The 522,432-nt window shown below is 46.7% G+C and overlaps 6 protein-coding genes and 2 long non-coding RNA genes across 25 annotated transcripts; 3 read left to right on the top strand and 5 right to left on the bottom strand.

Annotated features, from left to right (window-relative positions):
* The first annotated feature begins 53,799 nt into the window (after nucleotides 1-53,799).
* LOC309643988 lies at nucleotides 53,800-58,280 on the top strand. Its single transcript, XR_014254180.1, has 2 exons — nucleotides 53,800-54,614; nucleotides 56,065-58,280. It is a non-coding gene; the product is annotated as an uncharacterized lncRNA (long non-coding RNA).
* An 85,234-nt stretch (nucleotides 58,281-143,514) lies between these two features.
* On the bottom strand, nucleotides 143,515-153,092 carry MCFD2 (multiple coagulation factor deficiency 2, ER cargo receptor complex subunit). The gene is made up of 4 exons (XM_082427908.1): nucleotides 152,993-153,092; nucleotides 147,373-147,533; nucleotides 146,402-146,561; nucleotides 143,515-145,027 (listed from the first exon to the last, which is right to left on the bottom strand). Exons 2-4 carry the CDS (start codon nucleotides 147,519-147,521, stop codon nucleotides 144,899-144,901), a joined length of 438 nt encoding a protein of 145 aa, XP_082284034.1. The 5' UTR covers nucleotides 147,522-147,533; nucleotides 152,993-153,092; the 3' UTR covers nucleotides 143,515-144,898.
* A 77-nt stretch (nucleotides 153,093-153,169) lies between these two features.
* TTC7A (tetratricopeptide repeat domain 7A) lies at nucleotides 153,170-331,768 on the top strand. Of its 9 annotated transcripts, none has more exons than XM_082427714.1 (21): nucleotides 153,170-153,637; nucleotides 155,746-155,793; nucleotides 207,107-207,270; nucleotides 212,496-212,664; nucleotides 227,032-227,162; nucleotides 229,655-229,770; nucleotides 244,423-244,501; nucleotides 245,312-245,469; nucleotides 246,096-246,159; nucleotides 256,126-256,263; nucleotides 257,858-257,941; nucleotides 261,759-261,863; nucleotides 270,496-270,613; nucleotides 272,097-272,154; nucleotides 273,346-273,418; nucleotides 276,099-276,259; nucleotides 288,654-288,770; nucleotides 292,158-292,255; nucleotides 293,979-294,113; nucleotides 299,952-300,154; nucleotides 313,332-315,591. In XM_082427714.1, exons 3-21 carry the CDS (start codon nucleotides 207,217-207,219, stop codon nucleotides 313,551-313,553), a joined length of 2,283 nt encoding a protein of 760 aa, XP_082283840.1. In that variant the 5' UTR covers nucleotides 153,170-153,637; nucleotides 155,746-155,793; nucleotides 207,107-207,216; the 3' UTR covers nucleotides 313,554-315,591. The 9 variants fall into 9 exon arrangements, with proteins under 9 accessions (XP_082283840.1, XP_082283841.1, XP_082283842.1 ...); XM_082427716.1 differs by lacking the exons at nucleotides 153,170-153,637; nucleotides 155,746-155,793 and adding exons at nucleotides 189,362-189,687; nucleotides 214,246-214,354 and having other exon boundaries at nucleotides 212,496-212,699; XM_082427715.1 differs by lacking the exon at nucleotides 153,170-153,637 and having other exon boundaries at nucleotides 155,605-155,793.
* LOC309644239 (uncharacterized protein) lies at nucleotides 257,526-260,060 on the bottom strand. Of its 5 annotated transcripts, none has more exons than XR_014254301.1 (5): nucleotides 259,809-260,060; nucleotides 259,069-259,211; nucleotides 258,578-258,656; nucleotides 258,140-258,320; nucleotides 257,526-257,783 (listed from the first exon to the last, which is right to left on the bottom strand). XR_014254301.1 is itself a non-coding variant. In XM_082427902.1 (5 exons), the coding sequence occupies exons 2-5, from the start codon at nucleotides 259,159-259,161 to the stop codon at nucleotides 257,675-257,677; spliced, it is 516 nt and encodes a 171-aa protein (XP_082284028.1). In that variant the 5' UTR covers nucleotides 259,162-259,211; nucleotides 259,809-260,060; the 3' UTR covers nucleotides 257,526-257,674. The 5 variants fall into 5 exon arrangements, 3 of the variants coding, with proteins under 3 accessions (XP_082284028.1, XP_082284030.1, XP_082284029.1); XM_082427902.1 differs by having other exon boundaries at nucleotides 258,140-258,324; nucleotides 258,578-258,706; XM_082427904.1 differs by having other exon boundaries at nucleotides 257,526-257,753; nucleotides 258,140-258,324; nucleotides 258,578-258,706.
* STPG4 (sperm-tail PG-rich repeat containing 4) lies at nucleotides 329,056-372,521 on the bottom strand (the record flags this gene model as incomplete). The annotated part of the gene is given in 8 exon segments (XM_082427886.1): nucleotides 329,056-329,075; nucleotides 329,078-329,177; nucleotides 331,815-331,919; nucleotides 351,691-351,745; nucleotides 352,555-352,619; nucleotides 365,460-365,717; nucleotides 366,859-366,915; nucleotides 368,752-372,521. Coding segments are annotated over 8 exon segments (696 nt in total). The 5' UTR covers nucleotides 368,788-372,521.
* LOC309643271 lies at nucleotides 332,675-339,112 on the top strand. The gene is made up of 2 exons (XR_014253668.1): nucleotides 332,675-338,106; nucleotides 338,176-339,112. It is a non-coding gene; the product is annotated as an uncharacterized lncRNA (long non-coding RNA).
* Nucleotides 372,522-372,903: 382 nt separating the features above from the next.
* Nucleotides 372,904-386,884, bottom strand: CALM2 (calmodulin 2). Its single transcript, XM_082427906.1, has 6 exons — nucleotides 386,799-386,884; nucleotides 380,737-380,767; nucleotides 375,059-375,202; nucleotides 374,858-374,964; nucleotides 374,304-374,439; nucleotides 372,904-373,561 (listed from the first exon to the last, which is right to left on the bottom strand). Exons 1-6 carry the CDS (start codon nucleotides 386,799-386,801, stop codon nucleotides 373,533-373,535), a joined length of 450 nt encoding a protein of 149 aa, XP_082284032.1. The 5' UTR covers nucleotides 386,802-386,884; the 3' UTR covers nucleotides 372,904-373,532.
* An 18,887-nt stretch (nucleotides 386,885-405,771) lies between these two features.
* On the bottom strand, nucleotides 405,772-476,504 carry LOC309644250 (uncharacterized protein). Of its 6 annotated transcripts, none has more exons than XR_014254306.1 (4): nucleotides 474,779-476,206; nucleotides 451,252-451,382; nucleotides 444,790-445,025; nucleotides 405,772-407,249 (listed from the first exon to the last, which is right to left on the bottom strand). XR_014254306.1 is itself a non-coding variant. In XM_082427916.1 (4 exons), the coding sequence occupies exons 1-4, from the start codon at nucleotides 476,292-476,294 to the stop codon at nucleotides 469,144-469,146; spliced, it is 345 nt and encodes a 114-aa protein (XP_082284042.1). In that variant the 5' UTR covers nucleotides 476,295-476,504; the 3' UTR covers nucleotides 462,529-469,143. The 6 variants fall into 6 exon arrangements, 1 of the variants encoding a protein (XP_082284042.1); XR_014254307.1 differs by lacking the exon at nucleotides 405,772-407,249 and adding an exon at nucleotides 429,717-438,514 and having other exon boundaries at nucleotides 474,779-476,205; XR_014254309.1 differs by lacking the exons at nucleotides 405,772-407,249; nucleotides 474,779-476,206 and adding exons at nucleotides 429,717-438,514; nucleotides 453,076-456,062.
* Between the last annotated feature and the right edge of the window lie 45,928 nt (nucleotides 476,505-522,432).

The raw sequence follows: 522,432 nt of genomic DNA, 5'->3' as shown, positions 1-522,432 counted from the left end.
GTTATTAATTTCAACATTAATATTGCCATCTGATTCAAAATCATGTAAAGGCCTTATTCTATATATATACTATCCTTGTACCATTCAAATTTGATTATCTGCACCTGAAGTTTAGTCTTACAACTATAATCTTGTTTGTAATACAGTTACCTTACAAAGAGCAAGCATTCATTAGTACTTTTTTTTACTGGCTAAACACAGTAAAAAAATTTTTGAAGAAACGGCTTGGTTTAAATATAGTTATTAAGAGTCATAATTAAATTTATATTTTTTAGACAAAAATTGAGCCCAAGTGATCATACTCCACAAACTGATCTGTGTTCCTGTGGTCCATGAGAAGGTTTATATAAGATTTATCTTGAACTATAAAAATTGATACTTGAACTCTAAGCTTCATTTTGAAAAAATTCTAAGTTTATGAACATTTTTATTTGACATTTTGACCTGGTCGCTATTCATTTTCCATCCTAAGCTTCCTTTGCTCCATGGCACTAAATACTAGTTTGGGAAGTTTTATTGAGATTGATGTTAGATCCCTTATTTTTGTAGCAAAGAAAGTTATAAAGTTCCTTTTTGGTAGAGGCAAAGAGTCTAGAGTGAGTCAGAACTCTCCTAGGAAAGATGCAGAGTCTATATCCATCTCTGGGAGTGTGTTACCACCACAAATCACACCAGTTCCTTCATTTATTCTGTACCGCAACACATAACAGTTTTACCTAGATGAAATTAGGTAAACATGCACACTAAGGGCTGACTTAAAGGTGAGAAACGTTTCCAAAGGGGGCAATGCTGCTTGGTGCATAAAAACCATATCTATATGGCTCAGGTTTTGTTTCATGTTTTTCCAACAGCCAATAGAGAACATAGTCTTTTATAATGTGGTATATTTCTAAGGAGATTTAGGGTAGGATTTCTGTGGGAGGTGGTTGGTTGTTGTTTTGGGGGGTGGGGCGTGGAGGGATTGTCCTTTCAAAGTAGGGATCAGTTGGAACAACTGTTTCCATGCCCAGGAAGCTTGATTGAATATTTAGACTCATTTCAGCCATTCATTCAACAAATATTCATTGAAGACCCATGTGCCAGTCACCATTTTAGGTGATGGGTATACATCGGGTTACAAGACAAAGTTATGGGGTCACTGGAGAACAGTGACCTTGAGTGATGAGAAGATCACCAAGATCAAAGAAAAGAGTATTTTGATGAAAGAAACAAAACTAAAGGTCTCAAAGCAGGAATGAGCTTTTATACTGAAAGAGAGAATGCCAGTAAGACAAGTCCAGTGAGTGCGCTGAGGAATGGTGGGTGATAAGTTTGTAGAGATTGGCAAGGGCCTGATCACTTGGGACTATGGGCCCAAAGTAAGGAATCTAAATTTTATTCTGAGTCTGATGGTAAGTAAGGGAGTGACATGGTCTGCTTTATATCCCTTTAATAGATGGAGATCAAGCTATAGTGGGGCAAAATTAAGGTGACTGTTGCAGTTACCTAAGTGCGAGATGGTGAGAGCCTGGACTGGAGTGGTAGTCATAGGGAGGAGTTTTTTGGTGGAAAAACCTGACAGGATTTGGTGACGGGTTAGATGTGAAGAAGAAAGAAGAAATCAAAGATGAGTCATTTTGAGCAAAGGATGGTGATGCTGAGATTTCAGAACAACAATGGAGGAGCAAATTGGAGGGTTTAAATCAAATCTTGCCTTGGATATGTTGAGATTGGAGATTCCTATTAATTATCTCAATGGAGACATACATTGGGTAGACAGATGTATGAATGTAGAGTTAAGGGAAAAAAGTAAAATATGGGGAGTTGCTATATGGATAATATTTAAAACTATAGGACAGGATGGTAACAGCTAGGGATTTTGCAGGGGGTTAAGTATTTCTTCGGGGGAAGTGATTATGGCAGCATTTATCTTAGTTTGTCGATTCAAGATTCTGTATCATTGAAAGCCATCTACTTTCAATAGAGGACTTGCCATTCAAAAAGTTTTTAAATACTGGAATCATAAGCCTTGCACTCAGTTTTAAAACTTCATCCATGTCAAATCGGTTGTCATGTTTTCCATGTCAAGTTGACTTGTGTATCTTTTTTAGTACAAATTTTTATATGAGAAGTGCAAGTTTATTGTGGAATATTTAGAAAATACTGAAGATTATAAAGAATCAGGACCATGGAAAAGTCCATATTATCATTTTCTCTACCATCACCAACCCCGACCCTGACCCTCTCAACTCCCATTTTGTAATCTTCCAGAGGTAACTGCTATTAACATTTATTATATTCCCTCCCACTATTTTTAATGCATTTCTAACAATTAGAAGATGAAAGTTTATGAAATATGGATACAGATAGATGATAACATACCACAGGAGGAAGAGAGTTATAGGCCTTGAATCACTTTTAGAGAGTATACTCAGATGTGCTCCAAATTTTACTTCTTACCTGATTCAGTGTGGACCTAGGTTTCTTGAGACTTTTGAGACAGGTCATTCAATGGATAGAGTAACTGACACTGCTAAGGCCCAGTCACTGAAGGTTTCTTGAAATAAAATTTCAGTAGAAGATGAGAACCCTCATCTCATAGAACTTTTAAACTAATGGGGACAGAGGCAAATATATAAATGTGTAATGACGAGAATATATGAAAATAAGCAAAAAGTAATTGAGCAAAAACTGGTTGCATGCTTGATAAGGAAAAACACAAAAGTGACCCACGTGGAGGCAGGGTGATTCAGTGCCTTAGATTTGTTTCACCACAAGAATGTCTAAGAAATTGACTTAGCAGATGGTAGAGCAGTCAGGTGTGGAAGTGTAGTGGTATGTAGCAACTGATGAGGGCAGGGTGTGGTAGAAGAATTTGTTGAGTGTAGCATTTGAGTATACTAGACTGAAGAGTCTGAATTTATCTAGGTTCATAAGCAAGGTAGAATTAGATTCTGCCAGCAGCTGTAAAATGGATTATGACCAGGAGAGATTGGAGAAAGGATGCCCTGTGAAATTTGCCTGGGTCAGATTGATAGCACTGGAATTAAGCTGAGGAGCACATTAGAAAGAAACCACAAAAGGGAAAAAAAAAATAGCACCAAAAATTTGGGGTAAGGAAGACAAGCAGTTTGCTTGCTTAGAAGATTGTTAGTTAACTATGTCATAATTTCTCCAAATTCAAGCAAATTATAAGAAAGCCAAGCTAGTATCTCCCATTTAATATGAATCCTATCTGTTTTTAAATAAAACTAAATATGGATAGTATATTTTTGAAAGGCACATTATTAATGCAAAAAAGTAATATTTAAATAAGGAAAACTTCATCACTCTTAGCTGTACTTACATAGAGAAATAAGGAAAACTATGAAAAATCTAAACATCAAAACTTTTTTTCAACCTGACAAAAATGCTGAGAACAGGTGGCAAAATAAGATTTAAGAGGGAGTTACTGAATTTAACCCCCCAAATGCTATTGTGATTGATGTATTTTTTTCTCATTCTTAATTTGAGTGAAGCTTGCATTGAGTTTTTATTTAGTAGTCAGTCTTACATTTAGAAATGTATAGTATTACTGCCTGATATTTCTTCCTCTAAGTATTTACTAAGCATCCCTATATAACTGCAAAGCCAAGATTTTAGGGTATTTTTTTAAACTTAATATAACTTTATCATTACACTGAATGGTTTAATACTTTCTCATCTGTCTTAAAATACATAACAATTATGCACTTAATCCTACTTAACTTTTTATTTGCTTCTATTTTTAAGATGAATTATTTTAAATTTATAGTGTTTTTTGTAAACACTTTAATATATTTTTAAAAATTGAACTGAGATAATTTAAAGCTTTTGTCATCTAATTTTATAAATATTTTTTAGGTACCCTTGGGTGAAATACAGGCAGTATCGAATTTTAATGACATTATAGGAATAGAGAAAAATTTTGGTATACAGTAGTAGTTACAACACTGTGAATGATAAAATCTGTAAATTATATTTTTAAAATACTGTCTTTTAGCAATTTTTATCCAAATAATAATAATAGGATTAGAAAACTAAAATTAATTTCTAAATTTCTCATCTTTCAAATAGATAATCTTAGAGGCAGTATAGTTTATTGGTGAAGTGAACAAAATAAACGTTAAGGGCCTACATTTGATCTATGAATTCTGCCAGAGGCCGAGTGATGTACCTAAAATAATCCTAGAGGGAAAGCTGCCAGAATAGCTTCCTGGCCCAGCAAACAAACCATATATAACCTGATGCAGCAGACAGATTATTATGTAATACATAAGATTTACCTGAGCTGCTGTGTTCTAATCCTCTACTTGTCTTTGATACCTGACTTAGAGGTATAAGTACTTGTCCAAGGTCACAGGAAGAGTGAATGTTGGAGCTAGGTTTTAAACACAGGTTGAGGCCAGAACCTAAACTCTTATCAACGATACTTTAATTTTTGGATCCTAATTTTGTTAGCCAAGTTCATATCTCTTCCAATGCTTTGTCCCTTATTTTCACCTCAAGAGGACAACAGCTTTTCAACTGATAAAAATAGATTCTAAACCATTGATGAAAGTGTTGAAACAACAGGCCTCTAGAGTCTCCTTAATTCATATTCTCCAGTTCATTATCTAGGGAGTCACCCACATATTTCTCCAACTTTTTCTAGCACTGCTCTTCCCCTTGCTCCTCTGCTGTCATGCTGGCCTTCATATGATGGCTCCAACACTCCAATATCGTTCCCACCTCAGAGCTTCTGCACCTGTTGCCCCCTCCTGAAATTCTCAACTTTCCTCTCTTCCACATAGCAAGATAGGTTCTTTTCATTCTTTATCTCTTAAGCTTAAATGTCACCTCCTCAGAGAGACCTGATTATGCCATTTAAAGGAGATCTCCCCCATATCATTCTCTGTCTCTGCCCTGCTTTTGTTTTTTCATAGACTTTATTACAAGAAACTTGCAAATATGTTATTCATTTGGGTTTGGGTTTTGACTTTACCTTTTGAGAAACTCAGAAAAGAGACCACCTCTACCTTGTTTGCTATTTTATCCTCAATGCCTAGCAGAGTACTAACCCAGGGTAGATTATTAATATTTGTTAAGTGAGTGAATGAATTAATCATCCTCTTGTATATATTTATCTACTTTACTGACAAATATATCATGAAAACCTTATTGCATGTCCTCCTAAAATCTAGATTTCTAAGAGGGAAGTTTATAGTGATACAAAGCTTACCTCAGGAAACAAGAGGAATCTCAAAGAAGAGAAATCCCACAGCCACCTCTAAACACACCCTTTGACATGGCCCTGCCCACCAGAGGGACAAGACCCAGCTCCACCCAGCAGTGGGCAGGTGCCAGTTGCTCCCACCAGGAAGCCTGCACAAGCCCCTGGACCAACCTCACCTACCAGGGGGACAGGCAGCAGAAGTGAGAGGAGCTACAATCCAGCAGCCTGAGGAATGGAGGCCACAAACACAGAAAGTTTGACAAAATGAGACGGCAGAGAAATGTTCCAGATGAAGGAACAAGATAAAACTCCAGAAGAATAAATAAGTGAAGTGGAGATAGGCAATCTTCCTGAAAAAGAATTCAGAGTAATAATAGTAAAGATGATCCAAGATCTTGGAAAAAGAATGGAGGCACAAACCGAGATGATACATGACATGTTTAACAAAGAGCTAGAAGATTTAAAGAACAACAGAGATGAACAATACAATAACTGAAATGAAAAATGCACTAGAAGGAATCAATAGCAGGATAAATGGGGCAGAAGAACGAATAAGTAAGCTGGAAGACAGACTGGTGGAAATCACTGATGCAGAACAGAATAAAGAAAAAAGAATGAAAAGAAATGAGGACAGGGACTTCCCTCATGGCTCAGTGGTTAAGAATCTGCCTGCCAATGCAGGGGACACGGGTTCTATCCGTGGTCTGGGAAGGTCCCACATGCTGTGGAGCAACTAAGCCGGTGCACCACAGCTACTGATCCTGTGCTCTAGAGCCCATGAGCCACAACTACTGAGCCCACATGCCACAACTACTGAAGCCTGCATGCCTAGGGCCCTTGCTCTGTAACAAGAGAAGCCACTGCAATGAGAAGCCAGCGCACTGCAATGTAGAGTAGCCACCGCTCACTGCAACTAGAGAAAGCCTGCACGCAGCAATGAAGACCCAATGGAGCCAAAAATAAATAAATAAAATTAAATTAAAAAAAAAAAAAGAAATGAGGACAGTCTCATAGACCTCTTAGACAACATTAAATACACCAACATTTGCATTCTAGGGGTCCCAGAAGGAGATGAGAGAGAGAAAGGGCCTGAGAAAATGTTTGAAGAGATAATAGCTGGAAACTTCCCTAACATGAGAAAGGAAACACTCATGTCCAGGAAGCACAGAGAGTCCCATACAGGATAAACCCGAAGAGGGACACAGTGAGACACATATTAATCAAATTGACAAAAATTAAAGACAAAGAATATTAAAGGCAACAAGAGAAAAGCAACAAATAACATACAAGATAATCCCCATAAGGTTATCAGCTGATTTTTCAGCTCAAATTCTGCAGGCCAAAAGGGAGTGGCATGATATATTTAAAGGATGAAAGGGAAAAACCTACAACCAAGAATACTCTTCCCAGCAAGGCTCTCATTCAGATTCAATGGAGAAATCAAAAGCTTTACAGACAAGCAAAAGCTAAGAGAATTCAGCACCACCAAACCAGCTATACAACAAATGCTAAAGGAACTTCTCTAGATGGAAAACAAAAGGCCACAACTAGAAACAAGAAAATTATGAATGGGAAAGCTCATTGGTAAAGGCACAAAAGACAAAAAGGTACAGGAGACAAAACACCTGTACTCTGAAAACTATAAGATGCTGATGAAAGAAATCAAGATAACACAAACCAGATAGAAAGATATACCATGTCCTTGGATTGAAAGAATCCATATTGTCAAAATGACTATACTACCCAAGGCAATCTACAGATTCAATGCAATCCCTAAAAATTAATAATGGCATTTTTCACAGAACCAGAACAAAAATTTTCTAAATTTATATGGAAGCACAAAAGACCCTGAATAGCCAAAGCAATGCTAAGAAAGAAAACCAGAGCTGGAGGAATCAGGCTCCCTGACTTCGGGCTACACTACAAAGCTACAGTAATCAAAGCAGTATGGTACTGGCACAAAAACAAATACAGATCAATGGAACAGGGTAGAAAGCCCAGAAATAAACCCATGTGCCTATGGTCAATTATTCTATGACAAAGGAGACAAGAATATACAATGGAGAAAAGACAGTCTCTTCTATAAGTGCTGCTGGGAACACTGGACAGCTACATGTAAAAGAATGAAATTAGAACATTCTCTAACACCATACACAAATATAAACTCAAAATAGGTTAAAGACCTAAATGTAAGATGAGATACTATAAAACACTTAGAGGAAGACATAGGCAGAACACTCTGTGACATAAATCACAGCAATATCTTTTTGGATCCACCTCCTAGAGTAATGAAAATAAAAACAAAACTAAACAAATGGGATCTAATTAAACTTAAAAGCTTTTGCACAGCAAAGGAAAGCATAAACAAAGCAAAAAGACAACCCACAGAATGGGAGAAAATATTTGCAAGTGATGAGACTGACAAGAGATTAATCTCCAAAATATACAAATAGCTCATGCAGCTCAATATCAAAAAACAAACAACCCAATCAAAAAATGGGCAGAATATCTAAATAGACATTTCTCCAAAGAAGACATACAGATGGCCAAAAAGCACATTAAAAGATGTTCAACATCACTAATTATTAGAGAAAGCAAACCAAAACTACAATGAGGTATCACCTTACACCGGTCAGAATGAACGTCGTCAAAAAGTCTACAAACAATAAATGCTGGAGAGGGTGTGGGGAAAAGGGAACCCTCTTGCACTGTTGGTGGAAATGTAAATTGGTACAACCACTATGGAGAACAGTATGGGTGTTCCTTAAAAAACTAAAAATAGAACTACCACATTATCCAGCAATCCCACTCCTGAGCATATATCAAGAGAAAACCATCCTTTGAAAAGATACATGCACCCCTATGTTCATTACAGCACTACTTACAATAGCCAAGACATAGAAGCAACCTAAATGTCTGTCAACAGAAGAATGGATAAATAAGATGTGGTACCTTTATACAATGGAATATTACTCAGCCATTAAAAAAGAATGAAATAATGCCATTTGCAGCAACATGGATGGACCTAGAAATTATCATACTAAGTGAAGTAAGTTAGACAAAGACAAATATTATATGATATCACTTATAAATGGAATCTTAAAAAAATGATGCACATGAACTTATTTAAAAAACAGAAACAGACTCACAGACTTAGAAAACAAACTTATGGTTATCAAAGGGGAAAGGTGAGAGGGAGGGATAAATTAGGAGTTTGGGATTAACATATACACATTACTATATATAAAATAATCAACAAGGACCTTCTTTATAGCACAAGGAGCTCTACTCAATATTCTGTAATAATCTATATGGGGGGAAAAAACCTGAAAAAGAATGGATATATGCATATGTATATAACTGAATCACTTTGCTGTACACCTGAAACTAACACTACATTGTAAATCAACTATACTCCAAAATAAAATAAAAATTGAACTTAAAAAACAGCATTAAAAAAAGCATGTAAAAAAACAACCATATGAGTATCTCAATAGATACAGAAAAAAGCTTTTGATAAAATTCAACATCCATTTATGATAAAAGCTCTCCAGAAAGTGGGCATAGAGGGAAAATACCTCAACATAATAAAGGCCACAAACCCATACTAACATCATACTCAATGATAGAAAAACTGAAAGTATTCCCTTTAAGATCAGGAACAAGACAAGGATACCCACTCTCACCACTTTTATTCAACAAAGTCTTGGAAGTCCTAGCCACAGCAATCAGAGAAGAAAAAGAAAAGAAATCCAAATTGGAAAGGAAGAAGTAAAACTGTCACTGTTTGCAGATGACATGATACTATATATAGAAAATCCTAAAGATGCTACCAGAATACTAGAGCTCATTAATGAATTTCGTAAAGTTGCAGGATACAAAATTAATACACAGAAATCTCTTGCATTTCTATATGCTAACAACAAAAGATCAGAAAGTGAAATTAAGGAAACAAGCCCATTTACCACCACATCAAAAAGGATAAAATACCTAGGAATAAACTTACCGAAGGAGGCAAAAGACCATACTCTGAAAACTTTAAGATGCTGATGAAAGAAACTGAAGACGACACAAACAGTTGGAAAGATATACTGTGTTCTTGGATTGGAACAATCAATATTGTTAAAATGACCATACTGTCCAAGGCAATCTACAGATTCAATGCAATCCCTATCAAATTAACAATGGCATTTTTCACAGAACCAGAACGAAAATTTTCTAAATTTGTATGGAAACACAAAATACCCCGAATAGACAAAACAATCTTGAGAAAGAAAAATGGAGATGGAGGAATCACACTCCCTGACTTCAGACTATACTACAAAGCTACAGTAATCAAAACAGTATGGTACTGGCACAAACACAGACACACAGATCAGTGGATCAGGATGGAAAGCCCAGAAATAAACCTACACACTTACGGTTAATTAATCTATGACAAAGGGAGCAAGAATATACCATGGAGAAAAGACACTCTCTTGTATAAGTGGTACTGGGAAAACGGAACAGCTACATGTAAAAGAATGAAATTAAAACATTCTCTAATACTATATACAAAAAATAAACTCAAAATGGATTAAAGACCTAAATGTAAGCCCAGAAACTATAAAACTCCTAGAGGAAAATAGAGGCAGAACACTCTTTGACATAAATCGCAGCAATATTCTTTTGGCTCTGTCTCCTACAGTAATGGAAACAAAAGCAAAAATAAACAAATTGGATCTTATTAAACTTAAAAGCTTTTGCACAACAAAGAGAACCATAAACAAAATGAAAAGACAACCTACAGAATGGGAGAAAATATTTGCAAACGATGCGACCGAGAGATTAATTTCCAAAATATGCAAACAGCTCATACAGCTCAATGTCAAAAAAAAAAATACAACTCAATCAAAAAAAGGAAGAAGACCTGAAGAGACATTTTTCCAAAGAAGATATACAGATGGCCAACAGGCACATGAAAAGATGCTCATCACTGTTAATTATTAGAGAAATGAAAATCAAAACTACAATGAGGTATCACCTCACATCGGTCAGAATGGGTATCATCAAAAAGTCTACAAATAACAAATGCTGGAGAGGGTGTGGAGAAAAGGGAACACTCTTGTACTGCTGGTGGGAATGTAAATGGGTGCAGCCACTATGGAGAACAGTATGGAGGTTCCTTAAAAAACTAAAAATAGAGTTACCATATGATCCAGCCTGGGCGTATATCTGGAAAAGAAGAAAAATCTAACTTGAAAAGATAAATGTATCCCATTTTTCACAGCAGCACTATTTACAATAGCCAAGAGATGGAAGCAACCTAAATGTCCATCAACAGATGATTGGATAAAGAATATGTGATATATATATATATATATATATATATATATATATATATATATATATATGGAATGGAATATTACTTAGCCTTAAAAAGAATGAAATAATGCCATTTGCAGCAACGTGGATGGACCTAGAGATGATCATACTAAGTAAAGTAAGTCAGACAGAGAAAGACAAATATCATATGATACCACTTACATGTGGAATTTTTAAAAAATGATACAAATGAACCTACTGACGAAACAGAAATAGACTCACAGACATAGAATACAAACTTATGGTTACCAAAGGGGAAAGCGAGGGTAGGGATAAATTAGGAATTTGGGATTAACAGATACACACTACTACGTATTAAACAGATAGAAAACAAAGACCTATTGTATAGCACAGGGAACTATATTCAATATCTTGTAATAACCTATAATGGAAAAGAATCTGAAAAAGAATAGATATAGATACAGATGTATAACTGAATCACTTTGCTGTACACTGGAAACATTGTAAATCAACTATACTTCAATTAAAAAATACAAAAAAAAAAGAGAGAGAGACAAGGAGGTAACTAATATGATGGCCCTCCTGTGGTGAATGGGGAAACCCATGGATAATACACAGAAATAATGAATGCTGGAAACACTAAGGCAATAGTCTTAGGTAGTTGGAGGTAACTATACCTGTGAAACTACAGGCCCTAAGTTATATGTTACTGAAAGTCATCTTTTTTAAAAAATGGAAGACAGTGCCCTTGAAGAAACATTGTATGAGATTTTATGAGATTTTAGGGAGTTGGGATGTGATGGGGTTAGAAGACTTGGGTTCAGGTTCGGAGGCTACCACTCATGTCACCTTGTTCAAATCACAATTTCTCTTGGCTTTTGTTTCTTCTCATGGTGAAGGAAATATCTGCGCATTTCACAGAATCACATTTTGGAAATTATCTCAAATAAGAAATGACAGAAAAAGCACCAACCATTAATTTTCAGAATGCTGGCCTTTGGGAAAATGAACATTTCATAATATGTGGCTTAATGTAAGACAGAGAAGATTTACCTAAAATAATTTTTTAACTAAGAAAGAAGTTCTTTATATAACGTTTTTCTTCTGAAGAACTCAAGTTTATTTCATAGCTGTGTAGCTGTTCTCGGACTGCCGGGGTTGTGCTTCCACTCAGCTACCTACTAACTGGTAAGTTTCTTAACCCTTCTCAGGCTCAGTTTCTTCATCTCGGGCTCATCTATCTACCCTATTGTAGTGTGGAAATATATTCAATAATCCTTGAGAAGTACATATCACAGTGCCTGGCACATAGTAAGTGCTCAGTAAATATTGTTACTGTTTTTTTATACTTCCATCCGTCAATGATTTCATTAGCAGACATGCAGAACTGTAATCTAGACCTTCTGATCTAGACCTTTTCTGTTAAAGGCTTGACTAAAATGTAAATTCAGCCAGTAGTTCTCTTATATACTGGTTTAATATGGTTAAATATGGAGGTTTATTGAAGGACATAATCAAAATGTTGAAACATTATCTCTAAACCTCAGAAAATTACTGTGGAGCAGGTAGGATAAAGCAAACCATAATTCTACCCAAATTTTTATTTCATTGCTTATAAGATGTTTTTGTTTTCCATAAAGTAAAAGATTTTATTTTTGGAATCGATAGAAGTATAGTTATTATGAATTTGGTTCACGTTTTTATATCCCAGTAGAAATGTGGCAATACACATAGAAAAGTTTCAGGAATTATTTTTCTCCAAGTGCACCATTTTATTTTATAACCTTGGCTATGACTATAGGACCAGGAAACACATACACACACACACACACACACACACACACACACACACACACACGGCATAGGCATGGCTACAGGAAGCCATAAGATCTGTTGTAGCCATCTTGTACTACCAATACAGATTACAACTGTGTCATCCTGTGAGAAATCCACATTGCTATCAATTGCTGCCTGAGACTTTGAAAACCAATGTGGCTCCTTTCATGATTGAGATTTCTGGGAAAATCCCCTAGTTTCACTTTTCATCTAATTTGTTTGTCCCCTCCCCACTTTACAGGCTGAATCATTGCTGTTCGTTCCTGTGGGCTTTGTGAGGGCAGAGACCGCACTACCACATTCCCAGGTGTATCCCTAGTGCCCAGCCCACTTCATGGCTCATGGCAGGCACTCAGTAAATATTTGTTCAAAGAGTGGATTAATCTTCAAATATTAAGGAATTTAAGTATCTATTTTGCCTACATTTAAAAAGCATAAAACACAATGTTTTGCCCAAACACTTAAATCTCTTCAATTTGAAGGAATTAAAGAACAAGATAGCATTGTGTAACTGCTAGCTTTACCTTGTCTTATGTCAGAAATGTTAATAGAAGTCATTGTACTTTATTCTAACCTTATGACTTAATTAGCTGACTGCCTTATAGTTAAAAGTCTCTTAATTTTGAAATTGAGACTTAACCTTTTTAGGCCTATTGCATCTTTCTGCTGGTTATATAACTCCTTTAAACCATAAAGAGACTGCATTCACATCTTTTGATTCTAGAACTGCTGGAGGTTTAGAAGATGTCAGTTTTGCCTTGAGGTTGCAGTGCCTACCATTCATTGAGAAGTGAGGCTCAGAGGACCTGCAGTGTATCAGTTAAAGGAGGAAAGTGCTTCCACCTAATTAACAGCAAGTATTTCCTGAAAGAGAGACAAGAGACAGTGGGACACAGGTAAAGGCCAGAGAGCTGTCCCTCCTGAATGTGTCTATCTACGCTGGATGGGTATCAGAGTGGTACTTTCATTCTCTAAGGCAAAATGTTTAGAATCTTGGGACCGATGCTGGAGCAGTTTCTACTGGAACGTTCTCAAAACTATATGACAATTTAAGGCAGCAGTCTGCAACCTTTTTGGCACCAGGGACCAGTTTTGTGGAAGACAATTTTTCCGCGGGGCAGGGGGGCAGTGGTGGATGGTTTAGGCGGTAATGCGAGCGATGGGGAGCGGCAGATGAAAGCTTCTGCTCGCTCGCTCGCCTGCCACTCACCTCCTGCTGTGTGGCCCGGTGCACGGCTGGGTACCGCTCCGTGGCCCGGAGGTTGGGGACTCCTGCTTTAAGGAATGTCTCTGAACGCCATTATACAGATCAAGCCAAAGAAAGCACTGTTTTGATTTTAATGGTTTGTGACTTCTAGTGCATGTCCTGCCCTTGGGTCCTGGCCGCTGTGACACTGTGTGTGCTCTTCACTGCAGAGGCATGTGTTTCTCCAGGTCTGTCAGCATGGGAAGGAAGGTCAGGGTGAAAGAAGGGTATCCTGAAACAAACCACTTTGACCATATCATTAAATTGAAGCCCAGTTCTACCTTAAGTCATTTGATTCTTCTTTGAGTTCAAGAAAGCTAATAATACCATAATCATACCAGAAAAATTTTGAGGAGAGAATAGTTCCAATCTCTTTGGGTGATTCTAGTACCTTCAGGTTAAAAACTTGATATTATTTGATCCTATGATTATTTTATTATGCTATTAAATGAGAGGATAACATTGAATGACCCCAAATATATTTAATTTGAAAGTTTTGGTTAAATATATTAAGTGTTTAAAAATAGTAACTGTCTGGCAGGAATAAAGATGCAGACATAGAGAACGGACTTGAGGACACGGGGAGGGGGAAGGGTAAGCTGGGACGAAGTGAGAGAGTGGCATGGACATATATACACTACCAAATGTAAAATAGATAGCTAGTGGGAAGCAGCCGCATAGCACAGGGAGATCAGCTCGGTGCTTTGTGACCACCTAGAGGGGTGGGATAGGGAAGGTGGGAAGGAGACGCAAGAGGGAGGGGACATTATGGGGATATAAGTATACATATAGCTGATTCACTTTGTTATACAGCAGAAACTAATACAACAATGTAAAGCAATTATACTCCAATAAAGATGTTAAAAAAAAAAGTAACTGTCTGGATCTCCCAAACTCACATCTTGGAAAAAGAATATCTCCATGCCTACCAGGAGTCTCTCTGTCCAATAAATGACTCCTTCAAGAAATGATATGGCCCCCACCCTCACAAGAGGTCTGCTCTAGTCCCTACCAGACCCTCAGGAGTGGCAGTTGTGTGGCCTTTTACTTGTGTCTATGTTCTTTTGTCTCTTTCTGGAATTAGAACCACTTCCTTCCTCTAACTGATGCACACCTCATGTCACTTGAGCCCATTGCCCTGATAATCCTAGGTTCCCATCAGTTTAGGGCAGCAGTTCTCAAACTTTTTGGTCTCAAGACTCCATTACACTCTATAAAACTATTGATGGCTCCTCAAAACTTTTATTTGTTGATTTATCTATCAATATTTACCATTTTAGAAATTAAAACAGAAATTAAAATATGTATTTATTTCTTTTTAAAAATCCATTAACTAACATTTTTTGAAAAATAACATATTTTGAAGAAATTTAGTAAGAAGAGCAGTATAATTTTAATTTTTGAAAGTCTCTTTAACATCTGGCTTAATAGAAAATATTCTTATCTGCCTCTGCATTCAATCTGTTGCAATATGTTGCTCTGGTTAAAGAATATGAAGAAACTGTGGTCTCACATAGATATGTAGTTGGAATAGGAAAGGAGTATTTTAATAGCCTTTTCAAATAATTGTGGCTATTCTTCAATAATACTAGGGTAAAACTCAGCAGATCATAGTTTCTTAAAGGCTGGTTACAAAGCAGAGTCTGAAACTGTATCAATGAACTTTTAAAATTTATTACATTAAAATCCAACGGTCTGGACTTCCCTGGTGGCGCAGTGGTTAAGAATCCGCCTGCCAATACAGGGGACACGGGTTTGATCCCTGGTCTGGGAAGATCCCACATGCCGTGGAGCAACTAAGCCCGTGCGCCACAACTACTGAAGCCCACACTCCTAGAGCTCGTGCTCCACAACAAGAGAAGCCACTGCAGTGAGAAGCCTACACACCGCAGGGAAGAAGAGTAGCCCCGGCTCGCTGCAACTAGAGATAGCCCGTGCACAGCAACGAAGTCCCAATGCAGCCAAAAAACAAAACAAAACAAAATCAATGGCCCAATGGTCTATCTTGCACTCTGAATGAGTTTTGTAGCATCATGCATTGGTTATATAAAAAATATTAGTTCACTGAGTTATGCAGTTCTTCCAAATATTTACTCATTTTAATATATAATATCCAAAAAATCGCATTTGATAATAGCACCCAAATCTCATCTGTAAGTATTGGGCAACTCATAATATTTGATACAAGTTCTCCAAAATTCTAATTTTTGATTGAAAGCTCAAATTTTATCATTAGCAACAAATACTTTCAATTATTTACCTTGAAGTGACATTTTCAAGAAAACATCTAAAAGATAAAGTCTGAATAACCACAGCTTGTCAGTCATTCTTTCAAGTAAAAATGGTGTCCCATTAAAAAGTGGCTAGTTCAGCTTGAAATTCAGTCACACAAGTGATTTTCATGGAAACAACCATTTACTTCGAGACACAGCAGAATGCTTTTGTGCACTTCCTATTTTGTCATGCATAATATTAAAAAGATGTGTACTCAAGAGTTGAAATTGAATAAATCATCCCTTCTACTGCTTCATCAAGGACTTTTTTTTTTTTTTTTTTTGTCACACATTCTGATTTTATTGATTTGAGTCCTCTCCCTCTTTTTCTTGATGAGTCTGGCTAATGGCTTATCAATTTTGTTTATCTTCTCAAAGAACCAACTTTTAGTTTTATTGATCTTTGCTATTGTTTTCTTTGTTTCTATTTCATTTATTTCTGCTCTGATCTTTAGGATTTCTTTCCTTCTGCTAACTTTGGGTTTTGTTTGTTCTTCTTTCTCTAGTTTCTTTAGGTGTAAGGTTAGATTGTTTACTTGAGATTTTTCTTGTTTCTTTAGGTAGGCTTGTATAGCTATAAACTTCCCTCTTAGAACCGCTTTTGCTGCATCCCATAGGTTTTGGGTCGTCGTGTTTTCATTGTCATTTGTCTCTAGGTATTTTTTTATTTCCTCTTTGATTTCTTCAGTGATCTCTTGGTTATTTAGTAACGTATTGTTTAGCCTCCATGTGTTTGTCTTTTTTACGTTTTTTTCCCTGTAATTCATTTCTAATCTCATAGCGTTGTGGTCAGAAAAGATGCTTGATATGATTTCAATTTTCTTAAATTTACTGAGGCTTGATTTGTGACCCAAGATGTGATCTATCCTGGAGAATGTTCCGTGCGCACTTGAGAAGAACGTGTAATCTGCTGTTTTTGGATGGAATGTCCTATAAATATCAATTAAATCTATCTGGTCTATTGTGTCATTTAAAGCTTCTGTTTCCTTATTTATTTTCATTTTGGATGATCTGTCCATTGGTGTAAGTGAGGTGTTAAAGTCCCCCACTATTATTGTGTTACTGTCGATTTCCTCTTTTAGAGCTGTTAGCAGTTGCCTTATGTATTGAGGTGCTCCTATGTTGGGTGCATATATATTTATAATTGTTATATCTTCTTCTTGGATTGATCCCTGGATCATTATGTAGTGTCCTTCCTTGTCTCTTGTAACATTCTTTATTTTAAAGTCTATTTTATCTGATATGAGTATAGCTACTCCAGCTTTCTTTTGATTTCCATTTGCATGGAATATCTTTTTCCATCCCCTCACTTTCAGTCTGTATGTGTCCCTAGGTCTAAAGTGGGTCTCTTGTAGACAGCATATATATGGGTCTTGTTTTTGTATCCATTCAGCCAGTCTATGTCTTTTGGTTGGGGCATTTAATCCATTCACGTTTAAGGTAATTATCGATATGTATGTTCCTATGACCATTTTCTTAATTGTTTTGGGTTTGTTTTTGTAGGTCCTTTTCTTCTCTTGTGTTTCCCACTTAGAGAAGTTCCTTTAGCATTTGTTGTAGAGCTGGTTTGGTGGTGCTGAATTCTCTTAGCTTTTGCTTGTCTGTAAAGCTTTTGATTTCTCCATCAAATCTAAATGAGATCCTTGCCGGGTAGAGTAATCTTGGTTGTAGGTTCTTCCCTTTCATCACTTTAAGTATATCATGCCACTCCCTTCTGGCTTGCAGAGTTTCTGCTGAGAAATCAGCTGTTAACCTTATGGGAGTTCCCTTGTATGTTATTTGTCGTTTTTCCCTTGCTGCTTTCAATAATTTTTCTTTGTCTTTAATTTTTGCCACTTTGATTACTATGTGTCTCGGCGTGTTTCTCCTTGGGTTTATTCTGTATGGAACTCTCTGCACTTCCTGGACTTGGGTGGCTATTTCCTTTCCCATGTTAGGGAAGTTTTCAACTATAATCTCTTCAAATATTTTCTCTGGTCCTTTCTCTCTCTCTTCTCCTCCTGGGACCCCTATAATGCGAATGTTGTTGCGTTTAATGTTGTCCCAGAGGTCTCTTAGGCTGTCTTCATTTCTTTTCATTCTTTTTTCTTTAGTCTGTTCCGCAGCAGTGAATTCCACCATTCTGTCTTCCAGGTCACTTATCCGTTCTTCTGCCTCAGTTATTCTGCTATTGATTCCTTCTAGTGTAGTTTTCATTTCAGTTATTGTATTGGTCATCTCTGTTTGTTTGTTCTTTAATTCTTCTAGGTCTTTGTTAATCATTTCTTGCATCTTCTCAATCTTTGCCTCCATTCTTATTCCGAGGTCGTGGATCATCTTCACTATCATTATTCTGAATTCTTTTTCTGGAAGGTTGCCTATCTCCACTTCATTTAGTTGTTTTTCTGGCGTTTTTTCTTGTTCCTTCATCTGGTACATAGCCCTCTACCTTTTCATCTTCTCTATCTTTCTGTAACTGTGGTTTTTGGTCCACAGGCTGCAGGATTGTAGTTTTTCTTGCTTCTGCTGTCTGCCCTCTGGTGGTTGAGGCTATCTAAGAGGCCTGATGGGAGGCTCTGGTGGTGGGTAGAGCTGACTCCATCAAGGACTTTCTTAGGTGGAGCTGGCTCTTTTTGTTTTGCCAGTGCATAGCAGTAAAGAATACAATAACTCCTAGTACAGTTTAGTATCACCTCCTTGATTGATATAAGGGCACCGTTTTTGCCCACCATGGCTTTTGCACCATCAGTGCAAATTTTGACACAGTTGTATAGAATAAACCATGAGATTTGAAAAAGTTATTGAACACTTTGACCATTTCAGCACAAGTATTTATATAACAAAAGATCTTCAATGACTAATCAGGGCTGATATGTACAAATATAAGCAAAACAGCAAATCCAGTCACATCTGCAGATCTGTCCATTTTTAAGGCACAGGTGCAATTCTGTAGATGAGATATTAATCTTCTTGTTTGCAGTGAAATCTGTAATTTGACAAGTTCTTGTGTCTTTGGGAAGTGGCACTGGATGCTTTTACTGATTTTTCATCCAGCAGGCATTCAGCAATGTCAATTTGCAGGACTTTATTATTCTTTCAACTATTGTGTATACTTCTCCAGCCAATGCTAGACATGTAACTCACCCTGGGAGATGATTCGGCATCTTTTCTGTGGCTAGTTTGAAAAACTGAAACAAACAATATTAGCTTTTAAACAGCATATCATGTCTACATGTAAACTATTCCTTTTTCTTTAAACTCTGATCAGTCTCAAAATGACAATTTGAAATTGTTTTGTTGCATAAGACATAATAAGGTGAATTATTAGCATCCATATACAGGTGAGGGGGAAGGTATCTTTCCTTGTATTTTCACTTCTTATTAGCGGTTTCATCCAGCTTCTTTGAAGTTGATTCTCTCTTCCATGTGTCAGAGAACTCTGATATTTCACTTTCTTCTTCTTCAGCATCTTTGGACATAGATGCTACATAAGTGGATTGAGAAAGTGAGTCTTATCTCTTGTTTTTAAGCCAACAATCCATCCTTAAAGATAATAAAAGTGTCCTATAGATATTTCTATTGATTGATTGACTAACTGATTGCCATGCTACATGGCTTACGGGATCTTAGTTCCCCGACCAAGGACTGAACACGGGCCATGGCAGTGAAAGCGCCAAGTCCTAACCACAGGACCACCATGGAATTCCCTATTTCTTTTTATTTAGAATAAAATAATGAATTCTAAAGAAACCATATGAGACTTAAATTTCTCAATTTGAAAAGTTTTCAAAAAATTTTTTAAATATTATTGCAACAAACAACAACAAAGTATACTTATTTCTTGTTGAGCTTCCAAATGTATGCAAGGAAAACTTCAGGATTTCAAAACAATACATTGGACAATAAGTTACACAAATTATGGCAGGTGTAAGGAAAGATAGTAAGAACATTGTCCAAGTATTATGAACAAACTGAGTTAATCTCTGAAAATGCACATATTTATACGCTAAACCTAACACCTTAGAAAATTCTAGAAAACAAAAGAATACACAAAGCACATCTTCCATTACTTCCAGAACAATGATGTCATCATATACCATGTGGCCTCTGGAAAACTCCACTGTATACTTGTGAGAGAATGAAAGTGAAAACAGCAAATAATGTCTTAGCATTATTATAAATTACTTTTGACCTCACAGACCTCCTGGAAGATCTCAGAGCCCTCAGAACCCCCCAGACTACACTCTAGGGAGCCATCAGTTTTGAATGCATTTAAATTATCTTAAATATGCCAAGGGGGTGAGGTATGCTACTTTTTCTTTATTTGATGCACCTTAAAAAGCCTAAATTAGATTTTAGGATTTACTGATGCCTTGAATGAAATAATCAGTGGTTCCCAAGGTTAACAGTCCAAGAGCCACGGATTCAAACTTAGATCCAGCAACTCCTTCCACCTTTGCAGTATGAATCTGGAAGCCTAGTCAGTTCTGATAAAGAAGCTAGAAATAGCTATTTGATAAATTTATGAATTTAAATTCCCACATGCTAATCCTCCAGATCCCTTCATAATCACTCATTTTCCTTCAAATAGGAAACTGAAGTAGCTAGAAATGTTTGTGTATGGTTGGAATTTAATCACTTTATATTTTGAACATTCCTTCTGAAAGAAATTTCCTTCAATTCAATACAAAATACATGAGTACCATGCACCCAATACTAACTAGGTACTTCAGGGAATAAAACAGGTGAATACTCCTCCATCTCAGTTAATTTTTGCAAATACTTACTGCATGAAACAAAGGACGTATAGTTAAATGTTGCCTCAGATGTAGGTTATGAGCAATAAGAATAGAGATTTGGGGGTTTCACAGAGAAGGTGACGCATAGAGACAGGGTGGAGGCCTATTCCAGGGGATTCATGGTTTGGACTAAGGAACTGAAGCTGGAAGCTGGAGCCAAGTCTGAGGGATTGGAGGTCATTGGGACTGTAAATATTTGCACACAGCCACATCCAGAGCTGGAGAGGTGAAGGGAAAGGACTGGAATAGTTCTTTCTTCTTCTCCCTCCTACCCTCCAATTGCCTTTAGTTGAGCCAGGAGGATAGAAAGTAAACCAAGGGACGTGGGGGAAGCAACTCCAGAGTGAGTCATAGCCAAAAGAGGTTGTCAAAATAAAATGGCCAAGAGCGTCAGGACACCATTGTCCGTGGTAGACCAGATGCACTGCTTAGATCTCCATTCCAGAAAGGACCTGCTACCCATCTACAGGAAGCATTGGCAGTCAGCCTCCAACTGTCAGCTCCTTCAGGTTCAGCCTCAGCCACAAAGAGCCACTTCACTGCAAAAAGCTACCATGCTCAAGGTCAGACCCTTCCCAGGGCAGTTTGCATCCAGTAACAGAGAGGCAGGGGTGTAAAGGCATAGCCATCCTAGACGACTCTGCAGAACGGTATTTGCTCCAAAGCTCCCTGCTGGATTGGCTGAGGCCTTGATGCAATTCAACTTCTCCTTCTGACCCATGCTTCTTTCTGCTTCTTCTCGCAGGTGGGATCCCTAAGAATATCTTGCACCCCAAATTCTGCCCCAGTATCTGATTGTGGAGAATCTAACCTGTGACATTCTCTCATCCAGAGCATAATATATATATATCATGTTTATGTATATGTGTACACATTTATGTATATGTACATATGCCTATGTATACATATAATATTTATTAATTACTTTCTCCATTCAAAAGTACACTGCCCACAAATTATCACCAAATTGTGTTTTCAACCTATATTCTAAATATAGCTGTTATTTCCCCCTAATGAAAACCTTTGTTGCCAAAAAATTTTTATAATGGCAAAATTATTTACTTTTCCCAATAATCCCTATGTAATTTTTGCCCATTTTGGAGATACTAAGATCCTAAATATGCACCATTTGTTCAGAACAGTAGGGCAAGATATAAACATATACAATCAACTAGTTTACTGGTAATTGTAGGCATTAGCTGTAACTTCCATATGACACAACTATGAATGTTGGTACCAGGCTCTCAAAACTTGACTGGGAGATGGGATAATGTTTATGTTTTATTTTACTTTTTATGTTTGGCCACGCCTCTCGCCTCGTGGGATCTTAGTTCCCTGACCAAGGATCGAACCTGCACCCTAGGCAGTGAAAGCACGGAGTCCTAACCACTGGACCACCAGGGAATTCCCAAGAGATAATGTTTATTTAGAATAGGACGTCCAGCAGTTATACTCAGCTTCAGATCCCTGCACCTAGCGTTATTGTTTTGGCCTCAGTAATATTAATCATAAGTAAGAGTAATTCTTGGTAAGAATGGAAAATATTCCAGTTGTAACTTCAAAAATATGATATCTGGAAGATTGAAAGTCACTTTCTCAGCACTGCCTGGTGTAAGCCTTAGTTTTGACACCTCTATTTAGTAGCACACTCTGTCCTTTAGCCTCGTGTGCAGTGCAGAGGACCAGGGTCTGATTGAACTGGATCTGTTTGCAGGAAACTCAAGCAAGGTCAAGCCTTTTCTGAAGGACCTTCCATCAAAGGAGTTGGACTAGAGGATCCCTAAGGTTGTTCTTTTTCTAACATCCCAGGTCCCAAGTTCTGTGTTATGTTGACACATGGGTTATTTTGAGTCCTGAGAAGTAGATTAAACTATGATTTAAAATGTTTATTTTAGGCAAGGCTTTTTATATAAAACAACAACAAGCAAATGTGACACCCCTAAAATTCGTCATGAGAAATAGGTGTTCCTCTTGTGAAGCCCAGGTGGGAGGGCAGCCCTGGGCTGGACCGGAAGCCCAGCAGAGGCCTCTTCAGCGTTCTTCCCACGTCTCCTCTCTGTGCCCTGCCTGGTGACTCCGGCCTGCCTCTCACCATCCTGCCCCTCTCACCACAGCTCCTGAACAGCACTTCTACAGCTGCTGTTCCACTGACTCCCCAGGGCCACAGAATGCAATCCAGACCCCACAGGCTGGCACACAGGACCTCTGTGGTCTGACCACTGGCCCCCTTTCTAACTGCGCTTGAGCCTCTCTCCCACCCATGCACTCTGTCTCTAGCTGCTCTGGAATCCTCACAGCCCACGAACACACCACTCATTCTCTCAGCTCTGCCTTGGTGCCCGCTGTTCCTCTGTCCTCACACCGCCCTTCCCTCTGTCCACCCACCCCCATCCGCCTGGCAAAGCCCTGCTTAACCCCCTGCCCCATTACCTCCCTCTGTTTTTTTCCTCTGACTCCTCCCACCTGCTCTGGATTTCCTTTCTACTCTGTTCATAACTCCATTACAACCAGGTATTTTGCATTAGAGACCATTAATTTTTCACACCAGACACCTCGCTTGAATGTGAATGCCTGAGGAGCAAGAGCAGGATCTGGTTCACCTGTGCATCACCGGCGCTGTCACAGTGCCTGATACACAGCGGGCCTCAGTCACTGCTGCATGTAGAAAACTGAATTAATGGCCTCCTGCCACCACACCCCCCGCCCAACTCTGCTGAGAGAACTGTTTTTGTCTTGTTTGCTTATTTTAATTCTTTCCTTCTGGCCAAAGCATCTCCAACAAATGGGAGAAGTCTAGAGAGTGACTTTCAGACAAATCGTATGCCAACTCCAATGCCCAGCATCTAATAAGCAAGTACTAAAACTTCACTGAATTAATGACTAGAGCCCCCATCAATAGGCAACGCTATGCCTTTCTTTTCTAACCCAGTGGTAACTCAATTTCAGGCTAGCGGGAAGGGATATGGCGGAGGGAGAAGTAGGCCTCTCAATGCCCTCAAGTCATGGCATATGGGGGTTACTGTAGTCTAAATGTTTTGTGTCCCCCCCTTCCCCGGCAAATTCCTACGTTGAGATCTAACCCGCAAGTTGATGGTTTTAGGAGGTGGGGCCTTTAGGATGTGCTTAAGTGATGAGAGTGGAATCCTCATGAATGGGATTCATGCCCTTATAAAAGAGACTCCAGAGAGAGCCCTGGCACCTTCCACCAGGTGAGGATACAACGATAAGTCTGCAACCCAAAAGAGGGCCCTTACCTGGCTGTGCTGGCACCCTGATCTCAGACTTCCAGCCTCCAGAACAGCGAGCAATGCATTTCTGCTGTTTTTAAGCTACCCAGTCTCAGGCACCTTGTTAGAGCAGCCTGAATGAACTAAGGCAGGGGGCCACCTGCTCATACACCTGGTTAAATATGGCTCCCAGAGGGTAAAAAAGGGATTACGTCAACCCTTTTCCTGGGCTCTGAGGGTATTAGTATTAGTTTAGTAAACTGAAGCAAAAAGGTATAGTAAGCCTTGGGAAACTGGGGTTGAGTGCTGGTGTGAAGCTGAAGTTGGTAGAGTCTCCCTCATCTACAGGTTTCATGGATATGATTGATGTTTGACTCTTGTCAAGTGGGGCTGCAGGGAGGTTCCAAGGCAGCCCTTTCACTAGGACTAGGAAACAGAGAAGGTGTGGGAAAATGTGTCTGAGAAGCTCACCCAGCACAAACATATTTGCTGCCGAACTATGAAATTGTTAAATCCAAGCCACTAGCCTGTTATTTAAAACATCGTGGTAAAATTGCCTGCTGAAGCAGAAAAGAGAGCTTTGTGCACCTCTTGAGGGAGCGTTATGTGCTCAGGTGTGAGTCCCTGCCTCGTCCTCTCCTCAGTACTCAGTATGTGTGTTTCTAAGACCCTGTGCTGCTCTCTGCTCCGTGAGTTTCAACTAGGATGTGAGCTCCTTGAGAACAAGGTCTTTACTATCATCTTCCTCTCTTATGCTGGGCACACAGCAGCTGCTCAATAGATGAGCATCTAATTAGACTGGAAGATGTTAACATTGCCAAGGCTGAATTGCCACCATGTGGCAGCATGGAGAGTCCAAAAATAGCTCCCTTTATTGCTCTGTGCCAGATATGCGTGTTATCCCTTTTAATCCTCATAAACTACCCTGTATGGTAAGTGCCCTTATTATCCCAGTTTACAGATGTGTACACTGAGGCTTGGAGAAGTTAATCAGCTAGTCTGAGGTCACAAAGCTAGAGATTAGTGAGGGTAAATTTTAACTCAAGAACTTTCACATCTGGTATTGCCTGAGAAAGATCCTACCAGACCAGCCCTCCTGCAGATAATAACTATAAACTCTGAACAGAATGCAGATGATAACTAAAGTAGAACACAGCTACTTGAAGGCACTGGTGAGTGAACAAAAGCAGGCAGATTCTGGTGAGGACTCCATGCTTGGAGGAGGGGAGTTGTATGGAATGAGTTGCCATTTCCACAGCTTTTAGTCTAGAGCCAGACAGTCAGTGTGGCACATGGGACAGTGGGAGTGCTGGTGGAACACCTGCTGTCTTTCTGGGGAACCAGAAGACTAAACATGGGGGAACCACAGCTGCTGGAAGGGACTCCCAGAAGAGAGAGAGCTGGAGAAGGGATCCCCAAATTCTGCCTGCCCTGAATCACACTTATGCAGAACAAACTCAAAGCAGCTCTGTTGAGGACAAAAGATCTGAACTGAGATTGGAGGTAGTGGGCAAAAAAAGGATTTGCTGAAGTTTGAGTCCAACAAACTTTAAAAGAAAAGAAAGAAAGAAATAAAGAAAAAAATTTTAAGAAAGGAAAAGAAAAGAAAGAGTGCTTATCAGGGTAAAATAACATAATCCATAATCCAGAGTCTCCATAAATTGATGTTCATAATGCCTGGGATACAGTCCAAAATTACTCAAAATAAAAAGATACAAAAAATGGAACACATTCTCAAGAGAAAAGGATATCAACTGAGGAAAAAACCTGAGGTGAATAGGATATGGAATTAGCTGACAAATTTTAAAGCAGCTATCATAACTATCCTCAGTGAAGTAAAAGAAAATATGCTCACAATGAAGACAGAAAATTTCAGCAGAAAAATAGAAAAAATGATATTCTTAAAAAATTATATGTAAATATATAATATATATAAAATATATAATGGCTGAATTTTTAGAAAATCTACTGGATAAATTTAAAAGCAGAATGGAGATAACAGAGGAAAAAGTAAGTGAACTTGAAGACAGAGCAATAGAAACTATCCAATATGAAGAACAGAATTTTTTGTGTTTTTTTTTTTTAAAGACTGAAAATAAATAAATAAATAAAAGCCTCGGACATCTCTTAGATAATATTAGTCGAAAATGTTTGTAATTGAAATTCCAGCAGGGGAAAAAAAAGAAAATAGGGCAGAAAAAAAAATACTTGAAGAAATAATGACTGGAAATTTCCTCTATTTGTTGAAAACATAAAGCTATAGATTCAAAGTATTCAAAGAACACCAAGCAGGCTGTGCTAAAGCACATTATAGTCAAAATATTGAAAGTTGAATACAAAGGGCAAACGTTGCTGAGGTAGCAAGAAAAGAATAGCATATTGTGTTCAAGGAAAAACAATTCAATAAATGGCTGACTTCTTATCGGAAATTATGAAGGCCAGGAGAGAGTGGAACAATATTTCCAAAGTGCTGAAAGGAAATCTGTCAGCCCCGAATTCTATATCTAGCAAAAAAAAATCCTCTAACAATGAAGGTAAAATAAGGACATTTTCAGATAAAAGAAAACTAAGAGAATTTGACACCAGCAGACCGACCTTCACAAAGAAATGCTAATGGAAGTTTTTCAGGCAAAAGGAAATGATATCAGAGTGAAATTCAAATCATCAGAAAGGAATGAAGCAAAAGGAGTGACTAGGCAGCATTAGAACCCGCTTCCTCTCCTTTGGCCCAAACCCCTCTGCCAGCCCAAAAGTCAGAGACAAGATTGCCAGGTTTCCAAACAATCCGTGTCATTTTGTTAAAACTATTGATAAATACCATTTACAACACTGTACCATTTACAATAGGATAAAAAACATCAAGTACCTAGGAATAAATCTAACAAAAAATGTTCAAGGAAAATTGAAAACTACAAAATATTGCTGGGGGGAATAAGAGAGAAGAGAAGACTATGCTGGTGGAGTATATTTGGTCCACCCCCTCTGCAGGTTCTGCCTTGGTGGTCTAATGCCCCAATTTAGAATGGGGAGCAGATGGAAAACATGGGCCTCTGGCTGCTCTCCAGCTCTTGAGTTTATGTTACACATCCAACTACTTAGAAACAGTCTGACTTCCCTCTTGCTAAGTCCATATTCTAAATTTCTAGCCAATTGGCCCACTCCTGAAACAATTAACCATAACCATGCATTATTGCATAAAAGAGCTACCAGTATCAACTGCTTTTACCAAATGAGTTGGTAGGAGGCCGTTTCTACAAAGTGAGCAGGATGGCAGCTCATTTGGTGTCTAGTACAGTAAGAAAAGAAAGAAGAAAACTCTCTTGATGTTCCAGCAGGCAAATGCTAGGGTGAAACTACATCTTAGGAAAGTCTCCTTATTGGGAGGGTGCAGGATGTGCTAGCAAGGGGGAAAAGAGAAGGAACAGGAGGAGCTGGAGACCAGAAAAACATTTGGAATCAGGCATGTAAGGTGTTGGCGGGGATAATCAGCAGGAATATGCAGGTGTAGCCACACCAGTTCCTGTTAATATTGAAACTTCCATAATGGTTGGTCACGAGTGTAATAGTAACTGCATCATGTGGTAAATGAATGATATACATTTTGGCACGTGGCATTTATCTCAAAAACCACACAGCAATGCCATTTCAGAATATTTGTCTGGTTTGGGCAGTGGAGTTTAGAGCTGAGGGGAGGAGTACAGCTTGGAGGGTGGCAGACATCCTGCTGTTTATTTCAGGTGTTGGGGACTTGCTTATTCTCCATGATCATTTATTTTCTAGAGCCCTCTCCAGTATTCTCATCCACTTCCTCCTTCAGGACTCACAACGTTCTTGAGCGGGACTTTGAGTACCTCCATTTCACCTGAAGCGGAGGGCGAGGCTTAGAGGTAGGGGTAGCTGTTCAGGGTTGGCTCTGGGGGCAGAGCCAGCTTTCAAGTCACCAGCGATGACATCAGTGCCTGCTGTGAGAGCCTGCCTGGGGGCCTTGGTCACGGTGGCACTGTGCCCCCGCCTTGGCCCACTGGGAAGTCCTCTGCGGGCTCAGAGGACAGTATGTGCAGATGACCTCCTGCCTCAAGCACCTGAGACTCTGCCCAAGGGCTTTGTATGGGCCCGAGCACACTTTGCCTGTGGGCAGGTCAGACTGAAGGTTTGGGGGAGTGAATTCTTTCCAGGGGCACCCCTCAAACCACAAAGGACCAGAGTGGGTGGAGATACGCCAGCTTCCTCGCTGCTCCAGCCTCCTCATCCCCAGTGGGGTGACTCCGAGGTGAGTTGTACACTGACCCTCTGTGGGTCCTCGGCAGCACTGCCTCTCAGTTGCCCGAGCTCGGGCCCAGAGCTCAGTGACGTAACCCTGAGTGGCCTCCTCCCTTCCCTCTTTCCCTCAGGTCTTTTCCATGCTTCTGGGAATCATCTCCCAAATAAACGACTTGTACCCAAATCCTTGTCTAGAGCCTGCTTTGTGGGGCACCCACACTGGGACAGATAGCAATCCTGTCCAAAGGCACCAGGTGTCTGAGCCAGTGGACCCCTCTGCCCGGACAAGTTGGGAGACCCTTGGTGGGGGGGGGGGGGGCTCGAGGAGGGACAGGGTGGGGCTGTGAGGTCAGAGGATGGCATTTCAGGCAGGGGGCCTGGCATGAGCCTAGTCTGGAGGATGTGTGGGATGAAGTGGGAGGGTGGGGGGCAGTGGGAGCCTGCAGGGTGGTGGGGAGGGAATCGGGGGTGAGACCCTGCCTCTGCTAGCAAAGGGGACTGTGCCGACGGGCCTCGGAGCAGATGCCAGAGAGGCCACAGTCACCCTCTCAGCTCAGTCAAGGCTTTTCAGGGCTGGAATTGGAAATGCCATTTTCTGGCTTGCTGTTGGCCCAGTATTTCTTGTTATACATTTTTCCTCTGGAATTTCCATTGTCCTTACTCCTTAGAGGAGACTAGACTTTTGTGGGTAGTAAAATATGTCCTCCAGGTTAAATGTCATTTCAACAAATGCCATCATTACATTTTTCAGTTCCTGGCCATTTACGTAGCCTTTCATTTTGTGCTGACAAAATAGCCCTTTGCAGTCAGAAAGGCAGGGGCTAGAATTTCCATTTCTGAGATGCTGGCTAATGTGCCCAAGGTGACCCGGCTATAAGTGGCAACACCAACAAAGGCGAGAGGGGGCTCCCAGAGCCTGGCATGTGGCTTCACTCCTGCAGCGAGACAGAGTGGGGAGTTCAGCAGGACCCCTGGGGGTGCAGCCCCTCCACGGGGCCAGTCAGCACTGTGACAATAGTGGGCAGGGTTGGCCCCCGGGGCGCAGAGAACCAGCGCCTGGATGCAGACATCTGAGGCCCAGGCAGTGTTGTTCACCCTGATTCCATGACACCTGTCCTCTCTGGCCCCCACTGCAGCTAGCTGGACTTTCTAAAAGAAAGCTCTCTTTACCAAGAAGATCTCCAAGTCCTAGTTCTTGCAAGTGGTTCTGGAGATGGCAGCATTTGGACAGAACATTAGCACTTGGCCAGTGTCTGGCCTTGCCAAGGGCGGGCAACCTGGTGACTTGGGGCCCAGCTCAGGATCAAGTGTGACCGGTCTCAGGTCCATCTGAACCTCCCAAAGCACAGACAAGTGGCCAACTCTTTGTAGGTTTTATATTTTTATGGCCTGCTGCAGCTTCCAAATATATGTGTAGGATGTTGAAAATGCTTGTTATTCCTTGTGTTAATATGATGAAAGCAATAATAATAAAGTGTGCTCGGTCTCTCAGAGGCTCTGTGAACAGGACTGGCCTTCCTGCTCTCCTGACCTTGGGTGAGGTGGGCTGCTCTGTGGCCAAGTCAGCTTCAGCTCTGGCAGAATACTGTGACCCTCCCAGCAGTTCTGATGCCCCGGCTCAGAGCCCTCAGCCTCTTGCTTCCCAGGGTTGGTCCCAGGCCAGGAAGCATCTCTAAGGCTTCCTGACAGGGCTGGCTGTGGAGCTGGAAGCAGGGGCCCTGCCCCATCCCCACTGACTCCAAATCCTTCCGGGCCTGGCCATGTGGAGTGGGGCCTGCCTTATGGACGGGAGAACTCAGAATCCCAGAGGTGCCCTGAGGTCTCCCGCTTTAGGGGGCAAAGGTCAGGGGGTAGGGGTTGACCAATGCCCTTTTTTTTTTTTCATTTTTTGGCCATGCTGCGTGGCATGTGGGAACTTATTTCCCCGACCAGGGATAGAACCTGCGCCCCCTGCAGTGGAAGCATGGAGTCCTAACCACTGGGCCTCCAGGGAAGTCCCCCAGTGCCCTGTCTGCTCGAACTCCTGTCTCTTTCTCATGCCCACCACCTTCAGGGAATTACAGCCTGTCTTGACCAGCATTTCACTCTAACCTTCTCAGTTTCCTCCCAGGAAAGTGAGGATTTAACGAAGCAGATTATGAAACTCCTCTGCTGGAATCAGACAAAAAGGAAGATCTTTAATAAGAGAACCAATTATGATTGTTACACTGTTAGGCCTAGTTCTCCAAGATGGCAAAGATGACAATGAGAACTAATGTTCTCTTAGCTCCTTTTCAAACCTTCTAGTTCTGAGTCTAGCTGTTGCCTCACGGAAACTTTTTCTCTGTGAATTCTCTAACGTTCCAATTGCCATGAAATTAACCTGGATTATAGAGATGACATTTTTCTTCTCTTTGGAGAGTACTGTAAGAAGCCCATCTCTGAACGCAAAAGAATGGCTCTTGTCTCCTCCTTTCTTCCACTAAGGAAAAAGATGTCAGCTGGCCAATCTCGTTTCGTCCTTCACAGCCTCACCCCCATGAGAAGCTGACGCTCTGCCCATCTCAGGTACAACTGCCTAGACCAGGCAGACCTCTGACCTAGGGTACCTCTCCCAAGCCTGTTGAGTTGTGGCCTGGTGAAAAAGATGATCTGAGCCACTAAGATTCCTCCTTCAGGCCATAAGTAGGGGACACTGAGAGGCTGCTGACATTTTGGAAATGGAAACCAAACCAGAAGGTTGTGGTACAGAAAGGGGAGAGAAGCAGGTGATCGTCATTATGGTCACACACGAGATGAGGGCACGGAGGAGACCCTGACAATAGCAACAACTAGAGGTCACGGGTTCTTGGAAAGATGGGGAATGTGGCCTTAGCTTGGGATGGCTTTTGCATCTCAGTCCCAGCTCCCTTGAGAGCTAGCTGAGTCAAGGCACCCGTTCTAGGGGTCACCATCCCTTCCTCACAGATCCTTGCAGTAAACCCCTCTTCCCTGGGCCAGTTCAAGGAGAGTGGGGAGGTCTATTTCTGAAACACATCTGCTCATCAAGGGAAGACGTTCAGATCTTTGACACTTAATGTAATTATTGATAGAGTCAGGTTTATATCTACCATCTTGCTACTTATTTTCTACTTGCCCCTGTTCCCTTTTTATTCTTTTTGTCTTCTTTTACATTAATTGTGCATTTTTTAGTATTCCATTTTATCTCCACTATTAGCTAACTATATCACCTTGTCTTATTTTTTAGTAGTTGCTCTAGGATTTAAAATATGCATAGGGACTTCCCTGGCAGTCTAGACTCTGCGCTTCTACTGCAGGGGGCACCAGTTTGATCCCTGTTTGGGGAACTAAGATCCCACATGCTGCACTGCACAACCAAAAAAAAAAAAAGTTGCCAATATAATAAATAAATAAAATATGCAGTTAACGTATCACAGTGTACCTTCAAATATTATAATACTGCTTCACATATAATATAAAAACTTTCCAGCAGTATGCTCCCATGTTTCCATTCTGTACTTTGTGCTATTGCTGTCATATATTTTACTATTGTATATGCTATTAACACAATACATTCTTTTGATTTAAATCATTATTCTTTTTAAATTTTTTTATAAGGCGGAAAAAAAAGGTCTTTTATTTTTACCTACATTATTTACCATTTCCCAATCTCTCCAGGCCTTTGTGTTGATCCAAGTTTCCATCTGGCATCATTTTCCTACTGCCCGAAGAACTTTAATATTTTTTAAGTTCAAGCCTGTAAATGCTCTCATCTTTTGTCTGTCTGAAAAAGTCATCATTTCACCTTCATTTTTAAGTTACTTTTTTGCTAGATTTAAAATTCTGGGCTGAGTTTTTTTTCTTTCTTTCAACACTTTAAGATGCATTCCACTGTCTTCTGGGTTGCACTTTTTTTTATAATAAATCTGTGATAAGTTTTATCTTTGTTCATCAGTACAAAATGTATCTTTTTCTCTGGACGCTTTAAAAATATTCTCTCTGTCACTGTTTTTCAGAAACATGATCATACTGTGTCATGGTGTAAGACATTTTGACCTGTAGATTTATAGTGCTCATTAATTTTGGCAAAAAATTTTGGCCATAATTTCTTCAAACATTTTTTGTTTCCTCCTCTCTTCCATCTTTCTGGAAGTCCAATTTCATGGACACTAGACTGCTTGCTATTATTGCATGGGTGATTGGGACAATGCTGTGCACTTAAAATGTGTATATTTTTATACGTAAATTAAAACTAAATAGAGTTGATTTAAATCAATGAGATAATATATAAAAGCCCCCCAGCACCATTCATGGCACACAATAGGTGCTTAATAAATATTATTTTTCATCTCCCCAACCTCACCTCTTTAATTTCCCTCCATGCTCCTGGTCTTTTTACCCTCTTTACACACTCAGCCTCTTTCACTTCTCACACCCCTCTGCCTCTCCAAATTCCTCTCATCCTTCAAGGTGTAGCTTGAATCCCTCCATCCTGAACATTTTCCAGGTTACTCCAGGTCACAGTTCAGATCTAAGCTCTCACTGTTTGTTTCCCCAGAATTAAGCACTGTCGTATATTGACACGTGTCCTTCATAACGTGTGCATGCATCTGTGTCTTGCCTCCCCTTTGGTTTTGAATTCCTCAGGGATGAGTACGACTTTATCCCCCTGCAACCTCATCACTACCTGCTCCAACACCGCCAAGAGGCATTTCCCATTGTCCATCACCTGGGATAGAGCCTCCCAGGCATCCTGGAGCCCCAGAGGTCTCCTGCCCCTGGTCAGCCAGCTCCCGGGGGGAAAGAAACTGCACTAGAGTGACAACGTGGTGGTCTGAAGGAAAAGGGGCTTTGGAGCCCAACCATCCTGGTCCGAATCTCAGCCCTGTCTGCTTCCTACCTGTATGACTCCGGCCAAGTTACTTAGCTAAACTGAGCCTCGGCTTCCTCCTCAGTTTCATGCCTGGGATTGTTGGGGCAAGAGAACTGTGTCAGCACCTGGTTGCTATCTGCTGTCATGAGAGCTGGGTTAATGAATACAGCGCAGGGCCCCAGCCTGGCAGGCAGTACCTGGAGCTGGTACTCTTATTCAGAGAACACCTAGCCTCGTGGAGTTTTTGCCAGTTATGAACTCATTTCCCCAGGCTGTGTCTAAGGGCTCTGCATCCCTCTCAAAGGCTTATTGTGTTTCTTCAGCCCCATCCACACATCTGGTTGCACTTACTGATCTAAAAATGTATCCATCCTGCTTGCCATTTTCACATTTCAGAACACAGTGCAGCCCCAGGGGGAAAGAAAACTCATAAATACCATGCATTAAAAAAAGTAATGCCGTGCATTTACATCCGTCCAAAAAAGGAAGGTCTAGGACAAGGAACATAGCCCTCTGTAAGCAGCAGGCACCTGGACAGCTCTGTACAACAGAGGTTGACACACCAGGGTCCCCAGGACTTGAACCTAGTGGTCCAAGGCTAGGAAAACCCTTCCAAAGCAGTGAGGAAGACTTCCAGGGCAAGGCATCCAGAAAATAAGAGGTTCTTTTGACTGCCTAGTAAAGGTTTACTTCCAAAGATAGGAAGAACAGCAAGGAGAGGTCAAGAGACCGGACACCTGGTTCTGCCTTTAGATTTCTTGAGTGACCAAGAGCATGCCTCTCAGTGTCTATGGGCCTCTCCTACCCATCTGTACGTAGCTGCTTATGTCTCCACTGCAGCTGTGATTCTGTGAATGTCTCTGAAATGAATGTGTGGGTGTGTGTGGCAGGGTGTGTCTGTACGAATGAGACTGTGTGTTTGTATTTGTCCATGTTCTCAGTGCCTATTACAGTGCCTGGCATGTAGCAGATACTCCACAAATGTTTTTTGAATAGATGAATGTTATAAGGTTGAAATTGTAAGCCTCTATTTAGATATGCACTTTGCCCTCGACTACTATGACATTAAGTAACTTCATCCCTGAGCTCCAGTTTCCTCATTTGTAGAATAGACAATAGGCCTACACGTGATGATTGTGAAAATTAATAAAGGAAAGCCTCATTTTAAATGGAATTGAGAAGCCCCGAAGGGGGGAGCTTTCACGTACACACCACCCGTTGCATTTTATTTTACAATTCTGGGCAGGAAGAAGCTTATCTTACTAACCCAGTAAGAGGAAGGAAGATTTTCTCTTCAACCAGCAAAAGCCCAGCCAATGAGTAAGTACCACAACTTACCACCCAGAACCCTCACTTTACTCCGATGGACTTTCATTCAAAGAAGCCCCTCCCAACTTCCTCCTTTTTCTCTATAAAGTTACATTCCTCTCCTTTGTTCTCCAGACATGCCCATGATTTGCCACAGCTTGCGTGTCCCGCATTGCAATTCCTCTGCTATTCCCAAATAAACCCATTTTGCTAGTAAAATAAGTGGCTGTTTTATTTTCAAGGTAGAAATGGTCAAATGAAATGTTCGTAAAACCCATAAAGAGTGCCTAGGGACTTCCCTGGTGGTGCAGTGGTTAAGACTCTACACTCCCAATGCAGGGGGTCCGGGTTTGATCCCTGGCCAGGGAACTAGATCCCACATGCATGCTGCAACTAAGAGTTCACATACCACAACTAAGGAGCCTGCGAGCCACAACTAAGGAGCCAGCAAGCTGCAACTAAGGAACCCACCTGCCACAACTAAGACCCAGTGCAACCAAATAAATAAATAAATAAATAGTGCCTAATACACAGAGGGTGCTGACTAAATGATAGCGATCATGGTTATTGTTGCATCTACCACAATTCTGCTTGTTAGTTTTTTGAAATGGCTGTAGGAATTTCCTCTCTTGTCTCTTTTCCCCCCACCCTCCCACGCCCAGTATAATGGTGCAGAGCCTGAATTTTCTCACTAAATGGTCCGTGTCTGAGGACCTGACCAAAAGAACTGACTTGTGTTATAGTAAGAGATTAGATTCAAGTTAGAGCTGAACAAGGGGTGTCAGATATTGAGAGAAGTTATGAAAAGAGATGGGGAAACTTTCCCCAGGAAATCTGTTGGAATATATAGATGTTTTCATCAGTGACTGGCTCCCGTGTTGACCCACGAGGAGCCATGTGGGACTATATGACCTTTCACTTGATGGCCTCTACAAGCCATGAACAGCTCAAGGACACTGTGATGAGACCAGTGGGCTCAGCCAGAGATGCTCTGTGTGTGATCTGCTCCACAGCAACCCACAGGTCTATGAGTTTACAGAGCTGCTGAGAGGCATTAGTGCTACCCACGACAGAAGGAAAAGAAGTAGAGCCCTGCCTGGCACCCAACCAGCCCTGATGCCTGACTCTGAAAGAGGGAACCGAGAAGGGCCTCACTAGACCTGCTTGCTCATGAAACTCACATGTGCTGGGTCTTTCAAGAACCTCCTCGCAACTTTTAAAGCCAATCTAGGGTACTTTGGCGCCTCGCTGGGATTCTAGCACAACCTCAATGGCCAGGTCAGGCGGGGTCATGGGCCTACAGCGACCCCTTCTCTCCTCCTGCCCATTTCCCCGTGGGCTCGGTTTGTACGGGGAGAAGAGGAGTCACGCTCTAGGCTGAGCTCGGTGTCCTCCAGGGGCTCTTCCATCAGTGCCGGAGAATGCCAACCATCACCCAGGGCCACCTCACTAAAGGAGCTGGGCCCTTGGCCTTGGTAGGAGAGACTGGGATGGGGGCAGGCGGAGTGCAGGGGAAGGGCTTGTTGTGAGTGAGGTTGGGGCAGAGAAGAGACAGAAAACTTCTCTGCTTGTGCGTCTTACCTACTTCACTAGCTCTGTTCGTGGCAGCTGAAGATAGGGAGGGCTGACCTAAGACTGGCAGGTAGTGTGAGGAGCAAGTTAAACTGGGCTGAGCTGAGCTAAGTGGAGTTGGAAAGACAGATCCTGCCCTCGTAGGCTCCCCTGGGCTGAGGCATCCATTCTGTGCAGAGATTGGGTTTGTTTTCCTCAGAACTGCTTCTGGCAAATGAAGAAGAGAAATGCTTTACTTATGGACGAGACGTGGGGAAAACCATCTTAAGTCCCCAGAAGCAAGTCTCCGGCAGGTATCCCCACAAACCTCCTGGGCTGCCTCCATTCCCACTGTGCCTTCCCTTCCCTCTGCTCTCACTCCTCTTCCCCCATGGCCCTGGATTCTTCCCCACAGGCCTTTCTGGAATAACCCTGTGCCAGCCAGACTTCTGCACTTACCTGGCTGTATTCTACCTTACACTGACCCCCATTCTCCATTTGTTTTGTCTCTCTGGGTCCTTCCCCTGAATAACTGACTGCTACAAAGGAGAGACTTGTAATTCTTTGGTGTCTCCTAGAATACAGAGCTCAGTATACAGTAGGTGCTCAATAAATGCTTCTTGAATGGATGACTGAAAGGTTGTATTACCTCATAACATAAGATGCAATTCTAAAAAGTTTGGGTCATAACAGGTGTGTACACTCAACTTACACCTTAAGGCTTACTCCTGAGAAACTTGGGGTTTCTCGGGCTCCAGCTCTGAGTGCCCTGAGGCTGGTGAGGCAGACTGGATTCGGGGTAAGGGCATTAGGCCGGTGTGCCAGGCCTGCCACCAATTTGTGTGTGATTGAGAGTAAGTCATATAACCTTTCTCCACATCCCTACCTGTGCAGTGGGTCACCACCACTTGTATAGAGTGTTGTGGGCAGAAAATGGGGCAGAGTTTTGAAAGAGCTTTGGTAAATGCTGTATAAATGAGGGAGATTATTATTCTCAGGGACTCGTGAGGGATTCATTCAACACACCTTAGTGAGAATCTACTCTGCATCAGATACTAGGAATGCAAATATAAAGGTGCTTCAGACCTTGCCCGTGGGAAGCTGGGGAGAGAGACTCAAACACTAACAATAGGATAAGCATTACAGGAAAGGGGGAAGGAACGCATATGGGGGTGCGGACAGAGTGGCATTTGAAGAGGCCTTGGAGAGTCATCAGATGTCACCAGGAAGAAGCGGGCAGAGGCAGTAGCTCGAGCCTGACCGTGGGCTGAAGGTTGAAGGCGTGGATGGGAGCAGTGAATGGTGCCTTGTGGCTACAGCAGAGAAAAGCAGGGTGAGGCGGCTGCAGGGGAGGTGAGCAGAGACGCTGGGAAGGCGGCAGGGCTGGTGAGCTCTGAGACTCTGGCGGAGTGGGGGTAGAGCAGGGTAGTAGTGTCGGGGGAGGAGGCTTCAGAACCCCTCTGCGACTCTGGGCAGGTGCAGGCACAGGTAGGGCCTGGAACTATTGGGTGTGCAGGGAGGCCAGGCCTCCGGGGAGCTCAGAGCGGATGGGCAGAAGCATAGTGTCTGGTCCTTCCTTCTCTTAAGAGCTCCAAGGGCAGGCAGGCCAGATTACTCTCCTGCTCCTCAAATGTGTAAAACTCGTCTCACCTCTGTGCCTCTGCACAGGCTCTCCCTTTGCATGGAGTGTTGTTAATGGCTCTCACCCTCCAAGTCCCAGCTTCCATGTCACTCCCCCAGGGCCCTTCTGTCTCTATCACCGTGCCCCCATTGTTCCTTTCATGACACTTAACACAATTGGTCCTTGGCTTTCTAGTAGGTCTCTCCCCACTGAAGTGTCAGTTCTGTGAGGTTGGGGACTTTGTCTCTCGTCCAGAGCTGTTGCTGGAACCTGGCACACAGTGTCTGGTGCATAGTAGGTGCTGAATAATCGAATCAATGGCCTGACGGTAAAGCGTGCCTTGAAAGGCATTACGTTTAAACCTGCAGGATCGTCCATGGGTTACAGTGGGGATCAGTATCCTCCATAGTAGAGATCAAGAAACCAGGGTCGTATTCTTAGTCTTAAATATGTGTCACGTTAAATTTCATAGTAGGTGACAAGGAGAACCGACCACCAAGCCCCAAGGCTGAAATCTGACTTTCCACCCCCCACTCCCCACTCAAGTACTGAGCATCATGTCCTAAATCCTAAATCCCAAATGCAGCCAGAGTGGGTAGTCCAGGGTAGACACGGTCCTAAATCCAGCCTGGTCAAAGGAACCATGCTGGCACAGGAGGGTCTCCCCTGGGGCCACGGCCAGCTACAGAGAATGGAAAGAACAGGCTTCAATGGGCAAAAGCTGCCATTGCCTTACTTAGCAACATACATGTCTTTTTAAAGAACAGATTTAAATAAGTAATGCAAACTGTGAAAATCTATGGCTAAAAATGAAAGAGGAGGAGTGGGAATAAAGACTCTAACAGATGGTTGCCGGGCCTCCCTTTGTGACAGGTGGGACGGAATCATCTGCACCAACACATCTCGAAAAGTCTTCTAGCGGCACGTTTTTTGGCATCCTGCAGAATGAGCCCTGTACGTTCACACTGCATCGTCAGCCCAGCCTAGAGCAGCTCTGGGAAGGAGGACCTCAGCCTTGGCTGGGCCTCACCTGTGGCCACAGAGTTGCTGGCGGGCAACGAGAGAGATCCAACCACAGGTGGGGAGGAAAGACCCGACGCTAGCCCTTGGGGTTTCTGAGTCAGCATCTCACACACACACACACAAACACAAACACACACACACACACACACACACGTGTGCGCACGCCTCCTGTGGCCCCAGGGCCTTCTTCCCGTCTGTTCCACCCACACCTGCTCTCTGATGGCCAGGACTGTGAGATCCTTGGAAAGATGCCACCTGGTCCACTAACTGGTTCACGTAGGAGAGTTGTGAGCCCCCAGCCAGACTGTGCCCCACTGGGAGGTGGAGACCAGCCCAGGTCCTTTAGCAGCCCCGTGGCCAGGCACAGGCCTCTCATGTCCCATGTCCGAGGGGGCTCAGGTGCAGCCATCCTCATTTCCCAGCACGGCCATCAGTTTGGGGCCAGGCTCTTCTCCGTGGTCACCACTGTGTGTCTTGGGCAGGCCTCCTCCCCACGTCCTCCAGCCCCTGCGTGTGTGAGCGCTGAAGGCCGGAGGCTGATGCTGAGTCCACAGGGAGTCCCGCGAGGGGCTGGCAGGGAGCTCTCCTAGGAAGCATACCCTCATCTTGGAGACGCCTGCCACGATCAAGCACTTGTCAGGCCAGCCACTGTGCTGAAATCTTTACGTGCAGAATCGCTTTAAATCTTTACAACACCCTATGAGGTGTGTCAGCATCACCATCATCATCATCTTCATTTCCTATAAGAGGAACCTGAGACACAAAGAGGGCAAGGAACTGGTCCATGGCTACAGAGGCAGTCATGGCGAGCAGGGTGCAGACCCCATGGTCACGCCAAACCCCAGTGAGGCTGTAGCAGTGCTGCACCACCACCCCGACCTCGCCTGTCTCACAGTCACAGGCACCTGTGCAGAGGCCACAGAACCCACAGGACCGTGCAGGCTCAGGGGCTAGTTCTCCGGGTCAAGTCATCGCCCCTCCCTGAGCCTCCACTTTCTCATCAGTAATACAGGGTTGTGAGAAAAGCTACCTCACAGGGTAACTAGAGGAAAAATGTGCTAATACATGTAACAGACTCAGAACAGACACACTCAGTAAATGTGAGCCTCTGTCACTATCATGAATAATATGAGTGTTCCAATGGAACATTCCAAGTCCCTGCCTGATCCGTAGTCCCTTCTCCAGGGGGTCCATGTACTGACTTCCAATATCTGCTGTCTTTTTTTTTTTTTTTTAAAGATTTATTTTATTGATTGATTGATTGATTGATTGCTATGTTGGGTCTTCGTTTCTGTGCTAGGGCTTTCTCTAGCTGCGGCAAGTGGGGGCCACTCTTCATCGCGGTGCGCGGGCCTCTCACTATCGCGGCCTCTCTTGTTGTGGAGCACAGGCTCCAGACGCGCAGGCTCAGCAGTTGTGGTTCATGGGCCCAGTTGCTCCACGGCATGTGGGATCCTCCCAGACCAGGGCTCGAACCCGTGTCCCCTGCATTAGCAGGCAGATTCTCAACCACTGCGCCACCGGGGAAGCCCCCTCTGCTGTCTTTTTGACATCTCCCTCCAGCTCATTCTTCCACCTTCCGCTTTTCTCCTCCTTCTACTCCCGACTTGCCATTGGATCTGTTTAATTCATTTTAATGCTCAGAGCTGCAGATCCCTGACTGTGATAGATTGAGGGGGTGGGGTGGAGGTGGAGAATGGAGGCGCTTGTGTAATAGGACATAAATAAACTTGCATATGCTTCTCTGTTTTACTTGCAGATTTTATCCCATCACGGGGCAATCTTTGCTTTGTCTTCTCTTGAATCGGTGGGAGGATGTTTTATTCATGCCCATCTCCCCAGCACGCAGCACAGGAGGTGCCCAGCGCGTTATGCACTTGGTTCTGTGAGGGCCAATGTTTACGTCAGGTGCTGTTTGTTCTCAGGACCTCACACACTCACTCACGGACGTTCTGATACCATCTTCATGTCCCCACGCCTGGCAGATAATAAGCACTCTGACATCTGGCTAGCAAGGAATGGTGTTCAGTCTCTACCCTCCTAATGGGCACACCATTTTAAACTCCAACTCGGTCTTGGTGACTCATTACTGTCCCCCCTTACTTCTGGCTCACTCCTCTCTAACATTTAGGGAGGGGGTTTTAGTGCAAACTTTCAACTTGATGAATGGCCCAGGTGAGAGTGACAGGTGAACACACACCTAAAGGGACAGATGTTTCCCTACAGCGTTTGATTTGAGCAGCATCAAGAAAACCCCTCAAATCATCAAAAAACATCTCCCTCAGCAATGGAAAGACGTTCCCTTGCATTACTTTTCCAAGTAACTCTCTAGAAACTGCAAATCATGGAGGCTTAACACATCATGCCAAGTCACGGTCAGATAGGCTTGGATTCACATCCTTGTCCCGTCATTTTTGGAGCAAATTCCTGATGCCCTCTGAGCCACAGCTTCCTCAGTGAAGGAACACAACTTGCGGGCTACCCCTTGGGGTGTGGGGAGATCACCCAGTTCAAAGATCTGCCGTTTAGTGGGTGCCTTCCTCACTCTAAGAGCCCACCTAGTGCAGGCTACTACGGAAAGAATTTCGAGGGAGAGAGAGGAGGGAGAAGAAAGGAAAAGAAGGATGCTTTGAGGGTCTGTCAGGCCTGGGGTGGGACAGGGTGGTGGGTGGAGGCTGGGAAAGGAACGAGCTGTTTACCGGCACAGTCAACAAACAAGGATTGAGACTATAAAGCAAGGCATTGTGCTAAGTGCTGAGGAAGTAAAAAGGAATTTTTATTTATAAGTTATACTCCACCTACTTCCCAAAAGAATCTGAAGGTGACTCATAGTGAAAACCACATATGCAACACGATCACTAAAATTGAAAATCAAATCCATGGAAATGAAGAAAGGAAACCAACACTGATGATCACCATGTGCCAAATTCTTGAGTGCCATCAGTCATTTAACCCAACGCCCCCATTTTACAGATGAGAAAGGCAAGAGTAAAGAGGCGGGTCCAGGCCAAGTGCAAGTACAAGCACGATGGGCTCGGGGCCATGATACTTTAGGAGCCTGTGAAAATGTATAAAAGGTTCTTTCAAAAACAGAATAAGAAAAAAAAAGTTTAGGTCGAAGAAAATGTTTTAATATATAATGTTAATATATACCAACATAATCATAAAATATAATTTTTATTATTTTTTAATGGAGGAAGGGGCCTACAAATGTAAAAGTGCCCCAAAAGTCATCATGCAGCCCCAAACTTTGACCTGCCTAGCTCCAAACATGTGAGTGAGAATATTTGTTGTTATTGAGTATCACGTGCAAGTCAGCTCTGAAACTAAAGAGAGAGCATGATGAGATAAATAATTCTCAGTTTCATAAGAAGGATGTGTAGCGGGGCACATGTCCTTACTTTACAATGCGATTGTGGAAAAGAAAATGTAGTTTTCTCATTTTCTTTATAACTAATCAACAATTTCTTATCAGTTCCACCAGGGAGCTGACCCCTACTTGGCTGGGGGGGGGGTTGACTAAATTTTGTCCAATTTGATAAACTTCCAATCTGATTCAGTACTAAAATTGTCTTTCTAAGTAATGGATGACTCCGTTGAATCTCAACCTTTGGGAGACTGTTTTCTCTGCCTCCTGAACCCAGTGTGGCAAACGGTTCTGACAAGATCCTTGTGGCAGCCCAGGAGAAGGTCTTTGGATTCCTGGGTCATGCCCGGATCCCCACTGCTCTCCACTGCCAGAGGCTGGACCAGGCTTCTCCCTGAACTGATGGACCACTGCGGTGGGACAGGCCCCATCTTGCTCTCCAGGGTGCTGTGTTGGGATGCATCGGTGAAGTCTGTGGTCCCCACCAGCTGCCCAAATGACCACTTGGTCCTGTCGCCAGGCCTGTCCTCTGCCATCCTGCTGGCTCTCCCAGCACCTCCTCGGGTGCTGTCTCACGCTTCCCCACCTACCACTCCTGCTGCACATCCATGCCATCGTGTGGGCGCTTCTGGACTTGTCGTCTTCCCCGTGTGCCTGGGGAGCAGATAGAATACTAGCCCAGACACTCACTGTCTCCTTCATACTTTTCTGGATGCCTCAAAAACTCCAATAGGTTGTGCCCTGACATACTGGTAGGGAAAGAGGAGGAGGCAATAAAGAAAGTGGCAGAGAAAAACCCTGGTGCCTGATCTACCTGTTCTCTCTCCATCCTCCTTTTCCTTCCCACTATCTATCAGAGGAGAAGAAACAGGATTTCCTCTCTTCATTTTCTAAGAACTAGTCAGGCAGGCCTAACTCTTGATACGTTCAATGAGAGTTAAAGGAATTCAGAAAACCTTTTCTCTTAACAATGAGAAATTGTTAAGATTCGTACATTCGTACATTCCATCCACGAATCTTGCTACAGACCCAGAAAAAATCTAATCGGATCATACTGATCTAATATTCTATCTGCCTTCCCCTCACCTCCTGCTCCAAACATTGCTTCAGTGGACAAGATACCCCAGAACAATAAGATTTATAGGATGTGAAAATTCATTTAAAAATAATTTCAAAGAGTGTTAACCCTGTTGCAGAAACATGTTAGTTCAACAGGAGAAACCAACTATGTTGTATTAAATCCCAAAAGAAACGTATTCTCTGGGTCCTTATACAAGGAATATTGAACAACATAGTGAACACCATCTTCAATGCTTTTTTTTTAACCTACTACATCACAGGTTTATTATAAAAGGATATAACTCAAAACAGCCAGATGGAAGAGATGCGTAGGGTAAGGTATGCGTAAAGGACACAGAGCTTCCATGCCCTCTCCAGGCACACCACGCTCCCCACATCTGCCTGTGCTTACCAACCCAGAAGCTCTCTGAACGCTGTCCCAAAAGGGTGTTTATGGAGGCTTCATCACACAGATGCGATCAATTAAATCATTGGTCATAGGCAACTGATTCAACCTCCAGCCCTCTCTCCTCCACAGAGGACAGGGGTGGGACCTTCAATGCTTGTTTTGCAAACCTTCTTCCAATAGATATTTGTTATATCAACCGTAAAAAAAAAAGTAGACTAGAACCTTAGGCATTTCTCTATAAAAGGGAGCTCATTAAGTGAGTTCAGTTGTGCTATACCTGGTGTTCTTACAGCTGGATGCAGCTTAAACACCCAGAGAAGACGGCACAGCACAGCACACCTAGGTCTTTCAGGCAGGGTTTAGATGGGGGAGCAAAGTCACTGTCCTTCTCTCCCAACTTGAAGGAGATCAGGGAGAGTTTCAAAAAACCAACCTCTCAGCCATGACAGTATTTTTAAGATTAGTCATGATTCAAAATGTGAGCCAGAAGTGGTTTGAGAGTTTTGATAGGAACTGAGTTTGGGGAGGAAATGACCCTACAAGTATGAAATGTTGGAGAATAAGAGATCAGACTCCAGGATCTTTTAGATTCAGGCTAGAGATATGCAACTACTAAAGGTCACCCAATACAAATATGACTCTTATTCTGGATCAGGAGAAAGACTCTAGAACAGCGGTCCCCAACCTTTTCGGACCAGGGACTGGTTTCATGGAAGACAATTTTTCCATGGACCAGGGAGGCGGGGGGATGGTTTTGGAATGATTCAAGCACATTACATTTATTGTGCACTTTATTTCTATTATTATTACTGGGTGGGCCAAAAAGTGCCTGAGGGCTTCCTCTAGTTGTGGCGAGCAGGGGCTACACTTCTTTGCGGTGCACGGGCTTCTCATTGCGGTGGCTTCTCTTGTTGCTGAGGACGAGCTCTAGGCACGTGGGCTTCAGTAGTTGCAGCACGCAGGCTCATTAGTTGCGGCATGAGGGCCCTAGAGCACGGGGTTCAGTGGTTGTGGCGCGTGGGCTTAGTTGTCCATGGCATGTAGGATCTTCCTGGACCAGGGATCGACCCTGTGCCCCCTGCACTGGCAGGTGGATTCTTGACCACTGCGCCACCAGGGAAGTCCTGGTGTTTTAAGTAAAAATAAAAGACACATTTTTCATTTTCAGCAAGAACTTTATTGAACAACGTATTCACCCTTTTGTTCCTCTACCTTCTGCCATTTTTCAGGCAACTTCATAATTCCATCTTCCCAAAACTTTTTATCTTCTTGAGCAAAGACCTGTACCAGGTGCCTTTTACAGTCTTCCAGGGAATTGAAATTTTTTCCATTAAGAGAATTTTGTAAAGACCGAAATAAATGGAAATCCAAAGGTGCAGTGTCTGGTGAATACAGCGGGTGAATCAGAACTTCCCAGCCAAGCTGTAACAGTTTTTGCCTGGTCATCAAAGAAACATGTGGTCTTGCGTTATCCTGATGGAAGGCTATGCGTTTTCTGTTGACTAATTCTGAACGCTTTTCGTCGAGTTGGTCTAATTGGGAGCAGTACCTGTTGGAATTAATCATTTGGTTTTCCGGAAGGAGCTCATAATAGAGGACTCCCTTCCAATCCCACCATATACACAACATCACCATCTTTGGATGAAGACCGGCTTGCCCCACAATCTCTTCCATCACGTTGTTGTACAGTACCCACTTTTCATTGCCCGTCACAATTTGTTTTAAAAATGAAATGTTTTCATTATGTTTCAGTAGAGAATCGCATGTGGAAATATGGCCAAGAAGGTTTTTTTCACTTAACTTATGTGGAACCCAAACATCAAAGCGATACACATAACCAAGCTGGTGCAAATGATTTTCAGCACTTGATTTGGATATTTTCAGTATGTCAGCTATCTCCCGCATGGTATAACGTTGATTGTTCTCAATTATTGTTTTGATTTGATTTCTATCAACTTCAACTGGTCTACCCAACTGTGGAGCATCGTCCAGCAAGAAATCTCCAGCACGAAACTTCGCAAACCACTTTTGACACGTTCAACGGCACCTTCTCCATACACTGCACAAATCTTTTTGTGCGTTTCAGTTGCGTTTTTACCTTTCTCGAAGTAATAAAGCATAATATGCAGAAAATGTTGCTTTTTTCTTCCATCTTCAATATTAAAATGGCCACACAAAAATTCACCAATTTTGATAAGTCTTGTTTTAAATGCACACGGATATGACAGCTGTCACATGCAATTTAACAAAATTGTTTCAAATGAAGTTAAAGACAACTAAGTGCTACTACAGCCATCTTACAGAAAACACCGAAAGAACCTTTTGGCCCACCCAATACATAGTAATATATAATGAAATAATTATACAACTCACCATAAGGCAGAATCGGTGGGAGCCCTGAACTTGTTTTCCTGCAACTAGATGGTCCCATCTGGGGGGGATGCGAGACAGTGACAGCCAAAGTGTGTGGCTTATGTCCAGTCTACTCTGTAATCTCGTTTTGGTTGCTGTCACTGCAGAAAACCCTGCTTCACGAAGATAGGATGCTGGAAATGGAAGCAGGCTTTTCGGTGCTTTTGTGGCAATCTCAGGATATTCCGCCTTGACTTTAATCCAGAACGTATGGAGATTTGAAGTTGTCTCAAACATAGTTTTAAGGCCACCATCATTTGCGATCTCAAGCAGTTGATCCTCTTCTAGCACGGACAAAGTTGATTCACCTGGCTTATTCACAAACAGGTCGCGGATCCATTCCTTCCCCATCTGGGGGTCTTTTGTGGTTGGGAAGTAATGCTCAAACTCTTTTGAAAGCTGAGATAGGTGATCATGCACCAGCTGGGAGAAAGAAGGCCCTGGCTCAGTCTCTTTCAAAATCTCTGCTAATGTTTGAAACGTGTCAAAAATCCCAATGTTCACTCATCACCCCCATAACTCGTTTGGCTTTGAATGCAGCCACTTTATTTGCCGACTTAAACACTGTTGTCGTTCTCCCCTGAAGTGACAGATTGAGTTCGCTGAGCAGGTTGAATATATTACAAAAGTAAGGAAGTTTTGCGACCCATTCTGAGTCGCTGAAATGTGCTGCCAGTGGTAACTGTTTTTCTAAAAGTAATCTCTGGAGCAGCTCTCATAACGCAGAAACGCTGGGCAGTGATCTACCTTTAGAAACCATCTCACTTCTGTGTATAAGAGAAGACATGTGTGCTCTGCATCCTCACAGAGCTGCGCAAACAGACGTGAGTTAAGGGCATGTACTTTAATGTGGTTGATAATTTTAATCACATCCTGCAAAACATTGTTAAGTTCAGGTGACACTTTTTGGCTAGCCAGCATTTCTCTATGGATGACACAGTGCGTAGACTCACATACAGAAGCAACCTCTTTAACCAGAGTAGTAAAACCAGAAAGCCATCCAATCATGGCAGCCACTCCATCCGTGCATATACCAACACAAAATGACCAATTCAGTTTCCTTGACATGTAATCATACAAAGACTTGAATAGTTCTGCAGCTGTGGCATTGACTGGCAACAGAAGTGCACATAACATATCCTCATGCACATCCTCCTGAAAAATACATCACACAAAAACAAGCATTGTTGCCTTGTTGTCAACATCAGTAGACTTGTCAACCTGGATTGCATACCACGGTGACTCATTAATCCTCTCTAACAATTATGCCTCAATATCCTCTGCTACTTCATCAATTTGTCTAGTTATGGTGCTAGCCAAAAGAGGAACGCGTGCCACTTTTTGAACTGCAGCCTCTCCTAAAAGTTCATGACAAATGTCTTTAGCAGCAGGCAGGATCAACTCTTCACCAACAGTAAAGGGCTTCTTAGCTTTAGCAATGCGGTTAGCCACTAAGAATGATACTCTCAGTGCAGACACATTTGATGAAGTGGTGGCCTTCAATAATTGCGTCTGTTCTTCGTGTTCACGTTTTTTTCTTTTGAAAAACTCCAAAGGCTTGTCTTTTAATGCAGGGTGCTTCATCTCCATGTGATGAAGAAGTTTTGAAGGTTTCATGGCTTCACTGGATAGTTGGTTGCCACATGTTATACAAAGCAGGCTTGAAGAACGTGAATCACCTGTTGCAATGAACCCATAATTTAAGTACGACTCTTGGAAGTTTCTTTTAAATGCAGCTTTCTTTTTGTTGGCAGTCTTAGAGTCTTCTGCTGTCTCATCATTGGGTCTTTCCCTCTTTTCAAAGAAGCTCCAGTCATGTTTGTTTTTTACTCATTTTGGTTAGGGTTAGCTTGTGGGCTTACCAAAACTGTGACTGAGACAAGTGAGCAGTGAGGGAAAGAGGCGCAGACAGAAGTGGTAAATAAAATAATGAGCAGGACATGCATGGACTGAAATAAGTGTCGGATTCTGACTTAAAGCCTGACACCAGATGCAGCTGTACAACTGAAGTACATCAATTCACTTGCCACTATAAAGCCTGCCACCATATGCAGTTTAATTGTCACTTGCCACTCACTGATAGGGTTTTGATATGAGTCTGCAAGCAATTGATTTATTATGGTCTCTGTGCAGTCAAACCTCTCTGCTAATGATAATCTGTATTTGCAGCCGCTCCCCAGCGCTAGCATCACCGCCTCAGCTCCACCTCAGATTATCAGGCATTAGATTCTCATAAGAAGCCTGCAGCCTAGATCCCTTGCGTGCGCAGTTCACAGTAAGGTTCATGCTCCTATGAGAATCTAATGCCACTGCTGATCTGACAGGAAGCAGAGCTCAGGCAGTAATGCAAGCAATGGGGAGCGGCTGTAAATACAGAGGAGGCTTCGCTTGCTCACCCACTGCTCACCTCCTGCTGTGAGGCCTGGTTCCTAACAGGCCACGGACTGGCACAGGTCCATGGCCCAGGGGTTGGGGACCCCTGCTCTAGAAGACTGTGAGTACCTGCCTTAGTCAGAAAGAATATATCATGAGGAAAATCAAGATCTTTGCACTGGAAGGGACTCAAGAGATCAACTTGCCCAATCACTGCCTTCAAGATGGAGAACAAGACAAGGATGGTCACTATCACTACTTCTATCAACATAGTACTGAAGTCCTACTCATTTCAATAAAGAAAGAAAAAAATGTAACAGCTAAAATTGAGAAAAAAAGAGATAAAACTTTAAATATGTACAGATAATATTATTGCGTAAATAGAAAATCCAAGAGTCTACAAATAGTATTAGGCCTAGTAAGAAAGTTTAGCAAGATTGCTGCATATAAAATTAACACACAAAAAATGATTCTATTTCAATACATAACAATAAACATGAAAAAATGAAAAATTTTAAAAGTGATCACTTACATTTACCACCAAAATGAAGTATTTATGAATGAGTCTAACAAACTTTATGCTGAACTTCTATAAAACATTATTAAACTTTATTAAGAGACATTTTAAAGGATGTGCTAAGAAATGCAGAAGTATACTATATTCATGGATGGATGAGTTGGTATTGTAAAGATGTCATTTTTCCCAAATTTATATATAGATTCAATACATCTCAATCAAAATCCCAACATATTATTACATGTGGAATCTGGCAAGCTTACTGTAAAATTCATATGAAAGTGTAATAAGAAGAAAAACAAGGTGAAGGAATTATCCTATCAGGTATCATGACTTACTACAAAGCCATAGTAATTAAGACAGTGTGGCATTGGCACAGACATAGAGAAATAGATCAATGAAACAGAATAAAGAGCCCATGAACAGATCCAAACATATATGGATACTTGATATATGATAGAGGTAGGATTACAGAGCAATGGGAAAGAAAAGACTTAAAAAATGATACTGAAAAATGAGTTATGGGGAAATGTGTTGTAAGGGAGGAGTAAGTCCCTTGTAGGGTCTTTAACGATCACTCCAACATAAATTACACTTAGAGAGGCATATGAAATGAAAGGATTTATTATACTCACAGGCCCTAGAAGAGGGAGGCATGGCAGGCTACGCAAGGTCAGTTACATCTCAATTAAAAAAAAAGAATGCAGAGACTTCCCTGGTGGCACGGTGGTTAACAATCCGCCTGCCAATGCCGGGGACATGGATTCGATCCCTGGTCCAGAAAGATCCCACATGCTGTGGAGCAACTAAGCCCGTGCACCACAACTACCAAGCCTGTGCTCTAGAGCCCGCGAGCCACAACTACTGAGCCCACATGCCACAACTACTGAAGCCCAAGCACTCTAGGGCCCACATGTAGCAACTACTGAGCCCGCGTGCTGCAACTACTGAAGCCCACACACCTAGAGCCTGTGCTCCGCAACAAGAGAAGCCACCGCAATGAGAAGCCCACGCACTGCAATGAAGAGTAGCCCCCACTCACCACAGCTAGAGAAAGCCTGCGCACAGCAACGAAGACCCAACGCAGCCAAAGGAAAAAAAAAAAGAATGCATATAGTATATTCCTTATTTACCAAGCCTAAAAATAGACTAAACTACTACCTTAAACTACAGTTGGCCCTCTGTATCCATATGTTCTGCATCCGTGGATTCAACCAATTGGATATCAAAACTATTCAGGGAAAAAAATTCTAGAAAGTTCTAAAAAGCAAAACTTGAATTGGCTGTGCTTCAGCAACTATTTACATGGCATTTACATTGTATTAGGTATTATAAGTAATCTAGAGATGATTTAAAGTATAATAGAAGGATTGCATAAGTTATTTGCAAATATTACACTATTTTATGTGAGGAAGTTGAGCATCCTAGGATTTTGGTATCTGTGGGGGTCCTGAAACCAATCAATACTGAGGGATGAGTGTATATGAGATGCTGTTATTCAACCATTTTTGTTAACACAAAATGGCAATTTCCTACAGTTTACCCTAGTATTGTTCAGGGTGCATACACAGATGGTAAAATCATAAGGAAAGCAAGGTAATGATGAACTGAAAGGTCAGGATAGTGTTACCCCTCTGGGGAGGAGGGAGGGGGATTTGACTGAAAGAGGTGGAGGCGGGGGAGGGGGGACTTCACAGGTACTGGAGAAATTCTACTCTATTTCTTGACCTCATGGGTATTTACAAAGATATTTGCTTTATAGTCCTTCCTTAAGCTATAAGTAAGTTTTATGCATTTTTTTAAAAGGAAAATAAGAAAAATATAGATGCCGATTCTGAACTCAGGGCACACTAGCCAAACAAGTCTTCTACAGTTGAGTGGCAGAGAGAGCAGGGTACCTCCTGCTGGAAGCCAGGGGGCCCACATTGCAGATTACCTGTAACAGTTGCCTGGCACTGTTGATTTGTCTTGTTTTGTTTATCCCAGATAACAATTGGTAATACTTTTATTATCCCACTTACAATGTATATTGATATATACTAAATTAGTTATGTGTGTTTCCCCAATAAAGGGTGAGCCCATTGAGGGCAAGGACTGAGAAGTTTCCATGGATGGCCCAGTGAAGCTGAGTGCCTGGCACACTGTAGATACTCGATGAAAAATTGGCTGAGAGGATAAATTCCAGAGGAATGGATGGATGGACAGATGGATGGATAGAGAGCTTAATGGTTGCAGGTCTTTATTGAATAGGGGGTTTTATTTTCAGAACTAGTGAAGAGAGTTTTACAGCCAAACACGATGAATAGAGTGGCTTTATATGTGTAAAAGTATAGTATAAACGGAGTATAGTATAAACTATATTTAATGATTTAGTGACTGGGACAACACACGCTGTGTTTTGAATACTCAGCGATGCCCCCGTCTAATTATGCCGCTAAGACTTGCTTCTAGGACTTGCCAGCCACACAGGGCCTGCTCTTTCCTTGCACAGCTGCAAGGCACCTACTCACTTCGTGTTTATGTAAATAGCCCTCCCTGAGTTGTGCAATGAGGAGGTTCTCAAAACCTGCCTTTGTTGGGGGGACTGTAGAGCGAGGGGCACAGGGTGACCCTGGAGGGGGGCTGTCGGAAAGCCACCCCGTGCAGGCTGGTCCCTTGATGCATCCTCAGTCTTGGCGGCTGCACTCAGAAGACACAGTGCGGGGAGACAGCTTCCTTCTTCACTCTCTCCCCTTCCTGTTCCCTTCCTTCTTGCCTGCTTTCCTCCGTCTCTCCCCTCCTCCTGTCCTTCTCGCTTTTCTCTCTTCCTCTCTTTTTCTCTCTTCCCTTTCCCTTCCTTGATTCCCTTTGTCCCCTCTGCCTCTCTCCGTCCTTGCCCTTGTCCCTGTCTCTCTCTCTCACTCCCCCTTTCCTTCCCCACCCCTGCACGCGGCACTCTTTCCAGTCCCCTATTTCTCTCTCCTACCGTCAGTCAGCTGGACCCAGTGTAAAGAAACCCAAACATTTTACCTATCCTTCCTTTCCCTCCCCGAGGGGACAACACTGCCTGTGGTTTTCAGGAGGCTGAATTCCCTCTGGGCCCTTCACCCCATCTACTCTCCATCCATGCCCACAGTCCATTGACCCCTCTGGGTGGCCTGGAATCTGCTCCACCAGGTGGCCACGAAGCCCCCTTGGGCTGCCCTGGGACCCCTTCCCAACCACAGCCAGAGAAGGGGCCATTTGTTACTTCTAAATGTATCCATCCTCAGCTCCATGAGCAAATGCCCCCGTTTCTGGACCCTATAATAGAAACAGATTTTGGCTGTCCTTCTCTTCACCCTAAAGAAGAGCTGCTTTTGCAATAAGGGGCATTAGAAAATTGTCGTCTGCCAGGAACACATAGATGTTTTTTCTCCACAGTCTCTGCCCTGGGCTGATCTGGCCTGATTGACAGGAGAGAGAGAGATCATGGATGAGGGGGAGAAGGAGGCTGGGAAGGGGGCTGGAGAGAGTACAGAGAAGCAGAGAGAAAGAAAGATCAAATTCCAGAATTTTAGAACTGGAGGAGGAGAAGGATGGTCATCCGGTAGGACTGTCCCAACACACACACCAGCCATTCTGCAGAGGAGGAAACCGAGGCCACAGAGACAAGAAGCAGTCTGCTTCCACCCTTTCCCACATCGATAATTGGCAGAGTCTGGACCAGCCGGCAGGTCTCCTGACTCTAATCCCAGCCCAGCATCGCCTGACTCAAGGCAGAGAAAGCTGACTGTCTTGGCAGCAAAATGAAACCTTTTGATTTACAAGGAATTCTGAGATATCTTCCAGTTGACAGTCTGGAGAATTGCATAAGCCCACACTTCTGCGGGGCAGCGTTTAATGAAATGAACACATGAGTTATTCATTTTTCATTAAGGATGACATGCAGAGAGTCCATATCTAAGGATGAAAAATAGGTCCCATGGTCCCACGGAGCACTTGTCTCAAAACACAAACATTGACTGTCATATTCATTATCTCTTGTAACTCTCACAGAGACACGGAAAGCTAGGTAATATTGCTCTAGTGTTAGAAGGGAGAAAACTGAGGCTCAGAGAGAGCAGGTAACAAGCCCAAGTCACCCAGCTAGGGAGTGACAGAGTCAGATTTACATCCCAGGAGGCTTTGGCTCAGCTTCAAGAGGCTGTCCAGGCAGGAATGGGAGGCTGACCGGGCAGGGCCTGGGGTCTAATTGTGCAGATGCCGCTCAGAGCAGGGCCCAAGTTGCAGACACTCACTCCAGATGGATGCTTCAAAGACAAAGGGGCCCTGGGTCCTGGCGAGGGGATCCTGGGCTTTAGTGTTCAGCCAGGCCCAGCTGGACAGTGGCCAAGCCTATGAAGTCCAGGGGACAGTGGGGCTGTGAAAAGGTTGCCTGATGGGCTCTGATTTCACTGCTTGCCCATTCCCCAGCCTTGGAGCAGCTTGGCATCTGCATCAAGAAACCCAGCCAGGGCCCCATCTCAGATGCAGGTACAAGTGTGGGCCTTGGAGCCAGGCAGACCCGAATCTGAATCCTAAGCCCGCCACTCAGTAACTGTCAGACCCTGAAAAAGTGCTTCAATAGTTACATAACAATACCTGCCTCTGCGCACTGTACTGAAAATTATTATTAACAGCAACTATTTAATAGTAATGACAACTGATACGTATTGAGGGCATTTTATGTGCCACACACTAGACTAAGCATTTTACTATGCTCCCTGAGTTAATCTTCAATACAGCCCTCTGAAGTGTACTATTATTAGCTCCATTTTACCTATGAGGAAACGAAAGCGCAGAGAAGTTACTTGCTTGCCCAGACCATAGAGTTAGCAAGTGACAGATCAGCCTTTGAACCAAGGTCTGTGTGCACCCCCAGCCCACTGACATGTCTATAAGCAAAGTACTGAGCACGTAGAAGACACTCAAGAAATGGGAGTTCCAGTCCCTTCTTTTTCCCCTAAAAGCCCAGATTCCCACAGTGCCCTCCGGGACTTGCTTTTGGGCTTGCCTACACAGAGTTCTCTGGAAGTCAGGAGAAAGCTGGAGGTGGGGGGACGAGGGGGGATCTCTCATTCCAGGCTACCCTCCCCTCCCCTCCCACCCACCCCCACCCCCCGCTTCCTTATAGGGTTTGGCAAAAGCTGCTTCACTCAAGGCCTCTTGTGTTGCTGGAAACAATGCAAGTTTATTTTGGCACCGCAAAGAGAGCCCGATTCTCCCGCTCTGGATGGCTGTGTGGGAAGAGAACCCAGAGAATGTGGCCCAGACCCCGTCAGTTCCCGTTATCCTCCCAGCCGTCCATGGCACAGGCACAGCCATCACATGCAGCTTGGAGAAGGAAATGAGATAAGAGCTTTATTTCCACTTCATACAGATAAGATTTGCCCGCCCCTTCCATGCTCCCCCTCCAAAAAGAAGTCAAGCTGAGGGCACGGTGCTGCGGTTAAACGCCCACTCTTCTCCTATCCCGCTCTTATCTCAACCCTGTGGGCACTTCATCTGGCAGCGTCCTCACCGGGGCATCTGGCTACCTGTGCTGATTAAAGTCATCGACGCTCAGAGTTGCAGGGGATCGCCTGCTCCAAACCCCTAGCTGGCTTAGATTCACAGTCAGCCAGCACTTATCTGATGCCAATCCTGGGCCAAGCAAGGAGTACTTTTGCATCTGTGCGTTCATATTTCAGAATCCTTATACTGCCCTTTTTCAGAAAAGCCTTCTTTCCCCGTTTTCACAAAAGCGGAGCCTGTGGCTCAGGGAGGTGAAGCAGCTGGCTGAAGGCCATGGAGCGAGTAGGTCAGAGGTCGAACCAGGATGGGGTCTTCCAACTCTGACACCAGCCTCATCTGTCCCAGCCCAGGAGGCGTCCCTTCTGCAACCCCCTCAATGGAAGCTTCACCCAGGCTTTGCCTGAGCTCCTCTGGTGTTCCCTGAGAAAGCCTCATCTAAACGGTCTTTCAGGTGAGCTAAAATCTGCCTCCTTGTCACTTTCTCTCACGGGTCCCCAAAGTCCTAAATCTGACGCCAGGAAAAAAGGGGAAATCCAGATCTCTGCCCTTGGCCATACCCATTCTTCAGAGATGGGAAAATGGCTCCAGATGGTCCCTCATCCTGAACCAGGACTGGGCGTGGGTGGGGCTGGGAACGCTCCCAAGGAGACTGGCCGTCGGAACACTGGCTCTGTGGGCCTTCTCTGGCTTTCTCTTCTGACTGCCCCACCTGGCTCTGGGTGGGAGTTAGGGGAAGCTTGAAGTGAAAGGTGTAAGCAGGTGAGCCTGCCAGGCAGGTCCCAGGTGAGAGGAATGGATGGGGACTCCTGCCCTGGCCCAGAGAATCGGAAATGTTCAGCAACACCGAGGAAGGCACCGCCGAGTGGGCTGTGACCCATGGTGGGGGGAGAGCCCTCGGGCCCTAGAGGGCACACACTCCACACCCCACACGCCCAGCTTGGCCCAGGGCCAGGGAGGGGAGGTGCTGATCTGCCAGCAGTAATGGCCCGGCTGACGGCTTTCAGAGCTCGTTGAAGGAGGCTGGTAGGGCAAGCTTCATCTTGGTTTACAGATGTGGAAGACGAGCCCCAGAGAACTCAAGATGCCTTCCCAAGGCCACACAGCCAGTGAGGGGCAGAGTGAGGCCCGAATGCAGGACCTCGAGCTCCTTTTCTGCTCTGCTGTGCCCCCCTCTTCCTCTGTCGACTCTAGGAAGACGGGTCCAGGCACAGCCGCAAAGACGCAGGTGGGAATAAGTAAGCTCGATCAAAGGACAGTGAGGAAAGGGACAGATGGACTGATTTGGTTGATTGAATCAGTAAGACCTCATCTTCCTGAGCGCCCCCAGCCCAGGCCAGCCCCACTCGGTCCACCCTCTCTACTGCCTCTCCGCTCTGAATAGGAGACCAGATCTGTGCTTGCAGTTTCTGCCAGGGCGAGGCTGAAACACTTATGGTTCCTATTTAAAGCCATACCTCATTCCTCATTTCAGCACCAACCAACAATTAAACCTGATTCAATCAATTTAAACTGGGCCTCACAATTGGCCTGTCCCTGGCTATTTAAAACCCTCTCCTGGCCTCTGAGGCCCTGAGGAACCGGGACTGTTTGTCCTGCCAAGAGCAAAGCTCTGCCTGCCTCGTTCCGGATACGTATCCAGATCTGGACGCATGTAGCGTGCACGACCTGCTCTAGCGGCTGGGGCCCCTGCGGCCGTGTGCCCCCTATGGCCTTCTGTTGGGGCTGTCTTTGCCAGCCCAGGCCTGGACTGGCTCTCTGGTGGGGCTCAGGGATGGCTTCTGGGAGGGGTCAGAGATACCGGGGAAGGCAGGAGGGGGAAGCCAAGAAAGGCAGGAGCCCACTAAAGAGGTCATATGAGCCCCAAGTGCACACACTTCTGGTTCTTTGTTGGTTTTATTCAGGCCCTGAGCAAATGTGGCCACCTGGGGAGTGATGAGAACATCATAACCTGGATTTGAATCCTGACCTGGCAATCTACTACCCAGTCCTGTGACCTTGGCTGGGTCTCTTGGGCATTCTCAGCATCACCATCCTCACCAGTGTAATGGGAATTCCAAAAATCTCTCCCAAACCATCTGCCTGGGTTGCTAAGAGATCCCCCACATCTGACCATCCTGGTAAAAGCACTTGGAAAATGAGAAGTTCTATGGCATGGAAGTTACGAGTAAAGCAAGCTTGAGCTTGTACTGGGTCTGGTGATGTGAGGGCGGCATGGTGGATTCCAGCACATGGTCATAAGAGTGATGCCTGGTGTTCACATTGCGCTCTGGGGCTGTAGGAACACACACGGATCACCAAGTGCGGTTGATGACCCTTCCAGGCTGAGGACTCAGTCCAGAATGGTGTAGTCAAGGAGGTCTTCTGGGAGGCAGTGGGCTGGAGCTGAGTTTTGAAGGCTGAGCAAGACTGGAATAAACTGAGAGTGGGAGGGAAGCTAAACTAGGTAGAGAGCCACTGAGAGCTGGCAAAGAACTTCCCCGGCCATCTCCCATTTAATCTTCATGATCACCCCCATTTTAAATGACTGGCCACTGAGAGATTTGGGCAGCCAGATACTGGCTTGGAACTCCTGACACCAATTGCCTGGTGCACTCTACCCCACTCTGCCCCATCCGGAGAGCAGAGAACACCAGAGATAAGACAGGGGAAATCCAGGAGAGTGGGAAGGCGGAAGGTCTCCCAGCAGGGCTCTTCCCTCTGGGATTCCTAACGCATATCCTTCTCAAAGGAAGAAAATGCACGGAAGACGCCATTTGGAGGCTGAGAGATCATGGGAGAAATTGAGGAGGGGGTGCTCTGTCAGGGGAGGAGAATGGGGTAGTGACAGCCGTCCCCGTCAGTGTGGGGAGCCTGAGCCGCCCTGACAGGGGAGAAGGGCCTTTCAGGTCCCCAAGTGCTGGTGTGTGGGAGGAAACAATAGTCTCTTCTCTGAGGCCCCTGAGACAAGGAGGAGTGAGATCACATCTGGGGAGGGAGGGGGCAGGGACACAGGATGTGAACGAGCTCCGGGGGGAGGCGGGCCTTGAGAGCAGCAGCCTCCCTCCCTGAAGTCCTCCACAGCCTCTGTCCCAGTCTTCCTCCCTCCTCCAGGTTCCTGGGCCATAGTCAGGACTACCTGACCCTTCTAGGATTCTTCAAGGGTCTCGCAGACCCAACTAGACTGTCAGTCCCTCAATGGCAGCTCCACAGCCGCACACATGTTAAGAGCTCAGGGCCTGGCATAGGGCAGCGCCTTCGTGGGCGGGTGAGGCTCCAGTCCTGCCACTTATCAGCTGTGTGATTTTAAGCCTGTCCCTTAACCTCCTTGAGATTCTCTTGTGCAATGAAGGTAAAAATAGGACCTATCTCACAAGGTCACAGTGAAAATTAAATGAGCTAATCAGAGTACGCGCTTACCAAAAATACCTTCATTTGGTGTACCTCAGGGCAGCTAGCACAGACTCAGTATTTAGTAGTATATAACTTGACAATTAGTTGATTAGCTACAGCACTGAGGACTGGGATCGGATAGGAGGGAAAGCTCTCTGACATGGACCCATGATTCCAAATGCAGGACGGAGGTTATCTGGGGAATTTCCTTCCTTTGAGGCCTCAGGAACATGGCAGTCCCCAAGTCAGTCTGCCCTGAGCGTCTCACACCCCCATATCCTGGGCAAATCAGGAGCCCCTAGACTCTCCCTGGGATCTTCCCGGGGAGTCTTGGCCCCTGCCTCTTGATTGGGGTGGGACAGGGACTCAGGGACAGAGCCGCCCTCCTCTGGTTGAAGCTTAGCAGGCAAGCACGGGGATGCTGGCTTCCTGGGAGGGGGGACAAGGGGAAGAGAAAGGAACCCCTAATCCAAGATTGTGCAGAGGCTGTGTGAAGATTAAGAGGTCATACATCAGTCTCTAAACCAAGGCCTCTGAAATTTTCTGTAAATGACCAATTTTGAAAAACTCCAATCAGTCACAGACCAGTGCTTTTATAAAGTACAACAAACATGAATTACTAGAAAAAAATGATCACACAGTTGAATACTGTGGCAATATCAAATGGCTCTAAAAATGTGTGTTTAATCTCAATTTCCGGACTTAGCAGCAGCTGGTGACAAATGGTTTATACCAGACAACCACCACACTACACTTGGTGCAGACACTCCATGAACGGTCATTTCCCTCTTTTCCTTCATGCAGTCTTACCACCTCCTTGACTGGATGGGCAAAGGGGTTCTGAGAGCCGCTCACCGTGTGTTCAGAAACCACCATCTCCCCCGGCTTCCCCTGGTCCTCAGCTATGGCCATATAGCCTCTGTTTTTCTGGGACAGTCCTAACTATATATATCCTGTCTCGTGGAAATGTGTTCTGACTTTTTTTGATGTCTGCCATACAATAGACATGTTCCCGAAAGGATGAGCATAAATTCTGTATTTATGCAAAGAAGGATGTGGAGAACTGGGTCCCAAGGCAGAAAGCCCTTCCCAGGGGTGAGTGTAGAAACAGAGTGTCCGTCTGTCAGGATATAGTGCAAAGGCTTCCCCTGGGAACTAGAAGAACAGCAGTTACTATTTTTTGAGCACCTAAAATATGCCAGACCCTGAGCTCCACCAGCAATCTATCTGTCTTTCCCAGAGATTCTACAAGGTAGACATTATTTTGTCTGACTTAACAGGTGACATCTCAACTCTGTGAGTTCCTAGAAGGAGCTATGTAGGTGCTTTACGGCAGCCTAGAGGGTTTCAAAACAGCCCCTCCCAGATGCTGATCCTGAAGGGACTTCTTAAAAATGCAGATTCTCCAGCCCCACACCCTAGGTTCTGACGCCAGAAGCCTGGGTGGCACCCACGATGTCCAAGTGATTCTGAGGATGGGCCGGCTCTGGCATCACTGTTCTCACTGCTGCTCAGGCCTGGAGGCAACCCAAGAGAGCCCATACAATGCAGTCCTCAAAAGTGAAGACATTTTGGGCCAAGATGGCAGAGTAGAAAGACCCTGAGCTCACCTCCTCTCACAAGCACACCGAAATCACAACTATCTGCAGAACAACCATCGATGAAAAAGACTGGAACCTACCAGAAAAGATCTTCTACAACTAAAGACATAAAGAAGGAACCACAATGAGACGGGTAGGAGGAGGGGTGGACTTGAGATACAGTCAAATCCCATGCTCCCTCCCCCACTCCTATGGGCAACCCACAAGCTGGGGAATATATTGCAGAGATTCTGAGACTGGAGGGAAAGTGGCAGGACACAAACGCTAGATAAATGAAGAGGGGGAGCAGCTGCTGGGATGCAATAAAGACTGGCTGGAACCAGCTGAGACAAAGGTGGCTTCAAGAACAGCCGGGTCATTGACTGTTAGCTCATTATACCTTCATTGTAATACTAAAAATCACTTCCCCTTATGCCATGACAGTTCTGAGACAGACCATAAAAGGCCAAAAAGTGGGCAGTGGCCCAATTCCTGGAAAATCCTCACACTTCAGACCCCTGTCTCATTGTGACATGCAAACCAAAAATGGGGGTGACTACAAGTGTCCCAAAGGACTCCCTGTTAGGATGCATGTTAGCTAACTGGGGTAAATTTAGACAGGATGGCTTAAGAAAAAAGAAATTTTCTTTTGCAACACTGCATGGCCCCAATACAAACTAGGGGACCAAGAGATCTGGCCAGAAAATGGGTTATTGAATTAAAATACCATCTTGCAACTGGACCTATTTTGCAAAAGGGAAGGTAAATGAGGGGAAGTCCCATATGTCCAAATGTTCATGACCCTATTCTAAGATCCAGATCTAAAAAACTCTTGCTGAATGTGCCTGGCTCACACCCCTTCAAAGTGCCTTCTTCCCCCACAGGAGCCCAGTGTTTTAGATGATCCCCTTATGAGTTCACCTCCTTGAGGTCCACAACCAGGAACTCCTACCACCCCCCCAATGCTGAGGAAGGACAGTCTTCTGGAGTCTACCCCTAGTGCCGCATCTGGGCTGCTGGAAACCCCACCACCTTATCCAGCCCTGTCCTATAACCTCTGTTACCAGTGCCATACTACACGAAACAGGGTTACCTACCAGCCTCCTACTATCAAACTCTGTCCCTTAAGGGAAGTGCCAGAAACAATCAAAGTCCACGTCCCTTTTCCTATGGGTGACCTAACTACTTGCAAAGAGAGACCTGGACATTTTTCTGAGGACCCCAGTCGGTTCGTGGAAGAATTCACCACGCTGACAATGTCTTAAGAACTTCCTTGGGGGACCTACAGGTTCTCCTGTTTACCTGCTGCACCTCTGAAGAGAAAAGCCAGATCCCTGTTGCAGCCCAGGCACATGCTGATGAACTGGCAGCCCCAAATCAAGGACATATAACGTACCTTACAGGAGGGGATGCAATCCCCAACCAGGATCCCCACTGGGACTACCAACAGGAAGGGAGAGGGCTTGAACACAAGAACCACATGATAAATTGCCTGACAGAAGGGATGAAAAGGTGTGTTGTTAAGCCTGTTAATTATGATGAAGTCAGAGAATTAACACAGAGAAAAGATGAGAATCCAGCCCTCCTCCAGGGCCGTCTGATGGAAGCCTTTAGAGAGTATACCAATATTAATCCTGACACCCCCGAAAGGCAAGTCCTAGTAAATACCCATTTTATCACTCAATCTGTCCCAGACATAAGGAGAAAATTACAGAAGGCAGCTAGGGGACCCTAAACCCCCATGAATCAGCTCATGAACTTCACCTTTGGAGTACTTAACAATAGAGATAGGGTTGAGGAAGCAAAAAGGATTCAGGGACAACAACAAAAGGCACAATTATTGGTGGCAGGATTGCCCCTGCACCGCCAGGGTTACCCTCCCTTGTAAAAGCCCATGGCAGGGGCAGGATCTGGAAAATCTGGATCACAGCCACTGCCTCACCCAGAAGGGTCCTGTTTTAAATGCAGCCAGGAGGGCCACTGGAAGGACGAATGCCCTCTGTATGGGAAAAGTCCACCGAGACCCTGCCTGATAGGCAAACGAGAGGACCACTGGAAGCGGGACCGCCCCCAGTCCTGAAGAGGAACTGGGGCTCCCAAACCGATGATGGCCAAGAGGACTGAAGAGTTATGGGGCCCGGGACCCTCTTTGGCTCCCAAAGGACACCCGGTCATTTCCCTGAAGGAGCCTCAGGTAACCCTTGATGTGGCAGGTAGGAAAGTTACTTCCTCCCCATCCTGTATAGTAATGGGGATCGATGGACAGCCCAAAGCCAAACAATTCACAACCCACCCTCAGCTGCTTATTAGGAAGTTTTACCTTTGCACATCAGTTCCTGCTCATGCCTGAGTGCCCCGTCCCCTTGTTGGGAAGGGATTTGCTCACTAAATTCCATACAATAGTTCAATTCTGAGACCCTCTCAGAGAAGACACCCACCAGGAGAAACAATTGCTCTTGGACATGGACGCCTGCCTCAGTCACAAGTCAGAGGAGGTCTCCCCTCTACCCCATATTGTTTCTCAAGTAAACCCCTCTGCCTGGGACACTGAAGTTCCTGGCAAAGCTACTAATGTGCCCCCAGTTCAGATTTCATTAAAACCCAATGCTGATGACCTGTGGAAAAAACAGTACCCCTTGAGGCCCAAGGCCCAGTGAGGTATCCAGCCTTTAATAACCAAGTTTTTAAAACATGGGCTGTTACTACCCTGCCAATCTCTGTGTAATACCCCCATTCTGCCCATACAAAGGGAAAGTGGAGAATACAGGTTTGCTCAAGACCTGAGGGCAGTTAATGAGGCAGTGATCTCAGTTCACCCAATGGTCCCTAATCCATACACCATACTGACCTAGGTTCCAGAAAATGCAAACTGGTTCACAGTGAGAGACCTAAAGGACGCCTTCTTTTGCATTCACCTGCAGCCAGACTCCCAATATCTCTTTGCCTTTGAGTGGACAGATCCAGACACTCATAACACTTCCCAGCTAACCCACACTGTGCTGCCCCAGGGCTTCGGGGGTAGCCGCCACCTGTTTGGAAATGCACTAGCAAAGGAATTAAGAGAATTACAGTTGGTGAATGGGTCTCTCCTACAGCATGTGGATGACCTCCTAATTTCCAGTCCCACTAGGGAAGACAGATAAAAACATCATTCAGGGACTTCTCTGGTGGCACAGTGGTTAAGAATCCGCCTGCCAGTGCAGGGGACACGGGTTCAAGCCCTGGTCCAGGAAGATCCCACATGCCGTGGAGCAACTAAGCCCGTGCACCACAACTACTGAGCCTGTGCTCTAGAGCCTGCAAGCCACAACTACTGAGCTCGTGTGCCACAACTACTGAAGCCTGCGTGCCTAGAACCCATGCTCCACAACGAGAAGCCATTGCAATGAGAAGCCCGCACACTGCAACGAAGAATAGCCCCTGCTCACCGCAACTAGAAAAAGCCCGTGCGCAGCAATGAAGACCCAATGCAGCTAAAAATAAATAAATAAAATATAAATGCATTTGTTAAAAAAAAACCATCATTCAGATCCTTAGCTTCCTAGGGGAACGAGAATACTGAGTCTCTCCTCACAAGGCCCAGATTCCACCCAACAAGTTAAGTACCTGGGATACATGCTCAACCCTGGGACAAGGACTCTAGCCCAGGACCAAAAGGAAGCCTTATGACCCCTCAACTCTCCCAGACTAAGAGGCACCTGAGGGCCTTTTTGGGGATGGCAGGATTTTGCAGGATCTGGATACCTGGATTTGGGCTCATAGCAAAGCCTCTCTATGAGGCCCTAAAAGGAGGTAAACACAAACCCCTCAACTGGGATGAAAACTGCCAACAGGTGTTCCTAGCTCTAAAATAAAAATTAGGGACTGCCCCTGTGTTAGGTCTCCCAAACTTAGAAAAACCCTTTACCCTCTATATAGCTGAGAGACAAGGGTAGCCCTAGGTGCCCTCACCCAAAAACTCGGGGACCTCCCTAGACCAATAGCTTATTTCTCAAAACAACTTGATCAGGTAGCCACTGGACGGCCAGGATGTCTTAGGGCAGTGGCTACCACTGTTCTGCTAGTAGAAGAAGCCAACATGTTCACCCTGGGACAATCACTGGAAGTGCTACCTCACCAGGCACAAGGAGTCCTAGAAGCAAAAGGACACCAGTGGCTGGCAGATGGATGACTCCTTAAATACCAAGGCCTCCTGCAAATCAGAACTACAATGAGGTATCACCTCACACCAGTCAGAATGGCCATCATTAAAAAGCCTACAAATAATAAATGCTGGAGAGAGTGTTGAGAAAAGGGAATCCTCCTACACTGTTGGTAGGAATGTAAATTGGTGCAGCCCCTATAGAGAACAGTATGGAGGTTCCTTAAAAAACTCAAAATAGAGTTGCCATATGATCCAGCAATCCCACTCCCGGGGCATATATCTGGAGAAAACTACAATTCAAAAAGATACATGCACCCCTATGTTCATAGCAGCACTACTTACAATAGCTAAGACTTGGAAGCAACCTAAATGTCCATCAACAGATGAACAAATGAAGAAGATGTGGCATACATACACAATGGAATACTACTCAGCCATAAAAAAGAATGAAATAATGCCATTTTCAGCAACATGGATGGACCTAGAGATTATCATATTAAGTCAGACAAAGACAAATATGATATCCCTTATATGTGAAATCTAAAATACAATACATATGAACTTATTTATAAAACAGACTCACAGACATAGAAAACAAACTTATGGTTACCAAAGGGGAAAGGCAGGGGGCATGGGGGGGGGCATAAATTAGGAGTTTGGGATTAGCAGATACAAACTACTGTATATAAAATAGACAAACAACAAGGTCCTACTGTTGTTAGCACAGGGAACTATATTCAATATCTTATAATAGATCATAATGGAAAAGAATATGAAAAAGAATATACATGTATAAAATGACTATACATATGAATCACTTTGCTGTACACCAGAAACTAACACAACATTGTAAATCAACTATACTTCAATAAAAAATAAATAAACAAATAAACAAACCAAGCCCTCCTACTTGACACCCCATGCCTAACTTTTTTTAAAATTTATTTATTTATCTTTGGCTGCACTGGGTCTTTGTTGCTGCGCGCGGGCTTTCTCTAGTTGCAGCGAGTGGGGGCTACTCTTCGTTGCAGTGCGCGGGCTTCTCATTGCAGTGGCTTCTCTTGTTGTGGAGCACAGGCTCTAGGTGCGCGGGCTTCAGTAGTTGCAGCATGCAGGCTCAGTAGCTGTAGCTCGTGGGCCCTAGAGCGCAGGCTCAGTAGTTGTGGCACACGGGCTTAGTTGCCCCACGGCATATGGGATCTTCCCAGACCAAGGCTTGAACCCGTGTCCCCTGCACTGGCTGGCGGATTCTTAACACTGTGCCACCAGGGAAGCCCCCCACGTATAACTCTTAAGGTTTGCCAAGTCCTGAACCCAGCTACTCTAATGCCAAACACCCTACCCCAAGGGTTCTTGTTCACTCCTGTGTGGAGACTACTGAACAAGTTTACTAAGTAGGCCCGACCTCAAGGATGAGCCCCTGACCAATTCCAACACAGAATGGTTTACCAATGGAAGCAGTTTCATACATGAAAGGGTTAGAAAGGCCAGCAATGTCATAGTCAGCCTGTGGACAACTGTTGAGTCTGGAGCTCTACCCTCTCACACTTGCATCCAAAAGATGGAGTTGATTGCCTTGACCAGAGCACTCCAACTAGGAAGGGATTAAGAATCAATATAGGGGCTTCCCTGGTGGCGCAGTGGTTGAGAATCTGCCTGCCAATGCAGGGAACACGGGTTCGAGCCCTGGTCTGGGAAGATCCCACATGCCGCGGAGCAACTAGGCCCGTGAACCACAACTACTGAGCCTGCACGTCTGGAGCCTGTGCTCCGCAACAAGAGAGGCCGCAATAGTGAGAGGCCCGCGCACCGCGACGAAGAGTGGCCCCCGCTTGCCGCAACTAGAGAAAGCCCTCACACAGAAACAAAGACCCAACACAGCCAAAAATTAATTAATTAATTAATTTTTTAAAAAAAGAATCAATATAAATACTGATTCCAAGTATGGATTCCTAGTGCTATATGCCCATGCTGCCATATGGAAAGAAAGGGGACTACTAATAGCAAAAGGGTCTCCTATAAAACACCAGGCAGAAATTCTAGAACTCCTAAAAGAGGTCCAGCTTCCTAAGGAGGTTGCAGTCATTCACTGCAGGGGTCACCAAAGGAGCCACACCTCCCTGTTAAGGGGAAATGTCCTGGCCGACAAGGCCACAAAGACTGCAGCCCAAGAACACCCAATCCTACAAGCTGTAGCTCTCAGACCCGACAGTCCACCCTTCCCAATGGTGCCATCTTATACACCTGAAGAAACTAAGTGGGCTAAATATAGGGGACTGAGAAGAGACCTCTCAGGGTGGCTGACAGAAGATAACAAGCTTCTCATTCCTGGGGCCAAGCAATGGAAAATAATTAAGCACTTCCATGAATCCTCCCACTTAGGATGGGACTTCATATTCAAACTAGTACTCAGGTGTTCCTGGGCAAGGGACTGTCCCTAACCGTTAAAAATGTCACCAGGGCTTGTGAGTTTTGTAAAAAGCCACTCCAGAAAGCCACTCCATACCTCCACCCCCAACTCAGCCCGTATAACATCGGGGAACCTATCCAGGGAAAGATTGGCAAGTGGGCTTGACCCATATTCCCTCATGTAGGGGATGGAAATACCTATTGGTATTCATAGACACCTTTACAGGATGGTTAGAAGCTTTCCCTGCTAGAACTGAAAAGACAATAGAAGTATCCAAATTTCTGCTTATAGAGATAATTTCAAGATTCGGGTTACTAAAAAGCCTACAGAGTGATAACGGACCTTCCTTCACTGCCAAAGTGATCCAACAGCTTTCCTCAGCTTTGGGTATTAACTACCACCTCCACTCTTCCTGGAGGACCCAGTCCTCAGGCAAGGTAAAAAAAAGCAAGTCATGTTCTAAAAAGAACGCTTGCTAAGCTATGCCAAGAGTGTTCAGGAACCTGGATTTCCCTCCTGCCTGTAGCCCATCTATGGACCAGGATGTCCCCAAAGGGAATTTTGAAACTTAGCCCATTTGAAATGACCTATGGGAGGCCCTTTTTGACTTCAGATCTCTTGTTTGATGAGGACATCCCCAAGTTGGTTGCCCACATTGTTTAGCTTAAGCCAAGTTCAAAGGGCTCAAGAATATGGAAACGAAGTCCTGTTCACCCCCACGAAAGAAAGGTCGAGGTCTCCATCCAGTCAGGGGACTTTGTCCTACTAAAATCTTGGAAGGAAGAGTCCCCTGAGGACCAGCTACAATCACAATGGAAGGGACCATATCAAGGGTTACTAAGTATCCCAACTGCTGGCAAGCTATGGGGAGTTAACTAGCTGGGGTACCTCTGTCTAGAATGAAACCTGTATCTTATAAGTCCCAACAGGAACCAGAAGAGACCTACTCCTGCGAGCCAGTGGAAGACCTCAGATATCTGTTCAAGAGGACAGATAAGTGACTTCACGTGGCTGTCATGTGGCTTCACGTGGGTTGGCCTAGCCATCCTTGTGTTTCTGAATATCATGCTCTTATTCTGCTGCTTTTCAGAACCCCCTCCCGCTGGTAAACATCTTCTTTGCCCCTGCTGGGTCTGAAAGAAAAAATATAGTAATATAGTGTCAAAAGCCATAATATTCCTATTAGGACTTCTGACGATGGTCTGGGCTCACGGGCAATGGGAAAATAATGCTTTAGTAAACATATATCTAAAATAGTCACCTGGGGAGAAAAACTAGTTAATTGTTGGGTCTGCCATAAAAATCCTGGCTTACAACAATTGTTACAGGTACAAACAGGTACATACCACAAGAGCTATACCACAGACTCACAGATTTCAAAAACAAACCTATGGTTACCAAAGGGGAAATGTAGGGGGGAGGGATAAATTAGGAGCTTGGGATGAACATACACACACTACTATATATAAACTAGATAACCAACATGGACCTACGGTATAGCACAGGGAACTCTACTCAATATTCTGTAATAACTTATATGGGTAAAGAATCTGAAAAAGAATGAATATATGTATAGCACTCACTTTGCTGTATACCTGAAACTAACACAACATTGTAAATCAACTATACGCTAATAAAATTTAAAAACAAACAAACAAAAACCAAGAGCTTTACCAATTCAAACACATGGAAACAACACCCTCACACACACACACACACACACACACACACACACACACACACACACACACACACACACCCCAATACGAGCTCGATGGGCAATACCCCCATCAGGCCTGATACCTTGCCTATGTTTAACTCTTTTTAAAAATGTGATTTATAACTTTTCCATTAATCATGGCTACTTTTGTTATCCAGAAAACCAGTCATGCTTCCAATGCCACTACACCTCTAATGGTTCTCTTGGCTATGGTGAGCCTGTTGGAATAATCCCTGGCCGCCAGATGGTAAGATCACCAAAATGTTCTGGAACCCAGACCCAAACTGCATTCCCATGAATGCCTCCATTCTGTGTGCTTATAATGAAGCTCAGGTCCAAGGTGCCTATGGGATAGGGAGGGAACGGACTAAAAATTGGGCTAAAAATTGATGGGATCTATGGAAGTGTTGGGTAAAACCCTCTTACACCACCATCTCATCCAAGCCGAGGGCATGGAATACTCCCAGACTTAACTATTTTGAACACACTAATGGGCCCTTGACTCGCCATTGTTTTCATAACTTGTCCCTTCCATGGATCCGATGGCTGCTTCCTTGCTAAATTCTTCTGTTCCCAGATCTCTTATTGCACCCTCAGGATATGTCTGGATATGTGGCACTCCCACAAATGTGGGCCCAAAGACAAGGGCACCCCAGATAAAATTTGGCCCCTGTGTAAATGCTTACCCTTATATCGATAATGTGTGGCACGAGGGGGCCTATACATTAGGACATTTGGCCCCATTCACAGTCACAGTACATAATAATACTCAGTATCATTCCAGGAGGGTCACTGGATTAATAATGGTAGGAATAGGACTGCCATGGGATTGGCATCTCCATGGGGAGGCTTTGCCTACCATGAGGTAACCCTAGAAAATCTAACCAACACTTCTGAGATCCTAGCCCTGACCACTGGAAATGCCCTAAATAGACTTTCAACTTCTTTAAAGTCACTGGCCAATGTGGTCATGGACAATAGATTGGCCTTGGATTACTTGCTGGCCGAGCAGGGTGGTGTTTGTTCAGTCATAAACAAATCCTGCTGTACCTAAGTCAGTAATTCGGGCCAGATCGAGGTGGATATCAAAAAGATTCATGAACAAGCATCATGGTTACATTGCTACAACCAGGGGTCAGATCCTAATGCCGTCTGGTCCACCATTAAGGGCGCCCTCCCTAGCCTGACTTGGTTCCCGTCCCTCCTGGGCCCAGTAACGATCATATTCCTACTCCTCCTCTTTGGACGCTGCCTCTTTAACCTCTTGGTAAAGTTCATGTCTTCCAGGTTACAACAGTTCCACCTCAAAATGATGGCTGTGCAGGGATTCCAACCCATACCACCTTCTGACTTCAGACAAGAAGCTGTCCCGTCCCTGGGACCCCTAGACCAGGCATCCAGAGATTTTTACTCCCTGACAGGCAGGGTCAACACCCCTGCCCAGCCCTGAAGCAGCTACAGAAGACGACCCATCGCCCTTCTGCTTCCCACAAGAATATGGGAGTAAAATCTCTGAGAGGGAAATGAGACAGGAGGGAAAGTGGCAGGACACAAACACTAGATAAATGAAGAGGGGCGCAGCTGTTGGGATTCAATAAAGACCGGTTGGAACCAGCTGAAACCAAAGTGGCTTTGAGAACACTCCGGTCATTGACCTTTAGCTGATTATACCTTTATTGTAATCCTAAAAATCACTCCCCCTTATGCCACGACAGTTCTGAGATGAACCATAAAAGGCCAAAAAGTGGGCAGTGGCCCAAGTCCTGGGAAATCTCCACCTTTCCCTGAAATAACAATATTCCTCCCACTAGTAAGAAATTACCCAGCCCATAAAAAAAAAAACGACGACCCCATGCCCTGGGGCCACTCTCACTTTCTGAGCCAGTCCACATTCTGCCTATGGAATGTGTATCCCTCTAAATAAACTGGCTTTTGCTTTTCTCTGGCTCGCTCTTGACTTCTTTCCTTCGTGAAGCCAAGGACCGTCACTTGGCGGTCCATCCTAAGGACTCCTGCGGGTCCCAGGATGTGACATTTCCCTCTCCTGCAACAGTTCTTCCACAGGAATGAAAGTTCTGAGCCCCACGTTGGGCGCCCCCAGCCCGGGGGTCCGGCACCAGGAAGACAAGTCCCCAGAGCGTTTGGCTTTGAAGGCTAGTGGGGCTTGATTGCAGGAGCCCCACAGGACTGGGGAAAATGGAGACTTCACTTTTAAAAGGCGCACACCAAATGTCTCATTCACCGGGACCGGGACAAAAGCAGTCATTTGATAGGAGCCCGAGCGAGACCTACCTGCTGGTCTTGGAGAGTCTCCTGGAGAGGCGGAGAGCAGCTGCAGCACATACAGGGGAGCTCCTTCTACTGCAGGAAGCCCGTGCTGGCGGGCGCCATTGTGGAAGCTCCTCCTTCTCGCTCGTTAGCGCCCAGACCTGGCCCCGCCCAGCAGCCTGCAGGTGCCCGCGCTGGGAGCCTCAGGCCAAACAAGTAACGGGGCGGGGACACAGCCCCACCCATCAGCAGACAGGCTGCCTGAAGACTTAACCATACTAAGTGAAGTAATTCAGACAAAGACACATATCATATGATATCACTTATATGTGGAATCTAAAAAGTGATACAAATGAACTTAGTTACGAAACAGGCTCACAGACTTAGAAAACAAACTTATGGTTACCAAAGGGGAAAGGTCAGCGGGGGGAATAAATTAAGAGTTTGGAATTAGCAGATACATACTACTATGTATAAAATAGATAAACAACAAGGACCTACTGTACAGCACAGCGAACTCTACTCAATACTCTGTAATAGCCTATATGAAAAGAATCTGAAAAATAATAGACATATGTATATGTATAACTGAATCTCTTTGCTGTACACCTGAAACTAACACATTGTAAATCAACTATACTCCAATATAAAATAAAAACTTAAAAACAAAAGACTCCCTGAGCCCACAGCCGCCCCTAGACACATCCCTTAGACATGGCCCTGTCCACCAGCGGGCCAAAACCCAGCTCCACCCACCAGTGGGCAGGCACTGGCCCCTCCCACAAGGAAGCCCACACAGCCCCTAGACCAGGCTCACCCCCCAGGGGGCAAGATACCAGAAGCAAGAGACCTATGATCCAGCAGCCTATGGAATGAGTCCACCAACACAGGCCAGACCCTGTCCTGGGATCAGCTAGGCCCCAACCTTGCCCACTATCAGGCCAACACGACCTTCAGGACACCCCAGATCCCATACCCAATTGTGTCAGGAACCAGCCCCAGCACCATCAATCATCTGAAACAGGCTCTAGGATCCCTGGGCCCTGCAGCCAGGCTCCAGGAACCAGCTCTGCATGCCAGTAGTCTGGCATTAACCCCAGGATCTGGCTTCACCTGCCAGTGGTGGGGCAACAGCCCCAGAATCTTCGGGACCCTGACTCCACCCACCAGTGGGCCAGCACTAGCCTCAGGCCCCCTAGCATTCTGCGACCAGCTACCTTGTGACCAGGCCCCACTAAACAGCAGCCAGCAGCATCCACACAAGGCAGGGCCTGGCAACTAACCAGACTAGAGGCCAACCAAGCCTACCAGACCACCCACATGGTCAGCCCGCCACATGAAAAGGACCCACTCAGCCTTCTTAGGGGGACCCCCAAGAGCATATACCTTGGGTGACAAGAGGGGAGTGCATTGCTGAGACGCATAGGATGTCTCCTACAGAGGGCCACTTCTCCAAGGTCGAGAAACATAACAAACCTACCACATACATAAAAATACAAATAGCAACTTAGACAAAATGAGGCAGCAGAGGAATATGTTCCAGATGAAGGAACAAGATGAAACCTCAGAAGAACTAAGTGAAGTGGAGATAGGCAATCTACCCAAGGAAGAGTTCAGAGTAATCATTGTAAAGATGATCAAAGAACTTGGGGGGGAAAGGGAGGCACAGAGCGAGAAATTAGAAGTTTTTACAAAGAGTTAGAAAACATAAAGAACAACAAAACGGATGAAGAATACAATAATCGAAATGAAAAACACACTAGAAGGAATCAATAGTAGACTAAATGATACAGAAGAATGGATCAGTGAACTGGAAGACAGAATAGTGGAAATCACTGCCAATGAACAGAAAAAAGAAAAAAGAATGAAAAGAAATGAGGACGGTTTAGACCTCTGGGACAACATCAATCACACTAATATTCACATTATAGGGGTTCCAAAAGGAGAAGAGAGAGAGAGAAAGAGCATGAGAACATATTTGAAGACCTAATAGTTGAAAACTTCCCTAACCTGGGAAAGGAAACAGGAAGCGCAGAGTCCCATATAGGATTAACCCAAAGAGGAACACACCAATACACACTGTAATCAAAATGACAAAAATTAAAGATAAACAGAGAATATTAAAGCAACAAAGGAAAAGCAACAAATAACATACAAGGGAACTCCCATAAGGCTATCAGCTGATTTTTCAGCAGAAACTCTGCAGGCCAGAAGGGAGTGGCATGATATATTTAAAGTGATGAAAGGGAAAAACCTACAACCAAGAATACTCTACCCATCAAGGCTCTCGTTCAGATTTAATCTAAATGAAAATGGAAATCAAAAACTTTACAGACAAGCAAAAGCTAAAAGAATTCAGCACCACCATACCAGCTTTACAACACATGCTAAAGAACTTCTCTAGGCAAAAAAGAAAAGGCCACAACTAGAAACAAGAAAATTATAAAGTGAAAAACTCACCTGTATGTTTTGTAAAGGCAAACATACAATAAAGTTAGGAAGTCATTCACACACAAGGTTAGTAGGGAGGTTAAAAATGAACTTTTTAACAATGTAGGAACATATTTATGTTAAGGGAACAAGGCAGGTAATAAAATTGTATGTATAGTTTTACCTCAACTATGTAACAACTAAAAGGAAGACAGAAGGACAAGCACAAAATATTGGTATCAATGAGCTCCACATGAAGGGATTATATGTGATTTCATTTACTTCTTTATAGTTTTCTCTATTGAACACATATACCTTTATAAGTAGAAAAGCAATAAGCACTGTTTTTAAAAGAGAAAGTCATCCATGCTCTACACCATCACAACCAGAGGGGTCAACTTTGACATTCTGGGGTGAAGCAGGAACTGCTGGGGTTTTGTTTTCTCCTCTCTAAGGGCAGGAAGTAACTATTTCCCACTGGGTTTCCTGCTGGAGTTGGACGCTGAGAAAAATTCTGGCTGAAGACTCAAGATAGGTATAAAAATAGAAGACATGCAGGCTTTTCGCGAGTGGCTTCTGCTTATCTCTGTGTCCCCCTACCTCTCCACCACCTGCTTGGGGAGTCTTTTCTAGAAAGCACCATCATTACTCTTGCCTCAAGGACTTAGGCCCCTGTTGCCTCCACAACCTGGAAGGCTCTTCCCTAAACTCACCCCCCTCACTTAACTACCGCCCTCCAGGCATCACCTTAGGTGTCCTTGTTCTCTGAAGCGCTTCCCTGACCCCAGTACTGAGTGGGGGCCCCCACGAGCACCCGGAACACCCTGTCCTCCCCTACTGACAGATGTGTCACTTTTGACTGTCATCATGGCTTACTTCTACTCTTTCCCAATGACCTTTAACTCCAGGAGTGTTGGGACCCTGTATCCCCCAGGCTGCTGTAAGTATCTGCCTCTCCCGGAGCCCCTTGCAACAAAGTGGCCCCAGATAGTTCTTTCTGCATAAAGGTGTTATGGTTCATGCCATGCGCGCAGCAAACGTACCTCCTTGACCTGCTCCAGTGGATTAGACCAGGGGGTGGGACCCCAGCCAAAGGCAACCACAGAGGCTGGTGGGAGGGAGGCTGGACTCCCCTCTGATGGTTTGCTCAGAGATTCTGCCCAGTATGTGACTCTACAGGGGATGGTGGCTAGCTGGCCAATCAGATAGCTTCCTGGGAAGAGGGTCGTTGGCACGGGAGCGTTTCCCTCAAAGCCACTGACTTTCATTCATGCTCTCCAGCCCAGTCTGGAACCCCTGGAGGCAGAGCCCGCTTCATCTTCCCACGCCTCAGAACTGAAGGGATCTCCATCTGTCTCTTCCACAAAAACTGGAGCCTGTGTCACAGGAGAGGGCAGCCAGCCATGCTGTCACTCTCTCTCCCTCTGGCTGCTCATGGGCCACCCTGTGGCCACTCCTCTGGGTGCCCCTCCTTCTTGAGCTGGGCAGGGATCCGGAGGTTGCTCCCTGTGCCAGGGGCCTGGCCCAGCTGGCCACGTGCAGGGAATGGCTGGCATGCATGCTGGACCAAACCCAGACTGGCAGGTTTGCAATTGCTTGATGACTTCGGGGCTCTGCTGTCCTGTCTCCCCAGCCTCCATCCTGCCCGGGGCACTGGGGCCAAGGAAAATGTGACCCCCCCCTTCCCTCCCACACACTCTCTCTTGACAGAGCGAGGGGAGGCATTTGGCACACAGGCTCACTCTGGTGCGGTGGAATGAGCTGCACCAGGGAGATGGGTAAAAAATAGAAACATGTTGCTGAGGCTGCAGGAAGTGTGCTGGGAGCAGGGGTCCCGAGAGGACAAGAAGGAGAGGCTTCCAGGGTCTAGGAGGGGTTGACCTGCTTGTCTGCAGGCAGCATCCTTCCCAGGCCAGCCCTTAGGAGGTTGGGCGTTGTGCTAGGTTGGTCTTGTCCCTCCCCCCCCCGACCTCCCCACCCTTTCAACACTTTCTCCTCGCTTCCCCTCCCCCTCTTTGGGAAACCAGTGCCCTCCTGGTTCTGGAAACCACATGTTCCCGACTCTGAAGGATAACTCAGATTTAAAATATTCTTGTCCCACATCAGAGCGTGTGTCACTGTGCTGTGGATGCCCCAAAGCCTCATGCCCAGATTAGTGGCTGACACACTCACCCACACTGAGGAACTGGGGTGGCCGGGGCAGAGGGTGAGGAACACGGATGGATTAAAAAGAGAAGCCCCTGGGAAACAAGGCTCCATCAAAGAAATGAACCTCTTAGACTGGGATGGACCCATCTGGTCAGGGATGCAGAGTGTGGGCTTGCCTCCTCCACCAACACAGGACTTCCTTGCTCGAGGCAGGAAGGCGGGGAGGGAAGCCTAGTGGTCAGTGTGACTCAGGCTGCCCCCCACCCCCTGACCTTGGAAGATAAGCTGCCTTCTCACAACAGAGGGGGAAAGAGCACTGAGCTGGGAGTCCAGGGCACTCTCAGTTCTGAACCCTGAATGAGCCTTGGGACTTTGGACAAGCCACCCACCGGGCCTCAGTTTCCCTACTGGTAAAATGGGAATAATCCTACCTACATCTCAGGGCTGTTGTGTGTGCCGTTGAGATAAAAGACCCGAAAGGTGCAGGCAAGTTAGACGCAGGACACCGTGAGGAGGTGGAAGAATAGTGAACAGGGCATGTAAAGATGAGTCTGGCTGTGTGGCCTCGGGCAAGTTGCTGCCCCTCTCTGTGCACTGAGAGGGTTGACCAGCCAATCTCAACTGCAGTTTGGCTCCTCTCATCTTCATTTATGAAGAATAACACCTTTATCTTCACCCTTCTTAAGGGATCCTTTCCCAGGAGATGCTGCCAGCAGTTTCCATGTTGTCCCTCATGACACCTCAGAGCCACTGGCCAGGGCCTTGTTCTGGACACCAACCTTTCTGAGGACGTTTTGTTGGGGGAGCCCAGGGCAGAGTGAGGGAGACAGGCCCTACCCTTCTCCTGCCTGGGAATGATCTGCTGCTTCCCTTCTCTCCACACCCTCTGGCTCCCTGGGTGGGTTTTCCTGCCTGGTTTCTGTGATCCCCTGACAGCCAGCTCTCCCCACACACACAGGCTGGCCCCTGCCCTGCAGGTCACTTCTGGTCAAGCCTGGTCTTGGGTCCTGAACCAAACTCCTATAGTCTGGGGCTCTCCAGTGGGTTCTGGGAGAAGCTACTAGAAGCTCAGTTCTAGGAAAGCTGCCTCCTCACTCCCGGCCCAGGTCAGACTGAGGCCTGGCCTGCGGGGATGTGTTGTCAGGGAAGGGTCTGGCCGTGGACCTGCTCTGGGGACAAGCATGACTCACAGCCATCCGGTTCAGGAAGACCACACTCTCCGGAAAGGAAGGCGACTCATAGCCGGTGATGCAAATGTGTGATTTTCTCTCTCTTCACCTCCCCCGTCAGCGCTGGGTCTTGATTTCCTCTCGTTCCCAACAGCAACACAGTGACTGAGAAAGGAGTAACGTAAAGTGCTGGTGACGGCCCTCGGTTGTCCCGTGGGCCCTGGGGCTAAGAGGGGCTTCCCAGGTCACATCCCTACCCCCAGCCTCTAGGCCTGGCCACACTCGACCCATCAGAACGGCCACCCTGTCAGCTCAGACCCCAGGGTCCTAAAACCTCCCCCTCTAGGCCTGACCTCCTCATTCGGAGGTGAGGGCTTGGACCAGAGGAGAGAGGGCAGCCTGCTGAGACTGAGGGGGCACCCTGATGCCAGATGAGCTACACAGTGCTGGACGGGGGGATGGGGTGGTGAGGGCTGAGAAGGACCCCTCTGTCTGCCACCCACCCCCAGGCCCCTTCCTCCTTCAGGTCTTTCTCCCACCCCAGCTCACCTGCCTTAGGTACTCTCTGTATCTGCTAACTGACCCCATCTCCCACGTGTGTGTCTCTGGACCTTTGTCACTTTGTCCCTGTTTTCTCTCTGTCTCTGGCTCCCTGTTCTCCTCTGTCTTTGCCTGTCCCGATCTCTCCCGATGGCTTCACAATGTTCTCTGCTGTCTCTCCCACAGTGTCTCTCTGTCCTGTTCTGTCTCCCTCTGACCATTTCTCTGACCCTCCTTCCCTTCCACAGCCCTCCCATCTGCATTCATTGCTATGGGCTTTATAACCCACTTTGCAGCAATCCTATGAAAAAAAAGAAAAAGGAAAGAAGAGGCACCAGTTGGTTTTCTTCAGTGCAATGAAACCCTGATGGCCTTAGAATTTGGCTACAGGGCCTGCCCACCTCCCTGCTACGGCTTTCCCTCACTTCCTCCTGGACAACCTGTGCTGGAGGAACATCCTTGGGCACCAGCCCGAGACACCAGTTCCAGTGCAGCTCCTACCTGACTGCCCTTATCAGGCTGGAGCAGAAGCATGTCAGCCACGATACATACCCTGAAGGCACAGCCAAGTATAGGGACAGAACAGGACTCCACAGGAGCCAGGCTATGTTTCCAAGTTCCGAGTGGAGTTAGGTGTTCATTATAGACCGAATATTTGTGTTCCCTCCAAATTCATATATTGAAGCCCTAACCCCATTGCCACAGTATTTGGAGTGGGTGCCTTTGGGAGGTTAGTAGGCTTAGGTGGGGTCATGTGGGTGGCCCCCATGATGGGACTAGTGCCCTTACAAGAAGAGGAAGAGAGACCAGAACTCTTTCTCTCTGCCACGTGAGGATACAGCAAGAAGATAGCTGTCTGCAAGCCAGGGAGATAGCCCTCACCAGGAACGGAATCAGCCAGCATCTGAATCTTAGACTTCCCAGCCTCCAGAACTGTGAGAAATAAATGTCTGTTGTTTCTACTAGTCTACAGTATTTTGCTATGGCAGCCAGAGCCGACTAAGACACTTCTCTATCCTGTTGAGCCCTCTATCGGGAGGCAGCAGCCTGGTCAGATCTCCAGGACCTACCTGGACCAAGGCCGACCCCACCCTGCGTTCTCCACCCTCACCTCAGTGTTTGTAGCCTCTGGCTTCTGCCACAGATGCTCCTTCAGGGATGTGAATGAGGCCCCTGACCCCAGGGCTGGCCTCCAACCCAGGAGCCTGGAAATCTCTCTGGCTTGACTACAGTGGGCATGGGAGGCCAGGACTAGCTCCTGGGTCAGCACGGGATATTGACCCACTCTGCTCCTTTTGTGAGGGAGAGAAAAGGGAAAAGGCCCTAGGGCAGGGCAGGGCCACCCCACCCCTGCCATTCACCCATCACTGCCTTGCATCCTAGGAGCATCTGTGTGCCTTGTCCGTGCCCCACCAAAGGCTCCTGTCCTCCTGTCTGCCCACATGTCCCCACTCACCACCCACATCCCCCATCCACACAAGGGCATCACAAGTGGGGAGCCCCCTGGAGGGTGGAGTGCAGATTCCGCCCCCTCCCTATCCAAGCCTGGGCCCACGTCATGATGACAGCGGCTGTTGTTTTTTGAACATCTAAAGTGTTCAGGAACCTACAGTTTACAAAGGGCTTCCTCCTGCTGCACTTCACTAAGTCCTCACAACAGGATCGACTCTGTGTATGAATTACAGAGGAGGAAACCAGACTCTGGGGGTTAAGTGACCCCCTGCTGATTACACAGTCAACACAGGGTTGACCCCCTGCTCCCAGGGCTGTGACCCAGCTAACTAGCCAGGCTCCTGACACAAAGCCCCTTCTGGCCAAGACAACTCTATTAACCCACAGGCACACCTAGTACGTTCCTGCCTTTGGGCCTATGTTGGATCATTCCTCTGCCGGAAATGCTCTTGCCCATCCTTTCTGATCATTTAATCATACTCACCTTTCACAGCCCAGCTCCTGCCCAACTCCACCTGAAAATCTTCCATTACCATCACAGAACAAGCCTTCCTGGAACCCTATGTTGCACTTGTAATCAGCACTATGGAGGTTAATAAGTGTGGCAGAGCCTGCTACTTGTCCCTCAACATTCATTTTCCCCTTCTTCCTCAGTAATGGAACCCCTGAACTTTAGTGGGGTACAGGGCTGCCTAGATGAAAGCCTGTATTTCCCAGTCTCCATATGGTTAGATGTAGTCAGATTCTAGCCAATGGATATAAGCAGGGTGTCCTTTACAACCTTGGGGAAGTATTCATAAAAGGAGAGATGCCCTTTTTCTTCCCTCCTTTCCTACCTCCTGCCGGCTGAAATGTGAACATGATGGCTGGAGCTCGAGCAGCCGTTTTGGGCCATAAGGTGGATGCCATGTTTGAGGATGGCAAAGCAACATGACCAAAGGAACCTAAGACCCTGATGATCATGGAGCTGCACTACAATCCCTGGGATATTTACTTCCACACTGTTTATCTACAGGGTTAATCAACTTCCATCTTGTTTAAGCCATCATTATTTTGGGTGTTCTATCACTTTAGCCAAACACAGTCCTACTTGTTGGTACAAAACAACCACCAACAAGTTTTCTTATCGAGCACAGGACAAGACAGGATTTTTTTTTAACTTTTAATTTTATATTGGAATATAGTTGATTAACAATGTTGTGTTAGTTTCAGGTATACAGCAAAGTGATTCAGTTATACATATACATGTATCTATTCTTTTTCAAATTCTTTTCCCATTTAGGTTGTTACATAATATTGAGCAGAGTTCCCTGTGCTATACAGTAGGTCCTTGTTGGTTATCTATTTTAAAAATAGCAGTGTGTACATGTCAATCCCAACCTCCCTAACTATCCCTTCCCCCAACCCTTCCCCTCTGGTAAGCATAAGTTCATTCTCTAAGTCTGTGAGTCTGTTTCTGTTTTGTAAATAAGTTCATCTGTATCATTTTTTTCAGATTCCACATATAAGTGATACCATACGATATTTCTCTTTCTCTAAGACAGGATTTTTTTTTTTTTTTTTTTCATATTACATGTTTATGGAAGCAAAATTATGAAAACATTATGACTGTATTATGCACTTACTATATAGAGTTTGAAAAGTATACAGAACTACAACACATAAAATAAAAAATCACAACCTTAATTCCCAGGAAATGATCAATTTGCTATCTTTACGTGTTAATACGTTTTTTGTAAAAATAATTCTAAGTTTTAAATTCAGTTTTTTGAACCTGACATTAAATAGTTAATCTCATTGCTAAAATGTAACATTATGAACAAAATTGGGAGGGGTGACTGTGTAAGACAGCAAGCTAGCATTTTTATTCTACCTCAATTCCTCATCTCGCGGAAAAGACTCTTTCGAATGTTTTAGGTTCCTGCTCTTAAACATGGCAATACACACAGCAGAATGCTGTCTCTAGTGCTGCTGTCACTATGTGGTTCGGTGTCTGCCTGGCTGGGAGCCTGAACATTTTTCAGCAAGTCTCCAAGAGGCAGAAATAACGCAAACTCAGGAAGCACAGCCATGGCCAAATTTGCCTTTGGTGCCTACATTGGGTTGTATTTTCCACTGAAGTTTATTTTGTGTCATGTGGCAATCTCTGAAGCTTGTGTTGGGCTACAACCTACAACAGTATTTCTGGTTTGCCTTTGTAAGACAGGATTTTTTAATGCTGTTTTTCTGTTTAATTTTCACAGCAACCATAAGCTGAGTATAAATACCAATTAATTAGAGTTTCATCTCCCAAATGACTTTTGTTCATCCTATATCATTTGTTCATTCTCACTACATACCAGACACTGGGCGAGGCATTAAGGATTCAGTAGTGAGTAAGACAAACTCCTTTTCTTCAATACATTGACAGTCTAGTGGAGGAAACATACAAGTAAATGAAAATAACAATGCAATGTGATGATGATAATACCGTATCACCATTTTAAGATGACATCATTTGTAAGACACACTGCTTATACCATCAAGAAAAATAATACCGCCATTAAACTGAGAGAGGATGCCTTAATAATCGTCCCACGTGACACATGAACCAGTCACACCAATCTCCCATTACTTTGAAATTTTTTTATTATCTATGCCAAGGGATTTCATAACATCTTCAGCCTTCAGTTGCCTTGCTTCAAATGTGATAAGCCATCTTTTTAGACATATCTCATTAACAAAATATAACACAGCTTCGTCTATTTGTATCTGCCTTTCCTGTCTCATAAAGCACTTGGTTGTTGCTTTGGAAGAAGCACAGAATGGTGATTCCTCTGATGATGAATATTTGTTTCATTAATATCAAGTTTACGCCCTGCCACTCTGTTCTGTGTCTTTCCTCATACTTAACTTTTTATTCCTTTGCTGAATCATAGCATTCTTGAAGGCAGTTTGAATGGCAGTTAAACTCAAGAAATAAAATCTTAAGAATGCACAAAACTCTACTGAAGAATGATGGCCAAGTCCATGCTCACGCAAGCAGTGACAATGATGTGGGGCTGCCACCTGAGAAACAGTGATCATAAGATGCTTTTGATTGTAAGCACAGCTCCAACTCAGAGATGTGAAGATGTAGGGGGGGAAATGTACATCTTCCAGAGGCTGGAAGAGGGAGAAATGAGGAATGCTGCTTACTCTGTATGGGGTTTCCTTTCAGGGTGATGAAAATGTTCTAGAAATAGATAATTATGACGGCTGCATACGTTGTGAATGGACTAAATGCCAGTGGATTGTGCATTTTTAAATGATTAAAATGATAAGGTTTATGTTATGTGTATTTTACCACAATAAAAAAAAAGTATGTCTTAGATTTGATGAAAATGGTAGTTGCTTTTATTTAAAAATTACCAAGTTCCAAGCACTGTTCTCAGTAAATTACAACCGTAAGCAACTGCAATCCTGGCAACAACCCTCTACCTTAGCTAATAATAATCACTAACATCGATTGACTATGGACCGGCCAGTGACTCAGGCCCTTACAGGCACCAGTTCACTTTCCCCTCACAACAACCCTATAAAGTTCAGTCACTTCTGCCATAATGTTTGTTTTGAAAATACAAATCTGTTCCCATACGACTGGCATATGAGGGAACAATGTGAGCATAATGCAAGTTTCACTTTTGCTCATGTGCGATTTTGTCCATGAGAAACACTAGGTCCGGGGTTGGCAACCACAGCCCTCTGGCCAGTGGCTTGTTTTTGTAAATAAAGCTTTATTGGACCCAGGACACTCATCTGTTTACGTCTGGTCTATGGCTGCCTCCACACCGTAACAGTAGAGTTGGATCATTTCAACAGAGACCATACGGCATTGCAGAGCTGACAGTATTTATCATCTGGATTTTTAAGAAAAGTTTGCTGAGCCCTGTGTTCTGTGACCCCAGAAAACTGCACCCAACTGAACCAAGCCGCAGAGACAAAGCACACCGGCTCTCCAGCAGGAAAGATGGTCAGTAACCAGACAGCCACAGCGCAGGACCAGAGGGGAGTGTCTTGCACAGAGGAGGGCTGAGAGGATCAGGAAAGGCTTCCCGAGGCGCTCAACCACCCTAAATACCGGAGTTAGATTCCAGAGTCAGGCGAGGGGCAGAGGCCCAGTGGCAGGAAAGCCTCCAGAGTCCTTTGGGTCCCACCTCTGCCCACCTGGGGCTGCATTTCCCTGTGGCCCTGCCCCTGAATGGGGGGCACCAGTCATCACTCTGGGTCCTGGTTGATCCTCTGAGACCCCATGCCCAGCCTTCCTTGGAGTCAGGCCCGGGTCCCAGCAGAAAGCAGCCCAATGACAGATGAGACTATTTGGATTTGGAAAGCAAGAGTGTTCCAACCTCTCCTGGCTGCCTCCACCCTCGGCCAGGCTCTAATTTCCCCACATGAGGTAAGCCCCTTTTCTCCACCATTTCTCGTTTCATTTTAGACACCAGGAACTGAGACCAAAGAGAAAGACTGCTGTTAAAAGAGACGAGAAACGAGTACTAAGTTCCCTCGTGGTCTTAACTTTCTGTGATTCAACTAAGCTCATCCAGTGAGAAAGAAGAATCTCTTGAGCAGCAGCTGAGGGTCCAGCCCTGTGCTGGGTTCTGTGGGGGCACTTAGGGGACGCCTTGCAGTATCAGCGTGAGGAAACGTGCAGCAGGGCCCGAGCTGCGGAGTCAGGCAGACCTGGGTTCACGTCTTTCCTTTGCCACCTACTTTGTGATCTTGGGCAAGTCATTTGATCTCTCGGAACCTCAGTTCCCTCATCCGTAGAATGGGGAGCCAGCGTTCCTCTGAGGATTAGGTGAGATGACCCTTGCCTGCCGGTGAGCCCTGGGAGCCACATCTTCGCCGGTAGCAGCCCCTCCTCTCCACTCCTGCTTCAGATGGAACTGTTACACTGAGCAGATGCAACTCAGGGCTGAAATTGCAAATTTCACCTTTGTACAAATTTCACTACAAATTACACCTTTATTTTTTTTGCCTTTATTCAATGGGAGAAGTTCTTCTTCTGTCCCATGACCTTTCTGTTCATTTCTAGACAACACAGACTCATAAAATGCTGTTTTAATGAAGATACTTACAATATCCTGTTCCCATGAAAGAGCCCATGAATTTAATTCAAAATTACAGTTCCTCTCCCCCAGCTAGCTACCTGCCAGCCATCTGAGGAGGGGATTGACTTCCTCTTTCTTCTTTACTTCCTCTCCAGCTCTTTGGCTATTATTTCTGACTCCACTGGGGATGGGCAGGGGATGAACAAGGAAGAGAGGAAAGGGACCCGGCGGTCCTCTCCAGTTCTGTAGGCTGTGGCTGCCTTAGTTCTCTGGGCAGCCTTGTTAGAGCATCATAGGACCCCACATGGACCCTGTATTTGTTTCCTGGGGACACATAACAAATTACCACAAACTGGGTGGCTTAAAACAACAGGAATTTATTCTCTCACTTCTGGAGGTTAGAAATCTGAAATCAGGTAATAGCAGCTCCCTTCGAAGGCTCTAGGCAAGAATCCTTCCTTGCCTCTTCCCAGCTTCTGTTGGTTGCCAGCATTCCTTGGCTTGTAGCTGCATCCCTCCAATCTCTGCCTCCATGAGGACATGGCCTTCTCCCCTGTCCCCTGTGTCCTTGTAGCTCTGTGTCTCAAAGTCTCACTCTCTTTATAAGGACCCTAAGGTCATTGGATTTAGGGCCTGCCCTACTCCATCATGACTTTGTCTTAACTTGATTACATCTCCAAAGACCCTGTTTCTAAATAAGGTCATATTCACAGGCACTGGGGTTTAGGTCTGGAATATATCTTTTTTGGGGGGAAGGGGGGGTGCAATTCAACCCTCTCTGCCCTGTCCCATGGGATACATCCATGCATCCTTTCTCCCAGAAGACTCAGGAACTTTAGGTTAATCTCAACTCAGCCGCTTCTCCTTCAGCTCGTCTATTGACCGGCTGGCTAACCATTTCTAGCCCTTCAGGTTTCTCAGGTGCGAGTCAAGTGTCAGTCCACTGGCCCCATCATACAGGGATCCCATCCTTACCTCCCTGAGAAGCTCTGACGAAGCCCTCTTATCGGTTGATATGAGAGGCAGGCACCTTCCACTCCTCTTCCCTGAAAGGGGAGGAACATGGGATTCAATAAACAAATCATTTCCCCCAAATTCTCCTCGTTAATCTCCAAGAACCTGACCCTCAACCACAAGAAGAGCTGTAAGATTTGTAAAGTTTTAAAATATCTCTTTTTAATTTTCATTTTGCTGCAGTGACTCTGGGAACTGATACCTATCATCTTCAGATCTCAGCAGACACTTCCATTACAACATCCCATTTCACCCCCTCCCCAAGCCTGAGGAATTGGAGACCAGACAGCCCTTCACAGAAGACCTCTCCGACTGGCCAGTGAGACCTTCTGCAGGGGAGAGAGGTCTCTAGGCTTGGCCCCCAGCCAGGTCCTGCCTGCTCTGGGGTCACCCCTACTATTAGCAGAACCCTAACCGTGTGTCAGAAAAGAAGCCCGGTGGACCTGTTGTATTACCACTTCCTCCATCTGTGACCTTATACAAACTATTTACTTCACTGACCTGCATTTTCCTCAGCATAAAATGGAGAGAAAAATACTAATAATACAGTCCCAATTTCTCAGAGCCATTGTCGGAATTAAATATGTTGAGTGTGATCCAAGTGGATCCAGCAGATTCATTCAACTCCTGACAACAAGTCGTAATTGAATCCTCCTGAGCAGCACAGGACCCCAGGGAGGGAGAGTATGGGGGTCTTGCTTTCAGAGAGCTTACCGTCTAGTTGAGCAGCGAATAGGCACAGGACTGAAGACAGAAATAACAGCCCACATCACGTACCAGCCACAGGGAAGATTCAAGGCTGGCCATGGATCCCTAATCAAATCAGCAGCACAGTATGACGCCGTAGGAATTTGGAGGAAATACAGAGTGCTGATTTGGGACAGCCTCTTAGAGGGGTAGGCCTTAGGCAGGACCCTGACAGGAAGTAAGATTGGACTGGGGGTGGCGATGGGGAAGAGGCGTGAAATCTCTCCCCGTGGTCTCCCTGTGAAGAAGGCCCCACAAGCGTGCATGGTAAACAGAATTCCACATACGCCTCACGTGCTTATATACTTTAGATTCACAAATCAGCTGGCAAAGTAATGCAGGGGCTGGTGGTTTCCAACCTTGGCTGCTCACTAGAATCACCTGGGGGGCTTTAAGAACTACTAATGCCCCGGCCCAACCCCAGAGACTCCCATATAATTGGTTTGGGGGTTGGTCTGGGCACTGGGATTTTAAAAATATCCCAGGAGATTCTAATTTGCAGCCAGGATTGAGAACCATTGCTTGCCTCTCAAATCTCAGTAGGAATGATATGGCTTCTGTTAAAAAAAAAAAAAAAAAATTGCTTAAAGAGAAAGCAACTTTATTTTTAAATGCCAAACTGCCAGCGTGGGGTGGTGGTGTCAGATTTCCGCACCACCTTTGCCTTCCTCCAGCCACTGCCCCCATATTCTTGCAGCTGCTCCAATAAAGACAAGCTCCTGCTCAAAATGCTTCTTTCCCTTCCTGGAAAATTCTATTCCCAGGAAACTCCCTCCTGACTGTGGCGGCATCTTGTTCTCAGTACTGCGCTGTGCTTGTCAAAGTGTTCGGATCCCCCAACATCATGCGGTTTTGCTCGGATGTCATCAGATAACAGAATTTTCCAGAAGGGTTGGAGGAGCCCTTCCCGAGGAGGCCACTGCTGCAGCAGAGGACAAGTGCAAAGGGTGCTGGATTTGGGAGCCAGGATTCCCCCCAACCAAGTTCTGACACTGCCACTAACTGGCTCCTCCCTCTGAGCCTCAACTTCCACTTCTGTGAAATGGGGGTGGCCCCAGTGACCCTGAGGGTCCTCCTCACCCAGGCCCTCTGAGACCTCAGAAGCTGCTCCAAGCTGAATACAGCTGGGCCTGAGTGCAGCCACCTCCGGGCTCTGCTTCCTGGGGCCTCAGCCAAGCCCTGGGTTTCCTGCCTGGTGAGCCACGGGCACAAGGGGCCTTCACAGAGTCTCCGCGTGGTTTTCCTGGGGAGCGGGGCGAGGAGGCGGGGAGCCTTGCAGAACTAACACAAGGCTTCGTCTGTGTGCAAGCCGAAGGAGGGTGGACTGAGCGGCCCACGGGGACTCTACCTTGCCTCTGGATTTTTCCGTGGCCTTTTTCAGGACCTTTCATTTGATCGTCAAATAACCCCGCAGCAGTAGAAACCAATAAGGACAATTAGCTCCATTTCACACCTGAGCAAGCTGAGGAGCTGAGGTGCAGTGAGGCAAAGTGATGCTGGAGGATGCAGTACATCGGGGCAGTCAAGACTATCTGCTACACTACCACTTGATCTTTCTAATCCTCAATTTTCTCACCCAAGAAAGTAAATACTCTTAACTGCTCTGGTAGGCCTGCCCATGCTCTGTGGTGAGGAAAGCTCCAGGTCACCTTTGGGCAGGAGGTAGGGTCCAAGAGCCAAGTCAATGCAAAGGCAGGACCCAGAGATCTATGATGGGCCAGGTGGTGTTCTAGAACTTTCTCAACTTCATCTCCTATCATCCTCACAGCTGCCCTGTCGGTCAGGCATCCTTTGCCCCGTTTTGCAGAGAGAGGAGAGGCTGAGGGTCCACACACAGCCGGGGTCAAACTCAGGTGGCAAGTCCTGTTTTTCCACCACCCTGTGCTGCTCCCTTGGAGGTGGGTTTAGCTCAAGAGGCAAGGGCTGATTCTGATTTATCCCCTCCCTCCCTCCAGACAGATGGCCCCAGGCAGAGGCAGCCCAGGAAACCAGGAAATGAAACCTTCGGAGTCTGAGAAACTTGTGCTTTGAGATCATCCCTTTCTTCAGGCCAGCGGGAGTTTTTACAGAGTAATTTTACAGGATTAAAGAGTTACATACTTTTTAAAAAACCTAGAAAAACTAGAAGAGAAACAAACATTCAACAAATCTCTGGAGGGTGAGTCTTTTTTATACTTTGAATCATCGATGAAATCGCAAAGGAAAGATAAGCACGTTTGACTACAGGAAAAGTACATTTTCTGCACTTAAAAAAAAGACTGAGAAGGGGCAAGTGGGGAGAAATACAGCAAATAAGGGAGATAAAATGTTGTCTCTTTTTATTTATTTATACTCTGCCTCCTTCCTAAAGAGTTTTGAGGAGGGAATATTTCATAAAAAGCACATACAAACTGATAGTTTAAAAATAAACAAAGGGTCTTATATACAAATAGGCAAGGAGCATGAAGAAGCAATTTACATAAAACAAATTATGACTAGTAAACGGATGTGTAGAAAAACGCCCAACCTAGTTAACAGTCAAGGAAATGCAAAGTTAAATAGAAAAAAATTCCAACTAACATCCAGTGCTCTTGCATGGGTAATAACAATTACACCTTATAATTCTTAAAGAAAATATAGTGATAGATACTGAGAACTATGAAAATATTTGTTCTCTTCAACAGAGTAATCTTACTACTAGGGACTTATGCCAAAGATTCTAAAATGTTGAAAGAGGTACATGAAGATGCTCATTACAGAATCAAAAAACTAACCCCAAAAAGCTGAAAATTGAAAATGACCTAAATGTCCCACAGGCGAGAAATGCTTAACTAAAGCTTGCCCCATCCACTCAATGAAATACAATGCAGCTTCTTTTTTAAAAAATTATTTATTTATTTATTTATTTATCTATTTTTCGCCGTGTCAGGTCTTAGTTGCAACACATGGCATCTTCATTTCAGCATGTGGGATCTTTCTCTGTGGCATGTGGGCTTCTCTCTAGTTGTGGCGCACGGGCTCCAGAGCATGGGCTCTGTAGTTTGCGGCATGTGGCCTTTGTTGCCCCCACGGCATGTGGGATCTTAGTTCCCCAACCAGGGATCGAAACTGTGTCCCCTGCATTTGTAGAAGGATTCTTTACCACTGGATCACCAGGGAAGTCCCACAATACAGCTTTTAGAAAAGAAGTTCACAGAGGCTTATGGTAAATAAAAACTCCTACACCAAAATGTTAAGTTTAAAAAGCAGGATATAGAATTGTAGCATTCATAATTTATAATTCATAGTATGAATACAGTTATGTATGCGTACAGATATGAGACAGGTGTGCACCCAGCATGTGCGGGGCCTGGGGCAGGGATACAAATGGAGACCACATGCCAAATGCCTAAATATTAAATAATTATTATTTATTAAATATTCAATCAATTTAATAATTAATAATGTAATAATTATGTATTAAATAACTATTAAATTAATAATTAGTCATTTAAATTACTATACATTAAATATTAAAATATTAACTATTTAAATAAAATTACTTATTACATATTAAATAATTCATGCTGACAAATTGTCAAATAAAATGTCAAATATTCTGTTACCTTGTGATAAGCTAAGATGCCTGTGGTAATCCTTAAAGCAACCACTAAGAAAATAATTCAACAACTCCAAACTGGAAATAACTCAAATGTCCATCAACTAATGAATGGATAAACAATGGAAAACTAGTCAGCAATTAAAAAGAAATGAGCTACTGACACACATTATAACATGAATAAACCTCAAAACCTTTATGCTAAGTGAAAGAAGCCAGACACAAAAGAACACATATTGCATGATTCCATTTATACTGACATATCCAAAACAGGCAAATCTACAGTGGCTAGCTAGGGTTGGCAGTTTAACAGCAATTAACTGCAAATGGCCCAAGAGCTTTTTGGGGGGTGATAGAAGTGTTCTAACACTAAATCATGATGATGGTTATGGAGATGCACAACTCTATAAATTTACTAAAAATCACTGAATTGCACGCTTAAAATGGGTGAAATTTATAGTACATAAACTATACCTCAATAAAGCTATTTTTTAAAATATGCTAAAATTTTAAAAATTGTGCTGCAAATGATACCACCAAGAAAATGAAAAGACCACCCACAGAATGGGATACAATATGTGCAAATCATATATCTGATAAGGGACTTGTATCCAGAATATATAAAGAACTCTTACAATTCAATAATAAAAAAGATAAATAACCCAACATAAAAATGGGCAGGGCTTCCCTGGTGGTTCAGCGGTTGAGAATCTGCCTGCCAATGCAGGGGACACGGGTTCGACCCCTGGTCTGGGAAGATCCCACATGCCGCGGAGCAACTGGGCCCGTGAGCCACAACTACTGAGCCTGCGCGTCTGGAGCCTGTGCTCCACAACGAGAGAGGCCACGATAGTGAGAGGCCCGCGCACTGCGATGAAGAGTGGCCCCCGCTCGCCGCAACTAGAGAAAGCGCTCACACAGAAACGAAGACCCAACACAGCCAAAAATAAATAAATAAATAAATTTATTTTTTTAAAAAAATGGGCAAAGGATCAAAACAGACATTTCTCCAAAGAAGATATGCAAGTGGACAATGGTCACATGAAAAGATGCTCAGTATCATTAGGTATTAGGGAAATGCAAATCAAAACCACAAAACCGCATGAGCTACCACTTCATACCCACTAGGAAGGGTATAATCAAAAAGATGGATAAACAAGTGTTAGCAAAGATGTGGAACCCTCATATACAGCTGGAGGGAATGTAAAATGGTGCAGTCACTTTAGAAAACAGTTTGGCAGTTCCTCAAATTTTTAACATGAAGTTCCCTTATGACCCAGAAATTCCACTTCAGTATAATACTCAAGAGAAATGAAAACATATGTCCACATAAAAAGTTGTACATGAATGTTCATAACTGCAGTATTCATAACATCCCCCAAATGGAAACAACCCAAATGTCTGTCAACGGATAAATGAATAAATTAAATGTGGTACACCCATATAGTGGACGATTCTTCATCAGTAAAAAGGATTGAAGTACTGACTCATGCTACAACATGGATGAACCTTGAATATATTATGCTAACTGCAAGCAGCCAATCACCAAGGACCAAATATTGATTAGGCAAATCTATAGAGAGGGAAAGTAGCCTAGTAGTTGCCTAGGACTGCGGGTGTTTGGAGGAAAATGGGGAATGAGTACTAATGGGAATAGTGTTTCTTTTGAGGGTGAGAAAAATGTTCTAAAATTGATTGTGGTGATGGTTGCAGAACTTTGTGGACATAGTGAAAACTGTTGAATTGTACACTTCAAGTGGATTATATGGTATGTGAATTATATCTCAGTAGAGGTGTAAAAACAAAACAACAGTGTATGCTACTGCTGCTAATATCACTGCTATGTTCCCAGAATCCTCATGTCATTGTTTCCTTGATGTCTCCACAGTTCTTCCCAGAACGGCCCTTTGGCCCTTTTTGCAGCCCTCCCCTCACGCACGGGCAAAGAGTCAGTAGACAGGTATGAGTCCCAACCCTAGTAGCCTGGCTTGGGAAACTCCCGTATCCTCTTTGGGGTCCAGTTTCCATGACTCTCTATATTGATTTGTTTTCTTATTCATTCAACAGACGTTTCACTCATTCATCAGAGCAAACATTTGCTGAGAGCTCACTGTGTCCCAGGCACTGTTCTAGGTGCTAGGGATACAGCTGTCAACCAAAGTTGCTGCCCTCCTGGAGCAGGTGGGAGGAGGGAGTACAAACAAGTACATTAATTCTGCAAATACATTACAGAAAGCATGTGTGTCTGGCTCCTTGAGGACAGAAACACGCCTGGCTTCTCCTTCTGCTAAGGCTCTCTCAGCCTCATACAGGGAGGCACCTATAGATTGTAACTAGACTTGGTGCTTTAACTGGATAATTCCTTGAATAAATCTGCCCAAATAACACTGTGAGATTCGATTCCCAAAGGAGTATTCCTATAGTAGGAGGGGAGAGACCTTTAGTCACCAACTCATTCATTCATTTATCATACAAGTGGTTTGAGCATCTTATAGTGGTTAAATCATTTTGTCTGCCAGTAATAGAAACCTAATTTAAACTGGCTTAAGCATAAAAGGGAATTTGTTGGCTGAAGTAACTAAAAAAGTACAAGGGTGGCTTGATCCTGGTGTGCACACAGCATCATCAAGAACACCTCTCAGCCCAGTTTTCCTCTGATTGGCTCCATTCCTGAGCGAGTGCTCCCTTGGTAGAGGCAAAATGGCTGCAGATTGTCCCAGAATCTCATCTTCCAGTTCCAGACCCCAAGGATAGTGAGCTCTTCCTCTCCCGTCCTAACTTCCCTTTCTAAGGCTCCCTCTGCCCTTTTCCCCAAAAGTCCTGCCTGGGCCCCTCTTGAATTGAGTTCAGGCTTGAACTAATCACTGTAGTCAGAGAGTGAAATGAGCTAATTCCTAGCTCATCAGGGCCTGGGCATTTGCCAAGGGCAGGGGCAGTCAGCCCTGTCCGAAGCACAAGGGCTGAGAGCGGGGGAGGGGGTGGCTCCCAAAGGAAAACTGGGATGCTGTTACCAGAAACTGGAGAACAGATGCTTCATAAACGAGCAAAAATAACCCGTGACCCCACATACTTTGGTACCAGCCCCAACAATTACTGCCTTACATATGTAATGAATATAGGACATGAGAGAGAGGTGACAGGGGTTTAGATAAGATGCTATGGAAATTCAGAAATCAAGGATCACCTCATGCAGGAGGTACCATATGAACTTGACTTTGAAGGATGAGTAGAATTTGTCATATGTATCCATGAGAGAGGGCACTCCAGGCTGGGAGAACTGTGTGACCTAAGGTATGGGGGATACAGACTATAAATGGGGAAATTTAGTGATTCAGTGTGGCCAGAACACAAGCCCAGGAAGAGGTGGTGTAGCCTATGAGGGAGGAGGTGGAAGCAGGGATCAGATCTTAGGGGGCCTCAGGTGCCAGGATAAAGAGCTTAGAAGACAGTCTAGAGAAAGCAGGAAACCACTGAAGGTTGTGATCATGGCAGTGATATCACCTGGGACATTAACCTGCTCAGATAATTTAACTTAAAAAAGGGGAAACATGGAGAGCAACCAGTTAAGAAATTCCAGATATGGTTTAAGCAAAAAGCAAAGAGAATCTGAATGTCGCATTGGCACCTCCAACCCAGCACGTCTGAGACAGAAGCCAGCCAGCTTGGCTTCCCCATGCCACTCCTCTACCTGTGTTTTCTGTCCTGATGAATGGCCTCAGCATCTCCATGAGTCATCCCGGACTCCCACCTCTCCCATGTGCCCCACAACAAACTCATCTGCGAATCCGGTCCATTTTTCCTCCTGTCTCTTGAATGTGCTTGTCTTGTTCCTCTGCACCACCTTACTCCTCAGGCCATCATCATCTGTTGCTTGGATGGCTCCAACAGCCTCTTAACTGGCCTCCCGGCCTCCAGCCTTATCCCCTTTCAATCCTCCATACAGCAGCCAGAGTCATCTATTTAAATTACAGCCAGCTGGGGACTCCCCACTGACCAACCCCTTTCAGGATGTGGTTTCCAGCCTCACATCTTCCTGCAGCCCCAGCCATTCTGAGCTGCGTTCAACTCACCAACTGTTGCTGATCTCTTTCCCCTCTGGACACTTGTATGTGCTGCTTCCTCTGCTCTCCCCCGCACTCCCCTCTCGCCTCCTTTGTTCCTAGTGTAGGAGTTGGAGGGCTGTTCCTGGTGGGAACGTGTTTAGGTGGCTGGGAGACAAGAGAAAAGAGTAGGGGGAGAGCTGGGAGCTCCCTGTGGTGGACACGTTCCTCGTCTGTCCGGCACTTGCCTTCTCCTGGGAACAGCAGTGCCTCTCCCCACATTTTGTGAGCTGCTCCCCACACTCAGGTGTGTGGTCCAATGGGAGCCGCCACTGTACATGGTCTTGCCTCCCTGTCATAGGGATTCACTGTGAGGTGGATGACCCAGCCAGGCTGGTCCCCAAAAGTGTTCTAACCAGAGCTATGGAGAAATGGCCTCTTTCCTGTTTGGTTGAGGCTGAAAAGCTAGATTGTGGAGCTCCTTGCTGCCAGGTGCCCCGCCTTGTAGCAAAAGGTGACATGCAGAGAGAAATGAAAATGACAGGCTGAGCGGCGGGTCCTGACAGGGTTCTGGTCACTTCTAAGATCCAGGGCGACTTGTTAACTTGCCATCCTGTAGAGCAGTGCTTCTCAGACTCTCTGTGGGGAAGGGCCAGATTTTTTTCCCAATCTACCATAAGTCAATACACAATAAAAAAAAAATACCCTAAACACATTTTTTTAACGCCTCATTTTTTTTTACTGTTGTATTCAACAGACCTAACATTAATTTGTCAATTTGTTATAAAAATTTGTCAACACTTGATCCTAATTTCTGTACTCACCTCGTCACAGGCTGTATCAAGCAGCCAGCCAGTGGCACACACTTTGAGTAGACCTGCCCCGGAGGCCTTCGTCCACCCTTGCTGGCCCCAGCTCTGCATTCCAGCCTGAAGGACAGCGGAGACAGAGGACGTGTAGGGCAAGCAAGTTCTTTTTAAAGAAGTAATGCTGCCCAAGGGGGAGGTGGGGAGGGGGAGGGATGGAGTGGGAGTTTGGGATTAGCAGATGCAAACTATTATATATAGAATGGATAAACAACAAGGTCCTACTGTATAGCACGAGGAACTATATTCAATATCCTGTGATAACCCCTAATGAAAAAAATATAAAAAAGAATGCATATATATATATATATATATGTGTAACTGAATCATTTTGCTGTACAGCAGAAATTAACACAACATTGTAAATCAACTATACTTCAATTTAAAAAAAAGAGGTAACATAGAAGTTTCACACATCCCTTTCATTCCATTCCACTGGTGAAAAACATGGTCACATTTAGTTGCAAGGAAGACAGGAGGGCTTCCCTGGTGGCGCAGTGGTTGAGAATCTGCCTGCCAATGCAGGGGACACGGGTTCGAGCCCTGGTCTGGGAAGATCCCACATGCCGCGGAGCAACTAGGCCTGTGAGCCACAACTACTGAGCCTGCGCGTCTGGAGCCTGTGCTCCGCAACGAGAGGCCGCGATAGTGAGAGGCCCGTGCATCGCCATGAAGAGTGGCCCAAGCTTGCCGCAACTAGAGGAAGCCCTCGCACAGAAACAAAGACCCAACACAGCCAAAAATAAATAATAAATAAATAAATAAATAAAATAAGGAAGACGGGAAAAGATAGCCTCTAGTTGAGTGGACTTGTGCCGTTACTAAAAAGTTCCATTACTAAAAAGAAAAAGGGGAGGACGATTATGGGAGACCACAGCTTTTGCCACATGCTGCTGAGAGCGACTAGGGGGCTGCCCCCAGGGCCTGACTCTATGCTTGGGAGTGCGGGAGGCTTGGCTACCTGGGGACTATTTTGGTATCTGCTGCTTTGCAGCAAACCACCCCAAATTTAGTGGCTTAAAATAACAACCATTTTCTTGGCTCACGGTTTTGTCGGTCAGCAACGTGGCTGGGTTCAGTTGGTGGTTCTGCCGGTGGTCTTGCCTGGGGTCACTCATGCAGCTGTTGTCATCTGGTGGTTTGACTAGGGCTGGATGGGCTAAGATGTCCTCACACACGCATCCAGCAGTCAGCAATCTTAAGGCTGGGATGCCTCGGTTCTCCATGTGGCCTCTTCAGCAGGCTAAGCTCAGGCTCACTCACAGCCTGGTCTCTGTTCCAACCACAACCTCACGCACAGGTGTGCTTCAAGCCTCTGCTTGCATCACATTTGCAAACGGCCCGTCGGCCAAAATAAGCCATATTGCCAAGCTTGGATTCAAGGGGAAGAGAGAAAATCTCTTCTTGATGGGAAGAGCAGTAAAGTGACATTGCTGAGGAGCACAGGAGGAATGTTTCATACCATCTTCCCAAAGAGCCTTCCACGGTGACCTCAGCTTCCACCTATAAGACAAGGAATGTCTGTCCTTGTTCAGGCGCTTGTGGCCCTAAGAAAAAAAATCCCCCAATGCCCCAAGGAATGAGTTCTCTCTTTCAGGGTACATACGGCCTTGCCCTGCATCTGAAGGGCTGCCAGGAGCCAAAGCAGTCCCTGGAAGCAGAAGCTCTTCCTCTATCTCACCGCTGAGCTGCAAGGTCTTCCTCATGGCGCCTCTTCCCCCTCTGGCTGCTCCATTCTCCTCTCTGCTGATTGTTCTATTTCTATTTACTTCCGACACCTGCTCCCTCACAATTTCTGCTTGCCCTGGGCATCAACCTATGGCACCCTTTCACCTTCTGGCCCTGCGGCTAGCTGGCTCAGCCTCTCCAGGCTCAGCCTCCCCATTCCTGTTTCAGAAATCATCACCTTGACTGGCTGGCTCATATCCTCAATCTGGACCACTTGGTGGTGGGCAGGCCAGCCTACGGATAGGCTGTCTGGAGCTCAGGTGTCCACATTTCATCCAAGCACCTGGGGAAGTGGAGGAGCACTATTGTAGGTTGAATGGTGGCCCCCAAAAGATATTCCATGTCCTAATCCTCAGAAGCTGTGAACATGACTTTATTTGGAAAAAGGGTCTTTGTAGACGTGATTGAGATGAAATTATCCTGGATTATTCAAGTAGGCCCTAAATTTAAAAACAAGTGTCCTGGGGCTTCCCTGGTGGCTCAGTGGTTGAGAATCTGCCTGCCAATGCAGGCGACACGGGTTTGAGCCCTGGTCTGGGAAGATCCCACATGCCGCGGAGCAACTAGGCCCGTGAGCCACAACTACTGAGCCTGCGCGTCTGGAGCCTGTGCTCCGCAACAAGAGAAGCCACGATAGTGAGAGGCCCGCGCACCGCGATGAAGAGCGGCCCCCGCTTGCCGCAACTAGAGAAAGCCCTCGCACGAAACGAAGACCCAATACAGGCAAAAATAAATTAATTAATTAAAAAAATAAATAAATAAAATGAAAAAAATAAAAACAAGTGTCCTTCTAAGGAAAAGACAGACACAGAGGAGGCCGTGCAAAGATGGAGGCAGAGGTTGGCATTATTCAACCACAAGCCAGGAAATACCTGGCACCACCAGAAGCTAGAAGGCTCAAGGAAGTATTCTCCCGTAGAGCATCTGGAGGGAGTGTGGCCCTGACAACGCCTTTTCAGACTTCCAGCCTCCAGAACTATGAGAAAATGAATTTCTGTTATTTTAAGCCACCAAGTTTGTGGTCATTTATTACAGCAGCTCTAGGAAACTAATATAGGCACACTGCTCAGAATAGAGCCTCCTGAGCAGAAGGGCCCATTGGTAAGGCAGTTTCCCTGCACAGACATACAGGCCACATAAGCACATACCTCATTCCCCGACCAGTGAGCGAACACTTCTGCTCCTTCCTTCCAAGGCCTGAGACCTGCAAGTCAAGACGGCTCATACCCCAGTGTCCTACTCCTCAGCCTCCACAAACATGATGCTTTCAAGAGGTCTCAAGAATAAAAGGATGTGAGAGATATATATAGAGAGACATACAAATATATTGGAATATTACTATATACACACAAACACACAACACATACATTGGAATGTTACTCAGCCATAAAAAAGAATGAAATCTTGCCATTTGTGACAACATGGGTGGACCTAGAGGGTATTATGCTAAGTGAAATAAGTCAAACAGAGAAAAACAAATACCGTATGACTTCACTTATGTGTGGAATCTAAAAAACAAATGAACAAATACAACAAAACAGAAACAGATTCATAGATACAGAGAAGAAACAGGGAAACAGGTGGTTGCCAGAGGGGAGAGGGATGGGGGAAATGAATGAAATAGGTGAGGGAGATTAAGAGGTACAAACTTCCAGTTACAAAATAAATGAGTCACAGGAATGAAATCTATAGCATGGGGAATATAGTCAATGATATTGTAATATCTTTGTATGTTGACAGATGGTAACTAGATTTATCATCATGATCATTTTGTCATGCATAGAAATATTGAATTACTACATTGTGCACCTGGGACTAACATAGTGTTGTAGGTCAACTTTACTTCAATTAAAAATTTTTTTCCATTCCCTCTGAAAAAAAGAGTGAAAGTAAAGCGTAAGATGGAACAGTATTTTAAGAGAGAATTAATTATAAGATCATGGGAAGTGTTTTCTTTGGTTGTCTGTCTCTGAAGGACCCAGAGTCCTGAGCATCCTTTCAGAGGCGGAGGGAAGAATCCAGGGAAGCAGAAGAGGACACAGGAAGAGTCACATCCGGATGCCAAGCACATCATATTTCTGTTCACACAAATCAGAGCATCATGGAGGTTAGGACAGAAAGGGACTTTCACATTTAGCCCTTTCACTTTATGGATGAAAAAGCAGAGGTCCGAGAGAAGAGTGACTTACCCAGGGCCCACAGCTGTTTGCTCCCAACATCCAATCCCTTCCTTTTCCTGTGCGGCCAGGACTTCACAGTGTGCCCTTGGCAAAGACGACTATTTTTTTAACTGACTTTATTCATGTCTCTACCCGTTGTAAAACGCCTCTTCTACTTCTCTATTCCTGTGCCCTTTCCCTGCTTCCCTGGACATAGTGGCTCATGAACCCCTTGCTCCTGCCAAGTGCAGCTGAGGAAATAGGAGCGGCCGCTTGGCTGAGCAGACAGGAAAGGATGCACCGAAGGGGTGCTGGTCCTCCAGCCTGGCCGGGACCGCAGCATCTCCACTTAACTCTGCACGTTCCTCTGCCTCCAGCGGAGAGCCCTGGGGTCTTCGGTTCCCAGCATTCCTTGCCAGCATAGTTCTAAGTAAGATCCTGGCAATAGAGTCACTTGCACAAGATTCAATAAACCAAAGATAGGAGAGCCCACCTTCTCTGAATTGGCATGGACAGGTGTGAGGTTGACCGTGGCCTCCAGGTGAGCTCCTGCAAGCTGCCCACATTGGTGCTGGGGCAATCCCGGCATCTTCTCTGCAGTCCCGGCACTTCCCGATTTTGTGCAGTCTGACGGTAGCTTCCCTGACCTGCCCTCATCCAGCCCTCCCATCAGTTATGTAAGCCTCTAAATCCCCGGTATTAAACCTTGTGTATTTGGGGTATATAGAGTGGCTTCTGTTTCTCTGACCAAACCCAACTGGCACAAGTAACGAAGCTGTGTAAAAGGATGTGTGTCGGGGGGGGGGATCCCTTTGGAATGTAAAAGGTTCCTCCTAGAAAGTGAAATTTTTTATATAAAGTGACAAATCGGCTCCTAGGTTTGTTTTTGTTTGTTTGGTAGGAGCCATCGTGGGTGTGTGACCTTGGAACCACGAGGTTAACATCAAAGCTCTCCTTTGAGATGTGTTCCAGGCAGGAGAGCCCCTCTGTCCCACCCTCACCCATCACAAGATCCAAGAGAATCGTGGTCAACAGGGCCAGCTCAAGGGCGAGTCTTCCTTCCCTCCAGGACTGATGACACATAGGGAAAAAACCAGAAGCCACAAGGAAGTCCAGAGCAATCTCTTTGAGTATGGCCATTCTATTTTATAAGAGCAAGGAGAAAAACAAGTTTACGTTACCTGATTTCCATGAAGAATGGGAACAAAAGTTAATCAAGTACAACTAATCTTTTAAGACACACTTCCATTGATATCTGGGGTGAATCATAGTATTTGCTGCCTTTTATTGACAGTTTTCTATGTACTGCCTGAAGCTGTTTTATATATTATCCTATTTAATCTTCCCAACAATGCCAAAGTAAGGACAGCATTTTCCCAGGTTCATAGAAGCCTGAGGCTCAACCAGGTCAAAACCGCCGAACTCTTGAGCCATCCTCTTTCCCCTGAGTCAGTCAGCTTCTTTTACTAGAAAGGAGGAAGGAAGAACAAGAGGGAAAGAGAAAGGCAGCAGGAAGAGGAAATGAGAGAGACGGACAAAGGGAGAAGTGAGGGGAGACACGTGTATAAGAAGAAAGGGGAGAGAGGAGAGAGAAGGCCCAGAGGTTGTGCGAAGGTGGAGAAACTCGTCTCCTCACCACCTCTACTCAGACCGTGTGCTTCAGAATGTTACCTCTGCTCTCGGCTGTACTGATCAGCCAGGTAGCCACTGTTCACAGCCCTTCAACTGCTCCTTATTCTCAGGCTTTCTGAGCCTCCAGTGTGAATGGAAAAAGCCACAACAATCCGCTGGGTAAAGAATTCTTTGGGCTGCCCCATCAGGGCTCAGAATAATGTTACACCAGAGGGTAGATTAAATCAAGAAGAGCGACAGCCCCAGCTTCTGGGCTAATAGGGGATGGGAATCAGTTTTGCCCTTGTGCCATAGGGTGGCTCATGAAGACTGTCTTGGATACTTTTCTGCCTCTCCTTCCAGGCCCTTCTCTAAGCACCCTCAATCCCACCCTGGTATCCTATAGCCCCAGCTACCCCTGGGCTTAGCATCATGAGATAATGACATCCTCAACCCCCAATGACTCAGCGAGCCCGTCCTTGCTCTGTGTCCTGTGAGAAAGCATCTAGGCTGAGGAGGCAGGGCAGTGGCAGGTCTTCCTGGAGCCCTCCAGCCACACCCTGGCCGTGGTCCCTCTCTGTGTACATGTAAGGCCAGGCCAGGGCTGGGAAGACCAAAGAGGGCACTTGAGAGCTGGTCCATATCTCCTGAGATCCTAGAGTCTCAGAGGTCCTGTGAGCCAGTCCTTTCATTTTATCAATGTGCAAACTGAGGGTCAGAGAGGTAAGGGGAGGAGCCCAAGGCCACACGGTCTGCACACTGCTCACAGCCCCGACACCCAGCCCAGCGCCCTTCCCTCTGGCAGCTCCCTGGACCCCAGCGGCCAGTGAGCCAGCAAGAGCCTCACATGTGATTACAATTACCGTGGGCTTGGCCTGAGCCCAGCCACACCACAAGCACATCCAGGCCTGGTTGCTGGCCAAGTTTCCATCTCAGTAGAAAAATGAATAGGTTCAAGGGATACATGTTAATCTCAAACACACGAGTGGGAAGGAGTAGGGTGAGAGGGAGAGGCCAGCCAGGATTTCTCGGGCAATGTCAGTCCACCAATAGCTCCTGAGTCCTCCCCAGGAGGCAGAATGCCCCTGGCCAACAGAGAAAAAACAGGCTGTGTGCCTGCTAGGGGACCAGGACTGCCCACCTGTTGGGCATTATGGTTCAAGAGCCATCTCTGGATTGCTTGTGGTTATAAACCCTGCCAGCTCCCGGGCCCAAGATGGAACTCAGCTGGTAAGACTTGGCCGGAGGTCCCCATAGCAGTCACCCCTCCTCAATAGGCTCCTTTCTTGCAGTAAGCATTTTCCACAGCCTTTGTGTTTCTATCTTTCCTTCAGCATCACCATCCCCTGCCACAGATAAAGAAACTGAGGTGCAAGGATGAAGGATGGCCCGAGGCCGGGCCATCCCGGAGTTGGGATGGGCTAGGACACAGGCCAGTCTGGCCCACAGCCTCCCTCTGAGGGAGCTCTCAGCTCCCTCCTGAGCTGCCCCGGGGAAGCCTGGGCTGTGCCTAGGACTCTCCTGCTTTCTCCTGCCCAGCGCCATGCCCAGCATCTGAAGACTTACTTCATGAGCTATCGTCTTCATCTGCCCTACCTCAGCGGCATGGCCCTGGTGGGGTCCCAAATTCCACACTAGCTGCCAACTTTTGCCCCCCTAATAATGACATCTCACATCCTTGAGGCTTCTACACTGTTTCTGAAGCCCTTCCACCTTCGAGACTAAAGTTCCTTCTTTCCCCCCCAGACTTGAAGCAATCATGAGCAGCACACTGCTTCCAGTTTACCTCAACTCCCAGAACACCCATCTGCAAGCTGTGCTCGGTTCTGGCCTCAGAGAAGGCAGGACATTTGAATTTTTGACCTATAAGTGCATCTACCTTTTGGGGGGCTTATAACAGGTTCAATAGATATTTGGCGAACCACCACTCTCTGCCCTGGGGGCAAAGGAGTTAACACTTTGCTGGAACTGTACTAACACCATGTGATGTGCTAAAAACTCTATGGAGGACAGCAGCCATCAGTTAAATATCAACTGTCAGGTGGGGAAGAGCTGTGGCCCCCAAAGGGAACAATGGACTTTTTGATTAGTGAAGCCTCTGAGGGAATACGATTCCTCAGAAAATGAGGTCTGCCTCAGAGAAATGTGCTTATTTACACTGACTTCTAGACTGGCTGAGGACAGCCCAGGGCCTGCAGCCAGGCATCTGAGTGAAGGGGCGAGCAAGCTCGAGTGCGGCTTCTTGCCGACTGGGGGATTTACGGGCTTCCTGGATGGGCCAAGCAGCTTGGTTTTGAGGCCAGCAGCTGGGCCAGGAGGTTGGCCAAGGTTTTCTTAGAGGCTTTGCAAGCAGTTGGGCCCTTGGGGAAAATGTCTTGGACACATGGCAGGGTGGGGGGGGGAGGTTACCTGGTCTTCCATCTCCTCCAGAGGCAAGGCCTCAGCCAGGGGCATTTTTTCCTGATGAGGCAGGGGTGGGAGCCATGGGGGTGGGATGGGGAAACGGAGCACAGAAATGAAGCATTATTCTCAAAAGGCCATCTCTCTCTTTTTTTCTGCTTTCAAAAAGCCCCCGTGATCACTTTGTGTTTAAGCCAATCTTGCTTTTTCAAAGAAATGAAGAAAGAAAAAGAAGTTTTTCCAGGTCTAATTATAAAAACCGTTAAGTCTGGAAAGATATGGAGGAAACTTCTGTCTCCTGGTTCTGCCTCCACCAGGTACCAGTGAGGCCCACGGGGAGGTGCTGGTCTGTGAACACCTTGCCAGGGGTGGGGAGAGCTCCATCAGCAGCCCCAGGGCCCCCAGTCTCAAGACACCCCACCCCCATTCTAGTCGCATCCCCATTGCTGGAATTAAAGTCCATTTCTTTCCTTTCAGTTGTCGTGAGAGCTGCACAATGACCAAGAGACTAGAAGAGCTGGTGATTTGGGTCCTTCTAGGCTCTGTGGGAAACCAGGCTGGGGGGGTCTCTGTCACCCCAGGGCACCTAGTTCTTAAAATCTGTGCCGTCCCATGAAAGGGCAAGCCGCAGATCCAGGGCTGCCCCAGTAGGACAAATGTCTGAAGCGCATGGCCAGGGCGGCATCCTCCTAAGCAGATGGCATCAGTCTCCTGGTCTTGCGCTGACCCAGAAAAACAGAGGGGGTGGCCCTTGATATCCTGTTTGAAAATGTGCTGGTGGGTGGAGGGAAGTTGGGGGAGAGAGAAAGCATCTCATTCTCTCCCTCATCTATCAAATCTACAAATCTCGACTTCCCCAAGGTGAGGTAGAGGTGGGCTGACGGGGCCCGGGGAGCAGGCGTCTGGCAGGAGCGGCCGGTCTCTGGCAGCTCCTCCAACTCTGACAAGCTTTGAGCTCTGAAACCAGGCCCTGGGGGACCCCCATCACCCCGCAGCAAACCTCTCCTTGCTCCCAGAGCCCCTCACAGCCCTGGCCACTCAAGATGACATTTTCTAAACACTGCAGAAAGAAGCAGATGGGAGGGGAGGCCTGGGAGCTGGAGACGGCCCCAGGAGGAAAGCAGCCTCCCTGCTGAGAAAGGCCGAGGCACCCAGATCCCACAGGGGACTGGACGAGGCTGGAACACGGCTCTCACCCTGGCTCTGACACCACGCGGAGTGGGAGCCACACAGCGGCTGGAGCCAGAGCCCTTGGCCTGGCCAGTAGTTCTGTGGTCATAACTCGTGCTCCCCTGAGCAGCCCGAGCACAGGCACTGCCCCCCACCAGCACCCCGTGCCCCAAGAGCTCCTGCAGAGCTGCCCAGAGGGGGGATGGCAGAGCTAATCCTATCAGCGGGTTTTAACGAAGCACTGTTCCCTCTGTGCTTCAGTTACAGGACCAGGTCTGGCTCGTGGCCTTGTGGCACTCAATATATACCTGGGGAAATAATGACTTGCTGTATTACTCCACCTGGAGGGAGCTGGTGTTTTAGCTGGGACAAATTCCCCAGGGATGGAATTTCAGAGGCAGAAAGGATAACCGGTGTCCCTTAAAGCAAACACGGAGGGGCTTCGTTAAGTGTAGGTGGCCTGCATGGGGGAATCTGGATGACCTGAGCTCTTGACCCATCTGGGGTGTTTTTAGGTGTTTGTAGGAAAGTCATCCAACAGTAACAACAATAAGAATAATGATGGGTGCTACAGTGCAGAGGTGGGGGGAGGGACCTTCTGACGGGCTCCAGAGTATAGTTTCAAGGTCACTTCCGGCCCCCCTTGAAACCTTCAGAATAACTGGAGCAGCCCAGCCTGCTGCCCTGTAACCTGAGAACCCCTGAAAAGTGGGCTGTTTGGGGTGCTGGGCTGGCCGCTCATTGAATCCCTACCCCCTTAAACTCTCACCTCCAAAGACAGTCATGCAGCCAACGCTTCAAGGGAGATCTGCACACCTCACACATCCCATGGGTGATCTTTGGTTCCCCTCCAGCCTGGACAGGGTGAAATATAGCCTCTCGCCACTACCCATCTCAGCGCGCTGCTGTCTCAGGGCAGAAACCTTGAGAGGAATCTCAGCTCCGGCCAAGGTAAACAGAGGAGACAGGACTGGCTAAGCCAGGTGGCTTCTTTCTCCCCACCTTCCGCCCCCCTGACTACCACCCTCTGGAGCCAGTGAGGTGTTTGGGTAACCCCAAGATCCCTCTCCACACTGTCTACAGCCAGCACTGGTGTTCCGGCAGCATTCCAGAACTGTGGCCTGGCTTCGCTGCCTTTGAAAGGGTGAGAAGTATGGGGCTCTGGCTCCCAGGAGAGAGACCACCTCAACCGGCCTGCCTCCTGCCTGCTTGGCCTTCCCTGAGCAGGAACCCCTTTTGGGGAGGGGTGATTGTCCTCTGAGGAGGGGTCCACTCCCTGCCCCCTGCCAGGAGCAGCACAGAGTCCCTATTCTACAGGTAAAGGAAGAAATTTCCTGATCTCTCTTGCCATCCCATCCAAGGTCCTCCACGCTCCTCCAGGCCTAACCTCATGCTGAAATGCTGATATGGCCTCTTCTGCTGGGCTTTGTGAAAAAACCTTTCCTACCTTTGTGACTTAGGGTTCCAAAGCTTCACCACTTTCTCTTCTCCAGATAAAGAACCCCAGCATCTGACACAGTGTTTCCTTCACTCTGGAACACCACTGTACAACAGAAATAAAATGCAAGCCATAAATGAGAGTTGTATCTGTAATTTAATGTTTTCTAATAGCCACATTTTAAAAAAAGAAAGGTGACATTTGTTTGAATGATACGTTTTATTTAACCCAATATATTTATATTAACTCAAATGAAACTTATCATTTCAACCTTTAATTAACATAAAAGATTATCGATGAGATATTTTACATTCTTTTTTTTCATGCTAAGTGTATTCGCTTCCTAGGGCAGCTAGAAAAAAGTGCCACAAACAGAGTGGGTTAAAATAATAAAAATTTATTCTCTCATAATTCTGGAGGTTGGAAGTCTAAAATCAAGGTGTGGGCAGGGCCGTGCTCCCTCTGAAGGCCCTGGGGAAGAATCCTTCCTTGCCTCTTGTTAACTTCTGTTGGTTAGTCCTTGGCGTTTCTTGGTGTTCAGCTGTCTCCCTCCAGTCTCTACTGCCCTCACCACACCTCCTTTCCTTTCTGTGTCTTGATCTTCACGTGGCCTCCTTATAAGGATACCAGTCACTGGATTTAGGGCTCACCTTAATCCAGTAAAATGTCATTTTAACTTAAACAATTACAAAGATTCTATTTCCAATTAAGGTCACATTCTGATGTTCCAGGTGGACATGAATTTTAGGGGGCGCACCATTCAACGCAGTGCAATGTCAGATTCAACTTGATCTGGTCACTAAAGTCCATGACTCCTCCCCCATCTGATTTTTGGCTCCTCAGTTTCTGTCGCTGTTGTCTGTTTTGTTGTCTTTGTCCCTTTATTTTCACTCTGGTGGTGCTTGGGGCAGGAGCCCAGGTAAAAAGAAATAAGTGAGATTAATTTTAATAAGATTAATTTTAATTAACTTTAACCCAGTATCTCCAAAATATTATCTCGACATCTAATCAATACGGAAAATGATCAACGAGATATTTTACATTCTTTTTTTCATACTAAGTCTTCAAAATCATGTATGTGACGCTTACAGCACATCTCAATCCAGACGAGCCACGTTTCAAGTGCTCCACAGCCGCAGGTGGCTAGTGGTACCTTGTTGGACAGCGCGGCTCAAGAAATTAGAAAAAAAGAGTGAGGCGTATGGTGATGCAGGGGACGCCCCTGGGGAGGTCGGGGTCGGGGGAGGGCCAGGAGTGGCATTTCCCCAATGGCTTCACCACCTCCAGGTTCTGGGTCTCTCCTGATTATCTTTCATCCGTGTCTCCTGGTGGTGGAGACGGGATGAGGAATCTCTGAAGTTAATTCAGAGTTACTGCCAGTCTCTTAAAGCTGCAAATGACATCTCTCTCCTCTCTCTCTCTCTTTCACACAAACGCACACACTCACATATCTTGAGAGCCTTCCAATTTTCTTCTGCTATGCATGGACCTCACAAAAGTGACTCAACCTTACATAAGATCTGAGGGGGCCCAGGAGTGTGACTCACTGCCTTGAAATTTCCAGTGGGTTACACATGTCTTCTTAGACGATTTTTTAAATTTTATCTTTAATGGTTGTCAAAAAGAAACAATTTGGTGTGGGAGTCAGATTGGGAGGAGAATCCCGCCTCAGGGCGGGAAAGGATAGTTGTGATGGTCAGGAGGGGACTGGGCCTGCGGATAGGGCCCTCGAAGTGTCAGGATTCAGAAGGTTCTGGTGAGAAAGGAGGATGCTTCCTCTCAGGACCTCAGGGCATTTCATGATACTTAGTGTTACAATCACCTCAAATAGCAAGAGTCAGGCCCTGGGGTCTCCAGGAAGTACTTTGATTTAGGGAGGTTTGAACAACTTCAGTGTCACTGCTGCCTAAAAAGCTGCAGAACACTGCAGGGCAGGGGTTCCCAGCTATCGCCACACACTAGAATCCTCTGGGGAGCTTTTTAAAATCCCTACGCCTGGTCACGTCCCAGACCAACTCGATCAGTACCTCTGGAGATGGGGCCCAGGCATCAGTATTTTTTGTAGGTTTCCCAGGTGATTGCAACATGCAGCCCATGAGGAGACCCTGCTGGTGGGAGGGCCTGGGGCCCTTTTACACCAGGTGGATAATTCCAGTCCTTGATGCCTAATGAGTCCCTAATGCAGAAGGGGGAATTGTTAGTTTACAGGTGGTGGCGAATTCCCCCAGAGAACTAGAGTCTCTGTTTGGCCAGGACTAGGAGGTGTCTTTGGGTGTGAAATGTGCAGCCCCCAGGGAATGGCCTGCATGGGCTGAAAGTGTGGAGGAGGGCTACCGAATTGCATCATGTGAAAGAAATACCAGGGATTGGAGAGTTGGGGCTGGCAGCTGGAGGAGAGAGGCACTGCCAAGGAGAACATTCAGGCATTCAGCTGGTATCTGTGTGAAGGAATAGCCATCGACAGTCTTAGAAGTGTGTGACAGGGACTTCCCTGGTGGTCCAGTGGTTAAGACAAGGCGCTTCCACTGCAGGGGGCACGGGTTCGATCCCTGGTCAGGGAACTAAGATCCTGCATGTTGTGTGGCCAAAAAAAAAAAAAAAAAAAATTGTGTGACATTCTGTTTTAAGGTCTTTGCTATGTCATGGCATGGGGTCACCTCCCTCTCCACCCTCGTGCCTTTAGTAAGTGACAGGACAGAGTATTCCAATGCCAAGGAGACAGGACAGCTGTTCCAGGCCGGTTCCCACCCCACCGCACAGGCGCCTTCAGAGCTGCCAGGAGTGCTGCTGGGTCTACCACCGTACCTGGTGTATCAGGCAGGGGTCCAGCAGGAAACAGATGACATGCTCAAAACGGATAATGTGAGAGAGTTGAAAGAAGGGACTGTTTACAGAGCTGTGGGAAGCTTTGTGTGTGTGTGGATACCATGGAGCTGGTAACAGCCCAGCACCATTAACTCCACTAGGCCTGCAGGGACGGGGACAGAACAGGCTGTGGGCCACATGACGAGAGTTGTGACCTTCTGTTTGAGGGGCACAGACAGCTCTCAGTGACCCCACAGGGAGGGAGTAGGGGGAATGATATTATGGGTTGAATTTCGTTCCCCCAAATTCCTGTTGAAGCCATAACCCCCAGTGTCTCAGAATGTGACTGTATTCGGAGACAAGGCCTTCACAGAAGTGCTTAACTTTAGACAAAGTCGTTAGGATGGGCCTAAATCCAATCTGGCTGGGATCCTTATAAGAAGAGGAAGTTTGGTCACACAAAGTGACACCAGGAACAGAAGTACAGAGAGGAAAGACTGAGTGAGAAGACAGTGGAAAAGTGGCCATCTGCAAGCGAAAGGGAGAGGCCTCAGAAGAAACCCAACCTGCTGAAACCTTGATCTTGGACTTCTAACCTCCAGAACAGGGAGAAATAAATTTCTGTTGTTTAAGCTACCCAGTCTATGGTACTCTGTTATGGCAGCCCTAGCAAAGGAATATAGATGAATACCCCAAATTTACCCTCCTCCCTCTTTACAAGCTCTGGCTGGTGCCTCACCCCCACTGGCCAAACCCCACCAAAAGCCGGGGGGCATGAGAGCAAGTGGGCATAGTCCATACAGGTCAGGCCCCAGGGAGGAGAAGGTGGAGCTTGGACCTGGAACTACAGACAGAGGGTGTCCGTCTACTTGGGAGGGGTGTTGAGCCAACTTAATGTATCAAAGGACAGGCGACCAGGCATCTGACACCAAGTTTACAGGTAGGACACAGGATGGTGTGGTGAAAGTAGGCCACCACTTGGACCAAGATTGGGAGAGAACAGAAAAAAATGACGATGTTTGGCAAGATGGTGGCTGACTTTTTTGTCAAACTTTTCTTTACCAATATGGTTAGGTTTCTTAGCCTAAAAAGAGAAAATCCAGAGGCAGACTTTTCAGAAGAAGCAGCTCAATCTAGCTTGGGGGACAGCTATTAGGGGGCAGGGAGGCTGCAGGGGCAGGGGTATAGTGGATGAGGGCAGGCAACTCCCTTGAAATATTACAAGCACCACTGGAAGAAAGGTGTCCAGGTATCTCGTGCACGAGAGCCCCCTTCTTGCATAGGAGAGGTGATTCCCCAGCCCTGGACTCCATCTCAACATGGGGCACACCCAGGGCACAGTTCAGACAGGAGCTGCCCTAAATGCCCCTCACCCCTCACTTCTGCCCCCAGAGTCCCTGGGGAGCTGCCATTCTAGACTTGGTCCGGTGTCCCCACCTTAGGTCCCTGAGCACCATGCGTGTCCTCCCTACTGGGTGGGACAGGCCAGGCTGCCAGCTGCCTACCCCAGCCCTTCTCCCTCTCCACGCTGGAGCCCTCGTGTCAGCGTCCCAGGACTGCTTACCAGCCTGCCCTCCCTGCCAGACCCTTCCCTGGCTCAGCCCCTGGTCCCGCAAGCCTGGGTTTTCCAGATTAGAAGATGCCGATTGTCCTCATGGGTTCTCCTCCTGGGGACCTCAGGCTGGGCCAGGTGGAGGGGTTCTGAGAATATACCTGTCTTCCTTACCCAGAGCTGACATGTACTCAGCTGCTCCCCGAGCCTCCTTAACTTATAGGAATCGATAAGAGGAAACCAATAACACAGGATCACCTACCTCAGCAAGCCAATGTGAGGGCTGCATGAAAATCAGGACTGGGGTTCAGAGTGTGTGGCATACAGATGTGTCCAACAAACGGGGAGATTACAACCAGATTACAGAGGCCTCTGGGAGGGAACACAGCTGGACACCTCCCTTTCTGGATGGCCAGAGTTCATGGTAAGAACTCCCATCTACAGGGCACCACCATGTGCTGATCTGAGAGCTCTCCACGTCCCACCTCTTATAACACTCCTGATCATTCCCTGGGGGTGGGTGAGGGGGAGAGGGAGGCTGTGATTCTCCGTGTTGTGAGCCTGAGGCAAGCGGGACAGGGTAGTCGTGTAACCAGCACGCAGTCAGGCATACAGTAATGACACAGCCAGGATTTGAACCCCGGTAAATTCAGGGGCTGCTCTCTGAGTCACTGGCTCAGTTTCCTTGTAGCTGAAGGTAGCCAGAAAGGCACTCACTGCTTCCAAAAGAATAAGAAGAAGCCCACCTGAAGACAACACGAATGGTCCTGTGAAGTCCAAAGGAGCTCCCTGCCTCTTACTGGCTGAGGTCCACCTCTGTCCCCAGGCTATGGAGGTTGTCCCTGGAGAGACCAGCTCTTTCTTACCTCACTGGGGCTCCGCTGGGCTCAGAGTTCCTGCAGCCTTGCCCCTCCCCCATTCCACATCCCCTCCCCCCACTCCCTATCCCCTCCCCTCCTTAGTATCGAACCACAGATTCAACCAGGGATTTACAGATCTCCACAGGAGGGATGAACTATGGGTAAGAATAGGAACAGCTCCAGTCTTCTGAGTCCAACCTGGGGATTGCTTGACTTGAGCACTTGACCCCCAAGATATTAAGCAGAGGTCTACATGTTTAGGACGCATTAGTCAAATATGAGACACGGGCTGGGAGTCCTCTCGGGGAGAAGTGGACTCCTCCCTAACCACTGCCTGGTCCCCCCATCATCGGAATGGCCCCAGCTGTCTGGCTTAGAGGTGTTGGGGGAGGGGGAGATGTAGGCCTTTAATCTTCCTCTTCTTGACACCAGAAAGAATTGATGGTCCTACATTAATCAGCTTCTCCCTCCAGGCAAAGCGCTGAGCAGGGAGACGCAGGTGGGGCAGTTCTGACATTATCCCTTGTTAGAAAGCCAGAGATCTCCAACAGGCATCTGTGGAGTTTTCAGTCCTCATTTCATATACATTCAGAAAACGCAAGACATTCTGATACTAATACTAGACAGTGGGTGCTTAATAATCACCAAGATCACCCAACACAAGCTTGCAATGTAAAATATCTCATAATTCTAATTAATAGCACATACTATGTGAGGGACGTCTATGGACAGGCACTTCCTAAGATCATTTTATGTCTGTCTAAGAGAATACACCTGCCGTAATGAGCACTGTCTAGCAAAATGGCTTGAGATTTGCAGGGGCAAAGTGGTTGTTACTCGAAGCCACCCAACTTGACACCCTAGGGATATGTTTGCACCTGAGGGAGCAACTTGTCACATGAAAAGCTAAAAGAATGACACCACAGGGACCAAACAACACAGCTAGGGACCCTCCAACATGGGGAAGAGAACATACTTCTACCCATTTTTCAGTGAAGCAAGAAGTGGTAGGGACACATAACTACCTTTAGCGGGAAACCCAACTCAAAGTAGCTTAAACCATCTCACATAACAAGAAATCACAAGTTAGGCTGGCTCCAGCAAGGGTTAATTTAGCAGCTCAATGTCATCACAAAGAACCCAGGTTCTTTCCACATATCTGCTCGGCTATCCTTGGTGCTCTTGTCAGCCTCGGGCTGGTAACTACATGCTTACAGTGGTTCCAGGCACAATATCCAGAGGTGTAAGAGAGATCTCCTCCTATGAGAATGAGAAATCTTCTTCTGAAGCACCCCTAATAGACTTTCCCCTTATATCTCATTGGCCAGAATTGGGTCACATGTCCATGCCTAAGCCAATTACAGACAAGAGGAATGGAACCTTCATGATTGGCTTGAACCAATCAGGACCCAACTTGTGAAGCTAAAGATAGGCCCAGCCTGGGCTGAGGCACAAGGCTGGCTGGGGGAGAGTGGGTGCTTGGATTAAGTCAGGTTCTATTACTAAGAAGCTACACGCCAGCTGAGGCCAATTCCAGGAGTTGGCACATAGCAGGCACCAAATACTTATAGTCATTTCCCTTTAAGCATCTTGCCAAAGGGCACAGAGCTATAAGTGGCCTGGCCAGAACTCAAATCCACAGAGAGGAGAACAAGAAGGCTAAAGATAAGCTGGGCTTGTTCACAGTTGTCCCCCAGGACAGCTCCTATGATGAAAGGCCTCGTTCTCTGGGGAACTGGCTATTTTGTCATCCTGCAAGTGAGGGCTGCAGCAATAGCTTTATGGAGCAGGGGTCCCCCCTTCACTCCATGGTGACCCTGTGAGTCCCACCTCTGCCAATATCCAGCCAGCCCAGCTCTCACACCACAGCTGCATTTTTCCACCTCTTCTGTACAAAGTAACTCCCCAAAGTCTGACAGTTTTTCCTCTGTCTGCATTTGATTTATGGCTACAATTACAAGCTTTCCTTCACAGAGTCCGCATGCCAGCAGATATCTTTTGCAAGTCAGCAGCGTTGCCCTCCCAGCTCCTGGCTCAAATCCCCAGCATGAGTGCTGCAGAGGACCCTTCCCTCCACATTCTGAGATACCAGGCCCTGCTCTCCATCCCCAGTTGGCTGGGCTGCCTGGGATGCATCAGAGTTGGGCAAGAGGTTAGGTGATGTCTTTCAACAGAGACCCGAAAAGACAGGAAAGGCTGCTCTCCCCACCAAACAGCCACCTGGGATGGCTCAGAGAGCAGCGTCTGCAGTCAAGGGGGGCTGGCTACCTCCCTAATGAGATCTTTACCGTATGTTTCAGAGGGTTCCCATCTTTAAGAACAGAAGAAACCCTGGGCCATGTTTGATCGGTACCCCAGCCTCACTTCTGCCCCTTTTGCCGCCTCTTCCTAAAGTAACCACTCTGGAGTCCAGGTCTCTGGTTTGAATCCTGTCTCTGCTTCTTCAACAAGTTACTTACCTCTCTGTATCCCAAGTTCCTTCTGTAAAATGGGAATAATGATAGTACCTACCCCATAGAGCTATTCTTGGATTAAACAGGATTAGATTTAAGTCCTTGGGATAGTATCTGGCATGTAGTAAGTGTCCTCTCAATGTTCTTTTTTTATCCTAACCATCATGGGTGTTTATTTGCTAATCCAGAGTGACTGTTGGGTACCACTCACTGAGCATCTCATCCCACCAGGCGCGATGCAGGTTGTCTCTGAGTAGGATGCCAGTGGTCCTCACAGCCACCCTGGAAGACAGCACCCCCATCCTGCAGTTGAGCAAACCCAGGTCCGAGGGGCTAGGAACTGGTCCAAGTTCTCACAGCCAGAAAGTAGGAAAACAGAGATTGCATCCCAGATCTGGCTGGGTCCACTTTTTCACTACAGCAACTGCCTTGCAACTCCATTTTATCCGAGGGATGTTTTTGGAGGATTTGGGTGCAACTGGAGAAATCTGAGATGTGGGAGAGGGACGTCGCCCAATTAGGAAACAATGCCACAATCCCAGAGGTCACCAGGCATCCTGGGGCTCCTGAGAAAAGAAGGCAGGGTCTGCAAAACCCTCACAACTTCCCACGTCTGTGACTTTTGTTGTCTGCCACCCGATGCTCCACAGCGATCCTGGGAAACCTGATAAAAGGAGAATGGCCTCCAGGGTCACTGCATGGAAGCAGGCTGAAAAAAAAAAAAAAAAGCCAGGCATGTCAGGGCAGGGAGATGCAGGTGTGGCCCTCAGCCTGGAGAGGAAAAAAGTTCTCTCTGTCCCTTCCCACCGCCCTTCTGGGCCAATTCAAGGACATCGATGGGGCCCATGGGCTAGTGGGTGGGGTCACTGTGCACTAGGGTGTGGCCCCTTGCAGGCCAAGCCAGAGCTGTGCCCAGCTGGGGGCTGAGTCTAGAGACGAAAGGCCCAGGGGTCGCTTTCCCTTAGAACAGATGTTTCTCCATGTGTCTCCCTCTCCCCAGTTGTCGCAAGTAGCCCTAGACGGCTCTTTCTGCCCCATCCCAAGCCTGCTCCATTCAGAAAATGTGAGCCTGAGTCTGATCCCAGGAAGGCCACCTGGGCCATGCAGGCCCACATGTCAGGCCCCTGCTGCTTCTGTGCTGGCCTCTGCTTCCCTGAGACCCGGGTGTGGCCTTGTGGGGTTAAGAGGCCCTTTGGTCCAAGGCTCTGGGCCCCGATTCTGAGGAAAAAGGTAGTCCTGTGTTGGTTCCTAGGTTTAGGGTCAAGGCCCCAGCTAGTAACAAAGTATCCTATTACTTTGCTTGACCTTTTTCGGAGAGGGGCTGGGAGGATGGGAAAGATCTGAGTACTTCTGAGTCCTCTGATCTGACATCCATCTTACGGCCACCTCAGTCTCACTGTGACATCGACAGTGGGAGGTGGCAGCTATACTGAAAAAAGAAAACAAGAAAGAAAAAGGAAGGTGGGCTATGTCCTTGAGCCTCTGGAGATAAAAAGTTGTGTCTCTGGCTCCTGGGAGTTTGCAGCCTAAAAGCCCATGTACTTCCCTGACATGCGACCCGCAATCCCAGTGGCATTTAACTTAGCAAGGGGGACAAGTGCAAGAAAAATGAAGACACTGGGGGTAGGGGAGTAGATTAGGGGGGAGACGGGGAGCAGCGGTGACCGAGAGCTGGGGAGGGAGCCTGTGTAGTGTGCCCTGTGGAGCTAACAAAGCACCTGGAATTAGATCAGACCCCTTCTGGTCCCATAATACAAGCTCTCACAACACCAAAGCAGCTCTGACAAACTGCCCTGTGTCACTCACACCAGAGCAGGTTTCAGGCCTTTGGGGTGAGGATGGGATAGCCAAGGCCAAGGTCCAGCTGGCCAGTGGGAAGGTGGGGGGGGGGGCGGTCCTCAGGAGGGAGGCTGCAGGTTCGGAAGCAGAGGCTGAACCTGCAGTAATGGGCGACTGGGTGGGGTGGGGTGGAGTGGATAGGGCTCTGAAGGGAGCAGAGGGGAGGCCCCTGGGAACACAGTGTTCTCAGGAAACAGCAGTTCCTGTTGTAAATCCTGGCCCGTCGCCTCCGACAGACTTCCTGATTCTGAACTGCCTAGCCTCGGTGCTGGCACCTACCCCACACGGAGCAGGAGGGGAGACTGGCCCCTGTGAAGGTCTGCCGTGTGGCACGGGCTGCAGGACGCCCACCCTGACTCCCTGGGGGGCAGGGGCCGTTCCCACTGTGCAGAGGCTGAGCCCCACCCCATAGCGAGTCACTCAGGGCTACTCAGAGCGGTCACAGTCGCCAAACTGGGACTGCAGGGACTGCATTCCCATCCCAGTTGATGTGCTACGGAAGGGCATGTCACTTCTTTGCGCCTCCGTTTCCTTGCCTGTAAATAAGAATGCTGGATCTCGGAGCCCCCTTTCAACTTCAAGGTTCTAGATTCCTCTTTTGGAACCAGTGGTGCCACATTAATGGCTTGCCGTGTATTCCTAAATTGGTTTATATTTGGGCGTCCTCAAAGCTCCCATGGTAAGAAAGGCAGGCTTTCTCTCTTGGCATGTCTGGACCTTCTAGGGGAGAGGCTTCTGCCTTGTTAACAGGGGCTGAATCTCCCTCTGCCTCTGAATTAAATTCCACTCAACAAACATTGACTGGGCCATGCCATGTGCCTGTCTCAGGGCTGGGCATCACTGAGCTTAAGGAACTTCCCTCCAGGAGTTCTTAGTCTAGTAGGGGAGACAACCAATAAAACCTCGCTGACATAGGGTAAGAGAGCAGGTCAGGGAAGAAAACAAATAGCTCAGTCAGGGAGGTCAGGGAAAGTTTCACAGAGGAGATGGTTCCTAAACTGGGTTTTAAAGGGTGAATAGATATGTATGGAATCTAAGGAAAAAAAAAAAAAGGCCATGAAGAACCTAGTGGCAAGACGGGAATAAAGACACAGACCTACTAGAGAATGGACTTGAGGATATGGGGAGGGGGACGGGTAAGATCGGACAGGGTGAGAGAGTGTCATGGACATATATACACTACCAAATGTAAAATAGATAGCTAATGGGAAGCAGCCGCATAGCACAGGGAGATCAGCTCGGTGCTTTGTGACCACCTAGAGGGGTGGGATGGGGAGGGTGGGAGGGAGGGAGATGCAAGAGGGAAGAGATATGGGAACATATGTATATGTATAACTGATTCACTTTGTTATAAAGCAGAAACTAACACACCATTGTAAAGCAATTATACTTCAATAAAGATGTTTAAAAAAATAAAAAATAAAAAAATAAAGGGTGAATAGGAGTTCAATAAACTAAAGCACAAAAATGCTCTAAAAAAAATACTCTAGGCAGAAGGAATAGAATGTGCAAAGGCACAGAGGTATGAAACAGCGTGGCATAGGGGAGAACTGCAAGGGTCTAAAATGGGATGAATGTGAAGAGGAGGGGAATGAGGGTGAGGCTGTGAGGGAGGGCAAAGCGAAAGGCCTAGTGGGCAGCCTGAAGAGCTTGAGCTTTATCCTGAGGGCCGTAGGGAGCCATTGAAGGGTTTAGACAGGAGAAGATGATATGAAGATCTGTTTCTCAGAAAAAAACACTATAGTGTGGAGGGCAGATCATGGGCGAGGGTGGATAAGGGGAGAGTGGAGGCAGGGAAAGCTACTGGGAGCTATTGTAATAGCCCAGTAAGAAGCAAGGAGGACCGGACACGGTATGGTGGGCATGGAATCAACAGCCGCCCAGGGGAGGGAGGCAGCGGGAGCAGAAACCATCAGAAGTGGCTGGGAGGAAGAAGGTCCAGAAACCAGTTAGGTGTGTTTCATGCTACAGGCGGGCATGATTTCTGCGCACCCAGTGAAGCTGTTCTCAAAGGAAACAAACCTCGGCTCCCAGCCACCTTCCCTGACCACGTGGAGTGCCTCTCTCCTCGTGCTCTCCGGGTGGGAGTGGGGTGGAGGCTGTGACCCCAGCCTGCCCAGCCCAACTTAAAACACCTTTCTGGGTCCCAAACAACCTCCCACCTTCCTCTGTCTCAAGGCCTAGAGTTCTGGTTCCCATGACAAGAGGCAGAAATTCGAGGACTGGGGAGAGATGAAGGGACCCACCCAAAGTCCCACGAGGCCAGCAACTGCCGGTCCCAAGGCTCCTCCGGACCTGAGCCCTCCCCTTAGACCTGTGGTTTTCAATGGGGACAATTTGTCAAAGTCCTGAGACATTCTGGGTTGAAGGGACAGGGGGTGCTACTGGCATCTAAGGGGTAGAAGGTGGGTGTGCTACTACACAGCCTGAAATGCATAGGCTGGGCCCTCACAACAAAGAATCATCCGGCCCCCAAAGTCAGTAGTGCCGAGGCTGAGAAACCCGTTTTAGACAGGGGTGTCAGGGGTGCCCCTGCTCACAGAAGCCAGCAGAAGCCTAGATGCTCAAGCAGGGCTCCCAGGAAGATGTCCCAGTGGTAAGAATAATCCTGCCAAGAGCAAGAGTCTGTGTTCCCGGGGCACTGATGTGCTCAGAGGGGCTGCGACCAGCCCTATGTCCCCCAGGGGCAGGGGCAGGGGCAGGGCCGGGCCTGGAGCCCACCTCTGCAGCTTCCTCGGCCAAGTCCCAGAAGACCCCCTGTGTCTTCTCTGAAGGGCAGCACCTGCCTGAGTTTGAGGGGCTCCTCCCCTCCCCCTCCCAGCACCCTCACTCCAGCCGGCTAGGGGAATTTTTTCTTCTTTGGAGCTTACAGCGTGTTCAGCCGTCTCTGACACTGTGGGCTACAGGGGCCCGACTGGGCGTCCGTCAGGAGCAGCCCAGAGCCCACCCTCCACCAGCCTGGCTCAGTGTTTTGGCAACTCACTCAAAACACACACACGCCAGACGAAAGCAGGGCTGTCTCCAGGACATGTGTCTGCCCCACTGTGGCTCACTTTTATTTGTTTATAGACCGAACTGGCCTGCATTTGCTGTCGGTTTAACCCAGCGCCCCCCATTCCCCACCACCCCCCTTGGGCCCATGCCCTGTCCACCCTTCGGACCCCCAAGGTCCCTCCGCCCGGCTGGCCCTCCCCTCCTGAGCCTGGGACACAGCTCCCAGAGGCCCCCACGGCACCCAGCCTGAGTTTGGCAGCATCTGCTGCAAGTCAGGACTCTCTAAGGGGAAGCGTGCCATCAGACCAGTTGGGGTTGAGGTTGGAGAACAGGCCCAAGAGAGTGGGACTGTCAGGCTTGGAGTCCAGCTGCTCCCCTTCTGCCCTGTGGCCTCGGGCAAGTCCCTTCACCTCTCTGTGCCTGCCTTCACATCTGTAAAATGGGGGCGGTAATAGCAGGGCTGTGGTGAGGAATCCCAGCTGCAAAGTATCAATACTTAGAGCAGAGCCAAGCGCTGGATAACGATGAAGCGCTATCATTATTATCATGTGCCTTGGTGCTCCTTTGTGAAGCCTGAGCACTAGAGTCCTGGTCTTTGGCCCACCAGGGGCTCTACACAGGGGGGAAGACCAGCCCCCTTCCTGGCCAGATCCAAGGCCAGGATGCTGATTGGGCGAGATAAGGTAGGGCACATTTTTTCAGGCAGAGGCTGTCATATTCCTTCTCCCTCAGTGGGCACAACTCTGAGGCAGAGTGTACGGTTCATTGGCGGGGTGGGGAGAGCAAAGCCTGGCCCTTGCGTCTGGTCTACGGAGAGACTGTGGACCTCACTTCCAAAGCCTGGATCCCCCTCCCTGTTCCTCAGGCCAACCCCTCTCCCCATGCCAGCCCCGCCTTCCCAATTGCCACATCCACAGACCCCCATGACTTTTCTGAGCCTGTCTCAGGGCAGAGGGGCAGGGGTACCCCTGGTCCTGAGGCTGAGGAGGTCAGACTTCTGCCCCAGGCTTTCATGTCCTCCATTTCTTTTCTGTGTGTCCATGTGTATCTGAAATGCACACATTTCTATACAAGTTCAGTCTCCTGCTACAGTCCTCATGGGTCAATATACAAGATTTCTACCCCCTGATACCATTAACTTTGTTCCATCGCTTCCCACCCTAGGACACGTACTGGGCCCCCTTCCATCAACTTCACCCCAGGAGGCACTGCACCCTTTTCTCTTTCCCAATTCCCAGGCTTCCTCTGCACCCCCTCCCAACCCTCCCTAACCCCAGCACAACAGTCCCGCTGCCTTTTTTTTTAATTCCTCACCTCTTTATTCCTCTGCCCTGTGGTCCTGTTTCCTCCCCCAAGCTGGCCCTGCAGGAGACTGCCTGTTCCCGGGGCGACCCCTCTAGGGGGAGGGAAAGTTCCAGTCTTTAGAACACCTTTAGCGCCTTGACTTCCAGCTAACACATCTGTAGGCCCTGGTTTTCAAATGATCTGTAATTAATGTGGTTTTTGTTATTTAGCACTCTCTCATCAAAGGACTCATTTATTCTTTGCAACAATCTGACAGATAAGGCCTCGTTTAAGGCTTCTTGTGAGTAGCCCCAGTGAGATGAATGGAAGTCCCAGACTCCTCTGCCCACCTTGAGTTCCCGTTGCCAATGTTAATTAATTGCTATGAAGGATGGGAAACAGGAAGGGGAGAAATTCCATCTTCCCTTTCAGACCAGGGATGCCCTGAAAGCATTACCTATGGTTATCTCAAAGGTAAAGGCCCCATCTCCTCCAAACGGGGACATCCCCAAGCTACTGACCTACTGATTTGGGTAGCTGGTTGCCCAGAACTGTGGAAGCCTGCTCTAGAATGCAGCAACATCTCCTCTGAACTGGCCCCCAAATGGCAGTCTTTCTGTACACCTCCACCCCAGGATAAGAATTTAAAGCCCCCCTTCCCTAAGCACACTACATGGGACTCTTGGCTCTTGGCTAAATAGCTGGCCTCTTGCATCTCCCCTCCCCCACCTCCCCCATTACCCTAGAACGTGGGAGATCCACAGTGAATGCTTGATAAACACTGGTGGCAGGGGAAGGAATCTGATCCTCTGGCACAGTGTTCTCAGGAGCGGCTGAAGAGAATCAAGCTGCCATCAAGGACCAGGACAGCCTCTCCTCTCAGTCTCCAGCCCTGAGTGCAGGGCCAGATGATAGGGAGGGGGGGCAGCCGGAGAGGGGTAAAGGTGATGACAGGGGATCAAGATGGTTGGAGGAAGTGGCCCCAATGGTCCAAGGCCCCCTCTGACTTTTCAACTGGGAATTTCTGCTCCCCGCCCCCCCCCATAATCCTCAACCCCAACACTCCAACCTCACTTTGCACAATCAGTGGATTCCTGAAAAGATGCCAGGAAATCGGTTTTTTTGGGAAATCATACCCTGTTCTGAATGCCCAGTGGGGAATGCTGTGTTGAAATACATCTTCTGTAAATCCTTTTGTAAAGTAACACCCCCTCCCATGACCCCCATGACCCCCATTGCCCAGACCGGGTGAGTTTCTCTAGGATGCTCCCCCACTTCCTATGTTAATGAGCTGTTCCCCCACTCCAGACTCACTGGGTCTGGAGGTGGAGGCCAGGCTGGGGGGGACCCTCCATCTCAGAGGACAGAAAGGACAAATAATGAGATGTTTGCCCTGTGCCGGCGGGACCTTAGCCCCGCGGCGCTGTGAGTCACAGGCGATGAGTCACCCCTGCATTGTTTGTGTGGATGATCCTTGGAAGGAGCAGTCAGACTGCAGGGGAAGTTGACTTTTCTCATCCCCCTTTGGGCTTGTGAGTTTGAGTGTGTGCGTGCCTGTGTGTGCACATGTGTGTGTGTATGCGCACATGGGGCAGCATGTACCTGGAAAATCACTATTTCCTAACACATCTGGGGTAAAAATGGCTGCCCTTCAATCACAAGCTTGTGCCTTAAAGATAACAGGGTCAAGGCTGTACAGCATCAGCCTTTGGAAGCATCCCTTAGGGGTGCAGTGGGGAAGTACCACTCCCTGCTCCCCTAAGCAGGGCACCCCTTCCTCCTCTGGCTCACCTCTCCCCTCTCACCAGTCACATCGAGGTTGGTTTTTGTTTCCCCCTCCCAGACTGAGCTCCTCAAGGGCAACAGCTGTGGCTCATTCATCTTTGCACACCTGGCACAGTGCGTTACACATAATGTATGCTCCTTAAATAATTTTGGGCCAATGTCCCAAGTCCAGTGTTGACCTTGACCCCCGCTGTTCCCTACACAGTTAATGAACAGAGCCTCTCTTGCCTCTGTGGAAGCCTGAATTCACCTGGGCAGGCAGGGCTGAGAGCAGCTGGTCTCTACATGCCTCTCCGACCCCATCCTGGGGAAACCAAAGCAGGAGGTGTGTGTTTTCGGATACAGGGAGCATTCTGAAGAACACGAACCCTGCAAAGAGAAGAGCTTGTTTCTGAATTGGATGGGTTGTGTTTGGCTACCAGGAACTAACACCCCCTGGAGCTGGCCTCAGGGAACTCAGTTTAAGGAGTAGAGGGTGTCTTAAACCAAGGATGAGGGCCTTAGAAATCACCTCAAACATTGTCCATACAAATGTGGATACAAGTATAAGTTTTTACAAATATGAAATCAAACTGTACATCCATTATTTTGTTATTTTCATTCAACAACATATCACAAATATTTTTTCATATTAATAAACCTAGACTTAAAACTTCATTCATTACTGGTAGTATTTCCGTTGTAAGGACATGTCAGGGTTAGATGCACGTGCCTTGTTGTTTGATAGTTAGCTTGTCATTTTAACATGGAAAACACATTATGAAAGAATGCCATTGTACATGCATCTTGAGTGATCATCTCCATCAGATAGTTATTTAAGTAGCATCGCTGGACTACGGGGTAGACATTGGGGTTTTCAAGTGTTTCGAGGCATATCACCTACCTCTCTCCAAGGAAAGATTGTATCAATGAAACCTCCCTCTCCAGCAGCCTATGAGACTGTACATCCCCTCATGCCTCACCAGCACTGGGTCCTATGAGCCTGCAAATGATTATCAAAGAATCAATCAGTCATAAATAAATTTTCCCCTCCCTTGCTTAAAATACAGCTTCACAAGGGATGATCCAAACTCGCTGGGGAGAGACTGGCATTACTGAACAGCTTCTACCATGTGCCAGGCATGAGACAGGGTCACTCTCATTTAACCCCATGAGGTAGATACTATTGTTCCCGTCTTACAGATGAGCAAGTAAAGGTTCAGAGAAGTTGAGTGACTTGTCCAAGGTCACACAACTAGGAAGTGGACAAAATTAGGCTTTGATCCCAGGTATGAGAACAAGGCCCATGACCTTTCTCCATATAGATCCTGGTGACACAAAATAATCTGGCCTTAATCCACACCTTCCAGCCTCATGCCTTCCAAGCCACACTTTAGCCACACTTCAAAGGGTATACACCCTGTGTTAGCATGGCCACTGCTAGGTGGTGGAATCAGAGATGATTTTTTTTTCTTGCTTATTTGTACTTTCTATCACAGCAATGTTTTACTTATTTAATAAAGAAACAGAAAGGGGTTTTAATTTTTAAAAAAATTCATTGTCAAGATTCTCTTGGAGAAAAGAGTCCCCTCCAGTGTTTCCCAATGTCCCCAGACACACACACACACACACACACACACACACACACACACTATGACAACCTGGCTGTAGGCAGGAGGGAGCAGAGCATCTCAAAAACATCCTGTGACCTTCTAAGGCCATGAAGAAAGGCTGGGGCCAAGCTCACCCACAGTCAATTCTCCCACAACAGGCCACTGGCCTTTGAGGATGTCCTAGAGCTACTGCTGGCCTCTTTCTCCCCCAGGAACCTGACCTCCCCCGACTCAGGCTGGCTGTCTCTGGCATAGACCCTCCACCAGCCAGGCCCTGGGGAAACAGCTGGAACGAAATGACTCCAGCGGCTGTAGTTAAATGGCCAGATCTTCCAAAATAAGTAAAGGGAAGCTGAGGAAGACAGAACTGCCAGCATCAACGAGGGAGTCAGCTGAGGGCAGCAGAAGGGTGGGGTGGGGGTGGAGGGAGGCAGAGCCTGGGAACATATGGCTCAGGGGGAGCCAGGGCAGCAGCAGGGGCTGATCCAGGAAAAGGGTAGAAACTGGGGGACAAGATGGAGGGCAGGGCAGGGACTTCCCCCACTACACCCACATCCACACACATCTACCAGAATGCATGCTCGTTTGGGACTTCTGCAATATATTTAAGGCTTAGAGGACATGCAGTATACATTGGATGGATGGATGGATGGATGGATGGATGGATGCATGGATGTGTGGATGGATGGATGGATGAATGGATGGATGGATGGATGGATGGATGGATGGATAGATGGATGGGTGGATAGGTGGATGGATGGGTGGATAGATGGATGGGTGGATGGATAACTGACTAAACAAAACAAAGAATGCACACATTGATGGATAACTAATAAATAGGCTTGATTCCTTTAGAGGTCAATGATACCAAGGTGAATCAAGAGTCATAAAAATGTTCTTTCCATTAAATACCTTTCCACCTGATTTTTGACATAGCTCTACAGACTCACACATTTTAAATTCTTTTATTACTTAATATTATCTCAGAAATAGTGTTACCTTTTTTTACACTCTCATTCTGGTTTTCATTTGAATGGCTGCATAATATAACATTTTACCATAATTTACTCATAATTTACTGAGCCCCAGGTCATCGCTCATTTAGGACATGCTGGTGTTGCTGCATTAGAAGTAATGCTACTACAAACTTTTGGGGCCAGAGCAATTTTCTGCCTCTGAATTATTTCCCTAGAGTGAATTCACAAGAATGGGATTAAGGACTCAATGAGTGTGAACATTTTTATGACTCTTGATTCACCTTGGTATCATTGACTTCTAAAGGAACCAAGCCTATTTATTAGTTATCCATCAATGTATGCATTCTTTGTTTTGTTTAGTCAGCTATCCATCCACCGATCCATCTATCCATCCATCCATCCATCCATCCATCCAATGTATACTGCATGTCCTCTAAGCCTTAAATATATTGCAGAAGTCCCAAACGAGCGTGCATTCTGGTAGGTGTGTGTGGATGTGGGTGTAGTGGGGGAAGTCCCTGCCCTGCCCTCCATCCTGTCCCCTGCTCCCTGGAAAAAGACCAGTAAATTCAGATTCGCTGAGCTTGGAGTACCTGCTGTGTGTCGGTGCCTTCAAGGACGTTTTAGGTTGATAGCAGATATGAACATAGTGTTTGCTCTGGGCCAGGAACTTTATGAGAGCTTTCTTTGTGTTAACTCAATTAATCCTCATAACAGCCCACTGAGATAGATACTATTATCCACACTTTAGAGAGTGGAACACTGAGGCCTGGAGAGTTTAGCTGGGCCCAAGACCACACGCTGGTGACCAGAGAACCAGGATTAGGAACCCTCAGCACCTCTCACACACTCTCCCTGACACGCCTGCTGCAGTCGCCTGAGATCACCATCCTAACAGTTTCAGACCTGGAGTCACAATGTAGGCGTCTCTAGCTCCACTGCAGGGCTCTTTCCCTTGGCCATTTTTTTCCTTGTGAGTTGGTGCCTTTGCTGCACTGAAGCAGCAGGCCCGGCCTGGACCAACCCCAGGTCCTCATGCCCCATCCTTCCTCTTCCCAGGCACTCTGCTTCCCCATCTCCAGTCCTTGGATTTCTCAGTTCAGTACCCTGACCCTGGGGAGGGGGCTCCCAATGCCAGAGTTCTCTCTCTCTGAGACTCCACTCCCAGGAGAACCCAGGGGGCGCCCTCACCCCCAAGTCCAGAGGGCAGGATCATCGCTGGGCACCAAGCCTGGGAAAATGATTGGAACAGAGGAACTAGCTCTGTGACCTGGACATGTAGCTTAGCTTCTCTGAACCTGTTTCTTCCTCCGTCAGGAGGAAGAAGGATAGCTGTTTTGTTCCTGTGTCTACTTACCACACAGCGTCCCAGGTGAGGTGAGAAGGCGGCCTGAGGAGTAACGAGGGCACTTCAGCCTGCCACTAGGGGGCTCCCGTCTCAAGGAGGGGGCGAGCCCTGCGTCTGGACTGTGGGCCCTGGAGAGAGGACGGGACTTCTTGGCAGGTAAAGGGAACGGGCCTAAAATCCCCTAACAGTATTATCCTAACCTCCAGCTGTTTGGAATTCAGCTCACAAGTATTTCGCAGCTCCTGCTGCAGGTAAAATGGTGTCTGTGTGTTTGGGGCCCTGTGGGGAAACGGAGGATGATACAAATGGAAGCAGCAGTCGGGCGGCTTAAATGAACCGTTACCTGCTACGCACAGATTTTTCACATTCACTGCTTCCTTTAACCCTCACAGTTGCCCCAGGAAGTAAACACAGGCACCTCCTTTTACAGACGAGGAAGTGGAAGCCGTTCCAGATTTTTCCACCCACCTTGGTATAGTCTGAGCGAACTGAGGGACGGGGTCAGGAAGAGATGCTCTCCAGGGACTCGGGTTCCGGCTGAGTCACCTGCCTGCATGTCCATTTCATATGGCCTCTCTGTTACTCACTGACCAAGAATATGACTTAATTCCCCGTGGGCGATACCACCAGGCACATAAAGAAATGGATGATGTCTGTGACCCAGAAGCTAAAAGCCTCAATTACCCTCCATGACAGGAACATGGGACATTTTTATGAAGAGAGAAATTTTTGCCTCATAAATTGCACTTGTGAGAAATCAGCCCATGCCGCTGGTGACCCTGTCACGTCTTCCACAGCCAGAGGCAGCCTCACAGATGGCGGGGATCACCTCAGCCTCACCCCTGCTCATTAAGCCCCAGATATGTGTTTTGAGAGAGAGCTTAGGGGTCAGCCAGGGCCAGGATTAGGCTGGGATAGGCAGCCGGAATGCAGGTATATTCCCGACTCTCAACCTGGCTCTGCTGGTTGGTATCAATTGTGGGGGATGGGCATAAGGGAGGGTCTTTAAAAGGTCTTCTTGATGGTCCCACCCCGAGAGATTCTGATGTAATTGGTCTATGGTGCAGCCTGGGCACTGGGAGCTGTAACAGCCACCCAGGTGATTCTGATATACAGCTAAGCTGAGAGCTAAATAGACCTTACCCCGCCCTGCCAATCAATGAATCAAACAGCAAGCTTTTAGCAAGTGTGAGCTGGAAGGGGGACCAGAAATAGGACACCATTTGTGCCCAGGCTCATTTACATGAAGCGTATTGCTGACTCCCCACACCCCGTAGGCAACAGAGACCCTGGGAGGATGCCTGGGTGCAGGATGTGGTACCGTGGGGAGCAGCAGCTGCACCTGATCCAAGCCCAGAAGCTGAATCTGTCTGGGGGCTCCCAACAACGCACACAACCATTGCTCCCCGCCCCATACTGTCATCACATGTGCATGCGTCCTCTCGGCCCTGCTTTCTTGCTCCTCTGACCTTCACCAAATGTCCTGAGTGCAGCACCCCCAGCTGCCTGAGGATCCCCTTTCATTCCTCTTAAAAACGTTTGCTGACCACCTCGGGCACCAGGACTGCGAGGGGCAGCGGGCTGGTAGAAACAGGGACACGGGTGGCAACAAGGCTCCTTCAAGGACACAGCAGTTCTTATCTCTAGCAGGTGGAATCCATTCATTTGATGCGCTGCCTCGGGCGGGGCGGGAGGTGCAAGCGGAGGCTCAGAAGATTCTCTAGCAGCTCACGTTCCTCCAATGAAATCGCAGGTGGGTTCCATAGCTTTCCACTTACTTTTGGGTATAAATAAAGTCCTATTTTCTGTAATCAAAAGCCAGTTCACTTGAATATCAAAGCCCCAAACTCTCACCCAATTTCACCGTCTCCCCTTCCCTCGGCCAGGGGATCAGCCCTGAGGTGGCTAAGGGGTCTCAGGGTCCATGCTGACACTCTGGGGGAGACTCTGTGCGCTCTTCAGAGACTTTCCAGGGCTGGGTGGGGGGGTGTCCCTGGACTCGATAGTATCTCCCCCCCGAAAGCTGACACGACAGCAGAAGCCCTGTTCAGCAGGGCTGTTTACTTACCCAATATTCAAACTTCTGTGGGTTGTTGATGTTTTGTTGTTTGTTTTTTTTACTTTTTAAAATTATTTTTTAATTGAAGTATAGTTGATTTACAATGTGTTAATTTCTGCTGTACAGCAAAGTGATTCAGTTATACATATGTATACATTATTTTTTATATTCTTTCCATTATGGTCTGTTGATGCTGTTGTTTGTTTGTTTTTTTTTAAAGATTTATTGATTGATTGATTGATTGATTGCTATGTTGGGTCTTCGTTTCTGTGCTAGGGCTTTCTCTAGTTGTGGCAAGCGGGGGCCACTCTTCATCGCGGTGCGTGGGCCTCTCACTATCGTGGCCTCTCTTGTTGTGGAGCACAGGCTCCAGACGCGCAGGCTCAGTAGTTGTGGCTCACGGGCCCGGTTGCTCTGCGGCATGTGGGAATCTTCCCAGACCAGGGCGCGAACCCGTGTCCCCTGCATTAGCAGGCAGATTCTCAACCACTGCACCACCAGGGAAGCCCTGTTGTTTGTTTTCTAATGAAGATATTTAAGAATATGCAATTTCATCAGAGTACATCTTATTTTTGTTCATTAGCATTTATTGCTCCCCCTACCCTTCAATAATAAATAAAAGTATTTTATGTTCATTGTACTATTTCTATTGATACAACCCAGAAAAGCATTCATTAATTCATTCAACAAATATTCAGCCAGTGGCTCCTGTATCCCTAAAATCGTTCTTGCCACTATGGACACATCAAGAAATACATCAGCATGGACCCTGCATTCAGAGAGCTTACCATTCACCCAGAACTCAGAAAGTAATAATTATGATATCATCTGCTGCAGAAAGATAAAAAGCACGTCACCCTTCATCTCAAAGCCCAGAGATTTCCAGAGTTCACATTTCAGTACATGACTTTCTAGTACCAGCATTATCATTTATACACAGCATTACATTGTGAATAATTTTTCCGTATCAACAAATATTTTTCAACAAAATGATTTTAGTGTTTCAAGATGTGGATGACTCATGAATATCTTAATCATGGAATCTTTAAAGCTGAAAGAGTCCTTACCAGTCTCCTATCCTGTGGGTGTGTGAAGTGGGTGTAAAAATCAGGAAAGAGTGAGAAGTATGAATCGTAGCGGCATTTCCCTCCTAACGGCACACACATTTTTGGAAGGGAAGGTAAGAAAAGTTAAAACTCTGCATTGGCCAAACACATCATGTGCAAGATTTAGCCCCAGCCCCTAAAAAACCACCCCTTCACTGAGCCACAGATGAGGGCTGAGAGACCCAGAGGGCTGTGTGCCCAGGTGGCCCTGGGGTGATATGATCAGGACAGCTGATGGTCACCATCATGTTACACCACGTCCAGAAGCTAGATGGCCGGGTCCCCCCTGCTCTCTCTGGATTCCTGAATTATTTGAATAGTTGCCTCTATCTTCTCAGCAAAGCCCAAGGCTGAGGCAACCAACGTTGGAAGCAAACTTTTTCCCTTTCTAAGGGAAGACATTGTGCCCCTTGCAGCCACAGGGCTGGACCCTTGAACACCTTCTGAACACGAAGGCTGAACTTGACTCAAATTCCCTTTCCTCAACCGCAGCCAAACTGCTGCTGAATTTCAACTTTATTTAAACTTTGGAAAGGTCTGGTGAGTGTCTTTAGTTGGAAGAGGTTTTTTTTCCTTCCTTTTAATCAGCTCATAAGTCAATAAAGAGCTCGGGCCATAAAGTTCATACTTGGAGAAACCAAAGACTAAATCACCATCTGTATTCACACCCAGGGTGGAAAGCCTCAGCTTTCAAGAATTTAGTGTTTGTCTTGGAGAAAACCAAGAGCCTAACTGCAGCCAAGGGAAAGAGAAAAGCCGCCGCTCAGCCCCGAGTTCGGCTTCCCCCTGCAAACACCGGAGCAAAGGTAGTAGAACCACAACACAGTTGAGAGACACAGTCCAGGGGAGCATCTGTTCAGGTTTGTTCATCTGAAGGTTGTGAGATGGTCTTGCGTCGCCCTCCATGTGTTTGAGTATGTGAATTCACTAAACCATCCGCTGATGGCACCTTTTGCAGCTCTGCTTGGTCATCGTTCCCAAGTGATTCCCTTGTGGGTGTTTTAGGTTTTCCAACTAAACTTTCAGCTTTGGGCAGGAACCTTGTGGGGCTCGGGGGTTTGGTTTGTTTTACTGCCACCCACCTCCCTGTCCAGCCATGGCCCTTCACACAGGCTCTGTTGTAATGCGATGGGGAAGAAAAAAAGTACGTCAAAAGTCGTGGTTCCTGTTTCACTTGCAAGCCACCTGACACAGAATAAGTCACTTCTCGGAGGCTCGGTTTCCTCATCTGAAGAATGGGGAGAGCAGTGTCTGCCCTGGGAGGCTGTGCCACATTAAATACAGTTGGTTAAACTATAAAAAGTCATATAAAGTTGATTGCTATTATCCTTACTGTTAAATGCTAGTTACCCACATGGAGATTTGAATTGTCTGATGAAGAATGTTCGTTTCACTTCATTCTCTCCCTGGTATGTTCCCAAAGAGAAAACATTATAGGAAACTTCTGGAGCGAAAGAATAAACTGCAAATTGATGGAGCCTAGCCCTGGGCGTGATGCTTTCTCATGAACTCGTTTATTCCCCCACAACCCCATGAGGGGAGAAATATAATTATCCCCGTTCAGATGGAAAGACAGGCTCACTCAGAGTGGTTTTCCATGACCTCCTCCCTCAAGGTCACCCAGCTCAGGAGAAGTTACAGAGTGTGCTGGTATACTGGCTCTCTGAAGGAAAAAAAAAATTTAAAGAGCCTCGGCTGGTGGGCTTGCCTATTGCTCTGGTGTAAATGCTCCCACCGTGGCTGATTCCACGCTAACCGGCGTGCACCAGCGTCAGCACGGTCCTGGACGAGCAGCATCTGGAAGCAAACTCAGGGTTCTCGGTAAAGAACCTTTCCTGAGCCCACAACTGAGACGCTCCCCTCCAGCAAAGAATCCCCTGGCACCACGGAGGGACCAGGGATGGCTGAACCACCTGGGGCTCCACTTCTACACCTACCCAACCAGATCCCCCAGGGCAGGGCCTAAGGGCCTGCGTTCTAAACACAGACCTGTATGTGCACTGGAGTTTGGGTACGGCCCAGCCCTCAGCTGCCCAGAGGTGATGAGTCCAGTCACCCAAAGGCCCCTCTCACTCCTGTGCTCCAAAGGCAGCAGGGGAGCTGACATATCAGAGGAGAGAGAAGACAGCATCCTGAGTCACCTGTACTGGGATTCTGGTTCTGAGTGTTGTTTAGAGGCTGGATCATGGTAGAGAGCTGATGACTCTGTCTTTATGATTATTACTGGTTTTCACCAACTCTAAGATTTCACTGATTGTAGTCACACCATTAAGTCACACCATTATTCCATTTTCATTTACCACCAAGAAAGAAGGGCTGCCAAATTCAAATATGTGAAAACACGAAGGTGTACATTTTAGAATCGATGTAATATATGTGGATGTATATACATTTATAGGATCTCACTTATCTTTATTTATGGCCTCAGAGATCCATCAGATTTGGTTGAATGAATCCATGCCAAGGAGCATATTGATACATACAGTTTATCCATCAGTTATCAATAAATGCCGCAGGCACTTGACACTTAATTTCCACAACAATCTTATGAAATAGGCACTAGATTATCCACACTCTACAGAGGAGGTAACTGAGGCTCTGAGAGGCCACCTAACCCCTAGAATCCTGACCCCATTCAATCCTGGCTCCTGAGAGATGTTCAAAAATGCTGTCTGAACCGATCTGTAGAGCCCTGTTCCTCAAGGCCTGACAATAAATAAAGCAGTTTGAGTTCTCTTTGGTGCTTGTGTCGCTAAAGGATGAGTAACATTTCTAAAAGCAAAGTTTTCTCACCTCTGTTGGGGTTTCAGCTTTCTTAGACTTTTTTAAAAAATATATTTATTTATTTATTTATTTATGGCTGCGTTGGGGCTTCGTTGCTGCGCGCGGGCTTTCTCTAGTTGCAGCGAGTGGGGGCTACTCTTCGTTGCGGTGCACGGGCTTCTCATTGCCGTGGCTTCTCTTGTTGCAGAGCAGAGGCTCTAGGCACGCGGGCTTCAGTAGTTGTGGCACGTGGGCTCAGTAGTTGTGGTGCATGGGCTTAGTTGCTCTGTGCCATGTGAGATCTTCCCGGACCAGGGCTCACACCTGTGTCCCCTGCATTGGCAGGCAGATTCTTAACCACCGCACCACCAGGGAAGTCCTTCTTAGACTTTTTGAAGAGAAGTGTGGCAGGAGGATTTTCTCAGCTTTGGTAACATCTGAGGAGCTTGCTGGAATCAAACCTTAAGGATTAAGGTTAGGATGTAAAGACCAGGGTGCAGGGGACTGACAGAGCTCCCCCCATCCCCGTCTCTCCCTCGGGGTTTGGCTCTTTCAATCTACCTCATTTTCCAAATCCAGGTTGCTTCCCATGAATCCCCATGCCTCTCCATCCCCATCCTCACAATGTGGCAACCTCTGGGGTGACCTTTCTCCCCTGCAGAGCCATCCTGATTGGAGTGGAGGGGAAATTCCTTTTCTCCTTGGCCGAGCTGCCATAGGGTGGAGATTTTTCAGAAGACATTTGTATTAGGAAAAGAAAGCACAGTGGCACAAAGGTTAATAAAGCCTAGATTTCATACACTGCTTCGGCCTGTTCAGAGTTTACTGGGTCCACAGTACCACCATCTCTTCTTCGCATCCAGGTCATCACTTCCATTGTTTGGGGAAAGGTTAATAATGCCTTCTCCCAAAGTAGTTCAATCTGAGCAGTTTCATTCTCTTCAAGTTCTTATTCATTTTTGAATGGATTTGTTGTTGTTTTTATTGTGTGTGTGTGTGTGTTGTTAGTGGTGGTGGTGGTGTGTGTGTGTGCGTGTATGTTTTAGAAGAAGGGTTCTAGTGGCTGTTTGATGCCAGGAGATTTGAAGAGGAGTCAGCTTATCTTTTTGCCCGTGTAAATGATCGTGTGGAAAGGAGGGCAAGTCACCTCCAATTAAAAAGACCCTGTGATTCGGCTCTGCTGCTCAGGAATACACATAAGCATTTGATGTCAGCCAGCCTGCTGCTTGGATTTGAAGATTAAAAGGCTTTTGTTCCACCTTGAAGCAAACAAAGCTGCCGACCCCGCAAGGAAACGTTCTGTGTTCTTGTCAAGTTCAGTGACCCAAACACAATCTACTGTAAGGTTTCTCACCAAACCTGATTCATCTAAGAATAGCATGTGTAATAGGTTTGGGGCTAGCTTGAGGTCTACTTCTTACTAGGATCATCAATGATATGTTCTTTAATGTTTTTATTTTTTAAATTAAATAATGGCAATGTGACAGAGTAGTTTGTATAGAGAATATTTCATATAGACCATCATCCTTCAACTGCATCCCAGCTACTGACTTCATGTTTGCATGTCACCTTCGAGGCTTCATCCATATACATATTTTAGCTTCGTTGCAATCAGAGTCTCTTGTAACTTACATTTTCCAAATGGAGTGAACAGCCCAGTGAGAGCAGTACCGCTCAGACCAGCACTGGTTCCTACTGCTACTCTAAACTGTTCTCCAACCTCCCCGCCCAAAGACCACAGCTACTCTTTTCCTTCATTCTCAGGACATGGCCACACATCTGTGACAGTGACAGTGTATCCTGTAAATGAAGCATAGCATTAGGTCTGACACATAATAGATGCCCAGTAAATACTGGTAGGAATTGAATTCCCCAAGCGTACCAGTCAGATCATTTTTTACTGACCTTAGACAGTCTACCTACCTACCCACACTCTTCCACTTTTCCCCACCGCGTTCCCACTGGAGGAGCAAAATAATGCAGTGAAGACTCTGTCTGGGAAATCCACACGGGTCGGGGGAGGTGAGGAGGGTAGTGACCTTGGATTTTCCAGGAGAGAAATAGAACTGACTCAAAAAATAAATAGCCCTTGGATGGGCGTCTAAGGGCTGGGAAAGGAGATTCTGTGAGATGCTGCTGCCATCTAGTGGTGCCCCTGCCAATGACAAATTTTGCATCAAGGGGATCAACAGGGTAGATAACAAAAATCTCAGAATCTTAAAATATAGACATTCAAAGAGTCATCACAGGCAGAGTCAACAAATGCTGATTGAGTGGTCCTTCCTGGCCCAGCCTCTGCTGTGCTTTCAAGTCGGCGTGGTGGTCCAGCAGACAAGAGAAGACAAACTTAGGTCCATCGAACACAGGACCCTGCCAAGACAATGCCACGTAGAAGAGAAGCAGACCCCAGTGAAGGGCAGGCAGGCAGACGGAGAAGTGATGGGGCCTGGAATCTTACTTTAATACACATCTCTCTGGCATTTTAAAAAATACATTATTTCAATGGCTATAATTAATTTATTACATGTTACTGACCAGGTACTTTCTAGGGCAAGGGTTCTTAACCTCAGGTCCACCAACCGTCCCTAGATATATTTCAGGGGATCCATGAACTTGGGCAGGAAAAAAAGTACATCTTTATTTTCACGAAACTCAAGCTGAAACTTAGCATTTTCTTCAATTATGCATTAGGCAACAAACCGCGCTGGTGTTAGCAGAAACCGTGACTTCATCATTCAGAGGAAATTATAAAACGTTTTCTTATCACAGTGCAGTTGTTGCAAATGTCTCAAATCACTTACTCATCACAACTTTGAAATTACTTTGATCTTACTAATGTTAATTAAGAAGCGTATATATTAAGTCGCTCACCCTTTAAAATATTTTGATACCTGTATTTCAATATAATTGGCTTCTTTGAAATCCTTTGTCTTTTTTTTTTTTAATTTTATTTATTTATTTATTTATGGCTGTGTTGGGTCTTCGTTTCTGTGCGAGGGTTTTTCCAGTTGTGGCAAGCGGGGGCCACTCTTCATCACGGTGCGCGGGCCTCTCACTGTCGTGGCCTCTCTTGTTGCGGAGCACAGGCTCCAGACGCGCAGGCTCAGTAATTGTGGCTCATGGGCCTAGTCGCTCCGTGGCATGTGGGATCTTCCCAGACCAGGGCCCAAACCCGTGTCCCCTGCATTAGCAGGCAGACTCTCAACCACTGCGCCACCAGGGAAGCCCCCTTTGTCTTTTATTTTATGCATTTGCAAACATTATTCTGTAAAGGGATCCATGGCACACAAAAGGTCAAGGTCTGCTGTTCTGGAGGCTCAGAGGAGGGACAGGTGACCACGGGCTGGACTAGTCAGCGGAGAAAGGATGAAGGTCTTCTTCAATACAAGCCTTTCCTGGGGAAGCAGAACCAGGCTTTGCCAAAATATGAACATGGAAAAGTCTCTATGACTTCTCTTGAGTCCAGCCCAGTAAATGATCCCTTTGAAAAGAATCCAAGAAGATAACTTTGTCCTAAAGGATGAATGGCTAAAATCATTTTCATTTGGGGAGGATTTTCACTGAACGTGACTCAAAGCATCTATGAATACAGAGGACTGACTGTCTGTTGATGGAATTCAGTTGGTATGGCAAACTGGGTCAGCCTGTCCTTGAGGTACACTGTCCCCACCGACTTGTCCCTGTGCATTGGCAAGGTTCTCTTGGTCATAAACAATATAGAAACCAAGTTAGCCAGACAGAAAAAGGCAATTCAGTGGAGGCCACTGGAATCCGAGGGAGAGTGGAACCAAACTTCCCAGAGCAGCAGATACAGGGCAGCTCAGGTCTCCTGGCAAAAGGTGTCTGGGGACCTTCTCTCTAGAGCAGCTTCTCCAGTTTAAATGAGCACACGAGTCACAGGATCTGTTAAAGAGCAGACTCCGACTCAGCTGATGTGGGGTGGGCATTCATAAAGCGCCCAGGTGATGCTGCTGGCCCATGCCACACACTGAACAGCAAGGGTCCCACACATGCCTCCACCACTGTGCCTCCCTGCTGCTGTGTTCCTCGGTCCCAAGCATCAAGTCCCTGGGAGGGAGAATGCATTGGCCCAGCCTGAGTGGGTATCCAGGCCTAGCTCTGAAACTATGATCAGTATGGCCATACAGCCTGGGTATGTCCGCCTTCTTGGGGGCGGGGGGGGAATGTGAGAACATTCCAGAGGGAGGCACACCTGCCCGAACTATTGGCTAGAGGTCCCACCTTGAGGCAGCCCTATGGCTTCATCATCTGCCTCTGCTCCTTGCCTGCCCCATCTACACCATCTTCTTCCCATCCAGTGACCTACTTCCACAACCCAAGGATGGGTCTTGATGAAGTTGCTGTTGATGGGGCCCTGGGCTCCCGTAACCCACAGGCTACACGAATGGGTACTTTCAAAGCCCTTTCCCTTCAGATATGGTCCCCCCGTTCTATGTCTCACCCCAGAGAGCTCATAGAATTTAGCTATGGATGCCAGACCCTGGCCTGTGGATGACCCCCACATGCACACACACACACACACACACACACACACACACACACACACACACGCCATTTCCCACACTCTGATTCCCTGACATCTGTGAAGCTCAAGGTCTCTCCCCAAGATCTCCTCCATTTGGACACCTGTTGCATCTCTCCTCTCAGGTTCACCCACTACAGCCACACCTCCCCCCACTCCACTCCTCTTTGGCTGTACCCACAGCCAGGGACAAGGGACACTCAGCTTCTTCAGTCCTGTGGGACTCCAGCCACTTAGGTCAGCCCCTCGTACCCCCCTCCACCGAGGTGCAATGACTTCCTCACCCTTCCTCTCCCCTCCCTGGGCCTCTTAGCCTTGGCAGGAGTGACCTGTACATCCTTCCCCAGCCACCCAGTGGGAAGCAATTAGAAATTCATGGACAGAAAATGCCCAGCGCAATGTTTCTGGCAGAGCAAAGCGAATTCTCTGAAAGCCTCTGGAAAAAGGCTCTAATTGTGAGCACTGCCAGTACAGCCCCTGGGGCACTAACACCAAGTAACAGGCCTATTCTAACACTGTCTCAGAGGGCCCACGTTTAAAATTGCTCTGGTGGGGCTGAAAAGACTATGTCTTTCAACATTTTATTTTTTAATTAAACTTTTTATTTTGAGATAATTGTAGATAACTCACATGCAGTTGTAAGAAATCATAGGGAGAGCCTGTGTACCCTTGACCCAGTTCCCCCCAACGGTAGCACCTTCCAAAACTATAAGGCAATATCCCAACCGGGATTTTGACACTGATACAGTCAAGATACAGAGCATTCCCCTCACCACGAGGATCCCTCCGGTTGCCCTTTTATAGCCATGACCACTTCTCTCCTGCTCCCACCCCCTCCTTAATTCTTGGCAGCCACAAATCTGTTCCCCATTTCTTTAATTTTGTCGTGTCAGGAATCCTATATAAATGGAGTCATGGAGTATATAACCTTTGCGGATTGGCTTTTTTTCACTCAGCGTAATGCTCTGGAGATTCATCCAGGTCGCTGCCCGTATCAATAGTTTGTTCCTTTTGGTTGCTGAGTAGGGTCCCATGTTATGGATGTGTTATAACTTGTCCCTGTTGAGAGACCTCTCAGTTGTTTCCAGTTTGGGGCTATTATGAACAAATCTGCTCTGAACATTCACAGGTGGGTTTTTTTGCAAACATAAATGCCCAAGAATTCCATTGCTGAGTCATGGTTGTTACAGGCTTAGTTTTTTAAGAAACTGCCGGATTATTTTTCAGGGAGGCTGTATCATTTTACTTTTATCATTTTACCCGCCTGAGTGAAGTACAGAAAACTCACCTTTGCATTGTTTTGTCCTCCTGCATTTGCAATATAACCGTCTTAAATATTTTCTCTACATACATTTAGAACCACATCAGACTGTATTATAATCTCTGCTTCAACTATTAAACATAATTTAGAAAATTCGAGAACAGAAGGAAAGTCTATTGTACTTACCTATATTTTGTTTACCATGTTATTTCTTCCTGCCTGCTGTTCTAAGTTTCCTTCTTTTATTGTTCCCTTTGTTTTTAAAGAACTTCCTTTAGCAATTCTTTTAGAGTAGATCTGCTGGTGACAAGTCTCTTTATTTTCCATTGTCTGTGAGTATCTTGGGACTTCTCCCATGGTTCAGTGGTTAAGACTCCGCGCTCCCAATGCAGGGGGCCTGGGTTCGATCCCTGGTCGAGGAACTAGATCCTGCATGTCGCAACTAAGAGCCCGCATGCCGCAACTAAGAGAGCCCGCATGCTGCAACTAAAAGATCCCATGTGCCGCAATGAAGATCCCGCACACAACAAAGATCCCGTGTGCTACAACTAAGACCAGTGCAGCCAAATAAATTTAAAAATTTTTTTTAAATAAAAAATAAAAAAAGAATACCTTGATTTCCCCTACATTCCTAGGGGATATTCTCACTAGATGTAGGATTATGGATTGAGGGGTGTTTTGTTTGTTTGTTTGTTTTTACGGTACTTGAAAACTGAGCCAGTTCCTTCTGGCTTCCATGGTTTCTGATGAGAAATGGGCTGTTATTCAAGCTGCTTTTCCCTTACAGGTAAGGTGTTGTTTCTGTCCCGCTACTTTTGAGATTTTTTTTCTTTGCCTTTAGTTCTCAGAAGTTTGACTATGAGGAGTCTCAGTGTAGATTTCTTTGGGCTTATTATTCTCTTTGGTGTTTGCTCAGCTTCCTGAATCTGTAGAATTGTGTCTTTTGTCAAATGTACAAAGTTTCCAGCCACTATTTCTTTGAGTACTTTTTTAGCTTCAGTCTTCTTTTCCTCTTCTTCTGGGACTCTGGTGACAGGAAGAATGTTAGATCTTTCATGACAGTCTCACAGGTCCCTGAGGCTCTGTACACTTTTTTTTCAGTTTGTTGTCTTTCCATTACTCAGACTGGGTAACATCAATTGTTCTGTCTTCCAGTTCACTGAGTCTTTCCTCTCTCCCCTCCATTCAGCTGCCAAGCCTAGCCACTGAGGTTTCTATTTCAATTATTATATTTTTCAGTTCTTAAATTTCTATTTGGTTCTTCTTTTTTAATTTTATTATTTTTTTTATTTTTTAGAACTCTGGGCAATTTTATCAGCCAGCTAGTGGTTTCACAAGCAATTATTAAAATTTTAATTTTATATTGGAGTATAGTTGATTAACAATGCTGTGTTAGTTTCAGGTGTACAGCAAAGTGATTCAGTTATACATATACATGTGTGTATTCTTTTTCAAATTCTTTTCCCATTTAGGTTATTACAGAATATTGAGCAGAATTCCCTGTGCTATATAGTAGGTCCTTGTTGGTTATCTATTTTAAATATAGCAGTGTGGACATGTCAGTCCCAAATTCCCAAGCTATCCCTTCCCTGCCTTCCCCCTTTGGTAACTATAAGTTCGTTCTCTAAGTCTGTGAGTCTGTTTCTGTTTTGTAAATAAGTTCATTTGTATCATTTTTTTAGATTCTGCATATAAGCAATATCATATGATATTTGTCTTTCTCTGTCTGGCTTACTTCACTTAGTATGATAATCTGCAGGTCCATCCATGTTGCTGCAAATGGCATTATTTCATTCTTTTTAATGGCTGAGTAATAGTCCATTGTATATATGTGCCACATCTTATTTATCCATTCATCTTTCCATGGACATTTAAGTTGCTTCCACGTCTTGGTGGTTGTAAACAGAGCTGCAATGAACATTGGGGTGCATGTATCCTTTCGACATTTGGTTCTTCTTTATAACTTCTGTTTCTTTGTAGAGACTTGTTTTTTCCATTTGTTTCATGCATCATGTTTGTGATTGTTTGTTGAAGTACTTTTTTTTTTGTATTAACATCTTTATTGGAGTATAATTGCTTTACAGTGTTGTGTTAGTTTCCACTGTATAACAATGTGAATCAGCTATATGCATACGTATGAAGCACTTTCTTTTAATCACAACTAGTTTAAAATCTTTGTCAGATAGTTCTAACCCATCTAATTACCTAACAGCTAATACAGATATCTAAGAGATAACATCTGTTACCTCAGTGTCAGCATCTTTTTTCCTTCAGTTTGACATCTTCCTGGTTCTTGGTATGATGAGGGATTTTTTTAATTGACACCTGGACATTTTCCCATTATAAATGAGACTGGATCTTATTTAAACCTTGTTATCTGGTTTCCTATGATATCACTCCAACAGGGAGCTGGCAGGGTGCTGCCTCATTACTGACAGGAGGAGGGAGAAGTCCAGGCTCCCCACTTGGCCTCTGTTGATACCCAAGGCCAGGAGCTCCTCATTCCTGCTGGGAGGGGTGGGAATTTGGGCTCCCTGCGTGCGTGGTCTCCACTGATAACTGTGGTGGGGGTGACCTTGTTATCACTGCACAGTGGTGAAACCCCGGCTCTTTACTAGGCCTCCTCTGATATGCCCAGTAGGAAGGCAGAGGGAACCCAGGTGGGGATGGAACTCCAGATCCTGGTTCCCTGTGTGTTCTCCACAGACCTTACAGGCAGGAGGAGGGCCTTGGTACTGCCTAGGGGGTGGGAGGAATGAAAGTCCCAGCTCCGTACTTGGGCTCCTCTGGCATCACCTCAAATACAGGAAGGAGGAGGGGCACCTCATTACAGCTGGCAAGGGAGGACATCTGGGCCCCACTCAGCCTTTGCTGGCAGGGCCACAGTTTTCCCTGGTGTTTGGCTGGAGTAGAGCAGTTACTTCTAAAAGTTTTCTGCTTTGTAAGGCTGCTCTTTTCTTCATCCTTGGCTAGAGAGAGCAGGTTTTCTTGGGGGCTTTTTTATGTCTGTGCTTTTTGGCATTTCTGGGTTGCCAGCTTCCTTAGCTACAAGTCTGGGATATATGAGGTTAAAAAATGAAAACAGAAAGACACGGAACTCACCACCACGTTGTTGCTGAGGCCCCAAGTCCCCTGGCCAGCCTGTCTCTTCTCTCCACCTTTCAGAGTCTTCCTATGTTTGTTTTGTGCTTAATGTCCCGGGGTTTTGTTGTGCTTAGAAGAACAGGGAGAAATGCGTCTACTCCATCTTCCCAGAAGCAAAAGTCCTGTATTTTTTTTTTAACATCCAAAATGTACAGATATAATGCTCATGGTTTCTGCAACTAATTCCCTGTTGAAATGCTAGATGTTTGGTTGGGTCCTTGATATAATGGGTTCCCTCTTGATGTTGAAATGTGATTTAGCTTTTGCTTTTATTGGAGGTGCTGTGCAAGAATATTTCTGTGTCCCCCTCAGCACCTTCAAGGGAAGCCTGGCCAATGACAAAAGCCTTTTATCTTTTTCTCTTCAGCAGGAGTTATTGAAATCCAGAAATGAAACCAGAGAGGTTACATGGTAAACACACAATACATATACAATGAGTGAATCAACAAATGAACAAATGGTAGATACATAGCATTGGTGTAGATTGTACTATTTTGAGCAAAAATTAAAAAGCACTGATGTTTGGTCACTCTATGTTTAGGGAAACTCGTTGGGATATATTGATACTCTGGGTCTAGCTAAAGGAAATGGGCTCTTTATATACAATGGAGATTAGTATTAATTAACCCAACTCTTCTGGACTGCAATTTAGCAGTGCTTACCAAGGCTTAAAATTATTCAAACCACACTAATTCAATTTCCTCAAGAAATAATAGTAAAGATAGAAATGGCTTTAGGCACAAAGAGAGACATCGCAATGTAATTTTTAACAGCAGAAATGAGAACATTCTCACTTGTTATCTAGTTCCTCAGTAGACAAATGGATTGACACCATGGTCTATCCGTTCAACGGAATAACCTGCAGCTGTTAAAAGTGAAGTTTACAAGGACCGTGTCATAAGACATGAACATGCCTTTGATAAAAACATATACAAATTGTATGAATACCATGATTAAAACTATGTAAAAAAAAAAATACTAAGAGGAAATACCATTGTACTGTGGCTCTATTGAATGAGACCATTTTTTTCCTCCCTCTACTATTCTGGATTTTCACATTATTTTTAATGAAAATGTATTATATTCTTATAATAAAATCCCAGCATTCTATTCCTATAGCACCAAGAGGAAGAGAGTGAACTGTGGTTGCGTACATAGTCAAGCACAGAGTAGGAAAATGAAGCTGACACATTAATACATATTAAAGCACATTAAAACATTTTAGAGCACATTATTATGAAATCAATTACCTTTGACATCCAAACTCCCCGCCCTTGAGTTCCCCCTGCTGAAGGCTTGTCCTCACAGACCATCCCTTGGACTCTCCCCGCCCCGCATTCGTCCTCAATTCAGTTCCCTGGTCCCCCTGAGTCCTGACCACAGACTGGAGTGTTGCCGACCTTCCTATCGGCCCTCTCTCTAATTTCTCTAGTCTCTCTTTTGTGTCCTTGACATATTTCCATTCTCTCCTCCTGGCTGTGGGACTCGGTTACCTCACTTCTGTAGGCAGATCTGTCTTCTTGTTCAGGAAGCAGCCTCCGAGGCGCTCCGTCGATCTCCTGGCTGCAAGGCAAACACTCATGGTTCCTAGGGAACACCTTGGACAGGAGGAAATAACCCCACTGTAGATCCAGGTGTTGAGAGGTGTAAATTGGTTCAAAGAGCCCTACTGTGTGCCCTGCACAGCTGAAGATTTTTTTCCCTAAAATGGTGTCAGACTGGACCATGTCTGAAAACGATTATTTGCTCTTGGGAGGTGAGTGTGAGTGATTCCAGGAAGTCAGGGTCCAAGTTGGATGATGAGGTGCTGACAGAAAGAATACAGAACACAGCTTCCCCTCATGCTGGTAATGGAGGCCCAGATGGGAACAGGCAGGGAGCTGTGCTTTCAAATAGAGTAGTATTTAACTGTCTCAGCAGACCATGAGGCTGGGCCCCTGGCTGGTGAGGAGTGGGGAGATTTCCTTGAAAGAAGGGACAGTTCCACTGCCAACCATCCTGGGGCATGCCGTGTAGAGCTATCCACCTCCCTCTTCTAGAAATTGTATCCTGATTTCCTTCGCAGAAACACTTCCTCCTCACTGTCAGTCATTCTATGCTAGTAGGGCTCCAGCCCCTCCCCAGAAGTGCAGCTATAACCAAGGCCTGAGCCCAGCAGTCTGTCTGGCATGGGCTTGGCCTCAGTGATGGGTTCAGGGATGGGCTCAGGATAATAGTTCTGGCTGACACAGACAATGTGTGCAGGCTCCGTGCTTAGGGTTTTGCCTACGTTACCTATGTGTTACCTCAATTGCTCCCCACAAGAGCCTCATGAGCTAAAACCATCATCATCCCTGTTGTCAGACGAGGAAACGGAGGCACAGAAGCATTAAGTAACAAGCTCAAGTGACACAGCCATTAAGTGGCAAAACCAAGACTCACGGTTAGGTAGTCGGATGCCAGAGTTCACGCTCCTAACACCATGCCATAGGGTCTTCTAGGTCACCGTCAGGGCACAGGTGTGCTGCAACAGAGACAGGCTTTCTTCTCTGCTGGGCTTGAAGCCGAGGAGGAGGCGGATGCTCTGGGGCTGCCGCGTGGGACCCGCAGATGAAGCACACTCCACAGGGGGCGGAGCTGAAGATGGGAGGAGAGCAGGTGCTGGTGGCCCGGGGAGCCCTGGGATTGGCCACATCTGAAGCCAGTTTAGTAATGTGACCAACACATCCTCACGTTCCCCACATCCCTCGCCCATTTTTCCCCCCTTATTCTAAATAGCTTGAGTTGGCTTTTGGTTACTTCCTCCTTGTCATATTTTCTGTTTTCTCTTTCTAAGAACTCCTATTAATTGGGTGTTGGATCTCCCCAGTAAATCCTCTTATTTTCTTATCTTTTCTCTGCTATCACCCATCTATTTGTTTTTTTGTTCTACTTCCTGGGAAATTTCCTTGACCTTAACTTTTAACCCTTTTAATGGAAAACATGGTGGGGGTGGGGGGGGTGGGGCGTTTTTCACTTCTAGATTCTGTAGTATCACGTTTTTCACTTCTAGATTCTGTAGTATCACGTTTTTCACTTCTAGATTCCGTAGTATCACGTTTTTCACTTCTAGATGCTGTAGTATCACATTTTTCATTTCTAGATGCCGTAGTATCACATTTTTCATTTCTAGATTGTTTTTCCAATTTTTCCTTTTTCATGGCATCCTAATTATGTTTCATGGATGTGATCAAGTCTCACATCTCTGAGGACACCGATTATAATTTTTTTAATTGTCTGCTCATCCCTGCGTTAATTCGGTTTCCCCAATGTTCCTTTTCTCAGTTTGTTTTGGTTACTGTCTCTCTGGTGTTGAAGGTTTCCCTGAACTGACTTATGATCCTAAGTAAACCATTCATATTTAAGTGTGACACTAACAAGCTGATTGGCAGCCATAGGTGTGTGGACGGGCTCCACTTGGTGGTTGTCTGCTGGGGGAGCAGGTGGCCAGCCTGATTTTTCATTAGGAACCCCAAAATGTTAGTAATTGAAGGTTTTGGTGGGGGGCAGCTCAGTTTCTCAAGAGAATGAACTTGTCATTCATAGGGAACGCAAGCCTGGCTCCTGGCTGTCTGGAGCTATGTAATCATGTGCAGAAGTGCATTTCACTTCTGTTTTTAGCGTGGTCCCTCATCCCCACTCTTCTCCACTTGGCATTCCCAAGATGAGAGCATCTCTGGCTCACCTCCTTCAGAGCCAGCCTGCAGTATTCTGGGGAGGCCAAATGGGGGATGCCCAGATGAGACAGACTGGGCCTGGCCGGGTCGATCCCCTCTTCTCACAGGGTTGGAATAATCCCTGCCTGTGGCTCCCCACTTCATGTCCACCTCCCATGGTACCTCGTTCCTCTAGCCCCTGAACCTTTCTAGAATTCTAGAAGGGGACAAAGAAGCTGCCTCCTTCAGTGCCACCCCCATTCCTTTCCTGTCAGCCTACCTACTACTCTCTGCCTGCTTTCCACCCTCACATCTGGCAAACCCAGGTCACTGAACATGGAATTTGGTTTTTTGTTCTTATTCTTGATTTGGGACAAATTACTTGAGATGGAGATATAGATGCTTTCATTCTATCAGCTTGTAGTTGCCATTTATTTTAAAAATCCTTCTCTAGTGCTTTCTTAAAACTACACACCTCCAAAACTCTCTTGGGGAACCGCAGGTGAAAAAGCAAGTTTGGAAGCAGCTGTCCTCTGGTGGTCTCTATCCCCACAGCCCTGCACACTTGCTGGTGCCTCTCTTCTCTTTTCCAGATCTTTCTAAGGAGGGAGGCATAGCTAATGGCTTGGTGCCTTCCGTGTGCCGACTAAGGAGCTGTGGGAGGTGGTCAGTTCTCCCCTTTCTCAGGGGGATTAACTGAGGCCCAGTGAAATCAACTGTCAGGAGGCCAGGTGAGAAGAAAACTCCTTTGGTCTGATTTCTATTTCAATGCTTTTGTGTCTTTCACCATTGCATTTAATATGACCCTTCATTTCTTCTCTTCTGAGAATTCATTCACTCATTCACTCACTCATTCATTCAGCACTTAGACTGGGGAATATAAGAAGCAGAGAAGAGGGAGTTCCCTGGTGGCCTAGTAGTTAGGATTTGGCGCTTTCACTGCCGTGGCCCAGGTTCAATCGCAGTCAGGGAACTGAGATCCCACAAGCTGCGCAGTGCGGCCAAAAAATAAAAAAAAAAATTAAAAATTCAGATTTAAAAAAAGACAAGCAGAGAAGACCCTTTGATGCCAGCCCCTAGGGGTCTTACACTTCTGTCCAGCCCCTCCAGCCCCACTCTTCAGTGAGAAGGGGCCCTGACTCTTCAGCCAGGCTGAGGAACAAGGGACTGACCGTGTTTAGCTCCTACTCTGTGCCAGCCACTTGCTTGATGTTTTATGTATTTTCTCTCACTTTGTTAATACTCTTAACCACTCTGTGGGTTAAGCTTCATTATAGTTTTAGATGAGAAACTGCAGTGGAGAGAACTTCAGAGCATAGCTCTGCCTGAGTCCAAGGCTTGTGCTGTTATGAGGCGGCCTCTCTCAAGTATACTTATCTTCATTTTAGAGATAAAGAAACTAAGGTGCAGAGATGTTTCTTATAAATTCTGAGAAATCCTTGAGGTGAGCTATGAGAAGGCCAACGCCTCACAAAAGGGAGAGGAGATAAAGGAGGTATGAGACGGAAGGGTAGACCATGCTCTGCCCCTGATGGTGCAGGCCCCTCTCCCACAGGGAAATTTCCTAAGAGGAAAAGTAGGCTAACAGGACCGCAGAGGCCAGCATGCAGTAATTTCAAATAGCAGCCAGCTGTGGAGGAGGAAAGAGGTGTCTGGTCTGGGTGACCTTGTAAGAATCGGCTTCTTGCTCCCCAGCTGCCTCACTCCCTAGCTGCCAACAGTGTGAGGTCCTTTCAACCGCGAGCCTGCTCACTAGATCCATCCAGAAGGGCAGCTCTGGATGAAGAAGGGGTTTCAGGCAGGGGGTGGGGCAGGCAATGGTAACTTCTTCCCTTGCTCACTTTTCAACTGGCAGAACAAAGTGTCATTTCCAAAAAGCCAGGGAAGACTGTGCTTTTTGCTTGGGCCAGGGAGGCTTTCAATAACACTATCTAATTAAATTTTCTGGCAAAGAAAAACCAGTCAGTCACCAGACTCAAGGAGAAAACCTTGTATTTTCCTAAGCTAGAGAATGCGGTCATAATCTGAACTTGGCCAGAGAAGGAAGGTCCAAAAAAGTGATTTCATTCAGAGGAAAAAATGCCTAAAAGGGGAAAGTGACTGTGAATCCTGGGAATCTACCCCTGCAGAAAGGAACAGGGTAGCGCCGGGGAGGGCCCCAGCACCTGGGAGGGAGAAGGCACGTGTAAACTTCTGCATTAAACCAACCGACCCTTCGTGTGGTAGGAGAAGCAGCCTATGTGGACAAAATCAACTGCTCTTTCTTTTGTTTCATCAGTTTTATTGGTCATATATCCAGAATTCATTATATAAATCTTTCAAAATAACTAGATATTACAAGAATAGTTTACAATTCAGCTCTGATTGCACAAATACTTGACACGAAACCATTTTTACAAATACTTATTTTTCTTATAAGAATACTTTGGTACAGAAAATAAGTCTCTATATATCTTACAGCAAATTTTATGCAGTTTTTTTCCCATTCAACCATCATTTCAGGTTTCCTATCACAGCACATGCGTCACATCCCATAAACCAAATTATAATCTGCTGCCGCTGCTTGTTTTCAATTACTATTGAAATTCACAATGTTAAGAGTTTTTAGGCTTCTTTTTCTAATCTTTCCTGATCCGAAAGAATTCATGTATTCAGGCTAGAAGAGGTAATTTAAACAACATTCCTTCTAAATCTAACTTGCATTGAGTTAATCACTGTGTTTGGTGAAGAATCTTTACACTTCTCACTTACGCTAGACCAGCTAGTAGTTCACCCCTGCTGTATCAAGCAGAAGGGATAAAGTCCTTATATTCCTAAGAGCTTCTAAACTGCAAAACAAAACCCTAGAAACAAGAGTTAAATACACATATTTAGAAAGCTGTAACATTTGCCAATGATGAGAAGTAGAGAATACTTTTAGACTCGAGGTCTCTCCTAGGTTGAAGAAGACATAAAAGAAAGCGTAAGGATGTGGCAGTAGTTTTATAAAATATTGAAAAACTGAAAAAGGTGAATCACTTAGGTCAGTGGTGTGTTGTTTCCAAAGTGCCAGGAGACACAGAATCTTAAGACTCTGTGGCTAGCTGAACTATTTGACATTCTTCGAAACAGATGCTGTGGCTTTGAAATAGCCTAATAAATACTCCCTTGGCCAGAACAAGTAATCGTTTAGGCCAGGGGAACTTTACAGAATACTGACCACGTTTCCTGACGAGACAGGACCCACCAGGGGAAACATTTGGCATTCATTCCATTCCTTCAGTTGCTGAAAAGTGTGTCCAGTTAGCAAGAGCTTGTCTTACTCTTCAGGTAGCATGAATTAAAACCAAGAGCCTGGCAGCATTCTCCAGTCTAGTTCCTGAGTGCTCAGCTCCAATTATCCAATATTCTTAAAAGGATTCTTTAATCAAGCCCTTGTCCAATAAGAGATTTAATAGTACTTGGGGACTACAGTATGTCCCATTTCTCTGCTTTTTGATTTCTCTTGATTTCTCTTTCTCACCCCAGTGTAACAATTTGCTACAGGTTTGTACCAAAATACCGTAGCAGTATTTTGGAAATGAGTTATTTTGCATTACCGAAAGTGTTTGATCACATTATAATGATTCACATTTGCATCTAACTGGGAGGTGGCCACATCGTGTCTACTGCAGTGATTTTGCGAACTCGGCATAGTCAATGTATCCGTCATTGTTCTTGTCATCGTCTCTCAAAACACCATCTATTAAGTTGATCAGTTCATCTTCGTTCATTGGCGTCTGTTCATTCCCTTCCTACAAGGTACAAATTAGACAAGGATGAGCGGCATCTTTTACTGGAAGCGCTTGGTTAATGTCCAAACTAAAATGTCAGTAAACTCCTTCAGATGTAGTACTTCTACTTCCAGGAATCCACAAACCACATAACAGATCCAGAGTCAATTCATAATAATCCAATTTAGAAATGATTTTTGGCAGTTAAAGGACGATACAATCAAAGCAAGCCCTTGCTTATTTGTTTTAAAAATTACTTTTCATTCTTTTCTCATTACAAAAGTCATACGTGTTCATTGTAGAAAGCTGGGTCCACACAGAATTCTGAGCTTCAGAGATTCCAGGACCCGCAGCCCCATGCTAGAGAAAAGCTCACAGCCCAGGCCCTCCTGAGGGTCAGCTCTGCTAAAGTGGAAACAGTCCACGCTAGACAGCATCTCGGGGTCAGAACAAGAGGAAGAAGGCCCTGCCGACCAGTAGACCCCGTCGCCATCTTTGAGGTGAAGGCGTTTCTGCTCCCAGGGCCGAGCGCTGAGTTACTGCTGTTCACGTCCTCGGCTGATTCTTCCCCTGCCTCCTCTCCCGCGTCCCCCTTCCCTCTCCTGCCGCCACCAGCATCCTCCCCTGCCAGGGCTGCTGGACCTCAGTCCCTCTGCCCGGCGTCCGCCCGTATGCCTCCCATAGCAGACCCTGCGCTCGTCACGCCAGCCTCCTGTGCGAGCCCTAGCGCTCCCCGCAGCCTTCAACGCAAACCCCGCCCGGCTCAGCCGGCAGCCGTGCGAGCACACGCCCTCCCCAACTTTGCCTCTCCTGCTCTCTAGAGATTACAGTGTGGCACAGTGGGACAGACATTAGATCTGGAGACATAAGATCTGAACTTCAGCTTCCTCACCTCTCAAACTGGGGGCAATAACAAGGCCTGCCCCTTCCTGCTCCCAGGCTACTGCAGTGATCAAACGAGATCTCTAACCTGCCGGAAAGTGCTTTGTAAACTACGAGCACCGTACTGTATCACCCAAACCCTCAATTATCACCAAATCCCTCGAGCCCTTGGTCCCCTGACTCGCCATTCTTCCCAAATGAGATAACTTCTCCCCTGTTCTGCATTTGGAATGTGGTCTGTCTTTTAGCTGGTTCTCAGATGCTGGCATGCGGCAGAAATGCCAGCGGCACTTGCTAAAGATACAAGGAAAGCTCTGGGGCTTCTGCCTCAGCCCGTCACCCTGTGTGAGAAGGACCACTGAACAGGAAAAGAGGCAGAACAGAGGGTGAGCAGAAAAAGGAGAAGCAGCAATAGTGTTGCACAAGGACGGGGGAGGTCATCAAGTTCGGGGACTGAGTTACCAGAGGGAGGCCTTTCCGAGATGCTGTCTACTGAGCCATTGCCTGACCTACCTCCTTATGGACATGAGTGATGGCTGTGGAGAGTTCTAGGCCGTCAAGCAAATTATTGCCGTCATAATCATGCATTTTGAAATAATGGAGCTGCAGTTCTTGTGGGGACATCTCTGCCTCTGGTTTGTTGACGACACCTTCTAGATGCTCCATGATATGCCTAAAGACCAACAGTGAGACTCAGACCACTTGGTGGTGATGCTGGGATCCTACCAAAATCTTAAGGACTCTGAAATGTTCAAGATCTTAAAGTTCATCCATCCCAGAAAAACAAACATCAACAGTGGCAGACCACACTCAAGGAAGATAGATACAGGCAAGGCCCTGAAAGGAGCAGGGGAAAACAAAAATCAAATAGTTCATCTGTTATGCTGGCAAGATTATGGGTGTTTTTCCTTTTTATTATTAGAATATTGTTATAGCACTTTGGGGAGCCATTAATTTTTTTTTCTTAAACCAATTTAAGGATAACAGAGTATAATGTGTGAGGCTAACTGGCCCAGGGCAAAAGTGGCAACAAATGAGTCAATGTTTGAACATGCCAATACAAAAGAAAAAGGTCTTGTCAGAAGCAAGAAACCTTAGCTCTATTTTGGACTCTGCAAGTGTGTGTGTGTGTGTGTGTGTGTGTGTGTGTGTGTGTGTGTGTGTGTGTGTGTGTGTGTGTGTGTGTGTGTGTGTGTCTGTCTGTCTGTCTGTCTGTCTGTCTGTCTGTATGTGGTGAAAGAGACAGACAATGAATTCAGGCAAGTCATTTATCCCTTTTGGGCCTCAAGATCCTCCATCTGTGATATGATGGTGAAAAAAGAATACCTGACTTACAGGTGGCTATAAGGAATAAATATCATCCTTGGAAAATGTTAAGGGGTCGTACAAATAGTAGAAGGAAAGTTGGACTGCGCGTGCCTTTGCAGCTGGCTGCAGCTGCAGATGGGGAGGCCCCTGGACCACAGCCCCGGCTGAATACGTACTCTTGGTCATGCACTGTGCTCTTATCCAGGCCCACGCTGCCAGGATGGGAGAAGCTGGCCCCAGGCTCCTCGGCCCTGGCACCCAGGGCACAAAAGGCCCAGAGCAGGGCGCACAGGAAGGGGGTTCTGAGCAGCTGCAGAGATCTCATGGTCACCGGTACCTGGGAGGTGGGGAACACAGAAGATGAAGGTGAGAACACCAGAACTGCGGTTCTTTCAAGACTTGACACAGCGCACTCCTGGGAACCTGGGTGAAGAAGCAAGGCTGGGAAAGAGGAGGACTGGGCCCAGGCCAGCAGACTGCAGGACGACCTTGCGTTCTCCAGGTCCTCATCACTCAAACGGGAAGGCAGGTCCATGACATTTCCTGAAGCCCCTTTGGAATGCCAAGCAACCTGATGAGAGCTTATAGGAATTTGGAGAGTACTCCTGCCTACAAGCAGCTTACAGTCTGGTGAGAGAAATACTTCTTACTGAGAGCACGAATCAAGGCACAAAGTGAGGTGTACTAAAGAAAGATTAAACCCTCTAAGAGTTCAGAGGAAGAAGTTTCCTTTGGGCGAGGGAAAGCCAGAGAAGGTTAACAGACATGGGGATACTTCAGCAGGGCCCGGATGGATGGGCACGCAGTGGATGTGCAGGGACTGAAGGACAAAGGGAAGGTGGGAGCAGAGGGGCAGGTGCAGACAAGTGGGAGAGAAATTCCGTGTGGTTTAGTTAGGCTGGAGCTTAGAGGGTATGAAGTAGATGGAATGGGGGACAACAGGCTGCAGAGGTTGACCAGGCCGTGCTGGATGTGGCTTTGCCTGCTAGGCCAAGGGGGCTGAAGTTTCCTGGGGATAAATGGGAACCACTGAGGGTTCATGAATGGGAGACGAGATCAGAGCTTGGTTTCACATTGGCTCAGCTGGCAGCACAGTAGGGAAGGTATTAGGTGGAGTGAGTCCAGAGACGGGGGTTGAGGGAAGCAACGGGGCGGGTCAGATCAAGGCCCGCAGTGGTGGACACGGAAAAGAGGACGTTAACCCTTGCCTTGTCCACCTCCCAGGGCTGTGACAGAGGCAAGTAACTGAACCAGGTGAAAGAGCACTGGAGAGGAGAGTTCCATAGGAATTAGGTTCCATCAAGTACTTCTGGGGTTTGGCTAGACTTGGAATCGTGGTCAACAAGAAGACACAATTGGCTACACAACAAGCTCCCCGAGGGCAGGAGTGCTTTTCCCACCCATATCCCCACCAAGGCTCAGGCCTTCACTAACTGCTGTTAAACAGAAAGTCCTGGTCCTTCCAGGGGCTTACAGACTGACCTCAAAAAGGAAGGTGAAGGACAGCCAGGAGACCTCCATACAACACAAAGGAAGCACCTGACTCACACATTCACTTCCCTGGATAATAAAGGCCAGTGATTTCTAAGGAGCCAGCTGCAGCCAAAAAACCTAGAGCAGCGAAGAGAAAGCATAAGGTACTAGTCAGACCCTCGCACATGCCACACAGAGCTCAGCTCCGAAGCTGCCGCCGTCTCCACTGAGGTGTTACAGCCCCTCTCACCCTCCCTGAAAGGCTCTGTAGGGTAGGACCCTGGGAGAATGCCATCCCCACAATGTTTAAGAAAATTTCCCAAACCCACTTTGCTGGATATCAGCAGTATCCTCTCTAAGGAGACAATGGTCACTGGGATGTATAACTTCTACAGTGTAAAAAGAAGCATCTAGTCTCATAACTGAATAGGGACATCATAATGCAATCGTCATAATTCATAACAGAAACAGAAAAAAGATGCTCAATATATACCAAGAGAAGAAGAGCAGGCTACAAAAGTCTGTAAAGAATAATTCATTTTGGGGGAATTCCCTGGCAGTCCAGTGGTTAGGACTCAGTGCTTTCACGGCTGTGGCCCCGATTCAACCTCTGGATGGGGAACTACAATCCTACAAGCCGCGTGGTACAGTCAAAAAAAAAAAAAAAAAAGAAGAATTCATTTTTGTAAAAACCAAAACAATGTACGTATATTTCTCATACACAGAACAATGACTAAAAACTATTAACAAAGATTATTTTCTGAATTATGAGATTAGGAGTGTTGTTTTTTTTTTTTGCCCATGCCATGTGGGATCTTAGTTCCCCAACCAGGGATCTAACCCACGCCCCCTGCAGTGGAAGCTCAGGGTCTTAACCACTGCACCACAGGGGAAGTCCCTAGGAGTGACTTTGATTTTTCTTCTCTTTACTTTTCTATTGCTTCCAAAATTTCTACTATAAACATGTTTTGTCTTTACAAATATGTATTTAATGCAATTCATCCCATAATTTTGTTCCAGACTATATGGATGGAATAAGAAGGGGGATTCCAGTTAAATCTCATCTCTACAAAATAATTCAGGAACAGCCAGAAACTACATCCCAATCTTACCAAATAAAAGTGTCCAGACCCTGATGAGGCCACTGCCACTGTACCTGGTACCAGAAAACAAGGTCTCAAGTTACTCTCAGCAGACTGCCCCAACTAGAGCAGAACAACTTGTTCTGACCACGCACCACAGAGTTCTGGGACAAGAGGGACCAGAGAGGGAAGCCAGTTCCTCCCAAGCCTTTCAGATTCATATGCATTAGATGTCTCTTTCTCCAGCAAGCCTTCTTCAATTCCAAGTCTGGCTTAGGCGTTCCTCCCATATGCTCCTAAGTGATTCCCTTCAGAAGGGTCCTGTCCATCGCTGACAACAGCTGTGCACACGACCTTGAACATGCCTGATTACCTCTCAGTACCCCCTGCGAAACTGGGCTCTGTGAGGCCGGGGACTGCATCCACATCCCCAGCATTGGGCACAGTGCCTGCACAGAGGCTGGTGATTCTCAGCCGGTGTGCCATGGTCCTCAGGAGCTGGGGGGATTACCACCTTCACAGATAACGCTGCCAAGTTTTGATGTCAATGTAACTGAGGATGAAACTTTTTTTGGAGATATCTATCAGATAGAAGAGCTGAGTGGTCATCGGACCCATGGCACCATTTCCTATAACTATGTGGTTGGATACTTAGTATATCAGATAGGGATGGGGTAGGCGGGGGAGAGGTTCTATTCAAATAACACCAAAAAGCAACCAAGTGCTTGAGTCCAAATTACCCCCTCTTCATAGGAGACAGGATAAAGGTCAAGAACCATACATTTTGGACTTACCCCATTTTGGTCTGCCGTGGCAGGTTTCTAACCATTAGACCACAGCAAGAGTCAAATCTACAAACACAGAAGAGAAACTCCCCCCTACAAGTGCTACAAGGAGCACAGGGAATCTGACTGCCACTTAACAAATTAAACTACTCACATTGAAAAGGAAATATTAGCAAGTCCCTTCCACCGAAAGAACAAGTTGCATCATCCACACTCCAACTACTTAGCTCAAGGCCATGAGCAAAGACCTTGGCAGATAAGCCCCAGGAGTTCCTGGGCTCACTGGCCTCTGAGAAATTCAAGGCTAGGCTGGAGAAAAATCCAGAGGAGAGATTTCTGAGAGAGTGGAACACAACCATTGAGACACCCTTCACAAGGAGAAGCGTCATTCCTGGGAGGAAGCGCTAGACCACTGACGGTAGGGAGCTCCCGCAGTGCCCTGACTGTAACAGGGCTTCCCTCGCAGCTCCAGCAGCCTCTTCCAGTCCCAGAGCATTTGTTCCCACTGTTTCCACATGTCTGTCCTCCCTGTTCCTTCCAGGCCCAATTCAAATGTCACCTCTGTGTTCTCCCAGCCAAGACCAACTGTTCCCTCCTCTGACCTCAGTCTGCAGTCGCTCACACTCACTTGGCCTTAACATATGGTCACATATTGTGCTCCGTTTGTTCTTCTCTTTTCTCTCCCTCTCTGAGGATAGGGAACCTATTTTCTCTGTCTCTCCTTTACCCTAGTGAATTTATTTCAAAGTGCTGAGCTGACCTGGCATAGCACACCTTCACTCTGAATCAGGGCAGTGGATCCTGGAACCTAGGTGTGTTGTTCCCTATCACAGAGGATCTGACTACGCTAAAAAAAATAACTTCCCTTTGGAGCCATCCCGCCAGTGGTTTGGCCTGGCCCACGATCATTGTGTCTTACCAACACCTAAGAGTTTGCAGCGAGCCTTCCTCCCATAAAAACCACAGCAGCTGTTAGCCACTTTTCTCTCATGCTGGGGCCCTCAGCTGAGAATCAACCTCAAAGCAGCCACACATCCTGTAGCCAGAGGCGATGCCAAAGAAAAACCTGACTGGTATTTCCCCATCTAAAACTACCATGGTCCTGGAAAGCAAGAAAAGAACCAGGTTCCTAGGCAAAGAAACCTCTACATGGTTTGGGGATTGAGAACTGGTTCTGAAATAGCAGGCATTTAATAACTTGATCTCTTTGTTCATTTGGTGAGCCCAGGGAGCTGCCATGCTTCATTTATACATTTAACTAACACTCTTTACTAACAGCTTGGTGCTGCACAAGGTTCTAAGGATAGGGCTGTGAACCAGACAGGCTCCTGTCACACGGATTACAGCCTGGTGGAAAAGAAAGACCAGTTAATGCGACAGCCCTGGGGTACCACAGAAGCCCCAACCACACCTGGGTTAATGCCTGAAGGATGATTTTTTTTCAAGGTGCTAAAGGATAGCACCTCAGGTAGAGGGAACATAATGTAACAAACACCTAAGCCTAGAAGGAACTTGATCCAATCTGGGAATAAAAAGCGTTCAATAGGGTTGAAGACACAGTATAGTGGAGATGGATGAGTTAAAGTAAGAAGAGGACAGGTCACGAAGGGCCTTGTAAGCCCTGTTCAAGAGCTTATAAGAGGAATGGGAATCCACGGAAGGGCAATAAGGGAATGGGGAGAGAGGTCTGGTGACGTGATCAAATTTCTGTTTTAAGACCATCACTCTGGCTTTCCACTACATAACAAACTACAGAGGATGGAGAAGGGATACAGGGGACCAGTCAGGAGGCTACTGAGTAGTCCAGGGGATAGATGAAGGTGGCCTGAACTAGCTAGAGCAGAGGAACTGGGCGTGGAGAAGTGGGTGTATCCCAGAGAGATTTGTGATGGATTCGATGTGGGTGGGTAAAGAGTGCAGGAGGTGAGAATGACGCCCAGGTTTCTGCTTGGGCAACTGGGTGGATGGCGGGTGCCATGCCCAGTCAGGGAATACTAGACGGGAATACAAGCTTCCCCCACCTCCCCACTACCCTGGCACGGCCTGGCCAAGCTCGCCCGCCCGACAGGACCTGTTTATTGTCTCCCACAGAGGGAGATGGGATACAGGAGCAGATGGAGAGCTACGACTCAGGCCCGCGCGCAGGTCCTCCAAGAGGGCAGAGATCGGCCCTGGTCGAGCCCATCAGGCTTTAAAGCCTCTACGGGCATCTGCCCCGGGGAAGAGGCTCTGCTCCTAGTCGGCTAGCTTCCCGGGCCGACTCGGGGTCCGATACCCTCACCCAGGCCGCTCCTGCCTCCCAACCTGAGCCAGAAGCCCCGAGCCCACCGAAGGGACGCCGGGATCCCGCCCCGCTGCGGACCCCTGAATGCCGCCCCACGGACTTCCTCCTCCAAGGTCGGGTCACAGGCCTCACAGGCCGCAGCCGGATTGCGGCTGCTCCCTGGTTCACTCACCCTCGCAGCCAGCAGCAGCCAAACAGCTTTCACCGGACACGAAGCCCTACGGCGTGAGCCTCGCCAGCACCCGTCCTCAGAACACTTTTTCTCGGCCCCGCCCCACCGCCCCGTTCCGCTGTGCGCACGCGCGCCCCTTCCGCCCGCCCATTGGCCCCGCGGGCCCCGCCCCTGCCCGGCGTCTGGTAGTGTGGGCTGCTGGGGTGACTCCGCGTGTAACGGGCTCGGGCCCAGTAAGGGCTGGGCGGAGGCATTTCTTCTGCCTACCTTCCCGAGGGCGACGCTCGGTTATGCCACCTGAACCCCCAGAGTCCCCGCAGGTTGCTAGGCAACCCCGGAAGCCCCCAGGGACGTAGTAGGGCGAGGACCTAAGGTGGCGAAAGCGGATGCAGCGGGTGTCAAAACTGGCTTTCAGCTCCAACTCCACCTCCACCTCCACATTTACAGGTTCCTGGGCTCTTCTGACTGCAAGTTGGGAAGAAAGATAATAGCGTAAAGAAAAAAAATGTTGCGTGCCATTCCAGTTCTACAAGGATCAAGCCATTAGCCACTGCAATTGACCACCAACAGTGTGCCCCGAGGGGAATTCAGGATGGAGGAAAACAGGAAACTTTCTGTACTTCGGATATACTGATCCTTAGATAGGTAAGATGCATCTCTAAGGAAAAATTCCAAATAACCCCAGGAAATATGGAACTGCTGGGGGCTCAGCCAGGGACTGAAGAAGATGCGGGGACTTGGTTGAGAGGACCACGTTGGGTGTCTGGGAACTGGGAGAACAAGGCACCCGGGCTTCCTATCTTTTTATGTGTTGGCAGAATGAAGAAAGAAACATGGATGGTGAAAACATGGTCTAGGATCAAGAACCACTTAATAGTTTAATAGCCCAGAGAAGGCACTGTTTTTCCATTGAAGTTCAGAAATCTTTATTTCCTCCCTTCCCTGACCATTGTGGCAAGAGAGCAGGGGCTTTGTAGGATAGAAGAAACCCTATTAATTCCAGGCTCCTTCCCCTTTCCTTACCCTGAAGTTTGAGTTAGTTAGATCTAGTTCATTTTTCAGCTCTCCCTCTGCCATCCATCCATTCTTCCATTTGCTCATTTATTCATTAATTCAGTAACATTTCTTGAGTACCTCCCAGGTACTAGGCACTGCGCTAGGAGTTACCAGAGAAACAAATACAAACAAGATATGGTCTCTTCCTTCAACAAGCTCAGTGTCTGATGGATAAAGCATTCTCATTCTATTTAACCAACGCTTACATTTTTTCTATGGATCTTAGCCTATGTCCTCTGTCTCTCTCGAATCACCAGTTACTCCCCCTCTAATAGCCCATCCCCACGATCATGTAATCTTGCTCTGGTTTCTTCCCCACTACACTGCTGAAACTACAATCTCCATGCAAATTCAGTGGTGCTTCTCCTTCTCTGTTTTTACTTGCCCTCTCAGTACTGTTCCTCACAGTCAGCCATCCCCACTTTGAAACACCTTCTTCCCTTGTTTTCTGCTGCCATGTACTCTTGGTCCTCCTCCTACCTCATTGACTATTCTTTCTTGGGTTCTTTTCACTGACTTCTCATCTTCTGCTCAACCTGTAAATATCAAAGTGCTTAGTGTTCTATCCTTAGTCCCCTTCTTTGTCTCCCTACCCACTCTCCTGCTGTGATTTCATCTAGTCATATAGTTTTAGCTGCCATTTGCAAGCAGATGACTCCAAAAGGTAGATCTCTAACAATGACCTCTGCCTGTAAGTCCTGACTCCTCTAAACAACTGCTTACTTGACATCTCCACACGAGTGTCTAACTGGCATTGCAAACTTAACTTGGCCCACCAAAATATTAATTTTCACTTCCAAACGTGTACCTCTCTGTTTTTCCCATTTTAGTGAATATCACTGCCATCCATTTAGTTGTTCAAGCCAAATTCGAGGAGCTATCCTTTTTGCCCCCTCAACTTTATTGAGGTATAATTGACATCCAGGAAACTATCATCTGCTACCTACCTTCATTCTTGCCCCATTTTAGTCCGTGAGTCAATTGTTTAAGCCATTTATAGGTGGGCGTTCTATAACTTGTAGCAGAACCCATTCCTAACAGGCAAATAACTTGGTACCAGAAGTAGGACACACAAAAAAACAGATACTAAAACGTGAAATTGGCTAACAGAAGGTTAAGGTAGCCAGTGGTAAAGACTCTATTCCAAATAGAAAGTTGGTGACCAATATGTTAAACTGTTGAACTGCTGTCACTTGCTGGACCTTGGGAAAAACCCACATACCAACCAAAGTTATACTGCAGGAGAAATCTCAGGAACAATATAGAACATTCGTGACTGTTGGCTTTTTTTTTTTCCTCTTTTAAGTAGCTTTCAGCAAAGTCCTTCAAGAGAGTGGCAAATCCAGATTAGAGATAACTGATTGGAAAGCAGAGATTAAAGAAAATAAGGCCTTGGTGGGAAAGGAACATCTTAACTGCAGTTTACAACCTAAATTAGCTGAGTCCCACAATTTGGAGACTTGCTGGGTTGAAATAAACAACTTTCTTTAAATACCCAAGCTGAAGCCAGCACAAATGGAGACAGGGAAGAGGCAGCTTTATCAGGAGAGAAGATGGAGGCCCAAGGTAGCAAAGATGGACTATAGGTGGCTTCTCTACCTGCTTTGTTTTGAATTGTCTCCACTGCAATTAAGCACACAGATACCAGCCCCTAGAAGACTTAAATATTCTAATAGTTGGTTTTGCTTGTTTTGCAGAAAGAAACATTTGAGGTATACACAAGAAACTAATAAAAGAGAACAGAGGTAAGAATAAGACCTCATTTTATATCTTTTTGTTTGGCTTTAATTTTTTAAAAAATCAAGTAAATATATTAATTATTTGGGGGGAAAATATAATCTTTCATTAGAAAACCATTTAAAGACTCCCTAGATAAGTTTTTTGATTGTGATTACTCATGTATGGAATTGACCAGAAGCCTAACAAATGATTGAGGGAATCATGTGTCCCTAAAATCTCAAGCCTGGTCAACATTGGTCTGTTCCTGTTTAAACAAGGGAAGGGCTGCCAGATTTCCCAACAAGAACTTAATACACTGCCACTGACTGTGGGATATTACGTATTTTCCATTCTTTTTTTCTGAAAGGAAGCATTTATTTATTTTTTCACATTGTGCATTGAATGTGTTTCCCTTATTTTTTGTTTGGTTTTGTTTTTTACATTTTATTGATACACGGTTGTTTAGAAAAAACACACTTCTGTTTCCCTTTACTCACACACACAATACTTCTGACAGCAGATGTGTGGTTTTTCCCCACACCAAGCAATTCCTTGCAACACCAGCTGAGTGTCCTACAATGCAATTCAATTCTGACACTAACTGAAGTTAGTACAGTCCCCACAGGTAAAGGGCTCAGACCCATAAGACTGCCGCCCACTTCAGATGCCAAGCACAATTAGTAGGTCCCCAGGTTACCCATGACTTTTGTCCAACTTTACAAATTGAAGGCTCCCATGACTCCCTCCGGGGATTTGATCACTTGCTAGAACAGCTCACAGAACTCAGGGAAACACTTACTTACATTTACCAGTTTATTATATAATACAGGATATCATAACGGGTACAGATGAACAGTCAGATGAAGAAATACATAGGGTGAGGTCTGGAAGGGTCCCAAGCACAGGAGCTTCTGTCCCTTTGGAGCTGGGGTGCCCCATCCTGCAGACACCTGCATGTGTTCCACCAACCCAGAAGCTCTCTGAACCCTGTACTATTGGGATTTTTATGGAGGCTTCCTCACATAGGCATAATTGATCATTAACTCAATCTCCAGTCCCTCTCCCCTCCTTGGAGGATAGTGGGTGGAGCTAAAAGCTCAAAGTGTCTAATCATGATTTGGTCTTTCTGGTGATCAGACCCATCCTGAAGCCATCCAGGGGCCCACCAAGGGTCGCCACATTAGAACAAAGGACACTCCTATCACCAAGGAAATTCCAAAGGATTTAAAAACTGTCAGGAACCAGGGTCAAAGGCCAAGTATTAGAACAAAAGATGCTCCTAGTGTTCTTATCACTTATGAAATTACAAGGGTTTTAGAAGCTCTGTGCCAGGAACCAGGGGCATATATGTAAATATATGGGTTTTTTTCTATTATTTCAGAATAGTATACACAAAAGTACCCATACAGAAAAGCATACAGCTCAATAAATTTTCAGAAATTGAACACCCCCATATAACTAGCTCCCAGATCAAGAAACAGAACATTACCAACACCCTAGGAGACCCGCTTGTGCTCCCTTCCAAGCACCACCCTCTTCCTAAAAGGTAATTGCTATCCTAACTTCTAATACCACAGAGCAGTTTTACCTGTTTCTGTATTTTCTATAAATGGAATCACACAGTACATACTCTTTTATCTATGGCTTCTTTTACTCAACATTATTTTGAGATTCATTCATAGTGTGTAGATTTAGAGCATTCATTCTCATCTCTGTATGCTATTCTCTTTTCCCTTCTACTGTCAGTGGATATCTGGGTGGTTTCCAATTTTAGGTTGTTATAAATTATGCTACTTCAACATTGTAGAACATGTCTTTTCTTGCACATCTGTTCAGGTCTCTGTCAGGTATTAACCTAGGAGTAGAACTGCTGGCTCCTGGGAACGCAGATGTTCAGCTATATTAGATAGTGCCAAAAGTTTTTCCAAGTGGCTATGTCAGTTTACACTCCAGCAAGAGTTCTATTGGTCCCCATTCTCTCCAACACTTGGTACGTCCCATCTTTCTCATTTTAGCGGAAAATGAACTTGTCTTAGCTTAAATCATCCAACCATGAGAAGCCACATCTGGACCTGAAAGGGGCCTGCACAGTACACAGAGTACCTGGACTCCCAGCTGCATGTAGGAGCTGGCTGGGACTTTAGGATTACCTCCTTTATGGAGTGAGCGCCCCGCATGTCAGATGTATATGTGAGAAAGAGGGATGCGCATGGGTTTCAGGTAACCAAAGAGCTACACCGGGCCAACGCTGATGAGTTTGAGTTGGTGGTAGCCCAGTTTCCATTTTCAACACCCTTCTCTCTTGTCTGTCTCCACAATGAAGGCTAGAAAACGTTAAACACTCACTTCCCCATCTTTTCTGCAGCTAGATGGCCAGGTAACATAGTTCTGGGCAATGAGACAGAAGGGGAACTTGGGAAATCTTGCTTTTCTGATAAAAGAGACAAGTGACGGGTGCAGACCTTTCCCCTTCCTCCAGCCCTGAATGGGGACGTACTGTCTCAGCAGTCATCCTCAATCATGGACGGAAGTGGGAGAGAATTTAGAAAGGCTGCCCTAACACTGTGGGCCACTGAACCAGCACCAGTAGCTGCTTACTTCCAGATATCCTGTTATGTGCAGAGAACTCCTATTTGTTTAAGCCACTCTAAGACAGTTACTTGCAATCCAAAGCATTCTCAAGTGATACAGAGGTCAAGCAAGATGTGGACTCAGATGTGAACTGGATTTATCAGTGTGAGGTCACTGGGGGCTCAGAGAGCAGTTTATGTGGAGTGCTGGGCAGCAGCCAACGTACAGGGGTGGTGAATGGCTGGTGGGTAAGACTGGGTATGGCAAGTATGGGCAAGCCTTTCATGCTTGGCTGTGAGGGAAAGGAGAGTAGCTAGAGGGGGACACAGCATCCAGAAGTGTTGTCTTTAAGGTGGAGGGCCTTGTGCATGTTTAAATCCTTTTGGGAAGGAGCCAGCAAAAATGAGACTGAAAAGAGCAGAATGGACAAAACTGAAAGAACAAGGTCATTGAGGAGGCAGGAGAGAATGGATACAAAGCCCAGATGGGTGTTAGCCTGAAATTTGGGAGGCATGGCTATTTTCTGAGAGTCCCGTGATTGGGGGAAGGGCAGGTAGATTGAATGGGTCAAAGTTTGAAATCATCATTGTGTAACTGGGAAAGCAAGCTGCCTAGAGGAGAGAGAAGACTTCCTGGCCTGAGTTGAAGGCTCGGTTGAAATTGGAGATTGTTCATGTAGAGTGGTACGGTCTGCATAATTATTTGATTATATACAATGGTTAATGTACATTTCATAAATTTTAATTAAAAAAATTTTTGCATCTAAGTTACACATGGATGTGGCTAGAAAAAAGTAGAACAGAAAATTGTCTAATAAAAAACCAAGTTCCTCTCTCTCAATCACCAGATCTTCTCCATCTCGCTAGCTGCTGTTTATGACCACACGAGGGTTGAGTGGGGGGATGGACTGGAGAGTGGTAAGGGGGATAAGGAAGTTGTTACTTAACTGGTACGGTAAGTCGGCTCTTCTTTCCCCACTCCATCTAACTGATGTATAATGCTGAGTGCCTTTGTGTGGCTCCCCTGCTGGACCCCTCACTGCACTCCCCCTGACATGGGCAGCACCTCTCTTTTGGAAGGCTCCTGGTCCTCTCAATATCTGGTTTTCCCTAGCAGTCCAACAGATACTCTTTTGGGCAGAATCCCTTTAAAAATGATCCCAAGTTGGGCTTCCCTGGTGGCGCAGTGGTTGAGAGTCTGCCTGCCAATGCAGGGGACAGGGGTTCGAGCCCTGGTCCGGGAGGATCCCACATGCCGCGGAGCAACTGGGCCGTGAGCCACAATTGCTGAGCCTGCGCGTCTGGAGCCTGTGCTCCGCAACAGGAGAGGCCGCGATAGTGAGAGGCCCGCGCATCGCGATGAGGGGTGGCCCCCGCTTGCCGCAACTAGAGAAAGCCCTTGCACAGAAACGAAGACCCAACACAGCCATAAAAATAAATAAATAAATAAATAAATAATTTAAATTATTATTTAAATTATTAATTAATTAATTAATTAATTAATTAATTAATTATTTTAAAAAAAAATGATCCCAAGCTGGTTCAAGGGCTCGTGACTTGGGTTAGGTTTGAGAGGAGACCAGGGTAGAGTCCCCACTTTCCCTTGGGTGTTTTCCAGGAGATGGCAAGCCCCGTGGGGCCCAGTATGGAACCTGAACAATGGAGAAGCAATTCTGAGAGTGATGTCTAGGAAGATGGGCCTGAGAGCATCCTCAAGCCCTCAAACCCCAGCATGGTTCAGCCAAAGGAGGCAAGACTTCCAAAGCCCTCCAAGAGGGCTGGGTGTGAGAGCAAAGCACACCAGATGAGACCTGGGATGAGGAAAATGCAAAGTAGATCCACCTGACAGAGAGGCCATGGCAGGACTTTGGACATTAGTGGCACATACAGAAAGCACAGGGGTGTCCTGTCCTGGGCGTATTTGCCTCCAGAGCCATTCCTCACTCTTCCCCTCTTGTGTTCTGCATCACAAGTGGGCTGACCCCAGTGGGTTGCATTTCCTAGCCTTCCTTGTCAGCTGGCTTCCTGCTGGCTCAGCTAATAGAGAGTACCAGCAAGGGATCAGAGGATGGAAGGAAGAAGCTGCCTCTCCTGGGAAGGGAGACCCAGTGAGTTTTAGGAACGCCAGGTACTCAGATTGAAATTCACCTAGATTCCCCCATTCTCATTCCCAAGGTCCCATATGTTCTTCATCAATGCCGTAACTTTCTCATAAGAGACAGGATACGTTTTGTAAACAAAAAGAACAAAGGGTGTCACTCATCATCCCCTTATACAAAGGGTTAAGTCGTAACCCACTATAATTGTCCACCAGTGGTGCGCCCTGAGCAGAATTCCCAACGGGAAAAACAGGATGAGACATTCTGTGCTTTGGATACACGGGACCCTAGATAATTAAGACGCACATATGAGGAAGAATTTCAGTGACCCCAGATTCTTGTATCTTCCCAGACATAGATATCCGTTCTTTGTCATTAGCAGTAATCTTTTACGCAGATGTATGCTTGACGATAGGTATTTCCCGGCTGGAAAATTAATATATATATATATATATACCAGCTCTTCCCTCCCTCTTCAGGGTAGTCCCCTCAGAACTACTGAGAGGCCATTTCTCAGGCTATAGTCCTCAGTAAGTTCCCTGAATAAAACCTAACTCACAACTTTTTTACGTTGTGCATTTTTTAAGTTGACAGTTTGTAAATTCATCTGACGTTATAATATAGATTACCACAGTATCAGACACTGCATCTGGATTTTAGCTGCTTATGTTCAGCAGCTCTAAGACAAAAGAGATCTTTTAGGACATTTTTAGAGGCTCTGACTCGTTTGAGGCAAGATTTTAAAATTCTGGGTGGGTGATTTTTTAAATTAATTTTTAAAACATTCTCCATTCATTCACAATGACCCATCACTGTTCATACAGAGCATGAGTACTAGAGGGTACATGCAGATATTCCAAGGGTGCTCAGGCACGGGTAGTTTTAGAGATTACTTTCCAGCTTGTCCGTTTTTCTATGCTCTCCACTAAAACTGACCTGCCTGATAAGGACCTGCCTTAGAACATCACGCCGTTTGTCCCTTTCACAGTCATGTTCCCTCCCCCCTTTAAACAATGAAATGCCACCCTGAATCTTACTAAGATGCATTGTCCCAGGGTATAAGAACCTCAGGATAACCACAAAGGGGGCAATTCAAAATACTGATGTCAGTAAAATCTGCTTAATCAAGGCAGTGGGGTAGGGTTTTGTATTTCTCCGTCTCTTATTCATATTTCTGATAAGGGCAAAACATGGTGCTAACAGTTTGGAATTCTGGCTTCTCTTGGGATGTTCTTTTTCAGATATACTATAAACTGGGGTGGTGGGAATGATACCCATCTGTATTTAATGACCCCACTTCTTCCATCCCTGACTATTATCAAAGAACACATAACTCCTGATGAAAATTCGCACAATTGTTGGTTTCTTAAACTTCTAAGTATATATACCTTCCTCCTAACAAGTCAAATGCATTAGCATTTTTTAATATCCCTTTTGTCTCCCTCTCCTCCCCCATCATATTGTTCTTGTTTGGAATTTTTGACATTAGTTATTTTGGATAAACATTCTCTTCTTTAGTCTTAGCTTTTTAATTTTTTTAAACAGCAATAAATTTATCAAAATATTTGATCACCCTGACATCTCATATCTCTTGAAGGTTCTCCTGGATTTGTTTCTCTTACATAAACACTTCTTTTAAAGGTATTTTCATTGTGGATTTTTGTGTGTTAAACTTCTGAGGCCTTGTGTGCCTGAGAACGTTCTTATTACATTCTCTCATTGAAATGAAAATTTGGCTGTATTGTATATAAAACTTCAGGTTCAGAGCTCTTTTCCTTCAGTATCTAAATAAAGAAATAAATACATTATCGTAAGAAAAGCGATCTTACGATCATCTGAAAAGATGGGGAAAAAAGGTGTTTGACAAAAGTCAGTACCTGTTCATAATAAAAATGTTCTGCAAACTAGAAACAGAAAAGTAGTCTCTCAACCTGATAAAGGGCATCTATTAAAAACCCACAGTTGGGACTTCCCTGGTGGTCCAGTGGTTAAGACTCCATGTTCCCAATGCAGGGGGCCCAGGTTTGATCCCTGGTCAAGGAACTAGATTCCGCATGCCACAACTGAAAAGATCCCGCATGCTGCGAGGAAGATCTCACATGTGGCAACAAAGATCCTGAGTGCTGCAACTAAGACCCAGCGCAGCCAAATAAATAAATAAATATTAAAAAACAAAAACCCACAGTTAATGTTCTTGTAGCAGAAGACCGAATACTTTACCCCTAACATCAGGAACAAAGCAAGGATGTCCACCTTCAACACTTCTATCGACCATTATACTAGAGCTTTAAGCCACTGCAAAAAAAGATATAAAAGCCACACAGATTGGAAAGGAAAAAGGAAAATGGTCTTTTCTCACAGATAACATGATCATGCAGATAGAAAATCCTTCTAAAGAATCTACAAAAGAACTACTAGAACTATTAAGTAAATTTAGCAAGGCCACAGGCTGCAGATCAATATACAATAATCAATGTTATTTCTGTATGTTAACAATGAACATGTAGAAAACGAAATTTTTAAAATACCATTTCAACAGCATCCCAAAACATAAAATACTTAGGGATAAGTCTAATTATTTTAAGCACACTTTTTAATAGTCTTGAAACTGAGGGCAGTCATCAATTAGAATCCTTGAACTATAACTTGCTTAATAAATAATAACTTGTAACCTGCCTTCACTAATCAAGCTTGCTTTAATTGTTCTTGCAAATTGCATACGCTCCAAGCTTCACTGTAGCTTGGGCAATATATCATAAGATTCCTTTAACCACCCCCTCCAGATAAAACCTCTGACATATGGGTCGCTATAGTAATGGTTTCTTATTTTATTTTTTTATTATTAAAATTTTTTAATTTTTAAATTTTTTAAAATTTTGTTTCATTTTTGGTTGCATTGGGTCTTCACTGCTGCATGCGGGGTTTCTCTAGTTGCGGCGAGCGGGGGTTACTCTTGGTTGCAGTGCGCAGGCTTCTGATTGCAGTGGCTTCTCTTGTTGCAGAGCATGGGCTCTAGGCGCATGGGCTTCAGTAGTTGCAGCATGTGGGCTCAGTAGTTGTGGCTTATGGGCTCTAGAGCACAGGCTCAGTAGTTGTGGCGCATGGGCTTAGTTGCTCCGCGGCATGTGGCATCTTCCCAGACCAGGGATCGAACCCGTGTCTCCTGCATTGGCAAGCAGATTCTTAACCACTGCGCCACCAGGGAAGTCCCAGTAATGGTTTCTTTTTCTTTTTTTAACATCTTTATTGGAGTATAATTGCTTTACAATGGTGTGTTAGTTTCTGCTTTATAACTAAGTGAATCAGTTATACATATACATATGTTCCCATATCTCTTCCCTCTTGCGTCTCCCTCCCTCCCACCCTCCCTATCCCACCCCTCTAGTTGGTCACAAAGCACCGAGCTGATCTCCCTGTGCTATGCGGCTGCTTCCCACTAGCTATCTATTTTACATTTGGTAGTGTATGTATGTCCATGCCACTCTCTCACCCTGTCCCATCTTACCCCTCCCCCTCCCCCATCCTCAAGTCCATTCTCTAGTAGGTCTGTGTCTTTATTCCCGTCTTGCCACTAGGTTCTTCATGACCTTTTTTTTTTTTTTCCCCTTAGATTCCATATATATGTGTTAGCATACTATATTTGTTTTTCTCTTTCTGACTTACTTCACTCTGTATGACAGACTCTAACTCCATCCACCTCATTACAAATACCTCCATTTCATTTCTTTTTATGGCTGAGTAATATTCCATTGTATATATGTGCCACATCTTCTTTATCCATTCATCCGTTGATGGACACTTAGGTTGCTTCCATGTCCTGGCTATTGTAAATAGAGCTGCAATGAACATTCTGGTACATGACTCTTTTTGAAGTATGGTTTTCTCAGGGTATGTGCCCAGTAGTGGGATTGCTGGGTCGTATGGTAGTTCTATTTTTAGTTTATTAAGGAACCTCCATACTGTCCTCCATAGTGGCTGTATCAATTTACATTCCCACCAACAGTGCAAGAGTGTTCCCTTTTCTCCACACCCTCTCTAGCATTTATTGTTTCTAGATTTTTTGATGATGGCCATTCTGACCGGTGTGAGATGATACCTCATTGTAGTTTTGATTTGCATTTCTCTAATGATTAATGATGTTGAGCATTCTTTCATGTGTCTGTTGGCAATCTGTATATCTTCTTTGGAGAAATGTCTATTTAGGTCTTCTGCCCATTTTTGGATTGGGTTGTTTGTTTTTTTTGTTATTGAGCTGGATGAGCTGCTTGTAAATCTTGGAGATTAATCCTTTGTCAGTTGCTTCATTTGCAAATATTTTCTCCCATTGTGAGGGTTGTCTTTTCGTCTTGTTTATGGTTTCCTTTGCTGTGCAAAAGCTTTTAAGTTTCATTAGGTCCCATTTGTTTATTTGTGTTTTTATTTCCATTTCTCTAGGAGCTGGGTCAAAAAGGATCTTGCTGTGATTTATGTCATAGAGTGTTCTGCCTATGTTTTCCTCTAAGAGTTTGATAGTGTCTGGCCTTACGTTTAGGTCTTTAATCCATTTTGAGTTTATTTTTGTGTATGGTGTTAGGGAGTGTTCTAATTTCATACTTTTACATGTACCTGTCCAGTTTTCCCAGCACCACTTATTGAAGAGGCTGTCTTTTTTCCACTGTATATGCTTGCCTCCTTTATCAAAGATAAGGTGACCATATGTGTGTGGGTTTATCTCTGGGCTTTCTATCCTGTTCCATTGATGTATGTTTCTGTTTTTGTGCCAGTACCAAACTGTCTTGATTACTGTAGCTTTGTAATATAGTCTGAAGTCAGGGAGCCTGATTCCTCCAGCTCCATTTTTCGTTCTCAAGATTGCTTTGGCTATTCGGGGTCTTTTGTGTTTCCATACAAATTGTGAAATTTTTTGTTCTAGTTCTGTGAAAAATGCCAGTGGTAGTTTGATAGGGATTGCATTGAATCTGTAGATTGCTTTGGGTAGTAGAGTCATTTTCACAATGTTGATTCTTCCAATCCAAGAACATGGTATATCTCTCCATCTGTTTGTATCATCTTTAATTTCTTTCATCAGTGTCTTATAATTTTCTGCATACAGGTCTTTTGTCTCCTTAGGTAGGTTTATTCCTAGATATTTTATTCTTTTTGTTGCAGTGGTAAATGGGAGTGTTTTCTTAATTTCACTTTCAGATTTTTCATCATTAGTGTATAGGAATGCAAGAGATTTCTGTGCATTAATTTTGTATCCTGCTAGTTTACCAAATTCATTGATTAGCTCTAGTAGTTTTCTGGTACCATCTTTAGGATTCTCTATGTAGAGTATCATGTCATCTGCAAACAGTGACAGCTTTACTTCTTCTTTTCCAATTTGGATTCATTTTATTTCTTTTTCTTCTCTGATTGCTGTGACTAACACTTCCAAAACTATGTTGAATAATAGTGGTGAGAGTGGGCAACCTTTTCTTGTTCCTGATCTTAGTGGAAATGGTTTCAGTTTTTCACCATTGAGGACAATGTTGGCTGTGGGTTTGTCATATATGGCCTTTATTATGTTGAGGAAAGTTCCCTCTATGCCTACTTTCTGCAGGGCTTTTATCATAAATGGGTGTTGAATTTTGTCGAAAGCTTTCTCTGCATCTATTGAGATGATCATATGGTTTTTCTCCTTCAATTTGTTAATATGATGTATCACATTGATTGACTTGTGTATATTGAAGAATCCTTGCATTCCTGGAATAAACCCCACTTGATCATGGTGTATGATTCTTTTAATGTGCTGTTGGATTCTGTTTGCTAATATTTTGTTGAGGATTTTTGCATCTATGTTCATCAGTGATATTGGCCTGTAGTTTTCTTTCTTTGTGACATCTTTGTCTGGTTTTGGTATCAGGGTGATGGTGGCCTCGTAGAATGAGTTGGGGAGTGTTCCTCCCTCTGCAATATTTTGGAAGAGTTTGAGAAGGATAGGTGTTAGCTCTTCTCTAAATGTTTGATAGAATTCGCCTGTGAAGCCATCTGGTCCTGGTCTTGTTTGTTGGAAGATTTTTAATCACAGTTTCAATTTCAGTGCTTGTGATTGGTCTGTTCATATTTTCTATTTCTTCCTGGTTCAGTCTCGGCAGGTTGTGCATTTCTAAGAATTTGTCCATTTCTTCCAGGTTGTCCATTTTATTGGCATAGAGTTGCTTGTAGTAATCTCTCATGATCGTTTGTATTTCTGCAGTGTCAGTTGTTACTTCTGCTTTTTCATTTCTAATTCTATTGATTTGAGTCTTCTCCCTTTTTCTCTTGATGAATCTGGCTAATGGTTTATCAGTTTTGTTTATCTTCTCAAAGAACCAGCTTTTAGTTTTATTGATCTTTGCTATTGTCTCCTTCATTTCTTTTCAATTTATTTCTGATCTCATCTTTATGATTTCTTTCCTTCTGCTAACTTTGGGTTTTTTTGTTCTTCTTTCTCTAATTGCTTTAGGTGCAAGGTTAGGTTGTTTATTCGAGATGTTTCCTGTTTCTTGATATAGGCTTGTATTGCTGTAAACTTCCCTCTTAGAACTGCTTTTGCTGCATCCCATAGGTTTTGGGTCGTTGTGTCTCCATTGTCATTTGTTTCTAGGTATTTTTTGGTTTTCCCTTTGATTTCTTCAGTGATCACTTCGTTATTAAGTAGTGTATTGTGTAGCCTCCATGTGTTTGTATTTTTTACAGTTTTTTTCCTGTAATTGATATCTAGTCTCATAGCATTGTGGTCAGAAAAGATACTTGATACAATTTCAATTTTCTTAAATTTACCAAGGCTTGATTTGTGACCCAAGATATGATCTATCCTGGAGAATGGTCCATGAGCACTTGAGAAAAATGTGTTTTCTGTTGTTTTTGGGTGGAATGTCCTATAAATATCAATTAAATCCATCTTGTTTAATGTATCATTTAAAGCTTGTGTTTCCTTATTTATTTTCATTTTGGATGATCTGTCCATTGGTGAAAGTGGGGTGTTAAAGTCCCCTACTATGATTGTGTTACTGTCGATTTCCCCTTTTATGGCTGTTAGTATTTGCCGTATGTATTGAGGTGCTCCTATGTTGGGTGCATAAATATTTACAATTGTTATACCTTCTTCTTGGATCGATCCCTTGATCATTATGTAGTGTCCTTCTTTGTCTCTTGTAATAGTCTTTATTTTAACGTCTATTTTATCTGATATGAGAATTGCTACTCCAGCTTTCTTTTGATTTCCATTTGCATGGAATATCTTTTTCCATCCCCTCACTTTCAGTCTGTATGTGTCCCTAGGTCTGAAGTGGGTCTCTTGTAGACAGCGTATATACGGGTCTTGTTTTTATATCCATTCAGCCAGTCTGTGTCTTTTGGTGGGAGCATTTAATCCATTTACATTTAAGGTAATTATCAATATGTATGTTCCTATTCCCATTTTCTTAAATGTTTTGGGTTTGTTATTGTAGGTGTTTTCCTTCTCTTGTGTTCTTGCCTAGAGAAGTTCCTTTAGCATTTGTTGTAAAGCTGGTTTGGTGGTGCTGAACTCTCTCAGCTTTTGCTTGTCTGTAAAGGTTTTAATTTCTCCATCAAATCTGAATGAAATCCTTGCTGGGTAGAGTAATCTTGGTTGTAGCTTTTTCTCCTTCATGACTTTAAGTATATCCTGCCACTCCCTTCTGGCTTGCAGAGTTTCTGCTGAAAGATCAGCTGTTGACCTTATGGGGATTCCCTTGTGTGTTATTTGTTGTTTTTCCCTTGCTGCTTTTAATATGTTTTCTTTATATTTAATTTTTGATAGTTTGATTAATATGTGTCTTGGAGTGTTTCTCCTTGGATTTATCCTGTATGGGACTCTCTGTGCTTCCAGGACTTGATTAACTATTTCCTTTCCCATATTAGGGAAGTTTTCAACTATAATCTCTTCAAATATTTTCTCAGTCCCTTTCTTTTTCTCTTCTTCTTCTGGGACCCCTATAATTTGAATGTTGGTGCGTTTAATGTTGTCCCAGAGGTCTCTGAGACTGCTCAGTTCTTTTCATTCTTTTTTCTTTATTCTGCTCTGCAGTAGTTATTTCCCCAGTAATGGTTTCTTAAGTTGTTTTTCAGGAACATGGAGCTAGTCTTGCCCAGTTCAAATTGGTCAAGCACACTGACCATTCAACTGGGCCTGTGCAAGTGTCGGATGGATAACCTATTGTTGTCTGAGGGGCAAAAACTCCATCATCAGATCATGCTAATGCCACCATTTTCTGAACACGTGTCTCTTGAAGAAGCATGTAACTCAGATACACCTGCGCAGAACACTGATTACTTCACCTTTTTCTTATCTTCAACCCCCTTTCCCCATGCCTCAGACCACCCTGCTTCTTTATCCTGTAAATATGCCAAGCCCCTCACCTTTAGGTAGGCGGATCTGAGACTTGTTCTCCCATCTCCTCGCTTGGCTGTCTTGTGGATAAACCCTTTCTCTGCTGCAGACTTCCACGTCTCAGTGTTTGGCTTGTTGCGGAGTGGGGCAAACAAACCTGGTTTCGTAATAGTCTGGTAATTCTATTCAATATTATCTGAAGTTATTGTGGTCTCGTCCTGCTGTTGTGTTTATTCTTTTGACTCTGTGAAAGCACAACTCAGAGACATTTCGTTATCTGCATGCAAATGATATACTTGCTTATTTTAAGCAGAATAGTCATTAGGCTGTTGTCAACAAAAAGGGCTTTATAAGAGAAAAGAAAAAACTACAGACACTCTAAGCACAGTAAGTTTTTGGATTCTTTCCATTTGATATTTGGGTTGGGGGAGGCTAATTGATTAGCTGTCATCTAGCAGAGTCTAGTCTGTGAAGTGTGCTCCTGAACGGGTTGCTTAGGGTAAACAAAGGAAATAATTTCAGCCACTGACAGATTCTTCTGACAACTGGAAGATTTTAACTGTGGAATATTCATGCCAGGCCGAGGCTACCATGTTAGGTGAGGTCCGTACCACTTCCCTCCGCAGAATTTCTGAGTTCTCACTCATGGTGATTATTTCTTCCTGCATTTTGTAATTTTAGATGATGAGCTCATCTTTAGTGGGGTTTTGTCTATGGGAATCCTGTGTGGTCCGAGTGGAGAGTATATTCCTTTCAAAGAGATTTTATATTTGCTTCTATCTGCTTGGCATCCATGTTTAAGTTAATTTTTCAACTTGTGGGCCCCTGGTTTCTATAGGTAGTATAAGATTGAGCTCTAGACCTGAGTAAGGGCAGACTATAATTTTAAATTCTCAGGGGAATTTTTTTTAACCAAATCAAGAGGCTCCACCAGGAGATTCTGTTTCCTTGTGCATTTCTGCAGTTTTGTTTCTGGTACACACTTTCACCAAAGGTACAGCCCTGCAGAGTTCTAACTTTATGTGAAAGCATCAAGTCTATCTCTTCATTCTTGTTAACCCAAGGTCTCTTCTGTTGCTATATGTCCATTAAAACTCAAAGTCCTGGGCTTCCCTGGTGGCGCAGTGGTTGAGAGTCTGCCTGCTAATGCAGGGGACACGGGTTCGAGCCCTGGTCTGGGAAGATCCCACATGCCGCGGAGTAGCTTGGCCCGTGAGCCACAACTACTGAGCCTGCGCGTCTGGAGCCTGTGCTCCGCAGCAAGAGAGGCCGCGATAGTGAGAGGCCCGCGCACCGCGATGAAGAGTGGCCCCCACTTGCCGCAACTGGAGAAAGCCCTTGCACAGAAACGAAGACCCAACACAGCCAAAAATAAATAAATAAATAAATTTATTTTAAAAAAACAAAAATACAAAAAAAAAACCCTCAAAGTCCTTGGATCCTGAGACCAGTAAACCCCAGGGAGGCCTCCGCCTCAGCTTATCTGACACTCTCGCTCTCCCCTACCCCACAATTTAACTCCCTCTTAATTTTGTGACCACTGAGAATGTTCCCTACTTTCTTGTGAGCTTAGCTTTCCAATTAACAGAAAGCTTAATTTATTTTACCAGCATTTTAAGGTGTTTTGAAAGAAACAGAAGTGAATACATTTATGGAATATATTCATATACATGAAGAAAAATATATTCTAGAACATATTGAATACAAATGTTTTAAATTAGAATATGTGACAGTAATATCTTGAAGACTATCCTGAATAACACATATTCCCTGTGATACTCATAAAAAATACCTTAATATTCATTGGATATTTTCAAGAGTAGTCTTAAGTTTTTGGTAAATCACACATTTGGCAAATTGGGAGTAGCTTGGACATTGAACTAACTAATCCTTCTGTGAACTGGCCTTTAGGGATCTGGGCTGCTTCCAATCAGCTTCCAGTACTTTTTTAAAGTACAGGTCAGTTCAGTACACTGCACTTGTTTTTCAGTAAAATGTTGACACGTGCCTGCTCAGAATAAATTAACTTGACTATATCAACTGACTTACTTGGTGGAAAAAGGCAATTCACAAACCAGTTCCTATGCTGACTTTTCTCCTGTCTTCCCCCCAGATTCCCACCATTATGGTTTAATCTTCTCTAAGTAACATTAATAATTATTTTCTTTTCTCCACCCAATATCTCACACAGTTTTAATAACAATAAATGAAGGGATAGACTAGTGAATGAAGCAGTTAATCAAATTTTTTTCCTATCTACTTAGTATTTTTTTCCTTCCAGTTTTATTGAGATATAATTGACATAGAGCACTGTATAAGTTTAAGGTGTACAGCATAATGATTTGGCTTACATATACCATGAAATGATTATCACTATAACTTTAGAGAACATACATCACCTCATAGAGATACAAAATTAAAGAAATAAAAAATGTTTTTTCTTGTGATGAGAACTCTTAACTTGTCACATATAACATACAGCAGTTGTACATCACGTTGTACATTACATCCCCAGTACTTATTTATCTTAAAACTGGAAGTTTGTACTTTTTGATAATCAATTTTAAAAGAATGGTAAACTTTTAAAATTTTATTTATCATAGTGACACCTGTTGTCCTATACCTGAAATTCTGATTATTATAAATATACTGAAGAATGCAATGATAGAAATAGAGAAAAGAAGGACGAGGCAAGAGAAGCATTTTAAAATGTATTAAATTGAGTATTGTACCTCGTTAAAAAAAAAAAAGACATTGTAGGAATTGAATATTGAAAGCCAAAAGAGCTGAACTGTAGGACACAGACAATATTAAAATTGCGTTCAGAGATGAATGAAAGTGAATTCTAAAACCCAGGTGGGAGGGGAAGGCTTTACAGAGCAGGTGAGTGTTGAGCTGGAGCCCCTGGGTATTGATTCAGGAAACTAGGATCCTTACAAGCCATTGGCTAAACAAACCCAATAAACTATAGGTTACAGCCTGACTATTCACATTATAAAAGTCTCTTCATATAGAGGGCATTTTCTATGATGATCATTTCTGCTTTTCTAATAATATTTAATTTTACAAAACTTCAATTGATATGTTACTTTCCAGCATCGCAGCTGCTGCATGAACGGAGGTAGTTACTTGTTCTGGAGTTTTCCCAGCCACAGTGTTTACTCCAAGCATTAGCTCAAACCCTCTGCTTAGTCATCAGTTGGTTCACTGTTCTTTGTAAGTAATTAGGATAAGTGTTCTCAGGGTCAACAGTACACTCACACCACCCTTGACATGGATGAAAGGAATGTGTTAAAACTAAAGGGACTTCTTTTGACAGAGCGTTCTTTTTCAGAAAAGGGTAAAGGTTTGAATCCTTCTGGTCCTTCTGGAAGAATGTTAGATTTTAGGGGCTGCCTTACATCCAAAGAACCATGCAGAGTGTTTACATGAACCTCTCTATACTGATTGATGGCTCATCCTTTACTGTTTGGAGGTAGAGTCGGGGAAGAGGAGATTAAAGCAGGTCCATTTTAGATGCCATCCTTTGGGTTTATTACCAGAATTGCCAACAGGATTTTAATAAACAACTTTCTCCCATCCAAGTTTAAGGAGAGAGTTCATTGTAAAATACTATTGTGTACTTTGTCTTATTTTTCTTGGAAGCTCCTTATAAACTTGCTCCATATCTGCTCAGAATGCTTCAGGAAATGCTCACGGGCTTCCCTGGTGGTGCAGTGGTTAAGAATCCACCTGCCAATGCAGGGGACATGGGTTCGACCCCTGGTCCGGGAAGATCCCACATGCCGCGGAGCAGCTAAGCCCGTGTGCCACAACTACTGAGCCTGCGCTCTAGAGCCCATGCTCCGCAACAAGAGAAGCCACCGCAATGAGAAGCCTGTGCATTGCAACGAAGAGTATAGCCCCTGCTCTCCGCAACTAGAGAAAGCCCACGCACAGCAACGAAGACCCAATGCAGCCAAAAATTAAAAAAAATAAAAAAATAAAGAAATGCTCACATACTTTTTATCCTTTGTGATCAAAACCTTTCCTCTGGTGTTCTGAGTGGCTTGGCGAGGCCAATCCAGAGTCTATCAGAGGTATGTATTATCTACACCTGCAACCTATGATGGACAGAGACCACATCTATGTAAATACTGGGGACGGGGACTTCCCTGGTGGCGCAGTGAATAAGACTCCACGCTCCCAATGCAGGGAGCCTGGATTTGATCCCTGGTCAGTAAACTAGATGCCACGTGCATGCTGCAACTAAAAGTTTGCATGCCACAACTAAGGAGCCCAGGTGCCGCAATTAAGGAGCCCGCCTGCTGCAACTAAGGAGCCAGCAAGCCATAACTAAGGAGACAGCAAGCTGTAACTAAGGAGCCTGCGAGCTGCAGCAACTTAACACCAGCACAACTAAATAAATAAGTACTGGGGACACAAGAAAGTGTGAGCCTGGAGCAGAGCTGAAGGCACTGCAGTCTTCCTGTGGACTGGACAGCAGACGGCTGGGCAGCCCCTGGCTCTCAGAGTCAGGCAGGGTGGCTGCAGCTCCAAGGTTGGAGCCCCAGCTGCAGGAGGGAGAGGTCCCTGTGTCAGGGGGAACAGCTCCTCTACTCTGCCTATCTTCCTCTCCCTGCTGACTCAGCCGGGTTTGGGCTTGCCCAGGGCTCAGTTCATTACCTCCTTATCTTTACAACTTTAGTTCCACAGTTTACAAGCAAATTCTTTCTGGGTTTCTTAGCTGAAATCCCTGGGAAGAAGAATCTGGTTGAGGCCATTTTTTGTGTCAAGCCATCCATAACAGCTAATTGGTCCATGAGTGGCCTGGCTTCCCTTGGAGCAGGAGCCCCCTCTTCTGTCTTGTGGTCACTCGTATCTAAACTCACAAGGTTCCCTGGCATGGAATGACCTGCTTAGGCATAGTTTGGGGCTATGAATGAGTGGGGCAGATTCTCCTAGAAGGGAGGAGAGTGACTGATCAGGCCTGAAGCAGCCCTGATGGTGGCCTCTCAAAGTCCTTTGGGGAAGTGTCTCCTTCAGCCTTTACTCTTGTCAGGGCCCACCTATACCCTGGGGCCTGGGGAAGGAACAGGCATGTCACAGTCCACTCTGGAGCCCACTTGTTTTAGCCTGGATTCTTTAAAAACTGAGCCTGGGGCAAAACTTAACTAAGATTTTATTGGGAAATCAAAATGGAAACTTGGGCAAAAAGAGCGTATTGCCTTAATAACTAGCATGTGTCATAACCTAATGCAAAATTTGCTCAACATTGTTACAAATCAAAGAAAGGCTTAATTCTTAATTTTGGCTTATTAGACTGGCAAAAATGTAAATATCCAGTGTTAGGAGGGTATAGGGAAAATGTAAGAGAGGGTGTACTCTCACAATGGAAATGCTTACTAAAAGCCTTAAAAAGGTGCATACTGTCCGACCCAGCAATTTCATTTGTAGTAGGGATTTGAAAATTTACATGATACTCCCTAGTGTGAAACACAAATGCAGCCCTTTGGTTTTCTACAACTGATCTTATTTCCTCTAAAGCAACTATCTTGATGGAAAGTGAGAGAAAACTAAATTTAGTCCACTCCACTAAATCACAATTTAATTAAATAATGTAAGCTGTCCATTTAGATCCTCAGTCTATCCAGGGAATTGCTCAGTCTCTTACCTTTTCTCTCTTCTCCTATTCCACTCCAAGATACTTTTAGGTATATAGGTGATGGGAGGGCTTACATATCCTTATAGTGGAAGGGAAAAGGCTCCTTGGAGTTCATGTATGTTACAATCCCAGTTTAGTTATTAACAAAGAGTGCAAGTGTGTCAAAGAAAAAAAGTGTAAAGCTACATAGCAAAATCCTACCTTTGAGTTATCTCTGGGAGGTGGGATTGCCCTGGGTCACTACATTCTTTTACATTTACGTATTAGTTCAATTTTATAAGAAGCATACATTAATTTTATAATCAGAAAAAAAATGATATTTTTGTTCCAATAAAAAACAAATAAGTACAACGAAGGATGTTAAGTGGGAAATTTTGATTGAAATGCCAAGATATGATAGTTACTGATCATCAAAGGTGTGAGTTGACCACAAAGATGCAGATCTTCAAAGGAAATTTTCAAAATCTGGTTACCTGTCTCTTGGTCCTCTCATCTAGGGAATCCCTCACCCAGAAAGATGATATAGGAGAGTCAGAAGAAGAGAAGGTTGCAGGGGGGCAGATTTTGAGGGGAGGATTTCTTTGGGAAAATCTAAGGAGTCACCTGCTCCCTCCACTCCAGTCTAGCGAGAGAGGCCTCAAGGAGACTGACCACTGCAGGAGCTTGATGTGGCCTCTGCTGCCACTGGCTGGCTCTGGAAAGCTAAGCAGCTTTGGCAGACAGAAGAGGATCTGGGCATGAACTGCTCTACCTTCAGAGTACAGGTCAAAGGAGACAAGAATTCTGGGGACCAGATGAGGAGGGGGCAGAGGCAAGGTCCACCTTGGGTGAAGCCTGACCAAGAGGGTGGCCAGTCTCTCAAAAGAGACTCAGCCGTTAGAGGCCGGGAGGCAACTGCTGCAGCAGAGGCTGTGGGAAGCAGAGGAGCAGGAGGAGAGGGAGCTGGGTCTGAGGAACCCAGAAGGGGAATCTCCCAGGAGTCTCCCATGAAAGCCCCTAGGAGTCAGCTTTAAACATCTGCCAGGAATCTATGGGTCCTCAGGTGTAGAACTTATAAATCCATTCTACCAGGAACTTTCCTATCCCCCTTCCCTCTGCTCCTTTTCCAACTTCAACCTTAAAGGTCAGAAGCAGCAGCAAGATGAGGAGGAAGAGAGTACGAAAGAGAAGAAACTGAACACAGCCTCCTCCAAGGCTGCAGACCACCCACCTGCCATTGACCCTAGCTTTGTGGGAGTGGGAGAGAAATATTCTCTTTGAATGAGGATTTAAACATTGATTAATTAAGTCCGCATTTGTGACTTAAAGTGACCCCTGGACTTTTACCTAAGGATGCACAGAAAAATTTATGAGCTTGACAGGATTTTTACACATGGCCAGGAAAAGACCATCCTAACCCCCACTGGAAGTGATTAGAAAGCCATGGAAGGGGACTTCCCTGGTGGCGCAGTGGTTAAGAATCTGCCTGCCAATGCAGGGGACAGGCGTTCAATCCCTGGTCCAGGAAGATCCCACATGCCACAGGGCAACTAAGCCCACGAGCCACAACTACTGAGCCCACGTGTGAAACTACTGAAGCCCACACACCTAGAGCCCATGCTCCGCAACAAGAGAAGCCACCGCAATGAGAAGCCCGTGGACCACAACGAAGAGTAGCCCCCGCTTGCTGCAATTAGAGAAAAGCCCGCGCACAGCAACAAAGACCCAATGAAGCCAAAATAAATAAATAAATTAATTTTTTAAAATGTAGACACAAACTTTAAAAAAAAAAAAAGCCATGGAAGGGATGGACTTGGAGGGTATTATTATGCTAAGTGAAATAAGTCAGACAGAGAAAGACAAATACTGAATGATATCACTTATATATGAAATCTAAAAAATAAACTAGTGAATATAACAAAGAAGAAGCAGACTCACAGATATAGAGAACAAACTAGTGGTTACCAGTTGGGAGAGGGAAGGAGGGAGGGACAAGATAGGGTTAGAGGATTAAGAGATACAAACTATTATGTATAAAATAAATAAGCTACAAGGATATATAGTACAACACAGGGAATATAGCCAATATTGTATAATAACTATAAATGGAATATAACCTTTAAAAATTGTGAATCACTATGTTGTACACCTGAAACATATAATATTGTACGTCAACTATACCTCAAATTTTTAAAAAGTCAATGGAGGACAAAAATAAAGTGGCTTTGACGAATACAACCCACAAGTCCTGTGTGTTCAACATACTGGTTGTACAAGATTCCTTTCTTAGAAACCACTCTGCCTTGAGTTCCTAGATACACTGAAACAGTACCACTTAGATGTCAGCAAGAGCCCCTCATTCTTTGGAGGTCCGGGTAATTCCACAGCCTGGAAAACTTTGATCTTGTCCAATAATTTCTCTTCATTCCCAGAAATTTACTCACCTGAGATGCCCCTAGCCTCTTATTTCTGTGTCTATTTTGCTTTCCACTCTTTCCTCTCATCAGCCTGGATGCAGAAATAGCAGCTCTTAGCATTCCCTCCATAGAAGAATCTCCTCACACAAAGAGCAGTTGTGAGTAGTGGAGACTTAACTGAAGTTTTTCCATCTCCTCAAAGTGGGGCAGTGTTTGATGGTCAAGGAGGTTTCTTTAGTAAAAGTTCAGTTGAGTTCCACAACATTTATTGAGTGACTGCTATTACCAGGTACTGTGATAAATGCTGGAGACACAGAGTAAATGATATTCTCTATCCTCAAGATACTTATAGTCTAGCTGGAGAGAGAATGTAAGAGAACACGGTAAATGCCTGTTAGAGCCCAGGTTGCCATGGCAGCACACAGTGGCGGGGGGCAGGGCATGTAAACAAGCCTAAGGTGATTATGGGGGGAGTCAAGGAAGATGTCCCTCTGTGATAGAACAGAAGAGTGATAAAATAGCAGACTGGAAAGAGAATCAAATAAAAATTTGAGAACAAAAAAATACAATAAGAGATGTTAAAAACTCAAGGGATGGGTTCAACAACAGTTTAGACACATGAGAAGAAAGAGTCAATGAATCAGAAAACATGGTAGAGGAGACTAGAATGAAGTAAAGAGAGACAACAAGAGAGAAAATACAAAAGCAAGGGTAAGAGACACAGAATACAGTGAGAAGGTCTTACTTATACCTACTTGGAGTCTACTTGGAGCTGAGAATGAGCAGAGACAGTATTTGAAGATAATAACTAAGAATTTTCCAGAACTGATAAAAGACTTCAAGCTCAGAATCAAGAAGAGCAACAAATTCCAAGATAATTTAATTAAATCTATTCTTGGAACATTAAAATAAATCTGCAAAAAACAAAACAAAAAATTATTAAAGATAAGCAGAAGAGAAAAAATATTATTTTCAAAGGAGCAACAGACAGCTGACTTCTCAACAGCAACAATGGAAGCCAGAGAACAGTGTAATATTGTCTAAGTGATAAAAGAAAATTGCTAGTCCAAAATTCTATATCCAGCTAAACTATCCTTCAAGAATAAACATGAAAAAGTTAAAAAAAAAAAAAAAGAATAAAGAGGAGAAGACTTTTTTTTTTTTTTTGGCCACACCATGCGGCATGCGGGATCTTAGTTCCCTGACCAGGGATTGAACCTGTGGAAGTGCAGAGTCTTAACCACTGGACCACCAGGGAAGTCTGAGAAGACATTTTTAGACAAAAACTGAGTGATTTATCGAAACACTCTATTAATTTTCTATTTCTGCATAACAAATTTCTACAAACTTAGCAGCTTAAAACAACACCCACTTATTATCTCACAGTTCAGGGAGAAGTCCAGGATCAACTAGGTTCTCTGCTCAAAGTATCACAAGGCTGAAATCAAAATGTAGGCCAGGGCTAGGGTCTCATCTGAGGCTCAAAGTCCTCTTCCCAAGATCACGTTGTTGAAAGTGAGGTCTAAAAAAAGTCTGAGATTTGAGAATATACAAATCATATTCTCTGATACAATGCAATTACACTAGAAAAAAAAATCTTTTTAACTCCACATTTACTTGAAAATTAAGAAATACTTCTTAATAATACATAGCTCAAGTAAGGTATCACAAAGGAAATTAGAAAATATTTTGAACTGAATGTTAACAAAATTTCTATGTATAAATATTTGTGGGATACAGCTGATAAGGGGAAATTTATAGCCTTAAATGCATATATTAGAAAATAAGAAAGGTTAAAAATTAATGGGCTAAGATTCTACTTCAAAAAGTTAGAAAATAAGACATGGGATACTATATTATTATTCACAAAGATTCACTCCCTCTCTGGGCACTGGCATCAGGTTTAGCTGTATTTCCTGCTCCGGTCAATGGAATGTGTACAGAAGTGTTACATGTCACATCTAGGCAGAATTTTTACATACGGTTCACCATCTTGTCTCTTCCCTCTGCCATAATGATTGTCAATGCTCTAGACAGTGGCTGTTCTGCCAGCTTGAGCCACAAAGTGAAGACAATGTGGAAAAGAACCCAGCTAACCTGGATGGAACAGGCAGCATGGGTGAGAAATAAACTATGTTTTGAAAGCCCTGAGAGTTGGGGGTGATTATTTGTTACTGCAGCCTAACTTAGCCAATCCCGACTCTTACAGAAGTACAAAAGAAACCCAAATACAGTAAAATAAATGAAATAATAAGGATAACAGCAAAAATCAGTGAAATGGAAAATAACATGCCATAGAGAGGATCAACAAAATCAAAAGTTGGTTCTTTGAAAAGACCAATAAAATTTACAAATCCTTGCAAATTATCAAGAAAAATAAAAAAAGAAAACACACAAATAATCAATGCCAGGAATGAAAAGCAGATATCACTATAAATTCTATAAACATGAAAAAGATAAGAGGATTTTTATGAATAACTTTATGTCTAAAATGTGAAAAACTAGATGAAATGAATATATTTCGTAGAAAAATACAACTTATTAAATATTGATCAAAGAAGAAATAGAAACTTGAAGTCCTATAATTTTTAAATAAATTGAATCAGTATTTATAAACCTCCCCATAAATAGCTAAGGGAAAAATAATGCTTACCATATACAGACTCTTTGGGGAATACAAGAAAATGGCATACCCTCCAATTCATTTATAAGGCTAGTATAACTTTGATACCAAAGCCAATGAAGATTGTTCCGTAAGAGAAAAATTAGCCAAATCTCACTCAGGAACATGGATACAAAAATCTTAACCAAAATATAGTATTAGAAAATCAAATCAAACTATATATAAAAAGGAGGGGCTTCCCTGGTGGCGCAGTGGTTGAGAATCTGCCTGCCAATGCAGGGGACACGGGTTCGAGCCCTGGTCTGGGAAGATCCCACATGCCACGGAGCAACTGGGCCCGTGAGCCACAATTGCTGAGCTTGCGCGTCTGGAGCCTGTGCTCGGCAACAAGAGAGGCCGCGATAGTGAGAGGCCAGCGCACCGCGATGAAGAGTGGCCCCCGCTTGCCACAACTAGAGAAAGCCTTCGCACAGAAACGAAGACCCAACACAGCCAAATAAATAAATAAAATAATAATAATAATAATAATAATAATAATACTCCCTTACTCAACCTGATGTGGTCTCTCCCCGCTTGGAACCCTTAGCCATTAAAAAAAAAAAAAAAAAAAAGGAAAATACAACCAATGTCAGAGACAGAATGGCCCCAAAGATATTCACATCCTTATCCTCAAAACCTGTGAATATCATCTTACATGGCAAAAGGGACTTTGTAGATGTGATTAAATTAAGGGCCATGAGCTGGGCAGATTATCTTGTAGTATCCCTGTGGGCCCAAATGTAATCACAGGAGTCCTTATAAGAGGAAGGCAGGAGGATCAGAGTCTGACAGAAGATGTGACCATGGAAGCACAGATTGGAGTGATGAGCTTTGAAGATGGAGGAAGGGGTCACCAGCCATGGAATGCAGCTGGCCTTTAGAAGCTGCTAAAGATAAGGAAACATGTTCTCCCCTTGAACCTCCAGAAGTGCAGCTCTAAGCCAACACCTTGATTTAGCCCCTAAGACCCACTCTGGCCTTCTGACCTCAAGAATTGTAAGATAACAAATGTGCTAGTTTTAAGCCACTATGTGTTTGGTAATTTGTTAAAGAAGCAATAGGAAGCTAATACAACTAGATTGATCTTATTCTAGAAATGCAAGGATGGTTTAACATTTGCAAAGCAAAGTATTTCACCATATTAATAAATTTAAAGGAGAAAAATTATGACTATCTCAAAAAATGTAAAAAAAAGTATTTGTAAAAATCAACTTCAAGCATAATTTTTTAAAAAATTCTTTTAACTAGGAATAGAAGGAACTTCCTAAATCTAATAAAGGATATCAGAAAGCAATGGAGTAATTACCATAAAAGCTAGCAGTTACCTTTACGAGGGCTGGGGTTGTGTTTGGGAAGGGATATAAAGGGGGACTTCTAGCAAGCTGGTAAAACTCTATTTCTTGACTCTAGTTGGTGGTAAACAAGAGTTTGCTTTAGTCTAGCATAGGGAATATAGTCAATATTTTATTATAATTTTAAATAGAGCATAATTATAAAAATATTGAATCACTATGTAGTATACCTGAAACTAACATAATATTGTAAATCAACTATACTTCAATTTTTAAAAGACGTGCTTTATCATAATTATGTTTTAGGTACTTTCCTTTAATTGTGTTATTTTTCACAATAAAAAACGTTTTTAAACAGAAAAGAAAGATTTGAAAAGCAGATAGAGCAAAGCTATTGTTTAAGGCCTAAAAGTGCTATAATCACTGAAGGGCAGACACTCAGGTTGGCCTCAGGAGTCGTGGGGCTTAGAATCAGACCAGCTAAGGTGAGCTGAAAAGGCTCTGGTTGCTGGTGGGTGAGGCTGGCTTCTCTCCCCAGGATGGCAGTAACTGGGCAGGGAACCAGTACTGACCAAGGCTAGGAGGGAGGATGGGCCCCCATTCTTGGGAGGGTACCACTGCAGCAGTCCTGCAAGATACCACAAAAGCCACCAAAGAGAAGCAGGAGTCACCTGGGAGCCCAGGGAACAGAACAGACAGGCTGATGGGAGGGAGTTTCGTGCATGGAGGGAGGTGCTAGTATCTCAATCATGAAGTGGGTGGGTGGAGATAGGAGACACTCCAGAGCTCTCATCTCCCAGGCCTAGGAAAACTTTTAATGTTCTAGGATTCTAAAATTAACATAACTGGGGGGAAGGGAATTGGATAAAGGTAGTCAAAAAGTACAAGTTTCCAGTTATAAGATTAATAAGTACTAGGGATGTAATGTATAATATGATAAATATAATTAACACTGCTGTATGCTATATATGAAAGTTGTTAAAAGAGTAAATCCTAAGAGTTCTCATGAGGAAAAAAGTATTTTTTTTTCTTTTTCTTTTATTTTGTATCTCTGTGAGATGATGGATTTCATTAAACTTTGCTGTATGTAAGTCAAATCACTATGCTGTACACTTTAACTTATACAGAGCTGTACGTCACTTATGTCTCAATAAAACTGGAAGGAACAAATAAAATAAAAAACATAAATAATTGCTAATTACGCACAAGCACAAAGAATTCATGGTTTTGAAACTTGCCTTTGTTCGGCCTTTTTCCTTATCTAGTGATCACCCCCAGCTTTTCTGGCAGCTGTCAAAGGGAAAGACTGACCATACAAGCCAGCCCCTGGCAGAATTCATGTCAACATTCTAGGAGGGCTGGTTGGGCTAGCCAGTCCACAGCACTGATGATTAAGACATGAGTTACATCATGGGCCAGAAATGCTATGAGCCAATAATCATGGTAATAAGTAAAAGTTGGTTTCTGTATATAAGGATTTGGGCTATGACTACAGAAGACTGGGAAGGCAGTTGTCATTCTGCTCTACATCACATACCCTGATGACCTGGTGGATGAAGGGACTGTTGACTGTGAACTAAAGGTTTAATTCATATTCAAAGTTAGTATTTAGGGTTCCTGTTGGGAACCCCAAATGGCAAATACAATAGTGTGAAAGAAGAGGCTGGCGAGAACATCTGAAGAGGTGGGAGAACATCTCTTCATCAGGCTCTCTCTCCCTCTGGATGGCCTAACGACTCATGGCCACTGTGATAACCAGTATAAATAGGAGTGATTTGATGGGGGCAAGGGGATGTTGGAATAATCATATATAATACATCTTTGAGTCAGTGCATAGGAAGAACCAAACATCCTGACAGCTTACTGTTGACACTGACATGACTTTTCTATTGCAGGAAACTCTTGCCCGGGGTAATAAAAGTTGTAACTATCATTTTTGGCAGAAATTTCAAGAAGAAAAACATTTAAATGAACTCTGCGACTTTTCAATATTTTGCATCCAACCACTCTCTAAGACTCTGAAATCCTTGCCTCAAAACCCTCCCCTTGCCCTAATAATCCTCAACTATTGTATCATGATTCTTGTCCAGTCCCTAATCAAGCCCCCTCACTGGAAGAGCTGCCTTCAAATAGACCCCAACACTTCCTAAATATCCCGACTTTGCCTCCCCATTTTAGATGCTACTCTGGCTCTGCAGAGTAGTTAGTGTTCTCCCTTCCTGCGATGAGAACTCAGCTTTACATTATCACAAAGTTGTTTTGAGGGTATTTTCAGGGAGCCACCATTCAGTTATTGAGGCCCACCGAGATCCAATGGAGACCCCCTTCACCACTGCAGCGCAAGACCCCTGATTCAGAAACAGTGTCCCCTTCTGAGGCCCTCGATCCCCTCAGGGGTCTTTCAGGCTTCACTAGTGAGGGATGTAAGGCTTGTCCTGGGCCCAAGTTCCGATTTCTTATTTTAAGTCTCCTTTTTATTGAGCTCCCCAAATACTGAATCTATTTTGTCTCCTAGCAATAAGGAACCCTTTTCAGGAATCCTTTGATTACCTGACCATATTTGAAAATCTTTTCTCCTTGGTGCATATCCGCCTTATCACTAACCAGGCAACTATTTGTCTATGTCCGTCCTGGTCATTTATTGTTGTGCATATATTAGAATAAAGTTTATGGAGAAGAGGACAGGTGTGGGTCCCAATAAGTCCGTCCCTAAGCCAGCCCAGGGAAAAATTTTGTCTCAGGCCACTGATCAACACCTTATGAGAACTTTCCTCAGACTAGTTTTGTCTGTGAGAGTTTGGATCAGCAGAGATCTCTCCACACTCTTCATCTGCTGAGAACTGTAAGTTCAACAGAGTTGCCATTGGGTAAGGTCTAGCTGTGAGGTTGGGGGTCCCCGAGCCAGAGGATACACAAGCAACTCTCTACTGACATTCCCAGTCTTAGTATAAACCTCAGTCCATGCCTTCCTTGGATCCAACTTCTGCATCTTACCTGTATTGATGCTATTGCCCAAATTTGTGTACTTATCTTTCTAAGTAGCATAATTTCACTAAGGATAATTCAGAATTACAGTGGCCACTATAAGAACTTTTGATATGAACAAAGTTATTCACTTGAGAAGTGCCTTTGAAGGAAAAGGGAACATAATTGCAAACATCCAATGGTCTTCGTTTTTTTATTAGCATGAGGAAGCATCCAAAAGAAATTGGATTCCAAAATTGCCTCCTTAACAGATTCCTTGGCCAAAGCAAAAGAAAAATATGAACAATTTAAAACTATCTGTCTTTTAGATCTCCCACAAATCACAACTCAAACACACTATTCCTCTTCCTCTATCCTACATTCTTCCATCTACTGCTGCCCCATCTCTCCCTCTGACCCCCTCTCCTTCCCTCCTAGCCGGCCAGGTACCCCAAACCTCACTTAACCTCTTTAAGGGAAACCTCCTTCAGCATAGAGAAAAACTCTTATGGTGAATTTTAAGCTCTGGTTCCATTCTCAGCTGAAAGCCATTGCCTAAGACTCTCCAAGGCCTAGATAAGATAGAACATTGCAGAGGAATTTAGAATAGTTTGAGGGACATGTAATCCAGAGTGGCCAGATATACACCAATTAGTGCATATGTTGCAAAAAGTTCAATGAAAAAGTCAGAATGGGAAGACCTCCAATGATGACTTAAAAGACCTTGAATTGTATAGGAAGCTGAAGGGACTTAGAAACACTGCAGATGTCGGTCAAGGACTTTTGGAGGCTATCCTCTGCCTTTCCTGTGAAATTGGTGTTCTGATTCAGTTCTTCAAGCCAAAAAAAGAGAAGCCTGATGGAGACTTTAGGGATAGGTTCTTTAATATGTTGCGACAGCATTCAGTAGTAAATCTTGAAGCAGAGGTGACCCCGGCTCTCCCTCTTATCTTTTTGTGAATGGCCTGAAAGCAGAAATAGGGGATTTAATATGCAAGCAAAAAGTAGGGTGGGAAATAGGCCCATGGCCAGACCTCCAAAACCTTGAAAGAGCTCTATTTTAAAAGAGCTCTAGAACTAAGAAACTAAAGGGAGAAGAAAGAAAGAAGTTATCAATGAAGGTGTTCAATTTCCCATTCTACCCGCAAACCCACAAGGAAACATTTCTCTAAAAATTAAACGACAGTCTTACAATTTTGATTGATATGGTCACAGTAGTATCAATCTTAAACCTGAGCACTATTATACAGATCTTCCTCAACTTATAATGGGGTTACATCCCGATAAACCCATCGTAAGTTGAAAATATCCTAAGTCAAAAATGCGTTTAGTAAACCTAACCTACCATCATAGCTTAGTCTTGCCACCCTTAAATGTGCTCAGAACTTACATTAATTAGCCTGCGATTGGGCAAAATCATCCAACACAAAGCCTATTTTATAATAAAGTATTGAATATCTCTTGTAATGTATCGACTACTGTACTGAAAGTGAAAAACAGAATGGTTGTGTGGGTACAGAATGGTTATAAGTGTATTGGTTGTTTCCCCTTGTGATCACGTGGCTGACTGGAAGCTGCCACTCGCTGCCCTGCCCTGCCCAGCATCATGAGAGAGGATCTTACCGCACTTTGCTAGCCTGGGGAAAAAGACCAAAATTCAAAATTCGAAGGGTGGTTTCCTCCAAACTGGTATCACTTTCCTACCATCTTAAAGTTGGAAGAAATCAAACCATCATAAGTCAGGGACCCTCTGTACAACCCTTTCCTTGGAGTCAACAAACTACTTAGTCAGGCATCTATCTAATAATCCTAATTATCTAAAACCACACTGTCCCTAGGCCCCGGCACTTAACCATCAGCCCTGTACTTTTAACCAAGGAATGTTCTTTTCTCCTTTGTGACACTACACTCATTAACTTAATAGCAAGGGATTTACTGTGTGAATGGAATTGCCACATTAAATGCTCTCCTGACGGCCTCTTCCCTCCAGTCCCTGAGGACCTCCCTGTTCATAATGAGGTCCTGGCTAATTTGGATATTGATTTGCCAGTTCTTTTGTGTGTAAATCAAACATAGATTGAAGCTCTCTTGTGGGCAGACAATTCCACTGACATTCTACTAGAACTAAACCCATCAAGGTTCAGACTGACGCACCTAAACCTCTACCCAAGCTTGCACAATAGCCTTTAAAACAAGGAACTAAGGAAGGAATAAAACTAAAATCAAAAGCCATAAAGAGAAAGGAGTCTTCATACCTCATCCTAGTCCTTGTAATACTCCTATCCTCCCAGTCAAAAGCCCAGTGGCAGGAATACAGATTCACTTAGGTCCCTGGGGCCATAAATAAGTCACTCTCCACTTCCCTTTAGAACCAAACTCAAATACTGTTTTATCCTCAAGGCCTAAGGAGACTGACCACGTGTTGTACAATTGTAGAACTCTGTTGTGCTTTCTTTGGTGTCTCTTTAAATCAAAAGTTAATACCTGTCTTCTCCAAGGGAAATCAACAACATACTTGGACTGGTATGCCTCAGCTTCTGAGATGCCCTCCCACTTTTCACAAGTCCTCAACCAGGACCTCCAGAGCTTTAAATTGCCCTGTGACCCTATTCTTAGCCAATATGTGGATAATCTTTCTTGTTCCAAAGATGAGGCAAGCTCTAAGGCTGATTCATCTCTCTGCTTCCTCTTTTAGCTCAGGGAGGGCATATGGTTTCCAGAGAGAGGTTAACAATTTGTCAAAGGAAAGTGCACGACCTAAGACAAGATTTATTCCATGGAGGCAAATCTCTTAATCCAGACAACCAGCTGTGCAAAAGGTACCCGGCCAACTAAGAGACAATTATGAGGATTCCTGAGTCTTACTGGCCACTGCAGGCTGTGTGTTCCCAAGTTTTCTGAAACTCCCATACCATTATTTGACTTGCCCAAGTCTCTGGTAACCAAACCTTTTCTCTGAGAGCAAACATGGACTTGTTTTTTGTGAGTTCAAATGAGGTTTCAATACCCTCCTACTTTGGGCCTAACTAAACATCATAAGCCTTTCAACCTATAAGTAAATCAGAGATCTCACTAAGCCCTTAACTTCATGAGAATAAAGACTAATAGCTTAGCCTCTCTTGCGATCCATTGGCAAGAGCTTCCCACTTTGTTGAGGGGCAGCAGCTAAACAAATAGTCTCCTATTGGCTTGGCTTTAGAGTCTCCTTTAAACCAGATGGTCCCTCGTGCTGTACCATCTTTGTTGCTCCCTGAAAATACACACTTCTCATTAAGTCGATTTACCTCCTGCGAACTTCCTTCCTTTCTCTGAGATGCTACAAAGATTGTCAAGGCAGTGCTCTCCCTCACTCTGGTAGGCCATGAACTCAGCTTCACTTGATCAGCAAGTTATTTCGGTAGCATTTTTGAGCTGGCAAATGACAGTGGTCTTTATCAGAATGTGTCCTAAACTCTCATCTGAGAAATCCCAGATTATTAAAAAATAAAAACAACCACCACACTTTCTATTTGTCATTGATTTTGGCAAATATTACTGATTGGATCATGGTTGTTCTTTGTTCTTGTTCCTACAGCCTCTTACTCCCCTGAAAGATGTTGGTCACTAATGGGCTGGGGTCCTGTCTCTGCTGGAAAAGAGCCGTGAAGGGGTCCAGCATGTGTTCTGTGGTGCTGAGGGGCAGTTTGTCATAAGCTTTCACCATGATGCTGTGTTCCTCCTTCCCATGCCCCATGCCCACACAAATATTGATGCACCCGTGGAAGAAACAGGCAGCAATACCCCTTCAGTTAGTTCCCTGGAGTCCAGCAAACTGGGGGAGGGGTTGGCTAAGGATTGGAGAGAAAAGAGGGAGGAGAGGAGTTTTCCTTATTTTGTCAGGATTCCTCTTATCAGCTCTGCTTTTCTTTGCCTGCCCTAGGGCTGACTCTGGGGAATGCCAGATTGGGGCAAATCGCAGGGTGTCCTCAGGCCACCCTCACCCAAAGGACACGCACACCTCTCTCCAAGTGAAATCTGGTTCTGGTGACCAGCAAGGGCAGGCAAAGGGTAACAGAAAGCCGGCTAGAGCAGTTGACAGAAGTAGGTGACGAGGAGTTTGTGTAAATTGAGTAAACTGCCAAAGCTGTCCCCATTTTCCTTCATCTATCTCCTGGTTTCTAGGAGCTCAGGACAGACCCCAGAGCAGCAGCCAAGGTGAGGAAGTCTGCCCCCCAAACAAGGAATGGAGCAGCATTTGAAACCTAGAGAAGAGGATATCCACTGGGGGGGGGGCCGGGGGGGGAGTTGGGGGCGACAAGGGGGGGCGGGGGCGGGGTAGGAAGGCTGCCTTCAACAGATAACCCCTTGTGGCTGCAGAGGCAAAGGGCCCAGGAGCCTGAGCTCCACTTGACAAAAACTCCCCACGGTTACAGTTGTCTAGAAGCACGAAGCAGTGAGTCTCCTGATACTTAAAAGCTTGCTCTAACTCTTCCGTATTCTGGAATCTTCGGTCTGTGCCATGCACTATGTCACTTAAATACTTTTGTTTTGTCGCTTTGGTCTCGCTGTGATTTCTTGAGTGATGGCCTCCATCCCCACACGGGACTGTACGCTGGGGTCGCCACAGGAGGGGCCACCATAACCAGTGTCAGGCAGAGGGTGTCGTCCGCCTCTGCCCCCGAGGCCGCCCTGTAAACCTTTGAACTTCTTAGTCCCCACAGCACCGGGCTAAGTCCTAGAGCTCGGTACAGCTTTGATCACAGTCTTCAGACACCAGAATTAAGAAATATGTAAATACCAAGTTGGAGAAACAGCTTAAAAAGTTTAAGAAATCCAGAGCAACAGGATTCCGCAGAGGACAGGCCTGCCAGTTGGGGTGGGGGGAGACAGGTTGGAAAGAGGAACTCCGCTCTGAAAAAACAACGTTCAAGTCTCTCGCAGTGGAGGCGTCCCGAGAGTCGCTGGACTCCGAACCGGCGGGTTCTCCTGAGAGCCCCGCGGGTGGCGCGCAAGGCTCGCGCGGCCCAGCAGGGCGGGACCCGGGAGGCAGCCGGCGGCTCTCCGGGGAGGCTCGCTCTAGGAGTTGGGAGTGACCGGCCGGCCGGCCTCTCCCGGGATTTGTGACGTGCCGGACAGCGGTGGTGACGGGGCCACCACATAAAGCCGGGTCGTCGGGGCGGGGGTCTCCCAGGCCAAGAGCCACGATGGGATGGGGAGGAGGTGGGGAGCGAGGCGCCCCCGAGCGCCGGGGCTCCGCGCAGCATTAAAGTGAGCGGCGAGTCGGCGGTGGCGGCGGCGGCGGCGCGGGTCTGGCGCCGGTACGGCCGCGAGCACCCAGCACGCGCCTGGCTGCTGTGGCCGCGTTGGCGGCCCGCGCGCCCGGCTCGCCGAGGCCGCGCCACGCCCCCGCGGGGGTGGAGCCGCGGCCGGGGGCGGGTCCGCAGCTGGCGGCGCCCAGGCCTGGGGCGGGGGCTGTGGCAGCAGCTGCGGCGGCGCCGGCGGCGGCGCCAGGAGCTGTTGCAGCAGAGGCGGAGGCTGCTCCTGGACGCGTCCGGGCCGCTCAGCCGGAGCCCCAGCCCGGAGACGCCGGGCGGTGCGCTGGGTGCTGCGGCTGCTGCCCGCCGGCCGCCGCCCGGGCCCCCGCTGCCACCCGGGCCCCGGCCGCCGCTCGCGCCCAGGTCGACCCCGCCCGCGTGTGTGCCCCAGCCGGGACGCCGCCCCCGACCGAGTCTCCACTTCTCGGCCGCACCTCCCATGACAGCGCCCGCTCGAAGATGGCTGCGAAGGGCGCGCACGGCTCCCACCTGAAGGTGGAGAGCGAGCTGGAGCGCTGCCGCGCCGAGGGCCACTGGGACCGCATGCCAGAGCTGGTCCGGCATATGCAGACGCTAGTCGTGCCCGGCGGCGGGGGCGGCCGGCGAGCCAGCCCGAACGCCGTGCTCACCTCTGTGGACACCGGTGAGTGAGTGAAGGGGCCGGTTCACAAGCGCGGAGCGCGCGAAAGGCGCCTCCTCCAGGAAGCGGGCCCCGACTGCGTGGGGCCGGCGGTGGCTGCTTTCGGTATTACCCTTCCTACAGTGCTGATCTTAGGAGCAACCAGGGTAGTAAGGAAGGTTCTTCTGCCCAAGGAGAAAACTCACATGCAGGGTGCTTTGGGGAAAAGAGAGAAACGGCTTTTGCTCTCTGCCCTTTCGGATCATGTGGGCTGCTCGGACTGCTGTGAAATGGTGGTTTCGGCACGCATCAGATTGGGGCTTAGGCCGGACTCTTGCGCCGCCCCTCCAACCCCCATTCCGGTTCCTAAACTCCGTCAGGTGAAGGCTGTGCCTGTCTCTCCTTGCCCTCCCCCTCTTTCCCCCAAGTCAAATTGACGGCGAAGATCTGTGCACAGCCAGTATGGTTGGGGGCTTGACGAGCGCCAGGGTGGAGTGGTGGAGAAGTGGGAAAGAGGCCTGGTAAGCCTCAGTTTCTTCTTCTGAGTTCTGGCTCGGGACGCATCTAGCCCTGGCAGTCTGTGGCTTTGGCAGTAGGGCTGGTTTGGCTGGGCTGGGCTCTTGTGCTGGGGCGGGAAGGCACCCTGATGTGGCAGTGGGGGAACACCCCGCCCCAGTCTCCAACCTCAAACCTGTTCCTGGTGCCTTCAGCTCAGCCTGGAGAGCCCTCCCTGAGCCCTCTCTTTGGCGCGGCCAACTTTAGAGCCTTTGTGGAAGGAGGCAGGGAGTAAATAAATACAGATATAAAGAGTTTTAAAGACTGCCCAGCCTGTGGAAGGCTCTGTAAGGAGACAGAATGATAACGATAATAGTAACAGTAATAGCTAACTCGCTCACTCACTGTGTGCCAGTGTACTAGGCACTGTAATCAACTCAGTTTCTCCCAACAACCCCATGAAGCAGGTACTCTTGTTTGGCACTTACAGATAAAGAAACTGAGGCACAGAGAACTTAAGTAACTTGATCATCCAGCCAATAAGTGGTGGAACCAGGATTTGAACCCAGGTTTCTGAGTACATCCTTTTAACCACTTGCACCATTACCTCCCCAAGAAGTATAACACAAAATCCCAGCTTGAAGAGTTGACAAAATGGATGGGAAGGCAGAGGGGCGATCAGAGGGCAATTGTGTTAGATTATGGTGCTTAGAGGAAGAGGAGGTTTCAGGAAGCAGCAGAACTGGTACTGGCCTCTAACTGGTGTTGGGAAGGTCAGAGTATGTTTGCCCAATGAGGAGGAAGGATAGATGGACACTGAGGGGGCTAGGTGGCAGGAATGGACAGTCGGTTTGAGGCTTTGAGGTAGGTCTGAGCGTGGCAGTGAGGGGTAGGGGCCAGAGCTAAAGATTCATGTTTGGGAGAAACTGATGAGACCCCGCCTTCCAGGGAAGGACAGATAAATTTCAGGTTCCCCTCTGTCCCCCTGTGTGGGGTGATGTGGTGGGGTGGGGCTGGTGAGGGTGGAATGGAGGATGACCCATGCAGAGGGCACTGGGACCTGGTCAAGGTGTGGGAATCTGGGTGAGGTTGGTAGCACCACAGAGAAGCATGCTGGGCCCAAGACAGGAACCGGGGCCGCCTAGAGTCTATCCAGGGCTTTACTTCCTAAGCTGTTCTTTAGAGGTCTCAAGGAGATTGAGTAATTAATTCCTTGGTATTCTAGGATAAAAGGGTTTTGGGAGCCAAAAAAGCTAAGTCATTAGACCTAACAGATTCAGTGTTGTTAAACTGATCTTTTTTAACTGCAGGACTTCTCAGAGCCTTTAATATGCTCACCTGCGTACGATGTTCAAGCCAAGGTTAGAGTATAAACACCACATTTCTCAAACTTACTTTGACCGTATTCTATGAAGGATTATTGGGAAGCACTGGTATGGCATAGTTTATAAATGGTATGGTATAGTTATAAAGTGCTTCTTCTATTTGAAAAAAACTTTTTTTGTAAACAGCCCTGTGGGGAGGGCAGGAATTATTGTCCCCATTTTAGACATCAAGGCCCAGAAAGGTCACATAATGAGTATGTGGCAGAGACTGTACCCAAACCGGAGTCCCTGACACCAAGTCTACTAGTGACAGAGGGAGGAGTGTGGAGCCTGGGTTGGCTTCACTGTGGGAACTGACCAGCACAAAGAGGGAGGCTGAGGTCAGTGGGGTCTCTCCTGCCAATTTTGGGGTTTGGTCCTATGAGTGATTTTCTCCCATTGCTGTTTCCAGATACATTTATCCCCAAACGCACACATGCCTGCATGCACGTGCACACACAGACACACACAAGGAAGGAAAACAAATGACTCCCGAAGCCCAGGCTTAGGGCATGTTTTGGATTGTCTGCTATTTTGGTTCTCTCTCCACTGGGTTCCGTGATCACTGGAGGGATTAAGGGCCTGTGTTTTGAGGGGGTGTGGACACTGAGCCCCCTGCAGCCCAGGAGGGAGATTCTTAAAAGTCCCACCTGGTCTGTTAGACTCAATGACCAGAAGCTTCAACATAATTACATAATTTGGGAGAGGTGAGGAAGGTGCTGAGGGAGGAGGATGAACCCCAGCTGAACCCTATTTTACAGACTGAGGCCCTGCTGTATCTGTGGGATTTCCCAAAGAAACGAAGAATAGCCCCCAGAACATGGGTTTCACTCCAGGGAGCAGGAGGGGAAGACCCAGCTGGAGGGGGGGACCTCTTTCTGGTCTGGTGGGAGTGAAGGATCAGGAGATGCTCCCGCAGAAGGGGCCCCTACCCCCTTTTCCTGTCTGGGGAGGCTGCTCCCCACCACGTGCCCAGGGGGAAGGTGGTTACTACTGTTTGTACATTTTCTTTCAAACTCACATCCGGTTTAGATTTGGTCAGGATGGAGCAGGGGAACCCCAGAGGGTGGCTAGCTGTGATGGGTTTTGTTCATGTAAAAACAAAGAGCCCCATCCAAGTGGTTAAAAAAAAAAAACAAAAAAAACTTTATTAAGAAAAATTTCCAAAACGTCAAAAAAGTAGAGAGAAAAATGAATCCCCTATACCCATCAACCAGTGTCAGTGATCACAAACTCATGAATAGTTTTGTTTGAGCTACACCCTGGGCCATTTCTCCCCCACGTTGCAATATTTCAGTATGTATTTATTAAACAAGAACTCTTTTGAAAAATAAAACTACCATATTTTTATTACAGCTCCCCCTCATCTAATTATTTAATTTTACAGTTTGTTTGCTAGAATCAGGATCCAGATAAGGCCACACATTGCATTTGGTTAATGGGTTGAATCTTTCTTTTATCCCCAACATTTTATTATGAAAATTTCAAACATACAAAAAGTTGAAAGAATTTTGCAGTAAACACCTGTATTCCCACCACCTAGATTCGAATATTCTTTTACTATACTTGCTTTAATCACATCTGCTACTCTCTCCATCCATCTGGAGTCTCTCCTAATCTGTAGTCATCCCCTATCTTTTTTTTTTTTTAATTAGTGATTTTTTTTAAAAAGCTGGAGATTGTTCTGAGCATTTTTTTCAGTTGAAGTTAGTGGGAGTACGTTTGAGGCAGGTGGCCTCTCACTAGTTTTGCCCTCTTCCTCCTCTTGCCGCGGTTGGAAGGTCCCAGCCCTTTGCAGTCCTGCGAAGTGAGCAGCTGCAGAGACCACCGTGTCCCCGTTTGACCCAGTAGGGAAGGGTCTGGTCTGAGCACCTGGCCTGCCAGCTGGAACCACCTTTCCTGACTGAATTGGCAGGTGGAAGAATGGGGAGCACCGCCCTGCAAATATGGGTTCCGGGGAGGAGGCCGGTATCCTTGAAGTGGGTCCCTGTGAACTGGCACGCGGCGAGAGGCCTGGAGAGGGGTGGGAGTGGAGAGGAAGCTAGCCGCCAGAGGCCTCCTAAACAAGGTGGGGAGACTGGGCGGGCCACTAAGTGGGGACTTCCTTTGGGCCTCTGCTAAGAGCAGAGAGCTGGGCTGGGCTGCCAGAATCAGGAGCCAGACTCCCAGAGTCTGTTGCACTGTCCGTGAGGAAGGCCTTCCTAATGCCCCAGCAAGGGAGAAGCTGGAACACTTTACCCAAACCAGGATAGGGAGTAGGTTTCGGACAATAAGATGATGAAGAGCAATCTGTTTTACCTTTGGAGAAGGATAGGAAAGCCTCGATCCACCTGGATTCTTATTTAACAACTGAAAACCTAGAACTTTTCATTCCAAACTACCCTTCAGTTCCAGAGACTGAACAGTTGAGAAGAGTGGGATGGAAAATGTGGAGCAGGGAGGAGAGTTGGACAAGGAAGAAAAGAAAGTAAATTCCCGATATCTACTTGAGTGTCTGCTAAACGGAAAAACAGAGAGACTGAGTGGGGTGTGAAGAGGGGAGGGCAAAAAGGCTCTGGAGAAGGATCCGGAGTGTTAATCTACAAAACAGTCTGAAACTCACAAGTGTGTGACAGTGAGAACTACTCTTATTCCTGCCCTTGGAATTACGATTAGTTTTTAACCTACTGTTTACAGCTCTTAGACTGTTCTTCATTTCCAAACTGTCAGGAGCTCTGCTCTGCGTGGGATGTGGGGAAGAGAGACTGTTCTTTGGCTGTGTTATGTTATGTGGGTTGTGACCATAACAACATTGCATCTTTATTGTCATCTATAAAATGGGTATAATTTCTACCTTTCAGGGCTGTGCAGATTAAATGATACTATATAATAAAGTACCTGGTACTCAGTGGGCCATCAGCAAATACCAGCCCCCCTTTTTCAGTAAAAGGCACTTTTGAAGTTTAGAGCAGTGCTTCTCAAACGGTCTGTGGTGAAGGCTCAGTTTTATGTTCTGGTTTTTTTTTTTTTTAGATTCCCAATCTGTTGTGTTCTGATACTTTCTTAAAATACATAAACTGATACCCGCTCCCCCCACCACCAGTTTTTTAGTATTTGATTCAACAATTATTCTGTCACATGGTTATCAACGTTTCTGAACATATACTCTAAATTTCTGCACTCACCCCGCGGGACTGGGTCACAAACACGCACAGACCCACCCCAGCCCACGGACCACACTTTGAGCAGCATGTGTTCAGAGGACATTTTGAGGAGAGGTGTGGGCCCTGGGGAGTATTTCAAGATTGAGGTTTGCCTAGAAAGAAGCTGGTTTCTCTTGGCATGAAAGGAAAGGAGCCAAGGAACCCTAGGGAGCTCTGGGCCGGGCAGCTGGGTGGCGGAGGCGGGACCCGGTGGCCGGAAGGCTGGGCTGCAGACTGGCACCCGCAGACCGCGGGGCGGGAGCTGTGCGCACCGCTGCACCTGACGGCAGAGGGGCGGGACCAGCCCGGGAGGCGGAGCCTGGGGAGGGATGAGGTTCCCTGGGAAGGAGCAGATTCATAACTCTACCTCAGGTTTTACAGATGCAAAACAGATAAGAAGGGGACAGCCAATTGCCAAGGGGCCCGCAGCTCAGGAATGCTGCTCAGGCACCCACTTCTAAGCAGCCCACTCCCCCTCCTGGCTGAGCTTTTGGAAACGTAGAAGATTCCTTCTATTCTTGGGTCGATTTAAATTTTATTTTTGACTAGGTAATATATTCACATGGGTCAACCTTCCAAAGGTACCCAAAAGTAACTAGTGAAAAGCCTCCCTCCATCTCTGCCCCCATCCCTGTAAGGCAGAAAAGTTAGCAGATGTTTGTGTTATCCTGTTATATTTTCATGCATAAACGCACAGTGGTCCACTGTGTGTGCTCTACTTTCTAATCAGTTTATCTTGAGGTTCATGTCATGACAGCCCATACAGAGCCTCCTCATTCCTTTATATGGTGGCATGGTGTCCCTTTTAATGGATATATCATGCTTTATTTAATCAGCCTTCTGTCGATGGACATAAAGTTTTCTCTGGTTTTCTGCTATTATAAACAGCGCTGCAGGAATGACCTTATATGCTGGTCGTTTTACACATGTTCGAGGACATCTGTAGGCATGGGATTGCTGAGTCAATGGGGATGTGCAAGAAATAATTTTGATATATGTCGCCAAGTTGCCCTTTGTAGAGGTTCTACCAACTTCTGTCCCACTGGTGATGGATGATAGTTTGAACCATCATTTTTGGCTATTTCCTCCTAATGTTACTTTTAGAAATCATGAGGTAGGTAGCAAAGGATGGGCTACTAGGCTGTGGCATCCTCAGAGGGAACATCTCCTGTGACTGTTCTCTGGGATCTGGGCTTCTGGGATGCTCTCTGTGGGGAATCTCCCTTACGAAGAGAGACGATTATTCAGGGACATGCAATTTTACACCTGTGGCTTTGAGTTGTGAGCAAACTGCAGTGGTCCTGAGAGTAAGGAGTGAGTGGCATTCTGAGTAGGTCTGAGAATGCCATCCTGGCAGCAGGAAGAGCACTAGAGGACGTGGGATCGAGCACATGTTCCTGGAGGCATTTTGTTTTTTTTTATAAATTTATGTATTTTATTTTATTTTTGGCTGCATTGGGTCTTTGTTGCTGCACTGGCTTTCTCTAGTTGTGGCGAGCGGGGGCTACTCTTCGTTGTGGTGCACGGGCTTCCCATCGCGGTGGCTTCTCTTGTTGCGGAGCATGGGCTCTAGGCACGCGGGCTTCAGTAGCTGTGGTGCACGGGCTTGGTAGTTATGGCTCGTGGGTTCTAGAGCACAGGCTCAGTAGTTGTGGTGCGCAGGCTTAGTTGCTCCGCGGCATGTGGGATCTTCCCGGACCAGGGCTCGAACCCATGTCCCCTGCATTGGTAGGCAGATTCTTTTTTTTTTTTTAAATATGTGCATGCATTACTTTTTTTTTTTTTAAACTTTTGGGTTTATTTATTTATTTATTTATGGCTGTGTTGGGTCTTCGTTTCTGTGCGAGGGCTTTCTCTAGTTGCGGCAAGCGGAGGCCACTCTTCATCGCGGTGAGCAGGCCTCTCACTATCGCGGCCTCTCCTGCTGCGGAGCACAGGCTCCAGATGCGCAGGCTCAGCAAACTGTGGCTCACGGGCCTAGTCGCTCCGCGGCACGCGGGATCCTCCCAGACCAGGGCTCGAACCCGCGTCCCCCGCATTGGCAGGCAGACTCTCAACCACTGCACCACCAGGGAAGCCCCGGTAGGCAGATTCTTAACCACTGTGCCACCAGGGAAGCCCCCCTGGAGGCATTTTGGATGGGCACAGAACTCCCTGAGCCTCGGGGCTTCCCCATGGGGGAGTGGAAAGGATCCCATTACTCAACAGCTATTTATTGGGTGCCTGTATTAAGTGGTCCTTGCTCTGTTCGAGGGGGACAGGCCAGGAGCCAGTCACCAAGCACAGCCACCCAAGGCGGTCCTGAAACCACCTTCAACCTCAAACCCTGCACCCTGAGCACCTGGATCCCACCCCACTCAGGTCGCCCCTGCTGTAGGTAGCAGGGATACGGTGGCTCCAGGACTGCAGTTTTCAGTGCCGTGGGGGAGACAGCAAATTAAACCAAGCAGTATGAAATCACTAGCCAAGGGGTGAGGTCTGTGGAAGAGCTAACGTGTGCAGGAACTCCAGAAAGTGCCAAGGATTGCCATGCTACACCAGTAAATCTGCTTCTGGCCTTAACCCTTCTTGGTTGCTAGGTTATCCCTGGGTCATGCTAAAATACCTTAATAACAGAGAAAACCAATTCTGCTACATGGAAGATAGGAGCACCTGACAGTGTGTTATTAAGCCACCTTGTATATTTTTCCTCTCCAGTAGTCTGGAGGGAATTCCTTCCTTGTGTAAGAACTTATCACCTTGGAGCATGGGTGTGACTTTCTCCCTCATTTTTTTTTTCCTTTTTTAAAATTTAATTTAATTTAATTTTGAATTTTATTTATTTTTTATACAGCAGGTTCTTATTAGTTATCCATTTTGTACATATTAGTGTATACATGTCAATCCCAATCTCCCAATTCATCCCACCACAAACCCCCCCACCGCTTTCCCCCCTCGGTGTCCATACGTTTGTTTCTCTACATCTGTGTCTCTATTTCTGCTCTGCAAACTGGTTCATCTGTACCATTTTTCTAGATTCCACATATATGCGTTAATATACGATATCTGTTTTTCTCTTTCTGACTTGCTTCACTCTGTATGACAGTCTCTAGGTCCATCCACATCTCCACAAATGACCCAGTTTCATTCCTTTTTATGACTGAGTAATATTCCATTGTATATACGTACCACATCTTCTTTATCCACTTGTCTGTCGATGGACACTTAGGTTGCTTTCGTGACCTGGCTATTGTAAACAGTGCTGCAATGAACACTGGGGTGCATGTGTCTTTTTGTTTTTGTTTTTGTTTTTTTTATAAATTTATTTATTTATTTATTTTTTTGGCTGCATTGGGTCTTCGTTGCTGCTCGCGGGCTTTTCTCCAGTTGTGGCGAGTGGGGCTACTCCTCCTTGCGGTGCGCGGGCTTCTCATTGTGGTGGCTTCTCTTGTTGTGGAGCACGGGCTCTAGGCACATGGGCTTCAGTAGTTGTGGCACGTGGGCTCAGTAGTTGCGGCTCACGGGCTCTAGAGCGCAGGCTCAGTAGTTGTGGCACACGGGCTTAATTGCTCCGCAGCATGTGGGATCTTCCCAGACCAGGGCTTGAACCCACGTCCCCTGTATTGGCAGGCGGGCTCTCAACCACTGCGCCACCAGGGAAGCCCCTGTCTTTTTGAATTATGGTTTTCTCTGGGTATATGCCCAGTAGTGGGATTGCTGGGTCATATGGTAATTCTATTTTTAGTTTTTTAAGGAACCTCCATACTGTTCTCCATAGTGGCTGTATCAATTTACATCCCCACCAACAGTGCAAGAGGGTTCCCTTTTCTCCACACCCTCTCCAGCATTTGTTGTTTGTAGATTTTCTGATGATGCCCATTCTAACTGGTGTGAGGTGATACCTAATTGTAGTTTTGATTTGCATTTCTCTAATAATTAGTGATGTTGAGCAGCTTTTCATCTGTCTCTTGGCCATCTGTATGTCTTCTTTGGAGAGATGTCTGTTTAGGTCTTCTGCCCTTTTTTGGATTGGGTTGTTTGTTTTTTTAATATTGAGCTGCATGAGCTGTTTATATATTTTGGAGATTAACCCTTTGTCCGTTGATTCGTTTGCAAATATTTTCTCCCATTCTGAGGGTTGTCTTTTCGTATTGTTTGTAGTTTCCTTTGCTGTGCAAAAGCTTTGAAGTTTCATTAGGTCCCATTTGTTTATTTTTGTTTTTATTTCCATTACTCTAGGAGGTGGGTCAAAAAATATCTTGCTGTGATTTATGTCAAGAGTGTTCTTCCTATATCTTCCTCTAAGAGTTTTATAGTGTCTGGCCTTGCATTTAGGTCTTTAATCCATTTTGAGTTTATTTTTGTGTATGGTGTTAGGGAGTGTTCTAATTTCATTCTTTTACATGTAGCTGTCCAGTTTTCCCAGCACCACTTATTGAAGAGACTGTCTGTTCTCCATTATATATCCTTGCCTCCTTTGTCATAGATTAGTTGACCATAAGTGTGTGGGTCTATCTCTGGGCTTTCTATCCTGTTCCATTGATCTATGTTTCTGTTTTTGTGTCAGTACCATATTGTCTTGATTACTGTAGCTTTGTAGTATAGTCTGAAGTCAGGGAGTCTGATTCCTCCAGCTCCATTTTTTTCCCTCAAGATTGCTTTGGCTATTCAGGGTCTTTTGTGTCTCCACACAAATTTTAAGATTTTTTGTTCTAGTTCTGTAAAAAATGCCACTGGTAATTTGATATGGATTGTATTGAATCTGTAGATTGCTTTGAGTAGTATAGTCATTTTCACAATATTGATTCTTCCAATCCAAAAACATGATATATCTCTCCATCTGTTTGTGTCATCTTTGATTTCTTTCATCAGTGTCTTATAGTTTTCTGAGTACAGGTTTTTACCTCACTAGGTAGGTTTATTCCTAGGTATTTTATTCTTTTTGTTGCAGTGGTGAATGAGATTGTTTCCTTAATTTCTCTTTCTGATCTTTTGTTGTTAGGGTATAGGAATGCAAGAGATTTCTGTGCATTAATTTTGCATCCTGCAACTTGGCCAAATTCGTTGATTAGCTCTAGTAGTTTTCAGGTGGCATCTTTAGGATTCTCTATGTATAGTATCATGTCATCTCCAAACAATGACAGTTTTACTCCTTGTTTTCCAATTTGTATTCCCTTTATTTCTTTTTCGTCTCTGATTGCCGTGGCTAGGACTTCCAAAGCTATGTTGAATAATAGTGGCGAGAGTGGACATCCTGTCTTGTTCCTGATCTTAGAGGAAATGCTTTCAGTTTTTCACCATTGAGAATGATGTTTGCTGTGGGTTTGTTGTATATGGCCTTTATTATGTTGAGGTAGGCTCCCTGTATGCCCACTTACTGGAGAGTTTTTGTCATAAATGGGTGTTGAATTTTGTCAAAAGCTTTTTATGCATTTATTGAGATGATCATATGGTTTTTATTCTTCAGTTTAATATGGTGTATCACATTGATTGATTTGCGTATATTGAAGAATCCTTGCATCCTTGGGATAAATCCCACTTGATCATGGTGTATGATCCTTTTAATGTGTTGTTGGATTCTGTTTGCTAGTATTTTGTTGAGGATTTTTGCATCTATATTCATCAGTGATATTGGTCTGTAATTTTCTTTCTTTGTAGTATCTTTGTCTGGTTTTTGTATCAGGGTGATGGTGGCCTCATAGAATGAGCTTGGGAGTGTTCCTTCCTCTGCAATTTTTTGGAAGAGTTTGAGAAGGATGGGTGTTAGCTCTTCTCTAAATGTTTGATAGAATTCACCTGTGAAGCCATCTGGTCCTGGACTTTTGTTTGTTGGAAGATTTTTTGTTGTTGTTGTTTTGTTTGTTTGTTTTTATACTGCAGGTTCTTGTGAGTCATCAGTTTTATACACATCCGTGTATACATGTCAATCCCAATCGCCCAATTCAGCACACCACCATCCCCACCCCACCGCAGTTTTCCCCCCTTGGTGTCCCTGTGTCTGTTCTCTACATCTGTGTCTCAACTTCTGCCCTGCAAACCGGCTCATCTGTACCATTTTTCTAGGTTCCACATACACGTGTTAATATACGATATTTGTTTTTCTCTTTCTGACTTACTTCACTCTCTATGACAGTCTCTAGATCTATCCACGTCTCAGCAAATGACTCAATTTTGTTCCTTTTTATGGCTGAGTAATATTCCATTGTATATATGTACCACAACTTCTTTAACCATTCGTCTGTCGATGGGCATTTAGGTTGCTTCCATGACCTGGCTATTGTAAATAGTGCTGCAATGAACATTGGGGTGCATGTGTCTTTTTGAATTATGGTTTTCTCTGGGTATATGCCCAGTACTGGGATTGCTGGATCATATGGTAAATCTATTTTTAGTTTTTTAAGGAACCTCCATACTGTTCTCCATAGTGGCTGTATCAATTTACATTCCCACCAACAGTGCAAGAGGGTTCCCTTTTCTCCACACCCTCTCCAGCATTTGTTGTTTGTAGATTTTCTGATGATACCCATTCTAACTGCTGTGAGGTGATACCTCATTGTAGTTTTGATTTGCATTTCTCTAATAATTAGTGATGTTGAGCAGCTTTTCATGTGCTTCTTGGCCATCTATATGTCTTCTTTGGAGACATGTCTATTTAGGTCTTCTGCCCATTTCTGGATTGGGTTGTTTGTTTCTTTAATATTGAGCTGAATGAGCTGTTTATATATTTTGGAGATTAATCCTTTGTCCATTGATTCATTTGTAAATATTTTCTCCCATTCTGAGGGTTGTCTTTTCGTCTTGTTTATAGTTTCCTTTGCTGTGCAAAAGCTTTGAAGTTTCATTAGGTCCCATTTGTTTATTTTTGTTTTTATTTCCATTACTTTAGGAGGTGGATCAAAAAAGATCTTGCTGTGATTTATGTCAAAGAGTGTTCTTCCTATGTTTTCCACTAAGAGTTTTATAGTGTCTGGTCTTACATTTAGGTCTCGAATCCATTTTGAGTTTATTTTTGTGTATGGTGTTAGGGAGTGTTCTAATTTCATTCTTTTACATGTAGCTGTCCAGTTTTCCCAGCACCACTTATTGAAGAGACTGTCTTTTCTGCATTGTATATCTTTGCCTCCTTTGTCATAGATTAGTTGACCATAAGTGTGTGGGTCTATCTCTGGACTTTCTATCCTGTTCCATTGATCTATGTTTCTGTTTTTGTGTCAGTACCATATTGTCTTGATTACTGTAGCTTTGTAGTATAGTCTGAAGTCAGGGAGTCTGATTCCTCCAGCTCCGTTTTTTTCCCTCAAGACTGCTTTGGCTATTCGGGGTCTTTTGTGTCTCCATACAAATTTTAAGATGATTTGTTCTAGTTCCGTAAAAAATGCCATTGGTAATTTGATAGGGATTGCATTGGATCTGTAGATTGCTTTGAGTAGTATAGTCATTTTCACAATATTGATTCTTCCAATCCAAGAACATGGTATATCTCTCCACCTGTTGGTATCATCTTTAATTTCTTTCATCAGTGTCTTATAGTTTTCTGCATACAGGTCTTTTGTCTCCCTAGGTAGGTTTATTCCTAGATATTTTATTCTTTTTGTTGCAATGGTAAAGGGGAGTGTTTCCATAATTTCTCTTTCAGATTTTTCATCATTGGTGTATAGGAATGCAAGAGATTTCTGTGCGTTAATTTTGTATCCTGCAACTTTACCAAATTCATTGATTAGCTCTAGTAGTTTTCTGGTGGCATCTTTAGGATTCTCTGTGTATAGTATCATGTCATCTGCAAACAGTGACAGTTTTACTCCTTCTTTTCCAATTGTATTCCTTTTATTTCTTTTTCTTCTCTGATTGCCGTGGCTAGGACTTCCAAAATTATGTTGAATAGTAGTGGTGAGAGTGGACATCCTTGTCTCGTTCCTGATCTTAGAGGAAATGCTTTCAGTTTTTCACCATTGAGAATGATGTTTGCTGTGGGTTTGTTGTATATGGCCTTTATTATGTTGAGGAAAGTTCCCTCTATGCCCACTTTCTGGAGAGTTTTTATCATAAATGGGTGTTGAATTTTGTCAAAAGCTTTTTCTGCATCTATTGAGATGATCATATGGTTTTTATTCTTCAGTTTGTTAATATGGTGTATCACATTGATTGATTTCTGTATATTGAAGAATCCTTGCATCCCTGGAATAAATCCCACTTGATCGTGGTGTATGATCCTTTTAATGTGTTGTTGGATTCTGTTTGCCAGTATTTTGTTGAGGATTTTTGCATCTATATTCATCAGTGGTATTGGTCTATAATTTTCTTTTTTTGTAGTATCTGTGTCTGGTTTTGGTATCAGGGTGATGGTGGCCTCATAGAATGAGTTTGGGAGTGTTCCTTCCTCTGCAATTTTTTGGAAGAGTTTGAGAAGGATGGGTGTTAGCTCTTCTCTAAATGTTTGATAGAATTCACCTGTGAAGCCATCTGGTCCTGGACTTTTGTTTTTTGGAAGATTTTTAATCACAGTTTCAATTTCAGTGCTTGTGATTGGTCTGTTCATATTTTCTGTTTCTTCCTGGTTCAGTCTTTGAAGGTTATACCTTTCTAAGAATTTGTCCATTTCTTCCAGGTTGTCCATTTTATTGGCATAGAGTTGCTTGTAGTAGTCTCTTAGGATGTTTCGTATTTCTGCGGTGTCTGTTGTAACCTCTCCTTTTTCATTTCTAATTTTATTGATTTGAGTCCTCTCCCTCTTTTTCTTGATGAGTCTGGCTAATGGCTTATCAATTTTGTTTATCTTCTCAAAGAACCAGCTTTTAGATTTATTGATCTTTGCTATTTTCTTTGTTTCTATTTCATTTATTTCTCCTCTGATCTTTATGATTTCTTTCCTTCTGCTAACTTTGGGTTTTGTTTGTTCTTCTTTCTCTAGTTCCTTTAGGTGTAAGGTTAGATTGTTTACTTGAGATTTTTCTTGTTTCTTTAGGTAGGCTTGTATAGCTATAAACTTCCTTCTTAGAGCTGCTTTTGCTGCATCCCATAGGTTTTGGATTGTTGTGTTTTCATAGTCATTTGTCTCTAGGTATTTTTTGATTTCCTCTTTGATTTCTTCAGTGATCTCTTGGTTATTTAGTAACATATTGTTTAGCCTCCATGTGTTTGTGTTTTTTACATTTTTTTCCCTGTAATTAATTTCTAATCTCATAGCATTGTGGTCAGAAAAGATGCTTGATATGATTTCGATTTTCTTAAATTTACTGAGGCTTGATTTGTGACCCAAGATGTGATCTATCCTGGAGAATGTTCTGTGTGCACTCGAGAAGAAAGTGTAATCTGCTGTTTTTGGATGGAATGTCCTATAAATATCAGTTAAATCTATCTGGTCTATTGTGTCATTTAAAGCTTCTGTTTCCTTATTTATTTTCATTTTGGATGATCTGTCCATTGGTGTAAGTGAGGTGTTAAAGTCCCCCACTATTGTTGTGTTACTGTCGATTTCCTCTTTTATAGCTGTTAGCATTTGCCTTATGTATTGTGGTGCTCCTGTGTTGGGTGCACATATATTTATAATTGTTATATCTTCTTCTTGGATTGATCCCTTGATCATTATATAGTGTCCTTCCTTGTCTCTTGTAACATTCTTTATTTTAAAGTCTATGTTATCTGGTATGAGTATTGCTACTCCTGCTTTCTTTTTTTTTTTTTTTTAAAGTAGCTGCTCTCTTTTTTTTAAGTTTAATTTTTATTTATTTATTTATTTATTTATTTATGGCTGTGTTGGGTCTTCGTTTCTGTGTGAGGGCTTTCTCTAGTTGCCGCAAGCGGGGGCCACTCTTCATCGCGGTGCGCGGGCCTCTCATTATCGCGGCCTCTCTTGTTGCAGAGCACAGGCTCCAGACGCGCAGGCTCAGTAGTTGTGGCTCACGGGCCCAGTTGCTCCGTGGCATGTGGGATCTTCCCAGACCAGGGCTCGAACCCGTGTCCCCTGCATTGGCAGGCAGATTCTCAACCACTGCGCCACCAGGGAAGCCCTCCTGCTTTCTTTTGATTTCCATTTGCATGGAATATCTTTTTCCATCCCCTCACTTTCAGTGTGTATGTGTCCCTAGGTCTGAAGTGGATCTCTTGTAGACAGCATATATATGGGTCTTGTTTTTGTATCCATTCAGCAAGCCTGTGTCTTTTGGTTGGAGCATTTAATCCATTCACATTCAAGGTAGTTATCGATGTGTATGTTCCTATGACCATTTTCTTAATTGTTTTGGGTTTGTTTTTGTCGGTCCTTTTCTTCTCTTGCATTTCCCACTTAGAGAAGTTCCTTTAACATTTGCTGTAGAGCTTTTTTGGTGGTGCTGAATTTTCTTAGCTTTTGCTTGTCTGTAAAGCTTTTGATTTCTCCATCAAATCTGAGATCCTTGCCAGCTAGAGTAGTGTTGGTTGTAGGTTCTTCCCTTTCATCACTTTAGATATATCATGCCACTCCCTTCTGGCTTGTAGAGTTTCTGCTGAGAAATCGGCTGTAAACCTTATGGGAGTTCCCTTGTATGTTATTTGTCATTTTTCCCTTGTTGCTTTTAATAATTTTTCTCTGTCTTTAATTTTTGTCAATTTGATTACTATGTGTTTTGGCGTGTTTCTCCTTGGGTTTATCCTGCCTGGGACTCTCTGCGCTTCCTGGACTTGGGTGGCTATTTCCTTTCCCATGTTGAGGAGGTTTTCGACTATAATCTCTTCAAATATTTTCTCAGGTCCTTTCTCTCTCTCTTCTCCTTCTGGGACCCCTATAATGCGAATGTTGTTGTGTTTAATGTTGTCCCAGAGGTCTCTTAGGCTGTCTTTGTTTCTTTTCATTCGTTCCTCTTTATTCTGTTCCATGGCAGTGAATTCCGCCATTCCGTCTTCCAGGTCACTTATCCGTTCTTCTGCCTCAGTTACTCTGCTATTGATTCCTCCCAGTGTATTTTTCGTTTCAGTTATTGTATTGTTCATCTCTGTTCATTTTTTAATTCTTCTAGGTCTTTGTTCTTTAATTCTTCTAGGTCTTTGTTAAACATTTCTTGCATCTTTTCAATCTTTGCCTCCATTCTTTTTCCAAGGTCCTGGGTAATCTTCACTGTCATTATTTTTAACTCTTTTTCTGGAAGGTCGCCTATCTCAACTTCATTCAGTTGATTTTCTGGGGTTTTATCTTGTTCCTTCATCTGGTACATAGTCCTCTGCCTTTTCATTTTGTCTGTCTTTCTGTGAATGTGGTTTTCGTTCCACAGGCTGCAGGATTGTAGTTCTTCTTGCTTCTGTTGTCTGCCCTCTGGTGGATGAGGCTATTTAAGAGCCTTGTGCAAGCTTCCTGATGGGAGGGACTGGTGGTGGGTAGAACTGGGTGTTGCTCTGGTGGGCAGAGCTCAGTAAAACTTTAATCCGCTTGTCTGCTGATGGGTGGGGCTGAGTTCCCTCTCTGTTGGTTTTTTGGCGTGAGGTGACCCAGCACTGCAGCCTACCTGCTCTTTGGTGGGGCTGATGGTGGACTCTGGGAGGGCTCACGCCAAGGAGTACTCCCCAGAACTTCTGCTGCCAGTGTCCTTGTCCCCATGGTGAGCCACAGCCACTCCCTGCATCTGCAGGAGACCCTTCAACACTAGCAGGTAGGTCTGGTTCAGTCGCCTATAGGGTCACTGCTCCTTCCCCTGGGTCCCGATGCGCACACTACTTTGTGTGTGCCCTCCAAAAGTAGAGTCTCCCCTTCCCCCAGTCCTGTCGAAGTCCCACAGTCAAATCCTGCCAGGCTTCAAAGTCTGATTCTCTGGGAATTCCTCCTCCCGTTGCTGGACCCCCAAGTTGGGAAGCCTGACGTGGGGCTCAGAACCTTCACTCCATTGGGTGGACTTCTGTGGTATAAGTGTTTTCCAGTTTGTGGGTCACCCACCCAGCAGCCATGGGATTTGATTTTATTGTGATTGCACCCCTCCTACCATCTCATTGTGGCTTCTCTGCTGTCCTTGGATGTGGGGCATCTTTTTTGGTGAGTTCCAGCATCCTCCTGTCAATGATTATTCAGCAGTTAGTTGTGATTCTGGTGCTCTCGCAAGAGGGAGTGAGCGCACATCCTTCCACTCCACCATCTTGAACCAATCTCTGTCCCTCATTTTAAATTCTGAAATTCTGGGCTTGTTCCAAGTCCTGGGAACTCCACCTCCTCAAACACTGAACTACAGAAAATAAACCCAAGGGGGCAGTTTGTGCTGTGACCGTGGTAGAATGTGTGTTTTTTCTTTAAAGGCTGTTTAAGTGCATAGAAACTATGTCTTTATTTTCTCAGATCCAAGCCATTCAAATGCTAGGTTGGGGGTGGTTGGGTGGGTACAGGGGCGTGTACCAGTCTTCACATCTGCCATGTTCAGGGGACTACTGTCCTCATGTAGCCACTCTGATCCCTGCCCTGTTTTCCAGATGGCTTTGGGAAATTGCTCCTGGCCGAGGCCCTCCTGGAGCAGTGTTTGAAGGAGAACCACGCCAAGATAAAAGACTCTATCCCTCTGCTGGAGAAGAGTGAGCCGAAGATGAATGAAGCCAGAAACTATCTGAGCAGTATCCTTAATCACGGGAGGCTGCCGGTAAGTTGTAGACCGCCCACCCACCCAGCCTGGAGCTGTCTCTCCTCTCTCCTGCCTCGTCTCTGCTGTGAGGACCTCCTGGGGTCATTTGGTCACCTGAGCAGCAAGTGTCCCTTAAGGGTTGGCCTGCCCTGTTCAGTACAGTAGCCACTAGCCACGTGGCTTGTCCAAACTGAGCTGCGCTGTGAGTGTGAAACACACACTGGATTTCGAAGACTTAGTACAAAACACGGAATACAAAAGAGCATCAATTCTTTATATTGATTACATATTCAAATGATAATATTTAGAATATATTAAATAAAATGTATTATTAAAATTAATTTTACCTATTTTTACCTTTTTTAATGTGACTAGAAATGTTTACTAGAAAAATCTAAATTACACTTGTGGCTTGCAGTTGTGGCCGAAGTTATAGATTTCTATTACACAGCGTTTGGTTGATCTAGTTTGTGCCTGGTCCTTTGGCTTCTTTGAGGATCTCAGGGAAATAAAACCTCAGTGAATGTATGATCTAGTTGGAAACAGGCAAACATTCTGAGTTGGCTAGCAACGGAAGCACTCCATAACATGGCAAGCCAGTTCGAGTCCACGTGCATTTATTGAGCAACTACTATATGCAAGGCACTGAGGGGCAGTATGGAGGGAAGTATAGTCACAGCTCTCTTTAGACCTTTACTGCTCAAAGCATGGTCCACCCACCCGCAGTATGGGCATCATCTGGGAGCTGGTTAAGAATGCAAAATCTGATTCAGAACCTGCATTTTAACAAGCTCTCTTGGTGATTCTCAGGCACTTTCAAGTTTGAAACTGTTCTCAATTACCATGTATCCTGAACTATAATAGAAGTATGGGTGTGTCTTTAGAGACCAAAAGGGGAAATGATTTTTCAAGAGATGTTCCAAAGTAATATATTTCCTGACTTAAATATTTTATTGCAACCTACTATGTGCAAGGCATTGTGTTATGTACTTTGAGGGCAATAAAGATGAGTCCAGCATGGACCGTGCCCTCAGGGAGGTTGCAAGGCTACTGGGAAGATAGTCCTATTAAAAAATTATTCAAGGTGTACTGTGACACATGCTACAGGAGTAGCATACATGGGGAGGCAAGTCTGAGGGGGACACTCCCTGGGGTGAGGTGGGGAGTCAACTCAGGATTATGGTAGTGCTGGAATTGGACCCATCTGGGGGCTGGACCTTGAAGGAGGTCAGGAGGATATGGACATACACAGATAAGACAAGGCATTCCAAGCTACGGAAGCAGTGTATAATCAAAGAGCTCCTCTTAGAAGAATTTCCTTAAAGTATATCGGTTAGCAAGAGTGTAAGGTGGTGTGTAATTGGTGTAAAGGGACATTAGGGCGAGAGAGCGGGACTGGAACAGCAGGCCAAGAAGTGGGGGGCGTTTTCTGTAAGCAGTGTGGGGAGACTGTACTGGAAGTTTAAGATAACTGCGTTTAGACTCCTTGACAGGGATTATTGTAGCTCTGGGAGGTTTTGTCTCGGATGAAAATAGCTGCTTGACCCTGAGCCTGTCCCCTGATATCCTGGGCCCTCCAGTTCCTCATCTGCCAATCAAAATGGTTGGACTTGATTGATGGATCTCAAGCTTTTCCCACCAAGACCGTTTTAATTTTTTTCTTTCCAGTAGACTCTATTATATATTTAAAAATTCTTTTTAAAATAAAAATGACTCAGGCTTATTGTAAAAAAAATTCACTAAATAAATAAAGAGTTTGAATAATAAATACATCCTTGTTTCCACCCCTACCCCCATGCCCACTTCCGTTCCCAGAGTTGAGCGCTGGTCACCATTTGGTGTGAATCCCATATGCTTTCTTTGTGCGTTAACAAACACACATACACATGTGTGGAGCTTTCTTTTCTTATTAGTCATAGGATTCGTATTTGTGAAGTTGCTCTTTTGCACTGAAAACTTTCACTTGAAGCCTTCTGCATGCCAGTACCTCATTCTTTGTATTGGCTGAATGGTATCCACGTGTATTATTGTGAAAACTATTTTGTCTACCATATCACATTTATTAAGTACAAATTTTACCATGCTTGGGAGTTCCCTGGTGGCCTAGCGGTTAGGATTCTGGGCTTTCACTGCTGTGGCCCGGGTTCAATCCCTGGTCAGGGAACTGAGATCCTGCAAGCTGCGCGGTGCGACCAAAAAAATAAAATTAAAAATTAAAAACTGGCTAGCAGATAATTAAAAAAATTTACCATGCTTTATTAATCAAAGACATATATATATAGGCACCAATGAAATCGAGAAATTCATTGTTTTCCGAGCCAAGGCCAAAGACTTGCTGTTGATCAGGTAAAATAAAATATTAAAAATAGTTTGTGGGATTCTCTATCTTACCCCAAAGGCCAGGGTGTGGCTGGGGGGGATGCTCTTTCCTGGCAGCAGATGAAATCTCAGGTGGATTCCCCTGCATCCCGAGTAGCTCTGATGGGATGAGGAGGAGAGGTGGGTCCTGGGGCGCCTCCTCAGGGTAGTTTGGAACTTTCTACTCTTAGTCACCTCTGAGATCCTATACAGCTCAGTGCTTTGGAGGCTGGTGAAAATGAGCCGTTTGTCCTAACTTCTGTTATCCAGTGAGTGCCAGGCTTTGCACCCTCTCACTGGTGCCTCTCTGTAACCTTCTGCAATGGTATTTACTATTATCCCCATTTTCCAGATGAAGAAACTGAGACCTAGGAGAGGTTAGTCACTTAGCCAAGGACCACAGTGCAAGTCTTGAACGCAGGCCTATTTGCCTCTGCTCCCAAGTTCTCATGCTGTTTGCCATTTCCTGGTGCTGTCTCCGTAGTGCTGGAGTAGAAATGAAATAATGACTGAGAAACCTGAGCTAACGGTGGTGGTGATGTTGCCACTCCTGCTTTTGCAGGTTTCATTTTGCATCTGTGAAGTATTTCCTCATCTCTTCTTCCTCTTACCTGGGTATCCACATGAGGTCATTCTTCCCTATTTATTGACAGAGACAATGAGGCATAAAAAGACTAGATGACACGCCTGACCCACCCAGCAGAGGGACTATTCCCCAGACCCAGTGACTTCCTGCATAGCATCCTTCCACAGGACCCGGGCTCTGTGGTTCCCTGACTGTTGGATTGACAGGCCAGGTTCAAATTCAGAGGCATGGGTCCTGCTGAGTGTAGCCAACTTTTCATTCTGCCAAGTAAGGACATTAAAAAAGCCCCAAAACACAACAACAAAACCATACCATCTTCTATAACCATCACTCCATAAAAGAAAAAACAACACTGAAACACAAGACAGATGTGCTTAAGAATTAAGGGTAACGTTTTAAATAGTATAACTTTAGCTTTAGAAACATTCACCACATTGTCCTTAATTTTCTGCCAGCTTGGTGGAAGCTCTGTTGTCAACTGTCTTTGATCCACCAGGAACCACTCTGAGCTACACCCTGTCATCTTGCCCTGAAACGTGTCCTGAGCTTAGCTGCCCTTTTCCCCCTTTATAGTAGGACAGGATAATAATAATAATTACTCATGGCCTGTGTTTATCTAGCTCCTTTCTAAAGAAAAGTTCAAAGCTGTTTTCTGGACTTTGCCCTATTAATGCTCTTGGCATTGCTGTGCTGGGAGTTGAGGGGTGGCTGTTATTTTCTCACCCTCAGCAATGGGGAAAACCAGGCCAGAGCAGGGAGGAAATGTGCCTGTGGCTTGAGACCAGGGGAGCAGGGATGGCAGAGCTGTTGCTCAGCTTGAGGGACTGTGGGCCACATGCCTCTGGGGGTGTGTGATCTGTGGCCCTGGCCCAGGGTGTAGGCAACCTATTTGGGGAGACTAGCAAATCCCCTTGAAAAATTCAGCCTTTGAGAGTTAATCACTAGTCAACAGGCCAGGCATGCAGGGGCCCAGTGGGTCCACTTGGTAGAGACGTTGTAGGAGGTCAGCAGAAGGGAGCTCTCTGGTAGTCAGGGAGGCTTCTAGGAGGAGGTGGGCCTGAGGAAGTCTCCGAAGGATAGAGGAGGATCTGGATAGACCGAGGGGAAGGGAAGACTGTTCTAGATGGGGGCTTGTGTGAGCAAAGGAAGAACGTGTATTTCCAAAAACCAAAGACCAGTGAGGAAGGAGAATTTGGCTTTGCCGTGTTCCATTTCTCTTCGTTGGCTTCTGAGAGGGCAGTAGATGGCGAGGAGTGGTGGACGCCTTCCCTGGGGTCACAGGTTCCCCAGACTCTGCTCTCCCTGCAGGGAATCAGGGGCAACACCTTCCTGTTGGTGACAGAGGCCGGGGTGCTGACCAGCACTGCATCTCCTGGGAGCTCCGTGGACAGAATTGATGCTGTGTGGCAGGGGTGGTGCCCAGAGCCTGGCCAAGAGGGTGGTGGGTCGGCTGAGCACAGACATGGAGGTGGAGTGGCCTCAGAAGGTGGGAGCTCTGGGCCCGCGTCCAAGGCCAGGACTTTCAGGCAGGGCTGACCACATGTCCTTGGGCTCTGAGGGAGGCCCTAAGAGTCCTTGTGTGGGGTGGAGATTTGGGCGTAAGCAGCACTTGATCAAGTAGGGGAAAGAAAACCGGTTTGAATGCAGGCACTTGATTCTGATAAGATGAGGGCAGTGGCCTCATGGGCCTTCACTCTCCCCCTGTCTTCTGTCCACACTGCTGCTGTGGCCGTCTCCCCGCAGGGGTTCTGCTGCTTTGAGTGTGGGCTTCAGCTGCCTCACCTGCAGGACTCTTTCCAAGGCCTTTTACCTAGTTATATATTTGTACATATATGCATATATAGAGGAGCCCCCCCAGTTATATAAGCTTTAGGCCCCGCAAAACTTGGCTGGGCCCCTGACTGCCCACTTGTGTTAAGAACAAGTGCCTGAACTGAGTGCCAGCCTTGGGCCGAAGCTTCTGGGAGCTTCAGGAGAGAGGAGTCAGGGCCAGTCTGCAAGCTGCCCGCAGTCTAGTTGGGGGCATAAGGTACACGCACATGAAACAATTAGGGACTCGTATAAGAATGTCACTAAGAGCCACAGCATAGGCCACGGACTGCAGGTGTGCAGAGAGGGGAGCTACCCACATGTGTTTGAGGGTCGGGAACGCTTCCTGGAAGAGGAGGGGAGTTCTGAGCAGGATCGTAGGCAAACCCTCATGGCTCGGTGAGGAGAGCGTTCATTCTCAGGTCCCCGGTGGGGGTGGGGCTGGGGTCTCTGGGGCAGGACCCTGCTGACGTGGTCCTTGGCCTTTCAGCCACAGTACATGTGTGAGGCCATGCTGATCCTGGGCAAGCTGCATTACGTGGAGGGCTCGTACCGAGATGCCATCAGCATGTACGCGCGGGCCGGGATTGATGACATGTCCATGGAGAATAAGCCCCTGTATCAGATGCGGCTGCTGGCGGAGGCCTTTGTCATCAAAGGTAGGTGTGAGCACTGGCCGGGTCTCCCCAGCATTGTGCGCAGCTCGTTACACTCTGGCCCCCATGTGCCGGGAGCGGGTGGCAGCTGCAGGGCAGCAGTGCTGTGTTGAGGGTGGGCCTGCAGGGCAGCGTTTAAGACACTTAATCCCCGGGAATGCCCAGGCACTGACCAGCCAGGTGGATGCCAGGGTAACCAGCCACATCAGCACATGCCGGCTTATGGCAGGCGCTGGGCCGGATGTCAGGTCGGAAGACTCAGGTTCCTGCCCTGGCTCTGTCGACAGATAGTCACCTGACTGTGTGCCCTTGGGCATATAGCTCTTCACCTTTCTTGGCCTCAGTGGATTTACCTGAAAGACAGGGTCGTAATACCTGCCCTCACAGGGTTACCATGAACAAGAGGAATCAATTGTGTAACCAGGGTGAGAAAGGCTTTAAAAGCGTGCCACCCGTCGTTAGAGTGGCACTAGTGACTGGCGTTGGCTACAGATCAGGTGCTCGATGGCACAGAGCAGCCTGGCTCTCCTCAGGTATTTGCTGGGTACCTGCAGTGAGCGGCCCAGGGAGGCAATGCTGGGATCCTGTGATGGGCAGGTCAGAGAGCCAGTTCCCAGGGCGAGTGATGCTGTGGTGGGGAGCCAGGCACACAGGGTCAGTGATGTAGGAATTTCATCATGGGCGCTGTGGATGCCCACCTGGGGAAAGAGTGCCCTTGAACTGACCCTGAAGGTGTTACATGGCAGTAAAAGCCCTCCCCCAGACTTTGTGCTTCAGGCTCCATCTTCCCTGGATCCTTGAATCCTGGGATCACAGAGCCTGAGTGGTGGCTCTTGGTGGCAGTGAGGTCCCAGGAGCCCCTCTGTCCACACTGTTGCCAGGAATCTTGGATGTTTGATCATCTCTTTATTCCAGCACAAACCAACCCCCAGAGAAAAGTCTAGAAACACATGTGACCCTGTGGGGATTTGGTGTCTGGTATTGGTAAAGTATTTGTCACCTTCTTTTCTCTTATAGATGGGGACATTCTCCCATCTTAAATACAGGGAAACTGAGGCCCAGAGAGGGGATGTACCTTACCTGGAGTTACCCAGAGATTTATGGTGGATCCAGGATTGGAACCTCCACTCTCTGACATTGGCCTTGGACTGTGAGTCCCCACTCCCACGCCTCTGTGTCCTTTGGGTCCTGGGAGATTGACTATGACATCTGTGCAGGGCACAGCCTCCTTTAACCATGGCCGATGGGGCTTCTTGAGAGCTGTTTGTCCACCTGTGGGTCCCTGGGTCCCTTTCCCCATTGAGAGACTGTTCACACAATCCCAGGAAATCTGCTGAGATCTTCCCCTAGACAGACCTGGTGCCAGCCTGTGGGAGGCAGGTGCCCATCTGGGACAGTCCAGTGTGTGGGGTCTTCTCCCTTTGCTCTCTCATCCCCTGCTCTGTGCCCCCGGTACAGGCTGGTCTTGGGGGTGATCTTCATTTGGCATTTGGGTCTTTCTGGCCTCTTGGAAACCACTTATGCCATGGACTCCTGAACCTAACACCCTTTCTTAGGGCTCCTTTCCGGCACTTTTTCCTGTAGACCTGGCTCGGTACCTACTGCTTCCTGTCTCCTGCTCTCTACTCTTTCCAGCACGCCTCCAGCTTCTTGGGGGAACACAGGCCCGGTGGTCACAGGTGCTGCAGGGGAGGTAAGGAGCTGGGTGTCCCTGGCGTGGGCTGCTTCCCTGCCCCCCACTGACTGCTCTAGGCTTCCCACTTGCTTGCCTCCTCTCTGCCCGTCCTCCCTGTCCTGTCGCAATGCCTGCGCCCTGCTGCTCAGCATGCTGAGGTTCATCTGACCCTGTGTGTGCTTGAGACTGTGCACGTGGCCTCCAGGGTGTGCATGGTGTTGATTTTCCTGGGTTTGGCGGTACCTGGTGCGGCTCCCAATGCAGAGAGTAGGGGATGGGGATGGCTGGTCATTGGTCCTGACTTCATTTATGAGCATGGGGCTTGTCTTAGTCTGCTAGGTTGCCATAACAAAATATCACAGACTGGGTGGCTTAAACAATAGGAATTTATTTCTCACAGTTCTAGAGGCTGGGAAATCCAAGATCCATGTACCAGCAGTGTTGGTGTCTGGTGAGGGCTCTCTCCTTGGGTTGCAGATGGCCGCCTTCTTGCTATGTCCTCACGTGACCTTTCCTCCATGGGTGCTCATGGAGAGATCCCTCTCTCTTTGCCTTCTTATAAAGCCACTAATCCCATCATGAAGTCCCCACCCTCATGACCTCATCTAACCCTAATTACCTTCCAAAGGCACCACCTCCAAATACCATCACATTTCGGGTTAAAGCTACAACATATGAATTTGAGGGGACACAGACATTCAGGCCATAAGAAGAATGGTGGCAGCAGCATGCCACAGAGTTCACAGAATAATAATATATATTTATTAAACATTCCATGCCAGGTATGCCCTCATTCAATCCACACAGTAATCCCCCTCCCTGAGTAGATGTTCTCTTCATTCCCATGTTATAGCCCAGGAGTTACGAGTAGAGAGGTGAAGGGACTCTTGTGGATTTCACTGGAATTGGCAGAGCCAGGATTTGAACCCAGGCAGCCAGAGCTTGTAAACACCCCTTGATGGTGCTGCTCAGAATTCTAGACTGAAAGGAAACATAGAAATTATCTAGGTCAATTCTCAGGTTACAGATGAGAAAACTGAGGCTGGTGAAAGTGAAGTGTCAGTTAGTTTGTGTGTGAACCAGAATGCCCTGCCACCAGGCTGCCTCTTTTCAGGCTCTGTCAGATGCCAGGCGGCCTCCTGCGGGAGCCTGATATGCCCTCTCCCCAGCACTCGGCCTGGCTAGGCCATTACATCTCAGCTCATTTATCATCTTGCATTGGATTCTGCTCCATGGTTCCACTTGGTACCTTCCAGTGGGGCAGGGAGTTGAGCTCTCAGGCACACCTGGTTGGCGGGAGGAGGGCGGGGCAGTGTGTCATGGTGGGAGGGGCCTGAGCAGCCAGGCCTGGAGGCTCAGTGGGGGCGTGTGTATGGGTGTCTCAAGAGCAGACTCTGGGTCTCTTCAACCACAAAAGACATACTCAGTGCACCTGCTTTCCCCTTCAGAGCAGAGGGACTTGGCAGGATGTCCTCTGGCGGGTCACTCACAAGGACGTGGCCTTGCTCTGAAGTCGGGAGGACATGGATTAGACCAGAAGATGCTTTCTGATTCCCGGGGAAGGCTTCAGACACTGTCCCAGGAGCTTGAGAGAAGGGGGCAGTTGAAGCAGTCGTGGGTTTCTCTTGCTTGAAGTGCAGAAACATGACGTGCACATATGTATATATTGCTTGGTGGGAGGTGGGTGATATGTGACCCTCCAACGTCTCCAAGGGGAAAAAGGTTATTGTCCTTGTCAAGTTTGTTTAGAAACAATATGAACACCACAGATTTTTCACTAAGATAGAAAAATAAAATAGCTTCACTTCCCTGTCTGAGCGAACTGTCCCCCAACATCACAGCTGGGCTCAGACTGACCTGGTCCTGCCAGGAGCGGAGGCCTGGATTTTAGGGCCTCATGTTGGCCCCCGGGAGGTGGGCTGGGCCCTGTTGGGGCCTCTGGCTTTGGAGGAAGATCTCCTTCTCCCCAGGTCCTGCTTCTAGCCCCTCCTGGCTGCCAGGTTAATGGGTCTGGCCTGCCCTGTGGCCAGCTGCTCCCAAGTCACCTGCCGGCCCTGGCAGGGCTGAGGGCCCTTCCCCTGCCTAGCACAGTCCCCCATTTGGTCCCTCCTCCCCCAGTGTTCCAAGCTCCTCTGGTATACCTGACTTCGATGGTATACCCAGAAACTTGAGGCGTGGACCCTTCCCCTCTGGAACCTGAGCATATGATTGTCGGGGGCGGGGACATGGTAAGGGTGCAGGATTATCACATGTGCACCACCCAGGAGTCTAGAAATGTAGACTCTCAGGCCCCTCACCAGATGTATTGAATCAGAATTTACATTTTAACAGCATTCCCAGGTGACGTGTATGCACCTTACAGCTTGAGAAACACTGCCCTGGAACTCTTGTTTAATAAATATTGATATTTGTTGGCTGGTGGGTTAACTTTCAGTTGATCTCTGTAGAATGGGAGGGAGTTGTTACATGCCCACTGTATAGATGGGGAAACTGAGACTTGCCCACGATCGTGCAGCCTGTGAATAGCAGAGCTTGGTCTGGTGGCCAGTGGTTGTCTCCCAAGCCTGAGTCCTGCCTATGACAGAGGACCCCTCCAGAGGGGTTACCTCCAAGATGCATTCGCACAGACAGAGGAGGGTATGGGACATCCAGGAGCCCTGAGAAAGGAGAGGTAGGTTCCGGGCACTTACTGCAGAGCCTGGGGGCTGGCCAGGATGGATGATGCCTTTGGGCACTGTAATTCTGCCCCTGAGGGTAGCCCAGAGGGGGGCCCTAAGTGGGCCTTGGGGACATGGGGGACTCTAGCAAGGTTAGACCCACAGCAGGGTTCTTTGGGGGGTCCTGGAGGAATCAGGCCTTTCCCAGGCCGCAGCCTTAGCTCCCGATGGGGTCCGGTTTTCCTGCCCCTTCCAGCACTACCTTCAGCAGGAGCAGAGAACTCCCAACTCCGACTGTCTGATTTGATTCTCAGCCGTCTCTGTTTTTGTCCACAGGCAAAAAGGGCCTGTTTGCAAAGCTGTGTCATTCCGAACGGCTGCTGGGAGTGCAGCTTGCCCCTTTCTGTAGGCCTTACTGTGGGCCCCAACACAGGCTAATTACCCTGAAATGTTCTACCAGATATCCTAAAGCTCCAGCCTTCATGGCCCAAGGTCTCGCCTCAAGACAAAATAGGCTGCATTTCAACTGGCATTGCTGCCGCCTTGTATCTGGAATTCCAGTTTCTTAGCTGAGAAATGGCAAAATCCTCACTCCCATACCTGACCTCAGCTCAGCCAGTCCTGCACTTCAGGAATTGTTCCTCTGACATCATGCTTCTAGGGATTGGTTTCTGTATAATCAGACTTACGGTTGTAATGACAAAAATGCAACCCCAGCTAGCTGGAAAAGCAACAACCAAAAGGGGGAGGGACTGAAGATGTATGGGCCTATGTAACTAGTAGGTCGTTGGGGGCAGATAGCATCAGACATAGCTGGATCCAGGGACTCCACGTGTTGTGGTCCTTTTCAACAGCTCCAGGTTTACGTGGTCCTGCAGCCTAAACTCACAACCTCAGGAGGAGAGAATGCCTTGGGGAAGGTTCTCATTGACCTGGTTTGGTCTCATGCCCACCCTGGAACCAATTTCAGTGACCAGCATTTAGGTGGCTGGTTTGGTGCCCGTAGTGGGATTTCCCCACTTAAATCTTGTGGACTGAGTTGGAAGAATGGTTCCTCAAAGGAAAATCAGGGTGCTGTTACCAAAGTAGGTGAAAGGTATGGAGGGCAGAACCCCAGAGCTCAGGCAGAATTGACTCTGCTCGGGTTACACCAGTAGTGACCAGGTGAGGATTTGAACTTGGCTCTCTCTGATTCTGGCTTTGGGGCTCGTCCCTAATGCCCAGGGAGTACTTGTTTGACTGACACACTCTGTTCCAGAGAGGGAAGTGAGTGAGACCCAGCTAGCTGTGGGGCCTTCCCATGTGAGCTGGGAGGTGAGGCTGAACCTTAGGAGGAATCAGCTGCAGATGAGTGGAAGAGGTGCCTTCCAGGTAAAGGAAAAATCCAGAGAGAGGCCCCTGGGAAATGGAGGTGGCTTGTTTGGAGTGGGGTGTTGTCATACCTTTTTGGAGCTAAGAGAGGTTGTGCATGGGAGGACTGGGAAATGAGGGGGCATTGAGAGCCCAGCAGGAAGGCTCAGGGTCTCCCTTTTGCTGGTGTTCCAGAACTTTGGCCTTAGGTAGCCATACCATGAAGTGTGGCCCAGCCTGTTTCCCGTAAAGTCAGCTCACCTGTTGGTCAACACGCTGTCTGGGTCCATCTGGAGCGGAGCGCTCTGGGCCCTAGACTAGGCAAAGCCGTTGTAGATCCAGGTGACAAACTGTCCTCTTTTCTGTTGGTTTGAGTCCTAAGGGGTAGCCCCAGCTATGACGGATGTGCAGGATGCTTCAGGGACTGTTCTTTCGACATGTCAAGCCTCACCCAGTTCATCCCCCAAAAGCACCAGTGTCATTGTTCACCTCTCAGAGGGCCGTTCTGTGGCAAACGGCTTCTTTCTCTCCTCCGGCCTGTGTTGCTTCCCTTTCTCTGGCGCTCGCTCAATGTGGTGATGATGTGGAGAATGACCTCCCCATTTCTCCAGCCATGAGTCCTGCCCTGAGCCCTAAAGACCTAGTCGTTGCTGCCTAATTTGGGGCTTGTTGTGTCTGTGGGCCCCTTGAAAACCAGCGCTGCCCTGTGTTTCAGCCTAGCAAACCCCTTTGCCCCTTGTTCACAGCCCAGCACCAGCAAGGCCACTCTGGGCAGGCTTGCCTGCTGGCTGACCGATAGAAGACCTGCCTGGCTATGAAGGAAAATGCCCCCGGTTCACCCAAAATACGGCAGTGAGATGCTAAATTGTGAAGGTGCTGTGAAAAGTAAAAATGTAAAAAACATTAGGCAGCTGTGAGAATTATGATCTGCAAATTCTCTTTTCCTCACCCCTCAAGATTTTTTTTTTTCTTTTTTTCTGTTCTTTCAGCCTCTGAAACCCCCAGCTCCTCTGCTCTCACCTGGGATTTTATGGCTTTAGTAAAACTTTCAAAACTAAAAGAACACCAGGCTGCTCCTAGGGCAGGACATGGTGGGATATTGGTTTGGGGTTTTTTTTAGTCCTGGTATGGCAGGAATTAACTGTTTATTTTGGCTTCCTTCTCAAAGGGGCGTGGGCCGTCTGCCTTGTGGGGAAGCAGGTCAGCACTTTTGGTGCTGCTGCCCTGGCCCCAGACTGTGGTCCACGGAGTGAGAGGCTGGCCTCCAGATGGAGAGGAATGAGCAGATGAGGGTGTCTTGGAAGGAGGCTGGGTGTGTTAAGTGTGTGCTTACCAAGCCTTCATTGAGGTTCTGCCTGGGCTGCGAGACACGAAACAGGGCAGGAGGGTAAGTGGACTCATGGAGGGAGACCATGGGGAGTTGGAGTGCTTTCTCTGCATCTTCTCCTGGCAGGCCTTTCCTCCATCGTTGAAGGTCACCCCAGAGAGTAGTCGGTGGAGGTGTGGAGTATGGACAGGGTTTTGAGGGGTGTATTTGAGAAACCAGCACCGACACAAGGGCCCATCCCTGCCAGGTTAGACAGCTATAATTCAGCCATTGGATACACATGTGAAAGGTAGGCCCCCGTGCGCTGGCCAGAAGCCTGAGATGTGGGAACCCCTGGTGGGTTACCGAGGGTAAGGAAAGACGCATGGAGTCTGGGCCGAGAGAACGGACGGTGTTGAAGCCAGAAGACCTGGATCTAGTTGGCACTTTGAGCTGAGGGGTGTTGGAAGGAGTATCTTCTCCCTGAATTAGATTTCTCGTTTGTCATTCTAGGGAAAGGCTAAACCCCTACATAAGAGGTCATTTTGAGCATCACTTGAAACATTTTCTGAGAGCGTACTTTCTGTTCTTTATAAGATCCATCTAATTTAATTTTCACACCTACCCTATGAGGTGGGCATTGTTAGTGATCTTATTTTGTCTTTGGGGAAACTGAGACTAAGATCTCTCTAAACATTTTGAGGTATATCCTTCCAGTCTTTTTTCCTATAAGTTTTTATGTTTTAAATGAAAATAAGTTCATACAATCATATATTTTATATGCTTGTTTTTTAAAGTTAATATTTTACGAAATAGTTTCTAGTATACTTCTACATCACTACATAAAGTAGCTTTATAGCATTTCATTATAAGAATCTATTGTAGTTTAGCAAACTTGTCTCCTGTTATTGAACCTGTAGGTTAAATCTCATTTTTTTTTTTTTTTTGCCATTATAAACAATACTGCACTGGATATCCTTGAAGCTCAACTTTTGCATTTTTTGCATACCTTATTTTTTTAAGGATAAATTTCTAGAAGTAGAGTTACTGGATTGAAATGTGTACACTTTTCAGAAACTTTGATACAAGGAGTCAAATTGTCTGCTTTTTTTTTTTTTTTCAATTGGTAAAATGTAATGTAAAATTTAACATCTTAACCATCAAGAATTTTTTTAGCTGCAGTGAAATACACATAACAAAAGTTATTATCCTAAAAATTTTTAAGTGTACAGTTCAGTAGTGTTAAGTACATTCATGTTGTTGTGCAACCAATCTCCAGAACACTTTATCTTGCAAAATTGAAACTCTGCACCCAGTAAACAGTTTTCCATTCTCCTCCCCCAGCCCCTGGCAGTCACCATTCCATTTTCTGTCTCTATGAGTTTGACTACTCTAGGTACCTCACAGAAGTGGAATCATACAGACTTTGTCTTTTGTGACTGGTTTATTTCACTTAGCATAATGTCCTTAAGGTTCATGCATGTTGTTGCATATGGCAGGATTTCCTTCTTTTTTAAGGCTGAATAATATTCCATTGTGTGTATATACTACAATTTTTTTTTTTAAATAATGGTTTCTTCTTTTTTTTTGGTTGCATTGGGTCTTCGTTACTGTGCGCGGGCTTTCTCTAGTTGTGGCGAGCAGGGGTTACTCTTCGTTGTGGTGAGCAGGCTTCTCATTGTGGTGGCTTCTCTTGTTGTGGAGCACAGGCTCTAGGCACGTGGGCTCAGTAGTTGCGGCTCGCGGGCTCTAGAGCGCGGGCTCAGTAGTTGTGGCGCACAGGCTTAGCCGTTCCGCAGCATGTGGGATCTTCCCAGACCAGGGAATTGAACCCATGTCCCCTGCATTGGCAGGCAGATTCTTAACCACTGTGCCACGAGGGAAGTCCTGTCCTACATTTTCTTTATTCATCCATCAATGGACACTTGGGTTGCTTCTACTTTTTTGCTGCTGTGAATAATGCTGCTATGATCATGGGTGTAGTACATGTATCTCTTCTAGACCCTCTTTTCAATTCTTTTGCATATATACCCAGAAGTAGAGTTGTTGGATCATATGGTAATTCTGTTTTTAATCTTCTGAGGAATGGCCAGACTGTTTTCCACAGCAGCTGTACCATTCTATAGTCCCACAGTTGCCCACTTTTGAGTGTGATTTATAAGGGTTCTTCCCAACCTGGCCTTGAGGCTTCCTCCCTGAAGGCTGAAACAATGACTTGCGTTTCTTCCTCCCCCCCATCCTCCACCCCCACAGGGCCTACGCCTCTCGGTTGCCCTGTGCTTTTGGACCAGCTGGGTAGGCAGGAGGGAGGGGGTCCACCCATCTGGAAAGTTCCATTACAGGGAAGGCATCGTGCTCTCCATCTCCGCATCCAGGGCCCAGGGCTCCAAGGGCGGGGCTTCTTGGAAGGGCTGTTGTTTGGGATGTGATGAGTCACTGAGACCGATGAGGCCCGGACCAGCCTGGGTGTTGAGCTGTGCCAGGGTCAGTTTGCCTCCAAACCGGAAGTTCAAAGTCAATGAAAAAGCAAGCGCTCCTCTTGAAAGGGGACCTCCCCTGGCTCGCAGGACTGGGTGTTTTCACATAAAGGCCCCGCTGCCAGTGGGAATCAGGAGGCAGTGCCCGTGCTTTCTGGCAGCCTCTGGCTTCCTGCCCGCTCAATAGGGCTGGGATCCACTGGGATCCTTTGGGGGCGGGCTCAGAAGCAGCCCGTCTCCATCTTGGACCTAGTGTTGTGGTCTGGCCACTTGTGCAGAAACACACAGGGCAGAAGATGAAGAAACCCTAGGGTTGGAATCCCCGGTAGGTTTCCCATCAGATGTTTGTGACAGGAAAAGGGCTCGTCATATGACTCAAAGAGCAAATATAAGGCGAAGAAGCCTCTTTTTTTTTTTTTTTAATAAATTTATTTATTTTTGGCTGCTATCCTTTGTTGCAGTGCACGGGCTTCTCATTGCAGTGGCTTCTCTTGTTGCAGAGCACAGGCTCTAGGCGCACAGGCTTCAGTAGTTGTGGCATGTGGGCTTCAGTAGTTGTGGCTCATGGACTCTAGAGCGCAGGCTGAGTAGGTGTGGCGCACGGGCTTAGTTGCTCCGCGGCATGTGGGATCTTCCCGGACCAGGGCTCGAACCCGTGTCCCCTGCATTGGCAGGCGGACAGAGAAGCCTCTTTTTATGGGCAGAGCTGGGTGACTGGACCGTGACCCTCACTAGGAAGAGCCGTCGCCGGCTCCAGGAAGCTTTTTGGTCCTCTGTATGTTAGAAGTTTTTTCACAGACCACTACCTCAGTGACTGGAGCCCCTTTACTTTGATCTTCATTAGTTCTCTGGAATCATAATTGCTTCCTTTCAAAAAGGAATATATTTATTATTTTTAGATATATTTTTACACAGTACATAGATCTTAAGTGTGTAATTTGATGAGTTTATCAAGTATAGATACCCGGGTAACCAACACCGCAATAAAGACAAAGAACATTTCCATCACCCCAGAAAATGCCCTCAGGTCCTTTGCCAACTGATCCCCTCCCCAAACCCACCCCAGGCAATGACTGGTTGGTTTCTGTTAATATAGATTATAATTTTGCCCTTGTTTTGAATGTCATATAACTGAAATCATATGGCCTGTACTTTTTGATATCTAGCTTCTTCTGCACAATATAAGTTCTGAGAGATTCACCTGTGTTGTATGTATCAAGAGTGTGTCCTTTTCTTTATTTCTGAGTAGTATTCCATTGTATAAATATGCCACGGTTTGTTTATGAATTCCGCAAGAACCATTTCTTAGATGGAGAGGGAGAAACCCCACCGGCCTCTACACTCGGCATGAGTGAATGTGTGTGTTCCTCTGTGTGTCCATCCACTCACTAAGCACCAGGCCTTGCTCTCGCTGGGTGCAAAGATCAACCAGAAATGGGCAGAGAGGATGGTCACAATGTAGGGGAAAGGCATACGCAGAGGAGGCGCAGCTAAAACGTCCTGCTGGCTCTGAAGTCGGGAGACTTAAGAAGCCTTCGGAGAAGAGGTGGTTTGCTGTGAGCTTTCAAGGAGCATGGGATTTAGAAATCTCAGAGAAGCCTGGTGGAGAGGCCCCTGCTGGGCTCAGAAGGAACAAACGGAGCGCGGGGAATGTGGCGGCCCCACAGACAGACACTGCTGAATTCACTGCTTTGCCGTGGTCAGCCCACCGGAGGCTTGTGACTGGCAGCCTGAACCTGGTCCATCCCAGTCCTGGGCCCACAGGTGGGGCAGGAGGGAGCCCAGCCAGCAGCACGTCTCTGGGGGGGTGGGGAGGAGCCCAAGGATGTGTTAAAACAGACCCTCTCTGTGTCTTCTGGAGTTGGCTGTGCCCTCCTGCCATTTCCACTTGGCTTCCAGACCAGGCCCTGAGCAGTTTCTGTGTCCCACTGTCCTGTAGGGTACACGGGGCCCATGGGTCTGGAGAGGAGTGGCTGGGCCGGCGCTGGCAGTGAGCAGGGGGGACCAGCCTTCTCCTGCCTTCTTGCCACGTCTTCTCCAGTGCGCCCTCTGTTCCTCCTCCCCCTTAGTCCCTTCCTGGTCATGAGTCATTTGGCAGGAGGCATGTTGACACTTGGTGACCCGGGTAACTGAGTCTTTGTGTTGAGCAAGGGCCTTCACGGTCTGTGCCCACCTTTCCCCAGGCCGAGACATCCCGACCTTTGGACCCATTCACACCCCAGTCTGGCAGAGGGCAAGGTCACTGAGACCATATGAGTCGGGAATCTAGCCAAGAACAGCAGTATTTCTTTACCTTGTGTTTGTAGAGTACTTTGTACTTTGTCAGACACCATCAGGCTTGTCGTTTCTTCAGCCAGCCAGTGCTTGCTGAGTGCCTACTGTGTGCCAGGTTATAGAAAGGTGAACGTGCTAAGGCTGATGCCTTTAAGGAGCCTATAGTCTGGCTGAGCAAACACGTGAACAAATAAGTATAACAAAACGGTGGGGCAGGAATACGTAAAGTGTAGATCAGGGCCCGAGGAGAGAATGGTTGGTTATACCAGGGTGTATCAGGGGGGCTCCATAGAGGAGGGGGCACTCAGTGGCAGAAGGTGAGCTGTAATTTTGGGTGGCCTCTGGGGGGTGGGGTGGAGGGCGCATTCCGGGCAAGAGGAGCGACCTGAGCACAGTCAGCATTCAGGAGCAGGAGGCCGGGTGAGGATGCAGTAGGTATGGTGTCGTAGTCAGCTCAGGCTGCTAGAACAGAGCGCCACAGATTGGGTGGCTTATACCCAACAGACACTTATTTCTCACAGTCCTGGAGGCTGGAAGTCTGAGATCAAGGCACCAGCATGGTCAGGTTCTGGTGAGAGCCCTCTTTCAGGTTGCAGGCTGCCAGCTTCTTGCTGTGTGCTCACAGGATGGAAGGGGCTCTCTGGGGTCTCTTTTATAAGGACACTAATCCCTATCATGAGGGCTCCACCCTCAGGACATAATCACCTCCCCAAGGCCCCGCCTCCTAATACCATCACCTTGGGCATTAGGTTTTCAATATAGGACTTTATGACTTTCAAGGGGACACAAACATTTGATCTATAACATGATGAGAGACAAGGCTGGGGAGGTGACAGGGATGGATCTTGGAGGGCATGGTATGTAATGTCAGGAGTTTGGACCTCACCCTGTAGCAGTGGGGACCCCAGTGGAGGGTTTTAAGCAGTGGAGTTTTAGAAGGATCACCCTGGGATCCTTGAGCAGGGTGGATGAGAGTGAGACTGGAGGCAGGGAGGCTAGCTAGGAGGCCAAGGTGGTCATCCACTCAAGAGATAAAGCCTAAAATAAGGAGATAAGAGAAGGGAAGGGGAGGGGAGGCTTGAAATGTTAAGGGCTTGGTCATCAGTTGGATATTGGGGCCAAAGGGCAGGAGAGAGTTGAGGATTCTTTTCTTGGACCTTCCTTCAGTCACTTCATCTTGAGTACCTCCTACATATAAAGTACTGTGTGGGCACAAAGATGAGAAAGATCTGGGTTCTGCCCACCGAGAACCGCAGTCTAGGACAGTGCTCTCTAGTCAGGACTGTGAGTTGCACGTGACAGCAACACAATTTAAGTGGACTTTGACCCCACCCCTTCCTGAGAAAATGGGGGAAAGGGTTTATTGGTGCATATACTGGAAAGTTTCAGGGGGTAGTGCTTCAGGCAAGGTGTTAAAACAGTGTCTTTAGGAATCTGCCCTTTTCCATCAAGTCTCATCTCTGTTCTGTGTAGACTTCGTTTGTTTTTTTTTCATGACTAAGAGTTTGTTCAATCTTTTTCCTGTCTCAAAAAAAAAAAAGCAAAAGACAAAAAACCCAGACATAAATATAGTTGTTTCCCTTTACAGCTTTCCCTTCTTGGTTTCTTATAGTTTCGGGTTTTTTTCTTTTTTTGCTTTAGAGCTATGCTTTTATATTTAAAATTTTTTCAATTTTGGTAAAAAACACAAAGCATAAAATATACCACTTTAACCATTTTCAAGTGTACAATCATGTTAATGACATTCACGTTATGCAGCTTCATTTTAAGGCAGCCTTTCCCTAACATTTCCAGGCTGGCCTCTTAACAGCTTAACAAGCCCAGTGGAAGGGGTAAGAATTCTGGGATTGGGTCTTCTCGGCCCAGACCAGGCCACGTGCACACCCTTAGCCAATCACTGTGGCCCTGATGATGGGTCAGCCTGGATCATGTGCCTGCCTTTGAGGTGGGGCGGGGTCTTGGCCCTGTGAACCACAGGGGCTGAGCGAGGCTGCACGATGGGTGCTCAAAGGGAAGGAGAGGTGCTGCTGTGGAAAGAATGGGAGATGGATGCCAGGGACACAAAAACAGCAAATTCCACTGCAGGCACATAGGACCCAAGCGCCTGACTTAGGTGAGGTAGAAGCTGTTTGGTTCCACGGGAGGGGTGCATATAAATGCTGTGTAATCAAGTCATCTACCACATGCTAGGGACTGTGGCAGTCCAAACAGGCTCATTTTGCCCCCATTGAACTAGTGGGGGAGAGAAGAGCTAGATGTAAATAACTACTCCATGACGTAAACATGGTGAGTGCCTGGGGAGGGGTCTCTTCTAGCAACTGGGAGGAGGGGTCAGGATTGCTTCCAGCAGGCACTGCCTGGAAGGCCAGGCAGGAGTTGGGCATGGGGGTGCCACCAGTGTGGTTCCCCACGTGGGGCATGGGTGCCTGCTGGCCACTGCTTGATCCCAGCCGCTGCTAATACCATCCTTGCTTTAGCCCCCTCCTTCCCCTCCCAGGACCTCCGCCTCCCACTGGCTGCTCCAGAGTCTCCTCGGATGAGCCCACCCTGGGCCCCTGGGAGGGGCCTGGAATTGGGCCCCCTCCCCCCTGCCGAGAAGGGCAGGTCCGAGGTGCTCCCCTCCTCCCGCAGGCCTCTCCCTGGAACGCCTACCCAACTCCATCGCTTCCCGCCACCGCCTGACCGAGAGGGAGGAGGAAGTGATCACCTGTTTCGAGAGGGCCTCCTGGATCGCTCAGGTGTTCCTGCAGGAATTGGAGAAGGTGAGCTGGTAATAATAGCCCCATGGTCATCACTGCCCTCTATTGAGCACCTGTATCTATGCAACCCCCCTCACCCCACTAAAACCGTGGGTCCCGCTTGTGCAAATTAGAAAAGAGGACCCTTTTCAGAATCAGAATAGTATCCTGATTCTATAAGCATGAGACTCTCTGCTGCCAGAAAAGAGTTTTAATAAACAGAAGAGTCCACGCCACCTGCGAGCGGCTGGGAACCTCCTTGGTGAGCTCAGCTTGTACGACCAAAAATGTGACAGCCCTGTTGTGTTCATTAATTTGTTTACCCCTCACAGCAGCTCTCTGAAGTAGGTATTACATTCATCCCTGTTTAACACATGAGGTTTAGAGAGATTAAGCCATTTGCCCACTACTCTTCCCTGGGAAGGGTACAGTCAGGCCGGTCCTTGTAGACACTCTTCCCAGCTCTCAGGTGCTCCGGAAGCTCCCTACTGGACCCTTTAGGGAGGAGGAGGCCCATTCTTAAAGCCTTGCAGAGGCTGGCAGAGCTGGCCACAGGGGTCTGGAAATTCTCAGGCCTACTTATCTCCCAGCTTCTGCTTCGGGGGGCCTGAACCAACTGTCAACAGGATAGCAGTTCCAGGTGTTAGCAGCATACTGTGATGTTACCCCAGTTCTTCCCTTCTGGGGACTCCTGGTTTAATGGGGGGGGTACAGGCAGCCATATTCAACAAAGATACTTACAGTTACTGCATCCCTGTTTTCACGTCAGGCACTACTTTGAGTACTTTACAGTTGTTCTCTAATTTAACCTTCAAATAGTAACCAACTGCAACAGGTTAGGATTGTTATTCCCATTTTGTAGGTGAGGAAACTCAGGTGTGGAGCGTTAAATAGCTTCCCGGAGCTCAGACAGTTATAAGTGGCGTTGGCAGGGTTTGGACCCTGTATGACTTGTGACTTTGGGGTGGTGCTTAAGCCTTCTGCTTAGTAGATGTTTAGTAGATGCTAGATGGCAGGCTCTATGGCAGAGGAGATTTAGGATTGGCATCCAGACAGAGGAGGTGGGCACGAGCTGAGAGACTCAGCACCCAGGAGATATTTGAACCTCACCTACTTTGGCAAATGCCAAAATGTCAACCCAGCACCTGTTTTTGTGACGGACCATTTTGGAGGCGTCCTCCTCAGGCCAGGTCAGCTCCCATGGAGCTGGATTCTCAGCCTCAGGACTTCTGACGTTTGGGGCCAGATAATTCTTCATTGTGGGGCTGCCCTGTGTAGAATGTCCAGCAGCACTCCCGGCCTCTACCTGTGGGCTGCCAGCAGCCAACCCCTTCCAACTGTGACAACCAAAAGTGTCTCCAGATATTGCCAAATGTCTCAGGGGCAAAATTGCCCCCCCTGTCGAGAGTCACCGTCCTAGAGTCCCTCTGCTTGGCCGGACTTCAGCGGGAAAGAAGTGATTGGGCAGCTCAGCAGAAACGACTCGAGTGTACTCCCTGGCAGAGGTCCACGTGGAGACTTGAGTTGACCTCTGCCAAGGTCACATGCAATGTTTCAGGAGCTCTTCATGTTTGAATTACATATAGTTTGGAGGAAGCTTTCATGAAAAAATGAAAGTCACCCATTCAGTCAGAAGTCTGGGTGTTGGACTCTTAAAAGGGGATTAAGGTGACGAGCTGGAATGGTGTCCAGGGCTGGAACCAGCGCCCCAGGGACACGGGGTGGACAAATGGGCCCCGATAGCTGGTTATCTCGGGTCGAGGGAGGGCAGACCATAGAACCGTGTGCACCCGGTGCGCTGCAAAGCTGGACGTCTCTCCTAAGACCCAGCGCCAACCTCTGAGGAACTAAGAATCTCTCTAAAACGTATTTCAGTTTCTGAAACATAAGGTGGATGGCTCGTTGATTTTTTTTTTCCCCTCATATCAGAGAGGGAGGTAGCATAGTGAAGGCAGGCCCATCTCGGTGGGGCTGGGTGACCCTCTCTGAGCTGAGGCTTAAGCGACAGCTCACTTAATAACAATTGTTCCTCAGCTTTCCCACGAACCGGGGGTCAGCTGTTGGGCTGTTCTGAGGTTACATGGTTATGTGACAGGGACAGTGCAGTGTCTGGCGTCTGGTAGGCACTCGAGTGTTGAAAGAATGCACCAATAAGTAGTAGAAAGAGCCTGGAATGTGTAGCTGGCCAGACTTGAGTTTGCGGTCCAGGCCCAGGCCAGCTTTGTGTCCTCGGGCACTTTCTGAGCCTCAATTTCCTCATCTATAAGGTGCGGATAAAACCAGCCTTGTAGGCCTGTTATGGGCATCCAGCATTTGCACGGGGAGAGTGCTTTAGACCTATTTTGAATTAAAGCAAGTTAGGTTGAGTTTGGTCTGAGTATTGCCCTACGTGCCCCTAAGGTAGCTGGGGGCTTGGGTGGCGATGGGGCCGCCACCTCTGCCTGGGCTGACCCTGGCCCTGGCCTCTCGGCCTCAGAACTTGCAGACAGCGGCTCTCTCTCTGTTCCCCTTCCCAGATCACAAGTAACACCACATCCCGGCACCTGAAAGTATCTCACCCGGTCGACTACGAGCTCACCTACTTCCTGGAAGCTGCACTCCAGAGCGCTTACGTGACAAACCTGAAGAAGGGGTAGGTCGCTGGCAGCTGAGCAGGATCTGGACATTTCTTTCAGGCCTGGGAGCTGCTGACATTGGTCAGGCCTCCCTCTTCTCTGGGCTGTGTGTGTGCGGGCTCCCTGGAGAGGACGATGGGGGCTGGCTTGTTCCTGTCTTGTCAGACTGAGCTTGCCCAGGCCCTCGGGGGAAGGGCCGAGCTTCAGGAAGCTGCTGAAGCAATAAAGCCTGCACATGTTGGGGGTGGTCATCTTTAGAAGGGGGAGTTCTGGGAGCCCGATGATGGTGTGGGAAGAGTGAAGGACAGTGAGCTGGGCGGTCTGGAGGTGGTCACTGTCGCCTGAAGTGTCAGCTAAAGTCATTTTGCTTCTCTGAGCCTCATTCTCCCCAAAATTTAATGGAAAAGGTGATTCCTGATTATTCCAACTTTCAAGGGGCTGTGAGATCCGAGGGGAAGTGTGGTGGAAGTAAAGGCCTGGCATCATTTTGGGGGTGCGACTGCCCTGCTGGTGAGGTGGCAGGAAGCTCGTTCTCCTGTGCATTGACTGGAGGGTCCTGGGACCCAAGAACATGGTGCCCAGAACCCCTTTCTTAGTCTTTTGCTTGTTGGGGTTAAGCAAGGCACCCTCCCTCTGTGAAGAGTCCGGTGGATGCTTCCACCTGGGTGGGAGGGGCTGGTGGTGTTTCGTGGGTGCGTTGGGTGGTGGTGGAGATGGAGGGAGAAGCGACAGGACCAGGAGGGCATGTTGCTGGCAACCGTGGCTCTCCGGCGGTTCTGCAGGGCTGAATGCCTCCACCAGGCTGGAGACTAGCAGGTGGGGGCCTGGGTTTCCCGTGCCTCATCGGCTCCCTCCTCAGCATCATTACTACCCTCTGCAGACACTGTGGGCTGGGGCCGTGAGGCCATCCGGGCGAGCGGAGGGACTCATGTGTGCCGAGTGCAGCCAGTCACCGTGGAGGCTGGGCACACGTCTCGCCCCTCTCGAGCCTCCCAGGTGGAGGTGGGCCAGCCACACAGGTGTTCCCTCCTCCCCACAGGTGAGGAAATGGAGGGTCAGGATCACAGAGCTTTCTTTGCTCTGATTGGCTAGAGTCCTTTGAAGCCCCTATTTTGTTTTTAGTATGATTTATTTTGTTAAATTTCACTTTATTCATCCTTTTCATTTAACATTTTTTGGAATAGATGATTCTTGCACAGGATACCAAATTAAAAAGGTACAGAAGACTAGACAATAAAAAGTTTCCCTTCCATCTCCATCCCCTGCCTCCTGGTTCCTCTGTAGGCAGTGTTCCTAGGCTCCTGTATCATTCCATGATAGTTAGCAGCATACACAAGCGATTATACGCACATATTATTTTCTTCCTTTTTTAAATGCATATTCTCCCCTTTGCCTTTTTTCATTCAAAATATATCTCTTGGAGATGGTTCCGCATCAGAGCTGCCTTTTCTTTGCACTGCTGCATAGTGTTTGTAGTATCGTATAGTACAGATCTCCTACAATTTGTTTACTCAGTTCCCAACCGAGGAACAGATAAGTCACTCCAGACTTGGGCTCTTTTCAGCGTATGCCAGAGTCCAGAACAGAGCCATACCTATGCATTGTTTCAGTGGGAATCTGTCTGTAGGGTGGATTCCGAGACAGGAAAGTTCTGGGTCAGAAGGTATGAACGCTGGTCATTTGGGTAGAGGTTGCCAACTTGGACCTCATAGAGGTTGTTTCAGTTTCTGTGCCACCAAGATGTGGGAGAGCGGCTGCTTCGTAAGCCCTCACAACATAGTGCAAGCTTTTTTTTTTTTTTTTAAAGATTTATTGATTGATTGATTGATTGATTGCTATGTTGGGCCTTCGTTTCTGTGCTAGGGCTTTCTCTAGTTGCGGCAAGCGGGGGCCACTCTTCATCACGGTGCGCGGGCCTCTCACTATCGTGGCCTCTCTTGTTGCGGAGCACAGGCTCCAGACGTGCAGGCTCAGTAGTTGTGGCTCACGGGCCTAGTTGCTCCGTGGCATGTGGGATCTTCCCAGACCAGGGCTTGAACCCGTGTCCCCTGCATTAGCAGGCAGATTCTCAACCACTGCACCACCAGGGAAGCCCCAGCATTTTTTTTTTAAGTTTTTATTGAAATATAGCTGATCTACAGTGTTGTGTTAGTTTCAGGTGTACAGCAAAGTGATTCAGTCATACATGTATGTGTATGTGTGTGTGTATATATATATGTCCTTTTTTAGATTCTTTTCCATTATAGGTTATTACGAGATATTGAGTGTAGTTCCCTGTGTTATACAGTAGGTCCTTGTTGTTTAGCTATTTTATATATAGTAGCGTGTATCTGCTAATCCCAAACTCCTAGTTTATCCCTGCCCCACCTTCCCCCTTTGGTAACCATAAGTTTGTTTTCTATGTCTGTGAGTCTATTTCTGTTTTATAAATAATTCCTTTGTATCATTTTTTTAGATTCCACATATAAATTATATCATATGATATTTGTCTTTGACTTACTTCACTTAATATGATAATCTCTAGGTCCATCCATGTTGCTGCAAATGGCATTATTTCATTCTTTTTTATGGCTGAGTAGTATTCCATTGTGTATATATGCCACATCTTCTTTATCCATTCATCTGTCTATGGACATTTGGGTTGTTTCCACATCTTGGCTATTGTAAATAACGCTGCAATGACCATTGGGGTGCGTGTATCTGTCTGAATTATAGTTTTCTCCAGACACATGCCCAGGAGTGGAATCACTGGATCATATGGTAACTCTATTTTTAGTTTTTTAAAGAACTTTCATACTCTTCTCCATAGTGGCTGTACCAGTTTACATTCCTTCCAACAGTGTAGGAGGATTAGTGTAAGCTTTTTGATGTTTTATTAGGCTTGATTGGTGAAATATGCTATCTCAGCATCATTATTGTTGGCAGGGGAGATGATATTTATCTATTCACTTTTCCAGTGTTGGTACATGGAAGGTAATTACTTCTTTTGTTTTTTAAAATAATTTCTGTTGAAGTATATTTGATTTATAATGTTGGCAGTTTCAGGTGTACAGGAAAGTGATTCAGTTATATATATATATATGTATATATGTATACTATATATATATATATATATATCCTTTTTCAGATTGTTTTCCGTTATAGGTTATTACAAGTGATTGGGTATATAGGTCCCTGTGCTATACAGTAGGTCCTTATTGGTTCAGCGTCATTTTAAATTTCCACTTTTCTTAGGAGTGAGGTTCATTAGATTTTTATGTTTTAATTGTTTGCACCTTTAAAAATGCATAATTTATTTTAAAAAATTTTAATTGAAGTATAGTTGATTTACAATGTTTTAGTTTCAGGTATACAGCAAAGTGATTCAGATATATATATATGTGTATTCTTTTTCAGGTTCTTTTCCCCTTATAGGTTAATACAGAATATTGAGTATAGTTTCCTGTGCTATACAGTAGGTCCTTGTTGGTTATCTATTTTATATATAGTAGTGTGTATATTTTAGTCCCAAACTCCTAATTTATCCCTCCCTCCCCAAAATGCATAATTCATTGATCCCTCCCTCCCTCCTAGTTTACGTAAGTAATATAATTATAATGTTTATGGTGGAAAACTTGGAAAATACATAAAAATATAAAACAGGCAAGTTTAAAAATCACATATTCAATCTTTAGATCAGGGGCTGGCAGATTATGACCTTCTGGCCAGTCACCCGCTTTTGTGAAGTTTTTTGGAACACAGCTTGCTGTTGGTTTAGGTATCTTCTATATCTGTGGCTGCTTTAGAGCAACAACTGCAGAGTTATATGACTCCAAGCCTAAAATGTTTACTGTCTGGCTCTTTACAGAAAAAAACTTGCTGGCCCCGTATTCTAGGTAATCACTATTAACATTTTTTTAAAAATAAATTTATTTATTTATTTTTTATTTTTGGCTGCGTTGGGTCTTTGTTGCTGCACGCAGGCTTTCTCTAGTTGTGCTGAGCGGGGGCTACTCTTCGTTGTGGTGCGCGGGCTTCTCATAGCAGTGGCTTCTCTTGTTGCTGAACACAGGCTCTAGGCGTGCGGGCTTCAGTAGTTGTGGCACGTGGGCTCAGTAGTTGTGGCTCGCGGGCTCTAGAGCGCAGGCTCAGTAGTTGTGGCGCACAGGCTTAGTTGCTCCATGGCATGTGGGATCCTCCCAGACCAGGGCTCGAACCCGTGTCTCCTGCGTTGGCAGGCGGATTCTTAACCACTGCTCCACCAGGGAAGCCCCCCACTATTAACATTTTGATGTATGTCTTTTCACATTTTTCTGTGTACAGATATTCAGGTATATTTTTTTCTTTTCTTTTTTAAACAACAACAAAATAGTATCTTATAGTACTGCTGCTTTGTAGCCTGCTTTTTCCACTCAGGGCTTGGTTGGGAGCCTCTTTTGTGTTCCTGCTAATCTCTCTTCTGCATGAAGTCGCTCCCTGTGGCATCAGGGGAAGGTGCCAAGCCCACGCCTGCAGGTGGGCTTAGGGCTTGGTGGGCTGTGTGGATGGGACAGTCATGCTTGAGCTGGGCCCCGAGGGAGGGGAGATTCCCAGAGACAGGAGGAGTCTGGGTGGGGCAGAAGAGGTAGGATGAGGCTGAGGATTCCAGGATGGGGAACTTGGGAGGGTCCAAGGCCAAATACACTTGGGAAACATTGGGTTAAAGACTTCTCAGACCCTTTAGGAATTCCAAGGAGCATGGTTGCAGATAGTCAATTTTCAGGAGGAGGCAAAGACATGTAAAGTTTTCAGTTTCGTTTGACACGGAGCCCTTGTTTGGGGTGGGTCTCTGGGGACCGCTCTTTAGGAACCAGCGCTCTGGGACTCCAAGGGGAACAGCTGGACTGAAACGCAGTTTCTGGCCCAGGCAGCTTTTCCATCCAGCAGGCATCCCTGTCCCATCAGAGCTACATCCCATTCGGGGTGTTGGAAGCCCCCCGAGCTTCAGCCCTCAATGCCTGGAAGAGAAGGAAGTGGAGTCTTTGCCCAGAATGCAGAGCAGGCCATGGTGAGGCCACTCCCAGGAAGCAGAGGTGGCTGAGATGGCTGGGGGTGGGCGTGGGCCTGGGGGGAGGCAGTCCTGCCTCAGCTGGAACCCGGCCTGGAGGAGGCCTGTGTCCTCCTCGCTCACCACCCTGCCCTCGTGTTAGAGGAGGCGGGGTGCCGCACGAATCCTGTCCTCCAGATGGTAAGAGCAGGGAGAAGGTCCCGGCCAGGAAACAGGCTCTCTCCCTGCTCTCTCCTCATACGTGAACAGCCACCAGAGCACCTGATTTGTCACAGCTGCTTAGAAAATCTAAGGCAGTATTATCATTTATTTGTATTATTATTTTTTTGAGGCAGTCCACAGCTGGATGGGCTGCTGCCTCAAGCTTAAAGTTTACACTTTAAAAAAAAAAAATTTCTCAAGTGCTAGGCCAGGGAGGCAGTGGTGTCCCGTTTGGGACATGAGGATCGGGAGGCCCAGAGAGCCAAGGTGGTTTACCTCCCAAGGGTGGGACTGGCCTGGGAGCCCTGGGTGCCTCCGACCAACCACTCTGTGGCCAGGGAGGTGGGACGGGGGGGAGTCACCGGGACACGCACGCTGCCTCTGCTCTAGCTCCACCATGGCTTGTTTGTTCCTATTCAGTTACTGAATTTCAGTTTCAGTGACATGGTGGCCTAGCAGGCTGGTTCCTGTTTTTACTTCCCAGGCAGCTGCCACCCAGCTGCTTCTCTTTAGCTGGAGACTGTCGTCGCCCTGTTTTTGCAAATAAAGTTTTTTTGGCACATAGCCACACCCATTCATTTACATACTGTCTCACCCTCAGAGCGGAGAAGTTGGGATTGAGATCAGATGGCTAATCCTGAAATATTTACTCCCTGATCCTTTAAAGAAAAGAGTTTGCTGATGCCTGCTCTGTTTAAGAGGTTCTCCCTCCCAAGGCCTCTTGCAGAAGAGGTGCTCTTCTTCCATATGGGAGTCCCATGGAGTAGATTTTGTGGGGAGGGGACAGTTCTAATTTTAGTGTTCTGTGTACTTCATTCATTCATTTAACAAATATTTGTTATACTAATACGTGCCACCTATTAAGAGCTGAATTTGTGCCAGGCACTTAAGTGCTTTGCTGGCATGTGTCTTTAGTCTTTCCAGGAGCCCTCTGAGGTAGGTGCTGTTGTTAGCACCCCCATTTTACAAATGGGAAAACTGAGGCACAGAGAACATAAGTGACTTGTCCTGGACAGAGCCAGGGTTGTGTGTGCCGGTACTGTCTGACACCATTAACCACCAGTCTACACTGCCCACAGCAGAAACCCAGCAGTTAAGACCCTGCTGCCGCCCCCGAGGTGCTCACAGTCTAGCGTTTGTTCCCCCGAGTCTGCCTCTACTTGGTATGCGTGGTCCCAGCTTCTGGTTTGAAGAGTTGGTGGGCGTCAGGGCAGGGCTGGGGAGTAGAAGCCACTCAGTGATCCTGAGCAAGTTCCTCCTCTACTCCCCACCCCCACCTCTAATGGGGGGTGTCTGTTTGTCCTGCATCCCAGGGTGTGAGGGTCCAAGAGGAGGGAGGGAACGAAAAAACACTGGAGTACAGAATTCAGAGCCCTATTAACTCCCTCTCCGCTGAGGTCCCCCCACCTCCACCCCTCAGGGCTGCCTGCTCCCTTCCCCACACCAGCTTCTCTGCAGATATGAATGAGGTCAAGGTGAGCGTCCAGGACAGCCAGGAGGGAAAGAGGGAGAGAGCCAGCAGTTATCAAGCACGTGCTGTGTGCTAGGCTGGACCACATGCTCTGTGTACAACACTCTGTAAAGGAGGTCATGTGACCCCAGCCCACTAGTGAGGGGCTGGGGCTCAGAAAAGGTTGAGTCACTTGCCCAACCTCACCCACTGGGATTCCAGCTTTAGATCTGAGCGGCCTGGAAACCCATGCCGTTTCCAGTTTTGGGGGTGTCAAAGGGCAGCCTGGGCACCTGTGGGGTGTGTGGAAGGACAGGGCCCCGGTGATGGGGCTGATCCTTGATGTGCTGAGTTACGGCTCTCCTTCCTTCTCCGGGACCCTGAGTCACATTCTCAGAGGGTGGGCCGGCTTCCTGCCCTGTCTTTGTTCTGCACACTCAGGGTGTGTGTGCGTGTGCGCGCGCGCGTGCCGGTTGTGGGCAGAGGCATTAACCAACCGTTATCCCTCCAGGAAAGCCCAAGTAATTTTAGTTAGTTTTCTGTTGCTCTCACTTTGTTCCCCTGTCTTTGTCCTCTTCTTCCTAAAGCACAAATTTCAGTCCTTAAAGCTGATGCTGACTCCCTCCCCACCCCCGCCCTTTATTCCCAAATAAAGAGGAATGGAAACTGGATCATCATTTCTTTCCAAGCAAACAGCCCAAATATTTGAAAGCCTGAGCGTGAGGAGTAGTTCCCAGGACACGTGGGAACAACTCAGCCCCTCTGTCAGTTTCCTGTGAACACATCCAGCCCGGCGGTGGCCCTGGAATGTGACATATATAAAGTAGCCCTGGGTGCCTGGGCAGGCTTTAAATAATTTCTTTACACCTTTCCTCTTGATAGTAGCTAATGTTGAATACTTACTGCATGTCAGGCAGAATGCTAATGCCTTTACGTGTAATCCTGTGAAGTTGGAACTAGTAATTATCCCCATTTTCCTGAAGGAGAGGTTAAGTAACTTGCCCAAGGTCACAAGGCTAACAGGTGGTATTGCCAGGAGCCTGGTGCTGAACTGTGTCTGCCCAACCCCACAGCCTGAGGCCATGCTCATTACATAGTCCCGGGCCCAGGATACCACCCACCCACAGTAGGTCTGCATCAGTGAGCTCCTGTAATTGTGTATCATGGTCTTCAGGTCAGAGTTACATCTTCCTGGGTGAGTCACCGGTTCCAGTATTTTTCTTACACCTTTGTCATCATTAGGAAGTTAAAAAAAAAAAAGTCACCTTAACCCAGGGTTTCTCAGCCTCAGCACTGCTGACGTTTTGAGCCAGATCTCCTTTGTTGTGGGAGCCTGTCCTGTACACTGTAGGTTTTAGCAGCAACCCTGGCCTCCACCCAGTAGATGCCAGTAGAACACCCCACCCTGCAAGTGTGACAACCAAAAATGTCTCCAGACACTGAAGACTGGCCTGGGCTGGGGGTAGGGGGCAAAATCGCCCCGACTTGAGAACCACTGTCTTAGCCCAAGGCGTGAGAGGCAGGAGGTCAGGGGGAGATTGGGACGCAGACGCCTGATATTGGGTCACCTTCTCCAGGGCAGCTCTGGAGAGTCTTTTAAAGGGCTCCAGAGCCATTTCCTGCAGGTTAAACTCACCCACACTTGCCTGGGCTCTTGCGGTGTTTGGGAAGGGTTGGGGAGAAACCCTTCCCTGTGTTCAGAGAGGTCACAGCCCAGTAGTGGGGACGGCGCCAAGGTGGAAAAGCCCAGCAGCTCATTTCCCAGCTGGCCTCCGAGAGCCCCCGGAGTGATGAGGACCCTCTTCACGGAGCTCACGTCCCAGTGGGGAAATGACGGTGTGGGATCCAGATGTTGACGATGGACAGCGCTCTGTACGAGAGGTGCGAGTGCTGCCTGGGACGGGGTGGGCTCTAGAGAGACGTTTCATCCTGAGGGGCCAGGTGGAATGGAGCCCCCGGGGCTCAGGCGCTGCTGGGTGTTAGAAGAGGTTCCTTAGGGCCTGAAGAACAGGAAGAGGTGGTGGGATCTGCTTCACAGATTCTGGGCTCTAACCTGAGAGCCTGAGCTCATTCCCGTGTGGGCATGGGGTGGACCCAGGTTCCAGAGGGCCCAGCGGAGCCCTTGCTGAGAATGGGGTGCTCAGCCCCAGGGGCCAGGTGGCCACAAGCAGTGCTCTTCCCAGGGTCCAACTTGTCCCTCCAGTTGAGGGTTTGACGTAATTTACAGGGTGTGGTGTTCTCCACTGTGTAACGTGGGTGACGGCATCTCGGCCTCCAGACAGTGCTTCTCCTTTAATTCTGAGCTTCGGTGAGACCTGGGCCTCCCTTATGCTGCCCACTTACTCATTCAGTGTCTGAGGGACATTCATTTTTCCCAAGGGCCTTGCCCTATTGATCCAGCAGTTAATTCCCCCAGCTGACTCCTGCCCCTTGCTCTGCCTAACTGACCTGGGATTGAAAGTGCTGGCCTGAAAGTCAGGAGTTGGGAGGCCCCTACCTGGGGTCTGCTTCCCCTCACTGCCACCAGAGGGCAGCCGTGGACTCTGGTTGGAACCTCGCCCCGGGCAGTTCTGCGGATGCCCCTGCCAGGAGGCAGCTTTCTGTTGGGCTGGGGCGTTGATGGCTGCTGGGCCCAGGGTCTTGGCTGTGGGGGAGGCTTGGTTCTCCTTTGCACAAAGCAGCCCAGGGGTGAGGCAGCAGGGGACACCTGGGGGTGGTGCAATGCCAGGGAATCTGTTGATGACCCTGACCTCACTAGGACCGGGTCTCTGAGTATCTCCCAAGAAAAGAATGTGAGCCGGGGCTTCCCTGGTGGCACAGTGGTTAAGAATCTGCCTGCCAATGCAGGGGACACGGGTTCGAGCCCTGGTCCAGGAAGATCCCACATGCCACGGAGCAACTAAGCCCGTGGGCCACGACTACTGAGCCTGCGCTCTAGAGCCCGCAAGCCACAACTACTGAGCCCACATGCTGCCACTACTGAAGCCCACACGCCTAGAGCCTGTGCTCTGCAGCAAGAGAAGCCACTGCAATGAGAAGCCCGCGCACCGCAGCTAGAGAAAGCCCGCGCACAGCAACGAAGACCCAATGCAGCCAAAAATAAATTAAAAAAAAAAAAAAAAAGGACGTGAGCCAACTTGGCTCCTTCCCCCACAGCAAGCAAGAGGCCATTTCTCTTTGGGGTGGTTTTTTTCTCTTCTCCCTTGACCTACAGAGCCCATTCTTGGCTCAGGGCTGAGAGTGAGCTTGGGCCATGTGTGTTGAACCAGGTGGGCTGCATGTTTTGTGCATGCTCTTAAAAACATTTTTTTTAATCACTAAAGCAATATATGCTCATTGTACCAAAACCAAACAATAGAGAAGAGAGTGTTTTCTGAGGGAGTTGCCCAGGGCTTGGCAGGTTGTGCGGCCTTATGAAGACACTCTCCCTTTCTGGTGTGTGTGTGTGTGTGTGTGTGTGTGTGTGTGTGTGTGTGTGTGTGTGTGTGTGTGTGTGTGTGTGTGTGTGTGTGTGTGTGTGTGTGTGTGTGTGTGTGTGTGTGTGTGTGTGTGTGTGTGTGTGTGTGTGTGTGTGTGTGTGTGTGTAGGCACCTTAGAAAACCTGCTGTTGGGTATGACCCCGTAAGGGGTGTGTTCAGTCAGTAGTAATTTTGTATTCTTAGCAACCACCCAGTATCTGCAGCGCTGGGGGAGGGCACAAGACAGAGGCTCTCAGGGGCATTCAGGGGCCAGAGTCACCCAACAGTGAAGCCCAGGAGAGCCTCCTGGTGGTCACAGAAGAGACCTCTGGGCACAGGAAGACCTCTGAGGCCCATCGGAGAGAGCACATCCTTCCAGCGTCTCTTAATGCACAGCCTTTATTTATTGTCAGCACCCACTGCCCATACCCCACCTCACTAGAAAGCTCCCCTCTCCTGGATGTCTTCAGTGTCCTGCAAAGGAAGTGTCACAGCCTTTTTCTGGGGCTGGGAGTGAAGAGGGAGCTATCAGTTTCACATTTGAAACTGATAATGTGAGTCTGTGGCAAGAAGGAATAGCTTCATAACCATTTGAACTTCACCTGACCTTGTCTCCTGATTCAACCCTCTAGCTGTTGGGATCTGCCAACTGGCTGAGCATTTCTGGGTACACAATTAGCAATGCCAGCCCTGAAACGGGGACTTCTGGCCAGTGTCGTACGTACCAGAGCCTGTTTAGGTTCCATTCAGTGAAAAATTCCTTGCATTTTCTCATTCTCTGTTTCAAATCCAACAAAATCCCCACCCCCCCAAAGTTTGTTGAGCACCTACTGTATGCAAAATATTTTGCTAAGCTCTTGAATAAACCATGAGCGTGTCTAATTTTACAGACCATGAGCTCCTTATGTGCAGGGCTGTGAATAAGCTATTCATTCACTCATTCGGTCTCTTAATTCTTTCTCTCTGCATTAGTTGGATCCCTGTTGAGAACAGGACACTTGGTGTACAGTATCCAGGCACTTAGTATACAGTAGGCACTTTGTAAAGACTTAGTTGAGGGAGTCCTGGAGTTCAAATAGCCAGGAAAGGAAAGTAACTGCAGCGCTGGGGGAGGACTGTGCCATTGTCTTTGTCAAGGGTTTTGTTAGTTAAAAGGGAGTGAAATCTGAACCCCTTGATACCTTCAGTGAACCCACCTCTCCCCTTGGGTGAGTGATGGCCTGAAAAGGCAGGCATCTTCCAGGTTTTAATTTTGTGATTGGAAAATGAGGATTTATTTATTCCACAATGATTTCTTTTCTTTTTTTTTAATAAATTTATTTATTTATTTATTTTTGGCTGTGTTGGGTCTTCGTTGCTGTGCGTGAGGTTTCTCTAGTTGTGCTGAGCGGGGGGGCTACTCTTTGTTGCGGTGTGCAGGCTTCTCATTGCTGTGGCTTCTCTTGTTGCGGAGCACGGGCTCTAGGCGCGCGGGCTTCAGTGGTTGTGGCACGTGGGCTCAGTAGTTGTGGCTCGCGGGCTCTAGAGCACAGGCTCAGTAGTTGTGGCACATGGGCTTAGTTGCTCTGCGGCATGTGGGATCTTCCCGGACCAGGGCTTGAACCCGTGTCCCCTGCATTGGCAGGTGGATTCTTAACCACTGTGCCACCAGGGAAGTCCCCACAATGATTTCTTGAGTGCCTTCTATATTCCAAGCATTGTGCTGGTACCCGGGAATGTGAAGCTCCCCTCACCAACCTCATTAGAAGTTGCAACGACTGGATAAGATGAAGTGCTTTGGAAAAATCTGCCCCACTGCCTACTGCTGACCAGGGGCCTGGGGGAGCTTGCCGCCTCCTTGCGTGGCTCCCCTGGAGGCCCCCCTAAGATGAGCTGTTTCCCTTGACCCATCCCTGCATGCACATATCCTCTTTCTCTGCTCCTGGCCAGCCAGAGTTTACTTGAGTTGGAATCCATGACCTCCTGGCTTCTCCATATGCAGCCTGATTCTGGGCCAGGGTTTGTTTGAGGCCCTGTTTGGATATTATTAAAAGTGGCAGCTTTGCTCAGAAAGGTCAGTGTGAGAGACCAGAACAAAAAGATCTTTCAAGCTGGCCTGTCACAGGGCTCAGAAAAGCCCCAGCTCTACTTGGCACTGGCAGTTTAGACCCGGGACAGGATTACTCAAGCTGGTGGGAGAAACCCCATCTAGTTTCCCATTACCCAGAGGGCTGAGCTGAGGCGGACGGGCATTCCCGACATTTCAGAACAGGTCGGCACCAGCCAGGAGCCCAGATCTCTCCCTGTCTAGCCCTGGCCACTGGAACCTATGTTGGTTTTTCTCTTTACCTGCATTCAGTAAAAACTGGGATTCACCCAAAAGATGCCTAAAGGTGATTATTTGCTTTGCTAAAGAATTCCTGGGAGCTTATTTAGATGCCAGAGTCCCTTATAGATTTGAAAATAGTAAAAATATACAACTTTGGAGGCACAAGATCTTGTTAAAATTGCAGTTCTCATTCCTAAATTGAGTGTGTATTGGGGGAGGAACCTGAAACAAAACAACTAGTATACCAAGTCCATGATTTCAGGTATGCTTGATTAAGGTGAGATATCTACTGAAGTAAAAAGAAAGAAGATATAAAGAAAAGTATTACACAAAATAATAACACTGATGGTGTACAGCTAGTAGCAAAAATTGTAGATGTGGTATGCAGATGACAGAAGTCTGGGAGGTGCTGATTGCAACTGAAGACCTGATTTTATAGAGGAGAGGGCCGTGCATAGCCCACAGGGGTGAGCTCTGCCCTCAGTAGCACTGCCCAGGCGTGAACCATCTCTAAGGACCCTGTGGAGGCCTGTGCTGCTTGCCCCTCCTGGTTCTTCAGAAGCTCTAGGCAGACTAGGGAAGATCGTTGTGACTCTGACTCTATCCCCCAGGTCTTTGTCTCCATTCTCAGCCTTGCAAACAGGAATCTGAGTTCATAGTGTTGGTTGTTTGCACATTTGGGGCTTGCTTGTATGAAACCAGAGGTTCCCAGAAGGCAAGGAATTGATCTCCTGTCCTTTTATGCCTCCAAGCTTCAGAGCCCCCAGGAATCTATTTCACGCATGAAAGCTGCAGGAGGGGCTCACGTGACTTTCCCGGCTGCCACCTTTGGCCTTTCACCCTCTGTGATCTTTCATTTCTAAATTTGCTGGCCTGGGAGCCTCTGCTTTCCCTTGAGAGCTATTGATCTAGGGAACCCCCCGGAACAAGTGAGGACGGCAGTCCTCAGACATTTGCTGAGCACACATGCCCGGGCTGAGCTTCAGGAACAAGACTGCCCTCAGGGGGTGCACAGTGGGAAAGGGGTCAGCCTGTAAATGGAAGATGACTGCAATGCCATGCTTGCTTCAAAAGAGGAGTTAACACGGGGCAAAAGCTATGCAGTCAGGAGGGGTGGGTGTGGGGAGGGCCCCAGGGAAGGCTGCAAGGAGGAAGTGATGTTGGAAAGTGATGTGTAAAAACACAGGTTTTTTTAAGGATGAGTAGGGGAAGGGTTCTTTAAGGCAGTAGGGGAAGCCTGTTCCAAGACTTGACATAGCGAACTGGGGATGGTTGTTCAGAAAGGACTTGAGTGGTGGGAGATGAGATGGGAGAGAGGCAAGGGGCAGACCCGACAGCCCTGGGACACCGTACTGAGGGCCTAGACTGAATTCTGTAAGCCTGGGGGCACCAACAAAAGGCCAACATGGGAAGGAACAAGATGACTTTTGCATGTCAGTAGAGCCCTCAAGGGGCAGTGGGAGTGGTTTTTCAAACTCAGGCCACACCCATCAGTGGGTTGCAAGATCTGTTTGGTGGGCTGCCACCAGCATTTTTTAAATGGGGAAGTAGTGGGAGACGTAAAATAGAAAATATCAGAGTGGATTGCATTGCACATAGTAGAGATAGGTAATATATCAGGAAACTTAACTTCAGTTTTATGTAAGCAGTGTGCGCATATATACAGGGTTGCAATGTCAGGTGTATTTCTTACTATGGATCACACTTTAAAAAGCTTGCAAATGACTTTAAGGCACAGAGGGCTGACTGGAGGGGGTGAGGCCAGCTGTCACTGTCATCTAGGCCCCAGGTGATGCAGGCCAGGCTACGGCCCTGGTGCTAGGGATTGAGAGGTGAGGATGGATTCCAGTGTAGACCAGATGTGACAGATGAAGATGGAGAGTTTGAGGTTGACTGAAGTCAGAAAGTCTGGCACCAGCCCAAAGCACTTGGGCCAAGATAACATCTTGTTTGAAATACTCGATCTTGGTCTCTTTCTGGTGGTAAACTGGAGGCCTGGGTTTCTAGAGGGCTATGGTGGAGAAGGATCCTTTCTATTCTTTGATCACTGATGTCCTGGGCCTCTAGGATCCTGGTGTTAACAATTCTGACCTTTCATACCAATTACTGGGTGTTTTCAAAGAACACTCAAATGGGCAGGCTCCTCCTAGTGTCTGCAGGTTTGATGAGGATGTCTTTGTGGGAACTAGGCTGGTAATGACCCTGCTTCTACTGTCTTCCCGCTAGGAACATCGTGAAAGGCATGAGAGAACTCCGGGAGGTCCTACGCACTGTGGAGACCAAAGCAACTCAGAACTTCAAAGTGGTAATGGAGGAGGCCCCAGGGCTGGGTGCTGGCTGTGGCTGGTTTATTCAGGGGTTGATTTCAGTGGGAGGCAGCAAAAATCCTAGCAGGCAGCCTCTGAATCAGGGATAACAATATGTCGAGTGTGTGCTTCTCCTCTCCCTATCGTGCTCATGGCAGACATTGCTAGTCAATCTCAGCATTCTTTTCCTCCAAGCCTGGGACACACCCTCAGCATCCTTCTCATCGCAGCACTGCACATAGCCCCTCATGTTAGATCAATGCTGAAACCTCCTGTCATCCCTTCCTAGCAAGGTGGTGTGCTAATTCTTAGGGACTTGTTTATGATCTTAATAAATAACCTTGGCTTGCTTTCCTGCCCCAATTCAGGCCTACCTTCTTAGGCTTCTACCCCTAATCAGAGCCATAGCTGCTTCTCACTCTAGACTTTTCGGTCAAATATCAGAAAGGTATCTGGTGGAGAGAGCTGCTTGCTCTGAGGGCTTTATGCTCTGCAAGGGCTGTGAATACTCAGAGCCGTGCTGGGCTCCATGGGGCCAGGAGGAGGAGGAAAGGTACCTCTTGTCTAGGAGAAGAGAGAGGACAAAAGATGAAGTCGGAGCCATCACAGGCCAACAGAAGGGGTGGGGCAGCTCAGTGCTGGAGACACAGAGAAGCAAGGGGGCTCCTTGGGGCACAGTGGTGGACCTCCTGGAGGGGCAGCAATTTGCAAGCAGGCAGATTTGGCTGGATGGTGAGTGGAGGGCACGGCAGGCCGCGGCTGGGCAGAGCCAGCATGTGCCTACATCTGAGTTCCTCCCTCTCTGCCAGATGGCAGCCAAGCACCTGGCAGGGGTCCTGCTGCACTCCCTGAGCGAGGAATGCTACTGGAGCCCCCTGTCCCACCCGCTGCCCGAGTTCATGAGCAAGGAGGAGAATTCCTTCATCACACAGGCCCTGCGGAAACCTCAACTCTACGAAGGAGACAAGTAAGCATATCTGCTGTGGGGACCACGCCAGGCTCAGGCCACCGTCCCGAGGGTTTGGTCCCCACTGGCGGCCCCTCTCTCTGCCCCATGCTCTCCTGCAGCCGCCACCCAGCTCCCTGCCAGGCAGGCTCTTCAGAAGCAGCAGGAGCCAAATAGACTAGAGAAGGCAGCTCTCGGGGTGGGGGGTTGAGGGGGCGTCCTCTAAGGCACCCAAAGGCCAAACAAATTATTTGGCGGGCGGGGGGAGGGGGGTACCTGCCTTCCTAATGGTCTCAATGCACCGTCTGTCGTGTTTGTGCCAGTAATCGAAGGTGGGGTCTGTGAGCTTCTTTCTCGCTCTTGTCTGCTGCTGGCCCCAGCGGCTTCATGCAGTGCTGGGGGCTGGAAGGGGCATCCCCCTCGAGCATCACAGTATTTCCAGCCCTCGCCCACCGTAGGCTTTCAGATCCATGACTCTGGGGCATGATAAAGAGCTGCAGGTGGGATCCTGTGCCTGTGAATTATGCAGGAGAAGGTCACCTTACCAGGGCTGGTGCTGACTCCGGGGCAGAAGGGCCGGCGTGGCAGGCCAGCCGTGCGGCTTCGGAGGGCCGTGCTGGAGCCAGGCTGCCATTTGTGTCTTGCAGCCTCTACTGCCCGAAGGATAACATTGAGGAAGCCCTGCTGCTGCTACTCATCAGCGAATCCATGGTGAGCTCAAGGCCTCTGGCCCGTGGAATAAAGCTGTGGGGCTTGGGCACAGGCCACCAGGTCCTGGCCGAGCTCAGCCCCCGGGCATGTCCCTGAAGCAGGCTTCTTGGATCTGTTCCCCCCTCAGGGGGTGCGGCTCCCTCATGAGATTTAGGTGTGGAGTACAAGGCTGCATTCGGGGGCCTGGGTCCTACCCCTAAACGAGTAGGGACTGGGCGAGCTAACAAATTCCCACCTCCTGCTTCTGGAATTACAAAAGCAAGTCAACAGAAGGTTGCATGAACGCTTCTGTGCTGGGTCGGTGATGATGGAAGGGAGTGGAAGGAACGTGTACTTTGACGGCATGAGACCTGGATTCAGGTTCCGGCCCTGCCACTCAGTAGCTGAGGGCCCTGGGCAGATCACCTAAGCTCTGTGAGCCTCAGCTCCCACCTCTAAGGTGATAGTAACTCACAGAGGTGAGGTGCCTGTGCAAGGGATCCACTCATTCACGCCACTCTTAATACAGAGTGTCATCCACTTTGTGCCAGGCCCTGTTCTAGACGCCAGAGAAGCAGCAGCAAACAAAACGGAGAAAAGTGCCTGCCCTCGTGGAGCTTACATTCTAGTGAGGGAGGTGGGCAATAAATGAATTAACTACTCAACTACCCAGGGTTGCGATGTCTAAGTGCTGTGGAGAAATAAGGCGGAGGGGTGAGGTGTGCCGGATAGAGCACACGTGAAATGCTCTCTAGATTTTTTTCACAAGACCCGCTCCTCCTGCCCCGGGCAAACACACATGCGCGTGCACGCGCACACACACACACGTGCCGTGGAGGCTCAGCGTTGGGGAGAGGTGTGTTGGGTGGTCCGGGAGGTGGTGAGATGAAGGATGGGGTGGTCCAAGGGGGCTGAAGGAAGGGTGGGCAAGAGCAGCAAAGCCAGGTGTCCTCTGACTGAGGGGCCCCTCAGAGCTTATGAGCTGGGGACCCCCGGGTTGAGAGCTAGGTTTTTTTAAACTGATGCACCTGAGAGCAGTGTGTGAAAGTGGAGTTTAAGGAACTGGGTCCCCAAATAGCCAGAAACAAATGTCCCTTTGGAAACCTGGGACTGTGTGATGCCAGGGTTTGTTTAGAGACCTCTGGTCAGTGGGTTGCCTCTGGCTGAGCAGGTTCCCCCAGCAAGTAGACAGGAAGAGGGACACTGGACTCGGGGATGAGAGAGTGTATCCTTCCCCAGCGTGGCGGGGTCCATTCGGATCCAAGAGTGCCGGGGAAGGGGCGTGGATATTTGGATCCCGAGGACAAACTGGCCGGGACATGGTCCTGAAAGGTTTGCACGGTGCGTGCTTGTGTGGAGGTTAGGTGGTTGCTGCTGGGTGGGGACATCTAGCTGGTTAGCCCAATGTGGAGGTAGAGGTACCAAGTGCCAGATCTGATTTTCATGGGAGAACAGTGTACTTCTCACAGACTGAACCCCAGTTTTTAATTATGGAACCTCAGCCATAGACCGGTATCCTCTCCCTGCCCCCTTCACACACCTCAGCCATCTCAGCACCTACACCATCAGGTGTGACTGCACAGAACTCACCTGTCTCGGGAAACACAGGTCATTATTGTCACTTTCCTATGCTGAGGGTTACAGTGTTGTCTGCAGGTGGGAAGTAAAAAGGTGAAAATGGGAACGTTTCTTAGGTCCTTTCTCTGCCAGATTCCAAGCTGATTATCTCATCTAGGTAGGCATTGTGTTGAGCGGTTTGAAAAATAACAGTTTCATATGATTCAGTCTAATACTAATATGTTCCCATCTTACAGATGAGAAAAGTAAGGTCCAAGACAGGTACATGTCTTGGTCAAGGTCTCATACTAATAATCCTTGCAGCCATGATTCAAATCACGTCTGTGATTCACCGACTGCTCTAAGTCTTGGTTTTCTCATCTGTCAAAGGGTCAAGGGGGTAACTTTGAGGATCAAGTGTGACAGAGCTTGGCGAGGGCTTTGTAAACAAGGAAGGCCTTGACTGTCTGTGTGAGAATGGTCAGCATTTTTCTCCCTGGCAGGGATAGAGGCTGGGCTCTGTCTCCCTAAGTATTTTTTGTGGCCATTACTTGATCCGGGTGCCCAGAACCAGAGCTGAGATGCCTTTCCATTAAAGTTATTCCCCCCAAACCCTCAAGCTGCCCATATATCTCAAAGTAGAGGATGGCCTTTTACTAAAAGGTGACCCATACTTGGAGCCAAGGTGGTTTCCCTCTAAGCAGCTCTTTCAAGAGGATATGTGGCCGGCTGGCCTCCACTGGCGACTCGGGGGATCCAGGCCGGCTGGCCAGGCAGGTGTCGTGGGAATTCCCTGTGGCCTGCACAGCAGCAGAAGTGCTCAGATGCCGAGTGTGCCGTAGCTGGGAGGAGGCACTCTTCCAGGGCTGGCTGGCTGGTTTCCTCCTGCTCACACCCAGCCTGTCACACATCTAGAAGCTTCAGGTATTTGGGGGAGGATGTTGGCGATGGACATAGCTTTGGTGTCTCATCTATTGAGGGCTTTCCACCTGGGATCTGGATCTGGCCACTGTGGCTCTGCGCGGTTTTTCAGAGTGACCAGACCGCCTCTGACTTCTCACTTGCCCTTATTTTACCCCCTCCTTTCCTGCAGGTCACATTCTCCATCAGATGTGGGCGCCAGGCTCCTGCTCTGACCCTTCACCTGACCCCTGAGGCTCAGCCTGGCCTCCATGTACCAGCAGGGTTTTCCTCATCTCCCTTTAATGCTGGCTGGGTTTGGCTACAGATGATAGGGAGAAACTTACAGAAGCAGCAGCTGCCTTGGCTGCTCCTTGGGTTCTCCTAATCCCTGCAGAATTCTTTATGCGGCAGTAACAGCTATTGCAGCACAACCAGCCCAGGAGGCATAATCATCACAGCTCTCCACTTCCAGGGCCGCCAGAGCTAGTTGCTCCAGGGAAGGGTGTTTGCAGGTTTCCTGAGCACGTCCACCCCTATTTTGCGGTTTGGAACTCAGAGGAGTAGGCTGCATGGCGTCTGGGTGTGGGGTTGGTACCTGAAGTATGGTTTTTGTTTCGGGCTGAGTGTGATCAGAATGAATAGGGCAGCCCATGTCTTTCAAGAGGTAAATAGAAACCTTACAAATGCTTTCAGAGAAACGCAAGGGACATGAGTTATAAATGGCTAAAGGAGATTTGTGTTTTGGACTCAGTTTTGAGTTTTCAGGACCAAAAGGACACTTAAAAATGCCCATCCACCTACCCATCCACCCACCCACCTGCTCATCTCTCCACCATCCAGTCTTGTTTGAGCAGCGACAGTGTGCTGGGCTGTGCTCAGCACTGGGGGTAGAATGAGGAATAGTTAAATCACAGCGCTTGTCCCAGGCGTCCTCCTACCCAGTGGAACATGTGTCTGGAGACACGGAGGAAATCCTCGTCCCCAAATCAGAAGGAATTATCTCAGTCTGCTGAACCTCAAATGCATATTCTAGTTGTTTTTTTTTAAACATCTTTATTGGAATATAATTGCTCTACAATGGTGTGTTAGTTTCTGCTGTATAACAAAGTGAATCAGCTGTATGTATACATACATCCCCATATGCGCTCCCTCTTGCGTCTCCCTCCCACACTCCCTATCCCACGCCTCTAGGTGGTCACAAAGCACCGAGCTGATCTCCCTGTGCTATGCAGCTGCTTCCCACTAGCTATCTGTTTTACATTTGGTAGTGTATATATGTCCATGCCCCTCTCTGACTTCGTCCCAGCTTACCCTTCCCCCTCCCCGTGTCCTCAAGTCCATTCTCTACATCTGTGTCTTTAGTCCTGTCCTGCCCCTAGGTTCTTCAGAAACTTTTTTTTTTTTTTTAGATTCTGTATATATGTGTTAGCATATGGTATTTGTTTTTCTCTTTCTGACTAGTTTTTGAAAGAACCATGTGTCAAAATCAGCCTGATTTTCTCAGTTGGGGAACCAGGAGGTACAGGACTCTGCCATTTCTCAAATCTTGATCTAAGGCATAAAAATATGTGTTAGAGCAAACTGAATCCTCGAGCCCCTGTTTCGTTCAGCTGGGGGAGAAGCTGCTGCTGGTGTCAGGCTTTCGGGAGCTGAAAGGACACAGAGGCTTGGGCTGAGAGAGGGTGGGGGGATGGGTAAGCCCGTGGGGCCTGGGATCCTGCAGGTTAACAAAATAACTGCCATCCGTGCCCAACATCAGGCATCCAGCGATTTGAATCTTGAATTGGCCATTCACAACCTGTGTAGCCTGGGCAAGTCTCTTACCTCCCTGATCCTCAGTTTTCTATAAAATGGGGCTAATAAGGTCTCTCTTGCAGGAATTGGGTGGATGAAGTAAGAAAATGAGCACGAAGGTGGCTGGTACATTGTGGGTGTTGAACATGTATTCGTTTTATCCTGATGACTACCTGCTTCTGAGTCATTAATTTTAGAAAACATTTAGATTCAGGTCTGGTTGGGAGAAAAATTGGTTTGAGGATACTGTTTGGTTAAAAAAAAAAAAAACAAAAACGCTTCTTGGGCTTGATTCCATTTGGGACTCAGCAGATGAGCACAGATTGTTCCAGCTTCTGGCGCCTGGTTTGCTCTGACACGAGGCCCTGCTGTGCTGCAGGCTGCAAGCGGAAAGGGTCTGTTAATGCTGCCAGCTCAGAACCCTTGGAGCAGTGGAGGTGGGAGAGCCTCACGCCCTCGTTGGCAGGAAGATTTCTGCTGTAGGAGCCCGATGCGCAGGAGTGTGGGCTGGCGGGGGCCTGGCTGGGGTCGCTGTGTAGATGGGACACGGCACAGAGCATGTTATTTCTTGGCTCTGTGGACTGGCGGCTCGAGAGCCGGTGGTGATGGTGTCTGCCGGTGGGGGTGACAGCACGAGCAGAACGTGACAGCATCCTCCAGGGAGGAGGGGCAGGGGCCAGGCACTGATGCCACCAGGAGACTCCTTTCTGGGGTGATTGTTGAGGGAGGTGAGCAGCGGGCCCTGAGGCTGGGTCCTTGGCCAGCAGAGAGGTTGTCCCTGAGAACAGGGGTGACGTGGTCCAAGGAGCTTGTTCTCTGCAGAGAAGCAGCACCTGAGGCCTGACTGAGAAAGTCCAGCCTGTGTTTCGCTTTGGTGCTTCCCTAAGCAGAGACATCTGAGGGCCTCTGATGGCATGGGCGGGGCTAGTGGACACTTCCTTGGAAGCACCTGGAGGCAGGGGAAGAGCCAGGAGTGAAGTCAGAATGTCTAGGTTCTAATCTGGGTCCTTAACCCCCTATCTGTATGCCTTGAGGAGCCTCCCTGGTCTCTCTGGGCCTCAGTTTTCTCATCTGTAAAATAGGACAATAGAACGGGAGATGGTTGTTGTCAGCATTATGAGATACCACTTACAAAGTGCTCTACAAGTTAGTTCCCTTTCCTTCTCCTACCCTGCTTGTGTCCAGGATCAGAGGAGAAACGGGGCTGGGCGAAGTGAAGGTCAGTGCTGTCTGTGGCCCTGCAGCCAGCAGAGGGTGGGGACCAGGGCTGGCAGAGGAGCCCACGAGGCACCAGGTGCTCAGGGCAGCAGAAGCCATCCTGGACTGGCTATCGGAGGTTCAGCCTTAATTCCTGGAGACTCCGCACACGTTAGTACACCCTCTGGGGCTCAGTTTCCCTGCCTGCAAAGGGGACAGCAGCAGTTTCATCCTGCCCCTCCGTGGGGTTACTGTGAGATCATGGCAGTGATAATTAAGTTCCTAAAATGCATGGCACACACATGAGGGATGGCTATTTGAGCAAGAACCATCTTGCCTGAGGTGTCACGTGGGCTGCCCCACCTCGGGGAATGGCGTTGCCCTTGTGGGCGTTTTCTTAAGGCCCCATATTTGCTTCATGGATACGTGTCCAAAGACCACAAGTGGGTCACACTGGATGATGGGGGAGTGGAGAGGACCACGTTTCTTTGGCTTTTCCTCTTCTGACCTGCTGGAGGCCTGGGGTGAACGTCCCTTAGTCTGGGGAGACTGGGAGGACAGCAGAGGGTCCAAGGCTAGGAGCTTGTCTCAGGGAGAGCTGCTGAGCCCTGCCTGGGATTAAATTCATGGATTAAATAAGAGTAGGGCACCCCCAGAGGTGGGGGGCCTGGGGGTTTTGCAGGGGAAAACAGGAGAATAGCCTGCCATTATCCCAAAACCAGTAAGGAGTATGGTGGTGAGAAGACCGTTTAGTTTCTGCATAATTCATGTCTCTCACTGCATCTGATCTGGAGGATTTCCATGTGAGGACATTTAAATGGTGGAAGGGAAAGAGTGTGACTGGGACTAGTTCAAGGCAGGCTGCTGATGGAGCTGGGAGCATTGTGTGGCCTGAGGGAGGTGAGTGCAGCAGAGGAGGGAATGGGACACCTGGGGTGCCCTGGGCGGGGACTTGAAGCCCCCAGAGGGTCTGAGGCCCTGTGCACTGAGGCCTGCTCTGGCCCCTGAGCTGCACGTGAACTCCTACCCTGTTGCCAGCCCCCCGAGGCTTCCTTTTTTTCTGCCCCAGTTCTCCCCAGCCCACCCTGTTGCATGGTTACGTACACACGCTGCCCAGCTGCCCTGCAAGCACTGGAGCATTTCACTGCAGCCCTGCCCCAAAGCCATAGCAACCACTCGGCAAACTTCTGCTTTTGGCTTTCCTTTGGGGACCCACGCTTCCCTCTTGGCACAAGTGCCAAGTCCTGAGGACCCCCGAGAAGATGCCTGCCCCGCTGTCTGTGTGTTGGGGGGCGGTCCCCAGGCAGAGGAGATGCTGCTGTGAGCCCCTCTTCTGTTCCTGTCCTTCTGACCTAATGCTTGCTCAGAGCTGGAAGTCCATGCCTCCCTCCCACCGGGCACACACATTCAGAGACACTGTTCTCTTAAAGGTCAAGGTCTAGGGCAACAGGAGGAAGTTTCCACACCAGGCCCAGAAATCCTTCTCTTTCTAATGTCACTTGAGAGTGCCGTGTGCGGGCCTGTGCTGGGGCTGGGAGGCTCGAGATGAGCGAGATGCATCCCTGCCCCGAGAACCCATGAGCCAGTGGGCTGTGCGGGGGCCCGGGTGTGTTCCCAGGGTTGGGAGAGGACGAGGTGGGGGGCCAGCCTCGCCTGCTGAGATAAGTCGGGGACAGTGGCAGAAGGAAGGGATCCTTGAATTGAGTTTGAGGAGCCAGAAGGCATCCACGTTGACAGACGGAACAAAGATGGGCCTTGGTGAGGAGAGGGAGCTGCAGGGAAGGACTTGGGAGCTAGCGGAGAGAAGCTGGCCAGGTGGGCAGGGTCTCATGGCAGCCACAGAAAGGGGAGTTGGGGTCTGGCAGGGGCTGCACCTGGAGGATAGGCCGACCAGAGCTCACTGCTCACCATCCCCTGCATGAGACTAGTCTGCATGGGTGGCTCCCCGATCCTGGATGTGTCCTGCAGGAAGGCCACCCCTGCAGGCAGCCTTCCATCAGGACCTCTCTCTCCCACCAGAGTTCTAGGTCAGATCCACTCACTGTGTTTGTTGTGTACTGCTGCTGTGTCCCGTTTCCATAGCCCCTCCCTGAGTGCAGGAACTGTGTCTCCCATCCTCTCATTCCCTGACCTCCTGCCCCCAATCCCACCCCCATTGCTGCCTGGTGGGGGCTGCCTCTGCGGGGCCCACCCAGGGCGGCGAGAGCTGGGGCGCTGCTGGAGGTGGAGGAGTGGGGAGGTCCACGGCCAGGCGCAGAGCGAGTTTTGTGCTCCTCAGTGAAACAGTTCCTGCCATGGCTCTCCTTAGAATCTCTTCTCTCTTCCTGTTGGTGCCTGTGTGGGTGGATATCGCCAGGAAGGAGGGGGATTTCTCTGGCACTTCCCGTCTCCATTCCTCTCCCTTAACCCTTTGGCACCTGACCGTCAGCTCTTGTTTACCAGGCTGGCACTGGTGCTCAGCCTTTCTGGGGCTATCCTGGCACCCCCGGCACCCTCTCCTGGGACAGGTCCGTGCCCGTCGGGGCGGTGGGCAGCCCTTGCCTGTTGTGCCTGGAGGGGCAGCCATCGGGACCCCTGGCCACCCGCCTCCCTTACTGAAATGCCCCCCTGGGCGAGTCACGTCCTTGGGTCTCATAGGCATTTTGGCTTCTAGAAGCCTCTATCGGAATGCGCTTCAGGCCTGCACGGTAGGACACGTCCAGAGCCTACAGTCCAAAGGCTGTTGAGCTTCTGCCTCTGCAGTCATCACCCTTGGGAGCCTCAGCCTCTGACCTGGAGGAGGGGATAGTAGTCCTGCCCGGAAGAAGGTTGTGAGGACCACCTGTGGAACCTGTTGTTTGAACCTGACCAGTGGGGATCTGGGTTTTAAGAGTCAGCAGGTCCCTTTTATTCTGTCAAAAAGGCCAAGTTCTTGGATCTGCAGTCCTTTGTGGGGAAGTAGAGGAGGGCGAGTCCCAACTCTGGAAGGGGGTTCAGCCTCTTCTACAGACGGAGGGGGACGCTGGGAAGAGACCCCTTTGGCAGAGGGGAGAAGGGGCAGGAGAGGGGAGGATGCTGGGAGCAGCCAGTGGGGGCATCTGGCCAGAACCCAGCTTTGCTTCATCTCAGGCACAGCCGTGTGTGTGTGTGTGTGTGTGTGTGTGTGTGTGTGTGTGTGTGTGTGTGTGTGTGTGTGTGTGTGTGTGTGTGTGTGTGTGTGTGTGTGTGTGTGTGTGTGTGTGTGTGTGTGTGTGTGTGTGTGTGTGTGTGTGTGTAGGAGACATGGGGGGCCCAGAGCATCCCCAGCCTGGTCCCCGCCCTGCGGGGGGTCCCCATGACTCCTGTTTATCTACTCCCGAGCCTGAGTGCTGTCCCCAGGGTGCGAGTGTACAAGGGAGGGTGGGACCACAGGCCACAGAACAAGAGGGTCCCCAGTTCCTGATGGGGAGATTTCACCCTGATGGGGTGATACAGAGCTCCCCCCTTCAGATCGTACAGAATCGCCCACTCCTAAAGCACGTTTTCCCTCGCCCCTCCCCTCCCTGAGCAGCAAACCCCGCCCCGCCCAGGCAGCTCTGAGCTACTGGACTCCTGAGTGCCAGATGCCAAGCACAGAGACCCCGGGTTTTGAGGAGGGACAGAGAGGAGAGTTCCGTAGTCAGAAGGAGTCGGGGATAGGTCTGGGCTGGATGCAGGGGTGATGGGAAGGAAGTATGGGGTTCCTTATCAGAGGGACTTGGGGGGCCTGCAGAGGAAGAGAAGAGGGCATGGAGGGGCCACAGCCCAAACTCCTGTCCTGTGAGTCAAGTTGCAGAGCCGCCCACCTGATCTAGTCAGTTCCAGATACTATCTGAAGCTCTTTCTGTGAGTGGACGGTTACAAACACACGAGCTGTCCCCCAGAACAGCTGGCCTGTATCCTCAATAATGCCAGTATCCTGGAGCCAGGCAAGGGCTGCAGGACTCTTCCCATGAAAGGAGGCACGAGAGACATGGCACCAATCCTGGATTGGATCCTGACACGATGACTCTACCAGAAAGGCCATCCATGGGACAGGCGGCGAAATCTGGATATGAGCTGGTATTAGAGAATAGAAATAACGGTGTTCCACTTCCTGAATTTGGCATTTCTGTTGTGGTTATAGAAAGAATGTCCTCTTTAGGGGTGAAGGGCCAAGTTGCCTTAACTGACTACTATTACTACTACTATTATCATTATTAGAGAGACAAAGCCAGTGTGGTCAATGTTAACAATTGGGTTTACTGCTGTGGTACTATTCTTGTGGCTTTTCTGTAGATTTGACTGTTTGCAGAATAAAACACTGAAGATCAGGAGCATGGGCCCTCAGGACTGCTGTCTCACCACAGCCTGGGCTGTGGGTGGAGGGTTTGCTCTCTGTCTTGGGCGTGGGGAAAGGCTCTGGCTGGTTGTAGGAGTGTGGCCTGGGTCAGCGGCGAAAGGGCGACGGTCACTGGGCCTCAGAGGCAGGGGCCCTGTGGGGACAGGCACCTGCTCATTTTCTGTCCTTGCTCTTTCCTAAACCGTGTCTCCCCACAGGCTACTCGGGATGTGGTGCTGAGCCGGGCTCCGGAGCAGCAGGAGGACCGGGCAGTGAGCCTGCGGAGCGCTGCGGCCATCTACGACCTCCTGAGCATCACGCTGGGCAGGAGGGGCCAGTACGTCATGCTCTCCGAGGTACCGCCTCCTCCGCTGCCCCTCCCCCGCCTCCACCAAGGGGTACAGCTCTGTTCTTGGGAGACCCAGCTGGGGACTGTCTTATTTCCAGTGCCGAGAGGGCTGCCCTTCACTGGCAGGGTGGTTTTTGTTTGTTTGTTTTACAGATATTTTCATGTGTTTTTTCTTGTGAAAGAACGCATGGTGTTGTATAGAGAAGCACAAGAGGAAACTTATCCACCCCTCAGGTTCCCCCAGAGGTGATGCTGGTGTTTTGTGACTACCTGTCCTGACAGGGTTCTGAGCTGGGTGTGGTCGGGAGCCTGGATCCCCCTCCCACCCTGGCTAGACAGAGCATGCCCACTGTATTGGGCAAACACTGCCGGGGCAGCGCTCCATGGGCTGGGCCCAGAGGGTGGTCCCTCTCCAGGATGTGGGGACCAGGAGCACAGAGCTGCCGCTCTCTCCTGCCCCCTCCCCACAGTGCGAATGGCTTGTGCACATTTTTGAGCTTTCAGATCCAGGCTGGGATCAAGGGTGGCTCGGGGGCCCTCGGCTCCTTGTACAGGTGGCCCTCTTGGTGGCAGATTCTCTTTGCATATGTTTGGGAGGGCTCCCGAGAGGAGGGGCGGTCACTCCTGCTGAGCCCTTGCTCACGCCGAGGCACTGTGCGAGGTGCTTCCAGAAGATACCTTCTTTAACGTGGGGGGATAAGTGGTCTCTCAAGTTCACCAGTGAGGAAGGCGAGGCCCAGAGAGGTGGGTTTCTGCCCAGGATGGTGCAGGGGGTGCAGTTGAGCCAGCACGGGGGGACCCAGGCCACCAAGCTCTGAAAGTACCTGCTGTGTGGTCCTGTACCCCTTACCACTGTCCCCCACCCGCCTGACCATGGCCGCACAGTGAATCCTGGCCTCGAACGCTGGCTTCTGCCTCTGTCACCTGGAACCACTTCTGATGGTGACTGTCAGATCTCACAGGCAGCGCCTGACTTTGAGTGGCCCAGGATCAGAGTGGCCAGGGAGCAGACGGTATTTCTCGGTGGTCGTAGAGAAGAGCAGAAGGAAGCCTGTACACTTGGGCAGCGTTTTATGCACGGGCTTTGGAGTCAGTACGTCTGCCACTGACTGGCCCTGTGACTGTGGCAAGTCATTGACTATGCTTCAGCTTCTTCATCCGTGAAGTGGGGGTAATTAGAGAACCCGCTTCACTGGGTTGTTGGGAAGAGTAAATGAGTTAATACACGTAGAAAGCTGAGTATGGTGCCAGGCACAATAGTGAGAAGAATTGTCAGCTGTTGTTATTTTTATTGGATGTTTACATTTTGAAAGCACTTTAACAAATCTCATTTGCTTTTCACCATCGCCCTTGTGAGGTGTTCACATGATATGGAGGTGGGAACCGAGGGCCAGAGAGGGTGAGAGACTTGCACAAGGTCACACAGCATGCGAGTGGCAGAGACAGGTTACCCCTGGAGTTTTCCGACAGGAACCAAGTACGAGCTCTGGCGACCTCCTGCGGGAAGCGACTTGGGCAGAGATTCCCCTGGAAGGGTATGGGGTGGGCCGGTGTGGGGAGGACCCCTGGAGGGGAAGTACTGACCATCTCCCTCTCCCCAGTGCCTGGAGCGAGCCATGAAGTTTGCATTTGGAGAATTTCACCTTTGGTACCAAGTGGCCCTCTCCATGGTGGCTTGTGGGAAGGTAAGACCCAGGGTGCGCTGGGGGTTGTACACTCACCCTTGGCGGGGGAGGGTGGTCTGCTCTCCTCTAGTCCCTCCCAGAGGTGGGTGGAGGGCAGGGCAGTGATTCAAAAATATTGTCCAGCAGCTGATTTTAATCTCCAGGGAATGAGGGGCATGAAGGGTCACACACAGACCCCTGTGTGAATCTAGTGCCTACCTGTGAGTTACGACTGTGCCAGGTAGGCAGGTGTGTATGTGGATGCTTTTCTCTGAGTATATGTGCACGCCTGGGGCATCGTAGCATTTCCGCCTGTGAGTTGGTTGATGTGACTGCCTGAGGCAGGCATGGACATGGGTTCCAGGCGAGGGGAACGTTGTTCCATTTGGGCCGCAGCTCTCTTCCTGCCCAGGAGGAAGCGTGGCATCAGGAAAGGACATCCGGAACTCACCTAGGAGGGAGCAGGGGCCCCCCTCCCCTGAGGGAGTGTGGAGGGAGCGCTGCGAGGAGAGGAGGACGTGGCAGGGGGTGGTCAGGAGGAGCCCTGCTCAGCACGGGGCTGACCTTATTCCAGTTTCCAGAGCTGCGTTTGCTCTCCACCTGCCAAGCCCTGCCCCAGCACCCACTGGTTTTCCCTCCCATGAGAATCACACTTACATAAGCCGCTATTCTCAGCAGTGACATGAAAGGAAAACCTTTCCGGAGCTGGGCGCTGAGGGTGTTGGGGCCGAGGATGCTATGAAGGCAGGAAGTAAGGAGGCATGAGCTGACAGATGGTTCCAAGAGCTGTAACACCCGGAGCCCACTTGTGGGGCTCAGGGGATTCCTCCCTGCCCGCCCGCCCCGCCCCGTCTGCGCCACCTGCCATTTTTAGCCCCGCAGCCATCTCTGAGGAGGGCCCTGCCGGCCTTGCCAGCAGCTCCTCTGTGAATGGAGGGTGGCCAGGTCCTGGCAGGAAAGGGCAAGAAGGGCAGGTGCTGCAGCCTGACAGGTGGGAAGGGCCCGGAGAGGTGAAGCCGAGAATCAAGTGGGAGCCTTCTCTGCACCCCCCTTACTTTGCCAGGCATTTGTCTTCCCAAACCTCTTCCCCTTCCCGCATCACATTGGCCACCTCCCCGAGCATCCTGAAGTCATATGACATGACGTACCCTGGCTCTGCACTCTGCAGGGTCGTGTCGAGGCTCAGGGTTCAGAACACAGATAGGGCGAGGCCGTCGGGGTGGCGAGGTGCTGGAGCTCATGTGGAGCCTGGGCAGACGGCTCGCAGTGGCTTGCGACAGCTTCTTCCCACCTCCAGGGAACAGAGAAAGGGCCTCTAGTCTTGTAATAGTGAGTATGGTCCAAGAGGCCCAGGGCCAGGTTCTCACCCTTTTGTGGGTCGTGGACCCCTTTGAGATGCTGAGGAAAGTGGTGACCCCTCCTCGGAAGAGTGCACTGTGCTCAGAAGTTAGCTTTAATTTCTGGGGGTGCTGCTGGGAGCCCCCCCAGTCTCAGGAAAAGGTGTCACATTACAGGGTCTTCAACCTCCTTACTGAGAGAGCCAGGCTCAGCGAGGTCCAGACGCAGCCTGGCCTACCCCAAGACCCGGGGAGCTGGTGTCCTGGCCCGGCTCCTTCCCAGACCAGCAAGGTGCATACAAGAATGGCCTTACAGGCAGGAAGTTGGGGTGATCAGTGAGTTCCTGATGCGTGAGGCCCCACAGGCTGGGTTACACTCACCCCTGCATTCAGTGCAGCAGGAGATTGTTCTGGAAGCGCACTCTCCGCCCCCCGCCCCTCAGGAACCCCGCGCACCAGATCAGTCTGCCAGGTTGGCTCAGGCAGCCCTCGGAAGCGTGGCCAGACCTCGCCTGTGCCAAGAGCCTAAGGTGGGAATCAAGGTTCTGTACCTGCGATTGTGTGCAGAAGGTGAGGCGGAGCGGATATCAATATATCTGGCACCTCCACCAGCAGGAAGAGAGGAGGAGTTCCGTGGCATGATTTAGGTCACTCCTCTTGGTCTCCTCGGCAATCACAGTGGCTGCGTTGCTAGGTAACCAGAATGACAAAAAAAGAAAAAAAGAGCCGGCAGCTCCGACTGCTGCGGAGTCCTCAGCTGGCTCCTTAAATAGCAGTGTTTTGTGGTCTGGGTAGGGGTGGGACGTGGAGGGTCAGGGTTAGAGAAGCCCGTGCTTCAGGGATGCAGAGGTCAGCAGCCAGGGAGGGGGCAGGCCTGCTGGAGTGTGTGGGCAGAGGGGGCTGCGCTGAGGGAGCTGGGAGTGACCTTCAGAGGAGAGGGTCTCCGGAGAGGGGGACGGCCTGGCAGCTCTTGCAGAGCCCCTCACCGGCCTCCCTCGCCCCGGCCCAGGCCGAGTCCCTCCCTCCCCCGCAGCCTCCCAGCCTCCCAGCTGGTCATATGCTAACACCCTCTTGGTCTCATACCCTCTTCTTTCATGAGACAGCAGTGTGGTGGGGACTTTGTCCTCTCTCCCCAGCCTTCCTGTGGGCACCTGACAGGCAAGAGCCGTGGCCTCTTCCCCCTCCGTGCAGTGACCCCGCATCCCCCAGCCCCATACTTGGGGCTGAGAAAAGCTCTCCTTTCTCAGGGGGGAAAGGAAAGGGAGCTAGAGAAAGGCAGGGGTCCAGAGTGGACACAGGCCAGTGGGGCCCCAGGTCTGCATCAGCCAGTCTCCGCACTGTGCTGTGGACAGGAGAGTCCTCTAGATGCCCCATTTCCCCAGCGGGGCCTGGAGTGGCCGGGGAGGATGAGAGCTAACTAACAGTGGGGAGCTTGGCCCACTGAAGGGTCCAGCTTGTGGGAATTGTACTAACACACTCGCCCCGTGTGTGTGTGTGTGTGTGTGTGTGCGTGTGTGTGTGTGTAGAGCAGGGAGAGAGAGGCCTCCTCTCTGGCCAAGGTAGCCACCACAGAGGCAGCATAGGGCAGTGGTTACAAGCTTAGAGCCAGACTGCTCAAACCCCAGCTCAGCCACTTAGGGGCAGTGTGGCTTCAAACACACTATTTAACTTCTCTGCATTTCAGTTTCCTCATCTGTAAATAGGGACATAGCAACCTACCTCATAGGAGAGCTGTGAAGAGCAAATGACTTCATATTTATAAAGCAGTTAGAACAGGGGTCAGCAAACTTTCTGTAAAGCGTCAGAGAGTAAACATTTTTGACTTTGTGGGCCAGTCTCTGTGGGAACTACTCCACTCTGCCTTTGCATCACGAAAGCAGCCATAGGCAATATCCACATGAATGGACGTGGCCAAGTTCCAATAAAACTTTATTTACAAAAGCAGGCAGAGGGCCAGATTTGGCCTGTGGGCTGGGTTTTGCAGACCTTCCGCACTTGGCCATCCTCAGCACGTCTAGTGTGGCCCCATCTCCATGGCTTCTCTCCTGCTTCTTCTCTGCCAACCTTTGTGCTCCCCCCACTCCCCACCACCGGTCCTGCCTCCAGTCCCCATGTGGGTTTATCCTCATCTTGCCACCTATAAACTGAGGGTGTTGAACTCAGGGGTCTGAGAGAATTCCTTCTACCTCTAAAATTTCTGTGGTTCACATTTGAATTCCTTTTGAAGAGCTTCCCTCTGTTGTCACCTTAGCTCTTATCACATCACTTCTGGGCAAGGGTCACAGCCTTCATTTTCCAGATGAGGAAACTGAGACCCGGGAGGGACTTGCCTGCCACCACCGCCTGGGCTCCTCCCGCTGGGCCTCTTCCTGGCTTGGGAGGAACGGGGCACAGAGCCGGGGCTGGCTGTTTGGGAGCTGCCCCCACTGTGGGCATGAGGCACCCAGTCTGCCGCAGCCCAGGGCTGCGAGTGACTGTGTTGCCCACCCTTTCTCCCGCAGTCATCCTATGCCGTGTCGCTGCTGCGGGAGTGCGTGAAGCTGCGGCCCTCGGACCCCACGGTGCCCCTGATGGCCGCCAAGCTCTGCATAGGGTCCCTGCACTGGGTGAGTGAGCTACGGGGTCAGGGCCCAGGTCCTGGCGGCTTCCTGTGGGAGGATGGTGGCAGGTGGGCTCCAGGTGATCGTGTGCGCATCTCGCTGTGTGTATAAGGGGTGGGGGAGCATGGGGAGCTTCGAGGCGGACAGGCCTGGAGGGGAGAGGGGGGTGGAGAATGACTTCTGAGAAAACTCCAGCCTCCATCCCCAACTCAGGATGGTGTCAGGTTTGTGGTTCAGCCTTGAATGTCTCCAGGGAGCCAAATGTGGAGTCAAAAGTTGGGGTGCCCCCCACCTGCCCAGCAGCAGGGGCAGTTGGCAGGACCATGGAGTTACCTGGGCCAGCGCACCATTTGGAGTCAGAACCAGCTCTGGGCCAATGGGAAGGTGGCCTCTCTGTCAGCCCCCTCCTTCCTCTGGGCTCCAGCCCCCTGGTCCATGCCTTGTGCTCAGCTGCCTGCTTACCACTCTGCTGAGGTGGCTGAACTAAAGATGAGCTCAACGTGTGCCCTCTGCCCAGCAGCACTTTAGCTCGAGGAGGTCAGCAGGGGGAGTGAGCAAAGAGCCCTGGGCCAGGAACCCCGAGCCCCAGGCCTCGCCTTGGTGCTCCCCTCTGCCAGGCTCCCTGGGCTGCTGCTTCCAGCCTGGGGGGTCTAGCGGCGGGGCTCTGCACGGGTGTCTCCTCTCACTGGGAGCTCCCTTGCCTACATTCCTGGCTTCCTCAGGTCCACATCAGCCTCCTTATGTCAGGGGAGGTCCTATTTCCACCCTCTTGAGTGACATAGAACAGTGCAGCATCTCTCCCATGTGTTGGCTGTCAGCCCCACCCACACCTCCTCTCTTCAGGCTAAATAAGCGCAGTTCCTTCATTGGCCCAGCGTCTCCCAAAGGGGGAGCTTCTCCCATACATGGTCCTCCCCTTCCTGATGTCGTGACACCCCAGCCTCCCCTCGCTGTCGGGTACCCAGCTTGTTCCAAGGCAAAGGGGCCAGGCTCCAGGTGCCTACAGCAGGCACTTCAGAATTAGCAGCCTCTCCAACTCCTCCAGTCCTGGGAAGGGAGACTCTGCCGGGTATCCTGAGGACCCTCTCCGAGGGGTCCCTGCCTCACCACCCAGCGGGCCTCATCCCCCCTCTGCTGCAGGGACTGACTCCCTCACACGATTGGTGGAGGGGGGAGGAAGCAGCACCTTTCCCTCTGTTCCCTGGTCCTCAGGTTCCCATGTATGATATGCACACATGGCCCTGCCTTGGCCCCAAACGACTGTGGGGGAGGGAAAAGCATGGCTTTTGGCCCCAGGCTTTATGATGTTTTTCTGTAAGACTGATCTATAATAGGCTCTAGGCATTTGGAAGAGGCATCGTGATGAGGTGGGTAAGAGTTTCACTGTTCCTCATATGTGGCGTAAATGGCATAAAGTATGGAGAGGCTGGACAGGTCAGGGAGGCTTCCAGGAGGAGGAGGCCATGGACTGGGGTCCGAGGTGGGCCAGTGGCGGGCCCTTCCATCACAGCTTGCTTTCCTCAGCCGCATGATTAGTGGGGAAACTCTTCCCCCAAGTGTTTTTAGGGAGACTGTTAGCATCTTACACCCTAGAGGGTAGGGTGCCGTTGAGATGTGGGTGCCGGCAGAGTGGGGACCCAGTCTGAGTGCATTGCAGCAGTGGGTGGTGGCGTGAGCCGGAGGATGCAGAGGGTGGGCTCGCTGACCCGTGGCTCACACCCCTGTGTGTTCCCAGGGCTCCTGAGAGGGGCCTCAAGTGCATCCCTGGGATGAAGCCCAAATACCCGCCTCGCCAAGGGTGGGGCGGGGAGGGCATCTGTGCTCCCAAGGGCTGCCAGCTCTGAGTTGGCTGTGGGTCCACCCAGCCAATGGCCGCCCTTGCTGGGAAACCCTAAATGTAGGTCTTCCCGCAGCGGAGGAGCTGTTTCCCTCAGCAGCGTAATTACAGTGATTATGTGCATTCAGATTACATGGTAATAAAATTAGGATCCAATCAGTCCAAATTGAAAACAGATGAGTTAGGAGCAAAGTAATCAATGACAACATAAATAGAAAAGCCCAAAAGGAAACTTAAACATGCAGACTCGACATCAGAATTGGGGAGGAGGGCGAGTCGTTTAACCTCAGCGGGGAAGTTTATTTGGGTTTGGGGGCTGGTTTGAGCCAGGGTTTAAATCGGGTACAGGCTAGAGCGTGGTCCTGCTGGAGGGCTGGGGGTGGGCTCCAAGCAGCCTTCCCTGCCCTGGAACAAAACCTGCCGTACCTCCCTACCTGCCTTGGACACTTAGCACAAGGCATTGCACTTTTTGTTGCATGTGTGTTTCTTGAAGGCAGGAACTCACTCTCTTCTTTCTCGAAACCCTGGCCCAGAGTTAATGCCTAGTGCTTACTGGATGGGTCCCACTTGCCAATGAGCACAGTCACTCGTCGGGGAATTCTGCCTTGTTTGGCACTTGCCTTTCTATCTAAACGGGGAGCTTCTTCACTTACTGTTTCTCACACCCTCAGCCCTTCTCTCCCACAAAGAACCCTGCACATAGTAGGTGTTCAGAAATACAGAATGACACCTGCTTCAGCAGTCCATGAGGGACAGGTGTGGGAAGTCTACATCTGGCTCACGGTTCTCCCTGGCTCCCTGGGTTGGCGCTGGGCTGAGAGCAGGCTGTAGGTGGCCCGGGGCAGCGTGTTCTCCTAGGAGGCCAGGAGAGGGGCAGCCCAGCACTTTCTGTCCTCAAGGCCGCGAGCAGGAAGAATGGGTCTGACAGGCGGGCAGAGGGGTGCTGGTGCTTATAACGGGGCACAGATCCTGAAAGGCGACTGATGCCACCTCCGCCTCCTGCCTTCGCAGCTGTCCTGGCTCACCTCAGCCCCCAGCAGGCCCAGCCATTGCCCAGCCAAGCCCCATGAGCAGGGGCCCGAGATCTGGGGATAAACAGTTTGGCCCGGGTTGCAGGAAGGGAGGCTGAAACTGGGACACTGAAAAAACGAGTTGTGCTGGGTGAAAGCGGACCAGGTGGCCGTGTGCCCAGAGGTGGAGCACCTGCTGTCCCCGTGTCCTGTGCTTATGCCCAGAGCCAGTGTAGGATGCGCCAGACTGGGTCTGGGTCTCAGATCAAGGTTGTCCCTGGGTGCGGGTGGGTGAGGAGGGGCCTGGGCAGAGGTGCCTGCATGGGCCCATGCTGGCTGCCCTGGGGTTGAGAGCACTGGCCCCGCTGCTTAGCCTGAGGCTCGCCTCGGTGGGGGAGGGCGTCCCAGGCTCTGACCCAGTGACAGCAGTGGGGCGGCCTCCTGCCTCATCATGGCCAGCGTCTTGCTGGGGTCCCCAGCCAGTTATTTGGGGCAGGAGAAAAGGGAGCTGTAAATATTTTTTCATATCCCTCCAAACACAGTTAGTTCAAATTCATTTAATTAAAAAAGTTAAAACCTTTCTAGGAGGATAGGAGATGGGGGTGTGCATGTGTGTCACACACAGAAGGAGAGGAGGTTGTGGAATGGAAAAGCAGGCCATGCTCATCTTTGGAAAGGTCTGTGGTGCTGTCCCTCGGCCTCTTCCCCTAAGGGGGTGGGATGGGATCGTGGAAAGAGTGCGGGCTTTGGAGGCTGAGAGGATAGGGTTCAGGTTCCTAGCTGTGTGACTTTGGGTGAGTAATTTACCCTCTCTGTGCCTCATCAGTAACCTGGAAACAGTCACATCCACCGTTACAGGGTGGCTCTGACGGCCAGAGCTGAGCAGTGTCCCTGCTTATTTAGCATGTGGGAGGTACCTGGTAAATGGCAGCCATCCCTGTGACAGCCCCTTCAAAATAGCAGACTCTCAGAACGGATGTGCCTCTGTGTTTTTGCCTTCATTTTTGAGATTCAGGGATGGGGAGGGCCAGGAAGATGGATTAAGTGTTCAGGAGGCCAGAAAGAATGCCAGCTCTCCTGCCACGAGCTTGTGGAAATTAGGAAGAGTACCTGTTCCTTCCAGGAAGAAAAAAGTGCATTTTCAGTAGAGCAGATGACAACAGGTCCTGGATCCTATGGGAAGCAACTAAGGAGAAACTGGAGGTGTTGTTTAAGCAGAGCTCTGGGGGCTCAGAAATGACCTTTCTCTGGTTCCCAGGGAGGGAAGAAGAGGTGAAGATCCCAGGGGTACGAGCTCTTTGGCCCACTGTGAGACGAACCAGGCAGCCTGAGCAGGAGCAGAGCGTACGAGCCAGGAGCCTATCTGTGTGGGGACCAAACGAGGAGAACTGGAGAGGTGCAGGAACTTGGAAAGGCATGGGAACGCTTTCCGTACTTACAGAAAGCAAAAGCAAAGGGTCAAAACGTTACATCCTTCGATGCATCCTTTTCCCAAAGGGACAGAGAGGAGAAAAATGAAGACCCACAGAAGGCAGCCATGAATCAGGCAGCTCAGAAAGATCCAAATGTAGACTCAGAAGACCTGGGTTGGAAATTCAGTTCTCTCACTTACCAGCTGGGTGACCTTGGATAGGTCCCCTAAGCACGCTGTGCCTCAGAACCTCAGCTATAAGACACCCATTCCATCAAGTGGCTGCCGTGCTATGACACGCCAGGTGGGCACCCAACCGCTCTAGAATTGCAAGGGAGGAAGAGGGAGAGGATCTCCACCTGGGTTTTGTGACAAAGTTACATGGCCTCCACAGGAAAGGAGGTATTAAAAAGCAGTGTAGGAGGAGAATGGTTGAAAGCTTTGGAAACCCCTCACCCTAGAAGTATCTTGATGAGCAAGGAGGTCCCAGTGCTGTAACCCGAGCAAATCTTGCAGAAGCAGCGGCACAACTCCAGAGCCATTAGCTGTTAACTTTGGAGGCCACAGGAGGAAGTATGTGGAGATTGGAAAGGGCAGGTGAGATACTAGACAGCTGGGTGGTTGTAGATGGGCAGGCGCTGGGTGGATCAATCAGCAATTTACTTTTCACATTGTAGGTTGAGACTCATTAGTGGATTGTGAAATAGAACTTTTTCAAAAAAGAAATAGACAATCAGAGAATAGCATAGAAAATATCCGAGTGTATTACCCCCAGTAGAGGTGAGTATTGTGACAGGGTAGGTGGGTGGTTACACGTATGTGTGTCCCAGACCACGGGACAGAGAGGTTGACTGACCTGGCACAGCTGACTGCACAGGGAGACCCCGCTGTCCTTGTGTAGAGTTGCTCCTTATCTGAGACGAAGGGTCAGGCCAGAGACAAAAGGCAGACAGTGGTGCCCCCTCTCTGGATTCCAGGAGGGTCTTTGATGCCACTTCCTAATTTGTCAGTGAGCTCATGTAGCCTTAGGGGACAGGGACTCTATTCAGATGGCACTTGCCACGTGTACTAGGCTGAGACTTAAAAAAATTCTGGAAGATTAACTATAGATCTAAAATCACAACCAATAGTAATAATAGTAGTTTATGTTTATTCAAGCACTGTTCTGAGCATTCATTGTGTCTTTATCTCATTCAGTCCTCCCTGCAACCCTGTGAGACACACGCCCGTTATCCTCATTTTACAGAAGAGGGAACTGAGGCACAGCAAAGTGAAGTGACTTGCCCAAGGTCACACAGTAAATAGCCATGCCAGGATTTGAGCCCAGGAAGCCTGGCCCCAGAGCTTGTGTTCTAAGCTGCTAGGCCGTCCTGCTCTCTGCATGGAAAATTTACCCATGGGCATGGTGCTGACTCTGGATTTAGGTGGGATTATCATACTTCAGAACAAAGGTGGCAAAGCCATATTTTCAAGGGCTTTAGGATTCCCACTCCTGTCTTAGATGAACGGGAATTGTGCATTATGTATATATTTTTTAATATATATTTTATATTTGACCCCCAAACATATTGGGGTTTTTTGTTGATTTTTAATGCGACATTTTTCCATTTTGCTAGCTAGTTAGAGCACCCATGTATAAATATATTAATACTGTATGTTATCATATTGTATATTATCATATTTAATAGAATTGATAATACTTCTTTTCGTTCATAATCACATGACTCCACATGCAAAAAACTCTTTTGTGGTAGGTAAGAGAAATCAAAATGGTGTCAGCCATGTAAGAAAATGGTACATTGAAGCCTTGTGGGTTTGATTTGAGACAGATGCTGACACCACACTTAAAGACCATTTAAAACTATGTGGGCAAGCCTGGCAAGTACTGGCCAAGGACAGCTACTAACCTGGGGTCAGAGTGGACCACAAGTTGGACAAGCTAAGGATGTACGTTGTCACTTTGTAAAGCTAAAGGATGGTGAGCTTTATTAATCCAGAATATGATATATATAAATTGCAGAGTAACTTTTCCCTGTTTGCCAATAATTGCTGAGCTTTGTTCCTGGCACCCTGTCTACATCGGTTGCAGGAGACAGAAGCTGGCATTTGCTGAGGAGAAGGACATGGCCGTGAGAAGAGTGTATGCACATGGAGTGCAGGAGGTTTCTGAATTCTATTTGTAATTCGTACTTGGTGGTTTATAAAAAAGCTCGCTCCTGTTTGAATGGGGCATAATGATGCCTAAAGACAGTGTGGGAGACCAGGCGCACCAGCAGTAGGGATATTAACAGGGAGGCAAGATGCTGTCGCTCACTTACCCTTCCCTTGGTGCCTCCTGCCCACCCTCTGCCACGAGGCCTCCTTGGACAACCCCAGCCAGGAGGTTGCCTGCTCTTGGAGCTCCCATGGCCCCAGGCCAGCACCATACAGTGGAGCCTTAATTAAGAGCCACCTTGTCCTGTGGGGTCTCTCCCTCCTTAGGGATTCCATGCGTGCTCATCCGGGCATCCTGCCCCCGTGTCATTGGGCCTCCCCAGCCAGGCCCAGCATAGAGCCTGGTGCTGCAGAAGCCTCAGTGGAGGTTTGTAGGGAGGAGTAGTTACATTGGGGGAGGGGGTCCAGCTCCCCATTTTGCAGATAAGGCCCTTTGGGACGCAGAAATGAAGTGACTTGCTCAAGGCCCTATGTCTGTCGGGCTGAGCCTGTGTCGCGGGGCTTGTCCTATGCTTTTCGCTCAGTCTGGCTCTGACTTCAGGGCCCCGCAGCTCTCCTGAGTCCTGCTGGGACACGTGCTCTGGGGGACAGATCTCCACATCTACAGACTTGGGTCCACCCGGCCAGCCGACACTGGGCAGCAGGCAGCTGTGGGGTTTACTGAGCTGCTGCCTCCCCCGAAGCCCAAGACCTCAGGCCTGATGGTATTACAGGCCCAGCTCCCCAGATGCCCATGTCCTTTCGGTGACCAGCCCACCAACCTGGAGGTGGCCCACTACCCAGGCCGGCAGCTTGAGCTCTACCACAAGGGGGCTAGAGAGCTGCCATTGTCGGCATTTGTCAGGGATGGTGGCCAGGCCGCTGGGATTCAGCCCCCCTCCCACCATCTCTCTCTGGGCTGTCACCTCACCTGCTCTGCCTCTCTTGTAGTTTGAGGGTTTTTATCCCCTCTGTTCAGTGGATTCTCTGCTCCATCAGCCTTTTTCCTGCACATAGCTCACCATGGCTGTGCCCAAATAGTGAACTCAGCCCAACTGCCTCCCCACGGCTAATGGCCTCTATCTCAGGGTCCCCTCATACTCCCAAGGAGGGAGAGTCCACCAGTGCCCCCCAGCTGTGGCCAGTGGTGAGGCCACAAGATGCACAGAGCTGTCCCTCTCCTGCTGGGTGGGGTGGCCTGAGCGGGGACGGGAGCAGAGTGCGGGCTCACTGGCTGGGGTGCCAGAACCCAGCTTCACTTTGTGGGCCCCTCTGGATGGGGCAGGGGAGATGTTCCACACAAGGGGGCCCTGACACCTGGGCGGCAGTGGGGCTGTGGGTATGAATCATTCAGCCCCTTGGTTGGGGGCGGTACCAGTTGTTCTTGGTGACACTGCCACAGCAGGCACACGGGCAGATGACATTCCTGGGTGGGTAGGAGGGAGGGGACCTCTGGGAGGCCTGTGGGCCCTGAGTGGGCACAGCTGAGGCCCCCAGCTGTTCCCTGCCTCCCAACAGGCCTGCCTGCCGTGGGTGCCCCAGAGGGCTGCCTGCGTGCCCCTCTCTCCGTGTCACATGTTGTGTGTGATGTGTGCACACGTGACCTGCGCCAGTTGGTCCCTTTCCAACTGGAACAGTCCCTCCTGCTCTCAGGACAAAAACAACCCCAGGCCTTTTTCCCCTGAAAAGTTAGAGCTCCCGGTGTCAGGGAGCAAGGCCACAGCCAGAGCCAGCGTGGTGGCCTGCCCGCTCTGCAGGGTTGGTGGTGTCCCAGAGGCCCAGTCCCCGAGCCCTGCCTTCCCCCCGCTCCCGGCTTCCCTCTCTCTGCCGAGCGGGGCAGGGACGGACACGGGCAGAGTGAGGAAAGGAGCTGGCACAGACTGGCCTGCTCCTGGGTCCAGGCTCTCAGCAGAGCAGCTGTCGGGGAGCTGGATCCTTGGAGCAAGGGAAGCTTTCCCTGTGAGAGGTGGCGTCCCGTGGTCTTGAGCACAAGGCCTCTGGGTGGGGGAAAAGGTCCAGGTTGTTGCTTGTGGAAGAAACAGCTCTCCTTCCATTCAGTGACTGTGTGGCCTCGGGAAGGCGCCTGGCCTTTGTGGTCGGGCGCGAGGAATTGCAGTTCTGAGGGTCCCGGGCTGGCGACGATGAATGGCGGTCCTCCTCGGTGACCTGCGCCTCTCCTCTTTGCAGCTGAAGGAGGCGCAGTGCTTCGCCATGATGGTGATCCAGCTCGGCGAGGAAGCCGGGGAGTTCCTCTCCAAGGGCTACCTGGCACTGGGTCTCACCTACAGCCTGCAGGCCACCGACGGTGAGTGCTGGGGCCTAGGAGCCTCTGCTCGGGGTGACTCAGGCCTCCTAATGGCCCCCCGGCACAGCCCACGCTGACCTCTGCCCCTGGAACGCCTGTGGCGCTTGCCGTCTGTGATGCGCCACCAGCCCTTGACCGCACAGTGTCTTCTTTCTGGTTCACCTTAACCGTCAGCACCGCTGTCATCTTCTGGGGTCTTTTAAATCCCCCCAGTGCATGGCATAGAGCTGGGTCCACAGCAGGCGTTTACTGAATACTTGTGCTTGGTGCGTGGGTTTGCCGCCTGGAGTCTGGCATTCTGTCCCGAACCCCGCCGGCTCAGCCGTGTGTTCCCCCAGGGATCGGCAGCCACCTACTTCTGTATCCTTGCAGCCTGAGGGAAAGGGAGTGATAGGCCCCCACCCAGACCAAACCCGGAATACTAATCAGTCCCAACCCACACCGCCTGAATGCCAGCCCCTGGGAGCAGGCTTCAGAGGCCCCACACAACGAGAGGTAAGAAGAGCTGGCACTTGCACCACGAGGGGAGGAAGAGGGGTGAGATCCTGGTGCCGTGCCGGCTCCTTGTTCTTGAGTGACGGTAGTCACTGTCTCTTCAAGGTATCGGTGAGGCTCTGATAAGGAACCTGGGTGTCCCTACACACTGGTCAAGTGAGGGAGTCATCAGTCCCTCAGTCAGAGTCCAGAGACCCTCCACGTGCCTTTAATCGTCTAGAAGCAGGGCTGCTTTATAAGCTGGGGACCCCTGACATCCATCCATGCCAGCAGCATCTTGACCTGGTCTGGCTGGAGCCTGACAAGTCATTTTAAAACTTCCCAGGGGTTCAGTGTGCTGCTAAGGCTTCGAATGCCTGTGCTACCGCATTTAAAGATGATTTCATTTACCAGAAAGGTGCCCGGTTTGGGTTAAATCGAGAAGCCTCATGGGGAAAGTATAATAGAGGTTTCTGGTGGCCTCGTGGGAGGGGAGTTAGTGTTCAGTGGGTACAGACAGTCTGTTAGGGACGATAAGAAAGATCTGGAGACGGATGGTGGTGATGGTGGCACGACATGGCGAATGTACTTAATGCCACGGAATCGTCCACTTGAAGTTTGTTGAAATGGTTAGAAAAGAAGAAGCCTCATCAGTGAGGAAGCCCAGCGAGGCATGTGACCAGGACAGAGGTGGTAACTTTTCTCTAGAGGCTTGGGCCTTTGGAAGGGTCAGTGTGGCCCAGGTGGCAAGGAAGGCAAAGGAGTACAAGGATCTATTGTGTCAAGAATCATGCCAGGAGGCTAGGACCAGGGCGACACCTGCACCCCTTCCCCCAGTAACCAGAGCAGAGGGTGGCAGCATTCCGGAGCTGCTTGAGTGCGAGCATTTGCCAGACGGGGTCCCGGTGGGGGCTCTCCCTGCAGAGCTCTGTGCCCTGGGTGGGACAGAGCTGGGTCGGCCCCGCTCCAGCAGCCCCTCATGGCTTCGTCTCCATCCTGTCTCCTGCAGCGACTCTGAAATCCAAGCAAGATGAATTGCACCGGAAAGCACTGGAGACGCTGGAGAGGTGAGGGAGGCCCGAATGGCTGCGTTGGCTCGAGGTGGCTCGTTCTCATGTTCTCTCAGGAGACCCTCTGGTGTAGACAGAGCAAAGGTTTCTGTCCCCATGTTGTTGACCAGCAAACCGAGGCTCTGAGAGCTCACACAGGAAGCAGGGACAGGCCTTTGGGGTTGGGTGGGCGGGTTGAGCCCTTCCACACGAGTAGAGCTCCCCCCAGGCTCAGCTCCCGTCCTGCTGAGCTCAGGGGACGTGAGCTATAGCAGAAAAGCACCTTGCACAGTGACCTACAAGTATAGCAGGGACTCAGAAAGAGTTTTTGCCTCCTGCCAGCCCCTCTGCAACCTGAGGGCTGTGAGGACGCCTACCCCAAGTCCTCACAGATTTCCTGGGAGCCCAGAGTCCAGGAGGGAGGGAGGAAGGGGAGGGAGGGGGAGGCAGAGAAGCCCCTCCCCCAGCGGCAGCCCTTCCTCCCTCCCCAGGCCCATCCTGGCTGAGCCCCCTCTCCTCCACAGCCTGGGGACCCACCTGAGCATCCCTCCCCTTCCTTCCTCTGGCCCATCGCAGGGCTCTTCCCCATGAGCCCCGCGTGTCTTGCTCCCTCAGAGCACGGATGGCGGCTGCTGGGTAGGGGCCTGCCCTGGACTCCTTATGCCAGCTTCCTGGGAGCTCCCCTCTGGGGCAAGCTGTTCTCAAGCCCAGGGAGGAAGGAGAGGCCCATCCTGGCAAACCCCCTCTGAACTCCCAGGATCAGGGGACATCTCCTTCCCTCCCCCGCTGGCTCTTCATTCCCAGCGCTTCTTGCGCAGAGAGGCCATCCCAGCCCCACGTCCTCCGGGAACTGTTCCCTTCTGTCCCGCGGCGGAGAGGGCAGACTCCAGGCTCTGTACCAGGCCACGGCCAGGTCAACAGCTGCCCGGAGGAGAGGGGCTTCCCCCACCCACCAGTCCTGTCCTCCCAGACGGCCCCCACCTCAGCCAGAGCCAGCCCTCTCGGCACCCACTGCCCCTGCCTTGGGCTGCCCGTGGGCTTTCTGCCCCAGCCATCGTCTCCCGCGGGGCAGCCTCCAAAGCGGGCCCAGGCAGAATCTCCAACATTTGGCCCTGCAGCACCCAGCACAGGGCGGGCATGCTGGAGACCCACGTCACACACTGGTTGTCGACCTTGATGGCTGACTTGCTGCTCCCTTGCCCCATACAGAGCCCAGCAGCTGGCGCCCGGTGACCCCCAGGTCATCCTCTATGTCTCCCTGCAGCTGGCCCTCGTCCGCCAGGTGAGTCCTCAACAATTCTAACACCCAGGTCTCTGGGGGCTGCTGATCTTCTCCTGGCCCCACTGCCTTTATCAGCTGTGTGACCCTTTGCAAGTGACTTGACCTCTCCGAGCCTCTATTTCCTTGTCTGCTATGTCAGCACCTTCATACTCCACCTCAGAGGGGCCTAGTAAGGATTAAGTCAGCTAATGTGGTAAAGCCCCTGGCCCATGGTGGGCCCACAGGAAGGGGTTATTCTCTGCCCTCACTCCTCCTACAATATGTCCGTCTCCTGAGAAGTTGACAGGTGACCACAATAAACATTTGCTTGTGTCCTCACCTTCTGTTGAGCTTTCCCCAGGGGTCTGGAGGAGTAGAGTGATTGGCGTGTGGAGCTGTTTCTGTGTGACCCAAAGCTTTCCTCCGACCCTGTGGACGCCACCGGCAGGCTCGGCCTCCGGCGGCTGACGGGGGCCTGCTGTCCGCCAACCACCTTCGACCTACATGGCTCTCCAGGCTGACCTACCTTCCTTCTCCAAGCTGAGCTGTTGGTGCTGAGAGGACACTGGTCTGTCCAGGGAGTGAGGCCGGGCAACCCACCCAGCCAGTTGCCTTTCAGAAACGAGCAAGAGCTCCCGTCGCCCAGGCCCCTCAGAGTCTCTGCTTTCACGTGTGCCCCTCAGGCTGGTGCTCTGTGTGAAGCAGGACCTCTCGGTGGCTTTGATCGGGTGAGCGTGGACGCTGGGCCACTCGGGAACTGCAGACAAGCCAGCAGGGACCCGGGCTGGGCTCCAGACTGTTGGAGAGGAGTCCACAGAGCCCCCATCTGCTCGCGGTCAGGTGACAGGCAGCCTGGCTGACGAGGGTGCTGCCGTACCCCCACTGGCCTGGGCGAGCCCTGCATCTGATGAGGAGGGCGCCGGTGGCCCCATTTGACACCTGAGGCGCTGAAGCTTTCCGGAGCTCAGGAACTGGGAACTGGCCAGGCCAGCACAGTGTCTGCTCCAGAGCCCACTCTGACCCAGTGAAGCAACCCCGTGGGGCTCTAAGTATCCTGTTCCCCTGTCCCATTTGGAGACTGGGCACTTGGAGCCTTGTCCACCGGCCTGGTGGTTGGTTTTACTGGTCGATGTCAACTTCTAGCCCTTGGTCTCATCTTCAGGGAGCTGTGTTTCTAGCCCCTCTCCCCCTGTGCCCCTGGCTCCTGACTTCCAGGTCCTGGAGGAGGCACTTCGTACCTCTCTGCTGCTCTCTCCAGAAACATCGGTCTGCTCTAGTGCTCCCAGGAGCATGGACGCAAAGATACCCGAGACCAGTTTATTTTTAGCCCTCTGTAAAAGAACCGGTGCTTTCCTTGCCAATCAAGTTCCTGATAAACCTTTGGTGATGCATGTTTTAATATCTTTAAGTATTCAGCCGCCTCTGATGAATGGCATCTGTCCTCCCAGAGAGATGGCTGGGCCAGGCCAGTGGAGCCTGGCACCCATTTTCCTTGGGGACCCAGATCTTGGTAACCTCAGGGGGTTGAAGGTCCCTGAACGAACTCTAAGTCCTGCCTGCCTGCCTGGGTCTCTGAGCTCCTCTGGCCTATCCTGCCCAGAGCATGCATGGCTGCTCAAGTCGTGAGGGCTGAGGATTTGGACACCCAGCCCAGAATAACGGGGCAGGAGCAGCCTTGGGGAGGCACGGGCAAGCCAGGCCAGGAGCCACACTGACCTTAGCTCCCTCCTTTACTTTCCATGACCTTTCCACAAGGGGAGGTCCCCGTGGGAGGACTCTGGGCCTGGCAGTAGTGCCCACAGCCTGTGCAGAGGCCGGGTGGAGACCAGGCATGTGCCAGGCACGCCAGGGACCAGAGGCCCCAGCTGACCTGTGTCCTGTAGGCCCCTCAAGGAGCATTGGGGACCAGGGTCTGAGGTTTGGTGAAAAACAAGACTTTCTGAAAAGGGCTCCTGAGAGGTTCCTGGGAGGACGGGGTCCTGGTGTGGACAGAGTCCTTCAGGACTGGAAGAAAGGATCTTACCTGTTCAGTAGCTGCCTGGGCTTTGGGGGCTTGAAGAGGGAAACTCACGTTTTCAAACGTGTTCGATACTCAGCAGGACATTTTTCCTACGTCGTCTCACCCTCTCAGCCACTGTTATAGGTATGACCGTTACCCTCATTTTGCAGCGTAAGGACTGCAGCTCAGACAGGCCAAGTCCCCTGCCCTGGGCGCCAGCTAGGAAGTGGCAGAGCTGGGGTCCATGCCCCCATCTGACCCCAGAGCCTAAGCTCTTGCCACTGTGAGCCTCTGAGTAGGAGGCAGCATTTGTCTGTCAGCCCCCATCACTGCGTGAACAGGTTCGGAGAAGAGTTCCGTAGCTAGTGATCCGGGTGGCCTCTCCTCCCAACCCCACTCCTCCGGTTTAGTTGGTGCTTCCCGGCCGATCCTTCGTGGTACGCTGTGAACCTGCCCCTCTTTTCCCTCTTGCATGGAGACAGCACTAGCTTCCAGGGCCTGACTTTGGACAGCAGATCCCTCTTGGCCATGTGATTTGGTGGGGGGGGAGGGTGTTTTCTCATCAGAGCCCCTGCCTGCCCCACAATGCCTGGGGTCTCACTTGAGTCTGCTGCACCCTTGTTGGCTGGCACCTAGCCCCAGAGTCCGGGGAGAGGTGTGGGCCTTGGGGAAGGTCGCTCAGCTGGCAGTTTTCTCCGGCAGATCTCCAGCGCCATGGAGCAGCTGCAGGAGGCCCTGAAAGTGTGCAAGGATGACGCCAATGCCCTCCACCTGCTGGCGCTCCTTTTCTCCGCCCAGAAACACTATCAGCATGCCCTGGACGTCATCAACATGGCCATCACGGAGTATCCCGAGAACTTCAAGTGAGTTCCCCATGGACACTGCTGGGCTGGCGGGCTGGTCGTGCACACGCTGGGTGTCAGGGCGGGGCGGGGACCTGTGGGCGCAGAGCCTGGCTCTGGTATTCTGTTCTGGCCAGGTGTGAGCAGAGGGCACACACCTGGTGTGTGGTGCGAGGGCAGCTCCATGTAGCCTGTTGTTTGCATTCGGGAGACAGCCCTGGCTCTTGGTCTCCACCCTGCATTTGAGAGATTATTAAAACTGAAATCAGTTCACTTTAAAAGACAGGTCGCTTAGGGAATACTACACGTAGATAAAACAACCTGTGCGGACAAGGGATTAGTTACCTAATCCCAAATATAATACAGCAAGACCTACTGTGTAGAAGTTTATCTTTTACTTTTATACAAATACACGAAGGACAAGGGTCCTCCTCTTCCAGTACCAGTTACCTGGCTTTTTTCCAAGCTCCATCCTCATGCCTATCTGGTAGGGTCTGATGCACGGTCTGCTGCCAGCCATGTGTGTGCACATATGTGTGTATGAGTGTGCCTCTGTGTGTGTGCGTTTATTGTCAGTTACGCTTCGGTGGAAACAGAAACTGTCACGATGAGAGGGTTAGAATCCTAGAGTGGGGAGGGGTCGCCTCACCCGGCCCCTGGGTCAGAGTGCATGTCACAGAAGAAACAAGAGGCTGGGCCAGGCATCAGACACTGTCCTTTTTCTGAGTGAAATCTTGCATGCAGGTGGAAACCGTGAACAGATGGGAGCAGAGCTGTCCTGTGGAAGCCAGGGAAGGGGGCCCACATGCTGGCCCCTCGGTGCCCCCAGCCCAGTGCAGGATCCTCCCGTGCCAGCGTCTCCCATCTGACTGCACGAGTTGAGTGGGGGGTGGAAAATCCACCTGCCACCCAGCCCTGTGGAGTGACCCTAGGGTGTGACCATGGCTCTTTGCAAATAAGTCCATACTTTTCCCCATGGATGAGACCCCTGGATTAGCAGGAAATGTCGCTGAGTCCATTACTGGTCAGGGATCACTGAAGAATGTCATTGCTCTTCAACTGAAAGTGCATCCTGCTTCTGCAGCTGTGCCCTGCATTGGGAACAAGCTGCGTGTGGCTCCAGTTAATTAAACCCCTGATCCAATAAATATCACTGCAGCCAAACAAAAAACTCAGCCCCCTTCGCCCTGACCTCAGCGTCCTCAACAAGGTCTGTATTGCAGGCACTTAAAGGCCCCTGGTCTGGGTCTGTCTGCCACCCAGTGCCTCGCTGGTCCCAGGTGGCTGAGACCTTGTAGAGGCTCTTTCTTTCTGCAGAGATTGCCTTAGTGTAGGAGAGGCTGGCAGGCTGGTGTCAGGGGTCTGGGAGGCCTGGCCCAGGGGGATGCTGGTGGGTGGAATAGACCCCTTTCCTCTTGCGCTTGTGCCCTTATGGGAGCTACAGCAGGTCCCTGGCTGTCACCTGTGGTGCCTCCAGCAGCTTGCCCCTGCATCTTCTCAGCTGCTGAAAGACTGACATCTGTCCTGCCTCCAAGGACTATTGTGAGACTCAGACAAGAAAAGATCTCACAGTCAATTTACAACTGGCTTCAAGGACAGCAGTGGGGGTGGGTCTGGAAGATGGTCCACAGTGTAAGGCTGGGACCTGGGACCCAAGGGAGGCAAGTGCCCGCAGTGGGCCAGGAGGTGGGGGAGGGCGTCCTGCACATGAGGGCAGGGGAAGCTGTGAAAAGGTGTTCAAGCTCCTTAGCTGCACAGGAGGTTGCCATTCCTGGGGGGCAGACTCAAGACTCCAGGAGAAAAACCCAGCTTTCGTGGAGTTGACTTTTGAAAATCTTCCTGAATTCAGGGATTAGAAAGCAAAGCAAAGAGGATCTTGATTTCCAAGCTGTGGGGTGACCTTTAGTTAATGGAGCTTGAGTTTAAAAAGGCAGAAACGTGGTGAGGCAGAAACGTGGTGAGGCAGAGACTGATGGGCCTGCGGGGACAGTGGGAACCTGGCATGGTGGGAACCAGACACCCGAGCAGCTTCCTGAAATCCTGAGGGCTTCTGACGGAGCCCTGGACACATGTGCTGGCCTGGCCATTGCTGGCCACTTTGCCGGGGGCCTCAAGGGGGCAGCAGGCTCCCTATTTGCACCTGGGTTCCACGCCAGGCCAGGCCTCGGAATGCAAGAGATCCCCACAGCAAGCTTGGAGATGCCTTTGCTGGTCCCTTCTCCAGTCCTGGGATTGGGAGGCTCAGCCGGGAGGGTCACGGGGAACAGGCCACTGCTAAGCTTGGTCCCTGAAGCCATGGGCTCCGTGGGGTGCTGGTTTTAGGTAGCAGATTCCTTGTGCTTTAGTCAGGCCGCTTGTAGGGGAGGTCGCCATAGTAACCAAACAACATTCCTGGGCTGATGATGGGAGCTTTCCAATAACCAGCCTGTCAGTCACTGCTCCCACCCCAGACCTGGCAGCCTGCCAGACCGGTTTTGAAAGCCCAGGCTATCGGGCTGACAGAAGAGGAGCAAACTGGTTTGCCCTTCCCTTCCCTTCCCCTCCCCTCAGTGGCAGGGCCGCCTCCTCCCACCCCTCTTGGGTTTCTGGCCAGCCCAGCCCAGGTCCTGGGGGCCTTGGAAGGTCCTGGGGGAAGGGGTGTCGGAGCCCTAGGGAGCTCTCCCCAGAGCAGGAGCTATATGGCCCTCTTGACAAGCCAGATCTCACCACTTGCAAGCAAATGGAACCGGTCACAGCATCTCCCCCAGGAAACCTTGGCTGTTTTGGAAAATGTTTGAGCTGATAAACTAGGCGTTAGCTGGGGCCAGACCGTGACTGAATCCGGCTAAGGCCAAGTTGGCCTCGAGGGTACCGCTCTGATCTCTCCCTGGCCTGCCTCACCTTTTTCTCAGGTTGCGTGTGATAAATTTCTAGAGGTGCATTCCACCGATCAGAAGGGATCAGAGTCCTGGGGCTTCTGTTAATGTCTCTGACTTAAACCCAGCGTGTTTATTGGATGGTTCTTATTAGGGACTTGGAGTAGATCAAAGGGATGCTTAAAATACCAGCACTCCAGTGAGGGGGTTGGAATCAAAGGTATTAGCACAAACATAGTTTATCACTTTGCCAGGTTCATGAAACATTTTTGGCTGCCACATCCCCTGATGAGGACAGGAGCCATGGGGTAAACTTGCAGGCCATGTGGTGGAGGGAAGTGTTAAACCAGGCATAATCACTGGCACCGGCACACTCTTCCCCAAAGGTCAGTTCCTCATCGGTGAAGCTAGCCTGACATTCAGCGTTTCCCTTCGCTGGTGGTTCTTTGCAGCCCTCCTGAGACCTCGCTCCACGTGACACTGCGGTCAGAGGGTCTTCAGTCTCCCTGTAGCCTTCTGTTCACACTCCAACTAGCAGGGTAGATGGTCTAGGTTATTTTGTTTGGGGAAGAGGAAGGAAAGGAAGGAAGACAGATATTTGCAGGTTTTTCCAAAAGGAATTCTTTGTTTTAAAGCCGTTTTAGCTCTTTGCTCCCTGATCCTCACGCCCATCAACGTTTTCTGGTGGCAGGCACTGTGGCCTGGGGCCCTTGGCTTTCAAGCAAGAGTGGCCCAGCCTTTCTGCCCCCGGGAGAGGGCTCAGGAGGCGAATTCGTGCCCATGAAGTAGGGCTGGCCTCCCCTCTGCAGTGGGTGGTCTTCAGGTCCCCAGGTCTGCTCACTGGGCAGAGATTATAGACCAAGACCAAGGTGTTTGCTTCTTGGTGTCTTATACCTGGCTGGGAGCCAACTTTTGTTCCATCTAAGGACCTGCTTTCTGGAAGTTCTTCCACCCCAAAATGGTTATGGAATGGCTCTGTGTGGTTTGTGTTCATATCTTTCAAGGTCAAGAATTTGTGTTTGGAGAGTCACCTGGGGGTAACTGGAGGTGACCTGCAGCTGAGGGAAGCTGGGCCAGCCATTGGTCAGCAAGGATAAGGCCAGGGGTGCCATGGGCGCAGGCAGCTGTTCTGCGGGTGGGCCAGAGCTTTTGAAGCAACGAGGTGCTAACTCCTGGATGTGGAAGCTTATGGGCTGTCGATTTTAAACGTCAGATCACATTGAATGAATTCGTTCAGAGGTAGAGGATCAGTGTGAACCTTAAAAGACTGGGGGACATGAGTCAGTGTAATCCTCCAGAACCAAGGAAAAATTACTGGTTTTTTAGGGCTAAGAAAAGCTGCCATAAGTGTCCCTTGCAAGTTAGGGATTAGTCTATGGGAAGATAATAAAGATGGGCCTAACTGTGGCCCTCTCCCTTTTAGGGAGGTCCCTCCTGTTAGAGCTTTAAAATAATATCCTCAAAGAGCGAGTGTGTGAGCTTAGTCAGTTAATTGCCCTGGTGGAGTCTCTCCCAGAGGCGTGGCATTTAGAGGAGCCTGAGACCTGTGACCTGGCCAGGGTGAGAGCCAGGTGATTACAGCCCTTGGAGGTGAGGGAGTGGCTGGTACCTACTCACATACGGGCTGCTCCTCCCCTTCTCCCTGCCGCCCACCCTGGGCTGCGGATGGGGCCTCTGAGCCCCACCTCCAGGCCTTCAGGCCTGTCCCTGCCAGTCCAGCCCCAAGAAGTACCCTCCTTACCTCGCCTTGCTTCCAAATCCTGCCCATCCTCAGAGACTCCCCTTGGGCTCCACTTTAGGCCTTGAAGCTCCTGTACTCAGAGCTGAACCACTCAACTGAGTATCTGATTCTCTTCTTCTGTTTCGTTTCCTAATTGCCTTGGATGTGTTTCTTGAGCTTCCCCGAGAGTGTGGAAGCACCTTTGGGGCAGAGATTATGGCCTGTCCTCTGCCTCCCCTTCCTCCCTGTAGGGAACCCACAGCTGGACACCCAGCACACCACTAGACCCCCCGTAGGAGTTGTTTTGTTCGTTGTTCTGGAAGGAGGGAAGGGAACACATGGGGATGTTGGCTCTTACAGCCCTCAGAGCGCTCTCATACCCCTTCACCCTGTTTTGCTTTGGTTTGATTTGTTTACTTTTTGGGCTTTACAGCCCTCCTACTCTAAAGGTAAAGAAACTAACGGGAGAGTTAGATGGTCTCTCAAGGTCAGAAAGCTGATGAGTGGCAAAGCAGGAACTAGAACCCAAGGCAGCTGATTGACTTAACAACCCTGGTACGCTTGAACCCCAAGTGCTTCAATAATAACAAAATAACAATACACCCAGTGCTTGCTCTGTGCCAGGCACTGCTCTAAGCACTTTTCGTGCATTAACTCATTTAATCCCCTCAGCAACTGTGGGAGGTGTAGGAACTATTGTTACTCCCACTTTCCAGATGAGGAAACAGAGGCACAGAGGGCTTAAGTAAGCAACTGTACATAATAGGGGCTAGGTAAGTAGTAATGACAGGTCAAACGTGGACTGAACCATTTATGAAGTGCTAGGCCTTTTATGTGCATTGTTTCCTCATAACAGCCCCCAGGGTGTAGTGATACTGTCATTCCCATTTTACAGATAAGAAACTGAAGCTCTGAGAAGTTGAAATGACTGGCCAGAGGGTACATGGCTACGAGAAGGGAAGCTGGGATTTGAACTTGGGTCATCAGACTTGGGCCCCGTTTTCCGGGACAAGACCCACTTCCTGTAGAAGCCCACGCTGCATGCAGGCTCTGGCCTCCTGGCTGAGGAGTTAGACTTTCCAGAGGCGTGGCCGCCTGACTCAGAGAACAGCCTGCTTTTTCCACTCAATTATGTGTTTTCTATAAAAATAGAACTCTTCATTAAAACAATGCAGCACAGCCATCAGCTGGAATTACTAATTACTGTCCTTTAAAGAGATAATACCCCCTTTTGTGCATTCACCATACCTGCCGCCACCCTCTCCCCCACTACAGAGGGCCAGGAGCCAGAAGCCAGGGCCCCGGAACGCACACATGGGGCAGTGGGACCAGAGGAGAGAGTTTCTGCAGGAGGCTCTGCAGCTTTGTTTCCTTGGTTCCTGGTCATGGGGACCCTACAGCTTTCCAGGCCTCGGTGAGTCCTTGTGACTCAACTTTCTTCTTCTGTTGTCCAACAAAGATTTGTTGAGTGACATTAGGTGAGGCACTGGGGAGACAGAGATAAGAAAGACGTGGTTCTGCCCCGAGCGTAGGGTCTGGTAGGAAAGACCGGTAATGATGGAGCGGTCTCAGGATGAGGGCTGACCTTTCTTGAGGGGTGGCTGTGCACCGGGGCCAGCTGCCTTGACAGTTTCTGTTGCCCTTAGTCCTCCCAACAGCCCTCCTTGGTGGTGCCGTTACTGTCCCTGCTTTACCAACATCCGGTAGAGCTCAGAGAGGTGAAGGCACCTGCTAGGAAGCAGCAGGACCTGGAGGCGTACCTGCATTGCCTGATGCCAAAAGGCCGTGTTTCAGCACGACATCCTCCTGTTTGCTGGGGAGTGAGTCAGGGGCCAGAGGTGGTTCCCTCAGGTACACAGCAGGTACCGTGTTCAAGTGTTTATTGCACACGCTGAGTAAATTTTATAGGGAACTTCTTTCAAGGAACATGAAAGTAAAAACGTGGGCCCGTTGTGCGTGCCTCCCACACAGCCCATGTCCTTCCCTGCAGCCAGCTCTGCTCCGCCAGCATCCCCCTGCCACCGAGAGTGGGGTGCTGGGGTGAGCAGCAGGGAGGGAACACCGGGGAAGATGGTTGGAGGCCCTGGGGGAGGGGGATGGACGAGATGACCTCTGACCCCAGGACAGTGCTTGCTTAGCCAGAGCTGCTGTCACAAAAATATCCCCCGTTTACAAAATAATTCTTTTTTTAAAAAAAAAAAGGTTTTGGAAAGGCTCATGCTCACCCAGTTCTGAGGAGGCCCACCCTGGGATGGTTCCTCTTCACAGCAGTGGAAAGAAATGATTTGTCTTAGCCTCAAATGGGAATAGCTCCAAGTCTTAATCCTTTTGACAAATAATTAGCAGGCTGATCCTGGCCCAGGAGTTCAAGCCAGGCAGGGCCTGGGAGGAGAGAGAGGAGGCGGGCGCTAGGCCCACCCGAGCTTTCCCCTGGGAACCTCCATCATCAGCCCTTGGCCAGAGCGATCACGAAGATTGGCAAAGCCAGTGACCTGTGGCGACACCCAGAGACGCTGACCTCGCTGGTGTCTCTCTTCCCCCACTGGAGGAGGGCTGGCCCAGATGCAGACAGACAGACTGACTGACTGCAGGGCTGAGATCGTTCACGGTTCAGCAGGGGCTGGCTCTGTTCAGGTCCGATGGGCACCTGTCTTTGGCCCCAGGTGCTGACCCATATAGGTGACTCGGAAGGTGGCCGGCGTGGGCTGCCAAGGCTCCAGTGGCCGTGAGGGAGGGCGTGTGCTCTTAGAGGGTGGGCCCGCGGCTACACTGAGCCTCCTTGCTAGGAACAGGGTGCACATGCCTCAGCCTTCGGAGTGCTCAGAGTACCAGGACCCAGAACTCTTCTCCCCGCAGCCCAGCAGCCTCACCCCTGCAGCGGGGACAGAGGGCATGGCGTTTACACTGACGCTTGCTCCTTCGCCTTCCCCAGAGAGAACTGTCACTTTCACATCTGCCTTCAGATGCAATGGCGGCGCGCGTTTGGCCTTAAAAGACCTCAGTGTTTATTCTACATCTTAAAAAACAGGAAGGTGCTTGCAAGACAAGGTCACGGCCGAGGTTCATTCACCCTGACCGGGTTGGCTGTGGCTCTGTCCCTCCCCTCTGATCCTCTTCCTTTCTCATGCCCATCTTTGGTCCCAGGAGCCACCTGGAGCCAAAGGTGCCACCTGCCTTGCTGAACAGGCCATGAAGCTCTGGGGTTTTCTGAGAGCCTTCAGAGACACCTGGCCTGGACACTGCTTTTGGGGGTCTGCTAAGCCTGCATTTTTAAAGGAATTCCTTCCCTGAGCCTTGGGCAGGCCTGTGCTTAAGGACTTAGTAGAGCTGTGGGTTTCTCAGCTGCTGCTTCTGGGTCATCACAGTTCATCCTGCAGGAGTCCCTGGGGCAGACAGGGCAAGAGACTCCACTCCTATTTCACAGGTTTGGAACCTGTGACATGCCCAGCTGGGTAGCAGCAAAGCTGGGACTTTGGCTCGGGTTTCTCACTCCTGGGCCAGTGTCTGTCTACCGAGTGACGTTACAGTGCAGGGTCAGGACAGCAGTGTGGCCATTCCTCTTCCGGAATGGCTTTTGTCAGGTCGTTGGAGGGCTGCAAGATTCCAGTACCCCAGCCTTCCTGTCTCAGAGACTCTCCTCAGTTGTGCTTTTGGCCCTGCCTGGGTGACCGTCCTCTGGGATGAAGACCCCCGGTCACATGGAGCCAGACGCTTTCATGTCACGTCCAGAACTCCCTGTTCCTCCCCAGGCCCTGGGACACTTTGCTTCTGGACAGCTTAAAGTGGAATCAGCCAGCACTTTGCTTGTGGCTGCGTGAGTCCAGCCCTCTCTGCAGTTCTGAGGCATCAGTGAGCAGATTGCTCACCTGCCTCCTAGCCAGGAGCCAGCAGCGGGACGTGGGACTGCCACAAGCCGGCTCTGATTCACCGTGGATTGCGAGGCGCAGAGCGTGGCTGGAGGGTTGTAACAACACGCGTTTTCATAGTGTTAAGCTAAGCGGACACCATGTGCTCAGCTCTGTGCCAGGCACTGGGGAGGCGAGGAGGGCACTGACATGGAGGGAGGCAGGGTCCTGTCCTGCAGGCAGTCGTCATCCAGGTGGGGACACGCGGCAGGACACAGGACAAGATAAATGGTAGTTTTACCATCTATAGGCAGGACTGGCTGCAGATTGTTTCTAGAGTGTTTGAATATTTCAGTGCTTGATATGAGTTTATCTTCATAGTTAAAAGCATAAGCCTATGTGGCAAAAAAGAAAAAAGTGTGTGTACACACACACACATACATACATATATGAGAGAGAGAGAGTAAGTGCTAACTGAAGATTGTCCTGAGCGTTCAGAGAAGGGCAGAGGTGGCCACGCTTCTTGGAGGAGGACTGGAACCGTTGGATTAAAATTGTGGGGTTTTTTTTAAGTCTCAGAATCCTTTCTTCCGATGACATTTTAGACTCATTCAGCATATAAAACAGGTATGCCAGGGGCTGGGCTGTTTGAAGGGAGGGAGGAGCCCGGACTCGCCCCCTCTGTTCCCCAGCCCTCACTGCAGTGGCCTCCACACGGCCCCATCCACAAAGCACGGTGCTCTGATGAGGCTTTGGCCTGTTGGTGTGGACCCCACCAGCCACAGTGGCACCCTAGGGCACTGCCAGCCTCCTCGTACCATTGTGTGAAGAACTGGGCCACCCATCCTGGCAGATGGGTTGGAGAGGGAGCCCTGTGCTCCAGCAGGACCCGTGGTTTGGTTGTCTCAGAAGAGTGGCAAGGAGCGGGGTTGTTTGCTGATCCCCGTTGCCAGGCGGAAAGAGTTCAGTGGTGAGTTAGAGGCGTGGCCGCTGTGTGTGGATGACTACGTCCCCACGATGTAGTAAAGGCCATGGCGGGTGGGGCGGGGTGCAGCCCCCATGGGGACGCACAGAAGGTCAGAGGGTGACATCTGGTTAGGAGTTGGCCGGATGTCAGAGAGGAAGGGTGAGCCCCAGCAGGGACGACAGTGTGGAACAAAGCCTGTCCTGCACTGCAGTGAGCCGCTTATGCCCTGTGAGCAGCCCACAGGTACCCAAGGTCACGGGGAGAGGTGGCAGGGATGGAAGGTGGCACGGACAGTCAGGGCAGGGCCCCTTGTTGAGGAAGACGGTTCTGGCAGCGCTGAACTGCGAAACCAAGGAAATCTCAGGAGCTAATCTGGAGCCTCCCAGGATCTGGGAGTGAGGGATCCAACTGGAGGGTGACTGACTGTTGGAGTGCTTGCCCCAGCCCGGAAAGGATGTGGTTGGGTTGAGAAATTCCGCTCTGGGTCACTCATGCTAATGGAATGTCAGAGTCTGCGTTGGTAGAAGTCACTGTAATGCCAGCTCAGCTTTCAGCCACTTCTGTTCCGGGCATACGATGTGGTCAGGTCTCCCACGGACCCCTGCAGTAGGGGGAAGGGCTGGGGCGGAGAGGGGCGAGCTGCAGAGGAGGCCTGTCTGGGGAGATTTGGGAGCAGGGGAATGCTGCAGGGCTGGTCTGCCCAGAGACGGCTCCCAGTGGCCCTGCCCCGAGGAGGTGCAGCCTTGGAGTGGACTAAGCCTGGGTGTCCCGACCCTCCAGGGGGAGGAGCTTTCACTCGCACCAACACCTGTTCCAGCCGCAGGCCCTCCCCCTCCCCCATGCTTCTCTTCCCTCCCCCAGCTCCCAACCATATCCCACCCCACCCTCCTCTTCATCAAACACCAGCCCCGGCAAGACCCCTCATCTGTTCTTTCCTTGCACTGAGTCTGATCCAAAAATACAGCCCTGGATTCTCTGGGCAATTTGTCATTTTTAGCACTGATTGTCACCTTGAAGGCAGAAATTGTGTCTTCTATTTCATGTTCCTGAAGCAGAGGCTCCTAATACCTGTGGAGTGTTGGACCTTTTGAGAGTCCGGGAAAGGGGAGTGGGGATGGCAGGACCAGGGTCCCCAGCAGCTCCCACCGGGGTACTGAGACCACGTTCCTGACCAGGCCCGTGCAGTCTGCAGTGTGGGGACCACGCTTTCTGCCCTCTGGACCTCGTAGGCCTGCCGGGCGATTCGTTAGTAAATGTTCTAAGGAGGGCGCAGGGCGTCCTGAGAGTCTGGGAAGGCTTCCTGGGGGAGGTGGGATTTACAGTTGAGCTTGGGGGATGGGATGAAAACGGAGAGGAGAGGCCATGTGGTGGTAGTGGGGACGACCCTGTGAGCAGGGGCGGAGGAGGGACATGGATTTTTGAGGGAAAGTGAGGAAGAAAAATAATCCTTGCCCAGAACCCAAACCCTCTCCACTGAAAAGAGGCAAATTCCACCCTTTTTATTCTCTACCAAGTCACAATCTGAGAAAAACAAGGTGTGAGAAGAAAGGAATGGAGTGAAGCCATCAAAGTCCTTTGTGAGGCTGGAGGCCCAGGACTCAGTGCAAGCAGGGGAGGCCAGGGCCCTGACTGAGGGGGAAGGTCAGAGGGAGAAGCCCCCAGATGGAGGCCTGGCCTCCCAGTGTGGGGCCTGCCCTCTGCTGCAGCCTCGGTCATGGGGGTGCACCCTGTCTCCACGCAGGACTCAGCTTCTGTGATCCAAGAGGACCTGTGTGCCACCCCCAGGTGGGCCGTCAGCACCACCAGGCAGCAATCAAATTCAGGGCCTGATACTCGGGTTTGCCCAAAAGCAGTGCCGTGAACGGAAGGGCGTCACTGCTCACCACCCACTGAGAACCAGGAGTCGCAGCCTTGTTTGGGCCTCAGTGGCTCGGCCAGGTTCTCCGCAGGCTGCCAGGCAGCTGGTGCGCGTCAGTGTGGCTGGCAGTACCCATGGTAAAAAGATGGCAGTACTTCCATATATGTGGGTAAACAGCCACTGCCTTGACCCTCCCCAGGACCCCAGGCTTCCCAGCAGTTAAAGATCTATCACTTGGCACCACAGGGCATCCAGACCCCGTCCTGGTCATGCTGAGCCAGTGTTCTGCCGGTCTGTCTGTGTCCTGGGCAGAGGGAGGCAGCCAGCCAGCCCTGCGTCCTGCCTCCCGGTGGGCCAGCACTGTCCCTCTCTTCCCAGCCCCTCTCAGGGCCACATCCCCACTGTTCTTACCCCAGAGGACTTCAGGGTTGGGGGTTGAGAGAGATTCTGAGGTTGTTCCTAAACGGTGACGGAATAAGACTTCATGTCACTTTCATCCTATTGAATGTATAAGGAGGGCTGGCAATTTTTGGCTATCCAGGGAAGAATCCTTTGACAGTAAAACCTGACCCTCATCAGGTATACAGGGTCAGGATACAGTTTGCATTCAATTAGGAGATGTTAACTGAGCACCTGTTGCTTGCTGGTGAGGCGGAAAGCAGAACCCTGCCCTTCTGTGACCTTTTCACCAGTTCCTTGCTTAGCCTCATTCCTTGAGTCAAAGTTTGCTTCTGGGTCTGTCTCTTATATAAGGCCCCATCGTGGGCCTGGCGGGCCATGTAAGTAAAAAGATAGGCACGTGTTCAGTGAGGATGCTGCAGAGCCGAGGGTGTGGAGGGAGAGGAGGGGCAAAGAAAGCAAGACCGTAACCACCCTGGACAGTGCTTCAGAGGGTGGGCGGGATAGTACACCATCAGGGGACAAGCGTGAGCGACAGGGACACTGGTGAATGCAGAAGAGTGCTCTGCGCTTTGGCAGAGAGGATGGAGAAGCTGAGGCACAGAGAGAACACATGGTCCAGGGGTACAGCTGAGGCCACTGTGCTTGTGGGCACTCTGCCTTCTGAGGGCTGGGGAGGTGGGCATAATCCCTTGGGGTTCCACCCTGGGAGGAAAGCCAGGGGAAGGGGGCCCCCTCAGGCATTCTAACTGCCGTGCTCTCTCCCCACAGCCTGATGTTCACCAAGGTGAAGCTGGAGCAGATACTGAAAGGCCCAGAGGAAGCCCTTGTGACCTGCAGACAGATGCTGCGGCTGTGGCAGACCCTGTACAGCTTCTCCCAGCTGGGGTGAGTGGCGGGTCCCTCCAGATGGAGTTGGGAGGCAGTGGTTGCCAAGGCAACAGCACACAGCTGAGTGGCCATGATGCCTGGTGGGTGGAGGTGCTGAGGATGTTTGAATGAGGGAATGGGACTTAACTGCTTCTGGGACCTTTTACATCCCTGCTCTAATTTTAACCTTTTGACAATCCTCTCTAAAGTACAGAAAGAGGCTGTTTAGGAAACTAAAGTTCAGAGGGGTAAGAAGGAAGAGAAATCATTATTAAGCATCTCCCCCATCAGCTGCTTTTATCTTATCCACTGTCAGATTTTACCTCACCCCAGGGGGTAAACTGGGACTCAGAGACCTTATATAACATGCCAGAGCCACTCTCCTGTAAATGGTAGTGGTGGAGCTTGAACCTGGATCTCCTGAGCCCCAGCCTGTGGAGCCTGTCACTTCTTTCCTGGTTCCATTTGGAAGCTGGGAGAGGAGGGGAGGAGGAAGCCGAGTTCTAAAAGGGCCCCCACTCCTCCCCACTCACCCACTGTCCCCACACATCCCATCTCCTTCTCCAGTTCCCAGCCCAAGCTCTGGGATTCTCCTGGGCCAGAGCAGGGCACTCTTGTCCAGGCTGAATCTGCAGAAAGTCTTTGCTCAGACCTACTGGGACACCTGGGCTCAGCCTATACAGCCCAAAGCAGAAATGGGCCTCATTTCCGAGTGGGGCGGTGCACTGCCCCTTCCCGGTCCCCTGGTACCACCTCCTCCCCTTGTCTGGCTGTGTCATCTCCTCAAGGGACCCCACTCTGGTAGGTATATGTATTTTCACAGGGACTCTGGCAGCCCAGCAGCCTCTTACAATCCCCAGAGGAATATCTCTACAGGTGCAATTTACAGAGGAGGCCCCAGGATAATCTGATGGAGTAAAATCCTTGGGCAGGGTAGGGTCGGCCCTCTCTTTGCAGGCCTTTGGGCTTGGGAGATTCCAGGGCCCAGCAGGACCGGTGGGTGGAAGCTGCCAGCAGGCAGCTCTGGGGTGAGGGACTTTTCAGAAGGAAAATGGGGAACCACGTGGCAGCTGGGTGCTGTGAGGGTGAGGGCCAGACTCTGGTGTGAGGGGGGCCCGCATTTGGATGCCCCTCGCTCTGCCACTCACTGGCTGTGACAGGTCCCGCTGGCAGAGAGCGCCTCTTGGCCGGGTGGCCGGTTGCCTGCTCATCCAGGCGATCATGATGGGGCCCCTCTGAGCTGCAGCCTCGTCTCCAGCGTGTAGGGCTTAGCCTGTGCCACCCCTGCGGGAGCAGCAGAGCTGTGGAGCTGTCAGGTGCTCTCCAGGGTGGGGCGGTCTGGTTTGCCTTGGGGTCTTTTCAAGTCACCACCCGCAGCCTCATCTCTGGGGAACCCCCCGGCAAACACCCCCCGGCCCCACCAACCCAGGGCGGAGCAGAGCTCAGCCTGGCCAGCTACCTGCAGGCAAATTGTGGGGAGCAAAGGGTTGGATCCAATCCCCTCCTGGCTTGCCCAAGAAGAGGGAGCATTCCTTCTGAACCTGGAGCCACAGAGCAGAAACTAGGGCTTGTAAAATCTGGGTTGGGGCAATCAAGGATCAAGGCCAGAATCCACAGCCTGAAGGTCTGGCCTGCCCCGCCCCACCCTGCTGGCTCCACCTCCCGCTCTGCTCCCTGGCCTCCTTCCTCTGCTCTGCCTGGGGCCAGCCCACACGGCCCCTCCAGGAGCCTCCAGTGCCCGGCCTCTGATGCCCCAGCGCAGCCCTCTCTCCATCTGGGTCTTTGTTAAACGCTCAACTTGGACTGTCTCCTTCCATCTGGCTGTCAGGTTCTTCAGGGTAGGGGCCTAGGACCAGGAGGCAAGAGGTCCCCAAGATGAGCTCTTTCTGGAGCCCTAAGAGAGCCCGCTTCAGGACGAGAAGCTGTGTCTGTGCATCCGCTCCAGGCCAGCACAGGCTGGGCACCTGCCCACGTTCTCATTTAGTCCTCACAATGACCTTGTGAGGTGGACATTCTCATGCTCATTAACTCCACAAAATAACTGTGATCATCTCAAGAAGAGAGGACTAAGATCTAGAAAGGTTAAGTAGCTTTGCCGAGGGTCACGTAGCTAAGGAGGGCAGCCCCGTGGCTCTCCCCCAGTGTCCTTGGCTTTTTTGCACTGCACTCAGGTGCCTCCTGGGAATGAGAAGAGGGTGTGAGAGGTGGGAACCAGCCCAACCAACTGTGTTTTTGTGGATGGTTTCCTCTAATGCCCACAAAGATGGCTGTGCACCCAAAGAACCAAGTTCAACGTGAACCGGAGTTAGGATGGCAAGGATACCCCAGCCCTGGCGTTATTTGTGGGACCATCATCTTGGTGCCCCTCTGAAGGGAGGAGGCCTCTGGCCCCCAGCTGGGCCTGCCTTCTCCTCTCCTGCCATTTCTGCCTCAGTCCTCTAAGCTTCCCCAGCCAGCAGGTTCAAGGCCACAGACACCCCCCCCAGCAGTGGGCAGGGGCTGCCTGGGGGCTATGTGTGCCCCAGGATGGACACAGCCAGTTGTGCTGCCTTTCTGAGCTGGTGGTCCCCCCGCATCCCACTCTTGAGAAAAGAGGAGCCTCCCTAGCCCTGTGGGAGCTGCAGGGACCTGGGGAACTGGGGGGGCTTGTTTATCTCCCACCCTCGGGCCCCCTCTGGCTCTTCCGGGGCCACCCTGGCAGCCCCGGGGAGGGGGAACCTGAGGCAGGGAGTGGCATCTGGGCCTTCCTTCCCTGGAAGGTGGGGGGCTGCAAAACCAGGCTGCCCTTGGAAGCCAGTCCACAGTGCCCGCTCTGTGCCTGGCTCTCTGCTAGACGTTGAGAGGGCAACGAAAAGTAGAAGAGGGAATAGATGGATGGGAGAGGTTCTCATCCTCGGCGTACATGGTGCTGGGATCCACGCTGATGGAGAGCAGGGAGGGAAGGCAGCGTGAGGGCAGGGGAGCCACAGGAGGCCTCTAGGTGGATGTGGGCCCTCGGGCTGGGTTCTAAACAATGCGGGGTTTGGGTGGATCGAGAAGAACAGCGAGAACCTGCTTGGTGGCAGCAGCATGAGTAAGCATGTAGCTTTGGAAACAAAATGTGGCAGCGTTAGGGACTAGTGAGGAGACTGACAGCCCCACAGGCACACAGCGGACACCCTGTGTGTGTGTGTGCTCAGGACTAATATGTCAGTTTAGCATCTGGGGTGAGCCAGATTCTAGAATCCCAAGCCTGAGCTCCAGTCTGGCCTGCTGCTCTGGTTGTCTCCATCCTTCCTAGTGGTCTTTGGCTTTGTTCTCGGGTCTGAACTCTCAGCCCCAGAGCCTGCCTGGCACAAGGCTCCCCTCATTCTCCATGCCAGCCCCCTCCGCCTCACTGGGGCCTGGCCCTCTCTTACCTTCCAGAGGCCTGGAAAAGGATGGCAGCCTCGGCGAGGGCCTCACACTGAAGAAGCAGAGTGGCATGCACTTGACTCTGCCCGATGCCCACGATGCAGACTCCGGTAAGAATGTGCCCTGTGGGCAGCCGTCCACGTGAGCCCACAGCTCTCTCTCCCAGCCTGAGCATCTGCCCGCCTGGTCAAACCCACCCCACCTCCTGCCGGCCGCTGTGCTGAGGGGCCTGTGCTAAGGAGCCGACCTCGGGCCTCTTTAGGGCCCATCTTGGCCGGATGGCTGCTGACCCTGGGGCAGGAAGTGGGCAGCCGGCGTAGGCGAGGGAAGGACCCCACCCCCTGTGTGGGGAGTGAAGAGAGTCGGGGAGACTTGGGTGGAGAGGTGGCTGTGGAGCACGGAAACCGTTTCCCCTTAGGCTAAAGCTCAAGGCCAAGGTCTGCTGTGATAATGTCCACAGTAGATCCATCAAGTAGAAAGGAAGGGCTGAGCTTCTGTTTACAACTGCAAACCCAAAGCTGACTGTTGTTTCCTGGAAAAACTCATCCTGACATCCACGACTTGTGAAATTCAAACAAGTTCAGGATCTGCAAACTGACATGTTTTAACCCAGGACCTGATTAAAGCAAACACCTTCCTCAAAAACACAAGCAGAATTAGTCACGGGAATGGAAGCATGAGGGAGTTGTATTTGGTGGCATTGCTCATCTTTTCCACTTCTGTGGCCGTGAACCAAGTTGCGCCTTCATTGTCAAGTGATGGAGCTGATTTCCGAAGCCACGCCCAGCACCTGACTTGAGAGGCAGGTCTGAGGATTGCTGGGCTGGACGTGGAGCTGCAGACTCCGAGGAGGCAATGGTGACGGAGAGTGTAGCTCCCTTGCAATTAGAGAGGGAAGAACCCTGGACAAGGTTATTAGGACTCTATATACACCCGCCTTATAAACTGAAATCATCTGTGGTTTGCCCTGAGGTCTCCTGAGTTTATTGGAGCCTTTACTGCCTCTGAGAGAGAGGGAAAAAAGTGCTCGCATTTCACCTGCATGTGAATTGTAAATGTCAACGCCTTATATATCCTGAACAGGGACCCATGTCACTCAGAACTGCCACATGGAGAAGTTCTCCAGAGGGCACAGGGTCTGGCCTGAGCTGCTACCCAAGGATCCTTCACAGCCCCACCACCAATGGGACCTTTCTATAAAGAAATAATAGGCACTTGTGAAAACAGAAAGTAAAAATGTAAAAGGAAGAAAGGAAAAGTCATCCGTCAGTTCATCACTCAGACCTTAATAAATGGCCTTTCAGACTTTCAGAAACATGTCCATATTTTCTTGTTTGTGAAAATGTGATCATACTCTTTTGCAATCTGCTTCTTTTTACCAAACTGTGTAATGTCAGCCTCTTTCTGCATCGATACCCATATTTATACATCATTATTTTAATGACTGCATAGTCTTGTATGATTATACTCTCACTTATTTTTAATCAATCCCAGTTGGCGGACAGTCAGGCCATTTCTGTCTTCGGTATCCCAGGCAGTGGTAGAATGCCCGCAGTTGCCGACATTCATGGTGTTCTTCCCTAGTGATTAACTCCTAGAAGTGGGCTCACCGCCTGATTGCCCCTCAGAAAGCTCCTCTCTCCGGCCTGGGTGAGGGTAGGAGGTGGGCCCCTCCTAGTGGGTCTGTGCGCTGTTTTGCGGCTGCTGGGCCAGGCTGCCCTGCCCTGACTTGGCGTGCCCTGTCGGTCCTGAGGGGCTGCGCAGCCTCTGTCCTGGGGCCTGCAGTGGGGCACTCGGACTCTGTGGCTCAGCCCCTCCCACCTTGCTCTGCAGGTTCTCGGCGGGCATCGTCCATCGCGGCCTCCCGGTTGGAGGAGGCCATGTCGGAGCTGACCGTGCCCAGCTCGGTTCTGAAGCAGGGCCCCATGCAGCTGTGGACCACGCTGGAACAGATCTGGCTCCAGGCTGGTGAGTGTCCCCAGCCCCAGTGGCACCCACCCCCCTGCCTGCGGGCCACCAGGGCCCCCTCTGGCTCCTCCGGGTCCACCCTGGCAGCCGAAGTTCGGGGAGCTGTGTCCTGAGGAAAGCTAGTTAGGACTCAAACCCCCGAGAACTCACGGGAGAGCTAGAGCAGAGGTGAGGTGTGCTGGCCCCAAGAAAGCGAGGCCTGGTGGTCAAGTTCGTTGAAGGCAGAGGGCTGGTAACCCTAGGGTTGCCATTCAGGTGACAATCTCTCTTGACAGCTAGTGGGCACCGTTGCCACCATGGAGTTTGAGGGTCTGTTAGTACTGGGGAGGCCGGCGGCTTCAGAGTTGCACGGCTTACTTACTGCCTGTCCTGATCTAAAATGAGCTAGTGTGTGTCAAGCAGTTAGCACATAGTAGGTGCTCGGTAAATGGTTCTGGGCTTCTGTCCTGTCCACTATAATGACGGTAGAGGCAGAGGCAGCGTGGTACCCCCAGCGGTGAGGTTCCTTGATGTTTGGCTAAGGGATGCTGAGGAGTGACTCGCTGAAGTGATAGAAAATTTAATCCCACAGTGGTGTGAGAGGTGGATTAGAGTGAAAAAAGAGAGAATCAAGGCCGGAGATGTACCTGAATGAGATAAAATGGCAGCAGCGAAAGAAAGAAGAAGGCGGTAGGATAAGTGGAATCCTAAAAATGCACCAGGCCAACATGCTCCCTTGACCCAGGAGTGAAGCTCCTCACCTTTTACTGATTACCCTCCTATCTGCCCCCTCTCCAGCAAGGGGGTGGTGCCGATAGCCCCGAGGGGAGATGGAGAAGAGGCAAAGTAGATATTCCGTTCCTGGGACCTGCGGATTTTGCAAGTCAGAGTTAGAATGTGCTTGTTGATTGAGGATCTAAGGTTCCCCGCTGCATAGATTTCACATATGGACACATTAGTATGCAGGACGCCCCCGCTCTCCCCTCCACAGGCTCTAAATATGGGGGGAAAAGTTGGACCAGGATTCACAGAAAGACTAGACCGGAAAGCATGTTAATAATGCAAATATTGCCCCAGTTAGCACATCAGGCTCCCTTAAGATGCTAGGGATATGGGGCCGTGCTCCACCGTCAGCTTGTTACATCTGAAGTAGGAAGAGGAACTTTGAAAAATCCAGAGGGATAACAAACAAGGCCCTAGTCTGGTTCAAGATAAATTGCATCCCAGTCTGTTTTGGCAGTAAGTTCCATCATTAACCCAGTCTTAAGCTGGGAAATGTTATATCCTTCATCTCCCAAGTGTCCTCCTCCTCCCCTCCCTCTTCAAGCCTCTTTCCCATTCCAGTCTGATGTGAGAAGCCTCACGGAGGGTTTCCGCCTGAGAGATGAGTTTCAAAACTGTTGCCTCTTTGGCAGTGGGTTCGTGTGAAAATGGGAGAGGCACCCGGCCCCATAGATGCTCCAGGATCCTGAGTGTCAAGAGATGCCTTCCAGAAGGGCAGGATGGCCCACCTTTCTCTCTCACTGCAGCTCATGTCTCTGGGAGCTAACAGCGTGCTAGAGAGAGGGAAATAGGTGTAGGGAGAGTTCCCCTGCCCTGGAGGTCCAGGGGCTCACAGGCGGCCGTGGGCTTTCCCTGGGTCAGGGGAAGTTAGCCCGAGTCCCAGCTCCCAGATGGCCAATCCACCCTGTCTGGGCTGCCCTGGCTCTTTAGGTGGCCCCGAAGGTGGAAGCTACCCCTGCTGTCGGCTGGGCAGACTGGGGACCTGCGGTAGGGCCGTCAGGGCTGTGTCTAAAGAGCGTATTTATTATAAAGATATAGTTGAGACAGAAGCTACGTCTTGAGCCTTGGTCCGACAGGCTCCTCTCATTCTTCTGTTTCCTTCTTTCCTCCTTTCTTCCCTTATCTTCCTCCACTCTCCATTCTTTCCCAGCCCCCTGCCCTTCTCCCTCCGGCCTTCTGTGCCTGCTTCCCGTGTCCTCTTTTCCTTTGCTCCTGGTTGTCCTTCTTCCCTCCCCTCTGCCTGTCAACCCCTCCTCCTGAGTCCGTGAGGAGAGCTCTCCCGGGACAGGAAGTCGGGAGCCCAGGCCCGTACAGCCCTGACACCCGTGTGGCCTGAGGAAAACGATGCCCCTCTCTGCATCCCAGGGATGGAGGGTCTCAGACCATCCCGAAAAATCCCTTCAGACCTTTGGATCCTCTGTGTTACTCTCCGGGCCGGTCTCCCTTCCGGCCCCCTGCTGTTCTCTCTCATTCTTCCTCCCCCACCCTTCCTTCTCCTTTTTCCTGGGCATCCATATGTCCTGAGGGTTTGCTCCATGGGGGACTGCTTATTTCCTTTAGGGGACAGTTTTGGGGACCCCCCTGGGGCTCAAGGTGTATTCTTTTTAGGGTCTAACCTTCCCTCCTGCCCTGGGGGCCCCTGCCCTTTTAGCTCGGGTGGTCCCCCCTCCTTTCTGGGGCCTCACGGAGGGCCTCTAGGAAGCGCGTCTCACCTGGCGAGGCCCCTACAAGGCCTTAAGCGTGGCCCTGGGCCCTCCCTCACCCTGCTCCTCCGCTCAGCGGCAGCCGAGCAAGGCCTTCCTTCCTGCAAAGAGGGCTCGGCACTGGCAAGACGGGCAGGAAGACTGGAGCCAGCTCTGGGTGCAGGGTTAGATCAGGATGCCTCAGAAAAAAATAATAAAAGGGACTGTTGCAAAGCTCCAGGGAACAGATGTTTTCCATTTGGAGCCTGCTGAGAGAAAGCACAGAGGAGGGTGGGTGGAGAGAGGTGGAAGGAAGAAGAAAAGCCGAGACAGACAGACAGACAGGGGAGGAGGTCAGGAGCAGGCAGAGAGGGAGATGAGAGAAGTGAAAATCAGAAGGGAGGGGGAGAGAGAAGGAACCAAGGGGATCAGAGAGGGGCCTCTGACACGGAGGGGGCAGCAAGGCCCCTGTTTGCTGGAGTGGTGACCTCGACTATGAGAATTCAAGGAAAATCCAGTAACACTGGTTGCTCATCCAGCCCTGGCCAGGGGAGGCCGGGATGGGTGTGGGCACCTCGGGGCCCTGGTAGCCAGGACTGGGAGGTAGAGGATCGGGCAGTGGGTGGGCACCGTGCCACGCGGCTCCTGCTGCAGCCGAGGCCGGCTGTCTGGGGAGCACCATGTTGGGTAAAACAACTGCCCAGGGACGCTGAGGCTAGGAAAAAGGGGTGCATTGCAGCCCCCAGACCTATGGGTCTGTGTGTAGGTCAGGGACCCCGCCCTGGAGGCTGGGCCTGCCAGGGGCTATCTGTAAGGCGGCCAGGAGCCCTCAGGAGACCTCACTTCTCTGGCTCTGTTCTGTGTCTGTTCCTGCCTAACTGGTAATGAAGTCCATCGGAGCAAAGCAGTCCTACCTATTTTTCAGGGTATGTTCTCTGGTGTGGGCCCAGGACAAGGCCCAGGGCCCTGAGGAAGAAAGAAGGTGGAGATCCCTGTAATTGAAATCTGTTGATGTGAAGGCACTGTGAGGAGTTCCCAAGGGAGGGACCAGGGCCAGCCTCCAGAGATGGGACTCAGGAGACAGGGCAGCAAGTTGTAAACAGCTTAATGAGGCGGGCCAGGACCAGGTGGGCAGGTGGGCCAGGTCTGGGGAGTGTCTGCTGGGACAAGGTCCAGGGGAGTGGAGAGCCGGCCTCTGAGCTCAGCTCCTGGCAATGGAGGAAGCAGCCCCAGGGGCTGGTGCAGGACAGGCCTCCCCACGCCCAGCACTCACACCACACACTTCCTTCTGCTTCTCCCTTCTCCTCTGTGACCCTGAAAAGTCCTGCCACAGTGGGGCCCAGCCCTCCAGGTCAGCACAGCCTCCCTTCTCCTCTCTGCCAGTCCAAGTGTCCCTGTGCCTTCAGGCCCCAGCTCAGATGCCGCCTCCCCCAGGAAGACTTCCCTGACTACACCAGCACAGCTAGCCTGACCCCATCTGAGCGCCCAGAACACTCAGCGATGGCACTTGTCACTCCACTGCCCTCGGTCACTCCATTGGTTTGATGGCTCAGCTGCTCTGCTTTCCCCCCACCCCCTCCTCTTTCTCCTTCTCATGGGAGGGCCAGGCACAGTCAGTCCTCAGCAGCTGGACATTGGACATACGTATGAAGGCAGCCGGCGGAGAGCCCCAGGCGGCAGCTCCGGAAGGAAACACAACAGCAGAGCAGAGGAGAGCGAGGCTGAGATAGCCAGCCCTCCCTGCCGGGCCCCGGGTTCGAAGCCCACCCCTCCTGGCCTGGCCTTCCAAGTTTTCCACTGTGGGACTCTCCAATTCAGGCCGTCTCTGAGGACAAGAGCCTGTGCTTCTCTCGCACCTTATCATGGGAACCTGGCTCCTCTGAGTTTAATTAATTCTCTGATTCTCCCAAATTCTCAACTCCAGAGGAGAAAAAGAGTACCCTGCTCAGAATGCCTTCTGCAGCATTCAAGCTACTTTGATTACAGTGGACCTTAGGCCACATTCATGCTGAGTGCCCACTGTGCTTGTGCTACAGTCAAGGCCTTAGGCCTCTTTCCTGCTTCTTGTTGGAACCAGAAGACGGGCTGCCTGGGTCCAGGTCTTCCACCTTTTCTGGGAGCTTTCTTTGGGGAGTCTGTTATCCGCCCCCAGCCCCCAGACCTAATGTGAACTCGTGTAACATCAGCTCTCGGCCTGTGCTGGGAACAGCTCTTGGCAAAGCCCCCAGCCCAGCTCTGCTTGCCCTTCTGTGCTCCCTCCCATCTGTGCGGGGCAGCCGAGCCCGCGCTGCCACGAGACGGAAGGCTGAGTGGGCTGCAAGGCACCTCCGATGCTCCGCGCTTCTGAGGGTGCCTCCGGTGGGTGTGTACCTGTGCAGCGTGGGTTTGAAATGCGCGTCTGTGTGGGTGGGCCCGCAATTGGAGAAACTGCCCTATTTTCTACTGATCTGGGGGAAGAAGGCAAACTGGTTGTGGGGCGGATCTTCCCAACCTGTTGGTTGAAAGGCGTGTGCGTCCCTGATTCCTCTCCATGCGACAGAAAGTCCCGAGTTTGGAGGGAGGCCAGGAGCTGCCCCTTCCAACCGAGGGACTGGGGTGAGGCCCTCCCTCTCTCAGCCTGGTGTGTCAGCCTGGGGCGCGGGAGAGTCTCTCTCCCAGACTCCTGAGGATTAAATGAGAAGAGATGCTTGCTTGGCCCACGGTCAGCTCTCAGTAAGTGCAGGCGGGTTTGTATCTCCTCAGTGTGAGCCCCAGCCCTGCCCTCCGCGGGCGCTCCCTGGGCCGCCTTCCTCCCACCCCTCCTTGGTAGCATCACTTGGCTGTCCTCGTCCTGATCATGCAGGTGGATTAGCTCTTTAGTCAGCCGCCCTCCCTGGAAAGCGACCTCATCTGCCTCCCGCCCCCTGTTCCCAGATACGTGATGAATAGGTGAAGTGACGGGACAGAAGATTCACCCGAGCAAACGCTTAGCTGCAGGGGACCCCACTCATGTCCCCACTGCCAGGCTCTGAAGTCAGACAGCCCAGCGTAAACCCTGGCTCCATCGCTTACTCTCCCTGTGGCCTTACGCGAGTTCCTTACCCTCTCTGTGCCTGTCTCCTCCTCCCTGAAGTGGGTAATAGAAGTGCGTTGTTCACATAGGGTTTTTGAGTGTTGGTGGAGTCGATCTGCGTGCAGCACAGAGCATGAACTTGACACAGAGTGAGCACTCAGAAACCGCGGCCTGGTGCTACCGCCGCACCCCAGAGCAAGCCAGTCCCGTGCTGTGTCTCGGTGGGATGGTTTCCATCACCCAAGACCAGTTCCTAAACTCCAGGGGCTGACTGTCGGATGCGGGAGGGGGCCGCTGCCTCTGACTTTTCCCACCACCTCACCTGCCCTTCTGGTTTCACAGCCGAGCTGTTCATGGAGCAGCGGCACCTCAAGGAAGCAGGCTTCTGCATCCAGGAGGCAGCGGGCCTCTTCCCCACGTCACACTCGGTGCTCTACATGCGGGGCCGGCTGGCCGAGATGAAGGGCAGCTTGGAGGAGGCCAAGCAGCTGTACAAGGAGGCGCTCACAGTGAACCCCGACGGCGTGCGCATCATGCATAGCCTGGTGAGTCAGCCCCGCACCCGCTCCGAAGGCCTCAGGGCCCCCCTCCCCACCCCGCAGCCTCCACTGCCTACAGTGCCCTGCTGCCACCGTCACCTGCTGTCCAGGGGGAGGTGGCTTCCTTCCTGCTCTGTTGGGAGAACAGAGACCATTCTCTGTTCTTGTAGAGACAGGCCATCCCCCTTCAATCAGAGCCTGCCTAAGGGGATGAGGAGGATTGGTTGATTCTTTGTGACTCCCTTTTGCTGTGTTTCTGTAAGGCGATCGAGCCTCAAAGGTTTTCACTGGTACTCATCAGGTCCCTGCCCTGGAGACTCTAGGCAGATACCAAAATGCTTTTTTTCGGGGGTCCCCAGGCCCTCCCTGATCACGGGGCTGCCTTGCCCATTTGAGAGGAGCTCCATGCCTCCTTGTGGGATTCAGGCGATGTTTTGGGGTGGGCTGTCATGTCAGGCCTGACTCAAGCACACATTGAGAATGGCCTCGGGGTGCTAAGAGGGGCCGGCAGCCCCTAATCCTAGGACATGGAGCCCAGGACTTGGGTGCCCAGGGCTCAATGACTCTCCTGTGAGAAGGTTCAGAGGCTGGGAGCAGGATGCTGGTGCTTTTGTTCTGGCCTTGCTATTCTCTTCCTGGGTGATCGTGGGCAAGTCAGCCCCTTCTTGGAACCTCAGTTTTACTTAACCTGTGCAATGGGGATTCTCTGGTCCAGGAAACATCTCTCTAACAGGTGGTATAGCATACCCTAGGGAAGACTGTTTTTCCTTGCCTTCCTTACCTGCTTTCAGAGAGCAGGTATCAGGATAAATGTAGTGATTCAAAGTGTACAGGCCTGCATATGCACAGTGATTTCTGAAGTATAATTTAGGAGCCGACAGCAACACAGTCTTTCCCAGTCTCAGGGTCTGGGTTCCACCTCAGATGTCTCACTTTGAGAGCTCTCTGAGGAGAATGGCCGTGAGGGTATCTCTGATGTCTGCCCCATGGAGAACACAGAAGCATCAGGAGCATGGCTCCAGGTGGCTGAAGGATTATCATTGACAAAAGGGGTCTGATTTGTTCGTGAGTAGAAGCTACGAGGAGTTAGATGTCAGCTCAGTGTCAGGAAAAACGATTTAACTCTTGGCATAGTCCAAGCACAGACTCATGAATCAACTGGTGAGGATGTTGCCCAGAGAATATAAATATCACGTGCGGGAGGAGCTGGACCAGGTCATCTTTATAAGGTCCTTGCTAACCCCGAGAGTCCTTGAAAACAGACTAGAACAGAGATTCCCATCTCAGCCTGATCTCTTAAAGGATTTCTAGCTCAGGCCAATGTAGCAACATCTTGGCCTGGTCCAGGTTCCCTCCACATGGCGCCATGTTGCCTTACTGTCGGCTCAGCAAATGTTTGTTTTTTGCAAGGCACATCCTCCTTCCTCCTGCAATTGAGACATTAGCTCCTCTGATAAATGCCTCCCCGGAGGTCACATCCAGAAACTTGATTAGGGATCTGGGAGGGGGGACGTGGGCTCTGTCGTTAGGCCTGCAGCCAGGCAGATGGCTGCCTTTCCCTGTGCTCGTGGATATGAGCCTGCCGTCTTGGTCTCGAAAACCCGACCAAATCCAATAACAAGTACAATTTTTTTTTTTTCTTTTTTTTTTAAAACCATGGAGGTGCCACAGGAGCCCTTCCTTGGCTGCTTGTCTCAGGACTTTTTTTTTTTTTTTAATTAATTTATTTATTTATTTATGGCTGTGTTGGGTCTTCGTTTCTGTGCGAGGGCTTTCTCTAGTTGTGGCAAGCGGGGGCCACTCCTCATCGCGATGCGCGGGCCTCTCACTGTCGCGGCCTCTCTTGTTGCGGAGCACAGGCTCCAGGCACGCAGGCTCAGTAATTGTGGCTCACGGGCCCAGTTGCTCCGCGGCATGTGGGATCTTCCCAGACCAGGGCTCGAACCCGTGTCCCCTGCATTGGCAGCAGACTCTCAACCACTGCGCCACCAGGGAAGCCCACAAGTACAATTTTGAAGCAACATGTAACATTTTTCATTTATGCTTATTATTGTTTGTAGCTATTTTCCTGAAACTGAAGCAGTTTGCAAGGGTGGGTTTCCATGGTAACTGAATAAGTTGTCCGGAGTGGCTCCCTACAGATGTTTCTGAAAAGGTCCCTTTTCTCTTCCTGGGGTGCCTTGCTGATTTGATATAATTGGAGAAAGGACTGCCCACTGTTAAATTACAAGCAACCAGAGGGGCAGTCGGCTCCAGCGTGGGCAGCCCGTCCCCTTTCCACACTCTGTGTCCCTGCCAGCATCCCACACATATGCATAAAGAATAGCAAATTTCAAGCCTGGGGAAGATTTACTAAGCACTGTTTTCCCAAAGACATGCGAACACTTTGGCTTGTTGGACTCCAGTGTTCCCTGAGCTAAGTGTCTTCCCTGTACAGTCCTCAGACTCAGGACATCTGGAATCTAATCCCGGCTCTGGCCCTAATTCACTTGGGTGATTTAGGAAAAGACACACTTAACTTCCATGCTCCTGACGTCTCCTTTTATAAATGAATAATGAGCTTCATCATTACTAGACCAGCGTTGTTCTAATCAAATGAGGTGACGCATGTGAGAGTGCTTCTGAAAGTCTGCAGTGCAATATCAGAAAAGACAGAACACAACACATGCCACACTCTCCAGTCCCTCGCCCGTGACAGACGTCGCTTATCCGTCACAGCATTTTTTCCCACTGAGCACAGATGGGATCTTGGGATCTTTTTCACCATGGTACTGCATGATGGGAGTCACTCCCCATCGGTCTAAGTCAGCTTGGCACTTATGTAAGGGATTCACAAATCCCTTAGATTTGATGTGAATCCCTTAGATTCACAAATCTAAAAATAGTCAGTAGCGAATAAGAGAGACACAGCAGTTGTCTCAGCGTGAGGTTGGTGCATGCTTGGAGAATTATCCAGAAAAAGGACTATGGAGGGGAACTGGTACACACACCCCCCCATTGGAGTCATTGCCAAGGCAGGTTCCCAGGGAGGACATCCTGGCCTTGCCATGCCACTGTGGCTCTTTGAGGACATCGGCCTCTGCTAGGTACAAGGGGAAGGAGACACAGCCCTCCCCTGGGAGCATGGCCACCCATAGCCTGGTCTGGAAGAGCTCTGGGTTCCTCAGTGAGCCCCCTGATTTAGTGGCTGAGTCCCACGCTCCGAGTTCCGGAGAGAGGAGGGCAGAGATGCACTCAGTGAGCTGTGTTGCGTGCCCGGTTCTGCCCCGCAGTTCCTGGGCAGGATGGTCCAACACCAGGAGGCCAGACTTGTGGCCTCTCCCGGGCTTTGTACATGGGACAGGAGATTTGGAGACAGGCTGGAGAAAGCCTCTGGGAGGGGAGGGCTGTTGTTTTCAGGAGCTGGGGTTCAGGCTTCCAAGAACTTGAACTTTGGCCCAGAAGCATATTCTCCGCTCTTCCTGTCCTGCTGCCCTCCCGGCCCTGGATGTGATGGGGACGTTTCCATGGTTCCAGCTCCACCCTGGGCTCAGCTCAGGCTTTTCCACCCAGATCAGGCAGGAAAGAGACACCTCTTCGGCAGTGCTGTGCCGGCAGAGAGTTCCCGCCGCGCGCACAGCAGTGTCCCTGAGGAGTCTGTGCCCTCAAGCCCCGATCCCGCAGGCTGCCGCCTCCACCAGGCTCAGGGATGGCCAGGTGGCTTTGGGAGACTGCCAGGTGCGGAAGGAGAAAGACGTGCTCTCTGCCAATGGAAATTCCCAGTGAAATCCCAGGAGCAGGTCCTGACGGTCTCTGCCAGCTCCGTCTCAGCCTCCCCTCCAGGTAGCCGGAAACCCCACTCACTCAGCCTGGCTGCTCAGAACTTAATTTACTGGCAGAGAATCTAGTTAGGAAGGGGAAACCTGAACTTTACCTGCCTGTCCCTGAGGAAACCTGAGAAAGGAAGCAGGGTCCTTCCCAAGATCAGCAGAGGAGTTGTCCCTAGGGTGACACTGTTTTTCAGAGAAGGCTCCATGGGCTTGGCCGAGAGGGGACCTCCAAGGGAGCAGGGATGCTTAGGGAAGGCAAGGAGCCCAGGAGTGACTGATGGAGTCATCAAGTCCCTGAGAACCCTCCCAAGAGGGGGCTCCTTGGAGGTCACCTGACCTTAATGGCAGGAGGGTCACTAGCCCTGGCCACAGACTGCCTCACTCTCCCTGCCCTCCACTTGGCTGAGCCGGGACTGTGGATGCTTTGGTGCCGCCTGTCTCACTGCAAGGGATAGCTTGAAAGCCTCAGCCAGGAGTGGGCAGGCGTGGCTGTGTCCCTGCCATCTGTGTTTGTGGTGGTTGGCGCCCCGCCCTCCTCTCCCAGGGACAGATCCTGGGAGGTAGTGGTTTCCTGGCCCCTCTCTGGGCAGGCTTCCCTGCTCTTCACTGGCCTCTGCCCCTGGCCATGCTTTCTTCTTGGGACAGAGCCCTAGCGCCTGCTGCCCCTCTCCCCAGAACCCTTTCCACCTCGGACACCCCAGCAGTAGGGGGAGACAGCCCTGCGTAAGCTTTGGCTCCTGTCGTGTTAATCCCCAGAGATGTGATTTCTGAAGCAATCCTGGCTGCGTGACCCGGCCTATCCTCTCTCCAGATGCCCCTGGAAAGACAGGAAGACAGTGTTTCTGTCATCTGTTGCCCTCTGATGAGAGCTGGTGATGAATTATTCCCCTGCATTCGTTCCCTCTGGCTCCCAGCATTGTTGTCTTTAAGTGGACTTGGGGCATGGCCATGGCATGCGGCCACCCCCAGTTGGCCCCAGAGCTTCTTGCCTCCCTCTCTGCAGGCTGGGGTGTGCCACTTCACGACTTAAGCCCCAGAAGCTCCCTCCCACCATCCCTCTCCCTCCCCAAGGCGGGGCCTGAGTCAGCAAGGACCAGGGCTCTGCCCCACCCAAACCTGAGGTTCTGGGTTGGGCCTTTTGCAGGTGCTCCAGGAATCTAACCTGGAAGGCTGTGCTCTCTAAGGTCAAAGAGGTGAACTCTGGCAGCACAGAGCTCCACCCACCCTCCCCTGACTGGTCCTATCCCCAATCCCGGAGGGTAGGACCAGACAGGAGAGGTCTGAGACAGGCAATCAGCCCTGCCAGCCTTCAAGTTATGGGGGTACTTGGAGATTACTTCCCCTCGCCGGTTCAGTTTCTCTTCTATCAAATGGGGATAATAATTCAGGCCCTTGTGACCTGAAGGGGTAGTTTTAGGGGACGAGCCAAGAGCTGTGAAAAGATAAGTCAACACTGGGTATTTTTGCCACCATTCACGTGGAAGACCACGTGGCCTGAGCTTGAGCCCCACCTTTGACTGGGCTGCTTGACCTCACTGCCATGGGACAAGGGTCATTGGCCCAAATTTCCTTGTGCTGTTGGGTGGCCCGTGGTGCCAGCAGAGCTGCCTTCGGGGTTGCCTCTGGGGCTGGTTGGCTGGGATGGTTTTTAAGCCCCCAGTATCATGTCTGGAGGTTGGAGCACAGCATTCGAGTATGACTGACCTGGACTTGAGTTCCACTTTGCCTACACTCACCATTTAACCTTGGCCAAGTTCAACCTCCCAGAACCTCAGTGTCCCCCTCTGTAACATGGGACTCGTGACGCCAAGCACCTAGGGCTCTTGTTAGGATTAGGTTAAAGAATTCTGTAAGTTAATGGCCCAGTAGACAGGGTTACTTTTACCTTTTTCTTTTTTGATTATTTTTCAATTTATTTTTTATATTGGAGTATGTTTGATTTACAGTGTTCTGTTACTTTCAGGTGTACAGCAAAGTGATTCAGTTATACATATACATATATCCACTCTTTTTCAGATTCTTTTCCCATTTAGGTTATTACAGCGTATTGAGTAGATTTCCCTGTGCTATACAGTAGGTCCTTGTTGAATATCTGTTTTATATATAATAGTATGTATGTGTTAATCCAAACTTTCTAATTTATCCCTCCCCCCCACCTTTCCCCATTGGTAACCATAAGTTTGTTTTTTTGTTTTTTAAAATTTATTTATTTGTTTATTTATTTATTTTTGGCTGTGTTGGATCTTCGTTTCTGTGCGAGGGCTTTCTCTCTAGTTGCGGCGAGCGGGGGCCACTCTTCATCGCGGTGCGCGGGCCTCTCACTGTTGCGGCCTCTCTTGTTGTGGAGCACAAGCTCCAGACGCGCAGGTTCAGTAGTTATGGCACACGGGCCTAGTCGCTCTGCGGCATGTGGGATCTTCCCAGACCAGGGCTCAAACCCGTGTCCCCTGCATTAGCAGGCAGATTCTCAACCACTGCGCCACCAGGGAAGCCCCATAAGTTTGTTTTTTAAGTCTGTGTTTTGTAAATAAATTCATTTGTATCATTTTTTCAGATCGCACATATAAGTGGTATCATATGATATTTGTCTTTCTCTGGCTGACTTAGTTCGCTTAGTATGATCATCTCCAGGTCCATCCGTGTTGCTGCAAATGGCATTATTTCATTCTTTTTTATGGCTGAGTAAATAGTCCATTGTGTATATGTACCACATGTTCTTTATCCATTCCTCTGTTGATGGACATTTAGGTTGCTTACATGTCTTGGCTATTGTAAATCGTGCTGCAGTGAACATTGGGGTGCATGTATCTTTTCAAATTATGGTTTTCTCTAGATATATGCCCAGGAGTGGGATTGCTGGATCATATGGTAATTCTATTTTTAGTTTTTTAAGGAACCTCCATACTGTTCTCCATAGTGGCTGCACCAATTTACATTCCCACCAACAGTGCAAGAGGGTTCCCTTTTCTCCACACCCTCTCCAGCATTTATTGTTTGTAGATTTTTTTGATGATGGCCATTCTGACCGGTGTGAGGTGATACTTCATTGTAGTTTTGATTTGCATTTCTCTAATAATTAGCGATGTTGAGCGTCTTTTCTTGTGCTTTTTGGCCATCTGTATGTCTTCTTTGGAGAAATGTCTTTTTAGATCTTTTGCCCATTTCTTGATTGGGTTGTTTTTTTGCTGTTGAGCTGCATGAGCTATTTGTATATTTTGGAGATTAATCCCTGTCGGTCGCATCATTTGCAAATATTTTCTCCCATTCTGTGGGTTGTCTTTCTTTTCATTGTGCTTATGGTTTCCTTTGCTATGCGAAAGCTTTTACTTTTACCTTTTTCATTTCAAAGTGTGGCTCCCAGGCCAGGTTCAGATGCTCTTGGTTTGCAGAGGGAAGGAGATGCCCAGAGTCGAGCCCCAGACGCTCATTGTAGCCAAGCCTCTCCGTCCTCTGAGTCCACCAAGCGACTCTGACCAAGGCACAGAGGTCTGGGACATCAGCCCCAGCTGCCCTGCGGATGGGACAAGACTGTGCACAGTGTGAGGCCAGGCTGACCTTGGCTGAGAGCGAGGGCAGCCGGCCCAGTGAGCTAGAGTCTGCGTTGAGGGACGAGGGGGATTTGAGACCCCCTCTTGCCGTCGCATATGTCGGGTGAGACTCTGCAGCTAAAGGGGCATGCTGGGCCCTGAGGCTGCTGGAGAGGAAGAGCAGGGAAGGCCAGGCTCGGGGAGACCCTACACTCAGGCCCATAGTCTTGTTAGGCTGGTTCAGCCGCTGCTTCCTGACTTGAAGGAGGAAAGGTGTCCTGAGCAGCTGAGAAGTGAAACTCGGCACCCGGCCTTCTGGAGTTCCCTGACACTGGATGAGGCGGGCAGTACATAGAACAGCAAGGTCTCTGGTTCCAGGGCCCCATGCCTCCGCATCCAGGACAGCCCACCTGCCCTAGACTTCTCCTTCCTTGTTGGCTTCCTGAGCCGTGGCAGAGGGCTGAGAGGGTCCAGACAGCCTGAGGCAATGGGAGGACCTGGAAGTCTTGCGCACGCGCGTGTGCGTACGTGCGTGTGTGTGTGTGTGTGTGTGTGTGTGTAGAAGCTGAGTTCTTACACACACACAGCCCCTTGTCAGCAGAGTCTCCCCAGCTCCGGTGGGGCAGGAATATTGCTTCTTTGTGGCAGGAAAATAGGAATGTCTTCTTGGCCCTGTGACCTCCTAGTGCAGTGGTTTTATTGTGAGCTCTCTTCCTGGTCCCTCCGCAGTGCTGCCTGAGGTCTGCATTCCCTGATGGGGAAGTGGCGAAGGGAGGAGGGATGGGAGGTGCCAGGGCGTGTCCCCTCAGCCTGGGCCTCCTGTGTCCAGCGGCCGCCCCCAGCCCGCCTCATGCCCATGCTGGCACAGCCCCAGCACTCACCCTGAGCCCACGCCCTGGGCTCACGCCCTGGGCTCGTGGAGGTGGGTCCCCCTGCCTCTGACCCAGGACTTTAGGCGAACCTTAGGCCGGTGTGTGGACTCCTCAAGTCCACACCAACCCTGATGAGGAAGTGGACAGGAAGCTTTCTGGCAGTGTCACAGACTCAGCTCAGAGCCAGGGTTAAGCACTGCTGGCTTAATTTAACCCCAGAATCAGTGGTCTGAAAGACAGACATGTCTGGAGGGTGTAGCAGGGTTCAGGCCTTTCCCCTTGTGCAGAACGCCAGCACACCCCACAAATAGGCCATCACCACCCCCTTCGGCTCTGGTTCCTGCTTAGAGAGGAGCATCTGCCATGGGGTCCCCTTCTCGCTGCCCATCACAGGGTGTTCACTTCTAGAATCCAAAGTCCAGAGGCCTCGCTGCAGCTTCCTGACCTGGCCCTGTGGGCCTGGCTGTGCTCCAGGGTGGGCAGAGCCCCCAGCCAGCCCAGAGCCTGAAACCAACCCAAAAAGGCCCAGCCCCTCGCCTAGAAGTGGGACTGGCAAGGCCCCCTCCCCCGCAGGCTGTGCCCACCCTCTGACCAAGCTGGTGCTTGTCCTTGAGCCTGGCTGTGGCCCTCTGAAGACAGACACCACCCCCAGCCGAGGGGCCCGCTGGTGTTCACGACATCTCACCTGCAGAGGCCCCAGGAGGAGGAAGGGACAGGTGTGAGTTCTGGCATGTGAAGAGCACAGCCACCTCTGCTGCCCCAGAAGCCCCCTAGCTAGGCTGGGCTCTCAGTGAGTCTGGGGGCTCTCTCAGCCGAGGCCTCGTCCTGTGAGAGCCCAGGGGAGCTCTGGGTGGGAGCTCATCAGCCAGGCGTCGGGTGCGTCTAGAAGGAGTCATACCCTTCCCCCCAGCAAGGAGGTAGGACCAGCCTGTGGGCCTGGAGCTGCCGCAGCTCCAGGCGTGATGTGGTGATGTGTGGGCTAGGTTGTCAGCCGGGACGGATTCCTCATTCCCAGTGCAGTTGGACAGGTAGGGGCTGACACACCTGGGAGGATCCGGGAGTGCATGGAGAGAGCCTGAGCTCGGCTGGAACGTGGGCCTCCCTGAAGGGTGTGTCAGCCCCCCTCCCCTCCCATCCCCCCCCTGGGGTGGGTGAAGGGAGGGAGCCTTGGAGCAGCCTCAGAGGTTGTCCCGCCATGGACTCCTTCCTGCAGCCCCATGGTCCCCAAGCAGGGGGCTCCAGGGACCGGGAGGCTCCAGCAGCCTCCAGCTGATTCCCGGCTTCCCAGCTGGAAAGGCTGTTATAGAATCCCAGGAATGTGCCTTGAACTCAGAAAGAAAATTCCCAAAATAACTTCTATAAATACTTGAGGGTAGGGGTGGGGAGGGAGCCCTCAGCCTGGCCTGCAGCTGGCCTAGCACTCGGGGCTGCTTCCCAGGGCCGCCCTCCCCCCAAAGAAGAAAAGGGCTCACACAGCCGGGACCTTCCTGCCGCCCCTCCCCTCTGGGGGACAGCGTCAGGCACTGAATTAACCCGTTGAGATGGTGTGCAGTGGTAATTCTCCAAAAGGCAGGCAGGACCCCCGCTCCCCTTCATCCCCATCCCGGGCTGCATCTCCTGACCCCAACCTGTACTTCCCCAGAGAACCTGGGTTCCTAACAGGGAGAGTCCCTTCGGAGTCTCCATACAAACTGGAGACCAGACCCTAGCCAGGGAGGCGGCCCTCAGGCTGCCTGCCTTTGTGGCCCTAAGCAGGTCACTAAGTATGCATAAAGGCCTCTGGTGTGCCTGGCTTTGCATCCGGGACCACCCGCATCCCCCCAAACTCTTTTGAGCTGCTGTCCTGTGGGAAATCACGTAGCAGGCAGGAGCTGGGGACCCTGTCTCTCTCAGCCTAAGGGGGGTGGGGTCAGGGATGGCATTCGAGAGCTACAGTGAGGAGCATAGTCTCAAGGCGGTGGTGTGGCAGCAGGTGCTGTCCTTAGGCAAGAAAGACTTCCTAGAGGAGCAGGGTCCCTGGTGGATGAGATGAGGCCAGCTGCTCCCTCCTTCCTGGATCTCAGGAAGAGGGAATGGATGACCTCGGGAATTTCTGGGGACTTGCCCCATAGCCCTGCCCCTCCCTGAGCTCCACCACCATCAGGGACTCGCACTTCGTTCTAATCCCTGTGTGGGCAGCACGGCGATGGCATCTCCCAGGTCAAGCGTCAGAAGCTGAGAGTCACTTAGCAGGTCTGGTCTCTCTCGGCGCAGGGAGGGAAGGAGTCAGCCGGGATGGAATTGAGACACCAGTTCTGTGTTCCCACCATCTCCCTGGAGACCTGTTCTTGGGGCAGCTGGGGGTGGGGTGACTGATGGCGGGCCCTCGGCTCAGCGCCGGGCTGTGGGAGAGCAGGTGAGACCTCACATCCTCCTGGGGCAGGGCCCCGCCCAGTTGTCAGGCAGCAAACAGCTCCGAGTTGCTACCAAACATGAACCCAACGGGCTGGTGTCTCGGGCAGGTGGCAGCAGATCCTGTTACAGGCCCTGGGCCTCCAGACCCCACCCTGACCCCGGTGTCTCCTTTCAGGCTCTCAGGTCAGCACCCCAGGGTTGGGGGGATGTGATCCAACCCCACGCCAGCCCACAGTCTTCCCTCACAGGGAGCCTTGCCCTCCAGAGAAATCGCTCTTCTGTGCCCTCCCTGCCCCTCTACCCAGGACCCTCTGTTCATCCTGGGGACACTTCCATTTGCTGTCAGCCCACCATGCACCCTGCTATATAATTTCAAATTCATCCTTGCAGAATCCTCACAATAGCCTACGAGGTAGGACTGTTCTATCCCCTGGTTTACAGATGAGGACACAGCAGCTCAAAGAAAATGGGCCACTTGCCCATGGTCATGGCACTTGTCAGTGGCACAGCTGGGATTCCAACCCGGCCAGGCCTTCCGGCTGTGCAGCCCTGGGCTTTTCCTCTCTACATAGAACATACAGAGGAGCCTGCCACAAACCTCCTAAACCACGAGTAAAACCAACATACACACACACACACACATATACACACCCTGTTCAGCCTGCAGACACATCTGGCCCCTTCCCAAACACCTACACACTTCTTCAGATCAGGGGTTTTCAAACTTGTTTTTAGCTATAAAGCCCTCTTTTCCAACAAAAATCTCACGTGGAAGCTCAATATAGAAAGCTTGGTGTGTAAAAGCCACTGTGGCCCCGCCCCCGCCCTGGGTGGCCCCGCTGGCCTTCCCCATCTGTCCTCTGTTGCTCCCCCATGGGCAGCACTCACAGGGCTCAAACCTTCCATTTTTGGTGCTTAATTTTGGTGTCTGGCGGCCTGTCGTCTCGCCTTCCTGCCCTCCTCCTTGTGGGCCCTGTTCCATCATGAGCTGCTCAGGGTCCAGCTCCCAGGCCATGTGGACAGAGCAGCTTGGCCTGGAGCCCTGCTGGCCAGACTGGACACTGCCCACTGGTCCTGGGCAGCCCTGAGTCAGCACTGCACCCATCTGGCCAGATCCAGGAGCCCTGCCTGAGGCTCTACCCTGCCCCTGGTTCCCCTGTCCTCCCCCCATCCCTGTGGTCCCCTGGGGATAGCTTCGCCCTCGGTTGAAGAGCTCCCCTTCCTTTCCCTCCCCCTGGCCACCAGATCGCCAGCCAGAGCCTTCAGAGGGGGAGGCTTTTCCTAGGGCTTCCTGAGCACCATCTTTCACTCTTGCCTAATTGGTCGTATTCCAAGCCCTCGGAAGACTTTATGAAATCAGCCATGTGCATCTTCCCCAGTGGGTCTCCATAGCAACGGAGGGCCTAACTCTGGGGAGTGCGGTGAGGAGGAAAATGTTCCAGCTAAAAATGTACATGGCCGTCAGTGGGCGGGCACCCGAGAGGGGGCTCCAGGCACACAGAAGGCAGCTCCCCACCCCCATCTCGGCCCCCGCCTGTCCAGGAAGTCGCTGTTGTTTGGGCTTTACCTCATGTCTGAATGAGAGGATGGCCCCCCGTGCTGCTATCCTATGGCACCTTTGAGGGCTGGGACACAGATTGGTGGGATGGTGCAAAGCAGTCTTTCTGGGACTGGAGGTCGAAAGAGGACCCTGGCCCTGCCCCCTGCTCACCACCCTGGCCTCCCCGCCTCCCCTCCCAGTGTGGGTGGACGTAGAGGGGGACAAGGTGCCAGTTTTACTTCCCAACTCTGTGACAGTTCCTGTCACTTCCTCTATCTCTCCAAACAACAGGGCCAAGCTTCCCAGGCAGCCCTGATTCCCCTCCCAGAGGCCCTCCTTTCACCCAGCATCTGTCCCCGGTTCCCTGGCCATCTGACTCTCCTCCTGCGACCCTCACCTGCCTGGCCAGGCTGGGGTGGGCTTTAGGTCCCAGGAAGACAGGCTACTGTTGCAGGCACAGGAGCTGTGCATTCACCCACAGGCTTGAGGTCCTACCCAGGCCTGTAGCGCACACTCCCTGGTCTCACAGGTCCCTGGGGAGAAGGGCAGCGCCACAGTGCAGCACGGGGCCTGGGGTTAACAGATCCGTTGACTGAGAGCTCACGCACGTCAGGCACTGTTCAAGTGCTTTGCCTATGCTGTCGTGTAAACTTCACAACAACCCTAGAGGTGGGCACAGTGGTCTTTCCCATTTACAGATGAGGAAACTGAGGGCTAGAGGGGGGTGACTTGCCCGGGATCCCTCAGCTGTAATGGGGAGACTCGAAGCCAAGTCTGCTGACCTTAAAGCCCATCCCCTGGGGCAAGGAGGATCAGAGCTGCCACGGTGGGTGACCCGGGAGGCCGGGCTGGAAGCAAGGCTGGGACGGACACAGGGAGGGTTTGCATGGGTCAAGGGCACGGTCACTTGACAGTACCCAAGCCCGAGATGCAGAGCCCTCTCTGGCTCGTGGCCGCGCCGCTTCCACTCCTTACCCCGATGGCCAGGATGCCCCTGCCCCGGGACAGCCTCGCTCACCCCGCCCTGTGCTTGCTCCCCAGGGTGTGACGCTGAGTCAGCTGGGCCATAAGAGCCTGGCCCAGAAGGTGCTACGGGACGCCGTGGAGAGGCAGAGCACCTGCCATGAGGCATGGCAGGGCCTGGGCGAGGTGCTGCAGGCCCAGGGCCAGAGCGAGGCCGCCGTCGACTGCTTTCTCACCGCCCTCGAACTGGAGGCCAGCAGCCCAGTGCTGCCCTTCTCCATCATCCCCAGAGAGCTCTGACACGGCCTCGCAGCTTCTGGGAGGGAGGGAGCTGCCCAGCGGGCAGGCGGGCAGCAGGGAGCGTGGGTCAGGGGAGGTACAGGGCCTCAGGGAAATCCATCTCTAGGGAACATGTCTGCAGGCTGCAGCCCTAGTTCTCCTCGCCTCCCCCCACCCCCCCACCCCTGCTTTCCCTCCAGGGCCAGCTGGGACTGAGAGCTGCTCATCTGGAGCAGGGTGGACCAGATCTGCATCAAAAACAAATCCCTTGTTCCTTGGACTCAGACTTCATGGAGTTTATGAGCAAGGAAGTAGCTGGGAGGCCACATCAACACGGGGGACGCTCCCCAGTGTATCTGTGCATCATCTAAATGTGCATTAAGGGTCTGTGAGGCTTGGGTACCTCCCCTGACCTGTCTAAAAGCCCCTGTACTGTACCTGCCACCCTCCTTCAATATCTCTGACCCTGGATTTCCCGGCTTTGCACAAGCTTTAGTCTCGAACCTCAGCTCTCTGCTCCCCACGCCAAAGATGAACCCCATGAGCTGCCCTTTGGCTGGGCCGAGAGGGTTCTCCTGGGTTCCTTCCTTGGCCCCTCGGGAGGCAGTCTGCTTGAACCCTAAGTGACTTAGCGTCATGGTGACTGGACTGGTTCCCCAAGAGCGCTAGTGGGGGAGCCTCATAGCTGTACTTCACCACCTGCCCTCACCAGGCCTCTGTGCCTGGGGGAGCCCCATGGCCCTGGCCTCACACCCCACTCTCAGGTCGTGCCCAGGGCAGTCATGGCTTGAAGAATCTGCTGGCAAGCGGGAAGAGGATGGACCTCTCCCAGGTTCAAGTTAGTGGACAGTGCCTGGCCTTGCCCCTCTTTGCTTGGGCCCGCCTATACTCTTCCCCTCTGTTGCCAAGTGCCTTTGGGGCCTCTGGTGTCTGGCCAGGGGCACTGAGTTCTGGCCCTAACTAAACTTCCATTTCTGCCCACCTCCACCTCTCTAGAAACAGGCCTCAGCCACCTCCTCAGGCCCCGGGCTGTAGCCCCTAGGATACAAACATGGCTGCTGGACCCAGCCCTTCCTTGCATCAACACCTCATTGCTTCACGCCTTACCTTTCTGGGCAATGGGTACAGTATAGATCCCTGTAAGGGTTATAATGTGGAGATTGGCAATCTCTAGGACTGCCCTTAACACTGCTCACCATCCACAGCCCATTTTCACCTCAGGCCCTCTTGGGTGACCCAAGCCCCACCCTGGCCATTTGGTTTCCCCTGCCTGGGGCCAAACAGGGACTGTAATTAGAGACCCAAGGAAGGGCCGGAGCCTAGCCCCTCCCTGGTTGTGCAGGCCTCTGTGTATGTGACACCTGTCTCTACCGGGGTCCTGGGGGTGCTGGTGGGTGGGTGTCTTCCCTGCTGGCTCCCCTAGCCCTGCTGCGTGATGCTCTTGGAACTATCCCCAGGAAGGCAGCCCCCAGGGGCCTATCAGGGAACTCCTTTCTTATCTGCACTTTGGGTTTCAGTTTTAAAGCCCCGTGTGGTACATCTCTCACTTGAAGGTGTGTGGAAAGGTTGGGTGAGGGCTGCCCTGGTTTGTCAGAGCCTGGTCTGTTCCTCGGAGGCGAGGCGAGAGGCTGTTGGAGACCCACCCTCCTCCCAGCCCTGGCTCAGCACTTCACACCCCCAGGTGCTACCAGGGAGAGCCTGTGCCTCTAGCCTTCCCATGCCAGGCCAAGGGACACTGTAAGGACACCAGATCCTTCATCCCGCCTGGTTGAAGGATCTCTATATGTGTATGTATGTGTATAAATATATATATATATGATAGAGATCTATTTTTATTCTGGAATTCTGTTAGAAAAAGAAAAAAGAAAAAGCGAATGCTGTTGGTTTACATTGGGATGCCCAAAGATGTTGGTAGTGAGTCCTTGGTAAGGAAAGGCAAAGGCAACAAATGCATTTTGACTTGAAGCATTCCTTATAGGAAGCCTCAGCGGGGCCGGGCAAGTTGCTTGACAATTCAAAACAAAGGTCTTGAATAAAGAGGCCCATGAAGGGAAAGCAGGTTTGTGTGAAGCAGTGTGTTCATTTATCTACCAGGTACCCATGGGACAGGCCTTGAGGGAGCCCTGGAGAAGAGGCAGAGGCCTGAGAGGTCATGAAGGCCGGGGCGGGGACACACAGGTGGGGAGGGCAGTGGGAGGGAGGGGCCCACTGAGGAGATTGTGATGAGGGCTTGGGGAGGGTGCTAAAGCCTTGCGGAGGCATGGCCAAAGCCTGGAGGGGGGTGGGAGGCAGCAGAGCGGTCCAGGCAGGGCTGGAGACCCCTGCTGCCTCCAGAGCCTGGCTGGGAGAAGCCAGGGCCAGACTTGCCACCTGAACAGGAGAGACTGCCCCAAGGGCACTGCCAATGGAGCATCTTCAGCACCTGGGGGAAAGCGCCAAGGGAGGGGTGTGTGGTGAGAATACAGGCCACATCCAGATCCGCCACCTGCTCTGAAAAGTCCATACCGATATTCTCCTTATAGAAGTTATGCCACATACAAATACACTATATATGTTATAAAATGTGTATCAAAGGATGACATCAGTTTACACAGAAGCCCTGTTTTTCTTCGTACACCCCAAGGGATTATCTGATGGACCCCCAAGGCTGCACCCACACAGTCTGAAGACAGCTGCCCTTAAGGCTTCCCCTCGAACTCGAGGGCTGGCTTAGAGCTGCCCGCTCAGCACCCTGGCCACCTCCACCCTGATCCTCAGCCCTATTACCGGGGTTACGGTTTTGCTCTTCTAGTGAGGAAGAGCCCTCCTTGGAGCTCCTGGGTGCCCAGCTTTGATTTCCCTGTGATACTTTTTGGAAAACACGTTTAGTCTTTAGTGGTTTAACAATTAGTATCAGATTACTTGTCACACACCCTCACCCGCCAGCTCACGGCCCCCTGGGGTGAGAATTAAAGGCTGCTTTAGGCTATAGATGGTGTCACTTGTCTGCCAGCCTGGGAGAAAGGCCTAGAAAAGCTCATCCTACAAGGATGAGACTGGAGGGAATCTGGAGGGAGAGAGGGGCAGGGAGGGGCGGCCTTCCTGTCCCTGAGGAGGGCTTTGCTGAGCTGACCTCAGGTTGGTCAGATGTTGGAAAGTCAGGCAGTGGTGGAGACCCAGGCACTTGCTGACCTCCAGTTCCCCATCTGCAGACCCCTCATTCACAATCGAGCCCTCCCTGTAGAGGGAGGGAGCCAGCCCCGTGTCCAACCCATTGTACCAAAACAAGGGCTGGAGTTTGGGGCTAAGACTCGGTCACACTGTCACCCCCATGGACCTCCAGCCCACAGCCCTGCAGTATTAATAGTGTTTATCTGCAGGCACAGGTATGAATGGAATTTCAGCCACCACCCCCAGACTCCTACCAAAGTACTCACTGTTGCATTCACACCCCCCGACCCGAGCGCTCAGATGTCACTGTGCAAATATTTCTTGGCCTGGTTTTCGGGAAGCATCCAGCTAAACAAATATCCCCCAGCCCGTGCTGCCAGCTCTTGATGACAAGCCACAGTCAACAAGCCTCACACATAAGTGACCTGTGGGACCAACCCACGTGGTGCAGACTTGGATTCTGGAAGCTAGGGAGGTCCTACTGGGAAAGTATCCCATGCCAGAAACTCCTTCGAATTTTCATCAAGCTCTCTCAGTTGCAAAAAGCAGAGACCCACTGAAGGTAGCCCCAGGAAAGAGACAAGGTGGGGGAGGGGGGTTCCCTGGAGCCCTAGGGCAGGGACTGCAGTGCACAGATACGGGGCCGAGGCAGCCATGCATCCGTCTTTGGTGATGGAGTCAGCACCCAGACTGAGCTCGAAGGCCACTCTACCACTGGCTGGCCCTGTGCCCTTGAGCAAGTCACCTACCCTCTCTGTGCCTGTCTCCTCATCTGTAAAGTAAGAATAATCCTGGAATAGTGCCTGCTTTGTGGACTGTCATGATGATTAAGTGAGAAAAAACATGGAAAGAGCCTAGAACAGTGCCTGGCCCATAATAACCGCTGGATACCTGTGTGATGATTTTCTCTGCCCCGCCTCCTCCCTCCTCCTCTCCCTGCTGGCTGACCTCTCTCACTCAGAGATGCTCCCATGGGACTACGTTCAATCTACATACCCTGGCAGGCCTTCCACCTCCAGTGCTGCAGCAACCCCCCTCTGTGCATCTGAGCTTAGGTTCTTGGATGAGAGGATCCCACTGGTCCCACTCATTTTTCCGTGGGTCCCTAAGAACAAGCAGCTGTGACCAGGGGATGGGCCTCAGGACACAAAATATGGCTGCTTGAGCAGCTGGAGTTCCGGGTGAGCAGTAATGGGCCCCTTCTGAAACCCTGCATCAGCCCATCATTCCCTCAAGCCCTGCCCTCCTGGGCACTCGGTACGATGCAGGTCCCCCCGGAGGAGGAAGACAACAGAACTCACACCCCCTTGAACACCCACCCCACCCCTTCCCTATCATTGTCACTTTATGGTACATCATGGGGGCTCCTGTCCTGACTCTTCTCTTGATGACAATGACAGTCCTAACATTCTCCCTGCATTATACTAGGCATAAGGCACTTTGCTTATCGGCGGACTCCCTCTCCGACATTGCTCCTTTGGTAGTCAACAACCTAGGGAAGTGGGTTTTGTCCCCATGAAAGGTGACATGGAGATCATGGCACCTCCACTCACAGCTAGGAATATGGCAAAGCTGAGAGTAAGGTCCTCGCCCACAGAGCCAGCACCAGCTCACCAGACGATGGGAGAGAGGCAGGCAGTGCCCGTCACCGAGGCAGCCGAATGACCCCTCTGGGATCCATGGAAACGTGCATCACCAGGAATCCTCCAGCAGGGGAGAACGGCCAATGCTCAGGGCTGCCTGCCACCCTTGCCCCTTCTGCGGCCGGAGAGGAGGTTCCTTAAACAGAGACCACTCAACAAGCTGCAAAGTCCCCCAAAGAGCAAGAGCGTTCTCAAGATGCCAGGCAACCCAGAAACAAGAAAAGGTCACCATGGGAGCTGTGCGCTGGGCCATGTGATCACACTGTCCTGCCCACCAGCTGACTGGGCCATGGGTGGTTTCTAGAACCAAAGTTCCTCCTCTGTGTACTGGCCCACAGCCTATGGGATGGCCTGGGCACCCCACACAGAGACCCCCAGACTGGTGGTGACCGTCCCTGCTCTCTCACACTCTCGCTCATTCTCTTCCCCCCTTAACTGTCTCTTTGGAATTTGGCAAGAAGTCAGTCATTGTGGGCCTCTTTTAAAAACGTATTTTTTTCCAAACCATTTGAGAATAGGTTGCATAAATCATGCCCCTTTACCCCTTAATAATTCAGTGTGTTTTCGCTAAGAACAAAGGTCCTTGTCTTACATAACCACAGCACAGTTCACAAATGAGGGAATTTAACCCAGACACAGTATTTTTCTCTCCTCTCCCGTCCATATGCCAGTTTGTCACCACTGTTCCTTGTAGCACTGTCTTCCCCTGGCCGGGGGTCACATATTCCACTTAGTTGTCACATCTCTTTAGTCTCCTTTAATGTGGAACGGTCCCTCCACCTCTCTTTGCCTTGCATGACATTGACAGTGCTGAAGGCTGCAGAGGGTCTGGCCTCTGCGGTGTGAGTTGGGACAGAGAAAGAAGCAGTTGGTGGTGGGAGCAGAGGATGAAAAGCGCCAGAAGCCAAGGGCCAGAGGCAAGAAGGAAGAACGGCAGGGCAAGAAGAGAAAAATGCAGAGCAGGTGAATCTCCATAAAGATGGAGCTCTCCAACCAAAAGAAACGGATGCCCATTTTCAAGGGGGCAAAAGATGATGGACTCAAGAGAGCTCCATTCTATCCCAGACGACCTTTCCAGCTCCTGCAACCTGAAGTCAAGACTCCCATCTGAATCCTTTCCTCGGTCCTTGCAATGACCCCCTGATGACTTAGGGACCTCGAGTGTGTTTGTTCCTGGTGGCCCTGCCCATCCCCAGAGAGGCACACTCTCCTTCCCCAGGTCTCCTCTCAGTGTGCACCTGGAGACCAGCCTTTGGGGGCGGAGGGGCGCATGCCAGGGCACCCGCCTATGGGGGGAGGGGCTCTGACCCGAAGCAAAGGGGCACCGGTGGGCATGGCGAAAGCCCATCTCACAGGGGAGGGAAGGCAGTGCAGGAAGGTGAGGTGACCTGCCCGAGGCCCCCAGCCACCAGGGCAGTGAGTGATCAGGCAGTCTGCGTGCGAGAACCTCTGTCTATGGCATTCTTCCTGGGACACCCGCCAACCAGAGGAGGAGCGTGTACGCTGAAATGGGGATCAGAGCAGGCATAGGGACACTGTCACAAAGACTAACTGGCCTCAGGTGTCAGCTCTGACACCTGAGATGGGTGCCTTCTCTGTGCGGAGGTCAGAGCATAGGTGGCTTCCCCAGCTCCCCGTCCCCAGGTCTCAGCAGCTGGGGCAGTCTCTGTAACTGACTGCGAGCTCCATGGCCTCAGCTTGGGCCCAGAAGGAGGAGGCCGCTGCCAGCTCCCTCTCACCTGTCTCGTGCCCAGGAGCCCCCAGCTCACTACCTGACCCCCAACAAGGCCCCCGGCTCACTGGCTGTGAGTGGGGCCCCCTACATCACTCACACCCGCACCCCTGACAGCACCCCGCCAAGGGTGCAGGGGTTGTGACGGCCTGGCCCAGTGCAGGCTGGCGTGAGCGCACAGAGGGCCCCGGCAGTTGCTAGCCTGGGGCCAGGCACTCTCGTCCATTCAGACAGCATCTCCTCTGAGCTGGGAACACCCCGTCCTGGGCTCTCGCCCTACCAGTGAGGGTGTCTCCTGTGCCCACAATGACCCACACTCTCCCACATCCACTCCACTCCTACCGGGCCTCTTCCCAGAATTCACCTTGTGCCCCTTCTTCTTCAAGACCCAGTTCCCACACCTTCCAGAAGTTTCTCTCCCTCCCTCCCTCCCCCCCTGCACCTCTCACCACTCACCTCATGGGACCCTTATGCTTTGTCAGAACACTCAGGCCGGCACACAGGCCCTGGGGGGTTCTGTCTGCTTGCCGGGTGTGGCCCCCATATCCCACACACCTAGGCTCAGCCACACCCACACGTGCCCTCAGGAGCGGGACACTGGCTGGCCTTTAGGGGGGCTCTCCTGCCAGTGGGAGGCTTGGGGTACAAATGTGGAGTGAGGCCACCTTGGCCCCACCCACCAGCTGACCTTAGCCTTCCCTCTTGCCCAGCACACACACCATCCCAGCGCTTCACCCTGGGGGTGCCTGGGACAGGGCTCCAAAGAGAAACCTTAGCCCTCCTGAGTCTATTATGGCTGTTCAAGGACCTACAGTTGGTCTCAATCCATTATATTTTCTTAATAGAGTTACACGTATGTTTAATCCCATTCTAGAAATTATTTTAGAAATACTCATGCATCTTTGCCATTAGGATCTTCATCTGCACTATAGATATGTGGGTCATTAAACACAACTTTCCAGAAGCTTCATTTTCATTTCCATATAAGATAGGGCACATTTAAATTTTTGGAATAATGTGGCTACTGGAGATTTTAACTGGAGCCATAAGTATCATATGTAAAACATTAGGAGCATTCTCCCCCCACCCAACCCCATTCCCCAGAATGTAACTTTTAATGCAACTGCTTTTTTACTTTTTTTATTTTTTATTTTTTTTAACTTTTGGCTGCTCCTCACAGCTTGCGGGATCTTAGTTCCCCGACCAGGGAATGAACCTGGACCCACGGCAGTGAAAGTGCTGAGTCCTAACCACTGGACCACCAGGGAACTCCCAACGTTACTGCTTTTTAAGTGATCTTAGAGAGCTTGTTTATAACATCTAACACCTACAATCTTAAGGTCAAACCTCCAGGAATGATTTCTAAAATCAGTGCTAAGGGACTTTCCTGGTGGCACAGTGGTTAAGAATCCGCCTGCCAATGCAGGGGACACAGGTTCAATCCCTGGTCCGGGAAGATCCCACATGCCGCGGAGCAACTAAGCCCGTGTGCCGCCAACTACTGAAGGCTTCGTGCCCTAGAGCCCACGCTCTGCAACAAGAGAAGCCACCACAATGAGAAGCCCGTGCACCTCAACAAAGAGTAGCCCCCGCTCGCCACAACTAGAGAAAGCCCTCGCGCAGCAACGAAGACCCAGTGCAGCCAAAAAATAAAATAAATTAAAAATTTTTTTTAAAAATCAGTACTAAGTTTCTTTACCTCCTCTTTTTAAAAACTTATTTCATCAGGTGACTTTTGTCAGCATCAAACACCAGAAATGACTGATGATATTCAGGCTAACAGTCCTTCCCTAGACAATTCTTTGTGGTTCAAAATAATCAAAGGAACTTCCATAATATAAAAGATTTTATGAAACACAAAAGACTCCAAATAGCCAAAACAATCTTGAGAAAGAAGAACAAAACTGGAGGTATCACTCCCTGACTTTCAGACTATACTACAAAGCTACAGTAATCGAAACAGTATGGTACTGGCACAGAAACAGACACATAGATCAATGGAACAAAACAGACAGCCCATTAATAAATCCACGAACTTATGGTCAATTAATCTATGACAAAGGAGGCAAGAATATACAATGGGGAAAAGACCATCTCTTCAGTAAGTGGTGTGGGGAAAACTAGACAGCTACATGTAAAAGAATGAAATTAGAACACTTTTCCCACATCATATACAAAAATAAACTCCAAATGGATTAAAGACCTAAAGGTAACACCAGAAACCATAAAACTCCCAGAAGAAAACATAAGCAGAACACTCTTTGACATAAATCATACCAATATTTTTTTGGATCTGTCTCCTAAGCCGAAAGAAATAAAAGCAAAAATAAACAAATGGGACCTGATTAAACGTAAAAGCTTTTGCACAGCAAAGGAAACCTATGACAAAACAAAAAGACAGCCTACTGAATGGGAGAAAATATTTGCAAATGATATGACCAATAAGGGGTTAATATCCAAACTATATAAACAGCACATACAACTCAACATCAAAAAAACAAACAACTTGATTAAGAAATGGGGAGAAAACCTTAATAGACATTTCTCCAAAGAAGACACACAAATGGCCAACAGGCACATGAAAAGATGCTCAACATCGTTAATCATCAGAGAAATGCAAATTAAAACCACAATGAGATATCACATCTGTCAGAATGGCTACCATCAAAAAGAACACAAATAACAAATGTTGGCAAGGATGTAGAGAAATGGGAATGCTCCTACACTGTTGGTGGGAATGTAAACTGGTGCAGCCACTGTGGAAAACAGTATGGAGGCTTCTCAAAAAGCTAAAAATAGAACTACCACATGACTCAGCAATTCTCCTTCTGCATATATATCCAAAAAGAAAAAAAAACAAAACAAAAACCAAAAACACTAATTCAAAAAGATACATGCACCCCAATGTTCATAGCAGCATTATTTACAAGTGCCAAGATAGGGAAGCAACCTAAGTGTCCATCAACAGATGAAAGGATAAAGAAGATGTGGCACATATATACACAATAGAATACTACTCGGCCATAAAAAAGTGAAATTTTGCCATTTGCAACAACATGGATGGACCTGGAGGGTATTATGCTCAGTGAAATATGTCAGACAGAGAAAGACAAATACTGTATGATATCACTTATATGTGGAATCCAAAAACTAATACAAACTAGTGCATATAACAAAAAAATAAACAGATTTACAGATATAGAGAATGAACTAGTGGTTACCAGTGAGGAGAGGAAAGGGGCAAGATAGGCATAGAGGATTAAGAGGTACAAACTACCATGTATAAAATAAATAAGCTACAAGCATATATAGTACAACACAGGGAATATAGCCGATATTTTATAATAACTATAAATGGAGTATAATCTTTAAAACTGTAAATCATTATGTTTTACACCTGAAACTTACATAATGTTGTATCAACTATACCTCAGTAAAATATAGTATTCAGTGAGCATCTACTATGTGCTAACACTGTACTGGCACTGGGAAATTCACCGATGCCCCAGTAGATCCCAACTCTATGATCTCAGAGCCCACAATCCAACGCTGGCCTCAGGCAAGGATCTGGGGACTACTGGAGCCCTTAGGAGAAGCACCAACCAGTTTGGGGAAGACTGGGGAAGGTGAAGATAGCACATGAAGGGCCAGGGGAGAGTAGCATTTCAGGCAAAAGGATGCCTCACATCCTATCCCAGCTACAAGTTAGATAGATGGTGTGGAATACTGAATAACGCCCTCCCGAAGGTGTCCATGTCTAATCCCCAGAACCTGTGAGTATGTTCTTTCACATGGTAAAGGGACTTTGCAAACGTGATTAAGTTAAGGGTCTTGAGATGGGGAGAGTATCCAGGTGGGCCCAATATAATCACAAGGATCCTTACAAGAGGAGAGGAAAACAGGGGGGTCAGAGTCAGGAGTGGATGTGATTGTGGGAGCAGGAGTTTGGAGTGATTTGAGGAAGCGGCCATGAGCAACAGAATGCAGGTGGTCTCCAGAAGCTAAAAAAGAGAAGAAAACATTCTCCTCTCAGAGCTTCCAGAAAGAGACTCCTTCTGGAACCAGCCTGCCAACACCTTGACTTTAGCCCAGTGAGACTGATTTGGGGACCCCTGACCTCCTGAACTGTAAGAGAATAAATTTGTGTTGTTTTAAGCACCAAAGTCTATGGAAATTTGTTACAGCAGCCATGGGAAACTAACACAGATGGTCTGTTTCCACAGTGAGCTACCCCCGGCACACAGGTTCTCTGCAGTCCAGCTCCCATGCCCAGCCCAGGACGGGTTGGGGATTAGAAGCTTCAACAGCTGTGACCCTGCCTGGCGTGTTTCCAAGCGTCCCCTCTGGTCCTGATGAATAAGAGAAGCTCCAGCAACTTCCTTTCTCCATGATGGCCCTCAGTTACCATGCAGGACCTCCGAGCTCTGGGACTTCAGAAAGGTGGTGAGGGGACAAAGGCCGGCCCTCATCAAGCCCAGAGCTCTGCTTGTGACCTGCACGCCTCCAGTGCACTGCCTTGCCATCCAACCCTGCCCCCTCCCAGGTTGCTCAGTTCCCTGGCTCCTCCCCCCCCCCGCCCCCTGAGCCCACTCTGGTGACTAGAGATGCAGTGTCACTAGGCCTGAGCTCCCTTCCTGCCTACACTTCTCAGGGACTAAGCCACACTCAGACCCAAAGCAGCCACATTGCCACCTCCCTCCGCTGATGGATGGGCCTCTCTGAGCCCCCGTCTCTCTTCAAAAGGGTGACACACTTTTCTGGGCTCCGATAGAGCTAAGGGTGTTGTCAACAAGGCAACGCGAAGCACCTGCTGAGACCTCCTCCACGCGTCCACCCCCTGGGCCTCCCCTTCCTCTGGCTCCTCCTCCTTCTATCCCCCACCCTCTCGCCTACTCGCCATCCCCAACATGCAGGCCTCCGTCAGCCTTGGCCCCTCCTGCCATCCAGAATCACCCCTTCTCTGGGGAGCCGGTAGGGCGAGCTGGGCCAGGGTCTGGGTCTCTGGCACTGGCCCCCACAGGCCTACCCGGTCCCTGCGGCCTTGAATCTGGTACCCAAACCCCTCCCTTTGGGCCTGGCAGGCTCTGTATGCCTGCAGCCCCGCCCTTGGCCAAAACCAAAGATCTGTGAGAAGCCCAGCCAAGAGTCAGGCCGGCGAGAGGTGCCTGAGTTCAGGGCCCTGCTGACCTCTCTACGCAGAATGACCTCCACCGGTAACGTTCCAGGAACTTACTTCACTCAGACCATCCGGCCCGGCGCCATCCTCTTTCCTTAGGACTCAGCCAGATGCTAACGCGGACCAACCTCTTCTTAACTGGAGCATGACTTCCTAGGGCAACGGCCAGGTCTTCTTAAACCTTCAGGGGTGGGGGAGCTACCTGTGGCCCCGCCCAGACTTATTGGTGATTGGTGCCTTCACACCATCTCAGCAGCGGTTCTCAACCTTGGCTGATCATTGCAATCACCTGCGGGTGGGGGCAGGGATGGGGAGGCACATTAAAAAAATACTGGGCCTGAGTCCTACCCAAGAGAGTTTGATGTGATCTGTTTGGGAGCTGCCAGGCACTGAGCTTTGTGAAGTCTCCCCCGGGGATTCTAAAATGCAGCTTAGAACAACTGATTCTGAACTTGTAGAATGTGTTTTCAAGATAATAGGACTTTCAAAGTAATCCTAGCCGCAGGGACGGGAGTCCAGGCAGCTGTGTGCTGCTTCGAGGCGGGTGGTACCGAGCAGGTGAGAGGTGATGCTGGAGGTCGGGCTGGTCACTTGAGCAACCTATGGCCCTAGGTCTCCAGGTCTGCAAGGTGTCCCCTGTGGGTCCAGAAAGCAATGGGGGTGGGGGTGCCAGTGGGGGTGAGGAAGGAGGGAAAGAGATGCGGGGGGGAGGACAAGCTGTCCCCACGAGTGCTGCGACTTGTGACATGCTCTGACTTAACGTGGAGGGAATTTCACATGGCAACAGCAGAAGATATTTGCAGCCAAGAAAACCATTTGCTTTGGTTGAAGCCAAATTCAGAGGGCAGTTGGAGTGTGGGTGGGGGAGGGGAGAGGAACAGCAGGATACTCAGGGAAGCCAGGGCTGGGACCTCGAGAAGCCAGTGTCACAGTGGTCCACGGGGGATGGAGGAGGGACCCTGCAAGGAAGGCCCCTTGGGACGTAGGATAAACACCACATTCCCTTCCATCTGCCAGCTCTTGGCTTTTCTAAGTCAGTTTGGACCTGTCACTGGATGCATACAACAGCCGTAGCTGCTAGGTGTTTATATCCCAACCTCAAAGCTCAAGCTCAAAGTCAACCCCAGTCTGCCCAGTCTCTCCATGTTGGAAAGGACAGAAGGAGGCCCTGCTCTTCCAACATTGTCCCAGTTTTTAGGCTTGTGGCAGGAAAAAGCCATCCAGAATCCCTCTGGTCTATTTGGGAAAGCCTCTCCCTACCTGTATGAGATTCTATAAAGAATGCTGGAATATGTCAAAGAAGAGAAGCAAATCACTGCTCTCCTGGCCGCCTGGTGCCTGCCAGCCCCTCTGCTAGCACCTAGGGAAACGCCTCTGTCACATCACCACAGAGGAGACACAGAGCAGGGGGAGGCTGCATTATGGGCAGGTGGCAAGGCTGGACAGGAGGACAGGGCTGGGGTACCCCCAGCTCCAGAAAGAAGACAGAAGTCACAGGAGCCAAGGGCAAAGTTAGTGCCTGGACTGGAAACTCAAGGGTGGCCCTGCGGAGTGTTCTCCAGCGGTTCCACCTCCAGGTGATGTCTCTGCAGGCCTCCCAAGCCCCCTTCTTGCAGGCCAGGCAGGAGACGCCCTCTCCTTCTTATTCTGAAAGGGTCTTCATTCTCTTCTAGAACACAGGGGAGCTGCCCTCCACCCCGGCACAGCTGGCCCCTGCAGCTATGTCTGCACCAAGGGTCTAGGCCCTCCTGGCCACAGCTGGAGGGCCCAAGGGTGGACCCCTGACCCAAGCTGGCCAACTGGATTCTCTCTCCTGGGAACCTGATACTGGAACCAGGAGGGGCTGCTTACGTTCTTTAGGGTGTGGGCTCAGGAAGTGATGCGAGGAGAAGGCTGCATTAGACCCTAAGCCTGGGAAGAGGCTGGCCTGAGGGAGAAGCAGAGGGGAGACAGAGGGAGAGAGAGGCGGTTCCTGCCCGCCCCTGGTTCACACTGCTGTCGGGGAGATACCCCACATACCTGCAACACAAGCTCCCTCCTGCCCTTGCCAGTGTGAGGGGTTCCCCTAACCTTCCATCCATGAGCCCCAAGACAGACATGACCGCCTCTCACCTCCCTCTCTCTAGAACTGCTGCCCTGAGCGCCAGGCACAACCTGACACACTGCTTCCTAGAGAAACATGCTCTGTCAGAAGTGCCAGCGTTACCTTCTGATCCTGCAGGGGCCTTTGACCCACTTGGAGAATAAAATTGGGAACTATCTGCCCTGCTGCCATCTGCTGATCAGAGTGGGACAGGAGCTGCCACCCCTGAGGCATCTGCCTCATCTTCCAAGGGGCCGTTTTCTGCTCTGAAGGAACACAGTGCAGGGAGTTTCTTCCACAAATGTGAGACGCGGATAAACCCAGGGAGATGATGACCTCCCCTTCCTTGCGCCCAATGCCCACTTTATAATGGTGTTTATATGACTAGAGAAGAGAGCTGGGTTTTTTTTTCATATAATAAAATATAGGGATTTATATTAGGTTTTCTTCTTTTTCTTTCTTTTAGTTAAAAAGAAAAAGATTCCTTCCTGTTATTGATTAATGACTCTAGTCTGCCCATCCTTCACGAGACCCTGGCTGTCCAGCATAGGGTCCATCTGGCTGGAGCTCCCAGAGCAGGACTGACTGCTTGGCCTGTGGTCTGGGGGTTGCCCAAGCCCCCTCCCGCCCCCATCTGCACCCTCCACTCTAGTTGGGCCAGGCTCCCTCTGTTCCCCTCCAGCAAATGTTTCTTCCTGTTTTTTGCCCAAACGGGGTTACTTGCCCTCCATCTTCCTCCCTCTCCTCTCTGCCTATCTCGGCCTCCTGGTCCCTTGGGTACCAGCCAAGCTGCCTCCTGCACCCGCCCGTCCTTCCCCGCTTGGGCCGTGCTGCCCTGTCCCTGCTCTGAGTGCCTGTTGTGGCCTTTGTTGTCAGAATTTGCTCCTCCACACACCAGGTGTGGTGATCTCACAGTTTCCCGAGACCAGGGCCTGTCTTGCTGGTGGAACTGCCATCCACATGACGGCCACCCCTGAGCTGCACACACAAGGTGACCGGAAGGAGGCTCTTGGCATGGTTTTCAAAGCCTTCCTCAAGCCGGGAACTCTTCCAAACTACCTTTCTGGCCTTGTCTCCCCTCCAACCCTCCCTAAACTTGGTCACATGCCTTGTTCATCTTTGTTTCAACCTCCACTCCCTAACCCCAGCACAGCACCTGGCACGGAACAGATCCTCAAAATATTTCTGTTGACTTGAAACCACAAATGCTCGTCGGGTTGAATCAATATTGTTCTCTTCAGGGAGTTGAGAAAGAGAAAGAACCATCTGTTGGGATCCCGTCAAGCTCGGGTTGGCCTTGGCTGAATGCCACCCCCCAAGAAAGTCTCCATGAGTCTATGAGGCATGATAACCCCAGTGTAGTGGAGACCCAGCTAGAGAGCCCAAGGTCACACAGAGCCCACCTGACATATCAGGGCCTGTCCAGGTGCTGTGAGAGCAGCTCAGGGGCACAGCCTCTGGGGATACACCCTCTGACAATACACAGAGGGAACATATAACTGATTGTTCAAACCAGGAAACTTCTGCACGTGAACTGGACATTTTGCTGGGACTATTCCAGATAAGCAGGCTGGGTGGTCCCCCCAGGCCATCGGTTATAGTCTGTGGTCAAACCTTCCTAAAGAAGAGACAAAATAGAGTTTTCTAAACATAAGAACTTACTAAAACTCGAAGTCGCTTAGGGCCAAGATGGGTTTATTTTATTTTTTATTTTTATTTATTTATTTTTTTTGATGGGTTTATTTTAAAAGCCAATTGTGTTGTTGAAGAAAAGGCTATGTTCTCGGCCCATTTTGGCTATGGTCCGGGGCTGCTTGGGGAATTGGGCTGAAGATGTGTATGCTCCTGGGCCTGGCGTTTTCTGAAAACACAACAGAAAACAGGGAGTGATGAGATAGTGACACCAGAACCTGAAGCCTCCTGAGCCTGGCTGTGGGCTCAGACGTGGCTGGCAAATCCCCACGGAGGGAGACGAGGGCCACAGTGGCCTGGGCTGGGGCCTATGCACCCTGGAATTGGAGCCTGTCCTTGGGGCTGAGACCTGATCCTGTCCTCGGCTCTCCCCAAGGCTGCAGAGGTGCTGAGAGAAGAGAGGCCAAGCAAGTGACAGCCCAGGGGAGGCGGGCTCACATCCCACCCGCACCTCAGGGCACGCTTTCTCCAGGGCACCCCCAGTCCCTGGGGATGCCAGCGTCTTCCCGCACCCCTCCGCCCTCAATGACCTCAGTCTAGTGGTAATGGGTTGGAGAGGATGGATTCTGAACCTGGGTGGTTGACCTCAAAAGCCCAGACTCGTGTGTTTCCATTGTTTTCCCCAGTATAATAGAGTAAGGTGCTTCACTACCAGGGGCTGTGGACCTCGGGCTCAGAGGGATGTATTCTCAAGGGACTGACGAGTTCTAATTTTGAAAAGCCATGTTTTCATTTTGATGAAATTCTTGAAAAATTATTTAGCCAATTATTTAAACAAAGCTTCTCTTCTGTAGTGATAAGATAAAAATGAATGTCATTCTCATAGACGAAGACTTTGATTTCTGAGGTCAGTGCTGCCCAGGCTGAGATGCACCCACATATTCCTGAATGCCCCAATATTTTATCTTAGAGACACACTGGTGTCTCTGGGTATCGTTAAGGGAAGGGTTTTAACGTCAGACGGGGCTGGGTTTGAGTCCTAGTCCCACCACCGATGGCTCAATATGACCCCGGGCCACATGCTTCCCACGCCTCACCCAGCAAATGAGGTTCTGAGGTTCACTGGGGGCCCCCAGGGACAGACAGCACCACCAGGCTGGCAGCAAGTACTGCTCCACACGCTGGCTACCACCGCTATTATTATCCCCTATCATCACCTACTTGTCATTGCCATCCTTCCTTGCAGTTTGCTATCTCTTCAGGAAACAGTGAGAGTGGAAACAGGATTACTAGAGCGTCAGCCCAGAGTGGATGAGATCAGCTGCCTGCAGAAGCTGCTTTAAACGACAGGATGTTTCCCTTGCCAAAAGCAGAGGAGCAGCCTGGAAATCTAATCAACTCCTGGCCAGACGTCAAAGGAAGCTGAAGCCTTTATTAGTGCTCTTAATGAGGAAGCAGCATGCGTGTGGAGTCCTGGAAGGCCAGTCCCCAAACAGGAGGTTCGTGGGCCTGGGCCTCGCAAGGCCACCCCTCAGGAGGTTACTGGTTGCGGTTCTCAGACCTTGAGAACATCCGGCTCCGTCCCCCAGCCCCGATTCCACTGTCACCAAGCAAATTTCTGATTGTCGTCGCCTTCCTTCCGAGTTTCCTACAAGGGGAGACGCTCCACAGAGCAGCGGCCCCAGACACCAGCCCCCTTGCTGGACACTTGTAAATGAATACCACACCTTCCGGCTTCTCCGTCAGTCTCCTTGGAGTTTGGTTAGCGTGACTCCAACTTCCTGAGGAAGCTCAGCCCTGTGACCTCTGACAAAAATCTGTGTTTGGATAATGATAATGCCACTAGGGTGTGAGGATCTGCTGAAGGGATCCACTAGCCTCCTGCCGTCGGTCTGTTTTTAATATTATTGGTGGGGCCTCCCCAGTATTCCTCCAGAGAAAGACCACACTGCTGCCACACTGTAGCACCGCAGCTGGCAGCTCTGCAGCGAGATGGCCTGGGACAACCCAGGGGGTGCTGGGGGAGGCGACCTGCAGGCAGCTGTCTCCTGCCCACCGCCCCAGCTCCTCCCACCCTCCTTGTTCTCCCCCCACCCCGGGGTGGTGCCGTTTGCTTATGAGCAGAATTTGTGTTTCTGTCTTCCTAACCATCTCCAATAAGGCTACAAACCACTGAGTTTGGGGGACTTTCAGACTGAGGTGCTGGCTGGGAACAACAAGGCCAAGGGAATTCACACTTTTAGCGTTAAACAAACAACAGCCCTAGCCACTTTCATAAGCTCCATGTTATGCTTTTGCCATCTTTCTTGGTCTTCTCTAGGCCTCCAGAGGCTCTCGCACACTCCCAGAATCCACCTTCTTTGTGTATCTCCATGAACTTGAGCCTCTTCCCTGTCTGTCCCGTGTCCTTGGGGGCAGGATGATGGCTCAGGCCTTAATGGTCCCCTTTGGGTCAATCATAATGTTTCTGCTGTGACTTTTTGCTCCCAGAAGACACATACACGAAGAATGGCAGTTCTGGATGGGCGGGGGCAGCCTGTGCCCACTGCTGGCTTCAATTCATTAAAGGAGTTTCCCCCCAGAGCATCCAGGACATAACACCGATGGCTAATTACTGTGCTGGCTGTTCTCATCTGGACCCATAATTCAGCCACGGGCTTCAGGTCTGGAGTCACTCTGAGCCTGAAGCTGGCCGAGGGCTTGCCGAGTGAGCTCTATGCCCTTTGCTGCCTTGATAAGCAATTTTAGTGTATATGTACTAGAATTGTATATAACTCTGCTACCCCCATCCGACCCCCAATGCCCACTCCCCACCCACCCACCAGCCACAAAACCTACAACCACATCTGTCTTTTAGGATACTTACTGAACAGGCAGGCAAGAATCGAGGTACTCTGGATTGAAAACAGGAAGTAACAGAACTTACTGAAGGTATTTTCAAGTTATAATGACCTGGTCCTGGGCCTTCACGCTGTAGAAAAAAAATTTTTTTTAAGTGTTTCATAAATATGATATCAGATATATTTTGATGCTATATTTGCCTTTTATGAATAAGCATATGAATCAGTGTGATAGGGTAGAAAAATCCCTGGATTGGGGCTCGGAAGATCTTATTAAGGTGTGCCCTGGCACAAGCCACTGTGAATGGGAATAATATCTGCTTTACCTGTCTCATGGATGACTGTGAAGACTGGAGTTAGGTGACCTGTGAAAGTCTCCCCTGTCCCTGCCTGATGCCCTCCCCTCTCCCAGGCCCCCTGCCCACCCCTGCAGGCCTCGCTCCATTCTTGTCCCTCTGTTGACAGTGACTTGCTGCTCTGAGCTGTTAGATTTATAAAACATACTTATTCTTTCATATAAATGCAGTATATGTTCTCTTCGTCCAAAAGAAAAAAGTATTCAGAGCAATTCACTGACCTAAGTATTGATACGATGCCATGAGGTTAACAGAAATGCATGAACACAATTTTAAAAAGACAAACACCTCAAAAGAAAAGTTAGCAAAAGGCAATTCACAAAGAGGAAATGCAGTGAGGAAATCGGGGGCTGGGGTGGGCTTTAAGGTCATTAATAACCAAATAAGGTGTAATTAAAACAAAGAGATACTTTTGTGGGGGCCAGGAAAGAAAGAGAGGGAGGGAGGGAGGGAGGAAGAAAGGGAGGGAGGGAGGAAGGAAGAGAGGGAAGGAGGAAGGGAGGGAGGGAGGGAGGGAAGGAGGGAGGAAAACTTTATCCACAGCGTGGACACTCCTATGACTCTGGTGGAAGTATTAATTTGATTAGCCTTTCTGAAGCACAATTTGGCAAGCTATGAAACAGCTTAAAAACAGATATACCTATCCAAAGGGAGAGAAAGAAGAAAGGAGTCTGGTTACAAGATTGTTGCAGGAACCCAGGAGACAAATGATGAGTCCTGAGCCCAGGTATGGCAGGAAAATGAACACAGCCCAAACAGCACAGTAGATGATAACACAGACAAAATGTTAACCTTTTTTTCTTTTCTAGCAATTCACTTCTTTTCCTCTCCCATTTTCAAATACCTGTGCTATTTGACAGAAAAGAGTCTTTCTGGCATGATGTCTTGGATCTGTTTCTAAACAACACAGGAACTACGGGAAGTGGGTGGGGTATGGACTGGCCAGGAGCTGGTCATTTTCGAACCTGGGGGTTCTGTCTATGTGGTATATATTTTTAAACTTTCTACAGTACAAAGTTAAAGACAATATATATTTATCATTTTGACCCAGCAATTCCATTTTTAGGAATTCTTCCTAAGAAAACAATTGAGAATGTATGCAAATATTTGGTCACAGAGACATTCACTATAACATTGTTTCTAAAAGTTGAAAATTGGAAATAAATGGAATGACCAGTGACGTGTGCCTGGTTAAATAAATTGTGATTCTTCCATCCAGCCATCCAGGTTGATGAATTTTTAGGGACATAAACACTATTCCCAAATATTGTTAAGTGAACAATGCAAGCTTTAAAAAATGTGCATAAAAAAACTGGGAATGGAATGTTCACTGACAGTAGTTTTCTCCAGGTGGTGGCATGTTGAGTAAAAAGAAACTTTTTTTTTTTTTTGCTTACTGTCAGTTTCTAATTTTTCTATGATGGACTTAAGTACTCTTGAAATATGAAAAAAAATTATACCTAATGTATAGATAAATGAATATGGAAATTGGGTAAGTGAAAAAGGGGGTAGGGAAAAAAATAAAATGAGCAGTAAGGTTAGAACAGAAATGTTCCTGTAAGATCCTGTAACACATGAGGCTGAGCCACAAGGTAGCTCAATGGCTTTGGCTGAACAAGCACCAACTGCAGCCCCTCCTCAGGATTTAAGAGCAAGGCTTTCAAAACCCTGTTCTCCTTTGGGTGGCACAGCAGCATAATTAGAGCTGCCATTCTCAATTATCCACCACGAATGAAGTCTGTTATTATCAGCCAAGCACAAATCTGATAATCAAGGGATGCGCCTCATCATTTTACAATTCATGGCAGAGAGATGAAAATAGCAATGTTTTCAACCTGATGCATCCATGGGACAAAGATCGCTGTCAGGGCAAGGCTCTCCGTACAACGTGACCAACCTCTGCACTCCCACTGGAGAAGTCCAAGCCACCATAAGAACACAGACATAGAAAGTCGGGGAAATCTGGACAGGAACGGTTTGCACAAAGTCCCTTTGGTTTGGCCATAAGAAATGCAAGCTCTCAAGCCAAAGTGGTAGCTGGGGCAAAAGACGCTGCTGAGGGTGCCACCACTGACTCTATGCTTACGACAGCCTAGCTGTCTGCGGGATGGCTAAGAAACGCTGTGACCTGCACCCTTTCCCCCCAAGCCTCATGTGGCTTTCACTTCTAAGCTTCCAAGTCATGAGCTGCTTGGGAGGCCAGGTGCCAGGCCTGGCGAAGCCCTGATGTGTGCCTATGCCATCCAGCAGCCTCCCTGTGTGTGCCTGGTCATCTGAATCAAAGGGCCTGAGACTTAGGGAAGAAAGAAATTACTAAATGCTATTTGCCCTCCATGTGTTACATGGGATCTTTTAAGTGGGGAACATTAAGGAAGTGGATATGGGCCCAAGTTCATATTCCAGAAGCCACAGGAATCCTGCTCTAAGTGAGAAGTAATGGTCAGGCCAGGGCCCTGCAATGGGTGGGAAGCAGCTCCAGCAGAGTCCCCGATTCTGCCCTAACCAAGGATGGCAAGTGGGCAGAGCTGAAAGGAGGGAAGGGGACTTGGTCCAGGATGCCTCTGAATGTGTGTTGAGAAATGGACCCGGTTCAACGAGAGGGGGGTTTAAAACAAGGAGGACAGGGAGGGGTAATATAGGGATAGGAGATTAAAAGGTACAAACTATTATGTATAAAATAAGCTACAAGGATATATTGTACCACACAGGGAATATGACCAATATTTTATAATAACTACCCTTTAAAAATTGTAAATCACTATATTGTACGTCTGTAACTTATATAATATTGTACATCAACTATATATCGATTTAAAAAAAGAAAGAGAAGGACATTTAACTGTGTCCTACTCCTCCCTGAAGTTGGGGATTCTGCTCTCTGGTTTGCTGGCGATCTCTGAGCATGGTCCAGAACTTTGGACCACGTTACGTACGATGTGTGGGTGAAGGGTGGCACCCAGGTTCATCAGGCAGTACTAAGCACCTCTTGCACAAATTGGATGGACCATTTCTTAAACCTTCCTATCATCAGGGCCATGCTTTGGCAACTCTGGGTTTCCCAAACTAAACTTTTCAAAGACCTTTGACATCTGGTGCCAAGGGAGAACAGAATTATCACCTTCCTAGAATCCCAGAACCTGCTGCCAAAAGAAATGACAGGAACCTTTTATAGTTTCCCATTCCTCGATTCAGGGCATGATTACATCTGAACCCTCCTGGTAAGATGATCATATCTTTCTCTTGCCTTTGAAAAAGTCTTATCTAATTGACTTTCTACTTAAGGACAATCTTAACCTTAAGGGATTACACAGTATTTTATGTATGATAGTATTTTATGATGAATAAAATACTATCATCGACCTAGAGGAGTTTATGGTCCAGTGAGGGACACAGGCAAACAGAAACACCAAAAAAGAATAAATGAAGATGTGAGGAGCTAGGATGGTGCTGAGTGAGGGCAGAGCTAGCTGCATGGCTTCAAGATTGCAAACCAGGCCCTTGGTGCACCTGGCCTGTGCTAGGTAAGTTTGATCTCAGTGGGATGTTACAAAGAGCAGGGGTTTTCCACTCACTGCAAAGGACTCGGAATGCATGGGTCTCACTCATTTTTCTGGAGTGCTCCTGGGACCGTGTCGTACCAGGAAGACATAGCATAGCCTCCACCTTGGCCTTCTTGCCCTATTTGGTTCCAACCCCTAATGTGCAATACTGCTCAGTACTGTTGTAGGCCTTGGGTAAAAGCCTTGCCACCCCCTCACCTGCCACTGATCACACCCCTCCTCCAGGGCTGAGAGGATGGGACTGGCTTATCTACACAACACCGCTCAGGAATTGAGAGGCGCCAGATGCCTCTGAAAGACTGTGTGAGAGTAGATGAAATTATCCCACGATTTTGTGTGTTGAATTATGTTCTCCCAAATCCATAAATCCTATGAGTTTTTGGTGTGTTGAATTACGTTGAATGTTGAATGGTGTTCCCCCCAAATTCTTAAGACCAGTGGATTTGGAATTCCCAGTACCTCACAGTGTGACCTTACTTGGAAATAAGGTCACTCCAGATGTAGTAAGTTAAGATGAGGTCATTAGGATAGACCCTAATCCAATATGAATGGTATCCTTTAAAAGGGGGGAATTTTGGGCACAGAGACACACAGACGGGGAAAACATCACGTGAAAATGAAGGCAGAGATCTACAAACCAAGGAATGCCAAAGATGGCCAGGAGACCACAGGAAGCTATGAGAGCGGCATGGAACTGACTTTCCCTCACTCGAAAGGAACCAAAACTGCTGGCACCTTGATCTTGGACTTCTAGCCTCTAGAACAGAGACAATAAATTTCTGTTGTTTAAGCCACCTCAGTCCTTTATTATGGCAGCCCTAGCAAATGAATACGTAAGTGTTCAGTTCATTTCTTCATTCAAACAATATACAATGTGCCAGACACTGTGCTGGGAGTTGGGAATACAGTGGTATATGATTGTCTCCCAATCTCTGTTCTCCTAATTCCTTAGTATTAGGACAATTTTAAACTGGGCACATGTCCACCCAGAATAAAGACTTAATTTCCCAGCCTCCCTTGCAGCTAGGTGTGGCCACATAGCTGATTTCTGGCCAATAGGATGGAGGTAGAAGAGGTGTATGCAAATTCTAAGGAGCATCCTAAAGGAGGGGGCAGCTCATCCATCTTCCCTGCCCTCCTGCCTGCTAGCTGGTCCCATGTTCTCAGCTCTCTGGGACCATGGGTGTGGAAGCAATGCTTAGCAGAGCAGCACACAGAAATCTGATGCTGCAGAATTACCACACCAGCCCTAAACTGCCTACTGCAGGCACTTTATATAAGAGAGAAAGAAGTTCCTATCTTGTTTCTAATATTGTTACCTGTGGGCTCTGTTAGTGGCAGCAGAACTCAGTCTTAATTGACAAGGTAGGCATGTTTCCTACTCTCATGGGGTTTACATTCCAGCAGGGAATGTCTACCTTACAAAAATATGATGAATGTGTGGAGTATCACACAGAGGACATATATGGTGCCATGAGAGCATGGAAGAGGGTAAACTGATCTGGCCTGAGGGGCCTGAGGAGCTCTTTAAAGAAGTACATTTGAGCTAAGACCAAAAGAACAAGGAGGAGGAGGAGTTTGCAGGGCAAAAAGGCTGGAGGAAGGGTCTGTGTAAGAAGAAGTAATGGGAAGGATTAGGGAACATCAAAAGGGGCAGGGCCTCAGGGCAAGCCTGAAAGGAGGATATTGTTTATTCTAACCCTGTTGGGACAAATTCACGGCATCACAGGAATAAAATAAAAAGTGCATAGGCTCCTGTCAAAAAATAGGGTTAGGGACCTGAAATTCACCTGGCTTGTGACAGTTACCACTTTGTTGTTTTTTCACATGTGTATTAACACTAAGAATGGTTTTACGATTTAATTGCAGATGTAAACTGTCAAATGTCACCTATGTATGTCCAATCTACGAGTCCTCAGTTTCCTGAAGGCTTCTCGTTTGCAGGCAGGTGTGCCGGTCATCCAGGGCACCTCTGCAGCCTGGTCTGAAGCAGACTCAGCAGGCAGTCTCCACCACTGCCCACCGCAAGCTCCCAAGGACCTTCTGCACGGCCAGAGGGCTACCCCATCCCTGCCACCATCTCTAGCTCCCAGCCTTCATTCACATACCCTCTCATTTGATGCTCACAACAGCCCCGTGGAGGAAATGCTATTACCTCCACTTAACAGACAAATAAGTGAGGCTCAGTGGGGTTAGAAACAAATGACTTAGCACCTCAGCTGCAGAAGCCAGAACCAGTGACTGACCTTGCTTCTCAGCACTGGGAGGTATCAGTACTTAGTTCTAAGCTATTTTCCTTTAAAATCATAAAGCTAAAGGGAACCTAGAAAGAGCACACAGTCCGTCCCTACTGATCCTAGGCGCAAACAACTTTCAACGAATCATACTTGAAAAGAGAAAAGGTCAGAGATAAAATGTATGGCTCCAAATGTCTATATATACACATGTAAAGGTCAGAGAAAAGAGAAAAGGTCAGAGATAAAATGTATGGCTCCAAATGTCTATATATACACATGTAAAACATAAGAAATATGCAACATAAACTGAAATGACTAGACGTGGTGGTAAAAATGATCTCCCCCAAATTTGGTGTGGTGGATGGGTGTGATAGCTGGACCACACTGCCCAAAATAAAACAGATGCCCCAGCAAGGAGGGTGGAACCCTGTGTGGTGGTGGGCAAAGAGAGGAGCTAGGGCTGCCTCTGTGGGAATTCAGGAGGAGGCATGTGGCAGGGTGTATCCAACTTGGGAAATTCTAGAATTCTGTAACTATCGATCTACAGGTTCAGAGAAAGGAGACATGCCTGCTGGTGGGTGGGGTAGCAACAAACCTGGCAGGGGCCAAAAGTTATTCACATTTGAAATTAAGAATTGATGATACCTCTGAAGCTCTGTACTTCTTAAAAACCCTAGTAGTTATATTTGAAAGGTTATATCTTTCCAAAAACGTTACCTACAAGTGAACTCATCTTTGAGGAGACTGACCCTGGGACCTGTTTTACTCATCTAAACTTTCAGATTCCATTCAGTCAGATGTCCATTTGGCTTTTTTTCAATGTGACCATGTTTACTAATTCCGTGCTCCTCACGGAATTTTAAACTAGCAGCTTAGTTTTTAACTGAAGTAATTCCTTAAATGCAGAAATAACTGAAATGATTCAGCGTTCTTTCATAACGCTAGTTTTAATGCAGGCAGTATGCCATGGATCTGCTATCACCTTTTCAAACTTCTATCAAATGTGACTAAAACAGATAAATCACATAACGCTCATTTGTGTCTGTACAGACTCTTCCCTGTTTATCTGATCCTTTCCTTATTTTTTATAGGCTTGTCTGGTTTTAAGAAATACAGAAACATCTTGAAACACTTCTGATATCAAATAAAAGAAACCCATTTTTTCATTTGACATTGTAAGATTTTATTCCTACTGTCAGGAAAGATGCGTGTGTCTCATTTTTTCACTTTATGTACAACTGCGAGAAGTAATCACTGAAAAGAAACTGCTCAGCGAATCACTGTTGGAAGCCCCAAATCATATGAATGACTGAGTCCTAATTAAGTAGCAGTAATGGCACTATTTTTTTTTTTTAATGGCACTATTTTTATTAAAGTAACAAAATATTTTTATGTTGACCATTTCCATGGCTCTTTTCTTCAAACTATCATTTTTCTGACTTTCAAAAATTATATTTTGAAAAATTATAAAAGTAATGCAAAAGAGAGAAAGGAAGCAAACAACCACCCTTAATTACAACACCTCAGCATAGAAACTAAAAGCATGGTGCAGTTCCTGTTTTTTCATACACATAATTTTTTTACATTATTTTAATCATGATAGACATACCAATTTGTATCCTGCATTTTTTCACTATGCATTAGACCATAAATATTTTTGGTACTATTTTATAAATTTTAACAATAATTGTTTTAATAGCTGTAAAATATTCCTTTGTGTAGGTATGTAATATTCTTTTTAAATTACATCTTTCTCCTGAATACAAGATTGTTGCTATTGTTATCTTGCTATTATAAATAATCCCTTGATGATATTCTTTGTATAGATTAATATTACTGTATATAAATTATTACTTTATGAGGGTTTTCACACAATGGAACTAGTGGGCTAACAGAAACAGTTTTAATAGCTCAATACATACTCCCACCAGCAAGGGACACAAAAAGCACTGATGTTATGGTCCACATGCCAAGTAGATATTGGGGAAAAAAGATTTAGAAAAACAAAAATCTTCCTTACTCCTCCTTACCTTAATGGGAGTATTAAATAAAGTCATCAGTGTCCCCTATATGTTCAAAGAAGTTGTGCAGAATATCTGCTATCCTTAATGCCCAAATTTTGAAATGCATTCAGGAGGGAAAAAAATTCATGCAGTTTTTTTGTAGGTCAAGAGATTGAGTCATTTATAAAAGCTAAAATTAAAGGGAGGAATGAGGGGAGGAGAAACCACAAATGACAAGTTTTACTTTGTCCACTTTGCTTGGATAAGAATGACTGGGGTTTGTTGCAGTTTGTTTTCTACTCTTTAAAACAAATCCTGCTATGAGGGAACTGTGCCTTTGGGTCTGGGGATTTGAGGGGCTTGGTCATTATTATCAAAGTGCTAAAAGGGAATGGTGGCTGGTAGAATTTTCCAATACAATTTTTTTCTGTGGGTACAAAAGGGCCCTTTTTACTTTTGGTAGAACATATCTTCTGGTGTCTATCCCAAACTGCTCACATAAACACTCCTCACTGTCTTTCCTATGGACAAAACAATTATGCTGATCCATAATCAATTATTATTATTATTTCAACAATAACTGAAATAGCCAATAAGTGTACAACCTTACGCTGGTAATCTGAAGATTAGAAACCATCTTCCAACCAGACAAATCCCTTCCCAGCTGCTTCTCCTGAGAGCCACCTACACCTTGGGACAAAGTGTAATTCATCAATGGAATCCTTGACATAAACAAGAAGGCTGCATTTCTTTAACAAGTGATGATGGCTCATCCACATGGAGGGGGCTTCAGGCACATAAGACCCTAGAGGATTTTCAAATTCAAAGTTACTGTACTTTTTACAACTAAAAAATGGTGTAGTAATCTGCCATGCCTTCACATGGTCATCCACTCATTTTTTGATAGGCTGCTCCTAGAGATTCTAGGCATAAATGATTAACACATTTCAATGAGCTAGTTTTCACAGATGATGGAAAGAAAGAAGGAAGAGATACACACCTGTACGTATCCATCTTTTATAACCTGCCTCGTTCCCTAAAGCGTTTAAAGTGACTTGGTGAATGTCTATAGGATGTCGTACTCTATTGCACCTGATCTACAGGTCAGATTTCTGGTGATCGTAGGTTTCATGTATACCAACGGTGAGGCAACCTGTCCTAAATCAACAGGGCTCAAGTGACACTGTGACCTCACACAAAATGCATTTCAGAAGAATAAGAGTGACAAGTTGGTTAAAAAAAACCAAAATGCCAAAAAAAAACCCAAAGAAAATTAAAGTGACGTCATGTCTCTGGAGGGAATTTTTTAAGTGGTGGAAAGGATACAAAGAAAAGGAATGGAAAATTGGAAATTTGGAAAAGGAAAGGATACATAGGTTTCATTCATTCATTCATCACATTTTTGGCGCACTGTCCTAGGTGCTGGGGGCATTGATGAATAAGACAGCCCCTTCTTTCATGGATCTTACATTCCAGAAGGTGCTTACAAACTCTCTAATTTGATGACGTAAACATTTTACATTTTAGGGACTTCCCTGGCGGTCCAGTGGTTAAGACTTCGCCTTCCAATGCAGGAGGTGTGGGTTCCATCCCTGGTCAGGGAGCTAAGATCCCACATGCCTCGCAGCCAAAAAACCAAAACGTAAAACAGAAGAAATGTTGTAACAAATTCAATGAAGACTTTAAAAATGGTCCACATCAAAAAAACTTAAAAAAAAAAATTTTACATTTTAAACTTCTGTATATTAAAAAACACAAAGTAAAAGGCAAAAATCCCTGAAAAACTTCCACAAATAGAAGTGTTAATATCTCTTCACTATAGAGTTTTTACAAATCAACAAAAAAGAATGTTAAAGCTCCACCCAACAGATAACTGGGTAAAGAATGTGGCCAGAAAGTATGCAAGAAGGGCCACAAGGAACTGGCTAACAAATAACTAGAATGTGTAGCCTCCGATCCTACAGATTAAAATAATGAGATATCATTCTTTTACCATCAAATTAACAACGATAAACAAGATTTATAAAAATTTTGTGAAATAGCACTCTTCTTAGTTCCCCTGCAGTGGGAACACAGCGTCTCAACCACTGGACCGCCAGGGAAGTCCCGGTACTCTCCTTTTTTTAATCTGTCTATCTGTCTATCTATCTATCTATCTATCTATCTATTTATTTTTGGCTGCATTGGGTCTTCATTTCTGCGCGCGGGCTTTTCCCTAGTTGTGGAGAGCAGGGGCTACTCTTTGTTGCAGTGTGGTGGCTTCTCTTGTTGAGGAGCATGGGCTCTAGGCACGTGGGCTTCAGTAGTTGTGGCATGCGGGCTCAGTAGTTGTGGCTCGCGGACTCTAGAGTACAGACTCAGTAGTTGTGGCACATGGGCTTAGCTGCTCCGCAGCATGTGGAATCTTCCCGGACCAGGGTTTGAACCCATGTCCCCTGCACTGGCCGGCGGATTCTTAACCACTGCACCACCTGGGAAGTCCCCCAGTACTCTCTTGATTGCCGGTGGAGATATAAATTAATGTAATACTTCTTTAAACAGATCAAGAACCTGTATATAATCTCTACTCTAGTAAATCCTATTTGTGATGATCTATAAAAAATGATTCCTAAGTTTAGAAAAGACTTTATGCGTTGTCTTATCATAGCATTAGTCTTTTGATCTATGTATTCAGCACCATTGTCCTTGCATAACAAAGCTGTGAATGTAGACAGAATCTGTCATAGCACAAAAGAATTCTCCAAAGAGCTGCCCACTAATAAAATTATATCCTATTCAAATATCCCTCCCTGCTTAACACTAGCATCCACCACTGCAGACAGGTGAGGTTCTTTGTGAGTCAGTTTCTCTCCCTCATTAAATGATATTCAACGACACACTGCAAATAAAACGCAAATCCACTTCACATGAAAATGCAAATTTTACCAAATAATGCAAGATTTCGTGAAGCTGATGTAAGTAATGAAGTGCCTAAGTCACAGGAACAGTCTTTGATTGACCAATGAGGATCCAGCAAAGTTAGATCAGTTAAAAAGAAAGAAGAGAAGCTGGACAAGGATTGTGACATTATTGGCACTTCAGTAAAGAATGATTTACAATATCAAAGAAGACACCCATGGGAAAACTGATGAACCTTCAAATATTTTTTTCTAGAATTTGTTCTTTATGATTTCGTTAGAATGTCAAATATGAAATGAAGGATGTCACTATACTATCATAAAATATTGTCAGAAAAAATAAACTAAAATCAACACAATTTCCCTTTTTAATATGATTTAGTACATAGTTGCAGTTATATTTTCATAATTTTTAGTTTAACTCCTTTTTTAATTGAAGTATGATTTATTTACAATGTGTTAATTTCTGCTGTACAGCAAAGTGATTCAGTTATATATACATATATACATTCTTTTTAAAATTCTTTTCCATTATAGTTTATCACAGGATATTGAATATAGTTCCCTGTGCTCTACAGTAGGACCTTGTTGTTTATCCATTTTATATATATAATAGTTTGCATCTGCTAACCCCAAACTCTCAATCCATCCTGCCCCCACCGCCTCCCTCCTTGGCAACCACATGCCTGTTCTCTATGTCTGTGAGTCTGTTTCTGTTTCATAGATAGGTTCATTTAGTTTAACTCTTTTTCAGTAAAATTCAGTAACTTTATTGATTACTCTGAAATTTGGACTCCATTTAAAGTAGGTTCACCTTAATAGGTCTTTTTTGTGGGTTGTTATACTTAGATAATGAAGACTCCTGTGTAAGGAATAATTGAAAACGAGGTTAATCATCAACAGGAGAATGGGTGAATAAACTGAGATGTGATAACTTGATTATTTACCCAGTAAAAAGAAAGTTTAACAGGATTTCTAATAACATGAAAGTGGAACATATGCTAATTGAAAAAAAGGATATAAAATTGTAGTGTACCATAATCACAAGTATGTTTTTAAAACTGCACAGAAAAAAAAGGGAGAAAATTACTTAACATTGTTGGTTGCTTACAAGTAATAGGAAATTTTAAAAATATAATTTTCTATATTTTCCAAATTTTATTCATTCATTTTTATTCTAACTTAAATTTTTAAATATATTTTTACTTAAATTTTAAGATATTTTATTAAATTTATAGATAAAAATCGTTTTAAAAATCAACTGGAACCAAAAGCCTTATAATGAAAAACAGAAGTCTTTGGTCTCATCCCTCTCCAATTTCATTCCCTAATGGGTTTTGTTTTTAAGAGTGTATAACATGCAGCACAGGATGGTGAACACAGTTCTTTCACTGAAATGATACTATTCTGATTCTTTTAGGCAACTAGCACTCTTAGAAACATCTTTTCCACATACGTCTTAGGCACACGAGTCTGAGCAGGCTCTAGAGAGCCTAAGACAGCTATTTTTAATTCTTAGTTGTTCTTCTGGAAGTTATTTCCTTATCACTAAATAATATGTTCATATTGTTATTCCTTAATTTATATTTTAGAAATTATCTCTTGGTGACGTCCTGGAATAAATGAAGATACGGCTCTCTTGCTCTATCCACTATTCCTCTCTCCGCATCCACTCAAAGTAGCATTTTAAATTACTAACCAATGTTTACTAAATAAATATTATTCCTTGCAGAGTCAAGTTATATAATATGATTTCTTGTCTTGCACCGTCTTTTGTTTTACCTGGAGTTAATTAGTGCCTTGTTTTTTCACTTGCACACTTTGCTATACATACTTCCTTAAATTTTCCCATCACATCAGCTGTTCTTGAGTCCCTTTTTCCTTAGAAACATTACTTCTGGAGTTCTTTAGTTTCCTTCTCAAATGTGGATTGGTTTCTCTCTCAGCCTGCTGTACAGTGGTCCACCTGGGACATCTTTTAACTACTTTCCCGAATTGGATCCACTTTCTCCTGGATCCCATCCCTTCCTCTTTCTGGATTACTCCTTTGTTTTGCTGTATTTAATCACCAATGGCATCTTTAAAAAGGGTATCTTGGAGATAATTCTTATGAATTTTTGCATGTTTGAAAATGTCCTTTAGGAATTTAGGATTAACATATATACACTATAAAATAGATATATAAAATAGATAACCAACAAGAACCTACTGTATAGCACAGAAAACTATACTCAATATCTTGTAATAACCTACAATGGAAAAGAATCTGAAAAAGAATATATATATGTATATATATGTGTGTAGGTATAACTGAATCACTTTGCTGTACACCTGAAACTAATACAACATGGTAAATAAACTATACTTCAATAAAAAAATTTTTAGGGCTTCCCTGGTGGCGCAGTGGTTAAGAATCTGCCTGCCAATGCAGGGAACATGGGTTTGAGCCCTGTTCCAGGAAGATCCCACGTGCTGCGGAGCAACTAAGCCCATGCGCCACAACTACTGAACCTGCGCTCTAGAGCCCGCGAGCTACAGCTACTGAAGCCCGCGTGCCTAGAGCCTGTGCTCCGCAACAAGAGAAGCCACCGCATTGAGAAGCCCGCGCACCGCAAGGAAAAGTAGCCCCCGCTCCCCGCAACTAGAGAAAGCCCACTCACAGCAACGGAGACCCAACGCAGCCAAAAAATTAAATAAATAAGTAAATAAATTTATTAAAATAAAAAGTTAAAAAAAGAAAAGAAAAGCCAGTGTGGCAAGGCTCTCAGCGGGAGCCTAAGCTGCGGCCCTCCATCGTAAGGATCTTCTATGATCAAGGCCCAGTAGGCAGGCTGGCAGGTGGGCCTCGCAGGAGACAGAACTCATCCCACTGCAAACGGGGTCAAGCAGGCCAACCCGGCCCCATGAATAAGCCTCAGTCATCAGTGGGGAGTTGTGACTCCAGAGACGGTACAATGTCTGCCACTTGGATTTGACCACAGATCAGCTCTACACATCTAAAGACATTAAGCAAGTCACTTGGTCAAGCTCACTCACGGGGCAGCTCAGGTTCTGAGTCACCATAGACTGGGTCTAAGTCCTGGCTCTACCTTGGGCCACTGACTTCCATTTCCTAACCTATCAAAGAGAGATGATAAATAGCACCCTCCCCACACTGCAGTGAGGATGAAATGATATGGGGTATGTCAGTCACCGAGCACTGTGCCTGGCACCAGAAAACCAATGAATGATGGCCATCACCATCATCAAAACTGACCCCAACAGAGTAGTTAAGTTTCTTCTAGTTCTAAGAGTCCTTGACAGTTCTATGACTATGATGTTAATATCTAGAACAAGGAAACTGAATGATAAAAGTGATCAAATCGGTTTCCAGATAAAGGCCTAAGGATTAATGCATTTATCTCCGGAAGGTCTGGGATGATGTTCTCCTAGCAAGCATCATTTCTTCACCACACTCACACTCTGTGCCACTATCTCCCACCATTGGGATCAAAGCCATATGCTCTCTGCAGTTTACAAGGTTATGGATCTAACAAACCCACAAGTCTGCTCTGGGAGTGTGTGTTTAGGACTGAAATGAATCACAGCCCTGAGCTATTTCTTTGTCTTGGAATATTTTCCATGAAAGTATTCTTTTCACTTTGTTGAAGGACAGGATGTTCCAAATTGTGAATCACTTTTATTTATAAAATGGGATGAATGAGGTGACATCAATGAAAACGGCAGAATAAGGATATCCGAAAAACTCCTCCTCCATAAAGCAATGAGAACAAAGGCAAAAGCTGTCAGAATCAACTGCTTTGTGCTATTTCACATACCAGGCTGCTTATCCTTCAGGATGCCTAACCTGAACTAAAACCAAATTAATTTTAACTGAGTCTGTTTACTAATAGTAAATAAATCATTATTAACTCATGGCATTCATTTAAAGCATGCATTTCAAAGGAAATACAGTATCAGCCAGTGGGGGAAAAAAAAACTGATGTCTTGACTGCTTGCTGCCAAAGCCAGCAGAACACATGCATTTATCTCCATTCCTCCCCAATCAAACAAAAAAGGCACAACTATCTCCCCCCAGACATATACACCTGTACACACACAACTGTACACACACACACAGAACCAAGAGAAGAGACAACAGCCAACAGAGATCATGCGTTTGGGGAAGATGTGAAACGGCGTGGAGGAACGGTCCCTGAGGTGGCAGGGTGGAGAAAGCTAAAGCCCAGTGTGTGGAGGGGGCCTGCTGATGAGAAGCGGGCTGATTTGCTCCCCAGAATCCAAGAAAAGCTCAGGAATTTCAGGCTTTAGACACCTGTGAGGTGGAGGTGAGGGTAAGGCTGCAAGCAGGAAGATTGACTCAGTGTCTTTTCCCCAGGTCCCTACCTACCTACTCCCAGCAGTCAGGTAGCTACCCTTCCCTCATCCCTGTAGGAGACAGAGGTTTTCGTTTCCAGGGAGACTGAGCCAGAGATCTGGACCCAGGAGCCCCAGGCACTGTTAGGACAGGGGCTTTTACTGAAAACAGGAATTAAGAGAACTTCTAGACATACAGATGGCCAACAAGCACATGAAAAGATGTTCAGCATCACTGCAAATCAAAACTACAATGAGGTATCACCTCACACTGGTCGGAATAACCATGATCAAAAAGTCTACAAATAATAAATGCTGGAGAGGATGTGGAGAAACGGGAATCCTCCTACACCGTTGGTAGGAATGTAAATTGGTGCAGCCACTATGGAGAACAGTATGGAGGTTCCTTAAAAAACTAAAAATAGAGTTACCATACCATCCAGCAACCTCATCCCTGAGCACATACCTGGAAAACATGAAAACTCTAATTTGAAAGATATATGCACCCCAATTTTCATAGCAGCACTATTTACAACAACCAAACATGGAGACAACTCAAATGCCCATCAACAGATGAATGGACAAAGTAGATGTGGTATGTATATATACAATGGAATATTACTCAGCCATAAAAAAGAATGAAATATTCCCATCTGCAGCAAAATGGATGGACCTAGAGATTATCATACTAAGTGAAGTCAGAAGGAGAAAGACAAATACCATACGATATCGCTCACATGTAGAATCTAAAAAATAATGTAAGGGAATCTATATACAAAACAGGAATAGACATAGAAAACAAACTTATGGTTACCAAAGGTGGAGGGGAGGATAAAGTAGGAGTATGGGATTAATAGATATAAACTACTACACATAAAACAGATAAGCAACAAGGATTTACTGTATAGCACAGGGACTATATTCAATATCTTGTAATAGCCTGTAACTGAAAATAATCTGAAAAAAATATATATATAAAACAGAATCACTTTGCTGTACACCTGAAACTAACAAAATATTGTAAATCAACTATACTTCAATTAAAAAAGAGAGAGAGAACTTCTGCATAACCAATGGTGAGACACCACCACCCCAGCCCAGCCCGTTCCCCCACTCAGTAACCAGAACACTGGCAACTAGCTTATAGCCTAGGCAGGAGGCTGAGGAGTCATTCTGAAGCAACTGACAAGTTCAAAAGAGAAAGCCTAACAGATACAAACATTTATGAGCTACAGAGGGGAAAAGCCAGTCCTCATCTTATCAGTCTACTGTGAAATCCACCTGGAAATAATCCCCACCTGTATTAGTTTCCTGTGGCTGCTATAACAAATTACCAGAAATTTGGTGGCTTAAAACAACAGAATTGGGCTTCCCTGGTGGCGCAGTGGTTGAGAATCTGCCTGCCAATGCAGGGACACAGGTTCGAGCCCTGGTCTGGGAAGATCCCACGTGCCGCGGAGCAACTAGGCCCGTGAGCCACAATTACTGAGCCTGCGCGTCTGGAGCCTGTGCTCCGCAACAAGAGAAGCCGCGATAGTGAGAGGCCCGCGCGCTGCGGTGAAGAGTGGCCCCCACTTGCCGCAACTAGAGAAAGCCCTCGCACAGAAACGAAGACCCAACACAGCCATAAAAAAAACAAACAAAAAAAACCCCAGAATTTTACTCTCTCATAGTCCTAGAGGCCAGAAGTCCCAGATCAATTTCACTGAGCTGAAATCAAGGTGTCGGGAGGCCTGTGGTCCCTCTGGAGACTGCTGGAATCCATTCCCTGCCTCTTCCAGCTTCTGGTGGTGCCGCCTTCCTTGGCTTTTGGCCGCATCACTCAAATCTCCACCTCCCTGGTCACATTGCTTTCTCCTCCTTTCTTAAATTTCCCTCTGCCTCCGTTTTATAAGGACATTTGTGATTGCATTTAGGGCCCACTGGATAATCCAGGATAATTTTTCCACTTCAAGATCCCTAACATACTTACATCTGCAAAGTTTTTGCCATCTGGTAACATTTATAGGTTCTGGGCATTAGGACATGGGCAAATCTTTGTGGTCTATTATTTAGCCCACCACACCACCCACATACAGAAGGCTTTCAATTAGATTTTTAGTTTCTCACACTTAAGTGTTAGTGAATAAAAATTTTTTCACCTTTATTGGATATCTGAATTTCTTATTTTATGAATTGTCTATTCACTGCCTTCATCCGTTTTACTTTTCTATTGGTGTTTTTCCTATAAATCATTAAGAGAATTTTAGATGAGGCCATTAACCGTTTATCTGCCATGTATGTTGAAAATACTTTTCCTAATTCACATTTGCCTATTAACTTTGTTTACAGTTTATTCCCTGATGTACAAAAAATTCAAAATGCTACGTAATCGGGCTTCCCTGGTGGCGCAGTGGTTGAGAGTCTGCCTGCCGGTGCGGCGGACACGGGTTTGAGCCCTGGTCTGGGAGGATCCCACATGCCGCGGAGCAACTGGGCCCGTGAGCCACAATTGCTGAGCCTGCGCGTCTGGAGCCTGTGCTCCGCAACAGGAGAGGCCGCGATGGTGAGAGGCCCGCGCACCGCGATGAGGAGTGGTCCCCGCTTGCCGCAACTAGAGAAAGGCCTTGCACAGAAACGAAGACTCAACACAGTCATAAATAAATAAATAAAAGAACGTGAATTTCTTAAAAAAAAAAAAAAAATGCTTTAAAAAAAAAAAATGCTATGTAATCAAATCTAAGACTTCTTTTGCTTTGCAACTCATCCACTGCTGTTATCTCAGAAAATCAGCCTTATCCTAAAATTAGATATATGCTAATATATTTTCTCCTGGTTTTATAGTCTCAAAAGTATTTAATTCTTTAATCAATATGGAATTTATTATAATATGTGGTATGAAGAGTCCAATATTTACAAGTTAATTAATCAATTGTCTAGCACAAAATAGCTCTTCCTTTCCCTACTGATTTGTCATACCATCTTTATCAAATATAAAAATTTTACATATTCTAGAGTCTGTTTTTGAGCTCTGTTCAGTTGTCTCAACTCCTCTTTCATATGCTCGCTGTATCTTTTCCCCCTCAAGTTTCTAGTTACAAATAAATAATCATAGTCCATCAAAACACCCCAAAATAAATTCATATTTTCTCATTCTTTCTTTTTTTATATTTTGGCATCCTACTGATTAGTTACTTATCTAAAAGAGTCCATTTTTATCAAATACATGTACATGTATTTGAAAATTTTTAGAAACAGGAAAGCATTTTCACCTTCTTTAAAGGAAAGAAACTAGGACTACTTTTCTTTCTTGCTGTTCATACAGTGATATATTGAATATCTTTGATGATTTAAATAATTAATTAATTCAACAAACACTATGTGCAAGCCATTTTCCTAGGCACTAAGTATACAGGACAAAAACAGACAAAAATCCCCACCTTCATGAAGCTTACATTCTGGTGGGGGAGACAGATAAAAACAGGATACGTAAATTTTTAAATGTAATGTATCAGACAGTGATGAGTGCTATGGAGAAAAATAAACCAAGAAAGAGGGACAGGAAATTCTGAACAGGTGACTAGAGATGACCTCAGTAAGAAGGTCATATGAGTCAAGACCTAAAGAAAGTAAAGGAGCCTTTACTTTTCTTCTATAACTTGACACAAATGGGTTACTTATTGAAATCCCCAGTGTATCTTTAGATATATTTTAAGTATATCTTTTTTTAAAATTTATTTATTTTTGGCTGTGTTGGGTCTTCGTTGCTGCACACAGGCTTCTCATTTCAGTGGCTTCTCTTATTGCGGAGCAAGGGCTCTAGGTGCATGGGCTTCGGTAGTTGTGGCTCACGGGCTCTACAGCGCAGGCTCAGTAGTTGTGGCACATGGGCTTAGTTGTTCCACGGCATGTGGGATCTTCCCGGACCAGGGCTTGAACCCGTGTCCCCCTGCATTGGCAGGCGGATTCTTAACCACTGCACCACCAGGGAAGCTCTTAAGTATATCTTAAATCAACTACATTAATCACTCATTGCTTTTCTACTATGATGAGTGAAATGTTAATCTTGATATATCAAAAAGGAATCATGGGGCTTCCCTGGTGGCGCAGTGGTTGAGAGTCTGCCTGCTAGTGCGGGGGACACGGGTTCGAGCCCTGGTCTGGGAGGATCCCGCATGCCGCGGAGCGACTGGGCCCGTGAGCCACGGCTGCTGAGCCTGCGCGTCTGGAGCCTGTGCTCCGCAACAGGAGAGGCCGCGATGGTGAAGAGGCCCGCGCACCGCGATGGGGAGTGGCCCCCGCTTGCCGCAGCTGGGGAGGGCCCTCGCACAGAAACGAAGACCCAACACAGCCAAAAATAAATATAAAAATAAATAAATAAAATAAGACCTGGTGCAACCAAATAAATAAATAAAATAAATAAATATTAAAAAAAAAAAAAAAAAAAAAAAGGAATCATGGCATATTTTAAACATCAAATTCATCATGAGTTAATTGTCTACCAACATACTTACAGGAGTGAAGCAGCCTGTTGGAAACCTTTGAACTGTAGAACGAAATACAAAGCTCCTATATTAAAAAAACAAAAAAAGATATGATCTTCTAAATCTATTTTTTTTTTAATGTAAGGATCTTTAACATATTCCCTGTCTCTCATTAAATATTTAAAAATGCTAATCTGGGGACTTCCCTGGTGGCGAAGTGGATAGGACTCCGTCCTCCCAGTGCAGCGGGCCCGGGTTCAATCCCTGGTCAGGGAACTAGATCCCACATGCATGCCACAACTAAGAGTTCGCATGCCACAACAAGGAGCCCACGTGTTACAACTAAGGAGCCCACCAGTCACAACTAAGGAGCCCACCTGCCTCAACTAAGGAACCCATGTGCTGCAACTGAGGAGCCGGTGAGCCGCAACTAAGACCCAGCGCAACCAAATAAATAAATAATAAATATTTTTTAAAAATGTTAATCTAATATGATGGGCATAAATGAGGTTTAAAAGTCATTAGTGTTGGGACTTCCCTGGTGGTGCAGTGGTTAAGAATCCATCTGCCAGTGCAGGGAACACGGGTTAGATCCCTGGTCCTGGAATATCACACATGCCGCGGAGCAACTAAGCCTGAGCGCCACAACTATTGAAGCCCGCGTGCCCTAGAGCCCACGCACCACAACTACTGAGCCCATGTGCTGCCACTACTGAAGCCCATGCACCTAGAGCCCGGGCTCCACAAGAGAAGCCACCACAATGAGAAGCCCGTGCACAGCAACAAAGACCCACTGCAGCCAAAAAAAAAAAAGTCATTAGTGTTGGTGGTTAAGTATGTAAATAGAAAGGCATGAGTGAAATTAGTAAAAGCAATTAGTAAGTATATAATCACCTGGAAGCATGCTTGGGAACTGGTGCAGGAAGTAGCTCGTATTGTCCTGGCGAAAGCTGAACTGACTACACAGAATGGACAAGGACACCAATAATAGATTAATACAGGTCTCAAACTCACTTTATTATCTAACATTCATAATCCTTTACTTTATTACCATACAACATTAAATAATTTATTTTCTATTTTAAGAGTGGAAAAGGTACACTTTCAAAGGTAGAGCTTCAAAACACTCAACAGATATTCACTTTTCATGGTGAATATTATGACAGTATGCCTACAGTGGTATGGAGAAAAATGCTGTACAATTAATCATATTTTAAATGTACTAGATTCAACAAATCCAATTGACCACCAGTTAGTGAGCCTGCTCTGTTGGTAAAGAACTGTGCTAGGTATGGTGGGGAATACAGGAGTGTTCTCATAATACATAAACAATGCTTATATAAAACACTATAATCGACACTAAAAGAAAGATTGGAGATGTCGGGGATAGGGAGAGATTAACCCAACTGGGTGACCAAGACCTAACATCACATACTCAATGGTGAAAAGCTAAAAGCATTTCCTCTAAGGTCAGGAACAGGACAAGGGTGCCTATGTCTCCATTCCTATTCAACATAGTACTGGAAGTCCTAGCCAGAGTAATTAGGCAAGAAAAAGAAATAAAAGGCAACCAAATTGGAAAGGAAGAAGTAAAACTGTCCCTGTTTGCAGATGACATAATCTTATATATAAAAAACTCTAAAGACTCCACCAAAAAACTGTTTGAACTAATAAGCAAATTCAGTAAAGTTGCAGATACAAAAACAACATACAAAAATCAGTTGAGTTTCTATACACTAACAATGAAGTATCTGAAAAAGAAATTAAGAAAACAATCTCATTTACAATAGCACCAAAACATAAAATATTTAGGAATAAATTTAACTAAGGAGATGGAAGATCTGTACACTGAAAACTATAAGACACTGATGAAAGAAACTGAAGAAGACACAAATAAATGGAAAGATATCTCATGTTTATGGATTAGAAGAATTAATATTGTTAAAATATCCATATTATCCAAAGCAATCTACAGGTTCAGTGCAATTCCTATCAAAATCCCAGTAGCATTTTTTCAAAGATATAGAAGAAACGATCCTAAATTCAGTATGGAACCACAAACGGCCCCACCAGATAGTCAAAGCAATCTTGAGAAAGAAGAACAAAGCTGGAGGGATCACACTTCCTGATTTCAAACTATATTACAGAGCTACAGTAATTAAAACAGTATGATACCAGAATAAAAACAGACACATAGACTAATGGAAGAAAATAGAGAGCCCAGAAATAAATCCACACAGAAACAGTCAACTAATCTTTGACAAGGGCACCAAGAATACACAATAGGGAAAGGATAGTCCCTTCAATAAATGGTATTGGGGAGACTGGATATCCACATGCAAAAGAACAAAACTAAACCCTATCTTATGCACAAATACTAACTCAAAATGATTGAATACTTAAACATAACATATGAAATGATAAAACACCTAAAAGAAAACATACAGAAAAATCTCCTTGACATTGGTCTCAGCAATGATTTTTTTAGATATGACACCAAAAATACAGGCAACAAAAGCAAAAATAAACAAGTGGGACTACATCAAAGTATAGCCAAGGAAACAATCAATAAAATGCAAAGGCAACCTAAGGAATGGGAGAAAATATTTGCAAACCATATATCTGATAAGGTGTTCATATCTAAAATATATAAGGAACTCATACAACTCAATAGCAAAAAGACAAGTAATCAAATTTAAAAACGGGCAAAAGACCTGAATAGACACTTTGCCATAGAAGACAGACAAATGACCAACAAGTACATGGAAAGGTGCTCAACATCACTAATCATCAGGGAAATGAAAATCAAAACCACAATGAGATATCACCTCACACCAGTTAGAATGGCTATTATCAAAAAGACAAGAAATAACTAGTGTTGGTGAGGATGTGGAGAAAAGGGAACCCTTGTGCACTTTGGTGGGAATATAAAATGGTATAGCCATTATAGAAAACAGTATGGAGGCTCCTCAAAAAATAAAAACAGAACTACCATATGATCTAGCAATCCCACTTCTGGGTATATATCTGAAGGAAACAAAATCAATATTTGGAAGAGGTACCTGCAGTCCCATGTTCACTGCAGCATTATTCACAATAACCAAGCTATGGAAATAACCTAGGTGCCCATCCACGGGTGAATGGATAATGAAAATGTGATATATATTCCCTTAATGCATATACTATATTGGAATGTTGTTCAGCCATAAAAAAGAAGGCGAGCCTACCATTTGCAACAACATGGATGAACCTGGAGAATACTATGCCAAGTTGAATAAGCCAGAGAAAGACAAATACCGTTTTGTAACACTTATATGTGCAATCTAAAAGGGCTGTACTCATAGAAACAGAGAGTAAAATGGTGGTTCCCAGATTGGCAGGTGGGGGAAATGGGGAGATGTTGGTCAAAAGGTACAAACTTTATTATAAGATGAATAAGTTCTGGAGATAAAATGTAGAGCATGGTGACTATAGTTAATAATATTGTATTGTATACTTGAAAACTGCTAAGAGAGAAGATCTTATGTGCTTTGTGGTTTTGTTTTTTTGTTTTTCTTTTAATTATTTGGCTGTGTCTCATGGCATGTGGGATCTTAGTTCTGCAACCAGGGATCGAACCCGCACAGTAGAAGTGTGGAGTCTTAACCACTGGACTGCCAGGGAAGTCCCCATTCTTATGTGCTCTTATCACACACACACACACAAAATGGTAACCGTGTGAAGTGATGGATGTGCTAATTAACTTGATTGTGGTAATCATTTCACAATATGTGTGTGTGTGTGTGTGTATATATAAAACAAATCATCATGTTGTACACCTTAAATATATTCGATTTTATTTGTCAATTACACCTCAATAAAGCTGGGGGGAAATAAATAAATAAACCCAACTGGGGGATCTAAAGATGGTAAAGACAGTGAGATTTGAGTGGGGTTTTAAGGAAGGTAAGACTTCCTTGAGGGAGGCAAGAGAGGGATTCTAAGAAGGAGGAACACCATAGAATCCTTCCATTTTGGGAAGGATTCTCCCCAGGATTCGGTAATATAACTCCTCCCTGCCAGCTCCTTGAACATAGGAAGTTCTGGAGGTCCAGTCAGTCTTCCCCTGGCTTCTCATTCTCTTTCCTTCCCTCCCTCCCTTCCTTCACACATCCCACTCTCTGTGCTTACCAGTTCCTGACACTCCCTTATTTCCCTTACCTCAGGGCTAATATCCACAGACCCAAGGATAGTGGAGCCACCCAGGTAGTTTACAATGTTTCACAACGGGCAGAGAGACAGTCTCTTCTACGGTGGATTTTTCAGTCCGTTAGAAATCCTAACAGGATACACATAAGATGAATGTAGCCAAAAGACTGTCAGGTACAATATTTTTAGGTACTACTGGTGGAAATTTCATCCAGTGTGTCTTCTTCTCTGAGAAATGGTCTCTTGCTTCACATGGAAGTATCAGTGACTCACCACCCAGACATCTTTATGGTCTGAGAAACAGACAACATTGGACTTTCTCCAAAATATGCCTGCCTAATGGTACCAATGATGTTGTTCTTACCAGCACCCTGTAATTTTCATCAGCTCCAGAAACTATGTGAGTCCCAGTCCCTGAGATGTCTTCTGTATCCGTCTTTCAGATTCACTTTCATTTACCATTCTCTTCACAAATTTACTTGTGACAATCATTGCTCTGCCTTGCAGTTGCTCTATGAGAGTTCATCCTCAAATAATATCTGCTAAATGAGCCAACTTTGAGCACCATTTTATTTTCATTTAATTGCATGATGAATTGTTCCATCTTATGTATGCTTTGCTCTTCATTATTCTAACACTTAAGTCTTCGGATCCCTGAAGTATTACCTGCCAGCCCCCTCCTAGGCACAAAGTTTCTCTCTGTTGATACCTTGCTCAATGAAAAACCATCCTGTTGAAAATTCATTCCTTCAGCTGTTATTTTACCATGGAGCACTTTGCAAATAAACATGTCTTCAGAGATACTTGATCACAGCTATGAACACAGCTAACAAAAACCAATGAACTGGTTAGATTTTCTCAACCATCATCTCCCAATCAGCTGTTCAAGGATGTCTTTTGAACACATTGAAATGGATCCTTGGATTCATTCTCTGAGTTAATAGGGGTGCCTTTCCATCCTGCCTACCTCCTTTTAACCTAAAACAGCTATTGGGAGGTGGAGGGGGCAGAATCACCACATTTGTTTCTTTTCACATAAGTTTCATCTTCTAAGACAATGCTAAAGCTAACCTAGACAGAAGTTTGAAGAAATTTTAAATTTTGTTTAATTGTGCTTTCATTGAAATGTCTCCAGCCTAGGAAGTGAATAAGTTTTAAAATGGAAAATGAAAAGAAATAAGAGCAAAAATATTAGTTGGAAAAATTTTTGATTTCTACAAATGAACATGATTGAAAAGACTGTTACTTGCACACTGAAAACAAGTCAAATCTATAGAAAGAAAAGAAAATTAAAGGTAAGTCTCTTTGCCCCCTACCTAACCTCTGCTTCCTAAATGGAAACCACTGTTAATGATTGCTTAAGTATCACCCAAGAAAACAATATGCATTTAACATCGTATATAGAATTGTTTTTATTTTTACAAATGGGATTATGCTATAAATATTGGTCTGTTCCTTGAGTTTTTTCATTTAATAATATATCTTGGAGATGCTTCCATATCAACACAGATAGATATACCTTATTATTTTTAATGGTAGCACAGCATTGTATGGATGTACCATTATATAACTAGCCCTCTAGTTAGATAAATTTATGAACAATGCTGCAGTATTTTATATAAATATCTCACTGTACTTTAATAAGACTATTTGTAGGAACTACTGAGCTCGTGTGCCTCAACGAGAGAGCCTGTGTGCCGCAAACTATAGAGCCCAGGTGTGCCTGGAGCCGGTGTGCCACAACTAGAGAGAGAAAAAAAAAAACCCACACCACAACTAGAGAGAAGACCGCACACCACAACTAGAGAAGCTCGCACGCAGCAGCGAAGGATCCCGCGTGCTGCAACTAAGACCTGACACACCCAAAAAAATAAAGAAATTAAATAAATAAAATAAATATATTTTTTAAAAAGACCATTTTTAGGGTAAATTCCTGACAGTGGAATGGTCCCTATGTGCATTTAAAATATGAACAAGAATTGACAAACCATCCTCCAAAATACTTGCAACAATTTGTATGCATACAGAATATCTCTTTCTGTACTCCCTTTGCCAATATAATGGGTATCATCCAATTTAAATTGTTGATCATTCAACAGGCAAAAATTTGTGTCTACCTGCTTTTGTTCTTTTGTAATTATTTAATAATTAGTGGAAGCTAAGCACCACTTTATGTTTTTTAGCAACTGGTATATCTCTTTGTGAATTGCTAGCTCGTATCATTTGTTCATTTTTATTTGCATTTCTCTGATCATTAGCAATGTTGAGCATCTTTTCATGTGCCTGCTGGCCATCTGTATGTCTTCTTTGGAAAAATGTCTATTCAGGTCTTCTACCATTTTTAATTGTCTGGTTTTGGGGTTTTTTTTTTTTTTTTTTTTGAGTTGTGTGAACTGTTTATTTATTTTGTATATTAACACCTTCCTTATTGGTCATATCATTTGTAAATATTTTCTCCCATTTAGTAGGTTGTCTTTTCATTTTGTTGATGGTTTCCTTTGCTGTGCAAAAGCTTTTAAATTTAATTAGGTCCCATTTGTTTATTTTTGCTTTAGTTTCCTTTGCCTGAGGAGACATATCCAAAAAAATATTGCAGCAATTTATGTCAGAGAGTGTTCTGCCTATGTTTTGTTCTAGAAGCTTTATGGTTTCTGGTCTTACATTTAGGTCTTTAATCCATTGAGTTTATTTTTGTATATGATGTGGGAAAATGTTCTAATTTCATTCTTTCACATGTAGCTGCCCAGTTTTCCCAGCAGCACTTACTGACAAGACAGTCTTTTCCCCATTGTATATTCTTCCCTCCTTTGTCGTAGCTTAACTGACCGTAAGTGCGTGGGTTTGCTTCTGGACTCTCTATTCTGTTCCATTAATCTATGTGTCTGTTTTTGTGCGAGTACCATGCTGTTTTGATCACTATAGCTTTGTAGTATAGTCTGAAGTCAGGGAGAGTCATAATTCCGGCTTTGGTCTTTTATCTCAAGATTGCTTTGGCTATTCAGGGTCTTCTGTGGTTCCATATAAATTTTAGGATTATTTGTTCTAGTTATATGAAAAATGTCATGGGTATTTTCATAGGGGTTACATTAAATCTGTAGATTTCTTTGGGAAGTATGGACGTTTTAACCATACTAACTCTTCCAAGCCATGAACGTGAAATATCTTTCCATCTCTTTGTATCACTTTCAATTTCCTTCATCAGTATTTTATAGTTTTCAGAGTATAGGCCTTTCACCTCCTTGGTTAAGTTTATTCCTGGGTATTTTATGCTTTTTGCTGTGATTTTAACTGAGATTGTCTTCTTGCTTTCTCTTTCTGACAGTTCATTATTAGAGTATAGAAAAGCAACAGATTTCTGTATATTAATCTTGTACCCTGCAACTTCACCAAATTCATTTATTAGTTCTAATAGTTTTTTTTTGGTGTCTTTGCTCATTTTTAAACCAGAATGTCCATTTCAATTGCATTATAAGAGAGCATGACTCATTTTTTACCCTTTGATGCAAGAGTGTTGAAGCCATGCAGTTAGTGGTCAGTGTTTCTTGAAACTCCCTTGCAGCTTCACTCCCTGATAGCACTCTACTTTTCTGCATTGGCTGACCTTGGCCAGTACTGACTCATTGCCTACAGACTGGGGCAGAGTCACCATCTTCTCCTCGCCCCCTTCATTGTAGGGAAACTCTGGCACAGACTTATTTGACTTTGGGTAGCTCTGAAACTCCCCTACCATGTTGATTTCAAGCTTAGGCTTTAAACTTTCCCATTTAAATCACTGGATCCAGGTTTCCAGTTGAAAACATAAACAATGCATTTTAAATGGGTCCTGGACTGATACTCTGCAAGGTGGAGTGGCACTGGGGCACAATTTTTCTGTGGGGCATTTTGGCAATGCATCTCAAAAGACTTAGACATCTACATGCCCTTTCCTCAACAACTCCACTCTCTGACTAAAAGCAGGAAATGCCTGAATATGCAGTATTAGTATTAGGTTATGTCCTTACAGTAGAATACTATGCAGCTATTTAAAATGATGTAGAGAATACATGATGGTGTGGAAAAGATTCACAATATACTTCCAAGGGAAAAAAAGAGTTCTGCTTTCTGCTAATGGCAGCCTGGGTTATTTGGATGATGAAACTTCCCACTGCAGACAACTACTAGAAATGAGAGTTGAAATATTAAAAATAGACAAGAGCTTTTAAAAAGATATGAAATTGATGACAATAAGGAATATAAACCCCCCCAAACCAAGAGATAGCAAGAAACCAGACAGGCAAATGGCCCAGTTTTGCTCAGAGCATGTATGCTGGTCCAGACTAAACTCAGCAGAGGAACAGAGCTGGGTTTGAGTGAACTTCAGAGCCCTAGAAGGATCCAGAGGCCAAAGCCTGGACCATCAATGTTGCTGATTTCATGGAAGTCCTACCAACAGGAATTGGAGGCCCTAAAAGGGGACTTCCTGAAAGCAAACCTACCACCTCACCCCAATGCTAGGGACTGCAAAAAGAGTTGTCCTGGTGCTAAGGAGAATTGAGAGAGGGGGAAGAAACACATCCTTGAGAGACTGTAACCGTGGGCTGGTTCCTTTCATGGATTCAGTCCAAATGCCCATCACTAGAGTGATCCAAGATTACATAAGCAGTGTATTTCAAGTGGCACCAAACTGGTAGCTCCCTTAAGTATTAGCAGAACCAAAAGCAAACCTCCTCTGAAGGAAAAAGGCTTTCATCTTAGGGAATTCATGAAAACAACCTTTCAGTGGGAACGAGCAACACACAGTCAAAGATAATCACACATCCAAGGAACCAAAATGAGTAAGGCCGAGTCAGATTTCAGAAATGTAAGCAATCATTAATTCATTCATGCATTCAACAAATATTAACCATCAGACACTGTTCTAGAGGCAAAGATGTAACAGTGAACAAAGCGGATAAGTATTCATGTCCTCATGAAGCTTCACTCTCACGGAAGGAGGCGGACAACAAATAATAAATGCAAAGTGCAAATAAATTATATAGTATACTGAGGGCTCTAGGTGCTATGGAAACAATGAAAGAGCAGGGTAGGAAGGCCAGGAGTGTCAGGTGGCCAATTTAAATGAGGCTCATTGAGAAGGTGACACTTGAACAAAGACTTGAAGGAGAGGGGGTAAGCCATGCAGATATCTGGGATAAGAGCATATGAAGGAAGATCCAGTGCAAAGACCCTGAGGTCAGAGTGGGAGTAGCAAATTCAAGAAGCAGCCAGGATGAGGTCAGTGGGGCAGGATGAGAGTGAGGGGAGACACAAGAGGTGAGGTCACAAATGAAGCCTATCCACCATCAACCTGTTGGCCCTGAAAACAGCCACTCAGAGATCACACCGACTATCACAAAGCCTGAACCCAGAGGTTCTCAATCAGGAGTGTTTTTTTGGTTTTTGTTTCCCCACTTCCTCAGGGGACATTTGGGCAATGTCTGGAGACAGTTTCAGTTGTTACAACTTGGAGGGGGGATTGCTAATTGGCATCTAATTATCCTGAAATGCTGCTAAACATCCTACAAAGCACAGAACCGCCCCCTACCACAAAGAATTATCCTGACCCAAGAGTCAATAGTGCCAAGGGTGAGAAACCCTAAATTTGACATAAAATGGAGAAGTCAAAAAGGCAGTTGGATATACAAGTCTGGAGTTCAACAGAGAAGGCTGGGCAGGAGATATACATTCAGAAATCACAAACAAATAACTGGTGTTCAAAGCCTTGAGACTGAATCAGATCAGCGGGGAGTGAGTGTAGATGGGGAAGAGGTGTTGTGTGCCTGGTGCTCCAACAGGAAGAGGGCAGGGAAGAGGGGCTGAACCGGCCAAAAGGCTGAGAAGAGGAAAACAGGAATGAGGATTGAGGAGGAGGTGTCAGGGGTTTGGAAAGAGGGGAGATGTGAGAGAGAGCTACCCAGGAGAATGGGAGAGTAAACAGACTAGGGAAGTCCACTCTGGGCCCACAGGAGATGAAGAATTTAAAATGAGACTAGTCATTTGGCTACACAGATGCCGGTTCAAAGTTCGAAGAGAGATTTGACCAGGGTTGTGGCTTTGCCAAACAAGTAAGATGAGCCATCAGGGACCAGGGAATTGAGGGCGTGTGCAGGGAGTAACTCTAATGATTAACTTAAGCTTTGAAAGGAAGGAAAGCACTGAAAGTTGAGCGGCAATGAAAGGTGGTAGTATAAGCAGATAGGGTAGGGAGTCCCCAGAGAAAGAGAACCAGGCATGGCTTTCCTGACATAAGAGAAGCCATTTTTGGCCTAAGCCATTTTGTGATCTAAGCCTGGCCTCGGTAATTAATGATCTTAAGGGAAGTGAGGAAATGCAGGAACAGAGGAAAAGCAGTCAAGGAACAATAGGTCAGCGATAAAACAGAGTCCCAGTTCCTCCTCAAGGGATCTACGTAACAATTTGATACACGTCTTTGAGTTCTGCAGGAACTAAGGCCTCCACCCAGGTGGGGGATAGAAGGATGATGCTGATCCTCCTGACTTCAATCAACTAAAGCTTGGACTCTGTCGACCTTTGCCCTGATCCTACGCGGAATCCTCCTCTGCTCAAGCACCCTCATGAGTATGCATGTACCTTTAGCTTTAGACTTGCCCAATTTTGCTGTTGGGGAGACACTGCTTTGGGAAAGATACCTGTTTTCTCCTAACTGGCTGCAAGTAATAAATCCTTCCTCCTCCCGCTCTTTGGCTTAGTTGTATCTTTTGGTTCGACACCCACAAGGAGGCAAACTCATTTTTCAGGCAACAGTGAGATCAATGGATTGTAGACTGGGTGGGAACAGAAGAATTGTTGAGATTGGGATACTAGAGTGGGTAAGGCAGAAGACCACGGGAGAGTGATCAGAGTGGGATGCATGCAACTGAAATTAAGGAGGGTTGAAATGAATGGTGTTGAAAAAAATTTAAGGAGTGAGGGCGGAAGTGCAGGAGAGTTCAAGAAACTGAGAAGCCAGATTGTTGGAAAATCATCATCTATGCGTGTACTGAAATTATGACAGGAGTAGTGGAAAGAGTGACAGGGTGCAAAGGGAGCTAAAATCATCCAGAAATAAGGTGCAGTAACACAGGGGTTACTGGGATGACTGCAACAGTGGGAAAAAGCAGGTCATAAAATTATATAATGGAGAGAAGAGGTCCTACTTCTGTACATATATTCTAAAATAAAAACATTATTTCTCTAATAAGAAAAAAAGTACTGTAAAATTTGTAGGTCTATATCAAATACTCTTTGGAAAGAGCCAGATATAGATGAGTATACACACATACACATTCAAATGTGAATATAAATATATCTATGCACATATGATTCTTTGATATAGATTCTCCTCTTGAGTTACATGCTTCAGAATAAAGGTGTTAAAAATAGTAAAAACTTTCTTACAAATGAAGAACAGCACTAACAAAGTATAATGTGAATATTCTATTAAAAATTACGACACTTGAGAATGCTGTTCTATCTTAATAAATAACAATAATGTATACTGTATCTACCTCGAATTCCAATTATTATTTTACTGAGTTCTGCTATTAAAAAAACAGAATTATGAATTTTTTTCTCCTACTTCACTTCATACAAACACTTTAATGCAAGCAGGATCATATGCCTAGATTCAAAAGACAGAACTATAAAGTTTCTAGAAGAAAGCATAGGAGAATATGTGTACAGCCTTAGAGTAGGCAGGGATTTCTTTTTTTTTTAATTAATTTTTATTGGAGTATAGTTGCTTTACCAGAATTATGAATTTTATTGGTGACTAAACAGGGTTACATCTGAATAGCTCTCCTCTCGTGAATATATTATTATATGCCTTTGAAACAGAAAATTAGGAAAACATTTAATTCTTCCAGTTTCTGGAGCTCAAGCCTTCGTGGGAGGTAGGGAGAGAGAGGAGAAAGAAAGGAAAGAAACAGGAAAAGTGTGTTTTCAGAAGGTTTTTATCCATCCCTCTGGGTAAGCCACACTCTTTTGGTCTTTTAAAGCTTTAAATTTTGCCTAATACCAACCATCTATGTTTTCTCCTTTGAGCAGTGGGCCTGGGCCTACCCTTAGAAACCTCTAAAAGCCAGAAGAGAGGAAGCAGAAGAGAAGTAAATGGTGAGGGAGGCTAACGAAGAATGATTTTGTATTGGAGGTGGCCAGAACGATTTCACACGTTGCCTGGTTACCTGATACCAAGTCATAAAAGTCTAATTTAGTGTTTGTATTCATCCACTGAACCAAACGGGATAAGATTTATCCCATGAACATTTATCATCCTGTCCTGTTTCAAAGCTATAATTTGCAAAGCTGCAGGAAGGGTTCACAGTTGGATACGACATGTGCTCGTCCTGCTGAAGATTTCTTGTCCACCCTACTAACCACACCCCTTCCATTTAATTCAACCTCCTGTGGCAATGCATCTTCTCAGGTTATCACCATATTATTCTGATAAGGTGGTGAAGACTGATACTATTATTAGCTCCTTTATAAATGGGAGATATTAAGGCCCAAAGTCCCAAATAACAAAGTCCAAGTCCCAACTCTGGCCCTTGGGCAGGCCCCAGACAGTGCTCTGCCCCTCCCGTGAAATGCCTCCCTCAGATTCCACCCCCTGAAACACTGCCCCTCATTCAAGGCCAGAGGCGCAAGGTAGACTGGAAAAAGCATCAAACTGGGGCTCAGAAGCCCTCCGTTAAAAGTACTGCCTCCCCTCTTTATTAGCTATGTGCCTCAGAACCAGTTACTTTGTCTCTATTCACCTCAGTTTTCTCATCTGCAAAATGGGGATTAACATCCGTTTTGCCTATCTCAGAATGCCTGTGAAGAACTACTAGGAGAATATATGTGGAAACTCACAGCAAACCGTTAAGAACCACACGAATGTCATATGTTATCCAAGGTCCAGCTTGAGTCCTACTCAATCCAGGGAGCCTTCCAGACTTTCAATCCCACCCCCTGGCATTTCCTCTTACACTATTTATCTCAGCACTTGATCTATGGGCTCTTGTGTTGTTATTTAAATATTTCCAAGTCAGGAACATCTTCCCTCAGAAGAGCCTAGCCCAGGGCTATAAGCAAGCAGTTCTCTGAATTCTCAATGTGATGCATGAACTGGTGGAGCTGAGAGTTCACCCTGCCCTCCTGGTACCAGGGTGTTCATTTCTACAAGAAATTCTTGCAAAAGCTTCCCTATGGTGTATAGTTATACTCACGCTCTAATAAGAGGACTACTGACTGAAAGGCAAAGTTTTCTCTTTAAAAGAAGAGGGCACACCATATCAATTGCTTGAAGAGACCAGAAGCATGGTCCCATCACAGATAACACCCCAAGTCAGGGGAATCCTGCCAACAGTTCCCAGCGAAGGAAAAAAAATTTCCCCATGTACTCACCTTAGGTTGAGGAGGTCTCACAGGGATACACCTTGCTGGATATATTTGCAAATGAGACAGCCCTTTGTTTGATTTCTGGACGAAATAAGGCATTCTACAGGTTTTCAGTTTCTCCTGGGGGAGATACACTCTAAGTATAGAGAATATTTTCCTCGGGGTCTCTTGGTAGCTTTCCCATACAAAGGCAGCTGCTATTAGTGCTTTACCTGATCTCTGTAAACCAGCGTGCTGGGGTTTGACCGTGGTTTGTCTTTAAACGAGTAGGTGGCCACTTGCTTCTTTAACAAGTCCAAGAAGTCAGGAGGCATGTACTGGGGAAGGTCATTTAGTACCAGATCGTTTCTTTGCAGAAGAGGTGGTTTTTTCCTTCCTTCATTTTTAAAACTGTATGTTGCTATCACTGGATTTAATAGAGATTCTTCAATAAAAGTTTTCAAGTGGTAAGTGCCAGGATTAGGAGTGTTCTGTGGAGAATTGACATCATTTTTAAAGTCAGTGTGTAAACTGGTTAACATCTCTTGAAGCATCATTCTTGCAAAGGTCACTCCTAAGTAGCATTTCTCTTTGTTTTACAGTTTAATAAGATTCTATCAAATAGAGTAAACACTCCCCCCAGAACAATATTTCAAGACAATCATGATGATTTCCTTTCTGAGACAATTGCTAAATTATAGCAAATGGGTTATGGCCATAGTTGAAGTTTTAACTTTTTAAAAAGTAGCTTCAGAGATACTTAAACTTGAGATTCAATTTGACTGTAAATGTCAGGCCTCTCATGAGACCCCCTCAGGATAAGCTTTGTGACTAAACAGAAGTTATCCTACTTCTGCTTAGTAGATACCACGTGTTTCTTTCTAGCCCTCAAGTGGGAAGCTAAAGGATAATAACACGAGACTGAGGATGAACTGGCAGAATACATGGCCTAATTAGTCCCATAAGAGGTTTGGTACTTTCAAATCACAACCACAGTATGGCTGAATGGCCAGACCTGACAGTTTAGTTGCTGCTGCTTTTGTGGCCATCTTCCCACTGAGCACTGAGCTCAGTTCTACCATTAAAATTAGTTCAATTCCAAGGAGGTTTTGGCTCCTGAGGCCCCTCTGTTATAGAAAGGTGTGAACAGAAAATATTTCTGCCATATAGAAACAATGTATCTTGAGAGGCGGATCTTCCAGTCATCTTTCTTTCGTATATTATGGTCTTGTTTTCATACATTGACCATGTTAACAAAAGTTATCATAGACTCTTGCTCTTTATCTAAGTAAGATAAAAACCAAAATCAAACACATTTCCAGAATGCATGCTTTTTCTTCCTTGTGTAATCTCACCAAGGTCATAAACTAGGTTGACTTTATCAAGAGATCCTGTAAAACACCTGGATTCCTAGAGTTGTTTTACTTCCAAGCTTTTACGGCATTCAAAATTTAAAGTTAGTTTCTCATCATATGCTGATACTAAAATTATAAATATGAAATAGGCCCATGTAGATTTGAACAACCATTGTTTTCTTAAAATTAAGTATTAGTGACTTAATCAGGTTAGACTGATTATAATACCAATAAAAATGAGAATACTTTGAAGAGGAAAGGATGAAAATATACATACTGTTAATGCTATTCTCCACCATCCTTCTCTTTCAAAAGATGCCTTCCGGCTTGGTTTCTATTAATAAACATAAAATGTGCGTATTCATTTTAGAAGTGATCCCTGGAAGTTAAATATCACTTATAAAACATGTACTTGAAGAAATGGATACCAGTACCAAACTGGTCAGCCTGAATTAAAATAAAAGCTACATAATGATAAATTTTGCCTGTAATATTTCCTTAAATTACTATTTTATGACCTTAAGTGCTTTTTAAACATCTAAATTCCCTTTGGGTAAATTAGAGTAATAAACATCCCCATCTCACAGAGATGTCATGAGAATAATTAGAGGTGACAAAATTTGGTGCTCTTAGGAAAAGAGTTGTATAAACCCAAAATTGTGTTAGTATAATTGTTATTAAGATTTATGGCTCAGGGAGCTCAAGGTAAAAATGTATAGTCATCAAATTAATGGGATATTGGGATACAAATTCCTGGCGATATGGCAAATGTTGAACACTGCCATTTCCTGGATTTACATATGCTATGACTGGGGCTTGAACTCCAGCTCGGCCATTGGCTAGGAGCACTAGGCAAGTTAACCCTCATGAACCTCAGCTTCCTCTTAGGAATACAAAAAAAGGCACCAGGCCTGGCATGAAAATAAGGCATTGTAAAACCTGTACCCACAACCAGGGCTCAGTAAGTGGCAGCTTTTATTTTTAACATCTCATCTGTCAAGTTACCAAGCAGATTATTTTGATAGTCTTCAGTTTCCAAGGACGCTCTTGTCTTCCATAGTAAGTACTTTACACCCACTTATTATCCCATATTTGTTTCAGCTTCACTGTCAACAGAACACAGTTGTTTAGTTTTTTCCTTTTGTGCTATTTCCAGTAGGTAAAATCATTAAAATATTGAGTTCTACTTTCATTTAGAATACTTTTGTTATTACTATGAAATATAGGTTATCTCAAGCAACAAGGTATTAAAAATAATAAACACTCTAATCAGTCAACGGAGATAATTAATTATTCCTGTCTAGCAACTTATATCCACTTACAAGTACCCTTGGGCTTTAGTTTTACTATGAAATATAGGCATTTCTCTAAAAAAGCATTGTTTCATACGCACTGCTAAGTCTGAATTTCTTCCTATACATTCCCTTTATTAGATTTATGTTGAATCTTCTCTGTTGCACATTTATAGTCACAGAAATCAAACTTCTTCAGGCAGGTCGAGACAGGCCTCCACCTCTACCTAGGACCACGGAAATGAGGTGGGAAGAAGGGAGAAGTAAACATGATACATCTAAAGGAAGGTAATTGGCGGCTGCTGTTCTGTTTTGCCCAAGACAGGTGATCTCAACTTCACCTATCTCCCACTTCCAATTCACTTCAGGGGTGAATCACTTTACACAAGACGGGCTAGACATCCCTTGCCCAAATTTATTTAAAAACTAAACAAAGATACTTTCAAATATTTTATAAATACTAAAGTAGGAAGCAGGGCAAAAACGTGTCCAATAGACTAAGGAAGGAAAAACGCATTCTCTCGGCAGACAGAGGGGAAAGTGAAAGAAATCTAATTACCCTATTAAAACAGTTGTCCAGTGCAATTAGCAGTAGGTAAGAGGGGGAAAAAACAACACAGAAAACAAAGGGCGAATGGGAAGGATAGGGGAGAGCGAGGGAAGAGGAGAGCAAACGAAGTGGCATTCAAATACCGATCGGGAAGAAAGAACGGCAGGTGCAGACGTGAAGGTAGGGAGAAGCGGAGGGGCGCCAGAGTCGGGGATTAGAGAGAGGTGGGACTTGGGGCGGAGCTCGGCGAGGGGAACCTTGTTGTGGAGGTGGGAGGGCAGGGAAGGAAGGCGGTACCGAGGCCGCCCCGCCTCGCTTCTTCCCTTACTGCGGCGGAGGCGATGGCCATGATTGGCTGGTCCATTGCTGCCGCCTCGCTCCCTAGACCGAAGCTGGCGTCCGGTTGCCAGGAGGCGCCTCAGTCCGCCGGCTCCTGAGCGTGCGCGGGGCACCCGCCAGGTTCGTCTCCCGATGTGGGGGAAGGGAGGCGGGCACACGCTTGGAGGGCCCGCAGCAAGCCTCACGCAGAGGAAATGGGTCGAGACCGTCAGGCACATGCGTGGTAAGGAAACCTAGAGAGCGCGGGAGTCGCCAAGAGAGCCCTCGGCAAGTATCTGCGCCAAGGGAGACCTGCAAAGGCTAAAGCGCCCCAGGATGTCCATCAGCCCTCTCCCAAATCACCTCATGCTTGATACGCATACTTAGATTTAAGGCAAAAATCAACCTCAGCATCCACTTTATTCATTTTTTGAATTTTGTTTATTTTTTTATACAGCAGGTTGTCATCTATTTTATACATATTAGTGTATACATGTCAATCCCAGTCTCCCAATTCATCCCACCACCACCTCCACCCCTCCACCACTTTCCCCCCTTGGATAGCACTCACTTCCTAAGATTGTTTCTAAACTCCTCCAGATGGAAGTTCGGGGGGTGTCACTTTTGAGAAGTGGAGTGAGTACTAAACACAACAGGCTGTAAAACCACGGATTACCCTTTACCATCCGTATAGACCCTCTTCATTTTCAACCTCTTGGCTGTAGCTTCTCAACCTATAAACATTACCATCTTTAAAAACAAACGTCCCCTTAAGCTTAACAGTTCCATTTTATGGAGTATCTGCTGTGTTCCAGATATTTCACATATATTTAATCCTCAAAACGACCCTGTGAAGTAGGTATTAATTCCATTTATGAACAAGGAAACAAGCTTCCTTGGACAGTTTAGCACAGCTTACTCTGCATCACACAGAAGTGGCAGAGCCAGAGTTCAAATCCAGGTCTGACTCCAGTGCCCCATTGTCCACTACACCACGGAGTTTCTACTTCCGTTCACAAACTTTCAAGAGTAATGTGGATTCAATTCTTTCCTCACCCCCACCCCCATACTCTCCTAAAACCATCTTAATCTGACATGTGCAGGCAACTTTCAGTTAAACTTGCATTTAGTAACTAAGCTAGCCAGTTATCTAGTTGCCAAATCCAATTGGGATTTTTCAGGCTCTTAGCAAACTTGACCTCTATTTGTCATCATTGCATTGATTATTCCTCTCCCTGGCTGCATTTGCTGATTTATTGTGCCTCTTTGTCTATAAGGAGGTGATAATATATTGGTACCTACATGGGGTGATTAACTTGAGTGAAATGTCTGGAACCACATCTGGCACAATGCATTCAACATATAATCACTGCCTTTAGGACAAAAGCAAAATTTACAAATTTACAATCCAGTCTCACCTCATTAGAACCTCATGATCTGATGTATACTTGCAAATCCCAAACATGCCATCTTCACACTTCTATTGTCTCTTCTATTGTCTCATATGCTAGCCCTTCTGCTTGAAATGCTATTCTCTTCTTCGATGGCCTGGCAAACCTCAAGGGTCAGCTCCTCTAAGTCCTCCTAGGCCTAATCCCTCATACCCCAAAGGACCCTGTTCCTCTCTTTATTGCAGGACTCATTGTGACAAATCATGTCTCCCCTGATTTTAAACATATCCAGAACACAGGTTTTTGTCTTAATTCTCAGCCTTTTGAACACAGGAAGAATTGAATATTTGTTAAGTTTTCCTTTTATAAATAAAACCAGAGGATGGACTACAGCAGTGGTTTTCAAAAACTAATGTGCATACAGATACCAGGAAATAATGTTAAAATAAAGATTCTGATTGAGATTCTAGGGCAGGGCCTAACCTTCCGCATCTCTAACAAGCTCTCACAGGTGACTCTGTCGGTGACTTTTTGAGTAGCAAGAGACAGGAGGACGCCATTAAATTTCTCTTGAAATACTGGGATTCTGAATTCATTTAACACAGCCTTAAAAATAGCAGGAAAAACGGGGAGGGGAGGAGCCAGGCACCAGGTTTGAAATCAAAAACTGAAATAGTAAGACCAAGAGACAAGTAAAAAACAAAACTTTCACAAAACTGATACAGCCAGTCCGTCACTGTGCCTCATTTCATTTTCTTATTTTGGCTCAGCCTGTAAAACTGGCTCAGCAGACTAGGGACTGGTACCCTAGAGACTGAATATGATGAAAGGTACAGAGAAGTCCAGAAACCCATGCAAGGTGTGAAATATAAGGAAACACCTAGATGAGAAAATAGTTTTGGGTATCGCAAAAATAGAAACAGCATGGGTAAATGATTTCAAGGACTTTACCAATAAAACAGCCTAAATATGTAGAATAAACAAAGTGTCCCCTTAAGAAAACACTGTCTTGCATGATATCACTGAGAAAAGTTTAAGATTTATTTTCAGGTTATCATTACAGCAGTTTTAAAGGGAGGAACCATTTCTCTTTGCAAATACGAGACTACGCTTCTTAGAGATCAACAGTGCCTCTGCTACACATCAGATTTTTAATAAAAATTCTAGGTAAAATACTTCATATTCTACATATTCCAGGATCACTTTTAACTGCAACAGTGATAGTTTAGGTTAGAATCATCTGAAAGCAAACATGCTACAGACAGTATTTGGAAAAAGAATCATCAATTACCATGATGTTGCTAATATAAAACAGGTAATACGGGTATGATGTGAAGATAAGGTTTTAAAATTATAGTCCTGATTTGAGTAAGATTATGTAATGCTTACTGTGTGATTTTCATGAAGATTACAAGAATATAAAATCAGTAACATGACACACGAAAGTACCCCAAAAACGTGTTTTTCCCTTCCACCTTGTTATCAACTTTACTTCAAATTATTGGAACTGGAAAAGCACCAATATTAACTTTGCCCAATTCCCTCATTTTACAAGGATCATAACTGATTTAACAGCATAGATTGAACACTTAATGCAAATACCAGGAACTATGCTAAGAGCTTTACCTAACATTATTATAAAAACAAAGTTAGAAGCCAGCTGGGTAAATTACACCCATTTTACAGGTAAGATAACCGAGGCTCAGGTAATACTGACCTCTTCAAAGTTATACAGAGCAATGATCTGAATACTGTTGCAATAAAACTCCAAAGCCCATGTTTAATATTCAAGATTATTGTGCAACAGCTAGACACATGAATCTTCTCCCACCTTTGACTAAACTCTTACATCTAATGAAGCTCTTCCTAATTAGTACTGCCTAACATGTAATAATACCATTAGGATGATCAATTCCTGTTAACTTCCTTCATCCTACCTAAAACATACTTAATTCTTTTCCTTCACTGACCATCAAGTTTTCCATTTTCCTGTAGAACTAATAACAGTGATATTAAAATAGTCAAAGATGCACAGTAAACAAATTGCGCCCCTAGGAAATTAAAAACCTTGTGGCTGTAATAATCAAGTAACTATTATACTTAAATGTTTTAATCTTGACTCTGCTTTGCTATGCAATCTTTCCTTAAGTATTTAAAAGGTAGTTAGAAAAACAGAAACCCTGATAACCACCTTTTGAGTAGTTTATAGAGAAAGCAATAGTTTAGAAGCAAGCAAATACTAAAACAAGGTTTAGTTACTGTCAATCCACTACTAAAGATACCTTATTTGTAAAGTATGTTGCAGATAGGCAGGCACAACTGAAAATTCTCTGTTTTCTGGTAGTAGAATTAAAAAGCACAGAGTAAAACATTAAAAAATAGAGGCAAAAAAAAAAAAAAAAGAGGCAAAACATAATGACCCACCCCCATTTGGATTTTTTGTGTTTTTAAACACATTTAAAAAAATCACTGCATGGCTGAAGTCTATATGGATAAACAAATGCCAAAGTTGAAAAATATATTAAAAAGGTAGGCAGCAACACTGAACACCTACCTTATGCCAGTCCCCATGCTAGGTACACTTACAAAACGTTTCTTAATCTTTCACTTAAACCTTTTGAAGGAAGTATTATAATTTAAAAACCAAACAGTCTTAAGTAGTCAAAAAAATTACTTATCTAAACTTAAATTATACCAAGTAGAAACCACCTCCCCACTTGATTCTCAAAATTATTTAACTTCAACTTAATTAAATGACTCAGATTCAGAGCAACAGTTGGGTAAATTGTAATTTTTTTTATTGGAAAACAAATATACAACTTGGAATGGATTTGAGGCAAATTGTGCCATAAGCAGATTTTCTTTAAGTGGCTAAAACAAAGTTTAAAAAGCAAGTAACAATAAAAGAAAATGTTTCTGGTACAGGACCAGCAGTACAAAAAAATAGTGTACGAGTACCTGGATAAAACACCCGTTTTGCAATAGTGCAACTTTTAAGTACATATTGTTGACTGTCCATAGTCCACGCAGAGTTACAACTCCACACTTCAACAACAACATGCTGACAGTTCCTAAAGAAAACTACTTAAAAAAAAAGGCATAACCCAGATGTTCCCTCATTTGACCAACTCCATCTAAGTTTAGATGTGCAGAAGGGCTTATTAGATATATCCAGAGTAAGCCACATGCAACATGTTATTTGATCAATTTTTCTAAAATAAGGTTTCAGGACAATGACAGTAAGATACGGGAAGAAAACATGGAGGAATGAAGTCCTAATTACTATACATGCATATTTTTTTTGACAATAGGGGGAAACCTTTTACAGATAAGTTACAAACAAAGAAAAGGCAAATAAACAATTTTGTACAAGAAATTTAACACATTCTGTACAATGTCTTCACTTTGCTGTCATCATTTGTACAAACTCTGAAAAAGAAGTACACAAAAATGTTAGTCAATGGCAAAAGTCTGACAAAACCAATCACATTTACTCAATCACTGAGCAGTCTCCATTCCCCTTTCTTTCCTCAAAATTATCATAAAGTACAGAGGAAAGCTAGTTTACTGCCAAGGCTGGACCTTCATAAACCAAAATTATTTATGATTATTAATGAATAAACCAAATTAATGCTTTAGATAAGCTATTACAAATAAAAAGCATTCTTGCTTAGTTCAATATCATATATCATACTTCTGAACTGAAGCATGTACAATTTTAGACTTAAAGCTAATTAGAGGAAAGGAGAATCCAATGAAAGAAAGTCACCTTAATTTTGAGGATCTTGAAATAAGTTTGAAGAAGCTTTTCACACTGTTCCACGATTGTTAACAAAAATTGTTTTATCATAGTTTGGAGTGCAGTGCTTCTCAAACTTTAATGTGCATTATGAAATCACCCAGGAATCTTATTAAAATGTAGATTCTAAGTAAAGGGGTAGGATCTCATAATAAATAGTTCTAAGAAGTTCTCAGGTGACAATGATGTTGCCTAATCTGTACACAACACTCTGAATAGCAAAAGGTTGGTAAATATCAGTAACTGTTTTAGCATCTCCATTTCTGGGGGGGGGGGGGGGGAAGTCACTAATTTTGACCTATCAGATACCTAACAAGAACCTCTACCTTAAAGTCAAAGCACAGAATAAGGCAGTGACGGTGAAAGACTTACCTTCATAGTTTACTTGACCATCACCATCAATATCTGCTTCCCTGATCATTTCATCAACCTCTTCATCTGTTAACTTCTCTCCAAGGTTTGTCATCACATGGCGGAGCTCTGCTGCACTAATATAGCCATTACCATCCTACAAAAAAATTTAGTAAAATGTCTAAGCAAAATTACAGACGTAACGAGTTGGAATAGAAGTTTATTAAACTTCACATTAGGGAGCAAAATATACTTTAGTAATCTATACAAACTAAAGAGAGTTTACAAATAGCTGACCTATATATTAAATGTCACTGAGAGTCAAGCAGGATATCCTATATTGAAATCACAATTTCTTGGTTCCAAAGTCAAGTGATGCCTCTTTCGCCACAAAACTAATGCAATATATATGTTATTAGGAAACCTCCATCTACACTGAATTCTTAAAAAGCTTTTGCTTGATATTAAAGTATGTTGGTAAATCATCAGAAAAACAAGTCTTTACAGATTAAGAGGTCCTGGTATCTTTTTATCCTCAAATTAAAATTGAACAAATCCGGTCTTTGGATACTTACCTTATCAAACACACGGAATGCTTCTCTAATTTCTTCTTCACTGTCTGTGTCTTTCATTTTTCTTGCCATCATTGTCAGAAATTCCGGGAAGTCAATTGTGCCGTTACCTGAAATGGTTTGTGTAGTTGAAACATTACAACAGAACTTAAATTCCACTTCTTCAACTCCCCCTTCCCAAACCCTAAAACTAAAAAGACTTACCATCAGCATCCACCTCATTAATCATGTCCTGTAACTCTGCTTCTGTGGGATTCTGCCCAAGAGACCTCATTACAGTTCCCAACTCCTTTGTTGTTATAGTTCCATCACCATCCTTGTCAAATAGTGAAAAAGCTTCTTTGAATTCTGTTTGAAAGAGAGACCACAATCCAGATGTACAGGTTAACAATAAAACAGTAACCTCCTAAATGAAATGTTATTACTCAACCGTCAAAGCAAACGTATATATAGAGACAGGACCTGAAATGGGATTTTGATTCCTGAAGGATTAGGGGGGGACACCTTGTGGTATTTCAAACATTTTTAGCTAATCATATGCTCATATATTGATCTACCTGAGAGTTTTTTCATCTAAAATCTTACAGGGAACTCCAAAATCTAGTCCAGATAAAAGTCAAATTATTGTTGAAAGAGGAAAACACTAAAAGCCCCAGATGACTGCCTTCTCTATTTTCTGTTGAAGCTGCTCTGTGGAACACAATTCAAAATTACAGATCTAACCTACACTCAGAATAGAAAAGGAAAACTACTGTTACCAAATACATACTTCTATATAGCAACTGTACTACTTACAATAATACCCAAAGTTAAAATTAAGTCTATTTAATCACCTACTAAATTAAAAACAAAAAACTTTAAACTTCAGAACAACCTGCTATAGGCTAGTTTCCTTTTCTGGAAGACAGAAGGGACTATCACCAAATAATCTATAATGATGTTAACAATGGGATGATCAAGATATGAATGGCCAGTTTTAACTAAGTGCTGTATCACTGAAAACAAAATTTAGACCTTTCTTCAGAATATAAAATCCCAAGCTTATAATAGAGATATATTATTGCCTAAAATCTTTTAGATCTTCTTGTGAAATTATGTTGCTTTCAATTCACCACTAGATTACATGGAAAGCTATTGGAGCAACAGTCCAGAATACCTGAATACAGAGAAACTAAATCAGATATTTAATTTGGTAGTGCAAGGGCATATAAATGAGCTAGTTAACAAAGCTAGCAAAGATATTAGGCCCAGTCAGCAAGCAAACACAGAAGCATACAGCACAGAAACTAAAAGCGGACTTTGGAACTCAACTGCCTGGGCTAAAAAATTCCAGCTCTGCTACTTACTAGTAATGTAAATAACCTTGGGCAGATTTTCTGCCTCAGCTTTCTCATGTGTGTTAAGTGGGGATAACTGTACCTACTTCCTAAATTTAAGAATTAGTATAGGCAAAGCACTTAGAACTATGCCTGGCAAATAACTACTTAATAAATGTCAAGAAAAAGCTGGTCTCATTTTCCTGCAGCATCTACAACTACACTGGAAAACTCTCAAACTTCTCTTGGCTTTCACAACAGTAATTTACCTTCTACCTCCTACTGCCTTGCTCTATTTGGGTCTTACAAGGGTCTTGCTCCTATTTGTCTCTTACATATAGATGTGACCAATTTTCTCATCCTTTTTTCTCTCCTTGGCCATTTCATCTATGCCCACCAATAATGAAGACTTCACATCTTTAGTCCACTCATCTCTCTCAACATAATATTTTTACTTCTCACTCCTACAGGACATCTTCCCTGGATGACCTCAAGGAAGACAATGAAAATCAATTCTATACTCCTCAGCAAGCCTAGGAATGCAAACAAAAACCACCTTAATTCTTTTTCCCTGAAAACTGTCAAGGCCTGCTGAATTCTGCTATTTAAATACTGCCTGATTCTTTGCTCATCTCTACATCCAACATTTTGGCTAATGACCCTATCATCTTTTATCTGGACTATCACAATAGCCTCCAAATGGATTCTTTATTTAAAATTATCCACACAACTACCCGAGTCCTATTACCTTTTTGGATTATCACATTATTTTCTTCTGCTTTGATTCTTTTAATTGCTTAGCTTTAGACCAGGTATCACTGACTAGTTATAGTTTGCTACACTCAGTAAGTAGTAAGTGCCACTTATTACTACTGAGTGCTAAACATTCCACTCCATTTAAATATTACTTGTCTTCAGAGGAACTCACCTGATATCAGAAGCTTAGTACCAAACTACTGACTGATCTTATGAAAATATGCAGTACTAACCTAGACCAATCCAATGACAAAAATAAATCACAGTCCTACAAACAGCAGAATTTGATGAAAACATTTCCATTTTACACTCAGGTTTTTAAAAAAAACCAGGATGTACAAATACTGTCTAGAAATATATAAACTATTAGGTTTGGAACACAGTAGCATCTGTCACCTAATAACTTAGGCTCCAAGAAAATTAAAGTACTTAGAGATTTGTATTTATTTACATTACATTCTCTGCTATAATACAGTTATCGTGTAACACCACCATTATGTACAAAAATTCCCAGTATAACTAGCCATAATCATTTTACTAAACGATTTAACTTAAAGGACAAATTCTGAAAGATGCATGCTATAAGTTTATGTATGTGTGTTCTAAATTTCAAGAAGTTTAACATCTAATAACTCTTAAAATATTTGCTGGAATAAGTGAAAAGCAGAAAATAAAACCATTTCTATGCTGTAACTAGTGTTTACTTCATGCATACAAAAAGGAACAAATAAAAATACTTTGAAGGTCAAGATTTATTCCAAATCTCTATTTGTATTTTTACACTAGAGGCAGAAACACCTGCAAAAACTTAAAATAAGAATAAACTGAAAAGTACAATTTTATTCCACCTGCTTTTATAGCTCACCACCTGTGCTTCAGAACAGTTTAATCTTAATATATAGAAGCATATCATTCTAAACAGTATTTCCCAGGAATGAGTTGAATATAAACCTAGGAGTCAAAACCTCAATATACGATAAGAAAACAACAGGTCCTGAATGTCACAGAACAGCTATCTTCAACATAATTGATGGAACCTCCCAAAATCCATTCTAGTTATGCCCAAGTTGAAACTTTCAGAAATCGTAATATTACTTGTTTTATTTGTTCATTAGCAACCCCAGGATACCTTTCTAAATATTTTTACATAAATTTATAATTCTATTAAAACAGGTCATCATGAAACAATCACAAGAAAAATCAAATGCCTGTTTATCAATTTCTATTTATTTATAAAATTCTGAACTTATTAATCCTTTAAAGGCCATGTACCAGACCTTTATTGTTGAGTAAGATTAGTACTTTTTTATCACGTAAGTTTTATCCCTACACTGAACTTTAAAAGTTCAATGGTTTAGGCATAAATTTCTTTAAAGAAAAAAAAAAGTATTTTACATTTTTTCTTTAAATATTAAATACCAACAACTAATGACATCATGGCAGAGTCATCAACAAAACTAACTTGTTAGTGATGTCACACTAGACTGCTCTGGATTGCTCTTTAAGACCAGGGTAACGTAAACAACTCTAGAAACTTCACCTAAACAATAAGCATACTTTTTTCTAGACTAAGTTATTTGTTAGAGGAATTTCAAACCTGAAGTAGTAATGATTATCAGATGAAGATAAAAAGTACCTTAGTATATTCAACCTTGCATTATATGTATGAAGCTTGTTAGCACAAGTAGAGCTAAGACTCTAAGATATTACTGGTTACCAGCAATTACAATTTACCAGATTAAAAAAATTTTTTGCCTTCACCTCAAAGGTAGACATTGAGAGGGGACTTTGGGAGGAGGCAGAATAATTCTTAGGAATAGGGTAGGTACTGTTCTAGAACATACATGTGTGGCACACCTCTTTGAAAATTTATCTATTCAAGAAATATTTATTCAAAGTTTAAGGGAATTTAATAAAACTGTAAATGGCAAAAAAAAAAAAAAAAGAAATATTTATTCAGTCCTTACTGTGTGGGAGGTATGGGGATACAGAGGAAATAAAAAGGTCCACAATTTCACAGGATTTTTATTTTAATAGCATAAAAGCTTTGGCTCCTCTACCTTAAAGGGTCACTAAAACCTAGGGTCCAAGAACAGCTTTATTAAAAGCCTAGGAAAAGGCAGAGTATGGAAAGAACCTAAAATAGATTTTTCTACCACTCTCACTAGAAATTTAATTGTATGATAGGAACCAATGAAAAGACAGAATTTATCTTAAAGACAATGTCCCATGAACTACAAGTATTCTTTACAAAAATGCAATCAGCCAGAGGATTGAGCCTCTTATATTTAACAGACACAAACTACTTTTTAAAAGAGTTGCATGTGTGTTTGGGAGAGGAGTAATGAGCATCAACTATGTGACGGGCACCTTGAGTAATACATTTTCTATCCTAAAGTGAACATGCTGTGCCGTGCAGAACTACCTGACTGGGACTACCGAGAAATTAAAGGCAAAGACAGGTGTATTAGAGAAGGTAAGAACTTAAGAGTGGAAATAATACCCCAAGTCATTTCCTGAAGACATTATATAGAAAACTACTCCAGAATAATTTACATTTCATCAATACACTTATAAATGAAGAAATTATTTCCAAAGCTGTGCTTGACTACTTCAACACACCCTATACATGCAAATTTACCAACTCTAAAAAGCAAATTCCCAGTTTAAGTCAAATGCACAGTAAGAAATAAAAATAAAACCTGCTTAAATTGGTCCTTAATGCTAATAGGTTTCTACTTTACACAGTCCTAGCAAATACTATTTTGTGATGAGTATTTGAGGAGACTAATGATTTCTGGCTCCACCAAATTTGTGTATGAGGGGTGGAGCTTACTTTAAATGGGCTACATAGCTCAGTTCCAACTGGGTTTCTCAGTTTACTCTAGCATTAAAAAAAAAAAAAAAAAAAAAAAAGCTTTAGTGATTTTGAGCTCTTGAAATTCCTTGCCTACCAGGAAAACTATGGCAATCAAAACTGCTTGATGCTTTTGTTAATAAGTCTATAAATCAAAGTCAAGGAATAGAGTTTGAAAAGCATTTCAACACTGCAATCAAAAAAACAAAACACCATTTATTAATTTTCCCCAACATTTTGATGTTAACTAGCCATCTCAAAGTAGTAGAATAAAATCAAAAGTACTAATGGTTCGGCGTATTGACAACATCTCATCAAGTTTTATGTAGCAATTTCACATACTTCCACAGCAAATCAAAGGATACAAAACTTACAACTGATTTCAACAGCTATCACTGCTTTTTAAGATAAAATTCAAATTACTACATCTGTAAAGTAGAATGCTAACTTTTGGATCTAAGTGTTTCACTAGAGAAATGGTTATTCCCTGAATGACCATATATGCAATTCTAAGGTTAAAATATTATCTACTTTAAACCAGGGTAAATTCAACGTTCATTTTCTGATTTTACATTTCTAGTTACCTATTAACTACTATTTGGCCTCTTTTCCTATGGAGACTGATATGACGCTGAAGTGTTAAAAACTGCCCAGAATTCATGTTTTACAGCAAGATAATCTTTAAGAAAAACAAAGACCACCCCTACCAGGCTCAAAAGTATATCCACATAACCTAAAAACATGTCTTTAATTACATTTAGCCCCACACATCTTCACAGTCAAGTTTACTTTCTCACTTGCCAGAGTAGGTTCAATTACTGTATTACACTCATTTGTTACCATCTACTACACAGATCAAAGTTAATTCTGTCATACAAGTACCTTATTTTGAGAACAGCGAATCAATTTATAATAAAATCCAATGGGTATAATCTAGCAAAGTTATTTCTCACCTGCAATCTGCTCTTCAGTCAGCTGGTCAGCCTACAAAGAGATCAAAGAAATAGTTAAGTGGCTTGAGAGTATGTAGTTTAACACTCACAGAAACAAGTTTAAAAACATTCAAGGTGGGACTTCCCTGGCGGTGCAGTGGTTAAGAATCCACCTGCCAATGCAGGGGACAAGGGTTCGACCCCTGGTCCAGGAAGATCCCACATGCTGCGGAGCAACTAAGCCCGTGTGCCACAACTATTGAGCCCACGTGCTGCAACTACTAAAGCCCACGTGCTGCAACTACTAAAGCCCGCGTGCCTATAGCCCGTGCTCCACAACAAGCTGCCACAATGAGAAGCACGCACAGCGCAACGAAGAGTAGCCTGTGCTCACCACAACTAGAGAATGCCCGCATGCAGCAATGAAGACCCAACCCAGCCATAAATAAATAAATAAAAATTAAAAACAAAAAAACATTCAAGGTTCACCCTGTTCCATAAACTTTACTTAGTTCAACATTCCTTAGTACCAAACACAGGTGGGCAGAAAATGCACACATCTTATCTTCAAAGCTAAGCTAACTCGCCCCCAAGTTTAAGATACGAAAATATTTCAGAATACGTTTGAAAGTCTAATTTTACACAAATTTTTAAAAAGCAAATCTAGCATACTATAAAGTTTAATTGGAATTGGTATTCTTCTAAAGCAAGGATAGATCCAATAGAAATGTTTCCTTTTTCAAAATTAGATATCTAAACTTAAGCTCACCTCCTCAGGTAAATACAAACCATTAATACCAGAAATCTCCATTGAATCAAAAATAATGAACAAGGACTACATTTAAAATTCCCCTGTAAGTGGCTAAATACTTCACTTGGACATATATGTGATTTTCAAAACTTCAACAAGAACAAAAAAATTACTAAGCAAAACTATCAAAAAGACAAAAATCCAAGCTGTCCTGGTTGGAGCAACATGAAAGGTACCAGTTTTTACTCCTCCTCACCTGCCATGCAACTGCAGAGAATCCAGGATTCTGAATATTTGAAGTACATTACTTACAAAATGTTAAGTCCAGCTACTTATTTTCTCTTTATGTTTGAAAGTTACCAGTTTTTACTCCTCCTCACCTGCCATGCAACTGCAGAGAATCCAGGATTCTGAATATTTGAAGTACATTACTTACAAAATGTTAAGTCCAGCTACTTATTTTCTCTTTATGTTTGAAATTCCAAAGTGAGCATAAGATCTGTGATGTTTTTAGAAAATGGAGTAAAGTTACTTGTTTTTACTTAAAAAAACACACATTCAGGCACCTGCTATATGTTGTTTTTATTCAATCTTCACAACAACCCTTAATGGTATTAATAATATCACTAATACCCTATCTCACAGATGGGGAGAGAGGCTCAGGTTAAATTTCAGCGAGCGGGAGTACAAAACTACTAACTAGTAGAGTCAGAATTAAACACTAAGGTGTCAGACATATCCAATACCTTCAATTTTAAATTCAGAGCACACCATAATATTATAAAGATATTTGCAAAATAACAAGCCTCCTTGTTCTTCATGTGGCCTTCATCCTTGGACATTTCATTGCTTATTGGTACATATATCCAGAGGCACTGACAAGAAATAGCCTCCTATCTAATATTCCTACCTACAGAAGTCAAGTGTACTATGATTAATCCATTCACTTATTGGTATGAGAAGAAGAATAAACCCTGCCTGGTTTCCTTCATTTTAAATGAACACACCCCTGGAAAGGATAAAACCTTAATATAGGATAGCATCACATTTTTTTCTCTAGGAGACAGCATGAGAACATTTGAGAAGAAACCAGAAGAGGAGAAGTTTCTTTCCCTGATAAACAGTTTTGATTTGACCTTGATGCAAACTCAACTCGTTGCTTTAGAAAAAAGAAAAGAAAAAAAGCCAATAGTCTAGTAACTTAAAATTGAAGAGCCAATAATTAAGCTCAAATGCAGAAGTTTATAAAATAAAAATTATCTACTTTTATCCTTACAAATCCCAATCCTCCAAGTATTTGGTATAAAATCAGTCGATTGTTTTCTCTAGGGATAAGATTTAAAACCCAGTAAATCCACTGAGTTAATTTTTACTTTGTTAGAGACTATAGATGATTTACTTCTAGTCTCATTCCATTCTGCTAGACGTCTATCATTTTTGAAAGAAGGGCAACATGGCATGGTGGAAGAAAAAAGCATGGTGCTTTGAGTCATCGCTGGGCTAGTATCCCAGCTCTGCCACTCAATAGCTGTGACCTTGGACATGTTACTCAACCTCTCATTGTCAACTTCACCTGTGACACAGAATATTAATACCTACCTTGCAGTGTTATTGTGCACAGTAAGTGAGAAGCTATGTAAAGGGCTAGCCCAAAGAGTTCAGTGATAACTATTTTATATCAATTAATTAACCAAAGAACCTACAATGTAATGTTAAACACCAACCTGACTAGTTCAACTTCCACACAGAAGGGAGACAGGTGGGGCATTATCAAGCCCTTTACAGCAAACTCACCACATTCCATGTTAACTTTAAGATGAGAAAATCTACTTCCACAAACTGAAACCACAAGTTGCAAGCCCAGGGACAGATGTGGCAGGACACATCAGTTTAGGACTAGTTAAGCCAAATGTGTGGAAGACACTGCAGCATGTGCGAAAGCTGAAGGAATGACTGCTATGTGCAGAAACAACAGGGATTTTTCTCTCGACAAGTTGTGCGGGAAGAGATTTTGAGAAGACTCATTTGTACGAAAGCTGAGAAGGCCTCAGGAAGAAAACTTTAAAATTAACCAATTTTGCTCGAAAAGTCAAAATTTTAATGGCCCCACACCATCCTGTCTGCGATCTCAGTAAAGATCACAAATGAGCTTCAAGGAATAAACAGGACACTAAGTCACATAGCCTGAAAGTGCTAGATATTGCTTGCAATGTTTCAGGAAACTTAAAGACAATTTTTTTGTATTTACTACTAACCCAGAGTTCAAGGTTTTAAAATAACCTTTATCAGCAACATTCAGATTAAAGCCTACTAAAAGCAAAAACACAAAGCTCCCTAGCACTGTAATTTGTAAGCCTTTTCCAATGAAACACAAATAAATTTGGTTCTTATTTCTGTCTATGGAGAGAGTCATTTTCTTGGTAGAAGAACTAAAAGAATTATACTTTTGGGAAAACTCAAGCTCATCAAAATGTGTGTTTGTCTCAGTAAATAACTCACTAGAGAGATGACTAGTTCTTACTCCTTTGTTTCTACAAATATTGATGTAATTCTTCCTATTGCTCTTGTCAACTCTAGAGAAAGCTCCCAGGCATCAGTACACTCTCAGGTTCCACCTCAGACCTACTGGACTAGAATCTGCATTTTGGAGAAATGCAGGTGATTTGTCAACACTGATAAAAACACTACTAATCTAGACTACATGTGTGACCTTAAGGAAATTACATACCTATTAAACATTTCCAAAATGGCATTCAAAAGTAGGTATGGATACCCTTGGAGCATATCTAGTGAAAGGTGGTATAAAAATAATCCAAAATTCATCTGAGTAAGTGTATCGGTCCATAGGCTTGAAATGAAACAAACTTCCACCCTTCATTGATTCCTGTTTACTCCAAGTACTACTTAGATACAACAAAGGCTTCATAAGTAAAAATTTTTCTACCATTTCAGAAATCAGGGTATTTGTTTTATCTATATCAAAAGCAATCTCTAAATTATTTCAGTAGAGTTTAAGATACCTTTCATTCTGATAGACCAGCACTTATACGGCATCTTGGTCCAAAAGAGAAAACGCTAGAAGATATTACTTCTTAAAAATTACCTTTACTAAAGGCCTAATTTGATCATTCTAGCTGAATCTAGAACTTTCTACATTTTAATAGAGCCTTGGTGAATTTCTTCAGTCTAGTAGAAACAGATCTTTTTGCTGTTCGATGGGATATTTATTTAGACTGAAGTGACCAAATTTTCTACCTCTTCACATCTTTTACTTATCACCCCAGCCTCAAGTCTTCTTAATGCAATCAATCTCCCTTGAGCATGCATCAACTATATGTAAACCCAAGAGCCATGTGAGCAAACTTATTCCACTTCCACATCAAATACATGTTCATTCTCTGACTTTACAGAGTCCTAATTTTAAATCATCAGGTCTTATAATTATAAAATTACCTGAGGACAATTCCCAAATTAGTTAACAATGACTGTCAATTTAACTAACTGAAACCCCCCCAAACATCAATGATGTGAACAGTAACTACAAAAGCCTACCCTTGGCAAAGGACCCCGAAGGGTAGATACAAACTCTGCCTCACCAAGAAACTCCATTTGAGCTCTTGATTCAATTATCAGACTGATCAGGAAGAAACCTTACCTTTCACATGAGAAATTAAAAAAAAAAAAATTTACCCCACAATTTTGAATCTTAATTACATGCCTATAGTGTACACCCTGTTTCACCTAAAAGTAAACTCAACCAGCACATTCAAATTTAGAATTTAGAATATCAAGATGGAAGAGTACATCAAACAAATGCGAACTCCTCTCCCCACGCCCATACATGCTGGAGGTTTCAGTTGGCAAGGATTCCCAACTCCTGTTTAAGATGTCACCTTGCCTCCCGGACACACCCATCTCCCGTAACCACTTGGCAGAAGAAACGACAAAATAAGTATTGCAAATTACCGCCCTCATTAGTTTTTTTTTTTTTTTTATTATTAAACAGGAAAGAACTGGAGTTCCGGTCTCTAGTGACAGGAAAATGCTTTTAAAAATTCCCTGTCCCCCTTCTTTCACGACGGTCTTTGACAGCCATTACTGTACAAATGAACTAAACTGCACGTTAAGCTATCTGGCACTTTCTCTACGGAAATACCAGTTATTTTCAAGGGGGTTGGAGCGGGGCAACAGTGTGTGTGGTAGTGGTTCTTTAACATTACGGCGTGCACGTGAGCACTCAAGAGGAGGACTGTGGCCCTTCTCAAAGGCATCCTTCCATTTGTTACAGGATAGTAAGACCGACTTTCACAACAGAACAACAGTCACCCCGGAGCTGGCTTTCGGTAGGTGAACAGGAAATGCCTTTCAGACCCCCCAGCTGGAGCCTCTGGCTTTCTCTAACGAGATGAATAGTGGGAGGCTGCGCCTGACTTCAGATATACAGCCATTTCCTTCAACGACAAAACCACTTCAAAAATTTTTTTTTATTTTAAATGTCCAGCCTGGGAGGTGGAATTAGGTCTCAAGGCGCAGAGGGAGCAAAAAGATCAGGAATCACCGAGCTTCCTTCGCGCCGCCAGAGGGGGATGGGAACCGGCCGAGGCTGCCCTCCCCAACCTATGCCGGAACGGCCGGCCTCGCAGTGCCGCGGGCCGCCCAGACCTCCGCAGTCCTGCAGGTGCCAGCGCAGCAGCTGAGGCGCGAGCCTAGCCGGGCGGGCGGCGGCCCCAGCCCCGCGCCCGCCCCGCCCCGCCCCCGGCCGCTCCCAGCGCCGCGCGGGCTCGGCCCACACAGCGCGCCCGCCCCTCGCCCCCTCCCGGCCCGACCCGCGGGGCTGCGGGCTGACGGCCTCGCGCGCTCCCGCCCGCCCCCTCGGCGCAAGGCGGCCGCGCGCGGACAAAAGCGCTTCCTGGCGTCCGCACCAACCGTCCGTTGGGCTTTTGAATCCGGCCCCGGGCTGACCTTTCGAGATGCCCGACCCAAAGCTTCTGCGCTCCTGCTCGCCCCCCCCTTCCACTCTCGCCTCCCCCGGGGGCCGACCTGCCCCCCGCCCGGGCTCCATCCTCATCCAGCCCCTGAGGAGCTCCGCAGCGCCGGGGGCGGTGCGCCCGGCCCCCAGTACACTAGGGGACACCTCCCTGAGGAGAATGGGGGGGGTGGGGAAGCACCTGCGACACAACGGCCGCGGGCGCCCCCAGCCTCATGTGCGCCATCCCCCTGGCGAAAACCACTCCTGTAGAGTGTGAGGGTGGCAAGTTCCCTTTCTTTCGTGAATTCGCTTCAGCCTCTTCCCCCCACAGGCCGAGCGCCGGCAGCTTAGCGACGCACTCACCATGCTGCAAGCGCTACCGGTCTCCGGGACTCGACTACACAACCACTCAGCTCGCTCGCTCCACTCGGACTAATTCTCCTCCTCCGCCCCCAGCGCCTCATAAACACCTCCCTCCGCCAGATCCCTCCGCCGCACGCCAGATAACGGAACATCACAAACGAGTCCCGGCCAACCCCCTCCACTCCAACTCCTCTCGAGACCCCTTTATCCACAGTTGTGTGGTCGACGATACAAGAGCTAAAGGGAGGGGGGCGAACGGATGGCGTAAGTGGGTTTCGCTTCCCAGCGAGCCGTTGAAGGGCCGGTGGAGTCGCGCCTGAGAGGCGCTACTTTGCGGCGCGGAAGAGCATCGTGGTTGCGACGCGTAACGCGACGATCGTTGAACCGGCCTCTGATTGGCTGGTTCGTACCTGCAATGCGTCACTGGGGCTCGCTGCCACCGCCGCCGGGACGCGGTGTGGTTTCTGCCGTTGGTGCCGTTGCTGCCCTGGCCGCACTGTCTTGGCAACTGCGCCAGGCGGCGGAGTCGCTTGCTTTGCGCTTGGCTGGAGAGTCTTCCTCCTCCACCCATCCTTTCTCTCCACAGTCGTACGCACACTTTCCCGCCCCTGGTGTAGGGGTCTACGAAAACGCCGATTAAGAATGAAGCTGAAAGACCCAGTGAAACCTCTACCCCGCGCTCTTTTTCTCAGCTTCGGTTATTGGCCTCGTGGCGGCCACACGCTCACCATTTTACTCCCTCACAAAATCCGAATATCTGAGTAAGGGCGAACGCACCTGCTCAGCTGACTAATCTGAAAGGGTCTTCCGTTTATACTTCCCCTTCGGCGCGTTTGTCTGGAGTAATTTACCGGGGGAAAAAAAAATCACTGAAAAAGCGCAGTATCCCGGATTCTGTGGGATTAGTCACTCCCAATAGCCCCTTGATGTTGTGGAATAATAGGGTTCTGGCTTGGAGTGAGACCTGGGTATGAGTATCGCTTGGGCCACTTTCTTAGATGTATGACCTTGGATGAGCTATTTAATCTTTAGCCTCATTTGTGAAATGGAGGTTATAATACCTATATTGAAAGATTATTGTAAGAATTAGAATCGTATAGAGACTGGCGTTCGGGTAAAATGTTAAAGTACCTGGCACAGGGTAGGCACCCAACAAGTGGTTACTATAATAAAACCATAATACATATGGTCACAATGAATTTCATAATGAATTTGCCCCTTTGGGTCGCTAACCTCTCAGATTTAAATGAACATTTCTAAAGCCACATAAAAGTTAGCTCTTTGGAACTGGCACCCTTGTGCACTGTTGGTGAGAATGTAAAATGGTACAGCCACTGTGGGAAATAGTATGGTAGTTCCTTAAAAAATTAAAAATAGAATTACCATATGATCCAGCAAGTCTGCTTCTTGGTATATACCCGAAAGAGCTGAAAGCAGGATCTTGAAGAGATATTGGTACACCCATGTTCATGGCACTCTTCACGACAGCTAAAATGTGGAAGCAACCCAAGTGTCCATCTGTGGATGAATGGATAAGCAAAATGTGGTATACATTTGTTGTTACATACAATGGAATATTATTCAGCCTTAAAAATTCTGTAATATGCCACAACATGGATGAACCTTGAGGACATTATGCTAAGTGAAATAAGTCACACAAAAAAACGAATACGGTATGATTCCATTTATATGAGGTATTTAGAATAGTCAAAATCACAGAAACAGAAAGTAGAATGTTGGTTGTCAGGGAAAGGGAATGGGGAGTTATTGTTTAGCGGGTATAGATAAGAGTTTCAGTTTGACAAGATGAAAAGAGTTGTGGGGATGAATGCTGGTGATGGTTGCACAACATTAGGTATTCAGTACCACTGAACCCTACACTTTAAAATGGTTAAGATGGTAACTTTTATGTGCATTTTATCACACATGAAATTTTTTTTTAATTTTTGAACTTTTTTATTTGGAAAACTTTAGACATAAGCTATATACAAGTGGAGAGAAAAATATAACCATCACTTAACCAAGTAGCCATCACTCAGCTTTACCAGTTAACAGCATTCTGTCATTCTTGTTTCATATATTTCCCCCCATTAAAAAAAAAAATTAACTCCTTGGTCCCACCCAAAATAAGCAAGGGTGTGCATAACCTGGAATATTTAACAAATGAATAGCAATAGTTTACCTACTGTGTAAACTCATTCGAATATAATGTAATTGTTACCTTAGAGTGGGCTTAGAAGGCACAGAGGAGAGGACCTTTGCTCACCACAGAGGTTCCAAAGAGGGTTCCCAAAGAACATGACTCCTAAATTGAGTCTGATGTGATAATGAGCTAGGAAAAAGTGGAAAGCCAGGGAGGAAGAGAGAAGCAAGTTTAGATGAAAGAAAGAACAGAGCAAAAGGTCCAGAGGCATGCAATTGCATGGCACAATGGAGGAGTGTCAGTGGTTACCAGGGCCAGCCGATCTCAGGAGAGGGTGCTGGGAAGTTAGAAAGGAACTAAGGGTCATGCTCAAACTGCAGTTCCTCAAGAAGGTTGGTAGAACCACTGTCCAGAAAGAATCCTCTTAGGCCACATCAAGGCTTTAGAATTTTCCAGTAAAAAGCACAGCCATGTGGACCCTTGAAACCTAGTGAACAGCATTTTCAGCAAGCCAAGGTAAAATCTGCCTACTGAGAAGGATCCTTCCAGAACACCTTCCTGCCCAGCAAGACCAAGATATTCTCTAACAGCTTATCTGCACCCACTTGGAAAGACTCAGTGGAATTTAACCTGCTTTAAACAATTTAGGCATTTTCTCAAGCCATCTAAAGTATTTCCTTTACTAGGCCGGAGATGGATTCTCTTTCTTTCAGTCATACAAATCAGACACAAAGTAAGTGCTCTTTCAGTTAGTACTGGCCACCCTGTGACCTTCCTTTCAGATGAATGACTGTTCAGTAAAAACTCAGGACCCCCATGCTTCTATTGTCCTTGCTAATGTGATATAATGATTCCACAGGGTGAGAGGGTGGGCTTAATTAAGTTACCCCACAAATGAAATACACTGTACCATTGAGAATGTTACTTAACAGTGGGTACCTGTGCTTCAGAATTGAGCTGAAAACAGAGCTCTAAGGCCACCATTCCATTACTCTCCATTGTGGTAGCGCCCAAGTCTTTCCAAGATTTTCCTCAGAAATTTGTCCCTGATTCTTCCTCAGATGGAAGGGCTATCAACAATTTTTTACCCCATCAGTATGCAGTGCTTTTACATATAAAATTTTTAATGATGGGAAATTGAATGACAAAACGAATAATCACTTCTTCTAGAAAATGAATTTTTAAAAGGATTGATGCATAACGTATAACAAGCTTGAGTATAATATACAGGTGCATGCTTAGAGACGTATGTATTGAATCAAGGAGCTTTTAAACAAATATTTGGTAATATGTCTGTTAAAGAGAACACAGAAAAGTTCTTTCTGGTTTCTTAGGTTGAATTTCAGTAAGGCCTCTCTTGCAGAAACTTCCTTGCTGACCTCTCCAATAAGAGAAAGAAAATGAGAAAAAAAGTCAAGACGTACATTTAAAGCCATTGTGGTTTTTGTGTATTTGAGCCTGTTCCAAATCAATTTATTTGTAGAGAATTTGTCTTCCACAAGATGACATACAGTACAGCCTGACTTTGGCAACTTCCAGCTGAGAAGCAAAGTTGGTGACCACCATTACATCAAGGCCTAAGAGGTGGTTGGTTGTTTATTTTCCTCTCCTGTCTGGTGAGATATTACAGCTTTCTACCTTTGTCCGTCCTGGGAAAATGAGAATGCACTTCCTCTCCAGGCCTCAGTTCCTCAATTTGCAGAATAGAGATAACACAAGCCCCATCCTTTGACACTTCCTTCCCATAGTTTCTCTCCTCCAGCCAGCTGTGCTATGAACAAGGGCAGAGGACAGTCACAGTTGCATTCTTGATTGTAGGCCCTATGTGATTCTCGACAGGTGAAAGAATTAAGCCCTAAATGCCCTAAGGCACCAACAGTATGCATCAACTTCTCTCCTATGCACGTAGAATGGAACTTGTTACGTGCCAACCTGGAGAGAATTCAGAAAATAGTACTCAAATGATCTTCTTGTTCTGTGGTTCAGATAAGGAGCCCTGGTTGAGAAAGTTAAGCTATCCCCTTCCAGGACTATGGGGAAAAACAGAGCTGGGACAGGAATCCAACCAGATCATGAGAATGTCTCGCCCACAGCACCCTCAGTATGATGAGGAGTGAAGAGTATAGGGAAAGCACTGAATCCTCCAGACTTACTGAATGGGCTTATGCTCATATACGTGTGGGAAAAGTTGAGGGTCATTAACTTTGATATTGACACTCTGCCATTCATTCATTTATTCATTTAAAAAAATTGAGATGTCGATTTAGGGTGACTAACCATATAGGTTTGCCTAGGATTAAGGGGTGTCCTGGGACACAGGACTTACAGTGCTAAAACCACACAGTCCCAGGCAAACCAGGATGGTTGGTCACCCTAGAAACCACGACCACTCATTCAATAAATACCAGCAGCCTATTATGTGCTGTAAATGTGCAATGAGAAGAATGAGCTATGATAAGAATGACTCTGGGAGCACATAGGAGGACAACCTCATGGACGAGAGGAAGACTTCCTAGAGAATGTGATCCATAGGAATTTGGCTTAAGGGGGAGAAAGAGGAAAAGGTGCTTGAAGCAGAGAGAAGAAGCACAAACGAACAGAGACACCGTCACTGCCACCATCACCTCTGTCATCATCACGACATTCACAGCCACTGGTGATTTGATGCTCCCCATGGGCCAGGCCCTGTGCTGATCACTTTATGTACACTGTCCACATTATTGACCATTCCATTCCTCTTGAAACACTCTTCTTGCTTGGCTTCTGGAATATTACCCTAGTATTTCTCCTACCTCTGTGGTAGTTTCTCTGCAGCCTCCTTGGCTGGCTCGTTCACCTATTGCTTAAAAGATGGCATGCCTCCAGGTTTAGGCCGTGGCTCTCTCCTCTTGTGAATTTTGACACCCGCTCTGGCCCCCTCCCCACTCCCTCAGCAGTGGCTCTGTGCTGATCACCCCCGAATGTGGATGGCCCGAGGTAAAATCTCTTCTCAAATCCTGGTCAGTATTTTCAGCTGCTCAGGCCCACCCTAACATTTGTGGACTCAGCCAAGAGTACAAACGGAGGCTTATACAGCATATGTTAAATGTGTTAAAGTTATAAATCAAGCTAACAAATAAAATATGTTCTATCCTCCTACCCTGACAAATAAACTTTCATAATAACCCAAAGGCTGTGGTTAATTGTAGAACTTTAGATTTGCACACCAGATCATGAATGTGTGAGGAAGCCATCTTCTAACCCACAGCCCACCATTTCTCCTCTCACTGTCAGCCCCAACATACACTACAAGGGGGCTGGCCCTTGTAACCAAGTCCATCAACAGCCCCCAAAATAGCTGCTTTTCGACCATCCCTCAGGGACTAGGGGCGTGCCCCCTATAGACACAGTCTGCTCCCTGGCGAGTAGACCTGAGAAAGAAGCCAGAACAGGCCCTGGAAGCGGGCTCTGTGCTACCTGAGCAAGGAATTCTGTGATCCTGGGGACCTAGAGGAGTCTTGAGTAGGAGGGAGTATGGGCTCTGGGTAGGGAGGTCCCCTTGGCCCTGTATGGAGGTGTGCATCTGGAAGAGGGCCAGAGCAGGGCCCTGTAAAGTGAGGCTAGGACACGGTCCTCTCTTGCAGTCCTGAAAATGTCTACTGGCAACTCCTCCTGGAGGCCCTCAGGCCCTAAAACATCACATCAAACACTGAACCCATCATCCTTTCACCCAGATCTGCTTTCCTTTATTCTGGCCTCATTGAAAAGTGCCTCCCTCCACCCTGTCACCTAAGCCACACTACTTGCAGATACCTGTGTCTTTGCTCCTGCTGTTCCCTCTGCCTGGAACGTCTTTCTTCCCTTTCCCACTGCTTGCTGCACATTCACTTATACTTGGCCCAAGCATCATATCCCCTGTAATGTCTTCCTAACCCCACCAGCCCTCTCTTCTTGGTCCAAAGAGAAAGAATCACTCTCTCTCAAAAATATCCTTATAACACTTTGTGGTACTATTTCCTTACAGGTTAGTTGCCCCAACTGGACTGAGTTCCTTCAGGGACTTTAACTATCTTAGTACCCTCACCACCTTGCGTGGTACTGGGACATAGTTGATGCTTAGTAAATTTGTTGAATGAATAGGTGGATGACAGACAAAGATATTATTGTTTTGTATATGTTTTTTTCACGTGGCTTTAATAACACTCAGAAGATTTTTACAAAGTATGAGTTGTCTTACGAATACTGAAGTCTCTTTTATAAAAGAAAGTAGCCAGAGGATAATTCTGATCTTCTTATGTAAGTTAAATCAAATTGAAAATGCTAAATATGTTCTTAGTCAAATGTAATTTTCATCTTCCTTGGAATTTTTTGGATTCATTATACAATAGTTGTTTATACAATTTTTGGATTGTATTTTTTTCTCATCTTATTTAGAGAATTTATGGTTTAGACTATATTAGCTTGATGAAATTAAGAATTAAAGCAATTAATCACCACATAATTAAGCTAAAAAAAAATTGTGCTTTCAACTTCGAATGGTTTCACAGAAAAGAAGTAATTGATGTTGTGGTTCACATCGTGTTGGCAGTGTGGGAGCCTCCATGGATGTTTGAATTCTCTACAATGGTACCTCAAATTTTAATTTCATTTTCTTCATGCTAGCTTGGTTTTTTATTATCCTTTGTCTGGTTTACCAGGTAAAAATCAGGATTCCCATTCTCAAGACTGGGAAGTTGGCATTGTTGGGGGTCCTCTCTTCCTTTCTCATTGTTTTCCATTCCCCATCTGACTAGCCAATATTTCTAGGTTCTGCTCACGGAACTTGGAGTAAACCTTTGTCTGCTTTGAAAAAAGATTTTTCAATATTCTAAACTAAACTTGGTGAGATGTTTTCCCTAAGTGACTCCCTTCTGCCTGAGAAAAAGGGAGTCACTCAGGGAAAACATCTCCTTTATCTTGCTGCCACATTCTCATGTTCACTGGGTCCAAAGTGAAGTAAGTCACAGCCCCTGCCATTCATGTGGAGGCTGGGGAAGATATAGATGTACCCCTATTACAACAACAGGATTGATCAGAAATAAAAGAGCTTCTGTTTTTCCAGATGTAAGCTTTTTTTCTAACTGCCAAATATTGCCTCAGAAATTTGGTTCTCAATTTATTTTTTAAACTTTGGACAGAAAAGTTGAAAGAATAATACAATAAACCATTCATATACTATCCACTTAGATTCAACAATGGCTAACATTTGCCATATTTGCTTTCTCCTTCTCAGTCTCTGTCTCTCTAGGCACGCATGCATACACACGTGCGCGCGTGCATACACACACACACACACACAAATGTGCAATTTTTTTGGATGAACCATTTGAAAGTAAGTTATGGACATTATACTTCAGCGCTAAATTTCAGCATATTTCTCCTAAGGATATTCTCCTACAAAACCACAACACCATTACCACATTTAAAAAAATTCCTTAATTTTATCTTTGATCCAGTCTATGCTTGAATTTCCCTAATTGTCCCTAAAATGTTTTTTATAGCTGTTTTATTTTTCGTGACTAGATCTGACAAGGAGTGCACTTTGCAAGCTCATGTCTCTTCGGACTCTTTTAATTCTTTTAATCTAGATCAGTTTCCCCACCTTTGTTTGTTTGCTCATGACATTGATATTTTGAAGAATCCCTTACAGTTTTCTTTCACAATGTCCACACTCTAGAATAGTCTGATTGTTTCCTTCTAGTGTCATTTAACTTGTTCCTCTAAAGGCTTCACAGTTTCAGGATGAAGACTTCTGGCAAAAATACTTCACAGGTAATATTGTGTATTTCATACTGCATCATCTCAAGAGCACATAATAGCCATTGTTCCACTCTTAGTGATTATAAATTTGATCACTTAGTTAATATGTCATCTACAGAAGATGTGGTACATATATACACTGGAATATTACTCAGCCATAAAAAGGAACGAAATTGGGTCATTTGTTGAGACGTGGATGGATCTAGAGACTGTCATACAGAGTGAAGTAAGTCAGAAAGAGAAAAACAAATATCGTATGTTAACACATATATGTGGAACCTAGAAAAATGGTTCAGATGAACCAGTTTGCAGGGCAGAAATTGAGACACAGATGTAGAGAACAAATGTATGGACACCAAGGGGTGAAGCAGTGGGATGTTGGGGATGGTGGTGTGATGAATTGGGCGATTGGGATTGACATGTATACTCTGATGTGTATAGAATTGATGACTAATAAGAACCTGCTGTATAAAAAAATAAATAAAATAAAATTCAAAAATTAAAAAAAAAAAAGATGTCATCTACCAGACCTCATCGTTGTAAGGGGACATTTTCCATTTTTAATCAATAAGTAATCTGTGGGACAATACTCTGCCACCATGTAACTATCCTATTTCCCAACAGCTCTTCACCTAGTGATTTTATCATCCATTGATGGTCCTTGCTTAATAATATAAATACATTGCAGGTTGTAAAATGGTTTTTCTAATTCTTTGACCCCTCTGATACGTATTAGCTGGCATTCTTTTTGTAAGGAAGTACTTTCCTCTCCCCTTCTTTCCTTTTCTGAGTATTCCTATTAACTGGTGTATTTTTTAAAAATTGAGTGTAAATGTTATCAGTTACATGCATTTTACTTTTTTGTGCTCAAGGTGTCCCAAATTTGGCCAGCATGCACTGTTCATGCCAGCTCCTGTGTCCTTTTGACACATCTCCATCAGTTTTTGGGTAGTTTCTTGCTTTCTGGCACAAAATGTTCCAGGTTTACCTTGTACTTTCTCTGCTCAGAACTGGAATCAGCTATTTTATTCAAGGATCCTCAGAGATTCTAAATGCATCCTTTTTTGTTTTTCATTCCAAACTTTTAAAAAGTCATCATTCTGTATTTGTTGCACTCAGCCAATCAATAAACACTTCAATGGCTCTCCCTAGGTCCTCAGAAGTTTTCCTTCTCATTTCAGCCCTTATCCTGGACCCTTGCTCTCAGTGCTGTCTCTGTACAGCTTTTAGAGTCTCCTTCAGTCCTCTCCCGAGGTGTCTTATCGGCGGGTGTAAAAAGGGAGCATTGAGTCAAACTGGAAAATGGATAATCTCCAAATGCCATCGGGAAGCTGCAGGTGAAAGCTGAAACAAGCAGGGCCTGGGCAAGAGAAAAGCACAGACCCTCAACCGGCGGATGCAGCAGCAACTGCCCTTGACAGAGAGGCCACGTCTTCCAGCAGCCCCTGCTCTCATCCTCACACCTGTTTGCTTCCAAGAAGACAGCGAGGACTGGGGGAGAGCAGAAGATCTGCTTTAATCTCAGAGTTCAATGCTTGGGGTAGGGTGACCTCAAGATCAGGAGAGAAAAAGGAAGGCAGCTACTGCCCTAGGTCCCCAAAGGTCACTCCAATATCCATATGAACCCATAAGACTATCATTTTGGCTATTTGTATAGAAAACTCCTTTGTTAATTTTTCTCTTGTGTTCATGTTTAAGTTTCTGTATTTGAAAATATTCTATCTGGACTTCCTATATTTTTAGTATCAATAGTAAATAAAACTAGAATACTAGTATGTACCTGTGATTCCTAGTTATCTTCATCTTATTAAAACTCTTAGCTGTGGATCAAAGGTCTCCTTCAGCTGTGCCTTTCTGTGGCATTATCTTCCAGCAAGCCCTGCATTATGCTTTCCTTGCCCCAGCAAGTGCCTCCTGGCTATTCCCTCTTCTGCCTCTGAGTCATTTGACATCATATAGAGGGCCCATCACTGCACAGGGACTCTAGAGGTAGGGATTTGTATCGAAGTCACCACAAACCAGCTCTGTGATCTTGGGGTAAGTTCATAACCTCTCTGGACCTCAGATTGCAAACAGTCATGTAATCTTTTGATTCTAAGGTTTCTTTTAGTAAGGGTGGGGGGGGGTGCAAAGGAGAGGGAGGGAGACATCCTAGAAATCTTTTTTCTCAAATTATACATTGTTTGAGTGAGAAGTGATTTCAGAGGTCATTTAATGTAACTTTCTAATGAGGAAATTAAGGCCCTAAAAATGAGGTGATTTGCCCAAGGTCCTGCTTCTAGTTGAAGGAAGAGCCAGGTCTAAAACCCAGTTTCCCTGATTCCCAATCTAGTCCCTTATATACTATACACGGCTGGCTCCCATCTCCATCCTCTTTAAAATTCTGCTAACCCTCTAATCCAGCCATTGTAACTCCTATCTCCCACCCTCCTCACCTTTCTGTCCGTGTTTTTGTCCCTTCTGATTATAATAGTAGCTAATATTTTTCAAACACTATATTCTAGGTTCTGTGCTAAGCATTTTACAGTGTATCACTTTTAATCCTCATGGCAAACTTTCAGGGTCAGTTCTACAACCATCCAAGTTTATAGATGGAATAGCTGAAGCTTAAAGGATTTACATAATTTTCCCAGTCACACAAGCTGGTAGATCTCAGAATTAGATTTCTAACGCATCTCTATCTGGCCTCCAGATCTATTCACAGCACTTTTCTGTCTGTGAATACAGTGTTCAGTCATTCATCCATTCATTATCCGGGTTCTTACTAAGTACCTACTAGTGCTCAGCACTGTTCTGGGCACTATGTGAAATAAGAAATGGAAGACCCTGTTCTAACTGGAGATACAAAATCTATAAACATAAACAACTAGAATACAATTCAAGGCAACGCACATTTTATAGGAATTCCAAATAGTTCTTTTTTATGTCAATATCCTAAAAACTTTCTGAAGGCAGGGTTTCAGTCTATGGTTTCTAGAATACAGTGGGCTCCAGATGGATAAAGGGAATAATCTCTTGTCAGACAGAAAATAGAGGCTGGGGCTGAAAAGCAGGTTTACTGCTAAGAGTCAAACCTAAGTCCTGCGTTCATATAGAATTTGCAGATCCTCTAAAATTGTGTCAACAAACTATCAGCAACAAGAAAAGTTGAGTATCTACTATATGCTAGGTATAATCATGGGCACCTGTAAGATAAAAAGACAAGGAAGACAACGGGAACACTCAGACCAATCAGAGTAAAGCCAGACTGGGGTGCGTGTAGTGCCTTATCGCTGATGTGACCAGAAGAGGCTTTAGGATTATCTAAAGCATCTTGAGGAAAGAGAATTATCTTCCAGGGAGAAGTGGAAAATGACAAACTTAGTAATTGGGGGGTTTAAGAAGAGGAGAGGAAGTTTGGGGTTTGAAGTGAGGACTTAGTAAGCCAGGCAGTCCTCCAGGCTTCTCACCACCCTCTGCATCCAGGGGCAGGCTCCCTTAAGATGGGAATTTGATTTGCTTTCATGGCACTAATCTGTACTGACTCACTCCTAGGTCGCCACACACTTATGAATGAATAGTTTAACTATGTGTATTCCTTTGCTAGACTTTGGAATTATTGAGTCAACTTAAAATCTTAAAGCCAATACATTTAAAAATCAGTTTGGCCTGTGGCCCGATTTAGTTTGATCTGAGACACCCAAGTCTCTTCACTGGAGACTGCGTTAAAGTTGTTGAATTATGGAATGAACATGCTACTGTCACTAACAGTGGAATCATTTCTTCCAAAACTGATGTTGGGTGATGACTTCCTCTCCACTGGAACTTTGTATCCTTCAATCTGGAGTTTTATGATGTAGTAAAATAGCAACAACAGCAACAAAGGGAGTTTCCTGGAGAGAGGTAGAATCTTCCCTCTTTGGGCAATTAGCTTTTTTAGCCCTATAGACAATAGCTTTAATACATTAAAATATGCCAACTGGCCTCCAGAAAATGAAAATGAATGGCCTCCCAAGGTCCTCCCCAGTCTCAGCATTCTGAGATACTGTACTTCATGTAGATACTAATTCCCCTTTCAGTGTTTTCATTAGTCTAGTAGGGCTGTGAAAGTTACAATCCCTTTGTGAAAAGATTGAAATTGAACAGGTTTTTACAATATGGCTCGCTTCTGGAGGGCCATCTTCCCAGAGGCTCCAGCTCTCCTGACAGGCTGCCTCTCTCTACAAGGGTCCACTCTATGTAACTTTCTGAATTGCACATGCAAACATTTCCCCTGACTTTGAGGGCAGTGTGTTGGTAATTCTGTGGTATGCAATGATCTAATACCCAGGGCGTCTGTTACCATGCGACCAAAGCTGAGGTCAATTATGATTCCCCATCAGTGACCCAGAGCAGCTCTCATGCCTTTCACTGCAGTCTATTTCGAAGAGCAGGCACTTTAACATTTTTAAAGGGAACCAGAATTATCATTCAGATGATTAACTGCCACACAGACAGGCATTCTCTTATGATTCATTGAAGTGCAGGTCTTAAGAGGTTATGCATTCCGTCCCAGTGTATTAAAGAGAGTGAAGACAAATAGATCAGAGCAAATCAAACGTTGCACATCAGAGATGCCAAGCTCAACAGAATAATCTTCTAATGTTAATATATGGGCTGTATAATGCCACTGGGCAAAAACATGTTTTATTCAGGAAAACAACAAATCAAGTAATCTCTCTATAGAAAGCCATTTACAGGTCATTTGGAAATTGAATCCATAATCTTTCATAAAGCCTGTTTATATCAACGATGATGGAGTCTCAAATAAATAAAACTGAAAGCAATGATAAATTAGCTTCCTAGCATTTATATGTTTATTACATTGTAATCATTCAAACCCGCTGAAGTCAAATTTGTTTTGCCAATTTCCTAAATTCAATCCAGTGAGCTCCTTGTCCTTACACAAAACCAATTCATATTGTCAAGTGACAGCAAGAAAAATTAATATTATGCTGGTTTTTACCATCCAAAGGGATTTTACTAAATGTAAGTAATAATACAAGCTTTTACCATCCAGAAATCTATTATTTAGATGTAAATTCTAGCCACATGCTCTGATACCCTTAAAATGGCAATGAAATAAAAGCTGACCCGGGGGAATATGTCATACCCAACATGGGAAAAAGATCCCTAGGGCCTTACTCAGGAAATAAAGAGCTGTGCTAGAATTTTATTGAAAAATCGTGATGACAAAGGCCTTTCCATTTAAAAATCACAGTTCATCAACATCATTGAATCAATGGCTGGAAATGAATGGAGAGGGTCTCATTTTGCTCTCTGCTTGGTGCCCAGCTTTGGGTAATGCATTCGTATCACCAGCTACAAATCAGGTCAGGAGACTTCTCAGAAAATTCCCTAAGATGACAGGGTTCCTGCTCGGCAGAGGCCCAAGCCGGGCTGAAGCTTCCCTCCTGCTGCTGGCTGTAGACCTACTTCTCACTGATCCACTGTCAGTCTCTGGAATGCCGGCTTCCCCCAGAAAATCCAAAATGCCTTCCTTCCTAGGAGCTCAAACACAAGCAGTCTTCCATGGCACTGGGGCTGCGAAGGCCTCAAAACATTTATTCCTCCTAAGTCAGCCTTATTAAGGTATTTCTCTTAACTAGGATTTTCGGATAGAGGTTGCTATCTGAAATGAGACAAAGGAGACCTGGGGCTGCATAAGGCAGGTCTGAGACAGGCTGTCTAGAAGCCAGGCACCTCAGTCCACTCCGCCTGGTTTGCAGTTGAGGGAAGGGAGGGATGCTGATTCCTTGCGGGGGCGGGGGGGGAATGTGGGAAGAAAGGTAATCAGTGCACGTGAACTGCAGAGCTGCCTAGAGCCAAGAAAGGAGCATTCTCCCCTTCCCAATCACAGGGCAAATATTTACCGAGCCGGACTCCGTGCGTGCGTAGCACTGCAGGCAGCTGAGGAAGGGCCTCGCAGGCCTCAGGTTAGGGCTTCGGAGGTCTCCCGTTTCACCTAGCTAGCCCGGCTGGGGGAATGGAAGAAAGGATCTCAGAGGCAGGAAGACCTGGTTTGAATGCTCTGGCACCACATAACTGTGGTTGCCCTTGCTTGAGTCACTGACTCTCTGAGCTTCCGTTTCCTCATTGCACAGCGAAGGCTAAGAGCATCTATGCTACGGGGTGACTGTGAGACTGAGTCAGTGCCTGTCAGTTGCCTGGCACCGCAGAAACCTGTTTTCCATCATCCTGCCCTCACTGTCCCCACCCTTCCCGGACTCTGTATTGGACAGGAAGTTCTGCATCCAGCAATGTAGCCCTTTGTCACTTTCCTTCCTGGGGCTTATCTTATTTCCATGGCAAAGTTGCAAGGTCCTTGAGAGCAGGAGTTGCATCATGCCCAGCTCTGCATGTCCTGCAGGACCAGCCCCAGCTTCACTGTGGGTTTCTGAATCACACGTGGACTGTCTGCTCAGAAACAGAGGAGAAGGAAGCCATCCATCTCTCCCCCTCTTCTCTCTCTCTCTCTCTCTCCTCTGCTGCAGTCAGGCCTGCAGCCAGAAAAAGCCCAGTATCTCCCTTCATCGTTTCCCACAGCCTCCACAAGCTTGAACAGTGGCAGAAGGGTTGAGACAAGGAGCCGCTTCAGACCATGGCTGCTACTCGAGATCCCCCTCCAGCCTCCTGAGCTGCACCCCTCCTAGGTTCCTTCGTGGAGTTCTATGGGAGATGAGGGAAGGGAGAGGCGCCACATATGGAGGGGTTCAGAGAGAGAGAGAGAGAGAGAGAGAGAGAGAGAGAGAGAGAGTTTCCTGCCCCTCCTCAGTCTGTGCCCTCCCCCACCATCAAATCAAGACGGTGTCCCCAAATTCACAGCATCCTTCTTCCTTATGGGTAAAATCAGGGGAACGAACTCCCTTTCCTGAGCGCTAGTGGCCCAGGCCCTATGCATGATGATTTACAGAGGTTGGTTTAGTGCACCCTCAGAAAATGAGGAAACAGGGTAAATCTGACTGGCCCCATTTTACAAATGTGGAAACTGAGGCTAAGAGAGGCTAAGTGCCTCCCCCAAGTCACAGCCAGAAAGTGACTGAGCTGGGATTGGAGGGCCCCAGGCTGTCTGACCCCCTCAGCTTCAGCAGACTGCCTGCTAGCAGGTGGCAGGAGGGAGCTGACTCATGGCTTTGGATTCGTCCAGTTCTCTTGTCTGCTTTAGCGTTGTTACTTCAGCCTGATGAACAGATATTGCAGTATGCACCTCTCACTTTGCAGCCACATGAGGCTGCTTGCCTGCAAGCCCAAAGAGTCACGGCATTTCCAGCTAACAGCCTGACAGAGTGCTTGTGGGTAAGTTAAAAGAGAATGTTTGAGTGCTTAGAGATCATCTAAATCAGGGATCTTAAGCTGGAGTTCAAGGGTGGACCTCAGGGGAACCTGTAAAGCCCTGAATTTGTGTATACAAACATTCTTCTAGGGCAAGGGTGCAGAACTTTCATCAGTTTCTCAAAGAGGTTTTAAGCCCCAAAGGGTTAAGAACTGTGCACGGTCTGGCCAACCAGACCTCACATTCCCAGGCTCCTGTCATTGATCCATGAGGCAGCACAACTTGTGATGGAGAAAACCCAGAGCTAAACACCAGAAGCAGAATCTGAGCTCTGAATCTTCTGGCAAACATTTTAAAGACTCATGAATTATTAAAATGGCTAATTAAGTCAACCTTCACCAGAGAATATTTGCTTTTTCCTCTCATCATTGAGCTCCCTGTGAAGTTCGAGTTAGCTGCATCTTAAGCACAAGGTCAGTTCCCTTTGTTCTTTCCTAGATGGTCTAGGAAGAACTTGGAGTGGTCTGCTGTGCTGAATAGTAGCAACCTGCTGTAAGCACCTCAGTGCACACAGCTGGGAGGCTCTGAACCCACTTTCTCTCCTTTGCCTGACACGATTCAGGGTTGGTGCAGACAACCTCCCACCTTAACCCCACACCTTCCGTTCTGTCAGGCCTCTCACTCAGTGATCCGCATCAGCCATGCCTGTTCCCATATCTTCCCCTCTTACCAAGATAGTCCTGCCCTTGGAATGCTGTGAGTGAGTGGCCTTGAACCAAAATATGCAACAGTCATCGAGTCAGCATAAGTTCTGAGGTTGCGCTGGCTTCCCTACATTTTGTTTTGTTTTGTTTTGTTTTTTATTTTTTATTTTTTTAATTTTTAAAAAAAATATTTATTTATTTATTTATTTATTTATGGCTGTGTTGGGTCTTCGTTTCTGTGCAAGGGCTTTCTCTAGTTGCGGCAAGTGGGGACCACTCTTCATCGCGGTGTGCGGGCCTCTGACTGTCGCGGCCTCTCTTGTTGTGGAGCACAGGCTCCAGACGCGCAGGCTCAGTAGTTGTGGCTCACAGGCCCAGTTGCTCCGCGGCATGTGGGATCTTCCCAGACCAGGGCTCGAACCCGTGTCCCCTGCATTGGCAGGCAGATTCTCAGCCACTGCGCCACCAGGGAAGCCCTGTTTTGTTTTTTATAAATTTATTTATTTTTGGCTGCGTTGGATCTTTGTTTTGCATGTGGGCTTTCTCTAGCTGTGGCGAGCGTGGGCTACTCTTCATTGTGGTGCACCGGCTTCTCATTGCAGTGCCTTCTCTTCTTGTGGAGCACGGGCTCTAGGCACATGGGCTTCAGTAGCTGTGGCTCGTGGGCTCTAGAGCACAGGCTCAGTAGTTGTGGCACATGGGCTTAGCTGCTCCGTGGCATGTGAGATCTTCCCGATGGCTTCCCTACATTTTGGAACACATTGACCAGGTATCTTCCTTCCTCTCCTCCATACCTAAATCCTACTTTCAGGACCACTCTCTAATTCCACATCCTTGATGAAACCTTCTTGCTATTTCATCTATGTCAATTTCATCTATTTCCAACTAGATTAAAAATCCCTTGAGAGCAGGAACGTATTTTCTTCTACTAATGTTTTTACTAACAGGTGTTATACCAAGCTAGATGCCATATAAAAACTCTATTCATCAAGAAGTTGGCTTCTTCCCATCTCCACAGTCTTTGAAGTTGACCATTTGCCAGCCAGGTCCATTGAAAAATGAAAATACAGGGCCCTGGCCAGGGGTGAGGAAATCAATCTCCCCCTTCCCATAGGCCCACTGCCCCAACCCACAGTCAACAGGTGACTCCCTGAGAGATTGCAGCCTCCATGCTGGCTGCACTCAGTACATAGATCAGAGGCTGCCCACTGTGGCATTGCCGGCCCAGGGCAGAGATTGCTGCCACCTTGCCCTGCCATGAGATGCCATGAGCACACACCCCACCTGGACCCTCCCCACACCTGGACCCAGACCCCTGCCAGAAACAGAAGGCAATAGTGGCACGCAGGCCTCCCCCCACCGATGCAACCTGGTCATCACTCCAGGTGGAGGGTGGCAGTGATCACAAGGCAGGGATGGGGAAAGGGAGGCCAGGTGAGGCTCAGGTTGCCAGGGGATAGGGAGCAGATAGTCAAAAATCCATCCCAGGGAGGCAGGAAGGCTAGGAAGACAGGACTGCAGGAAGGTAAAGGCTACCAATCCCTGGACACATGCTCCATTGTCCCATTCACTTACAGAAACAAAATCAAAGATAAAATTACTAACAATTTCAAGACGGTGAATGGTGAGCATTAACTGCCAACTGTGGGTCCCTTTTGAGTGTGCAGCCCTGTGTAACTGCACTGGAGGCACACCTATGAAGCCAGCCTGTGGTTTCCTGAAACCTCTGCCATAACTTTACCTGTAAAAATACAGAGGAACAACGGGTAATTCACTTAGGGATACAAAAAGTTACCCTAACAGCTATGGATACCCCCAGTTACTACCTCTCCTGTCATGTATGTATAGGAGGATTCGTGACTTGGAAATATATCTGTAGGGGGATGAGTAAAATTGGCCAATAAGGTACTCATTTAATATTTAGCAAACAGATACACAGCTTTGGTGGAAAATTCTGGGGGTTTTTTAATTAAAAAAAAAAGGAGTTGATTTAGCCATGACTTGCCTCCCCTTTCCCCACTGAAGTCATTCCCCTTCTTACCTTCCACAAAATTCAATAATTTTTAATGCTTATCAATCAGAACAGAAATGGTTAAAACAAATTTTACTCAATTCCTATTAGGCCTCAACAAGATTAATGCAGTGTCACTGGTTTTAAACCCAGTGTTAACCACTGTAGGCTGTGCACTATTTTTCTCTCCCTCACATCTTTAATTCATGACTGTAGCTGAATCTTTACCCTAAAAAGATTTTTAAAAGGTTGATTGATCCAACTGGCACTGGCCTGGATTGGATCCCCTGATGGATAATGCATTTTTTTTTAACACAAGCAAATAGTCCCTTTTCTCAATAACTGAAGTCTTTTTTTTTAATTTGTTTCTTTATTATTTATTTATTTATTTGGCTGCGTTGGGTCTTTGTTGCGCGGGCTTTCTCTAGCTGTGGCGAGCAGGGGCTACTCTTCGTTGCAGTGTGCAGGCTTCTCGTTGCAGCATGCAGGCTTCTCATCACAATGGCATCTCTTGTTGCAGAGCACGGGTTCTAGGGTGCACGGGCTTCAGTAGTTGTGGCGCAGAGGCTCAGTAGTTGTGGTTCGCGGGCTCTAGAGCGCAGGCTCAGTAGTTGCGGTGCATGGGCTTAGTTGCTCTGCGGCATGTGGGATCTTCCCGAACCAGGGCTCGAACTCCTGTCCTCTGCATTGGCAGGCGGATTACTTAACCACTGCACCACCAGGGAAGTCCCAATAACTGACGTCTTTTTTTTTTTTTTTTTTTTTTTTTTTATTTATGACTGTATTGGGTCTTCGTTTCTGTGCGAGGGCTTTCTCTAGTTGTGGCAAGTGGGGACCACTCTTCATCGCGGTGTGCGGGCCTCTCACCATCACGGCCTCTCTTGTTGTGGAGCACAGGCTCCAGACGCGCAGGCTCAGTAATTGTGGCTCACGGACCCAGTTGCTCCGTGGCATGTGGGATCTTCCCAGACCAGGGCTCGAACCCGTGTCCCCTGCATTGGCAGGCAGATTCTCAACCACTGCGCCACCAGGAAAGCCCCTAACTGAAGTCTTGATAGAGTGAGGCTGCCAGCAAGAACTGAATTTCTGAGCTGGGCTGGGACAGGTCCTGCTGCCTGTTTGCACCAATGACATCTGGATGCATCAGTTGACTCTGAATTTCTCTTTTTCCTTTCAAGCATCCTGAGATTTTGGCTGGCTGTGTGTGCCTCATCCAGCACCCAGCTGCTGGGTTAACATCTGTGAGCTGCTAAGTAGCTGGGGAGTTTTGTAGCCCACAGAGTGAACTGTGCTGCCCTATAATTGTAACAGAACAAGGTCTCAGAATGGAAATGAGCTGCTGGGATGCCGGACAGTTTTGCATATTGGTGTCTGAAGCCTGGGAGAAATTTCCTCTGTAGTTGCTAGTTCCTACTCATCTGCAAGTGTTTCCAGGGACAGAGAGGTTTTATTTATCGCTTGGTGTCTGCTACATAGTTAGCATCCAGAAAGTGCTTATTGAATTGACACAGCCCAGCCCTCTTTCTTTTCTCCATTTCGCCTCCAAATTCTTCCCCTGGGAACTAATATTAGTACCACTGACCACAACCTTGCTAGAGATCTTCTCACTAAGGAAATCTTATCAATTGCTTCAAGGGTCAGGTGAAGAAGCACTGGCACTTTTAACACACTTTCCAGGCCAGTAAGAGTCCACTGGATTTCTTCCTTTCTAGGTTTCCATACCACAGAGGTGATTTCTGATTCTAGGGGTCCCTGGAGAAATGGCAGGTGATCCCTTGCCTCACTGGCTCAGGAGATCACTACTAGGATCCATTGACCTTTTGTCTGTGGGTTGTTTCTCTAAGCTGAGGCAAAGAATCAAATTATAGACCCAAATCCCCATTAAGCTAATATTCATTTTCCCCGTGCTTTTACGGAAAGTAGTAATAAATCTTGCTTTGTAAGGCCTTTGCCTCCTTATTCAGTCCTTCAGCTAATAAGATCAAGACTATTCCTGAAATTAGATTAAATAATTTGACTCTCCTCTTTCTAGAAGTTTCGGAGCTCTCACTGACCTTTCTTGCAGAAGCAGAAGCTGTCTTGTTTTTTTTCTTCCCAGTGGCCTATGAATACCCTGTCATTTAAAGAGCAAAAGTAAAAAGGAGTAAGATAAAGGCAGGAAAACTGGGAGTCAGCTTCCACTAACTAGTTATATGGTCCCAAACTCTCTCAGAGCCTCAGTTTCCTTTCTGTAAAATTCAGGACTCAGATGAAAAAGCTATCTTTAAAGGTTCCTTTTGACACTCAAAATCTAGATATCTCAGAGGGTTGAAGCCTTCAAAAATAGACTATAATTCTCTAGGCCTAAGGAAATTGTTTTCTTTGTGATGAGAACAATTTTTTTCTCTTCTTTTCTTTCTTTCTTTAAGTTCAGATGATTTCTTTCTAAACCACAGGATTCATTTTCTGAAATTGCTGTTTCTTCGTTCAAAAGCGTCAGCAGTCCTCAGACTTGTCAGCCAGCTCCATCGCTTTTATGTGAGGTCTGTGAAATAAGGGAGCGTTTTAGAGCAGAATGTGAATGAGCAGTGACGGCACAGGTGTGGCTGAAGAACCCCCAAGGAGGCCAAGTCAGCCCCCCTTCCATCATCTCCTAACATCCAGAACCCTGTCCAGAATCTGAGTGAATAAAATGCTGTTTGTCAATGAACCCATCAATAATGATTCTTCCAGTGACTAATATGTGCATTAAACTATTGATCCCTCACACTTAGAACCCCAACAATCATGCTGGCCTTAGTATTTATTTTTATTTATTTTTTAACATCTTTATTGAAGTATAATTGCTTTACAATGGTGTGTCAGTTCCTGCTGTATAACAAAGTGAATCAGCTATACGTATACATTCATCCCCGTATCTCCTCCCTCCTGCGTCTCCCTCCCACCCTCCCTATCCCACCCCTCTAGGTGGCCACAAAGCACCGAGCTGATCTCCCTGTGCTATGTTGGCCTTCGTTTTTACAATCAGAGCAAGCTGTGGTACTGGGATTTAAGGACAACATTTCCATGGAAAGAGATCATGTCAGAAGACTCTAGAGATTAAGAACATGGACTCTGCAGCGGTCAGGATAAGTTCAAGTTCTGATCCCACCACTTAACTAGATGTGTAAGCTTTAAATTCCCTAAGTTTCTACATTCTCATACGTAAAATGGAGATAATAAATAATACCTACTTCATAGGGTAGGACAAGAAGTAATTGAAATAAATTGTGGAAAGAGCCTAGGAAAGTGGCTGGCACATAGTAGATGCTCAATAGATTCGGTTATTATTAATAGTGATACTGCATTAATAATACATAAGTACAATGTCCCTTGTTTGCCCTAATCTAGAGAAGCAACTGTGGCCTTGGGCATCACATACATTTCTGGACTTCTCTTGGGTCCCCGAAGCAAAAATAAAGTGGGAGAAAATGGCTTTATATTTCAATCATTGAAAGTAATGGTAAGTTTCTTTAAAATACCTAAGATTATGGTTTAATATAAAAATAGCTTTCTTCAAAGAGACTAAAAAAGATTATAAAAGAATTTAAGCAACTAAAAAAATTAAGAAGTTCTTAAAAGAGAAAGAATGATTTGGGCCCTCCATTGATGACATGGGTGAGTTTCAACTCTCACCCTGGTTGGGGTTGATACTCTGGTTCTAGCCAATTAGAGAAGTAGTCAACCAGAGAAGAAGGGAGAGAATAAGGACTTTTATGGGCTGTGGCACCATATGGCCTAAAATAGTCCAGAACTCAGTAACGCTTGTTTGACTGAAAGCATCTATTCTTCTGTCATCCCCACTCTCTGGAAATCAGATGGTGTTATAAACCCGCAGGGCCAAGGCCGATGAAACACAGTGACTCATGCTAAATGGGGACGATGCCCTGACGAAACAGCAGTCTTAGTTTTTACTTTAGAATACAGATTCACATTTGAGATGACGTTCACATATTCCCTTGGGTCAGGGGGTGGCCCAAAAAGTCCCAAAGAATTTGTGTTCAGGTTTGTATCTGCCCTAGCTCCTAATGAAAGCCAATATAGTATTGGCTATAACCACCAGAGGGTCCCTAGTGAAATTTGCTTATATTACAGAATCAACAGTACATTCAGTCTGCCCCCAGTCAGGGAGGAATAGACAAACACAGAAGTGTAGAATTGCTTCACCAAGTCTGGCTCCAAATTGTGAAATGTCTCAGTCCGAGGTGTAGCTCAAGCAACCCTTGGAACAAGCTTGCCCAGCTGGCTGGCTAGATCCAGAAGATGGAGATAACATAAGTGGAGAGGGAAATTGTGTCCACTCAGAAGTGAAGGCAGTAGGTAGACAGACCCAGCCAGCCACTCAGGTATAGTGAGAGGCCATTTGAATTGGAAAAAAAAAAAAAAAGTATCATGCAAATCATAACTAACTTATTGCAGGGAAGACATAGCAGAACAGGAAATGCGTGTGCAGATAAGTGAAGCCTCCATTAATGCTTTCCCTGCACTTATCAGAAGGGGTTTCAATTAACCTGATGAAGACCGAGGCAATCACAGTAGGGAGAAGGGATGGATTTAGGATTAATCTCCTGTTGTTTCCTACACTAATTTATAAGGGAAATGCTTCTGATGAGAGCCTAGTTGGGAATTAACCCCAAGATGATTAGATTTTTTAAAAAAAGAAGAAGAACCTTAAAGACAGTGATTCCCAAACCTGGCTACACACTGGAATCATTTAGAGATCTTTACAAATTTCCGAAACCCAGAACACACTGCAGTTCAGTGACATCATAATCTCTAGGGGTGGGACACAGGCATTAGTATTTTTTGAAGCTCCCCTTGAGTCTAAGGTGCAGACAAGTCTGGGAACCACTGTCTAATGGACCATATACGTACACTGTGGAGATTTGTTAGGAAATGGCATGTTAGGTTAAAGGAAAATTAAATACAGTCATTAAGAAATAGCAAGAAGGGGCTTCCCTGGTGGCGCAGTGGTTGAGAATCTGCCTGCCAATGCAGGGGACACGGGTTCGAGCCCTGGTCTGGGAAGATCCCACATGTCGCGGAGCAACTGGGCCCGTGAGCCACAATTACTGAGCCTGCGCGTCTGGAGCCTGTGCTCCGCAACGAGAGAGGCCGCGATAGTGAGAGGCCCGCGCACCGCGATGAAGAGTGGCCCCTGCTTGTCACAGCTGGAGAAAGCCCTGGCACAGAAACGAAGACCCAACACAGCCATAAATAAAATAAATAAATAAAATTAAAAAAAAAAAAAAAGAAATAGCAAGAAGTTAGCCTGCCTTAAAACCAAACAGGATGCATGTCTCTCATTTCCTTTATTTGTAATTTTAAAGGTGTGTGTCAGTGTCCAAGAGAGATGGATGAAGAGACAGAGCCACATTCAAAAAAGAAAAAAAGGGGTCCAAGACGGCAGTGTAAGAGAGGCCTGAACTCACCTCCTCCCACAAACACACCGAATGTACAGCTACACGTGGAACAACTTCCTCTGACTAAAAAAGCCTCAGAACTGGCTGAGTGACTCCTACGCAGCTGGCAAAGGAGAGGAGACCCACACTGAAGCTGGTGTCACTGCAGCAGGAAAATGCCTGGAGTGTTTCACCTCTAAAGATGAGCGGGAATTTCCCTGGTTACGACAACACTGTGGACCAAGAAAGGGAGCTGTCTGGATCCAACACAGTCACTATCTTGTCTAGATGTAATCTCTCCCAGTTCAACATCATCCAACTCTTAGAAAGGGGAAATGAACCTGTTTGCTCCATTTTAATCTTGTCAGTGGCATCACGTGGTTAAGAGCACAAACTCTGGAGCTAGACTGATGGATATGATCTTGGGTAAGGAACATTCCATGTATTACAGACATTCTCTCCATCCCCAAACCACAAGTGATGATAAGATGTCACAGAATCAACCTAAGTATAATGATCCCTGCAGAAGAAGCAGGGCAAGATTTTCGAATTGATAAACTCTATCTCTTTCTGAGGTTCAAGCTGTAAAAACCATACAATCTTGGCACTTCTAAAAAACATGTTTTCTACTATGTGTAGAGGGCATGGCAGCAAATCAAGTCAAAGAAAGGCATGGAGATTACATCCTTAATTTCACTGTCTTCCCCATAACACATGATCCATGAGGCATTGAATTTCAGAAAAAAATTATACCTAGAGGCAGAAACTGTTAACCTGGTCAAACAAATTAAGATAAACATGTCTTTTTTAGTGTGGATTCATCTTATCTTTGCTCCTTTTTACATATACTAGCATCCCTCAATGTATCACTCTTCTTCAAGATAAAGTAAAAAAATCTATGCCTGGGCTTCCCTGGTGGCACAATGGTTGAGAATCTGCCTGCCAATGCAGGGGACACGGGTTCGAGCCCTGGTCTGGAAAGATCCCACATGCCGTGGAGCAACTGGGCCCGTGAGCCACAACTACTGAGCCTGCGCGTCTGGAGCCTGTGCTCCGCAACAAGAGAGGCCGCGTAATGAGAGGCCCGCGCACCGTGATGAAGAGTGGACCCCACTTGCCGCAACTAGAGAAAGCCCTCACACAGAAACGAAGACCCAACACAGCCATAAATAAATAAATAAATAAATAAATAAATAAATAAATAAATAAACCCAAAGTTAAAAAAAAAAAAAAATCTATGCCTAACACACAGAAGAAGTGGCTAACAATCTTAAGCCAAGTTGGGAAGTGGACGGTGCAGTTTCTTTTTTGTTGTTTTTGGGGTTTTTTTGTTTGTTTGGGTTTTTTTTTTTTTTTTATTTAGTTGGTTGCGCTGGGTCTTAGTTGTGGCAGACAGGCTACTTAGTTGCGGCTCATGGGCTTCTTAGTTGCGGCAGACAGGCTACTTAGTTGTGGCTCATGGGCTCCTTAGTTGCGTCAGGTGGCTCCTTAGTTGCAGCTCCCCAGCTCCTTAGTTGTGGCATGTGAACTCTTAGTTGCGGCATGCATGTGGAATCTAGTTCCCTGACCAGGGATCGAACCCCGGCCCCCTGCACTGGGAATGTGGAGTCTTATCCACTGCACCACCAGGGAAGCCCTGACAGTGCAGTGTTTCAGAGTGCTAGTCTCACCTCCTGCACTCGGCCAGTCATGAGGACCACAACATTTCCCTTCTTGTCAACGCTGGATATACTGAGAGTAGGTGATGAATCGGTGGATGTTAAATGTGGAAATCTGGGAAGTGTTCAACCCCTCGGGACAGTATGTAAGGTGGGAGGTTCACGTCATCTTGAAGGCTTTTTTACCTAGTATTCCACCATTGCTCACAGGGAGGATGGCAGTGGATTCTGAGGAAGCTTCCCTCATGGAGCTGGTGTGGGGAAAGGCAATGCAGCTGCTGTGGTTGGGACACAGAGCACTCCTGGGCCTTTCTCCCCATCTCCTAGATGGAAACAAAGTCTTAATCTGAGAGGGTAGGGTAATAGAGACTATCACCCTTAAGGTCCCGAGGAAGGGGAGGTGAAACACACACACACAAACACACACACGCTTCTATTCCCAGGGAAGAGGCAGAAGCATGTACAGGAGGAACTACGACAGGCAAGTCTGGAGCACTGGACAGGCCACACCACGATACCAGCAATGCAGGGCCTTCCCAGGACTGAAGATTAACCAGGCCCTCAGGAAACACTCTCCCCTGCTCCCCACCGCTAGGCCACGGAGCGTCAGTAACAAGCAGCAGTGGGATGCTGCTAGCAGAGTTGGAAGAAAGACTCTTAAACTGAAGCACAGCATGAGCTAAAATTGAAATTCAAAGACACACGAATTAAAACCCTCTGGAAAACCAGCCTCTACCCTAAACATAAGACATCTCTCCATGATCTGAGGTCTGTGGTACGCTGAGGGTAACAATAGCAATAACAATCCTCCAAGGCAGCCTAACTCCTGATGAAGAATTAATGAAAAACCAACACTAAAGGCCTAGCAGAAGAAAAGGCATAACGCTTTCCAATCATAAAAATGACTTTCCTCAGTCTCCACTTACTGACACCACCTGTCTAACCTATGACCAAAAAACTACAAGGCAGAGCCCCAGGCTTGCCATCCCTGTCATGCACCCATGGGGGGCCCGCTGCTCACCATGCCCAGAAGAGCCCCGCCCGACCCCTTTTCCTGCATTTTCATCCAGGATTTCACATTACATTTAGTTGTCATGTCTCCCTACACAGTTGGAACTATGGTGAATTTTCAAAGGCATCAGTTCCATCCCAGCATGCCTTCGGAGACACCCCAGGCCGAAGGGGAGTCTGCAGAGTGCCCCTACCTCTCAGGGGCTCTCTAGGTTTTTAATATAGTCATTATGTATCATAAAAGAAAAGAAAAGGGGCCTCCCTGGTGGCGCAGTGGTTAAGAATCCACCTGCCAAAGCAGGAGACACGGGTTCGAGCCCTGATCCAGGAAGATCCCACATGTCACGGAGCAACTAAGCCCGTGTGCCACACAACTACTGAAGACCGTGCGCCTAGAGCCCGTGCTCCACAACAAGAGAAGCCACCGCGATGAGAAGCCCGCGCATCGCAACGAAGAGTAGACCCCACTCTCCACAATTAGAGAAAAGCCCATGGGCAGCAACGAAGACCCAACGCAGCCAAAAAATAAACAAAATAAAATAAAATAAATTTATTAAAAAGAAAAGAAAAATCAACTAGAGTTAAATCCAAGTAATTATTAAACAAGGACCTCAAACTTGGTGTCTGAGAGTGGGATAGAAATCAAGGGAGTTCATTGCCATTTTAGATACAGCAGTTTATATATCTTTGCCTCATAGCATGTTCACATCCATGACCTAATTTTAGCTTGCATCTCTGTGAAGTAGGCAGAGAAAGTATTATTTTTCTCTCCCACTTCCACAGATGGGAAAAAACAGATCAAGAGCATTTCATGATTTACTCAGCATTACAGAGCAAAGCGAGGGCAGGATAGGACTGGAATCTGGTTTTGCAAAACTTCCTGCTGAGTGTCCTTTCCTCCATGCTGTGTTACCTTGCTGCCCTTGAAAAGCTCTATGAGAGTGGGAAAAGTTACAGTGACCACCAAATCAAGAAAACATGACATTTGGAGAGCTGAACGAAAGAGTTCTGCTATTAGGGGAAAAAAATCTAGAACAGATGCTAAAAGACACATCAAGGTGGTAGCAAAGTGCTGGACACCCTGCCCTTGAGGATGCTTCATGAATATTAGGTGAGGTTAATACACTGGATTGCCTCCAAATTTACATTGGGTTGGTGGGCAAAGGTAATGTCAGTGAGAGCACAAGGAATGACAAAAAAGATGGAAGTAACCTTCCAGATATTTTCTTTTGGCCTACAGTTTGAAGGCCCCTCTTCAGCCAAGTAGGTTGTGAGAGTGCCAATAAGTTGTTGCTGCCCTGGATTCTATTACTTGCAAGAAATAGAAATTCACCGGAGTTGGCTTAACCACAATAGGATGGAAAGGTGATTTATTGGCCCTAAGGGCAAGAATGTGTCAGGCCCAAGGAAAATCCAGAACTGGGAACTTGTAGGCTGTCAGAAACTCAGGGGATATGTGCTCTCCCCAGCTTTCATTTCTGTTTCTCTCTGAGTATTTGTGTCCTTTTTTTTTTTTTCTGGGGAGTTCCCCCTGTTGTTCTGTCTACATGTGGGATCAAAGACAGACTGCCACAGCTCCTAAAGTTCATATTTCAGCCATATGAACCCAGGCTCTCTCCTCTCATCCCTCTGTCTCAAACAAAGCCCCCATGGAAGGAACTCTTTTGGCCCAAATTGGCTCAGGAATCCCTGATCCAATCAACCATGACCAGGAGTCAGGGTCCCATTAGGAATAAACAGCTGTTGGGAGCCACTCTCTACAGATGACAATAAAGCATTTATAGATAGGAATCATTTAAGCTGAGCATGTACTTTGAAATATATCTACCATACATGCCCACTAGCATGGCTACACTAAAAAAAAAAAAAAAAAGGAAAATATAAAATGTTAGCAAGAATGTGGAGAAATTGGAACCCTCATGTAATGTAAATGGTATATGAATATACATGTAAAATGGTGCAGTTGCTATGGAAAACAGTTTGGTGGTTCCTGAATAGATTAAACATAGAATTACCAAATGACTCAACAATTCAACTCCTGGGTATACATCCCAAAGAACTGAAAACAGGTGTTGAAACAAAAACTCATTCACAGGTCTTTGTAGCAGCACAATTCACAGCAGCCAAAAGGTAGAAACAACCCAAATGTCCATTAGCTGATGAGTGGCTAAACAATGTGGTATAGCTATTTGGCCATACAATGGGATACTATTTGCCCATAAAAAAAGAAATGAAGTAATACCTGTTACACCAGGGATGAACCTGAAAGACATTATGCTAAGTGAAAAAAAAACAGATATAAAAGACCACATATCATATGATTCCATTTATATGAAATATCCAGACCAGGCAAATCCACAGAGACAAAGCAGATCCTTGATTGCCAGGAGCTGGGGGAGATAGGAATGAAGAATGACTGCTTAATGGGTATAGGGTCTCCTTTTTGGGGTGATAAAAATGTTCTGAAACTAGAAAGTGGGTATGGTTGCACAACATTGTGAAGGTACTAAATGTCACTGAGTTGTACACTTTAAACTTTCATGTTATATGTATTTTACCGCAATTAAAGTACATTAGATATATAGGGACTTCCCTGGTGGTCCAGTGATAAAGAATCCGCCTTACAATGCAGGGGACTCGGGTTCGATCCCTGGTCAGGGAACTAAGATCCCACATGCCACGGGGCAACTAAGCCCGAGTGCCACAATTACTGAGCTCATGCGTCTCAACTAGAGAGCCCGCGTGCCACAAACTACAGACAGCCCACACACCGTGGAGCCTGCGTGCCACAACTAGAGAAGAGAAAACCCACCCGCCCCAACTAGAGAGAAGCCCACGTGCCACAACGAAAGATCCCGCATGCCTCAATGAAGATCTCGAGTGCCACAACTAAGACCTGACACAGCCAAAAATAAATAAATAAACAAATCTTTAAAAAAAAAGTATATTAGATATATAAAATCACCTAAAACTGCTCTGAGAAGACTGATCACATCTACTACCCTGGAGTAGCCTAGTTGAGAATAATAACTAATACATTAACTCATTCACTCATTCAGCAAACATGAATGAATTGAGCATGTATTATGTGTATCAAGCTGTGCCAGGCATATGGGAGCTAAGAGGCTCAGTCCCCAGCATCAAGGGGCTGACAGATTAGTGGAGCAGACACAGATAGATAGATAATTTCAATATAATGTGATAAGTGCTAAGGCTAAGACATGCTCACGGTGTTTTGGGAATTCAGATGAGGCATGATCATGAAAGACTGACTTAGGGATGAGGCAACACCTGAGCTGATCCCTAAGAGATGAATAGGACCTGTCCTGGTGAGGTGGCAAGGAGGGAGAAGGGCATTCCGGACAGAGGAAAGAAATGCACTAAGGCCCACGACGAGACAGAAGGTGGCCAGCGGAAGAGGGGGTGAGCCAGGAGCAAGAGAGCAGCAGGGGGAGAAGCAGAATGTAAGAAGGTTGGAATGTGAGGGGGTGGGAAGCAGGAGAACCAAGTGTTCACAGAGGGTGACAGTGGAGAGAAGGGAGAGAAGCCAGAAGAGAAAGAGGTCAGTGGTGTCATGACTTCAGCAAAGTCAAGTCGACAGGCTGAAAGTGACCATGGACCTGACAACGTGTCCTTTGCACACTTTCGGTCATGGCAGGCTATGGTCTCACCAGGTATACCTTGAAGTTTGGCTGGGAAGGAAGCCTCAGTGTGATGGAGAGGGAACGTATTTATGTGCTCAGGAGAAAGACAAGATGGGCCAGAGAAAAAGAAGGTAGAGAAGAGAGAGAACTGATGACGCCAAGGAGGGGCCACAGCTGTGGAGCTCTCAGGAGGGGTTAACTTTGGCCAAGTAAGGGAGTCCCACAGCCTCTCAGAGGAGGAGAGGCAGGAAGGATGAAAGAGGGCAGAAGGGGGGATACATCAGGGTGAGGGAATTCCTACCTGATGGCTTCTATTTTCTCAGCAAAACTCAAGGAGTGGGAAATGCTTAGAAGAATCACTGTGGGGAAGGATGAGTTTGCTGACAGGGACTCTGAAAGGGTTTCCAGGCTGCTCAGCGCCACTGAGGCCGGCAGATGACGGCTCTGTAGTAGCGCCAATATGCGTGGGCTGTGATTTCTCCAGCAGGGCTCAGGAGCCCAGATGTCAGAGAGAAGGAAGAGCCGACCTGAGCAGGCTGGAGTACGGCCAGACAGAAGCAGCGGCAGCAGGACCTGCAGAGGGCAGGGAGGGTTTAGGCCAAGGAGGGTGACGACGTGTCTCCTGAAGCTTAGGCTAAATAGGGACGAAAATGAAGAAGAGGAGGGTAGGGTTCTGATGCAAGGACAGAACATGGCAAGGGAAAGAGACTGTAGGTTTTGAGGAAATTGAAACCCCAGCATCCTGGGAGGTAGGAGTGGGTGGGCTGTAAGGTGGGAGGCTCTGATGGGAGTGGGCTGGGGAACAATTCGAGGCAATATGTAATCAAGTGCTAAATAGGATGATATGAAATGTAAGTGGGCATAAGTGCTGGGGAGGAGGGGGTGTGTTCCAAACCAAGGGCTCCGTGAGGATGGGGGAGAAATCAAGTGCAATTTGCTGCGTGAACATTTACAGCTGGCGTGGCACCCCCAGTGGGGAATTCAAGGTGACAATGTAGCAAATGGAATCTTGAAGCCTAGAAAGCACTGGGTGGATGAAACCTTTCTGAGGACACAGTTTCTTTAGTCTCAATAGAGGTGGAAAATGAACAGTAAGAGAGACTATTAAAATACTCTTAATCCTGCCTATGAAATGCTGCTGTAAAATTTCAGTAAATCCTGAAATTTACTTTGCCTGTTTCATTCACTCCCTGCTTCAAGCCCCCTTTAATACAATGTCCACACTCCCCCTCCTCAGCTAGTCTGGAAATTTCAAGAAGCCTAATGCATGTTGTACATTTCTATAAGATAAGCCCATGAATGTGTAGGGGGGGCGGTTTGGGAGGGGGGATGAGAAAAATCATCAAGGCAGTCTTTGATGAAGACAAGGTTTACAGCATTCGCTCTAGTCCATAGGAGCCGGGAGCCAGAGAGGTTAAGCCGTGCCCTGAAGTAGCACAGCCAGTGAGCAGCAGAGCCCAGACCAGGCCAGCACTCTTTCCTCAAATCAACTCAGAGGGAGCCAGCTGATTTCCTTCCCTGCCCACTTCCTGGTCAGTCAAAACCAGAACCTCTATTTCATTCACCTCTTAAACTCTATGCTGGAATTGAGTGTAAGTAACGGTGTTTTTTTTTGCCCAGTACCTATTTTCCCCTTATTTCTTTTGATCTCAGCCCCTAATTTGACTCGTGTGAAGTACCTTTCCCTACCCACTCCCCACCCATCCATACATCTGGTGGCTCCATCCAGTGACAACCATGTGGCCCAGGGTAGCCTTACTAGCTCTCCCGCTGAAATTTGAATCCTGAATTGAGACTGCTAGAGCTATTCGTCCCATGAATGGGGCCTTACCCGAAGGATAACTCCTGGGACTAAGATCCCAGACTCATCCTTTCAGAACACATTTCTAAAGCTTTTCCTTCTGGTCTGCATATTCTTCCAGAAAAATCCTCATTTGTAACTTCACGTAAGTGGGATTTGATGTTTGCTGAAGACCCCGCAGATCCAATATTTGTCATTAAATGAAAACACAGTTTAGACCAAGTTAGGACCAGGTAATGCCACACAATCCATCTGTCAGCAAACCCTACCAGCACTACCTTCAAAGCACATCTGCGGCCTTCCCTGGTGGTCCAGTGGCTAAGACTCGTGCTCCCAATGCAGGGGGCCTGGGTTCAATCCCTGGTCAGGGAACTAGATCCTGCATGCCGCAACGAAGATCCCGCACGTGGCAACAAAGATCTCGCGTGCCGCAACTAAGACCTGGCACAGCCAAATGAATAAATAAATGTTTAAAAAAAAATTTTTAAAGCACGTTCATAACTGGAACAATGCTTTTCACCAACCCGATGCCACCACTCTGGTCCAGTCATCCAGGTCTTTGGCCCAGACTATTGCAGCAGCCTCCTCACTGGAGGCACCGCTTCCACTTGTGCCCCTGACGTCTATTCTCCACACAGCAGCCAGGGGAATGCTGCGATAGTGTAGGTTGGACCATGTCACTCCACTGCTCATGTCCTCCCAGTGGCTCCCATACCACCGCTCAGAGTAAATCCAAAGTCCTAACTATGACCTTCACAGCACACATGGTCTGGCCCCATCCCTCTCCCACCTCCCCTGCTCCTCCCCTTGTCTGACGCCTCTGCCCCAGCCACACAGACATCTTCACTGTTGCTCCAACACCCAAGGCATGCTCCCACTTCAGGGCCTCTGCCCGTGCCATCTTCCCCACTAGAAAGTAAGCACCAGGACTTTCCTGGTGGCACAGTGGTTAAGAATCCACCTGCCAATGCAGGGGACATGGGTTCAATCCCTGGTCCGGGAAGATCCCACATGCCACAGAGCAACTAAGCCCGCATGCCACAACTACTGAAGCCCGCGCGCCTAGAGCCCAAGCACCACAACAAGAGAAGCCACCGCAATGAGAAGCACGCGCACCACAACGAAGAGTAGCCCCCGCTCGCTGCAACTAGAGAAAGCCCGCGCGCACCAACGAAGACCCAACGCAGCCAAAAAAATAAATAAAAGAAAGAAAGAAAGGAAGAAGGAAGGGGGGAAGGGAAGAAAGAAAGAAAGAGAGGAAGGAAGGAAGGAAGGAAGGAAGGAAGGAAGGAAGGAAGGAAAGAAGGAAGGGAGGAAGGAAGAAAGAAAGAGAAAGAAAGAAAGCTCCAATGAGGGCAGGGATTTTTGTCAGTTTTATTCATTGCTGTATCCTCAGCACCTGGCAGAGAGTATGACACAAAATAGGTGCTCCGTTAGGATTTGATGAATGAATGAATGAATGATCAAATATGAACTGGGCAGCCCGGTGCTTCACCCTTCTTTCTCTTCACGGCTACCCCCAACCTGCAGATCTTCTGGCGAACAGTGAAACTTTGGGTGGATGATTTTAACACTGGAGGAGTCTGCCTTGTGTTACTTTTTGACTGCAGCTATAAGAGCCAGAATCACTTTAAAAAAAAAAAAAAAAAGACTATTTTTTAGAGCAGTTTTAGTTTCACAGCAAAATTGAGAGGCTATGTCTAGACTAGGAGGATATATCTCATATACTCCCTACCCCAACACATGCATAGACTCCCCCATCATCAGCACCCTCCACCACAGTGGTGCATTTGTCACAGTTGATGGATGTACACTGATACATCATTATCACCCAAAGTCCATAGCTTTAGAGTTCATTCTTGGTGTTGTACATTCTATGTGTTTGGACAAATGTACAATGACATGTATCTACCATGTATCATACAGAGTTAGTTTCATTGCCCTAAAAATTCACTGTGTTCCACCTGTTCATCCCTCCCTCCCTAATCCCTGGCAACTATTGGTCTTTTTACTGTCTCCATAGTTTTGCCTTTTCCAGAATGCCATATAGTTGTAATCATACAGTATGTGGCCTTTTCAGATGGGCTTCTTTCACTTAGTAATATGCATTTAAGGTTCCTCTATATCTCTTCATGGCCTGGTAGCCCATTTCTTTTTAGCATCGTACCTTGTATGATGTACTAGTTTATCTGTTCACCCACTGAAGGACATCTTGATTGCTTCCAAGTTTTGGCAATTATGAATAAAGTTGATGTGAACATCATGTACAGGTTTTTGTGTAAACATAAGCTTTCAACTCCTTTGAGTAAATACCAAGGAGTGCAATTGCTGGATCATATCGTAACAGTATGTTTAGTTTTGTAAGAAATTGCCAAACTGTCTTCCGAAGTGGCTGTACCATTTTGCATTCCCACCAGCAATGAATGAGAGTTCCCGTTGCCTCATATCCTCACCAGCATTTGGTGTTAGCAGTGTTTTGGATTTTGGCCGTTTAATAGATATGTAAATAATCACTTTTTATATTTGTTTCTAGAGGTGAAACTCAAAGGCTACTGAAATATATACAAAAAATAATTTTAAAATCAAAGAGAAGAAAACAAACCTAAATAAAAGTGCATAAACATATAAATATGTCTTTCTAAACCAAAAAAGCCCAAAGGTATGGACTTTGTGGGACCTGGGTTCTTAGGAGAGCAGAGCTGGTAGGGAGAAGTTTATATATACATGTAAAATATATAAATATGATCTTTGGAGATTACATTACATAAATTCCCCAGAACCCTTTCTCGGAAATGTTTCACTTTGCTTCAATACTGCCTTGCACTGGAGAAATCTGCAAGTTTCCTAATTGCCCTTGAAGATGTCTGCTTCCTGGAAGTACGTTATAAGTTATAAAAACAGACAACTAGGATATTTTCATCCTATCCCGTGGCAAGCACCTGAGAGACAGCTGCCCCAGCTGCAAACCCACTGGAAGACCTTCAAGTCTCTACTATTGGATAATTCTGACAGTTTTCAGGGTCCCTTAGCTTTAAAAAGTGACAATGTACATCCTTAGCTTATCCAACTTGTGGTCCACTCTGACCCCAGGTTAGTAGCCGTCCTTGGCCAGTACTTGCCAGCCTTGCCCACATAGTTTAACATGGTCTCCAAGCGTGGTGTCAACATTCGTCTCAAATCAAACCCACAAGGCTTAAATGTACCATTTTCTTACATGGCCAACACTATTTTGATTTCTATTACTTACCACAAAACAGGTTTTTGCATGTAGAGTCAAGGCAGTAATTACGAACGAAAAGAAGTATTATCAATTCTATTAAATATGACCGTATACAATATGATAACATACAGTTTTAATATATTTATACACTGGAGTCCCCAAGGTGGATGGATGTGAGTCTGGACTGAAATGGCCAGAGACCTCTCTGAGATAGGTTTTGCTCTGGCCCAAGCAAGCCCCCCAGAGGTTCCCCTAGACTCAGGGACTGCCTTCTCCCTCGTCCTAGGTGCTTCTCAAAAACAAAGATGCAAAAACAGAATTCTCCGGAGCTCTTTATAACATTCCCTTTCATTTCCACTCAACCAGGCTTTTTTTAAAAAAGTACAGGAAGTTCCCTATTGGCCCATGAAAACTCGCTTTGAAAATCCTTAACTCTGTTGCGGGTGGGTGATTTAGGCAGGACCCGCAGCACTTTACCTTCAGTGTGCATCGTATTTACCCATGCCCTCCTCTTCATCCTTCCCCCATCAAAACCTTCTCTCAGGAAAGGTTCTGCGATGTATCATTCATTTACACTTTGGGATTAATTTCAATGCCAGTGTTTTCTCTTTTCCAGAGATGATTATGTTTTCAGCCACATTTCTCAGATTAAGCATCAACAGTCTGGGGAGGAGGAAAGCGAGAGGAGCAAGAGGCCTTCCTTGTACCTCTGAAATAATACAATAGCAGCAAATACTGTAGAGTTTATACATACCATGCACTTTGTAAATATATACCATTTAAGTAATGGGCTCTGATTACATGATTTAATATATGTAAAGTGTTTAGCACAGTACCTGGTGCACATAATAAATAATCAATTAGGGGCTTCCCTGGTGGCGCAGCCGTTGAGAGTCACTGCCAATGCGGGGGACATGGGTTCGAGCTCTGGTCCGGGAGGATCCCACATGCCGTGGAGTGGCTAAGCCCGTGCACCACAACTACTGAGCCTGCGCTCTAGAGCCAGCGAGCCACAACTACTGAGCCTGCGTGCCACAACTACTGAAGCCCGCGCACCTAGAGCCTGTGCTCCACAACAAGAGAAGCCACCGCAATGAGAAGCCCGCACACTGCAACGAAGAGTAGTCCCCGCTCGCCACAACTAGAGAAAGCCTGCACACAGCAACAAAGACCCAATGCAGCCAAAAATAAATAAAATTAATTAATTAATTAATTAATTAATTTTTAAAAAATCAATTAAAAGTGGCTATTATTAAAAAAAAAATCCTCATAACAACTCAATGAGTTGTGTATTACTCCATTTAACAGATGAAGAAACAAAGGTAAATGACTTTCCAAACACACTCAGATGATAGATGTGGGGCTAGGATTTAAATCCAGATTTATCTGACTCCAAAGATGTGCTCTTCTTATAACATCATTTGGATTTCAAATCACAAAAGCCTCAGATGAATCTGCCTAGTGGTGAGTCTGGTCGGAAATTTGGGCACACAGGCAAGTGTCGTAAAATGCTTTTTTTTCAAGTTCCCTGGTGGCAGTGGTTAAGAATCTGCCTGCCAATGCAGGGGACACAGGTTCGATCCCTGGTCCGGGAAGATCCCACATGCTGCGGAGCAACTAAGCCCATGCGCCACAGCTACTGAGCCTGCACTCTAGAGCCCGCAAGCCACAATCACTGAGCCCACGTGCCACAACTACTGAAGCCCGTGCACCCTAGAGCCCGTGCTCCTCAACAAGAAAAGCCACTGCAATGAGAAGCCCACACACCGCAACAAAGAGTAGTCCCCGCTTGCCACAACTAGAAAAAGCCCACGCAGCAACAAAGACCCAAGGCAACCAAAAATAAAAAAATATATTTTTTTAAATGTTTAATGTTTGTTTCATATTTTTATTTTATTTATTTTTATTGCAGTATAGTTGATTTACAATATTATATAAGTTTCAGGTGTACAACACAGTATTCACAATTTTTAAAGATTATAATTCATTTATAGTTATTATAAAATATTGGATATATTCCCTGTGCTGTGCAATATATTCTTGTAGCTTATTTATTTTATACATAGTAGTTTGTACCTCTTAATCCCCTACCCCTATCTTTCCCCTCTCTTTTTCCCTCTCCCCACTGGTAACCACTAGTTTGTTCTCTATATCTGTGAGTATGTTTCTTTTTTGTTGTCACTAGTTTTATTTTTTAGATTCCACATGTAAGTGATATTATATAGTATTTGTCTTTCTCTGTCTGACTAAGCATAATACCCTCCAAGTCTATCCATGTTGTCGCAAATGGCAAATTTTCATTCTTTTTAATGGCTGAGTAGTATTGTGTATATACACCACATCTTCCTTATCCATTCATCTGTTGATGGAAACTTAGTTTGCTTCCATATCCTGGCACTTGTAAATAATGCTGCTATGAGCATTGGGATGCATATATTTTTTGAATTAATGTTTGCATTTTCTTTGGACCTATACCTAGGATTGGAATTTCTGGATCATACAGTAGTTCTATTTTTAGTTTTTTGAGGAACCACCATACTGTCTTCCACTGTGGCTGTACCAATTTACATTCCCACCAGCTGTGTACAAGAGTTCCCTTTAATCCGTATCTTCCCCAGCATTTGTTATTTGTGGTCTTTTTGATGATAGTCATTCTGATAGGTGTGAAGTGATATCTCATTGTGGTTTTGATTTGCATTTTTCTGGTGATTACTGACGTTGAGCATCTTTTCATGTGCCTGTTAGCCATCGGTACGTCTTCTTTGGGGAAATGTCTATTCAGGTCTTCTACCCATTTTTTAATCAGACTGGTTTTTTTTGATGGTGAGTTGTATGAGCTGTTTATATATTTTGGATATTAACCCTGTAGTGGTCATATCATTTGTAAAATGCTTCATTTTTTATAAGACTTTACTTACCATGAAAAACTTTTCTATCAGTTTTCTCACCCTCACCACTTCCCAGAACAGGGGAGGTTATTTCTCCCCTCTGGTACTCACAGCACTTATTGTTGGGGAAGTGACAGCCTGAGAAAAGATGAAAGTCCCTAGCATCCTGGCATGTCAGAGTCAAGAGCCAGCATAAGCCTCTTTGATTTACTTCTGTTCCCAAGCAAACCGGGAAAGAGACGAGCATTGTTCTAATTTCTCTGAGACGAGACCCAGGGCCAAGTGGCAAATGAGCATATGATGATGTTAATCCATGCCTCCTTCCTTCCTTCTGTTTCCCCAGTCACATCCACATACTCTGTCCATTTGACAAGGCCCACAAGCGAAGCAGGCTGTGTGCATCTCCACTTCCTGCCAGGGGAGGTGGGGACTTGAGTTAGGACTTGGTATTAATGGGATCATCCCTGAATGAACCAGGTAGGACAACACTAACATAAAACTCTGTTTCACGTCTGACCACCTCCCAGACTAGAGCTACTGGCTCACAAAGGCAAGAGCCTAAGGGCGGCTAGTGGCTGAAGAAACAACTCAGAGCCCAGGGCCCACGCAAGACATGTTCATTCATGGTGTCTGCCCTTCCAGCCTCTTGGATATGGAGGGGTATTTGTACTAGGATATGACCTCCCTCAAATGTTCCCCTGAACATATGCTACTACAGGGATTCTTTATTCCTTGTGGAAAATGTTTTTGCTGCATGATAAAGCCTTACCGTTGATTTGGATGTTCTGTGCAGTGTCCTCTTTTAACTGAATTCAGAACAAAACCCTTCCAGAAGTCCTTCTTGCAGACTGCTTTGAGGGTCTAACATGAACAGTCTGGGAGGTAAGCTGCACAGCCCCTGCTGAGATCAACATCCCCTGGGTCCACCCTGATGGATACAGAGTGATGGCTCTCAACAAACTTGAGCCACTCTCCCAGTCTCCCAGATTGTCAGAGAAGTCTAAACAATGTAAAGAAGTCACCCCAAGGCTTCTTCCAGGTTTTGTTAATCAGACATGATGGCTGATTAGGCAGAAATCACCACTGTGGTTCTTCTGCCTCTAAATCATATAAGGATACATGGGCTCCATAGTGCTTGAAAAGGTATGCTTAATAAGGTTTTCTTTCCTTATGGGAGAACACTAATCTGCAAGGCTCTGCATTTCCCTTGTTCAGGTTATCCATCAATATTTTGTCTGCAATATCTTATTTCTGGATTTAATGGGGCCTCAATGACCAGGGAGGTCTTGAGAAGGTCATTTGCTATGAGGGCTGGTTCTCTGGGCTCCCGTATCAGGGTTTCCTGAGTAACTGGCTGGGAAAGTCCGCTGTGCTAGAGTTCCCTGGGCCCTGAGCTGGGCCCATCTGCAGCCCTTGCCCTCCAGGACTCTGACGGCACCAAGACTGTGGGCAACAGCGGGACCCAGGTGCTGGGCACAGAGCCCAGGCAAGGGAGGCTGCAGCAAGGCTGGCTGCAGTTTAGGGGACAGGCAAGAATTAGGTCATATCTGGAAAATACCACTAAAAATCTATCAACCCGTGAGGAGGGAAGGTCAGAGCCAGATCAGTGCAGAGTGACAAGTGGGGGAGTCTATACAGGAAGACAGTATGTGAAGTCAGAAGGTAACCTGTCAAGAGTTAGAGCGAAAAACAAACCAGAAAAATAGTGGGAAAAAAATTGATTTTTGACAAAAGTGTCAGTGTAACTCAATGAAAAAAGGAGAATTTTTTCAACAAATGGTACAGGAACAAGTGTTTAACCCTATACAAAAATGAAGCTTGACCATTTCATATGCAAAATATAACTTCAAATTGATCTATAAGGTCTAAAGTTGTGAAACCTTTAACAGAAAACACAGGAGAAAGTCTCAGTGACCATTAGCTTGCCAAAAATTCTTTAAAAGGATTGAAAAAATACAAACTATAACAGTGTGATGTACTTAATGCCACTGAACTGTACACTTAAAAATAGTTAAAATGGTAATAATTCAGCAGAAACTGCACCAAATGAACAGTTAGTTAAATCTCTTTAAGGTCTCAAGTATAGTAAACCATTAATGGGAACTATGTTGCTTTTATGTTATGTATATTTTACCACAATAAACATAATAATAAAAGAGAGAACACCTTCTCTTCAGACAATTGCCAGGGGAAAAAAACTCACAAACTGTCAAAGAAAATTCAAAATTCAAAACTTTTGTTCTTTAAAAGGGAACCTTCCTACACTGTTGGTGGGAATGTAAATTGCTACAGCCACTATGAAGAACAGTATGGAGTTCCTTAAAAAACTAAAAATAGAGCTACCATATGATCCAGCAATCTCACTCCTGGGCAGACACCCGGAGGAAACCATAATTCAAAGAGCTACATGCACCCCAATGTTCATTGCAGCACTATTTACAATAGCCAAGACATGGAAGCAACCTAAATGTCCATCCACAGATGAATGGATAAAGAAGATGTGGTATATATATACAATGGAATATTACTCGGCCATAAAAAAGAATGAAATAATGCCATTTGCAGCGACAGAGGTGGACCTAGAGATTATCATACTAAATGAAGTAAGCCAGACAAAGATAAATATCATTTATATGTAGAATCTAAAATATGATATAAATGAACCTATTTACAAAGCAGAAACAGACTCACAGACATAGAAAACAAATTTATGGTTACCGAGGGGAAAGGGGGTGGGAGAGGGATAAATTAGGAGTTTGGGATTAGCAGATACAAACTACCATATATCAAATAGATAAACAGCAAGGTCCTACTGTATAGCACAGGGAACTGTATTCAGTATCTTGTAATAAACTATAATGGAAAAGAATATATATATGTGTATATATATATAAAACTGAATCACTTTGCTATATACCAGAAACTAACACAACATTGTAAATCAACTATACTTCAATTAAAAAATAAAATAAAATAAAACTTCTGGTCTTTAAAAGAGGCTGTTATAAAAATGAAAAGGTTGCATATGAAAAGTTGCAAAACCTTATCTGACAAAGGACATGTTCCAGAATATATAAAGAACACTTACAACTCAATAATAAGACAAACAATCCAATTATTTTTAAAATGAGCAAAAAATTTGAACAGACATTTCACCAAAGTAGATAGATAGATGGCAAATAAGACCTGAAAAGATGTCTAATATAATTAGTCATCAGGGAGATGCAAATTAAAATCACAATGAGAAACTGCTATATATCTACTAGAATGGCTAAAATTAAAACGACTAACTATACCAAATGTTGGCAAGGAAATAGAGCAACCAGAACTCCTCATAAACTGCTGAGAGGGAAGTAAAATGGTACAACCACTTTGGAAAATAGTTTGGCCATTTCTTATCATATTAAATATATACCTACTATATGATCCAGCCGTTCAACACCTAGGTATTTACCCTGGGGAAATGAAAGCATATGTCCACAAAAGGCTTGTATTTGAGTTTTCTTAGTAGTTTTATTTGTAATCGTCAAAAACTGGAAACAATTCAAATATCCATCAAGAGGAGAATGGATAAACAAAGTTAGTATATATGTACAAGGGAACACTACTCAGCAATAAAAAGGAATGAACTATTGACACATGCAATAACATGGATGAACCTCAAAATAATTATGCTGAAAGAAACCAGACCAAAAAAAAGGACATGCTGTCTGCTTCCATATATAAAATTCTAGAAAATGCAAATTAATCTATAGAGATGGAAAGCAGACAAATGGTTGCCTAGGAACGGAGGAGGGGAGAGTGAGGGATGGATTACCAAGGAGCACAAGGAAGCTTTGGGGAGTGATAGACATATTCATTATCTTGATTATAGCAATGGTTTCATGGCTGTATACATATGTCAGAATTCATCAATTTGTATTGTTAAATATGTGCAGTTAATTGTATACCAATTATCATTCAATAAAGCCTTCAAAAAAAAAAGAAAGAAGGAAAAACCCACCCCCTGCCATCAGTAGGCAATACAGAGTCATGGCTAGAATGTGGGCTCTGGAGGCTTCTCTAGGTTTGGATTCAGGATCTGTGTATGACTTACTAGCTGTGTGATCTGGGCCAAATCATGTGATCTCTTTAAGCCTGGCTATCTTCACCTGTGAAATGGGATAATAATAGTGTTGTGAAGACAAAATTATCTAGAGTTTATAAAGTACTTGGAATAGCAGCTAAAGTATGGAAAATGTTGGCTATCGTCATCATCATCATCATCATTTGTAAAGCTGATGACTGAAATGCAAGGCAGACAGACACTAGAGATCAGTGTCCAGGTGGGTGGGTGGAAGGGAGTAGGTGAGAAGTCAAGAATTCAGGTTTGACAGGAATATCCAGAAGTCCCACCGCCCCAAGGAATGGTGTTGTGGTGCAACCTTCCGAGCAGCCACGTTTAGCAGGTCTAGAAGCTGCAGGGGAAAGAGAGACACGTGGACGCACCTGGATGAAAGCTTGCAGATAGAAAATACAGTTTCACAGATTTTGTGGGGGCCCTTTCAAATGTTCCTGAGTTTCTAGCCAACATTTTGTTGGTGCCACATTCGACACGGTGGAAGATAAACTCTTCTCCATCCCTCTTGCCCTGAAAGTGGTTTCCTGACATATCAGAGGGACCACCTTTCAGTGTTCCAATGTTTTCCAGTCAACCACCCCTTGTGGCTCACACCAGATCTGGGGTGCCACCCAAGAGAGTCAGCACTGCCTCAGCTTCTGTCTGGCCTGGACGATCAGAACACTCACCTAGTCCCTGCCCAGAAGAACAGCGGTAATGCCACCAGCAGCTGACCACTCATGGTAAGGGCAGCAAAATCCGTAGAGAAATGCAAGGCTTAGGGGGAAATACTGAGCTGGTACTGGTGGAAGGTGAGGAGGGGAAATGGCTGGTTAGAAACTGGAGAAGATTTCTCCAGGATCCATCAGCGAGCCAAGTAAGCACAAAACCCCAAAACAAACAAAAAAACCATGAAATCAGCAGTCAGGGCCATGGTGGGATCCAGCTGGCCAGAAGCCTGGGTTCAGGCAATTTCATTCTCTAGGAGAGGTTCCTACAGGAGGAAGGAGGAAGGGAAAAGTGGGAGAAGGATCATCCTAATTAATAAATAGGTGAGCCAGGCCAGCGCGTCCATCTGATGCTGCATGGTAAAAGGGCGTCTCAGCTTGAAAGAACTGCAGCAAAGCACAAGGACTCTTAAGAGCTCATGGCTCAAAATCCGGCTGCACTGCTACGCTGGTTGCACTCCGTTCGCGTACACACACACACACACACACGTCCCCTCCTCCACCCTCCTGCTCTGTGCCCCGACGACTGACCCCTTTAGGCTGCATCACCTGGATTCTGGATGGGTTTGGCCAATGGGAGCCACGGGAGGGATGGGAGAGCAGGAGAAATGAGAGTCGGGGTATTTCTTCCCTGTTCCCTCCTTGCTTTGGATCCTGGTACTGGCAGTGGCTGGGTCCCTCTGTGACTCTAGGCCGACCCCCATGGGTCCAGGTCTCACCCACTTCTGGCCCCACTCTTCCACTCCTTGATCCTTTAGGCTTGTGGGTGTTCAGAACATCTTGCGGTCGCTTGTCTCTGGGTAACTCAACAGTCTTGTTTGTCCCTTAACCCTGCCCTCACCTCTCGAATTGAAATCTCCTTGAACCATCTTTAGTGGATCCAGTTGTTAGCTGTGTAATAACCGGGGACAGTCGATCTCTGGGCTCTGTTTTCTCATCTGTGGGTGGGGATACTAGAGGCTGTGAGGACTTGGAGGTTAATGTACACGGTTAGCCACTGCTGTTTTCCCAGGAGATGCGCCACTGGAGGACCCTCAGGACGTGGCTCTTGGATTCTGTAGGTCTCCTGGTCCCTTCTCCCGCTCCCCTCCCCACTAACAAGCTTTTTATCCCTTGGATAAACCCTGCTCACTCAGACTGAAGGAGAGAGGAACAACGTCCCTCTGGCTCCTCATCACACAGACCCAGAAAGGCAGGAGGAGCAGTCTGCCAGCCCAGCACATCAACCTCCCCCTGACAAAGGTCAGCCTGCCTGGAATAAGGAAGTACCCACAGCCAGGAAAGGTAAATCCGAACCCGAAAATACAGGAACTGAGCATTTCAGTCAACATGGGCCTGCAGCGTCCTTGCGGAGTGCTGTTTATGAGGCGATAAACCATTTAAATACTCTATTTTGGAACCCACAATGTCTCCTTGAATGGCTTTTGAGAAGGTACTGCTAGTAAGAGCTCCAGGAGGACTGAAGGGTGAGATGGGGACACCTTTGCCTTGAAGCTGCAGGTTTCCTTTCGGGGTGGAGGGAGGCTCCGTGGGAAGCACCAGAGTCTGGAGAGGATTCCATGAGGGGGGTACCCTTGGGGAAGACTCCAGGGTTCAGGCGGGCAGCTGGAATCACAGGTACTAAAGGCTAATTTTGTGTCCTCTGCAGAGTTGTGAGGAAGAGAGACATTACTTTTTGTAGCGGGCAAGGAGACAGAGGGCTATACTGTGGTGGCCAAATCATGGCACGGGTCCTGAGCTTAAATCCTGGCCCTGCCATTTGTTTGCTGTCTGACCTTGACAAATGTACTTACCCTCTCTATGACTCAGTTTGGTCACCTGTAAGATGGGGATGATAATAGTAATAATATGCCTGTCCTATTGAGTTTTTGATGATTAAACGAGATAACACATATTATGTTCTTAGCATGGGGCCAACACAGGGTAAGTGCTCAAAAAATTAGTATTATCAAGAATGTTGGGCTTCCCTGGTGGCGCAGTGGTTGAGAGTCTGCCTGCCAATGCAGGGGACATGGGTTCGAGCCCTGGTCTGGGAAGATCCCACATGCCACGGAGCAGCTGGACCCGTGAGCCGCAATTGCTGAGTCTGCGCGTCTGGAGCCTGTGCTCCGCAACAAGAGAGGCCGCGATAGTGAGAGGCCCGCGCACCGCGATGAAGAGTGGCCCCCGCTTGCCACAACTAGAGAAAGCCCTCGCACAGAAATGAAGACCTAACACAGCCATAAATAAATAAATAAATAAATAAATAAATAAATAAATAAAAGAATGTTACCACCACTCCCATCTCTTCCCATCTACCCTTTTCCCAACTCCAGAGACAGCAGGGGTCCCTAGGGGATTAACACATAATAACTTGACACCTATTTTGGGGAAGGTGATACAGCAAAACAAATTCCAGGTCCAGATCAACTCTCACAGCCCAGCAGAGTCTAGAGGCTGCAGGAGGGAAAGGGCAGAAACTGGGGAGAGTAAAGCAGCCAATGCCAAGTGAACTACATGCAAACGGCCCACAACAGTGCCAATGGCTGGTGGTCCCTTTGGGGCAGTGCCTTAGGAACTCTTTGACACAGGACTGGCAAAACTGGACATGACTACACACTCCTTTGTAGAAGGCAAAATAGTCGGGAGAGGGTCTCCGTTTTGAAGACCCATAATCACCCATAAGAAATACAATCTGCTGATGTTAGAAAGAAACTGTGTAGCAAGAGAGAGGGTGGTGCCAAGGGAAGAGGCCAGCTGGTTCCCAAGAGGGTTCCCAAGGCCATAGCATCCCTTGATGACTTTTCCAGAGTCTGACGCTATCCCTCATCAGGCTCCAAAACTTGATGTTGTCAACAGGCTGAGGGTGGATTGTCTTTTAGGGATAGACTAACATCAACCAGAGTAATAAAACACTGATATATAGACCAGAATGCTAATTCTTTCCTCCTTTCTTTCTTTTCTTCCTTTCTTCCTTTTTCCTTTCTTTCTTTTTCTTTCTTTCTTTCTTTCTTTCTTTCTTTCTTTCTTTCTTTCTTTCTTTCTTTCTTTCTTTCTTTCTTTCTTTCTTTTCTCTCCTTCTCTCTTTCTCTCTTTCTTCCCTTCTTTCTAATATTTAATGAATACCTACTATGTGCTAGGCAGCTATAAATAAAAGTCTCTAATCTCATAGAACATACATTTTAGTTGGGGAGAAAAAAATAAACATCTATCAAGAGATTCAGAAAATAAGCCAAAGACTGGGAGAAAATATTTACAGAAGATATATCTGAAAAGGAATGTTAACCAAAATGTTCACAAAGAACTCTTAAAATTCAACAATAAGAAAACAAACAACTCAATTAAAAACTGGGGGAAAGATCTGAACAAATAGACACCTCACCACAGAAAATACAGTTGGCACATAAGCATGTGAAAAGATGCCCAACATCGTGTGTCATTGTGAGTTAAAACAGCAATGAGATACCTCTACACACCTATTAAGAATGGCCAAAATCTAAAACAATGACAACACTACACGCTGGTGAGGCTGCAGAGCAACAGACACTCACATTCATTGCTGGTGGGATTATATAATGGTACAGACACTCTGGAAGACAGTTTGACAGTTTCTTACAAATCTAAACATGCTCTTACTGCTCAATCCAGCAGTCAAGCTTCTTGATATTTACCCAGAAGAGCTGAAAATTTATGTCCACACAAAAACCTGCACACAAATGTTTATAGAAGCTTTATTCATAATTGCCCAAACTTGGAAGCAACCAAGATGTTCTTCAGAAGGTGAATGAATAAATAAACTGTGGTACATCCAGACAATGGAATATTATTCAGCCATAAAAAAGAAGTGAGCTAATAAACCATGCAAAGACGTGGAGGAACCTTAAAGGCGTATTACTAAGTGAAAGAAGCCCATCTGAAAAGGCCACACACCGTAAGATTCTAACCACATGACATTCTGGAAAAGGTAAAACTATAGCTATGGTAAAAAGATCAAAGGTTGCCAGGAGCAGGAGTTTGGGGGAAGCAGGGATAAATAGGCAGAGCACAGAGGATTTTTAGGGCAATAAAACTACTCTGTATGATACTATAATGTCAGATATATGCCATTACAAATTTGTCAAAACCCATAAAATGTACAACAAAAAGAGTGAAGCCTCATGTAAACTATGGCCTTTGGTCAATAATGAGGAAACAAAGGTGTCACACTGGTGCATGGGGGAGGTGCGGAGGGGAGGGCTTATGTGGGAACGCTCCATACCTTCAGCTCCATTTTGCTATGAACCCAAAACTGCTGTAAAAAATAGTCTGTTGATATTTTTAATCTATAAATAATTAATAGAGCATGTTAAGCACCAGGGTTAGGTGTGGGGAATATGAGGAAGGGGGGCCACTTAGCTAAGGTAAGGCCACCTCCTCAGAGCCACGATCAGAGGCATTCCAGGCAAAGCGAACAGCAAGGACGGGAGTCCTGAGTAAACTGCCCAGCAGACTGGGACCCCTACCTCTACGGGCCTGCGTCCCTTTTCTCACCAGGCACCCGGTGCAGGGAGGTGAGTTACAGGCAGAAGGCCGTGTGGTGAGCAAGGAGCCACAGCAAGGGAGGAAGGGACTCCAGGTAGTGACTGGCAGAAGGTTGCGACAGCCTCTTGCCAGCCCGGGCCTCTCCCTGCCCGGGGCCAGGATGTCTGTGGATTGAGGCTGCGCCCCATAGGCAGTGCTGGGGAGTCTGCCCCCTTGCCCCTGCTATCCACACATGTCCCCAGGTTGGTTAATGCAACTTAGTTGGCTACTATTAAATCTTGCTTGGGCAAATTATCCAAATGATTTCACCTCTCTGTGTCTTTTTCCTCATCTACAAAATAAGGAGAATAAGAGCTAGCTTGCAGGGCTCTGGGGTGGAAATGAGGATTCAGTGAAGTAACCAAGCTATGTAAAGCCCCTTGTGCTTGATATTAGCCATTCAAGAGATGGTTAGTTTAATTGCCGTTATTCATATTATTTTGACTATTCTGGCGCAGCCTGTGAGCCTTGTTAGCTCTTTAAGGAACAGCAGTAGAGCACAGGAATGGCCCATAGGGCATGGGCTCTGGGCATACAATCTGTATCAGGCAAGTTATTGAAACTCTCTGCCTCAGTTTACCCATCTGCATAATGGGGCTACTGATGGACCCTACTTAATGGAGTTGTTGTGAAGATGGAATGAGTTAATGCACATAAAGCTGTTAAAACAGCACCTGGCACATGGTGGGGTCCAGATGTCCACTGTTGTTATATGTTGTGTAGATCATTTCCAAAGATGGCTGCAACAATCCCACCCATCCCACATGGAGTCTGTTTCCCTTCCCCTTGAATCTGGGCTGGTCCTAGGGTAGAAATGACATTCTGGGACTTCCGGGCCTTAACAGTCCTTGCAGCTTCCATTTTTGACTTCTAGGAAACTAGTTTTCATGGAAAGAAATCTGGGCTAACCTGTTGGAGAGGTCACATGGAGAGAGTGTGGAAGATAAGAAGCCACACAGGAAAGAACCAAGATGCCTCAGTAGATAGCCAGAACCCAGATATGTGACTAAGGCCGTCTTGATTCTTAAGACGCCACGGCTGACCCCAGGGGAAGCAAAGATGAGTGTTCCAGCCGAGCCGTGCCTAAATTCCTGCCTCAGAATCCTGAACAATCAAATGACCATTCTTCTATGCCATTGGGTTTGGGGTGGTTTGCTACACAGCAATATGTTACAGCAATATGTATATATTTATATATATATATAAAATAACTAAATACATAAAACAGACACACACACATGACTGCATCCATTATGTGTTGATTTTCTAGTTTCATTCTCACAGGCCAACCTTATTCCCCACTTCTTAACATCTCCTTTATATCTCACCTATACAATCAATGAGGGAGCTGATATTTTCTGGTAATGAATCAAAAGAGTGAAATAATCCAGAAAAGGTGAGAAGGTGTGGTCTCTGCTCTTGAGAAACTTAAAGTTAAAATGGCTTAAAAAAAAAAAAAAGTACCATGGAATACAGAATAAAAAACCCAATCCCTCACATTTGCACAATGTTTTGGCCTTTCTAGGAATCATCAGAAATCACATGATTTTCCTTCAAAGCATCTAAGAGCAAACAGTTAACACTGGCTGACCATTTCCTATTTGCCTGGCACTCATCCAAGCATTTACATGTTATCGTAATGAAACAAGTTGTACTTTCCAGAAATGGCTGCCATGGGACTTCCCTGGCAGTCCAGTGGTTAAGACTTCATACTTTCACTGCAGGGGGCACGGGTTCAATCCCTCGTCAGGGAACTAAGATCCCGCAGGCCACGCAGCGCAGCCAAAAAAAATTAAAAAAAAACCCAACAAAAATGGTTGCCACAATACATCCCATCCTACACGCTCTTCTTATGACATGATGTTGCCATTCCTCTCATTGAGGTGGGATCTGTGTCCCTTCCCTTGAATCTAGACGAGCCTTTGTGACTGCCTTGACCAGGAGGCCATGTCACAAGTGAAGCCAAATGACTTTCAAGTTTGTCATAAAAAGGCCATGCCCTTCTGCCTTGCTCTCTTGTTTGGGAACCAGTTGCCATGCTGTGAGGAAGCCCAGGCCACATGAAAAGACGACATGTAGGTGTTTCAGCCAACAGGTCCATCTGGGATCCCAGCCAACAGGGCAGGTATGAACGGCCACACATGTGAGCGAGGAAACCTTTGAGATGATTCTAGCTCTAGCTCCAGCCAACGTCTGGCTGACACTGCATGAGAAACCCTGAGCAAGAACCACCTAGCTGAGACAGGGAATAATAAAATGATTGTTGTTTTAAGCCACAGAATTTTGAGGTGATTTGTTACACAGCAATAGATAACAAAGACACGTGGTTGTTTCAATGATGATTTGATTCCCTATGTCCCCTACTGAAGCGTAAGCTAAAAGAAAGTGGGAACTGAGCTCCTCTTATCCATGGCTGTATCCCTAGGATCTAGCAGAGAACACTCGCTCATTAAGAATTTGTTAAATGAAGGAACATGTCATTGCTCTTGATTCTTACAAACCACTGGAAGAGGTCAGTAAGGTAGGCACTCTTATATTTGTAGATAAGGAAAACAGCCCAGAGACATCAAGTGACTTGCCTAAAGCTACACATCCAGCAACTGTAAGAGTAAGACTAGATCCCTAGGACTTCCCTGGTGGCACAATGGTTAAGAATCTGCCTGCCAATGCAGGGGACACGGGTTTGAGCCCTGGTCCAGGAAGATCCCACATGCTGCAGAGCAACTAAGCCCGTGCACCACAACTACTGAGCCTGCACTCTAGAGCCCGCGAACCAAAACTACTGAGCCTGCGTGCCACAACTACTGAAGCCTGCACGCCTAGAGTCTGTGCTCCACAATAAGAGAAGCCACAGCAATGAGAAGCCTGTGCACCACAATGAAGAGTAGCCCCTGCTCTCCGCAACTAGAGAAAGCCCATTCTCAGCAATGAAGACCCGATGCAGCGAAAAATAAATAAATAAATTAATTAATTAATTAATTTTAAAAAAAGACTAGATCCCTAGTCTCCTGACTCCTCCGACTGGTGTGCTTTCCCCTGTGCCATGCTGATGTCAAGCAGATCCCATGGACGTAGCTCTGTGTAACTGTCCTAAAGTGGGGTGGTACCCTGGAATGATGGCATCCAGATGAATCCAAGCCTGGCATCCTTCCTGGAACAGGTAGTCTTTACATTAGATGTTGAAGCAAGCATGGAATATGGCATGACTCTGAGAACTGAAGAGCGAATTCCAGGGGGAGAAGAAGCATTTTGAATGGCTTAGAGTCTAAGTGAACCGGGCACGTGTGGAGTTGGCAGTGGCTTTGCTAGTTAAAGAGAATGGGCATGAGAAGTCTGGGATGAGCAAAGATAGGGAATCAAGGGCTCTAGATTGGGGGGAGGGGGCTCCTCTACTGAGCTTGACATCTGCAGAAGCCCCGAGTTGTCCACCTTCTGGCCCAAAGTAAGTGGCTATCCAAAGGGGGATGCTGGCCCCAGGAAGGGATCTCTGTTCCTAGAGCACCACAACCCAGATGAGGAAGATGACATGACTCCATCCGTCCTGAATACAGAGGTGACAGACCAGGGGAGGGGAGAAATGCTCTGCGTTTTCTCCACTATTCCTTTTCTTCTAGGCTTCCTGAATTTGACAGTCTCCATTTTATTACCAATGGAGGGAAAAATGACAACTAGGATTTCTTTTGAATCTTGGCAACAGAGCTCAGGCTTTTATTAGCATGCAATAAAAATGGCATTGACCTCAGGAACAAATAAATTAAATCCTGGTTGGCTTGGAGTTTAACATCTTAGCCTTTCAAAGTTCATTTACCGAGTGATTTACTTCCTTAGCTCCTTTAACCCAATATACTCAGCAGCTGACCTTCCAGTGGATGTCATTTATCTTACCTCAGTGATACAGATCACAGACAGACCTGAACATGGGTCTCAGAAGTGATTCATAAAGATTAAACACGTTTTAGACATGCACACCATGGAGCAGTGAGAGGCAGCTTGGGGGATAAGAGTGCTGGGGTGGTCTCAGGAGTCTGGGAGGCCAGTCCTGACTGTGACCATACCCTAAACTTCTTGAAGCCTCAGTTTTTCCATCTGTCAAAATGGGAATTGTGTCACATTAGCATGGAGGACTACTCCCTAAAAATAAAATTCCATACTAAAGTATTTAACTTGTCTCCATAAGAATATACTGAGTACTTTCCACGAAGAGATTGAGATCCCCAGTGAATTATACAATGGAGTCCCTGTTCTCAAGACTCCCTGTCTACTAGGGGAAATAAGACACATATAGAACAGCAGCCAATAAAGGCTGGCAAGAGTAGCAGAATGAATTGTAGAGGCAATAAATGCTGTGATCAGTAAAGAAGGCTGCATGGAGGAGGTGAGACTTGATGTGGGCATTGAAGGTTAGGCAAAATGTAGGTGGACAGACAAGTCATATGGATTTAATGTACAGCAAAATCTGTAATACTTAGTTTATTATTACATAAACATGAGTATATTTACAGCCATAGTATATTCAAAATATGGAACTGCTATGTGGGTAGATTACTGTTTGTTTAAAACTATTTGCTACCCCCTCCTACACTGTCCCTTCCTGGTGCTCTTCCCTAGAGGAAGAGTATACCTCCTGCCCCACTGACGTCAGCGTTGAATGTGACTTCATTTCCCAATGGAAGTGATGTACATCATAAAGCTTTCAGAGCCATTGAGTGGTTCCTCATTGTTCTTTTCCTCTCCCAGAAGATAAACATGCCCCAGAGAGGTTCTGCCTCTATAGCCCGAGTCTAAGAATGAAGACATGGAACAGAGTTGAATAATGAACAAGTAATATGAGTGAGAAATAACCCTTTGTGATTGAGACTGCCTGTTACACAGAATAATTTAGTCTAAGCTGACCAATGCAAGCTTCATGCAGAAAAAGCTGACATCGTCAGTGTAAAATAAAACATGCACTCCTCCTGCATGTCTCTTATACTCTCAATACTCCACTACAACACTGTTACACTTCTGACACCAGGTGTGTGGGTTTTCCGCCCATCAAACTATCCGGGTTTGCAGGGGAGGGGTAAATTAGGAGTTTGGGATTAACATATACACACTACTATATATTAAATAGATAACCAACAATGACCTACTGCATAGTACAAGGAACTATACTCCTATAAGGGAAAAGAATCTGAAAAAGAATATTTTATATATATATTATATATATATATATATAATATATATATATATATATATACACACACAGACATATATATACAAAACTGAATCACTGTGCTGTATACCTGAAACTAACACAACATTGTAAATCAACTATGCTTCAAAAAATGTATACATATATATATATACATATACATATTTATATAAAAGATTTAAAAAAACCAATTCTGTGACACCAGCAGGGTATCCTTCAATTTAATTGAATTCTGACACTATTTACCTGGAGATAGTATCAGATCCCACAGGTTAAAGGCTCAGTCCCACAAGATTGTCCCCCATCCCTTTTTCAGATACCAGTTGCAAGTCCAGGTTGTCACTGTGCTTCTGAATGACCAGCTATATAGATCAGAGATTCCCACAACCCCCTCCTCAGGCTTGATTCATTTGCTAGAGAGGTTCACAGAACTCAGGAAAACATTTTACTTACTAGATCACTGGTTTATTATAAAAGGATATAACTCAGGAACAGACAGATGGAAGAGATACACAGGGCAAGATACATGGGAAAGGGTACAGAGCCTCCTTGCTCTCTGGCGGGGCCACTCTCTCGAATCTCCATGTGTTCACCAACCTGAATGGTCTCTGGACCCTGTCCTTTTGGGTCTTAAGGAGTTTTCATTACAGAGGCACGATTGATTAAATTATTGATCATTGGTGATTGAATTCAGTCTCCCCTAGAGGTGGAGGGGGAGCTGAAAGTTGCAACCCTCTAATCACATTGGTTCCCCTGGCAACCAGCCCCCATCATTAGGTTACCTATGGGCTTTCTAAAAGTCACCACATTAACATAAACTCAAAAGTGGTTGAAAGAGGCTTGTTATGAATAACAAAATGCACCTTTATCATTCTAATCACTTAGGAAATTTCAAGGTCTTTAAGGAGTTCTTAGACCAGAAAAGGAAGAAGAAGAAATATATATTTCTTATTATAAATCACAGTATCACGATTAGTTACTTATTGAGCACCTACACTGTATGAAGCCCCTCAAGAGGAGCTGGAAATGATAATGATGATTTTTTTTTAAATCAGTAAAAGTATTCATAACTACCCTTAGTATTGAACTTCACGGTTCACAGAACACTAGTTTACATTATCTCAGCCAGACCCAGGAGGTAGGTATTTTCCCCATTTTACAAATGAGGACAGCTGAAGTTCAAAGAGGTTAAAGGCTCACCCCAGTTCACACAGCCCAAATGTAGACCAGCCCCAGGCCAAGCTGGATCTTTGGACTCCCAATCCTGTGCTTTAAAAGCACCTATGATGGGACTTCCCTGGTGGCACCGTGGTTAAGGCTCTGCGCTCCCAATGCAGGGGCCCCAGGGTCCACCCCTGGTCAGGGAACTAGATCCCACATGCATGCCACAACTAAGAGTTCTCATGCCACAACTAATGAGCCTGCATGCCGCAACTAAGACCCAGTGAAACCAAATAAATATATATATATAAAAAAAAGTAACAAACCTAGTTTAAAATGAAGAAAACATTTGATTCTAAAAACAAAACATAAAAAAAAGCACCTATGATGTACACACTGCTACGTTTAAAATAGATAACCAACAAGGACCTACTGTATAGCACAGGGAACTCTGCTCAATATTCTGTAATAACTTAAATGGGAAAAGAGTTTGAAAAAGAATAGATACATGTATATGTATAACCAAACCACTCTGCTGTACACCTGAAACTAACACAACATTGTTAATCAACTATACTCCAATATAAAATAAAAATGAAAATGAAAGAAAAGAAAAGCACCTATGACCCAGTCCCTGGCCTGAGGGAGCGTAGAGCAAAGGTCGGAGTTGAGACCGCCTCACAGGTGCTCCAGCACCACCAGGCAGCTTGGGCTAAAAGCCAGCCTAGCTCTCGGGACAGAGTTGGATCTGTCTCCAGGGGCCCTAGAGCTCAGCCAACAGCCCTGGGGCTACAGGCTTCCCTGGAAGATCTCCTTCCTCTCCAGTCCACTTTACAAGCTAATTCTGAAGGATTTACTTACCTTGGTGAGGGGGTCAAACCACTTCCTTGAAATGGTCTCTGCAACTGCCCCCTCCCTTCAGTCTGATTTATTTTCTGTGATAAGCTCTGGGGTTGGGATGCAAGGAGTGAGGGACTTAACATTAGAGGAAAGGAGAGAAGGGGGAACAAAGAATAAAGGAAAAAATAAACAAAATGAGTTCCCTACATGTAGCCTGGGAGGTTCCTACTGCTCTGAGGAAACGGAGGTCCTCTGCCCTCTTCCACTCCCATACTACACCTTTACCTTTCTGGGGTCCTACACCTTGAGTGAGGCTCCCCAGTTATGAAACGCAGGACAGAAGTTGCAGAACTAAACCTGGTAAGTGAGGCCAGCACCCAAGGAGGCTTGATATGAAAGTGTAAGTGCATCACCCACTGCTCTCGCTCTCCCCTCCTGCACCCCACAGCCTCAGGGCTGGGTTTCACACTGTGGTTTGGTTTGACCAGAGCAGGTGACTGGGGACTATTAGGGGACTGCTGTTCCTTTCCCAGCTTCTGGGACCACCGACTGACGGGTGAATGCTGGGGATCATAGTGCCTTCCCCACTCAAATTTGACTCTTATTGGATTGCAGCCTCCTTTGGGCACAGCCTTTCATACATAATCAAAATGAGTTGAGTTCACATACACCCTGTTTTGAACACTTATTATGTGCCACACACTGTTCTGAGTTCTTTACATGGAATTAACTCAATTAATAATCACCTCTCCTACTATTATCTCCATATTACAGATGAGAAAACTGAAAAATTCTGGTACTATCTGTAGTGAAATGATCAAAGGAGGTGTCCTTAAGACTCCTGAAGGAGCGTAGGAGGTTGGAAGGACAAGACCTGAGCAAGTGTTTGGCGATCTGGTAAATAAAGGGCAAGCTGGCTGGATGTCCTGAGCCAGCCCCTTTTTCTCCAGCGAAAAAGAAATTCAGCTGAGGGGGACTTCCCTGATGGTCCAGCAGTTAAGACTCCACCTTTCAATGCAGGGGGTGCAGGTTCGATCCCTGGTCGGGGAGCTAAGATCCCACATGCCTTGCGGCCAAAAAACCAAAACAGAAAACAGAAGCAATATTGTAACAAATTCAATAAAGACTTAAAAAAAAAAATGGTCCACATCAAAAAACTCTTAAAAAAAAAAAAAAGAAATCCACCTGAGTGATGGGCTATCCAGAAAGAGTGTTGAATTAGGAGTTGGAGGACCTAGGACCCAAGTCAAAAACCTGTCGCTGATCAATAGAGTGACCTTGAACAAGTCATGTTACCTCTCTGAGCCCAGGTTCCCTACCAGTGAAGTGGGAGCTGGAGTTGCGGGGCCAGCTCACCTCCTTTGATCATTTCACTGCAGATAGTAATGGCCCCAGAATTGGTCAGTGTCCTCATCTGCAGTAGGGGTGGGAGTTATGACCTAAGGTTCAATGGCGCCTCTAATTGCTGGCTCTGAGCTCCGCAGAGCAGCTGGCGGTGGCGTTCCTGGGAAATGAGCTAGAGGCTGCTACAGTTTGGCAATTTCCCTGAACAGCTGGTGTGGAGAGCAGGGAGGGCAGGACAACCTCTGAGACTCTGGCCAACTGCAGTGTATATTAAGGGCAACCCAGATGGCCGCTAGCCAACAACCCGTGCTGTGTAATTTGCAAGCCGTACTTTCTCCTTCTGAAGGTCTCTCTCTCCAGGATATGGGGAAGGAAGTCTGTCTCTTTCCACTTCTGCACCTGCCCACCTGAGCAAGGCCTCAGCCCGAGCCTCTATCGTTCCCTGGATCCCATGAGTCTCCTCCTTCCCCAAGGCCAATCTGTGGCCCCTCACGTGGGCTCCAGGACCACCATGCCTCCTTGAACAGGCTTTAGAGTAGGAGGTCAAAAGGAAAATCACATTCTCCTGCCCCACCTTTGTTCCAAATGTGGATATGGGCTCTTCTCTTATTTTTTTTTTTAAGGCTGTAAGGTTAAGAAAACTGCTGAAGGCTTGGGGTTGACAAAAGAGAGTTAAAATTACAGAAGGAAAACAATTAAGTCGGAGATTGCCTACAGGCTCTCCTAGAGTCCACTGACCCATGGCCTGGGGTGCCCTGCATGCCTCTCCCCAGCCCCACACTGCCTTCAGGCCACCATCAGACTGCAGAGCTAACTCAACTCTCACAGGCAGGAGGGTCATTGGCCAGATCTCCCCTGCCTGGAGTTCAGGCCCCAACTCTGTTTTCCCCAAGAGAGAAGAGGAAAGCCTCTCCTCCACCAAGTGAAATTCTGCCATGAGTGGTGGCTCTGTCTGCCCACTAGAAAGAGAGCCTTCTGTATTGGTATGCATAACCATTGCTTTCCTCTTGTCTCAACCTGTCCATGCCGGAATAATGCCAACCTTCCCTCTGCATAATCAAAAAGCCCAGTGTTTTTCCCAAAATAAAAAGCAGTCTATTCCCTTAGGTGGATTTCCTTCTGTCCTCTTGTTAAACAGAAAACAGCTGAGGCTTTGAAATTACCGTGTCCCCTGCTTCAAGCCTTCTAGATTGCAGAGTCGGATACGAGAACACCCCATCACACAGGTCATAATCAGACATGAACAACCACGTTTGGACCAGTCGTGGTTGAAGGCAGAAGGTGCCCCGCAGCCTTCAGAAGCAGGTCCTTCTAAGAGTCAAGTTTTTCGACTAAGCATAGAATTAGAATGGCCTGCAAGCCTGTAGCACATGGCTTCATCAGCCAGCAGGACCAAATTACCCCTGTGTTTATTTTTTTTTAAAAAAGGCATTGACCTATGAATAAACAGCACTTGACATTGAAAATTGCCACTTAAATACCCAGCTCCTCTGCCAGATTACAGCAGCCTTAGGAGCTCTTCCAAATTGTCACCTAGCATGAATATGACAGCAAACAATGCTTTAAAAGTAAGTAATCTGCTCTATAATTATTTTAGCTGCTGCAACGGCCAACCAGCAGGATCACTTATGAGAAAGGATGCAGTCGTCCCTTATTAAAAATGCATGAATATACAGTCTCTTGATTGTGGAAATAATCAGCAGACTATCTAATGCAACAAGACTTAGCCACAGAAGAATTAATTAGGGTGAAATTGATTAAGGAGAAGAGGGTAAAAATCTATCTGTGATGATTCAGGCTCCGATTAAACTCAAGCATTAATTCTCACATTCTTTTCAAATTAAGAGCCTCATCTAAATACTCTGCATTAATATTCCAACATACTCCGCTCTCCCTTAACCAAAGAGAAACACAGACGTTTCTAATGAAAGCTGAAGATCCTGCTCTTGTTACCCATCAAGCCACTGTCATCAAGATTTCAGGGGCTTGGAGCTTTTATTATTTAAATAAAAGACAGCTGGGGACGGGTAGTGAACTCCCCAAATTCATTGTGGTCTGGAGCGCTTAGGACTTTCGTTGGGAGATTTTCTAAAAAGCTAAAGGAAGCATACAACACAACTAATTATATGATAGCTGCCAGAATTCTCTTTGTCTTGCAGTAACCTGCTTTGGTACAGATAAGGGGGCCTTGAAGGGGTCATATATTCCATCCCTCTCCCTGAGACGGAGCTGTGTCAAACCAGAGATCCATCCGTAATTATCTGCCATCTCCTGAGAGGCCGCCGGGCACCGGGGTTCCACAACTCCCTTGGTAACGCGATCAGGCAGCTAATACATTCCCAGATCCTGCTCGCCCTCCCCCACTTCCCCCAGCAGCCGTTTGAAGGATGTGAGGTGAAGCTTCCCGCATCATTGATTTTTCTCTTTTCACCTTTCTTCCATTAGGAGCCCGCTCCGTGCTTCCGCTCTCCCTGTCCAAACCTCCAAACAGTGCTTCGGTTTCACAGGGTCACTGACCTTTCCGTGCTCCTCCAACGACTGCTATCTTTGCAGCTCTGCTTCCACCTGCCGCCTTGCCTTTGGTCCCATGGGCGTTATGGTTGAGTACATCCTTTGTCCGAGGCGGAACTCGAGGCTGAGAAGCATCCCAGACGGCTCGGAGCAGTCCCTCTGCCTGGGATGCATGCCCTCAGCACCATCCGGGGGACCCGCTGGCCCAGGTGCTCCGAGGTGGAGGGCTCCGGGTTGCCAGCCTTATCGGAGACATGTGGGGAGACAAGTAACGCAATTTCAAGCCCTTTGTTTGGCCTGAATAAGATCTGGTTTTCCTCTTTCGCAGCCCTGGGAGATAGTCATGGTTCCCACTTCACTCAGGAGACGGAGCTGCTTACAGAGGCCTTCAAGCAGAGTCTTCCCCCACCGTGGGGAATCCAGCCAGGTCCCCCTGGGGAGTTTACCAAGCATCACCCAGGGGAGAGGGCGGCCCAGACAGGGAGCAGCCTAAGGGGATCTGGGAACAGCGTGAATATGGGAGGTTTCCCCTTCCTGGGCCTAAAAGGGAGATCCCACTTACATTTACGATAAAATATCCACAGTGACCCTCGCCCCACACAGCCCTACTTGCTGGTCTCAACTGCTTCTAGCATAGCTGGGCAGATGTCAGTGGAGGAATCCCGGGTAGGTCACCAAGGAGCTACAGGACTACTATTACTGAGAGCCTCAGGGAGAAGTCCAGTTACTCAGGGCTGCAGCCATACTATTCTGCAACCTGGCTCCACTGCCCACACCTCCAGGTCCAGGTTCACCACAGGTGACTTTGAACAAAAAAGGAGGAAAATGGCAAGGTGGCCAGGCCCTGCCTCCTCTCAGAAAGCTCCTTCACGTCTATGTAAATTCCTGGATGCAAATTGTTACGGGGGGCGGGAGGGGCAGAGACCCCCCAAAGCAGCCCAGCCCCAAATGCAAATAGTTATGGGGGAGGGGAGGGATGGTCACCCTAACAACATCCATCCACAGAGCCTGGAATCCCAGACTCAACGGAAGTGGCCATGCCCTGCATGAAAACTGCTACAGCCGGAGCCCAGCTTCTCCCTCCTCTTTCTCCCCTACAGCCTCTCTTTCACACCGTTCTTCTCCCAAATTTCCTTCAATTCGATTATTAGCAACCTGGTTCTGAGGACCTACCTGGGACTTGAACCTTGTCCTAGGAACTGAGGAGGATGCAAGAGATAAAGATGGGATCCCTGCCCTCGAGAATCTCACAGGTTGGCAGGAGAATGACGTTAACTCAACCAAAGCAAGTGAAAACCATAGTAGATAGTGTATCATAAAGTATTAAATCAGGTGCCACCAATTTCACATTGAATGAAATCAGAGAAAGGGAGCAACCCTTGGGATGTGGGCCAGGGTGATCAGGAAGGCTCCTGGGAATAGGCGGGACTTGAAGCTCAACTGGCATCACATGGATTGAGGGGAGAGAGGAAGGATTCCAGGGAAGTGTGGGTCTGCGCAAAGGCCCAGGCTGGAGGGCAGGTTAGGGAACCCTTCGGCCTGGCTGGAGGGGAAGGTAATGCTGGGGAGTAAGAGCAGCCAAGCTTTGCAGGCCTTGAATGCCAGCTTTAGAGGTTTGGGTTTTAGCCTAGACTGTCAGATCTCAAACTTTGGTGCGCTGCAGTGTTGCCTGTGGTGCTGGTTAAAATAAGGTTCCCAGGCCCTGACCCTTTATGTATGGGGCATTTTAAACAAGCATCCTAGGTGACTCTGATAGTGGCCCACAGGCGAGGTGGCTGCAGGTCCTCTTCTCAGCATTTTGTCCCTCCTGTGGGTAAAGATGGGCTTTGTTAGCACCATGGAAACCATGGGGCTACAGAGGATTCCCAGCTTCTGTGAGGATGTTGATCCTTGTCTCCTAGGAACCCGGAGGCTGGGGCAGTGGGTTATTTTGACTACGCAGTAGCCAAAGGGAAAGCAGTCCCGATGAACAACAAAATAGAAGAGTTACACCTGTAGAACAGTGGAGAAGCTACCTTAGATCCTGGGACCCTGTGGGCCCCCTCTTAAGCTATCCCACTGAATAAAAAGTGGAGCCAACAAAGAAATGTTTGGTGGAGATATTTGTTATATGATAAAGGTGTTCAGCTCTAGGTTTCTTTCAATAGCTATCGCCCCTCCTCATTGTAACATGCATTGGGTCCCAGATCTGCCCTTTAATTCATGGATTTTATGGCAAGTTACTGGCCCTCCCTATTAAACCTATTTGCTCAACTTCTCAATTTTTACTGGGAAATTTTCAAACCTAGAGAAAACTTGAAAAGATAATGCAGGAAAACCTATAAATCTTTCATCTAGACTTACCAAGTGTTAACATTGTCATTTGGGTTTTTTTCTGTCTTTATACAAGTATATAAATATTTATGTAAATATACACATATTTATATACTATATATATATATATACACTTTCTTTTTGCAAAAGCATTTAAAATTCACAGATATCCTGACACTTCATCCCAAACATTTAAGAACCATTCCACCAATAATTCCTCCTATAAGCACAATATCCTTATCACACCTAAGAAATTTAACATTGATACAGTAATATTAGCTTATAGAATATATTTAAATTTATTTGATTCTCCCAAAATATCCTTTATGGCTTTTTTAAAAAAAATCCAGGATACAATCAAGATTCACACAGTATATTTAATTGTCATGTCTCTTTAGTTTCCTTTAATCTAGAACAGTCTCCCTGCCTTTGTTGTTGTTGTTTATGACATTGGCATCTTTAAAGAGTCTTAAAAAATGTCCCACAAACTGGATTTGTCTGATTTGATCCAGGCTAAATATTCCGAGGCAAGAATATACTACGAAGATGAGGCGGTGTCCTTCCCGTGGCATGCCATGGTGTCAGGAGTCACGCCATGTCTGTTTGTCCCATTGGTGATGATGAGAAGTTGGATCACTTAGCAAAGGTGTGCACTGGACATTTTGACACCTGGTTTCATCTAAGTAAGCACCGCGCAGATCTTATTGATCAGTTCAGCTGGATTATAAAGTGCTCGAGGTCAAGAACTGAGTCTTCTCCTTTGGAAAATAATACTTTACAGTTTACCAGACTCTTTCATATAGATTATCCTGTTTCCTCTTCAGACACACTGATGGAGAGATTGTTACTCCCATTTACAGGAGCCCAAAATTTCACAGTGCTTGGGAACCCTGACGTGGAATCCCAGACCTACCCTTTAGTGAATGGGTTTTATGGCAAGTTACTTAACCTCTCTTTTAATTCTCTGTTTGCTCAACTCTAAGATGGGGATAATAATATCTTCCTCCCAGAGTTGTTGTGGGGACTAAATGAGGGTACCAAAAAGAAAATGTTCGACATAGGTCTTAGCACATAAAGAATGCTCAAAAAAATGAAAGTGTTGTATGGATAGAGCTAAACACATCACACACACAAACTCAACATGCGTGTCTACACCAATACTCGGGGAGGTAAAGGTCTGCCTTGTGGTCACTCGGCTGAGCAAAGAGCAGAGCCCAGATTCAAGCCCCATCCCCCTGACTCCAAATCCAAATTGTATCCCCATTCTCCCCACGCCATCCTGCGGCAATGTGCTAGCCGGCACCGCCACCTAGGAACCATAGGATCAAAATCATACGAGTAGTGTGTGAAAACTAGACTTGATTTCAAACATCTTATTCACACCTAATTTCAAGATGCATGCAGCCAGGCACTATTGCTCCGATCATACAGGGTTGGCCAAGGGGCCCCTCACTGATGCCCCTTCTTCTGCCATGTATGGCCTTCAGCTCATCACTGTGCCACTTGGCAATCTCACAACATCCCCAAACTCACCACATTGAACAGCAGTCACCGTGCTCCCAGATGCAGCGCATTGTGGCTGGAGATCACTGTGTGTTTAACCAAAAAGTTTCCCCTGCCCTGCCCCTGCAGAGTAATTGGTCTAGAGTAGGGGCAAGTCTGGAGAATTGTTCTTGGTTAAAGTGGGGAGGCTTTAGGGTTCCAAGCCAGGCAGAGGTCCCTGAAAGTCCCCTATTGTTTTCACTGGAAATTCCCATTCCTTCTTTCTACCCCAGCCCCAATCCCAGTCTACAGAGGGGAAAGCCACAGCAGCAGCAAACCATCGTTTTGAGCCAAAGGTCTTCATCCCATATGAATTAGGATGCGTCCAGTTAAGAACTAATCCCACCTGGCTGGGATGGTGAAGTGTGTGTTTGCTGTTCAGATGTGTGTTTGGGGTCCAGGGGAGGGATAGATCACTTCTAATGAAGATTTCATGGAGATGGTGGGCCTTGGGGAAGAGTGGGTTGGAGCTGGCTAGGAAGGAGGTGGAGGAGGAAGGGTAGTCCTTATTTGTGGGGGGTGACGCTTGGGGCACAGAGCATCAGTAAAGGCACAGAGGTAGGATAACAAAGGGCCTGGTCTGGGGATTGAGGGCAGGTGTGTGCAGGGGAAGAGCGGGAGACAGGCACTGAGCAGGCGCGAGCCCCTCCCTTTCAGGCGCAGAGCAGACCGTGGCTGTGGAGCGGCTGAATATTTCATTGATGGAAAATTGGATGTGGCTGTAGTGCCTGGGATGCAGATTCTGATTTCATGGCCAGTGTACCCAGATGGCTGATTAGGCCATCTCCTAATGGAGGGGGGAGACACCGCCCCCCTCCTCCCCCAAATTTCCCAGCCCAGGAGGGCACAGATACTGACCTTCCTTCCCATTACCTCCAGACCCACCTTGGTTCCAATTACTCAACAGACATTATTTAGCACCTACTGTGTGCCAAGCATCATGTTAAGCACAAAGGAGACACAGATGCCTCTGCCCTGGCTGGCAGCTTGGGGACACAGACCCTCTAACAGGTCTCTAACTGTGGGAAGAACAAAGCACTGTGGAGTCCTGGGGGTGATTCAATTCCCTGGGCCTGAGACTTCACAGAGGACTGGCCCCCTGTGCTGATAGGTTCCCTAGACAGAGAGGAAGGGAAAGAATGCTAACCAGCATTTAGCGAGGACTTCATTTTGGCAAAGCACCGTGCTAGGAGTTTGTTCTATACTACAGCCTTCAATCCTCACAGTCATTGTAAAAATAGATATGATAATTCCTAATTGTGTACACAAAAGGCATTTCTGGCGGGAACATGCACAGGAACACACGCGAAAGAACTTGGGAATATGGGGACCATTTAGCAATTTGGAGAGGCTGAAGCGTTGGAGGCTTAAGGGGAGGCTAGCAAGAAATGAGCCTAGGAAGTCAGACTGGGGCTTTTCACGTCAGGATAACAAATCTGGACTTTATCCACTTGGCCGTGGAAAGTCTCTGAAGAGTAATGAAGAGGACAGTGCCAAATGTCCCACTAACTCTTTCTGCACTGATGGCCTCCCTGGTCCTGGTCTCCTCTCCAAATCCTAACCACTGCTCCTCATATCAACAGATACTGACTGTACACCTCGACTGTGGGCCAGGCGCTGTGCTGGGTGCTGGGCATGTGGCAGTGAACAAGACAAGGCCTAACGGAAGAGAGGGTAGTAAAGGGAGAGAGACAATACCTAGTAAACAAATACACAAATAAATAAAAGATCATGATAGGTGCTATGACAAAAATAAAACACATAAAGGGGACAGAGAGAGTTGGGGGCGGGGAGGGGAGGCTGCTTCTAGTAGTTTTCTCTCCTGTCCATGGAGCTCCGGTTGTTATGGGGAACAGGGGTCTTAGAACTGGAAACTGGGTGGGGGGGGGTCAATTTCCCCCATTGCAAATTCTCTTCTGAAAGGAAGTTAAGTTCTTAGAGAACCATGGTCCATGCTTCCAACATTCCTGGGCCACTGATGCTGCCTCTCCCCAAGACCCAGGCAAAGAGCACCTAACTTTATAAACCAGCGAGAGGCATGGGCTGGGGCAGCCAGAGGGAGCAGTCCCTGAATCCCCGAGCTGGAAAGGAGGACCGCAGAGACCACGTAGAACAGATGGTAGATGTTTGGAACCCACTTCCAGAGATGGGTTTCTTTCCCTTCACCCATGAGCCGCTACAGAATTTCATCTCTTCTTGGCAGCCAACAGGGTTCTTCTTTCTCTGAACTGACCCCTCTGCTTCAGGGCCCAGTCTTGGCCATTCCTCACAGGCAGGGAGAAGACAGACTTAAACGCAGGCCAGTGGTCCTCAGAGAAACCAGGTCAGCCTGAGTCATCTCTTCACAAGCTCACAAAATCCTGAGCCCTTTCAACATCTCTGATTACCCGCCCTTGGTGGCCAGATCGATGTTTGTCCTGAGCGTGAGGGAGGAGTACATGGGATACTGGCGGGGGGGTGGGAGGGGGAGCTTGTCATGCCCCAGTTTCTGGAACATGGAGCTGCAAAAGCCGGGAGGGCTATGGTGTGGACCTAGAAAGCCCAAAGAGGGGCCCTCAAAAATGAGTCGAGTGTCAGAACTGGAACAGACATGATGGGACGGGGACTACATACCTGAAGGGGATGGCAAGCGGGTCAGACTGGTGGGGCTGGATCCCAAGCAGGGCCATCCTGGAAGGAGATTGGGAAACCAGCAGATGCTAGGCTAGGCTTGGAACAAGAGCCTAGCTCATGACTGCATCAACCTGGAGGGAGGAGGGAACAAGAGGGGAGGGTGAGGATGGGCCCTGGATAGCCTGCGGCCCCGAGGCTGTGTCGGGGTCTGGGCTAAAGTTAAGACATGCTCCTAAATACAGAGAAGGAGGCAATCCATGTTGGCCATCAGTGTCTTCCATCCCTCAAAATAATCCCGCTGGATCTGGTCTTATCACAGCACTTTTGCCCTCCTGCTTCCCTCAGGAAGTCATGGAAACAATCTGGGGCCCTGGAAAATAATTTGGTAGCTCCCTCACATGCTTAGAGGACCTCTTTCCACCTTTCCACTCTCCCTGGGGGATTTCCTAAAGCCCAGCCTTCTGAGAGCTGACAAGAAAGGAGAGCGTTTTCTTGATTTCACAGAGCAGAGCATTACGCCTACCTACCAAAGCTCAAGATGATGCAGAATTTGAGGCCGTGTGTGTGAAAGAGTGCAAATCCATCCTCACAATTTTTCTGAGATTCCATCTCAAGCATCCTTAGGCTGAATAATGAGGAATTCAGCACTCTTCCCTACCCCCTTCTCTCTCTCTCTCTACACACACACACACACACACACACACACACACACACACACACGCCCTCCCCCGCACCCATCTCAGAATCTTCTCTTTTTTCTGCCGCAGTCTCTGCTTCCTTCTCCTCCTTCCCACCTCCCATCTCAGCAGGAACACACCAGGACCAGCAGCCTCCCAACCACAGGAACAGGTTTCTCAGAAGGAGTAGTTAATGCAGACCTGACCACAAAGTCAGTGCTGCCCTAAGCCCACGTCTCAGTCTCACCACGTTTAATGTAACCCAAGGAATGATGCAATTGCATCTTTCAGCTTTTACCCAAACAGGGCCTAGGGTTGCCCCGGGGAGCTGGCTCTGCTGCTGTTTTAGGAGCCGACCTCACTTCTTATGGGAGGAGCTGCTTGGTCCCTTCCCAGGGATCAGCTGCTCCCATGGGCTTGGGAAGGGCACTTATAAAATGGGGATTCATAAACAGGCTGCAGAGGGTCCCCAAACTGAATGCACATGTGTACGTATGTGCATTTTTCCTGGGGATAAAGATCTGTTAGTTCTGTCTGATTCTCAAAGGAATCAGAGACCCTCTGAATGCTTTTACTAGTCTGGGGCAATAGGTAAAACAAAGAATTGAAATTTGCCTCCTCTCATTTCGCTCCCCAATGCGTGTGAGTTTTATGCAATTCCTCATCTAAAAGGGAAGCCTGAGCCCATGGAAGTCGGGGGCTGAACATCCTGAATATACAGTTCTTTGGATAGTCACCAAAAGAAGATCTGAGCAGGAGACATGAGCAGGTCACCTTCAGGGAGGAGACTCTTGAGCTGTCTGGAGTGAGGGGACCAGGAATGAGGAGGATTGGCGGCCTTGAACCCCACAAGGAGAGGCCAGAGAAACTTTCTGGGATGCAGTCCAGGCTCTGCCTCAAAAATGCAGCTCCAAAAGAGATGCTGTGCAGATTCCAAGCTGCCAAATCCCGGAGGCCCTATTGGACAACCCAACCTCCATCGACCCAGATGGTACTGGGCATCCTGGGCCCTACCCCCCAAGATCAGGAGCCCAAAGTGCAGGGCCACTGCAGAGTCAGACCTGAGAAGCTGAACACCAAGCCCCAGGTTCCCTGACCTCCCACGGGAGGGGTAAGAGAGAATGGGGGCCTCCACCCATCCACTCACCAGCCTCTGAATCTCTTTAGTCCTTGGCATTGGTAATTAACAGCCGGGAAGTTATGCATCAACCTCAGCAAGCTAATGTGGCGGGAGCTCCCTCCTGACAGCAGAGCTAATAAGAAATTTGCTAATGCAACTGATCACTTTAAAAAGCCATATGTCAGCGGGGATGAGTGCTTCTTTGCAGCAGCTAGTCTAATTGTCAGAACAGAGCAGCGAGCTGCTCTCCAAAGGGGGTGAGGATGATGTCTTCACTGAATCAATGGTGCAATGCAGCAGGCAGGGACTGGGAGGAGGGGGTGTGGTGCTGAGCACGAGGCCCCCAGCTCTTGCGGCTCCCAGAAAGCCAGTCTCTGCAGGCCTGTTCTAAGGACCTATTAAGAGCCCTGAGCTGCAGCCCCTGCTGGAAGCTGCACTTGCAGTTTCTCAGTTTATGCCGCAGTATTAAAATAAGAAACAGCTCTGTCTGCAGTGACAGCTGATCTCAGCCTCAGCCAGTGACTGTCAACACTCCAGACCCCACTCAGGCTTCTGCTGGGGGCAGGGCTGATACCTCCGGCTAATTTGCTTTTTCTCTCCCAGACCCTGCAATGACTCCATCCACCAGTCCTGAGTCAGATGCAGGCAAAGATTGAAAATCCAGCTCAGGGGACTTCCCTGGTGGCGCAGTGGTTGAAAATCCGCCTGCCAATGCAGGGGACACAGGTTCGAGCCCTGGTCTGGGAAGATCCCACATGCCACAGAGCAACTAAGCCCGTGCACCACAACTACTGAGCCCGCGTGCCGCAACTACCAAAGCCCGCACACCTAGAGCCCATGCCCCGCAACAAGAGAAGCCACCACAATGAGAAGCCCGCGCACCGCAACGAAGAGTAGCCCCCTATCGCCGCAGCTAGAGAAAGCCCGTGTGCAGCAGCAAAGACCCAACGCAGGCAAAAATAAAAATAAATAAATAAATAAATTTATTAAAAAAAAAAGAAATCCACCACAGGCCCACCAAAGTCTGCTCCCAGTTGAGACAAAAGGCAACTTGCTCTGAATGCCTGGTGTTAGACAAAAACAAAGAATGTTTTCCAGAAGGGGGAGAAACCTCTGCCGTGGGATTTTGCTTCCAACACCCACTCCAAACCATTTGCCCTCAAGCAAATCCATAGAGAAGCAAGAGAATCAAGTGACCTCTGTGGGAATGGAGCTCAGGGCTACCAGGAACGCTGTTGGAGGGATTAAGGATGTCCCCGTGTCTGGATCCCCACTGCTTTCTGGAATAGTCCTCACTCTCAGTTATCCGTGGGAATGAGGGGAGGGTGGGGAGAGGGATGAGGGAGGACAGGCCACCAACATGCAGAGAAACATCACACCCAGTCTCGATCAGTTCAGCTTTCCTCTGAACCACATGTTGATCCTGATTGTTCCCCATCCTTTACATTAATGCTTTGAATTTTGGGTGGAGACAAAGAAGACAAAGCACAAGGACCCAGGTCATAACCAGTGTGTGTACCACACCCAATAACCCAGAGGAGCCTAGTTCCGTGTGTCGGCAGTGCCTGACGCAGCAGGCTGCCTTCCTACTCAAGACCTTCCTGGGCCTGATGACTCCCCTAGCCTCTGGGGTGAGGGCGAGGCCAGGTACCAGGAACTGGTGCAAATTTCTTTATGAGTCTCATCTGTAGGAGAGGAGGTTTTGCAACAAGGCCTCCCAATGAGTTGAAGCCACCTGTGTGTCTGTGAGCAAACTGAAGGCAGTGGGCAGTGGGCAACTCCTCTGGCTTCCCGGAATGCCCTGTCCAGCACTGGGGCAGAGCAGCCAGAGCGGCTTGGGGTCTGAGCAGCACAGCCTCCAAGCCCTGGTCCAGGGGCTCAGCGGCCAAGGATACAGGAACAAAGAGGACCATCCTCTGGACCTGCTTGAGCTGAGGGTCCCAGGGGCCCCTTTATGTGTCCTTGAAAAGGTACTTTAATATCTAAAGTCCTATCCTCTTATTAAAACAAATTTTTTAAAATTTCTCCTGGTTCTCCTCCCAACTTTATTTTTCCCAAATCAATTTTAATACTATTTTGGCCAAATTTAAAACATTGATTAGAAGGACACTGAATTAGATTTATTTAGGGAAAATTTTCACTTTTACAAAATTGAGTCTTTCTATTCAAGAGTATGAGCACGTTTTGCCATTTGAATAAAGCCTTGCTATCCAAGGACTTTTACAAACTCCACATTGGCTCTGTATTACCTCCCTTGAAGGCTCATTGCCAAAGGTCCTATAGACTGTTTCTCACCAAGGCGGTAATGTGTTACTTCATCCTTGGCACTGAGGTGAATTACACTCTAAAGAGGGCTTCCTGGGTGCCTTAACTTAAACCAAAGGCAATGGGACAAATGGCCACCTCAAGGTGTCTTGGCTCTGTGACCTCTAACAGAGACCCTCTCATTTTGGATCCACTCCACACACAATCTCTACTCCAAGGCCGACAAAACTAAAACACCCCTCACTTTCACCTGGTCAATGGTGAGCACCTCTGGGTCCCAGGAAGGAGACCTAAGGGGAAAAAAGCCCCTTCTTTTAAACCCAGGGTTGGTGGTTAACTTGTGAACAGGTGTTAGTACAGACTCGCCCCCCACTCACACTTTTTTCCAGTAACCCCTCTGTAGGGCCAGCTTCACGAGGGCGACCTTGTTGTTGCCCAGGGGCTGGTGCTTAGATGGACCCTGCGCTTGGCTTAAGGCTATCCTGTCACAATCTTGGAATTCTTAATCATTTTGAATAAGGGACCCCACATTTCCATGTTGCACTGGCCCCAGAAGTTACATAACTTGTCCTGCTCCTCTGCAACACTTGCAGGCTCAGAGACGGTCAGGACCAGCGCAGGTCACACTTGGAGGTAGCTGGCGTTCGAGCACAGGCCAGTCCAGGTGCTAAGCTGGGCCCCCGGGGCAGGCTCTGTGTCCAGCCGCAGGCAAGTCCTCACTCCTGCCTGCAAATAGGCCTGGCTGATGGATTTTTTTTTTTTTTTAATTTTTATATATTTTTATTTATGGCTGTGTTGGGTCTTCGTTTCCGTGCGAGGGCTTTCTCTAGTTGTGGCAAGTGGGGGCCACTCTTCATTGCGGTGCGCGGGCCTCTCACTATCGCGGCCTCTCTCGTTGCGGAGCACAGGCTCCAGACGCGCAGGCTCAGTAATTGTGGCTCACGGGCCCAGTTGCTCTGCGGCATGTGGGATCTTCCCAGACCGGGGCTCGAACCCGTGTCCCCTGCATTGGCAGGCAGACTCTCAACCACTGCGCCACCAGGGAAGCCCTGGCTGATGGATTTTTAAGGGACACGCCACAGGGGACTCGATGCTTCCTTCCTGGGCTCCTCCTCCCTGCCCGCCTCCCAGGGTCCGGGCTCTAACAGCCCACTTAGATAATCCTCAGCGAAACCTGCTGGCTGTCATCTGGACTGCTTCAGGCATGGGCCTGCTCAGTATTTCCAGAGTTTAGACCCCAGGAGCGAGTGATCAGTCTGCGTTCTCTCTCCAGACTTCTGCCTCTCTCAAGACCTCCTGGGAGTCTGGGTCAGCAGGAGAGAGCACTTCCAGACCATTAGCAGGAGCACATCCGGTCTCCTGGGCCAGAGGAAGCCACCGCAGTGGGAAAGAGAAGGGCCAGAGCTCCTGGGACCTAATCCACGAGGGTTACTCAGCCACCAATCAGTGCAGTTGGGGAGGAGGATGAGGTGGGGCTCCAGCCTGGAAAGCTCGGGGTCACATGTGCCTGGGAACCCTAGGATCTCCCCTCCTTCAGATCCCTCAGCCAGGAGGATGAAGCCAGCTTGGGCAATAAAGGAGTCAGGGTACCACCAGCAGGGAAGAGGCTCAGGGAACTCCCCATGGACATTCACTTTTGAAGGAAGCCTTTCTTCCTGAGGCCCAACCACGAGGATTCTGGCAGCAAGAGAAGGATTCGTTTGTAACCTCCCAACTGGAGAGGTGGAAGGAAAATGTTTAACTGTTTATTTAACTCCATCTATCCATTTACACATTCATCCCTTCATTAATTTAGCACTTATGTGACTGCTTATTTAGGGATCAGTCGTGTCAAGTGCTATGAGGACAATTGACTCACACGGTGGAAAGAAGGCAAGAGTACTCTCTGGGGTCCCTTTTATAAGAGCACAAATTCCATTCATGAGGGCTCTACACTCATGACCTGCTTAATACCTCCCAAAGACCCCACCTCCTAATACCATCACATTGGGGGTCAGGATTTCAACATACGAATTTGGGGGAGACACAAACATTTCATAACAGATTATAAGCTCTGTGGGGTGGGGACCATGTCTGTCTTGCTCACTGCTGTATCCTCAGCCCTTGCCCAGAGTGTGGCACATAACTGGGGCTCAATAAATACTTCTGGAATGAATGGATGAGAGATTTGACTGCTATTTCGAAGCTCTATAAGAATTCAGAGAACATCTATGTGGGCTGGAAGAGCTGGTGTAGACTTCATAGACGAGACATAAACACAGAAAAAGTTAAATAACGACACAAGACAACAATACAATAAAGACGACAAGGCAGTATGTGATACGTGTCAGGCAAACAGTGCAAATACTGTGTGTTAAAGCAGGGAGAGTGTATCAGCTATGACGTTTTTGTCAGCAAGTAACAAAAAACCTCAACTCAAACTGTCCTCAACTGCAAGGGAATTTATTATCTTTCATAGCACAGGTTCAGAGGAAGGGCAGGCTCAGAGTGTTTGACACCACAGCTCAAGGAGTCCTTTCCCTCCTGCTCTGCCATCCTCGAGTGGGCTTCATCCTCATGTTGGGTGGCAGGATGTCCACAGCAATTCTAGACATGGAAACATCCTACTGAAGAAGCACAAATTGTCTCTTCCCACGTCTCTTTCCCAGAAGCTTTCCAGCAATTTCTCCCTTCATCTCACTGGCCAGAGCTGGGCCACATGCCCAATCCCAGGCTGACTACTGGTGAGGGGAGTAGGATTCTGTGACTAGCATAGACCAGCCACAATCCACTCTTGGAGCTGGGATGGGATCACTCTCCACTGAGTTTAAGTGGAGGAGTAAATATCCCATAGAAATTAGAATCTGTAAGACATGAATAAATGGGAAGATGAATGTTAGCTAAAAATCAACAGTGTCCACTGCAACCCACCCCTTTGTATATCTAACGTCTACTCACACCATTCAAAGAGGTCCCCCTGTGCCGAAATTGTCTAAAAAAGGCTTGATGGAGGAAATAAGATTAAGTTAGGTCTTTTAAAAAAAGGTAGGACTTGTACAGGTGGAGAATAGGCAACGAGAAATGCGAACCTGGAGGTGGGAATTAGCCAAGATTGCACCCAGAAAATGCCCCCACAAGAGACCAAGAGCTCAAGAGCTATTTAAACCCAGGCAATTCTGTGTAATGGAAAGAGCTGGACTTTGGTGGCAGAAAGGCTTAGGTTCACATTTTGGCTCTGCTACTTGAGTTTCTGAACGTCTTGGAATCTCCGTTTCCTCCCCAGTGAGGTAGGACTGGAGGGTCTGCCTCCCTGGAATGCGATCGGGATCACACCAGACTGTTCAGGACAGAACCTGGCACACAGAAAGTGCCCACCACATGTTTTTCTCCTACCTTCTCCTTCCTTGGAAAGGAGGGCTGTTCTAGAGAACACTTTGAGTTGCCAACACAAACTTCAGTCCTACTGTGAAACAGAGGCACCAGCCTGTGCTCTGATGCCAAGAATTGAAGCACGAGCTTTCACTTCTCACTTTAGTCTTAGATGAATGTTGGGCCTCTTCTCGCCTTTTTATTTCTAACCCTTGACCCCTTGTGGTATAAACTTTGACTGCAGAAATCCAGATGAGAAGCAGAGGACTTTATCTAGAGCCACGGAGGCAGAGATGGAAAGAAGGGTCCATCTAAATGCCTCGGTTAACGAAGGATCTAGCTAAGGGCCTGACTGCCCAAGGAGGTTAGAGTTGTGCTTCAGGACCATTGGGGCCATCACACACCCACGAGAGAATCAGAGAATGTTGTAGATGCTCTTATCAGAGAAATGTACATATGTAAAAAGATTATTGTACATATATTATTACATATTACTGCATGTAATTTCCACAGGTTCTGGGACACTCTAAAGTATCTCTTTAAACCCCAGAATGAGAAGTCCTGCATTAGTGAGTTTGTTTGGGACGGTCCAGGCCTGGTTTCTGCAAGCAAATGGGAGAAGAACTGGCTTTGCACCAGTATAACCCCGCATAGTGACCTGCAGCTTCAGGATGGGGACGCCGCTGCCGGCTCCTTTGTTCCTGACTCCACACTCACACTGGCCTGAGCACAGTCTGGGGGGTGGACTGTGCACCCGCCGGCCCTTAGGGAGGGTTTGGGTGTTGCTGACGCTCTTGCTGACTTAAGAGAAACCAGCTCAATGTGTTTTGGACGACGGGTTCTTTGTCCTGAGAGTGACGATTACCTCCCTAAGAGCTCTTAAGAATACAGGGACAAAGAGGCAACGCCGAAAAGACAAAGACGCAGATAGAAAGATCAAAAATGGCACGGAGATTTCAGAACAAAAGCAAAAAACCATCGGGAGAGCTGCCTCGGAACTTCAGTCATTGTGGCGGCGGGGGAGGGGTAGCTAATCAGAGCCGGGGTCCGGGAAGGGGCAGGTGCGGGGTTTAGGGCTGCGGATCTGGACACCGTGAGCAGCACTTACGTAAGACTGAGAAAACATCGGTTGTCCGGATCAGAGAATGGGGGAGGGGTGCCTTCCGGAGTTTAAGAGGAGGCTGAAGCCGTCCCCGGCCTCCCACCATTGGCGCCGCCGCTGCGGCTCCAGCTCTGCAGCCCCGCGGTCTACAGAGGCCCAAGGACGCCGGTCGCCCTGGCCGAGGGTTAGCTGCTGCGAAGATGGCAGCCGGGCTCCTTAATGGAGCTCCCCAGGAGCCCAACTCGATCGGCTGCCTGCATTATTAATGCATTATGTCATCCTTCCTTGCACTCGCTCTCAGCTGCGGAAATTTTATAGAGCAGTATTATTAATTGAAGCAATTAGTGCGGGGGATATCAGCTCAGCTACGTCAGAGGGCTGGGGACGTGCAAGGCCAGGATCTCTCCCTCCCTCTCTTTATGCCCCGCTCTCCCTCTCTCCCACCTCCTCCCTGTGCCTCCCCAGCCCCTCCTCCCTTGTTTCTACCCGCCCGGGCTTTCTTCTCTCCTGCTCTTCCAGTTCTCTCTCAATATCCCTCTGGGGAGACTCAGGGTACCCACCACCCTTCCCAGGCTGCAATCATTCCATCTCCAACCAGCACAGGCAGGCAGACAGAATGACAGCATCACCGTGGCTGACTCCTGGCCTAGTTGAATTAGGATGGAAGACCATCCCTCACGGTTCTTATCTTGGCTCAGAGCCCCCAGTGGGGGTGGCGGGTGGCAGGTAGAAAAAGGAGGGGCTCACTGCCTGTCAGACCCATTCATTCATCATTCATTCATTCATTTTTCCTCTGTGGGTACCCAGCCTCATAGTAGGTGCTGTGGGAAATAAAGAGGAGATAACAGAGCTTAGGCCCCGGAACTGAGGTTGTAACCAGAGAGACCAGACTGGCCGCTGAAACAGAGCAAAATAGGGTGCAGCACAGGGTCTCAAGGGAGTGATCCCCGAGGGGTTGATTACCCAGCCCTGTGAAACACCCCCTGTGGCCCAGGAAGTGAGAAGTAAGGTCTAGGGAAGCAAAGGAGCCCCGAGAGGTGAGGAAAGCGAGCTACCGGCAAGCTGCAGGAGGGTGGGAACAGGAGCAACTGCAGCGGAAGAAAGGAAGGAAGGAAGGAAGGTGCAGGCTGAGCAGGTTCAGGACAGAGCCTGGGAGGGACTCCAAGCTGCGCTCCCCGCCACCCCCGCCCCATGAGACAGAAGCTCTCACCAGCGGAGGCTGAGACCTAGAAGCAACTGGAAAACCTGGCCAGGGGCCAGGACACCAGGATACCAGGGCCCACACCCCAGATCCTTTCATCAGGAATCAGAGACACCTGAGAGACCACAGGCTCAGGTTCCCTGTAAAATAAACAGATACCAGGATGGAAACATCCAGGATGAACATTCACCCTTTGCCCCTCCCCACTCTCCCTGCTCCCCTCCAGGCTCATGGGAACAGGTGTACCTTGTGTTACAGAGAGAGACCTCCTTGGAAATCTGGGGGCAAGTGGTCTGCTTGGATATATTAAGTTTTAGTGGGATAACGCTCTTAGCTTTTCAACTTGTTTTCTTATGAAAATTTTCAAGCATACACAGTGAGAGAATAGACTAATGAACCTTCATATTAATATAGCTCAGCTTCAAAAATGATCACCTCATGGTCAGTCTTCTTCTATCCACCTTCCCCCAACTTTTGGGGGGCAGGAGCATGCACTTTAAGGTAACATGCTCTTGTAAAAAATGGTCTGCTCATTTTTCTTCTTTTTTCTTTCTTTATTAAAAACAAATGCACGCACACCCCCTCTGACAGACAGATTTTCATATACAGTGCTTATTTAAATGTGAGAAAAGGATCTATCATGGGTTAAACTCTCCCAATGTGCCTGGGCAGGGGTAGGGTGTTAATTGTTTACTCCTCCCAACAGCTGGAGAAGTAGAGATAAACTGTGAGAGGAAGTTCACACACAGTAAATTACAGAGGCCCACAAGGTCCAAGACCCCTGCTGCTACCCTCTACTGCCCCCTATCTCCTTACTCTCCAAGGGCACCCCTGGAGAGGCTAAGGCCAAAATGGGGAGAAAAAAAGAAAGATGTTGGGGAGTGAGGATATTGATGGCTACCCCTGTGATCTGACCTCGGTTCCCTGAGCTCTGTTTACTCCTTTTCCTGGCCTGGTGGTGCCCACTCCCCACCTTCCAGGACCCTCGTGCTGACCATTTTTACCCCATACCTCTATTGAAACCTATTCCAAGGAAAGGGGCTCAGGTTAGTGAGTGAACTATAGTATCACCTACAGCAGGGCTGCCCAACAGACTTTCTACAACGATGGAAATATTCTATTCTGTGCTGTCCAATATGGCAGCCACAAGCTACATGTGGTTGTTAAGCACCTGAAATGTGGCCCTACATGGAAGGTCTTGAGTGCCAGATGAAGAAGGCAGGATTTTGTCCTAGGGGTGGTAGGGAATTATAGGAGGTATCTGAGCAAAGGAATGTTTTATGGGAGCAGGAAGGCTTTATGGTTTTATCTGCTTATTGGTTTGATTGCTACCGTTGACTGATCACGGCCTTCCAGGTGATGGACCCTGTTCTAAGCTCATGCACAATCTCATTTAATTCTCAGATACAGCCCTCTGAGGTTGATGTTTTACAGATGGAGAAACTGAAGCTCAGTTACGGTAAGTGTCATGCATTACTGAGTGGCAGAAGAATTGAACCCAAGTCTGTCTTATTCTGAAGTCTCAGAGCACTATGCAGCGCTGACTTTAAGAAAATTCAGCTGCTATCAGGATGTGAAAATGGACTGGAATAGGAGGAGATGAAGTGCTCAGAAACAGCACCGACACTCAGAGAGGCTAAGTAAATCCTTGCTCATTTAAATTGAATTGAGTGAAGGTTCTGGAAAGTCTTTAATCCCAACCAGGCTGCCAGGAACTAAATCCGGCCCAGGCCTCTAAGAAACCAGTTTTCACCTGGCAAGCTGGGGATCCACAGCCCTTATAGGCTGTCACACAATTACTGTCCATTAGAGAGGCTAACAAGAGGGGCCACTTGGCAGGCCTGTTCCTGGGGGCTGTGGCCAAGCCTAGGACCGCCTGAAGGGGACAGGTGTGAAGACTTGCTGTGTGAAGGTGGCATTTCCGCTGGCCCTATCCTAGGGCCCTGCCAGTCCCCAGGTCCTCTCCAGGGATATCTGAGCTAACCTCCCCAGCTGGGAAGAGGGGCCTGGACCAGGGGCCTGTAGGGCCCAAAGACGAGGTCAAACGCAGAGATTCAGAGTTCAGGGAAGCAGGATCAAGAGGCTCTGATCTCCAGAAAATCACTTTAAGTGAAATTTGTCTTCACATCCTGGTTCAGCCCTGAGTCCTCTCCCAACCTACCCCCAACCAGAACTTCAGTTTCTCATACCCCCGAGGTCCTCTTGTCAGAAAACTTTCTGAAAAACACATTTATCCTAAGATGTTAGGACATTGTAATCATCTATTCCCCTTACAGGAAAGCTGTTCCATGGTGGAATTCCAGGCCCTCAGTTTGGGAGGATGGGACTTGAGTTAAGATCTAACCTGTTTGTAGACAAGACCAGTCTGGCTGATATGGAAGCAACTGGGAGAGAGTTTCTGAGAAAACAAGTAGGCATAACTAGGCATATCAAATTAGATGAGGTAACTCCTTCAGTCTGCAAGTAATTCCTGAACGCCCCATCATATACCAGGAGCTGAGAGGCAAACAGAACAGTGAAAGAGACAGCAGGTGAAAGAGCTTTGGACTTGGTGACAGAAGACTTACCTGAGTTTTGAATTCGAGCTCTACCACTGATGAGCTGTGTGATCTTAAACAAATTATTGGCTTCTCTCAGTCTCATTTCCAGTTTTCTTTGATTTGGTAGACAGAGCTGAGAAGTTAAGAGCTTAAGCTTTGGCAATAGACAGACCTAGGTTTGAATCCTAGTGTTGTCACTCACTGGTGGTGGGCCTTGGGAAAATTCCTTGATCTCTCTATGCCTTAGTTTCCTCATCTGGAAAATGGGGACAGCAGTTCTACATTTCCTGGTTGTTGTAAGAATTAAATATAATAATAAATGTACAGTGCTTCATATACTATCTCAGATAGAATCTCAATATGTTGATTATTATTATATTCATCTCTTGTTGCCCCAGGATTAGGTGTCAGACGAGGAGGAAAAGGAAATGCCGGGAAACTGGGGGATGGCTATCAGAAATGAAGCTGGGTCAATGGGAGGATGAAGCCAAACAGAGATGGCCCAGGCTCAGGACCCAGGCGAACTTACTCAGAGTTGTGCGATCGTGCACAAAGGTGATGGCTGAAGAGGGGGTGTGGGCTGAAATCCCACCTAAAACCCACTCTCTAAACAAGCTTTGCCTGTGCTGGCAGCATCCTGCACAGGGCCAGGCAGGCAACAGGACAAGGCCTGCTCTAAGGGGTGGGAGCAGGCCAGCCTCTGGGATAGGCAGAGGCGGAAGGAAGGCAGTCTCACAGCTGAAGGAGTCTGGTGACAGCAGCTGGTGTTCCAGGGACAGGACTCAGCTGCAAAGACCTCGCATGAGAGGGCAGGGCACAACTCAGTTCCCAGAGCCTTTCGGGGCTGGTAGGAAACCAAGGCAGGTATTCACGCAAGGGGCTACCCAAACACGATGGTCAGCAGGCACAAAGCAAAGGGCCCTGATGATGGAACAGACTGCAAGGTCAGGCCGGGCCCGGGCACAAGGTTGACTCTCTCCTGGGTCACAGAGGACGAGCAACTGGGGCCTGAATTTGCTGCTACTGATGATGCAATGGGCAGCTGTTGATGCTGGAGGGGGCAGGCTGTGGGGACAGGGAGCTGGGCAGATCTATACAAATTTTTTTCCAAACCCTTTGGCAATCGAATGCTCTTCACGATCTGTGAGGCTGTGTGGTAGGATTTACCTCTTTCAGGAAGGGTGGCCTCCCTAATGAAATGGTGTTAGGAGCAGGGGGATATTCCTCTGCCCAGGAATATTGCCCTTATGGTTCTCTGTGCCAGTGTGATCTCTTTGGATAAAGTCAAAGGTCACAAGCTCAGATGCTACAGGAGCCAGGCAGTGGCATAAATGGGAGAAGGAGGCCAGACATAACGATAGGGAGCAGTAGGGAGTGGTAGGGACTGTGGCAAACCAGCAAGCGGATGTTTTAGTGAAGGTTTAAGGAAAGTAGCAGATGCTCAGTGCAACCAACTCTTACCCCCTGGGAATATATGACCAGCACTTTCAGTTCTTCCAATTTTCCAAAAGAAGCCAGAAACCTAAATTTTTATTTAAAAAAATTCTTTTAAATACCTGTTTTTTTAATACCAGCAATAAATTATTATTTATTTATTTATTTAACAAAACTCTTGATGTTATCATGATCTGACCAAACCCGCAAGCATTTGTGGGTCACACGTGGCCTCTGGTTTGGGAATTCCTCTCTCCAGGATCCCCTGAAGATGCAGCCCCCTCTGAGAGAGGTCTCACATTGGGTCCCTAATCTCTCCAGGAGGGAGTGCTACTCCAATGCACTCTTTCTTTCTTGCCCCTAGGGTGGCTCCTTCTTCCTTTCGCCCTGTCAGAGATCACGGGGTAGTAAAGGAGGTGGGACTCGCCCCCTGGGCTTTGGCATTTGTTTTATTATACATTATGGTCAGGGTTACAGGCTCTGTCTCTCAGAGGTCCTTCCCCCAACTTCTACCCCCTCCCCCAACTTCCAGTTAGGAAGAGGGTTTGAGACCAGACTGCAGGCCTGTGCTGGGAGCTCTCTGGAGAATGCAAGAGAAATGCAAGATGGAGTCTTTCAGTCTGGCTGCTAAGAGGAGACACACGTGGAACACCACAGAAAGTCTCCATTGTTCCTTCCTTCCTTCCTTCCACAGGCATTGACTGGGCCCCAGTTGTGTGGCCTGTAACCCACTGGGGAGAAAAGATTTTGACTCCACCATGCTAAAGCTGTAAGCATCTTTTTGGATCATCTACTTTTGGTTAATCTGCAGTTTTCCATCTCTCTCCCTCTCTTCTTTCTCTTTCAGCAGCATTTTAGAAGCCTGGTCCATTAATCAGATTAAGGTGGGTTCTCTGATCAAATAGGAGAAATCCTGAAGTTCCTGTCCACTTGGTTTTTCTCCCCACCACCCAACCTCCCACCCCCCAACCCCCAACTTCCAGCCGTCTGTGAAGTCTCTGAGGAACCCTCCTGGGAAAAACAGTTTGAAAAATCATTAATCCAGTCCAACCCCTGAAAATCCCAGTTTTGGAAACTGAGACTCTGAGAGGTTAAATTACTTGCCCAAGGTCATACAACTGCACCTCCTGATTGCAGGCAGGTCTCTTTCTTTGGCCACGGTCCCATAGTAGTGTAAACTCAAAGTCTCCAGAAAGGGAAGGTAAATGGTGGGGAAGCTGGAGGGCAGACAGCTCAGCATGGGCCTGCTCCCCTGTCAGGGAGGCACGAAACTTGAGTGGAGGCCCTGCTGGGTGGTTGAGGGGGCAGAGGGTCAAGCAGGTGTTAAATTCCAGAAGCCTAGAGATAAGCAGTGTGAGGCCAGTGGAAAACTGGGATGGGGCTAGGATCAGGTTTGATGTGGAGAAAAGGCCTAGCGGGCAGGCTTTGGGTGGAGGTAGAGTTGGAAGATTGGGGTTTTTTCCCTCTCAGTTCACCCAGTTGAATCTGCTGATGGACCCCAAGTGTATTGAACTTTGAAAGCACAACAGAAGGCTGGAAAGCCCAGGCAGACAGGCAGGCACACAGTCCGGTGAAAGGGGTGTATTAAGTAAGCCTTAGGACGGCAGCTGGGTTGCATTAAAAATGAATCAAGATGATGTTCGAATGGAAACAAGAGTGGAGTGCTGGGGAAAAGGTGCTCTGAGGGCTGCCTATGGCCAGGGCAGGGCAAGGTTCCACAGCAGGGCCAGGTCAGCCCCAGAAGCCAGCCGGTGGCTCCCAGTGTCTATGCAAATGAGACAGGAAAGGTGGAGGTAGGCTTGGAGAATGCCCCTTCCTGGGAGCTTCTGGGGACTTTCATTCTCTTACCCACAAAATGGACACAACCATCTCAACTCTGCCTCCATCTTGGGGCTGTTGTGAGAAGCAAGTGACATCAAGTTGAGACCCATTGAAGGCTTTTACCAAGGCTAGGGTCGCAACTTACATGCCATCAGAGGTGGCGAAATGTGTGCACTGGCCCTGGAGTAAAATTAGGGGGAGTAGCGACTGGGGAGTGCTTGCCCTGCCCGCAGGCTTTCAGATTAAAGATTCTAAAGCCACATTCTGGCCAAATGAAATGCATCTGCCCCGCACCCGGTCCCTGGCCTGCACTCCCTGAACTAAGGTTTTAACAGATGATTGCTTAAGGTCTGAGCCTCCCAGTGGGACATATATTCTAGGGAGTCCTCAAGAACTGCCCTGTCCATGATAATAGCCACTAGCCCCATGTGGCAATTTACATTTAGATTCCAATTAATTAAAATAAAAAATGTAGTCAGTCACACTAGCCAAATTGCAAATGCTCCATAGCTACATGGGGCTAATGGCTACCGAACTGGACAGCGCAGATATAGAACATTTTCATCAGCACAGCAAGCTCTGTGGGTCAGGGCTGCTCTAGGACTATAATTGGTGGAATGATAGGTATTGGAGAGGGAGGTTTCTTCCCTGAGGCTTCTCAATATAATACATCACATATTGGCTTCTTACTCAGCCTAAATTCAAGGTTAATCCTGGAGCCCTTCACTGCTTTCCCACTTCCTTTAAGCCCCAGGCTTTGTTAACTCACTAACTCCTAAGGGTGAAATCTTCATGCTCATTTTGCATCTGCTTAGGACTCAAGGTCTAGTGGGAGAGGGCAAGGGTGACAACTGCTGTTTTCCTCTTCTAGCCAGAGATCTTCTGAGGTTACCATGTCTTCCACTACATTAATGATTGAGAGCAGGAATTTCTAAACCCTAAGGGAGATGGCAAGCATGATAGAACTGAGGGAGAAATTCTGGGGCAGTTAGGACTGAATGGTACCCAAACAGCCTGGTGGAGGTGGCCACCTGCTCTCCTACCAGGGAGGCAGGATAGCAAAGTCGTGAAGAGCACATCCCAGCTCCTCCACTTACTAGCTGTGTGACTTGGCCTTTATATACGCTCTGAGTCTGTTTTTTCATGGATAAAATAGAAATGGTACTTACCTCAGAGGGCATTTTAAGGATTAAATGAGTTAATGGAAGGAAGGCACTTAGAACAGTATCTGGCCTGGAGTAAGCATTAGTAGTAGTAGTATTTGATTATATGTATCATGGCCTTGATTGAGGTTGTGAATAAGGCAAGTTCACACACTCAGTGCACTGGTATCCTCCCAACCCTCCCCACACACCCGCTAGATTTTTCCATCATGGCGCCTGTTGAATGCTTAATTATTTGTTTCTTCAATTTTAAGGGCCACTGCTGGGACCCATCACCAAGGTCTTACCCTGCCTTTGCCCCACTGTAGAGCTCCCTTGGTTTTTCCAAAACTGCCTCTCCAGCACTCTGACTACTGCCCAGGCCAAGCAGTAGGCTGCCTCCCAGGCCCCAGTGCTCTTTCGGGAAAGCAACACAGGCTTGTCCTTATGCATGGCAGTCGAGGGTTGGTCCTGAAGGTCCACGTGATCCAAAACCAGTGCATCCAGACACTGGTACCTCAAAAGGAGAGCAACTGAAGCCAAAGACAGGTTGAGTCAATCAGATTCCTTCTCTCCAGAATTTGAATAAAGGAAGACCCAAATACTGCGCAGCTTGTTAGCAAGAAAGGCTGATGTTGGGGACGTCCCTGGTGGCGCAGCAGTTAGAATCCGCCTGCCAATGCAGGGGACACCGGTTCAAGTCCTGGTCCGGGAAGATCCCACATGCCACGGAGCAACTAAGCCCGTGCGCCACAACTACTGAGCCTGCGCTCTAGAGCCCATGAGCCACAACTACTGAGCAAGTGTGCCACAACTACTGAAGCCTGTGCGCCTAGAGCCCGTGCTCCGCAACAAGAGAAGCCATCGCGATGAGAAGCGTGTGCCGCAATGAGAAGCCTGCACACCGCAACGAAGAGTAGTCCCCCACTCAACGCAACTAGAGAAAGCCCGTGCGCAGCACAGAAGACCCAACGTAACAAAAAATTAATTAATTAATTAATTTTTTTAAAAAAAGGCTGAAGTTGAAAAGTGAGGGGACCACAGATGTCCATGATGGTCAAGTGAGGGCTGAGGGGAAGGGACAACAAAAATTACATATGCAGGAAGAGAACCACACGGGACTCTGGGCTGGGAAATAAAGATCTCTGGCTAGAAGAGGAAAACAGCAGTTGTCACCCTGTGCTCCACATGTGCTTCCTTGGCACTTGTCCAGAAATGTTGCTTCTTTTTCCCTCTTCTTCACTAGAAGCCTGGAAGGGATGTGGAGTAACTATTAGCACAAAGGCTCCGTAAGCACCTTTAGGATGTGCTAGAACCACTAATAGAAAAAGCAGCCACCATCAAAATAAACAATTTCTGGGTCAAAAATTTCAGTGCAAACACAGCACAGAGTGCCCTCAACTGCCCAGCAGCTCCTTTCTGGTGGGAAGATGAGTGTCTGGACCCAGGGCCCATCAGAGTGATAACTGCTTTCTCCTCCTGGCTCCAGGGTGTCCCTCCATCCAAGAGAATTGGCCTCCTAGGTAAAGAGGCCACGCTTCAGTCAAGGGTCTGCCAATGTGATTTTTTTTTGTAATATCCTCTGTATCTTTATTTTTTTATTGTTTTTTTTTGCCAATGTGATTTGATGAACTCATAGTAGAGCAGTTCTCACCAAAAGAGACTCTTCGGCTGAAAAGAGATGAGTCAACCCAGGTGGCACTGTTAACTCCCTGAGCAAGTCCATTTACCTTTCCGGGACGCAGGGAACTTGTCTGCAGAAGAGGAGGAGAGAATATGGAGTAGATGCATCTCTGGGGCTCCTTGCATTTTATTCATTGATCCCAGGGACCCTCAAAAGACACATCTCCTTCTTTAGCCTATCAGCTCTTGGCCTTCCTAGCAAGCTAATCTCCTATTAAATAAACCACAGAAATCCTGCCCTTTCTTGTTTGTCTCCCCCTTTCCTTCCTCTGACATAACAAAGGTCTGTGTTGGGGATCCTCAGCTGGGCTGTGGGGTAGAAGCGGTGCCAGGGCCCCACTGAGCAGGGAGGGCTGGCGTCAGCCTTAGTTGTTATGTTGACACCCCGCTTACATGGAAAACTGGGTGAGGCGGCCTGGCGTGTCGTAGGTACCTCTGGGAAAACTGCAAAAGGAAAATTTTAAACACACACACAGAACAACCACCACTTCCCAGGAAGTCAGCGCCTCCTCTGCTTGTGAAAAGGAGCCTGGCCCTGTTTTGGGGGTGGAGGGGTGTGGGGAGAGTGTTAGGCCCTACCTACCTGGGCCCCGAGGCTCTGGGAACGCAGAGGCCATTTTCATCCAGCCTTCAGAAGTTTCCTTTTGTGGCATCGCGGGGATAAAAATATTCCTCCCTGAAGGTGCAACCGCGGCACAGCAGATGTCCCTGACTGAGCACTTGGGAAGGAGCTATTAAAAGGAACGTAATTAGGTTGTCATCCTGGGGCCTCCGAGCCAGGCTTCCGAATGCCATCTTTGTTGAAAGTTTTCCAGACGTCAAATATTTGCGGAACCCGATTTACCAAGAAGGCTGTCCTACCCACTAGGACTGAGTGCAGCAAAAGCAAAATGACACGTCCGGTCAACGTTGGCCTCAGGCCCTAAGACCCCTTTGTCTGTGTCTTTGGCCCATTTTGGGTCCTGGCCTCTCTCCCTAATTTCCTCTCCCTTCCTCCACACACATAGCCTCCCATCACAATTTGCTCTTAGGAAAGGCTCTCTCAGTCATTTACCCCCTAGCATGAATGAGGGTAACCCTCTGAGCACTTCTTCCCTCTCCAGGAACATGGGATTCATGCCTGAGCTCTGTACACTTCAGGGAACAGAAGGCTTTGTCTCCTTTTGTAAAAGGGATGTGAGGCACTGGAGCCACGGTGGGGGAGGGCCTTCCTAGTGACCCTGCAACTGTGTTACAGGCAGCTACCTACTAGTCTGTGTCTGGAGCCAGTCCTGATTCCAAGCTCCTTTCTGCCTTGGAGGCTGTTGTAATCACTCCCCTCCCTCCTGCTTATTTATCCTGCAGGTTCATCTGCCCATCCATCTTCCCGGCCATTCATCTATCTACGCATCCGACAGTTATTGAGAGGAGCTGTGCTGGGTGGGAGAGAGAGGGGTGAACACCAGCACCCACGGGCCTTGTCATCATGGAGGGAGACAGCATAGATGGAGAAAGACATTCATCAGATAATTCCAGAAATAAGTGGAAACAAAGGAAAAGGAAGTCCATGGTGCTGTGAGGATGTGTTAGAGAGGAAACTGACCTGTCAGGGACAGCATGTGTGTGTGTGTGTGTGTGTGTGTGTGTGTGTGTGTGTGTGTGTGTGTGTTTTGAGGGGGATATGTGTTACGTGCTCGGTGATTGGTTCCTTCAACTGGAACAGCTTGTGCAAAGGCCCTGGCTGAGCCTGGGAGGAAATAACACAATTTTCACGAGATCTTTCTCCTACTGGGCTTCAGGAAACATCAAGGATAGTGGTTATAAAATTTTAAAAGTAGGGAAAAGGAAGGAGAATCTGAAACCGGTTTCTGAAATCCACTGCCGTAAACAAATTTCTTATAGGCAGTTGAGAGATGGCTCTACAAACAAACAGATTTTCTTTGGTGGCAAAGAGAGCTGGCCCTGGTCTCCTCCTCCTCCCAGAGGCCTTCCCTGATATTTCCGCCAGCTTTTTACCCTTTAGCAATATATCACGGTATTTCCCCAGGTCAAGAAATATTATTTTACAATAGAATTGTTAATGGCCACCTAATACTCCAGAGTAGGGAAAGCCACAGTTTGACTCGATGAAGCCCCTGTTGTTGGACATTTAGCTTGTTTCTAATGTTTTGCAACCCTAAGTCACTCTTCCATGAATGAACATGCTTGTATATCAACTTTGCCCATTCATTGGACTTTTGCTCAGGATAAATCTTGCTACATAGTAACAAATAAGGGCCAGTTTTAACTAAACACAAGTTTTCTTAACTTGGGTCCTCATCCATCCACTGAATTTGCAAGAAGGGATGGGAGGAGTCTCAGCAGGAAAGAACCTAAGTGGACAGTGGCTAAGGGCTGTGTGTGGGTGGGGATGATCAGGGGCTCAATCACCATTTACCTCTTTCTCCACCTGTTCTTCCCCATCGTAATGGACCCAGTCTGTCTATGCTGGTGGAGGGTTCTGCCCTGATGCTCAGCACTCCACCTGCGTAGACCAAGCCTGAGAGTGGGAGGGGCTAGGACCTCTAGCAGGGAGCTCTCTGCAGGAACTTTCTCCAGAAAGCTCACAGCCCTGAGAAGAATTGTGGGGCTACCTGGAACATATGCCAAAAGAGAGAGTCCCTGGCGGAGACAAGGCTGAGAAACAGGATACCAATCTGTGGTTTAGAGTTCGTTACAGATGTGCTGTGTAAATCACCTAATCTCTCTAGGTCTCTGTTTCTCCATCCAGCACATGGAAGTAATCCTCTTTTATCCCTACTTGACCAGGATGATGCAAAGATGAAGTAAATGAATATATATCTACTTAAAATGAGCTACTGAACATGAAAGTATATGGGAATACACAGGCAGAAAAGAAACCAAGATTGAATAAAGCCATAGAGTATAAGTGGGCTTTGTGTTTTATCCCCAGGGCCTAGAACTGTGCCTGGCATATAATAGGCACTCAGTACATATTTGTAAAATGAACAAAGAAACACATAAACATCTACTCCGTCCTAGACACATGCTAAGTGCCTCATAGGCATTATCCCACTTAGTCCACACAAACAGCTCTTTACCATGGGGGTATAAAATACTCTCATTTTGCAGATATGAAAGCTGAGGCTCAGACTGTTTAAATAACTGCCAAGCATCATACAGCTAGTGTTTGACAGGATTTAAATTTAAATGTAAGTTCTTCTGAGGCCATTCTCCCAGCTCTTCCCACCTCTGTTATATGTTGCAGGAGAAAAGTTGCTGTGATGTGTGCTCATGTTACTGTGCATTAAATGAGATAGTACTTGTTGAAAACTGCAGCACCCGGCATGCAGTTAGTGCTCTACAAATCTATTATAATACTCTACTCATTAATTTCTATTTTTTATCACTGCATTGTAAGCACCTCAAAGGCAGGGGTTATTCTTCTCCACAAGCAGGACAGAGTAGTTGCCCAACATACCAATTAACTAAAGCATTATTTTTGAATATCATAACGTGGAAGCAGGATTGCTTCCTTTAAGGCAGGGCTTTGTGCTTTGTGGACAAAGCTAATCTGACCGTGACTTTAATGGGAAGCCAGAGCAGGCCATGACTGTCCAGTGGCTTGGAACCCTGGTGGTCAATAAGGAAATGGGTAGAATCGGACACCAAGGAAAAGAACGGTAACCATCAAATGGAATTCCCCCTCTGCCCCTCCATTGACACCAGGCGACCATTCTAACAGCCTCTGGCCCCGCCCCCAGGGCCTGCAATCTGATAGGCTCAGCAAAGCAGAGGTGGGTGGGGCCTTGGAGAGACTCTGGCCCAATCATCTGGCTCCACACTTGCTGCCTGGGACTAGGTGGTACAGGAGGTGACTTGACCCCGCAAGAGAAGTCAGGGCTCCTGGAAAACTTCCCTACCCCGCCCCACCCAGAGACAATGCAGGAAAAGAGACTTAGTCTTTCAGTCTTTGGCTTTGCACTTTACTAGCACTGAGCCTCAGTGTCTTCGTCCACAAAATGGAATAGTAATTCCTTTTCCATAGGGTTGTAACAATTAAATAAAATATAACATGCAAAATTGCTTAACATAGGTACCTAATTCATTTCAAGTGCTCAGAAAAATCAGTTGCCTCTGGATAGCAATGTGCCTGAGGGCAGGAACTATATCTGAATCACGGCTTGCCTGGGTGCTCTAGTACTTTTAACTGTTCATACAATGTTGAAGAATGAATGCCTGAATGGCTGGAATCCTCCATTCATGCTTCGTCCCTTCTGGTTAGCTTTGCCTGTTTTTAGTCTCTCAAAAAAATCTCTAGAAGATTTAACACCCTAATCTTTTCCCCCACTCCCAGGAGGGCCTGGGGACAACATGAAGCCTGGGACCTAGGGAGGAAAAGGGGCACTTTCATAACAAAGACAACTTCATGGTGTGACCAGTCCCTCCCTGGCTGCTTGCACCCTCATTTTGGACCTTCTTGCTCCAGGATGCTAGGACAGTGGCTTTGACCCACTGCGGGCTATATGAAGGATATTAAAGATACATCAGGCTGCCAGTGAGGATTTGAGAGGGGCTGAGTTGCCCTTAGGGTGGAGTGCTGTGTTCCAGTTAGAATTAAGGAATGAACAATTTAGATGAGTGGTTAGAATTTGGGCATTAAGATTAGAGTTTGGAAGTCACCTGGAGTTAGGGTTTGGTTATTAGTTACCATTGAATTTCTGAATGAGAAATGGAGAGTTGCTAGTAGCCAGATATGGTGGGGGCCATCTCTTTGATCTAAAATTTAAAATGTTCTATACCAAGGACCTGCCTCCTTCATTATGGGGAGCCAGAAATTTCTCTCTTCTGACTGGCTCCTCAACAGGCCTGAGTGTACCTGCAGACCGAGCAGGTTAAGCATCTACTACATCTCAGGTGTGACATCTAGCATATATGGTCCCCAAAGTGTCCAGGACACAGCACCCTACAGTGAAGCTGAGGAGACCAGGATGTGAACGATCTGGTCTAGACCCACCCATGCCATAGCCCAGTGACTTTGGAGGAAACGTAAATCTCCTAGCCTCAGTTTTTCCATCTGGCAAATGGATGTAACCTCACAGGGCTGTTTGGAAAACCTCAAGTGATCGTGGAGGAAAAACTTTGAAGTAAACATGCTCTCTGGCAGAGTAAGCTGTTCCAAAATGAACTATAAAGCAAAGTCTGGGTACCTTACCCTCAGGAAAGGCTGAAGATCCTCCTTCCCTCCATGAAATCCCAGGTTTTCCAGCTCTTGCCACTCAACCGTCTTTCCCAAGACCATTTCCAGCAGGGACTTATGCCTCTGAACAGGAACTGACAAAGAAACAACTCACACCAAAAACTTTCCAGACTCCTAGTCCTCCCCAACACACACACGCACGCACGCACGCACACACGCATGCACACCAGCCAGCTCTGGGGCTGCAGTATGTATGACTAATCCTATGAGACACATGGATAAAGTGAGGACTCAACAAATATTTATCACATGAATGAATGAATGAATGAATGAATGAATGAGGGTGTGGGTAAGTGGCTGCATGAATGAGCAGACACACCCTTAGAGAATGAGACTGCTTCCTAATCCAGGATACTGAGTGCTCCCAAAGAACGTCATTTGGGACCTTCCTAGTGAGTGCTCCATGACGGAGCCATAGCCTCTTCTTTTCCTCAAGCCCCATATGTCTTCTTTTCTCCCCAACTTCATTGTGGGGGACTGTGTCCTAGACTCCTTTGGGACCAAATATGCTAGACTCAATACGTGGTATATAGTAGATGCCCAATAAATGTGTGATGAACTGAAGTGGAAGATAAATAAGACTTGGACCCTGTCTTCCAAAACTTTACAATTTAGTGAGAGAAAAAACATAGGCATATAAGTACTATATGACAAAGCACCACAGGTAACTGGTACCAAAAAAGAGCCAAGGAGTATATGCTATAGGTCAGAGCTGAGAAAACTTACTATGGGCTGAAAAAGTGAGGGATCACTTCAAGAAGGAAGGGAATGAGGTTTAAAGGTTAGACCCTGAAGGAAGAGAAAGATTCGGAGGCAAGGGAGAAGGTGCTGCTGATAGGGGCAAAGGGCTGCGCCCAGGAGGAAGGCCAGTTCAAGCTATGTTCAGAAAACCTGAGTAGATTTAGTGTAGATGGACAGCAGATTCAAGCAGAGGAGTGCAGCATGTGCCACAAGTAGGTTGTGGCGACTATAGGAGCTTTGAATTCAAGGAGAAGGGATTTGGATCCGGAAGCTAGTGAGGGCGTTTGAGCAGTGGAAGTAAGTGCAAGGAATGCTGTGAGGCGTGGAAAGATGATCTGCAGGAGACAGATAGGTAAGGAGCAAGGTGAGCGGCAAACCCTGCTGGGAGGTAATGTGCCAGCACAGGGCTGGCCAGAGCCAAGTCTTGGGCAGAGAGACCCTTTCCATTTCTTTCTTTCTCTCTCTTTCTTTCATTCATTCAGAAATTGATTGCCCCCTAGCAGGCCCCGCACAGGTAAACAGAGCAGATGCCTTCCCGCCTTCCTCGGGCCTGGGTCTCTACTCTCGGCCCCCACCCGTGTGCCCAGCCCCAAGGCTTGGGGCCATACGGGCCAAGGGCGAGGGCTGGGTGTGGAGGTGCAATTGGCTCTGACCTCTCACCTGCAGCTTCCTTCCACGAAACCTCTAATCCCCATGGTCCGGGGTCCCAGGCCCACGTCCTCCTGATCATGCCCCACCCTGACCACCGCCCTCCCCCACCGGCCACACCTGGAAGGGAAGGAGTTGCGGGAACTGGGGTTGGCCTGTGGACGGGGCGGCGCCACCAGAATACCGGCTGAGGCCGCGGGCCGGGGCAGGGGGCTGAGGGATGGCCTAGGAAGACGCTTCCCGAAGAGGGCCACACAGGCCCAGAGGATGGGTGGGGCCGTGGGGCGGTGGGGCGCGCAGCCGGCCGGGAGGGAGGAGGGGCGGGGGACGAGGAGCGGGGCTCCGGACGCGCGGAGCGGGTCCTCTGCGCCCCCTGCCGAGCGCCGGCCTCCACTGCACGCGCCGCCACCGCCGCCGCAAACGCCCCTGCGCGCCAGGAGCTGGACGCGGCGGCGGGCACGCCACGGGAACCCCGCCGCCGACTCATGACCCCTCCCTACCGGTCCGCGGTCTCCGCGTTCCTCCCTGGGAGAAGGGAGGTGGGAATTGGAGGCTTTTTTTTGTAATGGAAATAGAGGCGCTCGCGGAAGTCCCCTGGCCTAAAGCACGTTAGGATCCGGCCTTACCAGGTGCTTGAAATTCCACCATTAGAGATACCATTCTTTGGAGGGGTGGAGTGGTGACGTCTTCAACTTTTATTGGATATTTTAACAGTGAGGACTTACCAGATATACCTGGGAAGGGGCTTGGAAGGAGTAGGTAGGCAAAGTCGTTCATTCCTTCTCTCAGCCAAGCTTTTATTAGAGGTCATTTGCCAGGGCCATCCTGAAGGTGACTCAGAGCCAACCGTCATACTGTGGCAGTGCTGGGTTGTGAAAGGCTAGTTTCTCCTGTCATGTTTTGCCTTTTATTAATCACTGGATAATTGAGCCCCCCTACTCCAGGAAGTCTGGCTTGACTTTTTGGGTGTATGGTTACAGGCAAAGTCAGTATCTGTCAGTTTAGCAGGCCAGGTTCTCTGTTTATTTCCCATGAGTTCTGTCTGGTCTCTCCAGGCTCATTCGATGACCAGGGACAGAAAATCCTCGTCAGCTGGGGCACTTCTCTAAGGGACAAGAATCAGAATATAGAGTAAAAGGAGCCAACGCTCCCATTTCCTGTCCAATCAAGGATAAGCCCATGATCTCCTCAAGAGCCATTTGCATCTGGTCCCACATTCCATATGACCTTCGTGAGCACCCAGCCTGGACAGTCTGTTCTCCAAAGAGAGCCAGGAAGTCCCATAAGATCATGAATGCTCCTAAATTTAAGTTAGGTCGTCTCTCTTCTCAAATCCCTGCCATGGCTACCCGGCTCACTTGGAGTAAAAACTGAAGCTTCTACCTTGGCCTGAAGGGTCAAAGTGCTCTGGCCCCTGCTGCTTACTAATTTCTTGAAGCCCCTCTCCTACTGCTCTCCCATCACTCACTCCTGTGACCATATCAGTCCCCTAACTGCTGTCCCTTGATTTCAACAGATAACACTTCCACCTCGGACTCTGGCACTTGCTGTTCCTTCTACCTGGAATGCTGTTTCCCCAGGTGCCCACGTGACCCACTCCCTCCCCTCCTTCAGGTCTTTATTTAAATGCCACCTTATGGAGAGGGGCTTTCCCTGACCGTCCTGTCTAAAATAACACCCTCCGTCATCCTCTGTGCCCTTAGCCCCCTCGATTTTTCTTCTAGCACTTATCACAACTTGACATGTTACTTATTTCTGCTTATTTGTATGCTGTCTGTCTCCCCAACAAGAAAGTAAGCTCCACGAGAACAGAGAACTTTATCCGTTTGTTCCTCGTCCAGCACCTAGAAAACAGCCTGGCACATAGTCAGTGCTCAATAAATTTGTGAAATGACTGAATGAATGTGCCAGGCACTAAGCCAAGTACGGGTACAGGCCATGAATAAGCCTGGGCTCTTGCCCTTGAAGAACAGATGGGCAGACAGGCAAATAATTACAAACCAGAGTGATGAGTGTTCTATCCAAGTGCAGATGTATGTAAAGTACACTCGAAGGCTCAAGGAAGAAAATAATTCACTCTGCCTGGAAATCAGAGGAAAGCACAAGGATGACATCATCGGGTGGAGGAGAAAGGGAAGAGGCATTCCAAGCCGAGAGAAGAGCGAGAGCAAAGGCAGAGGTGGGAAAATATGAGCGAGAGCAAAGGCAGAGGTGTGAAAATATTTGACTAGTTCGGGGGGAGTAGCAAGTACTGGCTGGAATGCAGGATGCAAGGCAGGTGTGGCAGGGGATAAGTTTGGAAAGATAGATTGAGGATGTATTATTAAGGGCTTGTTAGAATGATGATGATTGACTCTCTAAATTTCAGATCCGTGCCAGGCCTGTGGGGACATTTCAGGGCAAAGAGCTTACTTCTAACCTCAGACAGGGCACCACAGGAACAGCCATGTCCTGCTGCTGGGAAAGGCCTGGGAACACAGTGGGGGTCTCCCCAGGGCCTCAGGCTAGGGTCTGAGGACCCACGGGAGCAACCTGGCAGCACTGCTTGCCTTCCTGTTTCTGATCTAAACAGGACCCTCAATAAGGACCGTGCCCAGCTCCATGGAGCCCAAGAGTCCTGGGCCACATCACCAAGAGTCCAAGTTTCAAAATGTCCTTATTTTCCAATCTGACTCAAAAGGGTGGGGAGTGGAAAAATTATAGACAGCAGCCATCAAGGGACCTTGGCTTAATATAACTGGTGACCTGGGAAACGAGAGAGGCAGAAAATAATTTCCCTCTCAGACTGAGGAACAGAGAGGGCCTCTTATAGCTGACTCAAAATAAAGACTTTTCCATCAAGCAGAGGGAGAGCATTTGTGTGTTTCAGGACAAGAAGATTCTTTTCTTTGGCTTCTTCCTTGGCTATGTTGTTCCTCCCCCCCACCCATCCCCTTCTCCTGCCATCTCCGCCCTCAATCCTTCTCTCCTGACTTTTCCTTTCTTTTTCTCTTTTCCCGTGTCCTTCCACCCTGCCCACTTCCCTGCTCTCCTCTCCTCCCCTCCCTCTCTATTCCTTTAACTTAAGCACGAGACAGATATTTAAAACTGTTAAGGGATAATTATTTTAAATGGAAAACCATGACTCTTATGCAAATATAAAGTGAACACGTGACTTCTACTTCATTTCACTAATTAATTAATGAGGGAACCAGTAAGATGTTACAGTCAGTTCACAGGAGAATCCAAAACACAGACCCATTTATATAGGCAATCAAGGATGGGGGAGGGAATTTGCTAATTGATGCAGAGCTGGCATCTTTGTTTGCATTCCTATGAACAGGATCTTGTGCCTCTGCTGCAGCCCTCCGTAAGTTAACATCTATCTCTACAAGGATGCAATATCATCAGTGACAATAGAAGGCACAGATCCCCATAGAATCAGACAACTCAGGAAGGGTCCTCTAGTCTAGACAACAGTCTAGACAACCCCTGACATTCCATTGAAAGGATGCCCAAGGACCTTTGCCCATTTCAAAGTCTTTCACAATTTTTCTTAACAAGACCTCAGAAGAGTACAGGAAAGAGAGGTGGGAGCTAGTTAATTTTCACAAGACCTCAAACTGGTCTCTGTTTAAGGGTGGAAATTGCTTCTGGCCCTGAGGCTCAGTCCCAGGGCAGAGGGGGGATGAGAAGAATGGTTGCCTGGCCCTGAGAAAAGCTGTGGGTGATGGCGCAGGTGACTGTTGGCCAACACTCCCTAAACCTTCATTCCCTTCCTCCTGCCGTCAACCTCAAGACTTGGAGACACAGGGAAGGTCAGGGCAAGGGTGGGGCAAATCCACCTCACATGAGACCAGACCGGTGGAAGTAGTACTGGACATGAAGGTGGCCATGGGCCTCCTCAGAGTCAGTCCCACTAATGTCCCTGCCATTTGGCTCTTCCCCTAGATGACAGCTTTCAGGACCACCTCACCAGGCTTTCGGGTGCATCTCCTGGGGTCTGTAGCAGTCGCTACACTGCTCAGACCTTGCACTGATCCTGTTGCCCACTCCCAAGCCTCACCCAAGTTCCCCCTGACTGTATCTTCCCAGATGTGGCCTTCCTGGACCTCTCTGTCATTAAGCAGAGAACAACAAGGGGCATGTCCAAGATGCACCTTCTAATGAGATATGTGAGCTTGGGAGCATGAAGCCGCCAGCGAAAGTTCCCTGGAGGCCACTGGGTGAGATGCTTGGCAGATGCTGGGGTGATGGTTGAGGGGATGAGGGAGGGTGGCATTTGCAAAGAAGATGTGATCCCTGCTCTCAGAGAATTTCTAATCTAGCTTGGGAGGCCAAGTACCAAAGAAGCCCCAGCAGCTGGTGGCCAGGGGCAGTGTGTGAGGAGAGAGGGATGTTGGGGGCAGGGAGGGAGGCTAGGGAAGCTCTGACCACAGAACCAGCCCTAGAGCAGGACAAGGAGACCATCCATCACCAGCAAAGTTCCTACAGAATCCCTCATCCCCATGAAAGAAAGGCAGCTACCTTGCTAACCTGTACCCAGAACGGGTGTCTTCACAGCCCTATACATAGGGCCTCAAACCCATCCCCCATTTCTTCTTTCCTACCCTTCCAGAAGAGAGAACTGTTTGGCCTCAAGGTAGAAACACCAGGTGGGTAATCAAATGATTAAAAGCGTTTCTAGGATGCAGAGGTAGGGCAGGTGATGAAACCTGTTCCACCAAACTCAGGGCCTTGAGGCAGGGCTTTGAACCAGGTGGAAGATACCCAGGTTTAGTTCTTCTGGCTACTCAGGTAGCTGTGTGATTCAGAGCCAATAATTTCTCAGCACATCTATCACCAAGGGGGTTGGACCCCCTAATTGATTGATAATTAAATATTTTTATTGTGGCAAAATACTCATACTATAAAAATTTCCATTTTAACCATTTTTAAATGTACAGTTCAGTAGCATTAAGTACTTCTACATTGCTGTGCAACCATCACCACAATCCATCTCCAGAATTTTTTCATCATCCCAAACTGAAATTCCATAACCCTTTAAACAGTAACTCCCTGTTACTCCCTTCCCCCGACTCCCTGATAACCACTTCTCTACTCTGTCACTACAAATTTGACTACTCTGGGTACTTCATCTAAGTGAAATCATACAATATTTGTCCTTTTGTGTTTGGCTTATTTCACACAGCATAATGTTTTCAAGGTTCACCCATGTTGTAGCATGTGTCAGCATTTCATTCCTTTATAAGGCTGAATACAATTCCATTGTATGTATATGCCACATCTTCTTTATCCATTCATCCGTAAGTGGACACTTGGGTTGCTTCCAACTTCTGGCTATTGTGAATAATGCTACTATGAACATGGGTGTACAAATATCTCTTCCAGTTCCTGCTTTCGATTTATATATATATATACCCAAAAGTGGAATTGCTGGTTGATAATTCTATGTTTGATTTTTTTGAGGACCCACCGTAGTGTTTTCCATAGTGGCTGCTCCATTGCTACATTCCCAAAGGTTCCAATTTTTCCACGTCTGCACCAAAACTTGTTTTCTGTTTTTTCTGATAATAGCCATCCTAAAGGGTGTGAAGTAGTATCTCATTGTAGTTTTGATTTGCATTTCCCTAATGATTAGTGATGTTAAACACCTTTTCATGTGCTTATTGGTCATTTGTATACCTTCTTTGGAGAAATGTCTATTCTGGTCCTTTGCCCATTTTTGCATTGGGTTGTTTTGGTTTTGGTTATTACGTTTTAGGAGTCCTTTCTATATTCTGGATATTAATGCCTTATCAAATATATAATGTGCAAATATTTTCTTCCATTCTGTGGGTTGCTTTTTAGTATTCTGTTGATGGTTTCCTTTGGTCCACAAAAGTTTTTAATTTTGATTAAGTCCGAATTGTCTATTTTTTATTTTGTTGCCTATGCCTTTGCTGTCCTATTCAAGAAATCATTGCCAAATCCACTGTCTTAAAGCTTTTCACTTACGTTTTCTTCTAAGAGTTTTATAGTTCTAGCTCTTATGTTTACATTTAATCCATTTTTTTTTTTTTAAGTATTTGTTTATTTATTTATTTATGGCTGTGTTGGGTCTTCGTTTCTGTGCGAGGGCTTTCTCTAGTTGTGGCAAGCGGGGGCCACTCTTCATCGCGGTGCGCGGGCCTCTCACTATCGCGGCCTCTCTTGTTGTGGAGCACAGGCTCCAGACACGCAGGCTCAGTAACTGTGGCTCACGGGCCCAGTTGCTCCGCGGCATGTGGGATCTTCCCAGACCAGGGCTCGAACCCGTGTCCCCTGCATTGGCAGGCAGATTCTCAACCACTGCGCCACCAGGGAAGCCCTTTAATCCATTTTGAGTTAATTTTGTTTATGGTCTTAGATAAAGGCCCAACTTCATTCTTTTGCATGTGGAATCCAGTTTCCCCAGCACCATTTGCTCAATCCCGATATCTAAGATCCTGTATCAGTTAGGAATTTTGTTTAGCTTCAAGAAATAGAAACTGCAGTAGCTTAAACACAGACATTTTTATTATTTCACTTAGAAGAAGTCCATGGGTAGGCTGTGCTCAGCTACTAAGAAGGTTCCATGGGGATCTAGGCTTCTTCTATCTTTCTATTCCACCATGCATGACTTCCATTCTAGGTCCACTATGGCTGCTGGAACTCCAGCCAATATCTGTGAATTCCAGGCAGCAGGAAGGAGGAAGAGGGAGGGATAAAAGAGTACCACTTCCTTTAAGGAGCCTAGGTCCTGAACAATTCCTTAAAATCTCATTGGCCAGGTCTTTTTTTTTTTCCCCAAAAGAGCAAAGTTTATTTCTCTGGTCACATTCCTTATAATGATATACACTGCTACAAACTTCATTTCTTTGTTTTTTCTGTCTGTGTTCATTATAACAATGTGCCTATATTGCTTATTATGTGTCAGGCATTCATCTTGACATTTATAAATATTCTCGCTTAATCATCATAATAATTCTATCAGGGTAGGTACTATTATTTTTCTCACTGTGTCATTGGCCAGATCTTAATCACGCAGCTGCAAAGGAGTCTGGGAAATACAGACTTTTCTCTGGGTACAGTGCCATCTCAAATAAAATCAGGACACTCTTACCAAGGAAAAAAGGGAGAAGGAATGCTGGCTTAAATATTTAGAAGCCTCTGCCTTGGGCATCTCATCCATCTGTAATTCTGTGGCAATTTGTCTCTCGGAGAAGAAAATGAGAAAATGATTGCAAAGTGCTCAACAAAATGCTTTGCTCGGGCTATGTACTCAAAAATGCTAGCTGGGGCTTGCCTGGTGGCGCAGTGGTTAAGAATCCACCTGCCAACGCAGGGGACACAGGTTCAATCCCTGGTCGGGGGAGATCCCACATGCTGCAGAGCAACTAAGCCCATGCACCACAACTACTGAGCCTGTGCTCTAGAGCCTGCAAGCCACAACTACTGAGCCCGTGAGCCACAACTACTGAAGCCCACGTGCCTAGAGCCTGTGCTCTGCAACAAGAGAAGCCACCGCAATGAGAAGCCGGCACACTGCAACGAAGAGTAGCCCCCTATCGCTGCAACTAGAGAAAGCCCGCGTGCAGCAACAAAGACCCAACGCACACAAAAATAAATAAATAAGTACATTTATTTTTTTTTTAAATGCTAACTATTATTTTCTTTTATTATTCTCTGATCGCAGGCCTTTCCAATATCTGTGCAGAACAGACAGTTCTCTGCTTTGGAGGTGAAAACTGCCCCCCAGGTATCTTCCACACCAATGCCTTGAATATACCATTAGTGCTCTAAGTCTCTGTTTCTCTATTTAGGCCTTATTTTCAATCAAAAGGGGGTGAAATAGGAGGGGCACAGGTAGCCTAAGGAATGACACACTCAACCACTCTCAGCCTCAGTCTGTCTGATGCTTTTTTGCCAGGCTGCTGGCTGGAATCTGGGCTCCAGAGGAATTTGGGTCAGGAGGGGAGGGTCATACACAGCCCAGAGGATACCAGATGAGTGTGACACTGTGGTGAGGATGAAAAGTGCAGAAGGGGCTGGATGGCTGCCTTTATGTATGTGCAGAGGTGAGGGCATCTAAAGGTGGAGGAGGACGTGCTTTGCCCCTCTCTGCTCCTCCTGGCCTTATGTGGACACACTGTCAGGCACAGCCCGGTTAATCCCAGTGAAACAGGGCAGGATGGGAAGGCCTGGAATCTGAACCAAAACCACCCTTCAGGTGTGTGGAGGAGCTGCAGAACCCAGAGAGAGGGCCAGAAGATGTAGCCAAGCCCAGACAGGGGTCGGCAGTATGGTTACAGAGACCTGAGGTCATTCAGGCCGTCTCCAGAGTGATTGGTCAGAGAGAGGAGGTCACAGACAGCACCATGCTGGGCTGCAAAAGTCCTTCCTGGGAAGACTGTTCGGACCCCTATCCTTGGAGCAAGGTGTCAGCAGGTACACACTGCCAGGAAGAGGAGTGGAGCTGGAGCTGGCCATGTCAGAAACTGGGCCACAGGGGGCCCATTTAGTAGCAGAAGAGGGGACCAAAGTCAACGCCAGGAGCTGTGATATTCAGAACATTGAATCACAGTATGGCCAGACTCCCACCACTCAGGGTAGACACAGGCCTCAGAACTGGGGCAGGGTCCTGGAAGCCTCCTACTGGGCCAAGGGCCAACCTTTTATCTTGTGGATCATGGTAAGGTCCTGGGGGCTGTGGCACAGGGGCTGGGGGGCTGGGTTGGCAGAGGGCACTCAGGGGATGTGTGGCTGCAGTTCGTTACTCATTGATATTAACATATTTCAGTAGTTTAACCACTGGTACAACTGAAACCATTCATTAATCAGCCTTGACCCCAAGGGGACAATAAGTCTTGACTTTCCTACAGTCTAGGGGCAGCGGGATGGACTTGTTCAGAGCTGAAAGGACAGTGGGCTCCTTACACACACTCAGGCACACACTCACCCCGTTTTATTGGACCCCTCAGTGTAGGGGTCCTGGGTGGACCTTTGGATTTCTGTCTTGGCTTAATCGGTGCTCTGACTGGGGCCCAGGGACAGGTGTGCAGGTACCTGGGGCTGGTATTTGTTGGAGATACGTGAACCAGAGGCAAGCAACGGTCAGATTCTGAGGTAAGGTCAGCCTGAAGGGTCAGCTTCCAGGGAGAAGACAGAGAGCACGAACAGGAACTGGGACAGAGCCAACAGCAGGGGACAGGCACCAGGGCCCGGGGACCTCCTGGTGGTGTGCAGGGCGTGACGCCTATGGCCATGTCTGGGGTGAGGGAGCTGTTTAGGCCTGACCTCTTGTTAGTGCTGCCAGACCCCAGGGGAGAGCTAGGAAGAGGCCACAAGAGTCCATGCTGGCCAAGTCAAAGGCAACCCGTTCTGCTCAATGGTGAGCAAACACGGCACTCCCAGTTAGAAGCATAAATAACTGCCAGACAGGGTCAATGGCAGCAGATTCTTGATGGACGATTGGGTGACAGTCAGGAATAACTTAGATAATAACTTAGATTCAAGGGGACATGGTGGAAAGAGAATCTACATGGGACACAGGGGCTCCAGTTTCCTCTCTAAGCTCTGCCATTAACAGGCTGTGTGACTTCAGGTGAGTCACTGCCCATCTCTGGGCCACATTTCCTCTACCCGTAAAATGAAGGCTTTGGCTTTGACCTCACAAGGATCTCAGGGGGAGAGATCATGACCAGAGGAAGAGCCGACCCTGAGTGAGTTGAGGACCAACCAGGGACTGCTCAGAGTATATCACAGTGGGATTTAGCTTCGACATCTGGGAAGATTCCTGAAATTCCCAATCCAGAAAACGCAGTGGGGCAAATGTTGTTCGAAACTTGGCCTGCTTCCAGTGATGCTCAGGTCTCAGACACACATCAAGTCCAGAAGCAAGAGGCAGAATTATCTTGAAACTAAGGAAGCTTCAGCCTCCTCCACTTGCAAGGGCCCCTTTCAAGATCTTGGAGAGGCCCAGGCCATATGTTCACATTTTTTTCCTTACGGGGCGTATCCCCAAATTGTATAAGGTTTAAGCCCCACAAAACCTGGCCCTAGCCCTGTCAGTTGCCCTGGGATTTGGAGCCATTATTATGGCAGCTGGAGCACGTTGACAAGCACCCATCAGATGGGCAAGGCTCAGCGGCAGACAGCAGGCGGCCACACCCGCGGTGGCTTGACATGACTTATTCACCTGTGTCTGACAAAAAAAAAAATACCATACATACCTATCCCACTTTCACCTTCATTATCCCATTCAATCTTCCCCACAAGCCTGACCAGTCTTATCGCCTCAGATTTAGATAAAACTGAGGCTCAGAGAAGCTAAGTTTGCAAGGCTGGCTGGAGACAGAAGCAGGATGCAAACCCAGGACTTTCTTAGGACCAGTCCAGGGCTCTTCAGTTTTCCGATTCAGGACCAGACACAGTCATCCTAAAGCATAGCGTAAAGACATTCACCCCAAATCTGCCTGGAGAGGCTGCCAGTGTCACAAACATCTCTGCCTTGGTTCTGGGGACAACGGAGGCACACGTGGGGATAAAGCACATAACATGACTTAGAATCATAGGACCATAACAGTTCAAGAACTTTGGGAAGGAGAGGGTTTTTCGATTTTCCCCTTATTTTCTTCCTGAACTTTGCATTCCTACTCAAAACACAAGTCATTTGGATCAGCTATATTTATACTAAATATAAACACAAATGTTCAACCATGGTATAGTTCAGTTGGCAGTAATTTCTCTACAATATCCAGCCTGCAAACAACAACTAGAGTTTTAGGGGCCCAACATAAACACACACACACATACACACACAAGCACACACATGCCTCCCTGCAACAACTCCAGTCTCTCAAAGCCACACACCACATCAATAAAAGACAAAAACCACATGATCATCTCAATAGATACAGAAAAAGCATTTGATAAAATTCAACATCCATCATGATAAAAACCCTTACAAAAGTGGATATAGAGGGAACATATCTCAACATAATGAAAGCTATTTATGACAAACCCACAGCCAATATAATACTCAATAGTGAAAAGCTGAAAGCCTTCCCGCTCAAGTCTGGAACAAGATAAGGATGCCCACTCTCACCACTTATATTCAACATAGTATTGGAAGACATAGCCACAGCCATCAGAGAAGAAAAAGAAATAAAAGATATTCAAATTGGTGTGGAAGAGGTAAAATTGTCATTATATGCAGATGACATGATACTATATATAGAAAACCCTAAAGACTCTGCACCAAAACTACTAGAACTGATAGATGAATTCAGCAAGGGAGCAGGACAAGATTAACATACAAAACTCAGTTGCATTTCTTTACACTAACAATGAAATATCAGAAAGGGAATGTAAACAAACAATCCCTTTTAAAATCACATTAAAAAAAAGGAAAATACTTATGAATAAACCTCACCAAGAAGGTGAAAGACTTTTATCCCGAGAACTACAAAACGTTAGTAAAGGAAACTGAAGATGACTCAAAGAAATGGAAAGATATCTCCTGCTCAAACCACAACTTTGTGGGAGAGGGAGGTCCAGCCTCGACCCCACATGTGAGCCAGATCTTTAGACTTGGTTTGGTCTAGTGCAACATCCCCACCTAGGAAACCTCACGACCAAACCCACCAACCAAAACAGCTGGCAAGGAAAACAGCTGCAGAGTGAGCTGCCCAGATCCCTGCAGTTGCTTTATTCTAATGAGGCCGCCTGGGACCCCAGCCTAAATAGGGCCCAGTCTCAGGGGCACTTGAGAAACTATGCATGTGGCACCTCTAGGGCAGGATTCCAAACCTAGGGAGCTTGCCGAGGAGCAGTTTGGAGGAACTGTGCTGACCTTTTTGACCTCACCTCAGAAGGTGGTGTCTACATTCTCAACCCAGAGCACCCCAGCAGACTGGGATTCGTTGGAAGGCAGATTTGAATGTTCCTACAACTTTCTGGCTTTAAAAAGGGAACCCCTCTCCATTCTCCTGTAATTTGGCAAAATGGGATCTCTTCCAGCCCCTTTATATATTCCAATCTAGTTCTCTCCTTTTTTCTGATGCGTGAGTCTAAACCTTCCTACACTATCCTCAGTGGATTTTCCTCCCTCTGTCTAATCCCTGCTCATTCCTCTGGCTCTTCTGCCAACAGGTGCAATCTGCTCTTTTGAGGTGTCACAGCCAGGATTTAGGGTTTGTGTTGAGAGACATAGAGGGAAATTCCCAGCTAATTCCATTGAAATGGCCCTTTATCTTATGGCTTATGTAGTAGTCAGCCTCCAAGGTGGCCATACAATGGTTCCGCCCCTGACATTCACACCCTTGTATAGTCCCTTCCCACCATGGGCTGACCTGTGTGATCAATAGGGTATTGTGGACATGATGGAATGTAACTTCGGAAGCTAGGTCATAAAAGACGTTGCAGCCTCCACCTAGAATAACTACTAGAATAATTTGGCAGAGTTCCAAACAGTTCTCTGTCCTCTGTCCTCTGGGATCGCTTGCTCTGGCAGAAGCCAGCTGCTGTGTTGTGAAGACACTCAAGCTGCCCTATGGAGAAGTCCATGCGGTAATGAATTGAGGCTTTCTGCTAACAGCCAGCATGAACTTGCCACCCATGTGAGAGAGCCAACGTGGAAGTGGATCCTCCAGCCCCCATCATGGCTTCAGATGACTGCAGCGCTGACATCTTGATCCTGCAACCTTATGAAAGACCCAGAGCCAGAACTACCCAGCTACGCTACTCCCAAATTCCTGGCCAACAGAAAATGTGAGATAATAAGTGTATACCGTTCTATTATTATTATTATTTTTAGTGTTTACTGTGTTAAATCAGTAAGTTTGGGGGTAATCTGTTACACAACATTAGATAACTAATACAGTTAATAATATTATACATCAAAGCAAAAGGGGACAGAGTACAGAGGACTGTTTGGAACTCTGCCAAATTGTGCTCGTTCTGGTGGGATGCCCAGGCCTCCGTGGTCCCAGTGATGGGCACGTGACCCCTGCTTGGCACATCGTACTCTGTCTCCTTGGCTCCTTTCTAACTGAAGCTTCTGGAAGTCTGAGTTGAACTTCTTCTTTCTCTTGCAAATGAAGGAGTCCTGAGATAAGAGGATCTCACATAGAGAAAAGCGGCACAAAGTAGAAAGACCAGGAGAACGTTCAAGGGCTCTGTACTTCAGCTCAATCAAAGAGTATACAAGGGAAAAGTTCCTAGTAACTGGAATGTGCATTTCCTTAACTATTTTTGGTATGAATTCCTATGCCCTACTCTTTTGAAGGGAGAGGGTGACACTATTTGCTTCCACCTATTTAATTAAATGGATCAAACTCAGTACTGGATTTTATGGAGGTGCATTTTTTTCTCCTACAATTAAGGAAAAGAGGAAAAAGTTTGTCTCCATGTTCTGTGTATGGAAATAGATAGCTAAGGGGGGTGGGGCACAAGAGCTGGAGAAAGTATGGTCCCTCTCTTTCAATAACTTACATCAAAATAGACAATCACCTCTACAGGGAAGAAATGCTACAATCGCTAGGGCACAAGGCACATGCTGTCACAGCTTCTCAAGTCATCTGGCCAGACCTTCCAATCTGAGTCTGAAATAAACTCTGGCTGTAAACTTCTATGGGAGGAACGCTGTAAAACCCACATTTGCCAGCAACTTCTTAAATCAGTTGCCATTGCCATGTTATTGAATGCTGAAAACCATGGTAGCATTCGAACATTTAGAAAACTGCAGCAGGAAACTCATGGTGCTAGTGAATGGTTTTGATTTTTTCTTTTTTTACAGTATTTCTTTTTCCTTTTTGAAAAAATTGAGATATAATTTACATACTATAAAACTCACCATTTAAAGTATACAATTCAGTGGTTTTTAGTACAAGGTTGTGCAACCATCACCACTATCTAATTCCAGAACATTTTCATCACCCCCCAAAAAGCCCAGTAGCTCAAACTATTAGGTATAAAATAAGCTACAAGGATATATTGTACAACACAGGGAATATAGCCAATATTTTATAATAACTATAAATGAAGTATAACCTTTAAAACTTGTGTATCACTATATTGTACACCTGTAACTTATATAATATTGTAATCAACTATACTTCAATTAAAAAAGAAGACAAATATAGTTATCTTACCTTTAACATCCCATTTGTCCTAAATATTGGACTAAACCCAAAGAAGCGGTAGAAAACATCAAACGGCATTACTGATGCGATATCCAACTGTTGGAAGAACGCATTCACAATTATGTTGTGTTTCCATGCTTTTTTGGATGTGAATTAATTTATACCAATGTATGTAAAAGCTGACCAGTCACCATAAATTATTTGTTGTTTAATACAAAATTATCTTCAGTTAAATATGCACGGTGTCACTGAAAGTTGTATTAGCACCATGAAAACAAGTATACTATTTCGTAGCCTACTTCCAATTAATTTCATTTCCAATTCATGCATCTGATCTCTCCTTAGGCACTGCATTTTCTGGGATTTTTGTTGAGCTGTCACATATATTTCAGAGATGGCATGGTTACTAATGTTAAAATACATTTTAATAGTGTTTTAAACGTGGGGCTCTTGGACTGAACATCAAATCCATTTTTTATTTTATTTGAAACCATTGGACATTCAGTGCAGTGATATATTTTTATGTTTCAGCCAATTCTCCAGTGTTCAGGGCTGATTTTATTGTTGGAGGTTCATCCAAGACTCCTCAGTTCTTTCTACTGCTGTCTACTTTGGACCCTATTGCTAACGATAAACTGCTGTGAACATGTCTGTCAGAGACTGTGCAGGCTAAGAGAGAGAAGAGGAAAGAAATCAGTCCCATTTACAGTTAATCAGCAGCTCCAATGGGAGAAGGTATTAAAAGTACTATTATAGCTAAAGATACATATTTTTAATTTGTCATGTATTTAAATTATTCTGGCCTTCTATTACCCTGGTAATTGTGAAATGATGACACACTTGCATACTTTCCGAACTGCAAAGATAACAATAAAAAATTCCTTTATGTAAAGAAAACAAAACCAAAAACCTGTGCCTGTTAGAAGTCACTTCCATCCCTCCCTTCCTCCCTCCCCTCAGTCCCTGGCAACTGTTAATCTACCTTCTGTCTCTACAGATTTTTCTATTCTGGACATTTCATATAAATGGAATCATACAATATGTGGTGTTTTCTGACTGGCTCCTTTCACATAACATGTTTTCAAGGTCCATCCATGTTGTAGGAGGGATTAGTACTTTGTTTCTTTTTGTTGCTGAACAAGATTTCCATTACATGGATATACTACATTGTGTTATCCATTCATCAGCTGATGGACACTTGGGTTGTTTCCAGTGAACAGTTTTGAGGGAAGCCTGATCTACGTTGAGTTCAAAATGATTATAAATGCTATTTCCTGTCCCCTCTCTCCTTGCCATAGAACTCCCCCAGGAAGTGGTATACTCTGTTGCTGCAGTGCAGTGAAGTAGTATATATTGTGTTCTGTAAGCATGAAATGATCTACATAGCTCTGTATTTATCACAGGAAGTCCCACATCATGAAATTCCCCAGCTGGGCGTTTTTCTTGGTGTTCAGCCAGTGTAGCAATTATTGCAAGCCTACCCCAGTGAGCTTGTGAGAATTCCCTCCCAGCCCTGGGTCCTGCAGAGAAAGCCCTTGGCAACCTCCTGTTTCCAAGCTTATTGATAGCAGATGTTTTGAACCCAGTCATTGAAAGCAAATGATTGCCCTGCCCCAGCCTAGAGATGAAGTAGATGACCATCCTTGATTGGCTACATGTGGAGAGGAAGCAGAGTCGTGCGTGAGAAGGAGAACAAAGATGATGACCAGGAAGGAGTTCTTTTAAGAAGCCGCATTATTCATTCAGTCTGTAAGTATTCAGCCTTTCTGTGGTCCTGTCCCTGCACCAGGCACTGTTGGGGAGAGCACGTATCACTTCCTTTGAAAGACTTTATGGCCTGGATAGGGAGGCTGTGAAATATCGCAGTAAAAGATGACCAAAAAGCCCCAGCTTCTACAATATAGACAGGAAAACTGTTTTGCACACACACAGAAAAGAAGTGAATATTATGCCAGCGAACCAAAAGTCTGAACCCTTGAAAGGGAAGATAACTGCTAATAAGAGAAGTATAAAGAAACTACACCTCTGGGCTTCCCTGGTGGCGCAGTGGTTGAGAATCTGCCTGCTAATGCAGGGGACACGGGTTCGAGCCCTGGTCTGGGAAGATCCCACATGCCGCGGAGCAACTAGGCCCGTGAGCCACAACTACTGAGCCTGCGCGTCTGGAGCCTGTGCTCCGCAACAAGAGAGGCCACGATAGTGAGAGGCCCGCGCACCGCGATGAAGAGTGGCCCCCGCTTGCTGCAGCTAGAGAAAGCCCTCGCACAGAAACGAAGACCCAACACAGCCAAATAAATAAATACATAAATAATAATTAAAGGTGCTAATAATTAAAAAAAAAAAAGAAACTACACCTCTGCTTCATTTACTAGGTGATTATTAAGAAACCAGAAAAAGCTGGGTATGCCATTTATTAAGCTATTACCTCTCAGCTCCCAGCCCAGCCTTTATACTCCACCTGCGATGCTGGCTGGGCTGTACACAAGCACTTTTCTTCTTCGCTAGCTGCTCCTGATAGCCTCTACTAGTAGCGGGTAATTGCAGGCACCTGCAAGGCTGGAGCAGGGACACGGGATTTGTTCCTTCCTGTTTGTTACCTGTTCCTGACAGCGTCACCCCAGCAACGCATCTTCACCTGGCAGTGGCAGTTCCTTCCAGGGAGCAGCAGAGTCACCTTCATTGCCCTCCCCTCAGAGGCACTGGCAGGGTTCGGACTGCAGCCCCTCCTCAGAGGCTACGTTCCAGCTCCATAGAACCCCTCATCCATGTTCTGCGTTTTAGTAATCCCAACCTCTTTGCTCTGTCCCCTCAGCGCAGGGGTGGCAGGAGCTCCCCACAGTTCTTACATCTCTGATTAGTTGGTATTTTCTTTTTGCCTTGTCAGTTACCTTTTCACAACTAGTCAACAATGATTTATTCTGAACTCTGTTGAAATAAATGGGATGGTTTCCATCTCCCGATGACCTCTGAACCCTGACTGACAGAGTGGAACCAGAGAAGCTGAGACAGATGCTTTTGACCAGGGATGATAATTTGTCTAATCCATATAACCAGTATCAAAAAATTAGAAAGTCCAAATTAATTCGGCTTTCCAAAGAAAACAAAAAAATAACCCCAAATCTTACCTAAAATGAGATGTACGTTTACATTACACTCCGCATTGTGATAAAGTCAGGATGAAGCATACGGCTGTTTATAAACCAGAATTATCAAATCAGTCTTATCTGTTCAAGGATTCACCTCTATTAAGAGTATTGGTGAATGTGGATCCAGATATAATTCTGCATTCATGTATCAAATATTTAAAATACTTCATAGAAGTTTTCCTTAGTACTTTTTAAATGACTGTGTATTGACTATATTTTCTAATTTTCTGTATTAATGTTCAAAATGCTTTGGCACTTGAGGCCTTGATCCTAGACAGACTGCCACTCCCAGGGCTAGCTAATTCCTAGAGAGCAAACACCCCCTCCTGCATTCACACCTTTGATATACAAATCAACCAGTCCAGAGCCCACACCCCCAACCATCTCTTTTATTCAATTGTCACACACCTAGTCAATATTCCCCTGGCATAGTCACCTCAGGGTTAGATACCAGGCAACTAGGGACCACCTCTACAGCCCAGAGCCCACCAAAGTTGTTTATCTAATACTAAGCTTACTCAACATACCTACCCTGTTTCGCCCATTCCTCCCCATGAAAACCCCATTGAAGGCTCTGGGTCATGCTTCCCCGCTTCTGTCTCCTAATGGAGCCTGGGGCTTCCCCACATGGCCCTGCATGTCATGCCCTGCCTCTAGCTTCTGTGAGTATAAACTTCTACCCATGACAATCATTGCCATGTTTGCCTGTCTTACCATACTTGATTGAGACAAATCCTCAGTGCATTTTTAGAACAGACTGCTAATTGTTAGCTTGATACCTATTTGCATTTCTTTTCCTTCTCTTAAGATCCCTATAATGAGTACAAATGACAGATTCCTATCATCTGTTATCCCAGCTTCGCCTAATGAAACCAACTACAGATACACAGGGCTACAATTACAAACAGATGGTCATAAATAGTCAATTCCTTTTCCTCTGTGGGGAGGGGCAAAGGTTTTTCTCATTTACAAACAAGAACAAGATGCACAAACAAGAACCACAAGTGTCAGTACTACAACTTCAGCCCTGGGTCAAACACAAATACCGACACTGACACATATGCATTCAGGAAAAAACAAACAAAAATAAACTGCAGGTAAACAACCCTGAAAGTGCAGAGCTGGACAAAAAGAAAGCTGTAGGCTTCTTCTACCTTCTCCCCATCCACTCTGGGGATCTTTCATGGTTCCATCCCACAAAATTCCTTAAACAAAGAAATGTTGACAGAAGCCTGAAAGCCCAGGTCTCTACTTCACCTTTGGAAGCTTCCACAGACTTTCCAGCACAAGCCATGGTACCACAGACCCGTACCCAGGCCTCTGTTAAGGAACCATTGACTGAAACCGCCTGCCTTGGCCAGGCACAATGATAACCCCTTGCCTGAGTTGTCTCACACAGGAGGTCCTGATAAAGACCACGATGCTGCCACAGAAAACTAACCAGGAGAATTCAGGAGGGGCCGAAAGGAGGGAAGACACGCCAGTCCATAGTATGTCTTGTAAAACTAACCTGGATGCATTGGGGAGAGGCCAAAAGGAGGAGGGAGAAGACCGTATGTCCTGCCAACCTCCCAGAAACCCTCAGGAATCCATCTTGGCTGAGAGATGAACGCCACCAGGAAGAACCCTGAGTCAGATGGCCAGAGACAACCCAGAAACTTACCCCATTACCATAAAATCTGAGACTGCGAGCCACGTGGCAGAGCAGTTCTCCTGGGTTCCCTTACCCTGCTGCTCTCCGCCCGGTACCCCTTCCCAATAAAGTCTTTTGCTTTGTCAGTACGTGTGTCTCCTTGGACAATACATTTCTGAGTGTTAGACAAGACCCCATTTTGGGGCCCTGGAAGGGGTCCCCCTTCCTGCAACACTTCCAGCCTCTAAGCTGGAAGATAGGCACTCAACCTCCAACCTCGTCTACCAGGGCTTTTCTCTGGTCAGCACTTCTGGGGCCCAGGCCTTTCAAATTCTCCTCTGGAAGCCAATAACTAGGTCCTACAAGTTGCCAATGGGCAGATACACATGACTTTGAAAACCACATTTTCTGTTTCTAATTTTTGAAAGACAGACATCTTAACCACAACAGACAGATAGGTATGATCATCAAACTTGGATGCACAAGAGCTATGAAAATGAGTCAAATATGCCATATCCTGGCAAAAATTCGCTGGTTGGTTAAAGCAACTCTGACACAAGAATGCTGGGGCGGAACAAAGGATCTCAAAATTATATTTTCTGTGGGTTCTTCATCTAGGGGCTGCTCTCTACTTTAGGAAGTTCTTGGGAGGCAATAGGACCTCCCAAAACTGTGAAATTGTTACAATAACAATAACAATCAATTGTTCGTCAAATGCAGTTATATTTCTTCAGAGAATCTGCTGACCCTCAGCTGGGCCTATTAGGGCATATTCTCATATGATATTAAAGGTCACACAAATATCTCTCTGCTTTATTTCCAAGTTTTGTATTATTTTTTCCTGAACAAAACTTCCTTTCTGGAGAGTAGAAGCAGCAACCACAAGGAAAAGCAAGTTCAAGTGCTGGATTTTCTGGTTCCTCAGAAATGAGAAAATATTAGCAGAAACATTAATAACATAGTTGCTAAAAGTGTTCACAGGCTTTGAGTTCAAAATTCCACCTCTGAGAGCTTATTCTATGGAAGTATTCGGAGCTACTTGTGCCTGAAGCTTCATGCCCGAAGGTGTTTATCTCAGTGCCTTTGACCATAAAGAAAAACTGGGGACAGCCTAAAGGGTTCACTGATGATGTGTAGTAGAAGGTTTCAACTCCTTCAACAGGTTCAATTTTATCCTGACCCCACTCCTTACCGACTGACTACGTGCCCTCAACTCCTAGCATTTACTTCCTGGTCTATAAAATCAGGACTAACAATGGCCAGGCCTGGATTACCCAATATACAGATATGTTCAGGCACTGGTAAAGCAGGGGCACCAGAGACAATGATTTCGAAAAAATTTCATGTTAGATAGAAAGGGAAAAAAAGCACTCAAACACTCAGAATAGGAAATGTACACTTTCTTACACTGATTTTGTGTTTTGTTTTTTAGTTTATGAATAATCTTTATTTAGGTTATCTTAGACTCAAATTTTGGGGGTCTGCAAATTAAACTGACAAAAGACAGATTAGCAAGAGAAAAGATGGATTTTAATCACGTTTGTATGGGAGTTCACAAAGAAGTGTGGTTCAAAGAAGCAATTAGAATTTGGGGCTTATATACCATCTGTCAACAAAAAAATTAATCAGTCGATCTAAGAAAGAAATGGAAAATTTTATTTGAGCCAAACTGAGAATTATAACCCAGGTACAGCCTCTCAGAAAGCTCTGAGAACTGCTCCACCCATTAGAGGTCAAAGCACAGTTACATACTTTTTTGAGACAGAAGACCGTGCATTAAATGACATATTATTGACAGTTTACACAATCCAGATCTACACATCCAAGAGTAGTGGGTCATGGGTCATGTGGCCCCTTACAAGATTAAGAAGGTTATCTCCTAAAAAATTGTGACTCTTGATGAGATTAGGAAGGAATGTTATCTATACACTACCAAATGTAAAATAGATAGCTAGCGGGAAGCAGCCGCATAGCACAGAGAGATCAGCTCAGTGTTTTGTGACCACCTAGAGGGGTGGGATAGGGAGGGTGGGAGGGAGACGCAAGAGGGAGGGGATATGGGGATATATGTATATGTATAGCTGATTCACTTTGTTATACAGCAGAAACTAACACAACAATGTAAAGCAATTATACTCCAATAAAGATGTTAAAAAAAAGAACACTTTTATACAGTAAAAAAATGAAAAATTTTAAAAATAAGAAGGAATGTTATCTCCTAAGGAGGTCTGGTTAATGCCGATGCACAGTATATACTACAGGGGAGGGAGGCGGCCGAAATGGGCAAAGAAAAATTGTATGTTTAAATTTTTCTCGTCTTTATGAATTTTATTTCATCACATCTTAAGAGATGAAGGGGAGAGGAAGAAGAGCACCATATAAGAAAGATAAGTGGGCCCTTAAGGGTGGATGGGAGATATGATAGTTTTGTGACCATGTCTGTTTGGGCGTGGTGCTGACTTCTCTCAGATTAGAATTGCTCCTAGAAAGGGGATTTATGACAATTGAGTTCTTTACAGTTCTTTTGGGAGGCTCTGCTTTTAGGCAGATAAGGGATTTCAAGAACTCAAAATATTCCCCTTCTAACCCCCCAAAAAGTTTTATAACTTAGTTACAGAGGCTTAAAAGAGGACCCCATCCATCTTCTCATAGGCAGGCCTCCAGAGTCAGTGATTGGGTGTTACAGGGAAAAGCTACTTCAGAATTTGGGAATGAGGAAAAAAAGATTGTTCTAGATGTCGAACTGAAAGCGCTGTGACTAATGGATCAGAGAACAGATGTCACCGAAAAGAGGCTCAGCTGGCCGGCAGGACTTGACTGCAACCTGATTAAGTATATTAACATATGGAAAGAAAGCGTCACTTGGAAGGAGGGCTGAGTTTTCCCCTCCCAAGTAATTACCTGCTCCCCTGCTGCTTGCCTTTAAAGCAGACTGCCCACAAATGTTTATGAATTTGAATTGGAACAGAAATACAATTTACCTCCATGTATTGACCACCAGATGCCAGACATCATGCTAAAAGTCTTTAGTACATTATTTTATTTGAGTCTCATGATAGCTGAAGCCAAGATTATTAACCCATTTAACAACTGTAGAGAGATGCGAGTGTTGCCAACTGATACCCCCAAGCTGTCAGGTGGCAGAGCTAAGACCAGACCTCAGAATCCAAGCTCCTGTCTTTCACGCTGCCCTCGTCCAGTCTCCATCCCAGGTATCCTTCGCCTGGACCTCGAGCGGTTTGCTTGGATCCCCCCTACCCAAACTTCTGCTCATTTTGACAGTGAACCAAAGAAGTGGGAAGTAAATTCAGCTTTCCTGTCTCCCATTTGGGTGACCCACAAGCACATAAATCTTGTAGGGTCTTTAACATCCAAGTTGCCTAAAACCTCAGACATGTCAAACCCAAGCATCGCTGTGGAAGAGAACCAGAAGGTCCCTGTCTGAGCCCTGATTCTGCAAGCGATTACCTGGGTGATATGAGACAAGTTGCTAAGCTTCTCTGGTCCTAATTTTCTCATTTTAAAATGAGAGCAGTAGACGAGCTCACGTCTGACCAGATCAGTATTATCTTCCTGGGATTCTGTAGTTTGATAAAAGGGGTAAAAGTCTCCATAGAGGTAGAGGTTGCCAGGTGAGAGGCAGAATCCTCACTAAAGTGTTTCCAGTTCCAGTGATGGAGCTATTTTTAGATTTGATCTGGTTCTCTCATGCATGATGCATGTTGTAGGATGGTTTTCTGGGTCAACCTTTCTCAAATAAACTGTCATGTAATCCATGACCGGGACAGTTGCCACGATACAGTAACAACTTTTCCCCACATTAGCACTGGCTGTTTTAAAATTGCTTTACCCCACTTACAGACCAGACTTCAAAGAACTGTGTTGTAGGGGATCCAGTGTCTTGGTTTTGAAAGGGGTATCCTGGAGGGAGTGGTTCTAGTCTGTCATATGTGGAGTTTCTCCTCCAACCTTTATTCATGCATTCATTCAATAGCTTGTTTTTCTTGTGTGCCTACTTTGTGCTAGGAACTTAGAATACAATAGTGAGCAAAAATAGACAGAACCCCTACCACCAAGAAGCTTACACTGGGGGAGAAGACATTAATCAGAAAATCATACAAATTTTAATTGTGACTGTAACATGTGCTACAAAGGAAAAGCACAGGATGCCCCGAGGGCCTAAAACTGGGAGGTCAGAGAAGGCTTCCTTTGGGAGGTGCTGTTTGAACTGAGTTCTAAGGATGAGCAGTAGTTAATAGGTGCCAAGAGAAGGGAAAAGCATTCCTGGAAAAGGAAAGAGGTCTTTAGAAGGAGGAATTATGAGACTAAAAGGAAGCCTGTATAGTGGAGTACAGAGAGCAAGAGAGTGTCAGGGAAGAAAGACTCTTTGTCTACCCTCTTAGGATCTGTCATGTGGGGCTTGTGAATTAAACTAACAAACAGACAAAAAACAAGTTAGCAGGAGAAAAGAAACCACTCATATGCATGATGGAGATTACAAAAGAAATAGGTCAATAAATGGTTAAAGTTAGAGGCTTATGTTCCTAACTTAGTAGGGAAAAGGGAAGGGGAGAAAAGACCTCTATGGGAAGAACAAATGGGTTTCTTTAGAAAAGACAAATGGGTTTCTAGAAGAACAAATGGGATATAAAAAAGGTTGTGATAATGGTTGTTCATTCAGGTACAAGTGGTCTAACTTCATGGTCATAAAACTCCCCCAGAGAGGGGATTATGGTAGGTTTACTCTTGGTGTCCTTCTTGGGAGTAAAGCCACCCTGAAGAAGGAATATGTGGCAGACTTATTTCCCAGAAGTTTCTGCTTTTAGTCAGATAAGGGAAGCTCCGAGAAAGCTTCTTTCTACATCTGTTGAATCCCCAATGTCTTCACCTTAAAATAATCTTCATACCAACTCTGGGGTCCAAGGTGGGTCCCCACAGGAGACTGCTGCAAGGTTTTGCCAGAGAGGTAGCAGGGGCTAGATAACACACAACACGGTAGGCTATGTTAATTTCATCCTTTTCCTTAGAGCAGTGGGAAGAACTGAAGGATTATAAGCAGAGAAAACTACAGGATTAGATTTGCATTTGTTGAACTTGGGGTGCATTTAAGAACTCCAAGAATTGATGATGAACAGGCAGCTAGCTGTACGTACCAATTTGGAACTCAGGGGAGACCTCTAAAGACCTTTGTATGAGTCATCTACGTATAGATGGTAATTACAGACCAGTGTGTGGAGGAGATCACCTAAGGAGAGAGTGTATAGGAACATAATGTTCCTTCCCACCCACCTGTAAATGAAAGAAAGAAAAAAGGTTGGGGGCGGGGGAAGGAGAGTGAGAGGAAGGAAGGAAGGAAGGAAGGAAGGAAGGAAGGAAGGAAGGAAGGAAGGAAGGAAGGAAGGAAGGAAAGAAAAGAAAAGGAAAGGAAAGGGAAGAAAAGAAAAAGGAAATGTTGTAGGGAAAGAAGGCTAGGGAGCAGGAAAGCAACGCATTTCTAGGTTTGCAGATAAGACCTCTGTGAAATTGTCACTAAATTATTTCTATTACTTCATTGCAACTTGGACCTTGGAGTTGTCTTTTTATCTGACAAATGGAACTAAAAATCTTTACTTCAGCTACTTTTAAAGGGACTGTTGGAACTCAAATGAATATGAAAATTGTTCAAAGATACAAAGTATTATAATATTGCTATTGTTGCTATTTTTCCTAATATTATTATCATATCATTGTTGGCTGAGAAGGGAAAGAAAGTGAAGCAGAGAAAAACAATTTATTGTAAGCTTACTTATGTACTACACTGGGCCAGCCAAGTTGCATTATTTTTTTTTAATTTATTTATTTTATTTATTTATTATTTTTGGCTGCGCACGGGCTTTCTCTAGTTGCAGCGAGCGGGGGCTACTCTTCCTTGCGGTGTGTGGAATTCTCATTGTAGTGGGTTCTCTTGTTGCGGAGCACCGGCTCTAGGTGTGTGGGCTTCAGTAGTTGTGGCTTGCGGGCTCTAGAGTGCAGGCTCAGTAGTTGTGGTGCATGGGCTTAGTTGCTCCGCGGCATGTGGGATCTTCCTGGACCAGGGCTCGAACCCATGTCCCCTGCATTGGCAGACGGATTCTTAACCACTGCGCCACCAGGGAAGCCCTCAATCTGCATTATTAATCCTCACTACAACCATAGCAAGGTAAGTACAATACCCCATTTTATGGATGAGAAACTGAGGCTCAGCAAGGTAAAGAGATTGCCTAAAATTTCATAGCTAGGACATAATAGAACTAAGATTCACACTCATATCTGACACCATTACCCATGCTTTTCCTTTTTAAAACTTTTTTCTCCCCTACTTTGCAAACCGTCCCCTCACTCCCAACCACCCCCCCCCCCACACACACACACACACAGATTTTTCATCTCAAACAGTGTAATACAATCAAAGTAAATATCGAATGTCATAGGGTCATAAGGTCTGGCCTGGGCCACTCCCCCAGCCTCCTCCAGAGGGCTAAAGCTGTTATTCTGACACTGAGGAAATGAAGAACAAGGTCAACCTGGGTCCCAGCTGCCTGCCATACAGTTTGACAAACAGTGTTACATTGTTTATCAACATATATATCATCACAGACTTTTTATATGAAGGACTGGCAGTTGTTTATCTAATCTAAAAGAGCTAGAAATTTATAAAATTCCCATGTCAGGGCCATGCTGATCAAATCCTATTACATCAAAGGTATTCCCAAGCCTCAGCCAACTGTTTTTCCTTTAGTATAAGAACAACTGTCAATGGAACAGCAAGGAAAAATTTTGGACCGTATAGGTGGATAGTTATTCAACAAATATGTACTGAAAACCTTAAACACTATGGAGGATATATATATATCTTGCCCTCAAAGCGCTTACACTCTATATATCCTATAGCAGCCATCCTACTGGTCATTGCAAGTGAGAAATAGCTGCTCTCGCTTTAGTGACTAGGGAGGCTGAGGACAAATTCACAGGAGCAGAGCTGCTTGAGTTTTGAAGAAAAGGCAGGGTCCAGATGGGTGCATAGGGGAGCATTCCAGGCGGGGGGAACCACACCAACAAGGCACAAGGTTGGAACTAAGAAAGGGAGGGTTAGGGGGACTTCCCTCATGGTCCAGTGGTTAAGAATCTACCTTCCAATGCAGGGGACGCAGGTTTGATCCCTGGTCGGGGAACTAAGATCCCACATGCCGCAGGGCAACTAAGCCCGCAAGCAGCAACTACTGAGCCCTCACACTCTGAGCCCGCGGTCCACAACTAGAGAGAAGCCAGTGTGCAGTGTGCTGCAATGAAGATCCCACGTGCCGCAACTAAGAGCCGACACAGCCACGTACATAAATAAATAAATAAATAAATAAATAAATATTTTTTAAAAAAGAAAGGCAGGGTTAGGAATGGGGACAGGACCACCTGAGGGGAGCAGGAGTGCGTGGTGGGAGCCAAGTCTGGACGTGGGGGTGAGGGGCACATCACCACGGGTGCATTGACTACTGAGTCAACTTAACCCAGGGTTCCTCAGCCTTGGCACTGTTGATATTTTGGACCAGATTTTTCTTTCTGTGTAGGAGGTGAAGTTGGGGAGGATGGGAGCCTCCTGTGCATTGATGGTTAGCAGCACCCCTGGTTTCTACCCATTAGATGCCAGTAGTACCCTCACCCCTAGTTGTCCCCGCCACTCACTTGTGACACACAAAAAATGTCTTCAGACATTGCCATACGTCCCTGGGGAACAAATCATTCACTAGGTTGAGAACTACTGAGTTAAGGCATTGCGATGGTGTATGTGAGCTGTGTGCGGTATTTCTCAGGGTCAACGCATTCTTCCATTCACCATCAGGGCTCCTGTCCTCAAGGCCATGTGACGGCAACCTGCAGCCCATAGAGAATCTATCCTCCTGTTGGACTCTGGGATCCAGCTGTGGGTGGTATCCTTATTCACCAGCCCCTACTTCAACATGCCTAGAGAATGCCTCTAGGGGAGAAAGGATGGGTAAAAGGCAGAAAGCCAAGGTTAATGAGGGTGGCCTGGTATCCCAATGGAAATGAAACACCTAAAACAAGGATACTAGACAAAAACACATGAAAAGCTCTGAAGCAATTTAATATTAATATCAAACCTCACACTCATCAGGGTGACTACTATCAAAAAAAAAAAAAAGAAAGAAAAGAAAAAAGAAAACAAGTGTTGGCAAGGATGTGGAGAAATTGGAACCCTTGCGCTGTTGGTAGGAATGCATAATGGTACAACCACTGTGGAAAACAGTATGCAGGCTCCTCAGAAAATTTAAACTAGAGCTACCATATAATCCAGCAATTCCACTAATGGGTATACACCCAAAAGAATTGAAAGCAGGGTCTTGAAGAGATATTTGTACACACATGTTCATAACAGCATTATTCACATTAGCTAAAACATGGAAGCAACCCAAGTGTTGATTGACCAATGAATGGATAAGTAGAATATGGTATATACCTAAAATGGAATATTATTCAGCCTTAAAAAGAAGGAAATTCTGCAGTATGCTACAACCTGGATGAACCTTGAGGACATTGTGCTAAGTGAAATAAGCCAGCCACAAAAAGATAGATACTGTATGATTCCACTTACATGAGGTATTTAGCGTAGTCAAAATCATAGAGACAGAAGGTAGAATGGTGGCTGCCAGGGGCTGGGGGGAGGGGGAAATGGGAAGTTATTTTTCAATGAGTATAGAGTTTCAGTTCTGTAAGATGGAAGAGTTATGGTGATGGATGGTGGTGATGGTTGCAAAACAATGTGAATAAATTTAATACCACTTAACTGTACACTTAAACATGGTAAAGGTGGTACATAAAATAGATAAGCAACAAGGATTTACTGTATAGCTCAAGGAACTATATTCAATATCAATTTCCTATAATGGAAAATAATCTGAAATATATATATACTGTACACCTGAAACTAACGCAATATTGTAAATCAACTATACTTCAATTTCTAAAAGATGGTGGAAATGATCAATTTTATGCTATGTGTATTTTACCACAATAAAAAAAAGTGGAAAAAACTAACATCAAGAATGATGGGAAAATGTTCAATTTCCTTCTGAATACTGAGCCCTTTAGCAATAAAAGGACACATTGTGATTGTCCCAGAGTTGGGCAGTGAAATGCCGTCCAATTAGACCTGGCATCAAGCCAGCTAGAGCCCCTGATTAATGCCAGCTGGATGCTTAGAGGTGGGTGTATTGTTTTCTTGCCCTCTGTGACAGGCAGGTTGTTGATAGGAGAACTCTGTGAAAATGTTTACCATTATTCTGGCTTTTCCAAATCAGAGTTTCTAGAACTCAAACTTTCCTCAGGGACTCTGACACGGGGAATGGAATGTCAAGGGCAGTGTAGGAACAGAGCTCGGGTGCAGCTGAGTGACCTCAGGGAGCTGAGCTCTCCATCTCCCACAGCCTTTCTGCAACCTGTTCCCTTCTGGTTTTGTCGGGAAAGAAAAGCTTGTAAAACAACTGTGGTGGAGCCCAGGAAAAATTTAACAATTTCATTCTAGTACTGTTAGAATGAATCTTTGAGAAACTACATCTCCATTAAAATGATAGCTAGTATTTACTGAGTACAGGCACACCTCGCTTCTTGGAGCTTCGCAGATAATGCATTTTTTACAAATTGAAGGTTTGTGGCAACCCTGAGTCGAGCAAGTCTATCAGTGCCATTTTTCCTACAGCATTTGCTCACCTCATGTCTATGTGTCACATTTTGGTAGTTCTCACAACATTTCAAACTTTCTCGTTATTCTTATGTTTGTCATGGTGATCTGTGATCAGTGATCTTTGATGTTACTAGTGCAAAACGATTATGACTCACTGAAGTCTCAAATGATGGTTAGTATTTTTTTCCCCTTGGGCATGAAATTTTTTAAGAATTTATTTTATTGAAGTATAGTTGATTTACAATGTTGTGTTAATTTCTGCCGTATGGCAAAATGACTCACTTAGACATATATACATTCTTTTTCATATGCTTTTCTATTATGGTTTATCACAGGATATTGAATATAGTTCCCTGTGCTATACAGTAGTACCTTGTTGTTTATCCATTCTATATACAATAGTTTGCATTTTGCATCTACTAATCCCAAACTCCCAATCCATCCCTCCCCACCCCACCCCCATTGGCAAGATGGTTAGCATTTTTTACCAATTAGGTATCTTTTTAATTGACGTATAGTTGATATACAATATTATATTAGTTTCAGGTGTACAGCATAGGGATTTGATATTTTTATCGATTATACTACACTTAAAGTTATCACAAAATAATGGCTATATTTTCCTGTGCTGTACAATATATCCTTATTGCTTATCTATTTTATATATAGTAGTTTGTACCTCTTAATCCCATACCCCTAAGTATTTTTAAATTAAGGTATGTATGTTGCCTTTTTAGACATAATACTATTGCACACTTAATGTACTACAGTATAGTGTACACATAATTTTTATATGCACTGAGAAACCAAAAAAAAAAAAAAATTCAGGTGACTCACTTCATTGTAACATTCGCTTTATTGTGGTGGTCTGGAACCAAGCCCACAGTATCTCCGAGGTACGCCTGTATTTACCAACCGTAAAGGTGGTACCAGCCCAGCATGAGGAAGTTGAGGCTTGTAGATGATAAATGACCTACAAGGACACACAGATGGTAACTTGTACAGTGAGAATCTCAACCCAGTTCAAGTTCTGTGTCTCCTGGAACCCCCTGAAATTTCAAAAGACATTGATATTCAGCAGTCAGGCCTGTCTACGTAAGAAGCTGACGTGTGTCTCTGACTGTCACAGAAAAACCTGTCTCCACTGATATGGGCTTTACATTAAGCCTGGGAACTGGCAACATCTTGTCTGAGCCCCCCACCTGACCGCTTTCACCTCGTAGCAGCTGAGAACCCGCCAGTGTTCCCTTCCTGCTCTTAAAAAAAAAAAAAGTTTCTTTCGGTTGTTTGTTCACTGCAGAAAATTAGAAAAATCCTGAAAAGCACAGGAGGCAATCTTTTTAAAAAACCATCCATAATGACAAAACCTCGAGAAAATCCTCTTAAACAGCTTGACGTATTTCCTACATACAATGCATCTTTCAGAGGCCTGTTGATCCAGCCTCTGCATGGACTGTTGACTGCTGAGCGTTGGTAGCGTTCACAGGCAGGCCCACCCAAGGAGCTGCCAACAGAAGGTCCAAGAAACAATAACCTAGCACCCCCTACCTCATAGAAGTTTCTCCCTTTACTCTCAGGGGTGAGGAGTTTTCCAAAGTGGCCCCCACAAAACTGAGTCCTGCTGACCTCAACTGACGGTCAGAATTCTGGAGCCAACTTTTGGAGAAACTTGGAGAACTGATACTCAAAAATGGATACACCCTTTTTTCCCTGAACTTCTTATTCTGAGTGTAATGCTAATTTGGTTCAAATCTGAGCCTGGCACCTTTAGAAGGCAGGCACCCCACCCAGGCTAATATGGGATATATAGTCACAGCCCTAGTAATTATCCAGGTCATAAATCACCCGGTCCTTATCCCTCTATACTGTCCAATAGAAATATAATGCAAGCTGCACACACAATTTAAAATTTTATAATGGTCACATAAAAAAGTAAAAAGGGGGACCTCCTTGGTCGTCCAATGGTTAAGACCCCACACTCCCAATGCAGGGGGCCTGGGTTCGATCCCTGGTCGGGGAACTAGATCCTGCACGCACGCTGCAAATAAGAGCCTGCGTGCCGCAACTAAGAGCCCGCATGCCACAACAAAGATCCCACGTGCCACCACTAAGACCTGGTGCAGCCATATAAATAAATAAATATTTTTTAAAAAAAGGAAAAAGGAACAAATGAAATGAACTTGAATAACATTTTATTTAACCCAGTATATCCAAAATATTATTGCATCAGCATGGAACAATATTAAAAATATTATTAATAAGCTATTTTATATTCTTTTTTTGTGCTCAGCCTTCGACATCTGGTGTTGTATTTTACCCTTAAATCACTTCTCAGTTTGCAGCAGTCACATTTCAAGTGCTCAGGAGTCTCAAGGGGCCAGTGGCTACCATATTGGACAGCGTAGTTCCAGACCAACTTTAGCTCCATTCAGTGACCTGCAGCGGCCTCCCCGCCCATATCCTCATTCTTGGGTAATTTCCCAGCTAGTCTTGAATGCTCCAAGGGTGGGAGAAATGAAGAAAGGGCCTTTTTGCACCCTGGAGAGGCCCTGCCCTCCATAGTAGGGGGCAGGAGACAAACTGATGAGAGTTTCTGCAGATCCGGTGACGGTGGGTTCAGCATCATCTTAATATGAGAGCCCATATTGCCCTCAGGGAAGAAAGGAGAAGCAGAACCCCCTCCCTTCTCAAAGCCCTCCCCAAGGCTTCCTACTGCAAACACAATAAAGTTTAAACTCTGTAGTCTCCCACCTGGCACTGATTTACCTACTCTCCAACTTTATTTCTCATGGCTGCCCTATGGGACCTTAGCTCAAGCCAAGTCAAAGCAACCTGGTGCCCCACCAACATGCCCAGCATTTTCCTACCTCCACACCCTTGTGTATGCCGTATTTTCCCAGCTAGAATGTCCTCATCTGCTGAATTCTCACCCAATTCTGAAGGCCCTATTCTCCATCTCTTCGCTGAAGCCTTCTTTAATGATTCCTGTTTGAAAGGTCTTTGTCCTCCTCTGATATCTACAGCACACTTATCAGCAATAACCAGGTCGGTGGTTCTATTTTAGGACATGCCTTACTTACTTTTCCCTTAAGGCTGTAAATACCTGAAGAGTTAGGGAGTCTTGGGTAATAATAATAATAAATGATGGTTAATGTCTACTGAGCATTTACTTTGTTTCAGTCATTGTACTAAGCATTTTACATTGAATCCTCACAACAATCCTGGAAAATTAGTCCCATTTTATAGGTGAGAAAACGGAGTCAAAGAGAGAGACCTTACCCAGTCACACAGCCAAGTGTGGCTTCAAAGCCAGGCAGTTTGAATGCAGAGCCTAATCACTTCCCAGCCAACCAACGCACTCGCCCACCTCTCCTGCTGTGGTCGTTCCTTCCCTAACACGATGCTGTGAACTTGGTAGATAGTAAACACTCATTTAATTGTACATCAACTACTTGGGGTTTTTCCAGAGCATCTAACAAAGTATTAGGCACATAATAGCGATTTAATAGAGATTTAAAAATTAATGCCCTGAACCTGCTCGGCCACCATGGGACTGGACATTCCTTGCACAGCCAGAGGGGGCCCATTCCTCCGTCTCCTACCCCCTCCTCAGCGCCTACGGCCTCAGGCTGTGCCCTCAGAGGCTGCTCTATAACTAGAAGTCAGCTTTCTTCTCAGTCTGGGCGGCCTTGTGCAGCAGAAGATGCAGATCCGGAGAGTGGGGAGCAAAGACCATCTCCACGGGACACAAGGAAATCCTCCCCATTTTTATCAACCTTATCTGCTTACTTGGGGCTCTCATCTCTAAGAGATTTAATCCCCCCTCCTGGAATCCAAAAGTCACATACCCATTCCCCAGGGAGCTGAGGTAATAAGAAAGCCCAACGTTTAGGATTACTCTTCGATAAGAGTCTTGTTTAAACAAGATCGCATATAAAAGCTGGGCTGATCCGCACACCCCTCTCTCCTTTCTCGCTCTCTTGCTTGGAAGATTGCAAGATTATGCAATCCTCTCCCCAGACCGACCGGGGCTCTGACAGACCTACTGCAAATTGCTTTCAAACACAACCTGTTTCCCAGCCCTGGGTGTCGTCCTCTGCTCCCCACCACGCACCAGGCTGCGCTGCGCCTCCCCCCTCCCTCCCTGAGAGTACCCGCTTGGGGCTCCCCCGGGGGCTGATTGCTTAGACCTTCTTTCTGGGCACTTACTACTGGCACTTGGTGATTTACATTTTGAAACTAGAGCAAAGTTCATAGGTGCTTGTCTTGCGCACCCTAGGAGTTACCTAATCCCGTTTAGAAAAACACAGACAATAGCAACCTTGGGAAACTGCCCTCCGAAAATAGCACAGCCCCACAGTATTTTGGCAACACGTTTCACAACGTTTCTTTGTAGTGAGTCTCTGGCTTTGCCATGGTGGAAACACCCAGGGATTTAAATAGCAATGAGAAAAGGCCACTTGCGCCACTATTCGGTTTTGTGGTGGCAGGTTCTTTTTATCCCCCCGCCAAAGGGCCGGTGGTGGTCTTTTTACTTTGTTCTGTTTAAACTGGAGGTGAAAGCGTCCACATCACGGGTTGAGGCCCTGGGGCCCTGCGCTTGAGCTGTGAGAGTCCCTTCCTTCCCCCTCCTTTCAGTGTCCTAGCTCCTCTGTCTCCGCACGGTCCTCCCCCCAGGTCCCCTTCTGAAGACCGGTCACACCAGCTGCAAAGTGGGGCTAACGCCACTGCAGCCTCAGGAGCTGGGAGGGTTGAACGAGGCGGCAAAGCTCCCGGCCTGGCGCCAGGCCTGCCTTGAGAGGTCCACAGCATCTCGGCCACGCCGAGGCTGGGGTTGTGGCAGGAGCGCGTGGCGGCGCGGTGGCAGGACCGGGGGACCCTCTTGGCCCTCCCCTCCACGCAGATACACGGCAGGCTGGCCCAGCAGCTGGGCGGGGCCCTGGGGGCCTCAGGGGGAAGCAGCCCCCCTCTGATCCCCGTTTTCAGGATTCCAGGCCAGGCCTGGCAGCCCTTCGGCACAGAACTTTTTGTACATTCCACAGCAACTGAAAGGGCTTTTGTTCCCACACGGGAAGAACAACGACAAAGGCAATTGTGTGTCTCCTCGAAGGCCCGCACAGCTTGGAAAGAGAAACTTCCTTCTCCAAGAAGCCCGCTCTACCTAAACGGCTGCAGCCAGCAGATTTGGTCACACAGCCTCGCAACTGGGGAGCTGGGTGGTCTGAGTTGCCACGTGTGTGGCAGGGGGTACATCACACGCACAGCACACACACTCACACACACACACAAACCCGGAAACCGCTCCTGGCCAGACTAGCAGGGCCGTGAGTCACAGATGCCCCGGCTGCAAGGGGCCTCGGGAGGGCATGCGTAAACCAGAGGGTCCTGTGACTTGTCACAGGTCACACTGTTCTTTCAGGCCTCACAGCCCATTCTCGGGAAGAACATTAGGCAGCATCAGAGAAAGATCTATAAAGTCTATCCTGGGGTCCCTTCAAATACATAGTTATTTATGGCCTATTGAGAGGGTTGAAACTCCAGATAGCCCATGTGAGATCCATTACATAGAAGAACTAATTCTGACTGAGGTGGGGTGGATCTCTCCTTTTGCCATTTTCTCCCTTTTCATTTTCCCCTTTCTCCTGTAACAGCCATAATAGGGGAGTGAAGGTTTGGGGAGTTTTCAATTTTGTTTGTTAAAGGAAAAAGCTTTTCTTATCAAATAAAATTATTATGCATCATTTTATTGCCCCCTTGAATGGAATCACCCGACCTGTTTTCCCTGCAGACATGGCTGCCAGAATGTTCAGTGCTGAGTCTGGGGATCAGTTATGATAATTAATTCATCCCAGGTGCATGTGGTACTCCTAACAGGTGTCTGCCCTGGTGTTGCTTCTATGTTTTGTGTCTTGTTGTATCCCGAGTTTAAGTATCATAAGCAATCTTTGTACTGTGCAAAAAACTTTCATCAACCTAGAGGGGTTGGGAAATTTCGGTGTTGTTTCTGGCTCTACCTGAGTGACCGACCAGTTCCACCTTGAGCAGGATGTCCCCTCTCTCTAGGCCTGATTTCCTCATCTCTGAAACACGAGGATTGACCTGTCTGTGTCTCTCAAGCTTGCCTGTTACAGAATCACCTGGGACTCTCATGCAGATTCCCAGGCCCCTTCCCTGGATTAGACATGGGGGGAGGCTGGAATCTGTATCTTTAAATCAAGAACCCTCGTGGAGGGACTTCCCTGGAGGTCCAGTGGCTAAGACTCTGCGCTTCCAACGCAGGGGTCATGGGTTCCATCCCCGGCTGGGGAGATCCCGCATGCCAAAAATTAAAAAAAAAAAAAAAGGCACCCCAGTGGATTCTTATCTTCTGGCAAGTTTGGAAAACACTGACACCAGATGATTGCTAAGGTTCAGCTCTAAGCTATGATCTATAAATTTAGATAAATAATTCTTTAGAAAGGTGAGGTATGATAATGATTTTGAAATATATCATATTTACTGAATGTCATATATTATGATCCTCAATTTTCATGTATATACACATGAGGGGCACACCTTGTATTTCCCTTTGCAAATAAAAACCCCACCCAGAGGCTGTTCCTCATGCAGCTTTCCTTTCCCTTGGTTTTTTACAGGGGTCAGACCTCCCCATTCTTGCCCGAGGGGGCTGTTCTTCTTTTTTAAATAATGAGCAGACTACTGTCAATGTGGTAGTTATATTATTTTTCTAGTTGCTGTAGCAAATTATGTAGCAAAGACTCTTGCAGTCTTTGCAAGCACATTTTTTCTTTTCTTTTCTAAAGCTTGTATCTGTTTTCCTTTGATAAACTATGATGTAGGTTTGCCCCATTATTACCTGTGTTCTAGAGATGAGAAGACTGAGGCACAGAGATGTTGAATGACACGTGACTGACATGAATTCACACAGGCCGTCTGCTCCAAACACACCCTCCCCCATAACTTAACCACTCAAGAGATAACCAACATTAACCCTTCAACGCTTAAACTTCTGGTCTTTTCCCCTTACATGTGTACTTATTTTTACAGAATACGAATCAGCCTGCTTTCATTTCACTACATCTTCTTCAGCCCCATTTTTAGTGGCTGCGATCATCCATCACCTGGAGGTCCATCACTCAGTGTTATCAGTCGTACATCTTTCAATTCTGCACACCTGTGTGTAGCTTTCTCTGCAAAGCGCTGCTGTGTGAAGGACGAGAGATGAAAAAGCCAGGGTGTCTCTCCTCCAGGAGCTCACCGGCTAGTGTGTGATGTTCAACCCAGGCTGCGTACTAGAATCATCCGAAGAGCTTTGAAAATACACCCAGCCACTCCGCCCCCTCTGACCAGCTACCTGACTCCCTGGAACAGAGGCCTGGGCATCGACATTTTTAAAGCTCCCAGGTGATTTCAGCGTCCAGTCAGGGTTGAGATCTCAGGGCCTGGGGACAGGGCCGCTCCCACCAGATATGCTAACAGCTGCTCTCTCTGAAGCCCCCATCCTGCCGCCTGGGCCTAGACTCCAGCTGCTTGCCTGGGTCTGCAGAATTAACCCTTTAGTTTCTGCACTTAGGCCTGGCTGACTTCAGCAGCAAAAGCCACAGCCTCGGGGGCCTCCTGCCCACCGGAATCACCCTCTTCTTCCAGCTCTTCTCTCTGTGCCTTTAGGTGGAGAAAAGGGGCAGGATATTAGTAAGTGGTTCAGGAGAGACATCATAGGTCTGGGAATCAGAAGGCCTGGGCTTTAGTCCTCTCTTGGAGCCCATATGACTCTGGCCCAGTCACTTGACCTCTCTAGAAGATGGCAAAGCTGTGAACTTGCTTCATTCAATACCTATAATCAGATGGGTCAGTTCTGCGTTTCAGGGAAATCCATAAACTTGTGACGTGACCACGGATGCTGCTGGTCCATAGTGTGCCTTTGTACAAATCCAGGTGAATTCTGGATGTCAGCAGTCCCTCAGCTGCACACTCTTAAGCAAAGAACAACTTGAACAATTAAACCTGACCTGAAAGGAACTTACTTTAAATGAAATTTATCTGACAAAGAAAACACTGGACCTGGACCTTCTCTTGAGCTGAAATGAAGGGACTGCACGTGGGAAAGGGTGGGGGAGACAGAGGAGGTTCCAGGAGCCTCTGCAGAAGCTCATGCAGCTTCAAATGACTTGTGAGCAAGGATGGGCCGGTCATGGGTCACGGGGCAGACCGCCAAGCGTGCCCACTCCCAGCGATCCAGCATGGCTGAGAGCTGGTTTGTAAACCAAGCAACACAGGCTTCCTTGCCCACATTCACAGCTTTGCAAAGAGAAGGTGTGAAATAAAAAAAGAAAATTAAACAGAATCATCGCAGCTACAGATATTAACCTTCCTGAAATGGGGCAGAGCCCGTCTGAACATTTGTGAAATTGGGCAACTTTGCTCTGAGATACTTCCATCACTGCTCTGCTTTTTTCCCCCGTCTTTTGTGCTCACTGAACTTTTTTCCATGTCCAGTGCCCCTGGCTCCCTGCTTGCCATGCTCCCTCCCTCAATTACCCCACCCTCATCCCATTCCCAGTCTACCCTTCCCGTTAACTTGAAAAGTTATTGGACGGACTTCCCTGGTGGCTCAGTGGTTAAGAATCTGCCTTCCAGTGCAGGGGACGCAGGTTCCATCCCTGGTCGGGGAACTAAGATCCCACATGCCGCAGGGCAACTGAGCCCACTCACCTCAACTAGAGAGCCTGTATGCCGCAAACTACAGAGCCCACGCACTCTGGAGCCTGTGTGCCACAACTAGAGAGAAGCCCACGGGCCGCAACCAAGACCCAATGCAGCCAAAAATAAACAAATTAAATATATTTTTTAAAAGGTATTGGAAAGACGACAGACTTTGCAATCATACAGATCTGGATTCAGTTCCCAGTGAGCTGTGTGCACTTGGGTCAGATAGAAAATCCACGCAAGCCTCAGCTTTCTCATCTATAAGATGGGGATAATGACAGTTAGCTGATATAATAACACTTGGCTGATTAGGGTTGCTGTGATCATTATTTAAATTAAGCAAAAATATACACAGAGTATCAGGCATGTAGTAGGTGCTCAATAAATGCAGATTCTACCATTTTTCTCTCTGGAAAGGCTCTGCCGTCATTTATTTAAGTCCTAGTATAAATTTGAATCATATCTTCCTTTTCCTGTGTGTCTGGATATTTACACTTTTTATTATTAAAAAACATCTTCTTTACTACAACAGCAGTGCATGTTAATTTGCTAAAAACCCAGAGAAGCAAAAAGAAAACATAAAAAACACCACAACCCCACCATCTGCACATTTACAATAACAGCCACTTGAGCAATATAAGCGACGCAGCTGCTAAGCCCATTTGAAAACTTAATCCTCACGACCCTATAAAATAGGTGTTCTCTAAATCTCCATTTAACAGATGATTAAACAAAGTCTCAGAGAGACCAGATGTGCTGTCCAAGTTCACACAGCCAATAAAGAGCAGAGCTGGGATTTGCAAGGCTTTATTCCTTATTAAGAAACTTTCAGGTGGCAGAGAAGATATTTGGGATCTGGGGAGCTTTTCAGGGGCTCAGAAATCTCAGTCCTTCAGCAGCCTCCCACTCCGGAGTTCCTTGCCTGGTTCGGCTGTCCCTGGCCACACCCACCTGCCCACATGTGCCAGTTCCCATGGTTGCTTCATCTTTGCCAGCTGCAGCAGCCATGTATTTGCATGTAACCCTGTGAGGGGTACTACAGAGCGTGGACAGAACTCTCGCTGAGAGGGCTGCTGACACAGAGCCAGAGGTCCTGCCCATCACTACATTTCAGGGTAACCTTGGACAAGTCTCTTGAGAGTCCCTGTCTCTTACAGGAATAATAGCTGTCAGTTTTTCCTGTGGCTCTAACGGAGGTAAAGTAGATAAGACCACCCAGATAGTTTAAATGCCATATAAAAGACAGTTTCTGAGATAACTGAAAGCAAAAATAATCTACATATAACGTCTTTACAATGTTCAAAGGGCATTTGATGAATTGAGATTGGGAGAAGCAGACCAACCAATATCCAAGTTGCCTTAGTCATGGTATAGGAGTAGGCAAATGCATATTGATCAGAAAATTTACCTGACATGCAAACCCAGAACAGATAGGTTCAATGTGGCAATGGATGGGGGGAGGCCGGAACCCTGAGGATGAGACTGAGATTGGGTGGAATCAGGCGAGTCTGGGCTGAGGAATCCTCACTTCTCATCTGATCCGGTGGGACCCTTCCTGGAAGAGGCTGAGTTCCATGATCCTGGTCAGCCTGGTTTAGAGAGTTTCTGGAACCTAGGCTTTGTCTAAGGGTCATTTACATCTCTTTGAACCTCAGAATAAGAAGAGTAAACTGAGAAATAGGAAGAGAGGGTGGGCTGAGGCTACTCTCGGATGCTCAGAACCCCAGGAGTGGGTCCTGCCGATGTCCGCGTCTGAGCATGGGCAGCCCAGCCAGTCCAATGTGCTCAAATCCAGCGACTCATTGGTCAGGCTCATGGCTTTCTTGGTCTAAAGCCCTGTGGCTTTAGATGGCCAAAAAGCACATGAAAAGATGCTCAACATCACTAATTATTAGAGAAATGCAAATCAAAGCTACAATGAGGTATCACCTTACACCGGTCAGAATGGCCATCATCAAAAAATGTACAAACGATAAATGCTGGAGAGGGTGTGGAGAAAAGGGAACCCTCCTACGCTGGTGGGAATGTAAGTTGGTGCAGCTACTATGGAGGTTCATTTAAAAACTAAAAATAGAGCTACCATATAATCCAGCAATCCTGCTCCTGGGCATATATATGGAGAAAACCATGATCTGAAAAGACACATGCACCTCAGTGTTCATTGCAGCACTATTTACAATAGCCAGGACATGGAAGCAACCTAAATGCCCATCGATTGATGAATGGATAAAGAAGATGTGGTACATCTATACAGTGGAATATTACTCAGCCACAAAAAAGAATGAAATAATGCCATTTACAGCAATATGGATGGACCTAGAGATTGTCATACTGAGTGAATTAAGTCAAAGAAAGACAAATATAATATGATATCACTTATGTATGAAATCTAAAAAAATGGTACAGGGAATTCCTTTGTGGTCCAGCGGTTAGGACTCCTTGCTCTCACTGCTGAGGGCCAGGGTTCAGTCCCTGGTCAGGGAACTAAGATCCCTCAAGCCATGTGGCGTGACCAAAAAAAAAGAAAAAAGGTACAAATGAACATATTTACAAAACAGAAATAGAGTCACAGATGTAGAAAACAAACTTATGGTTACCAAGGGGGAAAGGCGGGGGGGAGGGATAAATTGGGAGATTGGAATTGACATATACACACTACTGTACATAAAATAGATAACTAATAAGGACGTACTGTATAGCACAGGGAACACTACTCAGTACTCTGTATTGACCTATATGGGGAAAGAATCTAAAAAAGAGTGGATATATGTATATACATAACTGATTCACTTTGCTGTACAGTAGAAACTAACACAACGTTGTCAATCAGCTATACTCCAATAAAAATTAATTTAAAAGAAATAAAGCCCTGTGGTTTTAAACCGTCATCTTCTGCAACAGGAAGAAGAAAGTAGCGTATTTCTTCTGGGCTTCAACAGGCTCTTAAAACAATGGTGTTTCTGTTTCAGACAATGATGCCCTGAAATAACCTGCCTGACCCTCCAGCTTTGCACACACCCAGTCAAAAATTAATCGGCCAGGGCTTCCCTGGTGGCGCAGTGGTTGAGAATCTGCCTGCCAATGCAGGGGACACGGGTTCGAGCCCTGGTCTGGGAAGATCCCACATGCCACGGAGCAACTAGGCCCGTGAGCCACAACTACTGAGCCTGCACGTCTGGAGCCTGTGCTCCGCAACAAGAGAGGCTGCGACAGTGAAAGGCCCGCACACCGCGATGAAGAGTGGCCCCCGCTCGCCGCAACTAGAGAAAGCCCTCTCACAGAAACGAAGACCCAACACAGCCAAAAATAAATAAATAAATAAATTTATTAAAAAAAAAAAAAAAAAATTAATCGGCCAACTAGCATTCTTGGAGACGCCAATAAAGACCTGGTGCTGTGTTGGGCCTGAGAAGATACTCAGAGGTTCACAACCCTACTCCTGCCCTCAAGGAGTTTAGCATCCAGATGGTGTTTGAATCACCTAGGAGCTCACCTTGGGCACAGGAGGAAAAACTGTACAGGAAGTGCCTTCCTTAGCATCGGCTTGAGCAAAATACCACCCCTGATGACATTTGCCTGGGTCTGGAAATGTTTACCCAGGGATGGCACTGTATGGGGCACTCATTATACATCTGAATTTGTCTTTGCAGGCTACATTGTCTTTGCACGTTTCCCAGGGCTGAGAAAGGGAAGGCAAGGAATATTAATGAGTTGCTAGGCGAGTCAGCACTGTGGCAGCAGGTTTACAGGTGTCATTTCATCCCCACAACCACCTGGTGGGAAGTCTCATTGTTCCTGCTTGCACTGGGGAGACTGCAGCTCTGAGAGGCACGGAGGTGCTTGGGCTCAGGGGCTGGAGCTGAGGGCCCATGCTTGTGAGCGAGTCGGGGTGAGGGGGATTAAGGAAGGTTCCAGCTCATGAAGGAAAATCTTTGGGTGCTGGCTAAGGAATGGGACTTTCTCCTGGAAGCTACAGGGGCCACTGAAGGACAGTAGTGAGAGGCATCTGATCAAATCTGCAGGAAAGTTCTCTGGCAGCTGTGTGAGTGCTGGTGGGACTAGAGGAAGAGGGATTGCAGAATGAGACCAGAAGAGAGGGCTCTGGAAGGGCAAATCTGTTGTCTCCCCCTCCCCAAAACACACACAGAATAATGGTCTCCGGATTCAAATAAATCATTTTAATAACCCAATTTAAAATTTTACACCCCAGTCAGTGGTCCCTACGTTAATCTGGATAATCAAAATTGGCTAAATGGAGTCAGCTGAGTGAGAGAAGTTTGTGCTGTGGGCAGCAGCCCTGGTAGATGGCTGCTATGAGGACAAGCTTGACTGAGATTTGGCATCATGACCGAGGGAGTTCAGGTGGGTGTGAGGGGAGGGACGGGAAGGCCCTGGATTTTCCATTTAGGCAGACTTGAGTTTGAATGCTGGCTCGGCCATTGAAAAAGTCATTCAGTCTCTCTGATCCTGTTCACCTCTTTACCTTGTCTGTAAAATAGATTTCATCATCCATCTCTTTCATGACTATGGAGTTAGAGCGTTCATAGCGCCTAGCACATCAGTGGTGCTCAGGAAACGCCAGCTAATGTCATCACTTGCACCTGGTTACTCCACTGGGGTCAGCTCCCGCCAACTTGGCTCTTCCCTGTGGAGCAACAGTGCCCCTTAGTGGCTAAATGGGGAAATGACAGGTCTGTCCGTTGCCAGGGCCCTGATCCTACCCTGCTCCATGTCCCACAGGTTAGAAGTCTCCTTAGTCTTACACTATCAGAGCTGACAACTCATGCCCACCCAGCACATACCTCTCACGAGAGCCACCTCCTCATCCTGGCCAGCAAGTGACAGGCTCAGTTGTCCCCAGTACTGGAGGACCTCAAACCCAATGGGAACTGTGGGCTAGGAAGAAAACACAACGTTGAGTAACCTGGGAACAGTTTTCTAGACATGACCATGACCTCCAAGCCCTCCCACCCCACCCCCAAGAATTATGTGAGTTTTAAAGCAAAATGCCAGCTGCACAGACAGGCAGCCCTCAGCAAAACAAGAAAGGAAGGAATTCATTCAACATGTAGCGCAGAGGGAAGAGATATGGGAACATATGTATATGTATAACTGATTCACTTTGTTATAAAGCAGAAACTAACACACCATTGTAAAGCAATTATACTCCAATAAAGATGTTTAAAAAAAATAAAAATAAAAAAAATTTTAAAAAGAAAAAAGAAAAAAACACCATGTAGCGTAGAGGGCACCATCCAGGCCCCTGGCTCCAGACTGGGCTGTACATACAACGGTCAGCAAAAAGCAAAAAAAAAGCCCTGCCGTCAAGTAGCTGACTATTAAGTGAAGAAAGGACATTGACCAGACAATCACCCGGATACATAATATAGACTGTAACAAAGATATGAAGGAAAGGTTCAGGGTGCTGACTCCACCCAGGACAACATATGTGTGTTCTTTGGTGCTGCCATGGGCCTCACAAGCACCCCGCTGGCTGAGGTGCTGCCCCTAGGCTCTGTGCACATAGCACACATTTAAATGTTCACCTCTTTTGAAGGTGGGCCCGTGTGGCTCTGGGCTGTCTACTCCTCCACCTGGTAGACAAGAGTCAGGGAAGTCAGCAAAGAATGAATAGGCATTAATAAGTACTGTTGTTTGTTTGTTTGTTTTTAAAAAAAGGGCATTCCCAGAAGCAGGAACAGCATGTTCAAAGTCCTGAGCTGGGATCTCATGGAGCATCTTTGGTGCACAGAAATCAAGAGTGATGGTGGTAACACTAGAGCAGTAGGCAGGAGCCAGGCCATTAGGCACTGGGAGCCATAATCAGTAGTGTGGCCTTGATCAGAAGAACAGTGGAAAACCACATTCATTGCTCCTGCCTCCCTGCCACCCACCCACATACTCTGCCTGCCCCTGGGGACAAGCCCCCTCTTGCTGCCTCCCTCCCCCCATCACTGCCCAAGGTACCTCCATCAAGTCTTTTCTGGACCCCATCCCTTTTCGCCTTCTCCCAGTAGCATCCTATCAAGCTGTGTCTGAGATTTGTTTCCCTTTCCTCCCCTCCTCCCTACTTTCCACAGTAAAATCCTATTAAATAAAAACTGACATTCAAAACCATACTCCCACTTCTAACTAAGCTGCAAGGATTTCTTGCCAGCCTGGTGTGCCCAGCCCTATGGTAGCCTGGGCCTGGGGATGAAAGAGAAAATATCCTCCTTCTTTACCCCAAAGGGACTTCTCATCTTGTCCTGAAGCCAGAGATTGCCTCTCAGCTAGAGGCACTCATATTCTGAGCCCTGTCAATGGAAACAACACTTATCAATCCTCTCTCTCTTTCTGAGTGTTCAGATCCTCACACAGGAGTCACTCTGCTGGTCAGTCAGTTCATCTGGTTAATGGTTTGAGGTACACAAGCAAAGACCACTGGACCTGGAGTATAAAAACCTGGGTTTGGGGACTGCCCTGGTGGTGCAGTGGTTAAGAATCCACCTGCCAATGCAGGCGACACGGGTTCGAGCCCTGGTCCGGGAAGATCCCACGTGCCACTGGAGCAACTAAGCCCGTGCACACAACGACTGAGCCTGTGCTCCACAACAAGAGAAGCCACTGCCATGAGAAGCCCGTGCACAGTGACAAAGACCCAACACAGCCAAAAATAAATAAATAAATAAATTTATTTTTTAAAAAATAAATAAAACCTGGGTTTGTAACCTGGACCTGCCATTTTTTAACTGTGTGTCCTTAGACAAATTTCTTAACTTCTCTGGGCTTTGGTTTCTTCATTAATAAAGTAGGGGTTAATAAGACTTTCTCTGCCTACTTTGCCTACTTTATAAGGATCAAACGAGGCCCCACAGTGGTCCCAGATGAGGGTCCTGAGACACGTTATCACCCATGGAGATGTTTTCACCAGCCCACAGTGAGATGAGAAAAATAAGGAAAATGGAGGGAGGCTTTTACAAAGGGAGATTTATTCAACTTACAGGGTGGCCTGTATTCTGAGACTGTGTCCTTTACACTGAAATTACATTTATTTTATTTTACTATTTTATGAAATGACTTTAGAAGATTTTTTTAATGTTTTTACATGACAAAATAAAACGATAACTAACTACTCAATGTGAGGGGAGCTTACTGGTCTGTGAAACCCCAGATCCTCCTGAGTAAGGGAACCAGAAGGCTCTCTGCAACCCCAGGGGCTACCTGTCTTCCTTCACAACCCCACCACCTGGACTCCTGGCCACAGCCTGGATCCTTGGCTTCTCATCTTGGCATTAAAAGCACAGATTCTGGAATCAGACTCTTAAGGTTTAACCACTGGCTATGCTGTCATTAAGCCGTGTAGATCTTGGACATGTTGCTCGTGGTCTCTGTGCTATAATGTGTGTCTTAACAGTGAAGATTAAACCTGACTCATGCAGAACGGCATGTGGCACCAAGGATACTCAGTGAATGCCAGCTGTGGTTATTATATCATTTTCCTCCCAGCCCAGCTCACCAGCTCCCAGCTGCCTGTGTCATCTGAAGCTCTTATGCCCCCTGCTTCTCTTTCTCCATCTTCAAGGCCTTTTCAGATCTGCCTTTCGGGGCTAAGAAGCCATTGGCTTCTCTTGGAAAGTTCTTGGAAGGGAAACATACAGAAATGATCCTAATAAGCAGAAAGAAGAAGAGGCGCTTTAACTGCGTTTTTCTTTTTCACTTAAAAAATCTGCCCACTGACTCGCAAATGAGGAATTGATTTCAGGTTCTCAGCAATTATTGGCCACAGCTAAGCCAGGGAGCCAACTTGGAAGCCAAGAACCCGGGAGAATCACCTGTTGGTGGAGGCCAGGTTTTTTGGTTTGCTTGTTGTTTTTTTCTTTATTTTATTTATTTTTTATTTTTGGCTGCGTTGGGTCTTCCCTGCTGCACACAGGCTTTCTCTAGTTGCGGCGAGCGGGGGCTACTCTTCCTTGTGGTGGGCGGGCTTCTCATTGCAGTGGCTTCTCTTGTTGCAAAGCATGGGCTCTAGGTGCATAGGCTTCAATTGTTGTGGCTCACGGGTTCTAGAGCGCAGGCTCAGTAGTTGTGGTGGAAGGGTTTAGTTGCTCCGTGGCATGTGGGATCTTCCCGGACCAGAGCTGGAACCCACGTCCCCTGCATTGGCAGGCGGATTCTTAACCACCGCGCCACCAGGGAAGCCCTGCTTGCTTTTTTTTTTTAAAGGGGAACTTTTTCTACTTTAATATTCCTTCTTTGGGACCCATACTCACAATTCCTTCCACTTGTGTCAAATACGTGTGCTCTCTGCCGTTTGCTAAGAAGACAGTGCTGCGCTGGTCTCTCTCGTGATTACAGAGCACAGGGAGATGGACCGTGCACGTGTCCCGAAGGCTCTCCTTCCAGCTCGCACTCGCCCCTGGGTTAGCACAAGAAGACAAGATGCTTAGCCCTGGGCCTTTAGAACAAGCTGAGAATGCCAGCTAGTTCCCACCTCCACTTTCCTGGGAGTCAGTGACTGACACCATCTGTAGAGATGGGCAGAGGTAACGTGCTTTTGCTCTTTGTTTTCAATTTTTAAAAATTGAGGTACAGTTGATTTACAGTATTGTGTTTGTTTCAGGTGTACAGCATAGTGATTCAGTATTTTTGCAGATTATATTCCATTATAGGTTACTATAGGATAATGGGTATACTTCCCTGTGCTATACAGTAAGATCCTTGTTGCTTATCTATTTTACATATAGTAGTTTGTATCTGTTAATACCATACCACTAATTTGTCTCTCCCCACCTCCCACTCCCCTTTGTTAACCACAAGTCTGTTTTCTATGTCTTTTGAGTCGATTTCTGTTTTGTATATACATTCATTTGTATTATTTTTTTAGATCCCACACATAAGTGATATCATATAGTATTTGT

The sequence above is a fragment of the Balaenoptera physalus genome (assembly GCF_965194825.1).
Source record: "Balaenoptera physalus genome assembly, chromosome: 15".
Classification (NCBI taxonomy): domain Eukaryota; kingdom Metazoa; phylum Chordata; class Mammalia; order Artiodactyla; family Balaenopteridae; genus Balaenoptera; species Balaenoptera physalus.
This window is presented reverse-complemented; position numbering and strand designations above follow the sequence as displayed.

Excerpts from the sequence above, each read along its gene's own strand:
- MCFD2 (XM_082427908.1), bottom strand. The coding sequence starts at position 147,521 with ATGAGATCTCTGCAGCTGCTCAGAACCCCCTTCCTGTGCGCCCTGCTC. Across the intron at positions 146,562-147,372 it reads AGCACAGTGCATGACCAAGA|GCATATCATGGAGCATCTAG; the intron begins GTACGTATTCAG and ends GTTGGTCTTTAG. Across the intron at positions 145,028-146,401 it reads TCACTCATGTCCATAAGGAG|GAAGGGAATGAACAGACGCC; the intron begins GTAGGTCAGGCA and ends TGTACCTTGTAG.
- TTC7A (XM_082427716.1), top strand. The coding sequence starts at position 189,504 with ATGGCTGCGAAGGGCGCGCACGGCTCCCACCTGAAGGTGGAGAGCGAG. Across the intron at positions 212,700-214,245 it reads GGCCGGGTCTCCCCAGCATT|ACCTGGCTCGGTACCTACTG; the intron begins GTGCGCAGCTCG and ends TTTTTCCTGTAG. Across the intron at positions 245,470-246,095 it reads CAACTCTACGAAGGAGACAA|CCTCTACTGCCCGAAGGATA; the intron begins GTAAGCATATCT and ends TGTGTCTTGCAG.
- LOC309644239 (XM_082427902.1), bottom strand. The coding sequence starts at position 259,161 with ATGAGCTCCAGCACCTCGCCACCCCGACGGCCTCGCCCTATCTGTGTT. Across the intron at positions 258,707-259,068 it reads CTGCAGAGTGCAGAGCCAGG|CTCTTGGAACCATCTGTCAG; the intron begins GTACGTCATGTC and ends CGGGTGTTACAG. Across the intron at positions 257,784-258,139 it reads GGCACAGTCGTAACTCACAG|GGGAATCTCTGCCCAAGTCG; the intron begins GTAGGCACTAGA and ends ATACCCTTCCAG.
- CALM2 (XM_082427906.1), bottom strand. Across the intron at positions 375,203-380,736 it reads GACTGAAGAGCAGATTGCAG|AATTCAAAGAAGCTTTTTCA; the intron begins GTGAGAAATAAC and ends TCTTTCAAACAG. Across the intron at positions 374,965-375,058 it reads TAATGAGGTGGATGCTGATG|GTAACGGCACAATTGACTTC; the intron begins GTAAGTCTTTTT and ends AAACCATTTCAG.
- LOC309644250 (XM_082427916.1), bottom strand. The coding sequence starts at position 476,294 with ATGATCAGGAGGACGTGGGCCTGGGACCCCGGACCATGGGGATTAGAG. Across the intron at positions 474,898-476,224 it reads TTCGTGGAAGGAAGCTGCAG|TTCCTGTTCAGAGGCATAAG; the intron begins GTGAGAGGTCAG and ends TTTCTTTGTCAG. Across the intron at positions 470,316-474,778 it reads ATCTTCAGCCTTTCCTGAGG|CTCCTTCCCAAGTGCTCAGT; the intron begins GTAAGGTACCCA and ends TCCTTTTAATAG.